At 41.3% G+C, this 576,716-nt stretch overlaps 3 protein-coding genes and 1 long non-coding RNA gene across 18 annotated transcripts; 2 read left to right on the top strand and 2 right to left on the bottom strand.

The window, feature by feature from the left end:
• Positions 1–6,819: 6,819 nt before the first annotated feature.
• On the bottom strand, positions 6,820–35,004 carry LPL (lipoprotein lipase). The gene is made up of 10 exons (XM_003823626.5): positions 34,591–35,004; positions 25,755–25,915; positions 22,195–22,374; positions 20,713–20,824; positions 19,780–20,013; positions 17,927–18,169; positions 14,671–14,791; positions 12,985–13,167; positions 11,852–11,956; positions 6,820–8,770 (listed from the first exon to the last, which is right to left on the bottom strand). Coding segments are annotated over exons 1-10 (1,428 nt in total). The 5' UTR covers positions 34,679–35,004; the 3' UTR covers positions 6,820–8,769.
• Positions 35,005–50,088: 15,084 nt separating this feature from the next.
• Positions 50,089–86,168, top strand: LOC117981361 (uncharacterized). The gene is made up of 3 exons (XR_004672824.3): positions 50,089–51,487; positions 82,491–82,579; positions 86,096–86,168. It is a non-coding gene; the product is annotated as an uncharacterized LOC117981361 (long non-coding RNA).
• Positions 86,169–122,334: 36,166 nt separating this feature from the next.
• Positions 122,335–157,272, bottom strand: INTS10 (integrator complex subunit 10). Of its 5 annotated transcripts, none has more exons than XM_063607128.1 (18): positions 156,757–157,272; positions 156,077–156,144; positions 154,746–154,849; positions 153,905–154,044; positions 151,902–151,983; positions 150,971–151,111; positions 150,362–150,533; positions 149,428–149,597; positions 147,836–147,969; positions 143,841–143,997; positions 142,280–142,362; positions 141,069–141,221; positions 137,236–137,344; positions 131,479–131,558; positions 130,168–130,330; positions 128,610–128,703; positions 125,161–125,238; positions 122,335–122,753 (listed from the first exon to the last, which is right to left on the bottom strand). In XM_063607128.1, exons 1-18 carry the CDS (start codon positions 156,883–156,885, stop codon positions 122,597–122,599), a joined length of 2,214 nt encoding a protein of 737 aa, XP_063463198.1. In that variant the 5' UTR covers positions 156,886–157,272; the 3' UTR covers positions 122,335–122,596. The 5 variants fall into 5 exon arrangements, with proteins under 5 accessions (XP_063463198.1, XP_008975534.1, XP_063463200.1 ...); XM_008977286.6 differs by having other exon boundaries at positions 143,841–143,994; positions 156,757–157,111; XM_063607130.1 differs by having other exon boundaries at positions 155,946–156,144; positions 156,757–156,837.
• A 62,255-nt stretch (positions 157,273–219,527) lies between these two features.
• CSGALNACT1 (chondroitin sulfate N-acetylgalactosaminyltransferase 1) lies at positions 219,528–573,019 on the top strand. Of its 11 annotated transcripts, XM_063607131.1 has the most exons (11): positions 219,774–220,312; positions 244,955–245,065; positions 315,070–316,610; positions 375,518–375,612; positions 471,380–472,309; positions 518,512–518,728; positions 537,222–537,323; positions 556,640–556,818; positions 558,407–558,501; positions 568,512–568,593; positions 571,111–573,019. In XM_063607131.1, exons 5-11 carry the CDS (start codon positions 471,676–471,678, stop codon positions 571,398–571,400), a joined length of 1,599 nt encoding a protein of 532 aa, XP_063463201.1. In that variant the 5' UTR covers positions 219,774–220,312; positions 244,955–245,065; positions 315,070–316,610; positions 375,518–375,612; positions 471,380–471,675; the 3' UTR covers positions 571,401–573,019. The 11 variants fall into 11 exon arrangements, with proteins under 11 accessions (XP_008975538.2, XP_054972318.2, XP_054972321.2 ...); XM_055116343.2 differs by lacking the exons at positions 219,774–220,312; positions 315,070–316,610 and adding an exon at positions 219,594–219,649; XM_034965728.3 differs by lacking the exon at positions 315,070–316,610 and having other exon boundaries at positions 219,772–220,312.
• The last annotated feature ends 3,697 nt before the right edge of the window (positions 573,020–576,716 follow it).

Raw genomic sequence — 576,716 nt, 5'->3', positions numbered from 1 at the left:
GTCACTTTTATGTGTTTTGCTTCTCTTTTCTCTTAGGAAAAATTTTTTCTGCCAATATATTTCTGGTGCACCATCTCCAAGTGCCCCAGATATGTTCAAACAGGCTTAAAACTCAAAGGGGGGAAAAATCAACAACTCCAACTTTGAAGTCACACATTGGTTTAAAAGCCAACTCACCCACTTACTAGCTTTGATTTCTAAATTCATTTCCCTGCACCTCGTTTTATTCATCAATAAAGAGAAGATAAAAATACCTATTTCAGGAGGCTATTGTGAGAATAAAACAAATGTTAACCAAGCACTTCACACAGTGCCTGGCACATAGTTGATGCAGAAAAACTGGTAGTACTTATTTTTAGTAACACAACATCGGAGCAAGTACATGCAACACTTGTGCTGACAGGTAGATTGTAGTGGTAACATAGCAATGGAAGAAAAAAAGGTTGCAAGAAGGGAGCTCAGAAGAGTGAAAGTAGTCATTAAAGGTACTTAGAAAATAGGGTGGTCATTATAGGCAGAGAGGGACATTTGAGCAGAAATATAGAGACTACAGAAAAAAACTTTGTTTAGGGAAAGAGTAAGAGGCCAGGTTGTCTGGCGAAGAGCTTTATGTTAAATGCATGAAGAATAACTGGGATTAGTTGGAGAAGTCTGGGGAGTACAATGATTTATTGTCTTTACCGACCTACTCTCCTTAACTTGCAACTTGGACCATTTGATCACCATTAAGGGACTTTAGGAATCCAAATTTTGGCCTAGCACAGCATGACTCAGGAAATGGTGTTGGGGTTGCATCCTCAGGCTATCCCCATTGTGGTGGTGTGAGCTTGGACTTTGCACATAACCTTTCCCCATTTGTAATGGGGCAATGATGCCAACCTCATAGAATTATTATGAGGATTAGAAAAGATGTATTTGAGGGCCTGGATCACATAGTCTTTGGATCTAAGGTGCAGATCTTGTGCCAATTCTTAACGTCTCATCCATGATGTGGCACGCCACACCAGTGCCATCTGGAAGCATAAAGATTAAGGGAAATATCATCATCCTCAGCTTATGCTGCCAAATTTTGTAAATCTTATTATTGATTCTTATCTCCTTTAGAGCTTTCTCCAGTTGTGTGCTAAGAAGGAATTGCATTTTGATTATGAAACCTTTGTGTTTCACATTTGGCTAAGGAGGCATTGTCTTTGACTTAGCAATCTCTTGATTAAAAGACCCTGGAGTTGTTGGAGCCCTGTCAGCGGAATGGGTGGAGTCAGAGAAGTGCCTTGATTCCAGATACCTTCTCTTAATCTCATGTCAGCAGATTTCCATTGTAGGTCCAGAGCCTGTTACAAGAGGATGAAGGATCTGAGCCCTGATAAAGGAATGAGGTCCCTATGCTGGAACTCTAGCACAGGCTTTCTGAGTGAAGTCTGTTCAAAGCCCACATTTCCTGAAAAATCAGTCATCATGAGGAACTGATCTGTGAGGACCAGAGAACAGAGTTGCCAATGTAATTCGATGGAGAGAGCATATTTTTTTCAACAAATTGCTGGAATAATATGACTATGTAAAAAAGAAATTATTGCCACAACTACCACAACAAAAACAAAAAACACCTCTAACCACAGATAGTACCATATACAAAAATTAGCTAGAAATGGGCTAAATGTAAAACAGGGTGAATAACAACAGTATGCGTACAAACACACACATGCATATGCAAACAATAATTTATAGTTTTTTTGTTGTTAGGCAGGATGAAAAATACAGAGAGATGAACTACTGGGTAGAGGAATGGGATGCTACGATCTACTCTAGAAAGTTCACCTGATTCATTATTAATAGACTAATGAGAAGCAAGAGCAGTAGCAGAGAAACCAGGAGAGACTATTGAAATAATCCAGTGAAACCTGATGGCATAACATTAAAAATGGTAAAATGTAGTCAGATTCTGGATATATTTTAAAATGAATCTGATAGAATTTTTTTTTTTTTTTTTTGAGACAGGGTCTTTCTCTGTCACCCAGGCTAGAGTGCTTTTTTGCTAATAAAATCTCGCTGCAGCCTCAACCTCCTGGGCTCAAGCTATGCTCAAACCTCAGTTTCTTGAAAATACAAGTATACATCACTATGCCCAGCTAAGTGTTTTGTTTTGTTTTGTTCTGTTTTGTTTTTAGTAGAGATGGCGTCTTGCCATGTTGCCTGGGCTGGTCTCAAATTCCTGGGCTCAAGTGACCCTCCTGCCCAGGCCTCCCAAAGTGCTGGGATTACAGGCATCAGCCATGACACCAAGCTAGTTTTTTTGACTGATTGATTATGTATTGCGGAAGAAAGAACTCAAGTATGGATTCCAAGATTTCCTCCTGAGCAACTGGAAGGAAGAAATTCTTTTAACTGGGAGGAGAAAACTGGTGGATAACAATGTTTTATAACATGATAGGTTCACAAAACCTATTAGAAAGCCAAGTGGAGATATTTGATAGACAAGTGGATATATTAAAAATTCTGAAATTTAGAAGCGAGGTACAAGATGGAGATGTAAATTTTGGATTCATCGGCAGCTATGTGGTGTTTAAAGCCATGGAATTGAGTATCACCTTGTGAATAGATATAAATGAAGTTGAGACACTGAAGATTCAGCACTGGAGCACTCAACACGTTAAGGGTTAGGAAGATGAGCAGGAATCAAGAAAGAGTGAGAAGGAATAGCTAATGTGAGAAAGAGGGTAGCAAACAGTGGAGTCCTAAGAGACCAGTGAAAAATGGTTTCAAGGGAAAAGCAACCTGGCTCAAATTACACAGGGAAGTCAAGTAAGAAGACAAAGGAGAATCGACCATTGGGTTTACTGCCATGGTATTCATCAGTAAGCTTAGAAAGAATAAGTCTGGTAGATTGAAAGTGGCTTGATCAGACTTTGTTCGAGGATTGCGAGGGGAAGTAGAAACCATTAGTAGAGATTAAGCAATTGCTATGAAGAGGAACATAAGGCCGGGTGTGGTGGCTCACACCTATAATCACAGCACTTTGGGAGGCCAAGATGGATGGATCACTTGAGGTCAGGAGTTCGAGCCCAGCCTGGCCAACATGGCAAAACCCCATCTCTACTAAAAATACGAAAAAAATTAGCCGGGTGTGGTGGCAACATGCCTGCAATCCCGCCTTCTCAGGAGGCTGAGGCAGGAGAATTGCCTGAATCAGGGAGGTAGAGGTTGCAGTGAGCTGAGATTGTGCTACTGCACTCCAGCCTGGGCAAAAGAGTAAGACTCTGTCTCAAAAAAAAAAAAAAAAAAAAAAAAAAAGGAAGGTGGAGATGGAAGTGGGTTCAAGCAAGTTTTAATTTGTTTTTAAGTGGGAAGTATACATTTTTGTTTGCCGTTAGAATGATCCAGTAGGAGGTGAAAACTGAGGAGCAGGAGAGAACAGGAACAACTCCAGAGCAATGTCTTTGAGTAGGAGAAAAGGACTTCCTTCTCCTGCAAGATCTTTTTATGCAAGAATTGGTCAGAGGTAGAAAGAGGGAAAACGTCTCTTATATAAGAAGGGAAAACAGAGTGTATGGACACAGGAGCAGGGAGATGGATAGATTTAAGAGTGAAGCACATAGAGCTTTATGATTGCCCCTGTATTCTCAGTAAATAAGGCAATCAGGTGAGTGTAGAGAGAGGTGAGAAGTTATTAGAGGTCTGAGATTAAATCATCATCTGGGAGAGTGAGGCCTGTTTGGACTAGGGAAATGTCGGAGGACTGCTGGGCAGCTGTAAGGGATCCATGGAGTGAGGCGGTAAAGTGAGGGGCAGCAGGGCTGTGTGTGCATGGGTGTGTTACCTATCACATTCTGCTGCTCACATGCAGTTATGGAGTTGAGTGTCAATTTGGATATATTCAGGGTTTATGTTTTGCCCTGAAGAGCTCAGTTGAGGGTGAGAGAAGCACAGCTCTTTAGAGTTTTGGCATTGGAGTAATAATAACCTTGGGCCTTGAAATCTAAGCTGAGTATGGATCAAAGTGAGGCTAAGAAAGGAAACGAGGGATGGATAGATCAATGTATTGGAGGTCCTGGGGCAGTTGAGGAGCTGTTGAACTGAGAGCACTAGACTGATTAAAGTAGAAAGATAGCATGTGGTAGTCAAAGAAGGGAGAAGTTGAAATTGAGTTTATGAGTTATTAGTAATGGCATGATATAGTATAGCACGTGACTGAATGTTTCTATGTAAAGGTAGATTTAGAAGACAAGGCCATGGGAGAGAGGAGGTAAAGGCAGTGAGAAGCCAGAATACTGGATGCATCATCCAGATGTTTCAACTATCTATCGTTGCCAAACAAACTCCTAAAAACTTAGGGAGGGGTAAGGGATAGCATTTGGAGATATACCTAATGTTAAATGACGAGTTACTGGGTGCAGCATACCAACATGGCCCAGGTATACATATGTAACTAACCTACACGTTGTGCACATGTACCCTCAAACTTAAAGTTTAATAATAAAAACAACAACAACAAGTTATTAGTATCTCTCATAGTACTGTGAGTTGGCTGGGCTTGGCTGGGCAGAGCGTCTCTCATGTGGTTGCATCCAGATGCCAGCTCGAGCTGCAGTCTTCTGAACACTCAACTGGCCGGAGGTCCAAGATGCCTCACTCACATGGCTGGCAGTCGAGACTGGTTGTTGGCTGGGAGCTGAGAGAACCACCATATGCTCTTTTCATGTGGCTTCAACTTCCCGCATCATGAATGCTGAGTTCCAAAGGGAAGTTTCCCAAGAGTGAGTGCCCCAAGGAACCAAAAGCAGAAGCTGCCAAGCCAGTTAAGGGCTGCACCCCACACTGGTCCAGGGTCATTTTAGTTCTATTCTACTAGTAGAAGCAATCTTAGGGCCCACACAAGTTCAAAGGAGTGGGGAGACTAGAAAAGTGGGGTGACTAGATTCCAACTCTTAATAGGGATGTCAAGGCAACATTGCAGGGGAACATATAGAATGGGAGGTAGTGTTGTAGCTGCTGTTGGAAAATAAAATCTGTCACCTCAGAGGTACTGAAATCAGTAATAATAATGACAGAACTAGTGTAGAAGAGAGAGAGAGTGAACCAGGTTCTAAAATAATGATTAGGCAAAAAACTCAGAGCTCCACAGATGTCTGTAACTAGGAAGAATAGATGGCAATAAGCTCGCTGACATGAGCAAGACAAGGGCTTAAGGGAGGAGAATGGGACAATGGTGGGCATGTCTTATGAAAAGGTGCTTTCACCCCCATCCCTGTTTTAGGTAGTCCTCAATTTGGTACAGTGTGTGAGGCCCACCTCCAGAGTTGAGTCCCACCTCCTGCTTCATCTTGAGAACACCTCTTTCCTTTAGCCCTCTCATATGTGGATATTTTCTTTCCTCCTGTGTTACTTGGCCTGGGAGCGAGGCAGGTAGTCTTTTTGTTCCTCTCTGCAACTTTTACACCATTGCGCTGTTCTCCTCCCCTAAGCCCATGGTTCCATTTTGCATCTGGTTTCTTTCATATAGCTAAAGGTTTTCAAGGCTCATCGTGTTGTATCATATAACTGCTGCTTGTTCTTTTTACTTCTGAATAATATTTTATTATATGAATTTGTCACATTTTGCTTATCTCTTTCACAAGTTCATGGACATTTGGGTTGTCCACTTTGGGACTAATCTGATTAATGCTGCTATGAACCTGTGTGTGCAAATCTTTGTGGATCTGTGTTTTCATTTCTCTTGGGTGTATATCTAGGAGTGGAATTGCTGGGTCATATGGGTTAAACTCTATGCTTAACTTTGGAAATACTACCAAATTGTTCTCCATAGTGGCTGTGCCATTTTACATTCCCATCAGCCACTTACACAGGTTCACACTTCTCCACATCCTCAGCAACATTTGCAATTGTCTATCTTGTTGATCATATCAACAGGAATTGATGGGCAGTGGCCAAGTGTGAACTGGGGAGCCCCCTCCTGTCAGGGGAGACCCAAACTCCAGAAGCCCCAATAGCTAACTGACAATAAAAGTTTGGGTCAAGGCTGGGCATGGTGGCTCATGCTTGTAATTCCAGCACTTTGGGAGGCCAAGGAGGGCAGACACTTGAGGCCAGGAATTCAAGACCAGTCTGGGCAACATGGCGAAACCCCATCTCTACAAAAAATACAAAAATTAGCTGGGTGCAGTGGCATGTGCTTGTAGTACCATCTACTTGGGAGGCTGAGGCAGGAGAATCACTTGAGCCTGGGAGGTGGAGGTGCAGTGAGCCATGATCACGCCATTGCTCTTCAGCCTGGAAGTTTGGGTCAGTGGCCATTAAAATAATTGTTTTCTGGGCTAAATTCTTCCTGACTGTACTAAGAAGCAATCCCTACTTAGCTGCATAAATGGACTATATGCTATTAATTATCAAGGCAACCCAAAGCAAAATTCTAAAAAATGTACCCTCCCATACCAAAGAGTTCATTTTATTGCACAAATGCTACTTGCGTTACAGCTAACAATGAGGCCTCAGAAATAGAGATGATGTATACTATAAAATGGCCAAAGGTATTTTATATTAGTCTAACATTTTGCTTGTGAAAAAGCATATTGTAGGCAAGAATAGTCCTGTGTACTTTATGCAGGCAAAATTCTGTATCATTTTCTTCTATAGTCAGTTTAAAGGATATGTAAGGCTTTCTTTAGCTTTATACAAATATAAATGTTAAAAATATCTATAAGGTGCACTATAATTCTCAGAAGCTCTTTGGTTTACTAAGTACAGTGGTTACTTAGTCAAAATATGCTGAGTGAATCTGACCTAAGAATAAATTTACTTTAAAAATGATACAAAATAATGACTTAGTGTGGTAATAAAATGTTGTCAATTTTATTAAAAGCTGATTCCATTTCTTCACACAGTTAAGTACGTTTCTTTCTTGTTTTGTTAAAGCCCATTTCATAAGAGTAAGTTGGCTCTGTGAGACCATCACTGATAAAGACACATACAAAGTTAGCACCACACGTTTATAAATGCAGATAGCCACAATGACCTTTCCAATATGTACAAGCTCCGTTTACACATCCACACATGTATTTACAGCTAATAAATAAAATGTAAAGCCAGAACATCCTTGATATATATAGCAAAGTTTTTCGGAGCCAGAGTTCCCAGTGCTATGTGCTGCTTTAGTGAATCTTTTAAGTTAATGCACCCTGGGTCACAACCCAAATCCAGAAATTTAATGAATTAATAAAGGGGATGCCAACAACAAATCATACATCATTTTATTTTTAGAGAGAATTCATTCCAAGCCTGATGATGTTAATCACAACATTGGTCCTACTATTTATAGGCACGATCATCTCTCTCAGAGAAAGGGTCGAAGTTCTGGCACATCAGGAACAATTTCTACTCCGACATGTTCCAATACATCCCTTGATCGACTGTTTTCCCTTCCGAATTATGCTGAAGGACAACACACATGCAGAGCTTTCTAGTATGTGTTCAGATATCACATACTTTCACAGTCGGGTTCCCAGCTATAGCCTCTGAGATATTTGACTTCTTTATCATTTCATATTTATACGTAGAAGAGCATTCTGAAAAATAGGAGATCTAGTTTATAAATAATTGTTCACTCACTCTTGATTAGTTGTTAAAAACAACAAATAGCAACCCTCATGGTACTCCATGTGGCTCATTGCACGTGATGGTTTACAAGCACTGCTTAGGAATCCACCCCAGGAACTTCTCCACCCTTTTACTTAGTAAAAACGGTCCTTGTCTAAAATCTGTAGAAGCTCACACAATGCAAAATTTGAACTCAAACCTATCTTTTCATGTCAAAGCCAGGAACAAAAGAGACGCACTGGAAGTACAACTGAAGCATGACCGAGGTAAGCCTAAAACTGAAGAGTAACTGTCAGATATTGAATGATTTTAAATTGATGAAAATCATTTGGAGAATCTAATAATAAAATTAAGGTATCTTTTTTTTTTCTGCACCATTCAAATTATGTGTCAGCTGAGGATTACAGGCTCATTTTCAACACCTACCCAGAGAACATTATTATAATATAATCTTGAGACAAAAAAGAAGGGGGAGAGAGGGATTAAGCAATAAACGATAAAGCCTATTAAGAATGAATTGATCTAGATTTTATATCTCCTTGAATTTGTAACTTTGTCATGATGCAGGCCAATGGTAGGGACTGTTTAAAACCTCTGTGTTTATCAGACCCTTTCTTCGTCCCTCTCCAAGTTACATGTTCCTGGTTGACGTCTGGACCACATTCCAATAGAGAGAGGGAATCATTCTAAAACATCATGCATACTGCTGTGTAGATGAGTCTGATTCATGCCGTGGAAAAGCATTTTCTGTATTCTTGGAGACTTAGAGTAAACTTTGAGAAGGCCTCAGTCTGAAAGATCCAGAATTCCAATTAAAATAGGAGGTTCTAACCAATTATAGGCTATGGCCCAATACGCCACATGAAGGAGCCTTATTTTACTCTGCGCCCAAACAATTATTTCTTTCTCAAAGGACAAAACAGCACTTTTCATGATCCACTGTCTTTTAACGTTGGAGGATGTGCTATTTGGCCACTATACCCCACAAATTGAATTAGCCACTTTTTAGTGCTTGAGACTGTCTCCTAAAATAACTAACAAGGATAGGGCTGGGATTAATATTCAGGAAAATCCACTTTTGAAACACCCCAAACACTGGGTATGTTTTGTAAAAGTTACTTCCTTCACTTCATTCTTCACAGAATTCACATGCCGTTCTTTGTTCTGTAGATCTGCCCAGTTTCTGAGAAAAAGCACAGGAAAAAGGGCAATTTATTATCTTCTGAGTGTTTTATAATCCCCGCCCATCCCCCACTGGTTTTAGGATGGAAAAAGCCTTCAAATGGAATTTCAGAACAAAGGTTGTGAGAATAAACCCAGGGGAGATGTGTATAATGGATCAGAGAATGGCAGGTTTGTAGGAATGGAAGACACTGGAGCAACTATTTAGCCCCGTCCCAATAAGGTGCATCATTTTTGGAGGACTGGGCCAAATTACTTCTAAATTTAGAGGATTTCTTATTCTCAAATGTATCAAACGAAAGGCCTGTTCCATTTCATTTCTTGTGATATGAGGTTTCTGAGGAGTTAGCAGAAGGTGTGAGAAAGAGAATCTTTGATTTGATTGATTTTAATCACAGAAGAAAGAAACTGTAGAAGATTATTAGTGTAATTTATAATTACCTCCTAGATAAAGTTCAGGTACGTTTTTAAAAATGCATCTGGCTGGGTGCTGTGGCTCATGCCTGTAATCCCAGCACATTGGGTGGCTAAGACAGGCACATCACCTGAGGTTAGGAGTTCAATGACCAGCCTGGCCAATATGGTGAAACTCCGTCTCTACTAAAAACAGAAAAATTAGCTGGGCATGGTAACGGGCACCTATAATCCCAGCTACTTGGCAGGCTGAGGCACAAGAATCACTTGAACCCGGGAGGCAGAGTTGCATTGAACCGAGATCACGCCACCACATTCTAGCCTGGGCAACAGAACGAGACTGTCTCAAAAATAAATAAAAGTAAAAAATAAAAATAAAATGCATCGGAACATTCTCTGTCTAAATAACTGTTCTGTCAGTAATCCTATAATCAGACAAGGAATGCTTCATTAGGCTTTCTCAGATAAAGTCTTGTAACATATAAATAATATGACTGGATGTGCTTTACAAGCAGCTAGAGTTATTTACTAATTTAATGAGGTTTTATTTTCACATTCACATGTAGATTTAAAGTTGTAGATGCTCTGGGAGAATATGCATGCTATTTATGTGTAATACAAATGCATGTATAAAACTTCATCTAGGGCTGGGTGTGGTGACTCACACCTATAATCCCAGCACTTTGGGAGGCCGAGGCAGGTGGATAACCTGAGGTAAGGAGTTCAAGACCAGCCTGACCAACATGGTGAAACCCTTTCTGTACTAAAAATACAAAATTAGCCAGGTGTGGTGGCGGACACCTGTAATCCCAGCTACTTGGGAGGCTGAGGCAGGAGAATTGCTTGAACCCAGGAGGTGGAGGTTGCAGTGAGCTGAGATCGAGCCACTACACTCCAGCCTGGGCAGCAAGAGCGAAACTCCATCTCAAGAAAAAAAAACCAAAACAAACAAAAAAAACTTCATCTAAAAGTCTCTTCTAAGAACTGAAGAAAGTATGATATTGCCTCAGATTTGTGATGAGGAAAAACAACGTAATAACCTCTTAGAAGAAAAGACTCCAGTTAGATAAGAATTGCGTTATTTTGCCTGGCTCAATACCACTAACTATTCTCCATTTTGAGTTTATCCTGAATGTTCTTACATTAATGCTTTTGATCCAGATGGTCTCATCTAGTCATTCAGAGTATATACACCATAATTCTATTTTTGTAAAAGATGAAAAACATATAAATATTATGTATATATAAAGTCCCAAAGAATATAAATAAAAACGTTAATTGGGGTTGTCTCTGAGTGATATGGTCACAGTGATTTTATTTTAATTTTGCTCATTTTTCCTAATCTATTTATAGTAAACGTGTATAAAATCTATTATAAAGTAGAATTTAAAAATATTAAAGATGTTACACATAGGGTCTTTAATATACTTTTCCTAATAGGCATTTTTTTTTTTTTTGAGATGGAGTCTTACTCTGTTGCCCAGGCTGGAATACAATGGCGTGATCTCATCTCACTGCAACCCCTGCCTCCCCGGTTCAAGCAATTCTCCCGCCTCAGCCTGCCGAGTAGCTGGGATTACAGGCATGTGCCGCCACACCCAGCTAATTTTTATATTTTTAGTAGAGAGGTGGTTTCGCCACGTTGGCCAGGCTGGTCTCAAACTCCTGACCTCAGGTGATCCACCTGCCTCAGCCTCCCAAAGTGCTGGGATTGCAGGCATGAAGGCAATTCTTATACTATACTTTTGTCTCAAACGCAAACTAGGAAAAGAACAAACCAAAAGCAGTTGCTTTTCCTGTTTCCAGATGACTCTGTGTCCAGTCTTTCCCATCATTTCTTGTGTCACTGGCTTGTATGACATGATCTAATATTTCTCCCCTTTGTTCCTGTAACCCATTAGCACTTGCTGTCTGGCAGGGGATGTGTGGAGGGTTGAAAAGGGCATATTCCTGGAATTCAGAACAGGAGTGGTGAAGGTCACATGCTTAGTGTCCTCTTAGTACTGACGCTCTGGAAAGATGCAGCTAACAGCTGCCACATGGATTAGCCCTAAAGGTCAGGTAGGAAAGAGGCACAGAGTTGTTTGGAGATAGAAGAGAGAACAGTTTCCTATAACTCTCATTCTGTTTGCTTGGCAGCTTTGAGGGTTTTGAGATGGGTGCTTGGGGCAGCCCTGTTGGCTGTGTGTCCCAGAGTATGCTGGCACTTGGAGAATCAAGAACTATGTGGCTGCAGGTGATGCAGTGAGACCTTTTTACTTCCCTGAATACATCCTGGGAAGAGCTGCACCCACAGCCAGAACGGCGACTACTAAACTTGTGTTACATGCTCTGCAGATGGCATCTGCAAAGTCAGCAGAGACGCAGTAGAGAAAAAAGAAGTGAAGATTCAGGGGTAGTTCAAGGAGTAAAATAAAACCTAAAATGTGTGCCTGGGTTGAAGGTCCGGGCTGGGAGAAACAACAGGAGAAAGAAAAAAGGGAAGTATTGCATAAAGCAACAGACCCATTTGATACATATGCAGAAGGACTAAGAAAGACTGACCGAATGCTTTGATCACATGAGTCAGGGCAAGCTGCTGGTGATGGGGTGAAGAGGAATGCATGAAGCTGCCTCCCTTAGGGTGCAAGCTCAGGATGCCCAGTCAGCTTTAGCCCAGAATGCTCACCAGCCTGACTTCTTATTCAGAGACTTGTCATGGCATTTCACAAATACCGCAGGTGCCTTTCCTTTCTGCAAATGAGACACTTTCTCCCTAGAACAGAAGATCACCCTGTGGAAGAAAATGGATGTGAATATGCCATGTAGAACAATCAAAAGCACTGTTCACAAAGGTACAGTTCTGTCAGGACTGTTTAAATACTACATGATCATGCTGGGTAATTGTTTTGATATTCTCAATAATTAACTGTCACACTCAGGCCACATCAGAATCAGAGGGTAATTTGAGAGCCTAACCCGGTGTTCAGCAAACAAGCTAGTTAATTTAGATAGACAGGCATGCAGACAGCCTAGAGCAGTCTTATGTTACTGGGCTTTCACCAAGAGATGATAAAAGATCAACTCTGCCATCTCTTAGCATCTGCATTAAGGAATTAGGGCATCTGCCTTCAGCTAGACCTTGCTAGTGTAAAAAAGATTCTTTATAACATTTCCATCCCCAAGATCTTTTTCTTTTTTTGTTTGTTTGTTTGTTTGCTTCTTTGGTGATACAAGCAAATGACTAAAGAGAAATAATTTGTCAATCCTAACTTAGAGTTTTTTTAAATTAACAATAACAGCACACTATAGTTTGCAAAATCCCAGCACATTTAGCATAAAAGCTTTAAATCCTATAGCGATCTCTGTGTAATTCATTTTATGGGTACACATGGGTGGGGCTGCGGAGACAGGTTGAGATTATCTTGGAATCTCACCCTTCTTGAAGAGGTTGGTTTGAATCTTTGATTATCCAGGTAGCATCTCGGAGGTTTGTTCCCTAACTATTTTGTACTTACAAGAAACAGTGCCAAATGAGAAGCTGAGATTCCTGACTTCTAATCCCAGCTCTCACTGAATAACTGTGAGCGATTCAGGGCTTATGTTTTCCTTACATGAAATACAAAAATACTGTCACTTCCCACCCCCCCCCAAAAAAATAAGAAAATAAAAGAAGACTCCTAAAGAAAATCTACATCATACAGTAATAAATACAAGGTTTCCTAAAGCTCTCCCTGAATGCGAAGGCCCCTGAAATACAGCCCCTAGGTCCTGACATCAGGTGGGGGTCTAAAGTGAAGGAAGAAAAATAAATTTAATTACTTTTTCTGAGTCTCTCCTGCTTTTACTCTGATCTTCTGAATGGCGAAGCCAGGACTGCTCCACCAGTCTGACCAGCTAAAGTATGAATCACTCTTCCATTTGAGCTTCAACATGAGTAGTTCTCCAATATCTACCTCTGTGTAAATTAGGAAGGAGTATGTCTTATTTGTGGAAACTTCAGGCCTAAACAAAAAAGCAATAAATTTGGTTAGTTATAGAGATCAGCTCTCCCTGCCCCCCACTTTTTTTTCTCCTCTCCAAATATAAATAGCTTTATTATTTAGGGGATATTTTAAAAATGCACAAAAATGCCCAATGAAGTACTCAAAATGAAGGTTGATGGCATTTAGTATATTTTAAATTATATCCACATTCCAGCATTTATCCTAATGACATGAACTATTTAATACAATTCTAAAAGAAAATCCTGAAGTCAATCATTCAGAAATATAATTTTCATTTTCATGTATTTCTTTTCAATTTGTGTTGATACTTGAACATTATTTAGCTACAATCATAGCACACATACGATTCTCTATTCTTTATTCTCTTTAGATTTTATATTCCATTTTTTACCATGTTTTCCTGGGTTTCCTAGAATTATAGTTTTTAAAGGCTAGATTGATTTTAATGACTTGATAAACCACGATTCATTTAACCACTGCCTCAATGTTGGATACTGGGTTTCTAATTTATGCTAGTATAGGTACGACTGTAATTGATGTTTTTAAAAATGTTTGTTGACTATTTCTTTAGGATAAATATTAGAAAAAAATCACTCCCTTCTATGTAATAATATTTTGTAGCTATGGAAAGTTATTAAAATACTACCTTCCGCACCTGGAGGGTTCTAGCCGTGAATGATGCATGGTAGGTTCGCATGTTCTGCTTCACCACCTTGTCTGCACTGGCTATTTTTAAAGATTTGTTCATCTAGTAATTGTAAAAGTATCAAGTTGCCTTACTTTTATTTCTTTGATTAGTAGTAAAGGGTAGGCTGGGCATGGTGGCTCACACCTGTAATCCCAGCACTTTGGGAGGCCGAGGCGGGTGGATCACCTGAGATCAGGAATTCAAGACCAGCTTGGCCAACATGGTGAGACCCTGTCGCTACTAAAAATACAAAAATTAGCTGGGCATGGTGGTGGGCACCTGCAGCCCCAGCTACTCGGGAGGCTGAGACAAAAGAATTGCTTGAACTCGGGAGGTAGAGGTTGCAGTGAGCTGAGATCGCATCACTGCACTCCAGCCTGGGCAATAGAGAGAGACTCCATCTCAAAAAAAAAAAAGAGCTAACACTTTGTCATGGACTTCTTATTACTTATATTTTCTGTACATATTATATGTACATCTATAGAGTGGTTTCCTGTTACCATTGCTCATTTTCTTTAATGTCAAACCTTTTGAGATAGTTTAATTATATTGTTTAACAGCAGCTTTATAAAAGAAATAAACAGATTTAAGATGATAAATAAAAAAATATAACTAGTAAGTGAAAATAAAATGGCCAATTTGAAGCATTTTTTTCTCAATATCAAATAGAGGAAAGACCTCAATTTTGAAATTCTGATTTTTTTAACTAAAGACTTGTTTTCTAGGCATCACTCTCTGCTTCTGCTGCTCAGACCAAGGGTTATGGCAGGGGAGGGACTGGTGCCATGATGACCGCCCCCCTGTGCTACTCACAGAGTGAATGGGATGTTCTCACTCTCGGCCACGGTGCCATACAGAGAAATCTCAAAGGCCTGGTTGGTATGGGTTTCACTCTCAGTCCCAGAAAAATGAATCTTTACTTGGTAATGGAAGACTGTTGGGGAGGAAATTGGAACATGTTGATCAATCTTTATGAAAATATCACAACCCCAAACAGTCAGGCAATTCAGAACCACAGAAGTATCTCACTAGCACTCAAACCAGAAGTGCACACACATGGAACCACTGGTGTGGCTTGGAAAGACTTCATCATGCACAGTGTTCATACCTAGAAAATGCAGACCTTGAATTCTACTCCCTTTCAGAAAAGTGTGGTTATATGCATAGGAAAAACCCAAATGTGTCTGAATTGCCAAGCAGCATTAGGAAGTAGCCATCTTTGAGGGGTGCTAGGGAGATCAAATCAGAGGGCCAAAACACTCATGACGCTTTCTCCATGAACTCCGCCATCCTTGGCCATCTTGTGCCTTAGCATCTGGAGCAAGCATATTTGGCATTTGCTTCTGTGTCACTGTATGTCACTGTGTTTGTTTCATGAGTAGGTCTGTCCTCCACCCTGACTGTAAGCGGGCTTCCGGTCACAGGATCATGCCCACGCTCTTAATTCCCCCACCATCTAGCGCAGAGTAGGTGTCTAGTAGGTGCATCATAGAACTTATTTCATTGATTTTTCCATTCCGTAATGGGCACACCAAAATCTCACAAATCACTACCAAAGAACTTACTCATGTAACCAAACCCACTTGTTCCCCAATAACCTATGGAAATAAATTTTTTTTAAAAAACTTATTTCATTGACCCATCAGTGAGGCCACAAGGACTGCCTTGTAAAGCCAGACCCTAAAGTATTCTATACTAGGGACAGCCTCTGGAAGCAGGTAGTTGAACTTCTATATCTCCTCCCTGCCCCTCCTCTGGTCTCTACCAAAAACCCTGAGCAAATAGGCCTGGGGAGAGGTTAAAAGGAAAGGCAGCAGGACTAAAATACAACCATGATGATGGGGGAAAAAAGAGTTCTTGGAGGCCAGGCATGGTGGCTCATGCCTGTAATCCCAGCACTTTAGGAGGCCTTGGTGGGTGAATCATCTGAGGTCAGGAGTTTGAGACTAGCTTGGCCAACATGGTGAAACCCTGTTTCTACTAAGAAAAATACAAAAATTAGTCGGGCGTGGTGGCGGGTGCCTGTAATCCCAGTTACTCGGGAGGCTGAGGCAGGAGAATCGCTTGAACCGGAAGGCAGAGGTTGCAGTGAGCTGAGATTGCGCCGCCGCCCTCCAGCCTGGGTAACAGAGCGAGACTCTGTCTCAAAAAAAAAAAAAAAAAAATAGTTCTTGGAATGTTTTTTCTTCTATATCCCACTATCCTTGGTCAGATTTTTTTCTTATTTGTGTTACTGTCTATTAAATGTACTTTCTCTTAAGCTGAGACACAGATCTCTTAAGACTGATGGTTTAGAATATAGCAGACCATATTTTTATGCTGCTTTAGACTCTTGTCCAGGTGAAAAAATTTTTAATAAATGTTGTGAACTTCTGATAACAATCTCTATTTTGTTTAGCTACATCTCTTTTTATAATTAAAAAGTAGTCAGATACTAAGCAAAAACAGAAGAACAACAACAAAACCCCACAGCTACTAAAAGATGAAGAGACATTGAATTGAGAATTAAGCAAAACCCTTGCAGGCAGCAGGACAGGCCAGAGCTGAAGAAGCTGGGAGTGGTGAGGTGCCCCCAGGGGACACTGACAGAGCCTTGAACCCACTGGTGCAGGAGGCAGGGATGAGTGAAGCCTGTCTGTGTCTTCAAGATTATGGTCCCACGGTCCCCTCTTTACCTCATACACATTGCCTGATTCTGAAGAGTTAAGGTTTCCTTGAAGCACAGGTGCCCCAACCTCTATACCACGAAAGACACCTCTACAGATTCTAAGAATCACCTTACACATGGGTGCCATATGTTTTACCTGGGGCCACTGTTCTTTAATATCATCCCTTCCCTCAGGTTTCCACCTGGATTCCACAAAAGCCACCCTTCCTGAAGTTGGTCCCTCTCACCGGATTTATCCGAAGACCTCCTCTCTCATTTTCCGACCATTCCTTTAGGTCTGGCTCTAAACAAGAGGCCAAGCTTGAAATTCAAGTGTGAAACAAACTCCTGGCAAAATGGCAATATCTTAGAAGGTGTGAGATATTCTTGCCTTCCAGGAATAGTTGCATTTAAAAAGACAGATGAGGCCAAGGAGGGCAGATCACCTGAGGTCAGCAGTTCGAGACCAGCCTGGTCAACACGGTGAAACCCCCTGTCTACTAAAAATACAAAAATTAGCTGGGCATGATGGTGCATGCCTGTAATCCCAGCTACTCCAGAGGCTGAGGCAGGGGAATCATTTGAACCCGGGAGGCAGAGGTTGTGGTGAGCCAAGATCATGCCCCTCTCCTCCAGCCCAGGAGAAAGCTAGACTTCATCTCAAATTAAATAAATAAATAAATAAGACAGATGGTCCTTGCCTTTATGTAAGTTGTGAACATTCTGTAAAGGGCCAGGGAGTAAATATTTTAGGCTCTGTGGGCTATCAACTCTGTTACGGTGGCATGAAACCAGCCTTTGACAATATGGTAACGAATGTGTGTGGCTGTGTCCTAATAAAACTTTGCATGAGCACATAGAGGGGAACAACAGACACTGGGGCCTCCCAGAGGGTGGGAGGAGGGAGAGCTTCAGGAAAAATAACTAGTGGGTACTAAGCTTAATACCTGGGTGATGGAATAATCTGGACAACAAACTCCCATGTCACAAGTTTACCTTTTTAGCAAACCTACATACGTACCCCTGAACTTAAATGTTTTAAAAAAACTATTTACAAAAGCAGGAAGTAGGCTGGATTTGGCACAAGGGTTATAGTTTGTTGACCCCAGGTGGATGGTTCCAAATGAGCTCTGAGCTCTGTGCTGATAGCCTAGCCCATGCTAATGGCCAGATTTACAGGGGAGGGCAGCGAGCAAGGCTGCAAATCCCACGCTGAGCACTGGGACCTTGCTGACAATGGGAATTAGGAGCCTCAGACAAATGGATCAATGCAACCCCCTATCAACAGAAACACCAGGGCTCAGGGTTTAGTAATATCGGTCATCATCTCCGTTCCAATGGACAGAATCAGTACATGTGATGCAGTGAGCATGATGAAATAGGACTCCTTGGTTTCCTTATTTACAACAGTCTCCAGCCTACCTTTGTAGGGCATCTGAGAACGAGTCTTCAGGTACATTTTGCTGCTTCTTTTGGCTCTGACTTTATTGATCTCATAGCCCAGATTGTTGCAGCGGTTCTTTCTACAACTCAAGCAGAGCCCTTTCTCAAAGGCTTCCTTGGAACTGCACCTGTAGGCCTTACTTGGATTTTCTTCATTCAACAGAGAGTCGATGAAGAGATGAATGGAGCGCTCGTGGGAGCACTTCACTAGCTGGTCCACATCTGTGTAAAAAAGAGACACCAAGATTGTATCTCGGCAGAAATTCACAAAGAATGTTTCATTTGGCGTGTCTAAAATAGGTGAGATGTGGTGTTAGAATAAAATCACCCAAGGATATAGTCCTGTGCATTTATGATTGTAGGCCCTATTTCAGGAGATATTCTTGGTGGTAGCGGCCCACCCACCTTCAAGAGAGTGAAAGTTGCAAGTTCACAGGGAATTTTTGACTTTTGTGCTTCTTATATTTATGAGTATGTTTATGAAGCTGTAATAAGCGTCCAAGGTGGAGGTTGATTTCCTTGCTTATCTCATCCTTCTCTTACATTGAAAGTGTCTAACACTTCTAGGTGCTTCTAGAAACATATACCTGCCCCTTGCCTTACAATAAATTCTTCATAAGTCAAAAATACTGTAAGTCGAAATACACTTAATACCCCCAAAACCCATCATAATGTCAAAAACTTTTAAGTCAAACCATCACGTGCTTCTCAACTTACAATGGTGTTACAGGCCAATCGTAAAGTTGGAAAACTGTAAGTTAAGGACAATTTGTATTTCTAGAAACCACATCTTAAGAGGGTAATTGTTAAATGAGTTGTATTTTATCATTGATATTATGTACAATTGAGGGTTCTGCCCCTACTAACACTCTTTTATATCAAATGAACATAGAAATAATCAGCAATGCCATAAGAATGAATTCCTTGTAAGTTTTTAGGACAATCGAAAATAGTAACATTATGCTCTAAGTTCTACAACGTGCTCAAAAATAACGAGAATATCCTAGGTAGGTCCCAATGTCTATAAAGTATGCGAGGGGCTCTTAAAAATAAATCATAAACTGGGCGTGGTGGCTCACAGCTGTAATCCCAGAACTTTGGGAGGCTGAGGCAGGAGGATCACTTGAGGCCAGGAGTTTGAGACCAGCCTGGGCAACATTGCAAGTCCTCTGTTTTTACAAAAACCAAAAACATTAGCCAGTTATGGGGGTGTGTGCCTGTAGTTCCAGATACTTGGGAGGCTATGGCAGGAGGATCGCTTGAGCCCAGAAGTTCAAGGTCACACTGAACTGTGATTGTGTCACTGCACCCCAGCTTGGGTAATAGAATAAGACTCTGTCTCAAAAAACAAACAAAAAAAATCATAAATTTAACACAAGCTAACATTATTAAAGTAAAACATTAAGCTAACATTATGTTCTGAACATTTTGGAAGATTTATACTAATTAACATCTCCTTCTGTTCCAGTAACATCTAAAATCTTTCCACTGGCTTTGCAGCTACATTCAAGGTATGACAACATGTGGCCAGATAGCATTTTGTGATGCCATTATTGAGGTCAGTGGAGTCTTCCTGTCTAAAATCCCACCTTTTTCTCTTGCTACTGTAAGTGCACTGCTCAGTGTAGCCTACAATATAGTAAATAAAAGATAAAATGGCTGTCTGCCTGGCTCTAAGGTGGTCATGCTGAACATTGCAGAATTCTTCAGAAACATAATTTGGCCAAATGTGTATATGAAAACTACATACTTTGAAGCTACTGAGTAGGACATTAGGTCAATAAGGGTTAAGGATAAGAGTCACATTTAATTCGCTTCTAAATAATAATTACCTCCAAGTCCTCTCTCTGCAATCACGCGGATAGCTTCTCCAATGTTACATCCTGGCTGAAAAGTACCTCCATTCGGGTAAATGTCAACATGCCCAACTGGTTTCTGGATTCCAATGCTTCGACCAGGGGACCCTCTGGTGAATGTGTGTAAGACATCTACAAAATCTGCATCATCAGGAGAAAGGCGACTCGGGGCTTCTGCATACTCAAAGTTAGGTCCAGCTGGATCGAGGCCTTCAAAGGGAAAAAAGCAGGACCACAGATTTGTAAATTTCCATTCGTATGACACTCGCATGTCACTGCTCATCATTTGAATGCACTGGCAGCTATTTAGATTCTTATTAGCTCCTATTCTACAGTCACGGCATCTTTACTTAGAGAGACATAAAAGGAGGCTTGGCTCCTTCTAAAATGAATTTGAGTCTCTTAAACTAGCCTTATGCAGCAATTTCCACTCAGGATGGCTGGATTTCCTTTTGTAGATTATTTCTGAATATGTCGAGAAGATGTATAAACAGCGGTGGGTTCTTTCTCTCTGTGTGTATGCCACACCTTTGCCTAGATGACGGTCTTCTTTCCAAGTGGCCTCTGGAATTGGTCCTTCTTCTTTTCTCCTAGTACTGATGTGCATTACACTACTAAAACACAGAGCTGAGAGTGGGAGGAAACAGGCTTCCCAGAGAAATCTGCAGGCATTGTGTGTAATTATGCTTTATTTCTGTGCTGTTGCCAGTGGATAGTAAGCCAGTGAGAGCATCTGTGTTTTTTCTTATCCCTAATAAAGAGCCCTACAATGAGATAATCAAGTGCTGGGCATGTCTCCGGGAAGAACACCACACACATGTGGGTATTTAACAAAATTTGTTCTGATTCTCTCTCAGAATGACAGTCTTTTCACCTCTTATGATAAGACCAATGAAATTGCTTTCTTACCAGTAATTCTGTTGACTTTCTTATTGGTCAGACTTCCTGCAATGCCAGCAGCATGGGCTCCAAGGCTGTATCCCAAGAGATGGACATTGTCCAGAGGGTAGTTAAACTCCTCCTTTGGAAGAGAAAAGAAAATGAAGGTTCTTACAGTTCTGCCAAAAATAAAACTAAAAGAAACAAAATGAATATAAATATTGTTTTCCAAATATAGGAAATACTGAAAACTAATTCTACTTATTTTAATTTTGTGTTACAGATAAGAGAGAGAAAATATTCTCTAGTGTTAAAATTGTCTTTTTCTTTTGTTTCACTTTTCCATAAACAGATCCAGAATTGATTTTCTCTTTCTTTAATAACAGATTTAAATTACAAAGTTTTTCCATGCATCTGAAATAGTATTATTTATGTATATAATATATGCATATGTTTGTATATGTATATGTATTTGCATATATAACCATATGCTATACGTACAAACATATACACATATACATATGCGTATACATATATATGCATGCATATATGTATATGTGTGTATGTTTGAATGTATAGTATATGGGTATATATTTTCCCATTATTCCTTACTCTAAATATCCGTATCACTTTATCATTGAAGGTTAGCCAAGCAATGACAGACTCAGGAAACATTCAGTGGAAGGGACCAGAGGTACATGGTCCAGCCCCTCATTTAACAGGTGAGAAGCCTGAGCCCCAGGGAGGTGATCCCATTTGCCCACATTCGTTTGCCCATATTCATTTGCCCAGTCAGCAAAAAAGACAAGAAAAGAACTTTTGTCTTTTATGATCAGTCTAATAAATACAGCTTATTTTTTACTTCCAATTACCTGGTTAAAATAATTTGCCTTGGTCAGAGTATCAGCTTCTTTCCAACCCCAAGATACTTTTCTGAGGTATTTCTCAGGGGATCGTGTGAAAAAGTGGGTCTCTTGCAGCTAAGTCAGAACTCCAGAGCTCAGTTCCCTTCTATCCTATGCACCTTCCCTTCCAACATCTTCCTAGCTCAATTCCATCACTCTCCCAATGCTCAACAAAAACATTCATCCTATTTCACACTAAAGAATAAGTACTATTAATATTTTCATGAAAGAGATTGGTATGTCAAGGTGAGGATAAGATGTCCACAGGCCAGCCAACTGGTAGGGAAGGGTCTGGCTGAACATGCCATCTTTCCTCTGTCCAAAAATCACAAGCTTTTTTCTGTTGGGCCCACTTAGTTATTGGTCTCAGCAGATCTATTCACTGTGAAAATATCAAACGATAGAGCAGGGCAGGACTATTTATTGGCCTTATAGTCTATTCTTATCAAAATGTTGCTTTTGGATATAAAATAATATCCACGCTGATTCTGAAGATTTGAATGCCCCCAGAAAATATTTAAGAGAAAAGGAAGAAAGAACAGCCGTTTTTCTGGCTCCAGTCAAAAACACTGTTTTGGACACATAAGTCTCCTTCTCCCAGTCTTACCTCCATCCAGTTGATAAACCGGGCCACATCCTGTCCCACCAGTTTGGTGTAGCCCGCGGACACTGGGTAATGCTGCTGAGCCCGTGACAGCCAGTCCACCACAATGACGTTGGAGTCTGGTTCTCTCTTGTACAGGGCGGCCACAAGTTTTGGCACCCAACTCTCATACATTCCTGTTACCTGAAGATGATGACACAAGCTTTCTTAAAATACCCACCTACCACTTGTCATAGATACATCAGCCCAATACACCTGCATGAAATGGAAAAAACAAACTTGATTGGAAGTCCATTGGCACAGATAGAAAAATCAAATAACAGAACAGTGTTCAGAGACAGGTCTGTCCCTTCCAAGGCAGATCTAAGTAAGCCAGGAAGGCATTGAGTTGAGTTGAGGAACGGCAGATTGGGGTTCACCATGCTTCCCATTTAAAAAGTATATTTTAGACATTCAATAAAATTTTGATCATTTATACTATTAAAAGGAAAGATTGGTCTGAATGCAAAGTGGATCTTTGAGGAAACTAGCAGGAGCACCTGGCTAGGAGCAGAACCCTGTTGAATTGGTCCAGTCCCACTCACCTTCGCCTCCCTTCAAGGTTGGCGTGTTGGGCACCCTTTGTAGTTGGCTTTCAAGATCAGGAGAGGTTGATGTCATTTCTTCAGAATGTAATGTTAATGTCTCCCTGTTTCAGCCAGGATCCCCTACTTCACAATGGGAACCCTGTACTTAAAGCCAGTGGCATCCAAGCAAGTGGCAAAGCTCCAAGATAGCTGTGTCTAAGCAACCTGCTGGGATGTATCACATGCATGCTACATGCTAAGCATTCCTTTGGGTGTCTCATGACACAGCTGGAGAGCCTCCTCATTTCCCTTCGTCTGTGCCTGTGAGTCCCCAGGCAGCTTATTTCAGATAAGGCAAGAAAATCTGGTTTACTCTAGGCCTCTATTAGAAGTTTTTCTGTACTACCAGTGTTTCTCTTTTCTTTGTTCTTCCTTCCTTTCTTCCTCCCTTCCTTCCTTCCTTTCATTCCTTCCTTCCTTCCTCCCTCCCTCCTTCCCTTCCTTCCTTTCATTCCTTCCTTTCTTTCCCTCCTTTCTTTCCTTTCTTTTGGCAGAGTCTTACTGTCTCGCCCAGGCTGGAGTGCAGTGGCATGATCTCAGCTCAGTGCAACCTCCGCCTCCTTGGTTCAAGCGATTCTCCTGCCTCAGCCTCCTGAGTAGCTGGGACTACAAGCACATACCACCACACCTGGCTAATTTTTTTGTATTTTTTTAGTAGAGATCGGGTTTCCCCATGTTGGCCAGGTTGGTCTCAAACTCCTGACCTCCAGTGATCTGCCTGCCTTGGCCTCCCAGAGCGCTGGGATCACAGGCATGAGCCACCGCTCCCAGCCCAGTGTTTCTAAGTTAAGCAATCTAAAAGGGCTGGACATCCAACTTACTCCTACAGTGGCTGACACTTTTATTAACTGCACAATAGCTAATTGAATCCTTTCTTTCTGATCAACATAAAATACTGATGTAAGTAATCCCAAACAAAGCGAATGAAAAATCGAAGTACTCACCTTTCTCAACTCAAAAAGGGTCTTATTCTAAGTTCTTTCAATCTGAGTTTTTCTTCTGAGGTTCAATAATTACTATGTTTTAAATCTTTGGTTTTCAGACACGCAGCTGAACTGAAGCCCTCCCTGCTGCTTGTACCAGGTGGGCCACCTGACCCTGCCAGTGAGTTCACTGAGATAATCTAGATCAGTGTGGCTGGCTTAGTTCTTGCACAGACCCAACTCAGTCCCACAGCCAGACAGCAGTCTCTGTGCTCAAGCACTCAAAATGTCAGGACACATGATGTGAAAGATACAGGTGGGCTTAGTGAGGCAGTAGGACCAATGATAGGAAGTGGCACCGTCTGTTGATATTGGGTTGGTCATGTCATCTTAGTATGAAAAAGAAACATTTTTTTCCCACAACTTCCCAAAGTATAAAATTCTCTCAGGGATAAGATTGAGATGACTGAGATACTCAATTTATTTCTGTTGTATAAATGCGTTTATTAAGCTCAGATTTTTTGAAAAATTTTAAAAGCCAAGTTCTGTATATAACCAAAGGGCCTCTAAAGATTCCTTTTTCTGGGCCAGATGCAGTGGCTCTCGCCTGTCATCCCAACACTTTGGGAGGCCAAGGTGGGTAGATCACTTGAGGTCAGGAGTTCGAGACCAGCCTGGCCAACAGGGTGAAACCCTGCCTGTGCTGAAAATATAAAAATTAGCCGGGTGTGGTGGTGGGCGCCTGTAGTCCCAGCTACTCGGGAGGCTGAGGCAGGAGAATCTCTTATGCCCAGGTGGCGGAGGTTGCAGTGAGCTGAGATCGCGCCACTGCACTCCAGCCTGGGCAATAGCGTGAGCATCCATCTCAAAAAAGAAAAAGATTCCTTTTTCCTACTTACACCTATTAAAATATTAAAGGATTTATGTTTAGGAATTTGAGATTTTATCACAAAATATTGAATTTACTATGTTAACATAGTAAATGGCTATATTTTGTTAAACATCTGTGTGAATTCTGTTAGTAGTAGTCTCATAGCGATTGTCCTCTTCAGTCAATAACAAAGCCACTTAAATTATGTAGGAAAAGAAATGTGGACTAGATGAATGTTATTTTTAGTTAGTTCTCACTAGAAATTAGTATTATAATATTCACGAGCTCTGACATAATGGATAGATAATATATCTTTAACAATCCATTTTACACAAATCCTTTTAAATAAATTACACAGTCTACTCACTTGGGATTGAAACATTTTAAAACAAACTAAGCAAGAACTACATAATCTAAAGTGACTGTGTGACATATTAGAGAGGGGACTTTTAACAACATTTTTTTAAAGTAAATTTAATCACAGTTTCACTTTTTCTAATCATCTGGCATGTCAGCATGTCAGTTCCCTGCCCAGCCCTTTTTTTTTTAATTTCCAGAAAGGCTCCCTAAAGTTTACAACTGGAAAATTTTGGAAGTAGAGTGTTTTTAGGGACATCTAGTGCAACCTCTGCTTTACAGATCAGTAAATGGAGGCCCAGAGATGACAAGTGACTTGATCCACAGCACAGAGCTGGAGAATGGCAAAGCCAGCATGGACGCCACACTTCCTCACTCCACTCCAGCCCTCTCCTCACTCTTCCATGCTGTCTTCTTTAGAAAGGTTCTCCTGGCAATGTGCTGGGTGATGCGGGATCATGCCAGGGTTCCACCGGTTCCCCACAGCAATCACCTATCTTCTGCTCAGTAGCTGGGCAGAGCATCCTTTACCAACCTCGCAGGAAGCTCTGGCTTAAGGGCACCAACAAGGTACAGTGTTAAAATGAAGGCTGGCACTGCCTAGGGGGAGTTCTGATGAACCTGTGGCTTCAGATCCCACCTCAGCCAGAACTGTCTTTATTCAAGTGTAAGGAGATCCATGTGAGATGTGGGGTGTGGACCCATCACTGGGTCCCCAACAATTGGGCAGGCCAGTCAGGATACCTCACCACCCCAATCCACTCTTCCCCAAAGAGCCTCCCTTACCGTCCAGCCATGGATCACCATGAAGGTTTTGCTGCTGTGATTGAAATGACAGGTAGCCACGGACTCTGCTACTCCGGGAATGAGGTGGCAAGTGTCCTCAGCTGTGTCTTCAGGGGTCCTTAGGGCAAATTTACTTTCAATGTCAATAAAATCTCTTCTTTCTGGAAAGGAAAAATTGGATATGAGGTTAACTGGAGGGTTGCTTGATTTTATTCATTGGAATGATATGTTTTAGGTTCACAGGCAACCACCGCTGATGCTATTTTTGTTTCTGAAGTGTTTTCGAAAACGAATGTAGATTGCAAGAGAACAACAGATGCTCCAACGTTGAGCAAAGTTGACAGAGAGACAACCTTAACTCTGAATTAAGATTGTCACCATTGACCTCTCCTAAGTCTTCCAGCCTTTCTTGAAGCTCTCCTTAGTCAGGGTGTGTGTGTCTATGTTCGTGATTTCAACTAAGGGAACTGCTATTTGGGGATTCCTTAGTTAATTCTGTTTTCTCTCAAGACATGAATTTAAGTGACTTGGCCGAGGCTACCCTGGTATTAGTGGGAGGGTGAGGATCAGAACCAGGTCTCTCAGTTCCACTTCGAAGCTTGCTTTCCTGGAGAACACTGACTCATGCATGGCTCTTGTGTGCTATAGTTCCACTATTTGTATGTGTGTGTGGGGGGGTTGTTTTGTTTTGTTTTTTGAGACAGGGTCTTGTTCTGTGTCCCAGGCCAAAGGAGTGCAGTGGTGCGATCTTGGTTCACCGCACCCACGAACTCAAGTGATCCTCCCACCTCAGCTTCCTGAGTAGCTGGGACCACAAGTGTGTGCCACCACGCCAGGCTAATTTGTATTTCTTGTAGAGATGAAGTTTGGCCATGTTGCCCAGGGTGGTCTCTATCTCCTGGGCTCAAGTGATCCACCAGCCTCAGCCTCTTAAAATGCTGGGTTTACAGGCATGAGCCACCGGGCCTGGTTAATTTTTGGATTTTTAGTAGAGATGAGGTTTCACCATGTTGGCCAGGCTGTTCTCAAACTCCTGGCCTCAAGTGATTTGCCCGCCTCAGCCTCCTAAAGTGCTGGGATTACCAGTGTGAGCCATCGGGCCAGGCCTCTATTTTTAATAAAATAATTTTTAAAAAATTTTTTAAAGAAAAGTTGGAAGCATGAGGAGGCTTTTGTATGAAACTGTTCCCACTCCTATGGCAAGATATACTTCAAAATGTTCTAAGAAGTAATTTAGTAGGTTGTTCAGAAATACCCGTGCTATGTATTAGCCATGGTTAATTCTCTCCCCAAATATTTCTTTTCCCACTATGTCATTACAATGTTCCACACAAAGGCAAAACTTGAAAACCACAGCAAACCTTGTTGTTGAAAGGGTTCGCTTTGGTTCTTCATAGTTAATCCCAAACTTGGTGAGAAGAGAAAGACAACCTAGTTTTTGAAACTATGGACAATAGTTATAAATGCTGCTGAATCTTCATGGGGTACAGTGAATAGTTGAAGTAAATTATATTGCAAATAAAATCAGACTTCATGAAGCAGAGCACAATCAAAGGGAAGTTATGTTAAAGGGAAATCATTTAATTCCTTTTCAAGTAAAGAAGTTAAAAAAGAAAACAACCCATAAAACCCACCTATTTACTGTAAGAAGGTAATAACTTGTAGATTTTAGATTTTGCCATTCAAAATTTCAGGAGATTCATGAGGCTGCGAGGACTACTTCTCATTTCTTAATCTAAATTTGCTCTTTTTTTTTCAACTCAAAATTTAAAAATCTGTAACTTCGAAATAACTGCAGAAGTCAGGCCAATAATAAAAATAATAGTGTCATATTAAGAACAGTGAAAGTGTAGGCATTTGAATCAGCCTTATCTAAATATCGGAGGATTGGCCAACATTTTCCTATTGAGTAATTATTTTCTAAAATTCCTTAAACAATATTGTGGTTTAAGAAATATGCAATGAGTTGATCACACACACATACACACACACGTGCACACACACCTCCGTCATGTAAAATGTAGGAGAAATTTCTTAATGATTCTAATTATGAGAAAAGGAGTTTTGTTACAATGGGTAAACACTCCAACATCACTTATTCAAATAAGAGTCTGTTCTAAACTATTGATCTTTAAAGCTCTTTTCATTTGCATATAGTAAAAGTGCACGTGAATCCATCCATCCACCAAGAATATGCTCTACTTCTCATCTTTATTTGAAGATGTTGGTCGCCTTCTTCCTTCCCAACCAGAAAGCACTCTAGTAGCTTTACTATTTCTCTGATAATGGAAGAGTATTGAATACTTTTAATCTAATTCTGCCTTCAGTGCCCAAGAACTTCTTTTCCTGTTAAAAAGTGCTTTAGAAAATTTAAAACTAATTTCACCCTCTCCCACACCTTTCCACCTTAAATAGCTCATACCTCCTCTCCACAAGTCTTATTTTAACATATTCTATTATCAATCTTTTTAAAGCAGAGATGATGTGAACAATCTGGCAGACAGATCTCGCTTACCACCTATTTGCCAAATTGACATTTTAAGAACAATGCTCAGTATAACTCCAGAGGCTGCCATTCACTTTTAGTCCACTTTCCCCTAGAATTATGCAACTTGGTGTCCCTGGAATTGCTGGTGGTTTTGAAATGACCACAAATTTTCTTTGAAATGACTAAGACTGGCTTTGTGTAGTTCCATGAAAAAAAGTCTATTCAATCCATAGATCCTGTACCAGATTGCATGTATGGCTCACTGACAGCTCCAATTTCCCTCTGTTGGGTCCAGAGTATGTAATGAAAAGTAGGAAATTTACACATACTCTAGTAAATTTGTATTTAGAGACTTTCATTTCACTTTTAAAGAAAATGATTTTCATTTGACAGGAAAATATACCACTCTATGTGCTATGTGATGGTTTCAATTCTATGTCAGACATGACATCATAAATCTTATTGGCACTTAGTCAACCTTTCCTTTTCTTGGATGTTCTGATAATTTTCACACTACCTGTGTTTGCAACCCCCCGAGGATGTCTCAGTGTCCTAAAGATGAATGTGCTTCCCAAACTTCAGTCAGCTCTCTAGTAACTGACTTAGACCATGTGGCTGTGGGGCAGTCAGTATATTTATTTGTCCCAATGCATCCTGTGATTGCTATTGGGCAGCAGGTGAACTGATTTGATGCAATTGTTACTAAGGAAACAGTTATTTTCCATACATGGAAATAATATTAGTGACTGCACTCATCCAACTAGACTGTCTTTTGCCATGTCCCTTAGAAATTAAGGCCACCTTAGAATTGAGAAAGAAGAGGAGTACAGGAGGGAGGGAGGAATGGAGGGAAGGAAGGAAGGAAGGAAGGAAGGAAGGAAGGAAGGAAGGAAGGAAGGAGAAGGGGAAGGGGAAGGAAGGAGGGAAGGAAAGGCAGGCCTTCATTCTGAATTTAACTTAGCATCACCGTACCACCTGCCCATCAGGCCTCATCAGAAATGTCCATATTAAGCCCTTAGGGGAGAGTTTTGGGTAACACGCAAGTTATAAATTATGCCTTTCCCGACTATGGAATCTTTATTCCTAAATTCCTAAATAAATAATTACAAATCTGAGTGTGTAAACAAAGACAAAGAATTTATTCTAACATAGATAATAACTCACAGAGACGAAATTAGGCTGAGAAGTTAAAGCACATAGAGAAAGATAAATGTATAGAGGGGAAGAGTGGTAGTTCTTGTTGCTAGAAAGAGGGAAGCGTTGAGCATCCCAGGAAAGCAGCAGATGGTGCTTTAAAGGCAGATCAAAGTCATCACGTGAGTAAGATGAACATTTATGCAATGACATGAGGTACAAGAACTCAATGAGAATGCAATTCTCTTTGGAATTTCTGTTCTCCTGTTATCCCCCCACCCCTTTCTCTCTCTCTCCCCCCTTTTTTCTCACTCCTACAGGGCTTCCTCAGTAATTCATTTGCTCTCTGAGACTGATAGTCATAGTTATCGACTCAGGCAGTGTCTGTAGGATATCGAAGAACAAACTGAATTACTGATGTGGTTGATTTGGTGAAGGAAAACATCAATATCATGATCAGACTGAACTGATTGGTCTGTTCAGATATTCTAACATAAATATTGCTCTTGACTTTTCTAACATGCAGCTTTACTTTATTTCATTTTATTTTATTATTATTTTTTGAAACGGAGTCTTGCTCTGTCACCCAGGCTGGAGTGCAGTGGCACGATCTTGACTCACTGCAACCTATGCCTCCTGGGTTCAAGCCATTCTCTGCCTCAGCCTCCCGAGTAGCCAGGATTACAGGCGCCTGCCACCACGCCTGGCTAATTTTTGTATTTTTAGTAGAGATGGGGTTTCACCATCCTGGCCACGCTGGTCTTGAACTCCCGACCTCATGATCCACCTGCCTCGGCCTCCCAAAATGCTGGGATTACAGGCGTGAGCCACTGTGCCAGCCTACTTTTTATTTTTATAAAAATTGTTTTATTAATGGAATATAAAAATAAATCCTGTATGAATCACCTGAATTTTACCCTGAATTTTCTCCAATATTAGGGCTAACCTTCCACACTACTGAAAAGAGGGGTTAAAAAATAGGTTCAGAGATGTGTGTTAAAATTGCCCCACTGAATTAGACCAAGTGTGAATAAGCCATCATTATTTAAGGAGATCTTGTGGACTGGTTAATGAAATAATTTGGTTGAGTGTCATCACATAGGCATATTTCAGTCAAGATTTTTTAAGTTAAATACAAAATATTTACATGGTTAATCTGAGACTACTTTCTTCTTGTTGCTGAGGATGGCAAATGGAAACATCCAGTTGTCTCAGACTAACACATGAAAGTCCACGATTACTTTGCCAACAATTGTTTTATTGGAGGGAGGGCTGAATAAACATGGGGACACTATTCTTTTTAGTTAAAATGTAAGTGCTAACTCCTATACTGTTTTTCACCATAATTAATTCTGCAGGCAATTTTTTTTCAAAGGTACATTATTGATGTCATGGTAGCTGTATCTTGAATGAAGGGCTGTTGAGGATCTCTAAGTGCAGATCCATTTACCTACATTCACCACCATCCCTCCGAAAGCATCTGACTTTTCATGCTACTTAAAAAGCTTCTCTAAACTTTGTACTACCCTCAAATTAATCCAAGCCAGAATGGTATTACCCTTACCTGACTGCATAGAAAGAGACTTCAACATTTACGAAAATACAGATGAGCGCACACACCAAAGTGGGTTGAGTGCTGTGAGCAAGGTGGCTGGATTAGACAAAGTGTGGCCACGCCAACTGGGTCATCTTTGTTCTATTCTACTGTCAAATAATGGTGGGAGACGTTTTCTTTTATTCATTCAAACAGTCAAAATCACCACACTACTTAGATAGCATTTGATCATTCTGAGAGCACAGACTGGGAAGAGCAAAAGGAATGAATTGGCACAAGTTTAATAGGCTCACTTTTGGCAGAACTTACATATATATATAGCACCTAAGATAATCCATTCCTTCCCTCCTAGTAGATATCTATTGTTGAGTACGCAAATGGTGTCAGTGCACACAGATAATCTTAAAATGGCCACAAGACAGCAAAGTGCAGTCACGCAGTCTAGTGAACAGACATTGTTCAGAGTAAATTTCAAACTCTTAGCCTCTGAGTAAGTTGGAACCCTATCCTATTAGTCCTTCAGAAACTATTGGAGCCTTCAACTTTTGCAAAGACAGAATGTGACAAAAGCACTGTGACAAAGATTTTACTCCCAGGTTAGAAAGTCTCTGTTGATAAAAGGTATTTAGTTCACTGTGGTGACAAAGTCATTTAATGGATAGATGATCCCAAAGCTTTACACTGATAAGTGTTTTTGTTGTTTTTATTGCCATAGAAGTTGGAATTTACCTTATGAGTAAATCCAAATGGTCTCTTCATCCAGACCTTAAAAAATCATGATACTCATGTCTTGAATACTTTCCTTACACTTTGTGATCCAAAATCATCACCAACCATCATTTTGATGGCTGGAACATCTTCATATTTAAGTCAATGCAGTCTTTGTGGTGGTCACGGAAGAAACTAGCTGCAAAATATTGTAAGTTGCAAGGCATTTTCTTGAACAATCTGGCATAAGGCAGTAAACTGTATGGCCCAATTTTTCCTCCATAATAAAGCAAGAACAGAAAGCTGAGTTAAAAATAAGCTGCTGAAAGAAAGCGAAAATTTTCCATCGCAGCTCTTCCCCCGTACCTGACTCCCACCTTTCAATATAGCTATTAATCAATCACTCCCTCGCTGAGCTCTCCTTCAGTGACATCTGCTATTTTGCTCTCCTTTGCCATCATGTTCAACTCAGAAGACAGCCTGGAAATTCACGATGGCCAGGCAAGTGGAACTTCAGCTGCTAAGCACTGACCATACTCTCCCTCTCCTAGCTCTTCACATTTCCTAAATGGGGCCATGCAGAGATGGTGGTGGCTCCCAGGATGAAGTGCCTGAGGACAGTGCCTCTTTTCCTCATATTCTTGTTAGAAAGAATCCAGAATGAATAAGTAAACTCAAGAGCCCAGAGGAGGTGATCCCTGTCTTTCTACCACGGTGACATCTTTCTCTCCCTGAAATTCTTACCTTCCTAGATGAATGCATCTGGAGGAGAAAGAGGGAGAAAGTTGCTGTGATGGGAGAGGCATGATATACTGGGTGAGTAGAGTGAAAGTGGAGGGGATGGGAGGGCATCGTTTCCAGTCTACTTGGAAATAATCCTTCCTTAATATATTTACAGCCAGGAAAAGCATGTGTTGGCTACAACTCAATTAAACTAATTAATCACATAAGTGTCCACTTAAAGAGGCAAGAGTTACACCAGGCTCAGAGAACATTGGCCTCATCCAAACTCATTGCAGAGTTGAGGAACCTAAACCCAGAGAGGTGACACTGACTCCCAAGAATTTAGGATCTTGAACCTGTAAGGGAGCCTAGCAAAAACTTGAATGTGATGACGTATTTCGGTGCTTGTTTTGCAATGAAAATGACGTTATTCTATGGTGTGCTTTCTGAAATAAGAATTTGGAGTTGGCTCCTACCATCTTCTTGTCAGCATTAAGCAGTACGAAGGGAAACATACGAAATATACCCCACCTAAGATGTTGAAGACTTTCTCATCAACTCTCCAGTGTTTTCAAACTGATCCAATAGAAAAGATACTTTTTTTCTTATCCAATTTTGCTTTGATGGAATCTATACTTAGGGTTTGTTTTGTTTTGTTTTTGTTTTATGAGACAGGGTCTCACTGTCACCCAGGATAAAGTGCAGTGGGGCAATCACATCTCACTGCAGTCTACTGAAACTCCCTGGCTCAAGTGATCTCTCAGCCTGCTGACTATCTGGGACCACAGGCACAGGCCACCACGCCCGGCTAATTTTTGTATTTTTTTTTAATAGACACGGTGTCTCCCTATGTTGCCCAGGCTGATTTCGAACTTCTGGGCTCAAGCTGTCTTCCGGCCTCGGCCTCCCGAAGTGCTGGGACTACATGGGTGAGCCACTGCTCCCTGCCAACTTTTTGTTTTTTAATCTAACAAAAATGTTTCACAAATTAATGCCAAAATAAAACAAACGTTTAGCGGCCATCAAAGCTATGGACAGACTCTATTATAACTTGAACCGCTGGGGACGTGCCGCCTGAGAGCACATCCAAGCGACACCGCCCTAATTGCAATTCCAGCAAGGAAGAAAAAAGGAAATGTTGTCCCGTGTTATGAATGGCTTCAGCTGCTCTCTATGCTGCTGTTGCATGTTTACTGAATCGAGGTTCGAATTAAGCAGGCTGCCTCCATTGCGGACAGGTCTGAGACATTCTCATTTGGCCCCGAACGCCTGGACCCCAGCGAGCGGGCGGTTCCCTGGCGGCGGTGACCACCGTTGTGCTCGCTGCCTCCACGCGGCGCCCGTCAACCCCACGTGCTCGCAGCCGCGCGGCGGGGCCGGGCGCCCGGAGCTGGCCTCAGCCCCCAGGACAGAAAGGGTGGCCAAATGCAGACCTGGCAACCCCCGAGTCGGCGACCACAGATTGCTGGTGGCTGCGCCACGGTTTCGGGAGGGTCAGCCCCTCGCTGGGTTCTCAGGGCACTAAGAAAAGAGGGGCATGCGAGCCTGGAAGCTGGAGAGAGTCCCGGGCTCCCCAGAGCGGGTGGGACGCCGCGTCCCCAGGACTCCGCGCCACGCGTCCTTTCTCCACCCCGACACCCACTGCCACTCCCACAGCGGAGCGAGGGGCCCCGCCGAGGGCGAGCGTGCCCCGTGCGGCTGAGATGCCCGGAACGCCTCCCCGCGCCCCGGCTTCCCCAGAAGGGGCCACAGTCGGCCCGCGAGTCCCCGGGCGGGGGCTGAGCCGCAGTGCCAACCAAGCCGAGGTCACCTTGGCCCGCGCGCCTTTCATTCCAGAGCCCCTCCGGCAGAGAGGTGACTGCAGGTCACCGCCAGCCGGGCCCTTACTCCCCGCCTCCGCCGTCCCGGCCCCCACACCCCGGAACCTCCCCGGCGGAGCCTGCGCGCCCGGGAACGCGGTCCCAGCCAGAGTGGAAGAGATAGCGCGGGAACCCGGCAGAGAGAAAAAGCGGGAACTGGGCGCCGCCGCTTCACGATCGGGAGGAGATTCCCTCCCGGCCCCTCCTGGATTCCACTCCGGGGACCGTTTCGGGGCTAGAGCCCAGGCTGGGAGAGTCCCTGGGCGCATCCACCGCCCCTTCCAACTTCCTTCTTCTCATCCTCAGTTCGGGTGGCAGTGGCCACCCGCCGGGTCTGCAGGTGGAGGGGAGTTTGCGCGCAAAACTTACGGTCGGCGGCGGCCACCCCTCCGCGGGAGGCGGTCAGACTCTGGAGCCACACGGCCAGAGTCAGCACGAGCAGGGCTTTGCTCTCCATCTCGGGGCGCGTCCCTCTGGAGGAGCTGCAAGGCGCGGACCGACTGATGAGCCGGCTGAGCCGCAGGCTGGAGAGGGCTGGAGCCGCGGTTTGGCGCTGAGCAAGTCGCCCTTTAAAGGGGAGGGCAGGGCAGCTAGAAGTGGGCAGCTTTCCCTTGAGGAGGAGGAAGAGGGGGAATCGAGTCTGACACTGTTTTCACGCCAAGGCTGCTTATGTGACTGGAAATATGCAAATAAACCTCATCACCTATTGGCTATAAAATCATAAGTTGGGGGGAGGGCCCTAAATTCACTTCTAAACGTTTGAGCAAACAGTAATGAGGCTCAACCCTGCCAACGAGAAGAGGGGGAAAGGGCAGACGGAAAAATTTGCTTTGTTAGGCTCCTGTTCGCTTAGCTTAAGGGGTTCCACTCTACCCGGGGCCCCCTGTCTAAGCACCAAACACAGGTTTACATCGATTCACGTTAAATACTCAACAATCAGCTGTTTTCCAAGGAGGGAAAGTTTAGCTGTTAAATTACATTTGATAGGCACTTTAATACACCTCTCTTTTGATGAATCCTGTTTGTCACTTGCAGTCCTCCCTCACTCACCCCGCACCCCATCCCCACCCCCGCAAAGTCAATGTAGGGATAGAGGGACACACATTGCGTCCCAGCTTGTGCTTGTACAATCTGGTGTTTTAACATTGGCAAGATGGATCAGCTTATGTGATGGAGAAAAGCCTACTTGCTCTAACTAGTTTCTAATTTTTGTCTCATGCAAATTATTCTCAATCCTCAAACTCATCAAGGAATGCAAGGATAATATTTTATGTTCAGAGGCAGAACATCGAGGTCAAATAATCTAAAGCCGTATTGAGTTATGATAAGTGAAAGAAGATAGTCACAAAAGACACATATTGTACGATTCCATTTAAAGTGTCCACAAATAGACAAATCTATAGAGACCAAAAGTAGATCAGTGCTTGCCTGGGGCTGGGTAATTAATAGGGGAAGGGAAGAATAGAGATTTGGGGGTAGTTGATGACAATGTTCTAGATTACATTATGCTGACGCTGCACAACTCTGTAAATATACTAAAAGCAACAGAATTATGCACTTTCAATGGGAGAATTATATAGTGTGTAAATTATAAGTCAGTAAAGCTATTTTTACATGGATAAGAGGCATGCACATAAAATAAGAAAAAAATAACATTAGATACTATGCTTTTCTGCCAAAATGCTTGGAATACTTTTAAATATCTTTTTAAATATAAGGGATTTACATTAGCCAGGAAGGACAATGAAGTGTATCCCCAACCCCCTCTCAGTTTATGGCTGAGAAACTGGCTCATCAAATCAGAACCTCCAATCTACTATATTTATGGTCTGAATATTTTTAATGTCCCCTTTTATTCATCCCACCCTCCGTCACACACACACACAAACATACAATGCACAATTGTAGGTTAGAACAACGAAATGCTTTTTAAAAAACTGGGCTCACTTTTTAAGTTTTTCTCAAAAAATGAAATAAAAGTTGATAATACCCAAATATTTCAAAGGTCTCTATTCTGCACAACAATTCTATCTTTAAGTTGATGCATTCCGTGCCACAACACACCGTCTTGTATTGCAATTATTACACAATATACTGTGCACGTTCACTCTAACCTACAAAGTATGTAGAGAATCTTGAAACCTGCCAAAAATTTCGCAGAACTTTAGAAGTGGCAGAACAGACCATGCAAGGGATGAATAACTATGATGTGGCCGTCCTCCAAAAATCATGTAGTAAACTCTAATTTTAAAAAATGACAGAAGATGAGTACAATTGCATTGGATGTGTTCATGGTGTGAATGGCATGTAAACAGACGTGCAGAAATGCCTGCTATCTTATATAGAATACTCCTGCAGCCTATTTTCATGCATAAATGTCCTTTGATAAGACAACCAAACCAAACTGCACTTCTGTGCCTTTCAGAAAACTGCAAGGAGATTTTATGTAATTGCTAAGGGAAAGTCTGATACTTATAGCGTATTTTTAAAATGATTTCCCAGGCTAACCAGATAACAAAATTAAAGCACTCAAGAGTTGGAGGATATGTAATATTTAAATATGAATCCAGTTTGGAGTGAACTGTGCCATTAGCATGTCCAATAGAGTTGCTGAGATTTCCAGGAAGACTTAATTTACAGCAGCTTAGCCTGGTTAAAAAAAAAAAAAAAAAAAAAAAAAAAGCAAGACAGGTTGGCTCCTCTCCCAGGGCCAGCGCGGAGCAGGTGGGTGTGGCGGCAACGCTCTCTCCTGATTGGCTGCACTGGGAGCCATCAGGTGCCCGCCTTCTAACGCAGAAACTCACATGATCTCTAGGTCAGGATTGCATGTGCATTAGTGAAGCGACTCATCCAAACTTTGGCGAGGTTACTCGGCCTTCAGTAGCTCAAGGCTTGACTTTTTCCATAATTGGCATTTCCTTTGTAACAAACTAAGTTTTAGGTGAGAAGAAGCTAACAGTACCCCTATAGCAGGACACTTGCCACTGGGACACATTTAAAATTACCTAAGTAAAAACTTGAATGTGCATATCTAATGAAACAACTGGAAATTCTGGATGTAGGGAAGCATTATTTAGCCAGCCAGCCAGCTAGCTAGCTAGCTAGCTTATTTTGATTGAAGGCCTGCTAATTGCACTGGGCACTTTTCATCTTCTACTGTGTTTAATCATTACAAAAGCACTCCAAACTCAATAATATTCCCCTTCTACAGATAAGGGAAGATGAAGCTCAGGGAAGATTAAATAACAGCAACCACAAATCATAAGATGTTTTTTCTTTGGCGATCCTAGGAGAGAAGCAAATATGTATTTGATGTGCTATATTTTAATGTTGCAGCAATCGCAAACAGGAATAGGCTGGGAATCAGATTTTTTTGTATGCACATATTTTAATGTAGATTTTTATTTTGTGGCTTTCTTACTAAAGTAAAATACAATGAAATGTGTAAGTAGGCTCTAAAGAACATCAGTACTGAGTCAGATCTTGTCCTTATAAAAAGTATAATTAATGTAAGAAAACATACTAATACTAGTAAAATGTATAAACACAAAGTCATAAATATTTAAAAATATTATAAAATCTATTGACTTTTTAAAACATTTTATTATTATTATAGTTTAAGTTTTAGGGTACATGTGCACAATGTGCAGGTTTGTTACATATGTATACCTGTTCCATGCTGGTGTGCTGCACCTATTAACTTGTCATTTAGCATTAGGTGTATCTCCTAATGCTATCCCTCCCCCTCCCCCCACCCCACAACAGTCCCCAGAGTGTGATGTTCCCCTTCCTGTGTCCATGTGTTCTCATTGTTCAATTCCCACCTATAAGTGAGAACATGTGGTGTTTGTTTTTTTGTCCTTGTGATAGTTTGCTGAGAATGATGGTTTCCAGTTTCATCCATGTCCCTACAAAGGACATGAACTCATCATTTTTATGGCTGCATAGTATTCCATGGTGTATATGTGCCACATTTTCTTAATTCAGTCTATCGTTGTTGGACATTTGGGTTGGTTCCAAGTCTTTGCTATTGTGAATAGTGCCACAATAAACATACGTGTGCATGTATCTTTATAGCAGCATGATTTATAATCCTTCGGGTATATACCCAGTAATGGGATGGCTGGGTCAAATGGTATTTCTAGTTCTAGATCCCTGAGGAATCACCACACTGACTTCCACAATGGTTGAACTAGTTTACAGTCCCACCAACAGTGTAAAAGTGTTCCTATTTCTCCACATCCTCTCCAGCACCTGTTGTTTCCTGAGTTTTTAATGATCGCCATTCTAACTGATGTGAGATGGTATCTCATTGTGGTTTTGATTTGCATTTCTCTGATGGCCAGGGATGATGAGCATTTTTTCATGTGTCTTTTGGCTGCATAAATGTCTTCTTTTGTTAAGTGTCTGTTCATATCCTTCACCCACTTTTTGATGGGGTTGTTTGTTTTTTTCTTGTAAATTTGTTTGAGTTCATTGTAGATTCTGGATATTAGCCCTTGGTCAGATGAGTAGGTTGCGAAAATTTTCTCCCATTCTGTAGGTTGCCTGTTCACTCTGATGGTAGTTTCTTTTGCTGTGCAGAAGCTCTTTAGTTTAATTAGATCCCATTTGTCAATTTTGTCTTTTGTTGCCATTGCTTTTGGTGTTTTAGACATGAAGTCCTTGCCCATGCCTATGTCCTGAATGGTATTGCCTAGGTTTTCTTCTAGGGATTTTGTGGTTTTAGGTCTTACGTTTAAGTCTTTAATCCATCTTGAATTAATTTTTGTATAAGGTGTAAGGAAGGGATCCAGTTTCAGCTTTTTACATATGGCTAGCCAGTTTTCCCAGCACCATTTATTAAATAGGGAATCCTTTCCCCATTTCTTGTTTTTGTCAGGTTTGTCAAAGATCAGATAGTTGCAGATATATGGCATCATTTCTGAGGGCTCTGTTCTGTTCCATTGGTCTATATCTCTGTTTTGGTACCAGTACCATGCTGTTTTGGTTACTGTAGCCTTGTAGTATAGTTTGAAGTCAGCTAGCGTGATGCCCCCAGCTTTGTTCTTTTGGCTTAGGATTGACTTGGCGATGCGGTCTCTTTTTTGGTTCCATATGAACTTTAGAGTAGTTTTTTCCAATTCTGTGAAGAAAGTCATTGGTAGCTTGATGGGGATGGCATTGAATCCATAAATTACCTTGGGCAGTATGGCCATTTTCACGATATTGATTCTTCCTACCCATGAGCATGGAATGTTCTTCCATTTGTTTGTATCCTCTTTTATTTCATTGAGCAGTGGTTTGTAGTTCTCCTTGAAGAGGTCCTTCACATCCTTGTAAGTTGGATTCCTAGGTATTTTATTCTCTTTGAAGCAATTGTGAATGGGAGTTCACTCATGATTTCGCTCTCTGTTTCTCTGCTATTGGTGTATAGGAATGCTTGTGATTTTTGTACATTGATTTTGTATCCTGAGACTTTGCTGAAGTTGCTTATCAGCTTGAGAAGATTTTGGGCTGAGATGATGGGGTTTTCTAGATATACAATCATGTCGTCTGCAAACAGGGACAATTTGGCTTCCTCTTTTCCTAATTGAATACCCTTTATTTCCTTCTCCTGCCTGATTGCCCTGGCCAGAACTTCCAACACTATGTTGAATAGGAGTGGTGAGAGAGGGCATCCCTGTCTTGTGCCAGTTTTCAAAGGGAATGCTTCCAGTATTTGCCCATTCAGTATGATATTGGCTGTGGGTTTGTCATAGATAGCTCTTATTATTTTGAGATACGTCCCATCAATACCTAATTTATTGAGAGTTTTTAGCATGAGGGGTTGTTGAATTTTGTCAAAGTCCTTTTCTGCATCTATTGACATAATCATGTGGTTTTTGTCATTGGTTCTGTTTGTATGCTGGGTTACATTTATTGATTTGCATATGTTGAACCAGCCTTGCATCCCAGGGATGAAGCCTACTTGATCATGGTGGATAAGCTTTTTGATGTGCTGCTGGATTCGGTTTGCCAGTATTTTATTGAGGATTTTTACATCAATGTTCATCAAGGATATTGGTCTAAAATTCTCTTTTTTGGTTCTGTCTCTGCCAGCCTTTGGTATCAGGATGATGCTGGCCTCATAAAATGAGTTAAGGAGGATTCTCTCTTTTTCTTTTGATTGGAACAGTTTCGGAAGGAATGGTACCAGCTCCTCCTTGTACCTCTGGTAGAATTCGGCTGTGAATCCATCTGGTCCTGGACTTTTTTTGTTTGGTAAGCTATTGATTATTGCCTCAATTTCAGAGCCTGTTATTGGTCTATTCAGAAATTCAACTTCTTCCTGGTTTAGTCTTGGGAGGATGTGTGTGTTGAGGAATTTATCCATTTCTTCTAGATTTTCTAGTTTATTTGCATAGAGGTGTTTATAGTATTCTCTGATGGTAGTTTGTATTTCTGTGGGATTGGTGGTGATATCCCCTTTATCATTTTTTATTGCATCTATTTGATTCTTCTCTCTTTTCTTCTTTATTAGTCTGGCTAGCAGTCTATCAATTTTGTTGATCTTTTCAAAAAACCAGCACCTGGATTCATTAATTTTTTGAAGCGTTTTTTGTGTCTCTATTTCCTTCAGTTCTGCTCTGATCTTGGTTATTTCTTGCCTTCTGCTAGCTTTTGAATGTGTTTGCTCTTGCTTTTCTAGTTCTTTTAATTTTGATGTTAGGGTGTCAATTTTAGATCTTTCCTGCTTTCTCTTGTGGGCATTTAGTGCTATAAATTTCCCTCTACACAGTGCTGTGAATGTGTCCCAGAGATTCTGGTATGTTGTGTCTTTGTTCTTGTTGGTTTCAAAGAACATCTTTATTTCTGCCTTCATTTCATTATGTACCCAGTAGTCATTCAGGAGTAGGTTGTTCAGTTTCCATGTAGTTGAGCGGTTTTGAGTGAGATTCTTAATTCTGAGTTCTAGTTTGATTGCACTGTGGTCTGAGAGATAGTTTGTTATAATTTCTGTTCTTTTACATTTGCTGAGGAGTGCTTTACTTCCAACTATGTGGTCAATTTTGGAATAGGTGTGGTGTGGTGCTGAAACGAATGTATATTCTGTTGATTTGGGGTGGAGAGTTCTGTAGATGTCTATTAGATCCGCTTGGTGCAGAGCTGAGTTCAGTTCCTGCGTATCCTTGTTAACTTTCTGTCTCGTTGATCTGTCTAATGTTGACAGTGAGGTGTTAAAGTCTCCCATTATTATTTTGTGGGAGTCTAAGTCTCTTTGTAGGTCACTAAGGACTTGCTTTATGAATCTGGGTGCTCCTGTATTGGGTGCACATATATTTAGGATAGTTAGTTCTTCTTGTTGAATTGATCCCTTTACCATTATGTAATGGCCTTCTTTGTCTCTTTTGATCTTTGTTGGTTTAAAGTCTGTTTTTTCAGAGGCTAGGATTGCAACCCCTGCCTTTTTCTGTTTTCCATTTTCTTGGTAGATCTTCCTCCATCCCTTTATTTTGAGCCTATGTGTGTCTCTGCACATGAGATGGGTCTCCTGAATACAGCACACTGATGGGTCTTGATTCTTTATCCAATTTGCCAGTCTGTGTCTTTTAATTGGAGCATTTAGCCCATTTACATTCAAAGTTAATATTGTTATGTGTGAATTTGATCCTGTCATTATGATGTCAGCTGGCTATTTTGCTCGTTAGTTGATGCAGTTTCATCCTAGCCTTGATGGTCTTTACAATTTGGCATGTTTTGCAGTGGCTGGTACCGGTTATTCCTTTCCATGTTTAGTGCTTCCTTCAGGAGCTCTTTTAGGGCAGGCCTGGTGGTGACAAAATCTCTCAGCATTTGCTTGTCTGTAAAGTATTTTATTTCTCCTTCACTTATGAAGCTTAGTTTGGCTGGATATGAAATTCTGGGTTGAAAATTCTTTTCTTTAAGAATGTTGAATACTGGCCCCCACTCTCTTCTGGCTTGTAGAGTTTCTGCTGAGAGATCCGCCATCAGTCTGATGCGCTTCCCTTTGTGGGTAACCCGACCTTTCTCTCTGGCTGCCCTTAACATTTTTTCCTTCATTTCAACTTTGGTGAATCTGACAATTATGTGTCTTGGAGTTGCTCTTCTCGAGGAGTATCTTTGTGGCATTCTCTGTATTTCCTGAATCTGAATGTTGGCCTGCCTCACTAGATTGGGGAAGTTCTCCTGGATAATATCCTGCAGAGTGTTTTCCAGCTTGGTTCCATTCTCCCCATCACTTTCAGGTACACCACTCAGATGTTGATTTGGTCTTTTCCCATACTCCCATATTTCTTGGAGGCTTTGTTCATATCTTTTTATTCTTTTTTCTCTAAACTTCTCTTCTTGCTTCATTTCATTCATTTCATCTTCCATCACTAATACCCTTTCTTCCAGTTGATTGCATTGGCTACTGAGGCTTCTGCATTCATCACGTAGTTCTCTTGCCTTGGTTTTCAGCTCCGTCAGGTCCTTTAAGGACTTCTCTGCATTGGTTATTCTAGTTATCCATTCGTCTAATTTTTTTTCAGTTTTTAACTTCTTTGCCATTGGTTCATACTTACTCCTGTAGCTCGGAGTAGTTTGATCGTCTGAAGCCTTCTTCTCTCAACTTGTCAAAGTCATTCTCCATCCAGCTTGTTCCCTTGCTGATGAGGAGCTGTATTCCTTTGGAGGAGGAGAGGCACTCTGATTTTCAGAGTTTGCAGTTTTTCTGCTCTGTTTTTTCCCCATCTTTGTGGTTTTATCTACATTTGGTCTTTGATGATGGTGACATACAGATGGGTTTTTGGTGTGGATGTCCTTCCTGTTTGTTAGTTTTCCTTCTAACAGACAGGACCCTCCACTGCTAGTCTGTTGGAGTTTGCTAGAGGTCCACTCCAGACCCTGTTTGCCTGGGTATCAGCAGCGGTGGCTGCAGAACAGAGGATATTGGTGAACCGCAAATGCTGCTGCCTGGTCGTTCCTCTAGAAGTTTTGTCTCAGAGGAGTACCTGGCCGTGTGAGGTGTCAGTCCACCCCTACTGAGGGGTGCCTTCCAGTTAGGCTACTTGGAGGTCAGGGACCCACTTGAGGAGGCAGTCTGCCTGTTCTCAGATCTTCAGCTGCGTGCTGGGAGAACCACTACTCTCTTCAAAGCTGTCAGACAGGGACATTTAAGTCTGCAGAGGTTACTGCTGTCTTTTTGTTTGTCTGTGCCCTGCCCCCAGAGGTGGAGCCTACAGAGGCAGGCAGGCCTCCTTGAGCTGTGGTGGGCTCCACCCAGTTTGAGCTTCCAGGCTGCTTTGTTTACCTAATCAAGTCTCAGCAATGGCGGGCGCCCCTCCCCCAGCCTCACTGCCACCTTGCAGTTTGATCTCAGACTGCTGTGCTAGCGATAAGCGAGACTCTGTGGGTGTAGGACCTTCTGAGCCCTGTGCGGGATATAATCTCCTGGTGTGCCGTTTTTTAAGCCCGTTGGGAAAGCACAATATTAGGGTGAGAGTGACCCGATTTTCCAGGTGACGTCTGTCACCCCTTGCTTTGATTAGGAAAGGGAATTCCCTGACCCCTTGCGCTTCCCAGGTGAGGCGGTGCCTTGCCCTGCTTCGGCTCGCGCATGGTGCGCTGCACCCACTGTCCTGCACCCACTGTCTGGCACACCCCAGAGAGATGAACCCAGTACCTCAGTTGGAAATGCAGAAATCACCCATCTTCTGCATTGCTCATGCTGAGAGCTGTAGACCAGAGATGTTCCTATTTGGCCATCTTGGCTCCTCCCCTATTGACTTTTTAAATAAGAAAGAACAAAGATGTTTACTAAAAGTTGTCATAAAAGGCTTTCCCACCACCACCCACTCACGTCTGTCCTTTAAATTGTAGCACAAACTGGCTCTGAACAGAGATGATAATGTGTTGCTGAAGGTAAGGATGAAGTTGAGATTGGCAGCCCTTGGACCTGGAAATATGGTGGGATGTGGGGAGCACTGCTTCAAACCATAAGGTTACAGTGTTGAATGACCTGGACACATTTTAAAGATTTTAGTTTTCCTGAGTTGGGGATGTTCATGCCCTGCCCCTTTCCAAAAACTATAGAAAAACAAAACTACTTTAAGAGAGAGGAAGAAATAATATAATCATCATTAAAAGATTTGTCTGAATAAAATTAAGAAGGTAAATTTCAAAATAATTTTTAAAAAGAGAGAATTCTTTAAAAAGCCAGTGCATGGCAACAATGCCTCCAGGAAGAGACTTCATGTTAAGGGGAAAAGGAAAGAGCATGGCCGGGCGCGATGGCTCATGCCTGTAATCCCAACACTTTAGGAGGCCAAATTAGGAGTTGAAACCACCTTGGCCAACATGGTGAAACCCCGTCTCTACTAAAAATAGAAAATTAGCCAGGCATGATGGCAGGTGCCTGTAATCCCAGCTACTCAGGAGCCTGAGGCCCCAGAATTGCTTGAACCCAGGAGGTGGAGGTTGCAGTGAGCTGAGAGCGCACCACTGGACTCCAGCCTAAATGACAGAGTGAGACCCTGTTTCAAAAAAAAAAAAAGGAAAGAAAGACAAGAAAAAGAATAGAGCACACTATCCAGGTGATGTCCCAGAGGAACTGGGGAACCAAGGGCGAGCACAACTCACACACACACACACACACACACACACACACACACACACACACACACACAAAGAATATCCCACAAATAACCCACTGGATTTCTAATTCATGTTCGTTTATAAGTAGTTTCCCCCCTTTTCAAAACAAAACAAAACAAAATTAAAAATGTAAGTCCATGTAGAAGATTAAAGAAAACTTTGAGACCCAGCTAATGATTGGAATATAGAACATCATGAATGTTTTTTGCTGATGGTTTCACATTCAAGGATAACTTCAGACCCATGTCAAAGGCCTGCTCTGAAAACGAGCTTAGCCCCATTTAGCAGAAGATGAGTTTGAGATGCCCCCTGCTGACTTCCTGGTGATACTGTAATATCCCAGAAAAGCCCTTGTAACAGGCTTGAAACAGAATTGACTTGATGAATGAATAAACTCTAAACTCTTATATTGTTACTTGAGCTTTCTTTTTTTCTTTTTTCTTTTTTTGAGACTGTCTCACTCTGTTGCCCAGGCTGCAGTGCAGTAGCACAACCAGGGTTCACTGCAGCCTGAAACTACCAGGCTCAAGCAATTCTCCCACCTGAGCCTCCTGAGTAGCTGGGACCACAGGTGTGCGCCATCATGCCCGGCTAATTTTTGTATTTTAGTAGAGGTGGGGGTCTTGCTGTGCCCAGGCTGGTCTCGAACTCCTGGGCTCGAGTGATCCACCTGCCTCAGCCTGCCAAAGTGCTGGTATTACTAGCATGAGGCACTGGGCCAGATCTGAGCTTTCTTGTTTCTTTTGTTCAACCATAAGTAACCTGAAGGAAAGTATTGTTCTTTCCCTGTCTGGGGTATTTCCCACAGCATCTAATGGTGCTGGGAAGTTAGGAAGTTCTTAGCCAATTGTTGTTGCGTGAATTAACAACACTGAGTAAAAGATGATCCAGTGTCAAATGGGGGAGAAAGCAGGGTTCCTTTTATTTTAAACTTTCACTAGATTTATTAATTATGAAACTACAACCACAAAACCACACACACACACACACACACACATACACAGACACATAATTAAGTTTACGTAGCTCAAATCTGGGTTGGAAAAATGGAGGACAACTTCATTTGATTGGAAATTTTGCTGGCATGGTATCTTTCTCTTTCTTTCTTTCTTTCTTTCTTTCTTTCTTTCTTTCTTTCTTTCTTTTTTCTTTCTTTCTTTCTTTTCCTTCCTTCCTTTCTTTCTTTTTTTTTTTTTTTTTTTGACAAAGTCTTGCTCTGTCACACATGCTGGAGTGCAGTGATGCAATCATGGCTCACTGCAGCCTCTACCTCCTGAGCTCAGCTCAGGCAATCCTACCAGGCTCAGGCAATCCTCCTACCCCAGTCTCCTGAGTAGCTGGGACTACCAGCATATTCCACCACACCTGGCTCATTAAATTTTTTTTTTCTTTTTGTACAGATAGAGGTGTCCCTGTGTTGCCCTGGCAGTCTTGAACTCCTGGGTTCAAGTGATCCTGCTGCCTCATCTTCCCAAAGTGCTGGGATTACAGGTGTGAGCCACCTTGTTCAGCCTCTTCTAATTAACTCTTTAGTTGAAAAAGTAATCTGTTGTTAACCAAAACAAAAACACTAAAATCGAAATTTCAAACAGTACAAAATTATGTACAAGCAAACAAAAATCTTTCTCTAACCTAAGACTTCCAATCCCCTAGTCATTCTCCACATGCTGCTAGTTTCCTTTCTTATAAAGTTTACCTTTCCAGAAAAGTCTGTGAACACACAAGCATAAATGTGTCTGTAAATGTGTGCATATGTATGTATTTATCCACACACATACAACTTACTTTTTACAGTAATGTCAGCGTACCATGAGCAGTCTTCTGCAATTTATATTTTTCACCTAACAATATGTCTTAGAGATTAGCTCCTTGAGGAAGAGTTATTTTGTTTCTTTCTTCTTTGGGCCACATAAGATTTTCTTATTTGGTTTTGTCTTCATTTATTTAATCAGACACCTGTTGATAGTTATTTAGATATTTTTGTAATATAAACCATGCTATAATAAATACAAATTCTTTAAAATTATTGAGTCAAAAAGCATAAGTGTTTATTATTCTAATAAGTAAAGTCACCTCTCTGCCAATGAAACTGCACAAATTTACATTCTACCTATAGTGTAGAATGATTGATTGTAGACATTCTGGCTATTACTGTGTGAGGCTGAACTATTTAACAATCTTGCAGGTATAACGTGGTCTCTTCTTTAGTTTATATTTTATATCATCGTCATCATCATAATAACTAACCTTCATATAGCACTTACTATGTGCCAGGCATTGTTCTAAAAGCTTCACATATATGAACTACTTTAATATAAAACAGGTCTGTTGAGATATAGTTTAAATATACAATTCATCTACTTAGTATATAATTAAATGGTTTTTAGTTTATTCACAGGAATATGCAACCATCACCAATTTTAGGCCATTTAGTCACCTCCAAAGAAGCTCTGCACCCATTAGCACTTAATCCCCCCTCCCCTGCCTCCAACTGTAGGCTAGTTTCTGTCTCTATAGATTTACCTATTCTAGACATTTCATATACACAGTCATATAATACATGGTTCTTATAACTGGCTTTCAGTTAGCATATTATTTTTAAGGTTCATCCATGTTGAAGCATGTGTCAGTACTTCATTCCTTTTTATTGCCAAATAATATTCCACCATATATCATGCATTCTATTTATCCATTTATCAGTTGACAGATGTTTGGGTTGTTTCTCCTTTGGGGCTATTTGATTAATGCTGCTATGAACAGTTGTGTACAAGTTTTTATGTGGACAATGTTTGCAGTTCTCTGGAGTATACAGGAGTAGATTTGCTAAGTCACATGGTAACAGTATGTTTAAGTCTTTGAGGAACTGCTAGACTTTTAAACACCTTTCTCCATGGAATTTTCCAGGTTTTCCTCTGAGAGTTAGTCACCATCTCCTTGTGTTACAAATTGGTGTTCATATCTTGATTGTTGTACTTGTAATATCATATTATTCACTGTCTGTGTATTACATGAAATTGTGACTTCCCCCAATTTGAGGATGAAATCTCATTTATAGTCCTGGTATCCTTACCACTGAGAGTAGAGCTGGGTAGCAGAGTATGTACTCAAACATTTACATGAACAAGTGATTGAATAAAGGAAGAAGTAAAAGTGTGAAAGGTAAAAATCAGTATATGCTGCCAGCTATTTAATTTATCTTAAAACTCAATCTTTAGTTTTCTTCACGAAATAATTAAAGAGCCAGAATTAAAAATGATAAATTGAAATCTTTGAGTTTTAAAGCAGTTTATATATAAATGAACATGGCAGTGTGACCCTATTTATAATTGAATGCAAGAAATCAAAACCAAAAAAGAAGATTCAGATCTGAGCTTACATTGTCATAAACATTGTTAATTATATGGTACCATTTTAATTTTTATTATGTGACTTAAATGCATTGTAGCAACTGATACAATTTCATAGGTAACATTTTACTCTTACTTCAGCTGATATTTTAATGTAAGGCTAATCGCCATTTTTATGAAATTTTTATGAATTGATTTTTCATCACTGTCAGAGTACTGTTTTATCCAAAAAATTATTTTATGTTGTCCAGTACCAATATCTTTGGCTTGAGATATTTAAATATTCTAATAATAACACAATGTGTTACATACAAGCAGGCTTCATGGTTGTGAAAACAAAAGCATCACACTCAGAATTGAACATTTGCCTGGGCTTGGCCTTGATTCTCAAACAGCTGTCCAGGAAACTCAGCACACAGATTGATCTTGAGAATTATGTCTAAAAGCTCTACTCTCAGACGTCACACATCAATCACCTCTCAGTACGCAGGCATTTGATTGACCCATGTCCAACATTCTCCACCACCATCCCAAGCCTTCTGCACACACTCTACCCTAGACATACTCCTGGGATCATTTCATGCTTCAGAAGGTCAACCCAGTTGACTTATTACTTAATAGCAATGTAAGAGTGGCAGGAATCTGCCAGGACCTAGATCCTACATTACGAAGGCCTTCTCTAGAGGCCTTGAACATAGTTTGTCTGCTTAACTGGCCAGGAGAAATTAGGCAGTCCCATCAGCTCAGTCTTCCGTGAATGAGGGAAATTTTTCCATCTCAAACTTCGGCTCTAGCAGCTTCAGTGAAGAAAAGTGCCAAAGAAAACCGATCTCATTAGGACTTGATGGAGAAGACTGAGAATAGGTGGCAAGGTCTACAGTGAAAGGGCAGGAGACCACAGAAGTTGGAGCTCTGGGCTGATTCTTGGGCCAAGTTGGAGTGGGCCCCAGGGTCACTTGGATATCAGCAATCTCAGATGTTTAAGATAGAATGCCCTGTTCACTCAAGCACTGTAAATCTTCCCATGTAACGTGCTGAAGCTGACTGACATCAGCTTGAGAAAATTGATGGAATACTGTACAGCCATAAAAAAGAATGATTTCATGTTCTTTGCAGGGACATGGATGAAGCTGGAAACTATCATTCTCAGAAAACTAACTAACATAGGAACAGAAAACCAAACACTGCATGTTCTCACTCATAAGTGGGAGTTGAACAATGAGCACATATGGGCACAGGGAGGGGAACATCACACACCAGGGCCTGTTGGAGGGTGGGGGGCAAGGGGAGGGATAGCATTAGGAGAAATACCTAATGTAGATGACAGCTTGATGGGTGCAGCAAACCACTATGGCACATGTATACCCATGTAACAAACCTGCATGTTCTCCACATGTATCCCAGAACTTAAGGTGTTAAAAAAAAAAAAGATTTTAATTTTGATTAAGTCCAATTTATCTATTTTGTTCTTTTATTGTGTATGCTTTTGGTGTTATATCTAAGAAACCATCACCTACGCCAAGGTCATGAAGGTTTACTCGTGTTTTATTCTAAGAGTTTTATAGTTTTAGCACTTACTTTTAGGTCTGTGATCCATTTTGAGTTAATTTTTTATGTATGCTGTGAGGTAGGGATCTGAGTTTATTCTTTTGTCTATGTGACTCAGCACCATATCCAGTGACTCCACACTGCTTTTGAAAAGATTCTTGTTTCTGCACCCTCCTCAAAAATCTATTGACTATAAATGTATATATACATTTGACTATAAAATTGACTATAAAAATTTGACTATAAAAATCTATTGACTATAAATATATATTTATTTCTGGACTGTCAATGCTATTCCATTGATTATATGTCTATCCTTTTTTCTCTACCACACAGTCTTGATTGCTGTGGTGTTACAGTAAGTTTCAAATCAGGAAATTGTCCTCCAGTTTTGCTCTTTTTAAACATTCTTTTGGCTATTTTAAGTCCTTCGAATTTCTATATGCTATAAGTTTATAATCTCACTGTGGTCAGAGAACATACTTTGTATAATTTCAATCCTTTTAAATTTACTCAGGCTTGTTTTATGACCTCACATATAGTGTCTCATAGTGTCTCCTGTAGAATGTCCCATGTGCCCAAGAAAAATGAATATTTTGCTGTTGTTGGATAGAATGTTCAATAGGTATCTATTAGATCTAGGTGGTTTACAGTGTTGTCCCAGTTTTTTTTTTTATTCTTCTACCTAGTTGTTTTATCTGTTATTGAAAATGGGGCATTGAAGTCTCCAACTGTTACTGGTTTTTGTTTTTGTTTTTTGAGACAGCGTCTCACTCCGTCATTCAGGCTGGAATGCAATGGTGTGATTATAGCAACCTTGACCTCCTCCAGACTCAAGCAATTCTTCTACCTCAGCCTCCCAGGTTGTTGGGACTACAGGCATGCACCACCACTCTGGGCTAATTTTAAAATTTTTTGTAGAGACAGGGTCTTATTATGTTGCCCAGGTTGGTCTCAAACTCTTGGCCTTAAGCAGTGCTCCTTCCTTGGCCTCCCAAAGTGCTGGGATTACAGATGTGAGCTACCATGCTCGGCATCCAATATTATTACTGAATTGCCTACTTCTCCCTCCAATTCTATCAATTTTTGTTTCATGTATTTTGGGGCCTCTTTTTAGATGCATATATGTCTATAACTGCCAAATCTTCCCAATGGATTGAACCTTCTATCAATATAAAATAACCCTCTTCATCTGTAGTAGCTTTTCTTTTTGTTTTAAAGTCTATTTTTTGAGTATTTGTATAGCCACTTCGGCTTTCTTATGGTTGCTATTTGCATGATACATCTTTTTCTATCCTTTTAGTTTCAACTTATTTGTATCTTGAAATCTAAAGTGTATCCCATACATAGCATTAGTTGGCCTTGTTTTTAAAGTTAATTTGACAATCTCTTCGTTTTGATTGTTTAATCGGTTCACATTTAATGCTGTAATTGGTACAGTTGGATTTACATATGTCACTTGTTTGCTTAGTGTCACATCTTTTGTTCTCCTCTATTCAACCTTTACTGCTTCTTTTTCATTACCTGAATATTTCTTTCTTTTTCTTTTTGAGGGGGAAGGGGCGGCACGGACAGAGTTTCATCCTTGTTGCCCCGGCTGGAGTGCAATGGTGCAATCTCAGCTCACTGCAACTCCCCTGATCTCAGGCGATCCGCCCACCTAAGCCTCCCAAAGTGCTGGGATTACAGGCATGAGCCACCACGCCCGGCCTCTGCTTTCTTTCTCTATGATTTGACTATTCCAGATCCTTCATGTAAGTAGAATCATATATTATTTGTCTTTTGTTTTGGGTTTATTTCATTTAACCAAAGACAAAAATTTGCTCTTCAAGGTTCATCCATGTTGCAGCGTGTATCAGATTTTCATTTCTTTTTAATACTGGATAATATTTCATTGTATATATAGACCATATTTTGTTCATCCATATTCTCATCACTGAATATTTTGGTGGTTTTCACCTTTTGGCTACTGTGAATAATGGTCCTAGGAACATTGATATACAAATATCTGTTCTAGTTCCTGCTTTCAATTCTTTTAGGTTTATATCCAAAAGTGGAATTGCTGGATCACATGTTAGCTATATGCTTAATTTTTGAGGAAACTTCTTACTGTTTTCTGTAGTAGCTGTATCACTTTACATTCCTGTTGGCAGTATACAAGGATTCCAATTCCTCTGCCTCCTTGCCAATACTAGTTATTTTCTGGGTTGGGGTTATGTGTTTTTAGCGAGAGTCGCTCTGAAGAGTATGAACTCTCCCACCAGCTTCTGCTTGGGGCCTTAGGTGCCATTGTATGTCTCCACCCAGAATCTCTTGCTCCAGATATATTAGAGAGGGTTCTCCAGAGAGCACAGGAGATATGTATGTATGCATGTATCTATCTTGCTACCTATATATGATTCATTTTTCACATATATGCTTTATTATTATAAGATATTGACTCACATAATTATGAAGGCTGAGAAATTCCATAATCTGCCATCTGCAAGCTGGAGACCCAGGCAAACCAGTGATGTAGTTTCAAAGTTCGAGAGCAGAAGAGCATGGAATCTATTTATTATTTGGGGTGAGCTGACATCTTAGTATCCACATCCTTAACAACATTTATTTATTTATTTATTTTTTATTTAGAGACGAGGTCTCACTCTGTCACCCAGGCTGGAATATGCAGTGGCGCAATCACTGCTTACCGCAGCCTCAACCTCCCCAGGCTCAGGTGATCCTCCCACCTCATTTTTTGTAGTTTTATTAGAGATGGGGTTTCACCATGTTGCCCAGGCTGGTCTCACATTCTTGAGCTCAAGTGATCTGCCCGCCTCAGCCTCCCAAAGTGCTAGAATTACAGGCGTCAGCCACCACACCCAGCCAATGCTTTTCATCTTTCATCTTTTTGTTAATCATTTTACCAGTTGTGAGGTAATATCTCATTGTGGTTTTCATTTGCATTTCTCTGATGATTTGTGATGTTGAGCACCTTTTTCATGCACCTGTTGGCCATTTGTGTATCTTATTTTGAGAAATGTCTATTCAGGTCCTTTGCCCATTTTTGGAATCATATTATTTTTAATTTATTATTATTATTATTATTTTATTTTTATTATTTATTATTTATTTTGCTGTTGAGTTATATGAGTTTATTGTATTTTTTGGATATCAACCCCTTATCAGATATATAGTTTGCAAGTATTTCCTCCCATCCTATAGATTGCCTTTTAACTCTGTCAATTTCTCCTTTGTTGTGCAAAGCTTTTTAGTTTGATGCAAGCCCACTTGTCTATTTTTGCTTTTGCTACTTGTGCTTTTGGTGTCATGACCAAACAATCTGTGCCAAGACTAATTTCAATAAGCTTTTTCTCTATGTTTTCCTATAGTAGTTTTAGAGTTGCAGATCTTACAGTTAAGTTTTTAATCCATTCTGAGTTGATTTTTGTTTATTCTGTGAGATAAGGATCTAATTTCATTCTCCTGCAAGTGGTTACCTAATTTTTTTTAACACCATTTATTGAAGAGACTATCCTTTCCCTATTGTGTGTTCTTTGCACTCTTGTTGAAGATCAGTTGATGGTAAATGTGTGGATTTATATGTCTCTATTCAGTTGCATTTATATATGTGTCTGTTTTTATTCCAGTGTCATACAGTTATGATTACTATGGCTTTGTAATATATTATAAAATCAGAAAGTGGAAAATATTTATCTTTGTTATTTCTCAAAATTGATTTGGCTTTTTGGGGTCTTTTGTGTTCCTATACATGTTTTTGTTTTTTTCCACTTCTGTAAAGAATGCCACTGAGATTTTAATAGGGATTGCGTTGACTACATAGATCACTTTTGGTAGCATGAGTATTTTTGCAATTTTAATTACTTCAATTCATGAACAAGGGAAGTCTTTTCATTGTGTCTCCTTTAATTTCTTACATCAATGTTTTATACTTTATAGTGTGCACATCTTTCTTAGTTCATTTTCTGCTGCTATAACAAAACACCACAGAGTGGGTAATTTCCAAAGAAAAGAGATTTATTTGGCTCATGGTTCCGGAGGCTGGGAAGTCCAAGGCAATGACTCTGTCATCTAATTGGTCATCTATTAACACTATGGGTCATAACATAGTAGAAAGCATCACATGGCAAGTAAGCACTAAAGACAGAGAGAAAATGGGACTAAACTTATCCTTTTATTAGGAGCCCACTCCCACAATAACTAACCCACTCCTGCAATAATGGCATTAATCCATTCATGAAGACAGAGCCCTCCTAACCTGATTACCTCTTAAAGGTCTCACCTGTGACTTGACCAAGTGGCTCACACCTATAAACTCAGCACCTTGGAAGGCTGAGGCAGGAGGATTGCTTCAGGCCAGGACTTCAAGACTACCTTGGCCAACATAGCAAGACCCCATCTGTATAAAAAATAGAAATTAAAAAATTAAAAAGGTCTCACCTACAGACACTATTACATTGGAGATGAAGTATCCAGTGCATGGACTTTGGGCGTCACATTTAAACCATAGCAAAGTTTTTCACTTCTTTAGTTTATTCCTAACTATTTTATTCTTTTTATTGCTATTGTAAATGGGATTGTTTTGTTAATTTCCTTTTTGGATAGTTCCTTGTTAATGTATAGAAATGCCACCATTTTGTGTATGTTTATATCATATACTGCAACTTTACTGAATTTGTTTGTTAGCTTTAACAGTTTGCAGTTGTCATTGAGTATTGAGAGTTTTCTATATATATGATCATGTTATCTGCTAACAGATAATTTTACTTCTTTCTTTCCATTATGAGTACCTTGTTTTTCTTTTTCTTGTCTAATTGCTCTGGTTACAAATTCCAGTACTATGTTCAATAGAAGTAGTGAGAATGAGCATTCTTGCCTTGTACCAGATCTTTGAGCAAAAGCTTTCAGTTTTTCCTCGTTATGATGTTACCTGTGTGTTTTTCATATGTAGACTTTGTGGCATTGAGGTAAGTTTCTTCTATAACTATTTTATTGAGAGTTTTTGTCATGGGTAGATGTTGACTTTTGTCAGATGATTTTTCTGCATCACTTGAGATAATCAAGTGGTTTCTGTTGTTCATTTTATGTTAATGTGGTATATCACATGTATTGTTTTGTGTATGCTGAACCACCTTTACATCCTAAGAACAAATCCCACTCGGTGTGTAATACTTTTAATATGCCATTGAGTTTGGTTTGCTGGCATCTCACTGAAGATTTTTCTGTCTGGATTCATTAGAGTTATTGGTGTATAGTTTTCTTTTCTTGTTATGTCTTTGTCTGGCTGTAGTATCTTGGTAATGTTGGCATCATAAAATGAATTTGGAAGTGTTCTCTCTTCTATTTTTTGGAAGAGTTTAAGAGGACTGGTATTAATTCTTCCTTGAATGTTTGTTAGAATTCACCTTTGAAGGCATCTGATCCTGAATTTTTCTTTGTCGGGAGGTTCATGTTTATTGATTCAATGTCCTTACTCATTACTGCTCTGTTTGTTACTGCTTTCTATTTATTGCTTCAGTTTTGGTAGGTTGTATATTTCTAGGAATATATCCAATTTCTTTTAGGTTATCCAATTTGTTGGCATATAATTGTTCATAGTAGCCCCTATGATCCTTCTTATTACTGAGGCAATCATTGTAATGTCTCTTCTATGATTTCTGATTTTATTGACTTAAGTCTCCTCTCTTTTTTTCTGTTAGATAAAAGTTTACTGATTTCATCTTTTCAAAAAGCCAAGTATTTGTTTTATTGATTTTTTCTTTTGTTTTTCTATTCTCTGTTTAATTTCTGCTCTAATATTCATTTCTCACCTTCTAATAACTTTGAACCTAGTTTTTTCTGTTTTTAGTTCTTTAAAGTAGAAAGTTAGGTTGTTTATATGGTGTCTTTTTAATGTGGGCATTTTGCTACACACTTACCTTTTAGAACTCCCTTCTTTTGCTGCATGCCATACACTTAAGTGTGTTGCACTTGCATTTTCGTTTGTCTTGAGATATTTTTAAAATTTCCTTTTGATTTCCTCTTTGATTCAATGATTGCCGAAGAGTGTGTTGTTTAGTTTTCACGTTTGTAGTTTTTTTTCTATTTCCCACTGTTATTCCTTTCTAGCTTCATTACATTGTAGCCGGAAAAGATATTTGGTATGATATCAGCCATTTAAATTTGTTAAGACCTGTTTTTGTGACACAACATGTGATCTGTCCTGGAGAATGTTCTGTGCTTAAGAAGAAAGTGTATTCTTTCACTCCTGAATGGAAAGTTCTGTATATGTATACTAGGTCCATCTGACCTATAATGTTTTTCAAGTCTGCTGTTAATTTTTAAATTGATTTGCTGCCTGGATATTCTATTCAGTATTGCAAGTGAAGTATTAGAGTCTTCTACTATTATTGTAACATTGTCAATTCTCATTTCAAATTTGTACATATGTCCTTTATTCTATACTGTTTCTTAAATCTATTTATGCATCTTATCCAAGTATTGCACTGTCTTTATTGTTACTTTTCTGTTCATCTTGAAATCATGTAATTTAATACCTCTAATTTTCTCTTCTATGAAATTATTTCAGCTACTTACTAGGTCCTTTGAATTTCCTTTTAACTTCTTCAATTATCTTGTTGATTTCTACAAAATTTCAACTAATATTTTTATTTCAATGACATTGAACCTATCTATCATTTTGGGATGAACTGACATCTTAGTACTGAATTTTCCAATCTATGAACACTCTAGCCTAAGTACATCCAACAAAATTTGATATATTGTATTTTCATTATCATCTAATCCAAAATATTTTCTAATTTGTCTTATTAATTTTCTTTACCACATGAGCTTTTAGAAATAATTTCCAAATATTCATAGTTTCCTAGATATTGCTTTAAAATGTCTTAAATTTTGTTCTTTTGTGGTCAGAGGACATACTCTGTATGATTGCAATCCCTTGAAATGTATTAATAATTGTTTTATGGGCCACCATATGTTCTCTCAGTTAATGTTCCAAGTGAATTTGAAAAAGAAAGTATATTCTGCAGTTGTTGTGTATAGTGTTCTACAACTATTAATTAGCTAAAGTTTGCTGAAAGTGATGTTTAGATCTACATCCTTACTGATATTTTTAATCTACTCATTTTATCAATTACCAAGTGAAGGATATTAAAATCACCAAACATGACTGTAGTACCTCATTTTAGTTCTGCCAATATTCACTTTATGCATTTTGAAGCTCTGTTATTAGTTGCATATGTATGTAGGATTATTATCTCTTTTTCATAAGTTAACCATTTTTTCATCAGCAACTGATCCTCCAGTGTGGCATCCAGGAGCAGGTAAAAAGAAAAAAATTACTTCATGACGCATACACAAGTATCAATAGCCGAACTGATCAAGCGGAAGAAAGGATACCAGAGATGGAAGATCAACTTAATGAAATAAAGAGAGAAGATGAGATTAGAGAAAAAAGAATGTAAAGGAACAAACAAATCCTCCAAGAAATATGTGAAAAGACCAAATCTACATTTGATTGGTGTACCTGAAAGTGACGGGGAGAATGGACCAAGTTGGAAAACACTCTTCAGGATGTTATCCAGGAGAACTTTCCCAACCTACCAAGACAGGCCAACATTCAAATTTGGGATATACATAGAATGCCACAAAGATGCTCCTCGAGAAGAGCAACCTCAAGACACATAATTGTCAGATTCACCACGGTTGAAATGAAATAAAAAATGGTAAGGGCAGCCAGAGAGAAAGGTCAGGTTACCCAGAAAGGGAAGCCCATCAGACTAACAGTGGATCTCTCGGCAGAAACCCTGCAAATCAGAAGAGAGTGGGGGCCAATATTCAACATTCTTAAAGAAAAGAATTTTCAACACAGAGATTCATATCCAGCCAAACTAAGCTTCATAAGTGAAGAGAAATAAAATGCTTTACAGATAAGCAAATGCTGAGAGATTTTGTCACCACCAGGCCTGCCTTACAACGGCTCCTGAAGGAAGCACTAAACATGGAAAGGAACAACTGGTACCAGCCACTGCAAAAATATACCATATTGTAAAGACCATCGACACTATGAAGAAACTGCATGAACTAATGGGCAAAATAACCAGCTAGCATCATAATGATAGCATCAAATTCACACATGACAATATTAACCTTAAATGTAAACAGGCTAAATGCCCCAATTAAAAGACACAGATGGCAAATTGGATAAAGAGTCAAGACCTATCAGTGTGCTGTATTCGGGAGACCCATCTCACATGCAAAGACACACATAGGCTCAAAATAAAGGGATGGAGGAATATTTACCAAGCAAATGGAAAGCAAAAAAAGCAGCAGTTGGAGGGAGGTTCCAAGATGGCTGAATAGGAACAGCTCCAGTCTACAGCTCCCAGTGTGAGTGACGCAGAAGACGGGTGATTTCTGCATTTCCAACTGAGGCACTGGGTTCATCTCACTGGGGCTTGTCAGACAGTGGGTGCAGCCCATGGAGTGTGAGCCGAAGCAGGGCGGGGCATTGCCTTATCCGGGAAGCGCAAGGGGTCGGGGAATTCTCTTTCCTAGCCAAGGGAAGCTGTGACAGACGGTACCTGGAAAATCGGGACACTCCCACCCTAATACTGCACTTTTCCGATTGTCTTAGCAAACAGTACACCAGTAGATTATATTCTGCACCTGGCTCGGAGGGTCCCACACCCATGGAGCCTCAGTCACTGCTAGCACAGCAGTCAGAAATTGAACTGCAAGGTGGCAGCAAGGCTGGGGTAGGGGCATCTGCCATTGCTGAGGCTTGAGTAGGTAAACAAAGTGGCTGGGAAACTCGAACTGGGTGGAGTCCACCACAGCTCAAGGAGGCCTGCCTGCCTCTGTAGACTCCACATCTGGGGCAGGGCATAGCTGAACAAAAGGCAGCAGAAACTTCTGCAGTCTTAAACGTCCCTGTCTGACAGCTTTGAAGAGAGTAGTGGTTCTCCCAGCATTGAGTTTGAGATCTGAGAATGGACAGAATGCCTCCTCAAGTGGGTCCCTGACCCCTGAGTAGCCTAACTGGAGCCTAACCTCCCAGTAGGGGCCAACTGACACCTCATATAGCCGGGTGCCCCTCTGAGAGGAAGCTTCCAGAGGATGGATCAGGCAGCAACATTTGCCGTTCTGCAATATTTGCTGTTCTGCAGCTTCTGCCAGTAATACCCAGGCAAACAGAGTCTGGAGTGGACCTCCACCAAACTCCAGCAGACCTGCAGCTGAGGGTCCTGACTGTTAGAAGGAAAACTAACAAACAGAAAGGACATCTACGCCAAAACCCCATCTGTACGTCACCATCATCAAAGACCAAAGGTAGACAAAACCACAAAGATGGGGAGAAACCAGAGCAGAAAAGCTGGAAATTCTAAAAATCAGAGCGCCTCTTCTCCTCCAAAGGATCGCAGCTCCTCCCCACCAGCAGAACAAAGCTGGATGGAGAATGACTTAGACAAGTTGAGAGAAGAAGCCTTCAGACAATCAGTAATAACAAACTTCTTTGAGCTAAAGGAGGATTTCGAACTCATCACAAAGAAGCTAAAAACCTTGAAAAAAGATTAGACGAATGGCTAATCAGAATAAACAGCTTAGAGAAGACATTAAGCGACCTGATGGAGCTGAAAACCATGGCATGAGAACTACATGATGCATGCACAAGCTTCAATACGCAATTCGATCAAGTGGAAGAAAGGGTATCAGTGATTGAAGATAAAATGAATGAAATGAAGTGAGAAGAGAAGTTTAGAGAAAAAAGAGTATAAAGAAACAAACAAAGCCTCCAAGAAATATGGGAGTATGTGAAAAGACCACATCTACATCTGATTGGCATACCTGAAAGTGATGGGGAGAATGGAAACAAGTTGGAAAATACTCTGCAGGATATTATCCATGAGAACTTCCCCAACCTAGCGAGGCAGGCCAACATTCAAATTCAGGAAACACAGAGAATGCCACAAAGATACTCCTCGAGAAGAGCAACTCCAAGACACATAATTGTCAGATTCACCAAAGTTGAAATGAAGGAAAAAATATTAAGGGCAGCCAGAGAGAAAGGTCGGGCTACCCACAAAGGGAAGCCCATCAGACTAACAGCAGATCTCCTGGCAGAAACACTGCAAGCCAGAAGGGAGTGGGGGCCATATTCAACATTTTTAAAGAAAAGAATTTTCAACCCAGAATTTCATATCCAGCCAAACTAAGCTTCATAAATGAAGGAGAAATAAAATCCTTTACAGACAAACAAATGCTGAGAGATTTTGTCATCACCAAGCCTGCCTTACAAGAGCTCCTGAAGGAAGCACTAAACATGGAAAGGAACAACTGGTACCAGCCACTGCAAAAACATGCCAAATTGTAAAGACCATCGATGCTAGGAAGAAACTGCATCAACTAATGAGAAAAATAACCAGCTAACATCATAATGACAGGATCAAATTCACACATAACAATATTAACCTTAAATGTAAATGGGCTAAATGCTCCAATTAAAAGACACAGACTGGCAAATTGGATAAAAAGTCAAGACCCATCAGTGTGCTGTATTCAGGAGACCCATCTCACATGCAGAGATGCACATAGGCTCAAAATAAAGGGATGGAGGAAGATCTACCAAGCAAATGGAACACACAAAAAAGCAGGGGTTGCAATCCTAGTCTCTGATAAAACAGACTTTAAAGCAACAAAGATCAAAAAAGACAAAGAAGGCCATTACATAATGGTAAAGGGATCAATGCAACAAGAAGAGCTAACTATCCTAAATATATATGCACCCAATACAGGAGCACCCAGATTCATAAAGCAAGTCCTTAGAGACCTACAAAGAGACTTAGACTGCCACACAATAATAATGGGAGACTTTAACACCCCACTGTCAACATTAGACAGATCAACGAGACAGAAAGTTAACAAGGATATCCAGGAACTGAACTCACCTCTGCAGCAAGTGGACCTAATAGACATCTACAGAACTCTCCACCCCAAATCAACAGAATATACATTCTTCTCAGCACCACATCGCACTTATTCCAAGATCGACCACATAGTTGGAAGTAAAGCACTCCTCAGCAAATATAAAAAACAGAAATGATAGCAAACTGTCTCTCAGGCCACAGTGCAATCAAACTAGAACTCAGGATTAAGAAACCCACTCAAAACCACTCAACTACATGGAAACTGAACAACCTGCTCCTGAATGACTACTGGGTATGTAACTCAATCAAGGCAGAAATAAAGATGTTCTTTGAAACCAGTGAGAACAAACACAACATACCAGAATCTCTGAGACACATTTAAAGCAGGGTGTAGAGGGAAATTTATAGCACTAAATGCCCACAAGAAAAAGCAGGAAAGATCTAAAATTGACACCCTAACACCACAATTAAAAGAACTAGAAAAGCAAGAGCAAACACATGCAAGAGCTAGCAGAAGGCAAGAAATAACAAAGATCAGAGCAGAACTGAAGGAGATAGAGACACAAAAACCCTTCAAAAAATCAGTGAATCCAGGAGCTGGTTTTTTGAAAAGATCAACAGAATTGATATACCACTAGCAAGACTAATACAGGAGAAAAGAGAGAAGAATCAAATAGACGCAATAAAAAATGATGAAGGAGATATCACCACTGAAATAGAAACTACCATCAGAGAATACTATAAACACCTCTACACAAATAAACTTGAAAATCTAGAAGAAATGGATAAATTCCTGGACACATACACCCTCCAAAGACTAAACCAGGAAGAAGTTGAATCCCTGAATAGATGAATAACAGGCTGTGAAATTGAGGCAATAATTAATAGCCTACCAACCAAAAAAAAATCCAGGACTAGAGGGATTCACAGCCAAATTCTACCATAGGTACAAAGAGGAGCTGGTACCATTCCTTCTGAAAATATTCCAATCAATAGAAAAAGAGGGAATCCTCCCTAACTCATTTTATGAGGTCAGCATCATCCTGGTACCAAAGCCTGGCAGAGACACAACAAAAAAAGAGAATCTTAGACCAATATCCCTGATGAACATTGATGCAAAAATCCTCAATAAAATACTGGCAAACCGAATCCAGCAGCACATCAAAAAGCTTATCCACCATGATCAAGTAGGCTTCATCCCTGGGATGCAAGGCTGGTTCAACATATGCAAATCAATAAACATAATCCATCATATAAACAGAACCAATGACAAAAACCACATGATTGTCTCAATAGATGCAGAAAAGGACTTTGACAAAATTCAAGAGCCCTTCATGCTAAAAACTCTCAATGAACTAGGTATTGATGGGATGTATCTCAAAATAATAAGAGCTATCTATGACAAACCCACAGCCAATATCATACTGAATGGGCAAAAACTGGAAGCATTCCCTTTGAAAACTGGCACAAGACAGGGATGCCCTCTCTCACCATTCCTATTCAACATAGTGTTGGAAGTTCTGGCCAGGGCAATCAGGCAGGAGAAGGAAATAAAGGGTATTCAAATAGGAAGAGAGGAAGTCAAATTGTCCCTGTTTGCAGATGACATGATTGGATATTTAGAAAACCCCATCGTCTCAGCACCAAATATCCTTAAACTGATAAGCAACTTCAGCAAAGTCTCAGGATACAAAATCAATATGCAAAAATCACAAGTATTCCTATACACCAATAACAGACACACAGAGAGCAAAATCATGAGTGAACTCCCATTCACAATTGCTACAAAGAGAATAAAATACCTAGGAATCCAACTTACAAGGATGTGAAGAACCTCTTCAAGGAGAACTACAAACCACTGCTCAATGAAATAAAAGAGGACACAAACAAATGGAAAAACATTCCATGCTCATGGATAGCTAGAATCAATATTGTGAAAATGGCCATACTGCCCAAGGTAATTTATAGATTCAATGCCATCCCCATCAAGCTACCAATGACTTTCTTCACAGAATTGGAAAAAACTACTTTAAAGTTCATATGGAATCAAAAAAGAGCCCACATTGCCAAGACAATCCTAAGCCAAAAGAACAAAGCTGGAGGCATCATGCTACCTGACTTCAAACTATACTACAAGGCTACAGTAACCAAAACAGCATGGTACTGGTACCAAAACAGACATATAAATGAATGGAACCGAACAGAGCCCTGAGAAGTAATAACACACATCTACAAGCATCTGGTCTTTGACAAACCTGACAAAAACAAGAAATGGGGAAAGGAATTCCTATTTAATAAATGGTGCTGGGAAAACTGGCTAGCCATAGGTAAAAAGCTGAAACTGGATCCCTTCCTTACACCTTATACAAAAATTAATTCAAGATGGATTAAAGACTTAAATGTTAGACCCAAAACCTCAAAACCCTAGAAGAAAACCCAGGCAATACCGTTCAGGACATAGGCATGGGCAAGGACTTCATGACTAAAACACCAAAAGCAATGGCAACAAAAGTCAAAATTGACAAATGGGATCTAATTAAACTAAAGAGCTTCTGTACAGCAAAAGAAACTACCATCAGAGTGAACAGGCAACCTACAGAATGGGAGAAAATTTTTGCACTCTACCCATCTGACAAAGGGCTAATATCCAGAATCTACAAAGAACTTAAACAAATTTACAAGAAAAAAATCAAACAACCCCATCAAAAAGTGGGCGAAGGATATGAACAGACACTTATCAAAAGAAGACATTTATGCAGCCAACAGACATGAAAAAATGCTCATCATCCCTGGCCATCAGAGAAATGCAAATCAAAACCACAATGAGATACCATCTCACACCAGTTAGAATGGCGATCATTAAAAAGTCAGGAAACAGCAGGTGCTGGAGAGGATGTGGAGAAACAGGAACACTTTTACACTGTTGTTGGGGCTGTAAACTAGTTCACCTATTGTGGAAGACTTTGTGGCAATTCCTCAAGGATCTAGAATTAGAAATACCATTTGACCCAGCCATCCCATTACTGGGTATATACCCAAAGGACTATAAATCATGCTGCTATAAAGACACATGCACACGTATGTTTATTGCTGCACTGTTCACAATAGCAAAGACTTGTAACCAACCCAAATGTCCATCAGTGATAGACTGGATTAAGAAAATGTGGCACATGTACACCATGGAATAGCATGCAGCCATAAAAAAGGATGAGTTCATGTCCTTTGTAGGGACATGGATGAAGCTGGAAACCATCATTCTGAGCAAATTATCATAAGGACAGAAAACCAAACACCTCATGTTCTCACTCATAGGTGGGAATTGAAAAATGAGGACACTTGGACACAGGAAGGGGAACATCACACACTGGGGCCTGTCATGGGAGGGCGGAGGGATAACATTAGGAGATATACCTAATGTAAATGACGAGTTAATGGGTGCAGCACACTAACATGGCACATGTATATATATGTAGCAAACCTGCATGTTGTGCACATGTACCCTAGAACTTAAAGTATAATAAAGAAAAATCAGGAGTTGCAGTCCTAGTCTCTGATAAAACAGACTTTAAACCAGCAAAGATCAAAAGAGACAAAAAAGGGCATTATATAATGGTAAAAGGATCAATGCAACAAGAAGAGCTAACTATCCTAAATATATATGCACCCAATACAGGAGCACCCAGATTCATAAAGCAAGTCCTTAATGACCTACAAAGAGACTTCGACTCCCACACAATAATAATGGGAGACTTTAACACCCCACTGTCAATATTAGACAGATCAACGAGACAGAAAATTAGCGAGGATATTCAAGACTTGAACTCACCTCTGGACCAAGTGGACCTAATAGACATCTTCAAAACTCTCCACCCCAAATCGACAGAATATACATTCTTCTCAGCACTTCATCGCACTTGTTCTAAAATTGACCACATAATTGGAAGTAAAACACTCCCTAGCAATTGCAAAAGAATGGAAATCATAACAGTCTCTCAGATCAGACCACAGTCCAATCAAATTAGAACACAGAATTAAGAAACTCACTCAAAACCGCACAACTACATGGAAACTGAACAATCTGCTCCTGAATGACTGCTGGGTAAATAACGAAATTAAGGCAGAAGTAAAGATGTTGTTTGAAATCAGTGAGAACAAAGACACAATATACCAGAATATCTGGGACACATTTAAAGCAGTGTTTAGAGGGAAATTTATAGCACTAAATGCCCACAAGAGAAAGCAAGAAAGATCTAAAATTGACACCTAACATCAAAATTAAAAGAACTAGAGAAGCAAGGGCAAACAAATTCAAAAGCTAGCAGAAGATAAGAAATAACTAATATCAGGACAGAACTGAAGGAGATAGACACACGAAAAACCCTTCAAAAAATCAGTGAATCCAGGAACTGGTTTTTTGAAAAGATCAACAAAATAGATAGACCACTAGCCCGACTTATAAAGAAAAAGAGAGAAGAATCAAATAGACATAATAAAAAATGATAAAGGAGATATCACCACTGATCCCACAGAAATACAAACTACCATCAGAGAACATTATAAACATTTGTATGCAAATAAACTAGGAAATCTAGAAGAAATGGATAAATTCCTGGACACATACACCCTCCAAAGACTAAACCAGGAAGAAGTCAAATCCTGAATACACGAATAAGAAGTTTTGAAATTAAGGCAGTAATTAATAGCCTACCAACCAAAAAAAAAATCCAGGACCAGATGGATTCACAGCCGAATTCTACCAGAGGTGTGAAGAGGTGCTGGTACTATTCCTTCTGAAACTATTGCAAACAATAGAAAAAGAGGGATTCCTCCCTGACTCATTTTATGAAGCCAGCATCATCCTGATACCAAAACCTGGCAGAGACACAGCAAAAAAAGAAAATTTTAGGCCAATATCCCTGACCAACATCGATGCAAAAATCCTCAATAAAATACTGGCAAACTGAATCCAGCAGCACATCAAAAAGCTTATCCACCAAGATCAAGTCGGCTTCATCCCTGGGATGCAAGGCTGGTTCAACATATGCAAATCAATAAACATAATCCATCACATAAACAGAACCAATGACAAAAACCACAATGATTATCTCAATAGATGCAGAAAAGGACTTTGACAAAATTCAACAGCACTTCATGCTAAAAACTCTCAATAAACTAGGTACTGATGGGACATGTCTCAAAATAATAAGAGCTATCTATGACAAACCCAAAGCCAATATCATACTGAATTGAAGCATTCTCTTTGAAAACCAGCACAACACAATGATGTCCTCTCTCACCACTGCTATTCAACATAGTGTTGTAAGTTCTGGCAAGGGCAATCAGGCAAGAGAAAGAAATAAAGGGAAGTCAAATTATCTCTGTTTGCAGATGACATAATTGTATATTTAGAAAACCCTATCGTCTCAGCCTGAAATCTCCTTAAGCTGATAAGCAACTTCAGCAAAGTCTCAGGATACAAAATCAATGTGCAAATATCACAAGCATTCTTATACACCAGTTACAGATGAACAGAGAGCAAAATCATGAGTGAACTCCCATTCACAATAGCTACAAATAGAATAAAATACCTAGGAATACAGCTTACAAGGGATGTGAAGGACCTCTTCAAGGAGAACTATAAACCACTGCTCAAGAGAAAAAGAGAGGACACAAAAAAATGGAAAAACATTCTATGCTCATGGATAGGAAGAATCACTATCATGAAAATGGCCATACTGCCCAAAGTAATTTATAGATTCAATGCTGTCCCCATCAAGCTACCAATGACTTTCTTCACAGAATTGGAAAAAACTACTTTAAATTTCATATGGAACCAAAAAGAGTCTACATAGCCAAGACAATCCTAAGCCAAAAGAACAAAGCTGGAGGCATTGCGCTACCTGACTTCAAGCTATACTGCAAGGCTACGGTAACCAAAAAAGCATGGTACTGTTACTGAAACAGAGATATAGACCAATGGAACAGAACTAGAGGCCTCAGAAATAATGCCACACATCTACAACTATCTGATCTTTGACAAATCTGACAAAAACAAGAAATGGGGAAAGGATTCTCTATTTAATAAATGGTGTTGGGAAAACTGGCTAGCCATATGCAGAAAACTGATACTGGATCCCTTCCATACACCTTATACAAAAATTAATTCAAGATGGATTAAAGACTTAAACGTAAGACCTAAAACCATAAAAACCCTAGAAGAAAACCTAGGCAATACCATTCAGGACATAGGCATGGGCAAGTACTTCTTGTCTAAAACACCAAAAGCGATGGCAACAAAAGCCAAAATAGACAAGTGGGATCTAATTAAACTAAAGAGCTTCTGTACAGCAAAAGAAACTATCATCAGAGTGAACAGGCAATCTACAGAACGGTAGAAAATTTTTGCAATTTATCCATCTGACAAAGGGCTAATATCCAAAATCTACAAAGAAATTAAACAAATTTACAAGAAAAAGTAAAAAACCATCAAAATGTGATCAAAGGATAGGAACTGACACTTCTCAAAAGAAGACATTTATGTGGCCAAAAAACATATTTTAAAAAGCCCATCATTACTGGTCATTAGAGAAATGCAAATCAAAACCACAATGAGATACCATCTCATGCCAGTTAGAATGGTGATCATAAAAAAATCAGGAAACAACAGATGCTGCAGAGGATGTGGAGAAATAGAACGCTTTTACACTGTTGGTGGAAGTGTAAATTAGTTCAACCATTATGGAAGGCAGTGTGGTGATTCTTCAAGGTTCTAGAACCAGAAATACCATTTGACCCAGCAATCCCATTACTGGGTATATACCCAAAGGATTATAAGTCATTCTACTATAAAGACACATGAGACCGGGCATGATGGCTCATGCCTGTAATCTCAGCACTTTGGAAGTCCGAAACGGGCAGATCATGAGGTCAGGAGTTTGAGACCAGCCTGGCCAATATGGTGAAACCCTGTCTCTTCCAAAAATACAAAAATTCGCCAGGCACGGTGGTGTGCGCCTGTAGTCCCAGCTATTCGAGAGGCTGAGACAGAAGAATTGCTTGAACCCGGGAGGTGGAGGTTGCAATGAGCCGAGTTCATGCCACTGTACTCCAGCCTGGGTGACAGAGCGAGACTCTGTCTCAAAAAAAAAACAAAAAGACACATGCACACATATGTTTATTACAGCACTATTCACAATAGCAAAGACTGGGAACCAACCCACATGCCCATCAGTGATAGACTGGATAAAGAAAATGTGGAACATATACACAATGGAATACTATGCAGCCACAAAAAATGATGAGTTCATGTCCTTTGCAGGGACATGGGTGCAGCTGGAAACCATTATTCTCAGCAAAGTAACACAAGAACAGAAAACCAAATACCACATGTTGCCACTCATAAGTAGGAGTTGAACAATGAGAACACATGGACACAGGGAGGGGAACATCATACACTGGGGCCTGTTGGGGGGCGGGGGGCTAAGGGAGGGATAGCATTAGAAGAAATACCTAAGGTAGATGACGGGTTGATGGGTGCAGCAAACCACCATGACATGCGTATACCTATGTAACAAAACTGCATGTTCTGCACATGTACCCCCAAACTTAAAGTATAATAAAAAAGAAAAAAATTAAAATTAATTTTACAAAGGGCTTGGACAGGACAGTAAGGCAGAAAAAAGGTGAATTTGCACTTTCTCCGGAGCTGGGACACCCATCTTCTCCTGCTCTTAGATATCAGAACTCCAGGCTATCTGGCGTTTGGACTCCAGAACTTGTGGCAGTGGCCTCCAGGTTCCTAGGCCTGCTGCCTTGGACTGGGAGCGATACCATCAACTACTTTACTTTTCAGGTCTTTGGACTTGGACTGAGCTATGCAAAAGGCATCTCTGGTTCTACAGCTTGTAAATGGCATATCATGGGACTTAGGCTGCATAATCGTGTAACCCAGTGCCCATAATAAATCTCCTCTCATCTGCCTATCTACCTACCTATCTATATCTATCTATGTACTTATCTGTCTCTTATCAGTTGTTTCTCTGAGAACCGCACTAATACTGTGTTTTTGAGAATTGGGTATCGTGGTTTGTTTATCCATTAAGCACTTGAATTATAATTTAGTTGTTTAAAACTTTTAATGATTATGAATAAAGCCAGCATCAACATTTGCATACAGGTTTTTGTGTGAATATACGTGTTCACTTCATTTGAGTAAACATGTAAGAAAGAGATTGTTGGGTCATATGATGAGCATATGTTTAACATTATAAGAAGCCACCAAACTATTTTCCAAGTGGTTGTGCCACTTTTCATTCCCTCCAAGCATTGCTCTATATCTTTCCTAGCAGATGGTATGGTAAAAATTTTTAAGGCATTCTACCAGGTGTATAGTGATACATCACTGTGGTACTTATTTGCATCTCCCTAGTGACTTCTGATGTTGCAGAGATTTTCATGTGGTACTTCATCACTCGTGTACCTTTTATTGGTGCAGATATTTTTAAATATTTTGCTTATTTTTAAATTGGTTCATTTGTTTCCATATTACTGAGTTTATAAAAATAAATAATTAAAACTTAATCATAATTTTTGGAACCCTAAAATTTATGTTGAGCCTTGAAGGAAATATGAGCATGTGGTCTAAGCTATGCAATAAGTAGCTGCAACTTCTGCTTCTCCTATTATAGATTAACTCTCTTCCTCATTGCTCTTGTTCTGTAAATTGACTAAGAAAGACTAAATGGTGCCAGAGATGCCACCTTCTCCCCTCCTGCTTGCTGACCTTTCTTCCTTTATTATCTTCCACCTAATTCAGACCAGGTGGTGCAAAAGACCCCATCATTGTTACACCCTCAATGTGGGTTGTTAAATATGCCTTTCCCAAAATGAACACTGTTCCAACTATCATATTAGTTGAACTATAGCTAATCATATTATAATATGATTAGTCAAACTTAACTCATCATATTCATTGAAGGCTAGTACTGCAACTGTGTGCTAGCCTTGTGAGGAAAATGTGGAAACCTAATTAAGCTTCCCAAGCCTTAGCTATAAACAACCCCAAACTTCCCCACTTTGGAGCACTGACTTCCATTCTTTCGAATCTGTGTTCCCTGGTGGCCGTTTTCAAACTTTGTACTAGAATGAACTCAATACTTAATAATATTTTCTCAATCTCTTTATTTTAGGTTATCAAGTTTTTATAGTTATTTATATATTCTGTAAACAAACTTTACAGATAAGTTTTTGGAAATATTTTCTTCCAGTGTGTGGTTTTCATTTTATTAACTGTGCCCTTCTAAATAGTACCAGTTTTATAATTTGGTAAAGTCATACTCAGCAACTTTTAAAACTTTGATCATCTATTTCAGTGTTCATTATTTGTCATAGATTTAAATTTCCATCTAGTATCATTACCCTTCAATCTAAATAACTTATTTTTGTAGTTTTTTATAGTGTGTGTTTGCTGGCAACAAATTATCCCTGATTTTGTTTATTAATCTTAAAGTATCTTAATGTTGTAGGATATTTTGTTAAGTATAAAATTCTAAGTTGCCAGTCTTTTGTTTTTTTTTTCAAAATGTCTTTTTTTCATCTCTAGTTTTTGTGATAAGAAATCACCTTCATTATTTTCATTGTCTACATGTGTCCATGTCTTCTTTCTCTTTTGGTTTTCAGCAGTTTAATTATGATGTTTGCAGGTATGAGTTTTGTTTTTTGTTGTTTGGGGGTTTTTTGTCTTTTTTTTTGCATTTAACCTTCTTGGGATTTGCTGGGATTGACCGATGTGCAAGTTGCTCTTTTTCATCAAATTTAGAACAATTTTTGTCGGCCAGGCACGGTAGCTCACACGTGTAATCCCAGCACTTTGGGAGGCCGAGGCGGGTGGATCATGAGGTCAGGAGTTCAAAACCAGCCTGGCAAAGATGGTGAAAACCCGTCTCTACTAAAAAATACAAAAATTAGCTGGGTGTGGTGGCGGGCACCTGTAATCCCAGCTACTTGGGAGGCTGAGGCAGGAGAATTGCTTGAACCTGGGAGGCAGAGTTTGCAGTGAGCCGAGATCACGCCACTGCACTCTAGCCTGGGTGACAGAGCAAGACTCTTCCTCAAAAAAAAAAAAAAAAAAAGAAAAAAAAATTTTTGTTAATATTTAAATACTTTTTCTGACTCATTCTTGGTCTATTTTGTTCTAGGGCTCTGTTTACACATGCCTTAATACCACCTTCAAAGTTATTTTGACTGTTTTAAGTCCTTTTTCTTCCAGTGCTTTACTTCGGATGATTTAAGTTGATCCAATTTCAAGCTCACTTATTCTTTCTCCTTTATATAAAATCTTCTATTAATACCATCCAATCAACTTTTTTATATAAAATTTTTTTTTGCTCTAAAATTTTCACTTAGTTTTTTTATTGTGGTTACCCTGATACTCCTTACTCTTGCCACATATATCCATCTTTGTACATTTTTAAACATATTTTCACAGTTATTTTTAAGTGTTTGTCTGCTAATTCCAACATCTGGGTCATCTGTGGGTCTATTTTGCGTTACACTGTTGTGCCTACCAAGCTGTCATCTCTTCTCTAGGTTCTTCATTGCCTTGGCCCAGATATGTGTAGTTCAGAAGTCAGCAAGGGACTTTTGGTATTTATATGTAAATATTATTAATCATTTTTCATATTATACTATAGCAAACTATATATTTTGAAATTAAGGTTATCTTAATTTATAATAAGAATAAGATTCCAAGGGTTAAAATTATATTTGGGTTGAGGCACTATTATAATTACATAATAAGTCACATATACCACAAATGTTAATAAGTGGTAAATGTAAAAAAATAAAATTTTATGGGAAAATCACTTTTAATGAGATGGATGGGCTTTCTTTTTGTTTGTTTGTTTGTTTTTTTCTGACAAAGTCTCGCTCCGTAGCCCAGGCTGGGGTGCAGTGGCACGATCTCAGCTCACTGCAACCCCTGCCTCCTGGGTTTAAGTGATTCTCCTGCCTCAGCCTCTCAAGTAGCTGAGAGCCACCATGCCCAGCTAATTTTTGTATTTTTAGTAGAGATGGGGTTTCACCGTGTTGGCCCAGCTGGTCTTGAACTCCTGACCTCAAGTTATCCGCCCCCTTCAGCCCTGCAAAGTGCTGGGATTACAGGTATGAGCCCCTGAGCCTGGCTGGATAGGCTTTTTAAAGTTTAATTTACTGACGTGTTTGTTAAACGTTAGTTATTGCTAGAATGATTCAGTGTTCAGCATCAATTTTATTCTTATTCTACTTTCATAGGTGTAAGCATATGGAATACTATTGCATGTAAATAAATAGATAACAATGGAGGAAAATTTGTTAATACTAATGCCATTCTGTTCTTAGAATTCCTTCCTAGTTACATGCTAAAAAGTCATAAACTGTTCTAACATTAAAAATGATTTTCAAGAATTGTTTGCTTACAGCTGGATTAGGGCCTCCTACATTTTTTTCTTTAGAAAACAAGGAACTAGAGACAATTTTTTACCCAGTGAATAGAGTCATTTATTTTCTCAAGACTAGAAACCAGTATTTTGAATTGTCTCATTGTTCGGTGTCCTGGAGGACTTTATGTCCCAGGGCTCAGTACTCAATAAATGGTAGCTACTCTCACTGTTTATGGGCCCCAGAGACCCTCAAGGCACTGACTATACCCCTACTGTGCCAGTTTCCTCTTATTCCCTTCAAAATATCCAATATGAATTCACAATTTCTTTTAGACTATTCAGATCTATGTAGATAATCTCTTACCTTCTTTATGAAATTGTCCTTAGCACTTCCAGCCCTCAGAGATCTTTTCAGAACTCTTCCAGCATACAAACTGTTCTACATCATTATCAGGGTTACTTACATAATTTTTTATACTGTTTTCTTTCTCTATTAATCATGTGGCCTGAATAAGATTACACCCTTTCTGAGAACAGCAGTTCTGATTTATAATTCTACAAACTACACACATACCTCATTGCTGAATATTTAATTGGGTTTTAAATGACATATGTGCCATTTCACATTTTAATTCTTATAGTATATCTTGGCTTCTGATCAGCATAAGCTGGACTCCTAACAAGAATTTGCCCATTGCACTTGATTGTGATTTGTGCTACATTTCCAAGAAACTCAGTCTCAGGAATCACACAGTGCCTCAGTTTCAACCTCAAAACTAAAGAGAGAGAAGGGAAAGAACATTTAACTCCTGCATGGAGGAAATAGTATTTACATAACTAAAATTGTAAGCAACTGCTTTATATTCTTGATCATTAGTATACTTGAGTATTGTGAATTTACTGATAAACAGAAGAATGCGATATGTAATAATAGGTAGATAAATTATCAAATTACTCTGATTGATTTTATATTATTTTGAATTGATAGCAGGGTTAATGCAAAACTATGGGATTCCTAGGGGAAATGATTAGCTGATACTTCATCCTAACTTTCCTGTAATAATTTTCGATGTTTGAAGCAGTGTCAATTCTGGCAAACCCTGCTGAAGAAATGAATTTGTGTTTCTTCATGAATCACTTCCTTTTTTATTTTTCATTCGTTATGCATTTATTGATAATGTGTGAGTCACACGAAGGTGAATATAATGTATGGTCCCTGCCTTGACTCTCTTCTTTGTTCCTGGCTAGTAATGGGTTAACTGGAAAGTGACTCTCCTCATGCCATCTCCATTTCCTCCACCCTTCCCCACAAACAGATAAATATGCTCAACCCCCAATTATTACATGGTATACTCAAAGTCACCTGAAAGTTTAGGAATGTGGCTGACAGCACAATTTCTCAATCTTTTTAATACTTACTATCCTTTTGAGGATCTTAATAGACCTTTTTTCTTCTCTTTTCTTTTCTTTTTTTTTTTTTGAGACAGAGTCTTGCTCTTTTGCCAGGCTGGAGTGCAGTGGCACAATGTCGGCTCACTACAACCTCTGCCTCCTGGGTTCAAGCGGTTCTCCTGCCTCAGCCTCCTGAGTAGCTGGGACTACAGGCAAGCGCCACCATGCCTAGCTAATTTTTGTATTTTTAGTAGAAACAGGGTTTCGCCATGTTGGCTAGGATGGTCTCGATCTCTTGACCTCATGATCCGCCTGCTTCGGCTTCCCAAAGTGCTGAGATTATAGGTGTGAGCCACCGTGCCTGGCCGATCTTTTTTTTCTAACAGTGCCCCACCCATGAAATTTTAATACCACAAACATACTGTATTTCTTTTTTTAAATTTTTTTTTTTTCAGACAGAGTCTCGCTTTGTTGCCCAGGCTGGAGTGCAGTGGCACAATCATGGCTCACTGCAGCCTTGACCTCCCAGGCTCAAGCTATCCTCCCACCTCAGCCTTTCAAGTAGCTGGGACCACAGGCATGGGCCAACACACCTGGCTAGTTTTTAAATTTTTTTTGTAGAGATGAGGTCTCCCTATTGTTGCCCAGGCTGGTCTCAAGCTCCTGGCCTCAAGTGATCCTCCTGCCTCAGTCTCCCAAAGTGCTGGGATTACAGTTGAGAGCCCCTGGCACCTGATGCATACTGTGTTTCTGTTTAGTGATGTTGGCCTTTGAGAGGGCCACAAACCATTATGAGAGATTCTTTTTACTCCCTAAAAAGCAATTATTGCCCCCTTGGCAATGCTGCTTCTCCCATTAATCATGCATGGTCTTGAGTGTCAGCCACACATATTCTGTTGGATGTCTCACTGGCCCTCAGTGTTGTCCCTTGACTTTAAATAAGAGGTCATTGGGAGGATCCAGAAACTGCTAAGTGCTAGGAATGTATCTTTGTGCAAGATAGTCATTGTCCTTGTCTTTGAAGAAAATAAAAATATTTTTCCCCAAAATATTTTTGACATATTTTGCAATGGCTGTTCGGAGAGTCAGCAAACACGTGTAACCCTACAAAGCTGTTTTTATTGGGGAGGGCTAGTTTTTCAGAGCTGGGCACATTACCCAAATCAAGCCAATGATTACCAAGTGCATCTGTAGAGAATCTGCATTGAGGCAGCCAGGCCTTCCCTTGGCCAGATCTAGGAAAGATGAACTGAGAATCTGATGCTTTTAAACATGTGAAAGAAACATTTGCCATCTTTTCTGTCTGAGAGCTGCTACCTGTGAGGTCTCATGTACATAACAAGACCACCTTTGCCAGCCAGGCCTCCTCTTCTCCATCACCATAAACTGTTTGGCCATAATCCAAGACCCCATTCTTTTTGTAACCCTAAGAGGGTATATAAACTTCTAAACCCCATTGTTGTGGGGGTGGTAATCACTGTGATTCTCTCCCATGTGCACATTAATGAATTTGTATGCCTTTTCTCCAATTAATCTCCCTTTCGTGATTTGATTTTTCAGCGGAACCTTTAGAGGGCAAAGGGAACATTTTCCCTTGGCCCCTACATCCTCATGCTTATGGTGTTGTACAGTTTATTAAATTGCAAAAATAATTATATTACAAATATAAGGCTGGGCATTGTGGTGCTCTTGCCTATAATTCCAGAACTTTGGGAGGCTGAGTTAGGTGGACCCCTTGAGCCCAGGAGTTCAAGATGACCAGCCTAAGCAACATGGTGAAACCCCAACTCTGTAAAATACAAAAAAAAAAAATTAGCTGGGTATGGTGGCACATGCCTGTGGTCCCAGCTACTTGGGAGGCTGAGGTGGAAGTATCTCTTAAGCCCAGGTAGGTCAAGGCAGCAGTAAGCTGTGATCTCGCCACTGCACATCAGCCTGGGTGACAGAGACAGAACGTGTTTCCAAAAAAAAAAAAAGTACAAATATGGCTTCTGCATCTAAGTAAGATGTAATAAGTAGCAGAAAGTTATTACTCCTACTGCAACATAAGGAATTGCTCACTTTCCCTCCCGCCGTGGACGGACTGTTCCTGGGTACGGTAGTTTTATATCATTCTCAGGAGATATCCTGCAAGATCAAGCAGCCGGCTTGTCCAGTTCTATGAGGCACTTCTTTGTATTTGTGTTTCCTCCTTCCTTTGCCTCACTTCCTCTTTTCCCCTTATTCTTATTTCTCTGGGATTGCATCTCTCCCCCAACCCCCATAAAAGTAACAGCACATACAATTTTGATTCAAGCATTGTTATTATTTTCTAGGGAACCCAGGATAAGTTATTAGGGAATTAATTTATAAATCTGTCCCCATAGTTACGAGGGTTAGGAGTTTTATTTAGTAAAATAGGAGCCAAGAAAGTTTCATTTTCTAGATTTTTCACTTCCGAACTCTCAACTATTAGCAGAAATAGTACAAACCATTTGAGACTTGAATCCCCTTTCCAGCCTGTTTCTTTTAATAAGGCAGACATTATTTAAAGGGCACTGTTTTTGATAAGTTCCTATGCATTGCCTTATGAGGGAGGCCCTCTATTTTTATGTGAGTTGAAAAAGCATTTAACCCTAACAAACTGTATTTAGAACAGTATTTTTTCACTGAATTTTTTGAATGCCTAAGAGGGCAGCTTACATGTTGGATGACAACCAAGACAAGCAAGTTTTCTCCAGGTCAGGTATAAATTCATCTGAAACAGACAATCTTTCTAAGAATGTTGACAATAGCATTCTACAGGAGCAAGAGGGAGAGGAGTGAGGAAGGTCGGAATTAGCTATTTAAGGAAGGCAGTGGTCTATTCTGTGTCAATGAAAAGAGGTCAAATTCTGTAAAATATTTGAAGAGATTTATTGTGAGCCAAATATGAGTGACCATGGCCCATGACACAGCCCTCAGGAGACCCTGAGAACATGTGCCTAAGGTGGTCAGGGCACGGCTTGGTTTTATACGTTTTAGGAAGACATGAGACATCAATCAAATACATTTAAGATATACATTGGTTCAGTCCAGAAAGGCGGGACAACTCGAAGATGAAGGGTGGTTCCGGGTTATAGGTAGATTTAAAAATGTTCTGATTGGCAATTGGTAGAAAAGTGAAATGTGTAGGTTATGATAAGAGGTTGTGGAGAGCAAAGTTTGATCACGTAGATGAAACCTCCAGGTAGCAGGATTCAGAGAGAATAGATTATACATATTTCTTATCAGACTCAGGGTCTGTGTTGATGTTAAATGCTGGTTGGCTTTTCCTGAATTCCAAAAGGGAGGAGAGCATAATGAGGCATGTCTGACACACTCACCCTTCCCATCATGGCCTGAACTAGTCTTTCAGGTTAACTCTGGGGTCCCCTGGCTGAGGAGGGAGTCCATTCAGATGGTTGGGTAGGGGGGTGCTTAGAATTTTATTTTTGGTTTCCACCTGAATCTTTAGTGTTGTCCAAAGGGACCATGGAGTAGAAGCAGTGAAAGAATAACATATAGGTGCAGCCATAAAAAAAAAAATGAGTTCACGTCCATTGCAGGGATATGGATGAAGCTGGAAACCATCATTCTCAGCAAACTAACACAGGAACAGAAAACCAAACACCACATGTTCTCACTCATAAGTGGGAGTCAAACAATGAGAACACATGGACACTGGGAGGGGAACATCACACAATGGGGCCTGTCAGGGGTTGGAGGGAAGAGGAGGGAGAGCATTAGGACAAACACCTAATGCATGCGGGGCTTAAAACCTAGATGATGGGTTGATAGGTGCAGCAAACCATCATGGCACATGCACACCTATGTAACAAACCTGCACATTCTGCACATGTATCCCAGAACTTAAAGTAAAATTTTAAAACAATGGAAATTTGTCTTTACTTATAAAATTGAAACCAAAGTTTCCTCTTTATAATATTGTAAAAAAAAAAAGGGAATAACTTACAGGCACAACATGGGCAAATTCATAGGATTCTTTTTGTTTGTTTCAGTCAAGTTTTTTACATATAAACTTAGTAGAAGTTCAATGTGAAGTATCTTTGTAAAAGGACCTGTTCTCTCTCTTAATGAGAATTCTTAAGGAATTCTCATTTCTTTTCTCAAAACAAGTTGAGATAAAAAATGAGAATTCCTGATACCTAGTTACAGTGCTAAGTAGCATCCACCCCTGGAAGCAGTATAAGTTAGGTCTGTGCTTCCCAGAATATACCATCAGACCAACTTATTATTGTTATTATTGTTGTTGTTTTACAGATCAACCCCTGCATTACATCTATCTATTGATTTATTTACTTTTGACCATCTAGACTCCCCACTTTTGGTCAAAGCACTCTAAATTTTTACTACCACTCCAATATAGATCCATGTTTAGGAGTAGAATTAATCCCTACTTCTGGATCTAGGGTTGAACATGGGATCCTTGTCTAGCCAATTAGTATCTCCCACCCCTTAGTCAGCGGGTTAGTTTTTCAGGGCTGGGCAGATTATTCAAATCAAGCCAATGATTATCAGGTTTGAAGGTCAGATAGCGAGAAGAGCCTGCCTGAACAAACCCAACAAAGAGGCAGGCTGGCACAAGTCTACGTCCTGGTCTCCTTCTGCGGCCTCTGCATCTGGTCCCACTAGAGCTTTTTGCATTAGTATCACATCCCTAGTGAAAGAATGGAGGATTCAGAGTAGCAGATATTTTTCATCTTTGGTCTTTGATTTTTCTATGTAAAGTGACAAAATATCGACACAAAAAGTGAAAAATTCAGTCACTGATTCATGTTGTCTACATATTCTGATGCATATAAATGTACCAAACAAAATTGTACATAGTTTAATATATGTGAATATTCAGTGCTATTTAAGTAAATGTATAATTTCAGCTTATTATCTTAAGCACTTGATATCCCCATCACTGAACACATCACAGGCCCTCAATAAATATTTACTGATTTTTTTCTGTGTAATATTCAAATGAGTATTAAAGAAAACAGTTACAATTTGCCCTTATGTTTATGTATTCTGAAATTAGTTGTGGTCACCAGGGGTCAAGAATCAAGGGTGTTATGTTATTATTATCAATATTATTATTATTTTGTTAAGGAAAATGAGATACATGAACAATTACTATTGAATGCTACTGAGAGGAGAAGGTTTAAGTCCTTATTTTTCTATTAATAATGTCAGCTGAGGGTTGGCGGTTGACCTCACCAGTCTGAGCCTCTCAGTTTCTTTATTTGTAAAAATGACATTATAATATTTTCCCTGCCTACCTTATGAGAGTGTTTTGAAATCAAATAGGGTCATTTTTAAGAGGAACTTGTGAACTGAAGAGTACTATATAAATGTTGGTGTTTTTTGTTTTTTGTTTTTTTTATGGAATTTTTATTGATACCAACAATAACAAAATAGAATTTTAGACACACAAAATTTAATCAACATTAATAATGTTACTGTATTTTAATGACATACTGGATCATTACATTAAGAATTAGACAATTAAATTATATAATGGAAGATATACCTAATGCTAAATGTTGGTGTTTAGGGATTATTTGTACCTTCTTAATGATGTTTCTTCCTTTTGAGGTATGACACAGTATCATTTTGAAATGTTATCTTGCTTTCCAAAAAGTAAACCTCCCAAGCTAATAAGTAAAAATAATGACAAGAAATAAGTTGCACATTGTATTTACTCAAATTGATGACGTATCTGAAACTGTGCTGACACCTGACTGGAAAGTGAATTCCCCTCAGAATTGCTCTTGCTCAGTTTCTACTACAGCGACATGCAAGAGCTTTTCCTAATTCTCAGAATTTTACCCTTGAAAAATTACAGTCCTAAGAAATACACCAGGAAATGGCTTTGGAACCCAGAGCCCAGAGGCCAATTCTCAGTATGGGAAATGTAGAGATAATGCTTTATATGTGTTCAAAGTCAACCACCCCCACGGTGCTGGTCCTTAAATGGATTGATTTCTGTGCTTGTGAATTTCCTAGAGCATGAAGTCTTATAGGAGAGCTGTCTCTTGCACTCTGCTGCTTATATGTCACCCTGGAAGAGTCCATCAGGAGATAAGCCTGTTTGATGCCTTAGCTTCTTATTTATATTGTCTTTAAGATGCTCTGGAGGCATCTGTTTAGATGGTATTTGTGAATATGGAGACTTCGGAAGGACTTAGCAGGCAGTTTGTGGCCACTGACCTTTGTCCCTTCATTTTGTTGGCAGCTTGACTTCTAATTCCCAGTGGTCTGGATCGAGGTGAGAGGTAGTGCTCCCTGGACTGAAACCTAGACCAGAACATCATAGGCATCGAATTTGTTGCTGGACAGGTCCCAGCTTTGCTTCTCCTCTCTTGTTTGCTTTGCCTTGCAAAAGCCCTAATGAATATAAATAATCCGAACCCTAAGTTCCTAGAATGATCTCAACCAGGAGAACAGAGTGAGGAGGTTTTTCCTTCAGAGCAAGACTACACTGTATTCCCAAGTATGATCTTTTATTTCTTAATCTCACAGATTCCTGTTGGGTGCTTGTCTATCTCCTAAAACTAACACCTCATTCATCTTACGAGAGAGAACTTCTTGTCTTTAGATCTAATTGATTGGAAAGGAAGAAATTAATTTTTGTCTATTTTACTGTTTTTCTCTATTACAAAATGGCATTATTCTTTTTATATATATAACACATATATAATATATAGGCATAATTCTTTGTATATATAATATATGTTATGTAAATTATATATATATATATATATATATATATATATATATATGGATTGAGGTGAGAGGTGGTGCTCCCTGGACTGAACCCTAGAGCAGAACATCATAGGCATCAAGTTTGTTGCTGGACATATATACACACATACTCTAAGTTCTGGGATATATGTGCAGAACATGCAGCTTTGTTACATAGGTATACACGTGCTATGGTGGTTTGCTGCACCCATTAACCCGTCATCTACTTTAGGTACTTCTCCTAATGCTATCCCTCCCCTAGTCCTCCACCCCCTGATAGGCCCTCATGTGTGATGTTCCCATGTGTTCTCATTGTTCAACTCCCACTTATGAGTGAGAACATGCGGTATTTGGTTTTCTGTTCCTCTGTTAGTCTGCTGAGAATGATGGTTTCCAGCTTCGTCCATGTCCCTGCAAAGGACATGAACTCATCCTTTTTTATGGCTACATAGTATTCCCTTGTGTATATGTGCCACATTTTCTTTATCCAGTCTATCATTGATGGGCATTTGGGTTGGTTCCAAGTCTCTGCTATTGTGAAGAGTGCTGAAATAAACGTACATGTGTATGTGTCTTTATAGTAATCCTTTGGGTATATACCCAGTAATGGGATTGCTGGGTCAAATGGTATTTCTAGTTCTAGATTCTTGAGGAATTGCCACACTGTCTTCCACAATGGTTGAACTAATTTACACTCCCACCAACACTGTAAAAGCGTTCCTATTTCTCCACATCTCTCCAGCATGTGTTGTTTCCTGGCTTTTTAATGATCACCATTCTAACAGGCATGAGATGGTTATCTCATTGTGTTTTTGATCTGCATTTCTCCAATGACCAGTGATGATGAGCTTTTTTTATATATTTATTGGCCACATAAATATCTTCTTTTGAGAAGTGTCTGTTCATATCCTTTGCCCACTTTTTGATTTTTTTTTCCTGATAAATTTGTTTAAGTTCTTTTTAGATTCTGGATATTAGCCCTTTTTCAGATGGATAGATTGCAAACATGCAAACATTTTTTCCCATTCTGTAGGTTGCCTGCTCACTCTAATGGTAGTTTCTTTTGCTGTGCAGAAGTTCTTTAGTTTAATTAGATCCCATTTGTCAGTTTTGGCTTTTGTTGCCATTGCTTTTGGTATTTCAGTCATGAAGTCTTTGTCCATGCCTATGTCCTGAATGGTATTGCCTAGGTTTTCTTCTAGGGTTTTTATGGTTTTAGGTGTTACGTTTAAGTCTTTAATCCATCTTGAGTTAATTTTTGTATAAGGCGTAAGGAAGGGGTCCAATTTCAGTTTTCTGCATATAGCTAGCCAGTTTTCCCAACACTATTTATTAAACAGGGAATCTTTTCCCCATTGCTTGTATTTGTCAGGTTTGTCAAAGATCAGATGGTTGTAGATGTGTGGTGCTATTTCTGAGGCCTCTGTTCTGTTCCATTGGTCTATATATCTGTTTTGATATCAGTACATTGCTGTTTCGGTTACTATAGCCTTGTAGTGTAGTTTGAAGTAAGGTAGTGTGATGCTTCCAGCTTTGTTCTTTTTGTTTAGGATTGTCTTGGCTATGCGGTCTCTTTTTTGGTTCCGTATGAAATTTAAAGTAGTTTTTTTCTAATTCTGTGAAGAAAGTCGATGGCAGCTTGATGGGGATAGCATTGAATCTATAAATTACTTTGGGCAGTATGGCCAAAATGGCATAAGAGGTCAAGAATAACTGCATTACATGGAAATAATGTATTCTCAAATTTGGAGATTTTATTTTTATAAAGCAGAGTTGTTACTGAATATAGATTTGGATATTTGTTTTGCAAGGCAGTAATATTTTTTGTGTGCATGTTTTGGTTTGAGTTGGGTTTTCTGTTTTTAGAATTCTTTGGGGAGCACTCATATTTGGTTGTTGTTTTTGCAGTGGCTGTGGAACCATTCTGAACTTTGAAATATTTCATTGTAAAAATGTTTGCCCTTGGAGATTTAATCAACTAGAATTCATTTTTCCAAACACTGCAAATTTTGATTGTTTTTAAATGGCTGAAATTTTTAGCCAAAAATCTGCTAACAATCTATCGGGTTCTCACTTAAGATATGGGATTGGACCAGTAATCTTGGGAGGTCTCTATAATTTGGTGCTTTTCAATGGGATCAGCCCATGTTTTGGGAAGACATGCTAGAGAGAGATGAAAAGACTGCCTGCTCTTGTACAATGTATTTGACTACCAAGGAGTTAGTAAGTGGAGCTATCATTTTTATGATATTGGTTTTGTTTTGCAGCTGGGAGTTAAAAAAAATTCTGCCATAGCCTACCACCTCATGACTTTGAGTTTGTCTGTATTACACCAAGACAACATAGAAGTTATGAGGTAAGTTACCTATATGACATCAAGTACCTGAATATTTGCAAACCTTTTGATAGCTTTGCATATTTTTCCAGTTTTCAGTCTATACATGTAGTACAGTGACTGAACCCAATGTATGAATTCTACTTCATGACGGTGATTCATTGCATAGTACAGACAGGTCATCAGACATTTAATTTCACACCACTGCAATCCTAGACCCCGTATTTTCCTTACACCTTACCAATAATTATGTCATCATTACATAATTGCCACAGGGTTGTAAATATATATGTGGAGAAAGTTTCAAAATGACCAGAAGGCAGTTAAGTAAATTAATCAATTACAACTGAATTGTAGGTGCATTTTGCCATGAAGTTCCCTTTATACCATACCAGGTGCCTATTTTTCTGCCTAAGATGACTAACAAAATGTCAGGGGAGACAGCCACCATTTTCTGAAGGCTCCAAAGGCCTTTGGACCATCTGTCTACATCTCCACTGCCTAATGAAGGTTTCCCTTCTTTGGGGCACCTAAAGGAAATTTAAAATTCAAGCTAATAATAGGAAATACATGTGATGGCATCCTTTGCACTTTCCCACAAGCTGCTCTTTCATTCAAATCCCTATTTAATTATGTTCGTGATCAGTCGTTTAGAAGAAGTGAGTAACTTGTTCCAAGGGTCTTGCATGGAGACTCTGTTGGCATGTCGCCCAGAAGCCATAGAGCAGAGACTAGTGAGGAAAATTTAAAATGGGTAGAATTAGGGCTTGGAGATCAGGGAGGCACAAACTTGGGACTCTTTACATGCATTTTCTTAGCACATACGTTTCATGTTGGAAGCACAGCCAATTTGTCTCTCAGAAAAGTCTAAGCAACATAGCAGACCCCATCTCTAAAAAAAAGGTTTTTTTTTAAATTAGCCAATTGTGGTGGTGCATGCACAGCCACTGTCCCCCAAGTGAGCAGGAAGCCATTTAGTGGTGCAGACACCCATCCCTCACTCTCCTCTTGCACTGGCATTTGAATTCCTCTTTAGAATTCAAAGAACATTCCATGTGCATCCTGTTTGCTCTCACAATAGCCTTAAGAGGTAGATAGGGCAAGAAATAGTATCTTCATGTTATTTTATTTATTTATTTAGAGACAGAGTCTCGCTCTGTCACCCAGGCTGGAGTGCAGTGTTGCAATCTCGATTTGCTGTAACCTCTTCTTCCTGGGTTCAAGCGATTCTTATGCCTCAGCCTCTCCTGAGTAGCTGGGACTACAGACCTGTGCCACCACGCCCAGCTAATTTTTGTATTTTCAGTAGAGGCAGGGTTTCGCCATGTTGGCCAGGCTGGTCTTGAACTGCTGGCCTCAAGTGATCTGTCTGCCTCAGCCTCCTGAAGTGCTGTGATTACAGGCGTGAGCCACCGCGCCCAGCCAGTACCTTCATTTTGCATGTAAGGTAAGTGAAGCTCACTGATGCTCAGGACTTGCTTAAAGGCATGCTGGGAACCAGGTGTAGTGGTTCACACCTATAGCCCAGTGCTTCAGGAGGCCAAGGCAGGAGGATCCCTTGATACCAGGGATTTGAGACCAGCCGGGCAGCAGAACAAAAGATAAGAATTAGTCAGGTGTGGAGGCACACACCTGTTGTCCCAGCGACTCTAGAGACTGAGGTGAAACGATTGCTTGAGCCCAGAAGTTCAAGGGTGTAGTGGACTACGATCATGCCACTACACTCCATCCATTCTGGGCAACAGAGCAAGATCTTGTTTCTAAAGCAAAAACTAAAATAAAATAAAAGGCATGCTGGGTGGCTAAACTCCATCTCCTCTTTCCCTGGGGCTCCCCTGTGGGATGCCCTCTTCCAAAGTCCTGCTAGAATTTGAATCAGGACTCTCAGAGGGCACCCACCAGACCCCAGTGAGGGGATGGAAACAAATTAACCTCCATCATCACCAGCCCTATGCCCTGGGCTTTGTGTGCATGCTCTCATTTAGTGCCTTCCACCTAAGAGGAACCATCATCCACATTTAACTCTGAGGAAAGTAGGGCTTAGAAAAGTTTAGTGACTTTTCCAAATTCACACAGCTAGTACGTAGTGAAGCTTATTCATTACACACGTCCCTGGTGTTTGAATTATGCCATCCTGACATCACCACAACTCAGAAGGCCAGAGGGGCTCTTGATCTTATCTGCTCCCGCTCTCCCATTTCACACATCTGGAAACTGAGGCCCTGGTGTTTGACGCATAATTGCCCAAGTAATGGCTGTGTTGTGCTGAAGCTCCAGCCTCCTGATCCTCATCCTATTACTCTTTTCACTGTCCCATAGTGGGCTGCAGAGGAACTGTTGAGGTCCTGGTGCTGTCTGTTACCAAGGAAAACGGTGGCTTCCCATTCAGGGCCTGGAGCCCTGAACTGTGGTGGTCCCCCTGCGATGGCGGGACACAGGCGTTCCAGCCCTTTTACCTGGCCTAGCTTCCAATTACTACTCCTACTTTTGCAGCTAACTCCACATAACCTGTCCCCAACACTTTCCTCCCCTTCTCCTTTCCCCTTACACATTTCTACTCCACATATTTGTAAAGGTCTGAGTGTGTGGTGAATGTTATGAGAACTTGACATGCTGGAGGAAAATAAAAATCAGTTGCATCTTCCTTTCAGCATGCCCTATTTTCAGCAAGTGGTTTTTGTTTTTTGTTTTGTTTTTAGAGACAGAGTCTCGCTCTGTCATACAGTGCAATGGCATGATCATAGCTCACTGCAGCCTCGAAATCCTGGGATCAAGCAATCCTCCCACCTCAGCTTCCTAAGTAGCTTGGACTACAGGCATGTAACACCATGCTGGGCTATTTTTTTTTTTTTTTTTTGGCAGAGGTGGGATCTTGCTATGTTCCACAAGCTGGTCTCAAGTCCCTGAGCTCAAGCGGTCCTCCTGCCTCAACCTCCCAAAGTGCTGGTAGGCCTCAGCAACTGTTTTGATTCTGGTATTTACATCTCAACTAAATCTTGTGTGGAAAGCTGTGGGTGGAGAGGAGCTGGAGGGTCTTGACCTGAACTTTGGTTCAGGTGACCTTTCAAGTTTCACATGAAATGTAAAAATACCCTGGCTGCACTTAAATCATTGCCTCCCTTACATAACATGTTTATAGTCATAAATCCAATTCTGTAGCCATTTTACACATAGAAGTCACAGTCAGGACTCCAGGGGCCACTACAAGCAGGAAGCAAAGCCACGGCTTCATATAGGAGGCTTTGGAAACCCAGTTCCCTTTTCTCACTTTTGACATTTGAGCTAGGCCCACCATTCCCATCTCCTTTAAATAAATGCGATTGCCCATTGATATGGTTGGGCTGTGTCCCCACACAGATCTCCTCTCGAATTGTAATCCCTATAATCCCCACACGTCGAGGGTGGGGCCTGGTGGGAAATTACTGGGTCATGGGGATGGTTTCCCCCATGCTGTTCTCATGAGAATGAGTTCTCACTAGATCTGTTGGTTTTATAAGGGGCCCTTCCCTCTTCACTCACTCCACTTCTTTCCTCCAGCCTTGTGAAGGAGGTGCCTGCTTCGCCTTCCTCCATGATTGTAAATTTCCTGAGGCCTCGTCAGCCATGTGGAACTGTGAGTCAATTAAACCTCTTTCCTTTATAAATGACCCAGTCTCGGGTATTTCTTTATAGTAGTGAGAGAATGGACTAATAAACCCATCTAGGATTTTCTAGTTCACAAGACACCTTTCTGTTTTTTCTCTGTCCTCTTCTAGACTACAGAATCCTGGCGAGGAACCTATTCCTATATTTACCTCCATCTCTCTGGTACCTGGCCTAAGTCTACACAGTAGGAGTGTAAACATTGTTGAACAAATATATGCTGTTCTTATCACAAGTGTTGGTAGTAGGATTACCAGTGTCTATGTTTTACGTGAGAGAAAGCAGCTTCCAAAAAAGGTTGGGATCTGTTCAGGCCTCAGCTTAGAAGTGCAGGCCTTCTAATAATAGAGACTGAATTTTTCCACTTACCTCTGGCTACATGCAACAGACGCAGCTTTGAATTTGGAGCTTCTGTGTTCCTTCTTGCTAGATCCAGGAATGGAAGTGGGTAAGGTGCCTGTTTGCTGGCCTTGTGATTAACACAGCATCACTTGACCTCTAGGACATTCTTGTTGATTTCTGTGGGCCATTCCCATTGGCAGCTGGGGTGGGAGGCAGGGGCAGGTGTCTAAATAGAATAAGGCTACTCTAACTACCTTAGAGTTTTACAGAGCCTCAAATAAGAGAATGGGTGTGAAAACTTTTTTTTTTTTAATTTGTAGAACACTATACCAAAAGGCATACTGTTAATAATGATTGCTGGGCACAGTGGTTCACCCTTGTAATTCCAGCATATTGGGTGGCCAAGGCAGGAGGATGGCTTGAGCCCAGGAGTTCAAGACCAGCCTGGGCAACACGGCAAAACTGTCTCTACAAAAAATAAAAAAAATTAGCCAGGCATGCTGTCATGCACCTGTAGTTCCAGCTACTCAGGAGACTGGTGGGAGGATCACCTGAGCCTGGTGAGATCGAGACTGCAATGAGCCATAATTGCACCCCTGTACTCCAGCCTAGGTGACAGAGTGAAACCTTGTCTCAAAAATAATAGTAAAAATGATGATAAATAAATCGTTAGGTTCATTTACCGTTAGGCTCTTGTATTCACTTTTCATAGTGTGAATAAGTTTGTGCTGTCAAATCTTGCTCACACTGGCCTAGGCAATTCTCTGACTTCCTGGATTCCTCTAGAATTTACTTTGTATTTTCACATGTTTTGTAGTGGTTTGCTCCAGTGGATGTCTACTTCTGGACTTTTTCATTTTAGGACTTCCTGGTTTTAGAGTACTGCCTTGTGTGCCTGCCACTTTCAGGTTTTGGAGGAGAGTACATATTAGGCAATTTTTCCCTTTTATTTAACCTTTTCTACCACAATTGAGCAACTTAAGAAACTGTTCTCTGATATTTCTCAGTCTTCACAGTGACACAAGTTCTATGGGGCAATATTTTTCTATTTTAAAATGTCTTTATCTTACTCAATTCACATGGCTTGCTGTTTGCCTGATTGGCTAGACATTGGAAACTGTGGAAGACATTTTCACAATGGTTTGACATTTCAAACTCCATGCAAATACTGAAAACTAGGAAACTTCCAGAAACCCTAATGTCAGACCAAAATTTAATTTAAAATGTTTAATACATGAGCTATTCAAGTGTTTCCAGATTTATCCTGAAATCTGCTCCAGCAGTTCTGTACATCTCATGTTGCAGTTAAGAAATGGAAGCCGGACACACAGCGGGTTGCTTAGGGTCATGAACTCTGGTGGGAGGAGAATCTCAGACCCCTGGCTGAGTTTCCCTAAGTCGCACCACCTGCCTTGCAGTGGTCTGGGCACCTGTTGCTGCAGAGAGTTGCCAACCCCATATCCTGTGAGTCTCCATCCTTGAGCACCAAGTATCTAATCACTCTTTCTCTCTCAGGGCTGCGGTGCTGTGAAGATTTCGGCATCCTGCACTCATGGCCATGTTTAGTCTATGGTCACATTGACATTGGAGAGTTTCAGGGACCAGTGCAGTATGCCCAGGTCTGACATGGGCTTCCAAAATGTATGTGAACAGAATAAGAATGATACTTTTTTGCTTTTCAGAATATTTCACAGCTTTGGTGGCACTTACCCTTATCCCTTCTTTTCTGTCTTTACTGATAAATACTCATCACCTTAGATTCTTTTAACGTCTAACAACTTTCAGTTGCAATTAGAAAATATCTTTAGACATGTTAATTATAAAAATATTCTTCATTTATGAAATTGATTACACCTAGTGACTTCATTCATCAATTGTCTCAAAATCTTGCGTTTAAACTACCCTCAGGAGGAATCTCCATGTTCACAAAAGAAAAAAGGGCAAAGGCCGGGCACAGTGGCTCACACCTATAATCCCAGCACTTTGAGAGGCTGAGGTGGGAGGATTGCTTGAACCTAGGAGTTCCAGACCAGCATGGGCAACATGATGAAACCCCGTCTCTACTAAAAATACAAAAAATTAGCTGGGCGTGGAGGTGCCCCTGTGGTCCCAGTTACTTGGGAGGATGTAGTGGAAGGATTATCTGAGCTTAGGGGGTTGAGGCTGCAGTGAGTCACTGCACTCCAGCCTGGACAACAGACCCAGACTCTGTCTCAAAGAAAAGAAAAGAAAAGAAGAGAAAAGAAGGAAAGGGAGGGGGGAGGAGGGAGAAGGGAGAAGGGAGAAAGGAGAAGGGAAGGGAAGGGAAAGGAAGGGAGGGGAAAGTGGGCACAGAAGGAAAGCCGAGTGGAAGGGAAAGTGGGCACAGAAGGAAAGCCGAGTGGGAATAGAAGCAAAGCCAGAGGTGTCCCTCTTATCTGTCAGAGTGTTCTATATTTATAAATCCATTGAGTCCATTTTCCCTATGCCTTTAGAGAAATCACTGAGTCTCTGGGGGCGGCGGGGGATTTGGGTAAATTCAGTTAAAGGTGATTTTAGAAATACTCTGTTCTCTGACGTAAGCCACCCTTGCTCTGGTGGGCACCTGGTTCACCTCTGAGCAGCAGTGACCATCTGAAATGCTCCTTTATGCTGAATCCAAATCTCAGTTTCCCTCATGTTATTTATTGAAGAAAATAATCCCTGTGCCTGAAACAAGTACTATGAAAGATATTACATTTATAGAGATTATAATTATAGAGATAAAGAAAATGTCTCTTTGCTTTCCAGTTAATCTGAGTGTAGCCACATTGGAAACCTTGCCTTAAAAAGCGAATTACAAAGATGAATACAGTGACAAATACAGTACAATTTGATAAAGTTATTTGGGCATGGAAATCCCCATGGAGTACTGGCCACATAAACTGTGAACTTAGGCAAAGCACCACTGTTGCAAATGTGACACTTTACCCAAATTATAGGCCTTGGGCAAAAAGCAAGTAACTTCAGAATCCAAACTTGCAAATATGCTAACACACACAAGGGCTTTAAGTAGCTGTAGGATCAAAGGCAAGATTTTAAAACTCAGGTTGATTGGGATGTAATTTGCATAGTAAAATTTACCCTTGTTAGTATGAGTTTTGATCACTGCATTCAGCCATCATGATATAGAACAGTTCCATCATCCAGAAAACTTCTCTGGTGTGCTTTTGTAATCAACCCCTCCCCTCACTGCCAAGCCTTGGCAACCACTTGTTCATAATCTGTATAATTTGAAGACAGGATTCTTAATCCTTGTAAGTCTTGGTTTTCTGATTCATCGTATGAGAATACTAACAGCATCATCTCTGTCATAGGGTTGTTGAAACGATTAAGTAAGATCATACATGTAAAATGCTTGGTACATGCATGGTGCAACAAGCACTAAATAAGTCTTAGTGATTTATTATTATTATTAAAATGCTGAGTATTGAGAAGTTGTAACCCAGAAGACACAATAGCATAAGTAAGAGTAAGTTCGAGTTTGTAAAACACAATCTTCCATGTAATATAGAAGCTTTTTTTTTTTTTTTTTTTGAAAAACGGAGTCTCATTCTGTCGCCCAGGCTGGAGTGTAGTGGCACAATCTCAGCTCAGTGCAACCTCCACCTCCCGGGTTCAAGCAATTCTTCTGCCTCAGCTTCCCAGGTAGCTAGAATTACAGGCATGCACCACTACACCCAGCTAATTTTTTTGTGTATTTTTAGTAGAGATGGGTTTCACTGTGTTGGCCAGGCTGGTCTCAAACTCCTGACCTCAAGTGATCCACCTCAGCCTTCCAAAGTGCTGGGATTACAGGCGTGAGCCACCATGCCCGGCCAAGAAACATTTTATATGGTACTCTGACAATTGGTGGCCAAGCCTAAATTAGAATGCCTCCAATAGTGGGAAACTCAGGGTTTCTCCAGGCAGTTTATTACATGGTTGGACAGTAATGGTTATTTAAATGTTTCTTTTTGCCTTTCCATAACTTTTACTCAGAAATCACAAGTACAATTTCTCTATCAAATAATGCCTTGAAATATTGGAAAAGAGTAACCTCACCTCTCCTTAGTCCTATTCCTGAGATTTTTCCCCACTAAAGAAGACCAAAAAAATAAAAAGGTAAAACTAGGTGTTATTTTTAGGTGCTGAAAGGATATTGATTGTACCTCAGTATATAAACGAGTGTTCTAAGAGAATTACTCAAAGATGAATGCAATCTAAATAAAGGTAATTATTCCTGTACCCCTAAGCTGTTTAAATCTTGGTTGAAAAATAATTTATCAGGGATGCAGTAAGATCTGGAATATTATATTGGTAGTTGAACGAAGTAATTGCTAAGTTCCTTCTAGCCTGGGGGATATGATTCTACATACATTTGTTCTTACTGTCATATTCCTATGTGACAGTTAATTTCATGCATATCTTGACTGGACCGTGGGGTTCCCAGATATTCGGTGTTTCCGTGAGCGTGCTTTTCATGAGATTGACGTTTAAGTGGGGAAACTGAGTAAAGCAGATTGCCCCCTCTAATGTGGGTGGACCTCATCTAGTTGGTTGAAGGCCTTCATAGAACAAAAAGGCTGACCCTCCCTGAGAAAGAGAGAATGCTCTCCTTCTGTGTGATCATCTTCACTCTGGTACATCAGCCTTTTTTCTGCCTTCAGACTTGAACTTGAACTGAAACATTGGTTCTTCCTGGGTCTCAAGCCTGCCATCCTTGAGACTAAAATTGCACCATCAGCTCTCCTGGTTCCCAGGCCTTTGGCCTCAGATTAAAAACAAAGCATCGGTTCTCCTGGGTCTCCAGTCAATTCACCCTGCAGATCTTGTGATTTATCAGCCTCCATAATTGCATGAACCAATTCCTCATAATATATCTCTTTCTCTACATATATACATCATATTGGCTCTGTTTCTCTGGAAAACCCTAATGCCCTCTAAAATATTTTATCCATAATTTCACAGAGTCATATGAATCATCCTGACTTCTTCGAGGTGATTCCTTGCCTTGCGCTTAGAAATCCATGTATCTTCCTTGAGCTGTTTAATCAAACTCATCTCAAGTTTTTGCTAACCCATTTGGATAACAGAAAATGCACATGAGAACCTCTTTAACATTTTTAAGGTGCTGTCAAACTTTATGTAGTCAGAATCCTTAAATTGCACCTCAAAACATAATTTTAACTATTTCCAATGGAAATTTGTCTAAATTGCATTTATGCTATGGTCATACTTTTTTACAGTTTAATTATAATTTATGCTTACCTGTCTTTTTTTATTACTGCTGAAGATTTCACATTTGGGGCAAGACTCAGCATTATTGTTAAGAATACTGCTGGGTGCAGTGGTTAATGCCTGTAATCCTAGTACTTTGGGAGGCTGAGGCAGGCGGCTCACTTGAGGTAAGGAGTTTGAGACCAGCCTGACCAACATGGCATCTGCTAAAAATACAAAAAAAAAAAAAATTAGCTGGGTGTGGTGGCTCACGCCTGTATTCCCAGCTACTCAGGTGGCCGAGGCACAAGAATCACCTGAATCCAGGAGGCAGAGGTTGCAATGAGCCTAGATTGCGCCACTGTACTCCAACCTGGACGACAGACTAAGACTCTGTCTCGAAAAAATATATATTAATTGGAGGCTGGGTGTGGTGTCTCACATCTGTAATCCCAGCACTTTAGGAGGCTGAGGTGGGAGGATCACTTGAAGCCAGGAATTTGAGACCAGCCTAGGCAACATAGCAAGACCTCATCTCTGTTTTTTAAAAAAGTAAAAGAATATAAATTGAGATACTGAGTTGTAACAATAATGTTCGCAGGGACAAGTATAGGAATGGATCTTTGTCCCCAGATAAAATGCTCCCAAACAACTGTTTGTGTGTGTGCACTTGCATATATAGGACTTCTGCTTTTTTTCCTGCATCCTCGATCTCAAATAGTAGTCACAGTGCACTTACCTGTAGTAAGTCTGTCTTTTTTAAAATTTATTATGGCTTCAAAATCACATATCTAAGCTTATTAGAACAAAGTATCAAACAAGAATACATAAGTTCTGAGTGAGGGACTAAGGTATAAAATTCATCAACCCTCCTGCATGGTGCTTATATAATGTTTATTTCTGCAGTTCAGAGTAGTTTAAAAATAACTTCTGGTTCTCTCTTGTATTGTGGGAAGAGGGTGTTGAGGCTGTGAGTGACTTGAGATCAGGTGAAATCTGGAATTATTTCTCCAATAATAACCAAAGTGAGTTTCTCACCTTCACATCCAGGATTAGCAGGGGCGCTGCATCCACAGCAGCATCTGCCATTGCTGCGGGGGGACCGGCAGGTGCACGGAAAGCAGCATTCTTTTGGTATCAAGAAAGAAGCCGGGCCAGAGTTTGATTTATATGCCAGATATCTTGGCCACCTTTACTCGTTTTTGATAATTATGTCATTCAGTGAATATTATTTCAAAGAAAACTGTTAAAAATGCTAGATTCAAAGAAGTCAGAAAGGAAACTGATGGGAGAATTCACCCCAGCAGTACTCCCCTTTGGAAAGATGAAGTGGAGAACTGGGAGTCCAGAGAAAGAACTGAAGGCTGTTTGTAGGAAGACAAAATCTGCAAGAAGCAGGAAGGATGGGCTTATTTTTTCTTATGCTCATTTGTCACTGGCTTCTCCTTTATCCTGGGAGGTACATTTGGCTCTTTGTTCCTGGTAAAAGATGTTCTTGGATCTTGCATGGTGGCATCATGCCAGGTGTAGCATCAGGAGGAAGCTGTGGGGTCACTGAGGTCAATGGTAAAAGCTGCAACCAGAAAAAAATGGGCTTCCTGGAATCTGCTGGACACCCTCCATCAGTGGCCCCGGCAGGACTTGTTCCCTTGGACTGCCAGGAACTGTGCTCCTGAGCTCTGCGCTTGGTGCCCAAACACCTCTCGAGAAGAGAATTTCTAGATTTCAGTGTGCATAGAGATCATTTGGGACCCCATTGAAGTACAGGTTCTGACTCAGTAGGTCTGGGCTGGGACTGGAATTTCTAACAAGCTTCCCGGTGATGCTCATATGAATTGCACAGGGGCCTCTCTTTGAGTAGCAATGTTTTTGATTATTTCAACTAACTGATTATTTGAATTAGCTAGGAATCTTGAGAGGAAAGGAAATGGTAGTTATAAAATAAACCAAGTGCTGAACTCCACAATGTTAGTGCTAAAGGGACAGAGAGAACATCCACAAAAGGGAGGCCCAGAGAACTGTGTTTCCCCAGCACTCATCCCTAGTGAGGGGTAACAGTGCTGAGAGCCAGAGGCCAGGCCTCTTGATTTCCCGAGCAAGACTTTCCAGGTCACTGTGTTGTTCCTTGTGATAGATGAGTCTGGAAAATACTGAAAGAGAGAGGACCCTAGAACTGAAGAGAGAGGTGGAATAAAAATATGAAGAGCCTCAAAAGAGGAGAAAAGCAACTGAGAGAAAAAGTGACAAGTGGCAGGAGTAAAAAAGTCTGGCTGCATGGGTGGGGTCAGTAGGAAGTCCTCTAATGATTGGAATCAAGGATATTGAAAGATCCTGACCCCAAACTTTCTTCCAGTTGATATTACAAGTCTGGAACCATTAAAGAATGGACTCTGTTGAATCTCCTGACACCTTCCCAAAGCCTCCATTTACTCCTAACTTCCCATTGGCAATGTCTCTTCCTCGTTATGAATGGCTCTCTTATGGTGAGGTTCTTTTCAACTGAACATTCCTGTCTTAGTACTCGCTGCTGTAACCCAACAGCATAACTGGATGGCTTACACAACAAGCATCTATTTATCACAGTTCTGGAGTCTAAGATCAAGATCAAGATGCCAGCAGATTCGGTGTCTGATGAGGGTCCGCTTCCTGGCTTGTAGGTGACCAGCTTCTCTCTGTATTCTCATGTGGCAGAAAGAGGATGAGCGAGCTCTCTGGGGGTTCCTTTTATAAGGGTGCTGATCCCATTCATGAGGGCTACACCCTCATGACCTAAGCACCTTTCAAAGGCCCCACCTCCTAATATCATCACCTTGAGGGGGTTAGCATTTCAGCGTGTAAATTCTAGGGGGACACAAACATTCAGGCCATCGCAACTACTGAGAAATTTAATACCTAAGTCTTTATCCTCTTGGCAAATACATGTAAAAGATGCTTATTTGGGAAAGACAGAAGCATCTTCGGCATGTTGGCAAAGGTAGGGGTGGAGGAGAGAAGCTGCAGAGCTGAGATGAGAAACAGGGAAGAACCTTGAAGGCAGCAGGACATTTTCACTAAAGAGCGAACTGCAATGCATTTGCCTCAGTGCCAGGAACCCCAGAGAAGAAAAGATGATACTCAAGAAGTGTCTGCTTAGCAGAAGAATTAGAGGCAAAGCCGTGTGCTCCCTGTGTTGGTTCCTGCTCTGCTCTTCATGTGAGCATTCCAGATCCTGAGCCTTGAGGCCCTAGAATATTCACCACGAAACTTACAGTTGAAGCTCAAATGGTGCCAACACTGTAAATATAGCGTTCACATTCTCCTTCACTGTGAAGACAAATGAGGGTAATGAATCTAGGCGTTCTCTTCTCTCAGAATATTTGGCATTTGAAAGCACTTCACATTTCTATCATTTACTTGTGTGTGTAGACACCTACTTCCAAAACAAAAACACAGTTGGCCCTTGAACAACATGCAAGTTAGGGGTACCAATCCCCCACCTAGTCAAAAATTCATGTATAACTTTTGACTCCCCCAAAACTTAAATACTAACAGCCTACTGTTGACCAGAAGCCTTACCAATAACATGTTCTGTATGTTACACGTATTATATACTGTATTCTTCCAGTAAGTGAGCTAGAGGAAAGAAAACATTATTAAGAAAATCTTAAGGAAGAGAAAAAGTATTCACTATTTGTTAAGTGAAAGTGGATCATCATAAAGGCCTTCACCATCACTGGAGTAGGCTGAGGAGGAGGAGGAAGAGGAGGGGTTGATCTTGCTGTCTCAGGTGTGGCAAAAGTGGAAGAAAATTCACCTATAGGTGGAACCACATGGTTCAAACCAGTGTGGCTCTAGGGTTAACTGTAATGATGACATATTAAAGCCATCACAAATTTTAAAGTAAGTCATCCATTATTGTGCTTTATTAATAAACAAGAATCTCCTCTTCATTTGTCCTTCCCTCCTTCCATCTCTCTTTACCTCTTTTTCTTTCTTCTTTCCTTCTTTTCTTCTTCCTACCTTTCTTTCTTCCTTTTCTTTTGAGATGGAGTCTCACTCTGTCACCCAGGCTGGAGTGCGGTGGCCCGATCTTGGCTCACTGTAAGCTCCGCCACCCAGGTTCACGCCATTCTCCTGCCTCAGCCTCCCAAGTAGCTTGGACTACAGGAGCCCGCCACCATGCCTGGCTAATTTTTTGTATTTTTAGTAGAGATGGGGTTTCACTGTGTTAGCCAGGATGGTCTCGATCTCCTGACCTCGTGATCCACCCGCCTCGGCCTCCCAAAGTGCTGGGATTACAGGCATAAGCCACAGCGCCCAGCCTACCTTCCTTTCTTTGTTTCATCCCTCCTTCTCCCCTCCCTTCCTTTCATTCTTTCTTCCTTTGATTTAGTTGGAGTTCAGAGAAAATCCTAGTCTTGTCAAAATTAACCTTGATTCTTGATAGGATAATAAGTCTCCTCTAGAAAATAAAAGTTTACTAAGCAGAAACAACTTTGAAAGCAACTACCCATTTTTCAATGCAATCTACTTTCTGTTTTAGAGAAGTTCTTTTTCAAAATTAAGTGTCCTGCTAACTAAGCTCTCAGGCTATTAGTTGAAGTGAATGAAATTCCAAAGATTTTACTTTGGCTTTTGTGTGGTTTATGCTTTCTAAATTTCCTTCACAAAGAATAGCCTGTAAAATTGTCTAGAAAGTGATCCCTTTGGGGAAATATTTACTCTTGTGAGTATTTTTATTCTAAAAACAAGAGCTTGATGTTTAATGAACAGTTTTGCTTAAGTGAAACCATAGAAACTCTTACAGGGCTGTGTTTATGTTCTCTGAGATTCATTGAATTTTCTAGAAGAAAGAGGTCTGTTAGAGAAAATCAGGATTATGGTATGTGATCAGTGCTATGCCCTATATTTCCTATAAAGCCAGTGTGCATTGAATGCCATTATTTTCTCTAACTGAACCACTTAATGTGTATTTCTATGTAGGGCCATGCAAACCTGCCTCTTCTCAGGTTACATACTTAATTTTCTCAATTTTAGAAGCCAGCAAAGTGGAAGGAATAGGCATCTGGCATCAGACAGAACTGGACTGTCATCCAGTGTCTGCCATGACTGGCTATGTGACCTTAAGTAATATTTTGAAACTGGCTGAGCCCCAGTTTCTGTCTATAAAATCAGGGTAATAAAATCCCTCAGGCTTCTTGGGAAGAGTAAGTGAGATAAATGCAGTAAATATTGAAAAAAGGAAGAATATAAAATATGAAGTGAGACGTACTATAAAATTAGAAGACCAAAAGAGAAGGAACTAACATTCTTAGATTCAAATAGCTCATATGTTCTTAAGGAAGCTTGAGAAATTGTTTAATTATTATGCTTATTTCTCTTACAAGTTTTCAGAAATGAAAATGACAACAAAATTAGAAAACATCTCTAAAATCTTGAATTATGTTGGAATAGTCAAAAGCTTCAACCAGAATTTTAAAGAGTAGTCATTTGTTATTTATGGAATATCTGATTTTGGGTTCCCCTGAATGCAGAGCTTGAGGCAAGGGTTTGAGTACAAGTATGTTAGTTTGGAGGTGCGGTGGCAGAATTCTAAAGATGATCCTTCAAAATTTCCCATTCTAATTTCTGGAACAGTGAATATGGTGAGATAGCATGATGGGGATTATGTTAACATTATATTGCCAAAGGGACTTTGCAGATGTGATTGAGTTGCTAATCAGCTGTCTTTGAGTTAATCAAAAAGGAGATTGTCTAGGTAGGCCTAATCTAAGAAATGAGCCCTTTAACAGCAGAAAGTTTTCTCCAGTTGATTGCAAAAGGGGAAGACAGATTAAAAACCCAGGAAGGAACTGACATGCCATGACAGGCTTTGGAAATGGAGGGAGACAGGGAGAAAGGAGCTGAGAATGACCCCCTGGCTGACAGTCAGGAAGCAGGCACCTCAGTCCCACCACTGCAAGAAACTGGATTCTGCTAACAAAGTGAACGATCTTGGATGCAGATTCTTCCCCAAAGCCTCCAGAGAAGTGCCCACCCTGGTGGAAACTTGATCTCAGCCTTGCACTATTCTAACCTGAGAACCCAGTCAATCCCAGTCAGACCTCTGACCTACATAACAGGTAATGCATCTGATACAGGTAATAAATAGGTGGTAATCTGTAATGCAGCAGTAAAACTCTGATACTGGAGGTGATCTCAGGAAGCAGGAGTAAGGGAGTGGAGAGTGAAGAGGGAAAGAGGAAAGCTGATATAAGTATGCCTAATGGGAGGTTGTGGTTGGGAGCAATGAGAGCTTGATGATCCTGTGATCTCCTAAGAAGCATGCAGAATGCCATCCAGAATTATCCATCGAAAGCCGTGAGACGACAGCATCTACCTGCTGGCTCCACCCAGCTCAGACCCCCACCCCACTTAGGTTAGGGGGACTTAATTACCGGCACTCAAAAGCTATCCTTGCAGCACAGTGTGGAAGTATCCAGAGTGGAGCAGGGGAAAAATGCAGAAAGATTTTTTTTTTTTTCCAGCTGAAGGCTGGACATACAAAATCAGTCTGAGTTTGCACAGAATGTTCTAGAAAGCTGCAGTTGAAAATAGAATTAGGTGAAAGTCTAATGAATAGAGTGGTTAAAATAAAATCGCAATAAAAATAAATAAGAAATAAAAATTCTAAAGAGTCAGATGTGAACCTCAGAGAGGAGAGGGGTCTCACTGAAAGGAGGCAAGTATGTGGACGTCAGGGTCAGAGTGGCCACTCCAGCCCCGAGATGACAGTGCAGCCTCTCTCCACTGCCCCTGGAGCTTCGGCCTCGTAGGAAACACTGTGTTAAACCAATGACCTCAAGGTGGGAATACAAATTAGTTCAGCCACTGTGGAAAGCAATTTGGCGATTTCTCAAAGAATGTGAAACAGAATTACCATTTGACCCAGCAAGCAATCCCATTACTGGCTGTATACCCAAAGGAATGTAAATCGTTCTACCATAAACACACATGCATGCATATGTTCATTGCAGCACTATACACAATGGCAAAGACATGGAATCAACCTAGATGCCCATCAATGGCGGACTGGATTAAGGCAATGTAGTACTTATACACCATGGAATAATACACAGCCATAAAAAAAGAATGAGGTCATGTTCTTTGCAGCAACATGGATGGAGCTGGGGGCAATTATCCTAAGCAAACTAACACCGGAACAAAAAAACAAATACCACATGTTCTCACTTATAAGTGGGAGCTAAACATTCAGTACATATGGACACAAATAAGGGAACAACAGACACCAGGGCCTACGTGAGGGTGAAAGGTGGGAGATGGTGAGGATTGAAAAGCTACCTATCAGGCACTATGCTTATTACCTGGGTGGCGAAATAAGCTGTACACCCAAAATGTTCCACCCACCTTTTGGGCCACATTATTCTATGTATTATACCAAACTAGAATACAAGGCTGTTTCTACCCTCTAAGTTCATTTCACACTTAAACATATAGTGCTTTCAACTAGAAATAGATTTCAGGGTTATGGTGTACTAGCAAACCAAAATCATACAAAGCTTAGCATTGTTCACAAAGAATTAAATACCAGGATAGCTGGGGAAAGGTGATATTGGGCTGATTACCTGTATTTTCAAGTTTGCGAACTCTCCACAATTCATTTTGAGTAATCTAGAAACTTCTTAGCTTCTCCTAACTTGTGGCATATCTCTCTGGCTTCTGAAGTTGGAAGGGAATAGGAAAAGAATGGACAAAACAATCTGATCCCCAAATTTCTTGCTGACAAGTCTAGCTTCTTGTTCCAGGTCAGTCATCCTAATCTACACCTATTTTTAAAGCAGTAAGTCTGTTACTTCTCTTAATACTAAGCATTTAGACATCTTATCTTGAGTAATTGAACTTACATAGCAACTAAGACTTAATAAAGTCTCTGATAAAGCTTTATCTTTGTACCCTAAAGTGAGGTTGGTAAGCTTTTCTGAGCATCTTATCTTAAATTTGATTTCAATTTCAGTTTCAACAATTTAGACTTGGTTTTTTAGGTGCTCCAATTACTCTTAAAATAATCTATTCACCATGCTGGGCTAGCATTCTCATTATATTTCAGCTTCATTCTAAGTACCTGGATTTATAACAAAGGAAAACAAGAAAGTGATAGTTCACTTCACAAAAGGTTGAACAAAGACAGCTTAAAATAGAGTTCCATTAAAATGACTTCAAACATTCTGCAACAAAGAACTTTCTGCAATACATCTAAAGGAGTATATTTTATTAATTCAAAGGCATACTTTTTTTAATGTTTTGGCAACTATGAAATTGGGATGTATCTTACATTGCTGTTGGCCAGAGAGCATTTGTAATGTACAGATCTTTGCCTGTGTATGCACAAACATAAAAAATGCCAGCATCAGAACTTGCGGAGTGACTAAGTCTGACACAGCCTGATTTCTCCCTCCTTCACCACTGCCCTCCCCTTTTGAGCGCTCGCTCCAGATATAGGGGCCTGACTGAGGGTCTAGGTTTGGTTGTGCATCTTTGTACCATCAATTCAGTATGCTTGGAATGCATCTTCCTCCAATATCATTATAATCATCATTCTTATTCCAGTTGTGAAACCTGAAAATTTGAGACCGGTCTCAGTTAATTTAGAAAGTTTCTCTTGCCAAGGCTGAGGACACACACACACCCATGACGCAGCCTCAGGAAGTCCTGACAACATGTACCCAAGGTGATCGGGGCACAGTTTGGTTTCACACATTTTAGCGAGACATGAAACATCAGTCAATATGTGTAAGAAGTACATTGGTTCCATCCAGAAAGGCGGGGACAACTTGAAGCAGGGAAGGGACTTCCAGATCACCGGTAGGTTGCATTCTTTGAGTTTCTGATAAGCCTTCCCAGATCAGCATATGCATCTGTCTCAGTGAGCAGAGTGACTTTGAATAGAAATGGGGGGCAGACTTGCCTTGAGCAGTTCCCAGCTTGAATTTTCCTGTTAGCTTAGTGATTTTGGGGGCCCAAGGTATTCTCCTTTCACACAATCTCAGCCTAAAATGTCTACTTAAACACATAAACTAAAGTAGCTGTCCAGTCTAGTCATTACATATCTGTACTCACTCACCACTATCTGAAATTTTTCTTGCTAGTTACTGATTGATTGACTGACTGACTGAATGATGGATTGATTGATTATCTCCCCTTCCCAGAATGCAAGCTCCTGCTGAGTTATTCTGCCTGCCTGTATCACTGCTGTATCCCTAACACTGAGAGCAATGCCTTGCACATGTAGTGCTTCACAAACACATGTGGAAAGTAAGAATATATGTCAACTTTATTTTAGTCCACATAATACATAATACGGGTGTTACCAAGACCAGTTTTTTTTTTTAATACTTAATTTTATTGAGTCAAAGGAAAAAAAAGGAGAAAACACAATTGAGCAGAACTGGCTGGTGTGGCAACTTGTGTTGTGTTAGATGTCAAGGAGAGAAGCCCCTTGATATGGTTTGGCTGTGTCCCCACCCAAATCTCATCTCGAATTGTAATCCAAATTGTAATCCCCAGGTGTGGAGGGAAGGACCTGGTGGGAGGTGATTGGATCATGGGGCAGTTTCTTTCATGCTGTTCTCATGATAGTGAGTGAGTTCTCATGAGATCTGGCTGTTTGATAAGTGTCTGGCACTTCCCCCTTCTCTCTGTCTCCTGCCGCCATGTAAGACTTGCCTTGCTTTCCCTTCACCTTGCGCCATGATTGTAAGTTTCCTGAGGCCTCTTCAGCCATGTAGAGTGTGAGTCAATTAAACCTGTTTTGTTTATAAATTAGCCAGTCTTGGGTAGTATATAGCAGTGTGAAAATGGACTAATATATCTTTCCCCATTTCCAGTTTTTAAGCCTCTTAATGCCAGTTTCTAAAGCTCCTCTCTGCTCTCTCTGCTTCATGGAAAGCAAGTCCATGTCTCTTTGTTCCATGTCTCAAGAAATAATCACAAGTGAGCAAAATTCCTGCACACACATTTATTCATGAGTACAAATGTTTTTGAGAGAATAAACATACACACATTAAGGGAGAGATTTCATAATCCCACCCAGTGACTGTGGAAGAAATGGAATGATTCCACACAGCTCTATGGACCAGACCCACTTTTGGAAACAGGTGAATTAATGTGGAGATCTGAGTCAATGCCTGGGTCATTGTCTCGGAAAGCACGAAGTTCTATTTCTTATCACCATATCATGGAGCCAAATTCCCCCAATTTCCTCTACTGGGACAAAGGACATCCTTATATTTATATATAATGATCCTTTAATTACTGAGTAAATAAGTTCCCTTTTTTTCCAGAAGCTCTTTATTGTGTGCCAATTTAAGGGAATTGTAAAAGCCACATGTTAAAATTACAAATCTTAAAAACAGACAGGAAATCAATATTTCCCCTGGTCCAAGGAATGTGGCTTCAGAAATGTATATTACCATGTCTCTTTTGAGTCCTGAGAAGCCGAGGTTAAAGGAGCCTTGGGGTCACCCATCTGTGAGGAGTGGAGCTGGCAGCGAGGTCACCTGTCTCATACTTCCCTGTTCTTTCTAATTCTAATCCCAGCTGGTCCATATTTAGCCCAGATTTCATCATTTACACATCTCATTTTTAAAACAGAGGCAAAAATACCTCTGCCATTAACCAATACCAAGTTACTCAGTATCAGTTATTTTTTTAAGTTATGTTTTTTTGTTTGTTTGTTTGTTTGTTTTGAGACAGGGTCTCACTCTGTCATGCAGAGTCGTGATCATGGCTCACTGCAGCCTCAACCTCCTAGGCTCAGCTGATCCTCCCGCCTCAGCCTCTTGAGTAGCTGGGACTTCATGCGCTCACCACCATGCCCAGCTAATTTTTTTTTTGTATTTTTTGTAGAGATGGGATCTTGTTATGTTGCCCAGGCTGGTCTCAAACTCCTGGGCTCAAGCAGTCCTCCTGCCTCAGCTTCCCAAAGTGCTGGGATTACAGGCGTGAGCCACCCTGCCTGGGCTTCTTTAGTTTCTATACTCACCAAATGCTTATTGTAAGCACCATGGTGATTTTCCTTTGTCTAGGTGGTTCACTGTTTTCACAGTATTGACAGCTGAAATGTCACTGACTCCATGAGAATGCCCCAGGCAATGAAAGAAAGAATGCAAAGTATGGCTGAGAGGGGTGGCCACCAGAAAGAAATATGGAAAACTCTGCCTCTGACCCTGACCCTAACCCACAGAAAGAGACCAAGACACACAATTACCAATGCAGAGAAAAAAAAAATGGACTGGAAGAAAAAGCATCAGATAGTTCACAGCAGAAATACACAATGTTGGAAAAAATGTTGTTTGCTAAATGGAGCAAAGAGTAGGTGAAGCAGAGAGAGTGATGTGAGTGGGTGCATTAGAGGAAAGGAGAGACAGCTGTCAGGGAGTGGATGACAGGTGAGCGGAACATGAAGTCCAGGTGGCAGAGCAAGTTGGCAGAGGGAGCCGGGTGAGGAAGTGAGCAAATTGCAGGGGTCAGACAGGACTGGCATTGATGAGGCAAGTATAGATGAGAGGCATTCAGAAACCACTGCTCAGTTGATCAATCTTTTTTATTGCTTCAAGATCTAGCTTCAGTATCATGTAGAGCTAGTGGGGATGAAATTAGGTAAAACCGATTCAGTCCTCATAATCGTACTCCTTATAATCAGCATCAACTTAGAGTCCAAATTGTGTTGTCATAACCAATAGCATTTCTGTCTTCCAACATTGGTACTTTGTAATGAAGTACCAAGTTAAGTCGGTAAGTAAACAGGGTGTGTCTGTACAAATGTGCTGGTTTTCCTTGAAGGCAAGTATTTATGAAAGCAGGAAGAGCTTACTGAATTCATCTCTGCTTTGCAAAAGCAAAATATCAGTGAAAATGTACTGTAGCGGATAATTTGATTATTTCAGTTCAGCGTAGTCAGTATAGAAATGTTTATGGTTGCCTAAAATCTAGAGAAACAAATAATTTTCTCAGTAAAGATTGATCAGTTAGAGCTTCTCTTTCTTGTGAGGAAAGGCTACACAATTCAATGTAATCAGTCAGGTGAGTTTGGAAACAGAAGAGGAAGCATTTTCCCTCTGAGAGGTAGAAAATGGTGCCACCTGCTGGTGTTCATATAAAACTTCATTTCTTTCCTTAGACCGCGTAAGGAATAATTTAAAATATATATAAATGTATTTAATTTAAACTTTAAAAAGTAAAGCATAGGGCATATTTTTAAATAAAGTATAACTAAGTAACACATGACCAAAAAACGTGGGCTATACCCACAGTCTTTTCCTCCCCTTCCCGTCTCCTGTTCTCCAGAGATAATCTCTTTTAACGTTTTTAACTGTGTTTTCTTACATTTAGCTTTATACATCATTTTGGTAATAAACTTAGACTGCTGCTTTTGAACTATAAATTGTAGACATTATCTCTTGATTTCATGTTATTATAAATGACCATATAGTTTTCCTTTTCCCCTACTCCCATCAAATTAAATATTCACTTTAACTTGTATTTAAAGCCAGCCAGGGTTTATATGACCACGTTGTGACATTACAGAATTTATTTATTACCTTTCTTTTACTCTTTGCTTTTCCTGAATTGCCTCTTTCTTCTCCCTTGTGTAATTTCCTGTTAACGTCATATTTATGTTTCCCATTGGCTGTATCATAGTCCTGTTAGTAGTTTTTCTCCAAATACATATATTTGGAGAAAAGATATTTTAGTGTTGATAGAAAAAGATATTCTATCAATGATAGAAGATATTATGTTATTTCCATTATTGCCTGGAGACCTCTCCTTCTGGAACCTTCCCTCTACCTGCTCAAATCGGGACCTGTTGCTCTTGGGCCAACTCAGTTATCTGTCATCTTGGGACCCCTCTTGACCACCTTCCTGCAGTTCCCTCCTGAACCACGTTTTTGTCTTCTTTGAAGTATATCCTCTCACAACTTCTAAAAAAGTGAAACATGAGATGTGAGTTTCTTTGAGTCCTTGTAAGAATGAATATGTAATTATTCCACCATTACAATTGATTGACATTTTGCTGGCCGTACAATCACTAGTTGAAAAAAATCTCCCCAGGATTTTGAAGAAACGCTACCATTTTTCTTCTATTCGTGATACTATAGTCAATGGCTTTCTGTTTCCTGTTGCTTCAAAAGGATTTTTTTCTTCTTCTTTGGATGTGCTTAGGACCGCTCTTCTCGTGTTCTGAAATGTCAGTTTGATTTTCTTTGTGTTCGGTCTATTAATTCTGCTGAGCGCTTGGTGGGTTCTTTTGATCCGAGGACTCACGCTATTCCATCCTGGGAAATGTTCTTGTATTCTTTTATTAATTTTCTCCCTACATTTCCTGTGTACTTTCTTTTCATAATTCCCATGGATATTATGTTAGACCTCTTATATTGATCTTCTAATGTTCTCTTTTTCTAATTCCTGTTTTCCATGTTTTATCCTTTTGTTTGTTTGTCTGGGAATGTGCTATGTCTTTATCTTTTAATTCTTCTACCTTTTTTAAAACTTTGGCTACCATATACATTTTTAATTTCCAGGAGCTCTATTTATTCTCCTCAAGTTTCTATTTAATTGCATGCTATTCATAATATATAGATGCAATATCTTCACACATTTATTTGAGGATGTCATAGTAGTTTTTTTTAATGTTTTCTTCTGAGTCTTGCATTCGTCAGGCTTATTAACTTTTGAATTTTACTTCAAGGTCACTGGGCAGTGAGAGTCAGTTTCTTCGGAGAATTCCTAAATGTTTAATGTTTAACCTTTTATCTTGGTCATTCAATTTCTCTAGAGACAAACTCATCAGTTTCTGACATGTGGTAGGCAGCTGTCATTTGTGGATAAGGACAGGAAAAGAGGTTTGGAAACTCTCACCAGTGCAATATGAAAATTTTCATTGGCTCCTATTATTTTGAGATTTTGCCCCACCTTTTTCCTGACCGTATCTGGTTTTTCCTTATTTAAGAGCCTCACTAGTGATCTTTACAAAGTCTTCCTGCCTCCTGCAAGGTAGAGGTGGGTTTGGACGGTATCTAGGATGTAACTATTCATAAACAAACTTTCAATCAGTCCTTCATTTTTGGTCAGAACCTCACCCTACCTTCTTGGTACCTGGGTCTCAAATCCTAAGATTTTCATGGGTCTATAAAACACATAAGCTAACTACTCTCTGCATACTTATTTATAGATCAAGTTGTAGCCCTTTTTATTCATCTAAGAGAATTCCCACCACGTTTCTATCCACACCTATCTTCAGTAGATCTATTTAAACCTCATGTCCATTGCTATGCGCTCTTACCCTTTTTCTTTGCTCTTGTGGGATTATATCTCTAAATCTATCTCTGTCTCTATCTCTATCTCTATCTGTACCTCAGCCTAGTTCTATGTCTGTATCTACCTATTCTTTGCCAATTTACAGGCAGGCCAGTAGTGAAGGATTTATGCATATATCCACCCATCAAGTTTAACTAGAACCATTTCCTAAAACTAAATCAGATTAGTCATCTCCCTGATTTGAACCTTTTAGTGGTTTTGCATTCAGTTGACCCACAGCCCTTTCCCTGCCTACCTCTCTGGCCTCATCTTTTGCCACTCCCTTTAAAAAATCTGCTACTAGCTTGAGCCCAGGAGTTTGAGACCAACGTAAGCAACATAGGGAGACCCCCATCTCTACAAAAAAAAAAAAAAAAAAAAATTAGCCAGGCATGGTGATGTACACCCATAGTCCCAGCTACTCAGAGAGCTGAGGCAGGAGGATTGATGGAGCCCAGGAATTCGAGGCTGCTGCAGTAAGCCATGATTACACCGCTACACTCCAGCATGGGCAACAGAGCAAGACCCTGTCTCAAAAAAAGAAAAAGAAAAAAAAAATCTGCTACTGGAATCTTAAAACTGGAAGTCGCCTTAAAGATTAGCCAGTTGAGTTGTTTTTAAACTCTGCCTTGCAGATACCCAGAGATTTCGTAGAGATGCCAGACTCACTGCTGAAGGTTGTGGGTTGTAGGGGGTTGTGGTGGGGTGGTTACAGAAGTAGACAAAGAGTCATACTCTGGTGTCTTCCCTCAGTTCAGTCTGAACAGCTCCACTTTTATCAGTTTTATGAGCCAAATCTCTGCATAAAAAAGCTGCAGGCTGCAGTAAAATTAAAAACACAAAATCCATCCATCCAAACCACTTATTTTAAACATGAGCAATCTGGAGCCCAGGGAGGTGGTCAGATGACTTCCACATTCATGGTCAGTGGGGACAGAGCTAGGGCACTCAGTATGTCATTTGCTCTGTGATGCTGCCCACGAAAGAATCTAGCAGATTATGTGGGCTGCCCAAGCCTGCACTGGAACAGAAGAGGCACATTTATATCTTGATATGTTCACATAAGAGAAGATTTATCCATCACCTGCCATGCCAGCCACTGTTCTAGAATGCAGGGGTGGAGCAGTGAACACAGCACACATGGTGATCCACCCACCTCAGGCTCCCGAAGTGCTGGGATTACAGGCATGAGCCACCGTGCCAGGCCAGAATTTTTTTTTTTTTTTTTTTTTTTTTTTAGAAAAGCAGACTGGGCATGGAGGCTCACACCTGCAATCCCAGCACTTTGGGAGGCCAAGGAGGGCAGATCACCTGACATCAGGAGTTCAAGACCAGCCTGGCCAACATGGCGAAACCCCATGTCTACTAAAACTACAAAAATTAGCCAGATGCGGTGGCACGTGCGTATAGAATTGATTATGGTATAGGGCTTATCAGTGGATCAAACCTGGACCACTACTGCTTTTTGTAAATAAAGTTCTAATGGAACACAGCCATGCTCATTTGTTAATGGATTGTCTATGGCTGCTTTTGCAACTATAAGTCATTGCATCAAAAATTGAAATTTAGGCTGGTTGTAGTGGCCCCTGCCGGTAATCCCAGCACTTTGGGAGGCTGAGGCAGGTAGTAGATTGCTTGAACTCAGGAGTTCGAGAAATCTGGCAAAATTGTGAAACCCCATCTTTACCTAAAATAAAAAAATAAAATAATAGAATATTAACCAGGTGTGGTGCCCTGCACCTGTGGTCCCAGCAACTCAGGAGGCTGAGGTGGGAGGATCGCCTGAGCCCAGGAGGCGGAGGTTGCAGTGAGCCAAGATTGTGCCCGTGTACTCCAGCCTGGGTGGCAGAGTGAGACCCCATCTCAAAAAACAAACAAACAAACAAAAAACCCAAAACACCATACATGCTGCAATGTAGACCCTCAAAGCCTAAAATATCTCATTATTTACAGGAGAAATTTGTTATATGCACAACATGAATGTATTCCACAAAACAAATGGTGGGTGGAAGAAGAGCACTCCCGTAAAATTCAGAAATAGTTAAAACTAATCTAGCAGTCAGAACAGTGAATACTTTCGGAGTAAGTTAGTGATTCTGCAGGGTGTGCCGAGGGCTTCTGAGGAGCTGAGAATGTTCTATTTTTTTATATGAATGCTGGTTACACAGTTGGGTTAAATTTGAAACTTTATTGGGTCATACACTGCATAAGATTTGTGCAGTTTCAATATTATGTTTTAAGTTTACTTTTAAAACTCATTTGTTAAGGTGAGGCATAAAATCTCTTCTGCAGTCTAAAAAACGGAAGGAGAGAAATTGCATTAAAGGCTAATTAAATATCAAGAATGTAGGTTTCCCAGAAGTATTTTATTTTCCTTATATGACTTCTTTCATGTCTTGTCCTGTCTTGTCCATTCCTTCCTTCCTTTCGTTTCTTTCTTTTCTTTCTTTTTCTTTCTTTCTTTTCTTTCTCTTGCTTGCTTTCTTCCTTTCTTTCCTTCCTACCTTTCTTTCCTCTTCCCTCCCTCCCTCTCTCTTTCCTCTTTTCTTTTCTTTCCTTCCTTCCTTTCTCTTTCCTTTCTTCCCTTTTTTCCTTCCTCCCTCCCTTCCTTATCTCTCTTTCCCTCTTTCTTTCTTGCCTGCTTGCTTTCTTTCCTTCCTTCTTTCCTTCCTTCCTTCCTCGCTCCCTCCCTCCCTTCCTTCCTCCCTTCCTTCCTTATCTCTCTCTCTCTCGTTCTTTCTTTCTCTTTCTTTCCTTCCTTCTGTCCTTCCTTTTCTCTCTTTCCTTTCTTCTCTTTCTTTCCTTTCCTTCCTTCCTTCCTCCTTCCCTCTCTCCCTCCTTTCCTTCCATCCTTCCTTCTTTGTTTCCCTCCCTCCCTTCCTTCCTTCCTGCCTTCCTTCCCTCCCTCCCTCCCTCCCTCCCTCCCTTCTTTCTTTCTTTCTTTCTTTCTCTTTCTTTCTTTTTCTTTCTTTCTCTTTTCCTTCCTTCCTCCCTCCCTCCCTTCCTTCCTTCCTTCCTTCTTTCCTTCCTTCCTTCCTTCATTCCTTCCTTCCTTCCTTCCTTCCTTCCTTCCTTCCTTGTATTTGGGGTACTAGGTGTATAAATCTATTATGAGAAAGAAAAAAATTAACATTTCATTTCAGAGAGCTGTATAATTCTTTGAGGCTATGAAAATAACATATAATAAATTAATGACCCAAGGCAGATGTATTGTAATATAAAAAGTATTTCAGCTTCTAAAGCTCCCTGAAATTACTTTTATGGAAAATCTCAGCACATCTATTAAAATGTAATCTTTCTTTCATGCAGAAGAACAGTGAGTTCATGAGCTGCCAAGCAAGCCTTTATGTTTATGCAAATGGATTTGATATACTCTGGGAGGTTACATTTATGTCAAATTAGGGATTAGATGTTTCCTGAGGTTATAGTATTAGGGAAGTGGTTTAACTCCTTAGGTAGGCTTGGTAAATGATTTCCCTAAATCATTAGCAAAAAGAAGAAAACATTCATGCTTTCAATTTTGTGTTGCTTTCTCCTCTTGCTTCCATTCAGTCTTTCCTAACTAATCTCTTTTCTTTAAAGTGCTTTTCTTCTTTTTATTAAATTTTCTTCTGAGACTACTACTTAACTGTTTCACAGTTTTTACAGTGTGGTTTCACTTGTGCATGTAAGGCTTTTTTCTTTTTTAAGGAAAAGGGTCTTGCTGTGTTGCCCAGGCTGGAGTACAGTGGTTCAATCGCAGCTCACTGCAGCCCCAACTTCCTGAGCTCAAGCAATCCTCCTGCTTCAGCCTCCTCAATAAGTGGGACTACAGGCATGCGCCACCATACCTGGCTAATTTTTTAATTTTTGTAGAGATGGGGTCTTGCTATGTTGCCCAGGCTGGTCTTGAACTCCTGGGCTCAAGTGATCCCCCTGCCTTGGCCTCCCAAAGTGCTGGGATTATAGGCATGAGCCACTGCACCTGGCCAGAAGACGAAAATATTTTTCATGTTACATTAGCATGTATTTCCTGAATTACAATTTAATCACTCATTCAAGGAGGAAGAGACCAAAGCTTGGGAAATGCCAGTCAGAAGCATGAGGCTGCTACTTGGCCTTGGGAAGAAGTTAGGTAACTCACCCTAATCACCCACCGAGACTTCAATTGCTACTGTTTGCCTGAGCCAAGGACATAGCTCCTGTCTTCAGAGGTGTCCTAGCATTAACTGGATGACCCCTAGAGGGAATGTCATAGACCAATGGACAGTCCAGTAGAACTATAATGTGAACCACAAATATGAGCCACCTATGTAACTTTACATTTTCTAGAAGCCACATTAAAAACACGGAAATAAATAGGTAAACTTAATTTTAATAATATATTTTAACTCAACATATCTAAAATGTTGTTTCAGTCTATAATGAATATAAAATAATTGAGATCATTTGTATCATTTTCTCCATAGTGAGACTATGAAACCTAATGCATATTTTATGCTTGGCTCCCATCTTAACTTTGACTAGACTCACTTCAAGTGCTCAGTAGTCACTTCTGGCTAGCAGATGCTGTGTTGGACAGCACAGTTGTAGATTTCAACACTGGGAGAAAAAGTGAGACCGGCCACAGGACTTCTAAAATCCTTTCCAGACAAGATTATTTAACCCTATCTACTTTGAGTATGGGGCTATTGTTTTTGTGGTTCTAATTGTATTTTGTTAAGAGAACAGAGTCTTTATTTCCTTGGTCATAATGGACTGTCATTGTTCATTTTGTGTTATTATCACAGAATACTACAGATAAAATAAATACTACAGATAAATAAAAAAAATTTATTTTCTTTCTCATACTGGAAGCTGGCAAGTCCAATATCAAGGTGCAGGCATCTGGCAAGGGACTTCTTGCTGTGTCTTCCCAGGCATCTGGCAAGGGACTTCTCGCTGTGTCTGGTAGAATGGCCAGAGAGCATAAGACAGTAAAAAAGCAAGAGAGGGTTGAACTCACTTTGATAATAAACCTAATTCTGTGATAATGACATTAATTCATTCGTAAGGGCTCTTCCCTCTGCCCTCATGGCCTAATCACCTCTTAAATTTCCCACCTCTCAACACTGTTGCATTGGCAATTACGTTTTCAACACATAAACTTTGGGGAATGCATTCAAAACATAGCATTCCACCCCTAGCCGCACAAATTTGTCCTTCTCACCATGCAAAATGCATTCATTCTATCCCAATAGCCCCCAAAATCTTAATTCATTCCAACATCAATTCAAAAGCCTGAAGTCCAAAGTCTCATCTAGCTCCAAAATGGGTGAGACTTAAGGCACCATTTATCCTGAGGCAAATTCCCTCTAGCAGTGAGCCTGTGACATCAAAATAAGTTATCTACAAAATGAGTTATCTCCACTGTAAAATACAGTGGTGAGATAGATGTAGGATAGACATTCCCATTTCATAAGGGAAGAATAGTCAAGAAGAAAGGGGTAACTGGCCCCAACTAAGTACGAAAACCCAAAAGAGAAAACAAGTCTTAAAACTCCAGAATGGTCTGCTTTGACTCCATGCCCCATGTTGTGGGCACACTGGAGTAGAGGTTGGACCCATAAGGCTCATACCACCCAGCAGCATTCACAGGTTGTAGTCTCTTGCTGTGCCTGCAGCTCTCCAAGGCAGTTCTGGGGTTGTGGGAGTGGTCTCACTCCCATGGCTCCACTAGGGATTGTCCTGGGGGGGCTGTCTGTGGGGGCTCTGACCCCACAGTTTCACTGGGCATTGCCCTCAAAGGGGCTTTCTGTGGTGACTCTGACCCTATGACAAGTCTTACCCTGGGTCCCCAGGCTGTCTGTGACATCCTTTGAAATGTAGGCAGAGGAAACCATGCCCCCAAGGTTCTTGCATTCTGCACGCCTGCAGAATTAGCACCATGTGGACACTGCCAAGATTTATGATTCGTACCTTCCAGAGTGGTAGGTTGAGCTACACTGGAATCTACTTGAGCCACAACCAGGGTGGCTGAGGAGCACTGCACTGGAATGTGGAAGCAAAGCTCCGAGGTGGCTGTGGGCAATGAACCCACGGAGGGTACCCTGGTCTGTCCCCCAAATTCATTCTACCCTCCTAGAGCTCTGGGCCTGTGATGGCAGGGGCAGCCCTGAAAGTCTTTGAAATGCCTTTGGAGTCATCCTCCCATTGTCTTGGTGATCCCTTTTATCCATATGAATTGCCTTAGCACACTCTTGGTTTGCTCTCCTGAGCACACCTTTTCATTCTTTACATGGCCAGGCTGAAAACTCCATTCTGCTGCCCTTTTAATTATGAAATCCATCTTTAAGTTATTTCTTTCCTCTTCTATCTTACTGTATGAGGTTAAAAATAGCAATGCATCCCATCCCCTTGGGAATATTACGTCATACCTGATCAGGCCACTGACCTAAACTACTGGGCTTGCAATTACATATACACTTATGAGTTAGACAGACACTTTGAGAGCCGAGGTTGTGGCAGGTTTCGCTCTGTCAGCTACTTCTCTGATTGCCGAGAGCTCAGGCTGTGATGGGCCTTGGAGCTTTGAAACATCCCTCCTTCCCCTTCCCACCGCCACACTGCTACTGCCCTCTAGCATCAAGGGACCTTACGTTCTTCACGGATTTCCCCCACTGTCTTGGTCAATCCAGCTTCTCTGGAGAACCGCTCCTATCAAAGTACATCTCAAAATTTTATAATTAGGCTTTACTTTTCTTAGAGCCCTGCTTCCATCCTAACTGAGCAATTGGGAACCCACTCACTATGTGGTTAACATACCTGGTCTATCAAGTGTATTCTCTGGGAGATCTATTTGCTATTTTCCCTATCTTTAACCATTGTGAATCAAAAGAGAAAAAAATCTCTGTATGTCACTAAACCATGTGATTCCTGAAATTGTGCTCTGATATCTCCTTATTTTAATCTCATAGAACACAATTCTACTGCCTTTATAATCAGAGATTATAAAATAACATATGTTATCAAAAATGACAGATGTTACCAAAAAATAAAGGTTGAAATGACACATTGCATGGGATACATATTTGAATACATTTTAAAAAACATTTGTGTTAAATAACCACACCCCATGAAATCTGCTATCTTAATCATTTCTAAGTGCACAGTTCAGTGGTGTTGAGTATATTCATATTGCTTTGCATCCCATCTCCAGAACTCCTCATCTTGAAAAACTGAAAGTTTATACCCATTGAACTAACAGTTTCCCATTCCCTTCCTTACCTGCTTCACCCAGCCAGCCCCTGGCAACCACCATTCTACTTTCTGTTTCTAGTCATTTGGTGATTCTAGGTGCCTCATATGAGTGGGATTATACAGTATTTGTCTTTCTGTGACTGGCTTATTTCACCCAAAATAATGTTTTAAAGGTTTATCCATGTCATAGCATATGTCAGCATTCTTCATTTTTAAGGGTATTTTACCACAAATTAAAATTAGGGGGTGGGGCAGAAGGCCTGGATAGCATGGGAAAACCAATGAATCAATCATTCCATCTTAATGGCTTACAATAGAAACTTATTAAGCCATATGAAGGGGGAGAAAAATAGTCTCCCATCTTCTCTACTTAGGTCTTAGCTGATGGATCCCTGTAGCAAAAGACAGATTAACAAGACAAAAACAAACAAGCTTATTAAAATGTACATATCATATACATATGAGAGATACTCAAAAAATGAGTAATTATCAAAGAGGTGGCTTAGAACTCCAGCTTACATAGCAACTTCAACAAAGAACAACAAATGTTTTAGAATTGTGACAAGACAAAGGAAAGGGATTTTGAGCCTCCAGAGGCAAATAAATGGTTGACAAAGGAGAATTAGTAAAGCTTGTTATGTAAATTTCACTGGGTAGTCTCCAGGCTGATAAAGGTTTAAAGGTGTCTCTGGTGCTTAACCTTTGTCATTGGTAGAACGGGAAGGAGGGATACCCTTGTAAATTTATGTCCTGCTTTTAGACAAATAGAAGGAGGGCAGAGAGTTTTTCCTGTGTCTGTTTCTTCTCAATGCCTTCAACTCAAAATAATCTTTATGCTAAAAAGATATATTTTGAAGCGGTATATTCTGGTCTTTTACACACAAAAAGGAACAGAACACTGATACATACAAAACCATGGGTGAGCTGCAAAAACATTCTGTTAAGTGAAAGAAGCCAAACATAAAAGGCCACATGCTGTATGATTCCATTTATATAAAATATTCAGAATAAGCAAGTCGTGAAGACAGCAGACTGGTGATTACCAAGGTATGGGGCAGGGGTCAAATGGGAAATGCCTGATTAATGGGTATGGGGATTGTTTAATGGGCGTGAGCATTTCTTTTTGAGGTGAAGAAAGTGCCCTGGGATTAGATGGTGGTGATAGTTGCACAACTTTGTGAATAGACAAAAAAAATCACTGAATTGTACACTTTTTAAAGGATGAATTTTTATGGTATGCAGATTATATGCTAATTTTTAAAATGGTGTGATGGAAAAAACAGGGACATAAGGGAGACAGAGAAAGAGTTAACGTAGGGCATGGATACAATTCTGATTGCTTTATTTGCTTTCCCCACTACTAACTGATACAGGCAGGAGGCAGACAAATTCCTAGGCAGTAAAACGTCCTCAGTGAATCCCAACCTTCAAGCTCAAAGACAACCTGAAGCCTGAAAACCAGGCTGCCAGTTCCAGGTAGAGTCCACAACCTAGAGTGAGAATGTCCTTGGTGCCTTTTAGCCAATCAAATGGTGCTTTTTTCTTTTTTTTTTCTTTTTTTAAATATATATATATATTTATTATACTTTAAGTTCTAGGGTACATGTGTACAACTTGCAGGTTTGTTACATACGTATAAATGTGCCATGTTGGTGTGCTGCACCCATTAACTCGTCATTTACATTAGGTATTTCTTCTAATGCTATCCCTCCCCCATTCCGCCACCCCATGACAGGCCCCGGTGTGTGATGTTCCCCACCCTGTGTCCAAGTGTTCTCATTGTTCAATTCCCACCTGTGAGTGAGAACATTCAGTGTTTGGTTTTCTGTCCTTGTGATAGTTTGCTGAGAATGATGGTTTCCAGCTTCATCCATGTCTCTACAAAGGACATGAACTCATCCTTTTTTATGGCTGCATAGTATTCCATGGTGTATATGTGCCACATTTTCTTAATCCAGTCTATCATTGATGGACATTTGGGTTGGCTCTAAGTCTTTGCTATTGTGAATAGTGCCGCAATAAACATACGTGTGCATGTGTCTTCATAGTAGCATGATTTATAATCCTTTGGGTATATACCCAGTAATGGGATCACTGGGTCAAATGATATTTCTAGTTCTAGATCCTTGAGGAATCACCACACTGTCTTCCACAATGGTTGAACTAGTTTACAGTCCCACCAACAGTGTAAAAGCGTCCCTATTTCTCCACATCCTCTGCAGCACCTATTGTTTCCTGACTTTTTAACGATCGCCATTCTAACTCGTGTGAGATGATATCTCATTGTGGTTTTGATTTGTATTTCTGTGATGGCCAGTGATGATGAGCATTTTTTCATGTGTCTGTTGGCTGCATGAATGTCTTCTTTTGAGATGTGTCTGTTCATATCCTTTGCCCACTTTTCGATGGGGTTGTTTGATTTTTTTCTTGTAAATTTGTTTAAGTTCTTTGTAGATTCTGGATATTAGCCCTTCGTCAGATGCGTGGATTGCAAAATTTTTCTCCCCAAATGGTGCTTTTTTCAGGCCTGCCCATGGACAAATTAGTATGCACTCCCCGATTCTGAGCCTATAAAACCCTCAGACTCAGCCACACACTGGGACTATCTGCCTTCAGGCTCCCTCTCACACAGAGGGCTACCCACCTTGGGTCCCCTCTTGTTTTGAGAGCTTTTCTGTCACTCAAGACAATTCTTCCCCATCTTGCCCACTCTCTGGTGTCTGTATAGCTCATTTCTCTTGGATACGGGACAAGAACCTGGAGCCCACTGAATGGCAGGTGTGAAAAGAGCTGTAGCACTGTAGTCCTCCCACCCTCCACTGGTGCCAGATGGCTGCCCCATGTGACAGGAAGTGGTGACAGCAGAACTTGATCAGCCAAGAAGCCACGGGCCTGGGCAGGGCGGCAGGACCAAACAAGCTGGGACATGACCTGATTCGCTGAAGCTTGCAGATGATGGGAATGAATGAGCTGTAACGCAAATGAGCTGTAATGCTTCCTGAGGGCTCAAAGGAGACTTTGAGCCTAAAGTCCTAGCACTTTAGGAATCCCTGAGGAAAAGGCTGTAACACCCCTTGGGGCTCTGTGGTTGCTGGCATCTTCAAGCTTTCAGGCACTGCTGCATCCCCCTTATCCAGACATTGGCGCCCAAGGCAGAAGCCGTTCAAGGCAGCCTGCAGACCAGTTGCAGGCTGAGTGAAGAGCTGGTGGGCATGGGATCCAGGCCAGGAGCACAAGCCAAATACAGCCTGCCAGGACAAGTGGGTGGAGCAAGCCAGGCGGTGAACCCAGAGCTGAGCAAGGACCCTGCATTGCCAGTCACAGAGGTTTCTGGCTGACACAGAGGCACCAAAAGGCTGCTGTGTCATAACCTTTGTGGAGATAAAGATCACCCACATGAGAACAAGGTTTATTAATCGAGAGCTCGCTCTCTATTGTAAGAGGCAGCCACCACAACAGCTTGTGCTTGGCAGAGACTCAAAGGCAGGCAGAGGAGTAGGAAAGCTTTATGGTAGGAAAAGAGGAGGGTGCATCCTGCTGGGAGCGGGCTGATCTGGGAATGGCTGGAGGCAGACTGACAAGAAGAGGTGCGTTCCGCATGATCCATGAGGGTCAGTGTATTTGGCTTCCCCTGTTGACCCTAACTTGGAAGTGGGTGTCAAAAATGAGGGAGGGTCTGGATTCAGTCCTGAGCATTTGGGGCAGATCACTGTGGAGATGTGGGTAGGCTCTCCAGGCTGGTGGCTGCTCACGGCCTTCCTGTGCTCACCAGTGAATTGAGACAATTCATTGGCCTGGAAACCCTCTTTATCATCTCTGGTCAACTGAATACCTTTCCTAGACAGGAAACTTTATTCAGTATTTCTATAACAACTCGTATTGGTAATCATAGTAATAATTACAATAACGATAAATAGCAATGACAATAATTACTTTTATATACTTATTAATATTTATAAAATTCTTATAATCTATACTTTAATTTACATTTCAGAATTTATATGACATACAGGGCTGGGCACAGTGGCTCACACCTGTGTTCCTAGCCCTTTAGGAGGCTGAGGCGGGCAGATCACTTGAGGTCAGGAGTTTGATACCAGCCTGGCCAACATGGCAAAATCCTGCCTCCACTAAAAATACCAAAATTAGCTGGGTGTGGTAGCATGTGCCTATGGTCCCAGCTACTTGAGAGGCTGAGACAGGGGAATCACTTGAACCCAGGAGGCAGAGGTTGTAGTGAGACGAGACTATGCCACTGAACTCCAGCCTGGGTGACAGAGCAAGACTCTCCCAAAAACAAAAACAAAAACAAAATTTATATAACATATTTATGTATTATATAATTTATAGATAAATATTTTGTATTTTATATAGTTTATGTATAATAAAGTTATACATTTATAATACTTATATAATTATATATGTATTAATTACAATTATGTTTATAAATAACAAAAATATTCTCATTACTATAAACCTCGTGAGTCACTCTCACACCTGACACTCCATCCTGCACCTTCCACCTGAGGACTCAGTCTCAGTTTTTAACCCTCTAGCTGCCCTTTCGCACCAACCCTGGCCCATTCCCACCCCCATTTCACCAGGCTCAGGTCTGGCCATCTGGGTGACCTTCATGGATTACATAAAAGCAGCCACCAGCTTGTTCCTGGCAAGGGATGCGAAAGTCTGTGTCCACGGAAGCCATCACAGGTGGTGAGGACACCCGGCCTTGGCTCTACTCACGTTGGGTCACATTTCTTGGCCCAAGGCTGGCGGAGAGTGCCCAGCGTGTGCCTGGCCTCCACCTTGGAGCTCCCTGGTTGGAATGGGTTGGAGGGGGCCGACCCCCACAGTCCAGGAGGCCTTGACTTTTTTTTTTTCCAGAGGGCCCTGGGCCAGGGCCAGCTATGGGTGGGAGACAGTGGTGCCCTGCAAGGTTGGACATTCTGAGCCCTGAACACCTCCTCCGTTGCCTCCCATTGGTGGAACCCTTTTGTGGACAGAGAGCTGTACTCAGCGTGTTTATTGCTCTAGCTACGACAACGAATAATCATAACAGCGATAGTTACAATCATGATGAGTGACAGTGACAAAAATAACTTCAGGCCTGGCATAGTGGCCCACACCTATAATCCTAGCACTTTACGAGGTGGAGGTGGCCAGTTCTCTTGAGTCCAGGAGTTGGAGACCAGCCTGGGCAACATGGTGAAACCCCGTCTCTATAAAACATTTTAAAATCAGTTGGGCATAATGGCATGTGCCAGTGGTCCCAGCTACTCAGAAGCTGAGGCAGGAGGATCGCTTAAGCCCAGGAGGCTGCCATGAGCCATGGTCGTGGCACTGCACTCCAGGGTGACTGTTACTCTGGGTGACAGAGCAAGACCCTGTCTCTAAAAAAATAAAAATAACTGTTCACGTTTATTTGTTTTTCACATGGATTTATCATTTATAACCTCTATAATTTATATTTAATGTTATAGAAGACTGTATTACAATTTCTGTGATTTCATATTTACAGATAAATATTTCTAATAACAATAACATTTTCCCATAAACCTTGGGCCCCACCCCACCTGAGGAATGATTCTCTGTTTTACCCCCACTGCCAGTCTGGGTCCCCGTGGGCCCCTCTCTAGGTTGGCCCTAGCCTCTCATCTAAGGTGGCAGCCGGACAACTGGTCGACCCAGCAGCTCGAGGCCTTGAGCTAGTCCACTGTCTCAATGGGCTGTCCCTTGGCTACAGTCTAATGGGGACCCCTGGCCTAAGGCAGGCAGGGGCCTATCGATGTGAGTCTTTGGAGGTTGATGGACTGCAGAAGAGAGACCGAGCCTGGCAGACTGGTGGTCAACCCTGAGGATGCAGGGGGCTACCCATCCATCTCTGCTATCCCCACCACTCCCCAACTTTGTCCCAGCCCAGGGTGCATCCTGGCAGGGTGGCGAGGAGGCGGGGCATTGAGTCGGGTTGCCAGGAGGGTACCTGATCACTGCCGCCCCACAGTGTGGCTCCGGGTCCGAAGTCCTAGGGATCGAGAGGGATAGATGCATAGATGCTTGGAGCCTCCATATGGGTGGACAAACCCTGGTGTCCAGGACTGACTTTCAATGGATTGCAGCGAGGGAGCTGTTCTGCTGCTTAGGAAACCCAGAGGCAGGTCTTACTAGCATCATTTTCCCCAGGAACCTGCATTTGGTGACGAGCGAGGGGCAGGTGTCTCTTTCTGGCAGTTCCCCTTTTCCCAGTAGGGACTCTACATCCAGATGGGCCTAAGCGTAGGAGGAGGATGCTGTGCACGCAGGGTGCACCCCGCTGCCAGGTGAGGGGAATGTCTGGGACGAGATATCCAAGGTCAGTCAAGCCTCCTATGCACCGCTCTATCTTCTGCCTGCCTTAAGGTCATCCCGATGGTAGCTTTGCCTCATTGGTTACTCAGACAAGAAGACACCAAAAGCCTGAGCCTGCAGTTCCTTTGTTAGGAAGCAGGATTGCCATGGCAACAGTACATCTCCTGTAGGAGTCTAAATGTTACAGTGGTCCAAACCCAGCTCAAATGTTCCCTGTCACAGGGACTGGGAGCAAGAGTTGACTCCCTGAATGGATTTCAAAAAGCTGGCTCTTGGGTTCTTGAGAAAACAGCTCTGGGGGGTCGCTTTGCATCTCAAAGGGCAAAGAATGTGTAATTGCAACCTTTTTAAAGTAACTATTCTAAGAGAGAGTCCAGGGGCCTATCTGCCTATCACCTGGTTTGGTCTGGAATAAATTTTGGTAGCATGGAGCTTTCTCAGGCAGGCATTTTAAGCGGGACTGGGGTCATGGCCTTAAGCTGCTGGTAGCCAAGCTAGAGTTTGGTCAGGTCTCTTAGTGCAGCAATTTGGATGGAGCCATTATGTGCTGAGAGGTCTGCAGTTTTCTCCCAGCTCCTTCTTTTTCTGCAAATTCAGTCTGAGTTTCCATTTTATTCTGTGGCCCTTTCCCTGCAGCCTCTTCACAGAGAAGTGGCACCACTGAATTTTAAAAAAGATGGTTAATCCTCTTTTAGCTAGTACCTACATTTTGGGGTATTAGAAAGTCTTGTTGTGATGTGCACTGCTCCTGAAACACTGAGCTGAGGAAGCTGTTCGTGATGGTTAATATTAGGTGTCAACTTGATTGCATTGAAGGATGCCTAGATAGCTGGTATTGTTTCTGGGTGTGTCTGTGAGGCTTTTGCCAGAGGAGATTAACATTTGAGTCAGTGGATCGGGAGAGAAAGACCCACCCTCAAGCTGGGTAGACACCAGCGAGGGTAGAACAAAGTAGGCGGAAGGTGGGATAAGCTGACTTGCTGAGTCTTCTGGCTTTCATCTTTCTCCCGTGCTGGATGCTTCCTGCCTTTGGACATCAGACTCCAGGTTCTTTGGCCTTTGGACTCTTGGACTTACACCAGTAGCTGGTCATGGGCTCTCGGGCCTTTGGCCACAGACTGAAGGATGCACTGTTGGCCTCCCTGCTTTTGAGGCTTTTGGACTTGGACTGAGCCACTGTGGGCTTCCTTCTTCCTTCGCTCACAGACGGCCTGCTGTGGAGCTTCACCTTCTGATCATGTCAGCTAATTGTCCTTAACAAACTCCCTTTCATATATACATCTATCCAATAGTTCGGTCCCTCTGAAGAACCCTAATAGTGTTAGAAAACCTAAAGGTGAGAGTGTTTAATTTGGGAGCTTTTAGGTGGCAGCACATCCCATGACTAAAAAAAGGATAGCTTATATATTTGTAATAAACTCATATTACACTGATAAACACTGCAAAACAAGCTAGTTGATATTTTTGAGATCAGATGTCTCTTATTGAAACCATCTTATTGATTTTAATATAGCTATAAAAAGGATCTTTATTTAGAAAAGATTTCTAAGACCTTTTATGCAGAGTAACTGCAAAACTTCTTAGCTCTTTCATTAAATACTCCCTTGAAACAAATTTTATTGATGTTTGTCTTCTGTATAATTTCATGAAGAGCAAAAGGAAAATAACATTAGCCTAATTAAAAAAAAATTAGCCTAATAGCTAATGTTGGCCAGCACTAACTACACTCAAGGCCCTCTCCCAAGCATTTCACGTGGAGCAACATTTCATCCTCCCAATAACCAGCGAGGGGAGGACCACTCAGCTCCGTTTTCAGACAAAGCGCTTGAGGCACACAGAAGTTACCTTGTCCACGGTCACATAGCAAGTAAAAGGCAGGGCAAAGCCAGGATGCAAAGCCACACAAGGCCACCTGGCTCCAAAGCCCCTGGGTAGAAACCAGTGGGCCACCCTGGCACAGCAGCAGGGTCTTCCTGGAGCCAGACAGCAATGGGGAGGCTGCTCTGCCACACCTCGCCTCTCACCTCCACTTCCTGTCCTGGGCTTTTCAGCAGCCCTGAGCACCTCTCCTTCAGGGGACCGTCAGTGGGGAGAGGTCAGGCTCAAATTCATTTTTACATAAATGTTTTTGGTGTTAAAACTTCCCGAATGAGGCCAGGTATGGTGGCTCATGCCTGTTATACCAACACTTTGGGAGGCTGAGGTGGGATTGCTGGAGGCCAGATGTTTGAGACCCACCTGAGTAACATAGTGAGACCCTGTCTCTACATAAAATTAAAAAAAAACAGCTGAGCATGGTTGTGTGTACTTGTAGTCCCAGCTACTTGGGAGGTTGGAGGCAGGAGGATTGCTTGAGGCCAGGAGTTTGAGGCTGCAGTGAGTTATGATCGTGCCACTGCACTCTAACCTGGGTGTAGAGTGAGACCTTGTTTCTAAAAAAGAGATCACCTGAATGAAAACGTCTAATATTATGTTGATATGTAATACCGACCAAAGCCTAACTATGGAAAATAAAATCTTAAGGTCATGGAAGACATATGTCTTTTAAGTAAGTATCTATATTAGTAAAATTCATTACTCAATTCAATTATGCTGGATTTTTCCCCTTGCTATATGCTTAGAAAAGAAGAAAAATGCACCCCTGTTCAAAAACTCATAAGAATTAAATTTTTAAAAACTTCAAATTTTAGGATGATTTTTATTTACAAAACAGATCGGGACTTTTGTTTTACAAAAATTACAAAAAATGACTCTTAAAAATAGAAATAGCTTCTCAGACTCTTGGCAACTACTTTTAAGCAACCAAGGAGTTAGAACTCAGATGGTTTTCTTCTTTGTAACAGCAACAATGACCACGGCTCTGTGCCATGGCAATCACTGCTGAGTGTCTTCTCCTACAATTACACAGCCCCGAGCTGTGTCTGGTGGAAAGGTCTCCACTCAGGTCAGAGTCTGAAGGAGCAAGATCTTCTCGTTAATGCAGAATCTGTGCAGAACCACCATCAGATTCTCTCCACAGCGGGAGACCTGGCGCTCCATGGCCAGGCGAAAGTCCTCCTTCACGCCTTTGGTGATGCCTCGAGTTACAGTGTGGTGCCTGAGGTCAGCAATAGGGAAACAGACAAAGACCAGGGGTTAGCACCAGCATCGCTGATCGCTGCTACTTGGGTAGGAATAAAGCCTGCCCCATATCTAAGTATAATTTCAGATATTTTAAAAAGAACACAAGAATAGCTGCAACCAACCAAACATTCCAGCCCATTCCTCTTCAGAAAGACTTAAAACTAGACAGACATCTTTCTCACTCTATAAAAGGTTACTTCAAACATTTAATTGTTCAGTAAAATGCCACCTGCTTTGCCTTTGAATCAGTGAAGCTCTGGTGTTATGCATCCCTACTGCTGACTGGTACACAATTCAGTTACTTAGGGCCAAATGGGTCCAGTCCACACTGGCTACAAAGAGCTCATGTCCAGCCAGGCCAGCAGACCCTCCAGAGGCAGCAGCAAGGAGGGAGGAGACCTGAATGAGCCAATCACCCAAGTGAGCTCCCACCATGGCCCCCGCAGCTGGTGCTCCCAGAAAGATTCAGGGCTCCTGCACAGCCGGGGTCACAAGCACGTCTCTCTCCCCAGGACACCAGAATAGGGCAGCTCCTTTAAATGCTGTGCCCATCTAGACTCTCATATGTTGAAGAAAACACAGCGGGAGGTGGGGTCCTGACACAAGAATGTGGCACAGGTCAGGAGAGAGAGGCAGAATCTCTGAGGGGCAGAGGGAGTGGACTGCGTGGTCCTACGCTGTCTGGGCACTCAGGGGAGACCTGCACATGTGTGGAAGGGGTGGTGGGGACACAGGGAAAAAGGTCTCTTAACTACACCCCAAAGGTTGTGCTTTAGAAAAAGAAATCACACATGAAATCCCAGGAAACGGAAGAAACAAAATGAAGAAAGGAAAAGAAAAATCTAGCAAAAATCAGTCAGCTCAGTTAAGAGGAAGGGAGTTTTACCTACTAGTTCAGCAATTTGGTAGACTTAGACAAATAAAAGTCACCTCTGTTTCCCACCCTGCTGCCTAATTTCCCTCACACAAAGTTATAAGGATTGAAAATGAAGATTTTTTATGTTCTGGGCAAGATAAAAGTGTTAAAATTATTCTAAAATGTTTCTGTTTTTAAAAACTTGTATTAATGATCATATCAAATAAGGACAACAGGAGTCACCAAGTTGTAAAACAACAGATGAAAAGAAAAAAAAAATCCAGCTTTGTTAGATAAGTAAAGCTATCACAGAACCTTCTAATGCCCATGGATGTTTTAAAGAACTACAGGGGAAAACAGCAGGGCCGTGGGGTAAATGCACACTTCTTTGTGACTATCTCTCGTCAAATCTGGATGGGTAGCTCAGTAGTTAGGACATAGCATCAGTGAGGTCCCACCAGGATAGATGCAAACCATTTATGCTGCCCTGAGATACTGCTCTTCTGGGTCCCAGGCTGCAGCCTCAAACTGGAGCTGACCCTCTGACCAAGCGGTGGTTACTGGCACTTGCAGACAGTTAGCTAAAGGGCAAACCCTCCTTTTTTTTTCTTTCTTTCTTTTTTTTTTTTTTTTTTTGTTTTTTGAGATGGCATCTTGCTGTGTCACCCAGGCTGAAGTGCAGTGGTAATGATCTCAGCTCACTGCCACCTCTGCCTCCTGGGTTCAAGCAATTCTTGTGCCTCAGCCTCCCGAGTAGCTGGGATTACAGGCACATGCCACCAGGCCTGGCTAATAAACCCTGCTTTTAATACCACTAAAAATATAACTAAATGCTACATCCTGCAGATCAGGGTCCAATTGTATTATCTCCATATATAAACAGTGGCACAATTCAATTATATTTCTATTAGAAGTGCTATCACTTTGGTAAGTTTGGATGAAAAAGAGAATTAGTAAGCTTTTGTGGTTTAAGAACAGGATAAGCCAGCTAATAAATGTGGCATTTTAGCCTATCAAATATTTTCGATTCAGAAAGGTAAGGTCTGAAAAAACATCAGTAGCAGGAAAAAAAACACATTAGTGCCTATTTAGATACCAGGCAACTAATTGCTAATATGACCATAATGATTGGTCACTCATATGAATATCCACAAATAAAAATGTACTTAAAATAAACGTCAGCATCCTTAAATATATATGACCGAAAGCCTTAAAGTTTTATCAAAAGAGAATCATAGTGCACCTAAGCTAATGTGCACTTAATTGAATACAGATTTATATAGCTTTCATTGTTTTTTCCAGATCCATAATGATTTTTAAATCGAACACAAACACACTGGCAACTTATGGAAAAAAATAAGAAATGTTACAATATTACAACCAGATGGTTTGCCAAAATGCAGAACAAATTAAAAAATAAAGAAAGCATGAAAAAGAGCACTGAGGAACAAAGAGCTGAGAACCATGGGCAGTGAACATGTTGACAAACAGCACACTATGAGCGGGCGTTTATTCCACTTGGTACCTGTCAGCAGTCTGTATGCTGGGCTGAAGCACAGGTAAGAATTCCTGCTGCAGCAACCCCATGGGAGGGCTAGAAGGCCTTTAAAAAACAGCAAACAGCAGCATTCAAACACCCACACCGACTCACCCTGCACTGCAAAAACAACACTCCAGAGAAAATACACAAGACTAGAAGCAGACTAAACAGAAACTCATTAACCTCAACAAGCCCCTGGCCGTGGCTGGGTGTTTAAGGAGACTGGGGAGAAGCTAGCCAGCCCTCACTGCACCCGCTGCTGCTGGTGCGTGTCCAGAGGCGTCTCAGTTCCTGGTCCCAGAGCTCAGCCCCCTTTTGATGTGGTATAAAAAGCGACCAGTGAGGAAGAGGATGATGGAATGCAGCTGAATGGCAATAGGGAGTAGGGGCAGCCTTTGAGAAGACACATTTTCAAAGCCAGCCTCTTTACTTTCCACTCTTCTCACGGTACACCAGTCCCAGCATTCAACCTGGTGATGTCTGGTAACCATCTTTAACAGGACTGAAGCCCCACCGGAGAGGCCCTTCCAAGAGGACTAAATGGTCTGGCAATGTTTTTGATTAAAAAAAAGGGTGAGTTTCAATTTCAAAAACGTATTGAGAACAGATGGGGGAAAATAAGAGTCCGGGACCCATGGCTGTGCAGAATTCTGTAACAACAAAAATTTAGTGTGTTAGCTGGTGATCACCTCATAGAACATTATTATCCACCCTATTCAGAGTATAAGTAGGACATTGTTTTCCATTTTAATCCACTCTAATACAACTAAGATACTGCATTTATCAGCACAGAAACATTTCTCTATTTTAAAATACTTAAGAGCAAAAGGTCTGTATAACAGATTAAAAGCTTCTCCCTCCTTTGAGTGAAGCACCGGGTGCCCTCAGTGTTGGTACTGTACCTGCTTGCATCCCAGATGCCACAGCTAGGGCAGACTCACAGCCTTACCCCCGGGGAGAAGTGTACACTGCTCACAACATCTCTGCCACTCATCTGGAGGGACCACCCAAAAGGTCTGTAATGGCTTCAGAGAACTTGTTTGGAACCCAAAGGGAAAAGGAATTTAGATTGTTTAATAAAGATTCCAACCATTCCTCAGTTAGGAAGAGCTCTCTGGCTTAAGCAGTGTGCTTTCTACCATGTTAATTTAGGCATAAGTAATTAAGCTTGAGATTCACACAGTGAAGACTGGGCAAATCCCTACGAGGTCAGATCATTAGGGAATAATCCCTATTCCTGCTTCCAAATTGATGAAACTGCAGCCTTCCTAAGAGGCTTGTCTTCTATAGAAAGTTAGAAGAAATTAAGGGTTATATTGATCAAGGTGGGAGACCCTGGAGTTATCCCTCACTAGTTAGAAGTGCATGATGGGTATCCTTTACACAAACAACTCCAAACACTCTTCCCTGTGATACTAGCTGGTACCCAACACTCCCCTTGCTCTCATTCCTCATCCTAGGGTTTGTCCACGTGGACTTATGTCACTCTTCAGCTCAGTAAAAACTGGTAGAAGAAGAAAGGTTCAGTACAATGAAGTCTGAGGTTCAACTGTTGATTTTTTGACAATCCATCTCTCACACCTGCACTAACAGTTAGGCATTATCTAGGTAAAGTGATAATCATCTGTAGGTTTAATCCTATGTACACAGACTTCGGTTCCACTATGGCTGTCTCTATATTAACTCGTATAGTGACTGCTGATGGGAATTAACTAAAAAGCTTGATTCAGGGTGTATTTGTATATCCAGTTTCAAAGTCTAGAAAACAAATCACAATACAAAAGGGGTTACCTGGGCTTCCGTATCCAAAGGTAATCTTTATCCCCAAACACTGTTAAGAATATTTTGAACAACATAGTTATTCTTCCCAAAGTTTCGATTCACGATCTTAGAAAAGTAAATGGGGATGGGAAGATGCCAGTCCTTGTCCATCCTGCTTAAGCAACCCAATGCAGAAAGGTCTCGTGTATTTTTAAAAAGAGCATTGTTCTTTTATTTTAAAAGTTTATAATTTAATAACACTTATAAGATGAAGGAGAAAAAACCACTTAATCTTTCCATTCTTGAGAATGGAGTCCACAAGACCCTATTCTTGCTAGACACAAAAAGAAATGTTTGCTACGCAGCAAAGTACTGAGGTTACAGAAATCTAAAATGAACATTTCTTACTTCTTTCCCTAGGCATTTCTAAGACTATCAAGATAGAACAAGATGTGGATTTTTGCTTTCAACCACTGAAAACTAGTTTATTCCACAATTGAGGGAAAAAGAAAAATGTTTTTAGTTTTAGCAGTACTTTCTTCTCATTCAGGATTCAGTCTCTTGCAGAAACTCTAACACTGACTTACAGACACACTGAATGTGCAGGAAGCAAAGGAGGAAGTATGAAAATAAAACTACACGTGGCATTTACAGCAGAGAGGATATATTACCCAAACTACAATGAGGATTGAAGGAGAGAAGCAAGATTTATGAGCTATTTAAAAATCATAAATGGTCACTAATTTGGCATTTTCATCTGGGCCAACCCGGAATTTTAGTAACATCTTGTGAGTTCAGGGGAGTATGGTGGAGACCAACCACTCCCACCATCATTTCTTGGGACAGGTGTGTTCTTAGAGGCACTACACCTGGCTATTAATACTTCGTGTTATGTAAGTAATGAGGACTGCATAGGAGGGCTTCATAGGTAGTTTATAAATAAAAAGTCTGTAGTTTTTCCTAAAGAATTTTTCTAACCCAGCACAATTTTAATTAAGCACAGCTGTTTCTTTTTTTTTTTTTTTTTTTTTTGAGATGGAGTTTCACTCTTGTTGCCCAGGCTGGACTGTAATGGCATGACCTCGGCTCACTGCAACCTCCACCTCCTGAGTTCAAGCAGTTCTCCTGCCTCAGCCTCCCAAGTAGCTGGGATTACAGGTGCCCGCCATCATGCCCACATAATTTTTTTTTTTTTTTTTGTATTTTTAGTAGAGACGGGGTTTCACCATGTTGGCCAGGCTGGTCCTGAACTCCTGGCCTTAGGTGATCTGTCCTCCTTGGCCTCCCAAAGTGTTGAGATTACAGGCGTGAGCCACCATGCCTGGCCACACAACTGTTCTTAATTAAAGGCACTCTGTGACTAATCAGAAACTTATAGAATCACCCTATAAATTTTTGAAAGGAAAAGATATCATGAATGAGACTTTTGTCTAGTGAAAAAGTTGCAAATGTGACAAAAATACCCCAATTTAAGCAAAGTGTTTTAAGAAATGTAGTTAAGGAAATGCAAGTTTTTCAAAGGGTACCCAGAATCAAACTGACTGTCATAACAGAGACCAGGTTTAAAGTCCTTTGTATTAAATTTTTGATAGGTATAGACATTTACAAATACTTCATACAAAGACACAAAAGGTGAGCACTCAGCATGGAAGAGCAAAAGAGAACATGCTTACTTGATCAGCATTCCTTGATTGGGTAGTAATTCCAGATGAATTTTCCCACCTTCCTGAGTTCTCAAGTAGGCAAATTCCTCCAGCATATCAATATCTGCAGGCCAGATTCAGGTTAACCACATGTAAAAAAAGGTGCTAGTTTTCTCTGATGAGGAAATGGGGTCTCGGCAGTTGAGTAACTTGCCCATTGCCATCCCACTAAAAAAGGTGCCAGTTCTCTCTGATAAGGAAATGGGGTCTTGGCAGTTGAGTAACTTGCCCGTTGCTACCCCACTAACTGCAGACTCCATATTTGAACCCAGATCTGTCTGATGCCAAAACCTGATTCTTATACCCACTAAACTCCCTCACACAGATAACTCTTGGCATGAGATGTGCCAGGCTAAAGAGTGTGAGGACAACATGTTTTCCATATCAATAATAATTAATACTACATGGTCACAAGAGCAAAATTTTTTTGTTTTCTTAATAAGAAATGAAAGAGGAGGTGAAAGTAGGGAGGATTGTTTGGTGTTACAGAACATAAAATTCATAAAAATCAAGTGATTACTTCTTCATAACTGGGGTGCAAGGGTTTTTAGATGCATTAGAGGAGGAAGCTTCTGTGAGTCACCCAAATTTTATGCAATATGTCGATGGCATTCATGTATGCATTTTTCTAGTGAAAAATTATGTAACTTTCGTTAGATTCTCAAAAGATATCTGTCCCAAACCATGGTTAAAAACTATTACTTTGGCCTGGTATGGTAGTGCACACCTGTAGTCCTAGCTACTCAGAAGGCTGAGGTAGGAGGGTCTCTTGAGCCCAGGCGTTTAAGACTGCAGTGAGCTATGATCACACCACTACACTCCAGCCTGGGTGACACAGCAAGACCCCAACTCTAAAAAAAACAAAATAAAAATAAAAACTATTGCTCTGAGCACCTGAACAAGAATATCATTTAGATTCCTTGCGATTCAGAAATAATGTAATAAGATAAACAATGAAGTAAAAACACCCAAATTGATAACTAACCTTTAATTCAAAGGTCTTTCCCTAAAAAACAGTGTGAAATACAGCATTACCTAATGTCAGGAGCAGCTACTGTGCTGTGCAGCATCTCTGGTGGGTACTCATTGGTAGGTAAGACAGCTATGGCAGGGTGCCCTAACAAGTGATCGCAGGGCACAGCCACTGTCCCCAGAGGCTATAGGAGGCATTCTTTTGATAGATGGAAGAAGAGGAACTATTAGTATTATATTCCTTGACTAAACCAGGCAAGCTGCACCTATCAGCAACCTGTAGGCTATTACTGGAGGCATTTTGGGTACCTTCTTAGAAGTCACCTAGCAGTGGAAAATGGAAGAGGGTTGTAAGATTCCCAATTCCTTGAATCACGTCTTTTATGACTTTGAGAAGATCAACTGCCACAGCCCCAGTTTTAATCCCCATTCCTTCTCTTCGCTGCAAAATAGTAAAAATCATTATTTCTGTCCAGAATGGTTCATTCTTTTTCTATCATGTATTCATTCTAAAGAAAATCAGAATGTGTTATGCTTAAACAAGAAAAAAGGATACTTGTAACGTAATTGAAAAAATTCTCATATTGGAAATTTCCTTGTTGGCAAATTTTATTGACAGCTTTCAGGAAAAGATTCTCGCCCCGTGGCCACTCTTGCTGAAGCAACACAATCACATGCCCCAATGCCATGTCGTCTCTGTTGTCTGTGAAAGCTCTAAGCTGCAAGACAAAGATTTATACAAGACAGAAGGAAAAGGAAGTCACAGGGTAATCTGAAATACAGCAAACATCACTTTCCAAAAATATGCTGTATATGCAAATGTGTGATAAAGGTCATTAGAGTAAGAAGGAAACAAAGGCAAAACGAAATGGCTGGTAAACATCACAGCTGCCTTCTAAGGAGGGCGGATTCTAACCAAAGAAGCCTCAGGCTCCCTCTGCACAGCTGCTGGCAGTGTGTAGATGGCAGTTGGACATGGGTGGGCCTGAAGCTTTTGTATATGAGAATCAGGGGCAGAGAACTTTGATTCATCCTGTGTAATGGAGAAATAAATCTGAAGATTTCTTTGAAAGGGAGCAGATGGGAGTGGAAGGTGGGCAAGAGGCCATCCAGGAGAGAACTGTTTGTAGAGAACATGGGATTGCAGAGAAGGAAAGGTGGTGAGCCACAAGGAAATAAGCAGAAGTGTGAACTAAAGAAATGGTCAAAAGTTTTTGTTTCAAATGAGCGGTTATGCATAAAATCACACTTTAAATTGTTTTTGTTGCCCTAAAAAAGTGATATGGATGATGAGTTAAGTGGGAGTTACTGCACCGAAGTGGAGAGCCAATGTTTTACTCTCTGGCCAACAAACCTTCCAGAAACAATGAAGCCTCCCTGCTCTAAGGCTCTGCTCTACCTGCAGCCAAGGGCCTTGGCGTTCTTTCAAGTCCTGGAACTTTCCCAACTGTTGGGCCGTTACTGGTGTTGATCTCAACACCTAACATGCTTCATCTAGCACATCTTTACAATGACAAACTCATCATCCCTCCATGAACCTAACCGTAATTTGTATTCCCTTTCTTTGTAGCTAATATATTTTTATTGATAAAATATTTACCAAACACTACAACAGTCAAGGTTATTTGCATATCTGTCCCACTATTACACTTTTTGAGGACGGGGAGAACTTGCTACTTCTCTTTGCCTAGCGCAGTCATTATTTAATATAGATTTGTTAATTAGTAGCCCATGTGCTTTTCTAACTGTTTGGGCCTGCCCTCAAAAGTACTAAAATAACAATCCTTAGCAAGGTTCTCAAGTTCTCGAGTCATGAGAATAATATTTGAAATTACATTTTTTTCAAGCTAATCAACTTTAAGCTTACCTTAAAACAGGCTAACATTAAATGCAGGCAGTATGGCATGATAGCCTTGCTGGTACAAGGCAGGAGCTTCAGATCCGAACCTAACAGAAGTCCACAATGTTAGGTTAATGTACGTTATTATCAAAGATAACAGCTTTGAAAGGCAACTGTTTAAGATGCTTTCATTAACAACAACAAAAAAGAGAATATGCAACAGTCACACAATTTCAATTATATTTGAAACATAATTATACTTTGTGACGGTGAAATTGGCTTTTGATGATCTCTAGATTTCATTTGTCAATATTCTTTCCTAAACTTGCTTAAATACTTTTTATGAGAAAACATTTCAAATATACAGAAAGTTATATAGAGAGAATATAAAACTGGTGTGCTCACCACTGAGCTTCATGAAATGTTAATATCTTAATTTTAAACATTTCTAATATCAATAATCACAAAATCAGTTAAAGCCTATTGTGTATCCTTCTCTGATCCCATTCTCTTCCATCCCAGAGGTCGCCATAATTCTGAAGGCAGTGGTTGTCATTCCTATGACTGTTACACACATAAACAACAATGGATTGTTCTGCATGCTTTCAGTCTACTATATAAATGGTGTCATTTTGTATGTATCCTTCTGCAAATTGCTTTTTTTACTCAACTTCATGTGGTTCAGATTTATCAACTGGTCAATATCAATACACATAGCTCTAGTTCATTCATTTTCAGTGTTATATAGTATTCTGTTGTCTGCATTCCTTTTACAGAGGATATTGACATTTCCAATTTTTTACTATTACAATGATAAATATACATTCTTCCATATTCTTGTACATTTGTGGAAAGAACTTTAAGCAACAGCTTTCAAAGCAAAATCCCAATCTTTCCTTTCTGGTCTGTGTTCTTTATGTCTGTTATCTTTCTCTACTCAGAGGCAAGATAGCAAGAAATAAATAATATTTTTCACATGGGATCCTGTACACACATACTTACATAATGTGATAGATCCAAAACAAAAGGTGCATGGAATAATAGTCTCTCTTCTTGTCTGAGATGTCGTCTTAAAATATTATTAAATTCTATCTCATTAAAAAAGAAAATTTCTGGTTGAAACTCATGACCCTGTAAATGAAGACTCATAGCTTGAAAAACACTCATCTAAGGTATACAACTAGGAGGCGAGGTACATTTAATAATTAGGTAACGACATGTTCAACTTGGTCATGGGAAGTTGGTTTCCAGAATGGTTGCATGACTTTATACACCTTCCAGAAGCACGTGGCACTGTGTTCCTTCACATCCTCTTCAATTTTTGCATTCTGATGTGTGTGAAATGGTAGTTTATTGTTTTATTCTGAATTGCCCATATGACAAAAGGTTGAGAATCTTTCCAAATAGTTTTTGGCCATTTGGATTTCTGCTCCTGTGAATCTGTTCTTCCTGTCCTTTGCCTATTTTTCTATGGGGATTGGATAATTGCTTCCTACTGGTCTGAAGGAACTCTTTCAAAACTCTAGATACTAAGTTTTTGTTGATTTTGTGTGATAGACAATTTTCTGGCAGTCTATGCCTTATCTTTTCACTTTGATTGTAACAGCCTGTGTTGGTATTTTAATTTTAATGTGATCAAATTTACTAATCTTTCTATTTTTAAATTTTCTTCTAAAAGTTTGGAAGTTTTGGAGTTTTTGCTGTCACATTTCAACCTTAAAATTTAAAGGATGTCTATGTAGTGTGAAGGAGGGGATCTCATTTTTTTATTGTCATTTTTACATTTGGATAATAAATTGTTCTAGTACCACTTATTGAATAAATTCATTCTTCCCCCACTGAATTTTAATGTCATCTATTTCTCAGTTTTCTATGCTGTTCCACTGGTCAACCCCTGTGCCAATACTACCCTGTCTTAAATTACTAAAGCTTTAAAATAAGTCTTGAAGTCAGCTAGGTCAGTCCTATCCACCTAATCAGTTTTTGGAAGGTATATAAAGTCATGCAGCCACTCTGGAAACTAACTTAGCATTACCAAGTTGAACATGTCATTACCTAATTATATGCCTTGCCTCCTAGTTGTACACCTTAGATTAGTGTTTCTCAAGCTGTGAGTCTTCATCTACAGGGTCATGAGTTTCAACCAGAAACTTTCTGTTCTGCAGAAATACTTAATTTTTGAAGAAGTCTGGGCTAGATTTTTTTTTTAACCATTTGTTATAGAAAACTTCAAACATATACAACGTAATCTGCTCCAGCACCATTGGTTGAAAAGTCTTTCCTTTCCTTATTGAATTACTTTGATGCCTTCATCAAAAATCATTTGATCAAATCTATGCAGGTCTATTTCTGGATTCTCCATTCTTATGTCGATATTTTGTCAACTCTGTCTTGATTATTATGCTTGTATATTAAGTCTTGTTATTATGTAGTATAAGTCACTTAATTGTGTCTTTTTAAAAACTGTTTTGACTATTCTAGATTATGTAATATTTCCACTTACATTTTAGAATCACTTTGTGAACTTCTAGCAAAAAACCACCAAAAACCATAAAGTCTGCTGTCATTTTGGTTGAAATTGCATTGAATCTACAGATACATTTGGGGAGAACTGGCACCATAATAATATTGAATCTTCTGATATAGAAACATGATCTGTCCATTTTCAAAAATCTTTAATTTTTCTCAGAAATGTTTTCTGATATTCAAAGTGGAGGTTTTGCATATCTTTCATTAAATTTACCTCTAAGTATTTTATGTTTTTTTGATGCTATTAGAAATAGTATCTTAAAAAATTCATTTTCTAATTGCTTATTAATAGCATACAAATTGAATTGATTTTTTATACACTAAAACGTCTTGGAATTTTTTTTTTTTTTTTTTTTGAGACAAGGTCTCACTCTGTCGCCTAGGCTGGAGTGCAGTAGTGCAATCTTGGCTCAATGAAACCTCCACCTCCCAGATTCAAGTGATTCTCCCACCTCAACCTCCTGAGTAGCTGGGATTAAAGGTGTGTGCCACTATACCTGGCTTATTTTTGTACTGTTAGTAGAGATGGGGTTTCACCATGTTGGCCAGGCTTGTCTCAAACTCCTGGCCTCAAGTGATCCACCTGCCTCGGCCTCCCAAAGTGTTGGGATTAGAGGCGTGAGCCACTGCGCCCAGCCTTGGGGATTTGTGGAGATTCCCTCAAGTTTTCTACATAGCCAAATATGTAACTGTGTTGGGTTTTTTGTTTTTGTTTTTTGAGACAGGGAAATCTTTCTCTGTCACCCAGGCTGGAGTGCAGTGACACAATCATAGCTCACCACAGCGTTGACCTCCTGGGCTCAAGCGATCCTCCTGCCTCAGCCTCTAGAGAGCTGGAACTACAGGTGCACACCACTAAGCCTGACTGATTTTTAAATTTTTTGTAGAGACGGGATCTCACTTTGTTGCCCATGCTGGTTTGGGCTCCTGGGCTCAAGCAATCCTCCTGCTTCAGCCTCTCAAAGTGCGGGGATTACAGGCATGAGCCACCATGCCTGGCCAAAATATGTAACTGTGAATAAAGGTACTCATATTTGTCAAATCTTTATGCCTTTATTCACTTTTCTTGCCTGCTGTACTGCCTAGAATCTCCAGATTATTGAACAGAAGTGGTGAGGGCAGACATCCTTGTATTGTTTCTAATCTTAGTGGGGGAAAGCATTCAATACTTCATAGTTAAGTTTGATGTTAAAAAATAGTTTCCTTCTATTCCTAGTTTGCTAAGATTTTTGTTATCATGAACTGATATTGAATTCTGTATGCATCTACTAAGACAGTCATGATTTTTCTCCTTCTGTCTGCTAATGGAGTGAATTACACTGATTTTTGTTTGTTTGGTTTTTTTTTTGAAACGGAGTCTCACTCTGTTGCCCAGGCTGGAGTGTAGTGGCGCAATCTCGGCTTACTGCAACCTCCGCCTCCCGGGTTCAAGCGATTCCCCTGCCTCAGCCTCCCGAGTAGCTGGGATTACAGGTGCCTGCCACCAGGCCTGGCTAATTTTTTGTATTTCTTAGTAGAGACGGAGTTTCACCATATTAGCAAGGATGGTCTCTATCTCCTGACCTCGTGATCCTCCTGCCTCGGCCTCCCAAAGTGCTGCAATTACAGGCATGAGCCACCATGCCTGGCCACTGATTTTTGTATGTTCAAATGCCTATGCATTCCTGGTATACCTGGTCATAATATATTGTCCTTCTATATTGCTGTATTCAATTTGCTAATATTTTGTTAAGGATTTGACACCTATTATAATTCATGATGGATACTGGCCTTTAAAGTTCTTTTCTTGTGATACTCTTGTTTGGTTTTACTATCAGGGTTATTGTGTCAGCCTTTAAAAATGAATTGGGACTCTTCCTCTATTTTCTGATAAGAGTTTGTGTAGAATTGGCACTATTTCTTCCTAAATTCTTGATAGAATTCACCAGTAAAGCCATTTGAACCTGAATTCTTTGTGGAAGGTTTTTGATAACAAATTTAATTTCCTTAATAGCTAAGGGAACATTCTGATTTATTTATTTATTTTCTTTCTTTCTTTCTTGAACATTCTGATTTCTTTTCTTTCTTTTTGAGTCTGGTTGTGTTGACCAGGCTAGAGTGCACTGGTGTGATCTCGGCTCACTGCACCCTCTGCCTCTCAGGTTCAAATGCTTCTCCCACCTCAGCCTCCTGAGTAGCTGAGACTACAGGTGTGTACCACCACACCCAGGTAATTTTTATATTTTTAGTAGAGATGGGGTTTCACCATGTTGCCCACACTGGTCTCGAACCTCTAGGCTCAAACGATCTGCCATCCTTGGCTTCCCAAAATGCTGGGATTACAGGCATGAGCCACCATTCCTGGCAGAACATTCTGATTTTCTATTTATTTTTTGTGTCAATTTTGGTAAATTGTGTTTAAGAAACTTTTTCATTTCATCTAAGTTGTTAAATTTATCGGCATAAAGTTTTTCATAATGTATTCCTTTACTGTCCTTTTGATTTCAGTAGGATTTGTAGTGACATTCCCTTTTTCATTTCTGATACTGGTAATTTATGTTTACCTTCCTCCTTATCGATCTCGTTAGGGGGTTATCAATTTTATAATATTTTTCAAAAAAAACTTCTAGTTTTATTAATGTTCTCTATTTTGTTTTCTATTTCATTGACTTCTGCTCTTAGCATTATTCTTTCCTGTCATCTATTTTCTTCAAGTTTAATTTATGTATCTTTTTCTAACAAACTCAGATCAGCTGTACATTTCATTTTTCAAGCAACATGAAGCTTGAGCTGAAGCTCAGAATGGTTTCAGAGGGATATGCTGACAGATACCTCCTAATTAATCATCTACACATTTTTCTAGAATTGTAAAGATAGGAAAAAGAGTTCACTGAAATTTGTCAAAGGGATAACAAACTCAGGAAGTGAAGAGAGCTTTGGAAGAAAGACATTTACAGCTGCTCATGAAATCAGAGCCAAGGAAAAACTTGGAAAGGGATTAACTTTTTATACAATTTGGCAAGCCCTGCAGCAGTATTATCTCATTAGGAACTGTAAAACATTGTTCAGCCTTGGGTCCTAAAACTATTTTTCTTTTCTTTTTAAAATTTTTTAAGAGATGGGGTCTCACTACATTGCCCAGGCTGGTCTCAAACTCCTGGGCTCAAGCTATCCTCCCGCCTCGACTTCCGAGTAGCTGAGATTACAAGTGTGAGCCACCGTGCCTGGCTTTCTAAAGCTATTTTTACAAAATAGTCATAAAACATGTCACTGTACCTTTTCTAAATTTGGGCTTTACTTTCGAGGGTTCCTCCTGGGATTTGCCTCCATCTTGAATGGGGAGTACCATGTAGCACATCAAATCAAGGACTTTTTCACATGTCATCTAAAGCAGAAAAGACCAAAAAGGAACTAACTTGAAGCTTTCTGAACTGAAATCAAATAAAGTACCAAAATATTTGCAGCATACAATCAGGCAATGTGTACATGGAGGTCTGTATTTCTACCTCTCCATGTGATCATTACCACTGCTCAATAGTGAATACAGAAAGAGTAAAGAATAAGACTCAAAGCTATGTACTAGACTTTAGAGGGAACACTAATCCATTCTTTGCTATTAAAAAAACAAAACTTAAAAATTAACCAAGCATTAAGTACTGAGGTGTTCAACAGCACAGCAGCAGCCAAAAGAAAGATGTCCCTGCCTGAAAGATACTGACTAACTCACTGCATAGAAAAACTAACAATAAAAAACGTAGCAGAGGTCTAAGGAGTATGATATAGAGCATAACTTAAAATGCAGGAGAAAATACACACAGGAGAAACTAGCAAGAAAAGCTTCAGGCAGGAAGGTTATCTTGACCTAAGCCTTAAAGAGAGGAAGGATTTGGAATGCAGAAAAGAGGCCTTTCAGGCAGGAGAGAAAGACATGGGGAAGGGCTATATGTGGGTTTAGGTGATTTACTTGAGGGCCAGAGGTTTGGTCTAGGACACAGATGAGACACTGGACGGATGCAGTGCTGGTGGAGAGGAGCCTCGAGTGCCTCTGTGCAGGCTGCCCTTGATCCAGACAGTCCGCATCACCACTCCCTCTCTATCTACTCAAATTCTCCTAACAACAATGAGATTCCATGCAATGAGCCTTTTATCTGTGTCAAGCAAACCCTTTTGTTCTCTATTTTCCAGAGGAGGAATTGGAGCTTTTTTTTTTTCTTCTTTTATGCAAAAGGCCAGAGACATCTCTGGGTCTCTGGGTAATTTTTTATTTATTTATTTTTGTACTTTAAGTTCTGGGATATATGTGCCGAACATGTAGATTTGTTACATATATGTGTGCCTTGGTGGTTTGCTGCACCTATCAACCCGTCATCTAGGTTTTAAGTGTTGCATGCCTTAGGTATTTGTCCTAATGCTCTCCCTCTCCTTGCCCCCGACCCCCTGACAGGCCCCAGTGTGTGATGTTCCCCTCCCTGTGTCCATGTGTTCTCACTGTTGAACTCCTGGAAGTGGGGATTTAAACCCATGCTTCCCGACCCTTTTCATGTTGTGGCACACCCTGAAAGTAATCTGTGTGTGGCTGCTCAGGGTTGGCAGCAATTGACCTTGGGTGGCCCCAGCAGCCCTAGGTCATGGCTGACTGCCCCAAAAGCTGCAGGATCCATATATTGGCACCTCTAGAACCCACCTATGCCCACAGGGTTGTGAAGCTCTAGTTTAGAGAGATGAGCAGCCTGGTAGTTGAAAACTTGAACTCTGGAGTTGGATAGGCCTGGGTGAGGTAACCTACCGATGTCACAGAGCTAGCCAGGACTTGTACTCCAGAGCTATGAGCTGCCATCCTTCGATGCCCATCTCCAGCCAGTCTTTTCTATCAATCTTTCCTTGAGTTGTCTTTGGACCCAACAAAGAAAACACCCTTCCCCGAATGCCTATTGTACCTATGACTGAGGACTATCAACTAATATTTGATTTTTTCATTGTCTTATACAAACACTTATACTTTTTTCCCTAACTCAAACCATGTGCCCCTGAATTCAGGGATCCCATATTCCCCACACCCTGCTTCTACTCCCCAGCCAACAGCGGGATTCAACACTGAGCACCAAGAAAACCAATACTTCAATTAAGTAGAATGATGAAAGCAGTATTTCAGAAAGCAACGACTATAATTTTATAGGGTTGGAAAAAGGGTTATAGGCCAAAAACTTAGTTAAAAGGCATGGATTAGGGTGGTGACAATAGAAATACAAGGTAATATAGCAAAGAGATTAGTATCACACTGGAAGAATCAAAAGGATTCGCTAGAGTAAGAGTCCATCAAGACTTGAAAGTTTTGTGTCTAAGGGCCAGTACTATGGTCTGAATGTCTACATTCCCACCAAAATTTGTATGTTGAAACCTAACCCCCAATGTGAGGGCATCAGGAGGGACAGCCTTTGGGAGGTGAGTAGATGATGAGAGCAAAACCCTCATGAATGGGATTCGTGCCCTTATCAGAGCGACTCTACAGTGCTCTCTTGTCCCTTCTATGATCCAGGAAGCAGGACCTCACCAGACACTGAATCTGCTGATGCCTTCACCTTGGACTTCCCAGCCTCCAGAACTGTGAGGAATGAATTCCTATTGTTTACAAGCCTCCCACTTTATGGTATTTGGTTATAGCAACCCAAGCAGACAAAGACAGCCAGAGAACTAAGGACACTTACATCTGCACATATTGAGTCTGGGCTAAAGATGGGAAGTCAGGAATCAGGTCAGTCTGACACTGCCCATAGGCCTAATAGTGATGTACTCAGAGGTTGGAACTAAGCCCTCAAAGGAAATGAGTCTGTCTTGTTTAAGTTAGACAAGTCTGTCTTGTTTAGTAGTTTATATTCCCTACTACAATGAAGTTAGTATGCAGTATAGCTAATTCTACGTGAGATATATATGTTGGTGTGAGTAAATACGTGCTGCCTTTTAAGTTCTTAAAAGGAATTAATTAAAACTTAGAGTTAAGTAACTGATGGATAATTATACAAATAATGGTGGAAAAGCATTTTCAATTTTGAATGCTTTACACATTCTCCAATTGTTCCTTTCTAAAGATCATAATGACAAATTAGTAATCATATTTCAAAGTTCAAGTTAAAAAACATTTAGGGATTTTAATCACAAAGTGATCAACAACATATAGAGGGTGAGAAGAAATCAGTTTGTGTTATGCTGTGGCCTTGAGTTTATACAGTCCTTGCACACACAACAACACGGTTATCATTTTAACTGAATTCAAACACTTATTGTACTGTGGTAGGTGTCATGAGAATTCAAAGATAAAAACATAGTCCCCACCCTGTAGTAGGAAGGGCTTAAAACCTCCTGGAGGAAACACACCCATTTATAAATCTGCCCCTATTGGGTATTATCACCATTTTTTTTTTTTTTTGAGACAGAGTCTGGCTCTGTCACCCAGGCTGGAGTGCAGTGGCGCAATCTTGGCTCACTGCAACCTCCACCTCCCAGGTTCAAGTGATTCTCCTTCCTCAGCCTCCCAAGTAGTTGGGATTACAGGTGCCCACCACCACACCCAGCTCATTTTTGTATTTTAATAGAGATGGGGTTTCACCATGTTGGCCAGGATGGTCTTAAACTCCTGACCTCAGGCGATGTGCTGGCCTCAGCCTCCCAAAGTCCTGGGATTGTAGGCATGAGCCACCACACCCGGGCGTGTTATTACCATTTAAAGAGAGAATCTGAAGTTTGAGTAAGCTAAATATAAATCTCCATTTCCCACTTAATAATGGCCTTGTGTTTCCAAGTACAACAGAAGAGACAAGAGTGTAATAATAATAAAAAGAAAAATAATAATAAAAATAAAAATCCTCCAACAGATGGAACAATGAACAAGAAATGTAAAAAGTACTGATGCCTTATTTCAGGGAAGCTGTAGTAAAGAGAAAATTACGTAAAACAAAATCATTGTGATGTTCACTAGCAGATTAAGTAATAAATCTAGGCAGAAAGATCAAATTGAAACAAACGTGCACTGAATGAAAAGCCACGCTAGGGAAAGGAGAAAGGCCAGGTGGCCCTGTGCACCTGCGGCAGGCATGTATGTGTGCAGTACTCACTCTGTACTCCCCTAGCGCAAAGTGGCACGTCGCCAGCTGGATGAGTGCCCTCTGATGCTCCAGGGTCCCCTGCCCTGTGATCTGTGGCTGAGAAATGGATCCCTGGAGAGCTGCTAAGTGATGCAGGCTGGCTATCGCCTTTTTATATTGACCCTAAGAAAGATAGAATAGCAAGGAGGGGAAAAACATCGCTGTTAAAAAAAGAAATTTAAAAAATACTGTTCCAGGGTTCATGAAGCAACGAGCAAGCAACTATACAAAGACGGTAGCTTGGTTTGATCATCTGAGGAAGAAACGGAGAATTGGCAATAGAATCAAATCAACTTAATTAAAGCCAGGTGGGAGTTCTTTCTGGCGGTACTTTATAAGGATGAAGATTTTTCTTTCTGGTCTTAGGTCTCGAGACTAAAGAAAATAACCAGGCCCTGTGATCCAGCACATTTGGATATAACATTTCTTTAGAAATATTTTACTACAAGCACCACTTCTCCTTTATGAAGGATGGAAGCAGCAACCTGCCCATTCCAACACCACCTCATTCGTGAATTATCGACTATCTCCATTCTAGGTCTAAGATGCTGGAGAACAGTACAGCCAGGCAGACTCCACCAGCAGAGAGAGGAGGGTGAGAAGTAATCCTCTTTTACCGAAAAGTAAACATCTTACTTTTACAGAGAGGTGTGATTGGATGTACCAAAAGTAACACAGAAGGTACAGGCTTGTCATTTTGGAGTTTTTGTTTTGTTTTGTTTTTGAGACAAGGTCTCACTGTCACCCAGGCTGGGGTGCAGTGGTGCTATCATGGTTCAGTGCAGTCTTGACTTCCTGGGCTCAAGTGATCCTCCCGCCTCAGCCTCCTGAGTAGCTGGAACTATAGGCCCATGCCACCACACTTGGCTAAGTTTTTTATTTTGTAGAGACGGGGTCTCACTATGCTGCCAGGGCTAGTCTCGAACTCCTGGGCTCAAGCAATCCTCCCATCTCGGCCTCCCAAAGTGCTGGGATTACAGGCGTAAGCCACAACACCCGGCTGATAGTTACTTTGAAAGGAAAATGGACCATACCCCCTCAGCCACTGAAAACAGAACAGGTGTCAGGAGGCAGTGGACTAGCCCAAGAGGGAACATGACACATTCTGCATAGGAAAGCTGGTTTGCCGCCATAGCCATGCTGTACAGACACAGGTACCTAAAATATATGTAATACTCTACCTGATAGATGATCATATCAGTGAGGAAGATTCTTAACCAAAGCCAAGTATCCGTCTTCCAGGCCAAGCAAATCCTTGTAAATTCTGAGTAAGAATTCAAGAACAAATTTACCAAATATATGCAGCAAAGAAGCAGAAAACAAACTAACAAATCCAGTAAGAGAGAAGAGAGACAACCTACCAAAAATGTATAGTAATTTTGACTTTGATTTCTAACACACTGCTCTAGAATTTCAAGTAGAGAAGAAACATACAACACTTATCAGTAATATACAAGCAATATTTTGTAGATGCTGTCAACTTACTGAGCACATACCAGGTGCCAAGAACTGTTTAAAGTGCTTTTCATGTATTTCCTCATTTATCTTTTAAGCCACTTTGCTTTCCCCAAAACAAGGTCCCATTTTATTTTTATTTTATCTTATTTTTAGAGACATTCTCCCTGTCACCCAGGCTGGCAGTACAGTGGCCCTAACATGGGCCACTGCAGCCTCAACCTTCCGGGCTCAAGCAGTCCTCCTACCTCAGCTTCCTGAATAGCTGGCACTACAGACACATGCCATCGCTCTCGGCTAAGTTTTGTTTTTGTTTTTGTTTTTTTATAGAGACGGGGTTTTGCCATATTGCCCAGGTTAGTCTCTAACTCCTGAGCTCAATGATCCACCTGCCTCAGCTTCCCAAAGCACTGGGATTACAGGCATGAGCCATCTTGCCTGGCCCATTTTATTTTGACCTAATTAAAATAACAAACATACAATGACACTAAAAGGTTTTATTCATTTTTTAAAAAATCAATTTCTAACTAAAGGAAAGATCCCCTCCAAAATTGTCACATATGTGTTCACAATCCCAAATGTAACAAAGAGAAACTGAACGGTGCTGAATTTACTTAGAAAAGATGACACAGCACATCTGGCCAAAGGCTCTGTATGACACATGACTGCAGCCAGGGGATGAATGTCCACGGGCTAAAAGTAAAATAAGGGGCCCCGATTCCAAAGTGTAGTAAGAATACCTTAGTTAGCAAACAGCTAGTGATTTCTAAGCAATGTCAAAATACCCAGTATACTCAAAGGAAAATAGGCTTCCTATAGTTTTTGGATTTTGAGTTTTTCACACAATGGAGTTAATGCAGATAAAAACAGAAATATGGCTGGGCACGGTGGCTCACGCCTGTAATCCCAGCACTTTGGGAGGCCGAGGTGGGTGGATCATGTGGTCAGGAGTTCAAGACCAGCCTGATCAACACGATGAAACCCCGTCTCTACTAAAAATACAAAAAGTTAGCCGGGCATGGTGGCACGTGCCTGTAGTCCCAGCTACGAGGAAGGCTGAGGCAGGAGAACTGTTTGAACCCAGGAGGTGACCGTTGCAGTGAGCCAAGATAACACCATTGTACTCCGGCCTGGGTGAAAAAGAGTGAGACTCCGTCTCAAAACAAGGAAAAAAAAATGCATGACTACTGTAATCAACTTAATTTGCCGTAAGTGACCTGACATTTCAAGTAGCGTAATGATTTTATATAAAACATCAAACAGCACCAATGACATGCGCTTTCTTACCTTTGTCAAGGAATTCTAGGGAATAGAGCAACTCCCAGCTCTCCCTGGCCAATTTAAAGCTTTCTAACACTTCAATGGAGTTAGCAAGTTCGGCTTTATTGACTACAATGTGACGATTTCTTCCTTTCGCCGAACAGTCTTCATCGTCTGAACTCTGCTTAAAGAATGTGGAGAACATGGTTAATTCAGTTATAAATATAGTCGTATATGGAAACATATTGCTGCCAGTTTTGCCCATATGAATTTTATATCAAAGGATACCACATACATACAATTTTTTTGAATTTAACAATTTAGCTTTGAAAATTAATTTTTTTTTTGTCTTTATACTCTCACACGTTCCATTTTTACTTCTAAAATTGAGTGAATTTTTTTTCTGATGTTAAATTCTTATGTTTGCTTATGGTGGTTTTAGAGCAAAGTTTAAAAATATCAATTTTATGAAAGTCAAAATTTAGATTTTTACATTGAGAGACACAGCTTAAACAGCACCTGTTTATAGTTTACTTTTTTTTCTAATATGTGACATGATTTAATTGGCTTCCAAATAATGGTTTGGCATGTACTGGGATAAAATTAAAGCCTGGGGCCGGGCGTGGCAGCTTATGCCTATATTCCCAGCACTTCAGGAGGCCGAGGAGGACAGATCACTTAAGGCCAGGAGTTTGAGACCAGCCTGGCCAACATGGCGAAACCCAGTCTCTATTAAAAATACAAAGTCAGCCGGGCATGGTGGCACGTGCCTGTAATCCTAGCTACTCAGGAGGTTGAGACATAAGAATTTCTTAAGCCCGGGAGGCAGAGGTTGCAGTGAGCAGAGACTGCACCACTGCACTCCAGCCTGGGCAACAGAGCAAGACTCTGTCTCAACAACAACAAAATTAAAGCCTGCGTCCTCTAAGAAATAATGTCAGAGAATAACTGTTAGTTATCTTTGGTTCACTGCGCATGACTCCCCTGCACTGGTCACCCCTCTCTCGCTCTCCTCCCCCAGTGCAAGGTCCTGGTCAGAAAGTACATTTGTCTGCACTTACCTAGTAAAGCCCTCTGTATTTTACAATACACATTTCTACTTTTCTTGCTCTTCATCTCAAGTAATATAAAGCCCACAGAAAAGAGAAGGCTACAGAGAAAGGCAATTATTGGAAATACCTCTGGGTAGAGTCAGATGTTTTGCCAAAAAAAAAATGTAAAGGTAAAAACAGCTCCACTGAATTTTATTTTGCTAAGAATTTTCTCAATCTTTTATTCCACCTAGGTCATTTTACTGATTTAATAACCCAAATGAAATTCTTCCTGCAGATCTTTACTCCACTAAGATCATTTAAAAATATGTGCAACTACATGTATACATATGTAACAAACCTGCACGTTGTGCACATGTACCCTAGAACTTAAAGTATAATAATGATAAAAGAAAACCTAAAAAATAAATAAATAAATAAAAATATGTGCAACTACTGTCACTAAAAGCTCCAATCCTCAAGCTCATCTCAGGTAAGGTGGGCAGGAAGCTGTCAGCACCTCCCTCCACTGCCCACCTTCCTTTCCACTTTCTGAGCTTGGTATCTTCCTGCTAGTCCCTGTTCTTGGTGACTTTTCCCTACCCCACTGTTCTGCTGCATGTTCTTATCCTCCCTAAGTAATGTTTTTGCATTGGGAAAAACACACCTTTTCCAATCAAAACCTATCTACCAGGCCAGGTGTAGTGGCTCACCCCTGTAATCCCAGCAATTTTGGAGGCCAAGGTGGGAGGATTGCATGAACCCAGGAATTCAAGAACAGAGTGGGCAACATAGAAAGACCTTGTCTCCACCAAAAAAAAAAAAAAACCACAACCGTATCTGCCAGGTACTGTTTCATCAGGGGCCTGTTCTTTGCCAAGTAATGGCAACCTAATAACATACACGAACACACATGGCGCGTCTGCTAGTGCTGCAGCTTACAGAAAACATTCCTGCCTCAACACAAGATCAGGAATTTATGAAAGGACCCCAGATGTGGTGGGACTAGTGTAAGTTCCAAATGTTTTTACATTTAAAGAAACTGATTTTGAAATGTGCAAGTACACTCTGAAGCAATGAGAGCGTGCTCTGAAGCAAGAATGCACCAGGTGGGGGACAGATGCCCACAGGAGAGGCCTGTCCCAGCACCAGCCATTTATGACGTCACATGAGTCTGTGATGTCAGCTGGCTGGAGAACTGATGTGGGCCACCCCCCAACTCCAGTTGTGGGTTACCACCAGGGGCCAGTGTGATCAGATATCCTAATTACAAAAAGGAAGTCAGAAATCTGGATTGTTATGAGAAATGCTAGGTTTCTATTTTATTTTTTTATTTTTTATAGACGGGGTCTCCCTCTGTTGCTCGGGCTGGAGGGTGGTGGTGTGGTCATCACTCACTGGAACCTTGAATTCCTGAGCTCAAGGGATCTTCTCATCTCAGCCTCTGAAGCAGTTGGGATGATAGGTGCACGCCACCAGCCAGCTAGTTTTTTTTTTCATTTTTTATAGAGACGGAGTCTCACTATATTGCCCAGGTGGGTCTTAAACTCCTGGGCTGGTGATCCTCCTCTTTTGGCCCCCAAAGTGCTGGGATTACAGGCATGAGCCACTGCACCCAGCCTGGTTTCTAATTTTTAAATACTAGGTTATTTAAACAAACAAAACACTGTGAGCAAAGCAAGATATATGTGAGCTGAGCTCATGGGCCTTTAAGGTCTGGACCTGCATCAGGTTGGGGCAGACTCAGGGATAGAATGATCATCAGGACAAAATCAGTTAAGACCATGAAAACAAAAATGGATGGAAATTCCGCATTGGGTAGAAGGCCAGGTTATGACAACAGAGCTTGCTAGATGAGTGCTTGACAGGCAAAAAAAACCAGAAGGAAGAACAGCTGGGCCAGGTTTAAACAGCCATCCCATAGCCTGGACACCAAACCCAGGAGGAATCAATGAGAATTCCCTCCTTCACCAGATGCTCACCACACACCTGCTCCAGCCCAGGCACTACTCAGATGCCCAGGGTATGGTAGAGGACGAGGCAGAGAAAATGCTAGGCCCCACGGAGCTTGTACTCTAGTGAAGGAGGGACAGAGACAGTAAACCAGTCAGTGAATAAACAAGAAAAAACAGACAGCAAGGAGGATGCCGCAGAGAATTAAAAAAGAGGAATAAAAAGAGAGAACCGGACAGCTGCTTCAGATGGGTGTTCAGGAGAAGCCTCAGAGGGAGACTCGTTTGGGCTGGGACCAAGTGACAAGGACCTAGCCGGGCAGAGATCCAAGGGAAAAGCACTGTAACCACAGAGCACAGCCTCAACGGGCAGAGGCTGGGAGGCAGGGACAGGCTCGGGGTACTGCCTGGTCAGGTTAGAGGACTGACGATTCTTCACATTCTCGGGCTTCTTGCATCTTTGTGCACACTTTTCCCTCTCAACAAAATCTACCTCCCAATTCCAGCTGACAAAACCCTTCGCCTTTCAGCACTGATTTCAAATGTTGACCTCCTTCATGAAATCTTTTCCGCATCTGCCCATAGGCTGTTCCTGCTGCCCTGCCCACCTCAGAGCTTTCCATTCCGAGGCCAGTACCCCACACTGCACCCTGCTCTAGAGGTCCAATGCCATTTTGCTTTTGTTGTTTAAACTGAGTCGATGCCATTCAGTCAAAACATGTATAAGGAACATATACCATGGGTTCTCCACCTCATCACTGACCTTTTGGGGGGTCCTGTACACTGTGAAGTGCTCAGCAGCAACCCTGGCCCCTCCCCACCAAGCTGTAACAACCAAAAATGTCTCCAGATGTTGCCAAATGTCCCCTGAGGGCAAATCACCTCCAGTGGAGAACCACTGACTTAGTAATTATTAATATATCATACAATTTAAAAACCCAGGCTTTATCGATTTAGCTCCAAAGCCATATTTTACAAAGATTCATCTCTAGCAAAGCGTCCCATCCAATCTGTTAGTAAGTATATTTGAAAGCCTTACCATGGTTTTTTCTCTTCCTTCAGCTAGTTTCCTCTTTTTATGGATGTGTTTATTACGATCAATTTCTACATCACCATACACATTCGATACATCTTCAAGAAGAACCAGTGGAACTTGGCTCGGGGCATTAGGACCTAAGGACGGGGAAAAACACCAACACTTACCAGTACAGCAAGGAGGCCAGGCGCGGTGGCTCATGCCTGCAATCCCAGCCCTTTGGGAGGCTGAGGCAGGAGGATTGCCTGAGCTCAGGAGTTCAAAACCAGCCTGGGCAACATGGCGAAACCCCATCTCTACTAAAAATACAAAACATTAGCCGGGCACGGTGGCATGCGCCTGTTAATCCCGGCTACTCGGGAGGCTGAGGCAGGAGAATTGCTTGAACCCGGGAGGCGGAGGTTGCAGTGAGCCGAGATCACGCCACTGCACTCCAGCCTGGGCGACAGAGCGAGACTTAAAAAATAAATTAAATTAAAAAAAATTTTAAAATGCAGCTAGGAAAAGAATTCTTAAAATAAGGGAGAAGCTTACTCAACTGTCATGAGAAACGTCATTAAAAATACGTTCAGTGTGATCTCAATTAGGTAAACAAACAAGTATATGCACATAGAAAGAAAAGACTGTACAGATATATACCAAATTGTTAAAGATTCCCTGTCAGTAATAGAATACAAGTGACGGTTCCTTCTTTGTATTTGTTATGTATCTGCAAATTTTTTATAATGATCATGAGTCATTAAAGTACCATAAAAAGACTACCAAATTATACTTACATTATGGTTACAAATTCCAAACAAAATCTAAATATATGTAATATTATAAGGCAATACGTAAAAATGACCGCTGTATTATACTGGAAGGATTGTGGGTTATTTCACTCTTATTTCTATTTTTCAGATTTTCTACAGTATATTTATGCATATACTCTCTATATATAAAATGGATATTTTACTAAATAAATCTTTGCCTATTGTGATGTCTTCATGAAATCTACTTAAATATGTTGTTACATCTGCTGTTTTTTTCTTTTTTTTTTCTTTGAGATGGAGTTTTGCTCTGTCACCCAGGCTGGAGTGCAAGGTGCGACCTCAGCTCACTACAGCCTCTGCCTCCCGGGTTCAGGCGATTCTCCTGCCTCAGCTTCCCAAGTAGCTGGGATTACAGGTGCCTACAATCATGCCCAGCTAATATTTGTATTTTTAGTAGAGATGGGGTTTTACCATATTGGCCAGGCTGGTCTCAAACTCCTGACCTCAAGTGATTCACCGGCCTCACCTGCCAAAGTGCTGGGATTACAGGCGTGAGCCACAGCGCCCAGCCTGCTGTTATTTTCAACATAGTGGCATTTGATATCTCTTTTTAGTTGTGCAGTACCATTACGCCCTTTGATATAGAAACTTTTAATGAAATATACTTACATAAAAACTACCAATTAAGCCAAACTAAACAAAACTAAATCGCCAACTATAAAAAGGACTGGTACCGCCCCACAGTTATTCGGATCCAGCAATACTGGATAAACACTTTCGTCTTCCTTACCATCCCCACAGTATGAACTGGCTTTTTGGACACTCTAAAATTTGTAAACCAACCTTGGAAGAGAGATGGCTGTATGCTGTTGACATACTGGAATGCATTCTTAAAGAAGACCAGCATGGTGGAATACACCACTTGGTTTTTATATTTTGCATGTGCTTCACTATCAAAGTTGTTCATGTATCTGCAGAGATCCTTCATTCTATGCAAAATATCTCCATAGCTTCTAAAAAGGAAGGAATGATGAAACTTATTCGATTACTCTGGGCTGGTCAGCAAGAAGTCTAAAGAAAAGCTCTGGTGGTACCATTACATGTACCAAATGTTGCCCTAGGCATGTAAAACTATTCTTTATTGTCCAATATAAATGGTAACTTTTCCCTTCTGAATTAGGGTGGTGATCAAGATTTCATGACACAAACATGCTAAGTAGCTTCTCTTTTCTCTGAATTAGCTAGGAGACGTTCAAACACAACATCGTCTTAAGAGTTCATATTTCAGTTAGAAATCGGTTTTTCTTTTTTTTTTCTTTTTTGGAGACAGGGTCTCACTCTGTCGCCCAGGCTGGAGTGCAGTGGTGTGATCTGGGCTCATCGTAGCCTCCACCTCCTGGGTTCAAGTGATTTTCTCACCTCAGCCTCCCGAGTAGCTGGGACTACAGGCACGCATCACCTCGCCTGGCTAATTTTTGTATTTTTAGTAGAGATGGGGTTTCACCATGTTGGCCAGGCTGGTCTCGAACTCCTGACCTCAAGTGATCTGCCCACCTCAGCCTCCCAAAGCACTGGGATTACAGGTGTGAGCCATTGTGCCCAGCCAGAAATGTTTTGATAAAATGAGAAACCATCCTCTTTTGCATTAAGTATTGAGTGTCACAAAATTTGCCCAAAAACTATACCTACGCATTACACAGATTTAAAAAGCATGATTTTGTTTTTATAAGGATCCAAAAGAATCAATAGGCAATTCTGGAAATAAGCTATTTATTACCGTCTTCCTTTATCCATCTGCCATTCACATCTCATTCCAACAACATTCAAAATCTTAAACAACCTCTCCCAAGGGTCCACGATCTGGGATGATTTTTCCGTCAGCCCTTCTATTATGTACTTCTGAGAGCTACGTTTGCTAGGTGACATTAAATCAGATGTATCCTGGGCGCCTGAGATGTAAGAAAAAAGTAGCCTACAATTAACATTATGACTTACTGTTGACATGGTACCTGATAAAGAAAGTCTGACTCCCCATGAAAATGCACAGAGCACAGAATTCCAACACATTTATGTTTTGCTCAAGGACCGACAACAGGCCACTGGTATAAGCAAGAAGTAATTTCCACTACTTCATCATGGTACATGTGTAATGTTCCATGCAATAACATTACAGCTCAGCCAGAAGACTGTTTTGATCAAGGGGTGGCATTGCTTCCAGAAAAGCCTCATCTTTTAACTCTAGTATTTTTTTTCTAGATACCATCTTTTGAAACACTCCCAAACTGGTAAGTATCCAGAGGAGAATAATCAGAACACTGAGGGGTTTCTGAATTTTGCAATATTACTAAAGCCTATTTAAATAAAAGTACAGGGTATTCCTACTTACCTTGATGCTGATTTTCTATTTGAGTAGACCTAGTGACATAATTGATATAAAATTCAGCTGCTTTGTTCAAGTACTTATATAATAAATTGGCAGGTAATCGAACATCATGGTTGTTAATTATTAGAGGAAGGACATCACAAACTGTTGGAGGAGAAAAAGAAGAAATAAATTAATTAGGTTGTCTACCCTAGAGTTCCGATAAATACAAAAGCTTTCAGAGTTCATTTGATGTAGTATCTAAAATATATAGGGGGAAAAATCCCTTATGACTCATGTATTCAACATGTGCTGTGCAGAGAGACACCAGTGGCTGGAGTCAGGGAGGAAACACAGACACTTTTATGCTGTGGGTGAGGGTCCAGTTCTTCCATTGAATTCAGATGTTTGTTTATTATTATGCTTCATACTTACATATACAGCTATGCATATTCTTTCAGAGGTATCAAATCTTACATAACAAAAGTTTAGAAGTTGTTTAAAATGCTTTTTTTTTTTTGAGACAGAGTCTCGCTCAGTCACCAGGTTGGAGTAGAGTGGCGCGATCTCGGCTTACTGCAACCTCCGCCTCCCAGGTTCAAGCGACTCTCCTGCCTCAACCTCCGCAGTAGCTGGGACTACAAGCATGCGCCACCATGCCCAGCTAATTTTTGTATTTTTAGTAGAGACAGGGTTTCACCATGTTGGCCAGGATGGTCTCGATCTCTTGACGTCGTGATCCACCCACCTTGGCCTCCCTAAGTGCTAGGATTACAGGCATGAGCCACCGCACCCAGCTAAAATGCTTCTAAATTAAAAAAAAAAAAAAAAAGAACTTAAATGCCATAACACATAAAGCTCCTTTGCATTTCATATATGAGCTTATCCCTGAACCAACACTTACCCCAGCATATTAATTTACCATAGAAGTAATAGAGAATACAATTTTCCTTACCAAATAATTTTCTAAAGCAGTTCACTGGAGATTCTTGTTCTTCAATAGTTTCAGCCTCTAATAGTGCCTCCCCAAGGCCAACCTATTTCAAAACAAAATTACTCATTTAAATGTGTTACAGCATAAGTTGTCAGAACTATATGAAGTAATGGGGTATTTTTTTTACTTATCACAGTTTGCATAATCAAACTTATCTGAGAAACAAATAATCACATTTTAAAGGCTGGAAAATAAAAGAATGCACCAGCCACACACCCTAGAAGGCCAAATTCACCGGAACATCTGACCACTCTGTCTTGGTTATTCTCTTCATAATTAGCAAAATTCTAATTAACGATGAACAAGAATTAACAAAATGTCTATAGAAATGTAAAGGAAGCAATGGAACTGGAGTTCAAATGATAATACAGAGGTAGAGAGATTTTCTAAGAAATAAAGAAACTAAGGTTATTCTCTACATGAAGATGTATCAATATAGACAAAACGTATCACGTTCAAGATAAGTTCTGAGGTGTAGCCAGTCATACAGTCTGGTGGAGAATGGACAGAAAGGTCAGAGTTTTAAGGCTACCTTTCCATTACCAATGCCTTAGCATAGTAGACGGTCCCTTACCCAAATCCACCAAGACGTTGGTATCAACTTCCTTGTGACCACACAGGGATGCACCACAGGAGTGGAAAAGTGCGAAAGATTACATCACACGGAAGGTGAAAGGTCAGAGTTATGACCAGAAAGTATGCTGGGCTGAACAGTGCCCCCCCAAATTCATATCCCCGCAGAACCTCAGAATGTGACCTCATAGACATCTTACCTTTTATTTTTAAAAAAGTATCTTTGTAGAGATAATTAATTAAGATGAGGTCATAGTGGATTAGAAAGGCCCTCAATCCAATGACTAGTGTCCTTATAACATGGCCATGTACACACACCTGTAATCCCAGCTACTCAGGAGGCTGTGGCATGAGAATTGGTAGAACCCAGGAGGCAGAGGATGCAGTGAGCCGAGATCATGCCACTGCACTGCTGCCTGGGCAACGGAGGAAGACTCTACCTCAAAAAACAACAACAAAAAAGGCCATGTAAAGACAAAGGCACAAAAGAAAGATCATGTGGTGATGGAGCAGAAATTGGAGGAGTGATGAAGCTGCCTGCCAGGGAATGCCAAAGATTGCTGACAACCATCAGAAGCCAGGGAGAGGTAAAGAAAGATTCTTCCCCAGAACCTTCAGAGGGAAAGTGGCTCTGCCAACACCTGACTTTTAGACTTCTAGCTTCCAGAATTGTGAGAGTCCTTCTGTTGTTTTAAGCTACCCAGTTTGTAGTACTTTGTTATGGCAACCCTAGGAGACTAACACAAGCAGGTATGGAAATGATTAACCAGGGCCAGACGCCAGAAAATGGCATGGGAAAGAATAAGCCGCAGAGTATGAACGAATGGAGTGAATGGTTTGAAACCTGACACCTCACTGGCTATGGGAAGTTACTAAAACACAAAATGCTCAGTTTCGTCATCTGTAAAGTGGGATACTATTTACTTCAGGGGATTTAGGAAGATAGGAGATACCTAGCACTTTCCCATGCCTGCCAATAGCACTCGATAATTATTACAGATGAAGGGAAGGGGCAGGAATAGAATGAAAATAGTCTCCATAGGGCAGAAGCACAGGAAAAACGCATCTGTTAAGACTATAAACTCTACGCTAAATTCAAAAGCACATTGTAGAATACAACGGAAAAAGATTACTTTTTACCATATGGATTGCAATAAACAGTACTGTCAGAGCTTGGTGATTTTCCTGATAAAACAGCTTCTCCTGGAAACTTATAAAATTTGGTGAAAAGAATGTCCTTTTAGCTTTACTAACAAAGAACCTTCTATTTCAGTTCAATCTTAACCAGTACTCTTCAGAAACTTCTGCTTTGTAGCTCCTCACCATACCGATGAATCTGTTGATGACCCATTGTATTTTATATTAAAAGAAGGGGAAGAATCAAATCTCACCCCATGCTGCACCACCGTTTCAGGGAAGCGCCTCAAAAGTAGAAGCAACATTTCTGATCGTTCTAACGTGTTGAAGCATTGTTCCGTGACCTTTAGTAACATTTCACACTGGACCCGACCAGGAAGAGTTTCAAATAAACCTGTACGAAACATATTTCACTTTTAAAAGTTTCTTGCGGACAGAAAAGATTGCAGCAACAGTGCTGAGTAAGGCATTTTCATGTACAGAACAGTAAACACTACATGTGAAATCAATGCAATTAAGTTTCACCTACAACCTGGCAGACTTTTGGAGCCAATAGTATCTGGCACAGGATGTTTGCTGAATAATGGTAAAATATTTGGAAGACTGATCAAAATCAAAAAACAATGAGTATGTGAATGGTCACAAGAATGCCTGTTGCAGATTGAGATAGAGAGCATGTGCTTGTTGAACTTCAAATGACCTATGCATCTACTTGCTATTTTATCTAGAGTTTGAAATCTTTGATTGACTACAGCAACATACAGAAGTTTAAAGAGAAAGCTTCTAAATTACTAAAAGCTTCTCTCCTGTTTTGTGGAGAGCTGGTTAATCTATAGCTGCTATCTGGTTATCGTAAAACCTGTTAAAAATATATACAATTAATTCCTCGTCTCACTGATAAATCCATATCCTTTAAAGAAGCTTAAAGGGTTCTAAGCAAGTCAAGGAACCGAGTGACATTATTATAGACTTTGGTTGCCAAGAATAAAACATACATATGGTTACCAATACCCCAGGTGTGACTTTTTTGTGTGTGAAATTACTATATATGATTTGGTATTCCCGAAATGGTAACTTATACACCATTATTCTTACTTCTTAAAAATTGGGTTTGTTTGTCCTGTGAATCGTTCCTTAATGCTGATGTAATAATGCTGATTTCTCTCCACACCACCGGCTGGTCTGGGAAATTCACAAACCTATTTTTAAAATAAATACATTAAATTAAAATGTCAAAGTCTATACAGTATCCAAAAGAAAAAACGTTAGCATTTGGTGAAAAAGTTTCCTTTATTCCAAGTGAATGCTTAGACGTGCCAAAACAAACCAAAATAAAAATGTAAAAATAAGAATTACTTGATTTATAAAAATGAGAGTACTCACATAAGTCTTTAGTGGGTTTTATAGGTGAAAAGACAAGTAACCATAACATAGAAAGAGCTTCTAAAAGTCAACAAGAATAAAACAAACTATTTGAAAGAAAAAATAGGCAAAGGCAAATCACAGAATACACACAGCCAAAGAGAACAGTTGAAACAATACTGAATCTTATTAACAGTATGAGTAGTACAAATTTTTTTTTAAAATAGCAAGATACCATTTTCTCCTATCACAGTGACAAGAACTAAAAAGAGACTAATAATATCCAGTGTTGGGAAGGGTATGGGAAAACACACTCTTTATACACCATTGGTGGTAATGTAGACTGGGATCGCACATTTTGGAGAGTAATTTCATAGCGTATCAAATTTTCAAATGTGCATAAACTTTGACTATGAAAATGTCTTAGAATCTATTCCACAGAAAAACACCAAAATATGACTACAAAATTGTTGACACACTGAATATAATTTCAAATAATTTAAATCTATTTAAATGTCTACCAAGAAGAGAGTGGCTACGAAATACTACACAGGCATGAAAAGGAATGAAGTGGATCTCTACATACTGATATGGGAAGGGGTCCATGAGAGTGAGTAAAGGAAACATGCTGCAGGGCAAAGGTAGTATGGTCTTCTCACTTTTGTAACCCCTTCCCCCCCAAAACCTTATTTATGTATTATGCATACATGTATAGATATACTGCCTACAAAACTTAACTCTGGTTCAGTTTAGGATGCACTTTCACTTTTTGTTCTCTATAACAAGTAGTGTTTGAATTTTTGTAATGAGCACATATTATTTCTAGAATAAATTATGAAACAGAAGTTTTAACAAGGATAAAACATAAGAATAATAATTAAACTCTTCTGCAAAAGCCATGTCAGCAATTTATGGCAGGCCTGGACTCCTTACTAGGTTTGCTTTAGGTATCGAAGATATAGATGAACTTGAAGATCTTCCCCCAACTCCCACTTCTGCAGAGAGAAACAAAACCTCATGGAGAGATTCAGTGCAGTAAAAGTGATGTCAAGCGTCCCACTCACATGTCGTACAGCAGCCTCCCGGCGGTGGCGGTCCGCTCTGCATTCCGCTCGATGGTGTACATCTCATACTGCAACACACATCAGGCACCCTGGTCACTCACCCCTGCCCAGAAGGCTCTCAGCTCATCCAGCATCGCTCGTTGGCCCTCCCGCAGGAAGGGAGGGCCTGAGAGTGAAGCTCCGCCTGGTGACACAGCGCCACATACATGGCAGACTTGCCATTGGGCTTAGAGTGTGACCCTGGGGTTCACCTGCAATCTCAGGCACCCAGGATTAAGTAGGATAATATTTCCAAAGTCGCAGGCCCTGAACAAACTGCTGCCATTATGATGAATGAAGGAGCGAATGGCCTTTTGCTAGTGGCGATCATGTGCTGTCTAGGCCAGATGGCACGCTGAGCCCCAGGGACCTAAGCACACCCGACCTCAAGCGGGATCGGCCGTCTGTCTCTCAAGTGCTGGGGAGAGGGCTCCTGGAAGGTGTAGGAGCAAGGCGGGTGAAAAGTGTAGGAGCAAGGTGTAGGATGGGAGGGGAGAGAGGAGGGGGTGGGAGGGGAGAAAGCAGGGGGCCGGGCAGGAGGCGGCAGCCCCCAGGCAGGCGCAGCTCTGGGCCAGGGCAGCCCGGGCGACGGGAGCGCGCACCTCCACGCAGAGCGGCCGCATGCACAGCCGGGACCTCACCTGGATGTTAAAGTCTGCCGGGTAGAGGCTGCGGGCCGTGATCAGCCACGCCTTGGCTGCCCACAGGTCTTGCGGCACCAACTCCCGGGCTCGCTGCACCAGGAACTCGCAGTCCCCCTGGGCAGACATGACCCGAGCGCTCTCCAGCCGCCAGCCCGAAGCGGCCGGAACGTCCGGCTCTGGACTCTCAGCCGCCACGGCAGCCACCGCCGCCGCCACCGCGGGGGAGGCTACTACGCATGTCTGGAGGCGCACGGAGGCTGGCAGAGTGGATCGGGAAAGCTTTTCCGGGTTTTGCGAGCAGTCTCCTCCCCTTGGCTCCTCGTTACCGCCCGGTCCCCTCCTCTTCTGAGAAGCCAGAGCAGTTGAACCGCTTCCAGGTCACCTCGAAAATGCGGAGAAGTGGATTTTCATTCCTGCGGGCTGCAGCGTGACCCTGGTGAAGTCAGGGAGCATGCGCGGGAGCGGGCAGGCGCCAGGCCTCTTCGCCATTTCCATCCTCTCTGGGTATTGCTCAGTTTGTCGGGGGCGGGGGCGGGGGCGGAGGCGGGGGCGGGGAGACGGGCGGTCCCGGGGAATGGGCGGTCCCTGGGCGTCCCCCCGGCGTGGAAGGTTGGGAAGAAGTTTGAGAGGAACAGCAGAGGGTCGGGGAGGCGGCGGGAAGCACTCTCCACCCGGGCCGGCCTGAAACACCTTCCCCGGGGGCCGCTGCCTGCGACTCACTCCCCGGGCTTCGATTTACGCGAAAACTCCTGGGGCTGGTGGGGGTGATCGTGCAAAGCGTGAGCTCCGGGGTTCCTTCTGTTTCCGAAATCCGTCCACGTTTTATTATTTCACCTTTATGCACCGGTTTCTCCAACAAACGTTTATTGGGCAACGAAGTACTTGGAAAGCGCTTTGGTGGATGCCGTCCGTGGGAGCTGCAAAGATGGCTAAAACCCTGACCCAGCAAGGGTTTTATATGTTTTAAATGTTCTGGACGTGAAACCCACAGAAAGATAACTACGCTATTATTATAATTATCTCCTCCAGCCACAATCAATGTCCTTTTCACCAAAACTCCAGATTTGTTTTCCATCTAAGAGATGAAAAACATCTAGGAGATTCTCCATCTAAGAGATTCTCTTGCCTCAGCCTCTCGAGTAGCTGGGATTACAGGCGTCCACCACGACGCGCTAGCCCGGCCAATTTTTGTATTTTTAGTAGAGACGGGGTTTCACCATGTTGGCCAGGCTGGTCTGGAACTCCCGACCCCAGGTGATCCGCCCTCCTTCGCCTCCCAAAGTGCTGAAATTACAGGCATGAGCCACCGTGCTGGGCTTCGAAGCACTGTTTAATATCTCCTACTTATGCACAGAACAGCATAACTGTATGATTACTTTATGGGCCAGGATTACTCAGTGATACAATTATTTTGGGTTTGTAGAATAGAAGATGGTAGAAAATTGGATTTAAACGGAGTAGGATAATTTTTATCTTATAAAGTGTAGAGCATAAAAGCAGATTGCTAGCTTGAATTGTTAAAATTATTTCATTGATGTTAATATATGAAGTGTAAGAATTTTCAAATGGTAAAAATGACTGATTTGGTCGTTGAACTTTCTGGTTTTGGTCTTTACCAAAAATAAAAAAACAACTCCACACTTGTTCCTGAGCCTAGTGTTCTGTGGAATAACAATTGTAAATTAAGATTTTAAATTTAGAGGCTACGTAAGGAAATTCTGTTTTTGTTTGTTTGTTTGTTTTTGAGACAGAGTCTTGCTCTGAAATCCAGACTGCCACTGAGTGCAGCAGCTCTATCATGGATCACTGCAGCCTTGACCTCCCAGGCTCAAGCCATCCTCCTGTCTCAGCCTCCAGAGTAGCTGGGACTACAGGTGTGTGCCACCACATCTGGCTAATTTTTACATTTTTTGTAGAGACAGAGTCTCCCTATGTTGCCCAGGCAGGTCTTGAACTCCTGGGCTCAAGTGATCCTCCTGCTTCAGCCTCCCAAAGTGCTCGGATTACAGGCGTGAGCCATTGCGCCCAGCCTCTGTATGTGTTTTAGGTGCCAACCTTGAGAGGGCCTCTAGACTTTTTGCCAGAATACAGTGTAAGGTTTGTGGTTATTTTCTAGTCAGCTTCTTGATTTTGAATGGTCCCCAGCTAAACATTTCTCCTACAGTGTTATGCTGGCATCTCAAAGTACAGAAGGGAGGTAACACACCAAGTGAGTTTATATCTTTTGGCCTCCTTGCCGTGATCTTGACTCACTGGAGACTTGAGGCGCCTAGCTCATGTTCTTCTCCATGACAACTTTTTTTTTTTTTTTTTTTAAGACGAGTTTTGCTCTTATTGTCCAGGCTAGAGTGCAGTGGCACAATCTCAGCTCACTGCAAACTCTGCCTTCCGGTTTCGAGTGATTCTACTGCCTCAGCATCCCAAGTCGCTGAGATTACAGGCGCCAGCCACCATGCCCAGCTAATTTTTTTTTGTATTTTCAGTAGAGACAGGGTTTCACCATGTTGATCACGCTGGTCTTGAACTGCTGACCTCGTGATCCACCCACCTCGGCCTTCCAAAGTGCTGGGATTACAGGTGTGAACCACCACGCCGGCCTTTGACAACTTCTAAGTCACATAAAATGCCCTGCATCCAGCACCCGACTTCAATTTCCATGAGCTCAGTTCAGTGATCTGAATTAAACTCTACATTGCTTTTCCCCTTCCACTTCAAAATCTTCAAACTCCAAGTTTCCTCACATAACCTCTTAACTTCCCTGCCCTCAACTCTCTCCTTGGTTCTTTTTAATAATTTCCTCCTTTCCCTTCTCCCTGATTTTACCTTCATGGGCCTCTATCCCCTTGACACCTACATTTTCCCCTAAGTGCATCTGCCACCCTTTGGGCTTATTCCTCTCCCACTCATGCTAAACCCTGTGCTCAGACATTCAATATGTTCATGTCTTTGCCTTCTTATCCTGCCACTGTATCCACTATATTTTTTTTTTTTTTTTGAGACAGAGTCTTGCTCTCTCGTCCAGGCTGGAGTGCTGTGGCGCAATCTCAGCTCACTGCAACCTCCTCATCCTCGGTTCAAGTCATTCTTGTGCCTCAGCCTACCGAGTAGCTGAGATTACAGGCGCATGCCACCACGCCCAGCTAATTATTGTGTTTTTAGTACAGACAAGTTTTCGCCATGTTGGCCAGGCTGGTCTCAAACTCCTGGCCTCAAGCCATCCACTCTCCTCAGCATCCCAAACTGCGGGCATTACGGGTATGACCCACTGCACCCGGCCCTTAAACTCCAAGTTTGAATACCACAGCCCTATTTATCTTTCAAGACTGTACATCTGATCATATATGTGTTTTTGTTTTGTTTTGCGTTGTGTTGTTTTTAAACAGTGTCTTTCTCTGTCACTCAGGCTGGAGTGCAGTGGCACGATCATGGCTCACTGCAGCTTCAACCTCCAGGCCCAAGCAATCCTCCCAGCTTAGCCTCCCAAGTAGCTGGGACTACAGGCGTGTGCCGCCACACTTGGCTAATTTTTTAATTTTTTGTAGCAAATAGGGTCTTACAATATTGCCTAGGTTGGTCTTGAACTCCTAAGCTCAAGCAGTCCTCCTGCATAGGCCTCCCAAAGTGATGGGATTACAGGTATGAGCCAGCACAATGGGCCCAGATAAGTATTCTTTTTTTTTTTTTTTTTTTTTGAGAGGGAGTCTCCCTCTGTCGCCCAGACTGGAGTGCAGTGGCATGACCTCAGCTCGCTGCAACCTCTGCCTCCCAGGCTCAAGTGATTCTTCTGGCTCAACCTCCCGAGTATCTGGGACTACAGGCTTGCGCCAACACACCGGGCTAATTTTTGAATTTTAGTAGAGACAGAGTTTCACCATGATGGACAGGCTGCTCTGGAACTGCTGACCTCAAGTGATACGCTCACCTCAGCCTCCCAAAGTGCTGGGATTACAGGCATGAGCTAACACGCCTGGCCTGTATATGTATTCTTAAAAACCCTTTGATGGTTTATAATTGTGCTTCCATGGGGTTTGCAGCTAGCTCTCTGCCCCATCATTTGCTAAGAGCCTCCACCCAGAAATGCTTTCAGTTCTTCAATGTAGTATGTTCTTTGTCGTTTCCACACATTCATGTGTACTATTCGCTAATATCACCTCTGTCCTGCCTAGAACACTGCCCCCTGCTGGCCTCATTGGGCTAATTGAATTTCAGATAACACTTAGGGAAACCTATTCTGCCCCTACCTCCCCTGTTCCCCCAGTCCTTATGCTGTTTCATAACTGATGGTTTACCAGACAGTAAGCTCCATCAGGACATGGACCTGACCTGTCTTTTATGCTGTGGCTTTCCCAGCCCCTAAAACATGCCTGACACTTATTGATAGTAGGCTAGCAATAAAATTTAGGTGAATTTTAAATGTCTTGGCCCTTCCCTACAAATGTATATAAAGCCTCTAATTTTATACAAATTTCATTCTGTCTAGTTTCAAGGGATAAAGAGTCCCTTTTGTTCAAGGCCAAAATCCTCACCTGTTCTTCTAATCCCATACCCTTGGCTTCCTTAGGGAATCTGTTATCAGTTATCCCCACTCTGTAGTTTCTGTCTATTTCTCCTGGTACCTTCCAGTAGAGTATGTGTTTGTGTTGGATTACTGCTGTTTCCCATTGATTATAGTAGACATTGTATGCCCTGCTCAGATCGCCTTTGCCAGGCAGTACAACTACTCCCTACTGCTGTCAGTATTGGCTGCTAACTGCTCAGAACTGCTCCCTTCCGTAGAGAACTGCCTTTAGCTTCCTGGACGAGTTAGCCACTCCCAAGGGGGTGATACATAGTAAAAAGGTTAGTGACCCTGCTTCAAAGGGGGCAAATGTGTGACATAATTTGTACTTCAAAGCCCTCCCTGGTGGATGGGGCCAAGGCTGGATCTGCCTGAGACCACACACATACTGAGCTCTTTCCTCTTCTGTACCCTTCTTCCCCACTTTGTAGGTTTTTCTTGACGAGCACTTTCTCAATAAATCATGTGCTCCCAGATCCCTGTCTCAGGCACTTCTAGGATGCCCAGAGACGATAGTTATTGCTGGACGGACATGAGGTGCTTCCATGAATCCTCTCCGTTCCAGATATAGCCCCTGCTGCATCGCTCATGTAACAGCAACTATTTCCCCTTAGTTATCAGGATCAATTGTCTGACCAATAAAGTAACCCCTTTCTTTTGCACCTGTTAGTTCCATAGTATAAGAAGCCCAGCGCCGGGCATGATGGCTCACGCCTGTAATCCCAGCACTTTGGGAGGCTAAGGCAGGCAGATCATGAGGTCAGGAGATCAAGACCATCCTGGCTAACACGGTGAAATCCCATCTCTACTAAAAATACAAAAAATTAGCCGGGCATGGTGGCACACACCTGTAGTCCCAGCTACTCGGGAGGCTGAGGCAAGAGATTCGCTTGAACCTGGGAGGCGGAGGTTGCAGTGAGCCAAGATGATACCACTGCACTCCAGGCTGGGCAACAGAGCGAGACTCCATCTCAAACAAAGAAACAAACAAACAAAAGGAAGCCCAGATGCTCAGGAGGCAGTTTCACTTCCAATTCAATAGAACCAGGACTATGTTTCCTGTGGAAACCCTCCGCCCTTAGGAATTAGAGCTTCTTCCAAGTCCTCAGAGCACAAGATTGGGGAACATTCTGTTAGTGGGTTATTAGTATATTCTGAGAGGCTACTAGCTCCTTCCACCTTTGGTTGATTTAAAGCATGTACTTCTCCATAGGATGGTACCCAACCTCAGGATATGGCTTAGCTGACACCATAATTAAGCCTCCAGAAGACCATATCCCACCATTCTCTCAGGCCAGTTACTTCTGGGTGATGGGAACAGGGTAAGACCAAGGAATTCCTTGAGTCTGTTCCCTTTGCTATATTTCTTTTGCCATAAAATGAGTTCTTAGGTCTGAAGTGATATTGTATGGGATACAATGGGCTATGGTTTGAATGTTTCCTCCAAATCTCATGGTGAAACTGAGCTCTCAATTAGGGAATGTTGAGAGATGAGACCTATCAGAGGTGACTGGAACATGAGGGCTCTGCCCTTATGAATGGACACATCCATTCATGGATTTATTGGTTAATGGATTAATGGGTTATCATGGGAATTGAACTGGTGGCTTTATAAAAAGAGGCAGAGAGATTCAAGGTAGCATGCTCAGCCTCCTCACCATGCGATGCCCTGCACTGCCTTGGGACCCTTTAGGGAGTCTCCAGCAGCAAGTAGGCTCTTTCCAGAGGTGCCCCCTCAACCACAGACTTCCCAGTCTCCAGAACTGTAAGCAATAAAGTTCATTATAAATCACCCAGTTTCTGGTATTCTGTTAGAAGCAACAGAAAACAAACTAAGTCACAAGGTTAGTTTAACAGAAACTTAACAGAAAACATATTAAGACACAGTGGTAATGAATAAGGTGTTCTGTACATGGATGAGTGGTGGTGGAATAGGCAGAAGTGTGATGGAGAATTATCTGAATCTATAATAGTATGAATTCCCATGAGGACAAATCACTGCCTCCTCCGTGATGGAAAAGGTCCAGTGTCATCAGCTTTCCACCAAGTGACTATCCATTCCTTCTGGGGAATGGTGCCATATTGAGGGTCTTGTTCTGGCTTCTTCCATTGACTGGGTGCTCAATGGTAGTTTTAGACATGTCATCCTTGGTGAAAGTAAGTCATGCTGAGCCCATACATAGCATCCCTGGTGCCATGGCTATTCTTTCCATGGACCCACTGAGCAAACCCCAAATGGCTAGTGAAAGAGACTGACATCACAGGATGAGTCATCCTGTTTCCACCTGATTAATGAGATGCTTCTTTGCTATAGATGTCCTCTGGGGGGCTTTTACAGAGAATGCAGCTGTTTTCACTCTTTGTGCCCATTCTAAGGGTCCACATACTCCTCTCCTAGACCTCTTTGACACCAGTATTCCAATTTTGTTCTTTTGACGTCCCTGAGCTGTCAGACAAGTCTGTCAGCCACTGCCCTTGCCAATGGAGAGCCATACTTCAGAATGTCTTTCCACAGTTTACCACCCAGATGAACTGCCCAAAGTCCTACCTACTGGAAATATTTCCCTTCATTGTGTTTTAGGGTTACCACTGAAGATGGCTGTCATTCAGAGGCTGCCTGCCTCCAGATGACCACATACCATGCACACCCTTCTGTATACCAGGTGCTCCCAAGAGGCTAAGATGTGAGTTCAGGGAAGGGTGGCGAGGCAGTAGATGTAGCCACGTGGCATTCTGAGCCATGCTGATGAAATCTTGTGCTTTTCAGACCTGCTGAGGCCCTTTCATAAATATTGTATTTCCACTAAGTAATAGAATGCTAGTACTATAGCATAGTCGGAAGTACAGTTCCAACTTCATGGTGGGGTCATAAATGATATTTAGATAATATCAAATTCATTATGGGCAGCTGAGATCACATGTCAGTTGATAGTCTATGATCAGGGGTTCAGTCTCTACCAGGCTCCAATAACAGTCTAGGTTCTGGTGTTCAAATGGGCATGGTTTGGGTTTGCACTGTGATTCTTCTGTTAGCCATATCAGAGGCTCCAAACAGCGTCCCTGTCTGTCACAAGCATTTTGAATTCTATCGCATCTGTTACAGTAGTTGTAGAGGCTTATCCTGCTTTGAGCCCCACTCAACTGGCATTTGCTAGGGGAAAAGTTACATACCAGGTATCAGGAGCTATATTAATTTGTTTTTATTTAAAAAAAATTTTTTTTAAATTTTCCTAGAGGCAGAGTCTCACTCTGTCATCCAGGCTGAAGTGCAGTGGCACTTTCATGGCTGACTGCAGCCTTGAACTCCTGGGCTTGAGTGATCCTCCCATCCCAGCCTCCTGAGTAGCCTGGACTTCAGGCATGTGTCACCATGCCTGGCTAAGTTTTAAAAATTTTTATTTTGTAGAGATGGGAGTCTTGCTATGTTGCCCAAGTTAGTCTCAAACTTCTGGCCTCAAGCAATCCTCCTGCCTTGGCCTCCCAAATTTCTGGGGTTGTAGGCACAGGCCACCATACCCAGTCTCAATTTGTTTTAGTATAAAGATACATATCTCACTTGAGCTCAGGAGTTTGAGACCATCCTAGGCAACATTGGGCGACCCCCGTCTCTATAAAAAATAATATAGGCTGGGGGTGGTGGCTCACGCCTGTAATCCCAGCACTTTGGGAGGCCAAGGCAGGCAGATCACGAGCTCAGGAGTTCGAGACCAGCTTGGTCAATATGGTAAAACCCTGTCTCTGCTAAAAATACAAAAATTAGCTGGACGTGATGGGGCACGCTTGTAGTCCCAGCTACTCGGGAGCCTGAGGCAGGAGAATCGCTTGAACCCGGGAGGTGGAGGTTGCAGTGAGCTGTGACTGCACCACTGCATTCCAGCCTGGGTGACAGAGCAAGACCCTGTCTTAAAAAAAATAACAAAAAATTTCAAAAGGAAGATACACATCTAAACCAGCATCTGCAGCTGGCACCACTGCCTGATTAAGGTTATGACATAGTTGTTCTCCAAGATCCATCTAGTTTTTTCAAGATGAATGCTCTGGTGTGTTAACTGAGATATCATGGAAGCCATTTACCATCCATCTTTCAAGGATCTGATGATGGCATTAATCTCTGCAATTCCCCTTGAGGATACAGTGTTGCTTCTGGTTTACTATTTTGGCAACAGTGTTTCTACTCTTCTTACATAATAGTTCTACCCTTCCTATATAATAGCTCTCACATGGTTTGGCTGTGTCCATACCCAAAATCTCATCTTTAATTGTAATCCCCATAATGCCCACGTGTCAAGTGAGAGACCAGATGGAGGTAATTGAATCATGGGAGCCATTTCCCCATGCTGTTCTCTTGATTGTGAGTGAGTTCTCCCAAGATCTGATGGTTTTATAAGTGTTTGGTAGTTCCTCCTGTGTTCATTCTCTCTCTTGCTGCCCTGTGAAGAGGCTGCCTTGCTTCCTCTTCACCTTCTACCATGATTACACGTTTCTTGAGGGCTCCCCAGCCATGCTGAACTGTGAGTCAATTAAACCTCTTTCTTTTTTAAGTTACCCACTCTCGGGCAGTTCTTTATAGCAGTGTAAAAACAGACTAATAGAAGCTCCTATTTTATTAGTCAGGGAATGGATGCGAGGATTCTTTTTGCTAGTTGTGAAATGTGTCTATGGGGAAATAATCACAGGGTCATTTCCTGTGAGCATCGTCGGACCCACTGTGAGATAGGCTTGGACCAAAACACACTTATCACCTGACCAGTAGACTAATGTGGTCAATATTAATTCAGAGTCAGTGTCTAATAACACCAGGAGGCCTGGGTTTTCCATTCCTTTAATGGCCAGTCACCCTGTTAAATGGCTGGAGGTCCCTCTGTGGAAGGTTTTAAGGATGATGTATAGTATGAAATTGTGATCAAGTTGCAGAGTCCTTCCTAAAAGGGATCTGGCCTCCACCTCAGCTAAGGAACTCTGGATGTGTGAACTGGCTGCAGTCTGGGAATTGGGTTCTTCCTATGATGGTCACTCAAGTCAGATTTCTGATCACTTGGCTTTGACTTTCTCTGATGTTATAAATCAAGTCATACATCTGTAGGCTGCCCCTCTGTTTCTTTTGTAGGACCTTTATGATCCATTAGCTACTGCTACCAACTCTGAGAGCCAAAATGCTCTAGTTGCCACTGTATCCCTGTGACCTATTAGGGTTATTGCCTCTGATGGTCAAGTGCTGCCATGTGACTTCTACTATGCAAGAATCCCATTATTCCCATTGAAATCAGGAAGCCCAATTCTATGGCGGTATCTCATGCCAGCATCTCTGGCCCACAGAGGATAGCCAACACAAAAATTTTTATGGATGTTGATGCTTCCTTCAGTAATACATTTCTGGGCCCTCCTGGTGTATACGGTAGGGGTTGGCTGAGCAGACTGCAGATAATGAATTCCCTCCAGCATTCCCATCTCATTAAGCCAGGGATATGGTTCGGCTCTGTTTCCCCACCCAAACCTCATCTCAAATTGTGATTCCCATAATCCCTGTGTGTCAAGGGAGGGACCTGGCAGGAGATGATTGGATCATGGGGGGCAGTTTCCCCCATGCTGTTCTCATGATGAGTATGTTCTCACCACATCTGATGGTTTTATAGGTATTTGACAGTTCCTCTTGCGCTCATGCTTGCTCTGTCTCTCCTGCCACCTTGTAAGACATGCCTGCTTCCCCTTCCGCCATGAATGTAAGTTTCCTGAGGCCTCCCCAGGCATGTTGAGCTGTGAGTCAATTAAACTTCTTTTATAAATTACCCAGTCTTGGGCATTTCTTTATAGCAGTGTGAGAACTGACTAGTACAGCCACCATACTCGTTTCTCTAAAGCATGCTAGGAAAATTCCAGCATCTGTGTCTAGGTCATGTTTCAGCCTGGCTTGGAGCCATTTGGTACTCAACACTCATTTCAGGATCGAAGCAAGAGAGAGATCTGCAATTATTCTAACACATTCAATAGAATTCATAGTGTTTGTGACAAGTAGAGGTGCTGTGTGGAACCTCTGAAAAGGTCTAATAGGAGAATCACAGTGTAAGCCCATAGAGTTTGAGAACAAAAGCATGACAATTTGAAAAGAAGTTTCATGCCTGGGTATGGCGTCTCATGCCTATAATGTCAGCACTTTGGGAGGCCAGAGTGGAAGGATTGCTTCAGACCAAGAGTTTGAAAGCAGCCTGGGCAACATAGCAAGACCCATCTCTACAAAAACAATTTTAAAATTAGCTAGATGCAGTAGCATGCACTTGTAAGCCCAGTTACTTGGGAGGCTGAGGGAGGAGGATTGCCCGGGAGTTCAATGTTGCAGTGAGCTATAATCATGCAACTGCACTCTAGCCTGGGTGATAGAGCAAGACCTTGTCTCAAACAAACAAAAAACAGTTCCTAGATTGCTACTGGACATACTGAATCTGGAATTCCTGGGAAATGCGCTCATATTGATAAATTTGGCCCTAATTTTATAATTTGTCCCATTTGATCAATATCCTTATTGTCAATTCCAAGGGTCCTGTTAATACAAATTAGCAGAATCCTGCAACTCATTTGGCATACCCTGTACCTCTTCCTGGAATAGGTTTTATACTTCGCTTTCTGGGCTATACAGGAATTTCTTTTCCTTTTTTAAAAAATTTTTTTTTACTTGGAAATAATTTTAAACTTACAGAAAATCTACATGAATAAAAATTGTATAAAAATTATTTATATACTTGCTATGAATTTAATCATGTCCCCCTCAAAGCAGACAGGTTGAAATCTAAACCCATAGTATCTCAGAATGTAACCTTATTTGGAAATAGGGTTTTTACAGAATTAAACAGATGTTTGACTTGAAGTCATTAGTGTGGGCCCTAATCTGATGTGTCCTTTTTCAAAGGGGAAATTTGGACACAGAGACAGGGAGAATGCACTGTGAACATAAAGGCAGAGATCAATGTGACATGTCTATAAGTCAAGGAACCCCAAAGACTGCTAGCAAATCACCCAGAATCTAGGAAAGAAGCATGGAACAGATTCTCTCCCACAGCCTTCAGAAGGAACCTTCCCTGCCAATGACTTGATCTCAGACTTCCACCCTGCAGAACAGAGACAAAAAATTTCTATTGTTTAAGCCGCCTAGTTCATAGAATTTTGTTATGGCATCCCTAGCAAACAAACAAATACATATCCTTTACCTGGATTCACTTATTATTGCCTTTTAATTTCATTTGCTTTATTATTTGTGCAGATGCTCACTCTCTCTCCATAAATATGTATGTATGTATAATATTTATACTGAAAAATTTGAGAATAAATTTTATACATCATAGCTCTTTACTCCTAGACATTTCACAGTATATTTTATAAGAAAATGGATATATATGTATGTGTGTGTGTGTATGTATGTGTGTGTGTATATATATATATATTATATATATATATAATTTTTTTTTTTTGAGACAGAATCTCGCTCTGTCACCCAGGCTGGAGTACAGTGCCATGATCTTGGCTCACTGCAACCTCCACCTCCCAGGTTAATGTGAATTTTCTGCCTCAGCCTCCCAAATAGCTGGGAGTACACACACCCACCACCACACCCAGCTAATTATTGTATTTTATCAAGATGGGGTTTCGCCATGTTGGCCAGGTTGGTGTCAAACTCCTGGCCTCAAGTGACCCACCCCCCTCAGCCTCCTAAAGTGGTGGAATTACAAGCATGAACTACTGCGCCCAGCTGGAAGTGGATATTCTTCTACATAGCCACAATGTAATTATCAATGTCAGTAAATTTAACCTTAATAAAATAGTTTCACCCATCTACCATCTCTATTCCAATATTTTAATTCACCAATAATGTCTTTTACAGCATTTCCTCCTCTAGTGGAGTCCAGTTGTGGATCAGGTATTACATTCACTTTTCCTTTAGTGTTTTTTCCACAGCCTCTTTTTTTTTGAAGAATGTAGTTTGACTTCATTTTCTTTTAAATAGAACGTTCTTCATTCTGGGCTTGTTCAATCCTTCCTCATTTTTAGATCCATTTGTGTATTCCTGGCTGGAATACCACATATTTGATATGTCCTTCTTAGGGTATCATATCTGAAGGCATAAAATGTCTATTTGCCCATCATTGACAACATTTATTTTGTTCCCTTGTTCAAGGTGCTGTCTAATTTCTCCATTCTATAATTACTATTTTTTCCCTGCCAACACTAAGCAAACTACGGGAACACATTCTAAGTTCATACAAATACTCTGTCCTAGAATTTATCTCTTTTTATATGCCTGGAGACAATGAAGTATAATGAGGTGAATCTTGCAGAATAGGCATCCCAACCCTCAGCCACTTATAGCCTAGCAGCAGAGATAAGAAGTTCCTAGGAGGCCATGATAGAAGCTTTCTGATTTCAACCCATGCCTTGGTTGAAAGTTCAAGACACCAAGCTTATCTTTTTCAAAGCTGCCAATCTACTTATTGTTTGTCATACTGATTAAATAAGATTTCCCATGTCTTTTCTGCCCACTGTACTCCATTTCATGCCATGGCAGGCCATAAATTGAAATTATGCCTTTTTAACTTCAATTACATGGAAACACTCTGCTCTTATATGGCTCCTGCTCCACCACCTTTCACTAATTATATCTTTGATTTCACTAAATGTATCTTTATACATCGTATACTCCAAAACATAGGCTAATGATTTTTTATGCATTTGTCTTTTAAATCACGTGGAAATAAAAATTGGTGTTGCAAACTAAAGTTATAATAATACTGGCTTTACAATTAAACCAGATATTTATCTTTACCAGAGATCTTTATTTCTTTATGTGGCTTCAAGTTACTGTCTTTTGTTCTTTCACTTTAATCTCAAGTATTACCTTTGGCATTTATTTCAGGGCATGTCTAATGGTAGTGAATGCCCTCAGTTTTTGTTTATCTGGGAATGTCTTAATTTCTCCCTCATTTTTGAAGGATAGTTTTGCCTGACATGGAATTCTTGTTGACACTTATTTTTCTTTCAACACTTTGAATGTACCAACCCACTACCTTCGGTTTCCAAGGTTTTCTGATGACAAATCTGTTGGTCATTTTATTGAGAATTACTTGTATTGGATGAATTATTTATTTTTTGATGCTTTTGAGATTTTTTTTATCTTTGGCTTTTGACAGATTATAATGCATTTTTGTATAGGTCTCTGAGTTTATCTTACTTGGAGTTAGTTGAACTTTTTAGATTTGTGGATTCACATACAACATCAAAGTTTTTGGCCATTATTTCGTGAAATAATCTCTCTCCCCCTTTCTCTGTTTCTCTCTTCTATTTCTGCAATTTCCACAATGCATATGCTTGTCCACCTGATGTATTTCCTCAAGTTCCTTGGGCTCTGTTAACTTTTCTTCCATTTTTTTTCTTACTTTTCCTGAGGCAATAATTCAATTCTCCTACATTCAAGTTTGTTGATTCTTTCTTCTGCCTGCTCTAGTCTGCCTTTAAATTCATCTGGTGAATTTTCTATTTGAGTTATAATTTTCAGTTGCAGAATTTCTTTTTTGTTCTGCTTTGATTTTTGTCTCTTCATTGATATTCCATACATATTTCTGACTTTGTCCGCATCTTCCTTTAGCTCTTTGAGCATCTTTAAGACAGCTGTTTTATTAAAGTGTTTTTTCTGGTAAGTCCACCATCTGAACTTCCTCAGGGATGGTTTCAGTCTATTTGTTTTACCTTTGAATAGGCAACACTTTCTAGTTTCTTTTTGTGTCTTTTAATGTTTTCATTGAAAACTGCATATTTGGATTTTATAATTTGGTAACTCTGGAAAACAGATTTTTCTCCTTTTTGGTTTTCTTCTGTTTGTTTTTGTTTGCTGTTTTTAAATTTTTTTTTTCAGTGGGGTATTACCCTCTGTGCGAGATCAGCCTGAGATGTAAACTGAAGGTCTTCTCACATCTTTTCTGAGCCTATGTCTCAGGCATGTTTAGTGAGTTTCTATATTCCCACAAATATGCAGTTGCTTTTGAATGTCCAATGTTAAATGCCTGGCCTCCAAAGGTAGAAAAAGGGGGAAATAAATGAGAAAAAAAAGGCATTGTCTTTGTCAAAGAAAATTTATGGAAGGCCATTATTTGGACTAAGCTTCTGCTCTAGTTCCCAGCAGACCCGACCAAACCTAAATGGACTCACTCATGCTAAGTGCCACATAATCAAACTGAACTTTGAAAAAGGCCATTTTCCCAAGAAACAGAAGATTCAGAGCAATTAGTTGTACTGAGCCAGCATAATAAGAAAGTTCCTTCTAAACCCTATAAGGAAAATCATCTGGAAATTGATGCAGGATTTTTTCTTGACCCCTTTGCAGGACTTGCAACAGGGGTGCCCCATTTACTCAGGCTGCCACGCTCAACTCCTTGTGGGAGGGAGCACATGAGCGAATGAGTGTAGGAACTGGCTGGCTGCTTTGGCGCTGGCAGGAGCAAACTCCATGCAGGCCTGCGGCAGCATCCAGATGGGGGTGCCTGTGACCCCAAAACCCCAGAGGGTATGTTACAGTGCTCTCTTAGCTCCACCATCTGAGGACAGCAGAGTGCTATCAGCTCAGTGGTCCCTTTGCCTCGTTGCATGGGGTGGCTGCCCTCCGCCAGTGAGAGAGCAAAGGGCCATTGTGAGCCTTTTTGGGTACTGCACTTGGTGGGTCCCGAACTCTTGTCCGGTACCCAAGAAAAGTGAGGTCACGTGGACAACTGAAGGCTGGTGAATGCGAAGATTTTTACTGAGCGATGAAAGTGGCTCCCGGTAGAGAAGGGAGCTGGAAAGCAGATGGGAAGGGCAGGTCACTCTCCCCTGAAGTCAAGTTGACTTTCTACTTCTCTCCTCAGAAGTCAAGTTGACTCTTCGATGTCCAGCTGTTTCTCTGAAGTCAAGTCACCTCTCCCTGACATCCAGCGATTTTTTCTCCTTACTGACTGAATCTGGGGTCTTTATAGCCACAGGATGGGGGGCAGGGTGGGCCATATGTAGTTTTGTAAAAGGCAACATTCAGTTGGTAAAAAGACACTATTTAGAAAGAACCAATCAGGAGACAGCAGGCAAATGGGTACAGAAGTTCTCACTTTCCGCCACAGGTTTCAGGCTTTTCCGCTTGAAGGTGGAGTTTCACTGGGGACCTGTCCTTGTCTTCCTAGAGTTTCTCTGCTTTCTGCCTCTATCAAAGTAACCAGTATGCTTTTTTGTTCATTTGTTTGTTTTTTGTTTTTGTTTTTGTTTGAGACAGAGTCTCACCCTGTCACCCAGGCTGTAGTGCAGTGATGTGGTTTTGGTTTACTGCAACCTCCACCTCCTGGGTTCAAGTGATTCTTGTGCCTTAGCCTCCCAAGTAGCTAGGATGACAGGTGTGTGCATTTTTGTATTTTTAGTAGAGATGGGGTTACGCTACATTGGTCAGGCTGGTCTCAAACTCCTGGCCTCAAATGGTCCACCTGTGTCGGACTTCCAGAGTGCTGGGAGGACAGGCATGAGTCACCATGCCCGGCCCAGTCTGCTTGTTATTCCTTGTTTTTGCTTTCAGCCCTTTTCTCCTATAAAGCCAAGTCTCTCTGCTCAGCTCACCAGAGCATTTATTCTATTTTGTAGAATGAAATGCTTCCTGATTCTAGAGTCACAAGTATAAGCCAATTGGATCTTTAACTCTGTAGTTTTTGTCTTTTAACATCTCTTTAAATCCACTGGTAGCCACTTTGGCTGGAGTGGTATTAAACAATGGCAGTGGGAGTTGCAACAGTGGCTGCCTGCCTCTGTGTCTGCTTCTCTGTAACCAGAAGCACCAGTCATGATTACAACACAGATCCCCAACATTTGGAGAACAAAGTCCTTATTGCCCACTCCGTATCCTAAAAGCCACTCTAGGTACCCTAACATAGCTGCCCGCCGCAGAGCTGGGGGTGGGACGATGCATAGTTGCTGCTGCACTACGCTGAAATTGATCAAAATTAACCACACCTTCGCCTGGAAACTGCAAGCCTTTGAGTGGACTATAGAAGTCCCAAATAGTTATATCAGACAGATTCTGCCAGTACAATCGTTGTCTCCCTCAAGAGACAGATCCCTGGTGCTTCCTGCTCTGCCACCTCCCCTGACATTCCAAGCTTATTTAAACTTACATTCTTGTACAGTTCCTTTTAAATTATGTGTTGAAATTCTAATTTAACATTTATGAAAACTGACTCTAAGTTGCTGTGTGGAATTTAGAAGTGTTGAAAGTCATAGTTGGAAATTAATTTTTAATAACATTTTAAGGCCTTCTTCAAGTGATACTCCAGGTTAGGCAAGGACAAAAGAAGGCATGTTTCTGTGTATAAATAAGACATACATATATCATAAAATCTAGTAGTGAAAGGATTGGGATCCTGGGGAACTAAAGCTTTTGAGACTATTGTAAAACCATCAACTTGCCATTATCTTAAAAATAAGAAGATAATTTAATTTAGATTAAATTTAATTTTTAATTTAATTTAGATTAAATTTAATTTTTAATTTAATTTAGATTAAATTTAATTTTTAATTTAATTTAGATTAAATTTAATTTTTAATTTAATTTAGATTAAATTTAAGTTTTAATTTAATTTAAATTTAATTTAGATTAAAAATCTTAATTGTTGTAGAGTAGCATCTCTTATGACAGAGTGATCAGGCAGAGTCCCAATAATGAAGAAAAATTACTTTCTGAAAGTTTAATGTTCCTCTTGTATTAGGCCTTATTTTATGGCTTCATCTTACTTTTAAATATGTTTTCTTTGACTCCCTGCATTATTTATACACTATCATATTTTTGTTATTTCCATTAGCTTGATTTATTTCTCCTATTAGATGGCATTTCTTTGAGAGCAATCATTGTTTTAATTTTTTATGCTATACACTATTGGGTACAGCTATTTGATTAATGTTTGATAATTAATAATTTTGGATACAGGAAATCTAACACCTTGAAACTTGTGATTTATCAGAACAAATACTTTTATTTAAGAAGCTGCTACATTAGTATGAGTTCTGATGAGAGTGAAGGAAGACATTCTTGATATAGAGAATGAGTTCCTAATTATGGCTCAAAGTTCTCTCTTTTGTTTCTTCTTGATCCTATTGGACATGTAAACAATTCACTGACATGTATATAAGTCAATAATTTGGTATTTTAAGTTTGGTACTAAGGCATTAAACAAAATAAATTAAACCATTGAAAATTGGAAAAGGACACTATTATTCAATTTTAGCTGTGGAACACCTTGTAATAGTTTGAGAATCACCACCGTAAATCATCCAAATACAGATTGAGCATCCCTAATCAAAAAATCTGAAATCCAAAATGTTCCAAAATGCAAAACTTCTTTGAGTACCAACATGACACCAGAGTGGAAAATTCTACACCTGACCTCATGTGATGGGTCACAGGCAAAACCTTGTTTAATGCCCAAAATTATTCAAAATAGTATATAAGATTACCTTTAGGCTATGTGTATAAGGTGTATATGAAACGTAAGTGAATTTTGTGTTTACACTTGGGTCCTATTCCTGAGATCTCTCAGTATGTATATGCAAATATCCCAAAATAAAAAAAAATCTTAAATTTGAAACAATTCTGATCCCAAGCATTTCAGATAAATGATACTCTACCTATATACCATACATTTAATAAGTCAGTATTCAAACTTATTTCCTGGACAGTGTCTTTTGCTAAAACCAATTGTTTTTATTCATTATAATTGTGTAACACTTAAACTTTCTGAAAATAATACATAATCATTATAGGAAATTAGAAAAGTACAGAAAAGCACAAGGAAGAAAATAAAATCACTCGTAATTCCATCATTCAGAAATAGTCATTATTGCCATTAGGGAGGATCCATGCAGTCTGTTTTAAAAATCTTTTTCTCCACTTATATTCTGTACTTTTAAAGGAAAAGACAAGTAATCTGATAGAAAAAAATGGGCAAGAGTTTTGAATAGGCACTTCATAAAGGAGTACATCTAAATGGCCAATAAAGCTATGAGAAATAAGGAAAATACACATTCAAATCTCAACAAGATATTGCTACACAACCATACTATGATTAAGGGTAAGAATAACCAGTATTATTAAGGATACGAACAATGGAAACTCTCACTGTGCTCATAAGAGTGACAAATGGTTATAGGCAATTTGGCGATCTGTTAGATATAATCTATAAAAGCTGAAGATCTACATATCACTTCATCTGGTTATTCTACTCCTAATTCACTCAACAGAGTTATACGCTCCCTGTGTGATGAAAGACATCTAGAAGAATGTTTGTAGTAGCATATTCCCCAACTGGAAACTAAATGTCCTTCAAGAGCAGAGTGAATGAAGACATTGTGGTGTATTCATGTAACCCATTAGAAAGGCTTTTTCCATTCCAATGTGTATACAGCAATGAAAAACGATTACTAGGTGCAACAAGAGGGATGAGCTTCACAACCAAAATGTTGCGTGAAAGAGCCCAAGAACAAAAGAACGTATATTATATGATTCTATTTACATAATGTTTGAACTCAAACCAAACTAAATTATAGCTTTTACTGATATATATGCAAGTGATGAAACTATGAAGAATGGAAATGATTACAATCCTATCAGGAATGTGTTTCATTTGCAGAGAAGGGAGGGTATAGAGATTGGGAAGTAGAAGGAGGGCATTTTGGGGATGCCTGAAAGATTTTAGTTCTAGACTTGGGTGGTGGTAACAGATATTCATTTTGTGATAAATCAGCTATCCCCATTTCTTCTGCACACAGTTATTTATGTGTGTTATATGGAATAGTAGAGATGTTTAAAAGGAAATGATAGTATTGCAGTAGACATTGCTTTTAAATTTGCTCTTTTCAAAACCATCTCACTAACGTTTTCGACATTATTAAGTGTTCTACATTTTTACGGCTGCATATTATTTCCTTGAGTTGATAATTTAACAAGCTCCTTATTATATATGACATTTAGTTATTTCTAGTTTTTTAAAACTATATAATAGTTTGCTGAACATCTTTGTTTATATACCTTTTCAAACTTTCGTGATAATTTCTTTGGACTAAATTCTTAAAAGTGAAGTCATTTAAGTAAAGATTTTTAGAAAGGTTTTTTGGAAAAAAACTTTCATATTAAATATTGACAAATTACTCTCCAAACAAGTTATGACAAACTAGATTCCCATCAGCATTGTAGGAGAATGCTACTTCTCTCCATGCTCAACGACATTAGGTATTGCCATTTTATTTTTATCTTTTCCAATATCATCAATCACACTCTTATTTTTTACTTGAACTTGCATTTCCTTGACAATAAGCAAGTTTGAACATTAAAAAATATGTTTATTGCTCAATGTAGGTCTTCTATGAAATATCTTTGCTCATTTTTAAAGTGAGCTAAGTTTTTTCTTATTAATTTTTTAAAGATTATTAAATAAGAATATTAATCATTTGCTAACATAGATGGACTTTTTATAGTGTGCCTTTTAATCTTACGATGTTTTAGAAATAATGTTTTTGTTGTAAAACATGGATATAGATGACCAAACAAAATGAAAACATAGCTTAGTGAATTATTCTAAAGCAAACATCTTTGTAATTACTTCCCAGGTGGAGAAAGAGAAGTTTGTCTCCCACAAAGCCCCTATATGCTCATCTTTATCTCCCTCCTTCCCCCAACAAGTAACCACTACCTGACTTGCATAAAATAACTTCTTTTATAGTTTTAACACCCAAGCGTGCATCCATAAACACTGTGGTTTAGTATTATCCATTAAAAATTAATATATCCCCTTTATTTGTTATTTTGAAATTGGAATATAATTTGCACACCATAAAATTCACCCTTTTAAAGCAAACAATTCAGTGTTTCTTAGCACATTCTCGCAGTTGTGCGCTCACAATCAATATCTAACTCCAGAACATTTTCATCACTCCCAAGAGAAACTCTGTACCCATTAGCAGCCACTTCCTATTCCCGTTTCACCCTGGCACTGACAACCATTAATCCTTCTGTCACTAAGGATGTGTTTATTCTGGATATTTCATATAATGGAATCATATGAAATGTGATTTTTGTATCTGGCTTCTTTCACTTAGCATAAAATTTTCAAGGCTTATCCATGTTATAATAAGTATTAATACTTCATTCCTTTTTATGGCCAAATAATATTCCATGGCATGTATATACCATACTCTGTTTATCCATTCATCAACTATTGGACATTGGTGTTGTTTCCAGTCTTTGGCTAGTATGAATAATGCTCCTATGAACATTTGTGTACAAGTTTTTGTGTGAACTTGTGTTTTCATTTCTCTTGGATATATACTTAGGAATAGAATTGCTGGATCATATGAGAACTCTACAGCTAACTTTTGGAAGAACTGCTAAACATTTTTTTCAACAGCAGCTGCACTATTTTATATTCCCACTAGCAATCTACAAGGATTCTAATTTCTCTGCCAACTCTTGTTATATTAGTATGTTGTTTAAGGTTCTTTTATTCTATACTGTCTCCCACCCCATTTCTTTGTTTTCTTAACAAGGTATTTATTGAAGAAACCAGACTATTTGATCTGTAGAGCTTCTCACGATTTGGGTTTTATTAAATGCATACTTATGGTGAAATTTTAAATGTCATCTAATTTCTGCAAATTGGCAGCTGTATTCAGAGACTGGGTCAGACTAGGTTTGATGTATTTGGCAAGACTGTAGACGGTTTTATCAAGAGGCACGTGATGTCTGACGGTCTCTCTGATGGTGATGTTAACAGCTGCGAATGCTTTGTGCCTAGATTTAATAATTCACTGGGGATTATGAAATGTTGCTCATCAAATTCTATCACTCCTCTTTCACTTGTTGGCTAGAATATGCTCATAAATATAATTTTTGTTACTCTCGTGCTATAATTCATATAGGATGCAGCTCATACAGGACTGGAAAATTACATGCTTGATTCGTGTCCTTTATTAATTAGATCTGCAAGACAACTGGTTTCCTATCAACCTCTGAAAGTGATTAATTTCGGTTTTAAAAATATTAGTTAGTATTCTTTTTTTTTAATTCTTTTTTTTTTTTTTCTGAGATGGAGTTTTGCTCATTGCCCACGCTGGACTACAATGGCGTGATCTTGGCTCACTGCAACCCCTGCCTCCCATGTTCAAGTGATTCTCCTGCCTCAGCCTCCCAAGTAGCGGGGGTTACAGGCGCCCGCCACCATGCCCAGATAATTTTTTGTGTTTTTAGTAGAGATGGTGTTTCAGTATGTTGACTAGGCTGGTCTCGAACTCCTGACCTCAGGTGATCCACCCACCTCAGCCTCCCGAAGTGTTGGGATTACAGGCGTGAGCCACTGCACCCAGCCCAATTAGTTAGTATTCTTATGAACTCTTGGGTTTAAATTTATTTGATGGGTTTCAGATCGTTGCAATGATTAACCTTCTTGAGAGCCTATTGTCTTATCTTTGGCCAGGAGAATCCTCTTTGAGTTGGCTGCACAGAGTTATTCTGTCAATACTCTAGTAGTTTTTGACAGCTTCCTTTTTACCTGATGTATTAGTCCATTTTCATGCTGCTAATAAAGACATACCTAAGACTGGGTAATTTATAAAGAAAAAGAGGCTTAATGGACTCGCAGTTCCATGAGGCTGGGAAGACATCACAATCATGGCAGAAGGTGAAAGGCAAGTCTTACATGGTGGCAGGCAAGAGAGAATGAGAACCAAGCAAAAGAGGTTTCCCCTTATAAAACCATCAGGTCTCGTGAGACTTATTCATCACCACGAGAACAGTATGGGGGACACAATCCCCATGATTCAATTACCTCCCACCAGTTCCTTCCCACAACATGTGGGGATTATAGGAGCTACAATTTGAGATGAGATTTGGGTGGGGACACTGCCAAACCATATCAACTGCTATAACAAGATATTCCAGAGTCATCTTCTACTGCTTCTCTTTTAGATCTGTTAGCGATTTTTTAAAGATGCCTTTTTTTGTTTGTTTCTTTTTGTATCATTTTGTATTTTCATGGGAACTGTCTTCCAGTGTCCACTGTCAAGATGTTCTGCTGTTCTTTACTGTGGATTTCTTTTGGCTGTTCTGTGGTGTTGCTGTTCTCACCCTGTCAGATGCCCGGTGGCTTCTCTCTGTTTCTTCCTGCAAAGATGTCAATACCATACAGGTATTGTGGCTGTTGGTGGTTTGTCCTTATCTGCTTGAATTTTGGGGTTTGTGGGCATACCCTCTCACCCAGGTTTATTGTTAATGTTAGCCGTGATTTTGCCATTGCTAAATAGTTTCTCTGTCTATTGTTACATGGCAATTCAGAAAGAACCCAAAGCTATGTCATGTCTGCCACTGCCACATTCCCAGAATCTTCTGTGGTGTTTTTGGACTTGCAGAAGTCTTAAATTTTAATGTAGTCAGATTTATCAATCTTTAATGTTATGGGTTTATGCTTCTGCTTGTATGCTTAGAGAGGCTTTCTCCACTCTAAACTCAGATAAGTAATCTCTCATACATTTTTAAGTACTTTATTGGGTTTTTTTTGTACATTAAAAATGTAATCCATCTGTAATTTATTTTGGTGTTTGGTGAGATTTAGGGATCTGATTTTATTTTTCCAAGTAGCCTTTTCCAAAACCATTTATTGGATTATCTCAGAACTGATTTAAAAGGCCTCATTTAATCTACACTGAACACTCTTTGTAGTTAGGTCTGCTTTAACCTCTTGAATCATTTCCATCAGTCTATCTTCCACACAGTTTTAACGACCAAACATTATAATTTTCCATGTCTGCTAAGTGTGAGAACCTTTCTTTTATTAATCCTTTCTAACATTTTAAAACCATTCCTTCCCATTTATTCTTTAAGATGAATAGCTGAAAAATTTCATCAATCCCATGGTTATTTTGACTGGAAAGGCAAATAATTTGGAGAGAAATAATATTTTCATAACATTAGAATATTTCCATTCAGGGAAATAATATATTTCTTCATTTATTCTAGTCTTCTCTTATGGTCCTTGGTAAAATTGTCAATTTATTCCTATAAGTCCTCCAAATCTCTTTGTGAATAGAAAAATATAATCCATTATCTCCTTCTTCTGAGAGGCAGAATTTGTTCCAGAGTCTGGGCTGCTGATTCCCCAAATGGGGTTAAATGTTGCATTGCTCCCCAGCTGGAAACCTGCAGAGACAGAGAATAAACGAGGTATGGCCACTGTGAGCATGTGACTTGCAGCTGTCTAACTTCAGGGAGAATAACTGTGCAAGGGCCGGAGCTGCAGTGCTCTGATGTGCACTGCAACATTTGCATCAGGCCGTGTTACTCAGAGGTTGTGCCAAGCCAATGACAGGGTGTGGCTGAGATGCTGAGGCAGACTCATTTCTAGGAGACAGACTTCTGCCAGCTGACTTTAGCTTGAGGACTTCTCAAAAGCTCTGCTGAGATTGCCTTAAATTGCATGGCCATGGCTGTTTGGGATGTTTCCACTCAATTTTTCTCCCCTATTTCCTTTGCTTGCGTCCTCTTTCCTTGTGTCAGTCTGTCGATCTGGTGGATCTCTAGGCCTTCTTGACTCCCCACCTATTTTCTCCCACAGGTGTTTTCTTTAATACAAGTCTTGTATGTTTAATACCATGTTTGTATCTACTTCTTAGAGTACCTGGACTAACACACGTGACTTTGCAATTTCATATTTTAAAATGATTTTACTCTTAAAATTTAATAAAAACATATCATATGGTTAAAATGTTGTACCAGTAAGTAGTTTCTCCACAGTAGAAGAGCTAATAAGTAGTTGAGCTGGGCATCAAATACTAGCTTTTGGTCTAACTCAAAAGCCCATTCTCAGCTCACACATGTGGTTTACACTTTGAAGGGCAGTATTATCGGGTTGGCATAGAGACTCCATATTAACCAGGAGAAGCATTTAAGGTGGGAATGAGAAGTTGGGACTGAAGTCTGGGCAATTTGAGTGCTTGGCTAGGGCATTTAAGGAGCTGTGAATTCTGGCTGAGCAGTGGCCTGTCATTCTACTTAAAGCAGGGTCTAAGTTTGTTGGTGGCAAGGGAATTTAGCATTTCAAAAGGTAGTTTGGAAATACATGTATACAGAGTGTCAAATGAATGCCTTTTGATGCCGCATTTGCAATTCTAGAAATTTATGTGAAGAAAATAATTAAGAATATACTTAGCTATGGTACTATAATAATGTTCAATAAACTGCTGTTTGAAATAATGCAAAGTTGGAAACAATGTAAATGTCTAACAATAGAGGATTTGGTTAAATAAGTGATGATCTATACAAGTGTGTAAAAACATTTGAAATGATGTTACATGAATGTAACTGCTGATGTGAAAAGTGTTTACAATATGCTTTTAAATGACGTATTTATTTACAGACAAGGGTCTCCCTACATTTCCCAGGCTGAAGTGCAGAGGTGCAATCACAGCTCACTGTAGTCTCGACTTCCCAGTCTCAGGTGAGCGTCCCCCTCAGCCTCCTGAGTAACTGGGACTACACGTGTGTGCCACCACGCTCTGCTAATTTATTGTATTATTTTGTAGAGATGGGGTTTCTTCATGTTGCCCAAGCTGGTCTGGAACTTTTGGGCTCAAGAGGTCCACCCACCTTGGCCTCCCAAATTGTTGGGATTACAGATGTGAACCACCATGCCTGGGCACCATATGCTTTTTTTCTTTCAAAATCATTGTTGAATTAAAAAAAAAAACCTTTATTTTGAAATAAACTTATAGAAACATTGCAGAAACAGTAAAGATTTCTTTTCCTTAACCATTTTAAACGAGGTTGCCAACATGATGTCCCGATGGCCCTGAATACTTGTGTACTGTGGTTAGGTGTAGGTCATTCTCCTACCTAATCAACATACAACTATAAATATCAAGAAATTAACATTGATATCTGCATTAGGGTTCTCCAGGCTGGAAAAAACAAGGAAGGATTCTCCCCTAGAGCCTCCAGAGGGAGCTCAGCCCTGCTGACACACTGATTTTGGACTTCTGGACTGTAGAACTGTAGAGAAAACATTTCTGTTATTTTAAACCATGAAGCTTGTGATAATTTGTTACGGTAGCCTCAATAAACAAATATAATGTCCTTTCCTTGCTCTAGCCCTAGTATTAGCTATTTCTCAAGGAGCCCTGGTTCCTTGGTGTAGAATGTGTAATATACGTGTACATCCATGAATTCACACTGATCTCTCTAGTTTCTACCTACAATCACAACTTTCACACCTGTCTTCTTTTTTCCCATGTTAATACCTTCCTTCTCTAACAGTGAGAAACCACCTGGTTCTCAATATATTATTAGTTGAATCCCCCATATGTATGTAGATTAGCTCCCATTGTTACTGGTGGAGGGTGTCCAGGTTCTTGGTGTCTTTAACAAAACACACGAACAAAGCAAGGAAAGAATGAAGCAACAAAAACAGATTTATTGAAAACAAAACTACACTCCGCAGGGTAAAAGTGGGCTGAGCAAGCGGCTTAAGAGCCTGGTTACAGAATTTTCTGGGGTTTAAATACCCTCTAGAGATTTTTTCATTGGTTACGTGGTGTACACCCAATGTAAATGAAGTAGTGGCCCTTGATCAGTCTGATTGGTTGTAGGGGGACCAATCAGAGGCTGAAGTGAAGTCACAAAGTTACACGCTATGCAAATGTCCGATTGGTTGCAGAAAGTGACCGATCAGAGGCTGAAGTAAAGTTACAAAGTTATACTTCTATGCAAATGAAGGTTTGGCCCGTGACCAGCCCGATTGGTTGCGGGAGGGGACCAATCAGAGATACTTTGAAATTTTCATCTGCCACAGAGAAAAGGGGTGGTTTGCAAACGGAGTAGCCTCCGGTCCTTTTGTTACTTGGGCATGGAAAGTTAGGGTTTTCCTTTTGGTTTAGTTATAGGAAGTCAGTGTGAATCAGCCGTAGGTTCCCTGCCCCCAGACCCTATTCTCCTGCCTCACCATCACCACCAGTGCCCACCCCCTCACAGATGCTCTTCTCATCCTGCTTAGTCTTTAAATTCCTGTTTGGGAGCCGCCACGCAGCAGGCTGCCCCTCATGCTGGTGTCCTCCTCACTCAGTTGGATTATTTTTTTAATTTTTCTAATTTTTTAGTTAGTTTCTTTCTTTTTTTTTTTTTTTTTTTTTTTGAGGCAGGGTCTCACCCTGTTGCCCAGGCTGTAGTGCAGTGGCACCATCTCAGATCTCAGCTCACTGCAACCTCTGCCTTCCAGGCTCAAGTGATCCTCCTACCTCACCCTCCGAAGTGGTTGGGGCTACAGGTGTGTGCCACCACGCCTGGATAATTTTTTTAATTTTTAATTTTTTGTAGAGGCAGAGGTCTCACTATATTGCCCAAGCTTATCTCGAACTCCTGGGCTAAAGCAATTCTCCCACTTCTGCCTCCCAGGGTGCTGGAATTATAGACATGAGCCACCGTGCCTGGCCCCACTTGAATTCTGACACTTTGCACGAGGCTGGCAATGTCACTCTCCACTACTCTTCTACTCCTTCCCCGGCTGTCTCTGATGTACCCCATGCTGGGCTGCCACAGCCTGCCCTCCCTACCCTACCCTCACACTCAGCCACAGGATGCCCCCCTCACTTGGTTCCACTTAATGATTTAATGATCTTGGACTCAGTTTTTCAGGAAGAAAAAGAAGAAGGAAAAGAGGAAAATAAAGGCAGAAAGGAAGACACCATCTACATTTTTAAGTGAAAAAAACAGTCATACTCACATATTTGGGGGAAAATCTGTACAAGCAAAGAGAAAAATCTGGACATGCCTATGCTAAGATTATCCACAGTGACTGTCGCTGGGAGACTAGGTCTTGGGTTTACTTTCTTTCCTCTTTTTGCTGGACTTAATTTTCTTTTCTTCTCTTTGTTGTCCTCCCCCACCTTCTCCTTAAGAAGGGTGTTCAATGAGCACAATTTTTTTTTTTTTTTTTTTAGAGTCTCTCTCTGTTGCCCAGGCTGGAGTGCAGTGGTGCGATCTTGGCTAACTGCAACCTCCACGTCCCTGGTTGAAGGGATCCTCCTGCCCCAGCCTCCCGAGTAGCTGGGATTACAGGCATGCGTCACCACGCCCGGCTAATTTTTGTGTCACAGTTTGTTTTTGTAATAACTAAAATAACTAAAAACTTTATTTTTGAATATGAAAAACAGGGTCTATAATTAAACTCATTTTTTTTTTTCTGTCCTGTGTAGAGAGTAACTCAAATAGTATGGTTTTTAGGATTACTTGATTTTTTCTTTTAACTTGAAAAATGGTTTTTGGAAGCTGGCCCACCCAGAAAATAATGCTGCTTACTTATTGTGTTAATTGCTTGAATCTGAGGGTGTATCTTTTTCTATCGCTAACTGATATCTCTGACATTTTCCCAGCTGGTTTATTGATTCACTGAAAGATAAATCATTCATCTGTGCTGGGCAATGTGTAGAGTAAGAGAGAAAAATATTGAAAACAGGATTCTTGTTCTTTTTTTATGCTCTCAAATTTAATACAATTTATTAACATTTTCACTTGTGTCAAGTAGAGCTGACTTGAATCTAGGCAAATACCAACCCAACTAAGAGCAAATACCAACCCAACTATAGCTCTTTACATTTCTACTCTGCAGATATTGGTGGGATGTATGTGGTTGATTGTAAGCAACCTGTTTTAGAAAGTTACATACATGCAAAAGCTTTGTGATATGTTATACTAATATAGCTCTGTAATATAGTTCCTGTTGCTCCAAATCTTTGTTTTCTTGAGTTACTTATGGTAGAATCAATTTCACTTTACATGTGGCTGTTGAAAACAGACTCCATTTAGAACGATTTATTCCATGAAGTCATGCTCTTTGCTCTTTGGAGCTTTCACCAGGGAAGTTTTATTTCTTTGTATTAGTGATTTTGGCCCGACGAAGCGTTTCTCCACTCTGACTGGTTTCTGAGTAAGCCACACTTGCCTGGGCCTTTTAGATTCCAGCTGTAGAAATTTTGAGCCTATTGAAAAATCGTTTCCTATTACTCTGTAAAGGGAACCAAATGTGTAACACCCTTTAGCATTAGGTTTATATTTTTCTAGTACTTTTGTTTGGGTTCTTTTTTATCCTTGTGTCCAGTAACATTATTTGTAATGGTCCGTTTTCAGGGAGATTAATTACATTCTCGGTATATCTGCTTTCCTATTTAAAAATTTTCTTTCTGGAACAGGATTGGAAAATAATAGAAAACAGCTCACGCAGCTGCCTTAGTTACCAAGACAACAAAATGGAGAAATAACTGGCTGGTTGGCTTTTTTCTCTTTTTCTGAACTACCTTCCAAATACAGTCATCTCCTTCGTAAAAGCAACGTACCTGTTTGAAATAACTAGTTTGAGATTACTAGTTGATAGTTACTGTATTACTTTTGTCACAACAGTATTAAGTGCCCTGATTATAGTCTGAGGACAAAACAGTTTGTTTTTCTCCAAGTTTTCCTTTAAATTATTTAAAAAATTATATAGATAATACATTTATACATGTTCAGTAAAAGAAAGTAAAACTTTACAGAGGTATAAAGAGTAAAAAGTGTAAGTCCTGCTTTCCAGGTCACTTATCTTGATAGATATTAACATATTGTAGTGAATATGATTTCAATAAATTGACTCTGAGTGAACTTCAGAGCAGTAATGTGTTCAGATCAGTAAGAACCATGTGTTAAATACAGATGTTAAAAGTTAAACATTTAAGAACCCCTGGCAGGGCATTGTGGCTCATGCCTGTTATCCCAGCACTTTGGGAGGCCAAGGCGGGTAGATCACATGAGGTCAGGAGTTTGAGACGAACCTGGACAACATGGTGAAACCCTGTCTCTACTAAAAATAAAAAAAATTAGCTAGGTGTGGTGGTGGGCTCCTGTAATCCCAGCTCCTTAGGAGGCTGAGGCAGGAGAATCTCTTGAACCTGGGAGGCAGAGGTTGCAGTGAGCCGAGATTGCACCATCGCACTCCAGCCTGGGCGACAAGAGCAAAACTCCATCTCATAATAATCATAATAAATACATAAGTAAATAAACCCCCCTTAACATTTATATAAGGAATATATGTTTCTTGTATAAAATTCAGAAAAAGACAAGCAAGAAAGTACAAATTACCCGTTAATTGCAATACCCAGAAGTCACCCCCATTCAAATTTAGTTTCTAATTCTTTCAAGAGGATTAGTTTTTATTTTAAAGTAATACCAGATCATTAAATAAAAAATAAATATGTATTGCCATTCATAATAACAAAGCAAAAATAATAGCTGCTCTTATTAATACTTCCTATGTGTCAGCCCTGTAGTAAAAGCTTACATGCCTGTAAACACAACCATTTTGGGGTAACATTTGGCATATTAATTTGTGATCCATTCTTTCCTTTTGAATATAGGCTTTTTTTTTTTTTTTTTGAGACAGAGTTTCACTCTTGTTGCCCAGGCTGGAGTGCAATGGCGCGATCTCGGCTCACAGCAACCTCCACTTCCTGGGTTCAAGCCATTCTCCTGCCTCAGCCTCCCAAGGAGCTGGGATTACAGGCATGTGCCACCACGCCTGGCTAATTTTGTATTTTTAGTAGAGATGGGGTTTCTCCATGTTGGTCAGGCTGGTCTCGAACTCCGGACCTCAGGCGATCCGCACGCCTCAGCCTCCGAAAATGCTGGGATTACAGGCATGAGCCACTGCGCCCAGTCTATATAGGTATTTTGTAAAAGTATATAGTTATTGTTGTACTGTATAGACAATTAGAAGTCTAATTTTTGTTTAAAATTTTTCTGTGATTTATATATTATTTGAAATAATATATTTTTATATTACATTATCAGATAGCTTTTTAAGCATGCTTTTATTGGTTGTCTAATATTTCACTGAATGCATGTATGATTCATATATAATCATTTCCATGTTGTTGGACATTTATTATTTCTACCTTTTCATATGGAGCTCTTTTTATATTATTATTCCTTAGAATAAATTACTTAGAATAAATTACTTCTAAAATCGATTTATCAGAAATGAATTTATATTATTATTATTATTATATTTTTTAATATATTATTCCTTAGAATAAATTACTTCTTAAAATGGATTTATCAGAAATGAAATGATTGGGTCAAGGCTATGAATTGTTTTGGAGCTCTTGAATGTATTGCTGAATTGCCTTACCAAAGGGATACTGATTCATCCTGTCGTCATCATTACATAACAGCATTAGCGACTGTGTTTCCTATTCTTCTAATTTGATAGAAGCAAAATGACAACATGTATTTCGTTAGTTTCTCTTTGATTATGACTGAGTTTAGTTATTTATCCATGTTTACTAGTACTATTTCCTTTTTTAATGAATTTTTTTCTCTGTTATGATGCTGCATTTTATCCTAAAAATGTATGTCTTTTTTAAATCCCAAAAGTAATACACACTTATTTTAAAATTAAAACAATACAAAATGCAGATAAAAAGCAGAACTTTCTCTCTTTTACTGCATCTCCTTAATCCGGGAGTGGAGGGGTATGTATATCTACATCTCCAGACCTTTCTCTAAGATAAGGAATTAAACCCTATCCGTTCTTTTTTTTTTTTTTTTTTTTTCTGCACAAACATCTTTTTTTATTTTAAAACTTTATTTTTAGATAGTAGATAGGGGAAGTAGAATGTATAGTTAGCAGGGGCTCAAGAAAAAGGTATTCAGTCTACTGGGAGGTTCCCTGTGGGAGAAGCACATCCAAGAGAAATACAGAGGCCTTTTAAAAAAAGCACAGGGTATTCAAGCTATCTATCTATCTATCTATCTATCTATCTATCTATCAAATATGCCTATTGGTTTTTTTTTTTAATTTTTTTTAAATATTATTTCATTTTTATTGATCATTCTTGGGTGTTTCTCACAGAGGGGGATTTGGCAGGGTCATAGGACACTAGTGGAGGGAAGGTCAGCAGACAAACAAGTGAACAAAGGTCTCTGGTTTTCCTAGGCAGAGTGTTTGTGTCCCTGGGTACTTGAGATTAGGGAGTGGTGATGACTCTTAACGAGCATGCTGCCTTCAAGCATCTGTTTAACAAAGCACATCTTGCACCGCCCTTAATCCATTTAACCCTGAGTGGACACAGCACATGTTTCAGAGAGCACAGGGTTGGGGGTAAGGTCATAGATCAACAGGATCCCAAGGCAGAAGAATTTTTCTTAGTACAGAACAAAATGAAAAGACTCCCATGTCTACTTCTTTCTACACAGACACGGCAACCATCCGATTTCTCAATCTTTTCCCCACCTTGCCCCCCTTTCTACTCCAGAAAACCGCCATCGTCATCATGGCCCATTCTCAATGAGCTGTTGGGTACACCTCCCAGACGGGGTGGTGGCCGGGCAGAGGGGCTCCTCACTTCCCAGTAGGGGTGGCCGGGCAGAGGTGCCCCTCAGCTCCTGGACCAGGTGGCTGGCCAGGCGGGGGGCTGACCCCCCCATCTCCCTCCCGGACGGGGCAGCTGGCCGGGCGTGGGGCTGAGCCCCCCACCTCCCTCCCAGACGGGGCGGCTGGCCGGGCGGGGGGCTGAGCCCCCCACCTCCCTCCCGGACGGGGCGGCTGGCCGGGCGGGGGGCTGAGCCCCCCACCTCCCGGACGGGGCGGCTGGCTGGGCAGAGGGGCTCCTCACTTCCCAGTAGGGGCGGCCGGGCAGAGGCGCCCCTCACCTCCTGGATGGGGCGGCTGGCCGGGCGGGGGGCTGAGCCCCCCACCTCCCTCCCGGACGGAGCGGCTGGCTGGGCGGGGGGGCTGACCCCCCCCACCTCCCTCCCGGACGGAGCGGCTGGCTGGGCGGGGGGGCTGACCCCCCCCACCTCCTTCCCGGACGGGACGGCTGGCTGGGTGGGGGGCTGACCCCCCCACCTCCCTCCGGGACGGGGCGGCTGGCTGGGCAGAGGGGCTCCTGGCTGGGCAGAGGGGCTCCTCACTTCCCAGTAGGGGTGGCCGGGCAGAGGCGCCCCTCACCTCCCAGAAGGGGCAGCTGGCCGGGCGGGGGGCCGACCCCCACCTCCCTCCCAGACGGGGTGGCTGCCGGGCGGAGACGCTCCTCACTTCCCAGACGGGGTGGCAGCCAGGCGGAGGGGCTCCTCACTTCTCAGACGGGGCGGTTGCCAGGCGGAGGGTCTCCTTACTTCTGAGACGGGGCGGCCGGGCAGAGACGCTCCTCACCTCCCAGACGGAGTCGCGGCCGGGCCGAGGCACTCCTCACATCCCAGACGGGGCGGCAGGGCAGAGGCGCTCCCCACATCTCAGACGGTGGGCTGCTGGGCAGAGACGCTCCTCACTTCCTAGATGGGATGGCGGCCGGGACGAGGCGCTCCTCACTTCCCAGGTGGGATGGCGGCTGGGCAGAGACGCTCCTCACTTTCCAGACTGGGCAGCCAGGCAGAGGGGCTCCTCACATCCCAGATGATGGGCAGCCAGGCAGAGACGCTCCTCACTTCCCAGACAGGGTGGCGGCCGGGCAGAGGCTGCAATCTTGGCACTTTGGGGGGCCAAGGCAGGCAGCTGGGAGGTGGAGGCCGTAGCGAGCCGAGATCACGCCACTGCACTCCAGCCTGGGCACCATTGAGCACTGAGTGAATGAGACTCCATCTGCAATCCCGGCACCTCGGGAGGCCGAGGCTGGCGGATCACTCGTGGCTAGGAGCTGGAGACCAGTCCGGCTAACACAGCGAAACCCTGTCCCCACCAAAAAAACACGAAAACCAGTCAGGCGTGGCGGCGCGCGCCTGCAATCGCAGGTACTCGGCAGGCTGAGGCAGGAGAATCAGGCAGGGAGGCTGCAGCGAGCCGAGATGGCAGCAGTACAGTCCACCTTCGGCCCGGCATGAGAGGGAGACCGTGGAAAGGAGAGGGAGAGGGAGACGGGAGAGGGAGAGGGAGAGGGAGAGGGAGACGGGAGAGGGAGAGGGAGACGGGAGAGGGAGAGGGAGAGGGAGACAGAGCGGGAGACGGAGAGGGAGAGGGAGAGGGAGAGGGAGACAGAGCGGGAGACGGAGAGGGAGAGGGAGAGGGAGAGGGAGAGGGAGACGGGAGACCCCTATCCGTTCTTTTTGATAGTGATGGAGGGGCTATGAGTTTGATATGGGTTCCTTTTCAAGCAAAGATAGTCACCTTTGTCTTATGTCCTTTACATGTATATTTTGCATTTGTTGTTAACCTTTAAAAGTTAAACTAAATATTAATTATAATTCATTTTAAATTTTTTAAATTAGGCTTTTGTTGCTGTTGCAGTCAACTTTGCTCATCTTTTCCCTTGTGTTTTCATTTTTAATTCTTTTCACCTTACAATGGGCTTTTTCACCAAAAGGCTCACAAAATATTAAGTTCTGTCTTCTGCTAATATAAAATTGTGGTATATATTGTAAGCTGATCTTCTGAAAGCTTTTTCCCCCCAAATGGTGAGTCATGTCCTCAAACGTTGGGCTGCATAATCCTGGTCTTTCTCAATGATTTGCAGTGCCTCCATCGTTCTATTTTAAGTTCAGAACTCTAAGAAGGTCTTTCTCCAGTGTATCTTGTTTTATTGAGTTGTGTCATTTAATGTTATTTTTCAAAAGTGTTACATAAAAATAGGTCTGATATTTTAATAAGAGTAGATTTCCCTTTGTATAAAACACAGAAAAGTTTATGTATGCCTCCCTGGGAAATGTTTTTCCTCCAGAACTTGCCTAAATTTTTAAAAAGTACTGTTAATATTTTATGATGTACATTAAATATGGATTAACATATAAAAATGAGATTACTCATTTTCTTATTTTCAGTTTAGAGCTTGAGCTCTGCTCAGATGTTTACTTCTCAGTGATGATGAGGCAGGGGACACAGCAGAGAGTTGGTACGTAATCAATACTGCTAATCCTGTTTTGCAGATGAAGAAACTAAGGACCTAACTAGGGTCTGTCTCATATGCATGACTGACTGCTGTTATTGAAGAAAATTTGGCTTGCTTTCTTCCTCTGACTTTTGTAAACATCTCTTTTTAAGTATGAGAGTTAGAGCTTCTTGTTTCCTAATTCAGAACACATCTTTTTCTCTTAAAGAATGGGTATCTAAATATTGCCGTGTAAAAGTTTTAAGAGAATGTGGCATGTAGAGTGTCTAAATCATGTAAGAGCAGAGCTTAACTACAGCTAATTGAATTCTGAGTGTTTAGATGTTCACATTTTCATTCATTGATTAAAAACTTGATTTCAACATTTCAACTTGATTTCAACTGTGCCTAGCTGTGCAGCTAACATCTCAAATTATCTCTTATTATTTTTAAATTGTGGTAAATATATGCAACATAAAATTTACCACATTGACCATTTTAAGTGTACATTTCAGTGGCATTAAGTATATTCACAATGTTGTACAGCCTTCACCATCATCCATCTCAAGAATCTTTTCATTATCCTACACGGAAAATGTACCATTAAATAAGTAGCTCCTCATTCTCTCCTCCTTAGTCCCTAGTAACCTCTGTTCTACTTTTGTCTCTGTGTATTTCCCTATTCCATGTACCTCCTGTAAGTTAAATTATACAGTATTTTCCCCTTAGTGTCTATTTCACTTAGCATAATGTTTTCAGGGTTCATTCATGTAGTAGCAGGTATCACAATTTCATTTCTTTTATGGCTGAATAATATTCCATTATGTCTATACACCATATGTTGTTTATCCATTCATCTATTGATAAGCACAAAAGATGTTTCCACCTTTTGGCTATTGCAAATAATGCTACAGTGAACACTGAGTATCTGTTTGAGTCACTGTTCTCAATTCTTTTTATAAAATTTAAGTTCCGGGATACGTGTGCAGAACGTGCAGGTTTGTTTCATAGGTAGGTGTGTGCCATGGTGGTTTGCTGCACCTATCAACCCATTATCTAGGTTTTAAGCCCTGCATGGATTAGCTATTTGTCCTAATGTTCTCCCTCCCCTTGCCCCCCACCCCCCAACAGGCCCTGCTGTGTGTTGTTCCCCTCCCTGTGTCCATATATTCTCATTGTTCAGCTCCCACTTATGAGTGGGAACATGTGGTATCTGGTTTTCTGTTCCTGTGTTAGTTTGCTGAGGATGATGGTTTCCAGCTTCATCCATGTCCCTGCAAAGAACATGATCTCATTCCCTTTTATGGCTGCACAGTATTCCATCATGTATATGTACGACATTTTCTTTATCCAGTCTATAATTGATGGGCATTTGGGTTGGTTCCATGTCTTTGCTATTGTAAATAGTGCTGCAATAAACATGTGTGCATGTGTCTTTATAGTAGAATGATTCATATTCCTTTGGGTATATACCCAGTAATGGAATTGCTGGGTCAAATGGTATTTCTGGTTCTAGATCCTTGAGGAATTGCCACACTGCCTTCCATAGTGGTTGAACTAATTTACATTCCCACCAACAGTGTAAAAGTGTTCCTATTTCTCCAAAGCCTCATCAGCATCTATTGTTTCTTGAATTTTTAATAATTGCCATTCTTAGTGGCGTGAGATGGTATCTCATTGTGGTTTTGATTTGCATTTCTCTAATGATCAATGATGTTGAGCTTTTTTTCATGTGTTTGTTTGGCCACATAAATGTCTTCTTCTTCTTCTTCTTTTTTTTTTGAGACAGAGTCTTGCTCTGTTGCCCATGCTGGAGTGCAGTGGCGTGATCTCGGCTCAATGCAACCTCTGCCTTCTGAGTTCAAGTGATTCTCCTGCCTCAGCCTCCTGAGTAGCTGGGATTACAGGCATGCACAGCCATGCCCAGCTAACTTTTTGTATTTTTAGTAGAGACAGAGTTTCACCACGCTGGCAAGGCTGATCTCGAACTCCTCACCTCATGATCTGCCCGACTCAGCCTCCCAAAGTGCAAAGATTACAGGCATGAGCCAGTGTGCCCAGCCAGTGTCTTTTTTTTGAGAAGTTGTCTGTTTGTATCCTTTGACCACTTTTTGATGGGGTGAAAGGGTTTGTTTTTTCTTGTAAATTTGTTTAGGTTCCTTGTAGATTCTGGATATTAGACCTTTGTCAGGTGGGTAGATTGCAAAAATTTTCTCCCATTCTGTAGGTTGCCTGTTCACTCTGATGCGCATTTCTTTTGCTGTGCAGAAGCTCTTTAGTTTAATTAAATCCATTTGTCAATTTTGGCTTTTTTTGTTTTTGCCAGGATACATTTAGATGGATACATTTAAGTCTTTAATCCATCTTGAATTAATTTTTGTGTAAGGTGTAAGGAAGGGGTGCAGTTTCATTTTTCTGAATATGGCTAGCCAGTTTTCCCAAAACCATTTATTGAATAGGACATCCTTTCCCCATTGTTTGCTTTTGTCAGGTTTGTCAAAGATCAGATGGTTGTAGATGTGTGGTGTTATTTCTGAGACCTCTGTTCTGTTCCACTGGTCTATATATCTGTTTTGGTACCAGTACCATGCTGTTTTGGTTCTGGTAGCCTTGCAGCATAGTTTGAAGTGACGTAGCATGATGCCTCCAGCTTTGTTCTTTTTATTTAGAATTGTCTTGGCTATATGGGCTCTTTTTTGGTTCCATATGCAATTTAAAATAGTTTTTTCTAATTCTGTAAAGACTGTCAATGGTAGTTTGATAGGAATAGCATTGAATCTATAAATTACTTTGGGCAGTATGGCCATTTTCATGATATTGATTCTTCCTATCCATGAAGATGGAATGTTTTTCCATTTGTTTATGTCCTCTCTTATTTCCTTGAGCAGTGGTTTGTAGTTCTCCTTGAAGAGGTCCTTCACATCCCTTGTTAGCCATATTCCTAGGTATTTTATTCTCTTTGTAGCAATTGTGAATGTGAGTTCACTTACGATTTGGCTCTCTGCTTGTCTGTTGTTGGTGCATAGGAATGCTTGTGATTTTTGCACATTGATTTTGTATCCTGACACTTTGCTGAAGTTGCTTATCAGCTTAAGAAGTTTTTGGACTGAGATGATGGGGTTTTCTAAATATACAATCATGTCATCTGCAAACAGACAATTTGACTTCTTCTCTTGCTATTTGACTACACTTTATTTCTTTCTCTTGTTTGATTGCCCTAGCCAGAATTTCCAATACTATGTTGAATAGGAGTGGTGAGAGAGGGCATCCTTGTCTTATGCCAGTTTTCAAAGGGAATGCTTCAAGCTTTTGCCTATTCAGTACGATATTGGCTGTGGGTTTGTCTGAAATAGTTCTTATTATTTGGAGATATGTTCCATCAATACCAGGTTTATTGACTGTTCTCAGTTCTTTGGGGTATATACCTGAGAGAAGAATCACTGGATCATATGGTAATTCTATGTTTAACTCTTTGAGGAACAAGTAACATTTTTTTTTTCATAGCAGCTGTACTATTTTACACTCCCACTAGCAATGCACAAGAATTCCATTTTCTTCATATCCTGGCCAATATTTTGATTTGCATTTACTTAATGACTAATGATGTTAAACATCTTTTCATTGCTTATTAGCCACTATGTATTTTTCTTGGGGAAATGTCTGTTTAAGTCCCTTACCACTTTGTGAATTGGGTTGTCTGGTTTGTTGTTGAGTTATACAAGTTCTTTATACATTGCAGATATTAATCCTTTATCAGGTACACGATTTGCAAATATTTTCTTCCACTCAGTGAGTTATTTTCTTATTCTTTTGTTGATGTCCTTTGAAGTACAAAAGTCTTAAAATTTGAAGTCCATTTTATTATTATTTTTGTTTGTTGCCTGTGATTTTGGTGTTATAGCCAAGAAGTCACCACCAAATCCAAGTCATGAAGATTTTCTTCCAAGAGTTTTATAATTTACACTCTTCAATTTAGATCTTTGACCCATATTGAGTTAATTTTTTGTATATGCTGTAAAGCAAGGGTCCAACTTCATTCTTTTGCATGTGGATATCCAGGTTTCGCAGCATTGTTTGTTGAAAAAACTGTCTTTTCCTTATTGAATAATAAGGCGTTCTTGTCAAAAAATCAACTGACTACATTTTTAAGAGCTTTTTCCTGGGCTCTAGGTTCTATTCCATTGGTTTATATATATATTTTTATGCCAGTACCACACTGGGTTAATTACTGAAATTTTGTAGTAATTTTTGAAAAAGAAAGTGTGAGAACTCCGACTTTGTTCTTTTTCAAGCTTGTTTTGGCTATTTGGTATCCCATGAGATTCCATAAGAATTTCAAGTTGGATTTTTCTATTTCTGAAAAAAAAAGTCCTTAGAATTTTGTAGTGTCTTTGTCTGGCTTTGGCAATAGGGTAACACTGGCCTCATAGTTAGGAAATGTCTCCTTCTCTTAAATTTTCTGAAAGCGTTTAAGAAAGATTGGTGTTAGTTCTTCTTAAATGTTTGGTAGAATTCACCAGTGAACCCATGTGGTCCTGGGTTTTTTTGTGTGTAATATTTATGATTACCAGTTCAATCTCCTTAGTATCTATATGTCTATTCAGATTTTCTGTTTCTTCATGGCTCAGTTTTGGTAGATTGTGTGTTTAGAAGAATTTGTCCACCTCATCTAGGTTATTCAGTTTGTTGGCATACAATGGTTTATGGTATTCTTTTATCATTTTTATTTCTATAGAAGCAGTAGTAATGCCTATTCATTTTCCCGTTACAATTGTATTATGATAAGAGCATGAAATACATTTTAAGGAAAAATTATTGAACTTAAATTTCTTATTATTAAATTCATGAAGTTTATAACTCAGGAGGGCAATCTTGGAACAAAAGTTTTGGAACCAAAATTCTCAAGTATCTTACGTCATAAAATAAAATGCTTTTGTTGGTGGCTTGAGTCAGGATGAAAGGCTGGCTTTTAGTTTGAATTTTGCAGTGTTTCAAATACAGGAAATTTCTAGGTGTTACAGTTAAGACCCAATCTGACTTGGGTGCAATTATATCCAAATGTGGCATTTCTGTTTTAGGAGTGATATCAGATGTGTCACATCTGTGGATGTCATCAGTCTCCAGGTGATGAAGTAAGAAGGGTAGCATTTGCATATTTCATTGTCTATTTAATTTATTACCCATTGTTTTATTTCTGCACTTACCTATAACTTGAATATGTATGGATACAAACCCAATTCAATTTTTTTTTGGTAGTTCTTTAAGGCCTACACAACACATAACTGTCAATCAATAGATGTAAGGTCAAAAACTGCAAAACAATACTTTTATCTTTGATCATCACAGTAATAGTTTCTAGAAATTGGAAAGCATTTGAAAGAATTGAGAAAGCCAATATCCTTATGGTGGATGGAGAAAATTTTATTTCTTAGTAGAGTTTAGAAGAGTCAGTGGTATGATTTGAAACCAGTTCACATGATGGTATAAAGTGGCATAATCCTTCAGTAAAGCAATATGGCAGTATCTTCAAGAGCTCTACAACTATTCAAAATCTTGAGCCAATAATTTTATTGTTGATAAATACATTCTAAGAAATAATGCTAATTAAATATATAAAGATCTTGATATAAAAATACAAAGACAGCTTTCTGTATAGTATTTTATAGTCCCCATAACATAATTGGTAAAGTTTAAGTAAAAGTATGGATTTGTTCACAGCTATAGAAGATTAAAATTAAATTTCATTATCAGGACAACACACAGATGTTCAGGTACCTTATCCTCAGTCTACATCCACAGTATTTTGTGAAGTGAAACATTAAGAAAAAAATAAAATTTATTTATCACTAGTGTTTCTATGTGATAATGTGGTCAGCAGTGTTTTGATGGCAAACTAAGATCTTTACATTAAGGAACAAAACATGAACTTATTTAGCAAGGTAGAAAAGTAGAATGAGATATGAAAAAATAATTTCAGTATATAGTCTCTAAGGGTCATTTGAATCAGAAATTCTCTAGAACAATGATTTTGTCCCAAGGGACATTTGTCAACCTCAGGAGACTTTTTTTTTTTTTTTTTTTTTTTGAGACGGAGTCTCGCTCTGTCGCCCAGGCTGGAGTGCAGTGGCGCGATCTCGGCTCACTGCAAGCTCCGCCTCCCGGGTTCACGCCATAGGAGACGTTTTTTGATTGTCTTGACTGGGGGTGGGGAGTGGGGGTGTGCTACTGACATCTAGTGGTGGAAAGATCAGGGATGCTGCTAAACATTCTATGCTGGTACGGGACGGTCATCCACAGCTGCCCTGAATGGTCAGTAATGCTGAGGTCGAGAAACCAGCTCTAAAGAAAGTCATGAATATGCTTATGCTATCACAATTATTAATTTACAAGGATGAGAAGTCTCAAACAGGTAGATTTTGACTATGCTATTACTATGATCATGAGATGAAATTACAAGTGTGCTATATTTGAACTGCAGAAGGAAGGAAGTCCAGTATATGGATAATCAGGTACCAGAGACACATTCTATTCTCTACAAAGACTTCCTCTAATTCCACACCCACCACTAAATTATTCAAAATATAAAATTAGGACAAGTGTACAGTAGTATAAACGAGTTAACATCCATTTGCAAAGAGGTCTACATAAAAATATGTTGTCATAAGAGGTGTTACCCTCTCAGCTTTTTTTTTAGTTTTTATTTTTTGAGATGGGGTCTCCCTCTGTCACCCAGGGTAGAGTGCAGTGGTGTGATCGTAGCTCACTGTAACCTTGAGCTCCTGTGTTCAGGGGATCCTCCTGCCTCAGCTTTCTGAGTACGGAGGACTGCAGGTGTGGACCACCACACCTGGCTAATAATTTTTTTTTTTTTTAGGAGACAGGGATCTCGCTATGTTGCCCAGGCTAGTCTCGAACTCCTGGCCTCAAGTGATCCTCTCACCTCATTGTCCGGAGTAGCTGAGATTATAGTGGTGAACCACCATGCCTGGCACCCCCTCAGCTTTATTAAGGTATGATTGACAATTAAAAATGGCATATAATGTGATGCTTTGATATATGTATGCATTGTGAAATGATTAAATCAAGCTAATTAATATATCCATCACCTCACATGCTTATCATTTTCTCGTGGTAAGAACATTTAAGATCTAATCTCTTAGCAATTTCAAGTATACAATGCATTATTATTATAGTTACCATGCTATACAATAGATCTTCAGAACTTATTCATCCGTCTAACTGAAACTTAGTACTTTTTGCTGTTTGCTCTGAGAATCCTTGCTGGCGGCGTTTGCCCAGCATAACTTTGATAGGAACTACCTCGCTTTTAATTTGTCAGGAACTGTCTCACTTCTGTCGTTATTTTCCCATTGCTCTAATATATTGACTTCGGAAACAAAAGACATCATTCTATTTATAGCATCCTGTTTTTAGTACTGGTATTTCCATTTACAAAATATAGTAATTCTCAATCGCTGAAGATGTCAAATCCTAGCAAACGTAGAATTCCTACATTTGATGTTAACGTGGCTCTGGAAAAGTTGTTGGCTGAAAGCAGATTCATTTAATGAATCTGATTTTTTCCGAAATAGACGATTCAGATGATTCTGATGTTCATTCTGTTGAGAAATAACTCTAAGAACTGTTTTTATATTTTATTTTCACATTGAAAATCAGATTTACTTCAGCCTCAAGGAGCGTGTTTATGTAAAATTAAATGAGAGCTGGCAGTGAGCTGCACTTTTTTTTCGAAACGGTAAAAGCAACACCTCCCCAGTTCTCCTCCATAAGAGGTGTTTTTAATACCTAATATCATTATATTTGATACATACAGTAATATGTAATGATATACACATCAGATATAAATATGTACATGATGACATAAGTAGATATTAGTAATGATGCATTAAATGAATACCCATAGCCTGCCACCCAACTTATGACTTAGGACATTACCAACACTGTAGGTTTCTATCTCCCCAAGAGGTAACCACTGTCTTGAACTTTAGATTTATTATTCCCATGCCTTATTAAAATAGTGAAATCATATATACATATCACTAAATTGTATGCTGTTTTTGCTTTTCTTTTCCTATATAAAAATGGTATTAGAATGGAGGTAGTCTTTTGCAACTTGCTTTTCTTACTCAATATTTTTCATTTTATCACATGTAATTCATTCATGTTACTTCTGCATAACATTCCTTTGAGTACTTATTCCAAAATTTGGTTATGTATTCCTGTTTATTATGTATATTATGTACACATTTAGGTCTGTTCGAGGCTAAATTGTTTTCCTCAAAATTGCATATGTTGAAGCTCTAACCCTCCCCGACCGTAGAATGTGACTGTATTGGAGATGGGACCTTCGAAAAGTTGATTAAGGCAGAATAAGGCGTTAGACTGGGCCCTAATCTAATCTGACTGGTATCCTTATAAGAAGAGGACATTGAGATTCATGGAGACACCAAGATTTGCACGTAGAGGAAAGACCCTGTGAGAACGCACCAAGAAGGCAGCCATCTGCAACCCAAGGAGGGAGGCCCCAAGAAAAGGCCCCTGCCGCCATCTTGATCCAGGACTTCCGCCATCTTGACCCAGGACTGCTACTCTCCCAAGCAGTGAGAAAAATCCATTTCTGTTGTTTAAGCCACTCAGCCTGTGGCATTTTGTTATGGCAGCTCCAGTAAGTGAATACAGGGTTGTATCTAGTTTTTAATGTTATGAACAATGCTGCTAAAAACATTTTAGTTTCTCTCCACATGTACCTCATACTTTCTTCTCCATATGCAAGAGTGGTACTGCTGGGTTGTCGAGTATACATATTTTTCTCTAGTAAGATAGTGCCTAAAAGTTTTCCACAGAAGTGTAAAATTTTAACATAACTCTACAATCTTGCGAATACTTAATATTGTCAGACTGAATTGTTGCTGTTCTTGATTTTTCTAAATTGAATTTTCTTTTTCTTCCTTACCTTGTTCATGGGTTCAGAAGTTATCTACCATATTTCTTTTATTTTAGTGGTTACCTTTAGTATTTTACCTTACATCTTTTACATTTTTTTTTTTTTTTGAGATGGAGTCTTGCTCTGTTGCCCAGGCTGGAGTGCAGTGGTGGGATCTCGGCTCACTGCAAGCTGTGCCTCCCGGGTTCACACCATTCTCCTGCCTCAGCCTCCCCAGTAGCTAGGACTGCAGGCGCCAGCCACCACGCCCAGCAATTTTTTCCTGTATTTTTAGTAGAGATGGGGTCTCACCGTGTTAGCCAGGATGGTCTCAATCTCCTGACTTTGTGATCCGTCCGCCTTGGCCTCCCAGCGTGCTGGGATTACAGGCGTGAGCCACCGCGCCCGGCCAAATTTTTTTTTTAATATTTGTGGGTACGTAGTAGGTGTATGTATTTATGGGACACATGAGATGTTCTGATACAGGCATGTAATGTGAAATAAGCACATCATGGAGAATGGAGTATCCATCCCCTCAAGCATTTATCCTTTGAGTTATAAACAATACAATTATACTCGTTAAGTTATTTTTAAATGTACAATTATTATTGACTATAGTTATCCTGTTGTGATATCAAATAGTGAGTCTTATTCATTCTAATTTTTTGTACCCATTAACTATGCCTTCCTCCCCACCAGCCCCCCATTACCCTTCCCAGCCTTTGGCAACCATCCTTCTACTCTCTACGTCCGTGAGTTCAATTGTTTTGACTTTTAGATGCCACAAATAAGTGAGAACAGTGATGTTTGTCTTTCTGTGCCTGGCTTATTTCACTTAACATAATGATCTCCAGGTTTACTGTACATCTTTTAATCTAAAGTTAATCAGTGTCTTTCCCAGGATCATACAAGAGGCTTAGAACATTGTTGCAATCACACTTTCCCAACTTACATGGTACTGTTGTCTTGTGTTTTGTTTTAATTATGTTGTTTTAACTATGTTGCCCAGGCTAGATTCCAACTCCTGGGCTTAAGGAATCCTCCTACCTCAGCCTCCCAAGTAGCTGGGCCTATAGGTATGTGTCACTGTACCTGGCTGTTTTTCTTTTTTTTAAATTTAAATACACACATCTTTCTCTGTTGCCCAGGCTGGAGTGCAGTGGTGTGATCACAGCTTACTACAGCCTTACTTGAACTCTTGGACTCAAGTGATCCTCCTGCCTCATCTTCCCAAGTAGCTGAGACTACAGGCGTGCACCACCATGATGGGCTAATTTTTCTATTTTTCACAGAAACTGGGTTTTGCCATGTTGCCCAGACTAGTCTCAAACTCCTGGGCTCAAGTAATCCAGTGCCTTGGCCTCCCAAAGTGCTGGGATTACAGACATGAGCCATCACGCCTGGGCTGTTTTCATTTTTTTTCTTAACTTATGAAGCTAGATGCTATTATTCTATATAGGTAATATGTGCTTTAGATAGACACATGTTTATCATTTTGTTTCTTTGTTCATTCATTCCTTCTTATATTTCACTCTTTGCTCCTTCAGCTGGTTTTTGTTTTTGATTTTCTTTCATTTCTGAACATCTTTTAGAAGTACCATTAGTGAAGGTTCACTAGAGATAAATTCTGTTTTTGCTTATCTGAAAATGCCTTTCAGTTTTATTCTTGAAATATAGTTTTTTGGAGGTCATAATTCGAGGGCCATGGTGGTTTGCTGTCTGTATTTTTTATGTATTATTTGACATTTCAGTTCTCTGACTTCCATTTGTTGCTGTTAAGAAGACTGCTAACAGTCCGGTGATCATTCTGTATATGAATAGGTGACATTTTTTCTCACTGGGTGCTTTTTTTTTTTTTTTTTTTTTTTTTTTTGAGATGGATCTTGCTCTCTCACCCAGGCTGGAGTGCAGTGGCATGATCTTGGCTCACTGCAACCTCCACCCTCCCTAGGTTCAAGCAATTGTCCTGTCTTAGCCTCCCAAGTAGCTGGGATTACAGGCACATATCACCACATCTGGCTAATTTTTTATATTTTTCGTAGAGACGGACGGGGTTTCACCATGTTGGCCAGGCTGATCTCAAACTCCTGACCTCAAGTGATCCACCAGCTCAGCCCCCAAAGTGCTGGAATTACAGGCATGAGCCACTCTGCCCAGCTTTACTGGGTGCTTTAATAGGATGACCTGGTATGTGAGTTTGCCTACGACAGCTGTTTTAAGTCTGTTTTCTTAGAACATCTATTAAGAATGCCCTCATTGACTCCAAAACAAGTTCTAGTTTGGAGAATAAATAATATGGTTACCTCAGCATTTAAGATCTTTTTTTATCTTTCCTGTTCAGTTTCACTGAACTGTATCTGGAGTTAGGTTTATTTTAATTCATGACCCTTGATACATGGCATATTCTTTATTTCCCTTTTTTTCCTTGCAGCAACTTCTAATCTATCCTCATATGTGCTAATTCTCTCTTTAGCTATATCTAAATTGTCATTTTGCCCATCCATTGAGCCTTTAAAGCCAATTGATTATATTTTCAAAATCAATTCATTTAAAATAAATTATTGGCTCATTTATGATATGTTTTATTGCTTGTGCAATGCTCAGTTTTGTCTGTCTTTTATACAATCTTTTTTCTTCTTCATACAAATTTATTTTGTATTCTATATCTGATAATTCCAATATTAAATTCAGTTCTTTGGGTTATAAGTTATTTTTTCCTGGACTTTTTTTCATGCTGGCCTATTTCCTCATATGTTTGATGACTTTGCACCATGAACTTATATTTGATTGACTTTAATCAGTTGGAATCCTGAGGTCCTAAATCATGGAAGCTTTCCTCAGAAAGAATTTGTTTTACTTTCTGATGTGTGCCAGTGGGAGCTGCTAGTCTGGAACCACTTTAGACTGCTTCAAAAGACCCAGCTTAATGTGAGAGTCTCGGGTTTAGCTCCCAGACTTTGTGTTGAGCTCTAGGAATGTGGATTTTTCTGTTTTACCTTTCAGTTGTATTAGTTTCTGCTTCATGTACTTTGAAGTTCTGTTGTTTGATGCATGCACGTTTAGGATTGTTACGTCTTCTTGGCAAATTGATCCTTTAGCATTATGTAATACCCCTCTGAATCCCTGGTAATATTCCTTGTTCTGAAGCCTACTTCGTCTGCTGTTAGTATGGCCACTCTCACTTTTTTTTTAGTTTGAGTTTGCATCTTATATCTTTTTCTACCCTTGTATTTTTAACCAATGTCTTTAAAGTTAGTTTCCTGTAGACAGCATAAAATTGGTTCTTGCTTTTTAAAAATTGTTCTAACAATCTGTCATGTAATTGAAGCTGATAGAGTTAATTTTTTCTATGGAATTTATATAGGAGAGGACTAAAATTTTTTGGTAGTATTGAAATAGTCACTTATTAATAATGAGATACATAAAAATTACTAAATTAGTCCACAGTATCAAAGTTCTAAATGTTGTCTAGCACATGATAGGTACTCAAAAAGCATGTATCACATGAAATGCTGAAAATGTTTAGGGTTACCTAGATTCAGCCAAATACATTTATTGAGCGCTTACTGTTTCCTAAACTGTATCAGGCGCCAGCCTAGTTGAAATAAAGAAAATATAGTACTGTGTTGACTTGCATTATTTCACCTTTCTTCCCCTGTTTCATTCTGAAACGATAGGTAGAAATGGGAGTGATAGAAGCAGTTTCTCAACAGCCCAGAATCTTACAGGATAATTTGTGGCTGGCTTTTTTTTTTTTTTTTTTTTTTTTTTGAGATGGAGTCTTGCTCTGTCGCCCAGGCTGGAGTGCAGTGGCGTGATCTTGGCTCACTGCAAGCTCCGCCTCCCGGGTTCATGCCATTCTTCTGCCCCAGCCTCCCGAGTAGCTGCAGTGACTGGCGTTTTAATTGCCCACAGCAATGTTTGCCCCTGGTTTTGATTGTAATTAGAAGCAGAATGTACTTTAAATAAATATTGATGCTTGATACGGAAGCTTTGCATCAAATTTCCCCATTTCCACCCTCTTTCTCATCTCCCTGCTCCCATTTGACACTGCACTGGGACAGCAGCACCCTCATGTTGCTTGGTGTAACCGAAATGGCGGTGGGATTTGGAACTCAGAAGGTAGTTGTTAGAATCCTGGCTCAGCCATTAATTTGTTCTGGGAATTTCAGAACAAGTAGATTCAGATTGCTCAGCAACAAACACATAGAAGGCGCTAAGTCCTGACCCCTGTCCGATTAAAAAAATTATAAATCCAAGGATGATGTGAAACACACTTTTAAAGATAAAAAGAATCTGGATTATTTATTAGTGACTTCTTAGGAAATTGTTATTATGGAGAAATTTTAAACATCAAAAGTAAAGGGAATGGTATAATAGAACCCATGTTCTCATTATCAAAACATTTCACCAATCTTTTTGCTTATCTCCAGCCCACCTTTTTTTTCCTTTTGTTTCCCAAAGCATTCTAAGGAAATAGATACCAAATAACAGGTACCAGGTCATTACACCTATAAATACTTCAGTACATAAGTAAATCTTTTAAAATTACATCTACTAAACTTTTCTTGGGTCCTACTCCCTCCTTATTAGATTAGGAAACTAAGAAGTTAGTGACTTGCCCAAGGCCATATAATTAAGTGGAAGAACTGGAGCGAGAACGTTAGTGTTCCTAATGCTTAATCCTGTATTCTTTCCCCATAACGTGTTGGCTCTGAAGAACACCTATGTACTAACTGTCTTAGACTGTTCAGGCTGCTATGAGAATGTGGCTTACAAACAACACAAACTTATTTCTCACAACTCTGGGCGCTGAGAATTACAAGACGCAGGTGTCAGCAGATTTGGTGTCTAGTGAGGGCCTGCTTTTTGGTTCATAGATGGTACCTTCTAGAAGTGTCCTCGCATGGAGAAAGGGGTAAACAAGCTCCCTTGACCTCTTTTGTAAAGGCACTAATTTTATTCATCCATGAGGGCCCTGCCCTCGTGACCTAATCACCCTCCCTTTGGGTGCCACATCTCTTAATGCCATCACACTTGGGATCATGTTTCAATACAGGATTTTTGGGGAAATACAAATGTTCAGATCATAACACGAGCTAAAAAGAAAATTGCAATTAGATTCTCCACCAGTATCGTGTATCAGAATCATCTTAGACAATATTAGAAATGCAGGTTCCTGAGCCCCATCCCCAAAGGACCTAATTTCTTAGGGCTGAGCTGAAGCCAGCAGTGTGTTAGAGCCAACTTATATCAGTTCCTGAGAGCCAACTATTAAATTTCAAGAATTTTATGAGCTCATTACTAAAAATCATTACAAATTAAATTGTAGAAGCTCACAATTACATAAATTATGTTAAAAACAAAGATAATAAGTATACAAAACTCATCACTTCCTATTGACTTTACTACACTTTGCTATTATCTGTGCTTTTGAGGTTATATCTATTACTTCTGTGTGGTGGAGATGCTGATACTGGTGTGCTACTGTACATCTCTTCCCAACTTCACATGCACTGGTAGCTTGAAATTGGCCATGTGGGAATATTTACACCATGGCATTTGTCAAATACAACCAGGCTTGATTTATTGTTTTGTTGATTATGTAGACAATGATGGAATAAATGTTAATAATGTAGATTAAACTTAAAGTGTGTCGTGCCTGTGGTTGTTACATGATAAATAGTATAAACTTAAGGAAATATTGTCCCAGTCTTCAAAAACTATCTTCCAGTTCAGCAAAGAAGTCTCTCACATCATTAATAAGTCATGTGAGATTAAGAAATGATGCTTCGGCCAGGCGCGGTGGCTCACGCCTGTAATCCCAGCACTTTGGGAGGCCGAGGCGGGCGGATCACGAGGTCAGGAGATCGAGACCATCCTAGCTAACACGGTGAAACCCCGTCTCTACTAAAAATAGAAAAAATTAGCCGGGCGTGGTGGCGGGCGCCTGTAGTCCCAGCTACTCGGGAGGCTGAGGCAGGAGAATGGTGTGAACCCAGGAGGCGGAGCTTGCAGTGAGCTGAGATCGGGCCACTGCACTCCAGCCTGGGCGAAAGAGCAAGACTCCGTCTCAAAAAAAAAAAGAAATGATGCTTCATTTTTACTCATTAATGTAAACAAAATTATTATTATGATATAAGAGACAAGGTCTTGCTCTGTCATCCAGGCTAGAGTGCAGCAGTGTGAACTTAGTATCCTCAAGCTCCTGGACTGTAGCTCTCCTGCTGCCTCAGCCTCCTGAGTAGCTGGGACTACAGGTATATTCCATGGTGCCTGGTGAAATTAAAAAAAAAATTTTTTTAGAGACAGGGCCTCGCTGTGTTGCTTAGGCTGATCTTGAACTCCTGGCCTCAAGTAATCCTTTCATCTGAGTAAACAAAATTATTACCCAGCATTCAATTGGAACTATACTTGTTCATCTCTTGCAACCATAGGCTGACTACAGATACAAGAGTTTAGCAAAAGCCAACAAAAGCATTTTGTAAGATTTATTAAATTTACAATAAAGAATATTGGATGTATTATTACTTGTAAATTAGGTCCTACACATTCTCTTATCAGTAATATTTTCTAGCATACCTCTATATAAAACCCTGGAAACTGCATTTCAAATTAGCATCTCAGATACTCTCATGCATACTAAATTTGGAGAACCACTGTTTTAGTCATTGAACAAAAAAATCAGGATCACTTAATTTAGTCTCCAAAGGTTCTTCCTGATTTTTACTGAAAGCAAGATAGAGAACATGTTCTTTCAAATGCAGAGGCCTGTTTTTTAAATTTAAAAATTAATTTTAAAGTAGTTGTAGAGAGGTATAATTAACATACAAAAAATTGGCACACTTTAGCATACGCAAGTTGCTAAGCTTTGACATATGTATACCCCTGTGAAACCATCACCACAATCAAGATTGTGAATATATCCATCCCCCCTAAAAGTTTTCCAATACCCCTTGGTAATTCTTTCCTTCCACCCCTTCTCACATACCCCATACCCAAGTAACCACTGATCTCCTTTCTGTCGCTATGTTAGTTTGCATTTTTTAGAATTTTGTATAAATGAAATCATACAATATGTGACTTTTTTGGTATGTTTATTTTTCTCAGCATAATGATTTTGAGACCCATCCTTGTTGGTGAGCGTCTGAGTAGTTAATTCCATTTTCTGATTGAGCAGTATCCCATTTTATTATATGCCACAATTTCTTTATTTACCTGCTAAGGACATTTGGGTTGTTTACAGTTTTTGCCTGTTACAAATAATACTGTTCATGATGCAGGGCAGGCAAATCCCAACACGGGCTTAGCGCAGGAGTGTTCTTGGCTTCACCCAGGAAAGTATTCAAGAGTGAGTAAGGCAGTGGTGTTAGACAGCAACTTTTATTGAAATGGCGGTGTACAGCAGTAGCAAATGTACAGCTCCTCGTGGAGCAGGGATACCCCATAGGCAGTGTGACCAGAGTAGCAGCCCAGAGGCAGGTCTGCACTGACATTTATACCCACTTTTAATGACATGCAAATTGAAGGATGCATTATGCAGCAATTTTTAGAAAATGAGTGGTAACTTCTGGGCCATTGGATTGTTGCCATGGAAGGGAGTGGTAACTTCCAGGTGTTGCCATGACAGTGGTAAACTGACATAACACACTAGTGGGTGTGTCTAATGGAAAGCTGCTTCTGCCTCATTCTGTGTTTTAGCTAGTCCTCAACTCAGTCCAGTGTCCAAGCCCTATCTCTGTAGTCAAGTCCTACCTCCTGAGTCAAGTCCTTCCTCTTACCTCACAATGAACATTTGTGTTTAGATTTTTATATTGAAATGTATTTCCCTTTCTCTTAGATAAATATCTGGGAGTAGAATGGCTGGATCATATGGCTGATATGTGTTTAACTTTTTTTTTTTTTTTTTTTTTTTTGGAGACAGAGTCTCACTCTGTCACCCAGGCTGGTGTCCACTGGCACAGTCTCGGCTCACTGCAACCTCCACCTCCCCCAGGTTCAAGGGATTCTTCCTGCCTCGGCCTCCTGAGTAGCTTTTATTATAGGCGCCTGCCACCAAGCCCGGATAATTTTTGTATTTTTAATAGAGATGGAGTTTTGCCATGTTGGCCAGGCTGGTCTCAAACTCTTGACCTCAGGTGATCTGCCTGTCTTGGCCTCCCAAAGTGCTGGGATTACAGGTGTGAGCCACTGCTCCTGGCTGATACGTGTTTAACTTTTTAAGAAACTGCCACTCTGTTTTCCAAAATGGCAGAAATCAATTATTTTCTTCCCTGTCTCCCTCCATCCTTTTCTTTCTTCCTCCTTTCTTAACCCCCACACCCCCGCAACTTATTGCTTTCTTTCTTTTGTGGTGGTGAGAAAGTATGAGTAATTAAGACTTTCATGTGAGCACTCCAAGCAAGCTAGTAATGTAACATAATTTATATCATTTAAGTAATTACTTAACATTTATTTAGTAGGAGTGGGAAAGTATTTTGTAGTAATGAACATTACATAGAGTTAGAGTCACTTAATTTACTTCATTGGCTGATGATGAATTTGTTTAAATTTGTTTTCCACTTTGTCAGCAGTTCTAGTTTGCCCTTCCATTTCCTTTTGTGAGTTTCTGAACCAGACAACACCTTGGGAGGTATATTAAAGGGTTTAACATTTTGGATAATAAAAGATTCACTCACTTCTGTAAGTATTATGCCATGTATTATTCGGTTTTAGAATTTCAGTTGAAGGCAACAAATTACTATTTAGCATGTATACATTGCCAAAATGTTCAACAGAGTGTGTGTGTGTGTATGTGTGTGACTGTGTGCGTGCGTGTGTGTGTGTGTGTGGTGGGGTGGTGTTTGTCTTCCAACTCCGAAATGCCTGTTTCAAGAGTAGTGAGACAATTACATTTTACTCGGGATAAGTGGGGCTGTATTTCCAATTTATTTTAGTGTTATGTGAGTTCCCCCTTATAGTTTCCTCTTATAGATTGTTGCTCTAAGAAGCTGCCTGGCAGACCTCTGCCTCTATCTGGCTCTGAATGTTCCCTTTGAAGAAAGAAAACCTAAAAGCTAAGACTAGGTATGCTATTATTATACGAGTAGACTTTTCAAAACCCCTAATCTAAACTAGCATAGCTTCAGTTCATTGCCAGTTAATTGTAACTAGAAATTCAGAGCCACATCAAGACATCTGCAAGGACATGCCCACAGGGAACCCTGACCAGAAAACATTTTTCTATGTAAGTGTGACAGCTTCTGACTTACTTCAAGATAAGGCATTATTTCCCACATTTTCTTGGAATGAGTTGGTTGGTGGCAGAACTGGAAGAGACGATGACCTAGCCAGTGCTAATGCTTACTGGAGCTTCAGGTAGCCCTCCCAGGAGGTGGTGGTTTCGGCAACCTCCTCCATCCTTGGGGAAAGAGGCAACAGGTGCAAATTCTCCCAGAAGTTACTGGACCCGTGCCCAATTCTTTGATGACTCGGCAATGTGGTGTTATTAAAATTTATTTTGTTATTTTATCTGTAATCACCATATTACTCTGAAAAATGTAACTTTTCATATAGCAGTAAAAGTTTATTATCCACCCCCAACACCCAGCCATTTCCTGGGTGTTATTTTCCAGTGCATTGCAGAAGTTATGTAAAAGTCTTCAAAAAGCCCTTTACCAGAAAGGGAACAGTCTGTCTTTCTCTGCCCAATCAAGATAAAAGCTGTGTCTGAAGGGAAGCACTGTTTATAGGTCCTGGGACTGGTTGTCTTCCAAGATGCTAGTAAAAAAGAAAAAAAAAGTAGGAAGGAGAAGTATCTGTTCTGTGAGAGGGAAAAGAAACAAACACACAAAGAGCTTCCTTATTTTAGTTCTGTGAACACTGTTGATATGACTCTAGTTATTGGCTTAATAAAATGAGAGTACACAGATGGCACTAATTATCACCCCAATGAGAGTACAAAACATGGTATGATATGAGTAAAGAATGAAGCAAATGACTGAAGGAGTATATGCATTCATCGCCATCTTGTTGGCCTTTCCATTGTGATACTTCCTCACCCTTCTGACCACACATAGCACAGCAAAGGATCACTGGACTGGGAGTTGGGTGGGCAAATCCCAATTCTGAATTTATCTTGTTCTTAGAGGAAATATGAGAGATCAGTGGTTTCCTCCTATTTTTCTCCTATTATTCTTTCCTACCAAGAACCTATTTTTATTATTTCTGCCCTGTAAATAGGATGTTTTGAAAAATATTATTAGTTACCTCTTTTATCTCAGACTGTAAGGTATGGGAACCCCAGAGTTGTGTCCATGGGAAAGGTTGGCCTGAGTTTGAATCCTGACGTCATGGCTTACTAGCTGTATGACCTTGGGAATGTTCTATAACCTCTTTAAGCCTCAGTTTCTCTATAGGGTTGTGGCAAGTATATATTTATGGCTTAGAGCAGCGGTTCCCAATCTTTTTGGCACCAGGGACTGGTTTCGTGGAAAACAGTTTTTCCACGGGCAGGGGGTGGGGGATGAAATCTTCTACCTCAGATTATTAGGCATTAGTTAGATTCTCATAAACAGCCTACAACCTAGATCCCATGCATGCGCAATTCATGATAGGGTTCGTGCTCCTATGAGAATCTAATGCCACCGCAGATCTGACAGGAGGCAGAGCTCACGTGGTCATGCTCTCTTGCCTGCTGCTCACCTCCTGCTGTGCGGTCCAGTTCCTAACAGGCCACAGACTGGTACTGGTTTGCAGCCTGGGGCTTGAGGACCCCTGGCTTAGAGCAGTGCCTGGAACATGGTGAAAGTCAAACTGCAATAGTAATATGATGATGATGATGATGATGATGATGATGATGATACGATTATTACTGCTATTATTGTTTGAACTAACCAGGGAGAAGGGTTGGCCCTTTTTAGAGTTGACTAGCAGTCCCACCTACACGTCCAAAAGAATATAGAAAACTGTGGTTTGAGTGGTGTTGCCATATTGTTCAAGGACGTGTGGGAGTGAGCAACAGGAGTTTGGGTGCAGAGGTACTATTTTTCAGGTTGCTGAGGTCTACACTAATTTTTTGGGGGCTCTCAAGGTCAGAGAAGGGTTAGGGAGTGAAGTTAGAGTATTGCAGGTGGGGGAAAGTGACATAGAAAAAAAAAAGCAAGAAGGGGTCAAGGTATAGGTCAGATAGTCTGGGCTTCAAACTTCAGAGTTTGTTACCAGAGGGGGACTCTTATCTGCAGAAAACCATGTCCAACCATTAAAACTCCCTGTAAAACAAAGGTATTACTGCAAGAGAGTGCAGCTGGTGGAAGGCAGACACTCAAGGCAGGTTCAGACATGGTGAACCCATCCTGCCCATGAACGGGCTGTGGTTCCTAACAGAGGGCACCATATTTGCTTAGGACAAACTCAGGTCTCTGTCGTGGCCGATTGTAGGTTAAAGGTCTTGAGAGTCTATAACTGCAGGAGTGGGAAAAGTAGGGCTCATGATGTTTTTCCCATTTTTATTAACATTATTTTTCTATTCCATCTCTGATCCAAATATTTAACCAAATATTTACCGTCATTGAAGTATAATAAGTTTACCTGATATCTGATGGTAGTGATGCTAAAAGACAATCAGGATATGCAAATATACAGGATATATAAATATACAGGATATGCAAATATACAGATACGTATGCACTGTTCACTGCTTCTGCCTGCTTAATTCTGGGTTGGTTTCTAGGCCAAAAAACTCATGGTATGCTGGACACTCTGTGCTCAGTGACTCGGTCCCCATTCACATTCCAGAGTGTCCTGTGATGTCAACCGCGAATCAGCATAGGCTCATTGTGAAATGTCAGTGTAACCACATAGGTTTTATATGATTCTAGTAAAACTTTAATATTTACTTAGCCTTTGCAGCAGCATTGTGAGAAAATATGCCTCTTTTGTTGTTTTGAGGGCTCATAGATAGCTAAAGATACTTCTTGACAAACTCAATGGATACTATAGAATTTTTTTATTTTTTATTTGAGACGGAGTCTTGCTCTGTTGCCAGGCTGGAGTACAGTGGCGTGATCTCGGCTCACTGCAGCATTTGCCTCCAGGGTTCAAGCGATTCCGCTGCCTCAGCCTCCTGAGTAGCTGGGACTACAGGCACGTGCCACCACGTTGGGCTAATTTTTTTTGTATTTTAGTAGAGATGGGGTTTCATCATATTGGCCAGGATGGTCTCAATCTCCTGACCTCGTGATCCGCACGCCTCGGCCTCCCACAATGCTAGGATTACAGACATAAGCCACCACACCCCGCCTCAGAATTGTATACATGGAACCATTACCCACCTCTGGAAACTCTCTGACCACTGAGGCATCTCCCTTACTGGTTCTGGCTTTCCCATCATTCCTTCCCAGCATCCTTTACAGAATCCTCTAATGTAGGGGTATCCAATCTCCAGGCCATGGATGAGTATTGGTCTGTGGCCTATTAGGAACTGGGCTGCAGTTAGGAACAGCAGGAGGTGAGTGGTGAGTGGCGGGCCAGTGAGCAATGCTTCATCTGTATTTACAGCCACTCCCCATCACTCACATTACCACCTGAGCTCTGCCTCCTGTCAGATCAACAGCAGCATTAGATTCTCATAGGATCTCGAACCCTATTGTGAACTGCTCACGTGAGCTATCTAGGTTGTGAGCTCCTTATGAGAATCTAATGCCTGATGATCTGTCGTTGTCTCTCGTCACCCCCAGATGGGACCATTTAGTTGCAGGAAAATGAGCTCAGGGCTCCCACCGATTCTACATTATGGTGAGTTGTATGATTATCTCATTATATATTACAATGTAATAATAATAGATATAAAGTACACAACAAATGTAATGTGCTTGCATCATCTCAAAACCACCCCTGCCCCTGTGGTCCATGGAAAAATTCTCTTCCATGAAACCTGTCCCTGGTGCCAAAAAAGTTGGGGACCGCTGCTCAGATGCTCCCTGGATTGTGCTCTCGGCCACCACCTTGCACTGGATCTTCTCTCTCTAGTTGGTCTTTTCATTCTAATTATTTAAATAATTACATTTTTGTACATGGAGGACTCCATTCTTTCTAGATCTCTAGCTCTAGCCTATCCTGAGTTCCAGATCTTTATTTCTAATTGATAACCAGACCTCTCCTCTGAGATATCCCATGGATTCCATCAAGGCTCAGCCACTTTTGCCATTGGTTTTTCCTGTTGGCTTAAACCAATCATAATTTATTTCCTTAGCCCTACTCAGAGCTGGGGCAGTGTTGATTCTCCCTTTTCGGGCCTCGTGGAGATGGGCTTTGAGCAAAATTAGGGCTCTTCCAGCCAGAAAAAAAGAATGTTGATTAAGCAACTAACAGTGTCTGCTCACATCCACAGATTTGCACCCTACTAAAATTCATATAATAAATTTTTTTCTGGCATAATAATTTTTTTTCTGGCATTCAAAGTCCCCCATTTCTAGACTCAGAACACTTTTAAAGTCTTGCCTTTCCTTTTAAATGTCCCACATGTTCTGGTCATTTTGGATCCTGTCCTTTGGATCAAGACTTGCCTAGGATTTCCCAATCTTTGCTTCAGTTACTTCTTGGGGACCACCTCCTATTTTCTCGGCCCATCGGAATTCTACTCACCTTTCAAGATCTCTTTCAAAAGCCACTTCTGGCTGGGTGCATTGGCTTATGCCTGTAATCCCAGCACTTTGGGAGGCCGAGGCGAGTGGATCACGTGAGGTCAGGAGTTCGAGACCAGCCTGGCCAACATCACGAAACTCCATCTCTACTAAAAATACGAAAATTAGCTGGACGTGGTAGTGGGTACCTGTAATCTTAGCTACTGGGCAGGCTGAGGCAGGGGAATATGGAGGTAGAGGTCACAGTGAGCCGAGACTGCACCACTGCACTCCATCCTGGGTGACAGAATGAGACTCTGTCTCAAAAAAAAAAAAAAAAAAAAGCGTCAGTTCTAACGTGAAGCCATCTATGGACAATTCAGGGATCTCTCTTTTTTCTACTTTTAATCCCTATATTTCCAGTCTTCTCTACTAGATTTTAGGTTTCTTGTTAAAAACTATGCTTAGTCATTTGTGTGGTTCCCACTGTACTGGGCATACAGTAACTGCCTAACTTACTGTTGGATGAATAATGATTTGACTCGAACATTTTCTGGTTGTGTTTACAGAAAAAGCCAAACACATCTCATATAGCAAGGGAGGCATTACTGGCATCATCTGGTTTGAAGGCCAAATTTCTCCTCAATGGGACACATTTGTGGCTATATACAGTGAATCCCCTCTGTGCAATAGGAAAGGAAATACCCTTGTTTCTGAAATTGGCAAAGCTTGTTTCCCACGTTATTGCCTTTGCCTGTCTTTTTCTTTTCTTGGCAGATAACCCACTTGTTGCTTTTCTTTAGACATTTCTTGTTTTTGGACCTATTGATACTGACTATACTCGCCCTTCCCCTCCTCAGGCTATTTTCCCTGTTCAGTGTTAATATTTTATACAGTAGCTCTTCTAGTATCCTTGAGTGTACCTTTATGCATCTTATTTCTACTATTGCTAATAAAGATTCTTATAATAATGTGTGTTGAAACATATTCTCTTATTAATGGAGACTTTATCATAGTGTTTCATAGTGAAAGGGCACAGAGTAAGGTATGAAAGTGGGACAGGATTTTGTAGATATTGACTTAAATGATAAATATCTACTTTTTAAAATGGTGCTAAAAATGCTTGGAAAGAAACAACAGTAATAATTTAAATAACCTATCCATCAGAATTTAAAAATTAAAGGTGGAGTAAAGGTTAGAAGACCTTTCTCTAAAATACTGAATTTTGAGTTATCAAAGGGAAACTATTTGAAAACTAGTTTTCCAATTGATAAATAAAGGTCTGGGTGAGCTAGATATGCACATTGGTGAATTAGTGTAATTACTGTAGAAATAAAAGACACCGTTTTCAGCAGATCTGTGTTTAGATATCTGGATTTTATGTCAGGCAGATGCAGACCAGATCCAGATTAATCTCTGCTGCCCCACTCATCTTGTTTTCTGTACTAGTTCCCTCTGTTACCCTTTTGTTCTCTTCTATAGATTGGAGAAGTGATGATGCTGAGTGGACAGAAGTAGAATGAAAAACTCAACCTGTGAAGCACCCTGATGGACCAAATGACTTTTTTTCTTCTTTTTGAGATGGAGTCTTGCTCTGTTGCCCAGGCTGGAGTGATCTTGGCTTACTGCAACCTCCGCCTCCCAGGTTCAAGTGATTCTCATGCCTCAGCCTCCCGAGTAGCTGGGATTACAGGCGCGCGCCACCACACCTGGCTGATGTTTGTATTTTTAGTAGAGACGGGGTTTCAACATGTTGGCCAGGCTGGTCTTGAGCTCCTGACTTCAGGTGATCCACCTGCCTCGGCCTCACAAAGTGCTGGGATTACACAGGCATGAGCCACTGCGCCTGGCCTGTGCTAGATGACTTTTATGTAAGATCTCAGTTATGCAGTTGAAAGCGTTACACCAGAGAGCTGTGCCTGTTGTGCCATTTGGAGAAGAAGGCTCGGCAATGGTGCAATGAGAGGGACACACGTTCCCCCTTTAGTCCTCCTCCTGAACTGAGCTGGAGAGAAACAGCACAAACAATGAAGAGTGTAAATTTGAAAATAGTAGGAAACAACTCGCTTATTTTAATGTGTATATTTAAAGGCGTTAATTCAAAACATCCAGAAGAAATTAAAAGCATCCCCTTTTCAGTCGGCAAATATTAACAAAGCCCCCACTATGTTTGAGTTGTGCTTATGGAATGAGGTCTTGAACATGTGTGACCTTTTTTTTCTAGAAGAGCAAAGTTGACCTCTCCAGGTCAAATGTTTATTTTACTCATTTAAAATAAAAAATTCATTTAGAAATATATTTCTTATTTTCCTTGTTCCTTAAGTAGACTCTATGGAATATAATTAGATCCTAGCTTAATGATTTACCACCCACAATAGTACTGTCTGGCCAGTATTTATGCTTGGGTACAACAATCCTCTTCCGTCTAATGAGCAGTCTCTAACTACACGGCACTTTTGCTGTCATCTAAGAAATCAGATAACCCTGATTACTAGAACTGTATTTAAAGTCAGAGTCAACATGACATGAGTACGTGTCTTCGAAAATAATGTAATTGAGTTTTAATGAATGAGTTTCACAACTGTTCTTTCAGCTACTGAATGGCTCTGGGTCAAAGTTCTCAAAGACCCTGGTGAGGCTGAGAAGTCTAACCTTGAACTGTGTGAAGTATTTCTGTACTTAAAAATACCTATTCAAATATATTTGAAACAAGTTATTAAAGATATTAAACATATTGTACGTATCTTGCATTTTATAAATGTAAAAGTTTGCCACTTTATATATTGTTTTAGAATATATATTTTTATATGGGCTGCCATATAAAAATGATGCCACGATGCCATATATTTTATTCCATTTTTTCCTTAAGGGGATAAAATCACTCTGACACCATGACTTGACTTATTTCCACAACTTTCTATATATTTCCTTACTATTACTGCATTATCAGCACCATATTAAGGTACACTTGTAATGTCCTTGTAAATTAAAATAACATATTTTGATTCTCAAATCATGTTTATGAAAAATGTTTAACCACATGACTAAAGCTAAACTCCATATAGAAACTTTTCTTTTTCTCACGACAGAGTCTTGCTTTATTGTCCAGGCTGGAGTGTGGGGGTGTGATCTCGGTTCACTGCGACCTCCCCTTCCAGGGTTCAAGCAATTCTCATGCCTCAGCCTCCTGAGTAGCTGGGATTACAGATGCCTGCCACCATGCCTGGCTAATTTTTGTATTTTTAAAGTAGAGATAGGGTTTCATCATGTTGGCCAGGCTGGTCTCAAACTCCTGACCTCAAGTGATCTGCCAGCCTTGGTCTCCCAAAGTGTTAGGATTACCGGTGTGAGCTACCATGCCCTGCTTTTTTTTTTGTAGTAATTATTATTATTATTTTAAAGAGTCTCTCTCTGTTGCCCAGACTAGAGTATAGTGGTGTGATCTTGGCTCACTTCAGCCTTGGCATCCTGGGCTCAAGCGATCTTCCCTTCTCAGCCTCCCACGTAGCTGGGACTATGGCATGTACCACTATACCTGGCTAAATTTTAAAAAATTTGTTTTGTAGAGAAAGGGTTTCACTATGTTGCTTAAGCTGCTCTCGAACTCCTGGCCTCAAGCAATTTTCCAGCCTTAGCCTCCCAAAGTGCTGGGATTACAGGCATGAGCCACCATGCCTGGCCATAAGTCTTAAAAATTGGTTTTTACACGTAGGTTTTGTGTTCAACCTGGTTGTTATTCTCCTTTGGTCTTTGAGGTGTAAAGGAACCCATCCTTCTATTAGGTTCACTGACTTCATTCTGCTAGACATTGTTAGGGCACTGGGGCTGCAGAGATGAGTTGGCCATTCTTTTCCCTCATACTCTGCTGCCTTTTCTAATGACGGACACTGAGTACCACCGATACTGCTTGATAATAGTGACTTCCAAAGGGATAATCCAAAGGCTGTTACATATCTACTTGCTTTTTTTCCAGAAAAAAATGTATCTTTTCTCACATTGTGTTACTTAGTTTCATAGTTTTATCACCTTTTCCGCTCTCTTACAATTTCATATATTAATTGTTGTCAAAATGTATGGGGGCACCAAACCCTTAGCTAGAACTGGCTTTATGAATTGCTATGTATTGATACATACTGATATCACACATATTGTTATGCACATTGCTATGCTTTTATATTACTATCCAAATGAAAAAATTTGGAAATGGTAACAAGGTACTGTTATAAGTTATAAGCCCCTAAAAAAGTAATTAATCCTGAAGCGAGCTCCCTCTTTTTTTTATTTGAGACAGAGTCTCATTCTGCCATCTCCGCTCACTGCAACCTCCGCCTCTCGGGTTCAAGTGATTCTACTGCCTCAGCCTCCTGAGTAGCTGGGATTACAGGCATGCGCCACCACACCTGGCTAATTTTTGTATTTTTAGTAGAGACAGGGTTTCATCATGTTGGCCAGGCTGGTCTCAAACTCCTGACCTCAGGTGATCCACTCACTTCGGCCTCCCAAAGTGCTGGGATTACAGGTGTGAGCCACCGCGCCCGGCCTCTATCTCTTTCTTTCAGATAACAGCTCTAGAGCCAATTGCAGCAACAAGGACGCCTCCTCCACCCTCCCCAAGCCTGTCCACATAGTCTAGAACCTGAGTCCAACCGTGTGTGTCTGTGCTGGGCCCTGGCAATTACTGCTCAAGTCCTCTGGGCTGTCTTCCAGACCAGATTCCATGCTGCAACTGTATTTTATAATTCTGGAGATATCACTGAGCAGAAGGACGGGAGATGCTTCAGGAGAGGAAAGAAAATCAATGCTTTGACAACACACCTGCCAATATAGGGAGGTGTGGGAATGCTTCAGTGGCAGTGGGAAGGCTCTGAAGAGGTTACTTGGTTACCCAAAGAGTGCTTGACTGTGAAGGTTCTAACCTTTACACAACTCATAACCAACTCCAGCCTCCATGTCCTGCCCTCCGTCTGCAAAATGGGGAGTGTCACGATTTGCCTTAAGAGGTGCTGTGTGATAATGTGGGAAGGAGCCTTGGGCAATGGCTTGTACCTATCTATGTGTGTACGTATGCTGTGTTAACTATTTATTACCTCCATTTTGCAGCATTTTGGGGCAGTAGCAGAATAGACATATTTTTCATTCATTTGGAAAACACCCACTTCTTCCCTGTTTCCCAAGTCTCAGTTGAATTGCAGTGGGTATATTAGGTCACGAGGGTGAAGAGTTCACTCAGGGTGTGGGGTGGGGATAGGTCTACCTGGGGAGTCCAGGTGGGAAGCAAAACTTGCTTCAGGGATGCTTCCTGCAGGTAAGTAGGAGCTTAATGGAAACCGAGCTGCTTCAAGACTGTGCCTATAGCCTCAGGACTGCCTACCCTGTGCCCACATAAAGTCTGGTGCGCCGGAATCTCCCAGATGGAGACTTTGAGCCAGGCAGTAGAAAGAGCCATGGCCGGGTAGTAGAAAGAGCACTGCCTCAGGAGTCATAGGACTGGTTTCCAGCTCTGGTTCTGCGGTGGCTCAGCCCTGGGGCCTCTGCAAGTTGCTTAACCGCATCTGCAGGTGATGACCTCTTCCAGTCTAACTGACTCCTCCTGAGTCCCCCTCAATTACACTGAAAATTGGCGATCCTATTTCCCAACTCCCTCTCCCACAGAGATGCGCTGGAGCACTTACAGATAAAAGGCGACCTGTGGCCCTGGAGGGTGCGTGCCTGTGTGTGTTGGAGGTGGCGGTGGTTCTTTTATTACCCAGCACTCCACTTGCCTTTTTAGCCCTTCCTCTCCCTCTTCTCTCCTGGCCTCCCAGTGGCCGTCAGGGGTCCCTGCAGACATCGCTTACCCACAGTGGTGCGGTGTGAGAGTTACAGGGGTTCCTGACCTTCGCTGTAAGTAAAAGCTCTCTAGGGGAGGCGTTATAGCTGACCAGGACAGCAGAGACCGCGACTAAAGCATGAATTCCCCGAAGTGCGATTTACAAAGTTTTTGCATGGAAGTCGGCGCTCGGCGGGGAGGGCAGCCAAGGGAACAGAGCGGGTGGAGCAGGGGGATGGGGAACTCTGTCCTGCAAGAGTAAGGACCCCATGGAGATTGGACACCTCTCTCCTGCAACTCGGACCACGCCACAGTGTCCTAGTCTCTAAACTTCTCCGGCTCTTGGTGTCCAGTCACGCGTAAACCGCCCCTGGTGTCCGAGCGCTGCCCCTTCCGAGAGTGACAGGCTTCGGCCAGGGCGCCGCTCCGACGGGCGCAGGGACGCACTGCAGAGGGGCCGTGGGTGACGCGGATGTCCGCGGCCAACCGCGACCCCAGCCCGGTCTTGCCACCCCCGCCGGACCCACCCTGCGGCGGGGCGCCAGGGTTGGCCGCTGTTGCGCCCGCCCGCCCGAGCCGCCGCCGCCGCCGCTGCTCCCCGCCCCCGGGGTCCCTGGAGGCTCCGCGGCTGCCGGAGCGGGAGGTGGAGCCGAGTCCGCGGCGGCCGCGCTGGAGGGAAAGTTCAGCGACGGCGGCAGCGGCCGGAGCCGGGCCGGACAGCCAGCAGGGCGCTTCGGGTGAGTCGGGTCCCCTCCCGGGCCAGCCGGGCGCGGTGTGCCGCGCGGGGGCGTCAGTGGCGCCGGCCGATCCCCACAGCCCGGCGCGCCTAGCTCGCGCCCGCCCACCCCGCGACCTCGGGGTGGCTCGTGCAGCTGCGGAGGACGGTGCCGCGCCTGGCCTCCCTCTGCCGCTGCCCGCCGGGGGCCCAGGGCACGGGCAGGGGCCGGGGAGCGGCTTGGCAGGCGGAGGGCGCCGCGCCTCCAGGTGGGCGCGCGGGTACGCGGAGGGAGCTTCCAGGGAGGGTCCGGGGCCGCTGCGCTCCCGGTGTCGGTTTGGCTTCACCAGCCTTTCTCGTGGCCTTCCGCTGTCTAATTACTTTCTGCAAAACCCACCGAAAAGTAGCCTTTCCACGTGCCGCGCGATGACTGCTGTTATTGTATTATTGTGGCTGGGATGGAGAGGGTGGAGGGGGCGTGACGAGGGTGGCCGGTGGGCAGCGCGCTCGCCTGCTCGGGACCGGGCTCGTGGGGGATGTGGCTGATGTTCACCGCTGTCCGAACATGCCCAGGGGACGTGCGATCGGTGGGCAGAAGCTGTGCGAGGGCATGATCTTGGGGTGGGATGGGGGCTGGAAGGGCGGGGAGGAGAGGAAAGCTGTAGGAAGCGGAGGCAAAGTTGTTTGTTTCCGTCGCACTTCCTGCACCTGCACTCCTGTCAGAGATTTTGAAGTTATCTTTTCATCGATGAGCAAAGAATGGTGAGAAAGGAAGAGATGTTAACAGCACTGTGCCTGCCAAAACAGTGAGCCTCGGGAAATACTCATAAATGAAATACTAATAAAAAGCATAGAGTGGTTAAATTTCACAAACTCCACTTTTATTCTGATTTCAAAGCCTTGGCGCAGTTTTTACTTAACGTCATTAGATACATCTAGATAATAAAGATAATGAAATGGTCTTTCACGGTTTTTTTTTAAACTGGAAATTTAAATTTAATTCTGTAGGATTTCTTGGATTTTGTCGACATTGTTCCTACAAGAAAGTCAAATTACCTTGGTGTTACTTGCAACAGTGAGCATTAATAAGCCCTGTGCAGTGCTGAAATGTTGCTAATTGGAGGGAGAAAGGTCCTTCAAACTTGGAAATAGACGCAGAAAGGCAAGATGAATTTTTATGTAAGCCTTGGGCATAAAAGGCGACTTGAACACGTTTTGTAATAGTGCATAATACACAGGGGACTAGGTGTTGGGCTGCCAGAAGATGGTCAATTCCTAGAAAGCAAGAGATGGGTCATACCCATTGTAAGATCACCGTACATATTTAATAATTCGTCTGCCTTGAGCTACCACACCGTATGTACTCCACATAATACAATATCAAAATACTTTAATCCTGTTCATCTTTGTGTGCTAAATCTTATATGTCTATTTGTAAAATGTATTAGTGGGTTTTAAAGCAGAATCTCCAACATTTGGATTCATCCATTTACATTACAGTGCAGTGAGCTTGTGTCTTTGCTGTTCCAGAGACCTGAGCTCCAGGCGGCTTCTTCCACTTATTAATTGTATGACCTTGGGCAAGTTACTTACCCTTTCCTAGCCTTGGTGTCCTAATTTGTAAAATGCCAATAGTACTCCTCACCTTATAGAGATGTTTAGCAGCAGGAAATTACATTTGGGAACTTATCCTAGTGCCCCGAGCACACAGTATGCACTTCATAAATGTTGTCTTTTTTTTTTTTTTTTTTTTTTGTCTTTCTTTACATTTAGGGATCCCCAACTCCAGCATGTTTCAACATTTAAAAAAATTGTAAAAATTCCTTCTTCTTTGTAACCCGACTTTCTATTCATTTATCTATTGATTATTTATTGGAGAATCTCAGATACTGCCCAGTATGGGTGTTGAAAAGAAGGAGTTGAAACTTTGGGGCAATACTTCAGCTTTTTCTTGTATCTTCCTAAGAATCCATCCTAAGTTCATATGATGATGAATGGTACTTACCAATCTTCATGTTGCTCTAGCTCTGTTCTTAATGCCATGTTATTACATTAAAAAGAAATAACAGTAAGGTCTGCAAGGGTCCTCATCTTTCCTATTTCCTCCATGTCTAACACAGTGCCTGGCAGGGCATAAGGACTAAATAAATATTTGTTGATTTAAAATACAGAATGTAATGAAGTTATTCTTTGGATCACATCCTTCTTTTAATAATTCCTGATGAAAGGACCTTGAGATTCTAAATGTTAGCCCTACTATATATTAGGGCTAATAGAGGTTATTACAGAGGCAAAGCTAAGGTAGACTTTATTACCTATTGATTTTGCCCTCATGATGAAGCAGTCTTATAAAACCTATAAAGCCAGGTTGGAGAGTAGCTTCGCCACTAGGGGCCCCTTCAGCATAGTGTATCACCCCAGGCTGTCATTTATTACCATTATCCTGTCCTTTAAGGTAGCAAAGAAATTTAACTTCCTGGGTTCACGACATGGAATACTTTATTAGAAAAGGGCAACCTTGTGTCAAAAGCATTAGCCAAAGGCCTAAAAATAAATTAAAGTGGTCTTAAATGATGGATTTGGTACTGTTTTTGAATAACTTTAGAGTTAAGGGCTTAAAAGAGATGTAAGAATTTGGATTTGTATTTTATATATCCTAATTTCCAAATATATGATTTTTTAAACTTTGAAAATATATATATATGGTTTTCATCTAGTATTTCAGTGGTTTTCTTTGTATGTCTTTGGTACAGCTTATTTTTATCTTTTAATGTGTTTAAAATGGTTTTATTTCCTAAATAGATATTTGTATCATTAACAGCAAAAAAGTTGTTTTTCAAGGAATTTTATCTGGCTAGCAGAAGCTTCTGGTTATCTGTCCTTTTTAAAAAATGTCTCACATCTATAATCCCAGCGCTTTGGGAGACTGAGGCGGGCAGATACCTTGAGGTAAGGAGTTTGAGACCAGCCTGGCCAACAGGGCGAAACCCCACCTCTACTAAAAATACAAAAATTAGCTGGGCATGGTGGCACATGCCTGTAATCCTAGCTACCCAGGAGGCTGAGGCAGGAGAATCGCCTGAACCAGGGAGGCGGAGGTTGCATTGAGCTGAGATCAGGCCACTGCCCTCCAGCCTGGGCAACAGAGCGAGACTAAAAAAAAAAAATGGAGCCACATTGAATCTCACATTTAAAAAGTGTTTTATCACATTCCAAGATGCATCACTGAAAGTCACCTTTCTTCTATGTGTTTTTGAGAAGACTTCTTATTTCTAAATTCTAATGTGAATGAAGTTAGTCGAGCTTGAGAATATTTATTGAACAACTCCAAGGTGTTTTTATTTGTTTGTGTTTTTATTTGCCAGAAATAATTTGCTATTTGGTAGAAAAATTACTGACAATGTATATAAACAAACATTATTACTGAAAATATTGCCATATTGTATGTAAATGAATGAGAACATTATATTTTCAGGTTTTCCATGAAATTTAATTCGAGGGACAAACTAAATACCTTTAATCTGTAAGTAAAATTAGAAACAGTTAGACCCAGGTGTGGTGGTCCCAGCTACTTGGGAGGCTGAGGGAGTAGGATTTCTGAAGCACTCAATATATCAAAACCACGCTAGGCAACATCTCAAGACCTTGTCTCAGAAGCAAATGAACAAAACCCAATGAAACCACAACAAAAACTAGCAACAGAGAAAAGTTTAGCTCATTGTAGGTCTTAAATCTTACCAGTGGTTTTCCTGTCTTATCTAGCAGAATGTCTCTGAGTTTGGAAAATTATCAGACATCCAATTCTGATTTTTACATGGCAGGATTTTACGGTAAGACAATCTGTTTTTTTTAAAAAAATCAAGGTCTAGGTCAGTAATCTTAGGAGAACAGGGTAAGAGGAATAACTTTTGGATGAAGGTTGTAGAACATTTTAAATATCATTTCCCTCTGATTAAGCTAAATGTTTTGGATTACTTTTAGGATTCTGCGCACATGAAAAGGTTATAGAGATCCCATTTGCACAGACTAATGCTTCCCCAGAACTGCAAGAGTTTGGCTTATCCTCAAACCCCCAGCTAGCAAAGGCCATGGTGTCTCCCTGCCTCTCCTTCATCTTCGCAGACTGAAGCTGAGTCCACGCCAAGATGATAGGTACAAAGCTTTATGCAGGATGGGACAATTTAGTTTGGGCAAGAGCTCCAAGCTGAACAAGGTTATGGATGGCTGAGTTGAGAGGAAATGAATGAGTCTTTAAACCTGGGAGTCATTTTTAGGAACAAGTACTTGGGAGGTGTGCCTGCACAAAAATAATTGTTTGCTAGAATTTCATGTTTTGAACCTATGACTTAGGGAAACATTACTTTGCTGCACAGATAATTTTTATTGCTGTTTTTAGGTAATGCATAAAACATAACATTCAGTTACCCTGGAGTCATATTTGATAATTTGTTTCATTTTCACACACAAAGGACATTTGAGTTGATGGAGGAAAAGAGAAGCAGGAAATGGGGAGGAGGTAGATGTGATATGTCCATTTATACTGAGGGCCAGCCTTGTTTTTGTATTCTTAAGGCACGTGGGCACACAGCACTGCAGCTTAATACTAGGAACTGGTCACTGGTGATTTGTGTGGTATGTTCATCTATTCTGTTAATAAAATTACTAAAATGGTGGTCTTTGACTTAGGCTGTGTGTTCTCACAAAAGTGACTTTCTACTTCTGTTTCTCAAATATTAGAAACGTGCTAAAGTTAACGCGTCAGTCAATAGGTCAACATACGTACACAGGGCTGTGCTAGGAACCCCTTCCTCTGTGGTAGACTGTTCCATGTCGGGTGCTCAGCCTGGTCAACAGAGAGTGGGCTGAAGTTCCTGCAGGGCACACTTTGCGGCACAACCTGCATAAGTTTGTGTGACGCTCTTGTCTGTAAAAGTGGTTAGAACAATGTCTGGAGCATAGTAAAGGTTATATATGTGTGTGTGTGTATATTTTATATATCATATAAGATATATTATATAGTATATATTATATAAGATATAAATGTATGCTATTATATATGATATATGTCATATAATACATATCATATAATATAACATTTTATATTATATATCATATAATAATGTATATCATTTATCATCATTATCATTATCATATCATATAAAAATATATTATTATATATATTATATAACATTGTATATTTTATCTACTATATACAATTTTTTAAAATGTTATATAATATAAATATATAAATATACACATGTATGAGTCTGTTCTCACAATGATGTAAAGAACTACCTGAGACTGGGTAATTTATGAAGAAAAGAGGTTCAGTTGACTCACAGTTCCAAAGGTTGCACAGGGGGCATGGCTGGGGAGGCCTCAGGAAACTTACAATCATGGCAGAAAGTGAAGGAGAAGCAAGCACATCTTCACATGGCAACAGGAGAGAGAGAGCCAAGGGGGAAGTGCTACACGCTTGCAAATGACCAGATCTCGTGAGAACTCTATCACGAGAACAGCAAGGGGGAAGTCTGCCGCTATGATTCAGTCACCTCCCACAAGGCCCCTCCTTCCATATGTGGGGATTATAATTTGATATGAGATTTGGGTGGCGGCATAGAACCAAACCATATCAATATATAACTGTTGGTTGTTGTTATTAATATTATCATTATTGACTACATTGCTTTCAGAGTAGATCATTCTAGTAGTCGCAATAATCTGGAACAGAGGATTCAGGTAAACTTAGCGCTTATAATAATGTTTGCAAAGGTAAGTAATTCATTTAAGGTTTCTTGTTTCGCTTCTATCACAATTCTCTTCCCATGATAAAAACGGTTAACACTGTTGGAGCCCTTAAATATGTAGCAGGTACTCTGCTTAGTGTGGTATGTGAGTTCTTCATTTAATCAGCACAGCCACCTTAGGAACTGTGCACTCTTATCATCTGCGTTTTACGGATGAGAACACTAAGATTTAGGAAGCAAGTCAAGGTCAGCTAGTAAGTGGTGTAGCTGGGCCTTAGTGCACGTCTGCCTGGCTCCAGGACCTGAGCTCATGACTTCTTTGCTGTCTTTTCCAGCATAAATACTCATTGAATTGGCAGCCTGGAAAAGGTCTTTGAGTTCTGACATGCAAACATTGATTTTCCTTACAGTATTGTATTTGTCTCCATTTCTGGGCATGATGGAGCAAGATAACAAAATAATTTTTATCAGAGGGTCTGCTTCAGCACTTTTAATGTATAGGTTTGTGTATGTAGCTTTTTCTAGCAGCTCAAAAATGCAATGTAGAGCAACATCTCTGTTTAACATCTAACTTCCAATCAAGGCTTTTGGCAGGCATGTTACAAGCAGAAAGTATGAATAAGATCGAGTGTGTGGGTTGCAGAATATTAAGGTATTAAGGCTGGAGTCAGCCATTCATGCATTCATCTATCAAACATTTTTCTGCACCTGTTCTATGAAGGTACTCTGCCAGACACTGCAGGGAATACCAAGATGTGAAGACAGTGCAGGAGAGAGGAAGGGTTTGAGACTTTGGTGGTGGACAACCTGGGGTTTGAATCCCAGCTCTACTCCTTACTGACTAGGGGGACCTTGTTCCATTACCAAACATCTCTGAGGCTTAGCTTCCTCATGTGCAAAATGGGGATAATAACATCTTATAGACTTGTTGCAAGAATTAAACGAAAGGTATAGGTAAGGTTCCGAGCCACCGGAAGTAGTAGGTACCAACCAATAGCAGTGTCCGTTTTCTTCTTTCTTCTCATCTGTCTCCTCTCAACCTCTCCCTTCCCTTCCCTCTTCCCCGCTGCCCCCTACTGACAGAGTGGTGGTAGAGATAAAAGTATCTAAAATCCAAGGCCGAGTGTGATCAGTTCCTTTAGAATGTCGTTTTCTGGTTCTTCCACCAGAGGCTGGGACAAACCTGGCAGCAGTGTAGGGTCCCTGTGACCCTTGGTTGTTACCTAAGCTGGCCAAAGAGGATGGCCAGGAGGCAAATGGCAGCTTGGAGCCCAAGAGAGGTACCTATGGTGTAGAATAAGGTTTGGGTACAAGGGGTAAGGGAGAAGCTATTTTAAGAAGAAGTCAAGAACTCACGTCTCGTGGAAGTTGGAACAAGTCAGAAATGAAGTTGGAGGTCAGCTGAACAGAAGGGGTTGGGGATCCAGGATGCAGGGGGATATAAGTGACCATTTCTTGAGGGGTCCAAGGCTGGGTCAGAGGCTCAGCTGTGCTGCACCAGCTGGATGGCTTCTGCTAAAAAGCTCAGAGGAGAGCTGCAGCCTGGTGCATCTCTAGATTGGTGCATTGCCTCTTATGGACTTCTGGCTCCCTGGCCTCCCACTGCAGGATTTTTCCAAAAGCAGTACATCCCCTGTCAGTGAGTAGCTAAGTCAAAATTATTAGTTGTCTGGCAATAACTACTGGAGCTCTGTAAGGGGTAGCTATTGTCACAGGAGAAATGAGCCTCCCCCCGACCCCCTCTGAGCTGGGGATTTGGTTAATTACATCCAGGTCTGTCTCACTATGATGCAGGGAGTCAGATCCATGGAGGCCTGTATAGGGCCCTGCTTGCAGTTCTGTAGACTAGTCTGTGTTGTTAGATCAGGGATGGTCTTTAGAGAGATGTTCCACGTGGTTTTATGATACTGAGCCGCCTTGTTTGGTGACCAGGGTAGATGTGTGTGGTAGGGAGGGAACGTGGATTTTACAAAATCATTACAGTTCAGAAACGTCTACCTCAGCCAGAAGCAGGAAGCCTTAACTCGTTATTTATTATGCCATGGCACAATAGGCATAAACCAGCCCTTCTGTGAATAAGCAAACAGAACCTGCCCAGGTGCAAGAGAAGCTTGATTCAGGCTTTTTTTTTAAAGCCAAAAATTTAAAAACAGTATCGAATTGGAGAACAGTTTGTTTCAAGCAAGTTACTGTAATTTTCAAAAGCCCATTTTGTGGAACTAATAGAGTGTATTAAAATGAATTGAACAAGCAAACTTAAAAAAAAAAAAACACAGAAGGACAGCTTAGTGGGAAGAGGAATAGTCCTTGAAATGAAACCCAAGTTAGTTCAAATGGTTCTTGGGAATATTAGTATCATGAGTACATGCAAAGCACACAAATAAGTGAAAAAATCTTGGAATGAATGAACTGGATAAGGAAACAGCACCCCTGGTGAATGGGCCTGGGAGATGGAGTCATGCACAACGACCTCACTTTTTAACTCTGTGAACTTGGGCAAGTTCCTTAATTTTTTTTTTTTTTTGAGATGGAGTCTCACTCTGTCGCCCAGGTTGGAGTGCGGTGGTGCGATCTCGGCTCACTGCAACCTCTGCCTCCCGGGTTCAAGCAATCCTCCTGCCTCAGCCTTCCAAGTAGCTGGGATTACAGGCACTCGCCACCACACCCGGCTAATTTTTGTATTTTTAGCAGAGTAGAGGATTCACCATGTTGGCCAGCTTGGTCTCGAACTCCTGACCTGAGGTGATCCACCCTCCTTGACCTCCCAAAGTGCTGGGTTTACAGTTGTGAGCCACCGCACTCAGCCTACTTAATTCTTTAGATTCCTGTTTCTCATCCATAAAATGGGGGGATAATCATGCTTATTTTACTGAGGGGTTTGCTGAGTCATTGAGCTAATGTACGTAAATGCTACAGCACATGGTAAATCCTTAATATATGTGTCAACTGTTGTTACGGCGGAGAGGGACGGGAAAGAAACATGGAAAAGAAAGCGAGGGTCAAGGAGCATTGAGAAGATGAGGAGGAGCATGCTATATTTGCTTTAGGCCTTATATCTCCTATTTCTATTCTTAGTTTTTTAAATGTGTAAGTTCTAGATTATTATAATCAAATATGTCTTGAATACCTACTGTGTGCCTGTTGCTGTGATAAGGTGCTTGGGTTTGGAAACTAATCCCAGAAATCGCTTGATATCTTTGAAGTTCTAGACTGAGAGGAATGACTAGAACTTGCTGTTAAATGATGAATTCCTAATGTCCCCTGGCTACTTTAATTAGTTACCCGAAAGGTAATAGTTTTTCTTTTATTATTTACCATCTGCTCTTTATACAAGAGGATAGGAAAGAAATACATCTTCTTGGACCTCCATACATATAAGTAACTTAAAATTTCCAGGTTACCTTTGAGCAACTTACATGCATAGAAGTAAGATTTTTTTTGAGTATATTTATGGCTACATAATGGGTGAACAAGGGAGGAGACTTGTATTTTGCAGGGATATTTCTTTGGCTATACCTATGACCTCCAAGTTGTCTAAAGCATACTTTTTGGCAGGGAGATTTCTTTCATATTTTAACTAAACTTATGGCCCATATATTTCTGGGCCTGAATAACAGGAGAGAGCTGAGTTTGAGTCTTTATCTTTCTTTTTACTTCTCCTCCAGTTGGAGGTGTAGACAAGTTTCTACAGTAGGAAACTAGCTTGGTGGAGACAGAACTCTGTAGCTGACTCACTCTGTAGCCCTAAGCGAGTTCTTAATCCATAAAGTAGGAATTTAATCAAATGCAAAGCAATGAAATTTGTGGACTGTGAATTGATTCATCAGTCCAGAGGGTGGCTGAAGCCAAAATCTGAGCAGAAAATAGTCACTCTGTTGGATCGAGTAAGCTGGTTCAACATTTTGGGTCTGGGGTGCTCTCAGAAATAGCTTTCCTTTGTAGAGAACATATTATTCACTTAAGCAACTAAAAATCCTGAGGGTTTTCCCCATTAACATATCCAGGTATAAAAAGGAATTTATCCAGCTTCACTGGACTCAGCTTTTTGCATTCTTCAAAGAATGAGTCTGCACCAGTGCTTGGGGCATTATTAGTGTGGATAACAGAGGCCTCAGGGAACACCTCCTTAGACCCTGTATGTAGAACCAGTGTCTTCACGTTTGGTGTTCTAATGGAAAATGAAGTTGGAGGAAATACAGGAACTATCGGCTTTTTTTTTTTTTTGCTTTCTCTCCTACTCAAGACATTGACCTCTTGAACCAACTGCGGGAATTATTTGCTGGCTAAGTACCAGGACTGCATTTTCCCCCTATCCTCTCAAGATGGTGAATTTTATTGGTGCACACAGTGTAACCAGTGACTTTTTGCACTTTTCACCATGGTGGGATGGGATGTGAATGTGGGACCCTTGTAAAATTGTCTGGTTGCTTGAAAGCATGAGGAGGGGCTTCTTTGGCTTGTGGAGCTGGCCACCCACTAAAGTGAAGGCATGTGGGAGGCGTTGGCTCTTTAAACCCCTTTCCCTGGTGTCCACAAGCGATGGTTGTGTTATTCTTGGGGCAGATGACATGCCAGTGTGTGAAATCGCCAAGTATTGCCATTGCTCTCCATCGTGTAGGAAAGAAGGGCAGAGAATGAATGGCAAAGCTTTGAATAAAGCTGATCATGTTTGTTTATTTAATGTACATGAGCTAGAAATCTTTGAAATGGCAAAATCATGCATTTGAAAGAGATACTTCATTCCTGGAGGACTTGTAGGCTTCATTTAATAATCTTGTCAATAACATGTTGGAGTTGGAATTAATGAGAGAACCAATGATTAGCAAAAATATATCAACAGAAATAATAGCATCTCTGAGATCATTTGATCTAACAACAGTATTTTGCAGAAATAATAGCAGGTTTGAGATGACCTGTACTATGTGTCTAATCTGAAGATGAGCAACAGAGGCTCAGAGAGGCTAAGTGGCTTATCTAAGATGACCCAGCTACTTAGTGGAATGAATGATGTTGTTGAGAATAGAACCCAGGTTCCTTATTTTCATCAGTCTGCACTTGATGGGCTCTGCAACATCATTAGGTACCACGGCCAATAGGCAGATAGTTTTAGGTGCCCCTTATAATAATGAACTACCAAGATGCCTACTCTCAAGTTGTTCAGAATCTAGTTTTGGACTTCTACTGTATGCCTGGCATTGTGCTTGATGCTGGAGTTACATAGATGAACAGACAGTGGATTCTGACCCCCGGAGCTCACAGGAGACTGAAATACAAGGAAAGGAATATATTACTACACTAGGGCTTACTGACCCATGGAGCATCTGAAACTGGTCCAATTTTCCCATAGAACTGATGTTTATTGCTTCTTTTGAATAAACATAGAAAACTTAAGAAACTTACGTTTGTGTTATCTGAGTTCCTTTCTCAGAAAACCAACCCTCAGGTCTCCCAGATATTAACAAGGAGCTGAAACTTAACCAGATCACCAAGTCTGAGCAAACCCCAGAACATTCATCCATCGTAATTGCCTAAGTGACCACCTGCTTCCTGTTGGCCAACTCCCCTTCCTTACCCCTCCCTAATTCCTGTTTTCCGACGTGTACTTATATTCCTTCCCTGCTATATAAACCCCTAATTTTAGTGGGTCAGGGAGATGCCGTCTGATTAAAACCTTCTTCCCTTGTAATACGTGTTTTCTCTGAGATCGGCTTTCTGTGCTATGAGCAGCAGGACCTGGACATGACCCCCTGGCATTTCAGTCACAGATATTCCCTGGGGATGGTGAGCCCTCACTGTGTTCTTCAAGGCACAGGGATGTATTTTTATTTCCTGTTTATTTTACAACATCAGAAATGGAAATGGTGGCAAAAAGCTTCATGAATCAAATGGACTCTAAATGACCTTAGCTTCATCTGTACACATCCAGCTAGTGAATTAAAGTTTGAAATCCTTTTTTCTCTGTACTTCAAATCTATGATCTTCCTGTAAACACTTGGTAAGATTAGTTCTGAGGAGTTTCTTTAGGGGCACAAGTGAAAAATTGGATTGTATGCCTTGATTTGATCATTTACACATTGTGAGCATGTATCAAAAACCAAATGTACCCCATAAGTATGTACAATTATTATGTATCAAAAGTGGGATTGTATGTACCCAAAGAGAGATAAGATGTGGATATGGGTATCATTGTATCTAAGTCAAGGGGTGAATAGTTGGTTTTTCAGTTAAATTAAGGCTCGTTTTTCTTCTGGTAATCTGGAAATGGCAGCAGATTAGGAAGTTTTACTATGTGCTAAACCCTATTTGAAGTATTTTATTTGTAGAATTTATTTTTTCAACACATACAAAAATACTTGAAGAACTGAGATTCACATCGATGGAATACTTCGGGTCAGACGACTATGACAGGCTGAACCAGCATTGGAACAAATGTCTGTCTGTCTCTAAAGCTTTTACTCCCAAGATTGCTATGGTACCTTTATGGGTACCAAGAGTAATACGTGACGTGGCAGTGGATGTTTTAGCTGTGTTTACATTGTATTTGGACCAAATTATAGACTCCTGGAGTATAGGGACCATAGTTTACACAATTTTATAATGTCTTCCCAAAAGTGTGGCAAGTATAGTACAGTGTGTAGGCACAGAAGGTTCTTGATAAAGGTATGTGGAAAGAGTAAATGTAGCAATTTAATAGTCAACATGGTTAGTAAAAACTGTGTTTGTGAATAGACAAATCACATTCAAGGATCCCCGTATTTGAGTGTAAATCTGACCTTGGAGAAACCAAACAGAAAACTCATCTTTAGAAATCTCTTTTATTATAATTTTCAGTTTATAAGCATGGCTGTTTTCAACTATATTCCCACATACTATTTGTTTTCTTAAAAGTTACCTATAAATAAATTATATATTCACACTCCTGTGGCAGGCTGGCTGGATTTAATAGGGGCAGGAAGGCTTCCAACACGTTACGTGTTCTTGAAGGTAATAAAAAGGAGGACTAATTACCTAGCTGAAACGATTATAAGGGACGTGTTGGACATCTGGACTCTCTGGGATTCTGACATCAGCAAAAGTGGTTAAGAAAATATGGTTTTTGAGAAACAGCAAAGACCATCTATTTGAACCAAGTTGTTTTATTCAATCTATGACGTGGGTGTATCTGTGGTCCGCTGAGCATGAGGACAGGACTAAATAATGCATTGAGCTTCTGTGGTTGAAGTGGCAATTTTAAAGAACGTGGCTGGTGTTCACAGTTGGAGTCTGTGAGGTCTTACTTTTAATGATTATACCTTTCCCGTAGCCATCTGTCTTTCTTTTTAATAAGCAATACTCCTTATCGAGCCTGATTTGTGCACATTGATTGCACCGTTATACTTGTTAAATATTAAAGCATTTTTTTTCTCGTGTGAAGTCTAATTAGGCAAAGTATTCAGGGCAAGCCTGGCATTACCATTCAGAATAATAGTCTGGTCATAACATACCTCAGCTTTCTGGATCTTTTGTCTTTTTTTTTTTCCTTTCTTATTAGAGTGCCAGTGTACCAAATATATTGCATAAAAATTTGATGAAGGATTCAGTACTATTGGGCCATTAAGAGAAATTATGCTACGAAGATTATGAAACCTCTAAAAAATGTGTGGAGAAATTTATCTTCTATAGTTTGCATTTTTTATGAATCAGACTTCTGAAAAGATATATAGAATAGTTACTTGATGGCATTAATTTTATTCAATGGAGCCATCTTAAAGTTGCTTTAAATCATAAAAATATAAATTACAATGATGTTGGGAAGAAGAAAAAAGCAATCAATAAGTAGTTACATTTTATACATGCTGATGATGAAAAGAGTATTTTTAGATATCAAACCACCATCACTGAAAGTCCATGTGGTGGACCCTTACTTACTTTCTCAACTTATCTGTTCTGTGCAGTCTAATTCAAAAGTATACTCGCATCGCTGATTTAGCTGCAAGTATTTTGTCTGTATAGGGCCAAAAATAAGATTATGAATCACTCTAGTATCTTTGATAAGTTATCTGATATCATTTTGAGATGATCATCATAATGAATATGGTCCTTTCTTGAGATGTTCATAGTACTTTCTCATTTGTGCACACACACTCAGGCATACACATACACATGTAATCTGGGCTGACTGTCATGAACCAAATTAGGAATAGGACCAGTTTATTGCTGCGTACTCTCAGGAATAAAAGCTTCCACTCCATACGTTTCATGTAATGTATGGTTATCGGACTAATAGATTTTTCCCTCTCAGTGGTTCCAGCAGCTCATGTTGGGGTTTTGAAAGTGGCTTTATCCCTTCACAATTGCAAATAGCAACAGCGTTCCTTTCCATTTATGCATTATGGAAATCAGCGTGTGTGTATCTCCCTAAAGTGAGAGTTTATTGTGAGTTGTTTTTGAATGTGGTCAAATCGAAATGAGATCTGGCTCTGAATGAAAACATGGAAATAAAGATCAAACAAGGGAAGGTAATGTATAGATCATCTAGTCCAGTGTTTCTGCACCACAGAAGGAGAAGCCAAAGCTCAGAGAGGCAAAGAGGCTTCTCAGAGTTCGCGTGGTTGCCAGTGGCAGAAGTGGAACAGGAGCTAGGCTCATTCCCTGTGCATTTTCTACAGTACAGTGGAGGCCCCTGACAGACGATGACATTTGGACCATTTCCCAGTTTCCAGACCCTTCACAGATATAATGTATTTTGGCCTGTAGGTTAGAAAGATGTTGAAGGAAGGATGGTTGCCTACGGCCTGCTGAAGACAGGGTTGGGATCATCTGAATCTGTCTAGGGTGATATTTTTTCATTGGCATATTGTTAGAAGCTGAAATCTCAATGATGAAAATTCCCAGGGCAGCCTTTGAGAATTTCAGAGTTCAGTAGCTAGTCAGAGAGGGCAGCAAACAGCTGTCGTGGGGGATGCATTGGCTGCAGCTGGGCCAGACCAGGTCTCAGTGGAGGAGTTGGGTGTTCTGTTTCAGAGGCCTGGCATCTTGCATATTCAGCCTGCAAGGGCAGTGATCAGGTCTTAAGTAAATCACCTAGCCAAGAGAGGCCCCACAGTTGAAAAGGACCCAAGAGATAAACAGGTTAATTTACCTTTGTAGGTAACTGTCACGGCAACTTGAATATTCAGTTTATACGGCACTGTGGTTTGGCACATTGGGTCTGAAGTCTAAGATGTCTGGGTTAGACCAGCTGCCATTTACTAGCTGTGGAATTTTGGCAAGTTACTTTACCACTTTGAGCCTCAGTTGTTTTGTCTATAAAATGGGAATGACAGCAAACATTTATATTGTGCTCACTGTGTGCCAAGCGCTGTCTCAGTTGTTTTGTCTGTAAAATGGGCATTATAACATTTATATTTTGCCTAGTGTATGCCAGTTGCTTTAGGAGAAAACCCTATGAGGCAGGCACTACCATTATCCTCTCTTTATAGTGAGGAAACTGAGGCCCAAAGGGGCTTAATGTCTTGCTCAAGGTTATGCAGCTGTTCAGGGTTGAGCAGGGATTTGAATCTTGGCAGTCTGTTGCTTTTTATCACTTTCCTATGCTGCCTGTTGATAGGATTAAGATTATTGTGAGGATCAAATGGGATAAGCACACCAGAAATATTAGCTCTCATCATTATTAATTATAATAAAGCTAGCATTACCTTAATAACAAGAATAAAATCCATATGATCAGCAGTTTCTTTTCCTGTAGACAAGTTCCTTAAGTAAGAAGCCAGATCATAATTAGAAAGTTGCTTTGGCAATTACTAAAGTAATGTGAAAAGAATTCAGAAGCCTTTATAAAATGTCCCTATAGTTCATGGAGCCTTGGTCTAGCCGAGTAGACTGCCAGCAGGATCAGCTCCCTGACTCTTTTGGCTAAGACTCCCTTTTTTTTTTTTTTTTTTTTTTTGATGGAGTCTCACTCTTTCGCCCAGGCTGGAATTCAGTGGTGCAATCTCGGCTCACTGCAACCTCCGCTTCCCGGCTTCAAGCGATTCTTCTGACTCAGCCTCCAGAGTAGCTGGGATTACAGGTGTGTGCCACCACGCCCGGCTAATTTTTGTATTTTTAGTAGAGACGGGGTTTCACCATCTTGGCCGGGCTGGTCTCAAACTCCTGACCTCGTGATCCACCCGCCTCAGCCTGCCAAAGTGCTGGAATTACAGGCGTAAGCCACTGTGCCCGGCTAAGACTCCCTTTTCACCTCTGAGGGCTTGCAGACTTTTCCTACTATAGGGAGCTCTGGAGTACCAGTGACCAACTCTGTGATGGTTTTCTCTGATCTATCCATGCAGATGATTAAAGTAGATTAGATAGGTTATGGGCATTGTCTGTGCCACTGGACTGCCACTGTAGAATTGTCTAAGAACAACACCCCAGTCTTGGAGGAAATCCTTCAACCTACGCACAAAAGTCAGTTTTTGACTTGCTTCCTCCATTTTGTTGAGTTCATGACCTCATTCTCAGAGTGTGATCTTATTTCCAAGTTGCTTTGCTATGGAGTTTAGATATTATCTTGTGTCTCTTCTTTTGCTTAGTTTTAAATTTATAAATTGTGAGTACATATGTGGGTATGTAACATGTGCATCCATTTTAACTTATGATAATAAAGCAAATAACTATCCATAAGCATCTAGAACATTCCTTTGAAACCCTTCACGTGTGCTTCCTGGTCATATTTCCTTCCTACCTCCCACTCCCTCACCCCAGGGGTAACTGCTTTTCCAAATATTGTTAACTGTTTCCTTCCTTTTCTTTCAAGCTTTACCAGAAATGTGCATCCACAAATAATTTGTTTTTGTTCCAGTTCAACAGGCTGTTGAATGGGAAAATTTGACTAACCCTTCAAGATATATTATATAGCAATTACTAAAATAAGTTGCAAGAAAGACCCCAGTGGAGTTTTTCAAATGAAATATCCAAACACCAGTCTCAAGCTCTTGAAAATCCTCCTCACTCTGAAGATACGGTAAAACACTGGTACTGGATGTGTGAGGGGATTTATTTGAAGAAGCCTCTGCTGTGCGCCCGACACTGTCCTTTCGTCCTGGAGGAAGGGTTGCGGGGGTGCTGCCCCCACCCCAAGCCTAGAGAGGGCAGCTGCTTTGAGGCTGCCTGGACAGCAGGCTCTGTGTCCCTTGGGACTTGGAGTGTGGCAGGCTGTCATGTGACTTGGGTGAGACACTTTGGTGGCAGAGTGAAGGGGAGCAGCTGGGATAGGGCCTCCCCGCTGCCAAGCGTGTTGGAGAGATTTGTGTGTGCTTCCCGTGGACCAGATGTGGCCCAGGTGGGATGGAGAGCCAGCCTGGAACAATTTGGCCTCTGCCCAGGAGGCACAGGCAGCGGAGAGCTTGTGGAGTGAATTTTAGGGGCTGCAGGGGTAGGGTTGGGGGCAGTACAAACAGAAGACTTAAATGCATCATCCACATCACAGGGATTTTGGTTAAAGGGGCCCAGCAGGGAACCCCTGGAAAACCTACAAAAGTACCCATAAGAAAGAGAGAACATTGGTTTGAGTATCTGCTGGTCTACAGGATGTGAAGCCATTTGCACTAGTGAGGATTAAGTTTCCCTGCATATAAATGAAAGAACAATGGTAACACAAAATAGGAGTTTACTTCTTTCTTACATAGAATAAGTCAAGAAGTAGGCAATTTGGGAATGGGGTGGTGGTTCCACACAGTTATTAGGAACAAGTCTTCTACTTCACTGCTCCCACATCCTTGGAATCGATTCCTCGTGCTCATGGCGCAAGAGAGCTGCTAAAGCTCCAGCCATCACATCAGGTTGCAGGCATAGAAGGAAAGGAAGGGCAGAGGAACGGTCTGCCCCCTCCTATTTAAGGAGACTTTTGGGATGCCCCACCTAACATTTTTGCTTATTAGCCAGGGTTCACTTGTGTGGTCATGCCTAGCTCTAAGAGAGGCCAGGAAATATAAACTTATTGCTGTGATTCTTTTTGTGAAGAGGAAGGGGATATAGTGAGGCAGCCAGCATTTTCATGGCAGTGGCAGTCATGTGGTCTTTCTTCTTCATATGTTTCAAACCCAGAGAGAAGAGTAACAGCAGCTAAAAGGTGGGTAGAAAAGAGAGAAGAAGCCTACAGGCTAGCTGTACAGATCCTAGCTGGGGATGCAGCAGGAAGTCTTACTGTTTGTTTGATCTTCTTTAGAGTCAATGTCATACATTGACTTGAACGTTCTATTTTCTGAATCACAATTATTTTTTGTGACTTAAAGTAACTTTAGGACTTTCTGTTACCTACAAGTGGCCAGAAAATGACAGGGCCTACTAGATTTTTCCTTGAGTAGCATGATAGAAGTATACCCCCTAAATATCACATATATTTCAACTTGATAAGGTCTTTATTGTACATAACCACCATGCTGTTTTCATACCTAAAAATTATCATTCTTTAAAAATTACTGAATACCCAGACCATGTTTAAATTATCCTTATCTCAAAAAGTATCTCTTTTTGTTTGATTAATATTGTATAGGAGGGCCTCACATTGCATTTGATTGTTTAGTCTCTGAAGTCTCTTTTAATTGAAAGTCCCCTTCCTGGTATTGTCATTTACTTGTTTTGTGTCTTCTATATTTTCTATCAACGTTACTTATATCTAGAGGTTTAATTAAATGGAGGTTCATTTTTTTCAGACAAAAATAATTCATAGTTTATATGAATAATTATTTTTGCTCCTATCGCTGCACAGTGTCTTATGGTTCTGCTTTTAGTGATGCGTGGCCAGCCCTTAACTTTAAAACTTCCTTATCTTTTTATTTTGTGTATTTGTGTCTTAAAATTTTTTTATCATGGTAAAATATACATAGTATAAAATTCATTATTTTTACCATTTTTAGGTGAACATTTCAGTGGCATTAAGTGCATTCACGTTGTTATGCAACCATCACGAACATTCATCTCCTGAACTTTTTTCATCTCTCCAAACTGAAACTCATACCTATTTAACTATAATTCCTCATTCCTTCATCCTCCAGCCCCTGACAACCACCATTCTACCTTCTGTCTCTATAAATTTGACCAATTTAAGAACTTCATATACATGGAATCATATGGTGATTTGTCCTTTTGTGACTGGTTTATTTCACTTACTGTAATGTCTTCAAGGTTCATCCATGTTGTAGCATGTGTCAGAATTTTCTTTCTTTTTAAAGCAGAATAATATTCCACTCTATGTCTTGCTTTCTTATTTCCCCATTAGGAAAAATACGTTTTTCTTTATGGAGATGAGATCCTGCTCTGTCACTCAGGAGTACAGTAGTGTGATCATAGCTCACTGCAGCCTCGAATTCTTGGGCTCAAGTGATCCTCTTGCCTCAGCCTCTTGAGTAGCTGAGAATTACAGGTGCAAACCATGGCGCCTGGCTACTTCACTTTTTATTGTTGCAAAATACACATAACAAAATTTACCATCTTAACCATTTTTAAGTGTACAGTTCATTGGTAATAAATACATTCATGTTATGCAACTATCACCACTGCCCATCTCCAGAACTCTTTTAATATTGTCAAACTGAAACTCTGTATCCATTAAACAATTAACTGTGTGTTTATTCATCTCCTAGTGCCTGGCATTCTACTTTCTATCTTTATGATTTTGACCACTCTAAGTACCTCATATAAGTAGAATCATAATATTTTGTGTATCCTTTTATTTTGAAGTGAAAATAGCATTTAGCTAGATTTAGAACTATCTATGTGATGATCTCAGTCTTTAAGTTAGAGCCTTAGTACATTTACATTTATTGTGATTACTGCTACTTTTGTGCCTTATTTATTCTACTTCTTTTATGTTTCATTTTCTCTCCTTCTTTTCCTTCCTTTGAATTGAGTGCTTTTTTTTTCTTTTTCCAATTTTTTTCTTCTACTGGTTTGGAAGTTACACATTCTACTGTTTTTCCAGTTGTTCTCTTAGAAATTTTTCCGTATGTGTGTAACTTAACAAAGTCCACAATTAACCACTAATCAATATATTTATGTTTCTTTTTCCTAAAAGAAAGTATTAGAAAACTGTGATCCCCACCTGTTTAGTATTTTTGCCTTATCTATCTTGTAAATTGACAAATTAGATATTATTGCTATTGTACTAAATGGTGAGCATTCATTTGGGTTTAACCCCATTTATGTATTTTTTTTCCCCAGTCACAGTTTCTTCTTGCCTCTTAGACTCTTTCTGGGAGATATATACTTCCTGAAATACATTATTTATAAGTTCTTTTAGTAAGGGCCTGTTGGAAGTAAACTCTCCTAGTTTTATTTATCTGACAGTAACTTCATTTTATTCTAAGCTTTCAAAGATAGTTTCATTAGGTGTAAAATTCTAGGTTGGAAGTTATTAACTTTCAGTACTTAAAATATAGTATTTAACTGGCTTTTGAGAAGTCAGTTTTAAATTGAATTGATATTTATAGAAACATGCCTTTTTTATCTGGCTGCTTTAAATATCTTTGTTTTTCCTATCTCTACTCTCTCCTTTCTGCTTTTATTTTTAATGTGGTGAGTGAGGATTTTTTTTTAATCTTGTTCAGAGTTTTGTGAGCTTCCTGAACTCAAGGATAATTGTCTTTCATCAATCTTGGAAAATTCTCAGCCATTATTTCTTTGAAAATAACCTCTTTCCCCAATGTTGCTGGTGTTTCCTTCTGGAACTCTAGTGAGATGTGCTGTAGAGTTCCTCTCTGTTCCTTAAATCTAGTTCATATTTCTTTCTTTTTTCTCCCTCTGTGCTGTTCACTGGGTAATTTTTTCTGCTCTATTTTCCGTTTTACAAATTCTCTTTTTAACCATGTCCAATACAATATGTACACCATCTATTCGGTTTCTAATATCAACGTACAGACATACTGTGCGTAAGAACTGTTCAGTTAATGGCTTTTTGAAAAGTAATGCCACTCTTTGGATGATTCCTGGTTTTTTTTTTTTTTTGGTTTTGGGACCTAATGACTTTCTCAGTCCCAAGCACATGAGATAAAACCCTATAGGAAGTGATATTTAGACATTAGAAATTCAGGAAAAGACATAGTCAGCAGTTTGTGAGAGACTATCCTATAGAAACTTTTTCTGTAAAGGGCTGGATAATAAATAAATATTTTAGGCTATTGTGGGCCATTCAGTGTAAGTTACAACTACTCAAGTCTGTCGTCATAGGAAAAAAGCAGCCATAGACTACAAGTAAATGAATGATATTCTAATAAAACTTTATTTATAAAAACAAGCGGGCTATAGTTTTCTGACCCCTGCTAAGGAAATTTGAATTCTGCTTTGTGTTGGGATGAATTAAAACATTTGCTGTGCACACATTGCAAACAAAAGAGAAGAAGAGATGGCTGTTGTACATCTCTTTAGTTTGTTGTGATCACACTATTTCCATAAGTTTTGAAGCATTTTTTTGCCTTAAATGTGTTTTCCTGTGTTGCAATATTATTTTTACATGCAGATTGAATGTGAAATACCCATAAACTTACCAAATGTTGAAAATTGATAAAACACATTGATAAAATTGATTGTATAAAAAGAAGAAAAAAGCCTTTATGTACTTTGTGTTTTTTCTATGCTATATATTTGTTCACTTTCGAATTGTTTTTAGGATTTGAATTTGTTTTTATTGTTCAATTGACATATTATTCTACCTGTCAAGATTGTCTGGATGTCTTCCATGGAGATAGAATGTATTATAATTTTTCTCCATTGAAGTTATTGGAACTATTTTTATATTTAACAATTTTTCATGTAAAGTTGTTAAATAAGGGTCAGATCTTCTGTCTTTCAATACATAAAATTTTATTTTTTTAAGTCTATCTGATAGTTCTTCATAGTCTCTTTGTCTTTTGCCATACACTTAAAGATAAAACATTTTTATAGTTTTTCTTTGATAGTTCCAGTATCTGCAATTTTTGTGTATGTAATTTTGCAGCATGGTTTTTTTTCTGTTACTTGCTCATGACAGCTTTCCCCCCTGAGAATTTTGTGGTATTTTGATTTGAGCTTCTGGTCATTGGAATGTTATCTGTGGGAATGTTAATGTGAGAATTTTTTGAGGCCTATATTTAAAGTGTATTTGTTCAGAGAGGACTTATATTTATTTCTTGGAGGCATCTGGGAGTACTATCATTCCAAGGTGTTTCAAAATGAAATCTTTGGTATGGAAATTTTGGGGCCCCAGAGTGCCAATTTCAGCCTATACCTGTGTGAAGGAGGCCTTATATATATTAGGCATTCTCGAGGCACCTCTTTTTCATTTTTCACCCAGAGCCAATGCTGAGATGGGCAAGCATCTCCACTTGCTTTCTTGAATCATATTTTTCTAATTTACCTCCTAAGGCTGCTGCATTTTGGGGGTTCTCAGTTCTGTGCATGGGATCTCTTCTGGCACTCTGGCCCCAGCATATGCCCTAGACATTGCCCCTTGTCCCTTCTAAGTGGCTCACTACCATTGATTTCCTGGCTAGCAAGATCAAACCTGATCTTTCTTATCTGTTTGGATCCATGCTTTCCTGTTATTTCAGGGCTCTGACAGTTTTCCTTATTTACCCATCATCTCAACCATGCATTCAGATATACATTTATAATGTATATGTATATTTATAATATACATACACACATATATACATATACACATATATGTATATATTATGTGCGTGTTTTGACATTCAGTAACTTTAGGTATTTTGTACAGGTTTTCTTCAGCTATCCGGTCTGCCATATTACTGGCAATGGAAGTCTGTGTTTTCTTCTTCCTCAGATTTTTCTGTGACCTCTCAGACATTCAGCCAAGAGTCAACACTAATAGAAGAAGAGAAGAGTACTTCAGAATTCTTCTCTTTCTTGTGTTAAAAGAAAAACTTCAGACAAGTTAAATTTAGCAGAGTTTATTTGTGCAAAGAATAATTCATGAACCAGGCAGCACCTTGAAGTAGTAGAGGTTCATAGAGCTCAGCCCAGCAATGTGCGCAGGCAATATTTATGGACAGAGAAAGGAAGTATAGGCACAGCTTGATTAGTCATGGCTGGGCATTTGTCTTATTTGGGTGCAATATCATGAGGCATTTACCTTATGATCTGATTCATTGGCAGCCTGTGATTGGCTGAAGCTTGGCTGCTGTGATTGGCTGAGACTCAGCTTTTTGTTACAAGAATATTCTCTTAAGTTATGTGGCAGTTTGCTGTGTAAGGATTCAAAGTATTGAAGCAGCTTTAGGCCAACTTCATCCAGTTTAACACTTGGTACAAGGTGTAGATTTCAGGTTGTGTACAGGAGGCTGATACTTTGAAATTTTTTATCTCTGATTCACATACCTTGATTCTGAGATGGAAGTGATATGGGGAGTGGCCATTCAGGTTCTGTTATAATTCCCAGAGCCTGGCACTAGCCTGGTCCCTCTCCATCCCTTGATTGAGGAGCCTCAGCGTTCATTGTTGGGGGGTGAACAGATAGCCCTGGCTCCCTGGTGTGCCATGAAGCAGCTGGGTACACTTCTTAGAGTGCATTCTGGCCTCCTCTATGGTTTGGGCTTGCACTCCTGGGCTTGGTCATGAATTCTAAGCTGGAGATAAGCTGTTCCTTCCTTTTCAGTATTCAGAGATGGCAGCAGAGGTTCCCTTCTGGCTACTTTCATGTACAATACGGGAAAAAAAAGGGCCTTAATGACAACAAATAAAACTCATATGAGCAGAAGCAAAATATAGAATTCTCACCTTAGCTAGTCTGCCTTGGGAAAGGTCAGTGCACATGTAGACGTCTTTCAGGCAAACAGAAAAGCATGCATAATTTAGCATGGGCATTCTTTTAGCAGCAGAAGGACATAGACCACTCGGCACACAGAGTGCATTGTGCATTGCCTTTGTTACCCTCTGATTAAAATTCTGTCTTAGCAGTTGAGGAGGAGGTGAGCGATAATCCATATTGGCATAAAACTTCATATGTCACACAGCTGCTGGCTCCTAACTCAGAAAGTTTGAGACAATGGTGTTGATTTGGTAGTTATCCTGCATAGGGAATTGTTTTATTCTTACTAATAGAAAATATAGGTTTTTGAAGTAGGCAATAATGGAATCTCTTTTATGCTTAAATAGAATTCCACATTAATAATTGGTGGAGTGTGGGCCTTGGCTGTGATCTTGCAATGTGAACGTACCACAGGAAGCAAGTTCCAAATTGACAAGAGTGCTTTATAAAATGTGAACTTGGAATATAGGGATGGGATTTTATTCTTATTTAACTCATATTTCTGAGATACCTTCCATATAAAGCACTGCTATGTAAAACAAAAGAAACAGAAAACAATGTTTTGTTACATTGATACTGATTGTTCTTCTCACTTCTGTCCAGAAGTTCTACTCTTTATCAAATTAGTTATTAATCCTCAGAAATCCTCTTTCAGCACTATACCATTTCTAATATAACAGGGTAAAGGCATGAGTTAGTAGTATAATCCTTTGAAATTATAAGTACTCCATTTTTCACCATTTATATTTTATTCCCTTTGTATTGCAAAATAAATTTGAGATATTGACATGTTCTACTTTTAAAAAGAACAAATCAAGAACAACATATCCATTATCATCAAAGTTACAAAATAGATAAATTAGAAAATTATTTGCATTCTAAAAAACCACAACAACAATTAAACTGCCCTTTGTAGGATGCAGCAATGCAAAGTAATACAGAGGGTGATTCATATGGCAAGGGAATGGATTTTGAAATGACGTAATTTATAAAGATCCATATATGTAACTTTTCTGCAACTTGATCTATTGCCTAAAGTGTCTGTGGATACTTCTCACTTCTCTGTATGTTGTTTTAACTCATAAACCTTGATGCTGTTTTCCTGTTTATTCTTTTAACACATACTCATTGAGCCACTACTATGTGCCAGGTGCTGTGCTGGTGATATGGGGTGAAAGTCCCACGAAGACACATATATGGCTGCTTTTTATTCTACTTTCAGGATCAGGGAAGACAATATCAAGTGAAAGGTCAACTATCGGTGAGTCAGAATTTCATGTTCTTGTTTTCAAGAGATGGTCCTTGAACACAGCGACTGATCCTGGTGCATATTTTATGGCAGCTGATAAATAAAGTTAACCACAGTAGACATTGATTGATTTTAATTGGATGTATTTTATTGTAGAAATACTGTTAAGAAGCTCTTTAACTTCTGCATGTCGGGAAATTAAAAATAGTGTTTTTGAGGACAGATTTTTCTTGTTAGTTAATGTTCATCAAAGACAGCAGGAGAAACACAACCGTTATGCTAGTTTATTTGATAACGTGCTGTTTTAAGCACACTAATTTCTAGAAAAAAGGGAGAACTGATTACAGCCAGATTGATTCAGATTGCAACTTTAGCTTACGTTACCTAATTCTCTTAACTTGGAGGATTTAGAATTGATTGTAAGAAAGCATTTGGCCAATGACACATTTTTAGAAATGGTCTTGTTTTCTGCGTGCTATCAACTCGTTATGCAGATCAAAGCTCTAATGCCATACATAATTGAAATGCCAAAGATAGAGTTGCAGCACGGCCTGACAGCTTGGTTATTATTTGACTCAATATTTTAATTTATTTTCTAAATTATTAACCATGGCAACAGTTTAAAAGAGTTCTCAATATACAATTATAGAGGATGCTGGCGAGTAAGTATCTGCTGTTTCTTGATCAAGAATTAGAGCCTGAGATGGAATTATTTTTTATTGTGGTAAAATATACATAGTGCAACTATTTTAAAGGGTACAGTTTGGTGGCATTAAGTACCTTCAAGTGGTTGTGCAACCATCTTCTATCCACAGATCTCTTTCAGGAGCTTATTTTTATTGCGGTTGTTTGGAGGTGTTGTGTTCAAGATGGAGTTGCATTAGGGGAAAGTGGCATCAGTTTCTCAGGTGTTAGTTTGTAAGACGATGTGTCAGGAAACAGCCATATTTCTTTATTTATTTGAGGTGGAGTCTCGCTCTCGTCCAGGCTAGAATGCAGTGGTGTAATCTCGGCTCACTGCAACCTCCACCTCCCGGGTTCCAGGGAGTCTCGTGCCTTAGCCTCCCAAGAAGCTGGGATTACAGGCATGGGCCACCAAGCCTGCCTAATTTTTGTATTTTTGGTAGAGACACAGTTTTATTATGTTGGCCAGGCTGGCCTCGAACTCCTGACCTTAGGCGATCCGCCTGCCTCAGTCTCCCAAAGTGCTGGGATTACAGGCATGAGCCACTGCAGCTGGCCAAGGAGGTTATTTTTATTGCTGGTTGTTTGGAGGTGCTGTGTTTGAGTGAGCCTAATGGAGTTGCATTATGAAAAAGTGGCGTCACAAGTTTCTCAGGTTTTAGGTTGTAAGATGATATGTCAGGAAACAGCCATCTTTAGCAGCTGTTTAGGCTCATGATTCCTTTTCTTTCACAGAGCCTCGCACCCCCTAATTCCAGTGGGGATCCCTGTCCAGGTTAATTCTCCATTCTCTGATGCTTCAAGGAGTTCCCCACCTCTCCTCCCAGGGCGTTTGCCAGCTGTCCTCGTGGCATGAAGAATGCAGGAGTACGCATTCCGTTCTGCCCAAGCTTGGGGCAGGGAGCGCTGGTTTCAGCTCTGGCCAGTGGCCATTGGAGTCTGGTTTGCAAGATGATTAGAGTGATGGAACAAAAGAGAGCTATTTCAGTGTTACTGACAAATGCCAGGGACTTATTAAAGGACATTCTACTCTAAGAACACAGTCAGAGGGATGCTCAGGGACCATTTCGCTCCTATCCAGGAGCCAGGCAACTCCATCACTGGATGGACCTGGGAGGGGTGGCTGTCACCTGGGAGGTGCGCATAACCCCTGTAGCTCTGCACGCAACGACAGACAGCAGGCAGCTGAGAGTGATGGCCTAGTTATTCCTTCCGGTGGGTTCACCTTATATACTTTTTTGCTTATCCTTAAGTACATTTTTCTTTATTGGAAAAAGTCCATTCAGAATAGCAGGCCACTTAAACATCATAATTCCAACCTCAGCATGGACATAATACCAGTTTAACAATACAGAACATTTTTAGTCCCCTAGCATAAGCAATTTCTTTATTAGCAGCTTGACTGGGAGTCCTGCAGTGTGCAAATTCCGTTAGTGGCCGCATTTTCAAATCCCACCTCAGCCAGCCAGGGAGCTATGTGTCCTATTCCCCAGGTGTTGTTCTATCTTGGTCTTCATGATCTCTTGGTTGGTTCTGAGCATTCTGATTTAGGAACAGGGACATTGAGTGTAAAGAAGGGAGTGTGATGGCTTTTAATGTGATTTTGACTTTGCATTTCTCAAGGAATGAGCTTTCTGCTTTTCTGTAACTCAGGCAGATGAGAGTCGTGATTATAGATTGGGGATCTTGAAACATTGCATGGGCACTATCAGTAAGATTGTAAAGATGTCTAGTCTGGTGGGCTCCACTGGCACCCTTTGTCTGAGATCGCTCCCTCTGAACATGGAATGGCAGGTGACATCAGCACCCTACTTCTGCTGGTGAGCTGATTTCTCTTGCTGAGAGCTGAAGATGCTGGGGAAATGAAAAATGATGCTTTCTCACAAAAAGGTGACAGTTCCCCAGTAAAGGAGGATGGGAACTTCTTCATGGGACCCCGTTCAGCTCTTCCTTCTAACTGCTGTGGAGCCCAGGAATCCACCAGGCACAAGGTCATATGGGACCACCCTTCTCTGTGTGGTCAAAGCAGAGGATAAATGAGGGGGAAGGGCATTCTTGTGGCATTTGTAGCATGTTCTCCATGTCTTCTGTGGCAGATTATTTCTGGGCCAGGAAGTGCAGGAGAAAAACAATGTTAGATCAAAATGAAATGCATTAAAGCCTTTCAATTGGCCTTGGTGAGGTCCTAGGCTCTCTAAGTTAAAAGGAACCTATATCTACTAAGTAGCCCTCTGATCCTTGAAGCCTCTCTACAGCATCCCAGGTTGTCCGGTCTGTGTTTGAATACTCCTGGGACAGCAAACTCACTACTTCACAAGGCAGACCATTCTGCATCTGTATGGCTCAATCTGGAAGTGTTTTACAGCTTCCACCCATTGGTCTTAAATTCTGCCCTTAGAGGAATGAGGAACCATGCATAGGAATGGTTGCTAGTTTGCATATGAGCACTGTCTGCAAATATACATGCAATCACTTAACAAGTAAGCAAGCAAACAAACACATGAATAAGCAAGTATTAGAGTGAGCTGAGAGTTCTTCTTAACTCCATTATTTAATTCCTTTGGTATAATGTGCCCAGAGACTTCTGAGTGTATGTATTAATTTTCAAAAGACATGACTTTCTTTCCTTACAACGATGGTACATTTCAGTCCTCACTTAGTTGTATCTAGTAGATCACATTTAACTGGTTTATATTGTTAAGGACTTATCCATGGAATATTTTGTGAGAAGAAATAATAGGAAATTTGTGATAATTTCCTTGGGGAAATATATCAGCTTAAAAAACAGTAGGAACCTTTGAAAATTTTCCCTTAGTAAACTTGTTTAGTAACATATTTGTAACCCATAGCTCCTTAGAAATCAGACTGCCTGCTTGAAGGACAATTTTATTTTAATTTCACCTTCTCAAAGGTCTTATGCCAAAGGTGGGTGAGTTACGCCTTTTGGGGGTTGAGGAAAGGGTTACCATTTTTTTCCACAGTGCAGTCATACACACCTAAAAATGTTCCAGAATTTTTGGTAGAAATTGTAAGAAAGTATTAAAACTCGAGAAATGAATTAACAAGCCACCTTTTTATGCAGAGGCAGCGTGCCTCTGCATTGAATGAATAGTACTTTATTCCTACAACTGCATAAATCGTGGGCTGAAATGTGGAATGAACATGTGGCCTCGAAATCAATGAGAGTGTGTGCGCGTGTGTACTCAGATTAGAACAAGTCTGTGCAAATAGGATTATAAGTCTGACCTAAACTCACAGAACCCTGAAATAGAAGAGTTTAAAATGAAATTCTTTCTTCAGCTCACACCAGTGAGTTGAAGCATTTCTTTGATCTTCTCAAACAGATCCTTCTTACTGTATGTAGCATTAATAATTTCTATTGCACAAAGAATGCTTGATATTTTAGCCTGCATTCTTATTCACTTTTTATTTTTAGAGCTGACCTGTAGATGTGTTAATGTTTTCCATAAAAATTGTTAAACCGTGACTGTGGAAAAATGAGCCTACTTCTTTTGAATCATGTAGAAATTATCATAGTGTTTCCTTTGTGTGAGTCACAGTTAGATTTTACATAGAAGAATTTTCTTAATCCTCATAACAACCCTACGAGATTTTACAGGTGAGGAAACGGAGGCACCGAATGTCTAAATGACTTGCCCAGGTCATGCTGCTAGTAAGTGCTGGAGCCCAGATTTAAGCCCTGGCAGCCTGGTCCCTGAGTGTGGGTTCTTAATCATTACATGACACAGCCTCTCAGAGCATCACGCGTAGAACTCCAGTCGCACTTGGAATGACATCTTGCTGCTCTATTAAGATAAGGCTAGTGTCTTAAAGAGACTCAACCATAATTTTAGTTGTTTAAGGAAATATATGTTTATTTCCCTCTCATGTGGTCTGAGGGGAGCATTCCAGGTGAGCAGGCCTAGGAGGCCTCAGGGCAGAGGCAGGACTTTTGCTAACTTTCCACTGGAGACAACTGAGGCCCACCTTGGTCCCAGGGTTATACCTACGTGTCAGGAAGGATGGGAAATGTCACCCAGCCATGGTGTTAGGGAAAAAGGGAGGGCACATTTTGATGGGCAACCATCAACCATGACCAAAAAGGAGAATATCACCATCTTGATAGAAACAATTTGTGGCCAATTGCAGTGGCTCACACCTATAATCCCTTTGGGAGGTTGAGGCGGCTGGATCGCTTCAGCCCAGGAGTTCCAGACCAGCCTGGGCAACATGTTGAAACCCCGTCTCTACACAAAATACAAAAATTAGCCAGGTGTGATGACACGCGCCTGTAGTCTCAGCTGCTTGGGAAGCTGAGTTGGAAGGATGACTTGAGCCTGGGAGGCGGAGGTTGCAGTGAAAGCCGTGATCATACCACTGCACTCCAGCCTGAGTGATAGAGCCAGACCCTGTCTAAAACCAAACCAAACCAAACCAAACCAAATCAAACAAAACAAAACACAATTTTGTAATTACTAGGTGCAGCCTGTCAACTAAAGAAAATAGTTAAAGAGAGAAGTCACTCCTAATTCCACTGGACATTTTTTTTTTCCTTCATGCTGCTCATCATCCACTCCTTTCCATAAGCCCTCTGATTTCCTTTTGGGGAATCACATCTCTCCCCGATAAGGAAAGTCTGGTGTGATTGAAAAGCAGGTCAAGTGCCTTCCCTCAGCCCCAGGAGTGGGTGTGTGACCCAGGCTGGACCAATAGCAAGCTTCTTCCCAGGGATTTGAATTTTGAGGGGAATAAAAGTGCTGGAGTTTATTCATTCCTGGAAGTGGTACCTTGACTAGTAACTCTGTATGAGGATGTTCCTAAGGTTGCTGTCTAGAAGCTTCTAGAACTGCCTTAGTTCTCACTGACTCACAGGTGTGGCTCCTCAGCTTTCAGTCCTCTGAGCTCTCAGTGTCCTAATAAAACCCCTTCTGTTGAAGTTAGTCAGAATCGGTTCCTGTTGTTTGCCACTAATGATTTTTAACGGATATACTTGCTATCCAGAGGAAATTTCTGCCAACGTTTGATGTTTTCCTTCCATTGTCTTCTAGTATATTTTTTTCATAGTCAGTATTATATTGTTCATATGACTTTATACTCATTCTAAAAATATTTGTACATGGTGACTATAGTTAATAATAGTGTATTGTATATTTTTTAATTGCTGAGAGAGTAGATCTTAAATGTTCTCACCACAAAAAATGATAAGCATGTGAGGTGATGATATGTTAATTAGCTTGACTTAACCATTTTACAATATATTCATGTATCAAAACATCATGTTGTACTCTGTAAATGTGTACAATTTTTGTCAGCTATACAAAGGAAAAGAAACAAAAAGTAAACATGAAAACAAAAACATAAAAATGAATATTTTTTCATTTCACAACAGTAGTTGTATAATATTAGATTGTATGAATGTTCTGTATTTATCAAGGTAGTTAACAATTTTTTGTGTCATAAACATGTTTTTTTAATTACGTATCATTTTAGAACCGTAGGGCTATTTCATTTATCAAAGGCTCTATATATTATTGTTTTAAAATTTAATGTTAACTTATCTTAAAGTCTGTAACTATTTACAATAACTTTTTTATCCAAATACATGGAGCTTATATTGTTTCCAATATACAGGCGATGCAGGCAGAATTATCAGTATTTTGTTAGGAAATTCAAGGCCGCATGACTTTCCCTAGGTAATATGGCCACAGAGACTTTGCAAAAAAATTTAAGCCTTCAGAACACAGAGGATTTTAAGTGAAACTACTCTGAATGATACTATAATTGTGGCTCCATGTCATTGTACATTTATCCAGACCCATAGAATGTACAATACCGAGAGTGAAGCCTGAATTATGGACTTTGGGTGATAATGATGTGTCCATGTAAGTTCAAGTGTAACAAATGCACCACTCTGCTAGGGTATGTGAGTAATGGGGGAGGCTGTGTATGTGTTGGGGGTAGAGGGTATATGGGAAATCTGTGTATCTTCCTTTCAATTTTGCTGTGAACCTAAAACTGCTCTAAAAAAGTGAGGTCTTTGGCCAGGCGTGGTGGCCCACTCCTGTAATCCCAGCACTTTGGGAGGCTGAGGCATGTGGATCACGAGGTCAAAAGTTCGAAACCAGTCTGGCCAACATGATGAAAGCCCGTCTTTACTAAAAATACAAAAACTAGCTGGGCATGGTGGTGGCTTTTTGTAATCCCAGCTATTAGGGAGGCTGAGGCAGGAGAATCGCTTGAAACCGGAAGGCAGAGGTTTCGGTGAGCCGAGATCACGCCACTGCACTCCAGCCTGGGCAAAAAGAGTGAAACTCCATCTCAAAAAAAAAAAAAAAAAGAAAAGAAAAAAGAAAAAAAGTGAAGTCTTTAAAGAAATTCAGGTATTTTTATGCATTGTGTTCCATCTTATTTACCAAGCTACTTTCCAGAGCCACACTGGGTACCCCCTTGCCTTGGGCAGCCAGGACGCAGATTCTTATAGCTATGCCTTCCAAAACTCAACCATCTCTTTAGAATGGAGGGTGGGCTGCACTAGCGAAGCAAACACCAAGGCTTAGTGCCTTGGACTTCTGCACCTGCCTGAAAATGGACAGTTATCCATAGTGTCAGAGGGAGACTCGGTGCTTACTTCTGATCTTCTGTAGTTTTTCGGGTAAGGATGAACCCTGCATCAGGTTAAACAGCAGCAGTTAGAGATGAGTAGATGGAGGCATGGGCAGGAGCAAGGTTGGAGCTCATGAGTCAGACAGCCACAATGAAGCCAGGGAGGAGATATCAGGGGCAGCAGGGCTCTCAGAGATGCTGAGGGCGCAGCTCTCTGCTTACGTGGGATGGTGGATAGTCATCCATCACCAGCCAAAGAAGAGAATGCGGGGCCACCAAGCACATGTGGCACTCTGTCTTTCCCACTCCACTCTCCCTGAAAGGTCATGACACATGGCAACAACACGCAGAGGATGCACTGTGTCTGTGCATGAAACGCACAAGGCTGTGGGACTCAAATATCTGAGCAGAACAGATTTCTATTTGCAACTTGTATTGACTTCATTGCACCTTCGTCGTATCTTGTGAATCCTTATGTATTAGCTGAGGGTGCAACAGCAGGCAGAATAATGGTCTCCCAAAGACGGCAATGTCCTAATCCTTGTCATTGTAATCTGTTATTATATGCAGCAAAAGGGAGTTTGATGTGATGAAGGGAGGGATCTTGAGATGGAGAAATTATCCTGGGTTATCTGGGTGGGTTCAGTATCACAGACTTCTTGAAAGAATCAGAGAAAGAGAGGTGGTGATGAAGGCAGAGAACCAAAGTGATGCCGTGTGAGAAAAACTCAGCCAGCCATTGCTGGCTTTGGAGATGGATTCAGGAGCCACCAACCACAGCCTCTGGAAAAGGTATGGAAATGGATTTTCTGGACACTGGAAAAAGCAAAGAAATGGATTCTCCTAGAGCCTCCAGAGGGAGTGCAGCTCTCCTGAGCCCTAGATTTTAGCCCAGTGAGATGCATTTTGGACTTCTGACCTCCAGCATTTTAAGATGATACACTTGGGTGGTTTTAGGCTGCCAGGTTTGAGGTAGTTTGTAGTCGCAGCCCTGGGAAACTGATACAAATGTGCTACTGGGCAGCGGTGGTCTTGCTTTCCTGGACAACTCGTGCTCAGCTTACTGGATATTGGAAAATCAGCATGGAGATTTTATACAAAATCTCCACTTTAGGGAGAATTTAGGCACAAATCTGAGAGCCAGAAAATCCTAGGGTTTTCGAAATGAGAGATTTGAGGCCTTCCCTCCTTGAAATAAATGGTAATATGTTACTACTTCCGTTGATTGAAAAAAGTTTCCTAATCTTTAAAAATAGACTCTTTGGTTAAGCAGGGAACTATAGGTCAGAGCTCTGTTTTCAAACAAACTGTTTATATTTTCATTTGAATTTGGGACCAGGACTGTCTACAGATTGTAATATAGCCACTTGCATTTTCCAGAGTGTTTTTAGCATTTTCTCATGTACGGTACCATCAAATGGTGCAATGTATCACTAGACTTCATTATAAGCTTTCCAAAGGAGGCACTTTTTCCAAAAAGTACATCCTAGTGTGGGAGGAACTAGCCATGACCTCTGTGTCCTTGTACCAGAAAGCAAACCTGTTGCTGTGCCTTCCTCTTCATGCCTTCATCTTATGTCTCTGTCCCAGCAACTTCCATTCCTTAGTGGATCATTTTATAAATTCCATTCCCTTTTTCTTCTTTTGATATCCTGACAACTAACAAAGTCAACTAGTCATGAGGTTTGTGGCAAACACTGATTTATTCTTTTTTCAGAATAGTACCTTGCATTTGAATAACGTGAAAGTGATGTGACATTTTACATGATGTAAGTGTAATTACACTTTCTAAGAATCCGCACCTCAAGATGTTTTGGGTTTTTATTGCGGCCCACTTGTCTTTCGTTAGCACGTTAACAATATTAAACACACACATATGATATTGTTTTCATTTATTTGGGTGTATACCCCAAATATAAGTTCCTTCAAATATAAGGGCTTGAAAATAAGGGAAATAAGACTGATCTTAAACTTTAGTATCAATCCGTTGGGTCTTTGGGCCAGAGCCCAAAATAAGGTGAAGATTTCCCAGGACAGAGACCTGAGGGTAATCTGAGAAAATAAATTAGCATATACAAATAGAGGAGGCTTGCTCTAAAGTGGAGATGATTGAAAAGGGAGAATCTTGAGACTTTGGAATCACTTATCTAATCTTTGTCCCTAGAATAAAGATCGGTGGCAGGTAGTAGTGACAGCCAAGGAAATCCAAATAGTCTAGTTGCCCTGAAAACATTTGGGAGATCGTTGTACTTGCTTCTGTTTTGGTTTTCCCAACAACGTTCTGATATTTACTGGGCTTTACCTGTTGCAGATCTTGCTACCTGGGGAGAATATACTGGTCCCCAAGATGTTAATTCCTATTGCAAAAGAGGAGTTGGTGCTGTAGTCATACCCAGCACTTTGGGCTTGGTTAGTGTGAGTCTCTCTGAGGGATGACCCTGCCCTCGGTGAGAGTGCAAGGCCAGTGCCCATCCATGACTCTGGTCAATGCGCCAGGGCTGTGAGGCCCCCTGCAGAGTGGCCAGCTGGATTGAATTTGGTGGACCACATGCTCCCATCTGCTCCCTTCTCCAGTAACCACCCATGACCCTAGGCTAGGGAGACCATGTGCAAATGGTGTTGACTTTTGTGGCCAGACCTGGATTTGCATCTTGGCTCTGAAACCTAATATCTATTTGAGTTGACTTCGCTGGGCCTCTGTTTTTGTATCTGGAAATTGAAGAGAACACCTACATTGTAGGGTACCTGGCAGAAAGTAAGCATCCAAGGAATTATAACTATTATTTTAATTTTAATTAGCTAAAGGCATCATAAAACATTGCAAAAAGCTAATTGATTAATTCATTTATTTAAATAAAAAATACTGATTGAGGCCCTTTATGTGCCAGACACTATACTGTGTACATTTTAGGGGAGAGAGCAGTCAATGGGACAGGCAGGGCGGTCTCAAGCGCCAATTTCTTTTGCTTCCTTCTTGGTTTTAATGTTCTTTTTCTCATCTAATTAGGAAAAAAAAAATAGATAACTAAATGCTTATTTTAAACAAATTTGAAATGTAAGCAAAAGGTTTCTATTGAATTTAAACCAGCATGAATTAATCAGTTTTAAATCACAGAAAAAAAAATTCAATACGAAATTTCTTTTTTTTGCTTGAGTCGAAGACTTACTAGGTATTGGGAGCTGACACAGTAAATGTTTTACTGTAGCAACATTTTAGATTTGAATCTTTACATTGGCTACACCTGGGAATTTGTTTTTATAGCAATTAATTTTTCTTTTGAAATTAATATGAAAGGAATACATTTAATGATCCCTAGAAGTATTGACTTTATGTAAAGGAACAGCTAAAGCCAATTAGCATGTTTTAATTTGCATATATCGTGCAGTTCATTAGGCATAAATGTGTTCTTAGCATAATGCGTGATATTTCTCAAGTATGTGATATGATGAGAAGACTTTGGCGGTCTTTTCAAATTTAACCTTTTCCATGACAGACAGAATTCTGAGTTTGTCATGGAATGTGGTATTTTAGTGTGAAGTGGCCCAATTTAAATGCTTTTAGCTAGAAGCCATTTCTCCCTCCTCTGAACTCTCTTGAGCACCCCAGCTATGGCTCATGTGCTTGTCATGGTCCATCAGGCTTTATGATTATTCCTCCGAGTTTCTTATCTCCCCCTGATACATGAGAACCATGTGCAGACTAGGATCGTGTCTCATGTGTTGTTGTCTGTGCCTATGTGTTTTGGGTAAAATATTTTTGTAGTTGCAGATTTCAGAGTGCAAACAGTGATTTCTGTACTTTGTTGATTAGAATCCTTCTATACATGGCGGGTGGAGTAGGCAGAGGGCTTGAGGTCTTGGCTGGGGACTTGGGCTTGTTGCATGGGCCTGGAGATCAGTTTCACAGTCTCCGGGATGTTGTTCATAGCAGGTTTTGGAAATGGTGGTGACAGGACTAGGACTCAAGAGAAAAATCTGGCAAATATCTCCAATGTGGTTCTGGGGTGTGAGCCTTGAACTGAGAACCCAATGGGGAACATTTCAAGGTGACTGAGTTCCAGCAGAAAAGGAGAGGGCTGGCTATACTGTTTGGTCACTGATTCTTGGATCTCATGTTTATTGTCAGCTAGTGTGGTCCGGGAAACAGTGCTTTAAAACCCAGTGTGTGTTTTCTTCTCTGTCCTGGCTGTGCAGCTCCTATAGGAGATGAGATCTGAGGTCTCAGGGCCTCTGCACAGGGCCGCCCTTACCACTTCAGCAGGCCCCCTTGGGGACAGGTATCTGGCTCAGATTCTTCATCAGGGGCTTCGTTGTGATGTTTTAAAACATGCAACCAAAACCCTCCTCTGGGATGCTGCTTGGCCAGGACATTCTTGGGCATGAGCCAGCAGCAACAGAATCGTCCAGAGAGTGATGGAGGAAAGCTTTTTCCCTTTTGGGCTCTGAGAACAAGCAAGTGGATGGGAGGTAGAGGGGAGGGAGGGTGGAGAGAGAGAATCAGCATGATGTCTTCCCATGCCACGCCTGGCACAGCCACACTCCTTAGCCCTGTCCAGGGAAGGGAGCCACTCCTCAAAACTACCTCCCAAGACATGTAATGCATACAGTTCTACCAGGAGAGGTTGATTCTCTTGGATTGAACAGTGTCTCTCCAGGTAGGATAAATGTGATATTTTAGTGTGAAGTGGCCCGATTTAAATGCTTTTAGCTAGAAGCCATTTCTCCCTCCTCTGAACTCTTTTGAGCACCCCCAGCTATGGCTTATGTGCTTGTCATGGTCCATCAGGCTTTATGATTATTCCTCCGAGTTTCTTATCTCTCCCTGATACATGAGAACCATGTGTGGACTGGGATCGCGTCTTATTTATCTCTCTTATTATTAAGCACGCTGCCTCCCTACATCACTAGGGATTGACTTTGGCTGCCTGTAATGGAAAACCTAAAATGCTGGCATGAATTGCAGGGTTTCACTTCTCTTGTGCTAGGAGAAGGACAGGGGTAGTGGCTCCGGACTGGCACAGTGGCTCTTCCATGTCACCAGTGCCCTTTAGCTTTCTCCTCTGCCTTTCTCATCATTCTCAGGTTTGCAAAATGGCTCTTATACCTCTGTCATTACATCCACCTTCCAGGAAGTCTAAAGGGCAAAAAGTGAGGTCAAAAGGGATGAGCCAGCCTAGTGTGCTCCTTCTATTATTAGAAAAATAATAGCTTTCTTGGAAGACCCTAACTAGTGAGCCTCAGCTTATGTCTCACTGGCCAGAAGTATGCCATGTGGCAATACTTAGCTGCAGGGGATCTAGGGGAGGGAGGTGTTTTTTCATTGTTGTTTTCTCATAAGGAAGAATATATGTCTGCCTGGAGCAAAACTGGGGTTCTACTCATAAAGAAGAAAGGTGAATGTAGGCAGCTGGCATTGTCTGGCATCCTCCCACGTAGAAATGAGTCAGACAGACACTTGCAGAATGAGTGGCTTTAATTGTGGACGTGAAGCTTTATACCAAAAGGGGAAGATCAAGGTCTAGAATCCCAGTAAGAAACAACATAGGGATTTTTTGCTGATTTTCTCCTACCATCATCACACAACTATTTTGGACATTTAGCTCCTGGCATCCATTGTCTTGTTGTTTTTTTCTGAAAATATCTGAAAACGATGGGAGATTCCTACATTAGGACCTTTGTGATGTTTAATGTACCCAGGCTCTGGGGCCTCCTGAGTTTTGGTTGGTCATAACAGAGACAGATTGAAGAATGTGTGCCTATTTCCAGACATACCCCTTAGATAATGACAAATATCAGCATATGAAGATCCACTTGTCAACCTCGCATCACAGGGAGTACAGGGAGTCCGTGCCAGGCATGGGAAAGAATTCTAGCTTTTTCTCACTCACTTTCATCCTACCTTCCAAAAAAATGCATGCAATGTGGCAAGATAAAATATAAATCAGAAAGACAAATGAGTCCAAGAGAAAACAAGGACGGGAAGTGATGATTTGAGCCAGGGTTGAAGTATAAGTTACTGTTTTGTATAGTGTGTGTGTATATTGTGTATGTGTGGCATCAGGTCCTGTGTACTTCCTAGAAATAGGGTACAAATTTAGCTCTCAGGTTTTAGCAGTCAGCAGGTGGAGGGAAAGACTCTGTTACACAGTTCGCAGTGTCTACAAGACAAAGATAGATGGTTACTTAAGGGAAGCTTAACCCTTTACAACGGTGAGAGATCTTGCAGGGCGTATGTTAATAGCCATAATACGTCAGGACATCTTAGCATGATGGGGAATTTGGTTACAGGAATCCAGATGAGAGAGGAAGTTCATTCCTGTGGTCTGAGAGGGCTTCACGGTCGTGGTGATCCTTGCAGAAGAGGCAAGGGTAGAGTGGATGGAAATAAGTCCTGTTTGGCCAGAGCAGAGCTTTGTGTGTGGGAGGCATGGGAGGCAATTTGGGTGGATTTAGAGATGGCTAAATGGCAAACAACTGCAAACTGGGTAATGTTTTGGGCCGGGGAAGTGACATGATCAAAGCAATGTTTTTAAAAAATGACTAAGTGTTCATGATGGGAAAGCATTGCATATAATAATTATCAGTTCATATGAAATAGAAACAGTACATTGATGGCAAGAAAAAAGAAAAGAGAATGTGTTTTAAAAACACAGATTCACTTGCTGCAACTGTGCGTTTTGTTGCTATAGCATAAGAACTGTGCAAATTCAATCTTTGGCTTCCAGTTTTTAAATAGGAAAATGGAGGAGAAATAGAAAGCCTGTGGCCAGGCTCGGTGGCTCACGCCTGTAAACTCAGCACTTTGGGAGGCTGAGGTGGGCGGATCACTTGAGGTCAGGAGTTCAAGACTAGCCTGGCCAACATGGTACAACCCCATCTCTACTAAAAATACAAAAATACAAAAATTAGAGGGGTGTGGCAGCAGGCACCTGTAATCCCATCTACTTGGGAGGTGGAGGCAAGGAGAATCACTTGAACCTGGGAGGTAGAGGTTGCAGTGAGCTGAGATTGTGCCACTGCCTTCCAGCCTGGGTGACAGCGTGAGACTCTGTCTCAAAAAGAAGGCCTGTTATGCTTTGGACCTTTTAGGTATCATAAAAAGGGACTCTGGGCCCCAAGGAGAAAGTCTGCAGAGGCCCCAGCCCATGATGCCCAGCCCTGCGATGGCTTGATGGCGGATGGTGGATGGGGCAGGGGTAGTTATAGGGCATCTTGGCCTGTGGATCCTTGGTGCCTGCTTCTGAGCAGTGCCTGAGGCTAGCCTAGACTAGGTTAGCAATGCCGCAGACTAGTCTAGACTAGGGTTGCAGTGCCTGAGGCTAGCCTGGACCAGGGTTACAGTGCCTGAGCCTAGCCAAGACTAGGGTTACAGTGCAAGAAACTAAAAATAGTCTCTAGTCTTGCAGAACATAACCTACAGAAAAAAGCTATTGGTTCACAGTCACTGGACAACCAAGCTGGGGTTGTTAAACTGAGTCCCATTCAGGAGCTCAGGGGAGTGGGTCCTGGGAACCAGAGACCCGAATAGGGCATATTAGCTGTTTGATTCTATCTTAATGTCTAAACCACATAAAGGGGCAGCATGAGGGAATTTCTGGAGTGGTGGGACCGTTCGTTATGGTTCTGTGGTGGTAGATACATGACTCATTGCATTTGTCAAAACCTGTATAGCTGAACATATGGAGTCTCAAGGCTTGGTGGTGAATTCACTGCTTTGGAAGGTTACTTGTCTACCACCTTCCTAAGTAACCTTTTGGTGTGGCTATGTTATGTGTCTGTACTCCACAGAAGATATTTTCTGCAGTCATGAGAAGAAAGTAATAGTTCACAGCTACATAGGCTATGTCAGTGGTGACAAAGGAACTTGTTTGCACCTTGCCTCTGTCACACGAGGTTAATGATAATACATATGCCTTTTAACTGGTGTGGCTTCACTAAGATGGAGACTGCAGAGAGACTGAGCATTGTGCGTAGGACTCAGTAAAAGTTAATTCCATTCCTCCTCTCTGCCAAAAGCAACTATTTCTTAAAATGATAATTTTACAAGAAACTAACACCTGCATAGTGCTTATCACATGCATTATCTTATTTAGTTTTCACAGCAATCCTGTGAATTAAATATGAATTTTTGCCTCGTTTATCCCCACTAAGGCTTAGAAGTTTAAGTCCTTTGCCTAATGCCATGCAACAACTGAGTGGGGAGCTGTGGCTGTAGTATAGGATTGCAGACCCTTAGTCATATATAATTATAACTCTATTTGGAGAACTTGCAGAAAAGGATGAGGTCAACTTTAATCCTCTATGCTATTTGTGTATTTGGAGGTTGAAGGAAGTATAAGAAATCGCAAAAGGGAAATATTAATTTTTTTTTTTTTTGAGACAAAGTCTCACTCCGTCACCCAGGTTGGAGTGCGGTGGTACGATCTTGGCCCACTACAACTTCTGCCTCCCATGTTCCCATGATTCTCATGCCTCAGTCTCCTGAGTAGCTGGGATTATAGGTGTGCACCACCTCATCTGGCTAATTTTTTTTTTTTTTTGTAGAGACAGGGTTTTACCATGTTGGCCAGGCTGGCCTTGAACTCCTGGCATCAAGTGATCTGTCTGCCTCAGCCTTCCAAAGTACTGGGATTACAGGCATGAGTCACTGTGCCCAGCTGGAAATATATATATATATTTTTTAAAAAAGGGAAAAGTTTGTACTGTATTATCAAAGAAGAAATGGTTTTGGTTGAGATAAAAGATAAACCATGTATAGAACAAATATGTAATAAAAAGCCAAGATTGACAACACAGGAAGATCATATCTTCTATTAGGCAAGATAAAGTATATTTAGAAGTATACTCCCTACCACACAGGATATGCTGAGTGCACAGAGAGAGGTACAAAGGCGGTGCTCAGAGCATGGAGGGAGGGGAGTTGGCGTATGACTTTCCCCCTGTGTCTCCCCTAGAAGACAAAAGCTTTATTTTGGGACGGGAGCAAGATTACAAGCTAGATTCAGGACTGTGTTAGAGGAAAGGGCGGGATTATTGAAGCATTGGCAGGATCACTGAAAATGCCATTTCCTTGGTTTCTGGGGATAAACTGCCTGCCCAAGACTGAGGCTTAATCAGAATAAGAGAACAACCTCCGATCCCCATTCCCTACTACAAGGCTGACAAGCATGGATTGACAAATAATATGCAGGAAACAGACTTTCTCTGAGACATGGTGCACAGGAAAGACTGAAGTCTGAGAGTGCAGCAGTCACTGGAAAATAGACTTGGCAATCAGCCCTTGCCCTGAACACAGGGTATCACTAGAGGAATGTGAGGCTGGCAGGTCACTGAGAGTAACCACAGAGACAACAAACCTCCAAGTCAGCCCAACTCCTAGTTAGATCAACTCAAACCCTTACACTAGAGACCTAGCAGAACTAGCAGAAGGAAAGATGTGCCCATTTCCAGGCATTAAAATGTATTTACCCCCATCTTTATTCTCCCACATTTTCAATATAAAAATTACTAGGCATGCAAAAAGGCAAGAAAAAGATAAAATCGTTCTATTATAGAGACACATGCACCTAAATGTTCATCATAGCCCTGTTTACAACAGCAAAGACATGGAATCAACCCAGATGTCCATCAACAGTAGACTGGATAAAAAAAATGTGGTACATACACACCATGAAATACTATGCAGCCATAAAAAGGAATGAGATCATGTCCTTTGCAGCAACATTGGTGGAGGTGGAGGACATTATCCTAAGTAAACCAACACAGGAACAGAATAGCAAATCCCATATGTTCTCACTTATAAGTGGGAGCTAAATATTGAGTACTGATACGGTTTGGCTCTGTGTCCCTACCCAAATCTCATTTTGAATTGTGCTCCCATAATTCCCATGTGTTGTGGGAGGGACCTAGTGGGAAATAATTTGAATCATGGGGGCAGTTTCCCCCATACTGTTCTCGTGGTAGTGAATAAGTCTCACGAGATCTGATGGTTTTATCAGGGGTTTCCACTTTTGCATCTTCCTCATTTTCTCTTGCTGCCACCGTGTAAGAAGTACCTTTCACCTCCCGCCATGATTCTGAGGCTTCCCTGGCCATGTGGAACTATAAGTCCAATTAAACCTCTTTTTCTTCCCAGTCTTAGGTATGTCTTTATCAGCAGCATAAAAACGGACTAATACAAGTACACAAGAATGCAAAGAAAAGCAGACAGTGGGGCCCGCTTGAGGGTAGAGGATGGAAGGAGGATGTGGATCAAAAGCCTACTTATCAGGTATTATGCTTATTACCTGGGTATTGAAATAATCTGTATACTGAAGCCCTGCAACACGCAATTTACCCATATAACAAACCTGCAGACGTACTCCTGAAACTAAAAGTTAGAAAACAGAAAAAAAAAAAATATCCCAGGAGAAAAAGCAGTCATCGGGACCAGACTCAGACATGTCACAGATGTTGGAACAATCTGATAGGGGGCTTAAAATAACTATGATTAATAAGCTAAAGGCTCTAATAGAAAAGGTAGGCAATGCACAAGAATGAATGAGTTAATAGAAATTACCCAAACTAAAACACAAAGAGAAAAAATTTTTAAAAAGGAAAAACAAGAATAAAACCAAACGCCTCAGAGCTCTGGGGTAATATCAGTCTAACATATAGTTTATTGGAATTCCAGAAGGAGACTGGAGAGAGACAATAGAGATGGGAAAATATTTAAAGAAATGATGGCTGAGAAATTTCCCAAAGTAATGACAGACACCAAATTACAGATCTGAGAGGCTCAGGGGGTTACCAGGCAGGATAATTACAACAAAACAAAACATACCCAGGTATGTTATACTCCAACAGTTGTAAACAAAAGAGAAAGACAAAATTATAATTCAGCCAGAGAAAAGGAAGCTAAGTATAGGCTGCTTTTCAAAGAGAAAAATTAGAGGGCTGGAGTTAGGTTACACAGCAGACAACAAAAGTTTGAAATTATTGGAGCAAGAGATCAACAGGAGTGGGGAATAATTGGATAAAGTTTATAGATGAGAAAATTAGCCTTTGAAAGGAGAAACAGCTCCTTCTTTTAAAAGACAAGATCAAAAGAAGAAGGGTGAAGCTGGAGAGTGCTTTGGGTGCAGAGAGGAGGATGTGGAGGTGAACTCATTCCAGTGCCATGCATCCATTGAGTAAAGTAGGACACAGGTCTTCAGCAGGATCAGAGAAAGGCATTTCCTAAACGTGTTCTGTGGTTTCCTTTCACCACAGCTTGGCTTCTCTCTTTCTTCCAGTCCCCTTCTCCATCTGGGGCTGCCCTGGCAAAATACCACAAACTTCACAGTAGCAAAAATGTATTGAAATTAATTTCAACTGAAATGTGTGGTCTTGCAGATCTCGAGGCTGGATGTCTGGAATTAAGGTGTCCTCAGGGCGAGATCCCCTCTGAAACCCATAGGGGGTCCTTCCTTGCCACTTTCTAGCTTCTTGTCGCTTGCCAGCAATCTTTGGTGTTTCTTGGCTTGCAGCTGCAGCAGCCCAGTGTCTGCCTTTTTCATCACATGACATTCTGTGTGTGTCTCTGTCTTCTCATAAGGATACCATTCACATGGGATCCAGGGGCCCACTTGCTCCGGTATGGCCTCATCTTAACTAACCACATCTGAAGCAACCTTATTTCCAAATAAGGATGCATCGTGAGCTACTGTGGGTGAGGACTTCCACCTATCTTTTTTAGTGGGGACACAATTCAACGCATAACACTAAGTCTTCATCCCTCTTTATACAATTTTCCTCTAGGGAAATCCAACTCACTCTCTGAAGTGCACTTGAGTCCTGCCTCCTACCTGAAGCCTTTCATAATGGAATTCCCTCCTCTCAGCACTCTGTCATGCTCTTCAAACAAGTTATATCTTTTATGTGGTTCGCTATTCCTGTCTGCCCAGCGCGGCTCACCATCCTGAGAGTGGAAATGATTCAGCTGCTCTGTGCACCCTTCACAGGGTCCAGAGGCACTTCCTAGTGAGATGATTTAGGATCTTGCAGTACAGAGAAAACCATTACAATCAGAGGAAATGGGGATGGAGAGTAATCAGGCAAGGTTTTCTGAAAGAGGTGAGATAAAGCATTGGAAAGATGGGAGGAAGAGAGAATATTCCAGGCTGTTTTGTGAAAATAGTATTTTTTCGTTTTGAGGGTAAGATTGTAAACATGCTTCCTTACAATGATGTTTTAGAATGTTCTGCATAGGGTCCACCAGGAGCCTTAACATCAGTCAGGATTGGGTTCATTGTTTCCAACTGCACTTGGATGTTTCTTGCCAAGCTTGGCCCTCTGCACATTTTTAGATATTCCATCTCTGTTAACTGTCTATGCCTTTAGCTGCCTCAGTGAGATGCTCATCTGTCTTTAGCAAGGTAACAGGTGCTGTCCATCCATGCATTTTGGTTCTGTTGTGTTTTGGAGCTGTTTTGGCCAGGAAGGCACTGCATTTTAAGAAACGCAGTGGTTGGCATTTATTTTGTGTAATGGCGGTAGTCAGAGTGCAGAGACTTGGTGGCAATAAGGAAGAGATTTGCAGGGATGATTTTAGGATATGCTGAGTTTGGTAGAAGCACAGCAAGGCCTACTTGGGCCCTCGGAGAACAAGCAGAGTGAATGTTCAGGAAGAGAGTACTCAGTGGCTAGAGGTAGGCACCATGAGTTTAAAATGCTGCCATTATATTCTTTTCCTGGTTCCCTACTACAGACAGCTAAAATCTCTAGGTACTTCCATCCTCCAACTGTTCCTGTGAAGCTTGGTACAACAATGAGCATGAGTTTTAGTGTTGAAGAGCTCTGAGTTCTGGCCAGGCGCGGTGGCTCACGCCTGTAATCCCAGCACTTTGGGAGGCTGAGGTGGGTGGATCACGAGGTCAGGAGATCGAGACCATCCTGGCTAATATGATGAAACCCCATCTCTACTAAAAATACAAAAAATTAGCCGGGCGTGGCGGCGGGAACCTGTAGTCCCAGCTACTCAGGAGGCTGAGGCAGGAGAATGCCGTGAACCTGGGAGGCGGAGCTTGCAGTGAGCCAAGATCGCGCCACTGCACTCCAGCCTGGATGACAGAGCGAGACTCTGTCTCAAAAGAAAAAAATAAAAGAGCTCTGAGTTCTAACCCCGGCTTCACCACTTATTATTTCTGTGATGTTGGGCATGCTGCTTCCACATCTGTCCAATGGGTTTAGCACCACCTTTAGAGTTAGTGGGAAGGTTCAATGAGATAAGATATTAAGATAATTGAAAAGTGACCATCCCAGTAGTGCCTGGCATGTTGGAGGTGCCACACACTGTTCGTTTATCCTTTCCTAGTTTTGAAGAGTATGGGACACCACGACAAAGAGGAGTGAAGTGGCTACAGGTGGGCATGTCAATGAAGGCTGGAATGGAAGTGAATTATTGGGATGATGCTCTGGTCACCTGTGAGATGTCATGTTGAGATTCCCTTCTTCAGCTGCGGGCATCTGCCAGGTGTTAGGCTTTTTGCTTCTCAATGTTCATTCTTTTATAGCCTAAGATCCATTTGGCAAGTACATTTCTGAAATATATTAATTTTTACGTGTGATAATAATGCTGATTTAGGGGGTTATACTGTAAAAGCTTCCATATAAGTTTGCTTTATTTGCCATGTTCCCTTAAATAGATGCCACGCTGTTGAAATACATTAATTCCTGCTACTTGGCACACAGGGTTTGGTCTCCTATATTTCATCACCAAAGTGAATTGTCTTAAAATTTATTGTTGAACTTGTTACACTCTCTTCCTTTGTCTCTTTTTCTACTTCTTCCTTGCCCCACCCTCCTGCAGGAGGGAAATGTGTTCCACTGCTTTAAAATTGATTAATAAATATTTCAGGATAAAAATATCCGTTTTAAAACTTTCAGCTTCTATCTTTTTTTCCTCCCAGCACAACTTGACTATCACTGTTGATGACTGCTTACTTTTTATTGGGCCTGACTTAGCACAAGGACTATGAATTATCCTTTAAAGACATATAAAAATCTAAAGCTATATTGCCTTTGGAAATATATTTATATTGAAAGCATAAATTAAGAAAAAAATGAATATGTAAAGGTTGACCAAACAGTTCTAGAATAGCAGCAGGGGGTGGGTGGGGCAATGAACCACAGGGCCAATCTTCCTTGAAGCATGTGGAGACTGTCTTACTAATCCTTCTTTCAGGCAGTACTTTTGAGGAAAAAAAAAATCAGACAGGAGCATACGGTAGTGATGCAATCGAATAAAGAAGGAGAATGTGAAAGAGACAATCTAGGCTGTGTTTAACAGCACCTCCTTGGCCTTCATGTATAAATACAACAGGAGTGCAAATGCTGATGATGATTTCAGGAGCATTGCCTCTGAAACTGGCAAACAGTAATGGTAAGAAGTAATTATAGGGTTTCTACTCAATTTCACACATTATGCAAGAAGTGTTAAAGGAAGGATTTTTACCCTTCAAACATGTTCTCATTTCTTTTTTTTTTTTTCCATCCAGAAAAGTACAGAGAGTAATAAAACAAGAACTCGTGAACCACTCCCTACCCTAGAACTAATACATATTAACATTGTGCCCTGTTTGCTTCAGATTTGTTTTTAAATGAAAGAAATAAAATATTTCTGACCAATGTACTCTTTGTTCCTCTCCCTTCCCTCCTCAGAAGAAGCCACGATTGTGAACTTGGTGTGTTTCGTGTCACCAAGCATAGCGTTGTTAAGGCGATCTATTTCTTTTACAGGAACCATCCTTTTTTCAGATGATTTCACTGCTTTATCATAGATGCTATAAAACAAACTAGATGACTGCAGCAATCTTGCTGAACTGACTCTCAGCTGGTAATTAGTTCTTGACAAATGGATTATAGACCCTATTCACTCCCCATATATAGTCATGCTGTGTTAATTTTTAATTATGCGTTTTATGGAATGACAGAGAAAATTATAATTAATTTATGGCTTTTTGGGTTTCTTTTTCTCTAACATTTTGAATCAGAAGTCACAGATAATTTCCAGGGATACGGATGAAACTGGTTTTGTTGCAGTGTTTTCCTAGAAGTATTTCTTAAGGAGGAAAAATTAAGCCTGTGGGGAGTAAATATTTCACACACGTCTTGCCTCCTTCCAAGCTGTGAAATGAAAATAAGAAGTAATTAGTCATTTACATCTGCTGTGGACCCAACCCAGCTTTGACTTTGCATCTGGTCTGGTTGCAGACTGGAGCAAATGTTCTGTAGGGGCCTTTAGGAGTGGAAGGCACTCAGTCCCAGAGTGCCCTAGAGCTCTGTCCTGCATCCACTTACAATCTTACCTGACCTGCCTGTCATCCTGCGCTGTGCATTAGACATACCTGGGGGACTTGGAAAACTCCCCATGCCACACCCAGACAATGACATTAGACTCTGGGCAGGGGGGCAGACTCAAACCTCCATAGTGCCTAATGCCTTCATGGTGATACCACTGAGTGCCAAGTTGAAAAGCACCACTTGGAAAGCAACAAGCTATTTTGGCCCTCCTCTAGGTTCCAGAAGTCACCAAGGGCTTTCCAGCCTCAGGAGCACTTGCTGTTCCCTCTGTAGGAACCACTTCATTCTCTCAGTTCATTTCTCCTGAGAAAGGCCTTCCTTGATCATCCTATCTAAAACAGATCCCCACCCTTCACCAGCTAACCCAAAGCATGACATCCTACTTATTTCCTTCCTAGCCCTAGACTTATGTGAAATCATCTGTTAATTTGTTTGCTTTCTATTGTCTCTTCCTCCCTTCACTAGAATATAAGCCCCTTGAAGGCAGGCCTGATGCCTACGACAGTGCCTGGTATAATATATACATATAACGTATTTGTTAAATGAGAATGAATTCTGATATCAAGATGCATTGAAGGGATACTGAGCATAGGCTTGAGTCCTCTTTCTAAGACCTGGAGAAGAGTTAGCTTCTTTCCAGCATAGCTGTACCCACCTCTTGGCAAGTATGTAATCAGAACACAGGCTGGCAGCTCGTTCTTGAATCCAGCCCTGTTCCTGTTTCCTGATCTTGCCCTCAGCATCTCCAAATGAATAATAATAATAACCATAAAAATACAGACATAAATATGATAATAGTCAGCTTTAAGGTACATTCACGTACTTTATCTAATTTGATCTTTCCTGTGGGATGGGGATGATCATACAGATGGTGAAACAGGCTCTGAGCAGTTAAATGACATGTGCAAGTCCACATATGTGGTACATGATGGAATTAGAATTTGTACCTCCTTGGGACACCATGAGAGGGACAAGAGAGGGCACCAGACCTTCTAGGACTAGGGAGCACTCACCTGCCCCTCCACTCAGTGCTAACAACGGCACTTTTTCCTCCTGGAGCTCTGTGTTCTTATTGGTTTAAACAGTCCCGGGGAGTGGACAGAACGGCCAGTGGAATGGGGAGAGGATGGAGCAGTAATGAGGAGGAAGTCTTCCCCATCTCCTGCCTTGCACATTTGGAACCTGGTGCTGAGTCCTCAGCTCATATTTGCTGAGTTCTTTTAATGGAAGTGTTCACACATACCTTGAGGATGTGATCATCCTAACTCGCTGTGACCCAGCAGGCAGCAGGTTTCGTAGCTGAGTAGTTGGAGCTATGCTGCTTTATTTCACTTGGTTGGCTTGTGAGGACAGCCTCCCCTCCACAGTGTGCCGCTGTGAATATATTACTCATAATGGACCCCATGTGAGTTTCGGGAAAATATCCTAAAATCTGGGGTAGCTGTTAATCAGTGGATCAGTTTTGACATGGCTACTGATGATAGAGGTGAAAATACCTCACGTTGATGGGCATCCCAGGTGATGCAGTGGGCTCCTAGGTGCTGAGTCTGCTGGAATGTCCCATAACTCAGACCTACGTGCTGTGCACATTTCTTTGCATGTAAGAAACATTTGCATAATTTCACCATTAGAATGTCAAAATAAAACAGGGCAATGTGACCTTGACCTCAGAACCAAATTAAACTGCTTTCCTCCTGTTCTATCTCAGTTCCCCCTCCTTAGCACCTGTCTGTGTTCCTTCCTCTGCTCAGCTCATCCTTTCTCAGGGTGGAGCGGCAGTGTATTTTTGTTGTTTATATCTAATATAGTTTTTCTTTTTTGAGATGGAGTCTCGCTCCGTCACCCAGGCTGGAGTGCAATGGCACCATCTCAGCTCACTGCAACCTCTGCCTCCGCCTCCTTGGGTTCAAGCGATTCTCCAGCCTCAGCCTCCCAAGTAGCTGGGACTACAGGCATGCGCCATCACGCCCGGCTACTTTTTGTATTTTTAGTAGAGACAGGGTTTCACCATCTTGGCCAGACTGATCTCAAACTCCTGACCTCAAGTGATCCACACACATCAGCCTCCCAAAATGTTGGGATTACAGGTGTGAGCCACCACACCCGGCCTTATATCTAATATAGTTTTAGGGGTTTCTTTGTGGATTAAAAAAAGCATATTAGTTAAACATATACTGTTTATCTAGTCTTCCATTGTTGATTATGTTTGCGTGTGGCTTTTGTAGAGGGTGATTTAATACCCTGATCGGCCTGGGACAATCTCAGTTTGTGTCAGTGGTCCCAACACAGTTATTAATAGTGACTTCTTTTACTCTAGGCATGTACTGGTTCAAATGATAAATTGTAGAGGACTTCTACTCCAGAATGATTTTCTCCCTAATTCCTTCCTTTTGATCAATGACTTTAAATAAAAATGGCTGCATGTCTGATACTGTATTATTTACATGCAGTTCTATTCGGGGTATCAGAAATAACTAGTAAAGAGGTTGGCTACTGTGGTTTTATCGGGTCCCTTAGTTCACAGAGCTATTAATTGAGATTTAAAAGTTGTAATTTGTTATGCCTAATTATAGAACACTTATGGATGTAGAACTGCTTGATCTGTCAACCAACCAAGAATTTCCTGGCTTTAGCACCAGTATTTCCATGGACACTGTTGGTGTTTTCAAATCCTGTTTACACCCCATGCTACTTTTCTCTTGAGCTACCTTCTGGAGTTACCTGACTTGGATTGTCTTGGTGAATAGATCAGAAAGGCAGTAACCTCCTACTAGATGAATCCCTGGGTGCTGGTAAGAGCTCCCGGGCCTCTCTCCTTCCCCCATCTCACATATCCTTAGTGTTACCAGCTTCCCTTATGTGAAATATTTTTAGCTCTAAGACTGTCCTGGTGTCGATTTTGATCAGATACGATGCCAAAGAGGTGCAGTTGCTCACACCTGTAATCTCAGCACTTTGGGAGGCCAGGCAGGGAGAATCACTTGAGGACATGAGTTCAAAACCAGCCTGGGCAGCATAGCAAGATCCTGTCTCTACAAAAGATTTTAAAAAATGTAGCCAGGCATGGTGGTGCATGCCTGTAGTGCCAGCTACTAGGGAGGCTTGGTGAGGAGGATTGCTTGAGCTGGGAGTGCCCACACCTGATGTCTGGGGTTTGGGCTTCACACACAAGGAGGACCCTGACCTGCAGATGCTCTGGTAGGTACCCCACTGCCAACATTTATTATTGCTATTTACTTGTTCCCCATTAAAATGATTCCTCTTCTTCCCCTGTGGTTGGAGGCTAAAGAGATGTCCTTCTGGGTGTTTTGTGGACTTGGGGCTAGGAAAAGGCACTCCTTTAAACCTGATTCACTGTATTCCAGTGTCTGATTTTAGTGCCTGTGTTATTCAATTCCTTGACCTCATGGGCTGCCGTGGCTCCACTGCTCTCTTAGGTTTCCCCAGCCTCCGCCGCAGTTTTCTTTTTAGGAAGTAACACTTCCTTTGAGGATGTGGAGGAAATTCTCTTTATGACAATACAGATACAGACTGAGCCTGGCTTCAGTTCACAAACCACAGGGACAATGACTGCCTTTTTGTAAAATCCCTTTAGAGCATGAAGCAGAATTCTCCCTAATCTAAATGAATTAACTATGACATTGGGGAAGGCTTGGTGAGTTCACAAAGACATAAGGCCACACACAGCTGTCCCCCGTTGTCATCCTTGCATGCTATTTGCTTTGTAAGGGCCCTGTATGATTGGGAGGTGGAGAAATCTATTTTAGTTTTTATTTGATCTGATTAGTATTTTTCCATGTCTGGGTTTATTTGTAGCTACTGCACCTCCAGATTTTTTTGCCTTTGTCTTCATGTTGGAGGGGAGGTTCAAGGATTCAGATAATCAAGTAATACAAGGTAATTGAAGATAATCGAGGAAATGAAAGAAAATGAAAATTAGTCGTGCCCTGTCATTCGATTATTCAGCTTTAACTAGCATCAACATTCTGGAATGTTGCTTTACTTTTATGTTTATGGTTGTATTTATATATTAAACATCTATTCATAATATGTCATGTACAATTTTTGAAACTTTAACCTTACATTTTTTTCTCTGGATTTTTTTTTGAGACTGGGTCTCGCTCTGTTGCCTAGGCTGGAGTGAAGTAGTGCGATCTCAGCTCACTGCAGCCTCCCCCTCCCCGGCTCAGGCAATCCTCCCACCTCAGGCTTCCGAGTAGTTGGGACTACGGGCATGCACCACCATGCCCGGCTAATTTTTTGTATTTTTTGTAGAGATGGTGTTTCATCATATTGCCTAAGCTGGTCTTGAGCTCCTGGGCTTAAGCCTCCTGCCTCCTGCCTCAGCCTCCCAAAGTGTTAGGATTACAAGTATGAGCCACTGTGCCCAGCCTTCCCTGGATTTTAAAATTCAAATGATGAGCTTTTTCCTTCTAAATATTATTCAAAAACATGTCATTGAATGGATGCATAAAAATGCATTAGAAAGTAATTATTGAACATTTAAATTGTTTCCAATTTTTCCCTGAGTTAATGGAATTCTTGATGTAAGTCTTTGCATAAATAGCTACCCTTGAGTTACTATCCTTAAGGTAGAATTACTGATTTACTTTCTATTTGTTTTTCCCCCAACTTTATTGAAGTATAATTGGCAAAAATTACCTACAGTTAAGGTGTACAATGTGATGCTTTGGTATATGTTGTGAAATGATTACCGTAATCAAGCTAATTATCACCTCACATAGTACCTTTTTGTGGTGCAAATACTTAAGATCTACCCTCTTAGCACATTTTAAGTGGGCAATACGTTTATTAACTATAGTCACTATGATGTAGGTTACCAGAACTTATTCATCTTGTAATGGAAAGTTTGCATCATTTAAGCAAAATCTCCCCATTTCCCAACTCTGTTTTCACACAGTAACTACCCTTTTAGTCTGAATTCAACTTTTAAAACTTCCATATTGAAATGAGATTGAGCAATGTTTTTCTTTCCATGTCTAGCTTGTTTCACTTAGCATAATGTCCTCCAGGTTCATCCTTGTTATCACAAATGGCAGGATTTTCTACTTTTTTAAGGTAAATAATATTCTGTTTTATGTATATATCACATTTTCTCCATCCATCCATCCATTTATCCACCCATCCATCCATCCATCCGTCTATGGGTACTTAAATTGTTTCCATATCTTATTGTGAATAATGCTGCAGTGAAAATAGTGCAGGTGTCTCTTTGAAAAAGTGATTTTATTTCCTTGGGTATATACCCAGAAGTGAGAGTGCTGGATCATAGAGTAGTTCCATTTTTAATTTTTGAAGAACCTCAATACTGTTTTCCATAATGGCTATACCAATTTACACTCCTATCAACAATGTATACGGATTCCCTTTTCTCCAAGTCCTCGACAACACTTGATATTTTTGACTTTTTCATCACAGCCATCTTAAGGTGTGAAGTGATAGATGATTGTGGTTTTGATATGCAAGAAATTTATTTTTAAAAAGTATTAATGGTACTTTGGAAAAATTCAAAATTTCTTCTCCATCTAACAATATAATATGGGCCTGGAAGGGTCTGTGATTCAAATGCCCTGTTACCTTTCTTCTTTCTCCTTTGGCAGCACATTCGTTTAGTGCCTTGTTTTTTCAAGGACTGGGGGAAATGGAAGAGAGGAAAGGAGGGAGAGAAGAGAATAAGAATGATCCATGTAATTATGTAATTAACCATCAAGCTTGGTTAATTCAGAGCATTCTCATTCTTTCATTCACTCAAGACTTTAAAAAGTAAGATCTCCCATGTGCAGTGTAGTGTGTTAGGCTTACTGAGTGGGGCTGGAAGAGCAAATCAGACATAGATGATACCCTCAAGGGTCTGACAGCTCTCAGGAAAGATGTCACTGCCAGATATGCACCCGTACTATGTAAGAGGCTCCTGAGAGCTGCGTGTAGGATGAGGGAGGAAAGCCAGTGCATGGGCAGTTTCCTAAAAAACACTGTTAATTGTAACGTACTTTGTAGAGAACTAAACTTAATCACATAAATTACTTGGTGTAGAATATGTTGTTTTGAGTGAATGAATCTGATAACTTTGTATCAATCAGGGAGACATGCAGACCATGAGAGGATTTCTTGTATTGATTAAACTTTGTTTTACTGTGGAAGGTGCTGTGCAGTCAGTAGTAACCAACTCTCCAGTTACCTGAAGGTCTGAGGAGCACTAAAAACCAAGAGAGGGCTGGGCGCGGTGGCTCACACCCGCCGGTAATCCCAGCACTTTGGGAGGCCCAGGTGGGTGGATTATGAGGTCAGGAGATCAAGACCATCCTGGCTAACATGGTGAAAACCTGTCTGTACTAAAAATACAGAAAATTAGCCGGACGTGGTGGCAGGTGCCTGTAGTCCCAGCTACTCAGGAGGCTGAGGCAGGAGAATGGCGTGAACCTGGGAGGCAGAGCTTGCAGTGAGCTGAGATCCCGCCGCTGCACTCTAGCCTGGGTGACAGAGTGAGATGGCGTCTCAAAACCAACCAACCAACCAACCAAGAGAGGTCAGCCAGTTCTTATTATGTAACAACTTTGAGTGGCTCAGATCCCAAGTCACATGCCACGTCAATGACTCCTTCTGAACAAGGGCTGAGCTGCCATGGGTCTAGTTCAGAAGGAAAAGCTCTCGATTTCAGGGTCTTGGGTTATTTTGGTAATAGATCAGAAGACAGTAGCGTCCTATTGGAGGGACACTAGTGAGCACTTCCCAATGACCTCCCTTCTTCCCCTGCCTCAGACATCCATAGGGTTACAGGTTTCCCTTTTCAGCTTGAATTCTGTCCATGGTGATCATGTTGATCAGATGAGATATAGAGGGAAGTGAACACACACCAGGAAGGGGACTAAGAGGGGTGTAGGGGAAGAAGGGGATCTAGTCATTGGCCCTGGTCTAAGTGGGGGCTACTGGGTGGGGGGCTGGGCTACACTGATTCCCTTTAGGGGAGACCCTGAAACCCAGAGCTTTTCCTTCTGCACTAGATCCATGGAAGCTCAGCCCTTGTCCAGAAGGAGTCATTGACATGGTATGTGACTTGAGTCTTGAGGACGAGGTCTGGTATAGACACATGGAACTGGGTGATGGATGGGAGAGGATGGGTGTCTGGCCAACAGAGCAGTCTGTGACAAGGGCTGAGATGGAGCATTCCAGGTGCATGCAGGGGACAACCAGTGCTTAGTTTGGCTGGAGGGTTTTGCATGGGAAGGGGAGTGCTGGAAAGGTGGGAAAGGGCTGGGAGCAGATGCAGGTTGCAGAATTTGAATTTTAAAAAATTAATTAATTTTTTTTTAGAGACATAGACCCTGACACCTAAACTGGAGTGCAGTGGTGTGATTATAGCTCACTGCAGCCTTCAACTCCTGGGCTCAATTGATCCTCCAGCCTCAGCCTCCCAAGTAGCTGGGACTACAGGGGTATATTCAACTAATATTTAAATTTTTATTTTATTGTAGAGATGGGGTCTCACTATGTTGCCCAGGCTGGTCTCAGAAGGGTTCCTTCTGCCTCAGCCTCCCAAAGCATTGGGATTACAGGTGTGAGCCATTGCACCTGGCCCAGAGTTTGGCTCTAGGGATCCACTGAATACCTTTGGGAAGGGCTGTGAGGGGCTCAGAGCTCCACTGTAGAGAGATTCATCTTGCAATGGTGGTGTGATGGATGGTGAAGAGGAGGGATCAGAAACAAGGGCAACTGTTAGGAGGCTATAATGATGATTCAAGCAGTATTTAATGTAACAGGTAGGCACTTATGAAGCCAATCAAATGTTTGCCAGACCTGTAAGAATCTCAGTTCCTAAAGGAAATAATTCTCAAATAAAGGAGCAATTTGGGGATGGCATATAATAAGAATTTTCATTAATGAATCAACAAAGCTGCTTTAAGATGAGTATATCTGTGTTTATTCATTTGTGCAGTGTATATTAGTTTGTTGTACTTGATATTATCATCTTGTAGTGGTTAAAAGCATGGATTCTGGAACCAGATTGAGTGGATTGAAAGTCGAGTCTTACCACTTATTAGCCACAAGATCTTGGGTAAATTACTTAACCTTTCTGGGCTTCAGTACATGACATGTAGGATGCGCTGCATAGATATTAACATTGTTATCATCATTATCCTTGTGATCATCATCATCATTATCCAGTAACATTTATTCATAACTTAATTGTCTATGTAGGGTCTTTTCAGGATCTTAGGTGTACCCCTGAGGAATTGCATTTGGCTAAGAGTGACAGACCTTCCACTGTGTGGTCTTAAACTCCAAGGGTTAATTTTCAGAACATAACAAGAAGACTGGAGGTACACAGTTGCTGGCACTGCTTTGGTGTCTTAAGATATCAGAGTAGGCTTGGTGCAGTGGCTCACACCTGTAATCCTAGCACTTGGGGAGGCCAAGGTGGGCAGATCACCCAAGGTCAGGAGTTTGAGGCCAGCCTGGCCAACATGGTGAAACCCCTTGTCTACTAAAAATACAAAATTTAGCTCGGCGTGGTGGCGCATCTGTAATCCTAGCTAGTCAGGAGGCTGAGGCACGAGAATTACTTGAACCTGGGAGGCTGAGGTTGCAGTGTGTGGAGATCACGCCACTGCACTCCAGCCTGGGCAACAGAGTGAGACTCTGTCTCAAAAAAAAAAAAAAGGATAATAGATGAACTGAAATTTTCTTGGTCTCCTTCCTTCATGAACTCAAGATGATTGCTGCAGCTCCAGCCATCATTTCTGTCTTGATGGCATAAGAGGGAAGGGTGGAAGGTCAGAAAGGCACCTGCAAGCTGAATAAGCTCTCTTTACATTCCTTCCTGCAAACCCCACCTAAGGACTTCCACTGACATTTCATTGGCTATCCCTGTTTTCAGTGGATATTGGGAAAGGTAATTTCTCCAGAAATTTTGCCCCCTTCAAAAATACAAATGTTCTGTTACTAAGAGAAAGGGAAGGATGGATATGATATGGGAAACTAGGGGCTACTGCCACACTGCAGGAAAGTGACCTCAAGGGTTTCAAAGAATTTTATAGAGGTTGATTGCCTTCTCTTGGACAGACAGACTTTGGTGGTCTATTTGTTTCATTTTTAGCATATGTTAAGATTTGCCTTTAAGAAGTTTGTTCAAGAGAGGAAGGACAATTACAGAAAGAGATAGGAACATCGGATGTTTTCAGTTCAATCAATTGTAGGTGCAGGGATAGAGGGAGAGACTTGGTTCACATTCATAGATACCACCATGGGTCATGCACTAAGTCCTCCCTGATTAATAGTGAGGAAGGCTGTGTCATACGGTCCGTATCCTTTCTATCATATTTTCACCCATAACTACTTTGTCAATAATATAAAAACACCTTAGTACCATTATGAGAGGCATAAAAGGAAGGCTATTAGCCTGATTTTGTAGATAAGAAAGATCACTGGGCCAGGTTTATTAATAAGGAAGGACACCACGGCAACACATTATAATGACTTCCTAACCTCAAGTCACAGTCGAAGTTGAAAGCAAACCTGTGAGTGCTGTCTAGGAAGATCACACACCCGGAAGTAGGAGGTTTGGTTTCTAGGCCCAGGTCTGCAGTAAACAATTTATATTACTAAAAAAAAAACCTGACTTAACATCATTGTGCCTTATTTCTTATTTTAAAATGGGAAATAACACTTACCTAAGTTTTTTCTTTTTCTTTTTTTTTTTTCTTTTTTTTTTTTTTGAGACGGAGTCTCACTCTGTTACCCAGGCTGGAGTGCAGTGGTGTGATCTCAGCTCACTGCAACCTCTGTCTCCTGGGTTCAAGTGATTCTCCTGCTTCAGCCTCCTGAGTAGCTGGGACTACAGGCACGCGCCACCATGCCCAGCTAAGTTTTGTATTTTTTAGTAGAGACAGGGTTTCATCATGTTGGCCAGGCTGGTCTCAAACTCCTGACCTCGTGATCTGTCCCCTCTTCGGCCTCCCAGAGGGCTGGGATTACAGGCTGAGCCACCGCGCCCAGCCCCTAAGTTCTTTTAAAAATTTTGATGAAATACACTGAACATAAAATTTACAGTGTTAACAGTGTTTAAGTGTACAATTCAGTGGCAATAGGTAGATTCACATTCTTTTGTAACCATCACTGCCATCCATTTCTAGAACTCTTCATCTTGCAAAATTGAAACTGTACCCATTAAACAAGAACTCCTGTTCCTCATTAACCATCTCCTGGCAACTGTAATTTTACTTTCTAGCTCAATGGACCTGACTACTTCAGGGACCTCATGTGAGTGACATCATATAATTTTTGCCCTTTAGTGATGGGCTTATTTTACTCAGCATCATATCCTCATGGTTCACTTGTGTTATAGCTTGTTTCCAAATTTCCTTCCTTTTTAAGGCTGAGTAATATTCCACTTCATGATCAGAGCATTTTATGTATCTCTTCATTTGTTGATGGACAGTTGGGTTGTTTCCACCTTTTGGCTGTTGCAAATAATGCTACTATGAACATGGGTGTACAGAAATCTCTTTGAGATCCTGCTTTCAGTTCTTTTGGGTATACACTTGGCCTTGTGGGTTCTGCATCTGTGGATTCAACCAACTGTGAACTGAAAATATTTGAAAAAATAAAACAAGAAAAATAGCAATGAGTCATTAAAAAACTAAAAATAAAAAACGAGGCTGGGCGCGGTGGCTCATGCCTGTAGTCCCAGCATGGGAGGCAAAGGCAGGCAGATTGCTTGAGTTTGAGACCAGACTGGGTAACATAGTGAGACCTCATCTCAAAAAAACAAAGCAAAAAAAAAAAAAAGAAAAAAAAAAGAAAACAAAAGAAAGAAAAAAAGATAAAAACAATACACTGCAACAACTATTTACATAGCCTTTACATTGCGTCAGGTATTATGAGTAATCTAGAGATGTTTAAAAAATAAGGGAGGATGTTCCTAGGTCACGCGCAAATCCTATGGCATTTTATGGAAGAGACTTGTGCATTCAAGGATTTTGGTATCTGTGGGGAGTCCTGGAACCAGTCCCCCATAGATAATGCGGGATGATTGTATACTTAGAAGCGAAATTGCTGGGTCATATGGTAAATCAATGATTTTTTTGTGTGGGATATCCATTCTCTTTTCCATAGCAGCTGCACCATTTTGCATTCCTACCAGTGATTCACAAGAATTCCAATTTCTCCACATCTTTGCTAACACTTGTTATTTTCTGCTCTTAAAAAAATAGTAGCCATCCTACTAAGTGTGAGGTACATAGGTAAGTTTTAAAGCAGTATCAGTAGTGCCTCCAGATTAACTTCTCTGAGAATCACTGCTCCTCTGCTTAATTCTTCGGCCTTATTGGGCAAGTTACCTTAGCCTGTGAGCCTCCGTGTCCTCTTCTGTACAATGTAAATGTCTGTAAAAAAGGATTGTTATGGGTATTAATGAGATAGTAGCTTGTGCTATGTGCTTATTCAAATATTAATTTTATTTTCCCATGACAGCAAAAGCATGAACAAGTGTGCGTCGTATTCATAGTTAATATTCTCAATGTTCACAGCTGTTGGTTTCCTCCCATATCCTAACCCCAAACACAATGTTTCCAAAGTGTATGATGGAAAGAGCATTGGTTCTGGGGCCGGAAGGCAAGGAACTGAAATCCAGCTTTCTGACTTTCTGGTTGAGGGACCTTGGACAAATTTCTTATTTTTTAAAAATCTGTAAGAAGAGCATATCAAGGGGATCTCATGGGACTGCTTTGTCCAGTGACTTCTCCCTGCTTCCCCAGCAGCCTTCTCACTTCCCATTCACTCTTCAGCCCCCGCAGTGGAGCTCCCATGAATACCACTGTGACCCTTCTCACCATGACTTTCTAATTGACAAATCCGAGGATGCACTTACTTAACTTTTTGGCAGCATTTCAGTGTTTACTTCTCTATTCTTGATCTTCCTCCTTGCTTCCTGGGACACCATCTCTTTCCCCTTTCAATAGCTCTCTTTTGCAATCATATTTCTCACCCTCTTCTAATTCACGTTACCCTCTCTGGGTGGCACGTTACCCACCACCTCTCTCTAATGACCTTCCAATTTCTGTTTCTAGGCCTCTTTTTCTGAACTCCAGAGTCCTGTTTACCACTGCCTCTTGAGCTCCTTCAAGTCCACATGTCCCACAGTGAACTCATTGCCTCTGACTCTGCTCGGTCCCAGCAAGGGCCCTGAAGCTGCTGGACCCATAGCATGGAGCTTGCTGGGTACCTTGTACAGGGGAGCTCTGGGCTACTCACTCCCTCACTCCCCAGGTAGCATTTGGTCCAGTCTCTAGATTTTTCCAGCCATTTATCTTGCTTTTCTTCTGTTTTAGCTCTGCCCGGCCCTGGGATTTGGTGCCCAGTCATCTTACAAGGGAAATGGCCAGACTTTCCCCAGGTGCTAATGTGACTTGTGGTTCTGTCTGGACATTCTCCCTGAACAGCCCCGTACTGTTCTTCTGCCTGCATTTCCATCATGGTGATCAACCCCACTGTTCGTCGTCTGCCAAAGCCATAGACCTAGGTGTCATTCTGGACTCCTTCTTGACCCTCTTGCTTGCAACCCTCAGTTCAGGGTCAGTAAGACCATGAAACTGCCTCTATGGCTCCCAAGTGCTCACCTCTGATGTGTCTTCACTACCATTTTTCCTCTTCATGGTGGTCATCTCTCTCCATTGCTATTGCCTCTTATTTGGTCTCTTTGTCTCCATCCTTGCCTCTTTCTGGCCATCCTCCACTCTCCTGCTAGATCTGACAATGCTCTTACCTACTTGAAACTCACACTTCCCGTTCTTGTGGGAATAAAGGAGAAATTCCTATGGATGGCACACACAGGCCCTCTGCCATCTGTCCTTACCATCTTTACCTCCTGCCTTGCAACCCCTCACATATCACTTTTGAGCTACACCAAATCACGTGGGGTTGCTTTTCATGCTAGTATTCATTGGCATGCACTGTTTTCTGTCTGGGAGGCTCTGCCTATACTTGTCTTTCTGGGAAATGCCCACTCAGCATTTAAGATTCAGCACCATCTAAGCTTTCTCTGTAACAGTGAGAACAGTCGACACTGTGTGTGGTTCCTGTGTACCGGCCCCCATTCTAGATGCCCCACATGAACTTGTGTGCTGAAGCCTTGCAACAACCCTGTGTGGTACCTGTAGGTAGGCACCATTACTATCCCTCTCATTTAACAGTTGGGAAACTGAGGCATAGAGAGGCTGAATGTCTTGCTCGGAGTCACACAGCTAGCAAGTAGCAAGCTGCGGTCTGAAACTGGGGAGCCCCATTCTAGAGTTTGGGTTCATAACCACTGTAGCTACTGTGGTTTTTCAGCCACAGGTGGTTGCTTCCTCCTTGCACTTCCCTGCCCCCACTTCCCTTTATGTACATCTGCATCGTGGTGTTTCATATGCCCTGTTCCAATTATGTATTAAATGTTGTTCTCTCCTGCTGAACAGTGAGCCCCTTGAGGGCAGGCCTGCCTTTAATTCATGCTTATATCCCTGGAATGAAGAGTTGGTTGTTTTCAGTTGTTTGCATGACTTAAAAAAATATGACACACATTATCTTGCTTTACTGTAAGATGCTACAGTGGTGTTTGGGGCAAATTGCATAAAATGTAAGTTGGATTGGGGACAGAATCTTTTTCACATTGTCAAGTTCCCCAAAGTCCTGATGGCAGTAACCTAGACTGCTGGATGTCTAATTATTCATGATGTCCTGGAGAAAGGCAGAATTCAGCCATAGCCGTAAGCATTCCTGCCTATCCAATTTGTTTTTAAAAGACGATTTGTAGGACTATGTCTTCATATATGTTTTTGCTACTGGTCTTGGGTCTTTAAAGTCTTTAAAAATTTATATTCAGAGTGTTTTCCTGTTCATTTTTTATTTGATTAAGAAAGAACTATAAATAAACCTTAACAATACCATCGTTTTTCATGAGCGCTAATGGCTTTGTGACAGGATGATGGCTTGTGTAGTGTAGTGTTTGATTTTTTTCTTCCTCCAATGTTGTTTGGCTGGATCATTTAGAAATATTACAAAATCTCCTGCGCTGAAGGAGAAAGCTTTTGACTCCTTTTTGACTCCACAAACTCTTAAACAACATGTGCATGATATCACATGAAAGCTTAGTAACTTTTGGAGGCCTTTCTAAATTACCCATGTTCCTTTGTCTTGACATTGTTGCTTTTCTCTTAAATTCACAATCTCTACCCCAATCTGCAGTGCAGCCTCTAAAATGATGTTAGAAATCTAAACGCCATGTTTTTATTTCATCATGCTTTAATTTTACTTTGAATTAAAATATGCATTTCTTAGGTTATTTTCCTGGAGTCAATTGGAGCATTTTAGGCTTAGAAGGGATATTTGACAGTATTTAGTCCAACTTCCTTGTTATAGAAGGAAGAAGTTGAGGCCAGGAGAGAGATTGTGAAGTGCACTCTGGCTGCACAGCTAATTAGTGGCAGAGTAGAGATAAGACACAGGATGAGACCCACAGGCTAAAATTTGCTATTTGAGTTATTTCCCCCTCATAGGCTTTCAGGAATGAAACCATCCAGAAACGAGTGGGAAGACCTAAGAAACGTCCACGTTTTATTTTTTTAATGAAGATCTTACAATTCAAATTATTTCCAGTTCTGTAGAAGCTTCAAATGAAGTCAGTGGTTTTAGGAAAATAATAACAATGCACTGTGAAAATATATTGAATTTCACATTGATGTGAAATTATGTAGGGAGATTTTGTTGGAGCTTAACATTATTGTGAACAATGTTGGGTGCTGTTCAAATACTAGAATCTATCAGCATCCAAATACAAAGTGAGCAGAGGATCAGTGAGCTATAGATGGGGGGCCTGTGCTGGCTCATGACCCCTCAGCATCTGTCTCCGGGGCTTGTTGAATGGAAAGGGTCTGGGCTGTTTTGCAGACATGGGGCCTCTATGTGCCATCTTTGCTGCAGAGGCAGCATGGAACAAACTTTTGGGGACCTTATGCATTAGTGCATTGGATCATTTTAGAAAATAACCTGCAGTATTGGACCTGTTTCTTTTCTTTCTTCTTTTTATTAATGTGCTTTACCTTCAGGTAGCTGCCTGCATTTCCTTAAGGGCAGACTGGGAATAGCTGAGCAACTAAAGAAGGGCTCAGAAGCCCTTATTAAGGTAGTTGATCAATTCTAGAAGTTTATTTAGCATTAAGGGAACCCATGCCCTTTCCTATTCTAGAAGACCTCGTGAGCACTAACTGAGTATTTCCAAAAGCTGTAGTGCAGTATGCAACACCTATAAATATAGTGTGTGTAGGTTTAGGAAAGCCATGGCGTTTGCCAGTCCTGGCTCCAATCCTAAGTCAGCAACACTGCGATCTTCATTATGTGCAATTTTCTCTATTTTGTTTAACTTTTTAACTTTTTGAAAAATTAATTAAAGGAATTGAGCTTTCTAAGGTTGGTTGTTAAGGATAATTCAACAATGTATTTTGGAATGCAAGACTTGAAATGAGGGCAAATCTCTCTACATAACAAGAAGCTTCCAGGGAGGACTGTCATTATACTGTGCTTACTACACTTATGTGGGTAGCTGCCAAAAGCATAATCATTTTCTGGAACACTGTGTTCTCTCTTTAGTTTGTACATCTGTTGTATCTTTGTAGCCAAAAGGAAGTGGAAAGTTGTGAAAATATCAGGTGAGTTTGGGCCAGTTAGTTATTTCAAGTCACAAACTTCCTTTTGCCTGATTAAATTAAATATTCACTTAATCTTATAATTCTTATAATGTAAACTCTGTAATATAAATATTATGTATATAGTATTCAATCTTAAAAAAGATTAAAATTGCTGTATTTGATGATATGGATGAACCTGGATGGCATTATGGTAAGTAAAATAAACCAGACATGGAAAGAAAAAAAAATATTCACGTAATGTTATATGGTTGCTCCAGGAAACATTTTTAAATAGAAAATATGTATTGAGATCCTCAGAGTGTGTGTTAACTTATTAATGGCAAAAACCGTAATTACTTTTGCACCAACCTAATAGTTACCGAGTTCAAGAAGGGGAAGGTAGCAGATACCAGTGGAGAGTGGCTTGTCCCGAGAGAGCTGGAGTTAGGTGAATATTGAGTGTGGGTGGTCAGGGCTTGGGTTGGTGTCAGGGCACAGTTGGATGAACTGGTATCAAAACTGGTTGATCACAAACAGGTAAGAACTAAAGCTCTGTATGTGAACAGGGGCTCCCCATAGACAGGTCCAGAGAAAATCTTGGATAGGGAGCTGAGTCAGTTGGGTGGGCAGCAGGTAAGGCGTGATCAAGATTGAAGACATGAGAGGAGGCTGCATTAGTCATGGCCCATGCAATAAAATAGGGGCACTTTAATGAAAGTACTTAGTTACAAAGATCTTTAGAAGATGCGAAAAGCCAAATAGGGGTGATAAACTCACCCAGATATTAACAGTAGCAGGAAACCATTACTATGACAAAGGCTGGTAGAACAGAGAGAGGATGGTGGTACCACAGGTGAAGAACTGCATATGCATGGGGGTGTTCAGAAGCACCTGGGACTGTAGAGGGAAGGTCTGTCTGCTGGGAGTTAGAATCATGGAGAAGAAAAAGCCACTGCTGGAGATATCACCACAAGCAGAGAAAGGCAGGGGAGGAAATTCTCTGGCTTCCTCTCATCCTCCAGTCTTCCACTTAAACCCAGCTGGAGCCAGTTGGCAAATAAGCCTGGAAAAGGTAGTTTGCAGGTGAAGGGTAGGGAATGAGTCAAAGAGCAAATAGGCAAATGACTGGCACATAGGCACAAGGCTGGGTCAGGGATGGAGCGAGACTCCTGGCAGGTGTGCTGATGGGGGCTGATGGCGTCATGGATTTCACCTGGGTAGCAGAGCAAGCCTGCGAGAATGTTGAAGGCCTCAGAGCATCAGATGCATTGCATTTTCCCAGGCTTCTGCCAGTGCCCTCATCTGCCCGAGAGCCCTTCCTGTGCCAGGTGACAGTGCTTATTCTCCAGCCTGTTGGAAGCTCAGCCAGATTCTGGGGAGGTTAAGGATCTAGGCACTCTTTTTTTAGATTTCTATTGCCACGTGAAGTATCAGCAGCTAGACTTTTGACCAGAGCTCCACCAAACCCTCTTGAAATTGTTGAAACGTTCTGGAAGGAAGATGGAAATTTCCATTACCATGATTATAAAATAAAGTTCTGTATTAAAAAAGCTCATTTTCTGCCTTTATGTCCTGGATGGCCGCAGAAGCAACAGCCTTGTGAGTTAGTCACATACATTTTTAGCCATGAATAAGGACGTCTTCTGTTCCTTGTCCCACTTCCTGTCACTCGATAAAGAAAAATGATCATTTTCATCCTCCCCATCATCATCAACATCTATCTCCCTTGCCATGAGCGTAGACATTGAACACACCAGGTAGAACATTGTGTTATCTGCATTGCAGAGAAGGGAGGAGCTATTTGTTACAATGGTAACTATGCTTTAAGACAGTAGCTCAGTGGTTCTCCAACTTTAGTGGGAATCAGAAGCAGCTGAAGGGCATGTAACATTGCAGGAGGCTCCCCCAGCCCCTTAAGTTCTCCCACTCCATTTTTGTTTTAGTAGGTAATATGGTTTGGCTGTGTCCCCACCTAAATCTCATCTCTAATTGTAATCCCTATAATTCCCATGTGTCGAGGGAGGGACCAGGTGGGAAGTGATTGGATCATGGGGGTGGTTCCTCCATGCTGTTCTCGTGATAGTGAGTGAGTTCTCAGGATATCTGATGGTTTTCCAAGGCAGTTTTCCCTCCTCTTGCTTGCTCTTTCTCTTCTGCTACTTTGCGAAGAACTATGTGTTTGTATCCCCTTCTGCCATGATTCTAAGCTTCCTCAGGCCTCCCTAGTCATGAAGAACTGTAAGTCAATTAAATCTCTTTTCTTTAGAAATTACCCAGCCTTGGGCAGTTCTTTGTAGCAGTGTGAAAACGGTGCAATACAGTAGGTCTGGGTGGGGGCTGGAGATGTGCATGTCTCACAAATTTCCAGATGATGCTGTTGCTGCTAGCCCAGCGACACACTTGGAGAATCACTACTTCAGTGTGTGGCTCTTACAGTGTTCCAGACCCGTATAGTTAGCTCCATCTTACAGCAGAGGAGCTGAGGCTTAAAGAGGCTGAGTCACTAGTTCACAGTCACAAGGCTAGGAAGCAGGCATGGAATGTCATAGCTTGGGTCAGCTGTCGATGTCCCCTAGGCCGTCTGTGAATGAAAGTCAAGCCTGCGTTATCGTCAGGGCTGTGGAGCTGCAGGACTGGGTGCTGCCCCACTCAGTGGGCCAGGCTGTTAACCACCTGTGGAGTTAGTTGTTTGGTCTAACAGGCCTAGTGATTTTCTTAAGTTCTTTTCTAATGAGAAAGCAATTGGTGTTTGTTTGTTTGTTTTTGTTTTGTTTTGTTTGTTTTAAGAAATTGGGCCCTGTTTGATTAGTGGTATTTTCCCTTTTGGTCCAAATGACTCTGGTAGCTGAGGTTGGCTGTGTTGTCAAAAACAGTGAGATCTAGAAGCCCTGCTCAGCGGTGTTTGGGAGGAGGCCTGTGCATCGTTGGCTGAACTTTATGGGGAACTTCCCAGGAACCCAGGTTGACCCCTTTGCTCACCGCCTGCTGCCTGGAGCATTACCCCACACTCAGACCTATCTGTTTTCTCCTTCGGGCGTGGCCTCTTTCCTTGGCTGACATTTCATTTTATGATAAGCCACGGAGAGTTTTATTTGTGTTTTTCTTCTTTTCTTTGAGACTAGGTCTCATTCTGTTGTCCAGGCTTGAGTGCAGTGGTGCAATTGCCACTCACTGCAGCCTTGAACTCCTGGATTCAAGCAATCTTCCTCTCTTGGCCTTCCTAAGTGCTGGCATTACAGACATGAGCCACAGTGCCCAGTGCCATGGAGATTTTTAATAAGGCAATCTTTATTAGTGGTTGCTGTGGTCATTACCAGTGACCTTCACAGAGTCGTGAAATCTTTTGCTTATCCCTGATCTCAGACATCTGAACAACAAACTCTAATTTCCCAAATTACCCATTGAGCAAAATGGTCCTTAGGAAGACCTAGGCTTGGAGGATAGAAAGGGTGGGATAACACACCCGCTCCTTCCATGCGGAGTTTCAATCACATATTATTAATTCAGAGTATCGTTATTGCTCCATCTGCAAACTGCAAATGTGAATTCCAGCCATGTATTTTTAAACAGCTCTATTATGATCAAGCAAATTTGAACCTCTCATGTAGTTTATTACAAGTGGGCTTTGGTTATAGAGGAAAAAAATCTGTTTTATATATGTTTTCTATTTTGTCATTTTTGGTAAGCTGTAGTCAAACTCTGAGTTAGGAGAAAGATGAGCTCTTTTACTATTTAATAGTTCTATATATCATACTTGTGGTAGCTTTTGTCATTTTTTTTTTCTTAGCAGAAACAGAGCGTTAAGGCCCAAAGTAGAGATATCTAAGTCCTGGGAGCAGGATGATATTAGAAATACTGATGAATTTATAATAGTATGGAGAATTAATGTGGATAATGAAGATTTTAAAATAGCATTAATTGGCTATAAATGCAGTTAATGTTGCCTTCTGGAAGGAAAAGAGGTAAAATTATATCTTCTGTTACTTTAGCAATTGATTTCAAAAGTATTCATGCATTAATTGTCCACTCAATATTAGGAAATGTATTAGAATATAACTGCTTCTAACCTTTTCCAAAAAAGTTTTATCCAGATTCTAGTAAATTTATACCTGCAGTTGTCTCTACAATATAGTGTTTTATTTGTTGAGTCCTGTTAAAATTCAACACATTTAGTTTAAAACTCTAATTGGCTTTAATGATTAGTGATTCATGAACTGGGCATCATTTCATCTAAAGATGCAGAAAAGGGACTCTGGATCAGGCATTGGCGGTTGGTTTTTAAAAGGTGGCTTGAGCAGGAACAAGAAAACAGCATAGTGCAAAAAAGCAGATTGTTAATATCAGGTTACTCTACGTCACTTTCCTTGTAAGGGTTCAAGCACAGGGGACTTCTTTATGCGAAAACTTGCTGTTTGGGGATTTAACTAGCATCTCTCTCTCTTGATTTCTCAGGTCAGATAAATAGCTTAGTTTTGGTTTGGTGACGTGGAACTTTAGCATGAGTGACTCTATTTTGGTCGGATCTGTTGAAGCCTAGAGCAGGAGCTCAGTCTAAATCAATGGCCTCCTATAAATCTTAATAGTTTAATACATAGAAAATTCTCAGCATCTTTCTCATAGAATTTTTAAGCAGAAGCCAGAATCTTTTATAGTCGTGTGTATCAGTTATTTATTGCTGTGTAGCAAACCTCTTCAAAACAGTGGCTCAAAACAACAGTCAGGTATTGAGTTCGGAAATAGGCAACTTGAGCATGGCTAGGCGTGGAAGGTTTGGGTTCCATGCAGTGTCAGCTGGGACCCTTCAGGGGGCTGGAGAATCCTCTTCCAAGATGGCTGCTCAAAAGGCTGTTGACCAGAGCTCAGTTGGGGTCCAGGGCCGGGGTCCTGGTTCCTCTCCAAATGGCTCTCTTCATGTAGGACACTCCATGGGCTGCCTGGACTTTGTCATACCATGGTAGCTGCGTTATAAGAGTGATTGTTCCAGGAGAACCAGGTGGAGAACTATAATACAGTCTTTTATGACATAGTCTTGGAAGGCACATGGCATCGCTACTGCTGTGCTGTACTCGTTGGCCCAGATTGCAGAGGAGGGGGCAATAGGAGATGGATTAAGAGGAGAATCAAAGATTTTGGTATGTTTTAAAACTGCCATAGTCCATTAGAAGCCTCTCATTAACATTTACCCTAGCCAAACTGTGGCTTCTAAATGAAAGACTGATCACTTGTTGCTAAGGTGACACTGCACTGTTATCCATAATTACGTGGACATGCATGGCTGCACGTCCAGATAGGAATGAATTTTGTCCCAGTTAGGCGAGTCCTGAGCAGTGTTCATTATCTTCGGACCATGGTGGATGTGGAGGAGGTTGGCGAGGGCAGTTCTGTTGGGATGGTAGGGATGGAAGTCAGACTGCTGGGCTGCTGGGAACAACTGGGAGATGATGATCTGGAAGCAGCAGGTGTAGACGATGCTCTCAGAATGCTTAGCTGAGACAGGAAAGAGGGAGAAGGATACAGTGGTCTGAGAGAGCTTTCATATTCCTATCTATTTTATCAGCTTTTTCTTTTTTTTAAATAAAGATGAGAGAATAGGGTGAAGGGAAGGAGTCAATGCAAAGTATAAAGTGGCATTGTTTCTATCATGTATGTGACATAATTTCTTTTCTGGATTTTAAGTGCAGGGGTCCTGGCACAGCACATATACAATGGACACTGGTTAAACATTTGCTTTAGAACAAAGGAATTCCACCAGTAGAAAAATGTCACTTAGCAATTGCCCACCACCTGCGTGACCCCTTTCCTTCCCCTTCAGGGTGTGGCCACTTGTCTACCATTTTGTTTTATATTAGACCAAAGAGATTTTTTTACAGAATGAATCTCCCATGTGGATGGATGCTGCAGCAACCCTGGTGACGTCCCTATAGGTATGAATTGTTCTCCTCACCCTGATCTCAAAGATCTTACCAATCAACTCCATCTATTTCCCTAAGTTACCCATTGAGGAAAGCAGCCCATGGGAAGACACAAGGCTTCAAGAAGGCCCCACCAATGTCTCCAGGGACCAAATACTGATCTAGTCAGAGAGTTGTTCACTCTGGGGGTGTCAACTGGCCATGGGTAAAATGGGAAATGAACACCTACTTCAGAGGGATGTTTTGAGAGCAGGGCTGTGAGATTGATGACTCCTATAAAGTAGATTCTAAACGGTAAATTGTACCTTGCAAACCACAACACGGATGTAAGAAACTGATTATTTGTCATCCTGTAAGTCAGTGGCTGTTTATGTGTTCTCAGAAACTTGATTCTTTTTCCTCTGAGGGTTATACAGTATCTGCTTCAGTCACTTTTCCATTTACTGACTTCTACAAGAAATTGGCCTGGAAGTGTCAGCCATTGAAAAATAGCAATAATTTTTGCGTCATGATCTACAGTTGTAATGGACATAGTAATAATAGTATTGTCTTTATGTAGTCTTTATAAGGAGTAAAGACCAAAGACTAGAGTTGATAAGAGGTGAATGGAGTTTCATTTCTGGAACTGCATGTCTTTAAAAGCCACATTTTCTCTGACATGTGAGAAATGGTTGATATTTCAGGAATTATATTAGTGTGGTAATGGACCAAGGCATACAACATGGACAGAGTAACACAATCCAGTTTATAGTTTGTGCTAATTAACTTCTATGTGAAAAGAATTTCCATTTTAGTTAATTTCATTTTTTTTAGTAATTTGCATCACATCTGTACGGCATTATACATTGAGATTATTGTGATATGCACATATATAATATATTTTAGTGGGGCATCTCTTTTGGAGCAGCTATACTCTTTTTCTAAAGCAAAACTTCTGATGGGTCAGAGGATGAGACATTGATTACCTAAGTTTTTCTACCTAGTAGAGGAAGTGTGTGTGTTTAAGTGATCATAGATACAGATTGATGGTTAAATGTCTTGCTGAGGAATTTGTCAAGAGGTTGGTAGGATGCCCAGCTAGAGAAAAAGCTCATTGGTGGTTTTGAGGTCTCAATGATGTATTGACTGCATTGTGGTAAAACAAACGTCACAAATACACTCTCATACTGTGCACATTTTTTGCAGTTCTTAATGCAAACAAGCCCCAAGACCATGAATAGATCCAAACCGCAATCATAACATTTAAGTTATACAGGGCATTTGAAAAACAGATCTTTGTTGCTTGCGTTTCCTAGCATATGGGCGTCTATATTGTGTATGATTTGGTCCTGATGGAAAGCTCTGTGCCAAGGCTGAGAGGGAGCCGTTACGTTAAACTGTTGGCCATGGAGTCAGAGAAGGAGAGAGAGATGTGGCCCACCAGAAGTCCTATCTCTAGTCCAGCAACCATGATGACTCTGTGACGTCACCTGTTACTTTCCCAGGGCAGTCAGAGGGTGGATGGTATCCCTGTCTGGGGTGGTTCTGAATGTTCCCTTCTGAGGTTGTTAAATTTCTGAATGTTCCCTCCCTGTCCAGCTTCTGTTATTTTATCCTATCTAGGCACAAGGGAGAGGTGGTGAAAAGCTCCAGTTTGCAGAGGAATTGAAGTTCTATGTGGCCAATGTTTATGCACAGTGGAGTTTGTTTTTTGGTGGCTATTATTTCAGTTCCTGGGACTTGCCTTCTATGTGTAGTCTTGGTGGGAGGCAGGCATTGGCTCTGCCTAGGCACAGACAAACCTCCAAGGACAGCCAGCTGGGTGCATTTCACTGGAACTTTGAAACTGGAGCGAGCAGTGCAAAGAGGAAGGTCAGTTAGAATGCGTTGGTGGCTGTGGCAGCAAGACTCCTGTAGCTCCTGAGACCTGGTGGGCTTCTTTGAGCCCCCTGAATGCTGTCTCCTGTGGATACAGTGAGAGTGAGCTTTTGCTGTTCTTCAAGTTTTTTTCCTCTAAGCTGGTAAGTGTTCAGTCCATCCGTTGTTATCAAGAGTCCTGGCTGACATGGAGACCACCCTGTGTGTCCCCTGCATGGCCATTTGTTTTTAACTCTCTTTGGCTCTGCTTTTGGGGGGTCCTTGTCAGTCCCCTGGCTGGAGAGCAAAGCAGAACCCTGAAGTTCCCATTTCTATTGGCCAAAGTTGATTCATTGGAGAAAAAGAATTAACTGTGCTCTTGACTGTGCTGTGTAGTCATTTGTGTAAAGGCAGCTATCACTGTAATCTTCCTACTTGAGGAACACGTCACAGTCCACCAAGAGTGTGTACTTATGCGATTGTTTCGATACATGAGTATGGGTAGATGGCACTACCCAAGTTTTACAAGTGATCAGGTGGCCTTAATGAAGTTAAGTCATTTGCCTGAGGTTGTATGGCTATTAACTAGCAGAAGTGGAACTTAAACTCAAGCCTCCTTACTCCAAAACCACCTCTTCCCACTCCTTTTCATTGGTATGTCAAAGTTAGCCTGGTGGCAAAATGCCCTTCCTTGAAATACCTGCCTGTCAGATTCAGAATATGATTGATGGCCTAGAAGCAGGATCTGTACTGAGGGAGGGACCATCCTTCCATCTCATCTGAATCCATCAGGGGCACCTTCAGCATGAGAACCCACCTCTCAAAATCATATTAAAGTTGATAGTTCAGGGCACTGTACTTTGAAACTGTTCCTTTTAAAGAACCATGTAACACTAAGAACTAGTTAATGCTAATTAGGAGCATCCTCAAATAATTTTTTTCTTGTTTTATTTCTTTGTTTCTTGTTTTGTTTTTGGGGCAGGGTCTTGCTCTGTCTCCCAGGCTGGAGTGCAGTGGTGCAATCGTGACTCACTGCAGCCTCTGGCAATCCTCCCATTTCAGCCTTCTGATGAGCTGGGACCACAGGCACATGACACCAAGCCCAGCTCGTTTTTGTAGAGACAGGGTTTTGCCATGTTGCCCAGACTGGTCTCAAACTCCTGGGCTGATGGGACATAACTGCCTTATGTGCTCATTGCTGATAAGTTAGAAAATAGAAATAAAAAGAAGAAAAAACTCCCATTATCTTGCCAACTGGGAATAAGCACTTTAACATATTTGTTCAGGCTTTGCTTCTGTCAGGTTTTTATTGCCATGTATTGGGTACTGTTCTTAGCATTTTTACATACCTGATCTCATCATGCTTTCCCAAGTTCAAATTTCAAAGTTTGTGCTCTTTACCATAGTCATAAATGCACCTGTTACAAATGTATAGTTATTTAATGTGAACTTAATAAGATAGATTGAGGGCAAAATCTGTGAGTGCTGTTACAGTAGAAAGTGTGGGAACAGGGATGGATCCAGGTTTTGTGGAGCCTGAAATTTACACATTTTTTTAAAGAAAGCATACAACATGGATATGAAATTAGATACCAAAGTGAATATTTACTTAGAATGAGAAAAGAAAAGTGAACAAATGACTGACACTTTGGAGATTCACGTTCTTTTTTTCTTCTGAGCTCTTTTTAGGTGGTTGGCCAGAAAGGCTTACATGGAGAGGCGTTTTGATTGGAACCTGGCTTTTCTTCCTTTTCCAGAACTCCATGCACTCCCAGGGGCAGCACAGGGAGGGGCCCTGCTGTTTAAGCTTCTTTGGCCTCCCAGGAGGAGTGGGAGGGAGGGTGGCTCGATACCTTCAGGGAGCAATCCCTGGGTCCCAGGGGAGTGAGGAGGGGAGGAGGCATCTGTTCCCTTTTTCTCTTTGGAACTGAGAGCCCTGGGGTTATGGGGAGTCACCCCAGCAGGAGTGAGACAATTCCTATCCCACTGTAAGATAGTATAAAATATTTATTGGTATTTTATTCTCATAATCTTATGTTTATTTTTATTAGGTCTACAGTCTCATATGGTGAATGTTTGGGAGCAGAGATAGTTATTTTCCAAATCTTAACCCGTTGCTTCAATACCTTTGTCAATGAACGTACCTTTTCCCATTGATTTGAAATGCCACCTTTACCATATAATAAATTATTTATTCTTAGATCTGTTTCAGGATTTTCTGTTCTCTTGCATTGATCTGCCTGTCTGTTGCTAGATTATTACTGAATCATTGAGCTTTATTATGTATTTTTTTTTTTTTGAGATGGAGTCAAGTTCTGTTGCCTGGGCTAGAGTGCAATGGCACTATCTCTGCTCCCTGCAATCTCCGCCTCCCAGGCTCATACGATTCTCCTGCCTCAGCCTCCCAAGTAGCTGGGATTACAGGTGTGTGCCACCATATCCGGCTAACTTTTATATTTTTAGTATAGACGGGGTTTCACCATGTTGGGGATGTTGGTTTTGAACTCCTGACCTCAGGTGATCCACCTGCCTTGGCCTTCCAAAGTGCTGGGATTACAGGCGTGAGCCACCACTCCTGGCCTTACTACATATTTTTATATTTGGTAGAATGTGGTCTTGCCCTCTGTCCCTCAATAGCTTTTCCTTAAAAAAAAAAAAAATACTTTCTTGACTTTTCTTACATTTATTACACGATGAAAGCTTAAGAATCATTTTTGCCAAGCTGTAGAAAAAATCCTTTTGGGATTTAATTAGATTAATATTCATTTTACATAAATTTTGAAAGACTTGAGATCTATGTAATAAATTACTTTCCAGGTATATGGTCTGTCTATTCCATTTTCCTTTCATGTGCTTGGTATTTTTTGTGTGTTTTTGGCAAATTTTTAATGTTCAGTTCTAGGTAGTTATTTTTAATATCAGTTACGAAAGGGACTGTATAGCCCTCTTCCACAATCTTTTCTAACTGGCTGCCGTTGGTGTGTGGAAAGGCTATTTTTAAAAGAACTTGACACCTTACCAAACTCTTAGTAATTCTAATGGTTTTTAAATTGTCAGAGCTTTTTTTGCCTTGCTTCTACTTTCTGAAACCCATTTTTAGAGTGGTTTCTGATGACCAAGATCCTGATAAAATGCTATGACAGCTGGCCCCCAGGCTGTGGGAGGTGGCGAGGGTCATGTGGCTACAGGCAGGCTTCCTAATCACAGTGATCGTGGTTGAGCAAAGTAGAGTAAAGGTGACGCCGCACAGACCTTGTAGAATTTTACGCGTCGTGGAAAAGCCTGACCAAGTGTGAACTCTGTAGCACAGATTGAACCGTAGCACAGATCAAATCCTAACACCTGATCTGACATTTCATTCCATTATGTCCTGTGATCGCACACAGTTGCCTATCTGTTCCCCTGTCCATCCTGTCTGGCAGTGGCAAATCACGGTCTCCAGGGTCATTTAAAGGGATGCTGTGTTCAGGGTGAACTCGTTCTACCTGCTCTTCAGTTTACGAAGGACTGCAGTGAAGTGAACTAGCGATGGATAAGTACAGGTAATTGGGATTTCATATATGGTCATGGGGTTGCTTGACAGCGGTCTGCAGTTGGACCGGTGAGGGCTGCTGACTGCAGTGTCCTGGCCCTGATTGCAGAACAGGATAGTGTTATCTGTGCTGGCTGGAAGGCTGCTTAAAACCAGACCTCAAACTTGGGCAGACGGGCTTGTCCCGGGATCCGCAGCCTTGCTCAGGCTGTGCGTTGGTGTGGCCCCGAATTGCACGGAGGTGAGTAACCCAAGACTTGTGTCAATGGCTTCCTTGTGGTTTTGGCTGTTGTTGCCTGAATATTTTACACAATCTGTGGGTTCTAAAGTCCCAGTGTACATCAGTGAGTGCTCTCCTTAGGTGGAAACCCTGGGAGTAGAGTACTGACAGCAAAGACCGGGAAAGATCATACGTCCCAGGGCAGGGGTGACAACAGGTGTCATCTTTTCGATCTCGTGTGTGGGTGAGTGGCAGAGGGAAGTTTCCTTTATTGGGTGTGAAATTTGCGGCAACTTTCTGTTTGGGGAGTGCTGGGAGCTGTTTTGTTTCTAATTAAGAAGAGCCCTAGGAAGGGAGGTAAGTGAGCTTGCCAACTCATTAGCAGACACTCTGATTAGACCTTCTGGGCACATTGCCTAGCGGCCCAAAGCAGGGAGAGGAGAGACAGGCTCGCTCCTAACACTTGCTGGACCCGAGGCAGGAGTACAAACAGAGGCTCACATTCCATGTGTCTAAGTAGCTGTTTCCAAGTTCTAAGTCAAGCTCTCTAAAAATCAGGTCCTATACTGCCATCTTGGTAAATAAACACAACCTTCACAACAACCTGGAAGCCAGGCTCCAATGTAGAATTCTCAGACTCCTCAAGTTTCTTGTCCAAAATCTTTCTGTGGTACAGGGAGACATCCCTGGCCACAGGTCCCAAGTCTGTCTACACCTCTGCAGACAACCTCTCTTATGCAAACTGGTGAAGTGCTTCACCCTTGAGAAAATGGACACTGGCAGGTAAAGTAGCAGGCCCAGGGAGACCTGGAGTGTGACCCAGAAGGTGGGGTGGTGTCCAGGTGAACATGTCTTGGGGGCCCTGTGAACGCTGCCCTATGACATGGTGTGGCTAGAGAAGGTGTGAGCAGTGCCTTCTGAGCATGGTGCTCAGGGCACGGGCCCAGACTCTGGCCCAGCCTGGCATTCCCAGGGCAGGGGACAGAGATGGGAGGAGTTGAGGGAGCAAGTGGGAACTTGGAAGCACATCCAGGCCAGATGAGGTGCTGGAAGTGCCGAGGTCAGGCACCTCAAGCGTAGGAACCCTTGGACGTACCAAATTATGGTTTTAGAAATGTCTGTTTGTTATTTTTAGATTTGGGCAGTATGCCGCCTGCAGATTTACCACTTACCTGATGCAGACCCAGGAGACTTGTCTTGTACCTGCTCTGACCTCTCTCCTCCCAGGTCCCTAGGTCCCCAGTTCTTCCTTTTAATGTTGTGCTGGTGGCGACAGAAGTCTGCTGTGACGGAGGAGCCAGCGACGGGGATGGGGGCGCGAAGGACAGATGCACCATTTCCCCCTTTGCCTCTCTCTCCCGCTGCATTTATGGATCTGCTGGTCTAGTTCTCATTCTTTGCCTCAACCTTTTACACACATCCAATTCCTGCCTTTCTACTGTTTCCATTCTTACTCTGTTCCTTTCCTTGCTGTGAATTTCTTCCTATTGCTTGGTGTTGGTGGCTTGGCAGGGGCAGTGGGGGCTCTGCAGGGAGGTGGGAGATGCTTTCCTAGTATCCCAATGAGCTTCTATGACCTTGTGATAGTAGTAAGGTCGTCCCTTCATATCTTCAGGGGATTGGTTCCAGGAGTTTTGGGGATACTGAAATCTGGATGCCCAAGTCCCTTGTATAACATGGAGTAGTATTGGTGTGTAACCTACACACATCGTCTTGTATACAGTCTGTACAGTCACACGCGGTTTTCATCAACAATGGACCACGTATACAACTGTGTCCCATAAGATAATGGGGCATATGTAGAAACCTGACATATGGCACTAAATAGTGACATTGCAGATCAAGTAGGAAAAATGGTTGATATTCAGTAATGGTTCTGGGACATTTGTTTTTCCATATGAAAACATATACATAAATAAAAACCTAATACCGTGTAGGTTTGTGTGAGTACATTTTGATGTTCACATGCTGATGAAATTGCCTAATGATAGATCTCTCAGACCTATCACAGTCATTCAGTGACACATGACTACTTTAAATCATCTCTTAGATTACTTGTAATACCTAACACAGTGTAAGAGCTATGTAAATAGTTGTTACACTGTATTTAAAATTTGCACTATTCTCTTTTTTTGTGGGGGTGGGGGGGTGCTGGGGCGAGGGTGCAGATTCTTCCTTTGTTGCCCAGGCTGGAGTGCAGTGGTGTGATCTCTGCTGACTGCAACCTCCACCTCCTGGGTTCAAGTGATTGTCCTGCCTCAGCCTCCCAGGTAGCTGGGATTACAGGCACCCGCCACCACACCCGGCTGATTTTTATATTTTTAGTACAGGCAGGGTTTTGCCACGTTGGCCAGGCTGGTCTTGAACTTCTGACCTCAGGTGATCCACCTGCCTCGGCCTCCCAAAGCGCTGGGATTACAGACATGAGCCACCATTCCAGGCCTATATTTGCACTATTTTTAATTTTTGTATTTTTAATTTTTATTTTTCCAAATATTTTTTATCTGTGGTTGGTTGAGTCCATGGATGCAGAGGAGCCCATGGATGCAGGGGGCCAACTATACTATATTCAGGTAGTTTACAAGTGAAATAGGCTTTTGGAGGTTGACATAGAAATCTATAATAACATTATTCCTGTGGGGAAGTATATTTCCAATTTCAAACAAGTAATTTGTTAAGTAAACTTTCAGAACTAAAGTTTGTCTTGGCTATTTTTAGAATTTTGCTACTGGAAGGGTGCTTTGTCCATTATAACCTGTAAATGAATTGAATCTACTCTAAGCCGGTATGTAGGCCCCCTTCCAGCTCAGAAGGTCTATGAATTCAGTGCACATTCCTCACTTTTATAGGGTAGGAAATTGAGATGAGAGTGTGTGAAGTTATTTCTATAAAGCCGCAGGTAAAGTGTTGCCGGGACTCGGGCTTCCTCTTCCACCCTCTTGTATGTCAGAACCTAAGAGTGGCGTTTTCATAACCCAAGGAATTTGGGCACCAGCACCTGTTTGTGGGTAGCTGGTGAATATTGATGGCACATGACTGTCTTGAGTCACAGCAGGTGGTGCCGGACCTTCCTTTGTGCACAGGTTGAAAGGCGATTTGAAGAAGAATAGCGAGTATCCTAGCTTTTTAAAGGTGGCTACAGGGGTATTTGATCAGCATTGTCAGCATCCTGCGTCAGTACCTTAAAATGAGATTGATCTGTATATGGGTTAAGTTGTTGGAATTTTCCCTTTGTGTTTTATTTTATTTTATTTTTTATTTTTTGAGGCAGGATCTCCCTCTGTTGCCCAGGCAGGAGTACAGTGGCATGATCATGGCTCATTGCAGCCTCGACCTCCCTGAGCTCAAGCCAGTTCTCTCACCTCAGCCTCCCAAGTAGCTGGGACTAGAGATGCACATCACCAAACCCCACTAATTTTTGTATTTTGTTTGTAGAAATGGGGGTTTATCATGTTGCCCAGGCTGGCCTCGAACTCCTGAGCTCAAGCGATCCACGTTACTCGGCCTCCCAAAGTGCTGGGATAACAGGTGTGAGCCACTGCACCCAAGAGGAAGTTTCTTATGGCTTTGCTGCTGTCTTGAATTTCCTTACCTTTAAGAAGAGTTCCTGTACATAGAATAATTATGAAAGTTTTTCAAGTCTTTATGAAATTTTTCTACACTATTGATTGCATAACGTGTGTAAGACTGTTTCCTTATTCATAGAATAGGGATAATGATATCTCCTACTTAATCTTTATGTCAGGATTAAGTGATACCAGAGGAGACAGTCAAGCTCCCAGCATGGGATGGCCGTTAGTGAGTAACCACTAATTGCATTGGTTTCCATTATTGTTGTAGTTACTGTCATTATAATGAGGGCTTCCTGGTCTTACCTGCTTGGTGTCACTTACCAGGTCTTGTCCTTTTGGATGCCTCCTCCCTCATTTGGACATACTTCCTGTTACTCCAGACGAATCTGTTTCATGTGCTGAAGCTCTCCCCTTCGTGGGTCAAAACGTATGGAATTTCTGCCTTGTAAAAAAAAATTCCTAAGACTTTGATTAGTTACATTGCAGGATCTAGTTGTGATTCCACTCTGCTGCCTTGAGGTCCCACCAGTGATGACTTTATTGTTGACATTTTCCTTTACACTGTTTGTCTTGGACTTTCTTCTCTGCTTAATGAGCTGGGGACACAGGGACATTCCTGGAGCCTATTTACATTTTCTATCACGTGCCTGACTTGCATTTACGTCAGACATAATCAGTAACTGCTTAGCTATGAGGACAAAGTGAGTTCTACCTTTCTGTAATAGTTACCCTTCCTGGTGACTTATCCTGGAATCGTTTTTGTACTCTGTCGTTGGTTATTTGAAGAATTCTCAGTGTGGAGTCCCAATCCGAAAACTTTGCCTGTTTGTTAGGTTTCAGTATTACATGCTAATTCTAAAGAGCCCTCTATGCAGAGATGTCTGGATACCTCTTGTTAGGCCTTTTTGCCCTGGAATGCTGAGTGTTAAGGTTAATAGTGATGCCCTAAAACTTAGGATTAGTCCCTGAGGAAACAATTTAGGAAACATATTTGCAGTATGGCTAAGTAGCATTTAGTGGGGTAATTTTTTTTTTTTTTTTTTGAGCTAAGAGTCTCAGGGTGGCCTAGGCTAGAATGCAGTGGCACGATTCTGCTCACTGCAGCTTCCACCTCCTGGGCTCAAGCATGTCAGCCTCCCAAGTAGCTGGGATTACAGGTGCCCACCACCACATCCAGCTAATTTTTTGTTTTTCAGTAGAGTTGGGGATTCACCATGTTGGCCAGTAATTGTTTTATTGAAAAACAGTCTTCTAATTGTTTTTCGGACAATTTGAAAATTGCAGTCATCTGTGACCTTTAACATTCCCTAAGAATTCCTACCTATGCCCCTGCTGAATTTCTGCTTTACCTATTTCCCTAGTCCAGAAACTCTCTGGCTTTTCCTTTCTCCTCAACCTTCAACATCTCACCTTTCCTTAATATCAGCTGGTGACCCTGCTTCTTACTTCGCTAAAGTAAAAACATTATGAAGACAGTATTTACATTCAATACTAAATTTACAAACCTATCCACATCTGAGCTTATAGACTGATTTCCTTCTAGCTAAAATGTGCATACTCTAGCCCTACACATGCCAAAGCCCTGCCCTTTTTGGGTGCTAGCTCCTGTCCTTCTCACTGAAGGTCATTGTTCTAATGTTGGTTCATCTGTCCTGGTACCATTAGTTTTTCTTCTGTACTGTGTCATCTCATCAGCATACAGAAATATCTTTCATCTTACAAAATGCACTGGCGGCTGGGCATGGTGGCTCACACCTGTAATCCCAGCACTTTGGGAGGCCGAGATGGGAGGATCACTTGAGGTCAGGACTTAAAGACCAGCCTAGCCAACATGGCAAAATGCTGTCTCTATAAAAAATATAAAAAAATTAGCTAGGCGTGGTGGTGCATGCCTGTGGTCCCAGCTACTCAGGAGACTGAGGTGGAAGGATCACTTGAGCCCAAAAACTCAAGGCTGCAGTGAGTAGAGATTGTAACACTGTATTCCATCCTGGGTGACAGAGTGAGACTCTGTTTTAGGAGAAAAAAAAAAAAAGCATTCTCAAACCCACCTCTGTTTAGCTTCTGGTGCATTCTTTCTTCCCTTTTACTGAAAGAATTTTCTACACTCCCTCTCCTTTCTTTTCTTGATCCTCTTTAGTTTGACTTTTGTCTCTAGTCCTCTACGAGACTGGTCTTGTCAATGCTACTAATAACTCTTTCATTGTCAAATCCAGTGGTTGGTTGCTCTCAGTTCTAATCGGGCTTCATTTATCAGTAGTGTTTGACGTGATGGTTCACTCCTTTCTTCTTGATTTTCTTCCTTTGGTTCCAGTACCGAGCCTCCCAGTTGTCTTCCTGAAAGATCCTTCCAATCCTGTCTGGGTTGATGGTTTCTCTTCCTCTTGCCAATGTCTAAACAGTGGACAATGCTTGCGCGGCTCCCGAGGCTTTTTCCTCCTGCTGCTTAATTTATAGGTGTTCTTACCAAGTTCCATGACTGTTTCTGCAAATGTTGATTTTTGGTCTTAATTTCTTCCTCTGTTCCTTCTTATACTACACAGCATGTATTACATCTTTTGATATCATTCCACAAGTTACTGAGGCTGAATTTATTATAATCGTTCAGTCTTTATTCTTTGTTCTTCAGATAGAATAGTTTCTGTTGATGTTCAAGTACTGACTTTTCTTGACTGTTACCTCCATTCTGCTTCAAGATGATTCCGTGAATTTTGGATTTCAGATATTCTGGTTTTCAGTTCTATAATTTCCACTGGGTTCTTTTTTATAGTTCCTGTTTCCCTGCTGGGAATGCCCAGCTTTCCATTTATTTCAAGAGCATTTGCCTTATGGAACATAGCTAAAATAGCTGCTCTAAAGCCTTCACTTGATAATTCTAACATCTGGGTCATGTTGGAGTTGGCATCCGTTGATTGTCTTTTCCGTTGGAAACTGGTGACATTTCTCCATTTCTTTGTGCCTTGAGTAATTTTGCATTGTCCTGAACATTGTGAATGTTATCTTGTGTAAACTCTGGTTCCTTTTGTAGTCTGGGAGTTTTTTTTTTTTTAAATCAGACAACCACCATCTATCGTGGTTAGGTTCAGGCTGCAAGTAGTTCTGTCTCGATCTCTATTGGTGGTGTTTCCAGTGTGAGTTGAGATTTTTAAAGCCCTGGCTTTCCACTTTGGGTCTGTCCTGAAATTGTGTCACCAGGGATTACTTTGAGATTTGGGCCCTGGTGTGAATCTTGGTTCAGTCCTCAGGTCTCTGTTATATCGCTTTGAGTGTGTCCTGCCCGCATGTGACTTGGATGAACCTGAGACCTTGGGCAGAGTGGGGTGGAGGTTCATATATAGAATTAGGGTGCAGGGCACAGTGGCTTACACTTGTAATCCTAGCATTTTGGGAGGCTGAGGTGGATCACGAGGTTAGGAGTTTGAGACCAGCCTGGCCAACACAGTGAAACCCTGTCTCTACTAAAAATTAAAAAAATTAGCTGGATGTGGTGGCACGTGCCTGTAATCCCAGCTACTCAGGAGGCTGAGGCAGGAGAATCACTTGAACTCAGGAGGCGGAGGTGATAGGGAGCCAAGATCGCGCCACTGTACTCACTCCAGCCTTGGTGTCAGAGGAGACTCTGTCTGGGGGGAGGGATGGGAGGGAGAAGAATTAGAGGATCTGTCTCTCCAGCTCTCTCCTCTCTGTGGTTCCACTCATTTTCTGATTCATAAGAATCCCTTTTCCTCTTTGATTTCTGTAAGATTTATCTGATTGTGGACCTCTGTGACTGGTGCCCACCCTTGGGGCAAGGCCGTTAGAGAAGTAGGAGCAGGGAAAGTGGGGGAAGGAAATTAACCCTATTGTAGGTTACTTTGCCAACATTTGACTCCTCTCTACAACCTGCCTGATTTTGTTTTGTTTTCCTAGTTCTCAGGTAGTTGCTGTTTATATTTTGTTGAGAATTTCTAGTTGTGAGCAGAGGAAGAATGGCTGGGCACTTACCATGATAGCTCCATGACTTTAAATACCCTATTGGCAACTCTCAGATTTACCTGTGTTGCCTGGACCTCTCACCAGACTTTTATTTCTTGCTTGGATTTCTTCCCAGAACTCAGTATCTTCATCTAGATGATGTCAATTGAGCATCTCAACTTTGAGTCTCAAGCTGGATTCTTGACCTCCTGCCTTGGTCTTCCCCTACTTCAAGATGGGCAATGCCCTGCTTTCATTGTTCAGGCCAGAAACTCTGGATTCATCCATGACCCCTCTCATTCTCTCATACCCAAATCTAAGCCATTAGCTACTTATGATTTTTTTTTTTCAAAATATATCTACAACCAGACAACTTCTTCGCGTTTCCAGGGGATCATTTCTCACATACAGAGCCATCACTGCCTCCTAACTGCCCTCCCTGCTCCCAATTATTTCCCTTCAGTCTGTTCTTCACCTCACGGTAAGTTAGATGGTAAGTTAGATTCTGTCAGGCTTTATTTCACACCACTGCCCTCCACCAATCACTGCTTACCTATCACTGCGGATAAAGGCCAGGGTCCTGGAGTTACTTCTGCGGTGGTAGGGTCATCTCTCCCCATTGCCCATTCGTGCCTTTTCCCACTGTTCTTCTCCCTCCTCTGGCTCTAAACACCCAGCTTCTGCAGTCGCCTTCACCTTTGAATCTGACATTGTCCTGCCTCAGGGTCTTTTTCCTTCTTCCGTCTTCCCCCCTGCCCCCATATCTGCAGGATTATCTCTCACTCAACTTCTGATCTCTGCTGAGATACCACCTCCATTCCTCTTGATCCCCTCTTATTGTGCATTATTCACTGCATTCATCAGACCTCACTTAAAATTTTTTTTTTTGAGACACAGTCACACTTTGTGACCCAGGCTGGAGCGCAGTGGCACTGTCTTAGCTCACTGCAACCTCCACCTCCCAGGTTCGAACAATTCTCCTGCCTCAGCCTCCTGAGTAGCTGTCACTACAGTTGTCCTCCACCACACCTGGCTAATTCTTTTTTCGTATTTTTAGTAAAGACGGGATTTTGCCATGTTGGCCAGGCTGGTCTTGAAGTCCTGACCTTAAGTGATCCGCCTGCCTTGGCCTCCCAAAGTGTTGGGATGACAGGTGTGAGCCACTTCCCAACCAGATCTGACTTCTTAGATGTCTCTGTGCCTTCTGCCCTTCACCTAAGCTCTTAGATGACAAGTTCTCTGCATTTATCTTTTCAGTAATATATTTTGGGTGCCTAGAATAGTGCCTGGCACAGGATAGGCACTCACTAAATATTTGTTGATTGAGTGCACCAAACTCTGTTTCAAAAGAACGCTGCAGAAATTGTATGGTAACAAGTGTGCTAAGATGTTGACATCCACACACCCACCTTTGGGGTATGGAACATTAGCACGTGGTAGAAGCAGACAAATTCATTTCTAACTCTTACCTACTGGAACTGGGTTGCTTGTTTCCCATCAGATCATTTCTCAGGATAGCGATGGGAATTAAAGATGAAAATACACGTGGCTTTCACTCTTTTCTCCTGTGGTGCATCTTGAAGACAGACAAGAGTGGTGTGTAACAGTGTGGAAGCAGCTGAGACCGCATAGTGCATAGCAACTTTGGTCTCATTATCCCTGCCGTCTTGGTTTGCTGTGACCAGATCTCATGATGATGAATGATAAAGAGCTGTCGCATGCATCTACAGTCCTGAGCATGAGCAAGTTGAAACAATCATTGTTCCTAGAGTCTTCACCTTCTCCACTTTCAGTGCCTTTGAAACACAGCCAGGTTAGTTGTGAAGCTGCAGTAGTTATGTAGCACCAATACTCAAACCTGGAATCCCAGTGAAGGCTCTGAGTCCCATATCCCCTTTGTTCCTTGCATCGGAGTCCATTTTTAGTGCAGTGGATGAATGGCTGTGTGGGTCCTTCTCAGAAAGGACAATGGTCACCGCGGGTGTGTGTTCTCACTGCTGGTGTGTGTAAGACGACATTTGCCCCTTGTTCTAAGGCTACATTATAAATTAGGAAATGTTTTGAGATGGCTCTTTGATTTCACTTCGAACTCTGAAAAGAGGGCCTTGGAAAGAGGATGTTGAGACTTCTAGAAGCAGTGAGATACAGTGGTTAAAACTCAGAGGCTTCCATTGGCTAAGCAATGAAGCTCTAATCACTCAGTAGCATGAACCCATACTGAAGCAGCTTCAAGTGATGAATAACTGATGTAGCCTGTTTTTTTATTTTTTATTTTTGAGTGCAGTATTTTCTTGTTTGCTAACTTTTCTACAAATCATTTTCAGGCTTTTTCATCTTGGTGTGACAGTATAAAAAATAAGTTTCTTTTTGATAAGAGCAGCAGCTAAATAATGCTATGGTTGGAATTCGGAATGTTGGTTTATGAACTATTAAAAAGATGCTTTTCATTTATGTTACCAGTGTAAGGCATTATATAAATGTCATCTATAAGTGACTGGAAAGAAGGAAAATAATGGAAGGGTTTTCTGCTATTAAGCATTTATATTAGATAGTCAGTAGTATTCTTTAGCTGTCCAGGTTGAATGGTGGTTTCCAGCATCCTAAAGGCATTCAGGGAAATACTTTGCAGTCTTGTTAAAGCGATGCTGAATATGTCTGAGATATGACTCACTCCTTACGGTGAAAGGTGGGAGAAGAGAAACATTGCCAGGCATCTCCCTGGCTGTATGGAAGCCAGAGTGTTTATGAACACTCAATTTTTTTTTTGTTCATTTATTAATCTAATGGGTATTGCATGTTCTTCTCTGTTCCTGCTACTGTGTTAGGCGTCTAAGGAAGAGTTCTCCTCTGATACGTAGAGTATTTGATATACAGAGAAGCTGATGGAGAGATGAGAAAGCCGAAGAAATTCCATGAGCTTGATGGAAAAAATTGCCATGTGTGGGAGGCAGGAACCTTGACAGAAAGAGAGGGAGACAAAGAATCTGAGCACATTGCTTTAAGATACTGATGCCCTATGCAGCTCAAGTATATCATGAGCCTTAACACTATTTGTACCAAATTCTATGTAAATGTACCTCTTTATGTTGCTTTCAAGGAAATGGAAGCATTATTTATAATAGCTTTTTTAAAAAGCATCTAACTGCCCCAATGAGTAGAACAGTTAATTATGGTGCATATGTGGTACATTCATGAGATGGAATTCTCTGCAGTCATTAAAAGTTATATTGCAAAAGAATATTTAATGGCTTGGGGATATCCTCATTATATGATAAGTGGGAAAAAAGCCAATAAAAGAGTAGGATCTCAATTTGGTAAATCTATATTCTCAATTTAGAGCAAGTTGACTCCCCTAAGTTTGTAGCTCCCCCCACCACCCCTGCACTCCCAATCCTTTTACCCTGCTCTACTCTTTACTTCGTCCCTACTACCTTTTAACATACTTGACAATTATTTGTGTTTATCAGTGACTTTTGTGTTTCTTTCCTAATAGAATATAAGTTGCGGGAGGGCATGGATTTTTGTCTGTTTTTCTCACTATATGTCCCAGAAGCCTAGAACAACATTTGGGGTGTAGCAGATTCTGATAAATACTGTACTTGGTGAATAAACGAGTGAAGGGAATGTGGTTGGATTATGATACTGGTGGGCGTTAACTTTATAAATTTTACTTGTGGGTTTTCCATATTTTCCATAATAAAAATGGGTTACCTGTGTAACTGGAGCTTGAAAACAACATTGTTGCCTGTGAATTTGTCGTGTACGCCTAACTAGTTCATCCGCAGGTAATGGCTGAATAGAGGATTGAAGAGAGCAGAATCAAAGCCTTCCAGCTGCAGGCAGAGAATATTGTCGAGGGCCATCTTAGAACCTTCAGGGTCTGGCATGGGTTCTGTGCTTAGCTGACTGCTGGGTTTTGAGCCTGTCCTTGACTTTTCTATTCCCCATTCCACCCTGGCTCTTTCCAACACCCTTCAGGCCAGTCAGTTGACTTAACTCTTCCTGCCCTCCCCTCTGGGCTAATTCTGGTAATAACCATCTCCAAGTCTGGCTTCTGTCTCCTTTCTAGGCTGCACTTTTTCTGGTCACCATTTCAAATTTTGTTTTCATCTAATGCCAGTTTGAGTTTTGACTTCCTTTTAGGGTCTTCTGTGACTACTCTGGCCTTGTCCTCCCTTGAGTCCTCATGGCCCTTGTGGAGTAGGCCAAGCACACAGTGCAGTTCTTGGAGCTGGGCTTCAGGGGAGCCATATTTACAATGGACATTAACCAAAGGGGCCAAAAGCTACTTCTGCTGGAAGGCAAGTAGAATCTGGCTCAATCTATTTTAGGACAGAAACCATAGAAATGCTTTAAGCACATATGCTGTACTTGTCTCATGTGTTATCTTTTTTCTATAAGCAAATGACAAGCTGCTTGAGAGAAGGTTTCTATTTTCTCTTTTTTTTTTTTGTCTTCAGTAGTGCATAATCAGTTCTGGTCTGAAGGTTGATATCACCTACTTATTAGTCGGTTGATCCTTGGTTTCCTGTGTATAAAATAAATGTCATTTCTGACCCTTCAGAGATGGCATAAGAATAATATAGGGGCAGTGATTCCAGCACCTTAGAAGGCATTATGTATGTATGTACATATATATTTAATGACATTTTCTTATTAACATTTAAAAAGCTAATAAACTAAAGTGAAATGTTCAGGATATAACTTGGCTGCAGTAATCTTCTGTTGTTAAAATGGTACAATTTTTATTCGGGGAATACAGATTGATTTTTGGGAAGGAGGATTTTATGTAACAGGTTATTCAATTCCATAAAAGCTCACTGAGATTCTACTAGTTATAAGGTACTGCAGTGGGCACTGAAGGAGACTGTGGAGGTCATTTAAAAATAGTCCCTGAACTCTCCGAAGTGGGATTATAAGTGCAGAAACAGCGCCCAGGATGAGTAGGAAAGCCACATTACAGATTGAAAGAAGGAAGAAGTTGCATGCGATCTGGGGACAGGCAAATGTGCAGGGAGTAGGGGACATGGCAATGAACTACAAAATTAGGAATTTTGGTAGGTAGGAGTAGGTAGACATGGGATAATTAAAGAATTCCAGGTGGAAATAATAAAATATAAAAGAAATGGGAAAGGAGGCATTTTGAGGGGACAGTGAGTTGTTTGTCCACAGGACTGCAGGAGACATGCAGGTGAGGGGCTGGGAGATGAAACTGAAAGGTAAGTTTGAATAGCATCTGGAGGGCTTTCATGCTGCAATAAGCTGTTTTCAGCATGCAAATTAATGTTGCCACAACATTAGAAATGGCTTCTGAAAGACATGGTTTACAGCTGGGCACAGTGACCCATGCCTGTAATCCCAGCACTTTGGCAGGCCAAGGCCAATGGATTATTGGAGGTCAGGAGTTTGAGACCAGCCTGGCCAATGTGGTGAAACCCCCATCTCTACTAAAAAAGCAAAACAAAAACAAACAAACAAAAAACTGGCCAGGCATGGTGGCAGGCACCTGTTAATCCCAGCTACTGAGGAGGCTGAAGGAGGAGAATCCCTTGAACCTGGGAGGGAGACATTGCAGTGAAGGAAGGTCGTGCCACTGCAGTCCAGCCTGGGTGGCAGAGGGAGACTCCATCTCCAAAATAAAAACCAAACAAACAACAACAAAAAAATTAGAAACGGTTTACAGTTTTTATTTGATTTGGTAGAGTAACCACGTGCTTTGAATGTTTGTAGTTTTTATGATAGTGTCCTCCATCTCAGGATGAAATTTATTAAGCAAGGGTACATATTAATAAAATTGAAGAGGAAGTTGTTTGCTTCCAGAAACATAGATGGTAGTCATTTTTCTTTTCTGTGGTTGCATGTCTGCTGGGTTAGACTAGTGCTTGCATTTGCAAATCTACTCAAATTCCTATTGGGGAAATGGAGGTAAATTTTCAATGATTAAATTATTTTCTCAAAGCCAAATAGCAAATTATCAACATATTTTTGAATGAAATCCACATGTCTAGACTCCAAGAAGCCTGCTGTATCTGAGACCTTTTGTTTTACGCAGAATTTGTTTGAGAGCCTGTAAATATTCATCTGTAATAAGTTGTTTTTCTGCAGAAGCATTTTGGTGAGAAATTAATACTTTGATCACTGGAAATTCATAGATTATTACAGTATTTCAAAAGGTTTCCTAGTATTTCAAGAAGGGTGTTCCTTATCCAAAGTGATTGATCCCATTTTCCCATTTTAAATAAATTGGCAGGCTGGGCACGGTGGCTCACTCTTGTAATCCCAGCATTTTGTGAGGCCTAGTCTGGTGGATCACCTGAGGTCAGGAGTTCAAGACCAGCCTGGGCAACATGGTGAAACCCCATCTCCTAATAATCCAAAAATCAGCCAGGCATGGTGGCTCTCGCCTTTAATGCCAGCTACTTGGGAGGCTGAGGCAGGAGAATTGCTTGAACTGAGGAGGTGTAGGTTGCAGTGAGCCAAGATCATGCCACTACATTCCAACCTGTGCGACAGAGCAAGACTTGGTCTCAAAAATGAAAATAAAATAGATTGGCAGTTTAGATGTATACAGCTAGGAATCTTTGGGTTTGAGTTTACTCATGAAGTAATTGATCAGTTATTTAAGAATACTTTTTTCTTATGTTACTTAAGGATTCAACTTCTTACTAATTTTTTAGTTTTTAAATTCTAAAATTACAAAAACAAAGGCTCATGTGGAATGATTGCCTTTTTTGATAAAGTTGTGTGTGTGTGTGTGTGTAACCGTGCATGTATGTGCAAGACAGAGATTGAGCTATGAGTGGCTAAGGAAGCTGAGGGGTGTCTGTCCCCAAACTTTGTCCCTGAGGTGACTGCAGAGATGAGGGTGCAATTAAAGGAACAGAGGAAAGCAGTGATGAGATGCTGTGTGATTTTACCATTCCTTTTTTGCATTTTTGAACAAAATATAGGAAAAATCTATGAAAACTATTTTTCATTGTGTAGATGACCATGTTTCATATTTGGGAGCCAGTTGTATTTCTCTCTCTGGAAAAGTTAAAGGATGTAATATATGCTGGTCAGGTTTTTATATTCTTTCTTTCTAGCTTCTTCTAATATTTGAATGGTTAGGGTTCCTTCAGTTCAACTTCACTATGCTCATTTTCACAGTTGTGATCTGTGCTTTAATTCTATTTCTTCTTAAAATATTTAGTTGGAGGAAATTCCATGATCGTTCATTGAGTTTAATACTTTTTTATATGCTTTATCAGATTTTTGAATTCTTACCTGTATGTAATACCCTTATAATGAAAATATGTGGATGGTATAATCTTACATTCCATTCTCTGTGGCTTAAGTTAGTGATTTATGGCCTATGATTTTTACATTCTTGCTCACGAAGCAGCAAATGACCTTTACAGCTCTTTGAAAGCTCTCCTCATCTGAGGAAGAGACGTTAGTCTTAGGGTTTCAAGTACCTTCTCCTTACTGCCATTTTGTGGTCATGTTGCATTAAGGGCCTTGACTTGTTCATAATTCATCAGCCTTGGTTCAAAGGGGGTGGAACACGACTGACTTTCATTGCAGTTCATTGTTCTCTTACCGTTGTGAGAAGTCATAATTAAGTCACTTCACTCTTTAAGCACTAAGGTAGAATAGAAATAATGTCTTGATTTTTGTTTTTTGAGACAGGGTCTTGCTCTGTTGCTCAGGCTGGAGTACAGTGGTGTGATCTCAGCTCACTTCAGCCTCAACCTCCTGGGCTCAAGCAGTCCCCCTAAACTCAGCCTCCTGAGTAGCTGGAATGAGGGGCATGTGCCACAACACCCAGCTAATTTTTGTATTTTTTTTTTTTTTTTTTGTAGAGATGGGGTTTCGCCATGTTTGGCAGGCTGGTCTCAAACTCCAGAGCTCAAGCGATCCACCCACTTCTGCCTCCCAACTTGCTGGGATTACAGGCATGAGCCTCTGCACCTGGCTGAAATTATGTCTTTTAATATTGTGATGAGATTTCTTTCTTTCTCTTTCTCTTTCTTTCTTTCTTTTTCTCTCTCTCTCCCTCCCTTCCTCCCTTCCTCCCTTCCTCCCTTCCTCCCTTCCTCCCTTCCTCCCTTTCTTTCTTTCTTTTCTTTTCTCTTTCTTTCTTTCTTTCTTTCCTTTCTTTCTTCCTTTCTCTCTCTCTCTCTCCCTTCCTCCCTTCCTCCCTTCCTCCCTTTCTTTCTTTTCTTTTCTTTTCTTTTCTTTCTCTTTCTTTCTTTCTTTCTTTCTTTCTTTCTTTCTTTCTTTCTTTCTCTCTCTCTCTCTCCTTCTCTTTCTTTCTCTCTCTCTCTCTCTCCTTCTCTTTCTTTCTTTCTTTCTTTCTTTCTTTCTTTCCTCTCTTTCCTCTCTTTCCTCTCTTTCCTCTCTTTCCTCTCTTTCCTCTCTTTCCTCTCTTTCTCTCCCAGGACAGTCTTGGTTTGTCAATTAGGCTGGAGTGCACTAGCACAACATCGGCTCACTGTAACCTCTGCCTCCTGGGTTGAAGCTATCCGCCCACCTCCTCTCCCTCCTGAGTAGCTGGGATTACAGGCACTCACCACCACACCTGGCTAATCTTTATATTTTTTAGTAGAGACAGGGTTTCATCATGATGGCCAGGCTAGTCTGAACTCCTGAGCTGAAGTGATTTATCTGCCTCAGCCTCCAAAAGTGCTGGGATTACAGGTATGAGCAACCACACCTGGCTGAGAAGATGTTAATAGATGAATTGGGTGAGGTAGCTAAATAGAATAGGAAGCAGTAGAAGAGACAGGGTTTTCTTCATAGGAGCTGGAGCAAGTTGTTTGATTTTGTCTGGGCTTCTATTCCTCTAGTTATAATGTGAGGACAATAGATGGTTTTAATTTCCCTACAGCACTCAGATTTTAAGGTCTGACGGTGAAAGTTGTGGCAAGAACACTGTTAGAATACCTTGTTCCTTTTCTAGCATTCAAATCCAGCTTCCGTGGAGCACCCTCCTTTCACCAGTGTTGCACAGGAACAAAGGGAAAAATCTTGAAGTCTGCCTGGATTAAAACTAGACAAACAACTTGAAATAACTCCAAAAAGAATAAAAATAACCCAAATCTGGACTGCCATGTGAGAGCTGTGATGAAGAAAGTCTAAAACGATGAGGAATCTTCAACTAGAAAAAAGATGGAGAAAATAAGAAGCCTGGAAAATCGAGAATGTGGTTAGATGAATGTGGGTCCATTGACCTTGTCCTGGGAGGTGAGACTAAGAGGAAGTTGAAATGTTAACTGTAAATGAATAGAGAATGTGTTCTGTTTATGTAGCGGAGAACACATTTTTAGTTATTCATTATCCCAGGTGTAATTAAACAAACCCTTCTATTATGAATTGAGAGAGAGGAATGGGCAAAATTGATGTCCTTTGTCAGGCTTAGAAGACACATCTTCCTAGGGTACAAGTTCATCTTTGGTTCTGGTCGCAGAACCAAGTTCTGTGCTGGGTGGACTGTGGTTTTGTCCCAGGCTTGCAAGTCAGTGATGACATGGGAAAGTCCGTGGCTTCCTGGGCCTGATGTTGGGAAAAGGCATGGTGAGTCATCCTTAGGGAGATTTCAACACAGGCTGTGAATAAAGAGCATTTATTCCGTCAAATGTTTACCCGCAGCCTGAGTACCTTTGAGGCAGTTGCCTCTTCTCACTCCTTCTGAGTTTTGGCCCTGGACGTTATCTTAGGAAGCGAGCTGTTCATAAACAGACATTTGTAACCACTTAAAATACTGTGTTGGAAGCCCAAAAGAGCTGTGGCATTTAATGTAACTTGGCTGTGAATACTTCTACAAAGAAGTTTGTCTTTTTAATCCCTGGATTTACCTATCAGTATACTTTGAAGTTGAGTAAAAATGGTATTTTTTTCTTTGATTTTGTATAAATTTAAGGGGTACAACACCGTCTGCACTAAAAATACAAAAATTAGCCGAGCGTGGTGGCACATGCCTGTAATCCCACCTACTCAGGAGGTTGATGCAGAAGAATCGCTTGAACTTGGGAGGTAGAGGTTGCAGTGAGCCAAGGTCATCCCAGTGCACTCCAGCCTGGGCAACAAGAGTGAAACTCCCTGTCAAAAAATAAATCGAGTACAAGTGCATTTTTGTTACATGAATGTATTACATAGTGGTAAGTCTGGACTTTTACTGTAGCCATCACCCAAATAGTATACATTGTACCCATTAAGTAATTTGTTGTCTCTCACCCCCCATCCTCCCATTTGTAATCTCCAATGTCTATTGTTGTACACTCTGTATCCATGCATATACATTATTTAGCTCACACTTATACTGCATTTTCTCGCTTATTTGACCTGTGTCTGATTTATTTCACTTGAGATAATTACCTCCAGTTCCAACTATGTTGCTACAAAAGACATTATTTCATTCTTTTTTTGTGGCTGAGTAGTATTCCATTGTGTATATGTGTGTGTGTGTTTGTGTACATATATCCACACTGCATTTTCTTTAAGCATACGTTGGTGAATACTTAGATTCCATATCTTTGCTGTTGTGAACGGTGCTGGGATAAACATAGGAGGGCAGGTGTCTTTTTAATGTAATGATTTTTCCTTTGGGTAGATACCCAGTAGTGGGATTGCTGGTTCAAATGGTAGTTGTATTTTTAGTTCTTTGAGAAGTCTCCACACTGTCTTCCTTGAAGGCTGTATTAATTTACATTCCCACCAGCAGTGTAGAAGTGTTGCCTTTTCTCCACCTCCTCGCCAACGTCTGTTATTTTTTGATTCTTTAATAGTAGCCATTCTGACTGCTGTAAGATGATCTCATTGTGGTTTTAGTTTGCAAAATGCCATTTCTTCATCCTGCAATCCTGTTAAACTAGTAATGTCTCAATTCCATTCCTAGATTTACAGCTTTGAAAAACACGTTCAACATAAAATGTGAGTCTAAGGAACATTTAGGAGAGGATATCAATATCAAGAAGTAATGGCAAATAAACTCTTTCCAGGAGCCTGGGCCGAGCCATTGTGTGGGCACCTGGCAGGGTGTGGAGGGTGTCCTGGCCTACCCCTGGCCCGCACTTTCACCAGTTGGGAGTCAGCCTGTCTACTGGTAATTGGAAAAGATTTCTCTGTGAAGATGGTGTCACTTCTACTCTTTGTACAAGAGTGACATTTGTCTGTTTTAAAACTGCCAGGGTCTGGCATCTGAACCCACATCTGAAGGTCATGTTGGGACCATAGCAAACATGAAGAGGAGAGAATTGTGGGATGGAGGAGAAGGGCTGCATTATCTATCTGGCTCTTATCTGTTCTCATGCCTAAGATTCCTTCTTGATCAATTGAAACTGTTTGCACAATAGAAATGTAGTATTGCGTTTTCCTCAAGTTATTCCAGGTAATACATTTGTCTCTTTAAGTATGTTGTATGTACTTTTCCCTAGTGTCTGTCTTCCTCCCCAGTTGGTAATCATTCCTCAAATCTTTGTACAGGATGTGAATTTGAAGCTTAAGGAGGTACCACTGTACCCAGGCTGTCAGCTCTAGAATTGCCTGTTTCTTCCCTGTGGAAGCATGAATGCTACGCTCTTTGAAACAGAGCTGCTTGTAGGAACCTCTCATGCTAGGGGGAAAGGAAAATTGGGATGTTAGTCATTGACCGCTTTAAACTTAAAATTTGCTCTGAATATATTTACTTGTAGTGAATGATTTTTCAGTAAGTTTTATTTTTAGATTTTGGCGAGAAGAGGACTTAAAAGCACCCAAAGAAAACAGGGTTTTCGTAGTATTGTATCCTTCAACCATCATAGGAAGGGGAGAAAAAAACCTCAGGTACCATTAAGTACAAGCCTGACCCTAGGGTCATGGAAGATGGAAAAATCCATCTTCACAAGTGTAGTTATCTTTTTTAATAGACTGCTGTTCCATGGAAATGTTTCTCCAACTGGGCATGGTAGAGGCAGAGTGGCATGACTCCTGAATGCCACAGAGGGATCTGGGGCATTGTGGAGGCAGTGATCATGACTAATGAGGAACGCAATAGATTGATAGAGAGCATCCTGCATCGTTCTTTGCAACCCCTTCCAGGCATTTGTAGCACTAGCACTTTTTTCCCCCTTTCCTTTTCCTTGCATCATTACAGATGTGCCTGACACTGCAAACAGATGTTTGGGTGTCTGCCTTTGACATAGCCTCATTGTTTCGTGGGAGTGGTTGAAGGCTCAGAGTAGCTGGATGTGTGGCATGACCTCCTGAATGGGGGGAGAATAGGGCAGCTGTGCTAGTGCCCCAGCTGATGGGTGCGCTGTCTCCCCGCCGCTCAGAGTGGATGGTGAAGACAGAGCCAAAGGTGAGTATTACCAGTGTGGACCACTGTTGCCCAAAGATGGAAACAGGACAAATAGGTCTTTCAGATATGTTTACCACACACACCCTAGCATCCACTTAGCAGGCACAGATGTTTCACTTCAGGATTTAAAGGTTTCCTATCAGCAAAGAGGAAATAATAGAATAGGAGGTCTTCCTAAGAAAGGAGTACACTGCTTCCTAGTAAAGAATAGTTAACTATTTAGGTTGCATCCAATTATTGGATGATGTGAACCTTTTTCACCCAAACATCAGCCTAACAGTTTAACTTTGATTCTTACATCAGTAGGAGTGTTGAGAACATAAAACCTTGTTGTAATTGTTTTGGTTGCTGGATTTCAGATATTTTTCTTTCTTTTTTAGAGGCAAGAATCTTTCTCTGTCGCCCAGACTGGAGTGCGGTGGTATGATCTCGGCTCACTGCAACCTCTGCCTCCCGGGTTCAAGTGATTTCCTGCCTCAGCCTCCTGAGTAGCTGAGATTACAGGTGCACACTACCATGCCTGGCTAGTTTTGTATTTGTAGTGGAGATGGGGTTTCACCATGTTGACCACCTGCCTTGGCCTCCCAAGGTGCTGGGATTACCAGTGTGAGCCCCACCGCACCTAGCCTCAGTTGCTGGATTTCAATAAAGAGCTGAAGCTGCTGAAGATGTGGGGGGGTGGTGGTGGGGGCAACTTTAATAGTGGGAAAGGGGTTGCTGCTGGTAGGGATGGTTAAAAATACCTCAGCTCTTATCCCAGGATAGTGAACACCAGGAAGGGGAATGACTGCTATGGAAATAGGCTTCACCAAATCTTGAACTATTAGGATGAAGGAGAAGTCTTGGTCAAAATAAGTTGAGGTTATATATGAGGAGAAACTGTTCACATAGAGGCCCAGACACTGGTGAAACTGGTGGGAGAAATAGAAAGGCAAGGCATATCCGTGATTTGAAATGAGTGGCACATCTGTAAGCAGCTTCTACTGGAAACGAAGACCTTACCTGACCTTCTGGATTCATGGAAAGGAATGGCAATATCCTCCCATGTGAACAGAATATTCCATGTGCTTGTCCCATTGTCATAAAGAGCATGGCATAGATGATCATGAATGAAGATCTGGGATGGCTATCCTATGTCCCATGCAATCCAGGCCACAAGTCACTTGTATTACTTAAACTCCACATAGCGGGAATAGTACTGTATTACAGAACATTTGAAAGGTCCTGGAGCAGCTATGGGCCAGGATACCAACCCTCATACGAGCACTGTGGGTTTGGTGCATTCCTTAGATTGAAGACAGTTTTTCATTGAGAGTTTTTACCTTCATTTAATAAATCCCTTTCATCAGTGCCACGCAGGAGAACTTAGGACTTTGCAGCATTCCACTCAGGAACTGGGCCAGGTGACAGCAGTAGGTGACTCCTCTTCACATGCTCTGGGCAGAGTCCCTACCCAGTTTCCAGGCCATTGCAAGGCTGGAGAGATGAGGCTCTGGGAGAGGCCTTGTGGCTCCAGGGTGATAGAACTGAATGGTCCTCCTGGGAGTGGTGGCTTACGCCTCTAATCCCAGCGCTTTGGGAGGCTGAGGCGGGCAGATCACAAGGTCAGGAGATCAAGACCATCCTGGCCAACATGGTGAAACGCTGTCTCTACTAAAAAAAAAAAAAAAAAAAAAAAAAAAAATTAGCCGGGTGTGGTGGCATGCACCTGTAGTCCCAGCTACTTGGGAGGGTGAAGCAGGAAATTCGCTTGAACCCAGGAGGCGGAGGTTGCAGTGAGCTGAGATTGCGCCACTACACTCCAGCCTGGGCAACAGAGCAAGACTCTGCCTCAAAAAACAACAAAACAAACAAACAAACCTGAACGGTCCTTGTGCCATAGAATGAGGTCATTCTGGAGGTTTTGGGAATGTACACCCATGTAAGAACCTTGTGTTTTCCTGTGTGTAGAAGGGAGTGTGTCCTTTTGGACAAAGGAGCCACTGATGTTCTAGGGACTGGTGATTTTCATCTACCATGTCATTGCCTTTAATATCAGGGATCATGGGGAGGTAGGCTCTGAGAATGTGCCTGTAACAACTGGAGCTTTTGTGAGTAAGAGGGGAGCGTTTCCTTGCTACCTAGTGGGTCCTGCATGATGGCACACAAATTAACTCAGAACCCCAGACTCTTTAGATGTACCAGGACCAGAAGTTTCTGGTTGGGGCTACAGTTACCCCCAAATCACCTGGCTACAGCAAAGCATTGGTATTCCTCCCAATTTTTGAAGATGATAATCTTTTAGAGGCTGTGGCACCATAGTGTTACAGAAAGATTACAGGGTTGAGTCTTATTTCTGCCACTCATCAGCAGTGACAGAAGGTATAATTATCCCCAATTTACAGATGAAGAAATTAAGGCTTAGGGGGATTAAGTAATTTGCTTGAGGCTGTGCAGTTAAGATCTTGGACTGTAACTCAAGTTTGTCTGGTCCCCAGACTGCACTCTTTCATCTGCTCCATCCTCTCATCTTTTTTGGTGAGGCAGACATTTATTGAGTTTTCTCTGATCCCATGGCAGGATATATGGAATAATATAGAATGCCCTGTATTTATGTGGGTATGGAATTGTGGACAAGAATGTGAACTCTGAAGCCCCACGGATTGACCATTAAGTCATGGCTTCGCCACATCCTAGCTGTAAGACTGGGCAATTGACTTAACTTCCCCATGTGTCAGTTTCCCCATCTATAAGGCTGGGACAATAATAGTACTACCTTGTACTTGTTAGAGTAGTAAATGAACTACCACAAAGAAAGCGGCTACAGTCTAGCATATAATAAGTATTCGGTAAATGTGAGGCAGTATTTTTGCCATGATTTGCTGCCATCTCTTCAGGCAAGAGGATAAGTAGGCAATCTGGGATTAGCAGGAAGCAGCGATCTCCCCTGAGAGATGCACTGCTGGAGGGTTATGTGCTTTGGTCACAGTCTGGGCAGACAGTGCTCTGAGCTGCATGCCAGGCTGGTGCTCTTAAGCAACAACAGGAAAAGCTGGATGACCTGCCAGCCTTTAGCCAATAATGTAGGCAGAGATTCATGGGATGTGTATTCTATACTCGTATGTAAAAGAGAAGATGAGAATTTAAGCTGATACCTGATTTTGTTGAAAAGCACTTTTGTGGTAACTTATGTGATTCAGGCAGATTCAATTCAAATATTTTTAGACTCACTTCCAGTACAGAGATAGAAACTCTGGGGGATTCATATGACTAATTGTCTATGCCTGGGAAATACTCAGTTCTGTCGGAAACACACACAGTTTGTCACAAAAGCCTTTGTAGAAGAGTTTGAATTGGCAATGAGAATTCATGTCTTGGGTTGATGCAAAAAGAGTGTGGATAGCACCTAGGATAAGGGAAGGAGCCCAAGTAAGAATCTGACATAGTTGGGATGAAGAAAGTGTTGCTTGAAATCAAGAGTGACCAATGGGAAATAATGCAAGACACAGGCAAAATGGAGCTGAGTTAGTCTTGCTTTCTAGTATGGATCTAATGTGGTGAACAAAGAAATGCTACGTATACTCAGCTTATGTGAGATACCCTGATTAAATTTGGCCAAAATACATGTATCCCTCTAATGGTACATCAAACTTTAAAATGTCAATATCATCCTATAGAAAATGTACATGGCAAAGACATGTAAGGTGGTGGGTGGGTTGGGGGGAGCCCTGCCTTTTCAGTGAGAATTTAACAAGAGATTTCATTACTCAGATGACTGGGAAAAAAAACATTTATGAAGCTGGTTATTCACAGCTCCAACAGGTGTAACTAGCTACCAGGTACTGGCTTTTGAATATCATGCCCCAAAGACCTATTTAACTTAGAAAGATTTACCAGATAAGTGTTGGAAGATGAACACTACGTATCACTTTTCAGCCTCAATTCCCTTAAAGTAGTTGAAGCTTGCTGAATGTCATAGCTAATGAATATGGAGAAGCATAGCTGTTGCTTGTGGTGGTGGTAGTGTTTTTTTGTTGTTGTTGTTGTTGTTTTGAGACAGGGCCTTGCTTTGTCACCCAGGCTGGAGTGCAGTGTCGTGATCTCAGCTCACTGTAACCTCTGCCCCCCAGGTTCAAGTGATTCTCGTGCCTCAGCCTCCCAAGTAGCTGGGACTACAGGTGTGCACCACCATGCACAGCTAACTTTTGTGATTTCATTAGAGATGGGGTTTCTCCATGTTGGCCAGGCTGGTCTCAAACTCCTGACCTCAGGTGATCCACCTGCCTTGGCCTGCCAGAGTGCTGGGATTACAGGCATGAACCACCATGCCCGGCCTCTTGTTTGGTTTTTGAGATTCCTCTCTTTGACTTTTCTTGGTAACTGTTATCTTGAAACATAGTTAAAGTATGGTTGGTGAAATAATAAATTACATTAATCACCTTGGGCTTACATAATACCATAACAGATGTATTTTCTCAATTTGGGGGTTGGGAAGTCCAAGTTCAAGGTGCTAGCTTATTTGGTTCCTGTTGGGGGCTTCCAGACAGCTACCTCCTGGCTGTGTGTGCACATGGCCTTTGCTTTATAAGGGCACTAATTCTATTATAAGGGCACACCCTCATGACCTCATCTAGCCCTAATCACTTTCCAAAGGCCCCATCTCCAAATCTATCACATTGGGGGTTGGGTCTTTAACAGGACTTTTTTTTTTTGTTTTGGATGGAGGGTGAGAGGGCACACATATTCAGTCTAGAGTAATTAATTATTCCATCACTGTTCTGCCTGAATAATGATTTCAAGGTTGAAAGAGACCTTAAAATATCAGCTAGTTAGACCACCAAGCTGATGCCTGAGTCTTCTGTGCCCCCAGGCCATCTAACAATGGCCTGGAAACCCCATCGGGGGTGCCCAAGGTGCTCTGTTGGACCCTCCACTTATTTTCCCAGTGGAAAAGTGGAGGTCCTTAAGATTGCCTATAAAAACCCATATAATTTGCCCCCGCATGCTATGTCTGTCCTCATCTCCTAGCACTTCTTGTTTTGCCCCAGGGTCTTACAACACTGTCTAGAACATTCTTTCCTCAGATTTGTTTTGCCCTTATTCTTAAGATGTTTTCTGACATAGTACCAATGCTAGATTGAGATTTACTTTCTCTCTTCACATGGAAGGTATTTTATACTGGATTTTGACTTCCACTGTGGCTGTTGAGAAATGGGGCTGTTGTTCCTTTAAAGATAATCCATCTTTTCATTCTGACTATTTGTGCATTTGTCTTTGGTGTTCTGTGGTGTCTATGATATATTAGGTATGGTGAGTTTGTTATTGGATCTTCTGCAACTTTAGATTGATGTTTTTTGTCAATTCTAGAAAATATCCAACCATTATTTCTTCACATCTTGCCTCTGATCCATTCTTTCCTTTTCTCATAGAAATTCGATTGGATCTGTTAGACATGTTTGACATCCTCATGTCTTCTAATCTCTCTTTCAGTTTATCTGTGTCTTTCTCTGGTTTATTCTGGATTTCTACAGCTCTATCTCCAAGTGCACAAATTGTCTCTTCACCTGTGTCTAGTTTAGTAATAAAAAAATTCTTTGTTTTAAGTTTTACTTATTTTACATGGTTTTATTTGTTTTCCTTTTTTTTTTTTTTTTTTTTTTTTTTTTAATGAGATGGAGTCTTACTCTGTTGCCTGGGCTGGAGTGCAGTGGCATGATTTCGGCTCACTGCAACCTCTGCCTCCTGGGAGGTGATTCTCCTGCCTCAGCCTCCTGAATAGCTGGGACTACAGGCATGTGCCACCAAGCCGAGCTAATTTTTGTATTTTTAGTAGAAACAGGGTTTCACCATGTTGGCCAGGCTGGTCTGGAACTCCTGACCTTGTGATCCACCCGCCTTGGCCTCCCAAAGTGCTGGGATAACAGGCGTGAGCCACTGCATCTGGCCTACATGGTTTGATTTCTAAAAGTTCTATTTAGCTATTTTAAAAAGCTGCTTATTTTTAATAGTTTCTTATTTCATACTCACTTTATAAATTGCTACTTTTTATTTCTTTTAGACATGATTGTTTGATATTTCATGTTTGATAATTCTAATGTTTGAAGTCTTTGCTGATCTGTTGTGTGTGTGGGGGGGGGGCGGGTAGTTTCTCCTGGTTCTTGGTCACTGTGTGTGTGTGCATGCGCGTACACATGTGTGTTTTAAGTGTGAATTCAGTTTCCTGAATATTTACCTGTGGGGCCTCTTTGAGGTCAAGATCGAAGATGGGTTCCTCTACAGAAAATTTGTTTGCTACTGCTAAGTTTCTTTTGGCACTAGCAACCTGGAACCACCTTAAAATTATTTTTTTTGGCTTGAGGTTTTTCAGGCCATATAAAAATGGTGAATTGGACTAGAGGTCCTATATGAGGGCTAGGTTTTGATTCCAGACTTTTAGGATAGATCTTTTTCCCTCTGTTTGCTCACAGGATTTGAGAGAATCAAATTTTCTTGCAGTTTTTGAGAGGCAGCCATGCTGCTTGTTGATATAACATTGTGCAGATTAGCAAAAGGCAATCCTATCTTCAGACACTTTGTTGCTATTGGTCAGAAACTTTTCATAACATGAGAGTCCATGATGACTGAAGTGAATGGAGTTCCCAGAGTTGTGTGAAGCACAAGTTGCCCTCACCTAGGCTTGTAATGTAACCCCTTCCATTCTGCCCTATCAAATCCTGCTCAACCTCCAAAGTTTAACTGAAATACTCTATCCTCTGAGAAGACACCCCTGAATCCCCCAATTCTAACCCCAAATGGTCCCCTCCTTTGAATTAGCATAGTAGTGGCACATTGATCACAAATTTCTACCTTTTGTTATTATTTTTAAGTCTCCTATTACCAGACTGAGAGCTGCATGTTTTATTCATATTTCTGTGTTCCATAGCCTTGAAGAGATAGTTGGAATATTTTTGTACAATAAGTGAAAAAAATTTTTCGCTTTTCACAAATTTTTCACAAAGAATTAAAGAAGACTAGCAGCTGGGTTGGTGGCTCATGCCTGTAATCCCAGAGCTTTGAGAGGCTGAGGGCAGGTCACTTGAGGACAGGAGTTTGAGACTATAGCATAGGCAACATGGCAAAACTCTGTCTCTGCAAATATATATATATGTGTGTGTGTGTGTATATGTGCATATATATGTGTGCATATAGATGTATATGTAAAAATTAGTGGGGAATGGTGGCACATGCCTTAGTTCCAGCTACTTGGGAGGCTGAGATGGGAGGATTGATTGAGCCAAGGAGGTCAAGGCTGCAGTGAGCCATGATGGTGCCACTGCACTCCAGCCTGCGCAACAGAGTGAGACCCTACCTCAAAAGAAAAATAACACCCAACTAGCAAATAGGAAGGTGCATTGTGACTGTATAGTTGAGAAAGACTGTCAGAGTGGGTAAGAGCCTTCTCTTGAGTGATGGCATACCGTGTCATAAAGGGCTTGGATTTGTTGGTGTCTCAGTGCCTGAAGTGTAGAGTAGCTTGGCAGAACTTTCATCCTATCATCATGGAGTCAGAGATGTCTTCTACAGAGGAAAATCTTTGCACCATTCCAGGAAAATGACTTCTGCTAATCACTATTTTCCAAAGAGCAATTAGGCCATGGTGTTCTACAAAAATGACTTCCCTAACATCTATTGGCTTATTACTCAATGTATTTTGATACCCATTTGTTAAATAAAGGAATGTATGTCAGTCTTTCTTCCTTTTCAATTCTGGTCTACCATCAGGTGATTTTAGAATTTTTTTTTTTAGTAGAACTAGAGGAATACTTTCTTTGAAATCTTGATTACTAATATTTTGCTTTATTCGATACTTATGAAAAATTTTACTTTAAAAAATTACCTGATTTAGGCTGGGCACAGTGGCTCATGCCTGTAATCCTAGCACTTTGAGAGACCAAGGCCGGGAGGACTGCTTGAGCTCAGGAGTTCAAGACTAGCCGGGGCAACATAGCAAAACCCTGTCTCTACCAAAAATACAAAAAATTAGCTGGGCGTATGGTGCATGCCTGTAGTCCCAGCTACTTGGGAGCCTGAGGTGGGAGGATAGCTTGAGCTCTGGAGGCAGAGGTTCAAGTGAGCTGAGATCACAACACTGCACTCCAGCCTGAGTTATAGAGCAAAACCCCCTCTCAAAAATAATTACCTAATTTAAATATTTAAATACCCTACAACATCCTCATTTTAAACATGGGGGAACCAAGGAAAACATAATTTATCCTGGTCACTCAACCATTAAGGAGTTGGGGCTGCTGTGATCTGGATTTAGGTTCACCTGATTCGAAAGCTTTTCTCTTTCCAGTGCGTCACACACATTCAGACTTAATGGTAGGATTTGGGCAGATATTAAAGGTTAAACATTGAGTCTGTTGGAACTCCTTCCCTTCCTATTTGAAATTCAAAGCTTGTTACCATGCTAACTGGACATGACCTTGTAAGAAAGTGATTGAGCATTTCCAGTTTCTGTTGTTTATTTTGAATTTGGAGAAACAGCTGGAAAATGTTATGTTCAGTGACTGTTACTGACTTACTGACTCACATCGATGTCATAATGTGGAGGTCCTCAAGCACTCTGAAAGCAGTCGGTTCGTGTGTTTTCAGTGATGATTGAACAAGGCAGCTTTTCATGCAGTGGGCACACCTTAGGCGTTGCAGGATCAGCTTTGGACTTTCAGGGTCCCTGTGGGAGGAGGCTGGGATTTGCTTTCTGTGAACCTAGCATGGTTTCCTTACAAGGAAGGGGAGAGGGGAATGGAGGCATGTCAGACAGTGAACACCTATAGTCATCCTCCTATACTTTATGATAACTAAGGGGAGATGTGGGTAGGTATTGGATAGAAGGATTTGATGCTCAAGAGAAATGTACAGAAATCTACAGCTGAAGATTTTTTTTTTTTTGAGACAAGGTATCATTCATTCACCCATGCTGGAGTGTAGTGGCAAAATCATGGTTCACCGATTGTAGCCTTGATCCCCTGGGCTTAAGCAATCCCTCCGCCTCAGCCTCACAAGTAGCTGGGACTACAGATGTGTGTCACCACACCCACAAATTTTTTTAACTTTTTGTAGAAATGGGATCTCACCATGTTGCCCAGGCTGGTCTCTAACTCCTGGGGTCAAGTGATCCATACCTCTTGGCCTCCCAAAGTGCTGGGATTACAGGCATGAGCCACTGCACCTGGCCGCAGCTGAAGATTGTGATTTGGTTCTCAACACATATAGATGAGACTTACAGCTATGGGATTGGATGAGGGTGCAGGGTAGGCCCCTGAGGCACACAACAGGCCATGAGAAAGGAGTCTGAGGGGGACAATGGGACCAGTGTCCAAGGAGACAGGAGGGTGGGGCCTCTGAAATCCAGAGAGGGGAGGATTGCTGCCTGTAGGGATACTCAGCGATGTCAACAGCACTGTGTGCTCAGCCTCCCTTAGAAGGATAGGAGAACTGAGAAAGCTACAAGGACAGGAGGTGACCATCCATTGGGAATGTGGGTTGAAGGGAAGCAAAATCGAGGGGACAGAAGTCTCCTGGTTGGGTTAACTGAGTGGATACTGGTTCCATCAAGAGGGACAGTGATTCTAGGAGGGGGGAGTTGGTTCGAACTGTGGCAGTGGGTTCAGTTTTCATCAGTTCATAATTCACTTTGATGGTTTTCATTACAAGTGTATGCTTATGCCTCCCAAACTTATAAGTAGTTATATATAAAGAGAGGAGGGCAAAGCAGATACTTTGTTAGTGGAAAATTTGAGGGTAGAGGGAAAGAGCGTGTAAGGAAAGCTGGAAGGCCACAGAGGTCCTAGTCAATAGAAGCTGGGGTCATCTGGTAAACCGAGGATGAGAGGGAGTTTGGAGGAAAGTCAGTAGTTTCCGTTGCTGTGGAGAAGTCAAGTATGTTAATAGCAGAGAAATATCTATTGATTTTGGCAAAGACGATTACTGAAGAGTGGTGGGGTCAAAATTCAATTAACACAGGGATTTTAAGTGGAACAGCAGGAGGTGGGGAAAGCACAGATTGCTGTTTCCCGAAGTCTACTGTAAATAGAGGAGCAGTGGATAGACAAGGAGATGGTCAAAGAGATGGGGCTCATTATGTTTTGTGGTGTCTGTATGCTGATGGAAAGAGGCAATAGAGAGAAGGAAGGCTGACAATACCAGAGAGGATGAATTGAAGGAGTGACCTTATGGAAGAGGTAGGAGGTAGATGGGAAGAGAGACAGTTCATCTAGTGAATTAGAAGGGATGGAGGTAAAGACAGGTGGGGATGCATCTATTTCTAGATATGCATCCATGGTCATGGTCCATGAATATTTGAATTTGTATATACTGTCAGATAAAGTTATATCAACTCCCCCTCCTTGATCTTGGTCACCAAATACTTACCTTAAGGAAAGTTATTATTAATCAACCTCATACCAGTGAGAATGGCTATTAAAAAGTAAAAAGCAGGCCTGATATGGTGGCTCATGCCTGTAATCTTAGTACTTTGGGAGGCCTAGGCAGGTGGATTGCTTGAGCCCTAAAGTTTAAGAGCAGCCTGGGCAACATGGTGAAACCCCATCTCTACAAAAGAAAAAAATAAATAAAAATAAATATTTAAAATTAGCTGGGTGTGGTGGTGTACACATGTAGTTCCAGCTATTCAGGAGGCTGGAGCAGGGGATTGCTTGAGCCCAGGCGGTGAAGGTTGCAGTGAGCAGAGATCACGCCACTGTACTCTAGTCTGGGTGGCAGAGTGAGAGCCTGTCTAAAAAAAGTCAAAACAAAAAAAAAAAAACAAAAAAAAAAACAGCGAGGTTGCAGAGAAAAGGAAACACATTCATTGCTGGTGAAAATGTAAATTAGTTAACCACAGTGGAAAGCAGTTTGGAGATTTCTGAAAGAACTTCAAAACAATATTTAACCCAGTAATCTCATTACTGAGTATATACCCAAAGAAATAAAAATCATTCTACCATAAACGCACATGCATATGAATGTTCATTGCAGCACTATTCACAATAGCGAAGACATGAAATTAACATAGATGCCCATCAACAGTGGACTAGATAAAGAAAATGTGGTACATACATACCATGGAATACAGTGCATCCATAAAAAAAACAAAATCCTATCCTTTGCAGCAACAAGTATGGAGCTGGAGGCCCTTATCCTAAGTGAATTAATGCAGGAACAGAAAACCAAGTACTGCATGTTCTCGCTTACAAGTGGGAGCTAAACGTTGAGTACACATGAACACAAAGATAGAAACAATAGACACTGGGGCCTAACTGAAGGTGGATGATGGGTGGAAGATGAAGATAAAAAAACTATTGGGTGCGAGCCTTGTTACCTTGGTGACGAAATAATCTGTGTACAGAATGTCTGCAACAGGCTATTTACCCATGTAAGAGACATGTACATGTACCCCTGAACCTAAAATAAAAGTTGGAGAAAATTAAATAGAAAATAAAAAAAAAACAGGAAAGGTATTATTACCCTCATTTTGCAATGCAGTGGCATTGACAAAATCCAGAATTTTGTAAAGTTTTATTGGAACATGATCTATGGCTAGTTCTGTACTACAATGGCAAAACCTGAACTGTCCACCATGTGACCCTTTTCAGAAAAGCTTTCTGACCCCTATACAGTTGATCACATGAAGGCCCAGAGGAAATGTTCACTTCTGAAGACCGCACCTCCATGCTAATCTCTGAGCCCACCTTTTCTTTGTCCCTTGGTGTTCTCCTGATGCTATAAACTCTTAGAATTATCTGGTGATGCCTCTTTCCAGCACTTTGAACAGTTAAAATTGCTAAGGACACGGGAGCAACTCGTGACTCCACCTGAGTCCTGGAAGTGCAGGTTAAAGCCACTTTAGTTTTTAGTCACTTTTCTAAGAAGCCAAGACTCACTTCCTGGCCGAAATCATTACCAAAACCCTCATGTATTCCTCATTCCAAACAAAAGAAATGAACCGATTTTGTTTCCTTGCTTTGCATTTCCTCAGCGCTTGAGCGTGTTGTTTCAGTCTCACACACACTGTCTGCTATGGCTGGTCTCCTGGGAGGGTCCTCACTGTGCTGGGCTCTGGCATGCTGTCTCCACACCTGATGGTCTTGGGAACCAGGACCACGTTGACCCTGTCATCAGCATCTTCTGTTCGACCATTGCTGAGCATGTTGTTGGTGCCCATTGGATTGCATTTGATTTAGCTGAAAAAAATTAAGAGCTTCACTATTGCTCACTTATGCATAAAATAATGTACTAATTACTAGCTGTTCTCTCATTCTTGAAACTAGAACCCCTCCTGGATCTTTTGAAATCGACTTTGAATTGTTGACTAAATTTGAGAGCATAGTATTTACATCTCTTTATTTCACACTGCTCACAGTTTTCAAGAGAAAAAATCTAAATCTATTTCTTTGTCTAGCTTTCAAATACTTCTGAAGGGGCTAAAATTTTAATAGTTTCAATTTGATTCTACAACCTCATTGATCAGATTATACTTTTATTTAGTTTTATGTATTGCCTGGTGCCTTGCTACTCAAAATGTCATCTACCCAACAGGAGTATCCTTATTAGAAATGCATAATCTGAGTCTCACCCCAGAGCAACTGAATCATTTTAGCAAGATTGTTGGTGATGCTCATCATACACATGAAAGTTTGGGAAGTACTGTTTTGGGCTGCTGACCCTGCATTTCAGAAAAACATACTAAAATAGGGCCCTACCTCACAGACCTTTTATGTTTTATGTATTATGAAGATGTGGTTTCATATGTTATGGTGAATGTATTCCCTACCAGAAAAATTTTACTGGTTTTCTGTTATTAGAGCTTACAATTAAGAGATACATAATGCCGCCCCCCGTGTTTTTTTTTTTTTTTTTTTTTTTTTTTTTTTTTTTTTTTTTTTTTTGCTACTTGGAATGCATTTAATTTTTTCCTTTAATTAGAAATAAAGCCTAAAATTTCTACTATTTTTAACAAGAGTCTTGGCTAATTTGCAGTAAACGAACAACCTCAACCCTCACCCACGGCAATAGGCTTGATACTGGGTTTTGGGGTGTATGGATATTTTATCATTCCCCTTTGATTATTTTGGAAATTGCATGTATTCGTAACTGTGAATTCTGTATAGAATTAAGTTGTCTTTTCCATCTTTTTAAGTACTTGGAAGAACTGAGGGATTAATTACACAAGTAAACACATAGGACTAAAACAGCATTTCTTTAAAAATACATGATATACAGCAGCATTCATGTTGTCCTTCTTCCTAATTAATTCCAGAAGGCAGAGTAAAAAAACACTGGATTTATTATTTTTTGCATAGATCACGCTCATGTATAGAATACCAAAGATTCAGGGAGAATAAATCTTCTGGTTTCCATCTTCTAGCCAAGCAGTCCCTTCCTTAGAGTGACTACTCTTAGAAGCTTTCTGTGGGTACTTTCATAGCTAATATCTACACTAGGAGGTTCTTTGTAGTCATACCTAAGAAGATGGCCACCAACTTTGTGATCCTGGGCAAGTGACTAAACCTCATTGTGCCTCCATTTTTCTCATCTGCAAAATGGGAATATTAGAATCACTGAGAGGAACAAACGAGATAATTGAGATAATTCATGTACATTGCTAACAATTATTGGCACACAGAATACAGTAGACAAATATCAACTATTAATGTTATATGTGAGTGTCTGTCTTCACTTTACTGTATAGACATACACAGTAGAGTACTATTATATATTTAAATACTTTGCTTTTTTAAACCTACCCATATGAGATTTTCAGCACTGTAGAGTCTGATTTATTAGGTATAGAGCTACTGCATTTGTTCTAAAGTCTCTACTGTATTCCGTTTTATGGATATAATTTATCCAGTTTTCTGTTAATGGACATTAAGCTTTTCACATTCTTCTTGTTTGTTTCTTTGAGACAGGGTCCCACTCTGTCACGCAGGCTGGAGTGCAGTGGCGCCACCATGGCTCACCATACCCTCAGTTGCTCCAGGCTCAGGTGATCCTCCCACCTCAGCCTCCTGAGTACCTGGGACTACAGGTACCACCATGCCCAGCTAATTTTTGTACTTTTTGTAGAGACGGGGTTTCACCATGTGGCCCAGGCTAGTCTGGAACTCCTGAGCTCAAGCGATCCTCCCACCTTGGCCTCCCAGAATGCTGGGATGACAGGTGTCAGCCACTGTGTTGAGCCAGGTTGTTTCCATTCTTAGGATTTTATAAAAAGGCTTGGTGAAATCGATGTGTACATGTGGAGATATATCTGTAAATTCTAGAAATTGAATGTAGAAATGGTCAAAGTGTAGGCTCTAATTTTATATATTGATGAATTGCTCTTCACAGAATGATACACTCCTTCCAGCAGAGAATGAGAGTGCCTGTTTTTGACAGTTTGCCTCTAACATTAATTTTTAAAATGCAGTTTTGTTCAGCAATAACAAAAATACCCATCCATACTTGGAAATTTGATTAATGTTGCTAGATTCTTTGGAACAGATTGAGTGGTAGGGAGATAACACTTAATGCTTTATTCTTAAGTGTTGGAAGGAGCAAGTAAGTGGTCTAGTGAGCTGTTTTTAGAGGAACTATATAATATGTAACACATTGTCATTATATTCACTAACTCCCAAAGTATTCTTGAGATATTGAAACAAAACAAAGAGCTTGAATAGAAACCCTGAGCAACAATGTATTTACTTTCCACGTGCAGCAGAACTTGGCCTTTCAGATGCTCCTTGAAGTGCCTTGGCTTAGCAGTACTGTCTCTTGTGCCCAGGGTCTGAGATTGGCACAACACAGAGTGCCTTTCTTTTATTCAAATGTCTCGTTATGCAAATTATTGCTGCCAGCCAAACTGCCCATATAGCTTTTGTTTGGGATGTAGGTGAAAGTTTATTCTAAATACTTTCAAATAATATTATAATCTCCTAAGTAAACCAGTCCCAAAGCTTGTATCAGCATCTAATATCCTGTACCGTATGACCTGCACTTGGTAATGTTGGGGTAATTGAAGATATTTGCAATTTCTTTATCTGTGTTACATTTTGTAAATTATGCAGCCATTGAATTTTACAAAGTTCCTAATACACCGCTCTGTTGAAACAAAACTCCGATCTGTGGTAAGAATTAGGATTAGCACTGAGATGCACATTTGTAATCCATTTGGCAGGTGATCACTGGGCTCTCTTAGAGTATTCAGATGAGCTGAGGAATTGAAAGAGGAGGAGCAAAAATAACATGCCAAGATACAGATAAACACATGGCCACTTTTATTTTTTATTTGCTTAAATATTTTTTGAGAGAGGATCTTGCTCTGTCGCCCAGGGTGGAGTGCAGTGGCATGATTCCAACTCAATACATCCTTGAACTCCTGACCTCAAGTGATCTTCTTGCTTTGACCTCTCACAGTGTTGGGAATACAGGGATGAGCCATTGTGTGTAGCCTCTTGTAGCCATTTTTAGTCACTGGGGTATAAAATCAGGAAATACTTGTTGGATAGCAGGTGTGATGGACATGGCACCTGGTCAGGGTGAGAAGCTGTGAGTTGTCAGCTAACCTCTCCCAGCCTGATAGGAAGGCCCTAGCTGCTTCAGTCCTTCAGAAGCTGACCTTCAGGGTGGCCTGTGATGCTGCACTTAAGCGGGCTTCTTATTTAGGGGACCACTAGGCTTACAGGTGCTCGGTGGTAAGCTGAGCCACTCAGCCGTGTAGCTTTCACCATGTTTTACAGGCCAGAGGAGGTCATGCATGTATTCTTGGTGTAGAGCTGAGCACCAAAACTATTTATTCAGGATTGTTGTTATTTCTCCTTAGCAACTTGGCAAGATCTGGACACTGAGGAGGTGTGTCTCTTATCCCCCTCTTTAGAATGGAGGTCAACGCAATAGATGGTGGTAAGCTTCACAGTAGGTACCATTTATGGAGCTCTTACTATCGGCTAGGTCTTTTTGTCAATTGTTAACTGTAATAGGAGATGGATATTTATAGACCCCTTTTATAGATAAATTGAGTCTGAGAGTTTTAAGTATTAATAACATGTGCCAACAAGTAAGGGGGCAACACTGAGATTCACAGACAGGGCTTTCTTGTACTAAAGGTGGCGTTTCCTTATCCACTATGGTATTCTGTCAGCTAAAAATAAAAGTGCCTATACCAATATAAGGGGCTGTCACATCCATTGGACACAATTGTTTCTTCTAAAAAGGACTCATTATTACTCCTAGTTCCACTACCCTTAATGTAATTATGATCCGTTTTCGTGTTGCAAATGATTTTCAGTATCTCTTCAAATTATCTTTATTACTTCTCTGAAAATCCAGGCTTAATTTATTGACAAGTTGTCAGAATTGTCCTTTAACTTTTCAGTGATCAGCAAAATCACACAGGATCTTTCTTCAGCCTCTGGGGATGGCTGGAGCTTTGTCTCTTTCTCTCTCGGCAAGGTCATTGTCTAATTCTCTTACGATCCAGATGCATGCCAGGCAGTGTTCTTATTTTACACACACTTATCTTGTATTTCTAGTATTTTTCTCTTGTCAGTCTACTGAGTAATAGCGATTTTTGTCTTCATTAATTCTTCCCATCACTGCCAATCTTCTTCACTCTTTGTGTTCAACATCTCTTTTAAAGTGTTGTTCAATAGGCTTATTCTAGATGTGTTGATTTCTCACTCATTTCTTGTTATTTTTCTTTTAATTAAAAGGCTTATTGTATTTTCTATAACATGCTCTTCCCTCTCTTTGGAGGGCGTATTGTTAGCTCTCTGGTGGGATTCTTTTTACCGTTTACCCATTCCTTTTATCCTCATTTTTTTTCTAGGCTGTGTGGAGTTTGGAGTTGGTGTGGGGTGGACAGAGAGAGCCCAGGCCAGCACTGCCCTGGGGGAACCAGTGGGTAATGTCAGGGCCAGGGCTACATTTGATCATCCAGGCTGCTGCCATATCATTCACTTGCTACCTGTTCCAGCCACTTCTGCCAACATCAATCACAGCTTTCCCCCTGTGCTTGCAAGTCAGGCAGTGCCCACAGCATCAGTGACCCAGGAGTCCAGTCTTTCATAATGGACTTACAGCTTCCATTCGTTGGTAGGCAAGCTGCGCTTTGAACAAGGCATTTAGTACCCACGATCTCAACCTTATGCCCACCCTTTGAGGTTCCTTGTTATCTGTGTTTGACAGCTGCGGAAATGGATGCTCTGGGAGGTTAAGAACCTTGCCAAGGAGCACGCAGCTTGTAAGTGGCTGCACTGGGATTCTACCTCCTGTCTGTGTGACTTCAAAATCTAGACAATTTCCACCACAGCAGCTTGTTCTCTGACAAAGGGAATTTGGTGCTTGAGTGTTGTTTTATAGCTTTTGTTATCTTCAGTTGGACAGTATTCTCCATGTCTTCATTAGAGGATGTCTTGGCTATGTCCCACTGTTGTATGTTAGTACCGTTGCATCATGCTGCCTAAAGTTACTCATTTTTCCCTGTTTGACTTATTAATAATCCAGCACATTGTTCCCTTTGTTCATTGTATTAGAATCAAATAACTGGTGAATCCTGTTGCCCGGCCTCCTGCCTTGGTGAGAGCAGGCCTAAATTAATTATAATATTTTGCTCTGACAGTCTAATCATATCAAAATCAAGGTTATTGATGATTTTATTTTTAATGAATTAAACTTTGATGATTAAAAGACTTTTACATAGATCCTTTCATTGTTATCAAAACTGGATTTTTACTCTTAAATTTGTTTCTTGGCCAGACAGAGGCTCCTGCTATTTACACAGGAATATTATTAATACCTGGCTGACGGCATGTTGGGATAAGACTTTTATGGATATAGGATATGCCTCAGTTTCATAAAATATTTAGAATGATTTTTTTGTATCTGCAGTACAAGATCTTAGGTTAGGTACCTGAGGTCATTTTCAGTTCTGTAATTCTGGTTTAGAAGAAGCTTTGGCTTGATGATGAGATGACTAGCTATGTTTCCTCTTTTTTTTTTTTTTTGAGACGGAGTCTCGCTCTGTTACCCAGGCTGGAGTGCAGTAGCACCATCTCGGCTCACTGCAACCTCTGCCTCCCGGGTTCAAGCAATTCTCCTGTCTCAGGCTCCCAAGTAGCTGGGATTACAGGCGCATGCCACTATGCCCAGCTAATTTTTGTATTTTTAGTAGAGATGGGGTTTTACCATGTTGGCCAGGCTGGTCTGGAACTCCTGACCTCAGGTGATTCACCCACCTCAGCCTCCCAAAGTACTGGGATTACAGGCGTGAGCCACTGCACCCCGCCCCTCATTACCTTTTTTTTTTCTTTGAGAGGTTAAGAACTGTTTTTCAGGTGTATTTTTTTCTGTTTAAGAAATTAATATTTGTGAAAACAAAAAAGAAATATACTAATTATGGAAAATGTAGAAAATCCAGAAATATATGAAGAATAAAATAAGTTACCTATAATTTTACCTACTAGTAACATTACAATGATGATCACTATTAATTATTTTGGTATATTTGCCTTTAATCCGTGTGTGTGCGCTGTGTGCACACATATTGGCAAACTTGAGATTCCAACACATTAACATATATCACAAATTTTCTATTAAAAACTCATAAACATAATTTTAATGTTAGACAATATTTTATAAAATCTATATGCCATAACTTAGCATTCTCCAATGTTAGGCCTGTAAATTACAATTTTATGAACAATGCTCCTATGTACACATGAGTGCATAGACATCTTTGTCCACATTTATGACTGTTTCATTTAGATTGATTCCTCAAAGTAAAATTACTAGGTCAAAAAGTAAGACCACCTTAAATATACTTCATACTTGCCAAATTACTGCTAAATTGTTTACCCGAGTGACTGAGCCGATTTCCACTGCAGCCAGCAGCAGGTGGAAGCCTGGACTCAATATTCTCCAACAGGCATTTTGTGCTATCCTGGTTAATTTGATCAGCAAAAACTAATGTTTTCTCAATTCTCAGTTCTTTATCAGTGAATTTATTAAACTTCAGAAAATCTGTGTATTAACATTTTCACTACTTTAAAGAAACTTTCTACACTTTTTTTTTTTTTTAAGATGGAGTCTCACTCTCTTGTCCAGGCTGGAGTGCAGTGGTGCAGTCTTGGCTTACTGCAACCTCTGTGTCCCAGGCTCAAGCAATTCTTTTGTCTTAGCCTCCCAAGTAGCTGGGATTACAGGTGCACACTACCACACCCAGCTAATTTTTTGTATTTTTAGTAGACACAGGGTTTCACCATGTTGGCCAGGCTAGTCTTGGACTCCCGACCTCAAGTCATCCTACTGCCTTGGCCTCCCAAAGTGATGAGATTACAGGCATGAGCCACTGTGCCTGGTGAAAGCTCCCTACTTTTTAATCTATTGAAGTCTAGTATGTTTCTTACAGCTTGTAAAACATCTTTATAGATTAGGGATATTGACACTTTATTATATTAGCTGAAAGCATTGTCCTAGTTGGTTATTATTGGCTTTTTAAAATTATTTTTTAATGTTTAATTTGCTGATTTTTATTCAGTATTTTAATTTACTGTATTAATAGTTCATAATATACTATATAACATATAACTTACTATATAAAGGTAAATTTACTAATTCAATTTATTAATTTTAATTTTTAAGTAGTCGTGTATATTTTATGTGTGTGATTCCTGCCATCATTTTAGAAAATCTCCCATCCAGAAGGATGGTCACAATTTAACTGTATTTTCTTCCAGCTCCTGTAATGGGATTTAAAAACTTTAACTGTATTATTTACATGGAATTTATTTTGAATTATATTTTGAAATGGAGAAAAATCTGACTTGATTTTTCTTCTATAGATAATCTTTTGACTGACCCAGGAATTTTTTTGTTGTTGTTGAATAAGCCTTTGTGTCCCCACCACAGCCGTTTTTTTTTTTTGTGTGTGTGACAGGGTCTCACTTTGTCACCCAGGCCAGAGTGCAGTGGTGAAAGCACAGCAGCTCATTGCACCCTCAATCTCCTGGGCCCAAACGATCCTCTCACCTCAGCCTCCCGAGTAGCTGGGACTACAGGTGTGTTTGTGCCACCATGCCCAGGTAGTTTTGTTTTGTTTTGTTTTGTTTTTGTAGAGAAGGCATTTCACCTTTTTGCCCAGGCTGGTGTCAAACTCCTGAGCTCAAGTGATCCACCCTCCTTGGCCTCCCAAAGTCCTGGGATTACAGGCGTGAGCCACTACTCTCAGCTTCCCCATAGCCTTTTGTCATCACTTCATCATGTATTAATGTCTTTTATAGCTTAGGGTCTGTTTCTATGCTATTTAGTTTTGTTGATCTGTTTCATATTTACCCTAGAATGATACTCTGTTATTGTAGCTTTATGTTTTATTTCTTGAAGTTGTATTCTTCCTCCTTACAATTATTTTCCAGAACTTAGTCATTGTAACCTTTTTACTTTATATGAGTCAGAGTCATTTTGCAAGATTCATTCTCTTCTGTCTTCCCTGATCTCTACCCTTCCTACAGCAAAAACAAACAAAATAAAAACTAAAGGGAAACACAGATGTCTCTAAGATTTCTCTTGGAATTGTGTAAAGCTAACAAAATGATTCAGGCAGAATGGAACTCTGTTTTAGTGCCTATCTAACAAGCTATTTTCCTTTCAAACAGAAGCCTCTTAGTTTTCAGTACTCTTCCTAACTGATAATTTTGTCCAGTTAGACACAGACATCAGGCGTTGCCCAAATATCTCCCAAGGAAGAGGTGATTGGACTACATGGTTTTTACACCTATAAAGGGTTGTAAAATAAACCAAAGAGGAAGATGAGGCAGAAACCTCATGGAGCCCACAAAGCTGAAAATATTTAAGTATCTGTCCCTTGGTAGAAAAAAATTGCTAAGGACACTGTGTAACAAAGCCCCGGCCAACAACCAGAAGGCATTTGGGGGTCACCTGGTAATTATGAGCCATCACTTTGCTTTCAGTCACTTTCTGCCTCTTCTGTACATTATCTAGGAAGGTGTGTGTTTTGTAAATGCATTTAAGGCAGTCTTACGGGAGGATATGAGTGAATGCCTACAGGTTTTGTTTCTTTCTTTGTTTTCACCCTCGTATTTCAATATGTTTCATACATTTAAAAAGGTATGTTGAGTGTGTGTTGTGAAACATTTTTTACAATGTACTTCTTTTTGAAAGATCGTGTCCACTCCTGTGGACATCTTGTTTTAATGGAGTTTCCCATGCAGTAGGACTGGTATGGTCGCAGCTATCCAGATAAAAACATTTGAAGAGCTCCAAAATGAGAGTTCTCCCAGGTTCGCCCTGCTGCTCCAAGTCTCAGCAGCAGCCTCTTTTAGGAGACATCTTCTGAACTAGATTAAGGCAGCTTGTAAATCTGATGTGATTTGGTTTATTATCCAACTAACTTCCATCTGTTATCACTGGAGAAAGCCCAGACTCCCCAGGACGGGTAGGGATTGTGGGCATAGAGGGATTGGGTGAGGCTGGCGTTGTGGTACCTGGAAAAGCTTGAATGCTTGAAGGTCTTGTTGGGAGGAGAAGTGAAGGGGAGAGAGAGGGTTGGTTTAAAAAAAAAAAAAAAAAAGATCAGTCACCATTACTGGTAATACAGGTAGATTCCACATCCCTGGGAGACTTGAGAACTCCATGGAAGGAGAGACCTAATAGAAATGGATTACAAAATAATGCTGCTTTGTGTTTAAGCAGCCTGAGTCTCACAGGATCAGTCTGAACTCTAATGGGTTTCTCTATGGTTTTATTCCTCTGTCTTGGAAAATGATTGTTCAGGCACTGAATGCAGCCTTTTGGATAATCTGAAAGGAAAAAAAAAAAAACAACCAAAACTTAAGTCTTAAGCTCATAATTCTACTTTCTGAAATACAGAGTGTGTTTGCTAAAGATTTCATAATCTTTTTTCAAGTGTAGAATTGTTTAAGAATAGTGTAAGGGCCTGCAGAGTTTGGTTAATAGAATTTATAGCATGCGAGTCAGGCAAAGACCAAATTTCATGGAAAAACTTCTGAAGCAAAGTTGTTAGAAATTCAGATTAGATTCAAGTGTGCCAGATCAGCTACTGAGAAATGCTATATAGTGCTTCCCTGTTAGAAGAATCTGCTTAGAATTAATGTTGTTATTTTCTAATGTAGTGGAGAACTAATTTTGAGTTTGAGTCCAAGTACATTTTCCAGATGTAATCATTTTACCTAAGTAAATGAAAATATGGCTGTGTTTGGGACTCAAAGTTACATTGAGAATGTCTTTAGCAGCAGTTTGATGTTCAGTCAAGAATACTCTAGCAGGTGAATTCCAAGGAGTCTGGAGAATTTCAGGAATCAAGGAGAAAACAGTGAGATTTGAGAGTTGGGAGATTTACATGTGTGGGATCATGTGCTTTAAATTTGTTGCATAGTCATTTTCCATACATGTGTAATATATGTAAATGTACATATGTATAAATACATTTCATAAAGTGAGCAAAATATACAAATATTACACTGATGTGTGGCTGGCAAGTGCTAGAGGTTGAGATGGGAGATGTTAAGCTATTTGCTCACTAAAGTATCATTGAGGGAAATAAAATACCTTACATATCTTTGTTATTTCCCCCCAGGTGCATTGAACATTGAAAGGTCTCATCAGCAGGTGGGATCATTTACTGAGCTTGGTTGAATGGGCATGGTGGTGCGCCTGTAGTCCCAGCTACTTGGGAGGCCGAGGTGGGAGAATCACCTGAGCCCAGGGAGGTCTGGGCTGCAATGGACAGTGATTGTACCACTGCATTCCAGCCTGAGAGACAGAATGAAACTGTCTCATTAAAAAAACAAACAAAAACAAAACAAAACAAAACTGTTCTTAAAAGTGAGTGTTCCAAAGAGCATTTTAGATAATGCAAATGGATATATCGTTATAAATTCAGGAAACTCCTTAATATTTTGCCATTTGTTTATGATGACATGGAGCGGGTGAGAGCAGTTGCACCTTGTGGATGGCCTGATTAAGAAAAGCAGCCCTCTTCCCCTTGAGGTGGAAGAAGAGAGGGAAGCTTTGTCAAATGTTAAATTACCTGCCCCATCTTCCTGACTCCCAAGACTTGGTATGATACATAGTTTTCAATATTCGTTACCCATTTTGAGTATCTCCTCCCTGGTCCTGCTATGGAACTATGTGCCCTGACCAAGAGTGATGGGGGTACCCTAGTTTTGTGACAGACCTGTTTCCACATTGTTTCACATGTGATACAGTAGATTTTAGCAACTCTTTGGCTTCTTCCTGGCAGTGGTTAATGGTGCAATGAAAATATTAGAAAATAAAAACCATTCTGTGGAAAATTGGGAGCAAAATTCTCATTAATCCAAAAACAACAATAGCTAGCATATTTCCCCCAGACCCCATGATGTAGACATGTTTGTCTCTCATTGTTTAAATACAACCCTTCTTAACCAAGGGCAAGCATGCTGTGCCTTTCTCCTCTCCCATTTGGACATAAAGCCTGTTATTGTTGATTGTTCTGTGGTTGGGTCACTTGAAAATGAGATTTCATTTAAGTAGAACATTTTCATTACAGGATAACAGGCCTCTTTAATTTTGTACTTTTAGAGGGGTAGGAAAACATTCATATTTACTCTCAATTTTCCCCTTCAGAGTCCTGAAGAGGCAGGGGAGGAGTCGTTAGAGAAGAGGTGATCATGATATACTTCTTTATTGGTGAGCCATAAAAAAACAGAAAAAGAACACAGAAAGTAGGCATTTACAGTAGTAAAAGCCTTTTGCAAATTATGTATGTGGTAGTTTTAACTGACCTTGGAAGTTGTAACTTTGATGTGCAAAGTAAGTCTCGGTGTATGCTTTTACATCAGAATGTGGCCTTTAAGAATAATGATCATCTATTGAATTTACAAAATACCTTCCCACAGGCCTGGTTCAGCTCTTTCTTGGTGGAGAGCAAATGAATTGACACTCTGTCTCTAGCCTTAGGGAAGTTACCACCCAGTGACTATAGAACAGGATTCTATTCCCGTTCTGTTCTCACTTATATGATCACTTCTTTCAAAGATCTCATAGAACTATTTAAATTCCAGTTGGGTTAGTCTTTTGTGCATTTCGATTTTATTTAATTATAATACATTTTAAATATTTATTTGCCCCTTATTGTTAGCCTTTTCACTTGTTCCCTTTCTGATTCATCCAGTTCCATTTACCTTATCTTAGCAAAATATTTGAATGCTGCTGGGAACCAGAAATAACTAGAACAATTAACTGAGAGTAATCTTACAGGGCAGGAAAAAGAAGGCGAGGTCCAAGGTTAGGTTGAACCCAAAGACAAGTGGGCACCGATGGGTGTGATCGCCACTTGGGGCAGTGCTTTTCTTTCCTTTCTGGGTGGGCTTGTCTGTTGCCCATTTTCTGCTCTGCTTTTTGGAGCAGCAGACACAGTTGAGGCAGGGAGGGCAGCCTCTCAAGCCCAACCTCTCTCAGGAGCGGACATTTGAGCTGAGACCTGAAGGGTGAGGTGGATGTGGCTGTCCTAAGGAGGCAGGGAAGGGAGTTTCAATACAAAGGAGGGCCTGGGAAGCTAGAAATGAGTCTCCTAGCTTATTTTAGACAGTCGTTGGTCTCAAGAGACTAACAGTTCAGGTTGGTTGTCAAGGTTTTTCTATACCTTCATCGAAACTTCCTCATATCAGTTGACAAAAGCCAGTGAGCTGCTCAGCGGACCCATTGCTGCTTCCTTCGGTTTAACCAGCACTTTCGACCTGAGATCTGCTCCAGCTGACCTTGAAGGGACCTGTTTAACCCATCCTGTGGCTAACCTCAACTAATATCAGCGCTGCGCACTCACTTCTTCTATGTTTGTTTAAAAAAAAAAAAAACTGGTCAGGCTGATTTCGAGAACATTCTCATACAACGAGTATAATTCTCAGGTTGTAATTTCCCTTGTCAGTTACAAATGATCCTCAGAAGTCAGTCCTGCAACAGCAGTGACAAACTGATTCCTGGTTATTTGCCAATTACCTTTTTAAAACTTAGGCTCAGTTTCATAATTAGATCAGCCCTGAAGGGAAACTCCTTACTAGATGTGCTGCATTAGACTTAATTTGCATGGAATATTAACAGTATCTGGAAGCTTATTTTCCCTTGTATGCATGTGACCACATAACTGTTCGGCTAACATTAAGTTTTAAGTGCTTTTATTTTAAATATCAGCCTTCGGGGGGAATAATCAAGACCTAACAGAAGGGAAAATTAGGCTTATGACATTATCATACAAAAAAGAGAACATTATAAACCGGAAAGAGAAACAGTAAAATAAAAATCTTCCCAAGTGCATATGGTAAATAAAAAAGAATGATTGCTGTGATTACTAAAATGACCAACTCCAAATTGAGAAAATAAAGGCTTTTGGTGGAAAAGAAGGGGGTGGTTTGATTCCCTACCAACTAGAAAAGGGAAAGTCTCTTGAAGCAGAGCAATTTCCTTGAGACTTTATTTTTATTTATTTATTTATTTTGAGATGGAGTCTCTATCGCCCAGGCTGGAGTGCAATGGTGCGATCTCCACTCACTACAACCTCTGCCTCCTGGGTTCAAGCGATTCTCCTGCCTCAGCCTCCTGAGTAGTAAAGTGAGGGATTACAGGTGGAGACCACCATGTCTGTCTAATTGTTCTATTTTTTTTTTAGTAGAGAACAGGGTTTCTCCATGTTGGCCAGGCTGATCTCGAATTCCTGACCTCAGGTGATCTGCCTTCCTTGGCCTCCCAAAGTGCGATTACAAGCTTGAGCCACCATGCCTGGCCTCCTTAAGACTCTTTAATGAAAATAGATGATGTAGCATATCATTGCTTTCTTCAGTGTGAAACAATTGTCTCAAGGATTTTGATTGACCTGTGAAAGCATCCACATTGAAATGGTATTACATAAGGTAAAAAACGTTACAAAACTCGGGAGAAGGAAGACTCTAAAGTTATTCCTATTGATTGAATAGGGAATTCTAGAAGGATGTTACCAAGTTCTCACTCCGTTTGGGGACAGCACTACTGACTGTATGTGACACCAGCGTAGTTTTACTGGTGTGAACATCGATTTTGGAAAGACAGGTCTTGGTCAGGTGTATGAAAAATAATTATGCCTTTGTGGGACTTGTCAACACTTTTCAGAGACAGAGCAGCATAGAATGTAAAAAACTGTCCACCATTTTCTATGAAGTGACTCCAATTATATAAAGTGGTGCTGATTATAGGGGTACTATTTTCTCTCGGATTTTGGTATCGCTTACACAGTCGTTTCTTCTTAAACACAAGGGATATGCTCCCAGATTCTCATTGGATGCCTGAAGCCACAGATAGTCCCAAACCCTAATATATATTGTAGTGTTTTTTTGAATATATACTTATCTACGATAAAGTTTATCAGGCACAGTTAGAGATTACCAACAATAACCAATAATAAAATGGAATAGTTATAACAATATACTGTAATAAAAGTTACGTGAAACTGATCTCTCTCTCTCTAACTCTCTCAAAATACCTTATTGTATTGTACTCGCCTGTTTACTGACCATGGTTAACCTGAGGTAATGGAAACTGCAGAAAGTGAACCGCTGATAAGCGGGACTACGGCATATAGTTAATGGGAATACTACCGTAAAATCTGAGGAATGGTGTGTGAAGCCTTTGAAAAATGAATGAAAAGGCTCATGCCTGTAATCTCAGCACATTGGAAGGTCAAGGCAGGTGGATCATCTGAGGTCAGGAGTTCGAGACCAGCCTGGCCAACATGGTGAAACCCTGTCTCTACTAAAACTACAAAAAAATGAGCCGGGCATGGTCTTGCATGCCTGTAATCCCAGCTACTCAGGAGGCTGAGGCAGGAGAATTGCTTGAACCCGGGAGGCAGAGGTTGGAATGAACGGAGATCACGCCACTACACACCAGCCTGGGCAACAGAGCAAGACTCCGTCTCAAAAAACTAAAACGAAAAGCTGAAAAGGGAAGTGGAAAGACTTCCTAAATGCCCACTTTGGATGCCTCACAGCTGTGTCCCTCTGCCCATCCCTCCTTTATGAAACGACCTCAATATGCCGAAAAAGTGGAGCTGATCTTGAAATGCCTGTGAATGGTGAGGGGAGGAGCAGTTAAGTATCTGTTGAGACTACAGACAAGGGGGAGGCAACAAGGAAGTTGGACACAGAAGCAGCCGAGGTTCACCCCTAAGCCCCTGACACTAACAGATGGTACATGTATGCGGCGGTTCAGATCTGCCATTTAGGGCAACAGGCCTAGATCAAAGCGTTGAGGAAAAATACCAGTAGGCAGGTAGGACTTGGTGTCTAAAGTGAGGGCAACACACATCAGGAGATGCTGTAGGCAAGAGTAGACATTGAGGAAGTTGAACAGAAAAGCAGCTCAAACACATCCCTGCCCTTGGCCTTGCACAGGCCTACTCGCCAAGGGGTTCAGACAGGTGCCCAGAGGCTTTTCCACCAGTGTGGGCTCAGGAGAGGATGGGCAGCTGTCTTCTCCCTCCCTCTCCTCCTGGTCCGCTCTGCCCTGATGGCCAGGCCCAGGGCACTGCAGTGAAGGAGGAGGTAAACAGATCTTATTTATTATTGAAAGCAAAGGACCATAACCACTTAATTACACAATCATTTAGAAATTTTCTGTACTTAAAACATACACCATTTACTTAAAACACTTAACATGACCTGTCTTTCCAAAATCGATATGACAGAGTCCTGACTCAGATGGTGTCTGATTAGCACTACTGCTTTTAAAGTGTTATCATCATTATATTACATTGTGTTCTCACTTAAATATGACAGCTGTCTTAGCTTGGGCTTCCATCACAAAATACCATAGGCCGAGTGGTTATACAAGAGAATTTTCTCATAGTTCTAGAGGCTGGAAGTCCAAGATGAAGGCGTGGGCCACTTTGCTTCCTGGTAAGGGCTCTCTTATTGGCTTGTAGTTGACTGCCTTCTCTCTGTGTCTCCATATGGCTGAAAGAGAAAGCAAGCACTGTTGTCTCATCTTTTTTAAAAAAAAAATTGAGACAGGTCTCACTCTATTGCCCAGGCTGGAATACAGTGGTGCAATCATGGCTCACTGCAGCCTAGACCTCCTGGGCTCAAGTGATCCACCCATGTCAGCCTCCTGAGTAGCTGGGACTACCGGTGTGCATCACCATATCAAGTTCATTTTTTAATGTTTTGGAGAGACAGGGTCTCATTGTGTTTCCCAGGCTGGTCTGGAACTCTTGGGCTCAAATGATCCTCCTGCCTCGGCCTCTCTCTGCTGGGATTACAGGCGTGAGCCACCACACCTGGCCTCTTGTATTTCTTCTTGTAAGGGCGCTAATCCCATCACGAACATCCCACCACATGATCTCATGTAAACCTAGTCACCTGCCAAAGGCCCAATTTTCAAATACCATCACACTAAGGAGTTAAGGCTTCAACATAGGAATTTTGGGAGGAAATAACCCAGTCCATAGCAACAGCTTTTGAGCCACAGACATTTTATGTATATGAAAGTAGTATGTTTTCAAAATGAACAAATATAATGTAAAGTGTCCTAGGTTTACTTAATTTTTAGGTAAAATTATAAATTTACTAGCTTATTTTGTGTTTATGAAAAATTAAGCCAAACAAACTCCCAAGTCCCAGGAGGGGCTTTATGGGTTTTCCGTAGACCTTTAGGCATCATCCCTGGAGGCTGTGTTACTGTTAAGGGAAAGTAGGAAGGCACCAACCCTCGGTTGAGAAAGAAGTCTGGTCCCTGGGGAGGAGGTTAGTGCAGCAAGGTTGGGCCCCAGTCTCAGAAGAGCTTTGCATGCCACCAGTTTTGCATGCCACCAGTTGTCCAGAAAGAAGGGTTTGAACCCCTGTTTGACTCAAGAACCAAGGCATGTGTATCAGTTTCTCAGGGTTGCTATAACAAATCACTACAAGCTAGATGGTTTAAAATAACTGAAATTTACCGTCTCACAGTCCTGGAGGTTAGAAGTCTGAAATCTGAAATCTGAAAGCTAAAAGTCTGGAGGGCAGTTCTCCCTGTTAAAACCCATATGGGAAAACTCTCCCTTGCCTCCTCCCAGCTTCCAACGGTGGGATTCCTTGCTTTGCAGCTGCATCTCTGCAGTCTCTCTTTGCTGTCACATTTTCACATTGTGTTAAGAGGACAATAGCCATATGGAATTAAGGACCTGCCCTATCTCAGTATAACCTTGTCTTAAGTCATTATATCTGCGATGAGTCTATTTTCAAATAAGATGTGAAGTTTTGGGGCTGAGACTTTAACATATCTTCTTTGGGGTACCACCATTCAGCTCTTAATTATATGGTAGCAAGCTTTATGTCTGTAGTGTGGGTGAGAGTAGTATGTTTATCAAGCAGTAGGGTAAGAAAGGGAAGGAAAGGATCACAAAAATCAAATGACTCATACTGTATTAGATACTTGGAACTCTCCAGCCTCGAGACTCAATGATAAAGATTCACCGACAACCTAGAGAAGCCCCCTCAATTCGGCAGGGATAATCAAGTACCTCCTGTGCCAGAGGTCCCTCACTGGAAATGTTTAAAAAGTTACATCATTTATTTTTACCAGCCCCCAAACTCCCTTTTAAAAAGCCCTCAGCTGGGCACGGTGGCTCAGCATTTTGACACTTGTGATCTCAGCATTTTGGCAGGCTGAGGTGGGCAGATCCCTTGAGCCCAAGAGTTTGAGACCAGCCTGAGCAACATCGGGAAACCTCGTCTCTACCAAAAAAAAAAAAAAAAGAAAAAAAAAATTAGCTGGGTGTGGTGGTGCAAGCCTGTAGTCCCAGCTACTTGAGAGGCTAAGGCAGGAGGATCAATGAGCCTGGGAGGTTGAGGCTGCAGTGAGCTGTGACCGTTCCACTGCACTCCAGCCTGGATGACAGAGTGTGATTGTCTCAAATAAAAGTAAAAGACTCAGCGGAATGTACTCACTCTGCTTAGGTTGAAAGGAAGTTACAACTTTCCTTTCCTGGGGAGAATTTTCGTAGCACTGCTGAGGTGTGAGTATTTCAGTGTTTTACTTGAAGTTTCTTATGCTCGATGTTGCCATATGAAATACAGGGATGCCTGCAGTGATCGCTGTAGATAGCTGCGGGTTAAGAACAGAAGTAATTAAACTTACCGTCCAAAATGCAGCAATTAAAAACCGAGGAAAGGTATTCCAAGTGTTATGCTTATTTCTGACAAATGCTTTTTTGATGCTTCCCTTAAATGCTTTGCCATTTGGTTTGGAAGACTTTTTAGGCATCTTTGCCACCTAATTATGGACTATTTCCAAAGCTTTTGAAGAGGTGCCATAAATGGCAGATAGGTAGTTGAGAAAGCGCTTGTTTTTATATGGTTTGATCTTGCTCATTAAGGACCGGAATGTAAAATGGGCCATTTAACAATCTAAGATCCTTGCCAATAATTTTCCAAGGTAGATGTGTTATGTGATTTTGATTATGTAAAGTTACCACATCATAAAGTCATAACTGTGGAAAGTTCACATTTGCAAAAAATGTGAAATTGGGTGATTTCTCTTTCTTCAAGAATTTGTTTTTTGCACTTTGTTTTCCAAACCTTTGTAGAGTTAGAGCATCAAAAGTATTACGTAAACAAGAAGGTGTAAAATGTAGCTTTGAAATATAGTAAGAAAATATCTTCCACTGTTTGAAAATTCAGGCCATAGCAGGTGTAATAACCTACAGCAAAAAGCTTCTTCCTATTTTTCTCTTGTCCCAGTTTGCATAAAAAATGTGAGAGAACATCTGGATAAGCTATAGAAGAAGGAAATGCCAGGCCCCTCCCTGCTGCCCTGGCCCACACCTTTTAGTGTCTTAGAAATAGCACAAAGTAATTTAGGACTGCACACTTGTTTAAATCTGAGAAGCTTTGCAAAACACAGTCAAATCCAGAAATGCTAAAGGAAGTGCCTTTATGAGGCTCCTAGTCAACAGAATACTATTTTTATTTTATACTTAAGGTGTCCTCATGCTGTACTAAAAAAGTTCATTTTGGCATATTAGTGAAGGGACACATTTTGACTTGGCTTTTTCAATTGCAAAGTATTTTGGGTAGTAAGTAATATCAGCCTTTCCTTCAGCAATAGGAATTAGTAGTTTTAAAGAATTTTGTTCTCACTGGAGCCCTCCAGTTTGATTGGATGAAGTTTCTGAAAATGACAATTGCAGGCTGAATTCTGGAGGTTTATGAAGACTTGTTTTCTATTTTAGTCTAGAAAAGATACATTTGGGTTAAAATGTAAGCTACAGCTATTAGACACATCCAAGAGACCTGCCTGTTAGAATGGCTGGAATCTAAAACACAGCACCAGCAAGGATGTGGAGCAACAGAAACTCCATTCATTGCTGGTGGGAGTGCAAAATGGTATAGCCACTTGGGAAGACAGTTTGGCAGTTTTTTTTTTCCAAAGCTAAACATAGTCTTAGCATATAAGCGAGCAATCAAGATCATCGGTATTTCAACATAAGTTGAAAACTTAGGTGCACACAAAAATCTCATGAAATGCTTATAGCAACTTTATTCATAATTGCCAAAATTTGGAAGTAACCAAAATGTCCTTCGGGAGATGCATGGATAGACCAACAGTGGTGTGGTCATACAAATGGTCTGTTACAAGTGTGCTAACATTAGATACATATCATTATACAATTGTCAAAACCCAGCGAGCTCCAATGAAAACAATGGACTTTAGTTAATAACATATCAATATTGGCTCGTCAGTTGTAACAAATGTACCAAACGGATGCAAGATGGAAATAAAAGGGGGAAACTGTAGGGAGGTGGGTGTCTAGGAAATCTCCATAGTTTATGATCACTTTTTTGGTAACCCTAAAACTGTTCTTAGTCTGTTTTTCAAAAAGAGCCATTAAGTTGTGAGAAGACCTGGAGGAAGCTTGAATGCATATTGTAGTGAAAGAAGCCAGTCTGAAAAAGCTACTATGTAGTTCCAACTATATGACATTCTGGAAAAGATAAAACTATAGAGACAGCAAAATGATCAGTGGTTTTGGTGGTTTTGTGGGGGAGGGATAAAATAGTTGAAGAACAGGGGATGTTTAGAGCAATAACATTATGCTGCCTGATACTGTAATGGTGGGTACACCTCATTATACATTTGGCAGGACCCACAGAATTGTATACCACAAAGAGTGAATCCTAATGTAAAGTTAATAATAGTGTGTCCATATTGGTTCATCAGTTGTAACAAATATACCACACCAATGCATGATGTTAATAATGGGGGAAACTGATAGGGGTGGTTGGGAATATATGGGAACTCTGTACTTTTTCTCTCACTTCTCCTGTAAGTCTAAAATTGCTCTAAAAATTAAACTCTATTAATTTTTTTAAATTAGCAAGAAATTATATGAAACTCAAGTTTCAGTCTTTACAAATAAAATTTTACTAGAACACACACACACACACACACACACACACACACACAGAGAGACGTGGGAACTTGGATGGCTAATCTTCTCTGGCATCCTAACTGTGGCTACCCACAACTGTGCACAGTCAAAGCTGGAAAGTCTTCATTCGGCCCGTGTCGGCCTGGATGGGTAGAGGCCTGCCCAGTTTTTCCACGTTGCTCTGCCATGGCATCCACGGGGCTACACTCATTCTATGTTGAGATCTTTAGGATGTCGGACTCCCCTGATCCCTGAGTCTCTTGTTGACTTACACACAACTTTGGTTCTATGCCTGGCCTACTGGGCGTCTCAGAATTTCTCATCTTTAAAATGAGACTCACGTGCTTACTCCTTCTCTGTCATTTTTTCTAATTCAATTTGCATACCCCACGGGGATGCTTTTGAGAGAATGATACATTAGAAGCATAGGTTTCCTTACTGGACAAAATGGAGCTCCCGAAAGAAGGGCTTGACTGAGATGAGTGGATTTGGAGCTGATGTCAAATCAGGTTAGTAGCATTTTGAGGCATAGGTACTTTTACAGCTGGAAAACAACCATAATTAATTATTTGATGCAGTTTTATGCCATTAGGGCTGGAGTAGGGGGCTGGTGTCAAAGTCCACAAATCTCCAAGTTTAACAATGTATATAACATAATGGAAATAATCTGAGTTGTAAAGGCAGATATGCCTCGGTTTGCATTTCACATCTCCAATACCAGGCAGCTGAGTGCCTTTAGGCAGGAGTTGAGCCTCTCTGAAGCTTAGTTTCCATATCTATGAAATGGGAACAGCTATACCTGCTTCATAGTTACCTATGAGGATTCAAACAGACAACACATATCAAATGTCTTATATGGGTCCTGGCATAGCACCAGTTACAGCTTCTGAACAGGTTTCATTTTGAGTACAATGAACTGCCAGTTTTGTTTTTTCCTTCTTGAATGTCTCAGAAGAAAGTCTAATCTGTCCTACTTTTGTCCTAACTCAGATGACCAGGAAAACGTTTTTTAATGTCAAACTAAACGGTTTTTTTTCGATTTAAGTCTCTTTCATTTGTCCTGTATCCTCTGGGCATGCTCTCAAAAGTCTTTACAGAAGGTGGCAATTAAACTACTCTCTTGATTTCCCGTAGATTGAATAACTCCAATTACTTGGACCTATTAGAATAAGAGCTGTTTAATATTCCTTTGAGAATGTGCCTTCCCTCTCTCCAGTTTCTCCTTGGTCTCTTAGAAATAAGTGGACCAAAATGGAATACAGTCTTTCCTATGGGACTGACTGACACAGAGGGTGCCAGAAAGATCACTTCCCAGGCCTTTGCATGCTGTGTTTGGTTTACTTTGTCTTTTTGTGTTCTTTTTCTTTTCCTCCCCCCATACTGTTGACTCCTATCCTGACCTTCTGTTTGTCCTGCTTTTCTTTTTTTGTCCTTAAAAAATATTGCTTATTGGAATTCGGTACAGTGGTCATGCATGTAATCCCAGCACTTTGGGAGACTGAAGCGAAGAGATTGCTTGAGCCAGGAGTTCAGGACTAGCCTGGGCAGCATGGCGAGACCCAAAAAACAAACAAACAAAAAGCCTATTGATTAAGACTGAAAGCTCTGGAATTGGACTCCTTGGGTTTGAATCCTACCTCTATTACTTAGCAACTGCGTCCTTGCTCAATTCACTTAAATTTTCTGAAGCTTAGTTTCCCGATCTGTAAAATGCAGTGAACACTGTTGATACGGTTTGGCTCTGTGTCCCCACCAAAATCTCATCTCGAATTGTAATCCCCATGTATCAAGGGAGGGACCTGGTGGGAGGTCACTGGATCATGTGGGCAGTTTCCCTCATGCTATTCTCATAATAGTGAGGGAGTCCTCATGAGAGCTGATGGCCTTAAAAGTGGCAGTTTCCCTTGAGCCTTCTCTCTCCTGCCACCATGTAAGATGTATCTTACTTCTCCTTGGCCTTCCGCCATGATTACAAGTTTCCTGAGGCCTCCCCAGCCATGTGGAACTGTGAGTCTATTAACCTCTTTCCTTTGTAAATCACCCAGTCTTGGGTAGTATCTTTATAGCAGTGTGAGAACTGACTAATGCAACAGTATCTACTGCAAAGATGTAAGGACTTAATTTATTGATGTATGTAAAGTTGTCAGAGCAATGTCAGCACACAGTGCTCAACAAATACTAGCTGCTTTTTATCTTATTTTGAAATCATTTTAGACTCACAAGAAGTTGAAAAAAATAGTACAGAGAGTTCCCAGGTTCCTTCTCGCAGCTTTCTCCAATGATAACATCTTTTATAGTTATAATACTTTATCAAAACCAAGACATGGATATTGGTTGAACACTATTAACTGAACTACTGACTGTATTCAGATTTCATTAGTTTTTTCATCCTGCTTTATTTTTTTAAAGGTAGGAGATCTTGCTCTGTCACCCAGGTGCTGCAGTGCAGTGGTGTAACCATAGCTCACTGCAGCCTCGAACTCCTAGGCTCAAGTGATCCTCCCACCTTAGCCTCCAACGTAGCTGGGACTATAGGTGCATGCCACCATACCTGGCTAATTTTTTTATTATGTTTTTCCAGACAGGTCTCACTTTGTTGCCCAGGCTGTCCTTGAACTCCTGGCCTCAAGTGATCCTTCTGCTTCAGCCTCTCTTAAGTTCTGGGATTACAGGTGTGAATCACCATGCCTGGCCTTATGCTTGCTTTTTTGTGTTTGTGTGTGTGTATAGTTTTATGAAATTTTATTACCTGCCTAGATGTGTGTAACTACTGCCAGAGTAGGGATACGAAATTGTTCCATTTCCACGAACTAACTTCCTTGTGCAATCTTTTTATAGTTACACCCTCTTTTCATCCCTAACCCCGCTCCCCTTCCAGCAGCCGTGGATCCATCCATGCTCCATCACTTTTTGAGAATGTCACATAAGTGGAATCTTAACTTTGGAGACTGATCTTTTTCACTCTCTATAATCTTGAGATCCATCCAACTGGTTTGTGTATTAGTGGTTGATTTCTTTTTGTTGCCAATTAGTATATATGCCATTGCATGGATGGATGGTAGTTTGTTTACTCTTTGAAAGACATTTGAGTTGGTGTCAATTTCTTGGCTATTACAAATAAAGCTGCTATGAAAACTGATGTACACTTTATGTGAGAATGTTTTAATTTCTTGAGGATAAATACCCAAGAGTATGACTGCTGAGTCATATGCTAGCTGTATGTTTAACTTTTTAAAAAACTGTCAAATTGTTTCCGTTAGTGGTTGTACATTTCACATTCCCACCAGCAATGTGTGAGGGACCCAGTTCCTCTACATGCTTGCCAAAATTTAGTATTATCACTATTTTTTATTCTTGCCATTCTAATAGGTGTGTAGTGGTATCTCATTGAGGTTTTAATTTGTATTTTCCTCTGGCTAAGGATGTACTTATTCACCACCCATATTCTCTTTGGTGAAGGTCTGTCTGTCCAAGTCTTTTGCACACTAAAAAACTTAGATTGTTTACTATTTAGTTTAGCAAGTTCTTTAAATATTCTGAAAGCAAGTCCTTAGTCAGACATGTATTTTGCAGACATGTTCTCACTTTCTGTTGATTATCTTTTCATCCTATTCCCAAGATACTTTGTGGAAAACAAATTTATAATGAATTGAAATTTTTATGTTACTGATCATGCTTTCAGTGTCATGCCTAAGATTTCTTTGCCTAACCCTAAGTTACAAGGATTTTCTATGTTTTTTCTAAATGTTTTATATTTTTACATTTACCATTTTACATTGAGGTCTAGGATCCATTTTGATCTAATTTTTGTTAAAGGTGTGGTTTAGATTGTAAATTTTTTTTTTCTTCCCCTTTGGGCCTCAGGATAGCCAGTTGTTCCGACACCATTTCTTGAAAACAGTCTCCTTCCTCCATTCAGTTGCTTTTTAAATCTTTGTTAAAAAATAAATGTGCTGGCCATTCTTATGTAAAGCTATTTCTGGGTTCTGTAATCTGTTCCATTGATCTATGGACCTGTTTCTCTGCAAATACCACGCTGTGTTGATTACTATAGTTACACAGTAAGTCTTAAAACTGGGTATTGTGATTCCTCTGACTTTATTCTTCTTTTTGAAAATTGTTTTAACTTTTTAGTTCTGTTTCCTTTCCATATAAATTTTAGAAGAAGCCTGTGTATATCTACAAAAAATCTTGCTAGGATTTATCTGTTAATTTAAATGTTAATACTTTCTTCATCCTATATGTGTTTTATTGTCTCAGTTTAAAGCTCTTTAAATCTTTGCAAATAACTTTTGAAAAGGCTTTAGAGATTATTTAGCCTGATTGCAACATTTTACTATGGAGAAAATGTAGACTTTTTTTTGGGGACAGATTGAGTGAAGTTAGGTGACTTGCCCAAGATTACCCAGGAAACTAACTGGCTTAGGATGAATTCCCCAGCCTCAAACTCCTTGTTCTGTAGGATTTTCCACTTGCCCTAAGGCCCCCCCTCTTAAGCCTCCTGAATCTTACTTCTTTTTCGTACGTTTTCTAGTTTGTTTAAAGAGATTGTTTAGAATTTCACTGTTGTGTTGCAGAGACAGCATGATCCGCTATAGTATAGAGCCATCTTGGAAACTTGTTAAAACTGCAGATTCCTATACTCTAGCCCTGGATATTCTAATTCAGTAAGCATGGTGTGAGGCTCAGGCACCTCAAATTACTGTGATAGAAGTGAGCTGTGGGCCGCCTTTTGAGAAACCTGGGATGATAAAAGAGAAACACAGGCCTTGGAGTCAGATAGACCTGGAGTCAACTCCTGACTTTTTAATTTACTTATATAATAGCTCTATGCTTCGGTTTCTTCATGTATAAAATGAGGAGAATGACATTTGTTTTACGTTTTCTTACTGTTTAAACACAGCATGTATGAAGTTTGTAGCATTAAACTTGGTACCCCAAATCAGTGAATGCTACTTCCTTTCTTTTCTTCCTCCTTAATAAACTGCAGTTTAATGCCTATTGGAGGAAGAAACAGCGTGATGTGTGTCACAGATCACCCCACGTCCCTCCTGGTCACTGGGAAGACTATACTTTACAGTCCCTCTCCATCTAGGTAGGGTTGTGATACTCTTTCTGGCCAATGGAATGTGAATGGAACTGACTCGTGTCCCTTCCTGGCTGAGATGGTTCAGTCGTTGATTAGGCTTATCTTTTGTTCCTCTGCATCTACTAGCTGGGTGATAGCAGGATGACAGTGAAGCAAGAAGATGGTGAAACCGGCTGGGTGCAGTGGCTCACGCCTGTAATCCCAGCATTTTGGGAAGCTGAGGTGGGCGGGTCACGAGGTCAGGAGATTGAGACCATCCTGGCCAATATGGTGAAACCCCATTTCTACTAAAAATACAAAAATTAGCTTGGCGTGGTGGTGTATGCCTATAATGCCAGCTACTTGGGAGGCTGAGGCAGGAGAATCGCTTGAACCTGGGAGGCGGAAGTTGCAGTGAGCTGAGATCTCGCCACTGCACTCCAGCCTGGGCAACAGAGCGAGACTCTGTCTCAAGAAAAGAAAAAAAAAAAAAAAAAACAAGAAGATGGTAAAAGTACAAGATGGAAGGAAGTAGCCTGATCCTCTGAGTCACCATTTGGGGGAGACTCCAAACTCCATTAACACATTAGAGTGATTCAAAAGAGAACTAAAGCTTTGTTGTTTTAAACCACTGAGATTTGGGGGCATGTGTGCAGTACTTAGTGTTAATTACTCCAATTAATATACTGTGTTGGCTATTTTTAAACACTTAAAATTATCTTTTGAATGTTATCTTTGTTCTATGTTCTAAACGCTTTATGGTTTATACTAGCTATAGGAAGTACATAAAGACATGTAAGCAGTTCAGTAGGAGAAAAAAGCATGATGAGATCTTCACTGGTGGAGAATACAAAAATTTTTAAATCCAGAATATTTTTGTGGGTTTTATGTATATAATCTCAAACATCAGAGGCAGGTCTCTTGGCCAGGTGAAAGTCAAGATAATAATCCCTTGACAATAAGGGCTATCAGGAACCAGAGGTAGTAGATGGTAGATAATCTCAGAGGGGCTACACTGTTGAAGAGGTGGTCCAAATAGTCTAGGGACCGATGGTGGGCATTCTACCACTAGGAGAATGGTGCTGGGCACTAGAAGAAAAGACAAAGGGTTTAGCACGTAATTTACTATGCCACTGCTCATTATAAAATAGAAGATTCTTGTGTTCCATGGAGTAGCTGCCCGGGGACCGGATCTAAAATATTTAGCCATTTGCCTCCAGTGATCGCCTAGACCTTGAAAGATGAGCCTCCTTCATAGGCACAGGCTTAAGTACATGATTCATTAATACAAGAGAGAAATCATCTTAGGTCGTTAGATCATTAAGAGGGACCATTATTTCCCCACTTTCAGTGAATAGATGAAAAGCCCATTCTGGCTTAGAGATTTCCCCTCCGAAAGGATTTATTATCAATAGGTCCTAAGTAGTTTCTGATTCATGAATTCTTTAAAAGTTTATTGGTTAATATCCAAACACCTGGGGATTTTCCAGTCATCTTTCTGTTATTGATTTCTGGCTCAATTTTACTGAGGTCTGTGAACCTACTCTGTGTAATTTCAATTCTTAGAGATTTGTTAAGTACTGCTTTCTGGCCCAGCATGTAGTTAATTGTTGTAAACATTCTATTTACTCTTGAAAATAATTCACATTCTACAGTTGGTGGATATAGTATTGAAGAGTGTTAATAGTATTGTTCAATTCTTAAAAAATGTGACAGGATATTTTATGCTGTTTATAAGATTGACTTCTCAAATTCAGGTTATAGAGAGGTTAAAAGCAAAAGTATAGAAACATTTTTGTTCAAAATATCTTCACAGATTGTTTTTCCTGTTTCCTCTGTGAACCCCAGAGAAAGGTATATTAAAATATCTATGATTAAGGATTATTATTACTTCTCCCTTTAATTCATTCACTTTTTTCTTTGTCTCAAGGACATGTTATTATATGTATACCAATTTAGAATTGCTATATCAATCTGATGACAGTGGTTCTTACCTTAAAGTCTAGTTTGATTAAGCTTTCCCAGTTTCTGTTTGGTTAGTATTTGCATATGTTTTTTATCCCTTTACTGTCAAATATTCTATATCCTTATGTTGAAGGTATGCCTCTTTTTTATTTACTTTACTTTAAGTTCTGGGATACATGTGTGGAATGTGCAGGTTTGTTACCTATGTATACATGTGCCAGGGTGGTTTGCAGTACCTATCAACCCATCATCTAAGCAGCATACTTTAATTTTATTTTATCTACTGTGTCAATCTTTGTCTTGTAATTGGGGTATCTATTGGCCTTTAATAGAATTACAGATTTCGCTTTCAATCTACCATCTTACTATTTAATTTCTATTTTTCTCACCCATTTCTTGTTTATTTTTTTCTCCTTTCTTGCCTTATTTTCAGTTAAGTATTACTTTTTTATTTCCCCCCCTCTTTATTAGCTTGTTAATTACACATTATTTTACATTCTTGTAGTGGTTACATTAGAGAGTGTGTATTTATCTTTGACTTACTAAAGGCTAATTTAAACTAGTACTTTTACCACTTGCTGGACAATGCAAGGGCTTTAAAATACTTTTAACTCCATTTATACCCCTTTCAAATTTATATGCTACTATCCTGAATAACTTCTAGGTAACAGTAAAATGTAGTAATAGGAATGGGAAGTGATGAATCTTGAATATTTAACCCTTGTTTTGAAATATAATTTAATTATAAGTTCATATGATTTCTTTTAAACAATGGTTACATTTAACAACTGGCTTGTAAAATTCCTGAAAATTTAATAGTTGTCTCTCATGAACCAATAAGATCTGGGTCAAGTACACTATTGAGTGAAGTCATTCCATAGAATTGTAGCCAAGTTTAATAAAGATAGTGCTTGGAATTACATCTCAACATTCAAACATGGATATATTTAGGATCCCTAAACAATAAAACAACCACCGTTTTTAGTCAAGTTCAACAAATAGGGACAAATTTTAATGATGACCTGGAGGAAGACATTGAGAAGTTTTGTAAATGTGAAACAATGGAGTGCATTATACCTGTATTATAAAAATATTACATAACCGTGTTCCACTGTGCTTTTCTTCCAAATTCTGTTAACCAGTGGTCATGTTGTAGCTTGAAATTGGCCACAATGGACTATTTACTTTATGGAAGTATTGACTACATACTAGGACTTGAGTTATGGTTTGTTGTGTAGGCTTAAGAAAAATGATGAAGAAAATTGAAGATTAAACTTAATAGTATCTGTTGTCTGTAGCATTACATTGTGAATAGCACAAAAAATTGTGGAAAATATTCTTATATTCAGAAACAATTATCTGACTTAGCAAAGGAATCACTCTTGCCATTGATGAGTGAATTGATGTGTTGTTTTACACTTTTATTTTTATTTTTTAGAGACAGCATCTTGTTCTGTTGCCCAGGCTGGGGTGCTGTGGTGTGATCATGGCTCACTGCAGCCTCAACCTCATGGTCTTAGGAGATCCTCCTGTCTCACCCTCCTGAGTAGCTAGGACTGCAGGTGCTTGCCACCACACTTAGCTAATGTAAAAAAATATTTTTTGTAGAGACTGGGTCTTGCCATGTTGCCCAGGCTGGTCTTGAACTCCTGGCCTCAATCCTCCTGCCTTGGCCTCCCAAAGTGCTTGGATTACATATAACAGCCAATGTGCCTGGCCATTATTTCTAATAATATATTATTAGAAGAAAATATCAACAAGTATTCATGTTGGAAGTACACTTGTTCATCATATGCAAACATAGGTTTTCTATAGATACAATAATTTTATAAAAATTAACAAATCAATTGGTTATATGAAATTTAGGATGTGTGACACATGCCTAGCTCAGTAAAATTTATAATAAACTTGTGTACAAAATTCAAGATATGCAGGGTTTTTTCCCCTCATCGAGCTGGTTGTTAAACATTTGCCAGCACACCCCTGACCTCACTCCTTCAAAACTGCAGGTAAAAGTTTTATCATTGTGTCAACTGACTTTCTTAAGAATCCTAGAATGAAAATTAAACAGATGTCACTAACTTAAATACAGTAGTTACTTCTTTATTACTTCTAGCATTCATTTCTTTATTATGGTTTTCCTGATAAAGAACTCAGACTAGTTGTTCATTTTTCCTTTTTGTAAAAATGACCAAGACCTCTAACTTCTCACAACATTTTTACAATGTTAAGTTTCTATTTATTCAGAATGCAAAATAGATGATTCCCACTGTTCTAGCAGATTTGGGGTGTGAGAGTGTCTCACAGCCCCCACTTAAGGGATCCATGTTCCCTCTGATGCTCCTGGTTGGACTTGAGAAGGAGCATCTGGTAACTTTTAGTCCATGGCTACATACCAGAGTGTTAATATTCTTTCTCACCCACTACCCTTAACTGAGGATATCTTAAAAATAAAAGCTAATTTTTTAAAATTTAAAAAAGGGGTTGGGCATAGTGGCTCATGCCTGTAATCCCAGTGCTTTGGGAGGCCAAGGTGGGAGGATTGTTTAAGCCAGGAGTTGAAGACCTGCCTGGGCAACATAGTGAGACCCCCATCTCAACAATACAAAAACATAAATTAGCCAGGCCTGGTGGTGGATGCTGTAGTCCCAGCTCCTCAGGTGGCTGAGGTGGGAGGATCGCTTGAGCGTGGGAGGTCGAGACAGCAGTGACCTATGATCATGCCACTGTACTCCAGCCAGCCTGGGCAACAGAGCAAGACCCTTTCTCAAGAAAAAAAAAAAAAAGATTCTTTTCCAGCCCTTGGAAATCCTCTGTACTGAATGATGATAGTGTTTTAATGAGTACTCGTTGTAGGTCAGACACAGTATTTCACACTTTTTTTTTTTTTTTTTTTTTTGAGACAGAGTCTCACTCTGTTGCCCAGGCTGGAGTGCAGTGGTGCAATCTTGGCTAACTGCAACCTCTGCCTCTCGGGTTCAAGCAATTCTCCTGCCTCAGCCTCCCGAGTAACTGGGATTACAGGCATGTACCTCAACTCCTGGCTAATTTTTTTGTATTTTTAGTAGAGACAGGGTTTCCCCACGTTGGCCAGGTTGGTCTTGAACTCCTGGCCTCAAGTGATCAGCCTGCCTTGGCCTCCCAAAGTGTTGGGATTACAGGTGTGACCCACTATGCCCAGCCTGCTTTCTTCTTATAGAAGTTTCCTGGTTAATCTCTTCAGGTAGGTCCCATTATTCTCCTCCTTTTAGAAATTAGAGAACTAGAATTTAGAAGGATAATTTGCCCAGCGTCTCAAGTGACCAGGCTGGGATTTGAGCCCGAGTTAATCTGGCACCATGACCACTGCATTATACTGCCTCTTGTCAACAAGTCTGATGTTACTCTCTAATCTCTCAAGTAACTTCATTGGCCTCTGCCTCCCTTTTTGTTATCAATGTTTATTCAGTATTTAGAACTCAAAGTCTGAGGACAGGACCGTTTTGTTATTGTGACACGAATGTGTTCAACAGTTCAAAACTGTTTTTTGAACAAGAAGAAAGTTAAATTTTGGAAACACTCCTTCGTCTTCCTTACCCTATGTGACAACAATCACTGAGCCCTGACTCTATGCCTAGAATGTCTCTTGAACCTGCCCCTAGTCTGGCATCAGTGCTTCTCAGTTGGGTAACTGCTGGAGCCTTCTGCTTGTTTCCACACCTCCAGTCTTCACCTCTCCAGCACAGCCACATCATGGACTCAGAATGAGCATTTAAAACTATGTCACAAATAAGGTCTTTGCGACTCCATTGCACTTAGGATATGGCTCCATCCCTTCGCAGAGGTTCCCGGCCTTCTCTATAGACTCGCTCCCTTCCACATTCCTGTAGGCATCTGAAATTCCAGCCATATTGTGTTCCTCACAGGTTCCAAACTCTGCCATGTTTTCTCATGTCTGTGCTTTTTTTCAAGGGTCCCCCCCGACCCTGTCTAGAATGCTCTTTTCCTGTCTCCCATTTCTTACCTCACCTGCACTCCTACCTGCCCTTCCTGACTCAGATTTGAGTCTCAGTAGTCTAATGTGATTAGATGCTCCTTCCCTTTGCTCCTCTGTAGTGCCCTGCACATGCTTTCTCATAGCCCACTGTCTTCTGATTTATGGCAGGGGAAATAATCTGTGACTTCTCTAAGAGGGCAGGGTTTGTAGCCCCATCATAGAGCCTGACAGTTCTGAGGCACATGTGCATTTATGCTGGAGGAAGTGGGCATGAGAGATTTGCCTGTTTTATCACCTGCCCTCCATCCCATTAAAATTTCTCTTCTCTTACAGCGGTAGAGAATTCAGTGTGGAAGAAAATGGATGATGGTGATAATTACATTATGTAAATCCAGCAGGAAGGAGAAATTTAGAAGGCACTTAGAGATGCAGCTGTGCCTGGAGAAAGTGCTAGCCCCGGCCTTGGGAGAGTCATGTCCCCCGTCTGAACTGTGGTTTCTAGGACAGGGAGAAGCTGGGTGCCATGATTGCTAAGGTTTTCTTTTCTTTTTTTTCTCTTTCTTTCTTTTTTTTTTTTTTTTGATGAAGTATTGCTCTGTCACCCAGGCTAGAGTGTAGTGGCATGATCTTGGCTCACTCCCCTTCCAGGTTAAAACGATTCTCCTGCCTCAGTCTTCTGAGTAGCTGGGATTATAGATGGCCACCACTGAGCCTGGCTAATTTTTATATTTTAGTAGAGTTGTGACTTCACCATGTTGGCTAGGCTGGTCTCGAACTCCTGACCTCAAGTGATTCACCCACCGCAGCCTCCCAAAATTGTGGGATTACAGGTATGAGCCACCGGGCCCCGCCAATTACTAAGGTTTTCTTAGGTCTATGCATGCCAGCCCTACAGTCATAGTACATAGTCCTCTGTGTCATAATTTTCAGGGTATATATTTGGCGAGACATAGATCTTCCTGAGCAACCTGGAATCTGATTATTTCTCAGCAATAATGAGTACAAATCTCATTTGAAGCGTATAGGCATAGCCAGTTGCAGTAATATTGTCTGTAATCACAGTGCTTTGTCGGGGGGTGAGGCAGAAGGACCACTTGAGGCCAGGACTTTGAGACCAGCCTGGGTGATGTAGTGAAACCCCATCTCTACAAGAAAAAAAAAAAAAATCAGCCGGAAGTGGTGGCAAGGGCCTGTAATCCTAGCTGCTTGGGGGCTGATGTGGGAGGATTGCTTGAGCCCAGGAGTTTGAGGGTGCAGTGAACTATGATCACACCACTGCTCTCTAGCCTGGGTGATGGAGAGAGAATCTGTCTCTAAAAAATAAAAAAGCATATAGGAATATAATGACTTTTATTAAGTTCCTCTTTTAAAAGCCTATCTGTTCTTCCTTCAAGGTATTAATTAAATGACATGTTAACATAAATCAGCACAATTTTATTTCAAGATATCCTAACATGTCAAAATATATAAATTAAAATGAATGCAAAGTAATTCAATGAAGATACTTTGGGAACCTACTCCCATGAGTCTGCCTTCGCTTAAAATATTTTTGGAACTTCTTGTTCAGAATTATCCTGGGGCACTTGACACATTCTTTTTTCTAGCAATGGTAAATGTATATCTCTGTAGGACAGATTTATGAACAAAATGGGTAATTGAACTGTGTTTTTGTGTTTATTAATTTACTCTGCTTGTGAAAGTAATATATGTTTGGAGAGCATAGAATAAAGAAAAGATGAACACAGTCTATATTCGGGTTAAACATTGTGTTAGGGTGTTCTTGCATTGCTGTAAAGGAATACCTGAGACTAGGTATTTCTTTTTAAAGAAAAGAGGTTTAATTCAGGAGTCCTCAACCACTGGGCCACAGACTCGTACTCATCCATGGCCTGCTAGGAACCAGGCCCCATAGAAGGTGAATGGCAGGCGAGTGAGCGAAACTTCATTTGTATTTACAACCGCTCCCCATCACTTGCATCACTGCTTAAGCTCTGCCTCCTGTCAGATCATTGGCGACATTAGATTCTCATAGAAGTGTTAACCCTATTGTGAACTGCACATGTCAAGGATCTAGGTTGTGAGCTCCTTATGAGAATGTAATGCCTGATGATCTGTCATTGTCTCTCATCAACCCCAGATGGGACTGTCTAGTTACAGGAAAACAAGCTCAGGGCTCCCAATAATTCAACATTATGGTGAGTTGTGTAATTATTTTCTTATATATTCCAATGTGATAATAATAGAAATAAAGTGCACAGTACGTGAAATGAGTTTGAATCATCCCCAAATCATCTCCCCCAACCCTGCCCCACCCCCGTGGAAAAAGTGTCTTCCACGAAACCAGTCCTTGGTGCCAAAAAGGTTGGGGACCGCTGGCTTAATTGGCTCACAGTTCTGCTGATTGTACGTGGATGGCACTGGCCTCTGCTCAGCATATGGGGAGGCCTCAGGGAGCTTTTACTTATGGTGGAAGGTGAGGCAGGAGCAGATACATCACATGGTGAGAGCAGAAGCGAGAGAGAGAGAGAATGAAGGGGGAGGTACCACACACTTTTAAACAACCAGATCTTGCAAGGACAGTACCATGGGATTGGTCCTAAATCATTCATAGCAAATCTGCCCCCATGATCCAGTCACCTTCCAGGAGGCCCCACCTCCAACATTGCAGATTACATTTCAACATGAGATTTGGGGGCGCAAATGTCTAAACTATATCAAATATTAGCCAGTCCTTGGATGAAAATAAAAATCATGGGGTTTTGGAGCCTGAAGGTGACAGGAGGGTCAGGATTCTACAATTTTTTTTTTCTATGACCCCTCATCAGTACCTTGGGATGGTATTTGTCTGGGTCTGAGTGTCTGGATGCCTGAATTTGAGGAAGCTGTGTCTTCTAATGCCATGTTTTCGTTTATCTTGGACTTGAGGCTTTCTCTTTTTTAAAAATAGGAACAAGTAGCATAAAGAAATAACTAAAGATCTTCCCTAATTTAACCAGAGTATTTCTTTTTCTAGTTTTAAAAATATCTCATATGAATATTTAAGATAAATTGAGGTACTACTATATACATCTTGTGCCTTTCCTCTTTTGCCTAGTATTGTATGATAACATTGCCACGTCATTAAATGTATTTTGAAACTTTTTTAAAAATGGGTGCATTTTATTCAATCTTGTATATCCACAGTGTCTTGGTAATTTTCCTATTGTCTTCGTAAGAGTTGATGATATGGATATGCCTATTTGGCTGTAACATCTATGATAAAAGTATTATAATTAAAATACCTGTTTGATAAATTAAGACTTCTTCATACAAATGAAATTTTTATTATTGAGGTTGACGTTTTTCACATGTTCTTTGTCCTGTTAAATGGTCTTTTGATTCATTTTCTGGATTGTTTGATATAAATGTTGTCATTCATCTTTTCTTCTCATTTGCATTTTCTGGATACATCTTGCTCCTCTTCTTGTTTTTGATTTCTGAGTCACTTGACTTTAGATCTGTCTTGTAAACAGCATATAATTGGATGTTGAAAATCTTTGTCTTTGTTAGGGATGTTTAACCTATTCATGTTCATCACATTTCATAGTTCTAATATGTTTTCCAGTTGGAAAAATTTTTCTACTTTAAATGTTTCTTATAATTCTCTATTGCTTTAGTTATATGGCTTATATTTTTGTTTTCTTATGATTTGGAAGACACACATCTGGTACCTATTCTGTTGGTGCTGATTTTGTAGTTTTTAAAAATAAAATTGGTTTGTTTGACTCAAAGTAGCTCTGAAGTTAATCTCAAAGAGAGGGTTCAAAAGAAGTCACGAGCAACAGGGCATTCTTGGAATAAGTGTCTGTCCTCCCAAGGACGCCACTTGGAAGGGCAAATTCGTTTGGATGGAAAGCGTTATTTATCAGTTGATTGATGGAGATGGAGTCTCACTCTGTCCCCCAGGCTGGAGTACAGTGGCACAATCCGGGCTCACTGCAACCTCTGCCTCCCGGGTTCAACTGATTCTCCTGTCTCAACCTCCGAGTAGCTGGGATTACAGGTGCACGCCAGCATGCCTGGTTAATTTTTGTATTTTTAGGAGGGATGGGGTTTCACCATGTTGACCAGGCTGGTCTTAAACTCCTGACCTCAAGTACCCATTCGACCTCCCAAAGTGTGTTGATATTTTTACAATGAAAAATAGTGTTTTACATTAAAGTCAGTTTGTTGAGCATTTCTTCACCAGTTTTACCTTTTGGATACTTCAACACTTGTTTAAAATTAAAATATCACTGCAAAACTCTTTAGCTGGCCTTCTTTCTCTGTTACGCATCCTGTCTTCTGGTTACCCCTCACTGTGTCTGCAGTACAATGTGTAGAAGTAACCAGCCAGTGGCCAGCAAGGGCAGCACCGTGTAGCAGAAATGCTCTGAATTGTTGTGTCTTTAGTCACTTTCCTTCTTGCCTTCAGTTTGCTCATCTGTAAATTGAAGAGTTTGGAACACATAAACTATGATGTCACTTCTAGTTTCAACCTTCTCTGATCAGAGTTTATTAAACACCTATTTGAATAACTTCAGTACCAGGCCCTATATAGAATGAGAAGCATAAAACCAATCTCTGTTGAAAAAGAAAATATCCTAAGCTAAGGAAAAAAAATTTTGTATCTTGATCCATGTGATGGTTATAGAAGGGTATAATATGTAAAAACTCGTTGAGCTGTATCTTTAAGATGATTGTACTTTACTCATCTGTGTATTGATAACTCAGTAAACAGGAAAACTAGAAAACTGAACATCCCCAACCCACCAAAAAGAAGAACAGAAACTGGCTAACTGACAATATGTTTAAACATTGTGTTATGAGGCAGGATGGTATAATGGCGAATCCACAAAAAGTAGACAATGAGTTTAAAAGCTGACATTACATATTAGCCTTGGAATTTTGCATACATTATTTAGCCTTTCGAGTCTCAGTTTTAGATTTTTTAGTAAAAGTAAGATTTGTAATAATGACTTTATCAGGCAGTCAGGAGTATTGAATGAGTTATCAGGCATATAAAGTACTTGGCATATAATAGGTGATCAATACACATTTTTAAAAGGGGGCATTAAGAGTATTACACAAATGTGACAGATTTCAAAGAACTAAAAGATTCTACATCATTCTTCTGGTAGACTAAAGTCTTTGGGATCTTCCACAACAATGAAACTTGTTAACTTTGACATGGCATTTTCCAGAGTCACTTGATCATAGAAACTGTTTTTCTAAATATCACCTCTCAGGAATAATTAATGCATTAGTTGACATCTGGGACTTCCCTAACTCAGGAGTCCTCAACCACTGGATGGACACTGGGTATACAAGTGTTCTCCCCAAATAAAATCACCCTAAAATAAATACAGCCCAGAAATCTCAGTGCAAAAGAGAATATGAAGAAAAAGCTACGGTCATAATTTTGCTGGTGACATTGCAAGTTGCTAATACCTCTTTTGGAGAGCCATTTATAATAATAAAAGTGATTTATAATAAAAGTCACAGGGGCTGATTATGGTCTTAAATGTGTTAACCCCACTTTTCAGATTATAGCCTAAGGAAAGAGCTCCAATAGGAACAAACAAAATTTATTTCTTTAAAAATGGTTGACTGGGTTATAATCATGTGTGGAAACAACGAGCTGAAAGATGGCTAATTGAACTGCTTTAGCAAAACAAGGGAATATTGTACCATTAAAAATGACAGATATCTGGACTCACTAGATAAATGGAGACATCAAGCAAAAAGTTAGAAAATAGTGTGCGCATGGTGAACGCAACCAAAGAAAACCGGTCTGTGCGATGATAAAGGTTACTAGTGAATTTGGTAAATATGGTTTGATGTAGGAAAGGGATGATCTATATTTTAACTTTTGGTTTATCATAGAATAATTGCTAAATAACTCAATAAAAACAAAGTACTAAATAGAAACATAAATTATATGTTCAGAGCTAGAACAGGATGTTTTTGAAAATAGGTGAGAGTATGTAAAATACAGAATAGAAATAAAGAGCTGACATATAGGTAGAATTATAGAAAAATAGACACGGTACACCTTGAAATTTTTAAGAGTTTTGTCTCACCAATGTATTGTGAAAGTAGTTATCACACGAGAAGTGTTTTTCTGGAAAGAATTTTCAATTCAGTGAAAACCCCAAAATACGGATATGAAAATTCATGAGAGAAGTTGTTCTTAAAGATATCAAGTTCCCTGTCAGCTGTGCTTTTTTTTTTTTTTTCCAGCTGCTTTTCCTCTCTTCTTTTGTGATAAAGGAGAAAGTTTTACGGATGCTGAAATGGTTTACAACTGCCTTATTTAGTTGCTGTCTCGCTTTTTATGTCTCCCCAAAGGGTCACAAAATCTATCCGTTTAAAAAGAGAAAATGATGCGGTTTAGTGCAAAGAGAGAATAGCCACTTTAAAGAACAAATAAGAGTTAGAAATAAACGGAATCTCGCAACTTTAGCCACCATGTAGTAGGACTTTGGATCATCTCAGATGTCAGAAGCTACACAAGGAAAATGGAATGAGCTTCTGGGTGGGGGCTGCCTCCTTTTCACCCCTTGAAAGCCCAAATTAACTCTTGCATGCTTATCACGTGAAAAAGATGGTTAGAGTGCCTAGCAGAACAGGGAAGTCACTGGTTGCGGGACCCTCCTCCTTCTTCTTGGGCCTTTATGGGTGATCCTTGTGAACAGATGATCTTGAGGAAATAGTGAAGAATCTTGCAAGATATGGCGGGGATGGGGAGGTGTCTGGGTGTTTGAGGGGATGAAGAACACTGTATATCTGAAATGTATTACGTTCATGGAGAATTTTTTTTTTCAACTAGTTTTTTTTTGAGACAGGGATTCACTCTGTCATCCAGGCTGGAGTGCAGTGGTGCGATCTTGGCTCACTGCAACCTCTGCCTCCCAGGCTCAAGCAATTCTCTCGCCTCAGGCACCTGAGTAGCTAGAATTACAGGCATGTGCCATCACGCTCTGCTAAATTTTGTATGTTTAGTAGAGACAGGATTTTGCCATGTTGCCTAGGCAGGTCTCGAGCTCCTGGCCTCAAGTGATCCATCTGCCTTAGCCTCCTAAAATGATGGGATTATAGGCATGAACCACCGTGCTGGTCCCATGGAGAATTTTTAATCCAAGTTGTAAAATGCAGGAAGTATTCCTCAAAAGAGGACCAGCAGAATCACAAAGCTGGATGGAGTCTTAGAATTAATCAATTAGTTCAAATCCTTAATTTTCACCATAAAGGCAACAGATCCAAGCAGGAGACATGGCTTGCCCACGTTTACAGTCATCAGTGAGGACTTGACCAAAACCGATTCTGCTGATTTCCGGTCATATTTTTTTTCCTCCCATAATTCCCCTTGCCTTCCACCATCACTTTACTACTTACCGTTTCTGCTGCTACCATGCAAAAGATTAGCATTCAGACTTAGAACTGTAGCTATGCAATGAAGAAAGAGTCTTTTTAAGCCATCAGAGGTATGAGTCAGCATACAGGATCCTGTTTATGAAGAAGAGGGCCAGAAGTTTAATTTCAAGAGTTCGACTCTGCATTCAGACCACCTGGGTTTGTATCCCAGCTCCACCACTGGGATGGTGGGTGACACTAAGCAAGTTATTTAATGTTCCTGAATAGTAGGTGTCCTTATCTGTAACATAGAGAGTGAAGATTATATACGTCTCTTAGGTTCTTAGGTGAGAATTAAATAGGATAATCCATTAGATTGGGGCGTGGTTTACAGCAAGTGCCCAATAAATGCTAGCTAGCTATTTTTACTACTGTGAAGGAAGTTATAACTATTTCTGTCAAACCTTAAACCGGGTGTGGTGGTGCACACCTCTAATCCCAGCTACCTTAAAAAAATCTTAAGGAAATAAGAATTATATATTTTGGAGGAGATGAATGTTAACTAGGCACAGTCTTTAAGTGCTCAGAATGACTTTTTCAGTTTTGTGAAACCTGCTGAATTCCCCTGATCCTGAAATCTGCCTCTGGTAGTCTCCTGTGTCTAGTATAGCTTATATTTTCTGTAGCTTTTCATACAACAGGTGTTTTAATTACTCACAATTTTAACTATGCCTTGTTTTTCTGAAACGGGAAAAGTTCTCTTGTCCCCTTCGCAGGGCGTGCGACAGGGGGAGCGGCTCGCTGCTTCAGTGCCCCGCTGCTCAAAGCTCTAGAGGGGCATACAGACGGGCAGGCTGCGGGGCTCCCGCCCCACGTCTCGGGGTGGACGTTGACAGCTCCGGAAGCCGCAGTGGGCATGTGCTACCATGTGCTCTTTGAGTTTTGCCGTCTGTAGGCGGCTTGTGTTAACCTGCTCGGTTAGATCCTCCACCTTGTCTCAAGGACAGAGGGCTTTCCGTATCCCGGTTTCTTGCCTTGGTGTACCGGAAGAATCAGATCACATGTGGGCTTTGCAGAATGCGTGCAAGGTTTTATTGAGTGGAAGTAGCTCAGGGAAAGTCAGAAGTGGGTAGAGTGGGAGGGCTTTCCTCCGGAGCTGGGCCACTCAGTGGCCTGGGCTTTCCTCGGACTGCCCCAGCCAAACTCTGCGTTGTTCTCCTTCTGCTGGTCGGTGGCCTGCTGGCGCCTGCCGGTGCGTTCCTCTGGTTGTCCAGCGCCTGTGTGTTCCTCCACCGATGTGCTCCTCTCGATGTCCACCTGCCCCTGTCTCTGCCTTGCTGGGGTCTCGGGAGTTTTTATAGGCACAGGATGGGTTGTGGCAGGCCAGGGTGGTCTTGGGAAATGCAGCATTTGGGCAGGAAATGCCTGTCCTTACCGAGGTCCGTGGGGGTTGGAATCCTAGCCAGGGACCACGCCTTCACCTCTACCCAGCACTTCCCTTCCCCTCTTCTGTATCTTTTTTTTTTTTTTTTTTTTTTTTGAGACGGAGTCGTACTCTGTCGCCCAGGATGGAGTTCAGTGGCACAATTTTGGCTCACTGGAACCTCCGCCTCCTTGGTTCAAGCAATTCTCCTGCCTTAGCCTCCTGAGTAGCTGGGGTTACAGGTACCCGCAACCACGCCTGGCTAATTTTTGTATTTATAGTAGAGACGGGGTTTTAGCTGGGGTTACAGGCACCCTCAACCATGCCCGGCTAACTTTTGTATTTTTAGTAGAGACGGGGTTTCACCGTCTTAGCCAGGCTGATCGTCTTGAACTCCTGACCTCGTGATCCACCCACCTCGGCCTCCCAAACTGCAGGGATTACAGGCGTGAGCCACCGTGCCCGGCCTCTTCCATGTTATTTAAAAGGACCATGCTCCTCCCGTCGCAGCACGTCCTTTCCGTACCATTTAGATATTTTCCGCATTGTATAGCTTTATTAAGGTATAATTAATACACAATAAACTCACGTATTTAAATCAGGCAATTTGATTTGTTTTGACATATGTATACACATATGAAACTATTACCAAAATCGAAAATATATACATCCCCAGAAAAGGTTTCATGTGCCCGTCAGTTATCTGATCCTCCTGCTTCTCTGGGTCCTTCCTTGCCCCTCTCACCCCTCTCACCCCCCAACCCCCATCCCCAGGTGAACACCGATGTGCTGGAATTGTATATGAATGGAATCATACAGTATGTATTCTATTTGTTGGGTTTCTTTTCCTTGGCATAATTACGATCCATGCTGATATATGTATCAATAGATCATTCCTTTTTATTGCTGAGTATGCCAATGATGTTTTCTTTGTTAACTGTTTATCCTTGTCTTGCTTACCTGGCTATGGTGTGGAATGAAAACACAATGAAATGATTTAAAAATATTTATTGAGGAAACATCTGTGTTTCCCATCTATGTTTTTAAACTTCATTATCTAGTATGCATAGCAAATAATATACAGCAATTGTAGGATCCCTGAGGGCAATATCCATTTACATTCTGTATGCATAAATCTTTTTAAATGACATCTACAAGCAATATTACTATATATTTATTTGAATCTTGAGATTAGAATTGTTTTCTTGCCTCCCTCAATCTCAATATAAAAAAAAAAGGATCCTTCCATCAGCCTAACCCAATGGATTGATTGAATAAATTTAATTATATAAATATTTACACAAAGTTTTCATTTTCATGGTGAAAGATTTATTCTGTTAACGTTAGTCTTTTCTGGAAAATGTGGACAGTATGTTCTCAATTCCCTTGCAGTTGGAGCGTAACACAAAATAAACTCAGAAATTGATACAGAAAAAGTAATACATTTGCAAGATAATAAGAGACCATTTGGGAGGCAAGTCCATTTTTGCAGTGACTTTCTACCTTCATCATAGTATCTCTCAACTGTTGACATTCCTGCATCTGGGAAGGAAGAAGATAAAAATTACCATTCAAAATGCCTGTTCAAGTTTGGTGAAAGATTTAATTTCTTCATCTATCACAGTGTCACCAGCCCTATGACTACTATAGATCAAGCCTCAGTGCCAGAAATACGGAGACTTGGCAGAGTACAGGGTAGAATTTAGCCAGAGGGAATTGTAAAGAAGCCAGAGAAAACAAACTTTACTCATTCTGCATCTCAAACTTGTGTTCTGGGCAGTTGTCCTAAGTGTTGTCTTTGCCCGAAAAGGCTGGGAATGTGGTAATTTTAAAAACTGAGCCAGTAATGGAGATGCATGTAGTGACCTTAAAGATGCTGTGGAGATTGTAGTCGCACATAGATGTTTATTAGAATAGTAAAAAGTAAGTGCATTTTCTCTACTGGAAGGTAACTTGGAGATGATCTGTTCCATACTTTGATTTTGCAGGTGACTTGCTCAAGGGTCACACAATTATTTCATGGCAGAACCGGGACTGCACTTCGTATTTCTGAACCACACACCTCTGCCCTCCCCATACCGCTACTTCCATTGTTGTGTTGGAGTAGGTGTGTTGGTGTATAAGGTGTGGGAATGTATAATTTGTTATGTTGGGCTGCCCCGTATAGGTGTCCCTGTTGCCTGGGATCATGCATCCTAGATGAGCTATTCTTCATCATTGTATCATCTTTGGGAGTGAGTTTACTTTTCTGAATGAAGGGTTGTGCCTGCCTAACTCAGCCAGCTATGCGATGGAAAGGCTACAATGAGAGGTGACATTTGGCTAATGAAGTAAGCATGGTTGTTCTTTGATTGTTTAACTACTCTTTATCAGTTAGCCTGCTGAAATCTTTATACTCTGGAAGTCTACAACTTTAAGCATTATAGCAGTTCTCTTTTTAAGCTTCTCTTCCCTAGTCTTAACATCTAAGTCTCAATGCTGTCTGCATTTTCATCATTAATCGGTGTAGCTTATTACCATCTGTAACATATCTTCCTACACACAGGGATTCTTGGCTAGGGGTGAGAAGACAACAGATAAAGATCATCCTCCCTCACTGAGAATCACAGACTTAGTCCAACCTCTTCATTTTACAGATCGGGAAGTGGAGACTCACAGGAGTTAAGAACTTGCCTAAGATCTCACAGTAACTCATTTAAGAGGTAAAGCCAAATTTTGTGTTCTGGACAGGATTAAGTGCAGCTGATATCCCTGAAACACTGTTCAGTCCTCATTAGGCTCTGTGATGGCATCTAGCACCAGCTGAGCAGCTGTAGTGTCTAATAAGGGCAGGGCTAGCCCAGAAGGATTTACTGGAAAAGGGTGTCTAATAAAATGAACAATTGCATGTGGAGTGTAACTATGGCACTGCAGACCGTTTGCTGGAAAATAGCTCTTTTACGGAGGTCCATCAGCTGTCTGTATCTTCACTGATTGAGGAGAAAAATTGTGTTATTGGTCTCACAGCCAATGACAAACAGAAGCAATTTACTTTATTTTCAAGAGACTAGTTACAATGCGGATCCTCTCCAGCCTAAATTGGTCAGTGCTTTTTTATGCTATAATAGCTTATCATTTATATCTCCAGTTAGCTTGTGATGGGAGTCACTTCATTGTCGATTATGTTAGTGGTTCCCATGTTGACAGTGTGAAAACAGTTCAACTCCAGACCACGCAGGGTCCCTACTGGAGGCACTTGGTAAATCTTTTTTTTTTTTTTTTATTTGAGACGGAGTCTTGCTCTGTCGCCCAGGCTGGAGTGCCGTGGCACGATCTCGGCTCGCTGCACACTCCGCCTCCTGATTTCATGCCATTCTCCTGCCTCAGCCTCCAGAGTAGCTGGGACTACAGGCGCCCGCCACCACGCCCGGCTAATTTTTTGTATTTTTAGTAGAGACAGGGTTTCACCGTGTTAGCCAGGATGGTCTCGATCTCCTGACCTTGTGATCCGCCCGTCTCGGCCTCCCAAAGTGCTGGGATTACAGGTGTGAGCCACCGTGCCCGGCTACACTTGGTAAATCTTTAAAGTATAAGGAAAATAATATTTGGTATCCTTTAAGGCAATAATGGACTGGTACCTTTTTAAAGAGACTTCAAGTAATTTAGTAGCATAATTTTGTTATCTGAGATTATCTCTATTTATTGAGGTAAGAAATTGAAGTGAAGAAAAGCAGGGTGACCTACTTGAGTGAAAGGATTAAAATGAAAAAGGAATTAAAAATAGATATGTTTCCGTTGAGTCTGCATCCTGTAGTCTTAAGACCAGGACACCAAGATCCTGTTTTTCATTTGACAAAATAACAGAAAAGTAATCTTTTAGGGGAAGAACTCATGACCTTTAAAATCAGGTGTGTTCTAAAACATACTATTTGCAGTAAAATTATTTAATGTAGAAGGAATGTGGTTAAGGATATTGTATAGTAACACACAATTTATCATGTGTGGCATCCAAGAGGCCTTTCTTTTCTGAGACATAACTTGAGAAAGATGATAATTTTAGAAGTTGGCTGTATAGTTCCTGACCCTATCCCTGCTCTATCCTCCAGTGCCATAACGTAAGGGACTTCATTGATTTAAAGAAATAAAAACGTTACCGTTAAGATTTAAATATAAATTTTGTGTATATATAAAATTAGCCACATATGCACAAAGAAGATCTCACTGGGAACTTCTAGTTGGCAGACACTTATCTCATCTCGTGGTGTTTTTCATTCGTTATTTTAGGCATGCTGATGGTGAAGAGGGTTTTTAGCCTTTTTGTTTTTCACATTTTGAGAATCAGTGTGTCTGACACAGACATGGTTTAGATGGTCTAAAGATTTAAAGTTTTAAATAGATGCAGGTGAGTAAGCCTTGGAACTTAAGGCAGCTGGATGGATATTTTCACACCATTGGATCCATTGTGTTTTTGAAGCCCTTTGGACATTAAAATGTGGAGAACTTTCACTTATTAGTTGTACATTAAATAGGATGAATTCCTAGATGGTTAAAATATTATTGATCTCAATGTACTCATTTTCACCATTTTTAATTGCTCTTTTCAGTAGATGATTTTTGGTAGGCTTCTTTTAACATGATTAAAAGCAGGTTTATTTATAGAGGACTGCTAATTGATGTCTGCCAAACTCCGTTTCTTTGGGGGTGGGGCAGGGTGGACTTCCCAATCTTTAGAGTCCCAACTGAAAAACTTCCAAAACCAAGTATAGGATTTTTCCATGGATGGTTTCTCAGCCGCTCTCACGCACATCCTGCCTCCTCTTACTCGCTTCTTACTGTAACTGACACTGGTGATGACACATGAGCTCTTCCATAATGCTCACTCGGAATCCTCACTCTCTGTGCCAAGCTATGGAGAACATACTAGGCATCAGAGGACAGGGGAGGGGACTGAGACCTGGATACAAGAATGAGTGAATGAGTGAATGAATGAATGAATGAAGTTATTATTTATTTATTTATTGGAGACAGAGTCTCACTCTCTCCCCCAGGCTGGAGTGCAGTGGCACCATCTCAGCTCACTGCAACCTCCACCTCCTGGATTCCAGTCATTCTCATGCCTCAGTCTCCTGAGTAGCTGGGATTATAGGTGCCTGCCACCATGCCCGGCTAATTTTTGTATTTTCAGTTGAGACGGGGTTTCACCATGTTGGCCAGGCTGACATAAGAATTTAGACAGAGGGATGTCATTGTCACTGTCTGAATTGGGCAAAGCAAGGTTTTGTAAGTATTCTAACTGCAGTTGCTTTCCTGGATTTAGTTTTTGCTTTTGGCAAATACTTATTGTCTATTTCTTTGATATTCAGAAAGTGTGAGTTTTTGTCATTATGGTTTCTTATGAGGGAATTATAGGGGATCAGGGTGGGCTGTGTTCCTGAGGCCAACATGGCAGCCTTAGGTTGCTGGCAGCACGTATACCTAGCCACCACTTCCATGCAGCTGTGTTATGTAAGCCCCATACTTACTTTTTTTTTTTTTTTTTTTTTTGAGTCAGAGTCTTGCTCTGTCACCCAGGCTGGAGGGCAGTGGCGCGATCTTGGCTCACTGCAAGCTCCGCCTCCCGGGTTCACGCCATTCTCCCGCCTCAACCTCCTGAGTAGCTGGGACTACAGGCACCTGCCATCGTGCCCGGCTAATTTTTTTTTTTTTTTTTTTTTGAAGTAGAGACAAGGTTTCACTGTGTTAGCCAGGACGGTCTTGATCTCCTGACCTTGTGATCTGCCCGCCTCGGCCTCCCAAAGTGCTGGGATTACACGCATGAGCCACTGTGCCTGGCCGCCCCATACTTACTTTCAAAGAATCATACATGAAGGCTAAGTCCTGTAGGTAAAGGCGTGTTGCAAAGTCAACAGAGCAAAGGCTCGCTTTCCTTTGTAGAGTTTGGTTTTGAAAGTTAGAAAAATCCTGACTTCACCATGTACGAGCCTAGTAGGTTACTTAACACCTTTGAGCCTCATTTCTGTGTTTGTAAAGTGGAAATATTAATGCACATATCCATAGCATTGTTGTGGTTGGAATGAGTTCATGTGTAACATAGCTTGTGTGGTGTATGGACACATTGTGGATGTGCTGTTGATGTTCCTTCTCTTTTCTTCCTATAGAGCGTCTGTCCAGTTGAACATACCCACTTCTCATTAGCTGTTAGTATACCTGCAGGTCACCTCCTGGAATTTTCCATGATGCTATTCCCCTTCCACCCTGATTACCAAGAGGGTCTTGGCAGTGGGTTTGCCTTCTAGTCTCTTTATTTTTCAGTTACTAGCTTGAGATGACTCTTCTCTGGAGGAACATGATGCTTTGAACAGCTAAGGAGACATGTACTTTCCAGAGCTGAAGAGCAGACTTTTAATAAGTTCCTTCACTGGAAAAAGAGGGAGGAGCTGAGCCATGCCGTGGCTCCGAACCTGCAGTTTGGTATTGCTAGTACCACACACTCCAGGGCTCGATGTATGTTACTGTGTGTAGATGAGAAAACTGTGAACAGTTCTTCAAGTTGCTGGAGTAAGAAAGTACAAATTAGATTATTAATGATTATGTGGAGGTACCAGCTGACAGTCTATTTGTTTTCATTATTAAAACAAGTGTGGTTTTGGATTATGTAGATTTCCCCCCTTTTTACTTAGATGGCCAAGGGTATTCATGAAGATATCCATAAAGACCATGCCAGTGATGGAGCCTCCAGATCTGCTGCCTGCAAGCTAAAACACAGAAAAGAAAATCTAAGTGGTTGGGAATCAGAATGTGAGATGGATTGGAAGCCAAATTATAAGCTTATTTCAACTCTTGGCCTGCAGGCGCTGAAGTAACATTATTTGTTGTCGGGGACAGAAAACAACTCAGATTCTGGTCCAAGTGATTATTCCACTTAGGCATTGCTGCGTTGCTGCCAACTGCAATTTGGTGTAGACATAGATTGATTGGCCAGGCAGAGGCGGAAGTGGGTGGTGAGAGCCGCGCAGGCACCGCAGTAGAGGCACCGAGTTGGGGCCAAGAGCTGGCCCCAGGCAGTCGGCAACCCTCTCCAACACTAAACCCACAGTGAACTGGGGTGAGAGTGGGTGGGTACAAAATAGACTCTAAACCTCTATAGTGATACACCTCACACTTCAGCTGACTTTGTTCATGTCAATGAGTCAGAGAAAACCTTTGGAGAGGTGTTTGGAGGCCATCCCCATGGAGGAACTGGGGACCAGCTGTCTGTAGACCTGAGACTTAGCAATTTTCCTTTGGAGCTTTCTGGGCCTGTTTTTCTTTTCTTTCTTTCTTTCTATTTTTTTTTTTTTTAATTCCTGCATGTGAAATGGGAGCGATTCTGTGTGTGTGTGTGTGTGTGTGTGTGTGTGTGTGTGTGTGTGTATACACAGTAATAGCAAATTGTATGTTTGTATATATGAATATATTTGTGTATGTATGTGTATATATATATAATAGCAAATACATGTATAGATGGATATTTGCTGTTATTCGAATAATAAAGACAGATGGGATAAAAATCCTGACAACTCGGGAAGGAGGACTGTGCCTTGGTTAATTGAAGACAACATTATTGACGTGAAATTAACTAGAAGGGCTTAGTCCCTTTCCAGAGTATTTTCCCCTTGCCCTTCATTCCAGAGTATTTTGCTTGCACCTCTTTCCCATTCTGCTTTTATCTAGTTGACACATCGGTTTCCTCCATTGATATTCCTAAAAGGAAGGGACGGCTGGGGCCCGTTGTCACGCCCTGCAAGGCGCAATTTCCAGGCAGGGGCAGGGCAGGTCTGGGGGTTTCACGCCCCCCAGGGAGCGGGTCACCCGGTGGGACTCGCGCCCGCCCTCTCCTTGGGTGTCGTGTTCCCTGGGACGCGCCCACCGTTCTCCCTGGGGAGCGGGAGGCTCCAGGCGCGGCTGGGGCGCTGTGGGCAGATGCGCTCGGTCCTCACCAGCGGCGCTGTGCGGCGAACCCTGCGGTGCCTGGGGAAGGCGGTCGTTCCTCCCTGCTCCCCCCGTTTTCCAGCGTGTGCGCTCTTTCCTTCTCTGGGGAAAAAAGGAAATTTTTTATTTTTTAACATTTCATTTCATGAAACCGTTTTTTTTTAAGTGGTGGCGCTGAACACAGTCCTTGCAGAGGGGGGCAGCACTTTCCCTCCTGACCCCAACCTGGAAACCCCAGTGTGACTTCAGCGCTGTCAGAGCATTGGAAGCAGAGCTGCGAGTTAGGAAGCGGCTCGCTGGCAGCTGGGCACGTTTCTTTCCTGCGAGATCGGCTTTTTTGATTTGCTCTTTTTCACGTGAAAATGTTCAGCTTCATTTTTAGACACCTTTAGACATGGTTATCACTGTTTAAAGCCTTGATTTTTTTTTAAACCAATAGTTTGCATTTTATTCATTGAAACAGGGAGAGAACAAATACCATCCTGCTTTTTGGGGTAATACTTTCAGATGCATTGTATTTTGTATACTAAGTGATTTAAAATGTTCCCATTTTGTAATACCACATACATTTAAGACATGGAAATTTACAAGGGTTGCCTTTTGTTTTTATTTTATTTTAGCTGCCTTCCTATTTCAAGGAGAGACGCCAAGGTAATTTTGACCCAGAGGAGGAATGATGTAGCCACCTCCTAACCTTCCCTTCTTGAACCCCCAGGTAAGTGAGCGTTTTCACTCAAGAAACAAACCTTTGCATGGTCTGCTTTGTGTTCAATATTCTGGATGTGTTTGAAATGTATGAAATTTCATTCTACTTTCAATAGCTTGATTAGTAACAAGTTATTACTTCAAGAGAATGATACTTCTTCCAAAATAATACAATTACTTGGCTCCATTGAATCGTTTTCATTCACTTTTTAAAGACTGTAACTTCTACATCTACATCTAACTTTCCCAACTTTTTAAGGATTTATCTCTTCTCAGAGTGGCAAGTGACTTAAACCAATCATAGAGCTGGAAGAGCTACATCTTTTTGAAACAGTTCGCTTACATAGGGACATTTGTTCTCCCATTGGAAATTGGGACAGAATACTGAGCTTTTTAAAATAGTCACCCTGTCATCAAATAGGTACTCTAATTTTGACTTTGCTGGAAAATAATTATTTAAATACCATGGTTTTGGAAATTGAAGAATGAGCTTTCTTTCTGACATACAGTGTCTTAGAGGGACACTGTCTAGAGCTCTTTGAGAATAGTACCCTTATGGATTGGAAGCTTGGTTTTAGTCTGGGGACAAATGAAAATCTCTGGAATGTTGTTTTAGTTCTGCTCTTGTAACCAGTAATTTTGAGTTTCTATGCAATAAGATGTTTTATTACATCTGATAAGACTAAACTTAAAAAATACAAAATAAAACAAGTACTGTAAAATATCATTAATGTTGACGTGCAATGGTATGAAACAGGAAGCTGTATATATGGTTCCAGGCTTCAGCAGAGAGTCTTTTTTTTTTTCTAGAAGTAATTCAATAGGCATAAAAATGAAAATAGGTAAGCTGCACTCAGCATATACATATCTTCAGAAAGCCCCCTTCACCTTCCTCCTTCATTTAGCAAATGTCTATAGAGGTTTGCTTGATGGTTTTGCTTTTTTTTTTTCCAAAAACCTTTGTCACACTATTAAGATAAAATAATGGAAGCCAGAGTAGTTAATGATTTGATTTTGCATTAATGAACTGTCCTGTACTTAAATGAGGGTGTGTGGAGTTTCATAAAGAACTGTATTTCAGTTACTAACAATAGAAAAAATAAAAAAAAACCTTGGCTGAAAGTTAATAATACAAACAAAAATAACTGAAGGAGAATTCCTCCCAAATCCTTTCCTAAGTAGAAAGTCAAGTGGTTAAGAGGCTTAAGTAATTCAGGGTCAACTTGAAGGGCATATGGAACTGTCCTAATCTTGGGCCTTGTAATGTTTAATGTTTTTGAGAATTACTTGGATGATACAAAAGAGAGCAATGTCATTACAACCCCATGTAGACCATAATTAGTAAGACCTTGAGATAATGCCAGAAAACAGTCAAAATAAACTTTACAAAATAGAGAAGTAGGCTGGGTGCGGTGGCTCACTCCTATAATCCCAGCACTTTGGGAGACCGAAGCAGGTGGATCACAAGGTCAAGAGTTCGAGACCAGCCTGGCCAATATGGTGAAACCCCATCTCTACTGTAAATATAAAAATTAGCCAGGCATGGTGGTGCATACCTGTAACCCAGCTACTAGGGAGGATGAGGCAGAAGAATCGCTTGAACAGGGGAGGTGGAGGTTGCAGTGAGCCAAGATCACGCCATTGCACTCCAGCCTGGGCAACAGCAAACTCTGTCTCTAAATGAATGAATGAATGAATGAATGAATGGTGAGCAGCAATTGACCAAGAATGAACCATGGTGGAACAAGCTCTATGAAGGATATGTTTAACACACAAGGCTATCCCTACTGCACAACTTATGGCCTAATGCTACTAAATGTTTGAATGGAACAGTTAACTCCCCTTGCTGGGATCCTGTGATTGCCAAGCATGCACTGGGTGTGGGGTAGGTTTGTCTGCCCAAAAAGAAAGGAAACAACTCATTTGCTGTCTTCTCAATGTGCACGTTGGTTTCTTTCAAGTCTGGTGAAGTTCTGCTGCTGAAGGATGTTCAAGCCCTGAGTCTATAAAAGTAAGGAGCAGTTCTGGGAAAACAAGGGCTTCCCAGGTTCCCCAAGTGTTCCCTGTCCTGCTACTCTGGTAGCTTTAACTTTAGAGCAGAAACATCCTATAACTTTGCATTTGCCCAAGTAGACCTTAATCAGCTTTGGACTACTTATTTATTTATTCTTTCTTTCCTTCCTTCCTCCTTTCCTTTCTCTCTCTCTTTCTTTCTTTCCCTTTCTTTTTCTTTCCTTCTTTTTCTTTCTTTTCTTTCTTTCTTTCTTTCTTTCTTTCTTTCTTTCTTTCTTTCTTTCTTTCTTTCTTTCTTTCTTTCTTTTCTCTTTCTTTTCTTTTTCTTTTTCTTTCTTCCTTTCCTTCCTTCCTTCCTTCCTTTCTTTCCTTCATTCCTTTCTTTCCTTTTTCCTTGGCCTCCCAAAGTGCTGGGATTACAGGTGTGAGCCACCACGCTTGGCCTCTGCTCACAATTTTTACGGCCACCTTGTATCTTGTCACTGCTCACTGGTATATTTCCTGCCTCTCCCTACCACGAAATGGAACCACATTTCCAAATCCTTAATTGCTTTCCTCCTATCAAAGAAAAGATGTGCTGTTGGCTCTCCATGCTCCTGTCCCCTGATGCTAGCTCTCCGTGCTCCCCCTCCCGTGACACTAGCTCTCTGTGCTCCCTCTCCCCGACCTGTGCTTTTGTCTCCACCTGTTCCTGTCTCCCACCTCTGGCCCTTCTGCTCACTCCTCCCCAGCTGTCACTCCTTGAAGCTGTGTTGGTGTCCACACTCTTTCTACCTAGCATACTTTCTTCTCATCGCTGACCAGGGAGCTTCAAACCTCACCTCAATGGTAATGTCTTCCTGTACTCTAGCTTGAGGACCAGTGCCTGGCTCTTATGAGGCACCAAACAAAAGAATGAATGAGCAAGTGAATGAAAGGAAAAGTGAATAAAGCGATGTCTCCTACCTGAAGATGGCTCCACTTAGTCCTCTGGCACCACCCACATTCGTCTTGTGGGCACGTGTCATTGCATTGTCATTATTGTTTGCGCAGTGGTCTCCTGAACTCACCCCTGAGCAGGGTGCAGAACTTTCCTTTCCCATTTTGGTGATCCAGCTCCTTCTAGAGCATCTGGGGGTAAAAACTGTTTGTAGACACATAACCTTATAGGCCCTTTGCAGTTCCGCTAGTCTGTGAAGCATGACTAGCAAATAACATAAAATAGTAGCTGACACAATCATTTTTGGAAGGAAGCAGATGTTATAAGTAAATAATAATATAAAACTCTAATGTACTAACTGGGCAAGTTGCTCCTATTTGAAAAGGCAGAGAAAAGTAACAGTTTGGATTTTATAAAGTGGCCTTCCTTTGGATGTGTTTTAGACTTTTAAAATATTTTCGTTGAATGGAATGAGGGGTGCCATAAAGTCTGTAAGCTTTTAATCAGTGTCACCTTTCACTGCTTCAATTTTAATTTATACTCCTGGGCCACCATTGGTTTTCTGCAGATGAGGCTACTCCAGGAGGTTCATACTGGCACATGAATAGGTATCCGGTGATGCATGCCTTCCAGTAGGTTTTTATTTCCTGTTGATTGACCCTTAATCAGGTGTTGTTGCTGTCTTTCCCATTCTGTTTTGAGCTCTGCTATTGGGATTCCCTTTTCATTGAGTTGGGTTCTACCTCCAAGCCTGTGCTTCACCTTCTCTCCTCCATGTCTTATTCTGCTGTCCCATATCTGCAGTGCCTTCCCCTTCCTCTTGACCCTCCAGATTCTCACTCCATGCCTGAGACTCATCTTGGGAGGCAGGTAAGGGGGGAGCCTTTGCTGAGCCCCAGGCTGGGATGGGGCTGGGCCATTGTGTGCCTCTCTCTATTGCCTTATTTTCCCTATTGTTCATAATTATTTACTGGTTAGATGTTTGCCCTTTGGCCATCTGGCCCTCAAACTAGGCATGGTCTCTGCATTTTTAGCATCTAGCATATGTATGTTCCTACTTCACAAACAAAGGTTTGAAGGAGTTGCTGGTGTCTGAAGACCCTCATCAGAAGCTAGCAATGTTATCATCATTTGCTGCACATTTGACAGTGTACCAACCTTTCTCCTACTTCCTTTTAACATCTGTATTTTCTCTGCTACCTTGGAGGCAAGGGATCGGACTCCAGCACTTTGCCTGCTTAGTTAAATTAATTGTTTAAAAATAAGTGAAGGCTGAGTGCTGTGGCTCACACCTGTAATCTGAACACTCTGGGAGGCGAGGTGGGAGGATCACTTGAGCTCAGGAGTTCAAGGCCAGCCTGGGAAACATAGTGAGAAGACCCCATCTCTACAAAAATAAATAAATAAATAAAATTAGCCAGGCTTGGTGGCTCATGCCCGTAGTCCCAGCTACTTGGGAGCAAAGGCGGGAGGATTGCTTGAGCCCAGGAGACTGAGTCTGCAGTGAGCTATGATCACATCACTGCACTCTAGCTTGGGTGACACAGCAAGACCTCCTCTCCAAAAAAAAAAAAAAAAAAAAGAAGGTAGAGGCAGCCCCAACCCAATATCCATTAACAGATGAATGGATACACGAAATGCAGTATGTATATCCATACAATGGAATATTTTTCAGCCTTAAAAAGGAGAGAAATTCTGACACCTACTAAAATATGGATGCAGTTTGAGACTTGATGCTTTGTGAAATTAGCCAGTCACAGTATGACAAATACTGTGTGATTCCACTAATATGTGGTCCCTAGAGTGGTCACATTTATAGAGACAGAAAATAGAATGAGAGGTGTCAGGGGCTGTGGGAGGCAAGAATGGGCACTTGTTTAATGGGTACAGAGTTACAGTTATGCAAGATGAAAAAGATGTGGAGTTTGTTTGCATAACAGTGAATGAATTTAGCAGTAGAAAACTGTGACTGTATTTAATGCTACTGGACTGTATACTTAAAAATGGTTAAGATGGTAAATTTCATTACATGAATTTTACAATTAAAAATAAAAAGTCAAAGTGCCTATTTTTATAATGATTATCCTTTAAAAGTAAAAATAATTGAAAGGAATTAGATTTTTTAGAGTTCATGGTTTGAGCTTTATTTTTCCTTTGCTTAGATTTTTAAATCACTTTTTATTCCAAAATGTGTTATGTATGAAAAAATGTATTTACAGTGGTAAGATCTTTGGGACTTAATTTTAGACTTTGTTGTCTTTTTTTTTTTCTTACAATTTGTGGCCTATATTTGCAGTTAAAACATGATTCAGAATTACTCTCTTTCTCACTTGTTTTTCTTCAGCAAAGATAATAGGCTCTTTTTGCTTATCAGAAATACTTTTATGTTACTTAAAAATTACTTTTGTGATTAAGATCAGAAATGTTTGTTCTGTCACAAGCAGAGGGCGTGACACACTCCAGGGTTTGATTTGATTGTTCATAAGAAGCCAACTGCTTTAGGCTTTTTCATTTTCCCCCTCTTCACATTAACAGTCCTTTCTTGTGGAAAATCATGACTCTAAAACTGTCAATATCACACTGGTGTTTGAAAGAATGCAATTTCAGAATGTTCAGCTGACACATAGGAAGTAGCTCTCTTTTCAGTCAGTTTCTGACCCACAATGTGATACCTTTCCTGAGGAACTGAAAATGAGGCTGGGCACGGTGGCTCACACCTATAATCTCAACACTCTGGAAGGCCAAGACAGACAAATTGCTTGAGCTCAGGAGTTCAAGACCAACCAAGGCAACATGACAAGACCCCTGTCTCTATAAAAATATTTTTAAAAATTAGCTCGGTCTGGTGGCATGTGCCTGTAGTCACAGCCACTTGGGAGGCTAGAGTCGGAGGATCCCTTGAGCCAGAAAGGTTGAGACTGTAGTGAGCTGAGATCACATCATAGGACTATAGCCTGGGTGACAGAGTGAGACCCTGTCTCAAAAAAAAAAAAAAAAATACATTAACTGAAAATGAGAAAGGGAGGCAAGAATCTGATGGAGTTGTGCAGAGAAGTCTGGAATAAGAGAGGGAGTGAAAATTAGAGTGGAGGGTAGACAAAGGAAAGAATTATAACCTCTGGAAACAGTTCAATTGTTACTTAAATTTTTGTTTTTGAAACAGGGTGCTGCCTTGGCCTCCCAAAGTGCTGGGATTACAGGTGTGAGCCACCGTGTCTGGCCAGATTTTTTTTTTTTTAACATTACAAACATGATCATATAGTCAAGTCCCCCAGAGAAAAGAAAATTCATCTCTTCCACTGGGCACATATCTAATCCAAGCTGATACTTTAATTTTTTCATGAAAATCATATTTAAGTTCTTAAAATAAATGGTAATTTGAAATATTAGTGTTTACCCTTAAATGTTTTAATAAAGAGTTGTATGTTCTGAACTCACAAACATATATTGAGACTTGTTACTGCGTGTTGGACTTTAAATGTGCTTTGTGGTTACCAAGTACCAATTCTTGGATTGGAATCCAGTCTCTGGTGAAAGTCTCAGTCATCCACAGAAAAATGAGAAAAATAGCATGTTGTTCTCAAAGAGCTAATACTCGCTCTAAAGGAATAACCTTTACTTTGAGGTTCTAGCCTTTTTTTCTTAATAAAATTTAAAACGGGATGGTTAATAAAATTAATGATAGTTAAGTTTTAAAATTTTATTAGTAAAATAAAATGCCGATTTTTATTTAGGATTCTTAGGTACAAGAAACAGAAATCAATGAGGCTTACTTAAGCAGGAAAGGAATCTATTGGAAGAATGTCCAACAGAATTGATGGGGAGCCCGCAGACACAAAATCTCATATACGACAAAAACTTGCAGACAGGGCTACTTGTATCATCAAATGTGTTTTCTAACTTTATAACACATGTGAATAGCCAATCTTATGCCAAGCCTGGAGGGTAGATATATAAAAGGAGTAAAGGTCCTGACAGTAGGAAAATGGATTAAATTAAAATTAAAGTCCGGGTGTGGTGGCTCATGCCTATAATCCCTGCACTTTGGAAGGCCAAGGTGGGTGGATCACCTGAGGTCAGGAGTTCGAGACCAGCCTGGCTGACATGGTGAAACCCTGTCTCTAGTTAAAAAAAAAAAAAAAAAAAAAAATTAGCCAGGCCTGGTGGCGTGTACCTGTAATCCCAACTACTTGGGAAGCTGAGGCAGGAGAATCGCTTGAACCTGGGAGGTGGAGGTTGCAGTGAGCAGAGATCACACCATTGCACTCCTTGTGACTAATTTGACTCACGACCTAAAGTTGGAATGAAGACGGTACCTGGGTGTGGACTAGCTAATTGCATGTGGGCAGCTTGAGTTCTTTCTTTGGTAAATGGTCACCTAACTTTTCTTCCTTTGAGGTCGTTGTGTGTTTGAGTCTCAATGTTATTGTTCGTCTCACTGTAATTTGATACCACGTACTTTAACTCATATTTTTAGCATTGAGTGCCGGATTATACATATTAAGTGTTCCTTGATTTCTCTCCATCATTTGGCACTTTGACCACTGTCCTTGAGACTCTCACTTCCCTTGCCTTATTTCTATATTGTGACAATAAACTCTGGTAGTTTTTTCATACACCTCTAGCTGTTTCTTCATAATCTCCTTTTCCGTGCCTTAAATACTGATGTTCTCTAGCAGTCCATGTTTTTCTGTTCTTCTCATTCTCTTTCACCTGTGTAGTTGCTTCTGCTGTAAGTGGTGAACTTTTATCCAAACTGCTAACGTCAAATTTGTACCCTCAGCTCAAACCACTCCTCTGAGATGCACACTCCTGACCATCTTCATGGCATATTCCACCAGCACCCTCAATTCATGATGTCCCCAGCTGAGTTCTGATATTCTGTCTCCAAGTCACCATTCCAGTCCTTCTCCTTCCATCCTGAAGCAGCCTAGAGGGAGAGACAGGGAAGGAAAATTAAGTTTCAGCACAAGGTTGAGAAGGGTCTTGAGACAGATGGGCTTGTGGAGCAATAAGTGGGCTCTCATCCAGCCCTCAAGGGAAGGAATGTAGGAATCAGTCCCAAAAAGTGATGCTTGAGCAGAATTCTTGGAGCATGTGTAGGAATTTTCTGGGCAGAATGAGAGGAGCTGCACAGTGTCCTTTAACCTCAAGGATCTTTTTCTGTGTACTGAGTCTTCAGCTCATTTGATTTAAGATGAAAACCACCCTTCCTGATGTTATTCATACCCTGTAAAGAAATCTACAGACTTCCTCAAAAGAACAAATCATTGTACATTAATGGGAGCTGGGGCTTCCCAGCATGGAAAGGGTCATCTAGAACCTGCAGATGGCCCTAGTGTAGTCCGTGGGCCATCTGCAGCTATCTTCTGGGGCACTTGAGAGCCATTGGGCCCCAGGCCCCACTCCAGACCTACAGAACAGAATCATTTGAGGAGCCTAGCTGTTGTGGTGCCCCAGGAGGACCACAAAATGATGCATACTTCACTTGCATATGGTGAACCTTACCAGTAAGGTCCCTATATATCTTTTTCATTTAAGTTTGGTATCTTCAGTTCTTTTCACTGTTCCTGCACATCACTTAGTGCACAGTCTTCAGCAGGCTGATGACTGAGAACTTGCGTTTATGTGCTTTGGTACCATCACACTATTGATTGACAGTGAACATCCTGTCATTAAGCCCACGTATTTCTGATACATATCATACATTCTTTAGCTGTGGTGCAGGCATCCTATTTAGTTACTGAAGCAGTTAGCTTCTTGTACTCCAGAGTGCTACATAGACATTTTACTTACTGAAAATATTTGGAAATAATTTCAAATTACAGATGTTCTTTGACTTAATGATGCTGTTATATCTGGATAAGCCTATTGTAAGTCAAACATATTGTAAGTCAAAAAGCATTTAATACCCTGTTAAACCCAATGTAAAGTAGAAAAATTGTAATTTGAACCACTGTAGTGGGGTATGGTCTATATAGGAAAGTTCCAAAAATAAGAATGGTACAAAGAACTTATGTGTTCTTTACTTAGATTGACCTGTTGTTAACATTTTACATCATTTCCTTTTTTTTTTTTTTTTATTATTAGAGACAGGGTCTGTCTTTGTCCCCCAGGCCGGAGTGCAGTGGTGCAGTGGCACAGTGGTGCGATCTTGGCTCACTGCAGCCTCTGCCTTCCAGGCTCATGAGATCCTCCCACCCTAGCCTCCTAAGTAGCTGGGACTGCAGGTGTGTACCACTACCTCTGCCTAAATTTTTTGTATCTTTTGTAGAGACTGAGTTTTGCCATGGTGCCCACGCTGGTCTCAAACTCCTGGGCTCAAGTGATCCACCTGCCTTGGAGTCCTGGAATGCTGGGATTACAGGCATGGGCCACTATACCCTGCTCATTTGCTTTTTATCCATGCTATTTGTCTCTTTGTTCCCCCTCATGTATATACATACATAAATAAATATATATACTATTTTATCTGAACCATTTGAGAATAAGTGTATACATCATAGCCCTTTCCTGCTAAGTGGTATATTTCCTAAGAATAAGGATATTTTCTTATATAACAAAAGTGCAAGTATCAGCATCAGTAAACTTAACATTTATTTGAATTTGCCTAATGTACTGGGTTCTGGTTTTGTAAATTGACTTAATGTCCTTTAAAGTATTTTCCCCTCTAGTACTAACATCAGGGATTGCATTTAGTTATTACGTCTCTATGTTCCTTTAACCTGAAGCATTTTCATAGCGTTTCTTTGTCTTTTGTGAAAATGTTTTTGAAGTACACAATCTTTTTTTTTCTTTTAAAGGCTGTTTTTCATTTTGGGTTAGATGAGTGATTCTTGTAATTGGATTCAGGTTATACATTCTGAACAGGAATTCTACATAAATGATGTGTTCTTATCAAGGTATCACATCTATTCCTCATTGACAGTGTTAATTTTGATGATGCAATTAAGGTGATGGCAGATTTTTAAAAATACTGTAATATAGCAAATACTGTAATATATTAAATACGAAATATAGCTACATTTTCTCCCTAAAACTAATAAGAATTGCTTTTATCCCTTTATATTATTTTATTTTTATATTTACATTTTTTTTGTGGAGAGGAATCTCACTATGTTGCCCAAGCTTGTCTGAAACTCCTGGGCTTAAGCGATCTTCCTGCCTCAGCCTCCCAAAGTGCTGGATTACAGGTTTGAGCCACTCCACCCAGCCTAAATGCTTATTTTTTATCCCTATCAGTCAATTACTAGTCCACAATGAAATTAGCATTCTTTAACTCCCCTTTCTACAATTAAGATGGTCTGGCTTATAGCCAAAGTTCCTACCTAATCTTTGTTACACAGTTGGACTTCAGTTGAATAAATTGAAGATGGATGAATGTAAACACCCAAAAAGGACTATAAGTAACTATCACTGATTTTTTACAGTATACTTATATTTTTGTCTCATGGTGAATTATTTTGAAGAGCTCACACTTCTAAGTTTAAAATGAAAATTGAATTCTATTGGTCTTTAGCTTATAGACTGTACTTAGGGAGTATTTAAGTAATTCTTCCCTTCTGTCCTTGAACCTCCAGACATAAAGGGAGCAGTAGGCATAAAATGTGGGGAGCTGACCATCTGCCGGTCCGGTCCTGACCTTCCACTAGTAGTGAGACCAATCCAGCTCTTGGTGCTGCTGTGGCTTTGTGAGGAGGTGGGTCCAGGTCCTGATCTCTTCTTCTAAATATCAGCTCTGTGAAAAAGAACCCTTCCTATTCTCTGCCCTATTTTGGAGATTGACCAAGAGGTATAGTTGAGAGGTTCTTCACCGTTCTTGGTTCATGGTGCCATTAGTGTCTCATTAATTTTTCCAGTATCCCTTGAACAAAGGAAATACCTAATGGCTAAAAATTGAGTAGTTAGGGCTGGGCATAGTGGCTCACACCTGTAATCCTAGCACTTTGGGAGGCCAAGGTGGGCAGATCACTTGAGGTCACGAGTTCAAAACCAGCCTGGCCAACATGGTGAAACCCCGTCTCTACTAAAAATACAAAAAATTAGCCAGGTGTGGTGGTGGGCACCTGTAATCCCAGCTACATGAGAGGCTGAAGCAGGAGAATTGCTTGAACCCAGGAGGTGGAAGTTGCTGTTAGCCGAGATCGCGCCACTGCACTCCAGCCTGGGCGACAGAGTGAGACTCCATCTCCCAAAAAAAAAAAAAAAAAAAAAAAAAGTAGGTCCATCAGCTATGAGTATTTATGTCCTATTGACTTAGAAGCTGTTTGAGAAAATAATACAATAAATTGGAAAAAATAATAGTTTGATCTCATTCTCGACCACAGTGAGCAGTGGGATGTGTGCATCTCTTGAGCACTGCGTGACGTCTCAACCTTGGAATTAGATTAGACACCACCTCATTTTGTGCAGCAATTGCATTCATTACAGAAACCACTAAAAGGGCAGTTGTGCAAAGATAAGATATCGCCAAAAGGAATGTAGTTCAATCTCATGTTGACTGTATGATGTCCAATAGATGTCTACTATTACTACGTTCTGCCACAAAGTTAAAATATCTCAAAGTGCCTCTGTGAATTCCCTTTGATGCCTCAGCGTACCTCAGTGCACAGTTTAGTAATCATCCATTTAGTTAAAAGAAATTTTCTGGGATGATTTGCAGTCATGTCGCCCACAGCCACTCAAATATGTGTCTTAATGGCAGCTTAGGGGTTAAATAACTCTAAAGAGAGAGATGACAACGTCACCAAACTTGGGCAGGAGGCAGAGATAATAAGATGACATTTCAACCTAATTGGTAGGATGTGAAAATTCTTTCTTTCATTTATGATATGTCTAACCTAGAGAGGTCTGATTTTAACTTCTCGGGCAGTATTGCATTGTGTCTGCTCATCAGTGAAGAAGAGAATGGCTGTTTAACTACACTATGTATGTGATAAGATTTTCTTACTTAACCTTTTTGGTTTTTTTCACATATTCTTTCCACAAACTGCCTATTTTCTATGGATTAATGATTTGGCTGCAAAATATTTTGTAATTATCCACTTCAGGCATTAGAAGGATGCTGTAAATCTTCTCAAAACCAGGACTGTACTAACATACCTTTTTGTAACAAGCTACAATCAAATTAGCTCAAATTAGCTAAATCCTAGTAGAAATTAGATCTAGTTGATATGATTATTTTAATTTTAGTTATTTGAGCTTTGGGTATGAAAAAACTTTGCTAGACTGGGCACGGTGGCTAACACCTATAATCCCAGCACTTTTGGAGGCCAAGGTGGGAAGGTCACTTGAGGTCGGGAGTTCAAGACCAGCTTGGCCAACCCAACGTGATTAAACTCCATCTCTACTAAAAATACAAGAATTAGCCAGATGTGGTGGTGCATGCCCATAGTACCAGCTACTCAGGAGGCTGAGGCAGTATAATTGTTTGAACCCGAGAGACGGAGGTTGCATTGAGCTAAGATCGTGCCAGTACACTCCAGCCTGGGTGACAAAGCAAGACTCCATCTCAAAAACAAACAAACAAAAACCTTCCTAAAAGGAACTGGGGGATATTTTGAAATTTTAGGTAGCTTTAGAATGATAACTAGAAGCTGCCTGCTTTACCTAGTCTGAGGTTTTCAGAGGAGAGGATGTTGGCAGATGGTTTTCTCCTCAAAGAAACGCCCACTGCTTTACCCAGCCTACTGCAAATGAATAGAAATCCGGGATCATAACACCCTAGACAATCCTAGAAAGAATGGAATAGCATGGCATCTGGGAAAGGACCACAAACATAGTCAGCCAATCTTGGCTCTCAAGAGCTCCGTGACCCTGGGATAGGCTTGTCCTGTGACATAAAGGACGTTCACCATTCCTGGGCCCACTCAGTGATTGTGTCAACCAGAATGCTTCCCCACCCCCAGACATTTTCAAACACCCCTCAACTACTATGCATTGGGTAATGTGTCAGGCTCCAATCCAGTACTTAATGAACAGATGAGCAAACTGACACTCAGAGACGTAAAGAGATGAGCTAAGGTAGTATATGGAAGTACAGCTAGGATCTGGGTCCTCTGCCCTCTCGCATCCCCCATCTCCTGTCTTGAACTCATGTCATGCACAGAGCAGCTGGAATAATTTCTTTCAGTGCCAACCTTGCAAAAAAACTGAAATGACAAAAATCCAATTAACTTGATATTTATTTGGATTCCTAGATCTAGAATGAAAGCTTCATGAAGGCAGGGGTTCTTATCTCTTGTTCACTGCTGTATTTCCAACTCCTGAAATACTGCCTGGTGTATAAGAGGACCTCAATAAATTTGTCGATTGAGTGCATGGGCACACTGCAATTTATGGGCAATGCTCATGAGTGATATTTACATTTGGGTAATCAGTATTTGTATAGGATATAAATCACTGAATTCTTTCTGAGTTTGCTTGGATGAACTTACTTCACAAGTTACTTGGAATCAAATAATACTCTACGGAAAAAATCATATTTGCAATGAGTTCTCACTGGCTAGAATATGATATTAGGAGTATTAATATGATACTGATAACTTTGTCATTGCCAATTGAATACCCTGCCTATGGCATTTTTCATTGGTGTGTATGTATATATATGTGTTTGTGTGAGTATATGTATATATCTTTTTTTTTCTTTTTTTGGGGGGGGGGATGAGGGGACAGGGTTTCATTCTTGTCACCTAGGCTGGAGTGTAATGGTGTGATTTCTGCTTACTGAAACCTACCTCCCCACCCCATACTGAAGCAATTGTCCTGCCTCAGTCTCCCAAGTAGCTGGGACTATAGGCATGCATCACCTTGCCCAGCTAACTTTTGTATTTTTTATAGAGACGGGGTTTTGCCACGTTGACCAGGCTGGTCTCAAACTCCTGAGCTCAAGTGATCTGCCCGCCTCAGCCTCCCAAAGCACTGGGATTACAGGCATGAGCCACCATTGCTGGACTGTTATTGTATATTTGTAATGCTGATCACAAAGGTATCACAAATATGAAACCCATCATAGCTGGAAGTTTATTACTTGTGTCAAGAATTTAAAATTATGACTCTCCAGAAGAGAAACAAGAAGAAGAAAGCCTTCCCCTTTGATAACTGTGGCATTCCAGGCCCCCTAGGTTGGAGAGTACCAGTTTCTCTTGTAATGCAGGAGTATTTATGCCCTTGCCACTAGCTGTTAATGTAGAATAATATCATAAAGGGCATCTGTATGTAATAAGGTACTTATAGGTTTGTGGTATTGCTAAGAACATGAAAATGTCTGGTAACCTTATTCCAGGAAATTTAGTGATGTGTGCATATTCTCATCTTCATTCATAACTTGATAGTTATTAGTCATGACTTAGGTTTGTTAATATTGGGACCAAGTTAGAAAAGGATTGAGTTGTTGGGAGCCCCATCCTAGGTGGGGGAGGGTGGGACACAGCATCCTTACCACCCATGACATTTCTCAACTTAGGAACAATGGCCTCACCCAGTAGCCTTTGAGAAGCACTGCATTTAGGGAAAATCTGATTCCAAGTTTTGTTTACAGCTCACTACCAGTCGTAGACTAAGCCAGTGTTTATGAACCTTTGATTTGGAGCTTTAATAAAACTACAGATGCCCAAGCCTATCCCCAGAGTTTCTGATTCTGTGTGTCTTGAGCGGTGCCACTTACCTGCAGTTTTGAAAAGCATCCCAGTGGATCGTAATGAGTCTGTGAATGGAGTCAGTTTGCAGCAATTGCTGTTTTTGGTCCTGCAGCCCTGACTGTGCAGCAGTGTGCAGTCAGCAAAGCCCTAAGGCCAATAACTCAAACACATTTTTAAGTGAATGTTTGCACCATACTCACCTTCCAGGAAACCTCTTGAAATCATTATTGAAGGACAAGCACATGAGACCAGCGTTTCCCAGAGTGTTTCCTGGAGATTACTAGAGTTGTGAGATATTTTTCAAAGAAGAATTTTGTGATCAAATAAGTTTGGGAAAATACTGTGTAATGGATTCCTCTCTGGTAGGGTACGATGTACCTGAGCCTAGGACGATTCTGGGAGTTCTAAAGTAAAGACTTGTTTTGTTTAACCTCTGGGTTCCCAGTTTTCTTCTCCACAAAATCCATTTCCAGCTGGACATTTCTCAACCTTCTTAGGTACAATATCCCACCCAGCAGCCTATGAGAAGTACTGCATTTTGAGAAAAATCAGGAAAACCTGATTCCAAGTCTGACTTACACTTCACTGCCAGTCATAGACTAAGGCAGTGTTTCTCACCCTTTGATTTGGAGCTTTAAAAAAATCTACAGATGCTCAAGCCCATCCCCAGAGTTTCTGATTCTGTGTGTCTGGGGTGGTGCCAGTTACCTGCAATTTTGAAAAGTGTCCCAGGGGATCTTATATGTTGTAGAGGTTGAGAATCACTACATTAGGAAGAGTTGTCTAAGTTCTTCTTCTTTTTTTTTTTTTTTTCTATAAGACTACAGTGCGTGTCTCCACTGTGTTTTTGTTTGTGTTTTCTGAGATGGAGTCTTGCTCTGTTGCCCAGGCTGGAGTGCAGTGACATGATCTTGGCTTACTGCAGCCTCCCCATCACAGGTTCAATCGACTCTTCTGCTTCAGCCTCCCAAGTAGCTGGGATTACACTCACCACCATGCCTGGATAATTTTTGTGTTTTTAGTAGAGACAGGGTTTTGCTATGTTGGCCAGGCTAGTCTCGAACTCCTGGCCTCATGTGATCTGCCCGCCTTGCCCTCCCAAAGTGCTGGGATTACAGGCATGAACCACCACACCCAGCCCCATTTTACAACTCTTTTTGATGTCAAGCATGTTTCCTAGAGGGAATTGGTTTCATGTTGAAAGAAAACTGAGGTGATATGGGGACTCTGAGGTCCTTAGCCTCCTGGGGGCTCTGCCTGCTGTTCCCAGCCTGAGCATCGGCACAGTTCTATTGCAAATCTGGACTTGCAGGTTAATTTGAGACGTAAAGAAGCGGTAAAGAGGGGCAGCACTGTTGAAGGGGTTTCCTGAGCTCCTCAGGGCAGATGCTACTGGGACCTGGAACTCTGGTTGGAAAATACAAATGATAATTTGGTAACATGGAGGTTGAATTGAAGCTTTCTTGGAGAAACGTTCTTTGTATGGGTTCTTCTCATTTTACACCTCATGGCCTAACACCTTCTAGAATCTCCATTCCTCAGCACCATGCTGTGAGAAGCCAGGCAGGAAGTGGCACAGTAAGATTAATGGGTTTTTACAATTACCAATCAGGGAATTAATATGGAGATAGTAAAGGGGTATATCACAGCCACAGGCTTCTCTGATGGTTGTTTTCCAAGAAAGAGCTCAAATGACAACATCCAAGGCTGAGATGAAGTCGGAGGAATCTACCTATGCTGTGAAGATTGTTTCATCACTTGTGGAAAATGCTCAGGTAGCTGTAGGTTTAATCATAGGCAAGAGAATTAAGGTTGTGCTTTTGTGGCCCATGAGTGCTTTGATGAGGACGTTTGTGTCTTTCCTTCTTTCGGTCCCATGTGGTCACTCACCTTGCCACAGAAGTTATGCCAGGATTTACTAGAGAGTGTCAACTCAATTAGCAAGCGGCTCCTTTGGCTTAACTTGTGGTTGGAGGAGAGAACCTTTGTGGGGCTGCGTTCTCTTAGCAGTGCTCGGAAGTGATTTGCCTGAGGGTGGACCAGAAGAAAGGAAAGGTGAGCCAAGCACTCCGAGTGTTCAAGCACTATGTAATCTATTTTACATAAGTAATTCTCTCATGTATTCTCTTTAATAACCCTGGGAAGTACTTCTTAGCAGTTCTTTGTGGAATAGATGAGACCCAGCGGTTCAGGGAGATAAGATAACTTGTCCAGGGGTACACAGCTAGACAGTGATAGGACTAGAATTCAGATTTAAGTCTATTTGGGTTCTAAAGTCCACTTTGAGGTCCCCCTGCCCCATCCTGCTGTCTACGGTTGGTACCCAGGACAGTGTCACCATCCCTCGCTTCAGAATATCTACTTTGCTGTTGGTCTGGATGACAAGCCCTTAATTCTGTTAGGAGAAAAATCATAAAGAGATGCTTTATAACTGCCTTATAACTGATGGTTTAATGCTTACTTTGTACTGCTATCAGCCTTGCACTGCAGCTGTCAGCAGTCATTCTAGGACATACTGTGAAAGAAAACAATATCATAGCCAGTTAGAGGATCCCTGCATTCATCTTCGCTAAGTATATTTAGATTATACTTTTGATTTCTGAATAGTCAATTAATGGTATTTATTAGCAATACTTTATGCCTAGAATTTAGTGGCGTTAGCTAGAATTTTATAATGGCATAAACAATATCCTGGAGGAAATAGGATATCACCATGTAATACAAAGCTAACATTAATAAAATAAATATTAATCCAAGGTTAACCATTAGCCTAAGCTTTCTCTTAATTCAAATTCCAAGCTAAGTCTTACTGTGTCAAAAAAAAATATTTCAGCCCAGTTTGACATTCTAATGTGAAAATCACCATAGACTTGCAAAGGCCCAGTATGAGTAATATTAACTGGCTGCATAACTTAATTACACAATACCGATAACATTGCCTGGGACCACATGATTCTAAGCTTTCAGGCTTAGGGATCACAAGATTTCTCAAATGTTAACTCTGGGAGGTGATTGTTTAGTTAGACTATTATGTTCTGCAGATGAAAAAACAGCAGAGGTAGGTGATCTTTCAAATGTCACAAGGCTGGGTGGATCACAGAAATGGCCTCTTTACTACTTACTTTGTTACTTTAGTGTTGCCTTTAATTGGAGTATTTTTAAGAAACACTTGGGCTGAGTCTGTGAATGTAGCAGACTATTAGATGTGGCCCAGTTTGTGCTTATGTGTTATTCAATCTCAACTGAGCAACATAAACATGCCGCAAAGGCTGCAGGGTGCATAGAGTGATGGCTGTCAGTATTCAGCCTCATTGGTCTGACTTCTCTCAAACCCAAAGTATGAGTAGGTGGGCAACAGATTTGGGAAGCATTCGAAATATTATTCTAATTGCTCAGTTACTGCAGAGCAATCATTATTTTTTTGTTGGCAGTTCCAACCCCAAAGTGCAGGCTTTGTGGCTGATGCAAGGTAGCAGTAAGAAGAAGAAAGAAGAGTATAAGCTGAAACTTAGTGTCTGAAAATGAGCATAATCCTGAGGAATGCTTGTCATCAGAGTAATGGTTGATGATGTTTATGAAAATTGAATGTACTTCTCTGCTGCTATGTTGTTGTGAATTATACTTGCTTATTAGTAGAAAATACTGAGATTTGGTAGCCTAACACATTTTGGGAGAGTGTCAGTTAGAATGGAATCAAATGACTATGCTTTTAATGCCAGAAGCTGATCTGGTACTATATATAGGCCATAATTTTGCATTAGATCCAATGCAGCTTAGGATTTTTTCTTCTCAAGACATTCCCAGATAAACAAAAGCTGAGGGAGTTTGTTACCCTTAGACCTGTCCTACAAGAAATCCAAAGGGACTTCTGAGGGCTGAAACGAAAAGATACTAGAGAATAACTCAAAGATGAACAAAGAAAAAAGTACTATCACTGTAGATAAATACACGGACAATTATAAAATCTAGCATTGTTGTAGCAATGGCTTGGAACTCTACTTTTTGTCTTCTACATGATTTAGGAGAATAATGGATTTTTTTTAAAAAAAGGTATTGGTTTATGTTTTTGGATACATAATATACAAGGATAAAATATTTCTCCTTAGCTTTACTGAGGTATGATTGACAAATAAAAATTGCATGTGTTTAAAGTGTAAAAGGAAAAAGAATTTTTTTCTCCAGTGTATATATGTGTCCCTGACAGTGGTTGTCAGTGGTCTAATTTGGCTATTAGCCCATTCCATTTACTGGGACTTCAAGCTAAGAAATTATTTGGGGTACTTCAAAATGGGACTTGTTGAAATGGCTGTCTTTCTCCAAGTGAGCCTGTCATTTGGTGCTCTTTTTACTACAAGTAATAGCAAACCCAGTTCATACTGGCTCTAGCAAATAAGAGAATCTGTTGGCTTGCATACATACACAGGGGCTACTGATTTCTAGGATGCCTTAGTCCAGGGACTCAGATAGCTTGGCTTTGCTTTTTATGGTGGCTTCCTTTTTAGATAATGATAAAAAAAAGTCTGTAGCATCTCTAAATTTAAGTCAAGCTGAAGAGTGAGCATGCCTCTCTATGTCTTTCCAGCTGACCCCAAGATTGACTCTCGTTGGCTTTGACTGGGTCATGTGTCTATCTTTAAACCAGTCTCTTTGACGGGGTAGATTGAATTACTCAACTGACCAGCTCTTAGTCATGTGTATCACTCCTGAAGCCAGATGATTTTCTTCACAACTGAACTACAGAAAATGTTGGTTTTACTAGGTGCTCTCAGGCTCTTTAAATAAAAATACCAGGACTTTGAGGGGAAATAAGCAATAAAGGTTCTTTTCCTCAACTTGGACCATACAGTTTTGCTAATGTACATTGTAAGTTTTATATTATCTAAGTAGTCTTTCATTGGAAGTGTTGATTTATTTTTTCCTTATCAGGTTTGTCTGTTGGTGTCTTTGAATTATCTGTGAATACTTTAATCATGTTCTTCTAATATGCTGCATTCACCAGGACAGTATTTAAAATCCCAGTGAATGGAGGAATATAGTCACTTGCAGTGCCTAGTTATAGCCACGGCCCTCCTGAGAAAGGGCCAAGTTACAGGACATTACTATCTGCAAGGTGATACATATAATCTATCTATCTGTAAATTATATATTTTTTGTCCCAGCAGTTCTAGGACTCATTTGGGTAACAGAGATAGCTCAGATACAGCCTGGGCTGGTAGGTGATCATCTTTAAGAAAAATTACAACCTTTACATCTGAATTATTTTCCTGTTAACTAAGATGAATAATTTTCTAAATTGAGAAAGTCAGAATAAATTTGTTAATCCTTTGACATTATAGTGAGCTCACCATTTAAAAATACCTACAACAGCAGCTTTCCGTCTACATGTTAAGAGACTAATGTAACCATATCAAGATAATCCATTTTTATTCTCTGCTTTATGGGCCTTGGGTCCCCAGAAAGTGAAATTATGAGTATGTATTAATATGTTGCTGATACCCTGTAGCTGATGTATTTTACATGTTCATTCTAGGAGTTAGAGAAGCCCAGACTTCAATTAAAGTATTTTTATACAGTAAGTGCCAGGTTTTTTTGTTTTGTTTTGTTTTGTTTTTAGACAGAGTCTCACTCTGTCACCAGGCTGGAGTGCAGTGGCACGATCTCGGCTCACTGCAACCTCCGACTCCCTGGTTCAAGCGATTCTCCTGCCTAAGCCTCCTGAGTGACAGGTTTTAAAAACAAAACAAAATTTGTGTTTCACAATTATGTTGCACAATTCTGCCACAAATATAACATTTAATTTGGGGAGTTTAAGAGGACATTATTTGAACTTTATCCTTAGTTTTACTAATTGCAAAGTAGGTGAGAGGGGATATCAAAATGGCATAATTGAGTATGAAACTATGAGTCAGGCCTGAATATGCTATTTATATCTGGCAGTATTACCTGCTCTCCTATTGCTCCCCAATCCTAGCTGCTTTTAAGATTTTATATTTGATTTTCACAGTTTTACTGTGATGGCTTTTAGGTATATTTTATTTATATTTCTCCTAATTGTGGTTCATGGAGCTTGTTGGATCTCAGGCTTGATACCTTTCATCAGTTTTGGAAAACTCCTTGTGGCTATCTGTGTAGCTGTTGCTTCTTTCTCATTGTTCTCTTTTCCTCTTGGAATAATAGTTACATGTACGTTACTTTTTCCTGTCTTAAATGTGACTTAAGCTGTTTCTCATATTTTCAATTCTTTGTTTTTCTCTCTGTGCTTCTGATTAGATTTTCTTCTGCTGACACCTGTTTCACTCCAGTAAAACTTTTATTTGTCTATCCTTTTAAACCTATCTATTGAGTTTTTAATTTAATTATTGTATTTCAGTTTTCCTGTTTTTTATGGAGCCTAGGTATCTGGTAAGATTCTCTATCTTTAATATATTTTCTTGAACACAGTAATTGTAGTTATAGTAAAATGCTATTTTGATGAATAAAATATCTAGATTACCAATGAGTCTATGTATTATCGGTTTTTTATCTTGGTTTTGGTCATTCGATCTTGTTTTCTATCAGGCTTTGTAATTTTTTATTAAGTGCCTGATACTGTATGTGAACATTTTTAGGCTCTCTGGATGCTGTTCTATTCCTCCAGGGAAGATCTATTTCTTTTCTGTTGGCGGTAGGATAAAGCTATTCATCTAGATTCAATCAACCATTATGATAATTGGAGTGAAGTTTCAAGTTAGTCTGTTTTTGTTTGGTTTAGTTCTAAGGTATAAGCCATTGAGAGTCTCAGCAGAAAGCCTGAAGTATTTACCAGGACTCTGTCCCTACTAGGCCCTCAATGTCAACTCTGAAGTTGAGTGCCATGGTCATAAAGTCAGCTCAGCGTTTTAGCCTCTTAGCAGAAGCTTTCTGTTTATCTTCTCCTCATTTTACAACTCACAGCTTTGGAGTGCAAAGGCTGGAAAGAATGTTGGGTTCATTTTTCTGAAGCTGTCTTTTCTCTCGGATCTTTGTGCCTCACATTCTGGCTGCATTGGAAGTCCTAGATTTCATTTTTCAGCTCCTCATCCCAGTAAGACTGCTCCAGGCTTTGGGCTGCAGCTGTCTGCTCGTCCAATGCAGCCTGGCCAGGAATTAGTGAATGCTCTGAAAAGAGCAAGCAGTACAAAGGAGGGTCTCACCTCAGGGTGTTTTCTTTAACCCCTCAAGTTTTGCGTGCCTTTATTGAAGAGCAAAGTCTGCAAACAGCAAACAGCAGCTATTTCTCCTCCTCTTCCTCCTCCTCCTTTCTGTCCTTTCCCTTCCTTCTTCTTCATTCAGCTTTTGTAATTGTTCTCAGCGGGAGACTTAGTGTGATATTACCATTACTTTTTGTAATTCTTGTGCAATCCAAGTTTTTCCATGACTGCAATACATATGGTAGTATTACCTATTTGTATCAAGGTTTTCATATGGGAAAATAGGGTAGGCAAATACCATAACTGTTTTTAGGTTAAAATCATGGTATATGCTATTAGCATTCATCCTTTAACTTTCTGTTTATTCAGTGTTGAACATGCTAGAACCTGAGGACAATGCTGTGAACTAAATAGGCATAATCCCTGCCCTTGGCTGAGGATCTTATAGTATGGTAGAGACAAATACCTATGTGTCCGTCTCTATCTCTACTTAAATCTACATTTTTATATAATTACATGTTATTGTAAGAGCTACAAAGGAAAAGTAAAATGAATTATGAAAGAGACTTAGAAGAGTGACTTAATTTACACCAGGGGAAAGGTTTTAGAGAATGCGCCCGTTTGGAAGTGTTGGCTGAGACCTGTAGTGAAAAGCAATTACCCAGAGCCTTCTAGAAGAAACAGCACATGTGCTGCAGACCCTGTTAGCCAAGAAGTTGGTTCATTTAAAGAACTGAAAAGATGCCAGTGAGGCTTTCAGCAGTGTAGAGGACATGGAGGGAGTGGGAACAGAGGAAAGTGACGTGAGCTGAATTTGGAGCTGGGGCCAGATCAAAGTGGGCCTTTTAGTCCATGCTGAGGATTTTGGAATTTCTCCTAAGTGACGTGGGAAGCCGTCGCAGGATTTTGAGTATGGTACTTTCATGGTTGAAAGTTATCACTCTGGACTGGGTGTGGTGGATAGGCTCAAGTTCATTTTTACATAAATGTTTTGGTGTTAAAACTTCCTGAATGAGTCAGGGTGCTGTGACTCATTACTGGATTCCTAGCACTTAAGGATGTGAGGCAGGAGGATCACTTGAGGCTAGGAGTTTGAGACCAGCCTGGTCAACGTAGCAAGAACTCCAAGAGAAAGTATGATGTAAGGAAGGAGAGGGTGGTTTGCAGCGTCGACGTGGTCTTGATATCAGATAGGATGAAGACTCAAAAATGTTGGGATTTGGCAATATGGAAATCAGGGGTGACCTTGGGAAGGACAGTTTGAGTGGAGTGGTAGAGGCAGACGTCAGAAGTCAGACTGAGTCAGACTGAGGAATCGGGAGAGAGAAAATAGAGACAGCTTGGGTCAGTGCCTTTTTAAGAAACTTGGTATAGGCCTAGAGGGAGGTGGGTAGTGCAGTTTAGAGTAGTATCTAACACACCCACAAATGTAAGTTCATAGCGAATACAGAGATGGTAGGATCTGCAGTAAAGCAGTTCAGAATCTAATCATTTTGCTTGTGTATTAAAGCACAGGCTAAGCTACCCCCAAATACAGTCACTTAAATAAAAGTTAATACTTTTCACTTAAAGTCAACAGAGGATGATTCACTCCACACGCAAGAGAGGCTATAGGAAAATAAATGTCTTCTTCCTCCAGGCAGCAGGATCACAGGTGGCTGATTCCTAAGTACAGGAAGGATGTACACAAAGTCCCAGAGCATGACAAATGGTCACTCCAGTGAGCCATCCTAAAGTCCTCTCACTTGACTTTGTGCTGGCCTAGCTCACATAATAGGGCTGGACTTTTGAGAGTGATAATGCTAGAAATGGTGATAAATATTTATTTTAAATGCAAATGGCATAGTGACTAGCTAGGGGGATAGAATTTGATGATGGCATCATTGGTAGCCCACATGTTACTTTATGCCTCAGGGACGACCTGCGGTGCCACCTGCGCCTGGACCACGAAGGTTGCAGCTGATCTGGAACATGTTCCAGCCCATCTGCTGAGTGAAAGCAAGCTGTGGTGCTGGAGTAATTTTTTCCATTGCTCCAGTTAGTGTGGCTACACCTATGGGATCCAGTTATTCCGCATGCCAACTAGCTCTTTATTTTGCTTTTGAATTAACTGTGGCAGAGGGCTGGACTGATGTCTCATGTGATGTGATGCCAATAGTTTGGCTCAGCCATTGGCTGTGAGTGCTATAGGGGACCTGGGAGGCATCTCAGCCACCTCTCTAACTTTGCAGTTAAAGACACAGTATTAACTTCAAAGTTGCTGCAGCTTCTTACTCAAGTCAGACGGCTGGAAAGCAGCAAGTCCTGGACCCAAACCCATGCCTTGTTATTTTAAACCCAACGGGAGTGTGTCTTATTTGCCCTTATATTTTCATTGTCTGGCATGCTAACCTGATACCTACTAGGTGCAACAGGATGGTTGGAGTTGCTAATTAAACTTTTCCTTTCTTGTCTAGTTTTAATTTTTTTTTTTTTTGAGATAGGGTCTTGCTGTCACTGAAGCTGGAATGCAGCAATGCAATTGCAGATCACTATAACCTTGAACTCCTAGGCTCAAGAAATCCTCTCACTTCAGCCTCCTGGGTAGCTAGGACTACAGATGTGCGCCACCATACTAGGCTTTTTTTTTTTTTTTTTGTAGAGGTGGGGTCGGGCTTTGTTGTCTAGGTACTGCTCTCAAACCTCTGGCCTCAAGCCGTCGTCCCCCTGCCTTGGCCTCCCAAAGCGCTGGGATTACAGGCCTCAGCCACTGTGCCTGGCTACTAATTGAGATTTTCTTATGCCACACGCCTCATCCCCAACAGTAGAGCTAGTATCATGTCGAGAACAAAATTATGAATTCTCCAAGGCCAAGTACAACTCTCAGTCTATTTCTAGGTGCAAGAAGGGGCACTGGTTTGTCAGGCTTTGATGAACGACACATAAGAGGAGACCTTCTTTCTTTGTGAATAAATACATGTTATCCCTCTCTCTCTTTCCCAAAGGGGAGCAGAGTCTAATGGGGTTTGGATGTTTCCATGCTTTTGAGGTGGGTGTGGAGGGCGAGAGGGTTGCTCATGTAATTTGTGGGGTGTCTAAGAGAGGGGTAGGCGAGCTGTGTGTTTTCTTATTGGATGGCTAATGATTGCACTTGCTGACCTGCCCCAGTGCTAATGGAGAGCAGTAAGGTGTGGCAGTGTAACCAGTTGCAGAGGAAACAAGTCAGCCGCCTCAAATTCATGATCTCTGAGAGATACACTAGTAGGACCCCACTCACAAGCGGGCCCAAGTATTGGCTCTGGCCTGCAGAGGTAAGACTGATGGGGCAATCAGCAGGTGGGGTAGAAAGGCTGTCATATCACAGCAGTGTAGCATGGGGCTGCCTGTCAGGGGTCTGCTGGATAATATGGTGAGATCTAATGAGAGATCATTAGTGCCCAGAGGAGGGGACTGAGGTCCCTGCCAGCAAGACTCGTTGGGGGTCTCCATCCACATCATCTGTGATGACCACCGAGAAGGTGACAGCAATCTTATCACCACTGCAGCAGGTTCATGTGAAAGATTAGGAATAGGCCGGGTGCAATGGCTCAAGCTTGTAATCCTAGCACTCTGAGAGGCTGAGGTGACTGGATCACCTGAGGTCAGGACTTTGAGACCAGCCTGGCCAACATAATGAAACCCCGTCTCTACTAAAAATACAAAAATTAGCCAGGTGTGAAGGTGTGCCTGTAATCCCAGCTATTAGGGAGGCTGAGGCAGGAGAATCTCATGAACCCGGGAGGTGGAGGTTGCACTGAGCTGAGATTACCCCACTGCACTCCAGCCTGGGCGATAGAGCAAGACTCTGTCTCAAGAAAACAAAACAAAACAAAAAAAAGTGTAGGGATAGCAACAAAGAAATGACCACTCACTACTGAGGGAAAAATCCTCTCCAGCCTCTCTGGGCTCTATCATCAGAGGAGCCTGCACAGAGAACAGGGATGGGGTGTGGCTAGCAGACAGCACCCACTCCCGTCTCTCGGCCCACCTACCTCTTCCTGTCTGAGCCATTAGACCACCTGCTCGGCCTGCTCTGCAGAAAGGAAGGGGAACTTAGAATTGGGCATAAGATTGAAATGTGTACCTTTTTTAAAGAAGTCTTTTTATTATTAAAATATCTCAAAAGATAGAAAAGTATGGTACAATGAACTCTCATGAACCTATCACTCAACTTCATTGATTATTAACATTTTTCCAGTCTTACTTCATCTAACCCTCCCCAGCTTTTATTTTGTTTATTGAAAAAAATCAGGGGAATATTTTAAAGTAAATCCAAGCCGTTCTGCTCTTTCACACGTAAATACTTTTGTTTATACTTCTAACAAATAAAAACATTTTTTGATAAGCCATTATACTATTACTACTTCTAACAAAATTTCTCAGTATCCTAGAATACCCAGTCAATATTCAAATTATTACAGTTGTTTCAAAGGTTTTGTTTTGTTTTGTTTTAACAGTTGCTTTTCTGATGTTTATTTGATGGAGAAGCAGGATTATTTGTCCTATGGAAAGTTTTACCTGCTTAACGATTACTTCCAAAAGATGTCTATTTAATGTGTTTCTGATGTCTATTTAATGTGTTTCTCTATCTCTGGTATTACCTGCAAGCTAGTAGGTAGATTTAGAAACTTGATTAGATTCAGCTTCAGTTATTTTTAGGCAAGAATACTTAATAGGTGGTGCTGTATATACTGGACTATTTTCATAACCCAAAAAATTAAGTGTTCTGAGATGGACTGAGAATTAAGGTTGCTAACTTCCCAGGGGGAAAAGGAGACAACCAGAGTGCAGCTAGTGGTAGCAATTATTGGAAAAAATAAAACCACAATGTTCAGCCTCTTCAGATACCCTGGTTATAGAGGAGAGGTGTAATGGAATTTTAAAATTGCATTTTGCACTAGAGATCCAAATTCAATAAATGTGTGAGTTGGCAGACAAGGCAGTTTTGAAAATCAGTCCCACAGCTCTAAAACGGTCATATTATGGAGAGGAGAGAGGAATTTTTTTTTTTTTTTTTTTTTTTGAGACGGAGTCTCGCTCTGTTGCCAGGCTGGAGTGCAGTGGCGCTATCTCACCTCACTGCAACCTCCACTTCCAGGGTTCAAGAGATTCTCCTGCCTCAGCCTCCCGAGTAGCTGAGACTACAGGTACCCGCTACCAAGTCCAGCTAATTTTTGTGTTTTTAGTAGAGACGGGATTTCACCACATTGGCCAGGGTGGTCTTGATCTCCTCAGGAGACCTCGTGATCTGCGCATTTCAGCCTCCCAAAGTGTTGGGATTACAGGCGTGAGCCACCACACCTGGCCGGAGAGAGGATTTTAAGAGATTTTAGACAGTCTGCCATCTTATCCCAAACCTTGTGGAATGGCAGTAGGGCTCCTTGAAGCACAGTTCCATGGTGTACAGGGCTGGAGGGCACTGCCAGGGTCGGACTCCTTAACCTCAGGCAGCACGAGGTGGGCTGGCTGTGGCTTTAGTGCCAGTTCCACACCATATGTGTGGCTGCCCTGTTACTGTCCACCTGCCCTGCCAGCATTTGTTGTGCAAAATGAGGCTATGTATTTATTGTTCCTGCATGATAGGTGAGCCTCTTGTGAAAGAGCAGCATAGCTTTTTGGTTCTGTCTGATAAATTGGGCTGCATGGAGGAACCCTATGAGCAAGAGGCTGGAAATGGATGGCAGATTCCAAGAGGCTGTGGAAGTTGTTGCAAGAGACCATTGGCACTAGGTTGCATTTGCTGGGTCTGGAGGAGCTGCAGGAGAGATGGTTTCCAGGACTGAGAATCTCCAAGTCCCCAGTAGACCAGCTCATACAAGAAAGAATGAACTTTAAACATCTGCCAGCTGGGTGCAGTGGCTTGTGCCTGTAATTCCAATAGTTTGGGAGGCCAGGGCTGGAGAGTATCTTAAGGCTAGGAGTTTAAAACCAACCAACCTGGATAGCATTGCAAGATGCCATCTCTACAAAACCAGCCAGGCATCATGGTGCACTTGTATTCCCAGCTTATCTGGAGGCTGTGGCGGGAGGATTGCTTGAGCTCAGGAATTTAAGGCTGCAGTGAGCCATCATAGCATCACTGCAATCTAAGCCTGAGTAACAAAGACTTTTTCTCTAAAAATTAAAATAAGTATCTGCCAGGCCCAAAGAACGGATTGACAGCTTATGATGGAACCAGTCCTCTTAAGGACTCTTACTCCTTTTCTTCTACCTGCTTTATCCCCAGCACCTTGAGGGAGCTAGCAGTTGTAAAGAGAGAAGCCTTATACATCCCCTTCCTGAAACTAGCCTGTCACTGGAAGGAGAGATGGAACTCTTAGGTTTGCAGTATTGATCATTAAAAGAGATTGGTTTGGGAGGCCGAGGTGGGCAGAGCACTTGAGGTCAGAAGTTCGAGACCAGCCTGGCCAACATGGTGAAACCCTGTATCTACTAAAAATACAAAAATTAGCTGGATGTGGTGATTCACACCTATAATACCAGCTACATGGGAGGCTGAGGTAGGAGAATGGCTTGAACCTGGGAGGCAGAGGTTACAGTGAGCAGAGATCGCACCACTACATTCCAGCCTGGGCAACGGAGTGAGACTTCGTGTCCAAAAAAAAAAAAAAAAAATTGGAATATTTCATGACTTAAGTGACTCTTAGTCACCTAAGAGTGAACAGAAAGGTCCTGGCACCTGCCAAGGTTTTCATCCAGTGCCGAGGAAGGCCACCCGCCCACTGCTGGATTTTTAAAGGGCCAGAGGGAGAATAAGATGATTCGTTTGATCACTTTCCAGCAGTTGTGCTTGTTCAACATTCTGGTTGCTAAGACGGTCAGTTGATGTTTGAATGAAGAAGTGGGTAAGGGCTAATTTGCAGGGTACAGCTGGATGAGGAGAGGATGAACCAAGCTGACTTAATCTTTTTTCATGTCTTGAGATCAAAGTAAAACCTCCGAATGCTACCGCCATGGGAGTGTATCCTTTTAAATGATCTGCTGGCAGGAGGTGAAAAACCCACTTCCAGTTCATTTCATCCTTTGTGCCCTGTGTATTTGTCATTTGGTATCATTTCCACCAGTTGTAACAAGTATAATTTTGATTCTGAATCCCTCATACTGTCTTCTTGCTTTTCAAATACGATATTTAGGATTTTTGGGACTGCAGCAATTTTCTGGAGAAAGTACTCAATTATATCTCATTACGGGTTATTTATCTTCACTGGAACAGAGTGAAAAATAGTCTCTTTTGTGTTTTGTGGATGTTCATGAAAAATCTTACTGTCAATTATCAGTGACTCCAGATAATACACATTAAATGTGTAAACATTTAATAGTGCTGTGAAATGCCGTTAGCGTTTGCTATCCAATTTCCACCTTTATCATGGGAATCGTGCCTTGCAACATTATCCAACCAAAGGAAAAAATAATAATTTTATTTGCAGGTGGGTAAATAGAATTAGTTTGAACTACTAGAATAATTTATTGTAGTTGCTGAGTTAAAACTTCTTTGTGAGTAGTATGTACCCAGAAAGTGGTTTATTTGCTGGCCAAGGAAGCCTTTCCCTTCATTGGTACGTAAGCCTTGACCATAGGTAAGGCTAGTTTATCTGAAGAGACTCTTGAGTCCTGTTGCTTTTTGCTTTCTTGATTTCTCATGTTAACCTGTTCTGAAAACTACTGTAAGTTTTCTCTTAGAATCAGTGTTAAGCCTCCAATACTGCTGTTGTTTCACTGAATATCCATGAAGAATGACAAGGAAAGGTGAACATTAATGGCACAAATTTCAACATTTTCATTCTTTTCATCTAGGGAGATGGAGTTTGATAGGTAGATAAACATGTAAATCTTCTGGAGAAGTGGCTCTGGTGTTACGGGTTGGGGAGATGGAACTCTAAAAGTTTAAAAAGCATATGAAAACATGATTATTTTAGGGGAAGTATGTAAATATTTTTGTTGTTGTTGCCGATGTTTTTCTGGTTGACTGGCAGACTTTGCTGTTCTCAACATGAGAAAAACACTTGAAGGTGGCTGATGTTTTCTAGCCATTGAAAATAGAAAATGATTGGCAAGTTCCATTGATGTGGGAACCCCTCAGAAAGAATGTAATGACTTATTTGATGAAAATGAGGCAGGCAGTTTTAATCCAAATAATTGGAAATAAATCCGTCTTATCTTTGTAGGCTCTACAGAAAACTTACAGTAACTTCTTTTAGGAAATTCAGGCATGTCATACATTAGCTTTCCAGGCAGCCCTTGTCTGATAGCAAAGAGGGCAGAGGTTTCTGTTCCCATTTTGCTGAGGGACTGTAGGTTTGCTTTAAAGCTCTGAAAAGTCAGTGGCTGAAATAGCTGAGGCCATTTTTCAGTGGGCTTTGGCTGGGAAAGCTGAAACTAATGCCTTTCTCTGTGACTTTCCAATATAGTTTTTTTCAGATATTGGTAATTTTCATCCAGAGTTACTTTCAAAAACCCCTTTCTGCTTTAGCCATTAACTTAAAATATGTGTAGATCCTTTTTAGTATAAATGCCGTATTAGCCATATTAGTTGGGGAGAAAGAGTGGCAGCTGACAGCGACTCTTTCCCTGGTTCTGTTTTTTGTTTTTGTTTTTGTTTTTGTTTTGGTGGGGGGCTACTCTTAATTGCTTTCTGGACTTCGGCCAGATAGGCACCAGGCTTAAGTCAGTAACAATTCTCAGGTGCCCCCCACTCTAGAATTCTAGGACTCCCTGAATCATAGCTGTTTAGGTAGGGACTAGCTCCTGTAGGATAGCAGGTTTGTCAGATGAGTGTCTTAGTTATATCGGATACGGAGTTTCAAAAATCAGAGACCTGTAATCCCAGTGCTTTGGGAGGTCGTGGCAGGCAGATTGCTTGAGCCCAGGAGTTTGAGACCAGCCTGGGCAACATAGCAAAACCTCATCTTTACAAAAAATACAAAAATAGCCAGGTGTGGTGACACACTTCTTTGGTTCCAGTTACTTGGGAGGCTGAGGTGGGAGATCACCTGAGCCTGGGAGGTTGAGGCTGCAGTGATTGTGCCACTGCACTTCTGCCTGGGTGACAAAGCAAGACCCTGTCTCAAAAATAAATAAATACATAAATCAGAGGCATCTCTGTACGTTTTGTTGTTGTTGTTTGTTGTTTTTGTTTGTTTGTTTGTTTTTTGAGACGGAGTCTTGCTCCATTGCCCAGGCTGGCTGCTATGCAATGGCGTGATCTCGGCTCACTGCAACCTGTGCCTCCTGGGTTCAAGCCTTAGCTTGATTCTTGTTCTTCAGCCTCCCAAGTAGCTGGGATTACAGGCACCTGCCACCACACTTGGCTAATTTTTGTGTTTTTAGTAGACATGGGGTTTCACCATGTTGGCCGGGCTGGTCTCGAACTCCTGCCCTCGTGATCTGCCCACCTCGGCCTCCCAAAGTGCTGGGATTACAGGCTTGAGCCGCCAAGCCCGGCCTGTACATGTCTTAAGTTAGAACAACCCTCCTAGTGTGTGCCATTGTCCTGAATGCCTTGGAAACCCTGCAGCCATGGAGTCAGAGGTACCACTCCTTTCTGTCCCTGTCCTCATTACCTCTTGCTCTCTGTTTGTGTCCAGGTTAGGTTGTGGCTCCTTTTAGGTGTTAATGAGGAGTGTACTATTGAGACAGCTGGAATGGCTTCTGTACCTTTGTAGGGGGAGAATACAATTCTTTGTTGGATTGGTTAAATAATCCTTTCAAGTGTTCAAGCATTCAAATTATAGCCATCAGCAAAAATATGCTTAAAGAAAATTGGCTTCCCATAATTAAAATGATTAAAACGAATATTAAGCCTTGGGAAACAGCCAACACTTTTTCTTTCTTACCTTTCTAATGAGGTATAACTTACATAAAGTACACAAATCTGAAGTATACAGTTCAGCAGAGTTTTACATATGAATATATCTGTTTAATCACCACACAAATCAAGATGTAGACCACTTCTAGAACCAAAAAAAAATAGGCCCCCAATCTACCCTCCCTTCCATTTAACATCCCCTGCCCCAAAGCGCGCCACTATTTGGACCTCTAATCTAATCAGACATCTTGGATTACTTTGGCCTGCTCTTGAACTTCATACAAATAGCATCACAGAGTATGTCTTCCTTTATGTGTGACTTGTTTAATTGTGTCTCTGAGATTGATCTGTATGGCTGCATATAGCAATGGTTTGTTCTATTTTGTTGCTGTGAAGTATTGTATGAATATAGTATAATTTATCCATTCTACTGTTCATGGATAATGTAGTTTATCCAGTTTTGGACTCTTAGGGATAAAGTTTCTAAATATCCTTGTTCATGCTTTCTGTTGGACATGTCTGTTCTTGACTTACTGGGTCATAGCATAGGCCTAGGTTTATCTTTAGAACACACTGATAAACAGAGTTATAGATTGGTTATATCAATTTCAACTCTACCAGCAATGTATGTGAGCTCCAGTTGCTCCACATCCTTGAAAGCATTTGGTATTGTCAACAACCAACTCGTAACGCTAAAAAAAAGTGCTAGCTCTAATTTAAAAGTAGATTTTTTTTTTCATCTCCAGAACTCAGATACTTCTTCTCAAGTGAAGTTTTAATTCACCAGGTGGCAATATTCAGTACTGGGTTCAAAAAGCTTTATTGTATCACAAGGTCTATAAGAGGACAAAGCATCACTCCTGCTTTGATGAGTTTACTGTATTTCACTAGGGTGTCAGAGAGAATAGTCCATCAGCAGTGTGAGTCAAGTTATGATCAAGTGCCATGATCAATAGCCTCTCAAACCTATCTTAACAGCAGGATCCAGTCCCCACCCTAAATAGTCAAGCACATTATGCTTGTCTGTAGCATCTTTCCAGTTTTCCTCTAGCACTGTGCTGTCATTAACTGTGTACTTTTCAGGATATTCCCACTACGCCCATCTGGCTAATGGTAGCACTGTGTACTCCATATCTGTCTCCTTAAAAGCTCTCTCATTTCTTTTCTACATTATCAGAATTGATTGCCCCATATCTTGCTTTTGACTCAGGTAAATGAAGTTGCAGTGTTAAAATTGCATCATGGTTCATTTATGTAACCTCCTCCTGGAAGTATTTTTATTTTAATAATGGATTCTAGGACACATAGTGTCTTAGCTACAAGGAATTAGCCTTGATGGTTGGATGTTTGATCTGTTGAGGCTAAGGGAGAATTTTGAAAGGAAGTCTTGATAAATATCCCCATATAAAAAGCTGTCTATTCTACCTACATTTAAAGGTAGCTCTAACAGGGAGCTATGGAAATGGCTAAAAATTGAGACAGAAATTTCAAATTACTGCAATGCGAGGTTGTATTGGCACCATATATCTGTTGGTTTGGACCATTTCATTCTGGATGTATTGACTGAATAGAATCTCAGATTTTTTGAAGTTTTATATATATTGCCACTTTAGACCTTAGATTGCAGCAGATTTTTCTTTATACACACTATAAAATTAAAGAATTTAAAGTCCTTTTGTTTTTCACAGTTAATATAGTACTGAGTATGGAAATCCAAATGATTATTTGATGTTTATTTAAATTTGGGATAATCCTGATCCACCATCAGAGCCTATATTGCACCCATCTGATCAGAATTCTTATACAGCCATGCACCGCATAATGATGTCTGGGTCAATGATGGATCACATATATGATGGTGGTCCCATAAGATTATAATACCATATTTTCCCTGTGCCTTTTCTATTTTTTGATATGTTTAGATACACTAATACTTACCCTTGTGTTACAATTGTATTCAATACAGTAACATGCTTTACAGGTTTACAGCCTAGGAGCAATAGGCTATACCATATAGCCTAGGTGTATAGTAGGCTCTACCATCTAGATTTGTGTCAGTACAATATATGATGTTTGCATGATTAAATAACCTAAGAGTGTGTTTCTCAGAATGTATTCCCACTGTTAATTGACTGTATAACAAATCAAGATATCTCTACATTGCAAAAACCAATGTTTGAATGAAAACATATGGTGGATGATTACATCCAATTTGATTTTTTTTCATTTGTTGAGACTAAAATCTGTATACATACCTGAGCTACTTTTAGAGAACTCAGTGAAGTTACATCATTTTCATAGTTATGTTTTATACATCTTTCATTAAATTCATTTCTAGGTACTTTATATTTTTGATAACATAGTAAATGGTATCTTTTTAACATTTCATTTTCTAACTCTTTGTGCTTATATTAAAATAGAATTGATTTTTCCACATTGCATTTTACATCTAACAACGTTGTTAAACTGTTATTAATTCTGATATTTTATATGTGTTTTCGTTTGGATTTTGGATTTTTCCTATTTTCTGAATATAGAAAATAGACACATCAGTAAATAATGACATTCTAATTTTGTCTTTTCTAATTCTTATATTTTTACATTTATTTTCCTTGCCTTATTGCATAGGCTTAGATCTTGAGTACAGAGTTTAAGAAAAGTGATGGTAGTGGGTATCCTTATAATCCAGATCGCAAAAGAAGAAGTTTTAACGTTTCCCCAATAAGTGTAATGTCTATGGTAGAGTTGTTGTAAATACCCTTCATCAGATTAAGGAAGTAGCCTTCTATTTCTGGTGGATGATGAGTTTTATCATACACTTTGTCTGTCACACTGCCTCTTAAATGTGGAAAATGGCAGTCCTGACTCACTCTCATTAACATAATATTTCGGATTGACTTTTATTACTTAGGTTGGGTTCCAGGCTGATCCTTCTACTCTTTTTTCCTGGCTAACGACTGCTGGAAGAATTGACGTTTACAGTCACCTAAGTCTCCCTCTTTGTACTGGTGTACATGTGGTTCTGAGCAAGTACTGGCTCATGATCAGCTCAGGACGTCTGGGGTTTTTGTTTTGCCATTTTTTACTCCATCAGGTCTAGGCTTGAGTCTTTTCAGTTGAACCACTCTGTGCCCTAAGCCTGTGTTTTGCCATTAGCCCTAAAGGTGACTGAGTGTTTGCATTGACCATTGAAAACTCACACATTAGGAGAGGAGGAAACCCGAGTATGAGTGAATTGGGGATATTATCTTATCCTTCTGCAGGCAGCACAGAGCTGTGCAGAGGGCTCTGAGCCAGGATCCACATACCTGGAGTCTCCTGGCTTTCTCATGGCAAGGGCCTTACCCTTGAGAACCTTTGCCTTCTCATCCTTAGAAAAAGGGGGGTTGGCTGTAAGTACTCATCAAGGGCTGCTTTTGCTCTAAGACTCCGTGAATCGTTGAGGGGTAGCCTGTTGTTATCCTCTTTTATGTTATCCCTTTAACCCTGAAGGAGTTGCGAATTTTAATCTTGTATTTTCAGATGGGGAACTCCCTTACAGAGACATCAAGCAAGGGGCTTCAAATCCTAACAAGAATGGAGCACCTTGTTTTAGATCTGACCTGCAAAATGGAGATTGAATATATTTAATTATACTTATTTAAAATGCAAAAACCTATTTTCTTAGAAACGGAAACATCTTTTTGGTAACTAATATTTATTGTACCATGTTTTTTATAATGTGTAGCACATATTAAGCAATCCATTAAGTGTGCGTATTGGTTTCCTGTGGCTGCTGTGACAAATGACCATAAACATAAGGCTTTTAAGCTTATTTAACCTTATTGTTTTAACAAAAAATTTATTTTCTCATGGTTCTAAAGACTAGATATTCAAATGAAGTTGTCAGCAGGGCCACGCTTCCTCTGAAGACTCCAGGAGAGAACAAATTCTTTGCTTCTTTTAGCTTTTGGTGGCTCTAGATCACATCATTCCAGTCTCTGATCATGGTCACATTGCTCCTTCCTCTTCTGTGTCAAAACTCCCTCTGCCTCTCTCTTACAAGAATACATGTGATGACATTTAGGACCCATCCAGATAAGCCAGGATAAATTCCTCCTCTCAAGGTAATGAACTCTATTATATCTTTTGCCATGCAAGGTAATATTCACTCTTTTTGCCATAGAAGACAAAAGGTTTTATGGATTAGGAGACAGATACATCTTTTTCGAGGCCACCAGCCATCCTGTTTACAACGTGGAAGCTGTTACTATATTTTGATGATGATGTAACTCAAGGTAACTAGAAATGGGCATTTAAAGACTAGATCAGCCTTGAAGTTTTTTGTTTTTGTTTTTGTTTGAGATGGAGCCTTGCTCTGTTGCCCAGGCTGGAGTGCAGTGGCACGATCTCGGCTCACTGCAAACTCTGCCTCCTGGGTTCAAGCGATTCTCCTGCCTCATCCTCCCAAGTAGCTGGTATTACAGATGTGCACCACTGCGCCAGGCTAATTTTTGTATTTTTAGTAGAGACAGGGTTTCACCATGTTGGCCAGGCTGGTCTTGAACACCTTACCTCAGATGATCCACTCACCTTGGCCTCCCAAAGTGCTGGGATTACAGGTGTGAGCCACTGTGCCCGGCCTGAAGTTCTTTAATGTAAAAATAGAGGTGCTCTGTTTTCAGTAGTACAAGCAATGAAGCTGGAGAAAATACTTGGCTATCTCTCAAATTTGTCCTTTGAACTTCTTGTTTATTTTTATTAGAATTGATCATCAGAGGATCTTGAGTTGGAAAGATATCTCTAACTACCTGAGATGAATGAATGTCATAAATATAGGTCAAGAGATTTAATTTTTAAAAATTACATGATAGTTGAGGACTGTGTTAGTTTTGTAGTCTGCCAAGTAGGCAGTCCTGCTACACTGCCTGGAGAGGTGACAGTTTATGCCAGAGGAGACTGAGGGGAGTCCTTTATTTTACCTTTACTTACTCAATCTGGGAGTCAGATTAAAATTTTTTTCTATGCTGTTTTTTGACTTTTAGAACTTTTCCGAAAGTTGGATTTTGGAAAAATTTGGAAAGTGTTTTATGAAAGTTGGATTTCAGAAACACTTGGAAAGTCTGTAAAGTGATACATAATCTGTTCTCTCTATATACAGTAGGAAAAGGATATTTTTCAGCAAGGATGCTTGTCACCTTCAAACTTCGGCCAAATTTGTAATATAGTGGATACTTTCAGTCCCTGAAATGCAGTGGATTCATTGAGGTCCTTTTATATACAAAGCACAGCACAGCATGATGGAGCATGATGGAAGTGACCTAGATATGTTCACTCACTTGTCACTCATTTATTCTACCAATATTTACTGAATCCCTGCTGTGTGCCTCACACTGTTCTAGGAGCTTGAGAAACTGTGCTGAACAACCCAGATAAAGGTTTTGCTTTCATGGAGCTTACATTCTCATGGGGCAAGGTAGCCAATTAAAAAACCAGAGAAATACTACAGAAAAAGTGCTATGCAGAGAATTAGAATGAAATGTGCTACAGAGTGAGCAAGGGCGTCTTTTGATTGGATGATCCAAGAAGGCCTCTTGAAGGTGATTTTAAGATGAATTCTGATTGGACCCAAAGGAGTGAGTGCTATGGCTACCCTGCACAGGTTGCATAAGCATATAGGGCCGCTCTTCCAAGGTCCCCAAGGCAAGAATGAGTGTGGGCAGCTTCGAGGAGCCAAAATGTGGAACATTGTGGCTGAGGAACCTGTGGTGGGAAATTAGGTTACAAAGGACAGTTAGGACCTGTCACCTAGTTCTGTGGTTCCCAGCCTGGGCTTCCCATTAGAAACATCTTGCAGGAACTTAAAAAAAAAAAAAAAAAAAAACCTGAACCTCGCTTGAGAAAAACGAAATTGAAATTTCTGAGGATGGGACTAGGCATCCATTTTTGTGGCTGTTTTTATTTTGTTTTGTTTTGTGCCCAGAGGGATTCTAATCTAACAGGAAACCAGCATGGGTAATTCAGGATATTGAAAAGGTAGAAAACGTAGATTTTGTTTGAAAATCAACGGGTTGTCTTTAAAGTCCTTTAATGTAGGGAGTGATATGACCTGGTTTCCTCTTTTAAAAGTTTGCGAAATGTTCTGTGCGTTAAGTTCAGTGAAAGAAGCGTTTTAACTGAAGTTTTAAAGCAGTATCCTGTGGGAGCACCGACAGTGGAAGGATCAAGTCAGGACAGGGCATTTCTCAGTGGCAGAAATCTGAAGGATTATCTGAAGGAGTAGGTGTGGTGTGGAGAGCCGTGGAGACAGAACGTCCAGCTTCAGAAACAGCCACAGTGTGGTGTGTGAGTGTGCGTGGCTGAGGGAGGAGGCCAGTGTGGTGGGAGTCTAGGGTTGGGGAGGACATGCCTGGGGGAGAGGCTGAAGGGGAGGTTGGAGGCCTTTGAGTGTTACACAAGGAAGGCTAGACTGTATGAGTCGCTGGGAGTTAGTGAAGACATTTGAGGCTTAGAGGGATCTGAGCAGACTTGTGTTAGGAGGCTGGATCCGCTGACTTTGAAGGGTGGATTAAAGATCTGAGTGGAGGTGGAGACTGCTTAGAAAGCTACCATGGTAGTCACAATGTAGTTTGTGAATGAGTAACTGAAGTAAGGCAGGGGCTGTGGGAATAGGAGGAAGCAGGCATATTCAAGAGCGGTGATGGTGACCATCAGAATGGGTTCTTTTGACACAGATGTGGAGGCAATGGGTGGGCACTGATAGAGTGGGAGTGGGTAAAGGTGACTCCAGGTCAGCCATGACTTGCCAGTTGTCTCTGCTGAAAATAATATTTTTCTATTAAAAAAATTTTTAAGTTCCAGGTTACAGGTGCAGGATATACAGGTTTGTTACATAGGTCAATGTGTGTCATAGTGGTTTGCTGCACCTGTCAACCCATCACCTAAGTATTAATCCCAACATGCTTTAGCTATTGTTCCTGATGCTCTCCCTCCACCTGACCCTCCTGACAGACCCGATTGTGTGTCGTTCCCCTCCCTGTGTCCATATGTTGTCATTGTTCAACTCCCACTTAGTAGTGAGAATATGCAGTGTTTGCCTTTCTGTTCCTGCATTAGTTTGCTAAGGTTAATGGCTTCTAGCTCTGTCCATGTCCCTGTAAAGGACATGATCTCCTTTCTTTTTATGGCTGCATATCCATGGTGTGTATGTACCACATTTTCTTTATCCAGTCTATCATTGATGGGCATTTGGGTTGATTCTATGTCTTTGCTATTGTGAATAGTACTGTAATGAACATACATGTGCATGTATCTTTATAATAGAATGATTTATATTCCTTGGGTATATACCCAGTAATGGGATTGCTGGGTCAAATGATATTTCTGGTTTTAGATCTTTGAGGAATCACCACACTGTCATCCACAATGGTTGAAATAATTTACATTCCTACCACCAGTGTAAGAGTGTTACTGTTTCTCCAAAGCCTTGCCAGCATTTTTTGTTTCTTGACTGTAATAATCACCATTCTGACTGGCATGAGGTAGTATCTCATTGTGGTTTTGGTTTGCATTTCTCTAATGATAAGTGATGTTGAGCTTTTCTTCATATGTTTCTTGACTTCTTTGAAAAGTGTCTGTGTCCTTTGCCTACTTTTTAGTAGGGTTGTTTATTTTATTTTTTTAATTTGTATAAGACTCTGGATATTAGACCTTTGTCAGATGGATAAGTTGCAGAATTTTTCCCCATTCTATAGATTGTCTGTTTGCTCTGATGGTATTTTTTTTTCTGTGCAGAAGCTGTTTAATTGAACCCCATTTGTCAGTTTTTGCTTTTGATGCAATTGCTTTTGACATTTTTGTTATGTAATAGTTGCCCATGCCTATATCCTGAATGGTATTGCCTAGCAAAAATAATATTTTTTTGTTTCTAAGTCATTACTATTCTATGTAAAAGGGCACTTCAAAATGACTTCTTTGCCTTAGCCTGAAGAATTTTTATGAAATAAGCAAGTCAGCTTTCAATGACCATGAAGAGCCTTTTCAAGGTTGAAGATTCCAGATAATATCTTTAAGCCTGGGTTCTATTTGATACAGCCCATCAGGGCCCAAGCCTCTGGTTTGGCTGTGGGGGGTCTGCGGGGGTGGCAAGATGGTGGTGCTCAGAGTGGGACCACAGCAGCTTTCCTCCCCCAGGACCCATACTTGTCAGGTGATGCCTCAGTGCAGGCTTGGTAGGAGCTCCATCCAGAGGGAGTAGGAGAAGGTGGAAGCCACGGTGGAGGATAGGGGAAGGTCAAGGGCATTCTAGAGGTTCAAGGGTGAGAAATGCAGGGATGATCAGGCCGCATGCTGAAATAGCAATCCCTCCCCACCCATCTGGGCCTGGCTTGGGCTCAGGTGTTCCTCTTACCTCTTACCCTCCTGGCCCCACTGACTTCTCCTCTTCTCCCTGTAATCACTGCTGCTTCCACTGGCCTTCCTCACTATTGGTTCACTGCCAGTAGAATTAGCTTCACAGCATATTCCCTTTGTGCTTGTTCTTGTGCTAGTTTCTAGTAACAAGGTCAGAGGGGTAAAAGAATCATTCTCTGTATGCCCCCTGCCCCTTCTGCCGTGTACTTGTTTTCCCCTTGTAAAGGGAGAGAAGGCCTGCACGTGGATCTTAATCATCACACCTGCTGCAGGACTGGCCAAGGCCGCCTTTAGCAGCAGGTATAAGCCACAGTTAGATTTGAATTTTTTCACAGGATCTGGGATAGAGCAGAGGGCTTGCAAGTGAAGAGCCTGGTGGGGCCTCGGAGAGGGACTCATACATAGGAAACAACCTCCACCATTATTTTTCATCTGTTTCTTATTGTCCTAGCTTCCTGTGCTTGTTGGTCATGAAGCACTTATCCAACCTATGTCCAAATCAAGCTCTGAAATTTACACGTTTGTTTTCTGTCATTTTCATTATAAGACCAAAAATATGTACAAAAATGTTCATAAACCATAAATGTAGAGGTTAATGAATAATTTGAAAGTAGATACCTATATATCACAGAAGTTTGACAGATTGTCCATAACCTTCCATGAGTCCCTTCCTGATCACACTCCTTTCCTCTCCCACAGACACCTAGTCTTCTCATTTTTATGATAATTGTCTTGCTTTAAAAAATCTCACCACTCTTTTGATAATTATTTATGGTTATCACTGAATTATATATAAATGAAGTCAGCCTTTGTATGTTCTTTTGTGTCTTGCTGCGTTGTTCTATATTAGGTTTGTAAGATGCATTTATTCTGCTGTGTGTAGCTGTGGCTTCTTAGATTTTGCTGCTGTATAGTGAAGTATTTGATTGAATGAAAATATGAGTGTGTTTATCCACCTTAGGGTTGTTAACAGTTTTGAGAATATAGATTTTGCAGCTGTGAATATTCCTATGCCTGCATTCCGTGCATACCAGCATGCCTTTCTCTATCAACCCAGAAGTGGAATTGCTGGCTCCTGGAATACGCATCTCTGCATCTGTCCTGTGTTCCAAATGGTCTTACATCTTTGCCAGCACTTAGTAGTGTCATACTTTGTTTTGTTGCAGAATGAAGGTGTGTATTCATATCTCTTTGTGGTTTTATTTTGCTTTTCTCTGTTTGCTCGTAAGGTTGATTCCTTTTTCCTGTTTGTGGTCACACGGATTTCCCCTTGGGTGTGTGAAGTGGGTCATTTTTCCATCGTGTTGTGTATCTATTGAATTGTTTGCAGAATTCTTATACTTTCAGGATCGAAGTCTTCTGTTGGTTATACATGTGACTGATCTCTTTCCTACTCTGTGGCATGTCTTTTAACTCTCTTTATGGTGGTTCTTAATAAACAGAAAGTTTTTAATTTTGATGTAGTCATATTCATCAGCCACTTCATAAGGTTGTTGCCTTTTTTGCCTTTTTAAAGAAGTCCTTTCCTAGCTCAAGGTCATATTTAAAAGCTTTAGAGTTTAATCTTGCAGTCTTTAAGCTTAAAGTCCATCTGAAATTATTATATGTGGTGTGAGGTAAAGATTGAAATGAATTTTTTTATTTGGATACTCTAGTTCCATTTAGTGAAACCACTTCACCCTCTTTGTTCAGTCCCCCAAGGTCCGTGCAGGTTACATTCTACTTACTACCTATGCAACGTATCAAAAATGTTTATAAGTGCGGGTCTATTTCCAAGTGTTCTAGTCAGTGCCGTTTGTCTATTCTATACCAGTAGCACACTGGTTTAATTACTGCGTCTTCTTAAGTGAGTCTTAATATCTGAGAGAACAGCCTGGTACTTCAAGAGAGTCTTAATTATAGTTGGCCCTTTGCATTTCCATATGCAATTTTAGAATCAACTTAGTCAAGTTCCACACCACCTCACATAAAGTCTTGGGGTTTTTATTGGCATTGTATTGATTCTATAAGTTCATTTGGAGAGAACCAACATCTTTACAATGTTGTCTTTCTCTACTGAAGTCTTAAATGTCTTAGTGAAGTTTTATTGTTTTCTTCCTCAGAGGTTTCTGCATGTCTTTTGTTAGATTTATTGCTAGGCACTTTTTGATACAGTTTCAGATGGTATCTTTTTTTTGGATTTCATTTTCGGTTTGCTTTTATATACATAGAAATTTAGTATTTCTACATTGCTAATTGATTTCCCTACATTGCTGAACTCTACTATTCTAACAGCTTATCTGTGAATGTATTTGGATACCATATCATTTCTGTATAACGACAGTTGTTTCTTCCTTTCCAATCCTTGTACCATTTATTTACTTATGCCTTAATACACTGGCTAGGTTTTAATTTGATGTTGAATGTTGAATAGAAGTGCGGATGGTAGGCATCTTTGTCTTGCTTCTGATTTCAAATGGAAATTGTCAGCATTTAAGTATGATGTTTGTGGTAGTATTTTTTTATGGTAGATAATCTAATGGGAAAGAAGTGACCTTCTCTTCTTCTCTAAGAGTTTTAAATCATGGATGTTCAATTTTATCAGCTATATTTTCTGCATTTATTGAAAAAATTATAATCAACTTGGTCATGATATATATTACTGGATTTGGTTTGCTAAAATTGTGGGGCTTTGTATCCATGTTCATGAGAGACATTAGTTTGTAATTTCCATTTCAGATACCATCTTTGTTGTTAAAATAGAGCATTGAAATGTTTAATTTCATTCTGAAGTTCCCTGAGGAATAAAAATTAAGCTTTTTTGTTGTGAAAGCCACAGTTGCTTTGAAATAGAACTATTTACCTATGCATGTAGTTCAAGGAACATCAAATATTTGGAAATGATCTTCCTTTGGAAAAGTTCAAATTATGTTCAGAATATTTCCAGTTTAGCTAATAATGAGAAAAATTCCTTTATATAAATTGTTTCATGGAAAAAAATACCTCTTTTCAAAATATCTTCCCAAGAATGTTGATGACGTGTAGGTAATGGCCTCATCCCTGAAACCATTTTTTTAATAACTGGATTTAAAACTTGTTCAGTATTCTATTTAAATCTCTAAATTAAATGTCAGTGTGAAAAGAATTTTTCTGTCTTGGATAACCCATGACACTAATAGTTTAAGCGTTGAGTCAGTAGTTGAGTAGTGCATTTTCTAAGAATAGTTTTTACTTTTGGAAGCAAAAAATAAGTCTTTTAAGTTTAAAAAGTAAACATCTAGATTAAACCCACATGATATAAAATACAGGATATAATTTCGATTTATGTTAATTAGCTTTCCAAATCCATAGATACTTTTTCTGTATTAACATACCCTTTTCAAGAATGTTCAGAAATCTCCTGGAAACCCTAATAGTATAACTTTCTCAACTATAGGGACCCTTAAATCCCTAATTGTAAAGAACAAGTTTCTAAAATAGTGTTAAGAAGGGCAAAGAGCCAAGTTCCAGCCATGAAGAGGGTTCCTACTTTGGAGGAATGGCTGAAATGTAAAACATGATACTGGCAATCAAATCACATTGGATATGTTAAAGAGCCATGAATCCACAAAAAAACCCAAAGTGAATGTAAAAGTGTGCCAAAAGGTAGCTTAAATGTATACTTGAGCTGTTAATAACACTTGTAGTAAACATGATAAACATTCATCAAATGGTAGCTTCACAACATTCTGTGGAGGTGATCAGCTGATTCAGGAAATAGTAGAATTTTAGAATGAGATGAGACAAAAGCAGCCATGCAGTACAGTTTCCTTGTCCAAGAGATGAGATGAGTGACGTTACTAACATCAGAAAGACATTTATTATTAGAGTTGGGACTGTATTTGTTTACTTGTTTATGTTTTCATTTTTACATGTCTTTTGTTAGATTTATTGCTAGGCACCTTTTGATATGGTTTCAAACAGTATCACAAGTTTCTTGAAAAGCTACCACGTGTGAGATACTGTTGTATGTACTAAGAAGAATGGCGTGGTGAACAAACGAAGTTCCTTCCTCATGGGGTTTATGTTCCAGGATAGGAGATTGACAACAAACAAAGAGCTTTATAATAACATGATAGGTATGAAGAAGTGGCAAGAAGAAAAATAAAGCAAGGAAAGGAAATAGAGTTGACAGGGGGTGCTGTTTGGGTAGAATGGTCAAGAGGAAGTTAGTGAGATGACCTTTGAGCAAAGCCTGAATGAAATACAGGAATAGGCCTTGTGGATACTTAGGGGAAGAATGTCCCAGAAAAAGAGAAAGTACAAATGCTGGTGTGTCCCCAAAACAACGAATAGGCCTGTGTGGCTAAAAAGGCAGCAGGGGAAGTGTGGGGGCTTTGAGGTGGGAAATGAGGCTGGGCGCAGGGTCTTTTAGGGGCCTGGAGGCCCTGGTCCAGGATTTGGGATGTATTGAATGGGAGACGTTGGAGAGTCTGGAGCTGGAACATAACAAAATCTGACTTTAGTTTTGCAAGGATCCCTCTGCTGCCATATAATAGTCTGAAGAGAGACAAATATAGAAAAGAGGAATAGTAGTGAGGAGGCAACTACAGTTTTAAGGCAAGAGATCAAGGACAAGGGAATTATGGGTAGACAGGGATTCCGGGTAGACCAGGAGATTCTGGGTAGGATGAGGTTGTGACAGCTCAGTGGTTTCCTGATGTGTGTAGAAGAGGCAACTAAATTTACAGAATTGGATCTGGGGTGCAAGGGAAATTCCAGGCACCTCAACAGTGATGCCAATCCCTTTTCACCTGAAGAAAGCATTTTAGAATATGTTTCCAAGATTGAATTTTGCTTTTCTTCTCTGAAGGATGTTCCAGTTGAGGTTGAAGACTTTTTTTTTTTTTTTTTGGCTGGGCAGAGAGTATGATCCTTCTCATCTGCAGTGGTGTGGTTTGTTTATAGCACACCTGCCCACAGGTGTCTCTAACTTTATATCTGATTTACTTTAAATGTCTACACCTGGTTCAATTTTAGTTTACATCTGGAAACTTCATCCTGTTGTACTTTAATGTCTGTTGACCTGAAAATTGCTAGGTCTTTCTGAGATTAAATTTGCTTCAAGATACATGGTGCATTAATATGACTCTGGAAGCTCTGGGTGTTGGCACTGGAGAAATAATCCTAGGAGAAAAAAAAAAAGGAGAATCTATTATAGCTTGTGCCTGCTTGCAGCAGATAGAAGCTTGCATACAGAACAGTCCCAATAATGCTGTGTTCTGATTGTGCCAACTCATTAAATTGACTAGAGCACAACACTATTGGTCAGCAGTCTTGGTTGCCGTGGTGCAGTGACACTGAATATTGACTCTGAATTGATGCCAAAGCCAAATCCATTGGATTTCATTATCACTGATTGTCATCCATTATTTCCCCCTTTAAAATAAAAGGAACAGATGTTAAAGTAGGATTTTGTTCCATAATAAAATCATCTTTTTTTTTCTTTTGAGAGATGGAGTTTCACTCTTGTTGCCTAGGCTGGAGTGCAAATGGTGCAATTTCGGCTCACTGCAACCTCTGCCTCCTGGGTTCAAGCGATTCTCCTGCCTCAGCCTCCCGAGTAGCTGGGATTACAGGCATACACCACCATGCCCAGCTAATTTTTTGTATTTTTAGTAGAGACAGTGTTTCACCACGTTGGTCATGTTGGTCTTTTCCTGACCTCAGGTAATCCGCCCACCTCAGCCTCCCACAGTGCTGGGATTACAGGCATGAACCACCCCGCCCGGCCAAAATCATCCTTTTTATGTTGTTTGTTAATGCAAGATGTTGCTTGCGCTTGTCATCACAACTTTCAGTGTTATTGTTCTTATCTTCGAGGGTAAAAAACCACACCACAGAATGCCCATTCCTGATGGCTGTTTTAAAAATGGGACTCGAGAAGCCAAATAAAGAGGATCATTTTACTTCTTCAGTTTCTGTGACTCTGCTGAGTTACCAAGGGGATGAATGTGTGGAGTTGGGGTGTTTCCACGGAGTTGCATTTCAGTCACTCACATACCAGGCTGAATATTTCCCACAAGACAAGCATGCTATATTTTTAGGCACAGGCAATTAAGGTGACGATAGATTTCATTTTATAAGCAATTATGAGTAGAGATAGATCTCAATAATCCTGGAACCTAACCACCCGTAACATGCTAAGTGAAGTTTGAAGATGTATAGTTGGGAGCAATAAACAGCACTGTAACCACAGAGATGTGATTTGATGCTCACAGGTGTTTCCAGTTGAGCCAGTGTCAAGTTCTTGTTTTTTTGTTTGTTTATTTTTTTCTAAATATATCGGAATTATGCTTCAGTGTATTGGATATGCTTCAAATAGGTCAGAAAGTACTATGGGAAGCATGTGAAATCTCGAAAAGTTTGGGAGTTATAGCCCTTTAAAGTGGACCTCTCTTACTGCGTCTGATAGTTTGTCATTTTCTTTCTTCAAACTCTACCTCCTTCGCCTGCATCACAACAAACATTCCTGGTTCTCTTTTGTAGGCTGTTGCCTCCATTTGATATTGATGGTCCCCCTTAGAGAGCTGCTTTTAACTCCTATAACTGACCCTTCTTTTTCTTTTCTTTTCTTTTTTTTAATTTTTTTGAAACAGAGTCTTGCTCTGTCACCCAGGCTGGAGTGCAATGGCGCGATCTCGGCTCATTTCAAACTCTGCCTCCTGGGTTCAAGCTATTTTCCTGCCTCAGCCTCCTGACTAGTGGGAGCTACAGGCGCTCAGCACCACGCCCGGCTAATTTTTGTATTTTTAGTAGAGACAAGGTTTCACCATGTTGGCTAGGATGGTCTCGATCTCCCGACCACGTGATTCACCCCCCTCCCTCGGTGTCCCTAAATGCTGGGATTACAGGCATGAGCCACCACGCCCGGCTCATTTCTTTCTTTCTTCTTTTCTTTCCTTTCTTTATCTTTTTTTGAGACAGAGTCTCCCTCTGTCAGCCAGGCTGCAATGCAGTGGCGGGATCTTGGCTCACTGCAACTGCCGCCTCCCAGGTTCAAGTGATTATCCTGTCTCAGCCTCCTGAGTAGCTGGGACTACAGGTGTGTGCCACCACACCCAGCTAATTTTTGTATTTTTAGTAGAGACGGGGTTTCACCATGTAGGCCAGGCTGGTCTTGAACTCCTGACCTCAGGTGATTCACTGGCCTCAGCCTCCCAAAGTGCTGGAATTATAGGCATGAGCCACCGCCTCCAGCCTATATAACTGCCTTTTCTAATGTTATCATTGTATCTCAAAATTTTATGCTTACAGTTATTTCCTGGTATATCAGTTTTGGAAACTGTCTGCTGGTTTCCTGCTACACTCTTCCATCTCTCTTCCCTCCTTTGCTCAATATAGTTGCATCGCATTTTTAGTTCCTCTATTTAAGTAACTTAATAGTATATTTCTATTTTATATATTCCTTCATTACCCAGAGGTGGCATCACTTGGTCCCTGACTTAGAAGGTGAGGATCTTGGCCCTGCATTATTTCTTGTAGCTCCTCTCACCGTCTGCCTCTGTTATGTGTATCTGACTCTCCAGGTACCAAAAATGATAACACCGATTTGATAAGTTAACCAACTTGTTTTCCTTCAGAGCTTTGAAGACATTGCTCCACTGACTTTTGATGTGCAGTGTTGCTCATGATAAATCTGTTATCAGTCCACTCTCCTTCCCTTGCAGATAACTTGTACTTTTTCTTTGGAACCCTTTAGGATATTGTTTTTTGCTTTTGAGTTCTGAAATTTCCCCGTGTTATGTTCAGGTGTGGGCTTTGTTTTTTCATTCGTTCTCTATTATTCTCTTACTAATTTTCTCTCATTTTTCTTCTTCACTTTTTCTGGGGCTCCAACTGGATGTTGAACAATGGACAAACTGGAAATTAGATGGTTATCTTTTCTTATTTTTCTCTATTCTGAAAGATATCTTCAGGTTTATCTTCCAAGCTTTTATTGATTCTGGGTGTGTGTGTGTGTGTGTGTTCTACGAGTTCTTTCTTGTTCGGTGATTATTTTCCTCATGACATTCTCTACTTATTTTGTCAATGCAATGTTTTCTCAGCTCTCTGAGAACAATAATTACATTTCAGAAACCTCTTATTTCCTTTGACCTTTCTATTATCTTTGGGGTCCCATTTGTTTCTCTTTTACATTGAAATTTAAAATCCCTCGCTGGTTTTGTGCCTTAATCATCCTTGGGTGTCTGCTCATTCGTAAGAAGTAATAGAAAGGCTGACATATTTATATATATATATATATATAAATGTATTTATATATATATATATATAAATGTATTTATATATATATAAATGTATTTATATATATATAAATGTATTTATATATATATAAATGTATTTATATATATATAAATGTATTTATATATATAAATGTATTTATATATATATAAATGTATTTATATATATATAAATGTATTTATATATATATGGTTTGAGCTTTTTGTATATAAATGGTTTAAGCTTTTTGTATATAAATTGTTTGAGCTTTTTGACTGGCAGGCTTTGTTTTGAGTGATAGGAGTTTGGGATGGGCAGGTGAAGCTCTTGCATTTTGGGCCCCCCAAATGCCAGAAGATAGAGTGCTTTCTTATCAGGTACTGATTCCCCACTCATAGGCATTTAGTGAAATTTTGGTTCACTCATATGGGAAGAAGCCACATTTTTGCCCCTCTGCCTTGCCTTTTAGTTCCTTTAGGGTACCATTCAATAAACAGAAGGTTTTTTTCAATTTTATTTCAGTGTGGTTCAGTGGACCAATCTTTGGGTTTAGTGCTTTTTCTGTCTTGTTTAGGGAATCTCTTTTTAACCTGAGGTCACGAAGGTATTATCTTACACTTGTTTTTAGAAATGTTGTTTTGTTTCTCACATAGAGGTCTTCTGTCTGTCTGGAATTGATTCTTGTGTGAGGCCAGGCTCAAATTTCTGTACTAAAAACAAATGGGCACAAAACTATATTTCTTTAACAAAAACAATAACATAAAAATCAAATGCACAGTGGAGGCAGACGTCATGTGCTTGAGCCTTCCTTATGTTCTCCAGGGTGTGTCTTCCATGTATCCTGAGCACAGTCTTCTCTGCCTCTGTTTTTCCCCAGGGCCTCTCATCAGCCACTCTCCTGTTCTTAGTACGTTTTTGAAGGAGTACCTGTTTGCAGTTCACTTGGGAGGGTGAATGGGAAAGGAAAAGTTCTTTACATTCTGTTCTTATAAGCATTCTGTTTAGCTACAGTTAGACTTTCTTTTCATTACACTTTTTACACAAGGAAACTAATACTTTTTAACAGTGCAATCTGTTGCAAAGAAAAATTGAAAACATCAGCAATACAAATTTTCATCTCAGTATTGAAGTGCCATCCACATTTTGAATGTCGTCATGTTTTTAATGTATAAAAAGTCCATCCTTAATTTCCCTGAAAAGTGATGGCAGCTTGCAAGTATGTATCTTGAAACTGAGCTGAGCTTGCTTTAAAAGTCATCTTTCTTATCCATAGAAGGATGTTTCTATTAGACAAAAAAAAGAAACTTGGTCTCGGAGTGATAATTTTCTGCATGCAGGTCTGTTGGAAGGGAAAAATGCAGCTGGAAGGAATCGAGTTGTCAAATTAGCATTTTACCTTTAAGGAGTGGCCCATTTTCACTTTTAATATTATTCCAGAAAAGAAAACTCTACACCCTCTTCTGGTAATATTTAATATACTTCACTGTCAGTAAATTTTCCTTATGTGATATCTTAAGTCCACTTTCTTACTGTGTTTGAAATGGAAACAGAGAAATTAGGCCAACCATCTTGTGTCTATAATAATCCTTCATCTACTCAATGGCCATTATTAAATCCCTCATTAGTCTTCTTTTCATGGTATAATCTAATCTGTTTGTTTAGCTCTTTTAAGCCAGTTTCCAAATCCTCTAATTACTATTTTTTATCCCATCTGAAATCTCTCCATGTCATTTATAAATTATGATTTGTAGACTAAAAAATTGATGTAATTCTTTTGCCAGGGTATGCTCCAGTGCTAGTTAACCTAAAGGAATGATACCCTATTTTAGAGAGTTATTCCAACCAAGACTTCTAACCTGAATTTTTTTCACGATGAAAAGATTTTTGAACTTCTGGTTATATAGGACAATTGGAACACATTTGTTTATCTCTGTGTCCTCCTAAGACTACTGAACATGATAGGTAAAAAATAAGATATAAATTCCTATGGACAAAGAAAATGTGACATGAGGCTTAGTGGGTGAGAATGTCAACAAATTTTTGGGAGATGGCAAGCAAATTGTTGAGTGGGAATTGGATTAGCAGAAGGGAGAGTACCGAAAGCCAAGTGCCCACTGGGAGGAAAGCCAACCCGAAGCAGATTGATTGGTGGTCAGAACTAGGAAAGCTTCAGACTTGGAACTGTAAGCAAACCAGACTGGATCTATTTGCTTGCACGCAATAGGAAGCCGAACGCTGAAGCATGGTTCTTCCAGGGAGAGAAGTTTATTGCCAGTGAACCGACAGGGAGACAGGAGGAAATGCTCTAATCTGTCTCACCCTACTGACTTTGCCACCCAATTGAGGGAGAGATTTTGCAGGTGGAGTTTCGGGTCTGCACAGTGATTGGCTTGAAGGGAAGGGGTTGGTAAGGGCCTTTGGGCATGTGCTGTTGTCCTGACATGCTTCATGGGCTGCTTGCTCAGAAAATGGTGGAATGAGCATGATCTGAAGGTGGAGTTTCCGGCTCTCTGAGGTCAAAAGTCACTCATCAGTGAGCAAGTCTTTCCTACTCAGACTGCGGTCTGCCATGTTGGTTCCAGCTGGTGTCAGCCTGTTATCCGACTTTGTTGTAAATAAGGGAATTGTAACATACTCTTTTCTTCTTCAGTTGTTTTTTTCTTCATTGTTCTGCAAAACAAACTCTTGAAATTTTGCTGGTTAATAGCTTTTCTAACCCTGGGGTGTGGTTTCAGAACCACAAGCTCTGCCAGAAGACAGATGTGAAGGGTGAGGCCAAAACTGGTGATTGCTGGGAAGTCAGAATAAGGAGTAGTGGGAGCCCATTCTAACCACGTGTCTGGACAAATACCCTGGCAGGTATGTTTTCCAGAAGCCTTGGACTTGGAAACAGTAGATACAAATGAGAGTAGGGGTAAAACATACTAGAGAAAATAGGAGTTTTCTGTGAAAATTTGTGTGGAATGGTGCTATCTTCCTTCTGAGCACCCAGAACTCTGACAATGGGGCTTATCTTCCACCATGCCAGGATTAGAGGATTCACATCTGAGAAAGACCAGTTGAAGACATTTGAAGGCCCCTGCCCCCCAAAATAAAATGGCTATGTCCTCACCCAGTGACATCACTTAAATGCACAGTTTTAGATCTCAGGGTAGACAGTGAAGGATCACTATACATTTGAGGATCGTCACCAAGATGAAGGAATGAGACCAAATAAATAAGCAGGAAAGAAGTCTCAGAGGAAATAAGGGGAAAAGCAGGGAAGAAAAAAACTTCATAAACCTATAATTGGTATTCTGTGAGACATTAGAGAAGATATTGCATCCATGAAATAGGGCTTGGAAATGAGAAGCATGATGACAGAAATTAAAAATTCAGTGAGGAGTTGGACTGTGAATGAAATTGCCCAGAAAGTAGAATAAAAGCACAGAGATGGAAAACATGGCAGAGGAGGATACAAGAGGCTCACTTTAAGAAGTCCAAAATCTGTTTTTCTAATGAGTTTTACAGACAGGTGCAGTGCTGTACATCTGTTGTCCTGGCTGTTTGAGAAGCTAAGGTGAGAGAATTGCTTGAGCTCAGGAGTTTGAGGCCAGCCTGGGCAACATAACAAGACTCCTTCGCTTAAAAACAAAAACCTAAAAAAGCAAAGTTTCAGAAAGAGAATGAAGAAAATGCAGAAGAGACAACTATACAAAAATGCTATACAATTAAAAAATATGAATTTCCGTAGGGAAATAGTACATTAAGTGCCCAGCACAATGAACGGAAGAAAAAAGACCAACTCCAGGACACATCTATTGAAGTCTGAATTAAAAACAAAAAGAGATTTCCCAAAAATGTTTAACAGAGAAAAGGTAGGTCACATACAAAGGCTCAGCAAACATGCCAGCATCTGACTTCTCAGCAACAGTGGAACCTGGAAGAAATACAGCTGTACCTTCCAAATCTCAGGGAACGTGATCACCAATCTGAAGCCTTTACCTGGTCAAACTGTCAGCCAAATGCAAGGGTAGAATAGGGATATTTTCAGACAAAAATGCAAGGTCTCAAAAATTAGCCTCCTCTGCACCCTTTCTTGGGAAGTTTCTGGAGAAGGTGAGTGAATATGCCAAAAAAAAAAAAAAAAAAAAAGTAGGAAATTGGGGAAAGTGAAGAAAGTTTCCTGATGGGGAGAAAAGGGGAAGTTTCAGGGTGACCTCTGAACATCACCTGTGTCATGCCTGGAGAACAGGCTTTCTTGATTGGACCAGGGGATTAAGAGACCAGGAAGGATGGCCTGAGGAAAAAATCAAAAGAAATTGGAAAAAGTACCTAATTGTTTATCTATCAGTTTTCTAGTTCTGTGTTAGAGTGTGGGGAAAATTAATGTTAGATACATACAGAAATCAACCAAATGAAAAATTGAAGCAGTTATTAATAGCAAGAAAAAACAAAAAGTTGTCTAAGAAAACTATAATGACAGTGCATCATTGGGCTTAGTTAGGAACAGTATTTAAGACAAAATACTGTTATATAAATAGTATTATTGTTACTAAAAATTGTAATGGTTAAATTGATTGGATTTTCGAGGGGAGGGGATGGAGAGGAAAAGTGTGTTGAAAAGGTAAGAGAACTAAATCCTGATCTTCCACACTGGGATACCAATCGCTATTAAAAAAAAAGGATAAGCAGCTAATCTTGCTGGCTTATGCCTGTAATCCCAGCAGTTTGAGAGGCTGAGGCAGGAGGACTACTTGATGTCAGGAGTTTGAGACCAACATGGGCAACATAGTGAGACACTATCTCTGTAAAATTTCAAAAAGTATCAGGCATGGTGGCATGCACCTGTCGTCTCAGCTACTTGGGAGGCTGAGGCAGGAGGATCGTTTGAGCCTGGGAGGCAGGAGCTGCAGTGAGCTGTGACTGCACCACTCTACTGCAGAAGGGCAAAAGGGCAAGGACCTCTCTCAAATAAAGGGATAAGCATGGCAGTTGAAGAACGTTACCTAAAATATGAAGATAAATACTAAAGAAAACAGCTAAAAGAGTTGAAAGTGTCTTTGATCATTTGGACTCAGGGAAGTTGGAGAGGGCAAAAGGCTGCTATTTTTAATTGTCAGTCTTATAGTACCATTTGATTTTAAAATCATGTGCTTGATAAAAGTTAAAATAAATCCATGTATATAAAAGTATATTTACACATGTAAAATTTTAACATATTTCACAAAATGTTTTAAAAATAATATTTGAGAAAAACTAACAGCAGTGAGTTTTTGGAATATATTGAAAAGTAATCTATTGTTTAGTTTCATGTGAATAATGCATTTCATAAAATATTTTTTAAAAATAATACTTGAGAAAAACAGCAGTGAGTTTTTGGAATATATTGAAAAATAATCTATTTTTTAGTCTCATATGAATCATGAGTTTAGAGTCATGGTTGGTTTGATATTTGATATTGGAATTTGTCAGAGCTTTATTATTCACACTTAGTGTCTAACTTAATTTTTAATATTAAGCAATTTTAGTGTCTAACTTTATTTTCAGTATTAAGCATTAGAAAAAAGTGCCAGAATCATTGGAATTCAGATTTGCTATCCTTGAGGAAAATTCCAGTTGGACTGAAATGGGCAAGTTGCCTCTTCTCTCTTTAATGATTAGTGTTTGGCTGAAATATAATCCAAATTCAATATTTAGTTGAAACATTTAATACTTAATCCAATAATAGTCTACTTCCAGCTTTGGACATTTCCAGACTTTCAACCTCACAGAGTTAATGTGAGCGATGTTACATCACTCGTATGAATTACTTAATACAATGCCGGGAATATGGTGGGAACTTAGGAAAACGGCAGCTGCTCTCTCCTCTTTCCCATCAATAACTACCAACCCCCTGGCAACACACCCAAATCCCTCAGGGTCTGGCAGTGGCCATCTGGTCCTCATCACCTTTTATGTAAATGTTACTCTTTCTTTCACTTCTCAGTATTACTTACTAGTAAGGAATTTATTTTACAAATCAGTGATCCATCTCCCTTTTTCCAAGATTTTAACTGTTATACTTGATATAAGTGAAAGTTTCTAGAGTATACTTTATTGTATTCTACAGTATTAGTCTGTTCTCACACTACTAATAAAGATATACCCGAGACTGGGTAATTTGTAAAGAAAGAGATTTAGTGGACTCACAGTTCCACATGGCTGGGAGCCCTCACAATCATGGTGAAAAGCTAAAGGCACGTCTTACATGGTGACAGGCAAGTGCAAAGAAACGAGAGCCAAGCGAAGGGGGAAACCCCTTACAAAACCACTAGATCTCGTGAGACTTATTCATTACCATGAGAACAGTATGGGGGAAACCACCCCCATGATTCAGTTATCTCCCACCGGGTCTCTCCCACAGAACATGGGAATTAAGGGACCTACAATTCAAGATGAGAATTGAGTGAGGACACAGCCAAGCCATGTCATTCACAAAACACTGAAATGCATTCTGATTCCAGTTAGTTATCAGACTTGGACCATAGATGACCAGTTAGAGCTTTTACTTGTCACTTACTTGGCTGTGTGTTATATTACACCTCAAAAATACCAGCAAGGGAGGAGCAGACTTTTAACAAAACACTGCTGGCATTTTTGCTTTGTCCTGTGGCATCATGGAGCCCTTCGTGTCCTGGCCTTTTTTTCTTGCTGGAAAGACTGAGGATATCACTTTATATTTGTTATATTCTTGGGTATAGAAATCCCAGGAGAGTCTACTCTGAGACACTGGTAAGTTCTCAGATGGTGTTTCTGGAAAATCACTGTCAGGTATTTCTAGAGAAGACGCATCTGATGGATGATTCAGCTACTCTCAGCTCCCTCTGGGAAGAGCATCTTGACAGTGAAGAGATATTGTGAAGCCATAGGATCATTCTGCACCCTGAACCTTATGTGACACTGATCCAGGGACCTCAGTTGTGGTGGCAGGATCTGAGCTTGGTCTAGATTCAAACTCTGTAAAGAGGAGCCTTCCTAGTCACCTGTGTTTGCTTTTTAGGTTTCATCTGAGTTTGGAGGGGTTTCATATAGGTTTTTGTTTATTACATTTCTGTGCTAGTAGCAACAAGAATATTTATTGTACATTTCAGATATTCCCAAGAATGGGTAGGGGGTAGAAACAATATTCATGAGAATACTGACTTGGGAGAGTGGATGTGGCTGTGCAGCATCAGATGGTATTCCAAGTATTTATTTTCTAAATAATTTGATGCCACATTTGTTTAAGAAACTTCTAGTTAGCTTTGTGTTCCACCCTTAATTCTTAGTGATACTTCCCTATTTCATTGAAGAGTAGCGAGGCATAGTTATTTCAATGTTCTATTGAGGTCCATGACCACAAAGTCCTTAATATTCCAGAGAGGTTAATTACCACTTGATGATTATAGTAGGAATAAGATTGACAGATGGGTATTGTGTTGCCATTTTTGAGAAGGGAAAATAAAAGCCGTAATATTGAAGCACAGCTCTCTAGGCATATATGAAAGCCATGTTCAACTTACTTACAAAAACACGATTAATCATGTTTTATGTATTTATATACTTGACAGATAAATATCAGTGAATATGGAAATTGGGCAAAGCATACTAAAAATATATTCTGCTGAATTTATCTGCATATATCTATTTGTGCTATTGAATTGAATATGTAAAACATATTGAGTCTTGTTTCCTTATAAAACTTCCTTCTTGTTTTAAGTGAAAAGGACTATTAAAATTTGATCTAATGGTATGACAACTGTATGTCCTAAATTTTCTTGGGCTATCTGTGGAGGAATCACACACTATAACTATACATGCAGTTTGCAAATTGTGAGCTTTATTTTATTTTTTGTGCATTGTTTTGCTGTTTTAGAAAAATATACTTATATATGTATACACATATAGCATATAACTTATATATAATATATAGTATATAACTATATTATATATACATAATATATGTATACATATATTAATATATATAGATATATAATGTGTGTGTTTACAAATATATATATATATATATATATCCTTAGCAGGTCTCATTAACGTCATCTAACTTTAGTTGCCTGGAGACTTGGGAGGAAAAGTTATAGTTTCGCATTAACCATTTCCTTACGTTTTTTCTCCCTTATTGTTTTACTACTTTATCTTTTTAGCATACTCATTCATTGACCCAGAGACATTTATTGAATGCATATTATGTTTGAAACACCATACTAGGCATTGAGGAGGAATAAAAATGTAAGACAGAGTCTTTGCTATCAGGACACTTGCCATCTGCTTATTCATCTGACAGAAATCAGTGATCATGTTTTATGCTTTTTCTGCATCGGTTATTATCAAAGACAAAAGTCATAGGCATGAGGTGGATTTGCCAAGATAAGTCTGCAGGAAAACTTTCCCCATCTCATTTTTCGTGAAAGGGTTATCTATGAATTTAAATGTTCAATTGAACGTCAGTTGTTTTATAGAAAAATAATGATTTTTCTGGGATTTCATTCATCTTATTTCTGCTCAACCACAAGGACATTCTCATTTCACTACAGTAGGAGATACCAAGTATGGCAGCCACCTAACTGCTATGAACAGGCCTCCCTGGTGACAGGCAAGACTGGGTCAAGTCCAGAGATAGGATTTTAACAGTTTTATTGGAGGAAAATATATCTTCTAGCTTCCAGGGTGACATGGAGTGACTTCACTGTGCTTCAGAACAACTCCCAGGAGTCGCTGTGTCGTCGTGATTTATCCTGGTCTTTGGAGCTAAGTTATTGAAAAAAAAAAATGTCTGAAAGGATGGACTGACTGGCTTCTCCCCTGGTTCCCATTTTTTCTTTGAAAACTTCTCCTTTTTGAAAGGAAAGGAACTTCTGGTGTCCCATGTGTAAACGATAGCCTCTTCCTTTGCTGTCTTCTTGGGGAACTTTTTTTGTATCTCAGATACACAGCTTTTACTTGGAGAATGATGATGTCTGTATTTTTCCAGCAAGATAAATGAAAATTGGACCAATTATGCAGTTAAAACTGTACAAAAGAATCATTCAAACTTACAGCTACTAGAGGTTTATTAATTCACCCCTGGAATTTAGCATAGCTAAGCTCAGCATAGGTATGGGGCCCTGTTCCACATTACTTTAAGAATTATAACAAAATATTTGGATAAGGCAGTTTCAAATCTTCTCCAGAATTCTGAACACCAGAGAGATTAAAAAGCAAAAGGGTCATTCAATCAGGTGGATATCTATTCGGAGTTATCTTTGGTTTCATTTAATGGACTTTTCAAGTAGTTAAAGAAAACACATGAAATTGTTAGCTTTTTCCTTCAGCATTGGAGAAAAAAATCAAAATTTCATACTCTTAAACATCTAAGTTTCATGTTTAGTATGTTCAGTATTTCAATAATAAAAGTTATTCAGTGATTTGTTCCCAATGTCTTTTAAACTACATAGATATTTTTAAATAGTAGAGATTAGTTCTATTAAATTATATTTCCTTAAGATTGGATTAGAGAAAGAAAACTGTGGTTTCAGTGGTGGTGGCACATATTCCAGCTGTCTGCTCAGTTTTATTTTGTTGCCTCTGGCAAGGAACAGATTTGTTATTCAGGCTCTGTCTAAATCTATAGTTTGACAGCCATGTCCTTGTGGTCACCAAACTATTCTTTTCCCATAAACTAAAAAGCAGCAAAACAACTTGTTTAAAAAAAAAAAAAGTTATGTCCCCACAATAGAAAACCCATTACATTAGCAGCATCAGGCTATGATGTATTTCGTGAGGGAAGAACAAGCGTCTTTATGTCTCTCTCCTAAAACTCTAAGCTGATCAGGAAGAATTTAATACTGGCACCGTCTTTTCCTCTTTAGAAAAATTAACAAATGCTAATGATTGACTGGTAAAAGGTCGTATTTTGTTTTTGGACTTGTTTCAGGGGTCCCCAAGGCCATCTACATTTTGAGTCCTACTAGGAGGACTCAGGATCAGCATTTAGTTGCACTTACAGTTATTATTAATTGCAGTGAAATAGCAACAATGCATACAGTGTCACCAAGGGAAAAAGAGATGAGTGTAGTCTGGAGGAATCCATGTGTAGCTTCCTGTGCACTGTACGTGAAAGGCTACGTAAAGAGTACACCTTCCCCAGCTGGGAAAGATGCAGCCACATGTATGCAGTTTCTGCCCATGGAACCCCACTGGAGACTGTGAGTTTAGGGTTCATATTAGGAAGATAGTCATGTAGGCATTCTCTGTGTAGCAACCCCTACCAAATACCAGGCTCTCAGAAAGAAAGTAGGGGCTCACTGTAAATCACAGTTTCTACAAACAGTCTAGGCACAGCAAAACAACCTTATCAGTTAGAGAACTCTTCACATACGTATAGAGAACTTTTTACAAGCCCCGTTCCCAGACATTGTCAAGGGCGGATCTTGCAGGACTTTCTAAGGATAGCCTCAGGCGTGCTATGTTAACACTTTCCTGCACAGAACTGCAATTCATCTTGGTAAACAGTTTGCAAAAATACACTGAACCTGAAGTATAGGATGGGGGAGGGCAATGTGATCATTTCTCTGAGCTATCAAGATTAGACTTCACATTTGATAAGGGCATCTGGAGCTGAAAATGATAGTATCTGGGGATTCTGTGTATAATATACATCTAGTTTTGAAAACTCCGTGAGCCTAGTATTTGTTAGTTACAATTCAGTCATAATCTGGGTTATATTTTGCATATGTAACTGACTGCTTCCAAAGTTATGACTTAGGTTTCATACAATTTAAATTGAGTCTTACTGTTGGTAGCTTAGTCTAGACCATGCTCTCTGCTTGTTGATAGCTCATACCTCTCTGATATTTCGTTATTGAAGCAGGAAAACCCAAATGAATTTATCAGGAAACAATTGGAATCTACAGAAGGGCTTCTTAAAATGCTTACAATGTTACTTTCATAAAATTAACCCCACTGCTTTAGAGCCATTTATGCCGTTAAAACAACTTATGAATTATGTTTTCTTCTTGTTTTGTTTTGCGTGACAGCTATCCAAAAAAAAAATGACGGGGTTTTGGATAGATGAATTAATAAAAATGATTAGATAATGAAGAGATGGCTGGCAGAAGTGGCCACCTATTTACCTTCCTACTAGGAGTCAAATGTGTTTCGCTCCTCTACACAGATTCTTAAAACTCCCCCATAGAAATGAATCATCATCTCTTGTTTTGGTAACTCCATTAGGATTTCTCAGGGTGTCACTCAGAACCTGGGAGGTTGAAAAGAGTCGGGGCAGCAGGCGCTTGTGCAGGAAAGGAGAAAAATAGACCGAGGGTTCTGGGACTGGGAGACTGTCACAAGGAACCCCACTATGGAGCCTCTTGTTTAAAATATTTAATGATTCCTTTGCCGCTAATACTGTTCCAGTCTTCTGTGAAATGAACATTCTTCCCTTCTTATTATGGCTTAAGTGACACAGTCCTGGTTTGACGGACAGTGTTTTCTTTATAGGGAATTTCAATGGCTTTCCTTTGAGCTTAACTAACAGGCTTCAGTGAATAATAACCGTGTGTGTGTGTGTGTGTGTGTGTGTGTGTGTGTGTTTCTTGTGCTGCCTCTCTTCTTTCTTTAGTACGTGGAATGAAATTTTGTCTAAATCAAGGAGCTCACAGAAGAAAGCATTTGGAAAACAATTCCTTGTCATTTATTCTTTTTGCTTCCATCAAGAACTAGACAATCTCCTTGGTTAGAGAATATTTTTTATCATAAGATCTACCCATGCCAAAGTTTTCTCTTCTTTTGTATAAACACATCTTGCCTCCATTCCAGTATTTGGTGATAACTAAAGACCTTTTCTGTGAAATGTTATGAGATTCAAATAAGAACTGCCAGGAGCAATATTTGACATGAGCCTACAGGGATTTTTATTTAACAGTGGCCCTTCATTCTTCTATTGCACACAGTTATTTTAAGAATAGGAAAATAGAAACATTGAAGAATTACATGTTTTATTACAAAATACATTTATTAAGATAAACACTGAAAGCTTACAAAAGCCAAACTAACAATAATAAAAATTACTTAATAAAGAATGTATCAGCCAGGCCAGGTGCAGTGGCTCAGGACTGTAATCCCAGGACTTTTGGAGGCCAACACAGGGTGCATCACCTGAGGTCAGGAGCTGGAGACCTGCCTGGCCAATGTGGTGAATTCTTGCCTCTACTAAAAAAAAAAAAAAAAAAAAAAAAAAAAAAAATTGACTGAGCACGGTGGCTCACACCTGTAATCCCAGCACTTTGGGAGGCTGAGGCAGGCGGATCACGAGGTCAGGAGATCGAGACCATCCTGGCTAACATGGTGAAACCCCATCTCTACTAAAAATACAAAAAAAATTAGCCGGGTGTGGTGGTGTGCACCTGTAGTCCCACCTGCTCGGGAGGCTGAGGCAGGAGAATGGCATGAACCCAGGAGGCAGAGCTTGCAGTGAGCCGAGATCACGCCAGTGCACTCCAGCCTAGGCGACTAAGCAAGACTCCGTCTCAAAAAAAAAAAAAAAAAAATTAGCCAAGTTTGGTGGCATGTGCCTGTGGTTCCAGCTACTTGGGAGGCTGAGGCTAGAGTTTCTCCCTAACCTGGGAGGCAAAGGTTGCAGTGAGCTGCGATCATGCCACTGCATTCTAGCCTGGGGGACACAGCAAGACTCCATTAAAAAAAAAATTATCACCCAGAGAAAATACATTAGTATAATTTTGCCACATGCATCATGAGCATAATTTATAGTGAAGGTGATAAAGAGTTAAGATGTCATTTTTTCTTTAAATGACCTACAGTCTGGGGACAGGGTAGGGGCTTGGAGAGTGTTGAGAGAACTGGCAGCTATAGCTCAGTGGAGGAGTGCTACCTCAGGGCATTTAACCTAGACTCACGTGAGTCATCCTGGCAGGTGACATCCATGCTGATACTGAAGGATGTATGGGGATTATTCCAGCAAAGGGAGAAAGATGATCCGGTGGAGGGAGAGGAAAGGCTTCCTGGGCAAAGGGAGCAGGGTGAACAAAGCTCTCCAGGCAAGAAGACAGCGTGACCCACTGAGAAATCCGCAGCAGACAGCACTGTGGCTGAAGCGTAGAATCTAGGACGTAAGGGCTGAGAGTTGAGGCAGGAGAAGGAAGTAGAGATCAGATCACAAAGAACCTGGCCCACCACATTAAGACATTTGAAATTTTTCCTTATGTTGCTTTTCCTTCCAGTCTCTTACTGATACATAAGGGTCTCTGCTAAGTTATAATCCCAGTGCAAGCATTTATTCAAAACAAGTGTTTATAAGCAGATACTGTGTGTCAGAAACTGTGAACTCAAATTTTAGTCACTTTTGTATCCACACAGTGAGCTGATGGGGTACGAATCCAGGGAGCAAGAGGAGGGGTGTAGAAGACCTACTTTATAATCCCGACCCAGGTAACACTAAAGAATAAATACTGTTTTCCATGTTACCATGCAGTCCCTTTAATAGCCTTTTTAACATCTGCATGATAATTCAGCAGACAGAAGGGGCATAATTAACTGGATAGGACATGATGTTCTGGTCACGTATTTAGGTCATTAGACTATTTTGGAAGCAAGGAATCAATTCCAAAATAATATGAAGCACTGGGGTATTGTAAAACACACATGCCATGGGAATAGCCATTTTTTTCAGGATTAGGGACAACTGGAATGATGTTGTTTAGTGTTAGGAATTCATGATCTTTAGTCTTTTGTGGCTCTGCTACTCTCTCTGTGTCTTTGGGTAACCTCCACTAACTAGTTGACTAGTTCTCTCAGTATTTCTTCTTTCAAGAGGGAGGAGTCTGATGGAGCCAGCTACTCACCCCAACTCCTCTCAGGCAGAACTTTCTTTCCAGGCTACCTCATAGGTATCTCCCCTCCTGTCCCCCTCCCTCCAAGGCCATGTCACTGCCCATCTGTGTTTAATAGCCTAGAACTCCCCTCAACAGGGGTGTAGGAGGGGCATCACCTCTGGAAGGGGGTGGAGAATCACAGTCAATGTGGCCAACATTTTTAGTGTCACTTGTTTCCATTTTTTTCTCAAGGATAAATATTGCTGTGTCACATATCACTGTGCATACTCCTGTTGTGGCCTGACAGTGCAGTATTTAGTAGGACTCCCACCTCCTTTAATCTGGAAAGTATACATTTATCAGGACAGTCTTGGTTGCATTATATTGCTTGGCTCTTTTTCTACTTAACAATTCTCCTGATATTCATGACTTTCAGAGAAGCCTTGCTTTAAATTCCCTTCCAGTCAAAAACGTACTTATTCAGTGCTTTCTATATGCCAGGCCCTGTGCTGAGGACAGAGGTTATGGTAGAATATAGGACTTGGAAGATCCCTGTTCTAATGGACTTAGCTTTCTTGAAGGGAAGGCAGATAATAAATAAGAACGTTAATAAGATTAATTTCAGATAGTTTCTTTCTATGAAGGTCAAAAGGTACACACTTGTAGTTATGTAGAATGAGCAAATTTGGACATCTAATACATATGAGGACTACAGTTGATGATATTGTGTACTGCAAGTTTGCTAAGGGTGTAGATGTTAGGGATTCCTAACCACACACACACACAACCCACTGACTCTGTGAGGTGTGTAAATTTGCTTGACTATAGTAATCATTTCACTTGGTATATGTATATCAAAACATCAAGCTGTACATGTTAAATATATACACTAAAAATATAAAAAGAAAATGTAACAAAATGTGATACAGAGTGTCTGGTGGTGAAGTTGTAGTTTCTCCTGTATGCCCAGCACAAGGTCTTTTGGGAGAAACCATCTCAGCTGACACCTAACAGAAGAGAAGGAGCCAGGAGGGACAACATCTCAGGATGAGCGGTCCAGGCAGAGCAAATGGACACACACTAGCTCAGCGGCAAGGTTGACTTTGGTAGGCTCAGTGAGGAGACACAGAGTCTGGGGGCAGGGGTATCTAGGAAGCAAGGGAACAAGGATAGGAGGCCTACTTTATAACCTTGACCCAGATGTGCAGAGTGAAGTCCACAAATCCTGCTGTTTCAATTGATCTTCCAGCCATCTCCAGCTTGTCTTGCCCTAAGTATAAGTCATGGCTGTTTCTTCCCAGCCTGTACTTCCCCCGGTCTCCTTCAGTTCAAGAAACTAAACCTTTATGCACCGAATGTTGGCTGATGTTATCCTGAAGGCCTCCTCCTTCTCACTTCCCCATGCAAATTACCCAGTCCTTTAATCCTGCGTTCAACATGAGGTCAGGTTCATACATTGCTCTCTACTTTTGTTGCCCCCATTCTCATTCCAATTACAAGTATCTTTTGCCTGCATCATTGCTTTGGCCTCCTAGCTGATTTTCTACCACAGTGAAATGTCTGTTCATGTCTTCTGCCCATTTTCTAATTATATGACTTTTTTTTAATGTTGTTGAATCTTGAGGGTTTTTATTTTTCCCTTTTCAGACAGGATCTTGCTCTGTCACACAGGATGGAGTACAATCATAGCTCACTACAGCCTCCAACTCCTAGGCTCAAGCAATCTTCCTGCCTCAGCCTTTCAAGTAGCTAGGGACTACAGGCACATGCCACCATGCCTGGCTCACTTTTTTATTTTCTATTTTTCATTTTTTTAGCAGTAGCATCTTGCTTTGTTGCCCAGGCTGATCTTGAACTCCTGGCCTCAAGCATCCTCCTGCCTCAGCCTCCCAAAACACTGGGATTAGAGGTATGAGCCACTGCACTCCACCAAGGGTTCTTTATATCTGACTAAAGGTTGGTGCTAGTCCTTTGTTAGATACATAGTTGGCAAATATTTTCCCCAGTCCATAGCTTATCTTTTCATTATCTTAACAAAGAATTTTGCAGAGCAAAAGTTTTTAATGAAGTCCAATGTATGTTTCTTTGATAGTTCTTATGCTTTTGGTGTCAAGTCAAATAGTACTTTGTCTACTCTTAGATCTCAAAGATTTTGTCCTGTGTTTTTTCCTAAAAGTTTTAAAAGTTTAATCTCTTACATTTAACTCTGGGATGCATTTTAATTTTTGTATGAGGTGTGAGACTTAGGTTGATGTTCCTTTTTCTTTTGTTTGCTTATGGATTTGTCAACTGAAGGATCACTGGGTTTATAAATTTGGAAAGGGGAGCTTTATTTCGCATAAAGGGTTGCAGCCTGCAGGCTTCCCATCCTGTAGGCTTGGAAGGGTAGTATCTGGCAGAAGCCAAAAGCAGACACTTTGAGTGAGGGGTAAAGGGAACAGGAATTTATGCTGAGTGGGGTGGTCAAATGTACATATTGAATAATAAGTCATGAATATTTATGAAAGGAGAAACAAGCAATTGAGATTTATGCCTCTTCAAGGTTCACATGCTTTAAAAAATGGCAGCCTTACCATAATTGAAGGGTGGAGTTTTCAGCCCTCTGAAGCCATGAAGACTGTTTACTGCACACCCTCTGTGAGTCAGACAAACTGGCTTAGAGATTGAGATTTTAGGAGGGGGATGAATTGTGGAACTGGTGAGCTGTCCCATCAAAACTGCAAAGAAGGAGGGGGAGTGTAGTTACAGCCTCAAATGATTGGCTCAAGGTAATAAGGAAACAAATTAACCATTTCTTGTTTTCCAGAGCTAGTTTCTGCTTACTCATGAGGAAAGAATTCTGCTTAAAGGTTAATAAGGAAGGGACATACTGAGGTGTGTCTGACCTCCCTTGCTGTCATGGCTAGGAACTCAGATTTTTAAGGTTTCTCTGGGATCCCATTGGCCAAGAGGAGATCCGTTTGTCGGTTGGAGGGGGATTTAGGATTTTATTTTTGATTCTCAGATTGGGTGTTCACTTGCTCCAGAACCAGCACCATTTGTTGAAAAGGCTGTTTACCCCCGTTGAATTACTTCTGTACCTTTGTGAAAAAGCAGTTGGACGTAGCAGTTGTACCTATTTCTGGGTTCACTATTCTACTTTGTTGTTCTGTATATCTATCTCTCTGCCACTACTTCTGCCAGTCTCAACTGCTGTAGCTGTATAATAATTCTTGAAATTAGTAGACTGATTTCTCCCACTTCATTTTTCTTTTTGAAATTATTTGCTGTTCTAGCTCTTTTGCTTTCTTACGTAAATTCTATAATCTTCATATGTACAAAGCAATCTTGCTGAGATTTTTTATAGGAGTTATATTAAATTTATATATCAATTTGAAGAGAATTTATTTCCTGTTGAGTCATCTAACTCCTGATTACATTTTCCAATCCATGCATCTATTCATTTAGATTTTTAAATTTTCATCTGTGTCTTGTAGTTTTCAGCACATAAGGCATGTACGTGTCTTGTTAGATTTATACCTAAGTATTTAAATTTTTTTTAGTGATTATAAATGCTCTTGTATTTTTAATTTCAGTGTCCATATGTTGATTGCTATGTGTGGAGATGCATTTGATTTTTTTTTAACATTTTTTACAAAATTTTGAAGTTCAGAGCAAAATGAAGAAGGTACGAAGATTTTCCATATACCCCTTGCCTTTACGCATGTGTAGCCTCCCCTGTTAACAACATTCCCAACCAGAGTGATATATTTGTTAAATTGATGAATCTACATTTTACATCATCATCACCCAAAGTTTATAGTTTACATTATGCAATTAAGTGTCGTATATTGATCTTATATCCTTTGTTCCTGCTGGACTCACTCACTTACTCAAGGAGTTTTTTGTAGATTACTTGGCATTGCCTATATAGATCATGTCTTCTGCAAAAATGGACAGTTTTACTTCTTCCTTTCTAATCTGTATGCCTTTTCTTTTTCTTCACTTGCATTGGCTAGAACTTCCAGTACTAGATCTATCAAAAGTTGTGAAAATTAACATCCTTGCTTTGTTCCCAGTCTGAAAGGAATGTATGTAGTATTTCACCATTAAGTATAATGTTAGTTGTAGGTTTATTGTAGATATTCCTTATCCAGTGGAGGAAATTCCCTCTATTCTTGCTTTTCTGAGAGTTTTAAATTGTGAATGGATGTTGAAGTTTTTCAAATGTTTTTTGACATCAGTTGATAAGATCATGTGATTTTTTTCCTTCTATAGCTTGCTAATATGGTGTATTACCTCAGATTAAATGGATGGGTTCAATTCATCATCTTACAATCAGAATCATATTTAGTTTTTAAATTTCTGAAAATTGACTTGGAGCACTACCTGAATTGGTTGATCATTGTTTAAATGATTTTAAATATTCAAAGTTTTATTGTTATTAATGGACATTTAATTGAACTAGTGATTTTGAGAACTAGTTTATATAAGTGTATTTTGTCTAAACCCTCCAGTCAGGAGAGTTCAACTGGTAAATCACCCCTTATAGAGAGATCCTTTTAAAATAGTCATCAACTTTTAACTAATTTTTCACTGCTCTTTTGGAGTAGAAGTTGTTAATGGCTAAGTTATCTTGAGCCGTTAGTTTTAGAAATAGCTTAAGGGACATCTTGGATGATGAATCCTTCTTTGAAGTGCTAGAAGAACACGCTGAAATTTTCAGGCTTCTAGAGAGCCAGATTTCATAAAATTAAACATAGGAAATAATATTTCTTTTCTATTTTTTTTTCAAATGTTGTCATTTATATGTCAGTAGCAGGCACAGGGATGATAATTTGGAAATAGGTTTAAAATGTTTAAATGTGTTAGGAACCTATTTCTTCACATTCTTTCTCTCAGCACAGATGGTTTTAAGCCTTTGCTTTTCTTTCCAAATACTCCCTGATCCTCACTGCTAACTCTGTCTTTTTATTTACTTCAACCTGGCAACATCTTTTGGTGGTGTCAGCCACTACATATATTTCGGCAGTGGTCAGGGATTTGAAGCTTCTTCTGGGAGGAAATATGGCGAAGTGCAATGGATAGACACAAAATATATGGTTATAATCACCAAGGCTGTTTGGATTACAAACTCCCCACTTGACTTGAGGAAAAAAGATTGCCAAATGCAAGATTAGTCCTAACAAACTGCTTATGACGATTATTTTATTTCTTCTAGGCATTTTTACGCCTCTTTAAACTGTCATTCACTGAGCATTTTAGACGTGTGTGAGAGAGTTTAGGTCACTTGGGGCTTTCTCATTTCTGATTCGGTTTTCGATTCCCGTCTGCTTTTAGTCATGCCAAGAAATAGTTCTTAGTGGATTTCATTTAATTTTCCCTGGCCCCTGGCTGAATGGTACCTGCAGGGTCATGATTGGTGTGTTTTCCCCACTTGTGCACCACCATCTACAGCAATGCAGCCGATGGGTGTCCGATTCCCCAGGAATCTGCTTCTTGATTAAATAACTACTCTTACACAGATTTTTTTTTTTCTTGAGATGGAGTCTCACTCTGTCACTCAGGCTAGAGTGCAGTAGTGGGATCTCAGCTCACTGCAACCTCTGCCTCCTGGGTTCAAGCTATTCTGCTGCCTCAGCCTCCTGAGTAGCTGGTACTAAAGGCACCTGCCACACCTGGCTAATTTCTGTATTTTTTTGGTAGAGATGAGGTATCACAGTGTTGGCCAGGCTAGTCTCGAACTCCTGACCTGAAGTGATCCACATGCCTTGGCCTCCCAAAGTGCTGGAATTACAGATGTGAACCACCACACCTGGCCTCATATGCAACTTAATATTACATTGAACTATGAACTTGCTAACATCAAGTATTCTTTCAAACTTTATACTATTTGTCACACATCACTGAATATATTTTTAATATTATACTTATTTTAAATTTAGATTTTGAAAGGAAATAAGACCAAATTCTGCATCTGAGTACCTCAGAACAATTGATTTGGCATGGGGGGAAGGTAGGGAGAGACATGCCAAAAAATCTGGGGAGATTATTTTGGTGTAATAGTGAAGATTCTCTTTTTCTTCCCCTCATGGTTTTAAACATCTTATTATTTTGACCCTTTTAAAAAATCTAAGCTTTGTTTTCCATGTATTCCCAATTAGACTGCATATGTTTTGAAGAAAAAGAACTGTAAAAAGCTCTTCTATATGCCTACAGCAATGAGCATTATGATCAGTATATTATGGGAGCTCAACATACTGAAACTAAGCGTTATTCTGCATTGTCGATGCTGTTAATACACAGAAAGAGGAAGAGCCATTCCTTGCTCTCAAAGAGCTTACAGCCTATTAGGAGGATGTGAAGTACATGAAAAGATATGATCAAAAATATTCTATATGAGCCATGGAAAGGTTAAACTCTAGTGCTTGAAGACCAAGCAGGATAGAAGGTACACTAGCGAAGAAAATCTTCATGAACCATTTGATATTGATAAGTCTTGGAAGAGTAGGATTTGGAAAAGGATAAATTAAAAATAGGGAAATTAAATTAAATTAGGATAAATTAAAAATTGGGACTCATGGCTTATGACTGTAATCCTAATGCTTTGGGAGGCCAGGGCAGGAGGATCACTTGAGGCCAGGAGTTTGAGACCAGCCTGGGCAACATAGCAAGACCCCATCTCTATAAAAATAAAAATAAAAAAATTAGCTAGGTGTGGTGGTATGTGCCTGTAGGTCTAGCTACTCAAGAGGCTGAAGTGAGAGGATCACTTGATCCCAAAAGTTTGAGGCTGTGGTGAGCTATGACATCGTCACCACACTCCAGCCTGGGTGACAGAGGGAGACCTTGTCTCTCAAAAACAAAAACAAAAACGTCAAACTGCTTTAAGACTAAACAGGATAGAATATACAGTAGAAAAGAAAAGCTTCATGAAAAGTTTGACATTTAATATTTAAGATAAGTCTTAAGGAGTAGAATTAGGAAAGGAAAATAAAAGTTGGGGTGGAAGAAGAGAGGACTGTTTTAGACAAAGATGACAGTGTTGATCGGATGGGATGTATGGCAGTCGGAAAATACTGAGTCCGGTGGATAAGCAGCTTGTTTTGTAGTTCAACTGTAGTACAGAGAAGTGGGGTATGTGTAAACGTTTCCCTTGGTGTAGATGGATCTGAATCTAGCATTTTAGGTGACTCCTCGCTCTCTGTACCTTCTCGCCAAGGGTTAACCAGCCTGAACATGTGTATCTGTGATGAGGAAGAGCTCACTACCTCTTCAGGCACCTTCTGCCATCTGAGTACTCGTATGACTGGAATATGGTAGGAGCCAAGGCTGGAAGGCAGGGAGAGGGCCACATTAGAAAGACTTTGAGGGTCAGTGTGAGGACTTTCCAGGTCATTATTTTTGAAAATCATGATTGAAGCCATGGTTTAGTAAAACTATAATGGCAGCTGTGGTGAGGATTTGGAGTGGGAAGACTGGTTAGGGAGCTCTTTTGTCATGATAGGAACCTAAAGCAGAGAGATGTTTAAGGGAATAGAAAAGAGAAGACAGACATAAAAGGCTTTTGTAACACGGCTCATGTTTTTGAAAATACCGGGCTCATATGTCCTCATCCCCAGTCACCCCTAATTGTTCCTCACTGCCCTGCAGCTTTGCATCCATTGAAACTGGGATAATTGTTGTTTTGGGAGGAGGGCGGGTATAGCTTGGATAAAGAAGCCATGGCTGCTGGGCTTCCAGGATCAAAATGAGTTTGTTTTAAGGTCCAGAGCGAGACAATAATGTGCAAACAAACATTTTTTTTTTTTTTTAATTTCCAAAAGCTAAACTTGTTGAGAGACAGAAAGAAACAGCGACAAAGGCTCTGTGCTCTCCTACCAGCCAAGACCAACAGAGCCTAGAATTTACAGTACACCATAGCATTCATGCAGGATATGATGTCAGGACTATTTTCCTTAGAATAGGAAAGAAAAACTCAACCAGCAGGCAGGAAGTAGAGAGATTCAGAAGGGCCAGGCTCCTCTTTTCCCTTCCAGAAGCCCAAGCATCCAGGGAAAAGGGAAGGGGCAGGCAGGAGAAACCCAGAGGCCCCATCTGCTGGAAAGACATTGAGCTTTGGACTGGGCAGTACCTGCATCTGGCCAAAAGGAACCACTGGATCACAGTGAGTAGAGCAGAACAGGCTATGATGGGTGGTGTGCTCCGTGCAGACTGGGGATGTGAAAGCCAAGTTGAATTTGCTTGTAAACAACAAAGTTCTTTTGTTCCACGGAAGTCACAGTTGATAAAAAAATTTCACCTTGGCTATACTCTGAAGAGGTGAGGTGTTGAGGGCTCCTGCCTTGAAGTCATGAGATTCTATGTCAATTTTCCTTGCACCTGAGAAGCTGAGACCCAGAGAACTTTAGTGATTTGCCAAGGTTACGTAGTTGGTAAGCGGTGGTGTTAGAAACAGGACTTGGAGATGCCATTGCATTGTAAATTTTTATAGTATTTTACAAATAAGGGAACTTAAATAAATGAAGTGATCCACTCAAAGCTGTGGCTCCAGCTAGGGCTGAGCTGGGTGTTCTGCCTCCTGGCCTGCAATTTCTTTAGCAGTCCAGAATATGTCTCATGGGAATGGCAATATTAACGTCCATCCCATTTGACTTACATTGACTTTTTAAATTATGTGGAGCTATGAGTGAAAATTCTGGCAGACTGATTATGTTACATTCTTTTTAAGAAGCTTGTGCTTTTGGGGTTTCAATGTTTCCAACTCTAAAATAAAGATGATAGATATCTGCCTCCCTTGGTGGAATGTCATGAGGATTTAGAAAATAGCTTTATCTCTGAAGAGTTTCAAGCTCCCTGGAATTAGTCTAAGGTTTTACTTTTTTTTTTAATCATCAAGATGTTTTCATGTAATAGGAAATGGAAGCCTTAGCAAGAAACCACGGGTTCAGATTCTTAGGTATTCATACTTGAAGTGTCAGGCTTGAAGATCAGCTGATACTGGTTGACTGATGACAGTTTCTGTGGGGAGTGGCGGAGAACCCCCTGTAGGTTCAAGGCAATGGGGCTAGAGGCAGTAACTCCACACACTCCAGATTGCAGGGAAATACTTGTGTTGAACAAAACTTCTGTTGCTCATTTCGTGTGACTCTTTTTTCCTCACCAGGCCCTTTCTCATGAGAAAGTCTGTGACTTCAGGTAAACAGTCTTACTAACTTCATGGACAATCAACTTTTTCCTTTTCCATTCCTTTATGAGATAAGGTCTTGCTCTGTTGTCCAGGCTGAAGGGCAGTGGCACAATCATAGCTCACTATAGCCCCGATCTCTTGGGTTCAAGCGATCCTCCAGCCTCAGCCACTTGAATAACTGGGACTCGAGCTGCGAGCCACTGTGCCCGGTGAACAATTTACTTTTTTCTGCTGTGCTATCGGTTTTACATTTTTTTAGAAGTAAGAGTTTAGCGACTGAATTCTAGTAAACTTTACATGTCATGATTATAATCCATAAATGTAGAGACTAAGTCATAAATGAAAAATCTGTTACTCATCTATGTTAATGAAGCAAAGAGTTATAGATATTATAAAATTATATATACACTTACATATATACACATACACACTCATATGTACAGTCAGTACTTGTGTGCGTGTGTGTGTATGTGTGTGTACACATTCATGGATGTTGAATGGATTCAACCAACCATGGATTGAATTTGTTTTGTTTTGTTTTGTTTTGTTTTGTTTTGTTTTTTCAGCCAGAGTCTCGCTCCGTTGCCCAGGCTGGATTGCAGTGGCGTGATCTTGGCTCACTGCAACCTCTGCCTCCTGGGTTCATGCAATTTTCATGCCTCAGCCCCCGAGTAGCTGGGATTACAGGCACGCACCACTATGCCTGGCTAATTATTTTGTATTTTTAGTAGAGACAGAGTTTCACCATGTTGACCAGGCTGGACTTCAACTCCTGAGCTCATGCAAGAGCTCACCTCAGCCTTCCTAAGTGCTAGGATTACAGGCGTGAGCCACTGTGTTGGGCTGAGACTATTTTAAAAAATAAAATATGAGAAATAATTGTAAAAATTATACAAATAATAGTACAATAGCTATTTACATAGCATCACATTGTGTTAGGTTATTATAAATAATGTAGAGATGATTTAAAGTTTACAGGAGGATGTGTTTAGGTTATACACAAGTACTGCACCATTTTGCATAAGGGAACTGTGTATACATGGATTTTAGTATCCATGGAGGAGTCCTGGAATCTGTCCCTCATGGATACCAAGCGACAACTCTGTGTGTGTGGGTGTATGTGTGTGTGTATTTGAAGTTTTAATGAATAGACACATTTTCCCTTACCACTTTTTCATTCACTGCTATTTTGATATTCATACGTATTTGATAACTATTCCTGATATTTATTAGTAATGGGGAAGGGGTTGCAGTAATGATGAATGAAATGTTATTAAGAGCCCAAACCTCAAAGTCAAGTGAAACAGGAGATAAGACCTTCTTCTTGATTTAGCTCCTACTTGTTTCCTACCAGCCTTGAGTAGGATTCCAGGAGCCAGGAGGAAGAGCTGATGCCCAGTAGTGGTCAAGGCCCACAGGTCTGGTCAGTTGCACAAATGCCCTGGTCTTCTCCCTGATACACACCCTTCCAACTACTGCTCACTCACTCTCACTCTTCTGCTGTGCAGTTAAACTTCTGGAAAAATTTCTGCATATTCATTGTCTCCATTTCCTTCCCACTATGTCTTTAATCACTCTTCTTTTGCACTCAACAACTCACCAAAAAAGCTTTTAAGTTACCGTTGACCCCCATGTTGCTCAACTCACCGAGCTTTGTTGCAGTTCTCAGCTTACTTGATTTCTCAGCAGCATCTGACGTTGCTGTCCACTGAATCCTTCTTTTTAAAGGTATATTCAAATTTTGAGACTTCAAAATTTTGTGAATGACAGCCCCATCTACTTGCAATTTGGTTTAAGAAATAAAATCTTAACATTAACAACCATTCCTCATAGACCTTCTGAAGGCTGTGTGCCCTTCCCCAGTCACATCCCACTTCTTCCATCTCAAGAGAGAACTACCATCCTAGCCTTAGCGTTTGGGGTATCTAGGGGTTCGATATCTTTATTTTCTACATCTGAGTTCTGTCAGTTCCCTCCAGCCAAAGACTGTTAGGCACACTCTGTAGTTGGACACACTGGGTTTATTATTTGTTGCTGCAAAGGAGAATGCATACCATGGGAAGTCGTGAGGTATCCTAGTAAGAGGATGTTGAGGGAGAACCCATCATACAGATTTGGGTCTTGGTTGGATGATTTGGGGGTGGGTTTAAGGAAGGAGAGATTTGCTCTAGATTGGATCTCCTCAGGAAGAGTAATTCTCACATAAGGTATCTCAGTAAATCTTACTATGGGGGTCTAGAATGAGGATAAAGTTGTAATTAGTAAAGAGGCAGTCACTTTGGCCAAGAAAAGGGGGTGTTTGGTATTTTGTGGGTGACATGTTGACCTTGTTTTTGTCTGTGTTTAGACAAAATTATGGAGTGGCCTTGTTTTGTCTCTCTTTATCACTTGTGTGAGGCTGGTTTTCTTTGAGATGGTTTATGTCTAATAGCGGAATAACATGACCTTGCCGTGACTGTCAGGCAAGCTTCTGAATATCAAGGGCTGCTTGCTTTTTTTTTTTCTTTTTCTTTCTCAGTCCTGAACAAGTCGGAAAATGGTGTTCAGGCAGATGGAGACACAAATATTGGCTAATTTGGAGAACATGACCGGGATACGTGGCAAAAATGGGCTACAGAATTAGCCAGGCTGCCTCAGTCAGTTCTGGATAGCCCTGAGTCAAACCCACTCAGGCAGAGCCTCAGCCCCCACGTTCATAACAATGTGGGTCATCTCCAGAAGTTCCTTCTCCAGCTGCTTTGCAGGCTTATTTCCTCTTCCTGGCTGTTTGATGTTGGAGTTCCTATAGACTCAGCACCACCTTTTCTTCCCACTCGATTTTCTCCCTGAGTTTATCTCCTTCAGTCTTACGGTTTGATTCCTATCAATATGCCAATGGCCCTCAATCTACGTCTCTGGCGTACAGCTCTTCTTTTCTCTGACTTGCTTAGTCACCATCTCAGCCTGGATGCTTCAGAGGCACTTGAGCTTAACTTGTCTAAGCCCACACTCATAATCTCCTCCCCAAATTTGATATTTTTGGTTTTCTACAGCCTGACCCTGCTACTTCAGCTCAGCACCCCACACTCCAGCTACCCTGACCTGCCTGCGTGGTTCTCATGCGTAATGTCGCTTCCAAGCCTATGCCACTCAGTTACTTCTACCAGAAAGCCTCTTTTATCCTTTATTTTTTTGACATGGAGTCTCACTTTGTCACCCAGGCTAGAGTGCAGTGGCACGATCTCAGCTCACTGCAACCTCTGCCTCACAGGTTCAAGCGATTTTCTGTCCTCAGCCTCTGGAGTAGCTGGGACTGTAGGCACCCACCACCATGCTTGGCTAATTTTTCTATTTTTAGGAGTTGGAGGGGCGGGGGTGGTTCACCATGTTGGCCTGGCTGGTCTTGAACTCCTGGGCTCAAGTGATCCACCCTCCTCAGCCTCCCAAAGTGCTGAGATTACAGGTGTGAGCCACTGTTCCTGGCCCTCTTTTATCCTCTCTTCCTGGCTAACCTTCTCCTCCAAGACCTAGCTGAGGTGTCGTCTCCTGCAGAAAGCTGTTTCTGAATGCGTGAGGTTAGGTTGAATATTCCTCAGCTATGTCCCCTTTGTTCCTTTTGTTCCTCTGTCCTAGCAGTTAGTTGATTGATTTATCCTTTCATGGATCTGTTACTGCCACTGTACTTCAAACTCCTTAAGGTCAAGAATGCTGTCTTACTTATCTTGATATCGTGAGCTTTACCTGTCTTTAGCTACATAGTATATAGGTATAGATAGATATAGATAGGTGGGTAGATATGTAGTGAGTCATATAGATACGGATATCTAAGATCCTGAATGAGACTTTAACATAGCATTTAACATAGGTACTGAGTAAATGTTTGTTAAACTGATGGTTGTCTAAAGATTTTGTTAGCATTTTTTGTACTCCTGGAATGGCCAGAGCTTTGATAATTTTAGTTGCAAAAGAGTGAGCCAAGTACTTTTTCTGTTGTATTTTGCTATACTCATGAAATACCTCTTGGAGAAGTAGTTGTTTGAAGTTTGGTAAAGGATGGAGCTTTTTCTATTAAATTACATGATGTTTTTAGAAATGGTTTATTTTTGTTTCTGATTGATCGCCATTGGATTGTGGCTCCTTTAAGTAATACCTTTATCAGTCAAATAAGCATTTCTCTTTTACCTACAATTTTTATATATAAATTATTATTATTACTTTGAAACAGAGTCTCGCTCTGTCACCAAGCTGGAGTGCAGTGGCACAATCTTGGCTCACTGCAACCTCCGCCTCCCAGGTTCAAGTGATTATCCTGCCTCAGTCTCCCGAGTAGCTGGCACTACAGGCGCGTACCACCATGCCCAGCTAATTTTTGTATTTTTAGTAGAGATGAAGTTTCACCATGTTGGCTAGGATGGTCTCATTCTCTTCACCTTGTGATCTCCCTGCCTCAACTTCCCAAAGTGCTGGGATTATAGGCGTAAGCCACTGTGCCTGGCCTTTATCTATAAATCTTAAAAGTTAAGGGCCCTTGAGTAATAGCTGTTCTGCCCCTCTAGTTAAGGAAATGCAAGCCCCTGAATGGAAACCAGGGCTCCTGCCTCCCAATCCCATGTTCCTTTCCCTAGACTCAGTTGGATTTCATGGGAGAGGTGGGCTTGAACAAAGCGTAGCGGGAGGTAGGATATGACAGCACTGGGCCTTGTGGAGCTGGGCAGCCTTTTCCTTTTTTAACTTTTTATTTGAAAATAATTACGGATTTATAGGAAGTTGTAAAGGTCTGAAGTATTCCTCAGCTAGTTTCCCCATTCTTGCACATATGATAAAATGGAATGGTAAATGCGCACTAGACCTAGTTTCTGGTTTGGATATTGCACTACAGTTATATAGGACAGAGCAGTGGAGCAGCGCTGACGCTGGCAGTAATCCCTCAGGGAGCAGCAAAATAGACCCACCCCTGGCCTCACGTAGCTGGCACTGCCAAGGTGCTGGTTCTAGGGCCTCAGTTCAGAGGTTGTGCCTCTGTAGACTAGGACATTCATGTAACTCAGCTGTGCTCCAAGGGCAGGCTGCTGTCTCTCTGTTGTCACTTGGCGACTTTTCTCTAGGTCATTTATTCCAGCTTTGTGCACAAGGCTTATGGTGGGCTCTACTTTTTTTTTTTTTTTTTTTTGGGTGGGGGACAAGTTTCCCTCTGTCAGCCAGACTGGCATGCAGTGGCATGATCTCAGCTCACTGCAGCCTCTGCCTGCTGGGTTCAAGTGATTCTCCTACCTCAGCCTCCTGAGTAGCAGGGACTATAGACATGCACCACCAGGCCCAGCTAATTTTTTTTTTCTTTTTTGTATTTTTTAGTAGAGGTGGGGCTTCACCATGTTAGCCAGGCTGGTCTTGAACTCCTGATCTCAAATGATCCGCCGGCCTCAGCCTCCCAAAGTGCTGAGATTACAGGAATGGGCCACCATGCCCAGCCATTCTGCAGGTTTTTAGTGCCAGTAGAAACAAAAATAAAAGCAGTAATGATGCCTCCCACAATGAGTGTTTTAGTTTTAACTCTGCAAGCCATTTTCACTTTTGTTTAAAGAAAATTGACATTAGTTTTTCATCAATTTGGCAACAGGGATTGCCCTGGAAGGAGAGCCAGGCCTGGCAGATATATACTGGACAAAGAACACAAAGTTTCCATACTGAAGGGGCATGCTTGCTTTTCTGAATTGCTGGAAATGAAGATGTAACAGAGTAGTAAATCATAAGCAATGCTGTGGTCAGTTTGTGCTAGGCACTATTTCTCAATTTCCTTGGCTGGTCCTCAGAGATACTGTTCTGGTTTTACAAGTGTCTGTAGTGGGGATGGTCTCTGTCTCTCTCTCTCTGCGTCTCTCTTTCTCTCTTTATTTCCAGCATCTTTTGTCTGATTCTGAGGCTGAGGCTGTGGGATGTTCCATAAAGGTACACCTTGTTTTGTTATGTTCTTGCTTATGTCTGTTCTGTCATTGAGCGGGGAAGCTGGAAATAAACATCTTGGGGTCTTAGGCAATCAATGGTCCCAGTCCTCTGTAGCTAAGGGCTTACAAACCTTATCACATTAGAGGCTTTTAATAGGGATAAGCAATGTTTATTAAAAGCTGAAGCCTCCTTAGACTCACCACTCCACAGGATAATTGCATTTATATCAATCTTGAGACTCATTAACTTAGAGTCAAGAAAAAAAAATCCCAACTCTTCCTACTATATGGAAGGAACTAATATTTAAAAAATTAGGACTATGACAAGGCTCATTGTATTTTCACCTTGCCCTGGGAAATATGTAAAGGGTTTGAAAGCTAAAAGAAACAGACTAGAAAAACAAAATCTAGAAAAAAAAATTAGGCATGGGTGATTAAATGGTGAGTTTCGAGTTCTCTATTTTTTTGTCTTTTTATTAAAATAACATGCATCCTTAATAGCGGAATTGGAGTGGGAATGGTGGGAATGGAAAATCTTAATTAGATCTGTGGCAGTGTTTTTTTCAGAGACAGGATCTCACTCTGTTGCCCAGGCTGGGGTGAGATGGTGTGATCATTGCTGTAGCATTGAACTCCTGGGCTCAAGCGATCCTCCTGCCTCATCCTTCCAAGGAGCTAGGACTACAGGAATGTACCACAATACCCAGCTAATTTTTATGTTTTAGAGATGGGGTCTTGCTGTGTTGCCCAGGCTTGTCTCAAACTCCTGGCCTTAAGTGATCCCCCCATCTCAGCTTCCCACAGCACTGGGATTACAGGTGTGAGCTACTGTGCCTGGCCCTGCTGCATATTTTATATCCATGATGATTTGGGTATTCTCCCAAGTTTTTCCATCTCTACCTAACAAATAATACTCAACTTGAAAGGCTCTGCAGAAGCTTCTGTGATTCTTCCAACCAGATGATCTTTCTCTCCTCTGAACTACGGCACTGTTTTGTTTATATCGCGAATGACTGATCACATTCCCTTGACATAAACATTGTTTTTAGAACTGTCCTTGCCACTCCCCATTACCCTGGTGAGGACAGGGATCTCAGCTGACCCTTCTCTTTGTCTCCTGTGATAATTGGTATGGTCCCTTCCATGCAGTAAGCATTTAATAGATATTTGATGATTACGTGAATACAATTCACATTATTTATAACATTATTTACTGAATGCTAGAAAAGTTGTTTTCTGTTTTAATAGTACAATGTAGCCTGGGTGTGAATAGTACAATGTAGCCTGGGCGTGGTGGCTCCTGCCTGTAATCTCACCACTTTGGGAGGCCAAGGTGGGTGGATCGCTGGAGCCCAGGATTCCAAGACCAACCTGGACAACATTGCAAGACTACGTCTCCACAAAAAGTAAAAAAAAAAAAATTAGCTGGGCATCATGTCATGCATCTGTAGTCCCTGCTCCTCCAGAGTCCGAGGTGGGAGGATGGCTTGAGTCCTGGAGTTCAAGACTGCAGTGACCCATGATCGCGCCCTTGCACTCCAGCCTAGGTGACAGAGTGAGACCCTGTCTCCAAATAAGTAAGTAAAAATAGTACTGTGTGATAATGCTGTTGAGGAACATCTTACATGCCACCTTTCCTATAGAGCGAGGTGGGTGTGGCATGAGAAGGTGGTGCCCCGCCCCTCTTTCACAGGTGCTTGCTTCAGTGTAGGTCACTGTTACGTGAGATGGAACTCTGATGGTCTTGTTCCTTGTAGATTTTTGCAATGCAGTGGTGGTAATGTCCGCAATTGTTGCAGCTTCACACGAGTGTATTCAAAAGGATCATATTCCAACTTATCTTTCACATGGAGGCATTTTATGCCTCTCCTAGGCAGCCTTGAACTGAGCCTTGTTATATGTCAGGATAGTAGCATGCAGTCTGAAGAGGGAATCAGGAAACTCCGCTCACCACAGACATCTTGCAGCCTTATTTTGGGAAGAATCTTTTATTGTTTAAATTTTTTTTTTGAGCCTTGGGAATGTGTCTAGTACCAGTAGCTGAAATTAGAACATTAGTGTATTGAATCATATTTTGAGCTACTGGAAAATTGCAATTTAAAAATAACTTAGGAGGTTTTGAGATTTCTCCCAAATGTGCTTGCTGCCACTTGAAGAGTGACTTTGCAGGTCAGAACTTCACCAAGGTGTACCCAGAGTCCTTCTGGTAAGTTGCTGGTGCAGAAAAATGCTTCTGCTGCTTGCAGCCCCATGTGTATAACTATGGAATCTATTGTCCCCAGACCTAATGTCCTCCTCCACTGTGCCAGGACACTGGGCTAAGCATTTTACATACGTCGCCTTTTAAAATCTCCCAGGATCCCTAATGGAATCTGTACCACTTTGTTTAAATGGCATTTTAGAGAGAGTTTTTCAAATTTACTATGGTTTTCTCTTAAAATAAATGGATCTGGAGAGGTAAGAACGTGAGTTATTTTGATTTAAAATTTGGAAAGTGCAAATTTAGAGGCAAGAGATGAAGAGTCTCGAGTTCTGAATTCTGGTTCTTACTGTGCTTTCTACCAGCTCTGTACCTGTGTATACACACCAACTATTTATTTCTTGGTGGTAGTTTTCTCATCAGCAAAGTGATGCCCATGCCACATTTCTCTCACTAATATGGTTTTGACCTTAATTTAGCTCACATTGATTTCATATTAACTCTGTTACAGGCACTATGCTGAGTACGTCATGAGGACTCTATAAGACAAGCCTTTCTGTGCTCCTCAGGTCTGGGAGACAAAGGCTTCAAGAAACCAAACAACTGCAGGGCTCAAATGGTCTCAACCTCAGAGCCTGTAATGTCAACCACTGCATTGACTGCTAGGAGAAAGGGAAATACAAGATGTGGAAGCAACTTACAACGTCAGAACAAATGGACACATGAAGTCTTACCACGACTCAGGGATTGGTAGAGCAGATGCTTGCCTGTGCAGTAATTCGAAGAATGCCAGCAGAGCTCTGTTTTCAAAGTCCCCCTCTCTTATCTTCCATTCCTGCAGGCAGAGCAAAGTTTGCAGGTCCATGAAACCAAACTTGTCTTTCTCCTAGAACTTCTCTTGTGTGTGTTCTTTTTCAGTGACAGCTCCATCCTCAGAAATGTACATGTTAAACCCTGGCGCTATTCTTCTTCTTCTTGTTTTTATTTTTTTTGGAGACGGAGTCTCGTAGTGTGATCTCGGCTCACTGCAGCCTCCGCCTCCCATGTACAAGCAATTCTCCTGCCTCAGCCTCCTGAATAGCTGGGATTACAAGCGCACACCACCATGCTTGGATAATTTTTGTGTTTTTAGTAGAGATGGGTTTCTACCATGTTGGCCAGGCTGTTCTCAAACTCCTGACCTCAAGTGATGTAGCCACTTCAGGCTCCCAAAGTGCCAGGATTACAGACGTAAGTCACCGTGCCGGCCCCCTGGGCCCTACTCTTGATGGATAGCTTTTTTTTCTCCTCATATAATTGGTGTACTTCCTCTGTCTTTAGTGCTGTAGCCTGGGTTTAAGTCTTGGCCTTTATTTAGAACATTGTAATAGCCTCATATCTAGTGTTCCCAGTGCCAGTCTTTCCTCTCCAATTCATCTCAACACTGCTTATTTGCTAAAATTCAATTCTGATCGTGTGAGTCTGTTGTTTAAAATCTTAGACAGCTGGCTAGCCGTTACCTATAGGATGAAATTTCATCCTATCAGTTTCAATTTTCTGCCTTGAAATGAGGGCCCTTTGCTATGATGTCTTCCCCCACACCTCCCTTTTGCCCTTACGCTCCAGGACGCTGTGTTGAAAGGGCATTCTGCATTTCCAGATTAACCTATCAGTGCTTTTCCTCATGGTGAACACACATCTGCGAAAGCACCTCTGCAGATTATAGAGAAGCCATGTGTCATGGTGCTTAAGAGCACAGACAACACCGGACTAGAGACCCCGATTTGCTGTGGCATTTGGACATGTTAATAACCTCTGTCTCATCGTCCTTGTCTGTCTGCAAAATGGTTATAATATTAACAGAACCTACCTCATAGGAGGTATGAGAAAGTTAAAAGGAAGATGGAGATAGCATGGGGTTATAATTATGAGAGGAAAGTCTACTGAAAGAGAATGGAATGTTTTAAGACTGATGCAGAGGGAACAGATTAGTGGAATGTTCAACAGTGTTAAACTGTAAAACTTGGATTAAGTAATTGTCGTGTGGCGTCTATCTGTGCGTAGAAACAGGACAATTTCAACTGTGCGTACATTTCTTTACAGGCATGAAATCTTGAAATGTTTTTTAGCTAATGCCATAATAATCAGTTAACTCCCTAGTAGAGATTGCTGACTACAAGATAGGATTGGCGGCAGGCGCCAGGAGTGAGGGACTCCAGGAGAGGGACTCATAGGCCTGGGGAGGCTGGAGCTACAGCCTTAAAAATATTGTCTGCAATATTATCTGTAGGTGTTACTTTTACCAAAAATAACAATGCAGCTTGCATTTATGTGTTATTGGGCTTCCTCTTGTTATTTTTCCCTACATTTTTTATTCCATTTTTCTGTTCTGATAGATGGCACAAAGAGAGAAGCCTTGGTTGATGTAGCTTCATGGAGTTTCTAAAATAATTCTGCACAATACGTGCATTCTGCAGTCCCGTTCTATAATAACCACTTTCTAAAAGAAAGTCCCTCATTTGTGTGCTCATATCTTTTTGTAGGTGGGGAAGGAAGAGGAGAGCTGAGAGGAGTTAGGCTGTTTATTTTGTCTTAACTAAAAGTAACAGTTTCATTCTTAACCCCTCTCACCTAGAACATGCCAGCAAAACACCTCCATGAACTCATCAGAGTGGGTGCTGGCATTGCCACAGTGAGTGCCGGCACCTTTCAGTTTAGGAATGTTCCCAGGTATCCTTCCTTAGGGACTGTGCTGGTGGGGAATGAGGAGGCCACTGTGCAGACTCCATTCTTCCATGATGCCTGTGGCAGACCAGGCTTCTCCATCATGCTGGCTGGTGCCTAGGACTGTGGGTGGAGAGACCAGAATGCCACCCCTGGGAGAAGGGAGCATACAGCAGCCATTAGGTGACTGCAAGTGCCCAAGAAGACAAGCTTTAATTACTAGGTTGTCACTTTTGGCACCAAAGCAGAGTGTCTCACCCAGGGGAGCCTGAGATGGAGAGGAGGGAGAGTGTCACACATATCCTCCAACTCTTGCCTTCAGATCAAAGCATGATTTGGCACTTCACGAGACAGCTATCGGCACCAGTGATTCCGTTTAGAGGTGATGTTTTGTCCTATTTCCAGGGTTCCCTGCTGCGTGTTTTCTCAACTTGGCTGCTCTTTCTCTTTTGCCCTGCTGTGGACATCGCCTTCCCCTGTGCTGGTGTTGTTTAATTCTCTATATATTGAAAAGCTCTGTCTACTTTTTGCAACGTAAGGCTGATTGAAGCAGATCATTGTGGTGGTGCTTCAGGATATGGGGGCCTACTAGCTGTGTGGGCAAGTCACCCAGCCCTGCTGAATCCTGGTTTCCTAGTCTAGGAGAATGGGGATCAACAACTCGTAACTAAAGTTATTATGAGGTTTAAGTGAGACAACAGGTGATGGAGAAGGTCCAAGGATTCTCCAGCAGTACTTGGTAGACCCCCACCCCCAGGGCTGCCCGAGAGGACTAGGTCACTACCTTAGACTCAAAGTGAACACTTTTACCCGTATCGTTTAATGAATTGGGCTTTCCATAATGTTTGTTCTTGGAGAGCTGTGTCTAAAGAATGTTTTAAAACCATCAGCTGGTACCTGGTCAAGGCATTGGGTAAATATTGTTTCTCATCGTCAGTTCCCCCCTTCTACCTGCTCATAATGTACAAGGATCATTTTATCAGGAAGGAGAGAGCTTCGTTTTTCTTCTTTCTGTGCTTCTTTTCACTGTAAATAAATAAAATTGAGCCTGTTTCGCTAATGGAGCCACCTTAGCCTTCCCAACACAGAGTGTGGTGATTCACCCCTCTGATCGTGCCTTGTGGCTGATGTCTACACTCAGCACCTCTGCCTGCAATCTGCTTAGGGCCTGTGCTGATGGCCTAGCTGGAAGTGAAGCAGCTACATTGTCTGGGGTATATACCCTGGGGCTCCTTGTGGTGTACCAGGAAAACTGAGGACACGGACACACATGAGGAGTTTAGGAGCAGAGGTTTAATAGGCAGAAGAGAAAAAGAGAAACAGCTCTCTCTACAGAGAAAGGGGTCTCAGAGCAGAAAAAGGACCGAGTGGCAGAGACTGCACAGGATTTTATAGTCTGGTTTGAGGAGGCAGTCTCTGATTTACATAGGGCTCACAGATTGGTTTGATCAGGTGTGATGTTTACATAGTGTGTGGGGAAGGTTGGTCACCCCACCCTAATATTATTATGCAAATAGCTTTCCAGTTGATTGGTGCCATTTTGTCTGGTCCTTACAGTACAGGTTGCTGATAAAGAGAAGGGAAGATGGAGCTGCCATCTTGAACACTTCTAGTCCTTATTTCCTGCTGATAATCATGCATGCAAACTCCCAGCTTGTTTATGTATGTCTGGGGCTCGACTTTTCAGGCTGCTCTTAGTTAGAAAATGATTTGGGGCTGCTTTTCATTTAAAAGAAAGCCTTACTGAGGACTCCCATACCCTTACTATTTGCCTAAGTGATTGCTTCTTAACTCCTGTATCAGAAAGTATTTGGCTGGGGAGTGTTGCTCATTTTTAAATTAGTCCCCTCTTTGTTAATTAACAGCATGCATTTCTCTGGAAGCTGTGTGATGCTACCTCAGACCCTGATCTCTCCAGGTGCTTACTTTCCTGAGTCTTGGAGTCTCCCCAGTGCCAGGGTTGGTTTCTGCCTGCACAGGAGAATGTTAGTTTGACACATGGCCATTACATGGGCATCTACTTTTGCAGTGCTCTGGAGGAAAGAAGAGAGAACTGAGTGTGATATGGTTTGGCTGTGTCTCCACCCAAATCTCATCTTGAATTGTAGCTCCTATAATTCCCACGTGTTGTGGCAGGGACCTGGTGGGAGATAATTGAATCATGGGTGTGGTTTCCCCTATAATGTTCTCCTGATAGTGAATAAGTCTCAGGAGAGCTGATGTTTTTGTCAGGGGAAACCCCTTTGGCTTGGCTCTCATTCTCTCTTGAGTGCTGCCTTGTAAGACGAGCTGTTCCCCTTCTGCCATGATTGTGAGGCCTCCCCAGCCATGTGGAACTGTGAGTCCATTAAGCCTCTTTTTGTTTATAAATGACCCACTCTCGGGCACGTCTTTATCAGCAGTATGAAAACAGACTAATACACAGTGTTTGGCAGGAGAGCCTTCCATAGTGATCAGTTTAACCCTTCTAGAGATATTCTCTTTTTCTTCTTTTTTTTTTTTTGAGATGGAGTTTCACTCTTGTTGACTATGCTGGAGTACTGTGGTGCAATCTCGGCTCACGGCAACCTCTGCCTCCCAGATTCAAGTGATTCTCCTGCCTCAGCCTCCCGAGCAAATGGGATTACAGGCATGTGCCACCACACCCAGCTAATTTTGTATTTTTAGTAGAGATGGTTTTTCTCCATGTTGGTCAGGCTGCTGATCTCGAACTCCCAAACTCAGGTGATCTTCCCACCTCGGCCTCCCAAAGTGCTGGGATTACAGATGTGAGTCACCATGCCTGGCCTTCTTTTTCTTCTTTCAAAGAACATTTCTTAGTTGCTTAAAAATTCTACTTGCCGTGATGCTTTTTAGTTGAGATGCTTCGAACTTGATATGTGAGTATAAACTCCTGGCGTCTTACACCCACATATCAGGTTTGAGGCATCTCAACTAAAAACCAACCACCTCTCCAGGTGGGCAGTGGGTCATGGCCAAAGTAGGGAATGGAGAACAGGAAATAAATGTGGCTGCAGATTCCAGCTGGAAATGGAAACTCCAGGAGCAAAGGCAGCACTTGAACCACTGAGACTGCCGGGGCCGCTGTGTTCACCTCGATCCCCAGAAAGCAGCCACTTCCAGCATCTCACCCCCTCCTGGGGGCTCCCATCATGGAAGCCTAAGGGCCAGGCCCAAGGAGTAATGGGTGACATTTCCCCAGCCCGCCCAGAGCCTGGTCTGTGGAGGCCACACGGCTGGAGGGTCTGGTGGAATCACTTAGAAACACTTGAATGTTGCGAAGATATTCTGCCTGGCCCTAGTTGCAGGGACAGAGCAAGGCTCACACCGGGATGGGGATTATTTGTCAGGATAGTGTGAGTTTGCCTAGCTGTTGAGAGATGTGTAAATGCAAATCACAGCTACATGGGGGTACAAAACATTTTAACTAGGGAAGCAGTGATTCATGCCACGTTTGAGGGGCCAGGCAAGCTCATAAATAATATTTATGAGTTCAGAAACAAGAAAAATTGGACACGCTGGGTGTAGAATGAGGAGCAGGTCTCAGCAAGCAGTTCGAGATTATGAAGCGGGTTGAACAGTATAGCGTAGTGGGTAAGAATCAGACGGAGCTGGGTTTGAAGCTGGGCTCTGCTACTTGCCAGCTGAGCATCTGGGTCAAGTTACTTCATTGCTTTAAGCTTCAGTTTCTGTTTCTTTAATGGGGATAATAAGATGTAGCTCATAGGATTGTTTTGAGGATTAAATGAGATAATATTTGTGAAGTGCTTTGTATGATGTCTGGCCCCAAAGTAAATGCTCACTAAGTGCTTGTAATTATGAACAGGGGGAGGGTGTTGGAAGGCTGGTTTCATGCAGTTCTCAGTTTGGGGTGAGAACCGGCACCAAGAGCCCCAAAGGACTCCGGGAGTCAGGTCTCCCTGCGGGGTTTGGCAGGTGACTCAGCCCCACATGTGTGCTTGAGATGTCTTACAGCTGGAAGAAGCGTCTTTATTCTGTACACCTGGCTTGAGTAGCATCTTCTTATGCCAGTGTCCTGCCCTCATTGCACCTTCTGGGGTCCATGACCACCACCCATGCCAACTACCTGCCTTAGGTCTTCCTGAAGCAAGGGTGGCGGTTGTAAGGAATGGGACTAGACGGTCTGGCATAGACAGGAAGCCCCTCTCCATCAAGCCTCCTCTCTAAAGGTTTGCCAGCAAATTGAAAATCAAAATAAAAAAAAAATAGGACTTGGGTCTGTTTCTTGACCTTTTGGTGCTTGTGGTTGTGATCAGTGTGCTTTCATTTTCTGATTAGCAGGTGCCAGTTTCTTTTTGCCACATTTCCCTTTTTCTGCTTCAAGGCAGGGAAATTGAATCAGAATTCTTTTACTTATTTATTTATTTTTTTTTATTTACACTTATGTGTTTATTCTCAGTTGCTTTTCTATTGAGAATTCTTTTAAAAAACCAACGAGGAGTTGAGGGGATGGAGGATACCTCCCAACTAGGGAATTCCTGACTGTGAAGTCATTTGCAAGCCCATTCCCCTGGGCTGGGTCAGTGCTGGTCCCTGGAGAACACACCCTCTGAGTCTGCAGATAGGGGGACCTCACAGGGAAGACTCAAGGAGCATCTTGAAGGCTGAGCCTAAGTCTTTTGGGTGAGGAAGGAAGGGAAGTGGGTTGTGGGTGGAGTCCTGGCAGTTTGGTCACATGGCCTGACAGCAGGTGCTGGGGACCTGAGATAGAGATAGTGGGGTTCAGAGGCAGGAAAGGACATGGCCTGACAGCAGGTGCTAGGGACCTGAGATAGAGACAGTGGGGTCCAGAGGCAAGAAAGGCACTCTGAGACTGGGTTCCCGAAGGAATGGGGGATCAAGGCATGATCCTGGCACTGGGGACCTGGAATCAGTTGTGGCAAGAGCCCTGCCCCAAGGACACTTGTAATGCAGTCAGAAGATCAACTACTGGAAACCTGGAGCTAGGTATCTGTGGGCTCCAGGATGGTCCATCAGGGTGAGACAATATTATTTAAAAATATTTTATGCTTTATTATTTTAGATATATTGTAAATACATAATACTATATTATAAAGCTTGTATTTAATATTTTATTTTTATTTTCTTTTGGAGACAGAGTTTCACTCTGTCACCCAGGCTGGAGTGCAGTGGAGTGACCTCAGCCCACTGCAACCTTCACCTCCCAGGTTCAAGTGATTTTCCTTCCTCAGCCTCCCAAGCAGCTGGGACTACAGGCACGAGCCACCATGCCAGGCTAATTCTCTTCTGTATTTTTTTTTTTTTTTTTTTTTGGTAGAGACGGGGTTTCACCATGTTGGCCAGTCTGGTCTCAAACTCCTAACCTCAAGGGATCTGCCCACCTCAGCCTCCCTAAGTACTAGGATTATAGGCGAGAGCCACTGTGCCTGGCCTGTATATAATTTTTAAATAGATACATGTATATATATATAGTCTCTGTTCAAAAGTCATATGATACCTGAAATGTGCTATTTATGTTTAATTAATGTTTGGAGATGGCTGATCTTGAGTATTGAGGAAAGAGGAGGAAAAGCAGCAAAACTGCTAGGGCCACCAAGGCAGCTGCCCACACAGATTGCTGTCTGTGTGAAACCGGAGCTAGTACCTTTGCTAAGTAGCTCGGTGTCAGGGCTGGAGGGGGTCGGGGAAGAAGGCTTCAGATCCTTCCACAGCCACCTCCAAACTCTTGGCATTTAATTGTTGACTCCCTAGTGGGACCCCTGTCCTCTCACTGGAATTTGGCTCAAGCACCTCTTAGGGCATACACAGTAATACTGATCTGCTTTAGTTGCTGTCAGGAACGTAGCTGAAGATAAAGCACTTGGCCCATAGATAGATGCTAATGAAAGTCTCAATGGAAAAAAGAAACCTGCATTCCAGAAAGATCTCTGGCACCTGAAAACCTTGCTCTGAAACTTCTGGGTGGATGTGGTTTGGGGAGATGTGAGCTATTATGCTCATTTTCAGGTCATTTTGGCTTCTTTGAAAGTATAGTTATGTGATGTGTAACATTTTGTCAATGGACCGAATACATGTGGGTGGTTCTATAATTATATTACTATATTTTTACTGGACCTTTTCTTTGTCTAGATGTGTTTAGATACACAAATACCATAGTGTTACAGTTGACTGCAGTATTTATTATAGCCACATGTGGTACAGGTTTGTTAGCCTAGAAGCAATAGGCTATACCATATGGCCCAGGTGTGCGGTAGGTCTACCGTCTAGGTTTGTGAAAATACACTCCATGATCTTCACACAACAACAAAATTGCCTGATGATGCATCTCTCAGAGCATTTTTCTTTCATTAAGCAATGGCATAACTGTGCCTCAGCCCTAAACTAATTAAGTGTGTATAAGAGATAGATTATTGTGGATTCTAGCAGTTGTAGGTGTTGGTTGTATATACTCATTTTCTTTAACAGCAGGCAGATGGCACAAAATACATACATATATATATATATATAGAGAGAGAGAGAGAGAGAGAGAAAATTCTATGAACAGAATGTACTGGGTGTAGGAATTGGGAGCGTTAGGGTCTTTCAATCATTATCGTGGCTTTCGTGTGTCTTCCGTTACATTTTGCGGTATTTTCCTTTGACGTTAAGACCTTTGCTGTCCTCTTTTCTCCCACGTTGTCGCTATCCTCCTATGTCCTGGGTGCTACCACCCACCTCTAATATTCAGTGTCTAGTGCATGGTCTGGGTAGGAGATGATGGAGCCTTGAGTAGGGTGGTGGTGGAGGTAGAGATGCAAGAACTGATTTGAGATACTTTTGGAAGAGGAAGCATGTTGACATGGTGATAAGTCAGTGGCAGAAGATGATGGAGAAGGAAGGGCTAGGGATGGTTTTCCCGCCTCTGGCTTAAGCAGCTTGGTGGGTTGTGCTGCCGTTGGCTGCAAAGACAATGACTGGAAGGGAAGCAGAGCTGCTGTGCTTCATCACTTCTCAGTTAACTTGGCCCGTGTGCTGTAATAGTCAGCTACTTCTACACAACACACCATTGTTGACTCTGGTTTCCGGAAACAGTGTTCCTCTGTTTTAACTTTACAGATTTCCTAAAGTCCCTGACACTTAAAAAAAACATTTTTGGATTAATGACCACTGTTTAAGAATAAAATCTCGGAGGGCTTTGGTAGAAAGCATATTGGGCTTCAAGTCAAAGATGGGTTTGAGTCCCATTTCTGTATCTTGCAGGTTGTGTGGTTTTAGACAAGTCGCATAACTTCTCTGAGCCTTATTTTCTCAAACGGAGAACTGATTATAGTAATATATTTCTGATGTCACAAGATTATTGCATCATAGGAGATAAGACATATTAAAACATTTTATAAAATGAAAAATAGTGTATGGTTGAGAGATAGCATTTTTATGTAAATCTGAAGTCTGTGACCCTGTGAATTAGTTATCTATCTGTTGGAATGTAATAAATTATTCCAAAACTTAGCTTAAAGTAACAAACATTTATTATCTCACAAGGTCTTAGGGTCAGGAGTCTGGGAGCAGCTTAGCTGGATAGTTTTCGTTCAGGGTTGCAATCAAGCTCTCTGGTTGCAGTCATCTCAGGCCTTAACTGTGGCTGCAGAACGCATTTTCAAGCTCTTTCAGGGGGTTGCCGGCAGGCCTGCCTCTGTTCCTTGCTAGCTGTCGGTCAGCTGGAGGCTTCAGTTCCTCATCCATGGGCCCCTCCACAGGGCTGCTCACAACACAACAGCTTGCTTGGGAGAGAGGGCACCCAAGACAGAAGCTGCCCCCTTTTACAACTTAATCTCACAAGTGCCATACCACTTCTTCTGCCATATTTGTTGGTCACTGATATGGTTTGGTTCTGTGTCCCCACCCAAATCTCATTTTGAATTGTAATCCCCAGTATTGGGGGAGGGACCTGGTGAGAGATGATTGGATCATGGAGGGCAGATTTCCCACTTGCTGTTCTCATCATAGTGAGTGAGTTTTCGCAAGATCTGGTTGTTTAAAAGTGTGTAACACTTCCCCCTTCTGTCTGTCTCTTCTGCTGCCATGTGAAGATATGCTTGGTTTCCCTTCCACCATGATTGTAAGTTTCCTGAGGCCTCCCCAGCCATGCCTCCTGTACAGCTGTGGAACTGTGAGTCAATTAAACCTCTTTTCTTTATAAATTACCCAGTCTCAGGTAGTTCTTCATAGCAGTGTGAGAACAGACTAATACAGTCACTCACATCAAGCCCCCAGTACAGTGTGGGAGCAGACACACAGTGGTATGAATACCAGGAGGCAGGGACCATTGAGGGCCATCTTGGAACCTGGCTATCACACCCTGCCTACAGGAATTCAACTGGGGTAGAGGGAATTCTAAATGAAGCCATATGTTCAAATAAAGTTTACAGTGCTGACTTTATATCCATTTTTGAGAGCATTTGAAAACTCTGAATAAGAATCCTTTCCACACACCTCCAGGATGGTATGTTTATCCGAGAGATATGACTTGAGTTTATGTTCTGTTGGTACAGCTAATCCTTTGACTGAAGGTTAGTTTGTGCCCTTGCTGTCAAAGAGCTGATTGTATGTGCCCAAGTGGAATAGACTCGCACTGCGGCATTAGGGCTTTGGTCTACCACTTCCTGACCCCATAGACACTGCTTGTTTTTTTCTCCATCAAGCCTTTTGGCTGTGTCTGCATACGGGGTGGAGATGTCTTGCAGAATTTATTGCCACTCCTTGAATAGTTTCCTTTATCACTTACAAGGCCTGTCATTGTAGCATGTAGTGCTGCCTGCCCTGGCCTTGCCATGAAGCCACTGTCCTTTCTGCCTGCTGCTGACCCTGACAGCGTGTCATCAGCAGGGCTTGTCCTTGAGTCTTTCTTGGTTTATGAGCTTCTTGTGGACATTAGTAGGCATATCTTGGCAGAGTACACAGCTCTCGTGACCAAAACGTTCACTGAAATCTGCAGAGTGAAATGCTTACACTCAAACTGAGAGCAACTTCTCTCCTAGTCATAGAAATCCCGGTATGCACTGGCCACATTTCGTTTAAGTCTTAGGCTGTGAAACAAACCTGACCTGCCTTCGTTTTACCTTCTGAGATGAAATGGTAAACAGTACCTGTAACTACTTGGATATCTTATCTTGACAAACGTTGATGACACATAACATTTATCTTAAACTTCTGTCGTTTTAAAATGTATTATATTTGTACTTTTCAGATCCTCCCATTTCCCACTCCTCACCCATACATTTGGTCGGTGGGAACATGACATTAACACTTTATATCTATTTTAATGGTGTTTGTCTGTTTGGGGCTCAGATTATAGTTATTTGAAAGGACGTTAGTTCCTCTACAAGCTAGTAAGTTTGCTGAGGCTGGGATTTGTTCTTGGTTCACCTTTTCATCTCCTGGAACTTTTTATACAGTGCATTGAACATACTGAGTGCTTAGTGCCTATTTGTTGTATGGATGAGTAAAGACAGAATCCTAGATAGAGTGGACTGAGACTGTCGTCTATTGTTTGTTCATTGCTGTGTTATTTGGAGGTTGTTTCTGGGTCTCAGATCAGAGTGAGTCCTGCAAGCATTGCTCTGCAGGGGTGTTTTGCCTTCACAGAAGACCATGAAGAAGTCTTCTCCTGTTGTTTTGTCTCCCAGAGATTGTAAGAATGGCAGGAAAGGCATTGCGCTTGGATATCTCCTTCATTCTAATCAAGAAATCCACAGTTTCAGACGTGATGCATCACAGTTCCATCCCTGGGGGTTTGGCCAGGAATAGGAAAGTATTAGGCAAAACAATTAGTAAGGATGAACATTTAAAAATGGCAGTGTCAAGAAACCTGATGAGCATAAGGATTTTCTACAATTAAAAAAACAAAAAATGGGAATTATGTATCTCCCTTCTTCCAGGGGTCCTAAAATTTGTTGTTGACAGGGACTCCTTGCTCCCTACTCTCTCTGTCCCACAGCCACCCCCAAGAGATTGAGCTGGTCTAAAAATGTGGGTGCCTTTCTAAGTTCTTAAAATAGTAGCTCAATGCTGCTGTGATCACATAAAGCTGTATTTTCACTGTCATCTCTAACTTCTAGTAGTGCTTGGTAATTACACGGTGCTTTCCATCTGCAAGTCTGTGAACATATAAATTTTAACTCTTTAATTCTCCCACTGTTGCTCAGAGAAGGAGATTGCACAGAGCTTTTGTGGCTTAGGTATGTATTGGTCCAGTTATGTCTCATCAAGGTGTTTTTTTCCTGAAGGTGGCAGAGGTGGTGACACCCATTTTTTTTTTTTTTTTTTTGAGACAGAGTCTTGCACTGTTGCCCAGGCTGGAGTGCAGTGGTGCAATCTCAGCTCACTGCAACCTCTGCCTCCGGGTTCAAGTGATTCTCATGCCTCAGCCTCCACATTAGCTAGGATTACAGGCTGCATGCACCACGATGCCTGACTAATTTTTGTATTTTTAGTAGAGGTGGGGTTTTACCATGTTGGCCAGGCTGGTCTTGAACTCCTGACCTTAAATGATCTGCCCGTCTTGGCCTCCCAAAGTGCTGGGATTACAGGTGTGAGCCACCGTGCCCGGCCAACACCCACTTTTAAGAATGATGTTTTGTGCTACCGAAGGAAAAACATGAAGTCTTCACAGAAGCAAGAATCCGAAGGGTAAAAGCCTCTCCTGACTTCAGGAAGCAGATACTCCCAGCCTCTTCAGTATAACCAGTTTTTAAGCTTTTGATTACAGATGAGATTGCTGGAACGGTTCAGAGATATTTTGTCTGTTAAAGAATGGAATTTTGTTTCCAACACATGTTATCTGCTTCTGACATTTCAAAGGAAAAATTCATCGCTGCCTCCTTGGCAGCAGTTCTTATGACTTTTTGTTATTTCTATTAAAAATGCCCATCCTTCCTAAAAATCTGTCTTTTCCACTTTTTCTTCTTTTCTCCAAAGAGTGGAATACCAAATAACTTTGAAATTTATACTAGTGAATTTCAAAAGCCAAACTAGAGATCTTGAAGAAAATTATAGAACAGAACAAAAAGATATTCTAGTTTTAAATTTTCAAATCACAGATTTAGTTTTTAAATAGTGTTCAGTTAACCAACATGATTTTCATCTTTTATGCAAATACAACCATTTTATTAGAAAACCCTGAGAGAAAAACAGCATAATTTAAGTTTCCACAACACAACAAAATTTGTTGACTATTCCATTTTTGTTTCTTGATTTGCTTGTTGTGTCTTTAACGACAATCTTTTTAAAGTAGGAGTCTTGAAAGTGGCAGAATAGCACGATAACATGTCTTCACTGGTAATTTAATACTTGGATATAATGAGTTTATCTAAGAGACTTCATTAGAAACAGCAAGGTGCCTGAACACCAAAGCTGAGCTGTTTTCAATCACAGAATTACAGTAATTATACAAATCCCAAGATTTTCATCAGATGGTAAAGTCTTCCAGGGCTAAACATGCACTTTAAACTTAGCACTAATAACTGTGTGTTGTTCTGAATTACAGTAGAGAGAATCCTTGGGCTGAAGGAAATATTAGAATGTTAAGTGTTGAATTTCTCAGAAAAGTTGAGAAATAAACCATTTTGATAGCATAGTGATATGACTAAGAGGCACATCTCCAGGGTAATAGAAGAGGAACTGTTGTGTAGACATAGTGCATAGCAAGTGAATATTCAAGTAAAGGAGGTTGTTAACATTCTGTCTTTGAGAGGAACATCTCTCTCTTTTCTCCCAAGGGTCCTGAACGTGCGAATTGACTGGGCTGAGCTCTTCTTCTCATCGGTAAATAGGATAGACTACCAGTAAATGAGATGATTATTGGCCCAGAATCTGGCTTTCTGAGTCGGGTGAAGACTATATAAAGAATAATTTAGTTATCATGAGGATTACTTAAAATGACAAGTTTTTATAAAATGGCAAAGGCATGATACCCTCAGGGAGCTTGTTTGTGAGTGAAGTGATATAGAAAGATGCATCTAGGAGGGCCGGGCACGGCGGCTCACGCCTGTAACCAGCACTTTGGGAGGCCGAGGCGGGCGGATCACAAGGTCAGGAGATCGAGACCATCCTGGCCAACATGGTGAAACCCCGTCTCTACTAAAATACAAAAACATTAGCCAGGGGTGGTGATACGTGCCTGTAGTCCCAGCTACTCAGGAGGCTGAGGCAGGGGAATCGCTTGAACCCAGGAGGCAGAGATTGCAGTGAGCAGAGATCACGCCACTGCATCCCAGCCTGGCGATGAGCGAGACTCTGTCTCGACAAAGAGAAAAAAAGAAAGATGCATTTAGGAAGGTTTCATTAAAATGTCCCTAGACAAGAAATTCTATTTGGTCTATTTTCCATTAATCTTTCTTTTTTTTTTTTCTGGCTAAGATGGGTAGGGGAAGACAAGGAAAAGGGATTAAGGAAGGAGAACATCTGAAAAGGAGTGTGCTGTGGAAATGTCCATGATGAGTGGAGGACCAGGAAGGGTGACCCCAGGGGGAAATGGAGAAGGCAGGCAGACTGGCTTCTCATTTGTTGAGATTGAGAGTTGAGGTGCAGAGCATGTGAAAAGCCCTGGGACCCGTCTGAGTATTTCTTATGAACTATCAGGACACAGAATTCCTCATAGACATTGGAGCAGAGATATAACTGGGATTTGGGTCCCAACAGGACAGTATTTCTGAATCTGATCTCTCTTCTTCTCCCAACCTCATCCCTTCTATGATAAATTCATCTCCTGTCTGTAAGCAGCATCAAAGAGTTAGCTGGAACCATTGTCCCCTGATCCCTTCTGGATGTGTTACCGTCCACATTTATTATTTGTATATTTGAACCTCTGGGTGCTTCCCCAGTTCCTGATCAGAAAGCTCAGAACCATGTCGATCCTCTTTCAGGCCTGCTCTGAGTGAGTGCACACAGGTGAACACATGTGGGCTCACCTGGCTGCATCCACGCCTGCTGGCAGGCTTAGTTCATTCTTGCTGCTCTAAAGGAATACCTGAAGCTGCGTAACTTAAAAAGAAAAGAGGTGTATCTGGCTCACAGTTCTGCAGGCTGTACAGGAAGCATGGCACCAGCATCTGCTTCTGATGAAAGCCTCAGGCTGCTTCCACTCATGGTGGAAGGTGAAGGTCAGCAGGCATTACATGGTGGGAGCAGGAGGGAGTGGGGATAGAGAGAGACAAAGAACCAGGCTCTTTTCAACAAGGAGTTCTCATGGGAGCTAAGAGTGCCAACTCACTCCAGCAAGAATGGCATGAAGCCATGCCTGAGGGATCCACTCCTATGATCCAAACACCTCCCACCAGGCCCCACCTCCCAACACTGGGGATCACATTTCAGCATAAGACTTGGAGGGGACAAACAAACACAGCACAGTCTCCGGCCAAGTAGTCCGCTGCCAGCAACTCCAATGTCATTAACATTTTTGCTTTTCTCCCTTTAACCATCAGGACGTGCGCCACTATGCAGAAATTACAAGATTCAGAAAAATAGAAGTAGAAAGATGACTCTTAATCTTTCCATCTGGAGAGAATTATTGTTCACATTTTGCCATTTTCCTTCCAATCTTTTTTCTTTGTCCTTTGTTGCTTATTTGCGTTACACTGCAGATGTGCGTTGTGTTCTGATTTATACACATTTAACAATATTTAATCATCTATCATAGGCATTTGCCATAACTCTCACAGGAGATCTATTGGATATTGATTGCTGTAGGGAACATGAGGGAGTCGTTGTCTTGATTAAGTGTTGATGTCATTTGTGTTTCTTCCCAGGTCCCCTCTTGCTGTTGGCTGCACATCAGAAAGGCTATGATGGGAATGAAGGTGAAAACTTGGAGATTTCACTTCAGTCGTTGCTTCTGCCTGCAAGATCATCCTTTAAAAGTAGAGAAGCTGCTCTGTGTGGTGGTTAACTCCAAGAGGCAGAACTCGTTCTAGAAGGAAATGGATGCAAGCAGCTCCGGAGGCCCCAAACTCATGCTTCCTGTGGTCTAGCCCAGGGAAGCCCTTCCGTGGGGGCCCCGGCTTTGAGGGATGCCACCGGTTCTGGACGCATGGCTGATTCCTGAATGATGATGGTTCGCCGGGGGCTGCTTGCGTGGATTTCCCGGGTGGTGGTTTTGCTGGTGCTCCTCTGCTGTGCCATCTCCGTCCTGTACATGTTGGCCTGCACCCCAAAAGGTGATGAGGAGCAGCTGGCACTGCCCAGGGCCAACAGCCCCACGGGGAAGGAGGGGTACCAGGCCGTCCTTCAGGAGTGGGAGGAGCAGCACCGCAACTACGTGAGCAGCCTGAAGCGGCAGATCGCACAGCTCAAGGAGGAGCTGCAGGAGAGGAGTGAGCAGCTCAGGAATGGGCAGTACCAAGCCAGCGATGCTGCTGGCCTGGGGCTGGACAGGAGCCCCCCAGAGAAAACCCAGGCCGACCTCCTGGCCTTCCTGAACTCGCAGGTGGACAAGGCAGAGGTGCATGCTGGCGTCAAGCTGGCCACAGAGTATGCAGCAGTGCCTTTCGATAGCTTTACTCTACAGAAGGTGTACCAGCTAGAGACTGGTCTTACCCGCCACCCCGAGGAGAAGCCTGTGAGGAAGGACAAGCGGGATGAGTTGGTGGAAGCCATTGAATCGGCCTTGGAGACCCTGAACAGTCCTGCAGAGAACAGCCCCAATCACCGTCCTTACACGGCCTCTGATTTCATAGAAGGTTAGCATTTTGTGAATTGGGGGGAAAGGAGAAAAGGAATTGGGGGTTCCTGGCACCCAGGCAGGTTCCAGCTCCAGGAGGCTGGCAGCTGGCTCTGGGATGGCTGGTGGAAAGTTTTACGTGTGTGACACCAAAAGGTACGGCATGGCTTTCTATTTTTCAGAAACATCTGTTTCCACTTACTTTCTCAGGGCAACCACAGTCATTGAGTGGACAGTTTCATTGTTCCTTGGCAGAAGAAGGTAGAACTTCTTCCTTTCATTTTAAAAATAGATAAACATAAAACTTTGAAACCCAAATAAAATATGACAGGGCACTTCTAGTAACTGAGCTTGGTTAGCAAGCCCATGAACAGAATAATAACACGCACATATTATTGCACTTACATGTGCCAGCCACACTTATTCTTCTCCCATGAAATGACCCCATTAGGGAATAAGGAAATGGAGGTGTAATTTAATTAATTAAATAGCTAAAGTTGCTCAGCTAACAAGTGACAGAACCAGGATTTGAACCCTGGGAGTCTTAACTCCAGAGTCCGTGTCCTTAACCTCTACATTATATCATACAGATTGTCAGAGCACATGGAAACTGGTGAGATGACGGCTCATCTTTTTTTCACGGGCATAGGACAGCCTAGTATTAATTTGTGTTTGTGTCTAATTTTAGAAGACAGCAGCCTTGTCCAGTTTCTTGGAAGTTAATGTCTTTTTAACTTATCTATTGTTACTGGTTCAAAAATCAACTAATAATTTGGGAAAAGAAGTACCTTCAAAGACATCTAGTTCTTTCCCCATTTCTGAAAAGAATATAATTCATCTGGCCGGGTGCAGTGGCTCGCGCCTGTAATCCCAGCACTTTGGGAGGCCCAGGCAGGCGGATCATGAGGTCGGGAGATCGAGACCATCCTGGCTAACACGGTGAAACCCCATCTCTACTAAAAATACAAAAAATTAGCCGGGCCTGGTGGCGGGCGCCTGTAGACCCAGCTACTTGGGAGGCTGAGGCAGGAGAATGGCATGAACCCAGGAGGCAGAGCTTGCAGTGAGCCGAGATCGCACCACTGCACTCCAGCCTGGGTGACAGAGTGAGACTCCGTCTCAAAAAATAATAATAATTCATCTTGCCCAGAAATATAGCTGTGTCCACCTAACACCACTCCCTGCTTTGGTTATACAACCACTGTCTCATGGGCCTACAGGCAAAACTGACTCTCTTCCATCAAATCAAAAAGCCTCCTGCTGCTGTTCATGCCTGTGTTCTTTGGACACTTTCTTCTTTTATGCTTTTTTAGACTTGATATGTGAACCATAAATTGATGCAATTTTAGTGTATCATCAGTTTTATATGCCTAGAGCCAGGTAAAGAAATCTTCTACAAGATCATCTTTGGTGTGAGATTAAAAAAAAAAAACTCATTCATATGAAACAGTAAAAATGTCTAGAATGTTCAGGAGCTAACCTGTATAAGCACATGGTAAGCACACAGTAAGAGTTCAAAATTAGAATCATGATAATGCAACATCACATTTTATAGTACTTTACAGTTTATAAAGCATTTCCACATGTATTAGTTTACTAGCCGACCCTCAGGGAAAATCATTAAACATCATTAAAAAAAAAAATCCTGGTTGTCACTCTCCCTGGGGTGTGCTACATAGAGCTGCCCACATACAGAGCAATTTCAAAAGAACTTGATTGCAAATCAGTGTCTGCAATTTGGAATGTGTGACCTTGTGATGTTCAATCTGCATTCATATTTGAAATCTATCTGCCATTCTATGCACAGTAGTTTAACACGTAAGGCCTATCTTTCTCAATCAGCAGTGACACCAGCCTCTTGCCCCTCAGTATATTTGCTCTGAGGCTTGGCTGACCTTCTTTTAGAGACACTCACATTATAGCTACTCCGTATTGATTTCATGGGCAGCACACAGCTTTTTAAAGGCAGACCAATCCACATGTGTCTTCCATGTTTGGTGAAAGTCTAGTCAACTGTTTTCGTTGATGAGTAAATAAAGGCAAATACTTTAAATATATTTATAGAGATTGAACTATGATAAGCAGTTTATTTCATTTTGAAAAATGTTATCAATAACACAAGATTGTGGAGGCAATCTTTTATAGTCACAGGAAGCAGGGCCTTATGAAAGATTCTACTGGTCAGAGGAAGCTGCAGGGGTGATAGAATTAAGTGCAGTATAAGGGGCAGCTTTGAGAATAGTGATGTTTCAGAACAAAGTGGGATTCCTGGCACTACAAGAATTCTATCATCAACTGGGTGACCATTTGACCAGGTGGTTATAAATGATGATCCTAGCTTCAGAGAGGTGATTGGACTGAATTACATTTGGGGACCTTTTCAATCCTGGTTCACAATTCTTTGATCCACACCTAGTTAAGGAGAAAGAAGGGAATGGAAAGGTCTGGTTTGAGATTTGTCTTCTGTAATGAGCTGAACCAAGTGACAGGATTTTATAAGGGTGAAATTTATCTTAAAAATAACTTCTTTGGGTTCCTAACCTTAGAGTGATTTGAGGTTTTGGGTTTCAGTAATCCAAGGTTGAGGCAATTTCTCAAAATCCATGGGAAAAGTTGGTTAGAAACAGGAGTTCTCCACACTTTGAGAGTTCCAAACGGAGAAGAAATTTGGTGAACCCTGTAGTAGTATAACAAAGACGGGGATTCTTTGTATTTAAAAAATAACAAGAAAAGTTCAAGGCATGCTTGCAGATGATCCTAGTTATGTAAAACTTCAGGCTAATTGTGAGAGAAGTGGCATGATCAAGCAAGCTTGAGAAGCTATGATTTTGACCAAGACCCTTAGGCTCCTTGAGACTCAGTTTCCTAATCTGTCAACAAGAGACTTAACATATATGTTCTCTGTCGCCCTTCCCAGCCCAGCCTTCTGGTCTCTCTTGTCTGCAAAATACAAAGCTTTTCTCCATAGCTTTGCCAAGCAACCATCTCTCAGAGACGCTCTGCCATCCAGCCTGCCGGGTGACCCAGGCAGGACAAGCCACCTCCCCTTTGGGATCCTCTTCTATAAAAGGAAGCAATCAGATATGTTACTTATAAGGTCTGGTCTGTCTGTGGCCACTTTCTACAGTTCTGTGAAGCTTGCAGAGGGAAAATATCAGACAGATGTCTAATTTATCTATATTGATTTCATTATTATCTATCCTCAAAACACAGAGGAAGTGATTTTTTGTCTCTATTTTCCCTTTCCCCAGATGTTCCATTGGCACTGATTTTTGTGTTGGATTCTTACGTAATCGCAGTAATTTTTTACAACCATCTGGGAAGAGAAGTGAGAGTAGAGATGGAATCAAATCCTGTGCTTCACTGTTTGTCTCAAGTACACAGAAAATCCCTCTTTATGTTGTTTAGTTATTCCTTCAGGATGGGATATACAAACTCATCCTGAGATCTAAGTGGCACATATTTTGGCTCTGATTTCCTGTTTTTAAATAGATCCCTTGGACATAAGTTTGACATCATCCCATCAAACAAATTAGCTTTCCGAACTCTCTTTCACAATCCAAACATCTGATAATGTAACCCTATGTGAGGCATTTGTGTCTACCATTTCCATGGGTTTGCTCTTCTGTCACCAGCCTGTGTGGCTCATCCTCCTCCAGCCTCTGCAGGGTTAGTAGTGTGGTGAGAGCGGGTCAGATGCAAAAGGCTTGATTTTGAGATGAGATGGAACCTAAGCTGTGTTCCACACAAAAGTGAAGGCTTTGGGGGTGCCATGGTTTGAATGTGTCCCCTCCAAAGTTCAGATGTTGCCAACGTGATAGCATTAAGTGTTGGGGCCTTTAAAAGATGATTATTAGGCCATGAGGGCTCCTCTGTCATATATATAAGGGATTAAGGCCCATGTAAAAGAGGTTCTCTGTAGCATGTGGTAGCTTGCCCTTACTCTTTTTTTTTTTTTTTTTTTTTTTTTTTTTTTTTTTGCGACGGAGTCTCGCTTTGTCACACAGGCTGCAGGCTGATTCTATCTCAGCTCACTTCAACCTCTGTCTCCCAGTTTCGGGGGATTCTCCTGCCTCAGCCTCCTTAGCAGGTGGGACTACAGGCACTATGCCTGGTTAATTTTTGTATTTTTAGTAGAGATGGGCTTTCACCATGTTGGCCAGGCTGGTCTCGAACTCCTGACCTCAAGTGATCGGCCCATCTCAGCCTCCCAAAGTGCTGGGATTACAGGCATGAGCCACTGTGCCTGGCCTCTGCCCTTATGCCTTTTATCCTGGGAGGACACTGCATTCCTCTCCTCTGGAGGATACAGCCCTTACCAGACAACTGAACCTGCCTGTGCCTTGATCTTGGACTTCCCGGCCTCCGTAATTGTGAGAAAATAAATTTCTGTTCTTTGTAAATAACCCAGCCCCAGGTAGTTTATAGCAGCACACAATGGACTAAGAGGGCCCCTTGAGATACGTTTTAAAGCAAAGACACAGGGAGATAGCTATAAACACACATTAGCAGGTTGTACAGTCAATGCCAACCTCCTGTACTCTTCAACAAACACCTCACGGGGATAGTGAGTTTTTTACTTCACTTGTCGGTGTATCACTAAGTAGCCTGTAAGGAAAGCTCTGTGACCACTTTGCTAAAGCTTCTCTGGATGAGTCAAATAGAATTTCAGGTCCTGCATGCTTGGTGAGCAACTGTGCTGGGGATGTTAGCGGACAGGAAATGGGTCCTTATGTCAGTGTGCCATTTCAGTGATAGCAACTTTGTGACTTGTGGTAGAAATCATAAGACAGCCTTTCAGGTGCATTCTGGGCATTTGAGAGGTATCTGGACATCTTGGTGCAGAAATAAGGAAGAGTGGGGATTCTCCTTAGTGGTGGGTCACACTTGTTTTTGGGGTGTAGTGGGAGGAGACTCACAGGCAGGACAGCAGAAGGCCATCAGGGTCTGAGTTGGACTTGGGAACTCTGAGCCAGAATCCCTAGGGAAGCAAGGGTGGCAGAACCGGGGTCCTTCTCACTACTGTCACTCCACTGTGTTCTGGAACAACCCAGTGGTTTATTCTTCATTGTGGAGTAGGCCTGTGTGATAGGAGGTTCCTCTCTCACCAGGCCCCTCTATCCTTTTACTGCTTTCAAGTATCTCCGTGCATTTGCTGATGCTTTAAGTCCCTATAAGGAAGGATAAATGCTTTTCATTCCAAAATTTGAGATAAGAGACTTAAATGCAAATACATGGCTTGAGGCTGTACTTTGTAGAATGAATCCCTCCTTGTGGTGATGGTGAGAAAAGAGTAGCCCAGTCTTGGATTTCTAGCGACTGCTGGGAATCCAGTACCCAGGCACTCCATCAGGATCCTGCAACCTGAAGAGCCCCATGCTAGAATTAATGTTCATGTGTCTCAGAATTGACATTCTTAATCATGTTTAAGGGGCCCCACATTTTCATTTTACACTGGGCCCTGCAAACTGTGTAGCTGGCCCTATCTCCGAGGTGGAGGGGACAGAAGGGAGAGGTCAAGGAAAAGGAACATGGAATTATGAGTCTCACAGTACATTCCTGATAACTTTGCTGAGGACCAGCTCTTTTGACCATGGACTGGGGCAGATGGAGCCTCTGCACAGAGCATTTTGTTGCAATTGCAGAAGCTGGCCAATCAGGCCTTGTGTTGTGGTGATTTTGCTGTCAATTGTATTATCCTTATTCAAAACAGTTTAGTTCCCAGGGAAAAAAATGTTATTTGTTTGTTTTTATTATTTATTTGTTTTTGGGTGGAAGGTTGCACTCATTCACTCATTCACCATACATTATGTGAGTGCTCACTATGTTCCAAGAACTGTGTTAGGCCCCAGACACACAAAGCTGAATGAGGCCCAGTCCTTATTTCAAGAATTTTGCAGTCTGGTGGTAGATGCAGACACTTTAAAAGACAGTTATGACAGCATATGGTAAATGCCATGATAGAGATATGCCTTAGAGATTTTGTGACTGTAATAAAGGGGCATCTACGCAAGCCCAGAATATAGGACAGGCTTCCTAGAAGAGATGAGTTGGTCAGAGGATTTGGGGATTTTTAATTTTAATTTTGTTTCGTTTGTTTGTTTGTTTGTTTGTTTTTGAGACAGGGTCTCACTCTGTTGCTCAGGCTGGAGTGCAGTGGCACGATCATGGCTCATTGTAGCCTCAACTTCCTGGGCTCAAGTGATTCCCCCACCTCGGCCTTTGGAGCAGCTGGGCTACAGGTGTGTACCACCATGCCCAGCTAATTTTTAAACCTTTTGATAGAGATGGGGTCTCACTGTATTTCCCAGGCTGGTCTTGAGCTCCTGGCCTCAAGTGATCCTCCCACCTTGGCATCCCAAAGCATTGAGATTACAGGCATGAGCCACTGCATCCGGCCCTTTTTGTTTGCTTAATAGAGATATCATTGTTCTTCCTGGCTTATGTTTCCTATTAAGAATATGTTATGAGAGAAAATTTGTGATGTTTTGGGAGGTCAAAGATGAAGGAACTTGAGTTTATCTGGAGTGGGCAGGAAAGGCTCAGGGGAAAGAAGGGTTCTGGCTGGGTTGTACACAAATTGGAAGGACATGTGTTCTGTGTGAGTTGAAGCTGCTGCAGGCTTAGGAGGGGAGATGGAAAGGCTCAGGGGAAAGAGGGGTTCTGGCTGGGTTGTACACAAATTGGAAGGACATGTGTTCTGTGTGAGTTGAAGCTGCTGCAGGCTTAGGAGGGGAGATGGAAAGACTCAGGGGAAAGAGGGGTTCTGGCTGGGTTGTACACAAATTGGAAGGACATGTGTTCTCTGTGAGTTGAAGCTGCTGCAGGCTTAGGAGGGGAGATGGGCAGGCAAAGAGCGCCCTGCACATGAATGGTGCCTCCCCATTAGTATGGCAGGCAGTGCTGCTCAGCCTCTCCCATCTCACCCGTGTTGGGTAGGAGGCATTGTTGGGAAAGGATGGAAGTTTTTTAATCAGCCTCCCAGTTTTTCATCAGTTACGGTTGTGGATGTGGTCCTGCACCGAGGCTTAATCAACATGTGTGTATAGGATACTGGTCATGTGTGCAGAATGTCCCCAGCTGTTTTGGGGCTAGAAAAGGAGGAGAAAGCCAGGTCTCAGGCTTGAAAGACCTGGTAACCTGCCTCAGGGAGGAGACAGAACTCTGAATTGTGAACCCACAATTCTGAGACAGGTCTCAGTTAATTTAGAAAGTTAATTTTGTCACGGTCGTGGATACGTGCCCGTTGACACAGCCTGAGGAAGTTCTGATGACATATGCCCAAGGTGGTCAGGGCACAGTTTGGCTTTATACATTTTAGGGAGACATGAGACATCAATCAACATATGTAGGATGAACATTGGTTCGGTCTGGAAAGACAGGACAACTCAAAGCAAAGGTGGTAAGACTCAAAGCGGGGAGGGGGCTTCCCGGTCTTAGGTATGTAAGGGACAAATGGCTGTATTCTTTTGAGTTTCTGATTAGCCTCTCCAAAGTAGGCAATCAGATATGCATTTATCTCAGGGAGCAGAGGGGTGACTTTGAATACATTAGGGAGGCAGGTTGGTCCTGAGCAGTTCACAGTTTAACTTTTCTCTTTAGCTTAGTAATTTGCGGGCCCGAGGATTTATTTTCCTTTCACAGAATGATCCAGGATTTTTAGGTTGCTCTTACTGTATTTTTTATTTCTAGCATTTCCATGTGATTCTTACTTCCATCTCTATGCAGAAGTGACCCATATACTTGTTGTCCACTTTTCCATTAGAGCCTGTAACATATTATTCATGGTTGTTTTAAATTCTCCGTCAGATAGCTCCAGCATCTGTATCATACCTGAGTCTGGTTCTGATGATTGCTTTGTGTCTTGATGTGGTCGGGGGAGGTAGGAGATGAGTAGTCAGGAGGGGGCTGGGTTTGAGGTTTGTTGTTGCTGTAGTTACCACAGACTTCAAATCCCTTTTGAGATACCTTGTGTTCAGGGTAGAGGTTGTTTTCCCTGAGTATTGTCTGTTCAGCCCTGCAGTTGAGGTCTACTCATTGCTCTGTATTTCAGAGAAGGTCTCTGTACTTCTCTCCTCTCTCACTCCCAGCAATATTCTGCTGTTTCTTGTTATTCACAGCTTACCAGCTTAACTGTCTGTGCAGGGCAGGAGGGAAGTGGGGTTGTCTCTGATTTTTCTGATAAAATCTCAGTCCTAGGCAGGTACCACGTCACTGGGTCTTAGGGTATTTTCCTGTCCCCCCTCTGCCTTCCTCAGCTGCACTTAGTTTTCACCAGTTCCCTAAGGTGAGAATATTTGTTGATCTTTCCCCACCAGTAAGGTTTTTGCTCCATAGAGGGGAGGCAGGAGGGGGAGGGTCCGGGAAGAGTGTTTTGCCCCTCCCAGGGAGCTCCTGTCCCTTCCCGCCGGCTGCACAGCATGGTCGGTGTTCTAAGGTTCTTTCTGATCATTTTTATTAACACCCATTGGGGTTCCTGGAGAAAGAGCTTGCGAAAGGAAGCTCCACTTCTTGGAACCACAAAGGGCTTCACTGCCCTACTCATCTGCACTGAGCCTTGCTTATGTCATTGATTTCTTTTTACCATTAGCTGAGTGTATCTGCCCCACCAAGCAAGGGCTCATATCTCTTTTCTCCCTGCCAGCACCTGTGACTCCTCAGATTTTGAGCCAGCTGTTTGCTCCGTGACTTCACCTCTCTACTAAGTTCCAAAAAAGTCTTGGATTCGAAGGTTATGTGGTTCTTTTTCGTGGTAAGGGATGCTTCTTTCAGCTCATTATATCTTGGAGCAGAAACAGAAGTCTGAAACTCCTTTATAAAATCATACTTTAAAACCTATTGATTAGTTTGTCTACTTACACTGCTCTACAAATCAATAACGTCTTCCCACAACCTCACAACCTAGTTCCAACCATCAAGCAGAGTCCCATAGCTTAAAAGAACTGAGGTGTGTGTGTTGTTTTTACTCATGAGTGGGAATGTTGTGGTAACACCCCAAATCTGGAAGTCCCTTATTAGAAGATTTACATTTGAATATGAAAGCCTCGGATCCCATGATCTGATCTGTGTTCTATGATGGTGATTTAAAGAAACGGCGTTCTTTTTAAAAACCCTATCTTTTACCAGATACATATTCTTTGAGTTTTAATGTTATGAGTAGTGTTGGGCCCTTGGATTTCTTCTCCCAAATGCCATATTATCTTAAAAAGTAAGGCTGTTCTTATTGTGGAAATTTGTAGTTAACAAGCATACTACTCCAAATTGGTGGTGTTGAATCAGCCCCCTCTTCCTCATTGCCAGAATACGGGGTCATTATTTTCCGTACTTTCTTCCTTTCACCTTAGTCAGCCTAGAACCCCTTTTATCCCATTCCAATTTTGATGCAAGTCCTATGTTAGCTGGAGGAAGGGAGTTAAAATGGGTATTGGTTGGAGAGGCAAAGGTAATATCTTGTTCCTTCCAGAACTGTCTACCTTTTCCCTATGTTTCCCTTCCTCCTGCAGGCCTGGAGGCACAGCACTGGCTGAAGTGTACCCTGCTGCTCTCTTTATCATCACCTCACACAAACCCTTGGTTCAGAAATAAAGCCAAGACTTTAAACCCTGAGGAGGCTACACATTCTCTTCCGAATCTTGTGCTTCTTTTTCTGGCAGACTTCCTTTGCCAGTCAGTAGCTTCTGCTTCCTTTGTTTCTCTGCACCTATCCTTGCCATCTGGAGCTTGTGCCCTAAGGACCCATCACTAGTGACTTAGAGCTCCCTCCTCTCCAGCCTCCTCCCTGTCTTGTGGGGAGGGATAGTGCCTCTCTCACTGATCCCTGCGAGGTGTCATTCTGACTTTCAAAGTTAGAACTGTGGATGGATTTCACAGTTACATCCCTGGATCAATGCATACAGCCCTATAAATGCCGTACTGCAGGCATACGATGGGTTAAAGAGGTTTTTATGGGCTGGTCTGAGGACTTCACCACAACAGACAATATTGTTTCTGTGCTTTCTGAGTAACTTACAAATGAATATTGGAACAGGACCCATTTGTAAATAGAGGACTGCCTCCCTGTATTTCCTGGCATTGTAAATTTCACTGTCAGAAGCTTCCAATGTTTCTCTACACCGTAAGTCAGAATCAATCTGATTTACCTAAAGAAAGGGAACATATGGATGGCCCTGATGAGGTTATTTTGATTGCAAGCAAGAGATAGGGTCTAGGAAGCATTCTTCCTCCCTCTCCACCTGTTTCCATTGAGATTGCTTATCAGAAGTCAACATCCGTGGAGACATTTGGGCTTGTTGTTCTTCAGAGTGAGTATCTGCTGAGCCTTTGCCCAGATGACTTTATTCCCATTACATCTCATACAGGAGCTGAGGTGGGAGAGGGTTAAACACAAGAAGAGGGGCTCCATCATGCAAATAGTTGCCTAAATCCTACCCGACCCTCCTGCACCCCCCCCCCCCCGCCCATTTTCTGTTTTTACTATGAACATAGGGTGGAGGGAAGAAATGGACTTTCTAACCTTGGAGTGTTCCATCTGGTTTCTCATTGCTATGGAAAATGCAGCTGTCAGAGGTGACTTCATCTGAAGGTTTCCATAGGCAGGGTGCTGATTGTAAAGAACAGAACCAGAGGAAATTAAATTGCAGGAGGAGGTACTCAGGTTAAGTGCAACTCAAAACTTTGTTAAGTGTAGGAATAGATGTGTAATGGGACAGAATGAGATTTGTGCTTCGAGATTGTTAAAGACTTGGATATTCAGTGTTCTTTGTTCATTGGATGTGACTTAGGCATTCTCAGTGCTGGAGATGGACAGAGTTAGACAATATAGTCCCTGCCTCTCACAAGCCCCAGAGCCCAAATGAAGGGGCACCCATGTACACAGGTAAGGACAGCACAGGGTCATGTATTAAACAAGTGTACAGAACAGAGAGAATTGGCCATGGGGTGGAATGATCAGGAAGGGCATCACAGGGAAGGCTACTCTTGAGCATGTTTTGAAAGATGTGTAGAATTGGTGTAGGCCAAGGATGTGTGTGTGTTGTGGAGGAGGGGAGTGTTTTAGGAGCAGGAGTAACTAACATGGGCAAAACATGGAGGTATGCACAAGCTGGTTGATCTGGAGATCCATAGGTAACCAGATAGTGCTGGAGCATCAAGGAGGAATATAATAGGTTTAGGTAGAAGGAGAGGGCATGGCAAGGTGATAAACCTGAAGAATTAAGCAGGGCCAAGATTACTATGCATTTTGTGTGCTACCTAAGTGTAGGTTATTCAATGGTTTGTTGACCATTTTAAATGTCATGGCTAGATTTGTTTTCTAGCTGGGTCACTCGGATAGCAGGATAGAGGATTAGATTGGAGGCAGGTTTGGAAAATAGTTTGGCAGTTTCTCAAAATGTTAAACACAGAGTAGCCATGTGACCTGCAGTTCCACTCCTAGATGTGTGTGTGTGTGTGTGTGTGTATACACACACATACGTATATATACTGATGAGAAATGAAAACACACATTAACTTAAAAACTCATATGTGAATATTCGTGGTAGCTTTGTTCATAATAGCCAAAAAGTGGAAACAACCCAAATGTCCATCAGTGGATGGATCAATAAACAGAATGTGGCATTGCATGCAATAGAAGATTATTTGGCCATAGAAAGAAATGAATTACTGATAACATGCTGCAGCATAAATGGTCCTTGAGAAAATTACATCAAGTTAAAAACCAGATGTCAAAGACTACATGTCCTATAATTCCATGTCTGTGAAATGTCCAGCATAGGCAAATCAGCAGAGACAGAGAATAGACTAGTGTTTGCCTAGGGTTCTGGGGGTTGGAGGGGTTGGTGGAGATGGGGAGTGACTGTGAATACTTACAGTTTCTTTTGGAGAAGATGCAATAATCTCTAAAAATAGATTGTGGTGATGGTTGCACAAACCTGGTAACACATACAAAAATTAGCTTGTCTGCTTTAAAGGGGTGAATTGTGTGACGTGAATTTTAACTCAATAAATAAATAACACAATCTCTGTCCCCCTCCCCCAAAAAAGAGTGGAAACTGGGAGACTAATGAAAAGGCTTTAAAAATAGTTGAGGTGACCGAAGAGCTCCTGAGTGGAGGCTGTTGCTGTGAAATAGAAGGTTGGGGGAGGCTGAATGTGTTCAGGAGAGAGTAATTCTTTAGCTTTAATTTAGTATTTTGGGCTCTTCCATAGACATTTCACAAAAGTGTTTAATAAAGAATCTATTGCAAACATATTTACAGATAAGTTTTTTTTTTCAAAAAAAGAATTTTAGGCAGCTATCGAATTTATTGATGTCGATTCTCTTTCTCACTTATGTCAGTGCTTGATCATAACCTTGTCATGGAAGACACAAATATGCCATACACTGGACAGGCGAGGCAGGGCACAAACTAAAAGAAAGAAGACTTAAATCTTATTTTTACCATAAGATTAGTTTAACAGACAAAACTATGAAAAATCTGTTCATATTATTCCTGATCATAGTCAACAGATTACTATAAAGATGAATTTCCAGTTTGGGAATAATTTTTTAAATATGATATCAGTAGTTTGAGGCTAAACATTCAAGCCTAATAACTGGCAGCATTATGCCATTGCTAGGCTGGTGGCTACGGGCCAGTGGCATGGACCAACAAGACCAGAGCATGGCTGGGCTTCCAGCTGGTGTTGAATGGAACATGCCCTTATCCTGAAAGCCTTTAGGGCAAAATCTAAGTCAGACTGGGGCATCGGACATGACACAGGTGAGGCTTGGCCCGGGTTGGCAGGCTAGCTGCAGCAGGGTAGATGGCACAGAGTTTAAGAGGACGTGAATTGATGTTTGAAGTTCATACTAGACATTAGTAAAAATGCAGAAAAATGCCTTCTGAATCAGGAGACCAGGAGTAGCGTGCAGGAAACTGAAGAGGTAGATGAAATTTACCATCCTGGGATAATTACTCAACAAACATTCACCAAATGTCTACTACATCCCAGGCTTAGCCCAGCAGTATGCTGGTTGATTTCATCGTGAGGGCTTCAACCAAATGTCTACTATGTCCCAGGCATAGCCCAGCAGTATGCTGGTTGATCTCATTGTGAGGGCTGTGTGCTGTTGACCTTAGATACGTGCTTCTCTGAAAAGAAGAGCCTTCTCGCATATAGTTAGCATTTTGTTACTTAAATCCTGTAAATTTTTAGACATTTTCCAAAGGATTCTCACTAGTTACCAGTGTTCCCATGAGCGGCATTGTAAACACATTTTTCATTTTCAAGTTCATGGCTGAGCCTACTTAAGTTATGAATATGTTTATGGTCAATAAATAGAGCTTATTAATAGCACAGAGTGTACTTTGGCCTTCCATCCATGTCTAAAGACATCATTAATCTCTGTAACCTCTACCCACATACTAATTTGCACTGCAATGCTTGAAAAATTGCTAATTCTATGGACTCATGTAAAGTGTGTGGAATGTAAATGTATGTCTTAGTACCCTTGAATTATGTACCAAATTTATTAGAAATCAGTTGTGTCCTTTGCAAATTACTGCACAACATCGAAACACACATGAAATGCTAAGAGTGAAATGTGAAAAGACCTTGCTTTGTTTGGTTCAAGATGCATGTGAGCATGACATAAATTCTTGCTGAAACTTAAACCCAAGCAAACATCATGAAAGATACATGAGCAAAAGATGAACGGATTACAAAAGAGATACAGATATCTGATATACAAATAAAAAACTGTTTACTTTTTCTTACCTAATAAAGTTTAAAACAAATGTAAAATATGAATTTTCACAATTTTATAAATGATGACACATATTGTTAGGAGCAGGTGAAATGAAAATTTATATTTAGTATTAAGAGCATAAACTGTTTATATCATTCTGTAAAGTAATTTGTATCAAGAACCTTCAAAATATTCATAGCTTTTTCCAGTATTTTCCTTTCTGAAAGCTGATTCTCAGAAATGTCCATGAATATTTATATCATAGAAGTATTTATAATAATGAAAAATGAGAAGCAATTAGATGTCTAACAATAGGAGACTGGTAAAATTTTGTGATATCGTTATAGTAGAATATTGTACGGTAAACAAAAATCATTTATTCAGTAAATATTAACATAGGACAAAGGCTATCATTTTAATTGTGAAAATAATTATAAAGTTTTTATCTAGCTATGTAAAGAAAAAAGATCGAGGGTATGAAAACACTGTAGCAAAGCATTGGTTTTTTTTTTTCCTGAGTGGTAGAATTATGAGTGATGCTGTGTTTTCCAGATACTTTCTTTGGAAATTCTGTTGCTGTTATACTTTGCAATAAGATATGGCAGTGCTTGAATCATGTTGACATGACTAAAAAATAAATTAGCATTTGATTCTAAACGTGACAGAATAGGGTAATTGAAACAGTCCCAGGTTTCGAGGTGGTAGTTTCAGGGGACTTCCTTCCTGCTGCCTGGGAACCACCTGGAGAATCCAGAAAGAGAAAAATAAAATTACAGGTAACTTCTAGGTCTCAATCAGTCTTTACCCTAAATACCAAGGCTGGAGCAGGCAGCCTGTAAAGGTGAGGGTTTTTTGGGGAAGGAGATGATGGGCCCTGTGGAAGAAGTTACAGCAAAGCCTCATTATGTCCTGGGCTCCACTTCTCCTGCATTGTGATGGAGACTACAGGTGTCCAAGCTGGAGAGAACCAATCAGCATATAGCACTAAGCTGGTGTGGATTTATCAGTTGGCTCTGCAAAAAAGGTGGTTTCGCATGCTCCTGGCCCCTAAGCAAGAGTTTGGTGGAACCAGAGGTTCTGGTGTTCTCCATCAGAGTCCCTTTCCTGGTGGCATCTTATGATGCTTTCTTTTTTCCCCTTCCCAGTACTCCCAGGAGATGAATAGGAGTTTTCAAGGACAAGAGGAAAAAGAACAAAACACCTCTTCTTCCTTTCCTTGATGAAAGACCCTACTGTCAAAAGTGCCTTTTTTTTTTTTTTTAAACCTGTCTCTCTCTTTTCCTCTCTTTCCCAAAATACTGTTTTGCAGTCAGTCTGTGAAAACCAGGGTGAGTCGCAGAAGCAGCTTCTCGTGTGCAGCCTTCCATCTGTAGCTTGGTCTGTATTATGTGCTGTATTTTTAGAATGCCTAAATTAGTGATGTTCCATGCGCTATTTAAAGAGGAGCTGGGAAGTCGGGGGAAGAGCAGGGCTATTGATCAGGATTGGCTTCTGAATGTTGCTGGCTGTTATACTCGAATCCCAGAGTTAGAAATATTTGGGGGCCATCAAAAGAACACATGGTCCAGGAAGGCAGCTGGCCCATGTGGTAATTAGTCTACGGAGGCAATTGGTCATTTTCTGAGCTTGGAGCAGAATTTTGCTTTTCTTGGTACCATTCAAGGTGTAGAAGGAGACTTTGGTTAGAACACACAGGGCTAGAAAATGCGTGTAAACATACCATTCCAGCTGATAGATGTCAGCTCAGCTTGGCTTCCTAACAAAAGGTTCCTAACAAGAAAGTTGAAAGAGAGATTTTTGGTTTTAATTTAAAATTGGAGACACACAGCTATGTTTAACAGGCCTAAGGAAAGATGTCATCGTGAAGACAGCCAGTGAAAAGACAATATGGGACCCTCGATGGTGCAAAGATTCCTTATGCTCCATTTTCATACCATTTGTGTCCTGTGATTGTCGATTAATTCATCAGGGTCTCCCCCTAGACTCAAATGAGGGACCCTTTCTCATACCACTTTGTAGCCCTAATATTAAGCAGGTTGCCTGATACGTAAACATTGATTAAATGTTTGTTGAATGAATAAATGAAATCACAGAGGGGATAGGAGGAAGACCACAGGTTGAGGGATTGGCCTCAGAAGGAAGAAGGAAAATGCTTCCTTTGAGACCAGAGGAAACGATGACTCTGCAGAGTGATGAGTAAATTTTTGTTTGATTTTTTTCCTTTGAGAGAGAGACTAAGCATTTAAAGTCTAACAATATGACAATAATCACCATAATTGGTAGTTGATAAACATTGGATAGTGATGATTTCCTATGACTATTTCATTCTTCCCTATCTGTATTTAGATTTTACTCTGTAAAATAGAAGGGCAATTTATTTGTAGGTTTGGTATTTCTGTTGTAATAATCATACTGATTTTCTCACTGGATTCACTTTTCATCTTCTCTCTCTTCTAGGGACACCCTGTGTCTCACTAGGGACTCACACTATGCTCTTTGCAATTAACCCTTCTTAGGTGCCCTGGTCTCCCCATCTCTCATCTCCATTTTCTACCTGTAGGAGATACATCTTTTGCCCTTCAAATGGGGGCCATTGTTTCTTCTTGGACTTATTTGCGCATAATAATAACTGCATATTATTCATTTTCAAGGATCCTGAGTTTATATAAAATGAAAACCCTGTATTCTACTGTGACTCATGAGCAGGGAAAATTGATGAGACAATCCCATCCCGATGCTGTTGTCTTCTCTTCACTGTTTAACTGATTGTGTCAGGTATACAGGGTTCTTAGCTTCTCTTCTCCTGAGTTTATTTCTCTGTGAAACTAGCATTATTAATATCTACCCTGTCCGGTTGTTATAAACTATATATGGGTCTTTACACATGTCATTATAGCAGTGCCTGGCACAATAAAATGTTAGTAATTATTACTGCTTTTGTTATTTGTTGGTGGAAATTTGCGGAGAGCATTTTTATACCCCCAGAAATTGTTTACACTCCTTCCCTGGCTCTTCATACCCTTCTGAATAGCAGTTGATTTTCTCTGAGATACCATTAAGTAGTCATGGGTTCATTTCCCTTTATGGAATCGTTTCCAAAACACTGCTTAATATAAACAAAATTATAAAAGTAAACATTGTTGAGTGAAGAAGGGCTCTTTACAAAGTTAGAATTCTGATCTAACTATATATATGTATGTGTGTGTATATATATATATATATATATATAGAGAGAGAGAGAGAGAGAGAGAGAGAGATGGAGTCTCACTCTGTTGCTCAGACTGGAGTGCAGTGGCATGAGCTCAGCTCACTGCAACTTCTGCCCCCCAGATTCAAGCGATTCTCCTGCCTCAGCCTCCCGAGTAACTGGGATTATAGATGCACACCACCACACCTGCCTAATTTTTGTATTTTCAGTAGAGATGGAGTTTCACTATTTTGGCCAGGCTGGTCTCGAGCTCCTGACCTTAGGTGATCCACCCACCTCGTCCTCCCAAAGTGCTGGGATTACAGGCATGAGCCACTGCGCCCAGCCCCCTTGCTAATACTATGATTATCAGCAGTCATATTGCAAACCCCCATAGTGTATTATTGTGTGCTTACTGTATGTGAGGTGAGAGGGTGTCTCTTGGGAGGTGTATTATATGAAGAATTTTGGATCTAGGGTTAATATCAATATCACTTCACAGTTTTTTATCATATCTTGAAATGAGAATTTTCATTCTCAGTTCATTCTTTGGGCTGCTGTGTTTCCATTCTAAACCCCCAAGCTGCCTTTGACTAGAGAGCTCAATGATTTCATGATACCTACAGCCCTTTTCTAATTAGAAATCCTATTAGAAGATGGATGGCATGGGAAGGATATCTCAGTCTGTATGTGGAAACACCCTTTTTTGTGGAAAACTACCATGAATAGCTAGCTTGTACCAAGCACCTTAGCTGAAGGTGCAGGTGAGTTTGTAAGAGAGGTGGCTTTTCGGCTATTGGAGTTTATCAACAGTTGAGTCTTTCAAAGTCTGACATTTTTCTTCTCCAGAATCTTACCCATTCTTCTTATTGACTTTCTGTCCATTACGTTAATAGCCATTAGATTCTAGTTTGTCAGGCTCAGAGCTCATGTGTCTCGCCCTTTGCAGTAGGTGTGGGCTCCACCATGGTGTTGACATGAGGGCCGTGTCCAGGAACCTCCCTGTCATGGACACTGGGCATCCTGTGCTCTTTGAATCTGGGGCTGGTTTGACTAAGCATGAGCCAGCAGTAAGAGAAAGGCGCCATTTTATTTCCAGACACCATCGCTGCTGTTGGGAGGTGAAATGTTCTCATTTGGGTGTTGGTGGGAGTGAAATTGTTTGTCTTTTTAAAGCAATGCTGTGTTCTAGGATATTAACATGACATATGAGTCTCTGGAGCAGAATGTGAGTAAATGTTAAAGCAAAAGCTTTTGGGGATAAAATTTAAGCTCTTTAGAGTTGTCAGCTTGAGAAAAAATTGAGGCAATTCTTCAGAAGGGAAGCATTATATAAAAGCATGAGTTGGCATCTGAATGTAGGTTAACTTTCTTCCCCAAAAATAACAGCTAAAGGATTTCTGTTTGCCTTGGCTTCCTAAGAGGACAGGTAGTAAATCGTGCTATCCATTGACACAAGCATGAAAGAGTAGGCAGCCTTTCTTCGTTACCTTTTCTTCAAGTGTTACTGGGCAGCTACTGTGCGCCAGGTACTGTCCCAGGCAATGGGGAGCCAGGAGTGAAAACTGAGACAAAACCTACGTTGCAGGGCTTGTGTTCTAGTTGAGGAGATGATAAACATAAACCTAAGTAAGCAAATTCCATAGCTGAGTAAAGGGGATTCCCTTTAGAGGAACAATCAATGCCTTTAAGGGGGCTGGGGGCTTCAGTGGAGGATAATACAATCTGAAATAAGACAGTCAATGTAGGTCTCATTGAGAAGGTGATATTGGAGCAGAAACTTGAAGAGAAAGAGGTGGCCACCCATGCCTATACCTGAAGGAAGAGAGTTTCCAGATGGAAGGAACAGCTAGTGTGCAAGTTCTGGGCAAGAATGCATCGAGGGGCAGTGTGCAGGGGCAGAGCCAGTGAGGGAGAGAAAAGGAGGAGATGAGGTCTGAGAAGTAGGGGAGGGACACGTCATGTGAGCCTGATAGACCCGGGTGAGGATTTGGCTTTTACCCTCAGTGAGATGGGAAGACCCAGTTTTAGAAGGGTTGTTTTGGAGGTTGTGTTGAGAATAGACTTGGGGAGGTAGGGCAGAAGCTCAGAGACCACCATTAGGCAGCCATGACAGTTACCAGGCAGCAGGTGAGAGTGGCTGGACCAAGGTGGTAACAAGTGACAACCAAAATGAGTGATTGAGACTTGTCACCAATCATCAAGGCTCATTAAGCCAGCCTAAAGGCACACCTGGGAAAAACACAAGTCACAGAAGCATCTGTGGCTGTTTTTTTTTTGTTGTTTTTTTGTTTTTTTTTCTCCCAAAGAGACTCTCAGGAGGTTTAGTATTTATATATTTTTCTTAAAACCCTTAGGTGGCAGCTGAGTATGGTGGCTCACGCCTGTAATCCCAGCACTTCGGGAGTCCAAGGTGGGTGGATCACCCAAGGTCAGGAGTTTGAGACCAGCATGATCAACATGGAGAAACCCTGTCTCTACTAAAAATACAAAATTAGCCAGATGTGGTGGCGCATGCCTGTGATCCCAGTTACTTGGGAAGTTGAGGCATAAGATTTGCTTGAACCTGGTAGGCGGAGGTTGTGCTGAGCCGAGATCATGCCATTGTACCTCAGCCTGGGCAGCAAGAGTGAAACTCTGTCAAAAAAAAAAAAAAAAAAAAAAGCAAGCTGAGGTGGCAGTGAGACTTTAGTTAGTGCCCAGTAAATCTATGTTTTACATAAGATAAGGTGAATATTTGAAGTAAAAGGGAATGGAGGAAGCAGATGTCTCTGGGAGGGGTGAGGGAATGATTAATCTCATCTTGTCTTTGTTCTGTGCCTAGTAAATAAGCTAGTAGGCTTTCGAAAAGGGCTGGCTGCTGTTTAGCCCTTAGGGAAGAAAGCCTAATAGCTGTTAGGAGCTGTTAATATCAACAGGGGCGTCCTATCTCCTATCCCATTATGCCCCTGAATTCAGCTTCCAGGGTTTCTCTGGGGGTCCCTTGGCCAAGACGGGGTCTGTTGAGTGACTTGGGGGCTTAGGATTTTATTTTTATCTCTCACAGTGGAGGTGGTTAGAAGTGCCTAGTCGGAATCTGGACATATTTTGAAGGTAGGAGCAGCATGGTTTACTAATGGATTAACAAGAGAAAGAGAAGAGTCGGGGATGCCTTAGTAGATTTCAGCCTGTGCTGAACACACAAGAGTGTGTTATGATTGACCGAGATGGGAAGACGCTGGATGGGGTATATGTGTGTGTAATGTAAAAATAAATAGACTTACAGAAGACATATTGTGGGAAAGTAGACGCTGTGTAACTGATGGTGGCCATCATTGGTTGTATTATATGACTTGGGCTGCCATAACAGGGCATCACAATCTGAAAGCCTGAGACAACAGAAGTTTATTTTCTCACCCATTGGCAGGCTGGAAGTTCAAAGTGAAAGTGCCAGCAGGTCTGGTTTCTTCGGAGGGCTCTCTCCTTGGCTTGCATAGGACCACCCCCCTCACTGTGTCCTCAGTGAGGACAGGTCAAAAATGACCCTTCCTTTGTGAGTGCACATCCCTGGTGTCTCTCCTGTGTGTCCAAATGTCCTCCTTTTATTAGGACACTGGTCAGATTGGATTAGGGCCCACCAGAGCAGCCCCATTTTAACTTAATAACTTAATTAAAAGCCCACAAAAGTACTTCTTGGTATTCTCCAAACACAGTAACATTCTGAGGTACTAGGTATTAGAGTTTCAACATGTGAATTTTGGGGAGACACACTTCAGCCCACAAATTGGCCAACTTTGGTATCTGGGAATCTGGAGGAATTGCGTGATTAGACTGTCCTGCAGCCAGGCAACTTGACTCCTGAAATGAGAATGCCGGTAACATTTCCTTTCTCTTGCCTGCTGTCATGTAAGACATGCCTTTGTTTCTCCTTTGCCTTCTGCCGTGATTGTGAGGCCTCCCCAGCCATGTGGAACTGTGAGTGCATTAAACCTCTTTCCTTTATAAATTAAAATAAGTAAATATCATTTCTTACTGTAATCTACCCTTATCCTCAAGTTGTATGTTCCAAGACCCCCAGTGGACACCTGAAACTGAATAGTACCAACCCCTATTTATACTAAGCTTTCCTCATTCTTCTCATAGATCTTAGCAACTGCAGCATGTGATTTTTTCTTATTCAGTGGAGAATGTTCATTTTTACTTAGAGGAAGCTCTTTATGGCTTCTCTTTGGTGTATCTGAATTGCTATATCACTCCCCTTGTGCTTAGGGGCCATTATTAAGTAAAATAAAAGTGACATGAACATAAGTGCAGTAATACCACAATATTTGATGTGATCACTGTGACAGCTCCTAAGAGACTAATGGGGTGGAGGGAGGGCTGTTTGGGGGATAGTGTCCACTGCCTAGGTATGCAGGACAAAGTGATGATTCACATCCTGGTCAGGATGGACTGTTTATTTCTGGAATTTTCCATTTAATATTTTTGGACCTCAATTGACTGCTGGTAACTGAAACCATGAAAAGCAAAATAGTCGGTAAGTGGGGACAGCTATCTGTCAGATTGAGGTATATGTCTATTAAAGGACAATACATTGGAAGAAAGGCTGTTGCTACATATTCACTTAATTTAGTCAATAGTAATTTATTATTTGCCGTCAGACACGGTTGAAACAAAGATGAAGAAATGAGAGTTTCCCAGCTGGCCCTGGGATGCACAGATGAGCAAACAGATGATCAGTGATGGTGATAAGGTATGGTTTTAGATTACAGAGATTACATAATTGTTGTATGGGGCACGTAGGAAGGAAGGCCATCAGATCCACTCTTATAGGGTGTGGAAAGGATTGATCCCTGGAGGAAGATATTCTGAGCTAAGTCTAGAGGGATAGAAGGGAGCAGGACAGAGAGGAGCAAAAGTAGACTGGGGATGGCCAGTATAGGCTGTGGGGACCAATAGTGGTGGTATGCAGAGCCCTAGGGCAGGGCAGAGCTTGGTGAATTCATAAGGCTAAAATCCATTTTGGCTGTAGCATTGAGTTTGGGGTCAGGGCATGTTGAGATGAAACTTGGGGATATCACTGAGAACCAGACATAATGAAGTGCTTTAACTTCACATGCCTTTGGGCTTTGTCTTAATGAAACCAGGGAGCCATTGAAGGGCTTAAACAGAAGGGTGACATTATTAGAATTATATTTAGAAATATTGCTTTGTCTGCTCTGTTGAGAATGTATTGGAGGGACTCGGCCTAGAGGGACAAAGAGCTATTGTTGTAATTCCAGGCTGAGACGTTACCAGCTTCATTTGTGGTAGCAGAATTAGGGATAAGAGAAGTGGGTGATTCCAGAGACCCTGAGGGATCACAACCCATGGGGCTTGGTAATTGATCAGATAATAATAGTAAACATCTATGTGAATGTCACTGTGTACTGGATGTGGGATGGAGAGGGAGGTGCGAAGGATGAAGCTCAGCTTTGGGCAGCTCATTTAATGCTAATGCCACTCACTGCTCCTCAGAAGAGGAAGAACTAGACCAGGAGAGATGATCAGCTTAGTTATAGGGGTGACTTTGAGCTGTCTCTGGGACACATAAAGGGAGAGGGCCAAGACAGTTGGAATATGGGTTTAGAGCTCAAAATAAAAATCAAATTTGGAGCTAAGGGGTTAGGACTTATTGATGCAAATTTAAACTGTGGAGATGGATGAGATTTTCCGTAGAAACATTGAGAGTGAAAAGCGATCTGTGATCGGAACTTTGAGGACGACCCACAATGATGTTACAGGCAGAGGAAGGGCACCCGTGATGGAAATTATAAAGGAACAGCCAAAGAGGGAGGCAGAAAGTCAGAAGGATTTGGTAACTCAAAACACAAGGAGAGAAAGCGGCTTTAGATGGAGAGTGTGGGCATTAGCATCGAATATTGAGAAAGGCAGTACAAGATAAGAATTTACAGGATCTGTTGGATGTAGCAGAAGAAGTCATTGCCGGCCTGGATTGGGGAGAGAACATCATCAGTGGAGTGGTAGGGGCAGAAATAAGGTTGCCGTGGGACAAGAAAAGGAAGAAGTCCTCTGATGTTGGTTACAGAGCCTAAAACTGCACTGTCCAACACGGTGCTGCTCACTGCATGTGCTTATTTTAAACAAAAATTAATTAAAATCATATACAGTTAAAAATGTATGTCCTCAATTTCACTAGCCACATTTCAAGTGTACAATAGCCGTTTGACAAAATGGATTAAGAACATGTCCATCGTCACCGAACATTCTGTTTCCCAGCGCTGATCTAGGTGCTCAGCGCTGAAAGAGAGGAAGGAAATGGTAGGAGCGGTAGCTGTGCTGAGCTCTAGTGTGTATACTCAGGAGTAGGGCTGTGTGTGTATTTAATCGGAGTCATGAGCGATTTGATGGAAAGAGCTGATAACGTGAAAGCATCGGTGTGTTTGCCTATGTCCTATTGAGTAGCTGCAGCATATGGAAAAAAAGCCCCCTGCACTCCTGCCAGCATTTTGAAACCCTTAAATTATTTTGAGTACTTCTAAGTATTCAAAAGTTGCTTCAGTTGAGAAAATACTGTTTTATCTCTGTATCTCCATACGTTTTAGCTTTGCACATAAGATGGGTTTGATACATGTTTGTTGGCTTAAGTCTGGGTTACTCTGGGATGTGTTCTAGTCCTGTCACCTGTGGTATAATCACAGCAACATGAGCTCAGCACTTTTTTCTATGGCCCAAGTAGAAAAGCCAGAGAGGGAGGCATTGAGGATACAGAAACGACTATGATGTCATTTTGATTATAAAATTTTGACCATAAGGATGTGTGCTTATCTCCAGTTTGGGACTTTGTTTTCACAGGGTGGTTCTAGGGTGTCCTTAAGTGTGTCCCCACTGTGATCTTGAGCTCAAGAGGAGGTTTGGGTAGACTTTGATGAAGATCTTGGGCAGGGTACTTAGCTAAAGACCCGTGATCTTTATATAAAGTCACTCCTGTCCACAGGTGTTTATCGTGCACCTGCTAAGCACCTTCCCATTTGTTAGGCCCTAGGATGTAGTCAAGATTTTTGAATAAGATGTAATTTCTACTCTGAGTTGGGAAAATGAGACGTCGTAGACACATGAAGATTAAAACAGGACCGTGACTAGCAAGTTGCCAACCAGGAGTATGGGGCAGACTATAAGGACAGACACCCAGGGCACAGAGGTCGATGGGCACAAGGCATTCAGGAAATGAGAAGACTGGCACGGTGGCAAATAAAGTTAGAAAGGAGTAAGATGTGACTGGAAAGATGAAGGATGGTTTTATTAGCCACACATGAGAACTGGCCATTATAAAGCTAATGCCTGATTAATTACAGCCTTTAAAACTTGGAAAAAGACTTTCACTGTGATATTTCCAGCAATACACAACATTTTAGGCACTTGGACGGGTAGATGACCTCATGCAATTGGAACTTGAGAAGTACACAGACCTAGGATCCCTCACTCTCGTAGGAGACCCAAAACAGCAGGGCACAAGAGGGGAATGAGTCGATACTGCCTGGTGTTGATGCCGGGTGGAAACTTTAGAGTAACTGTTTAGAAAGAAGAAACATTCCTCCTTTTTCCTCCCAGTGTTGTTGGTGTGGCTCCTAATCTTAAAGGCAACTCACTGCTGGAGTGAGCCTGGTAGGGATAGGAAATGAGAAGAGAAATGAGCCCTTGTCTGTAAATACACGTTTTACTTCTTCATTGCTGGACACTCCAGATCACTGAACCTCAGGGAACTAGAAATTCCCAATGATGGATCAGCAACTATGCTCTTTGCTAGGTTTGTTTAAATACTCAAAGGAATAGAAATTGTTCTATTGTAAAGACGCAGGCACCCATATGTTCATTGCAGCACTACTCACAACAGCAAAGACATGGAATCAACCTAAATGCCCATCAACAGTAGACTGGATAAAGAAAATGTGGTATGTACATACCATGGCGTACTATGCAGCCATAAAAAAGCACAAGATCATGTCCTTTGCAGGAACCTGGATGGAGCTGGAGACCACTCCAGCTCTAAGCAAACTAATGCAAAAACAGAAGACCAAATACTGCGTGTTCTCACCAATAAGTGGTAGCTAAATGATGAGAACACATGGACACATAAAGGGCAACAACACGCACTGATGCCTACCTCTGAGGGTGGAGGATGGGAGGAAGGAGAGGACCAGGAAAAATAATAGATACTAGGCTTAATACTGGGGTGATGAAATAATCTGTACAATAAATTCCTGGGGCAGAAGTTTACCTATATAACAAACCTGCACATGTATCCCTGAACTTCAAATAAAAGCAAAAAAAAATAAAATAAAATACATGACTTGTTTCCTATTCAGAATTTAAGAAGGAAGGCATCTGAAATATGCATTGTTGTAGTTATTTGTAATTCAAACAAAAGAAAATAAGCTTACCATGTTGAGAACAGTTATTTTAGGGTTCTGTACTCTACAAAGAGGTATCTGTCATCCCAATATTTATATCACACTTGGGTTTTTAATGGAATCCCAGTATACAGGGAAAAGTTCTTTCCTGAAGACAGGCATTAGTGTGATCTATGGAGAGGAATCTTTTTTTTTTTTTTCTCTAAGTCAAGAAATACGGCTTTTCCTTCAGGCTCTTGTTAAATCACACAGCTTCTGAAGGAACTTAATGAGGAATCCTAACAGTCTGGGCTTTCTGTGTATCTGCATGAACATCCTTAATTCTGGGTATTTGCCTGGTTAGAACAGCACTTCTTATACCTTTCATGTGGCATCACAATTCCCCCAAGCCTTCAATACTGTAGTTAAAACATAATAAGCATATGAAGGAGAATAAGACAGAACTAATGAGGACAATTAAATGGTATCCAGGTTTGATGATAATAATAAAGAAAAAGAATAACCACAGCTGTGTCAAATTATTAACACTGATAAAACCAAAGGCCAGCCTGGACTACTGGCCGCCAATGGCACTTTGAGAATCCTGGTTCTCACCATGGATAGAGTCCTTAATGGACTTTTTCCCATGGTCTATCCAGAGCACAGACTCGCATCCAAAGACAATGGAGTGTGTTTCTTTATAGCTGTGGCCGTTGAGATGTTTTAGTCTGCCTTGGTGACAGCTGTAATGATTCCAGCTTCATATAAGGGAACAGACGGTGTCCTGGGCCCAGAAGACAACTTTTCCACAAGTTACGCAGATGGCTTCCTGCTCTTAATTGTATTTTCTCCTATTTCTTTCAAGTCGGCTTCATCACATCATAACAACGCATGTATCATATAGCAGTCATTAATAAGACCATGTAACCTTTGATGTTTTAACTTTGCATTCTGTGTCTATAGGATCATCAAATAAGTCACTCTCCAGTCATTCAAGATTTCATCCTGCTTCTCAGTATTTCTTCTGCATGTTGGATGGTGTTTTTCCTACCATCCAAACATTAGCAACCTAAAATGACATGACAAGGTCCCTTTAAGGAGGGTAGTGAATGCAGAGGTCTGGAAAGTTCTTGATATCAGTGTTGTTTACTTTGTTTCATTTGAATATTGCCCTTCAAGGGATAAGTAGCTTCGTCACATTAGGCTTTGGCAACATTAATGCTTTTTTACTGAAGCAATTTATAGCAATGGAGCAATTCAGCAGTGGAGAAAGGGGGGGTCATTATTTTTATCATCACTTAACTCCTAGAATTGCTTTGAAGAGGAGCAATATGTTATTAGCCAAGTACCAGTGTCCCATGACTGCCTGTGAATGATGTTACCTCCTTGCAGGAATCACTGGATTATGGAATCATTGAAATCATACCCCCTCAAGTGATACTTTGCAACCTGGGCTGTACGTTAGTTAGTCTCTTTGGGAGTCCAGGCCACACCACAGAATAATTAAATCGGAATCTCTGGGAGTGGGACCCAGACATCAGTACCTTTTTTTTTTTTTTTTTTTTTTTTGAGATGGAGTCTTGCTCTGTCACCCAGGCTGGAGTGCAGTGGCGCGATCTCGGCTCACTGCAAGCTCTGCCTCCTGGGTTGAGGCCATTCTCCTGCCTCAGCCTCCCGAGTAGCTGGGACTACAGGTGCCTGCCACCACACCCGGCCAATTTTTTGTATTTTTAGTAGAGACGTGGTTTCACCATGTTAGCCAGGATGGTCTCGATCTCCTGACCTCGTGATCCACCCGCCTTGGCCTCCCAAAGTGCTGACATTACAGGCGTGAGTCACCGCACCTGGCCCAGACCTCAGTATTTTTAAAGCTCCCCAAATGATTCCACTGTGTAACCACAGTTGCACACTGCTGTTTAACGGGAACCACCAGACCTAGAGCTAGAATCACCTGACATCTAATAGTTCTCAAGCTTGTGCCTCTTCAGGAGGTGGGGTCCCTGGAAACTGTGTTACTCTTCATCAAACATCATGAAATATATTTGACTGTCTAACTGGCGCATGGCTTCTTAGTAGTTTGGACGTGATGGGAGGAACCGAAGTCTTTTTTCCCACACTCCAAAATAGTATTCTAGCTGACATCCATCAAGTGCTTGAAATGTTTTGTGTATTGTTCTAAGTGCTACATATGTATTTCAGTCCTCACAACCACCCTGTGAGGTAGCTATTGTATTACGATCATTCTTATTTTAGAAGTGAAGACATAGATGCAAAGAAAAGTTAAGCACCTTGCCCAAAATGACACAGCTGGGGCTCACACCCGGCTCTAGAGCCTGCCCTTTCTTTTAATTGGGATATGAAGACCATTTAGTTTTAAGATAATTACTAATATGTTAGAGTTTATGTCTCCCAAGTTAACCAGTTACATAACCAAGGTGCATTTTTATATTAGAGAGTATGCCAAGAAGTTAAATTAAAGATAACTATCAGTGGGTACTTAATCAGAGGTCTTTGTTTATTTGCTTGATTTTATGGCCAAAGTAAGAGTGTGCTATCATCCGCTGGAAAAGTTTTCTAGGCTGAATTCATTATAGCCGTGCTCAGTTGTGTGGGATTTTGGGGTCTTAGCCACCCATTTGTCCACGTGTTTAGTGGACCCAGAACTTTTTTCTGAGGAAAATCTTTGTCCTACACAGGGAACCCCAACTGCCCAGCTCTATGGGGAGCCTGAGTGGCCTTATGTTCCAGCGCATGCCTGGAGTGGCATAACAGGATGTTGCTAACACTGACAGTGCAGTAACTGATAATGGTGGCATCTGCTCTTGATGGGCAGCATAGCATATTTACATGTTGTGAACTTGTCAGAGAACATACAGCAAAACTTCTGCCTGCCAGTAATGATCAATTACATGTGTTCCAGTTATTGCTGCATTACAAATCATCTTGGAATTTTAGTGAGTTATTATTACCATTTTCATATGCTGACAGATTCTGCAACTGGGTCAGGAATTCAGAAAGGACACATGGGGATGGCTTGTCCCTGCCCCAGCAGGCCCGGGACCTCATGGGAAGGCCTCATGGGAAAGTCTTGAGGGGAGTGAGTCAACAGCTGAGGTCTAGAATCATCTGAAGGCTTGCTCACTCACACGTCCGGCATCTGGACTGCTGTGACATGAGCACTGGGACTGCTGGCTGGAGTTCCCATGTGTATCCTGTCCATGTTGTGTGGCTTTTTCACCATGTGGCACCCTTGGGGTAGTTGCACTTCTTACATAGAAGTCTGGGTTCCAAAACAAAATATTCCAGCAAACAAGGTGGAATTTGTGTTGCTTCACTCTCTTCTCTTAGGTCATGCAGTTATAAGCCCCTGTGATTCAAGAGGAGGGGACATTGCCAAATAATTTGGGGGTCATGACTCATTTGAAAAAAAATATTTGGGGAGGCTGGATGTGGTGACTCACACCTGTAACCCCAGCACTTTGGGAGGCTGAGGTGGGTGGATAACCTGAGGTCAGGAGTTCCAGACCAGCTTGGCCAACATGGCGAAACCCCATCTCTACTAAAAATACAATATATTAGCCAGGCGTGGTGGTGGGCACCTGTAATCCCAGCTACTTGGGAGGCTGAGGCAGGAGAATGGCTTGAACTCGGAAGGCAGAGATTGCAGTGAGCCGAGATCTTGCCATTGAACTCTACCTAGGCAACAAGAGTGAATCTCCATCTCAAAAAACCAAAAACAAACAAACAAAAAACTGGGGGAGTACACTCAAATTGGCTATGTATTATCTATTCCTATAGGCCAAGTTTTAAAAAATTTCTTAAACTCTCATCTGAAAAATGGCCATATTCAGTTGACATCTTATGCAATTGTTTTTATTCTTTAGAGAGGTACAACCTCAGTCATAGGATACATTAATAAAGTTACTGTAGGAATTTTGTAGGGGCAGTGGCTATCAAAATCCTAAGATTACAATTGTCTTTCTTCTGTTTCATTGCTTCTCGTGGACATGGCAAGTCATGTTTCATTTAGTATCTGTGTTGTTGTGGAAATGGAGGCTTTGAGAATTGACTTTGCCCAAAGTCTTAGAGTAAGTTAATGGTCAAATGGAATGGAAATTCAGTTCTCTCTTTCTCACGTGCCAGGCTGTCTCTGTAAGGCCATTGCTTGGCTTCGTCATCTGAGCTGTCACTGTATGACTTGCCACAACACAGGAGTTTAGCGTGACCAAAACATAGTTTGGCGTTCTGAGCAGATTATTCTATTAAAAAGGATGTTCCTGTTGGGTTGACAAACCTCATCTTCAGTATTTAAGTTGTTTGCTCATGTGCTCTTCACCTCAAAGGAAACCACTTTTTACTTACTCGTTGTGTGTCATTATCTTCCCTTGGTGATCAGTGGAGGGTGTGTCTGTGTTTGTGTCTGTGTTTCCAAGGTTGTGGAGGGAAGCATGGCACAAGATTGATGCTTCTGACTGAAAGCTGGTCTCCGGGGGCTTTCCTTCAAAACTTTATGGTGATTGGAACATACTTTTGTACAGCTTAATATTCAGATTGTTATAGATTTTGTTTTAGCTGTAGGGATTGTCTGAACATAAAAGCAAACCACCAAACCAAGATCCAAACAAACCCCAAAACCCTCGTGGTGGCAAATGGTGAGACCTCCTTATGTGACTCACAGGCTGTCTTCTCGGCCCTTCAGCTTCAGGTCTTACTGCATTCTCTACCTGGTCTATTTCCCAGACTTTCTGGGCTTCTGCATTTTTCTGGTTGTGCCATATTCTTCCTCCATACTCTTGTACACTCTGGCCAAGTGGCCTGGAGAATCTTCTTCATCCAACCCCTGTTAAGTGTCCCTGCTCTACAGCTCCTCCTCCTTAACTTTGAGACTCCCCTGTGTGGGTGCCCTTCTCAAAATCTCCCCAGCAGAGTTAGGGATTTCTCGCAGTGCACCCCTGGCCCTGACCACGGTGTTATAGCTGCTCTCTTCTGTTTCTGTGCTGCAAATTTGAGCCCTTTCCACAGCAAGGTCTATGTTTTTATTCATCTTTGTATATTCTAGTCTGTTATCAAAAATGGAAGGTGCTTTTTTTTTTTCCTTTTTTTTTTTTTTTTTCTGAGACAGAGTTTCACTCTTATTGCCCAGGCTGGAATGCAATGGTGCGATCTCAGTTCACTGCAACCTCCGCCTCCCAGGTTCAAGTGATTCTCCTACCTAGCCTCCCGAGTAGCTGGGATTACAGGCGTGTGCCACCACACCTGGCTAATTTTGTATTTTTAGTAGAGACGGGGTTTTGCCATGTTGATTAGGCTGGTCTGGAACTCCCGACCTCAATTGATCCACCCACCTCAGGCCTCCCAAAGTGTTGGGATTATAGGCGTGAGCCACCACACCTGACCGGAAGGTGCTTATTGATGGGTCCTTGAGTGAATAAGTTATTGGATTGATGGGTCAGCAGAAGCATATCTCTCCATTCACTATCATCTGGGCTTTAGTCACTGCCCTTAAGACCCTACAATGATTGCAAGAAATGATATGTTATTTAGATTCCACATAAAACACTACCTGCTCTATACATTTCCAAATATAAATAATAAATAAATAAATAAATTTTAAAAATACTGCCAAAGTTTTGATAATAGTTTCAAACTTTCTTTATATTGGAAAGTAGATATTCAAAGGGTAGAGGAAGAATTGGGTCTACAAATGTGCTTTTCACATAGATTGTTTTCCTTGGTTGGTGGGAGTGTTGGTTTCTTTCCCTTTTGAAGACTTCCATGGAACACACAGAGACAAGAAATCCAGGCTTTGTTATAGCACCTGTTTAGTTGGCATTGGTCGTAGCTTATCTCTCATCAGAAGCTCCATTGATCGGGACCATTGTTATTATTTATTGTAATGGCTAGTTCTTTTTTACTAAGATTTACTAAAGGCTTACAATGTACCAGTTTGAGATAAATGAATGGTTTCCAAAAGCTAGTCCTCAGACCTCAATTTAATAGGCCCAAGAACCTGTATTTTCTCAAGCTTACCAGTTTCTACTGGCATAGATGAATACAGGTCAATTCATTTTATTATAGTAGAAAATTGTGACCTGTTTTCTAGGCTTATAATTCTTTTCTTGATCTTCAGCTTGCTGTGGTTTCTCTGTCATTTAGAAGTTCCACAGAAATACGTATATATTTTCCCCAAATTTCCAGTGGATTAAACTTTATAGCCTATTTGTAAAGCTAAAATGAATTTCCACCACTAATTAATTAGATGAGTCATTCCAACAAAACCAATGCTTTTAAGAGACACTACTTTTGACTTTTCTTGAAGTACAAAGCAGTTGATGTTGAGGCTTTGAACAGATACTGTGGTCTAATTTTTAAGACCAGGAAGTGGGAAACCTGAGTCATTAAATATCTTATTTAAGGTGGTAGAAAGTCAGTGGTGAAGCCAGGGTTAGGCTGCAAGTCTGTACCATGGGTGTTGGTCAACCACAGAAGCCTGTCTGGAAGAGCCAGGAGACCCTGTGTGTCTGGGAAGGACCCTGTGATAATCATGTTAGTGACTGCGGATGGTGATGTAGGTGTTTTATAAGGCAGGGTTTTACAACTAGAACAGATGATTGGGAGGGGAGATGAAAGGTCATGGTAAGTGACAAAGGGCTTTCGGGTTAATCATTTGAAATTTTCAGTTGATATTATGCATTAGAAATGGGTTTTTCAAGCAATATCAAAAAAATCCTCTAGCAATCTTGCTAAAACATTGCCTTGACCCGAATATTACATATGCTAATTTGTATATCCTGAGGCTTTTTACCAGAATATCAAAAATCTTTACATCTCTGGGTCCACAGTGGCGACTTGAAAAAACTAGCAATTGCATTCTGCTTTCAAGCATATTTAATGCCGGTAGAGCAAGTGAAGTACTTGCTATGGAGTCCTGACCTGTTTGTCTGAGAGCAGTAATACATTAAATGATTGATGGAACAAAGTAGAATGACATGATAATAATAGTAAGAACAATTATTATAGTTATTTCTAACATCATTGAGTACTTCCTATGTATCAGGCATGAATGTTTTACATATATTTATTTAATCTTCAAAGTAACCCTATGAAGAAGTATTATTCCATATTTTAAATATAAAGAAATTGATATCAATGAATGAGTATTATATTATCTTACTCTTCAAAGATGAGTTTTAAGACTTTTCTGATATGCTTTGGAAAGTTGATAAGCTTTTTGAAGCATCTTTATGTTTTTCTATTCTCAAGTCAGTCTCAAAAAGAAAGGAAGAACGGAAAAGAAAGAAGAGTTAAAACATCCTTTTGATTGCCGAGTTGATTCACCTTGAAAGAGCTGTACTTTGACATTGGTCTCAGATTCTTACTCGTGTGCCCTTTGGTTTGGGAGCATAGCATTTGCAACCTTGAATAGATTAACTTTTTCAAAATGAGTAAATGGCTTACCTCTTTGAAAGATACTTCAAAATCAAGATAATATTTGTGAACAGGGTTTGAAAAATGGACGTGAGTCAGAGTGATGGAAATTTCAGTTAGACTGCACATCCTCTACTTTGGTGGTAAGTTGCATGTGGACGAGGTCAATAGTTGGCCAAAGACAATAGCTTGGTCACACATTCCTTGGTCTTTGACCTTTTAGTTCCTGCTCATTGCTTCTGCCTGTATCTTAAGTTTTGTGCTTTCCCACGACATCCTGGATATACATTCGAATGTGTTTGCAGAGGAAGTCCTACAGCTGTTTGGAAACTGGCCCTAATAATGGCAGCTGTGACTTCCCCTCCTTGCATGTTGTTTGTTCTGGAATCTTTGTAGAACTCCCTAATATCTTTGCCTCTACCCTTGCCGACTGGCCTCTTCAACTACACTGAGTCCAAGTAGGCATACTGCAAGTGTAATTTCTAACCCTTGGTGTCTTAAGGTAAGATGATGGGAATAGATGGATCTGCCATTTTTTCATTAGAAACCCACAGTTCTTCAACAATAGGAAGTGAAGGTGAAAAAGAGATCTGTGGAGTTGTTTTGAGCAGCCTGATATCTGGGTCCAGCCAGCTCTAGAGACAGCATTGAGGGAGAAAAGTGCAGAGGCCCAGTTTCCAGGACAGCTTCATTCTGGGGCTGTTGATCACCTGGAGCAAGTTAGACTTAAACATCCTCAGAATCTGTTTCTTCCCCATCTCTTCCTTTGAGTTTTCTCACTTCAGCCTTGTTGTTTACTCTCACTGCATCTAAGCTTTCACCCTTTCCTGTCCTTGTACTCTACCTTTCCTTAGGCTTCTCTGCTCCTCTCTCAACCTGGACCCCATAATGTAACCCCTCTGTTACCGGTGGAAGAGATAGGAGTTACCCTGAGTTACCGGCGGCGAACTCCTACAGGTCCACAGCAACTTCAGTCCTTGCTGCCTCAGAAGAAAGAATTCGACTGAGGGGCATGAAGCAGAAAAAGAGACTAAGGCAAGTTTCAGAACAGGAATGGAAGTTCATTTTAAAAGGCTTTAGAACAGGAACGAAAGGAAAATTCACTTGAAAGAGACCCAAGTGGGTACCTGAGGGTCCAAGAGAGAAAAGAGAGCAAAAGAAGACAGGAATGAAAAAAAAGAAAAGGAGGCAGGGAGACCTTTAAACTTGATCCTGGGATTTTATAGGCTCGCCTTTTCCCCATGATTCTCCCCTTAGGGTAGGCTTCCGCATGCGCAGTGTTCTCCTTACCCTTTGGCATTGAGCAAGTGCAGTGTGTTTAGTGAGTGACACTCATGCCCATTGGAGACTTTCTTCCCTTTTCCGGTGGAGTGTGCCCCAAGATCATACTTCACCTTTTTTTCTCTCTCTCTCTCCCCTCTCTCTCCTTTTGTTTTGTTGTTTTGTTTTGTTTTGAGACAGAGTCTCGCTCTGTTGCTCAGGCTGGAGTGCAGTGGCGTGATCTTGGCTCACTGAAACCTCCACCTCCCAGGTTCAAGTGACTCTCGTGCCTCAGCCTCCCAAGTAGCTGGGATTATGGGTGCCCACCACCACGCCCAGCTAATTTTTGTATTTTTAGTAGAAACGGGGTTTCACCACATTGGCCAGGCTAGTCTGGAACTCCTGACCTCAGGTGATCCACGCACCTCAGCCTCCGAAAGTGTTGGGATTATAGGCGTGAACCACCACGTCCAGCGCATTTTTGTCTCTTAACACACGTTCCCAGGACATTGCTTCTCCTTAGGGCCTGCATTCAGTTAGCATTTTGATGTTAACGGGTGTAGAACATCAGGAAGTGGCCTCTCTGTGGCCCTGCCAAATTTTCATTTTTAGAGAGGCAATGAGATAATTGCCGAATCATCCCCTTACATTTCTAGGGTAGAGCCCTCTCCTGCCCCACTCATGCCCAGCTACCTGTTAACACTTCCGCCACTCGCTTCCCAGTGCTTGCCTTCCTTGCCCTCACACCCGTCTGCAGAGTCCAGTCCAAGCTCAGTGAGTCGCCGTCTTGTTTCCTCTGTTTCCTGTGTTCCTCACGCTGCTGGAGAGAAGTCACTGAATGCGCGTGCTGATGTCAGTGCAAATTCATGCTCTCTCGCCTCGCTGCCTGCACCTCTGCGTTGTTTCCCACATCCTTACTCAACTCGGTGCTCCACTGTCGCATACCAGCCTCCAGCACTCCTCATAAACCCATTATTCTACTTTTAATTCCCTCATTGTGTTTCACCAAGAAATTAACGACTTAGCACCATGAGCTCCTGTGGTTCCTTGCCCCAAGCTTTCTCTATTTGTATCCCTAGCCTTCTGCTCCATCCCCATTGTGGGAACTAGGTAACCCTTCTTTGTCTGATACCAAGTACTTTGCGGGGTTGTGGATCCCATCCACCTCTCACCTTCTCACTCCGTCCCTGCATCTGTATTATCCATTTCTATTTGTTCCTTCTTATCGGCATATGAAGGAAGTATGTTGCTTTTTCCAATATTTTTTAAAAACATTCTGTCAACTCGGTAATTCCTCTGATTTCTACCCTATTGCATTTATTCCCTTTTTAGCCAAGCACATTCCCTTTCTTCTTCCCTCCCTCCCTTTCTCCTTCTGTGCAGCAAATATTCATTAGGGTTGCAGACACCAAGTTCTGGTTTCACAGAGTGTACCTTCCCATGGCAGGAACAGTAACACATAGATAAGCCGTAAACACATTCAGATAATGTGCGATGAAAAACCCAGAATGGGGTCGTGTGAAAAGGTAACAGAGAGTGTCTGTGGGATGGTGGGGGGCTTCAGAGACTGAGAGTAGGTAAAGCCTCATTGAGGAGGTGGCTTCAGGGCAGAGACCTACATGGTAGGAAGGATGTAGCCATGCCAGACCTGGGGAAGTGTCCCAGACAGAGGAGAAAGAAAGGGCAGAGGTTCTGAGGTGGGAATAAACTTGACGTTTTCAAGGAATTGAAGGAAAAACCCTCAACTCACTGCTGCCCCTTCATCCCTTATCATTTTTCAAATCTATCCCAGGCTGTCTTACACCCCTGAAACTTATCGATAAGACTACCTGTGGATGGTCTCCTCCTTGCCCTATCTAGAGGGCTATTTCTTTTTTCTTTTCTTTTTCTTTCTTTTTTTGAGACAGGGTATTGCTCTGTCACCCAGGCTGCAGTGCTGTGGTGCACACACAGCTTACTGTAGCCTCGATCTCCTGGGCTCAAGGGATCCTCATGCCTGCACCGCCTAAGTAGCTGGGACTACAGGTGCACAGCACCGTGCCCTGCTAATTTTTACATTTTTTTCTAGCGACAAGGTCTTGCTGTGTTTCCCAGACTGCTCTCGAACTCTTTGGCCTCAAGTGATCCTTGTACCTCAGCCTCCCAAAGTGCTAGGATTACAAGTATGAGCCACCGCACTCAGGGCAGTGGGCCAATTTCATCCTTATCTTAGTTAACCTTGGTGCAGTGGTTGGCACTGTTAAGCAGGCCCTCACTCATCTGTTGGGTTCCCTGATGCTGCTGTCTTCTGCCCCTCTGAGTGCTTCTGTCACTGGGACTTCTCAGTGACCCTTGCACATCCATGCACTGTGCACCTGAAGATTTGGCATATCCTGGGCCTGCATCCTGAGCTCGTTCTTCTTAATCTACAGACTCTTCCTGGCTGACCTGACCCACATCCACAGCTTCAGCTTACACAGTGGGGATGTCCAAATCTGTATGTCTACAAAAGGCTTGCCCGCCAAGCTTCAAATCTACTCATACACCTCTTCAAATCAGCACGTCCAAAGCTTAGCTCATAATCCCTGTCTCACCTGTAACTGGAGTCAGCCTCCTTTTCTCCCTCTCCCTCACCTGCAATGACATTTTCTAACAACATTCTCTCAAGCTTTTTTCCACCTCCATTGCCACCATCTTAGTTCAGGCTCTTGTCATTTCCTGCTAAACCATCGTGGTTCTTTCCTTGTTGCTCTCTGATCTCGTTCCCTGCCATCATCCACCTACGCCCCACACTGCTCTAAGGTGAATATCCTGAAAGATCTCATCTCTCCCATGCTAAAACGCTGACCCGGCTCCCCTTTCCTCTAGGACAGGTTTGCACCTGTGAAGGTGACTTAGGGGATCCACATGATGTGACCCCTCGTCCCGCTCCACGTCGGCCTTTCCAGCATTCTCCCATCCCCCCATTCGTGTCTGCCTGTTGCACTCCAGCCTTGCCGAACTGCCTCAAGGTGGCCAAACATAACAAGCTGGTTTTTCTTATCTTTGCTTCCACGATTATCTTTCCTTAGAATGCCCTCTCTGATGTTGTTGTCTTGGCCAACACATGCTCAGTCTTCAGTTCTGGTAAAAAAACATCTGCTATCAAACTGTCCAGACCCTCCAGTAGGTGGAGATGCCCTCCTTTTTGTTCCCTTATACCATGGGCAGACTCTGTTAAGCATTTATCATCTGAGTCCTGTTCTGTTTACCTGTCTTTCTCTCTAGAATGTGAATCCTGAAAGCATGGTGATTTTATCATGTTCATCTTTTTTATTTTTATTTTATGAGACAGGCTTTCACTCTGTTGCTGAGGCTGGAGTGCAGCAGCGCAATCGCAGCTCACTGCAGCCTCCAACTTCTGGGTTTAAGTGATCCTCCTACCTCAGCCTCCTGAGTATCTGGGACTACAGGGGCATACCACCATGCCTGGCTAATTTTTAGTATTTTTTGTGGAGATGGGATTTCACCATGTTGCCCAGGCTGATCTGGAACTCCTAGGCTCAAGTGATCCGCCTGCCTTGGCCTCCCAAAATTCTGGGATTGCAGGCATGAGCCACCCTGCCTGGACCATGTTTATATCTCTAATATAGAATACAATCCATCATTAATATTAGCCATGAGAAAAAAATTAATAAAAATAAAACTAACCAGGTCATTTGCATTTGAACTCCGTGAGGCTGGCAGGCCACTTGATGAGGAACCCAGGCTTCTACTTCAGTGCTGGAATCCTAACCTGCCTTCATTTTCTACTCACTGTTGATTGCCTGATGGCCTTCATGAGGTGAGAAATACATTGCAGTTCTCTGCAAGGGAAGAAGGGCTCTGAAATGGAAGTCAACTGCTAGTACCGGCCAGGCGAGGTGGCTCACGCCTGTAATCCCAGCACTTTGGGAGGCCGAGGTAGGTGGATCATGAGGTCAAGAGATCGAGACCATCCTGGCAGACATGGTGAAACGCTGTCTCTACTTAAAAAATACAAAAAATTAGCCAGTCATGCTGGCGGGCTCCTGTAGTCCCAGCTACTCAAGAGGCTGAGGCAGGAGAATAGCGTGAAACCGAGAGTCAGAGCTTGCAGTGAGCCGAGATTGCGCCACTGCACTCCAGCCTGGGTGACAGAGTGAGACTCCGTCTCAAAAAAAAAAAGAAAAAAAGTCAGCTGCTAGTACCAATGGTGAAATCAGAAGGCACTCTAAGTGAGTTCTTAGACATTTCTGATGGATTAGGAACCAGATATTGGATTTGTCAGCCTGCATCTATGACATAAACAAATACACAACAAATGCAGTGTAGAGAAATAAGAAAAGGTGATGTATGAATTTCTTCAGCAAGTCTACCAGTCGCTGCAACCATTTCCTATCAAGTGAAAGAAACTTTCAGTGGCAGCTGAAACAGAAATAAAACAAGTGAGGACAAGTCCAGAGCCACTGAACATAGGCGAACTGTGATGCAGGGGAAAGTAGGGACATTTCTGTGGCCCCACAGGTGAAGACAGCCTTCAAGTAGACAATTTTTGTTGCATTTCATGGGGTGAGTGATTTGCCTTCTAGCGTCTGAGCATGTGAGGATTTATAGCAGTCTTAGGACATCTCTTCCACAAATGTCACAAGTTTACTACTTTACCTATAAAAACAGAGCTGGCAGGTGATGGCACTGTAATAGTGTCTCATTTATCTCATGTGGTCTGGGAATGCGATATGCCATCTGAGCAGAATTTTCTAGATAAGTGAGACAACAAAATAGTACAAAAAATAAAAAATACTATTTTAGAGTAGAATACTAAGCATTTACCTGTTCCTTTTTTGAACAGAGTAAGCAGAATGTGTGTTTATGGTGCAAAGCGTAAACAGATTTGTGCTATTGTGGGGATGTCTTCAAAGGCAATTTACATGGCTGAAGTGTTTTTTCTTTATCTTAAATGATCATCGCTTCTCAGCCTTTTGGCTAAGATGAAGTATATTGAATGATTTCAGACACTGATAATTAAAAGAAAGTAGTATTTTGCCCTCTCCCTTCTGTCGGTCGGTTGCCTGACACTATTTACCACTCTCAGCATTTCTGCCTGTTACAGATTTTCTTTTCCCAAATATTCTTTGTTTTCTTGTTGAACATGTATATTTTTTTTCCATTAAAAATCCCCCCTTTCAAAATTTACCCTTTTCAGTGTGTTGGAGATTGGAACTTCAGATAGCTTTTACTTAACAACTGTCAAAATTCTATGGTAAGGTTAAAGGAATTCTGTAAGGGTAGGTGTGAGGGTTATCTCTGGGTACAGTGAGTTTTGCTACAGACTTTACCTTGTTTATTCTGACTTCTTGGATGCTCTTTTCATGATCTGGATTCTTTTCTATGTGCTGAGTTATCTTCTTCTGCGTATGAAAAGTGACTCCAGGGGGTAAATCCTTCAGTGGGGGTTTATCCCAGGCCTTCATTGACCAGTTAGGCTAACACAAGCGTATCACATCTTCTCTGGGTCTCATTTTGCTCATCTGTGAAATGGTAAGCCTGGACAGGGGGATGCCCAAGATCTTTTCATGTTGTCAGGTGCCCAAACAGTAGTTTAGGAAGAGAGTTTAAAGCTCTAAGACAGAAGTGCCTGAAGAAGAGAGATGGCTTTGCATTGAGAATGTCCTGGGAATCTTTCCAGAGCAGAAGGATCAGATTTAAAAGGGGAAGGTGGAAGCATAGACATGTGCATGGGCTGTGTCTGTGAGAAACTGCTAGACTTTTTCAGAGGACGGCAGTTATGGTGGTCAATACGTATAACATTCACCATTTAAAGCATTTTTTAGTGGACAGTTCAGTGGCATTAAGTACATTGACATTCTTGCGCATCCATCACCACCATCCATCTTCAGAGTACTTTCATCTTCTCAAACAGAAACTCTGTACCCATTAGACACTCTATTCTATGCTCTGTCTCTCTGAACTTGACTACTCTAAGTACCTCCTATCAGCGGGATCTTACAGTATTTGTCCTTTTGTGACTGGCGCATTTCACTTAGTATAATGTCTGCACGATTCATCCATGTTGTAGCATGTATCCGAATTTCCATGCTTGTTAAGGCAGAATGGTACTCTGTTGTATGGGTGGACCACATTTTGTTTATCCATTTATCTGTTGATGGGGGTGTGAGTTGTTTTTATCTTTTGGCTTTTGTGAATAATGCTGCTGTGATCACGAGTTCATAAGTATCTGTTAGGACCCCTGTTTTTAATTCTTTGGGATATAGACCTAGAAATATATAGAATTGCTGAATCATATAGTATTTCTATGTTTAACTTTGTGAGGAAGTGCCAAACTGCATTCCACAGTGGCCGCATCATGTTGCTTCCCGCCAGTAGTGCACAGGATTCCAGTTTCTCCAACTGGAGAAAGTTGTCGGCAGTCCCTAACCTTTTTGGCACCAGGGACCAGTTTCGTGGAAGACAATTCCACAACAAGGGGAAGGTGGTGGTTTTGGGATGAAACTGTTCCATCTCAGATCATCAGGCATTATTTCAGTTCTCATAAGGATCATACGCCCTACATCCTTTACATGTGCAGTTCACATTAGGGTGTTGAGAATGTAATTCTGACAGCAGGCAGAGCTCAGGCAGTCATACTCACTCACCCACTGCTCCCCTCCTCTGCAGCACAGTTCTGAACAGGCCACGGACTGGTACCATTCCGGGGCTTGGGGACCCCTGGAATCAGTAGTTATATGTGCTTAATATAAACCAGCTTGATTGGTGCCCAGATTTTGTAAAAGGCAAGAACAAGACTTGAAACTAGTACAGTAGGCGGGGGCCTGATTACGGAGCATCTTGAAGGCTGGACTGTGGTGTCAATACTTTATTCTGTGGTATGGGATGCTGGCGAGAACTTTGAGCTAGGGAGATGTGGGGTTTGAGTGGTGCTGTGAACACATAAGGGCCAAAATATATATGTGTGGGACCGTCTGGGCCCCAGAGGCCAGGATATGGGTTGGCAGATGCTTCTTGTTATCCAGCTGGGAGACCGTGGCTCCATGTAGGAAGGTAGGGAAGGCAGGGATGAATGTGGAGACTGAGAATGAATGTGGGTGAAGGGGACTGTTGAGAATGAGTGTAATGTGTAATGTTTTGCAGGCAGAAAGTTTAAAGAGAAATTCTGCATAGGCTCAGAAGTGTGACATCTGTCACAACCCATCTGCACGCATGTCAGTGGGGGCGGGGAATCTGAGTCAGGAGTGGTGCCTTTCTTATCCCTTGTCAAGGTCCTCAGTTGAAGACAGGGCACAGAGAGGGGTCTGCACCTGGTTAGCTCCTGGCCTACTGAAGGAATAGACATTTGCATGAATAGATTACAGATCTCTGTCTTGGATACATGGAGATGTCCCCACCTAGTTGGGGGTCTTAGATCCTAGCCCATTGAGTAGGAAAAGACTGGCATTGGGATACTTGCACAAGGAGTAATTACACCAAACTCAAAGAAAGCTTAGCATTTATGGAAGGGAGGAAAGACACGTAGGTGCCAGGTAGGGTGTTTAAACAAATATCTAAGCTAGCTCCAAAGTCCTGATTTTGATCTTTAATTTGCATAGGGCACGAAATGATGCTGTTCTGCACAAGATGACAAGGAAGATGTTTTTGGGGCTGCTTTGCTTTGTACTTGCCATTTGCATGTGTCAGCTTACTGGCTGAAAAACCATTCCTGCCTTGGAATACTTGCCCTTCCCTCACCACCCCTCCCCCCATGCCCAAGTTTGCTGTGTTCCTTTGTGTTTCCACCAATAAAGGGCTCCAGGAGGCAAAAGGATTTTTTTAGGTGTTGTCCTTTGTGTTTAAAGAAGACCAACTGAAAGTTGCTCCCTCTGTGCAGGGATGGGAATGTGTGCCTGTGGGCATGGTGGGTGGATGGCTGGGTATGGCTTTTGGTGGACTTAGGTTGCAAGAGAGTTTTAAATAACGTTTTTAAAATAGTTGAAATTGTGCTGTTCACAATAGCGAAGCCATAGAATCAACCTAGATGCCCATCAGCAGTGGACTGGATAAAGAAAATGTGATACTTGTATACCATGGAATACTACACAGCCATGAAAAAAAGAATGAAATCATGTTCTTTGGAGTAACAGGAATGCAGCTGGAGGCCATTATTCTAAGTGAATTCAGAAACGGGAAACCAAATAACACATGTTCTCACTTGTAAGTGGGAGGTAAACATTGAGTACACATGGGCACAATGAAGGGAACCTTAGACCCTGGGGCCTAATTCAGGGTGGAGAGTAGGAGGAGGGTGAGGATTGGAAAACCACCTATTGGGTACTATGCTCTATGCTGTTTAGCTGGGTGACAAAATTATCTGTACACTAAACCCCTGCAGCATGCAGTTTACTTGTGTAACAAACCTACACATGTTCCTTCTGAACCTAAAAGAAAAGTTGAAAAAAAAAAAAAAAGAAAACTGATGAAATTAAGGGATCCCAAGTCAGATTGATAGGATATAATGAAAATAATTAGCAGAGTATAGAGAAACCCGCTAAAAAATGGATGTAATGACTGTTGCAAGGCATGGTATGTGGAAGACAGAAAGCAGCATAAATTGTGGTGTGTGGGGTGAGCCTGGGTGCTGTGACCTTCCTGATGGGCAGTGTGCCATACCTGGAACCACTGACCATGGCTGGGTATCTCTGTCACCCTGGGCTGATGATGCAGGCACCTCCAAGGCAGCTGGCATTCTCTATTCGTAGGAGTTGTTATGAATAAGAATTACTGCATTCTCTAGGTTCTTCATAAATAGATGTCCATCTCTTGAGACAGGTTTAGGTATATTGCTATCTGTATTTTCATCTCTGTGGATTTTGATTTTTAAAAGTTAATGATTCTTAACCTGCCTCTGAGAAAATGACTTCATTGGGAAAAAAAATCATTCTTCAGCCTGCATACATTTTTATCTGTACGTTAAACTGTCAGCTGCATTTTCTGTGTTTATGACTGTGTGGAGAAGTTATGCTACTGACATGAATAGCAGAAACTCAACGAGATGCAGTCACCCACACCGGGAGACCTGTTTCAGTTGTGCAGATATGGCCTCTGTGGCGAATATGGCTCCTCTGCAGATAGGCCCTCTCTGGTGAATGTGGATGCTTTGCAGATACACCACCTGTGACAAACGTGGCTGCTGTGCAGATACCATCTGTGGTGAATGTGGCTGCTGTGCAGATATGCCTTTCATGTCAAATGTGGCTGCTGTGTAGATATGCCCTCCGTGGTAAATGAGGCTGCTGTGTGGATACCATCTGTGGCGAATGTGGCTGCTGTGCAGATACACCCTCCATGGTGAATGTGGCTGCTGTGTGGATACACGCTCTCCATGGTGAATGTGGTTGCTGTGTGGATACGCCCCCCATGGTGAATGTGGGTGCTGTGCAGTTATGCCCTGCATAGTGAATATGGGTGCTGTGTGGATATGCCCTCCATGGTGAATGTGGCTGCTTTCAGACTCAGCCCCACCTCATTTGGGCCCTGGGAGTTGATGGTTCACCTTGTGATCCTAGACAGCATCAGAGATGGGAAAAGAGCCTGTTGCCTCAGTGAGTACTACATTCCTGAAGGAATGAACCATATTTGAAGGGAAACACTTAACGTTTTCAAAGAAGTCCTTTGAGCTTTCTAAGAAATGAACCTTCTTTTCTTCCATGGCTTTTCCCTCTGGGACTTTGAAATCTTTTCCAACATGAGCTCAGCAAAACTGTCAGCTTGCCTGACTTTGAGGGCAGTCAAGCAGGATACCCTTTTACTCAACACATTGGTGAAGGCTTCCAAAGGGAACTTAGTCCTTGTAATTCCTCCGTGTCTCGGCCTTTAAATAGCTGTGTTCACTGCTGGGGAACTGTGGGTTTGGGTTTTCAGGTGGGGCTGTGAGGACAGCAGGGAGACACGAGACTACCTTGAAAACTCACAGGACCACACTCCTCTCTGTGGCACCTCAAAGAAATCCAATCTTTGAACAGGAGGATCAAAGAGGCTGTAAAACCAGTGCTATAGGATGAAAAGCTCCCAGAAGGCAAAAAACAGAGAAGAGAACTTGCGAGGAAGACATGTAGTTCTCACAAAAGAGAAGAAGAGGGAGAGTGAGCAAGAAAAAAGGAGGGGTTTGTGAGAGACCTTGAGAAACTGTAGCTGACTCTAGGCAGGAGAGAAATCTATTTATGTACCTTTCAAACTGTATTCCATTGCCGTGTCACTGTAACTGAAACTCCACACAGTGTCACTTGTCAGGTTTCTCCCTGGAGATTGATTTCTGTAGCCAGTCAGTGACTGGGAGGTGCATTCTTGGTTCACTGTGGGGATTAAGGAGACATGGATAGAATCCATGGTACTGTCATTCACCCTCATCCTGGGGGATACATTCCAAGACAACAGTGGATGCCCAGAAGCATAGAGAGTCCTGAACCCTAGCTATTGTATGTTTTTCCCCATACATACATACCTAGGATAATGTTTAATTTATAAATTAAGCCCCCAGAAAGAGATTAACAACAATAACCAATAACAAAAGAGAGTAATCATAACAATATATGGTAATAAAAGGTATGTAAACATGGTCTCTTTATCTCTCTCTCTCTCTCTCTCTCTGTGTCTCCCTGATTCTCTCTCACTCTCAAAATGTATTGTACTTCAGGTAACTGAAATGGCAGAAAGTGAAACTAGAAAATGGGGACTGCTGTATAACCCAAAAGCTTTTCTGATTTGTTGGGTTTTACCTTTGTAATGTGTGTGTGTGTATGTGTGTGTGTTTCCTGACTGTAGAGAAAACATTCATAATACCAGAGACAGTGGAAGGAAATGGATCTTTAGGCATCAGGGAAATCATTTGATCCTTAGATTGGGAAATTCTGTCACCTAGACCCTAGGGAGGCTTGTTCTGAGAGGGGAGCTGTGATGCTGAGTTCATATCTTCAGCCTGACAAGTGACACTCTGTGGAGTTTCAGCAACAGTGACATGGGATGGGACACAGTTTGCACGGTCCCTAGACTTCTCTCCTGCTTCTCTACCTTCTCAGAGAAAGGGGAGTTGTGAGGATGGCTAACATTTATCGAGGGTTTATTGCATGCCTTGTACTGTTCTAACCTCTTTCACATACAAAAACATTCACTCCTCACAGTAACCTTTGGGGAAAATGAGGTGCAGGAGCATGAAGTAATTTTTCAAAGCAAACCTGTGGGGCCAGGATTTGAACCCAGGCAGTTTGGCTTGATAGTTTGTGCTCCGATTCCCTGAGTCATGCTGTTTAGAGATAGGAAAGAAGATATGAAACTAAATATGATATATTGATACCACTGTACTGAATATTTTATGTGTTATTTTAATGCTTCTAGAAGCTTCCAGAGGGTCCCCCAACCCATGTGACCAGACCTGAGCTACTCCCAGGTGTCCCAAATAGATTACTATGGTCAGTTCATCTGAAATGGACATAATTTCTTTCCTTTTTTTTTTTTTTTTTTTTTTTTTTTTTTTTTTTTTTTGAGATAGAGTTTCGCTCTGTTGCCCATACTGGAGTGAGGTGGTACAAACTTGGCTCACTCCAACCTCTGCCTCCCGAGTTCAAGCGATTGTCCTGCCTCAGCCTCCCAAGTAGCCAGGATTACAGGCACACAACATGACGCTCTACTAACTTTTGTATTAGTATAGATGTGGTTTCACCATAGTGACCAGGCTGTTCTCAGACTCCTAACCTCAGGTGATATGCCCACCTCAGTCTCTCAAAGTACTGGGATTATAGGCGTGAGCCACCACGCCCAGGCTGAAATGGCTTAATTTCTAAGAAATAATTTTAATGCTCATTTTTAAAATTAAGTATAATTATTTTAATATTCTTCAAATCATATTGCAGGAAATTTGGATACTAGAAGAAAAGGAAAAAACACATAATCCCACTCTGTATCATAGTCAGTCTTATTTTGGCCTGTTTCCTAAAAATCCTTTTGCAAATGCCTCTGTATCCTATGAATACAGTTTGTATCCAGCATTTCAAGCCTTTTCCCATGTTTTTATGCAGTCTTCATAACTGTGATTTTAAAATTCATGCTATTTTGACTTCTTTTGGAATTTTTTAATTGGGAGCATTTTGAATTTTCGAATAATTGTTGGAGAGATTTCATCTTAAACACTTTTTAAAGGCATTCTGTGCTACATCTCGGTTAAAAAACACTCAGCAACCAAGGTTAATTTTTAGAACTATCTTTCCTTGTTTTTCTCTTAACAGGGATCTACCGAACAGAAAGGGACAAAGGGACATTGTATGAGCTCACCTTCAAAGGGGACCACAAACACGAATTCAAACGGCTCGTCTTATTTCGACCATTCGGCCCCATCATGAAAGTGAAAAATGAAAAGCTCAACATGGCCAACACGCTTATCAATGTTATCGTGCCTCTAGCAAAAAGGGTGGACAAGTTCCGGCAGTTCATGCAGAATTTCAGGTTGGTTTGTTCGCACGTGTTTATCTTCCTCCGCATGATGTGTGTTAGAACACTGATATCATTTCCCGTCATCTCCTTCATTTCCCCTGCCGAGTACAAAGGCTCCTTTCTCTTATTCAGCTCTGTTTTCTCCACGTAAAGTTTATCATTTGTATTTGCCTTTCCCTAGGGCAATTAGAAAACTGCCTTACAAGCATATTGACCTTCAGAAGTGAAAAGCAGGAAGGACTGGGTTTTCACCAGGATCTACGAAGATGACTGAATGCCTGTTATGTTCATTCTGACTTGTGGAGGGGCTCAGGTTTGGGGATAGCAGGAACCAAGACTCCCAGGCAAGTGAGCAGCCTTGAGTCTTGAGGAGGAGAGAGGAGCTGGCGGTGGCAGAGCCCACGTTGACAGTTGGCGAGCTATGCAAGGTGTTCTTGATCGGCTCTAGGCTGCCTTCACCTGCTGTCCTGTTCTAGTGGTGGCTGCAATGCATTGAATCCAAATCTATCTTTTATTCTAACCTGCATCATCTTAGACTTAAGTGTAGAATTATACCAAGAAGGTTTCAAGCCCACATTTTTGTAGCTACTCAATGAGACTAAGCTGGGTTTCATTTCATTTTTCAGGCGTGCTGATGAAGTTTTTAGATGTGTGCCTTTAAGCCCTTGATTGTGCGGTGTTGGATCTTAGAAGCTGTGATGGCTCAGATGCACATATTGGCTGAGGATAACCAGCTAAGTGATTTCACCAGCTTGTTTTAAACATAGAAAATCCTACTGTCTAATTATAAGTCTTGAAAGATCAAGCTGATTTTTTATTTCTTTTTTTTTGAGATGGAGTCTTAGTCTGTCACCCAGGCTGGAGTGCAGTGGCATGAACTCTGCTCACTGCAACCTCTACCTCCCAGGTTCAGGCAATTCTCCTGCCTCAGCTTCCCAAGTAGCTGGGATTACAGATGCCCATTACCATGCCCGGCTAATTTTTGCATTTTTAGTAGAGATCGGGTTTCGCCATTTTGGCCAGGCTAGTCTTGAACTCCTGATCTCAGGTGATCTGCTCACCTCGGCCTCTCAAAATGCTGGGATTACAGGCGTGAGCCACCATGCCCAGCCTTGATTTTTAATCTTAGTAAATTTACATTATTGAAAGGCATAATGTTCAGTATAAGGGTGTGGTTGATACCTTTCAAAATTCTGGTTCATGAGCGTACTCTGTTTGAAGTTAAAGGGTAACCCACTTATAACTAAGTTTTTTGAAGATCAGAATCAAATAGTCTTAGACCTTTGAGGTCATCTGGTCTAATCTTCCCTTAATTGAGACTGTCTTTCTGACATAGGGTTCTCTAGGCAATGTGTGTGTGCACCAGGAAGCTGCCTACATTACTAGTCAAGCTGCTGCTTTGTTGATCATCTCTGGATAGGAGGTTCTTTATTGTTTATGCCTGAAGTCGGCTTCCACGTCTTTTCTGCCTGGTGGGTCTAATTCTAGCCTCTGGAGGACTGAACAAGTCTATTTCTTCTTAAACATCATAAGTTTTCAAGTATTTGAAGGTGGTCATCACAACTCCCCTAGTCTTTTCTTTCCAAGGTATAGCAGTTCTCAATTCCCTTAGCTTTTTCATATTCCCTAGTTCGTAAATTTCTTTTTATTAGCTGGAGCTTGCCTTTAGCCATGATGTAATCCAAAGTAAAGTGGGCTAATAGATTGATGTTTTCCCAGTTTGTAGAATACTCCTTTGTGCATGATCGCATAATTGTTTGCAGTGTTCCTCTGGCTCCAGTCCTGAAGTGAGTGTTTTTATAGTTTTGGCTTCTTTCAACCTTCTTTTAGTGTTTTTGCTCTCTTTCTCTGTAGGCTTTCCCTTTGGAATGGCACAGTGCCACTGGTTGATTAAACGTTACATCTCCAGAATGACTGAACCTGCGGTGTTCTGAATGCAGTTGTTGAACCTGAATGTGGTTTGCATTAGGCATTAAGTGAAATCATTACTCTCAGCAGCTAGAATGCCCATTTCTAGGACAAGGTTATCGCAAGTTCCTTTGGCGAAGAAGCTGCCTATGCCCTACTGGGTTCAGGGTCCTGAGCTTCGATTCTGTGAGTCCTTGGACATGTTAGGCTTGCTAAGGTGGTGCTTACACTAAAGAAGTATCTGCTCGGTGAAAGGACAAGTCCTCACTGTAGGACTCCTGGGGCCTGAAATAGCAGGATTCTCTTGGGTATATATGAACAGCTATTTCCTTAGTGTCAGGAGAATTTTAAGCAGTTAACAATAGGAATAAAACAGGAAAACAGGAAGGGAAGTTTCATTGAGAATAGTCAAATGAGTAGCTTACAAGCCTCAAAACGGAGTGGGTGAAATGAAACGTGATTCCAGTTAATGTTTTAAAAGAACACAAAAATCCCAGGGCAGATTGCCTTGAACTGATTCATCTCAGCTCACCGTATGGACTTTTACTATTTGGATGTCCCTTGCTCGTGGAGGTAGGAAGGGATGGGTGGCGGAAGACTTGTGACCTGGAGAGGATGTTTTGAGAGCCTTTTGCATGTGCTAGACACGCTACCAAGGTGCAAGGGGATCAGAAGATGAATTGAAGATGCGGTGCCTACTTTCACTAATAGCAGAAGCTGCAAATGCAGAGCCAGGCTCTGTGGCAGAGATATAGACAGGGGACAATGGGACACAAAGAGAATCTGGCCAGGACAGCTGACACTGGAGCAGGAGGCTGAGTAGGGAGTTTATGTCACAGTCAAGGCATTTCTGAGACTGTTGAGGTCTCTGAAAAACTGGGATGCAAGAGGGTAAATACCTGTGGGTATTTAATGCTTCATAAGACCTTATTAAAGATGGCATTTCAAACCCAAAGAAGGGGTTATTCAGGGCATGGTGTCAGGACAACTAGCCAAACATAGCAGAAAAAAATAAGATTCTTATTTCACACCAAAAAAGCAAAGTAAACTCCAATTAAATATTTAAATGCAATTAACATGACCATAAAGTTACTGGGAGAAAATATAAAAGGCTGCTTAATAAATATTTGATGTTGTCTTTATAAATTCCTTTCCATCCCCAGACTGGAGACTGTGAACTGTGGTTGACACTGAGGATGACACTGGAAGCGATTTGTATTTCCTTTTTTTCCTCTGTTTTCTAAATATTTATATAGCTACCATATGTTTTATATTTTGTTTAAACATTCAGTGAAAGATTATTTTTGGCTTTTATAATTTAAACATGACTTTTTAGTTTGTAAAAGGTAATACTTGGCTATTATAAGATGTTTAAGCAGTGTAGAACAGCACAAGGAATAAATTATTTAAAAAGTCACTCCAGGTCTCACCTCCTAGAATTAACCCTTATTAACATGAGTTGAACATCATTCTGGGCAATTTTCTTTGCATATCTGCAGATAGAAGAATTGCTTGCCAGCTGGGAATAAGTCAGTGCAACATGAGATATACTATACATTCTATTTCTACTTATAGAATTAAAATGTATCTTGCTTAAATTTATAGAAAAAAACTGGAAGTATAATAAAGGATTTGCTGAACTTTAAGAAAATGTGTCTTCACTGTGAGAGACATTAGTTCCCAAGAGATCCCGCTGAAGTTAAAAAGTGATTTTTGCAAAACAAAAAGTGGTTGGAAATATTTTTTTTTTACTACATTTTGTAAGTTTGATTGAAACATTGCAGTACAAAATGAAATCAGCACAGCTACACTTTCTGCCTTCTGTGTCTCATCTTCTGATTTTTGTTAGCAATCATGTATTTATTTATTTTGAGACAGAGTCTCACTGTCACCCAGGCTGGAGTGCAGTGGCAGAACCTTAGCTCACCACAGCCTCCATCTCCCAGGTTCAAGCGATTCTCCTGCCTCAGCCTCCCGAGTAGCTGGGATTACAGGCGTGTACCACCACACCTGGCTAATTTTTGTATTTTTAGTAGAGACTGGGTTTCACCACGTTGGTCAGGCTGGTCTCAAACTCCTGACCTCAAGTGATCTGACCACCTTGGCCTCCCAAAGTGCTGGGATTACAGGCGTGAGCCACGTGCCTGGCTGCAATCTATTACTTTGACCTTGACAGGGCTACAACCTTTACATTCTGCTTTATAACTACAGTTTCTGCAGTTCTGGATTTAAGTGGATTTAATGTATTCATCAGCAGTCCTATTCCAATAGCTTTCCCTTCCTGAGTTCTTAGTTGGCTATATTGTCTGGTCAAGAAATTTTTTCCAGAAAGGTCACAAGTGTTTGAGAATGGACTATATACTTGTTGTCATCATGGACAGATAGCTAAGCTGGGCTTAAAATTCATGGGACACACTGGCATTCCTCAGGACTTTGTAGATATTCTGGCATTAAATGATCTGGTGAAGTGTAAGACCACTTTATTTTGTCTCTCTCGTAAACGGCTTTTGCCAGAATGCCTGAAGAATTCCTTCATTAGTCTTTAATCACATTCACTTAATCAGGATATGTCTCATCTCAGCTTCTATTGTTCCCTCCCTCCCTCTCTCCCTACCTTCCTTCTTTCTCATGGAGGAGTATCACTCTGTCACCCAGGCTGGAGTGCAGTGGCACAATCTTGGCTCATTGCAACCTCTGCCTCCCAGGTTCAAGTGCTTCTCATACCTCAGCCTCCCGAGTAGCTGGGACTACAGGTGCAGGACACGACGCCCAGCTGCTTTTGGTACTTTTTGCAGAGATTGGGTTTCACCATGTTCGCCAGGCTGGTCTTGAACTCGTGACCTCAGGGGATTTGCCTGCCTCAGCCTCCCAAAATGCTGGGATTGTAAGTGTGAGCCACCACACCTGGCCAACGTCTGTTGTTCTTTAATTGATTTTCCTGTAGTACAGTTTCCTGTTTTGCTTTGTGGGTTCTTTCAGGGAAATTTTTGGATGCTTTATTTTTGAGTTCTGTTTGCTTCATTTATTGGATTCTCTGTTTCATGGACACAATTATATATTTTACAGGTCTTCTCCATTTATTAGCATCTCTGTTTTTTTAACACCCTTAGTCTTTTATCTGCTTTTACTTAAACCTTTATTGTGTCAGTAATTTGATTTTCTGACATATCTGTTCTGTACCTTCCTATTTCTAATGTATTACTTCTGTGCATTTTGGCTGTTGATTTATTTTCTGAGCACATAGTATGCCTGCTAGTGTTACTCTGTTGTTTTATTGTTTTCTCTTTGGACTTTTTAAAAATTAAATTCATATTTTTTTAATAAAGTGTGAAACATGTCTAAGAAATTTTCTTCTGTTTGAGTTACATTTTCTTTCAGACCCATTTTTTCTTTTGCTTTAGATGCTATTTCTTAACTTTTTCTTTTAATTTTATTCTGATTCTTGGGATGTGGTTGCTATGATTTTTTTTTTATCTTTTCTCATTACGTGCAGGGAACTACCCAGCCTTCTGTTTGCTTGAACGTAGTATGGGTGGATTCTCCTTGGCTCTCTCCTCATCTTGACTGAGAATTGTTGTGCATATTTTGAGGACAGGGTATTTCTCTGTTTAGTTTATTTGTAGTGTAAAAGCTGGGTGGAGGAGAGGAAGAACCCCCAGGGGCTTTGTGCAGCCTTTGTTGAAGTTCCCTTTTCTTGTGGCTCTTCTCAGCCCTGGGATGGATATGTGAGTTTTGCCAGGCTCACTTGGTGTAGGGGGAATTAATTGTTTTCCCAAGGGGTAGAGGTATCATATTTGGCTTTCATAATGGCCTTCAAGTAAGGGCTGAGGCCTGGGACTTCACAAAGAGTCAGTCCCACTTACTCACGTCTCCAGCTCACTTGCTCGTCTTCAGCAGCTCTTTCCACGCCTACCAGTCAAACAGAGGAAAAAGGAAAGTTTTGGCTCTGTTTCTATCGCTTCTGTGGGATGTGGGAGAGATGCATATATGTCATCAGCTCTCAGCATTTCTCATCCCTTCTCCTCTAACTCTTCAGATAAAAGATCTTGACTAAATGTGATTAGCTTTTTTCCTTTGCTTATGTCAAATCTCCCCTTCCCCGCTTTTTTTCCCCCCCACCCAGGGGTTAGTTCACAAGTAATTAGGATGGAATTACCTTCCCTCTCCACTTTCATTAAAATTTGTAGAAATACCAAAATAGCCTGCTGTGGCTCTACCTGCTGCTGGTGCCAAGGTCCTAGGTGGAAGCCAAGGTCTCTTGTGTCTTCCCTAGGTCCCCCAGGCTGCCTTCTCACACCTGAATCTGGAGGTGGTCAGTGGGGCCAGGAGCCACAGGAAGCTAATGTAGAACCTTCCATTTCTTTCCTTGGTCTCCACTCTGTTGAAATTGACAGAAGATTATGTCTCCCTCATTGGTCATTTACTGGTGGCAAAATTGTTGCCATTTTCAAGTATTTTTGGCACACAGTTTGCAATGATTGCTATTTGAGATTAATGTATTTAAAGCATTATCCTTCCCATGCATCACCTTTAAAATATCAACACCCTTTGCTCTCATACAGTTGGTTGAGGAATCTTTTATGCGTTGCTTCATATATCTCAGCTTTAGTATCTTCTGTAAAAGGAAAGTCTTGGTCCAGATGGGCCCTATCCCCTTGCAGTTCTATGCGGATTATTATCAGTAGCAGGTTTTTCCACATCAGCATCAATTTGTTAATTATTTACCTAGAAAAGACTTGCATGGCTTCAACTTATAATAAATATGTCTTCTTGGACAGAAGGAAGAGATGTGGAGCCTGGAATTCCCAAGAAAGAGCAGCCCTGGTCACAAGACACAAAGCGGTCTTGGGGAAGGCTAGGTCTGCAGAAAACAGCTCACCCGGCGTACTGGCCAGGCACGGGTATATTCTGGAAGGAGGCAAAGACCATATCTTTGTGCTCTAGAACGGTGCTTGGGGTGATCCCTGGGGACAAAATTTATTCCTGGGTGCACACAGTGCGTGCACTAGGTTATTTATTGTCATTATTATTTCTTCTCATTATAGTCATCTCAACTACTCTCAAAAATTATTTGTGTTTTAAAAAATACAAGTTTAATAAAACCATTTTTATAAAGTTCAATGAACAAGGACTCAGTAACAATATGGGAAGAGGGACAGGTCCACCTAGAAATTGGGACTAATAGAAAATTGGAACTTGTCAAAAACACTAGATTTCAGGACATCCCAACAAGCAAGGAGAAAGGGGTAAAACAAAGGCCAGAGTCCTCCAGCTGTTCATATTTAATGAAGAGAAGTCTGTCATCCGTTGGGTGAGATGAGGTTTCTCCTAGCACCCAGACCCTAAGGGCCTTCATTTAAGAAGCATTGAACCACCAAATAAATGATATTCCTCAGATTTACAAGAAATCATGATGCTAAAGCTTGATGCTAAAGCTTGAGTATTGTTATCTCTGAGTAAGAATAAAAGCCCCACTGCACCCCTTGATAGCAATAAAGACTGCTGTGTTCTTGGTGCTGTAGGGCTATGTATGTGCTGTGTGAGTCCTTTTGTTTTTATTTTTTATTTTTTTTGAAGACAGGTCTCTAAAAAAGCTCAGTAGCCCAATCTGGTGTGCAGTGGTGCCATCATGGCTCACTGCAGCCTCAAACTCCTGGGCTCCAGTGATCCTCCCACCTCAGACTCCTGAGTAGCTGGGGCTACGGATGCATGCCACCACATCCAGCCAGATTTTTTGTAGAGACAAAGTCTTGCTCTGTTGCCCAGGCTGGTTTCAAACTCCTGACATCAAGTGATCATCTGTAAAGATCACTTTACAGCCTGCCTCAGCCTCCCAAAGTGTTGGGATTACAGGCGTGAGCTACTGTACCTGCAAATGACTTCATTTTTGTTTGTGGAAATCAAATGCCTGGAACTGTGGCAGGCTCCTTCTCTCCTGCTGTCATTGTCCTGGCTGATGTGGGACCCTCACAGCTTCACGTGAAGTTTCTTCTCCCCTGGATGCCTCACCCGCCTCTCTTGGGTCTCTGCAGACTCTACCTGTGGCTGGTAACAGAGGGAGCTCACCAGGGAAAGTTTGCTTTAAATGTAGCTCCTGCTGTTTTTCTGTTTCCTTTTTGTCCAGTCACATATTGGCTTAAACCTACTTACTCTTCCTCTTCTTCTCCTCCTCCTCCTCCTCCTATTCCTCCTCCTCCTCCTCCCTCTCCTCCTCCTCCTCCCTCTCCTCCCCCCTCTCCTCCCCTGTTCCTCCCCCTCTTCCTCCCTGCCCCCTCCCCCTCTCCCTCTTCCTCCCGCTCTTTCTCCCCTCCCCTCTCCCTCTTCCTCACTCTCCCCCTTCTCCCTCTCCTCCTCCCCCTCCTCCTCCTCTTCCCCCTCCTCCTTTTCCCCCTCCTCCTCCTCTTTCCCCTCCTCTTCTCCCTCCTCTTCCCTTTCCTCCTCCCCCTCCTCCCCCTCTTTCTTCTTTCTTCTTCCACCCCATTTTGCCCTTGAAACTATTCTCAAATTTGGTTTTTGGCTGCTTTGTTTCTTACCTTCCATATTCTAGATTTTAAGCCAGCTGGTTACTTCATTGTCTGTTTTGTTTCTGATAGCAGGAAGAACTTCATAATAACAAAGCTATAGATTTTCTTTGGTCTTTATCTCTGAGCCTCTCTGAGGGGAAAAAGGCAGAATTTTTATGGAAAATATTCTTCACTTTGCTTTAAAAAAAAATCTTTCTCAATTCCAAGTTTACTTGATTTTTTATTTTGACTGCTTCCAGCTGGACTGAGAACCCTTTTTCATGTTGCTATATTCCTCCTCAGACTTGACTGGTAATTTTTGTCTTAATGTTCTCTTTCTAACATTTATGATATTTTAATACCGTATCAAGGAAATCTTGTACTTGAATTTTCTATAGCAGTTCTCTTTTATTCATTTTTTTGGCCTAGAACCATTAAGGTGGTTCTGAAAATTTCAGGAAAATTATTTTAAAGCAGTAAGTGTAGAGTCTCGGAAATTGAAATGAGCCTGGAATGTTATAGCGAGGGTGGTATATGTGACAGAAAGGCCTCAGGTCAGCAAATGTTGGATCATGATAGAGATTCCCAGTTTCTTTCTGTTCCCCAACAGGAAAATGATGTATTTTGCATAGTCTAGTCCTGCCGTCCCTAAGCCCCTCTACCTCTCCCATAGGCCATTTCACTTTGTACAGCAGAGCTGCAAGTTGGATGGCTAATGTGTTTGAGAGATGCTAATCTATATCATTCATGTATTTAGATAACGGTTTCTCTTTGAAGACTTAATAGAAGTTGGTTTTGATTTCACTTGAGCCAGGGGTTATGTAGGAACATCCATCCAAGAGTAAAAAATGACCAAATGGAAAATGATCTCATTTTCTGTTTTGAAATGGACAGTCAGGAAAATAGGTCCCAATTGCTTGATTGAGAGTCAAAATTTACTCATTTCTTAACACTGATCAGACTACTCAAATGATGGAATAGAATAATTACATATTAATAAATGTATCTTGACACAGGGGAGGGGAGATTACCCTCCAAACCAAAGGAAGAATACTGATTTTAAAGCCAGGTTTTACTTAGCCCCACTAACTCTGTTCCTTATTTCCAGTTTCTTTGTGCCAAGGAATTTCTTCTTGTAACCACAGAAGACTACAGATAGAGTTTGGGAACATCAGGTCTTTTACATGTCATTTCATTTGCATGGGACACTACTTAAAGCCTAAATAGATATTCATCACATACCTGAACATTTGAGTAGCAGATTGACTTAGGAAAGAATAGTGATGTGATTTCCTTGCATCTGTGTCTTTCTCAGCTGTGAAAGCCCTGCCTCTGCCCTTGTTCATGTGCCCGGTGGCTACTCACCTATCAAGGCTCAGCCTGGATCCCCCTCCTCCTCAGTCCCCCTTTCCCTGGCACCCAGTGGAAATAACCGTGCTCTCCTCTCAGCCTTTTAGTTCATTTTACCTCTGTTACCGTGGTTATTCCATCCTGCATTATATTATGGCTCTTTAGTTGTCTGTTGCTTCCAAAAAACTATAAAGTTCCTGCAGTAGGGAGGGTGACCAGTTGTCCCAATTTGCTTGGGACTGAGAAATGTTCTAGGATATAGGATTTTCATTGCTAAAATCTGGAAAATTGCAGGAAAACCTGGTTGATTGGTTCTACTACAAAGACCATACATGGTCATCCTTTGTAACTCTTCCTACAATGAGGATAATTAATTGCACACAAAGGTGCCCAGTAAGTGTTTATTATTGAATCCACGATTCCCTAGACCACATAATATGAGTTATAAAGATAGGTATCCTTAACTGCAAGAAACACAATTTTTCCCCCTCTCTCTCTCCCCTACTCTGGCAAGATCTCCAACCTTCTCTGGCCCTCTCAGTCTTTCTAGGTATCCTCGGTGATAACTCACACATGTGCAGATGTTAAGTTCAACCTCCCCTGGCTGCACAAGCATCAGTTGTTTGAAGCAAACCCATGCTTCTGACAACAGCCAGAGGGGCTATCACTCCGTAATGGCATGAGGCTGCTGCTGCTACCGTACCCACCACCAGCATGTCTATCACACTAACACCATTACATTCCCCAAAAGTCCTGGCTTGAGCTCCCAGTATCCTCATAGTTTTTTTTTTTTTTTTGCTGTAAAGAAAGCCTCATGTTTTTTGTAGCTTTGTCTCTCTAGGACTCACAGGTGAGTCCACAAAAGCTGGTTGGAGAACAGGACCCACCCTAGGGGTGTGCATCACTTTGACAACCACACTCCCCCTCTGACAAGTCAGTTTTTATTACTGAGCTTGTTTCTCCCTCAAGACGGTGGTCAAGAACCAAGGCTATTTTGTGCACCCACCTCCCCCTGCTCTGGGACATCTGGCAAGGTCTGGAGATCTGTTTGGTTGTCACATCTGGGATAGGTGGGTGCTCCAGGGATGCTGCCACACATCCTATGGTGCACATCACAGCGCCTCCCACAATAGTTAGTGGGTCTAAACTGTTAGCAGTGCAGAGGTTGAAAAAGACTTCTTTAGGATGAGTTATCACCCTAAGGGTACAACCCCTCCTCAAATCAGGCCTCAGATCAGCCTGTCACCAGTCCATCATATCTGCCCATTCTATCTGTCTGGTTCCCATCAGAAACTCAGGTTGAACAATCCTTCCCCACAGCCTATTTACGTTTGGAGTTTTCTTGTGGCTTTTCCCTTCCACCTGGCCATACCAGCCCCCCAGCTTTGTAGTGGGGTCCTAGACAGTGAGTTCAAAACTGTCAGACTTAACAGATGCATTCCTCATGCAGCTCAGGTGACCTGGGGAGCTGACTACCAGGCAGGTGCTTAGGAAACCTGGCTTTTGTGCCTCGCTGCCTCCATAGCTCTGTCAGGTCATTGGAACTCCTTCCCTCACTTGTATGCTAAGGCTACGAACAACGGCCCTCCACAGGGCAGGCGTGCAGATTAATAACAGAACTCAAAGACCATGAAGGGCTTTTGGCTCTTGGGAAATAGAAATATAGGTGTCTAAGTGACTGTGATACATGTTTTGTGATAGGAAATACATCTTAATTAGCCTCTGTACTCTCCATACTCTCTTGTTACAATATGTGGGGGAAGAACTGGTTTATGGGTTTATGGGTTTATGGGTTTATTTTTGTTGTTGTTTTAAGAAAAAACATCCTAAAAAGAGTCTTTGTGGAATACAAACAGAATATTCAGGCCGGACATGGCGGCTCACACCTTTAATCCCAGCACTTTGGGAGGCCAAGGCGAGTGGATCACCCGAGGTCAGGAGTGCGAGACCAGCCTGGCCAACATGGTGAAACCCTGTCTCCACTGAAAATACAAAAATTAGCTGGGCATGATGGCACACACCTGTGGTCCCAGCTGCTCGGGAGGTTAGGGTGGGAGGATCACTTGAACCTGGGAGGTTGATGCTGTGGTGAGCCAAGATGGCACCATTGCCTGGGTGAGAGAGCGAGACTCTGTCTCAATAACTGAATGAATGAATGAATGAATGAATTTTCAGGCTTCCAGGTTCAGGCAGAAGAATGACCCAGTGGGAATGGGGAGCTCATGCACAGAGACTATGGGAAAATGATGAGCTCCCTGGAGGGATCTTAGGAAGTTGGAGTTTCCTGAGATTCATGGCAAAGGCTTCATATACAATTGTACCAAGGTGTTTATAGAGAAGTGCTATCAGAGGCAAGTAAGTCAGCCCAAGGGACCCAGGTACCACGTGTCCAGGTATGAATAACCGTGCAAAGCCCGGAGTTTGAATACGCAACAAATACAATTTTCCTCCTTTCTCATGCATTTTACTTACTTACTTATTTATTTATTTTGAGATGGAGTCTCGCTCTGTCGCCCAGACTAGAGTGCACCAGCACCATCTCAGCTCACTGTAACCTCTAGCTCCCAGGTTCAAGTGATTCTCCTCCCTCGGCCTCCCAAATAGCTGGTATTACAGGCCTGTATCACCAGGCCTGACTAATTTTTGTATTTTTAATAGACACGGGGTTTCACCATGTTGGCCAAGGTGGTCTTGAACTCCTGACCTCAAGTGATCCTCCTGCCTCGGCCTCTCAAAGTGCTGAGATTATAGGCATGAGCCACCACTCCCAGCCTACTTTACTTTTTGAACTTTCGCCTCCAAACCAAAAACATATGGACACATTCACTCACATACACACTCTTTCTCACACACACACCTTTCCAGTGGATGGCGTTTACTCAGAATTATTTAGAGGAAAACAAAGATCATTCAGCCAGCCAGCCATGGTTTTTCATGGTATGAGACTCATATTCTTGTAAAGTACTTGTTAGTTATATTACAGATAGTTTCAGTTTTGCACAGTACATGGAGAACTCAAGGACAGACATGTCTTACTCATTTCTTAAGATCTACTGGTAGAGTATCTGGTCCATGATATGTTGTCACCAAGTGTTTGTTGAATGAATGAAAGAAAAGAGTACACGAATGAATGCAACGGAACCTTGGAGGTAGACCTCACAACAAATTCTACTTTGCCTTTTTTAAGACGCCTCACCTAGTCACAGTATGTGTCTTATTGCTTAAAAACAGGAAGTTCTTTGAATGGATTTAAAAATACCAGAGAGGGAGACAGCAAAGATGTTATTAGAAAAATGAGAATGCTTTTTCTTCACACTTAGCAGGTGACCCTCTCCTGATTCTAGGATGGATTTTTCCCACTGCATGCACAAATTTCAAGCAATTTTTCTGGCACTTGGCCCTGTGTGTGTGCTTGTATTCTACCCTGGCAGAGGAAGTTAAGGCATTGTCTGGGAAGTTTGCGAAAGGGATCTTGTGTGTACAGAGGATTTCATTGTTGATTGGTGATGATTCAGTCTGCAGGGACTGTGGCTAAGTGGGAACTCTTGGTTTCGAAACATATCGTTACATCCTAGGCCTCTGTTCCCTGTCCTTTGTCTGCTTTTAAACCTCTGCCATTGCTCTGGGTTCCTGAGGTAGCTCTTTATTCCACCAGAAAGAGACAGAATTCTCAGAATCAAACCTGTGACCAGAGTGAGCCCTGCATGCGTTTTGCCGGGGTCAGTATCATCTTCCCTATTTCTTCCATCTGGAATTCTCTTCTTTCTTACCTCTGCCTTTCTAAACCCTATCCCTCCTTCACTGACCCCAGCCATTCCACCCCACAGCATTTGCTGTACCTTCTCAATTCCATGTTCTTTGTGTCAGTGCCATGAGATGTCTGATGGTTTTAACTGAGCCCATTTGATTTCCTAAGTAAGTGTTATGAGGGCAAGAACTGTGTCTTCTATTGCTGTGGATTTCTCCCAGCAACCCCAGGAAGCCGGTCATTTCTTTTAGGTGTCATCATTAAAAGCATTGAACAAACTGGCCTCTGCATTTAGAGCTCAAGGATCTTTAGAAATTATGATGTGGATTATTGCTTGGGGGTTAGGGTAAGTAGCCAACACTGAGATAAAAGAAACCAAATGGAAGCACATGTAAAATATCAATATCACAAAATATCCTACCAGTAGAACCTTTCCATTAACTTGTTTCCAGAAACTCAGGTTAAAATTACACACATACACGTATGCATTTGGCCCACTGTATCCAAGGGTTCCACACCCTCCGATTCAAGCAATCAAGGACTGGAAATATTCCAAAAAAACAAAACAGGAATGGCTGCGTCAGTACTGAATATGCACAAACTTTTTTTTCCTTGTCATTATTCCCTAGACGATACAGAACAAAAACACTTTACATAGCATTTACATTGCGTTGGGTGTTAAAAGTAATCTGGAAATGATTTAAAGTCTACAAGAGGATGTATGTAGGTTATATCCCAAAATCACACCATGTTATAAGACAGGGGGCCCCAACTCCTGGTCCACACACCGTTACTGGTCTGTGGCCTGTTAGGAACTAGGCCACACAGCAGGAGGTGAGTAGCTGGTAAGTGAGCATTACCACCTGAGTGCCACCTCTTGTCAGATCAGCTGTAGCATTAGATTCTCATAGGAGGGTGAACCTTATTGTGAACCGCAGATGTAAGGGATCTAGGTTGTGTGCTCCTTATGAGACTCTAATGCTTGATGATCTGAGATGGAACAGGTTCATACTGAAACCATAAGCCCACCTCCACCCCCACCCCCAGTGTGGAAAAATTGTCTTCCATGAAACTGGTCCCTGATGCCACAAAATTTGGGGGCTGCTGATATAAGGGCCATGAACATCTGGATTTTGGTATCCCCAGGGGGTTTCTGGAATCAGTCCCTCATGGATAGTAATATGGTTTAGCTATATCCCCACCCACATCTCATCTTGAATTGTAATCTCCATGTGTCAAGGGCAGGGCCAGGTGGAGATCATTGAATCACGAGTGCAGTTTCTCTCATACTGTTCTTGTGGTAGTGAATAAGTCTCACAAGATCTGGTGGTTTTATAAATGGGAATCCCCCTGCACAAGCTCTCTTGCCTGCCACCATGTAAGATGTGCCTTTGATCCTCCTTTGCCTTCTGCCATGATTGTGAGACCTCCCCATCCATGTGGAACTGTGAGTCCATTAAACCTCTTTCCTTTATAAATGACCCAGTCTTGGGTATGTCTTTATTAGCAGCATGAGAATAGACTAATACAGATACTGAGGGGAAACTGTACACATGTGTACATAATATATGCATATATGTGTACATAAACAGTGATTTACACACATGCATATATTTACATATCTACACATACATACATTTACATGCACATATATTCACATTTACGCATACACACCTGCGTTTACATACATACACATATACATAAATGAACTAGACCGTCAGCAGAGGACCTTCCCAGATTAGCCACTGCTTTCTCTTGAGAGGACAGGACATGGGCAAAACACAAATAGCTGATGTGGGAAAGCAGGTCAGGACCAGGCCAGAGCTAGAGGTCTGGCCCCAGGAGGGTGCAGCCGAATGGTGGTTTTGTCAGAAAGCTGGAGCATGAGGTGCTCGGTTCCTGGGATCGTTAGAGTCACGGAGAGGAGAAATGGGGACATGGTGAAGGTGATGATATCTGCTTGGGAAGGGTGAACTTCAGTGACTGTTCTGCCTTGCCATTTCCTCAGATAGTCATAACATTGGGTGCTTCCAAGGCACTCTAGAGTCCTAAACAGAATGACTGTTGACCTTTGCTCATTCAGTCTTTAAGACTCTGTGTTTGGCCCACATAAGAAAAGAGAGTCATGGGCAAGAATTCTAGTCTCATCCTCTCTGGACTTTAGCTTTCTCATCTTTTGTACTTCATAGTCTTTTTTTTTTTTTTTTTATACTTTAAGTTTTAGGGTACATGTGCACAATGTGCAGGTTTGTTACATATGTATACATGTGCCATGTTGGTGTGCTGCACCCACTAACTCGTCATTTACATTAGGTATATCTCCTAATGCTATCCCTCCCCCCTCCCCCAACGCCACAACAGTCCCCAGAGTGTGATGTTCCCCTTCCTGTGTCCGTGTGTTCTCATTATTCAATTCCCACCTATGAGTGAGAACGTGCAGTGTTTGGTTTTCTGTCCTTGCGATAGTTTGCTGAGAATGATGGTTTCCAGTTTCATCCATGTCCCTACAAAGGACATGAGCTCTTCATTTTTTTATGGCTGCATAGTATTCCATGGTGTATATGTGCCACATTTTCTTAATCCACTCTGCCATTGTTGGACATTTGGGTTGGTTCCAAGTCTTTGCTATTGTGAATAGTGCCGCAATAAACATACATGTGCATGTGTCTTTATAGCAGCATGATTTATAGTCCTTTGGGTATATATCCAGTAATGGGATGGCTGGGTCAAACGGTATTTCTAGTTCTAGATCCCTGAGGAATCGCCACACTGACTTCCACAATGGTTGAACTAGTTTACATTCCCACCAACAGTGTAAAAGTGTTCCTATTTCTCCACATCCTCTCCAGCACCTGTTGTTTCCTGACTTTTTAATGATCACCATTCTAACTGGTGTGAGATGGTATCTCATTGTGGTTTTGATTTGCATTTCTCTGATGGCCAGGGATGATGAGCATTTTTTCATGTGTTTTTTGGCTGCATAAATGTCTTCTTTTGAGAAGTGTCTGTTCATATCCTTCGCCCACTTTTTGATGGGGTTGTTTGATTTTTCTTGTAAATTTGTTGGAGTTCATTGTAGATTCTGGATATTAGCCCTTTGTCAGATGAGTAGGTTGCAAAAATTTTCTCCCATTCAGAAACAGGTTGCCTGTTCACTCTGATGGTAGTTTCTTTTGCTGTGCAGAAGCTCTTTAGTTTAATTAGATCCCATTTGTCAATTTTGGCTTTTGTTGCCATTGCTTTTGGTGTTTTAGACATGAAGTCCTTGCCCATGCCTATGTCCTGAATGGTAATGCCTAGGTTTTCTTCTAGGGTTTTTATGGTTTTAGGTCTAACATGTAAGTCTTTAATCCATCTTGAATTCATTTTTGTATAAGGTGTAAGGAAGGGATCCAGTTTCAGCTTTCTACATATGGCTAGCCAGTTTTCCCAGCACCATTTATTAAGTAGGGAATCCTTTCCCCATTTCTTGTTTTTGTCAGGTTTGTCAAAGATCAGATGGTTGTAGATATGCTGCATTATTTCTGAGGGCTCTGTTCTGTTCCATTGATCTATATCTCTGTTTTGGTACCAGTACCATGCTGTTTTGGTTACTGTAGCCTTGTAGTATAGTTTGAAGTCAGGTAGCGTGATGCCTCCAGCTTTGATCTTTTGGCTTAGGATTGACTTGGCGATGCAGGCTCTTTTTTGGTTCCATATGAACTTTAGAGTAGTTTTTTCCAATTCTGTGAAGAAAGTCATTGGTAGCTTGATGGGGATGGCATTGAATCTATAAATTACCTTGGGCAGTATGACCATTTTCACGATATTGATTCTTCCTACCCATGAGCATGGAATGTTCTTCCATTTGGTTGTATCCTCTTTTATTTCATTGAGCAGTGGTTTGTAGTTCTCCTTGAAGAGGTCCTTCATATTCCTTGTAAGTTGGATTCCTAGGTATTTTATTCTCTTTGAAGCAATTGTGAATGGGAGTTCACTCATGATTTGGCTCTCTGTTTGTCTGTTATTGGTGTATAATAATGCTTGTGATTTTTGTACATTGATTTTATATCCTCAGACTTTGCTGAAGTTGCTTATCAGCTTAGGGAGATTTTGGGCTGAGACAATGGGGTTTTCTAGATATACAATCATGTCATCTGCAAACAGGGACAATTTGACTTCCTCTTTTCCTAATTGAATGCCCTTTATTTCCTTCTCCTGCCTAATTGCCCTGGCCAGAACTTCCAACACTATGTTGAATAGGAGTGGTGAGAGAGGGCATCCCTGTCTTGTGCCAGTTTTCAAAGGGAATGCTTCCAGTTTTTGCCCATTCAGTATGATATTGGCTGTGGGTTTGTCATAGATAGCTCTTATTATTTTGAAATACGTCCCATCAATACCTAATTTATTGAGAGTTTTTAGCATGAAGGGTTGTTGAATTTTGTCAAAGGCCTTTTCTGCATCTATTGAGATAATCATGTGGTTTTTGTCTTTGGTTCTGTTTATATGCTGGATTACATTTATTGATTTGCGTATATTGAACCAGCCTTGCATCCCAGGGATGAAGCCCACTGGATCATGGTGGATAAGCTTTTTGATGTGCTGCTGAATTCGGTTTGCCAGTATTTTATTGAGGATTTTTGCATCAATGTTCATCAAGGATATTGGTCTAAAATAGTCTTTTTATGGGGTAAGAACCAGGGACCCCAAAGACCCAATTCCATGACACTGTCTAGGCCCGGTGGGCTAGGAGTGTGGCAGATTGGACCTGAGGTGCCTTGCATCAGAGTTTTGATTTACTGCATATTTAAATTTCCTTGTTGTCCCGATAAGATGAATACAAATACAGATAGTTGGAATGGCCAACCAGAAAGGTCCTGGATTCCCATCTCGGCTCTCCTGGAAGTTTACCTAGTTTCCTTCAAGACCCTTTTGCACTTTACAAAAAGGTATTGGTTTGTGCTGTGCCTGTCAGTGTGAAAACAGGTGCCAGACATGCATGTGTTTTGTTTTCCAGGGAGATGTGCATTGAGCGGGATGGGAGAGTCCATCTCACTGTTGTTTACTTTGGGAAAGAAGAAATAAATGAAGTCAAAGGAATACTTGAAAACACTTCCAAGTGAGTACAATACGGAGCTGTCATAAGGAATCCTGGTAACTGAGCTCAGAAGCACACATCCAAGGCTGAAACTTCTGCTTAATTTTATTTTCCTTTACACTGTGGGTGAACTGGGATGGATTGATTGCTGGCTGTGTTCAGGGAAAAGTCTGCACTCCTCTTCCGCAGGAGACTACCCTGTCTGACACTGGTTTTCAGTGTGCATGGGTGATGACTTTGACATTGGAGATAAACTGCGCACAGCAGGGGTGAGGGGAGTGTGAGCTCCTTTGAGCTTCCATATAACTGGATGTCATCATTTTTAGCACTATAGGTGTGGGGACTTCTTTATGTTGCAGAGTAGGAATTAGGGAGAGCACAGCTGGGCAGTGAGCTCCGTCTCAGCCACAGCTTCAGAGCCTAAGAGTGAAGTCTATGCTCAGATCTCATCCACTTAGCAAACAGTCTCACCCTTTGGGCTTTCATTCGTTAAGTATTTTAAGACATTCAGAGGAAACCAGATGTGGTGGCCAAGGCAGGATCCTTGATCAAACTTACTCAGTTGAGTACAAATTATTTAACCAAAAACTTGAGACCTCCAGTTGTACATTTATACCTAGTTGATCAATTGCATGGGGAATAAATGTATTCAAAAGCAGCATGGATGGATTTTTTTCCCTTTAAAAATAAATGAATAAGTAATCCCCATGGCATCTTCTACCAGTATGTTAGCCAGAATGGCGCTGCACACTGGCCTGTAGTTTGCCCTGGAGGTTTGCAGGGGGGCAATTTGAGTAATCAGGTGGATGGTTTCTGTGCAAGTGAAGGTTTGAGTATGGCCAGTGGTACTCAGGGGCAGACATAGTCTGAGTAGATCCATATGATTTAGATATAAACAGTGCCCTCTGTTTTGAGTTTCTGGTAAATGGTAATAGGATGATAGTCGAAGGGTAAGATTCTAAGACTGAGTGTACTTTTTATTTTTATGCTTTGTTACTAGTTTTGTATTAATGGGCCCAAGATCTGAATGCTAGTTATAATTATTCAAGCATTCTTAAGCAGGAGATCAGCAAACTACAGCTCACTGGCCAAATTTTGTCTGGCACCTGTCTTTGTAAATAAAGTTTTATTGGAATGCAGGCATGCCCACTTGTTTACATATTATTTGTGGCTGCCTGTGTCTACAGCTGTGCAGCTGAGTAGTCACCACAAAGACTGTGTGACTCACAAAGCCTAAACTGTTTACTGTCTGGCTCTTTACAGACAAATTGTGCCCATCCCTGCTCTAAAGCAATAATGAGTTGTTAAGAGTTTAAAACCAGCAACAACTTAAAGCTATGGCCTGTGTCTAAGATCAAATAGAATAAAATAATCGAATATCCTAAATGCAAGTGACATAGAAATTCCTCGACTCCAGTACATTACAAATGTTCTCACCTCTGCTTAGAAACGAAGAACATGAATGATATAAATTCATGTTCTCTGCCCAGTGGGTAGGTTTTAACGTCTCTGTCAATGTCAATTCCTAGATATGGGTTCTTTAAAGTTTCCTGGATGATTCTAACGTGAAGCCACAATTGAGAACAATTGTACCAGAAGGTGGTAGTCCACCTGGGGGCTGCTCCCTTAAGTGCAGCCAGCTGGCTTGCCCCTCCCCCCGCAACCAAGAGATTTTAAGCAGCTCCCCAGGTGACTCTGAAGTACAGCTGGGCTTGACAGCCTCCTTCCTTCCTATGGGTATGGCAGATTTCCAGCACATCAAAGAATGACCAGGCATTTGCTGAGGGTTACACGTAACCATATTTACATGAGTCCCATGGATAAGTAGAAGGACAGTTTAGACCCCTTGTAGTGACTGGAATGCTTAAGGCTATACCTTTATCAATACATTCTTCTCCATATCAAATTACCTGGCAAGGTGAATTCTCAACCGGAAGGTAGCTTGGTGAGCAAAGAATGCATAGAATCTGAGTAAGAAAAGTAAAATCATTTGAGTGGTAGAGATGGTTTGCCTCAAACTTTGGCAAACATCTAGTCATCAATCTACCCAATTCGCTTCATGCTAGAGACCAGGTTGGTTGGTGTTTAAAGTAACGCTACATAAACTTTGTCAAAATTAACCTGAACTTCTTAAATTGTGTATGTATTTACCTATACTTGGTATATGTATTAGTTGTATATGTATATACCTATACCTATACCTGGTTGACTAGTTGCATAGGGAATAAAATAAATAATTTTTTGGTGTTGATCTCCTCATTCTGTTAACCAGTGATATCTGTAGTGTTGATGTCACTGATGCTTTGGTCCATGTCCTGCCCTCTCTTATGGTGTTGCTGGTCAGGCCACCTCTCCTAGGGATGCCCAGACCTCTGCAGCCAGCCTGAGTTGACTTCACAGTACCATACCACACTCTACCTTCCAGATCAATCTTCCTACCTCCCTCACTGCCTTAGCCTGGTCCCCAGACGGGCTGTTGCTTCTAATCCTGTCTTTACGACTTACTGCTCCCTAGCCAAACTGGGAGCAGAATTTGATCTTTGCACTCCCATTATTCTCTTCTTTTGGGAGTTCCTTCCACCCTCCTTTTTGTTAATTCAAACCTCAACCCCCATCACTCCCCACCTAAGTTCCCATCTCTGGAGCTCTTTCTGATTCCCAGTCCTTTCCTCTCTGAATTCCAACTATACTCACTTTCTGCACCTCTAAATCTGGCACTTGGTGCGTGATTTGATGATTTACATTTCTTCCTGTTGTCCTAAGTCTGCAACTAGATTATAACCTGCTCAGTAAGTGGTACTGTGTCTCATGACTCCTTAATTCCAGCACTTAGCACAACACCATACGGAGAAAATGTTCAAGGTTTCTTCATCAAGAGAAAAATAATGCCAGGTATATAGTAAATTTGTGCACATAGTAATGTGTTTTGTATATTTTTGAGACAAGGTCTTGCTCTGTCGCCCAGAGTAGAGTGCAGTGGTGTGATTATACCTCACTGCAGCCTCCAACTCCTGGGCTCACGTGGTCTTCCCAACTTAGCCTCCTTAGTAGCTGGGACTACAAGCATGTGCCACCGTGCCTGGCTAATTTTTATATATATTTTTTGTAGAGCCAGTGTCTCCCTATGTTGCCCAGGCTGGTTTCAAATCCCTGGCCTTGAGCAATCCTCTTGCCTCATCCTCCCAAAGTTCTGGGATTATGGGTGTGATCCTCTACACCCAGCCTCCCATAGTAATCTGTATATGAGCTTATACATGAAACTTTATTTAAACATTTTAAAATTATTTTTTAGGTGATAAAGCTTTTGTTCAGAGGTATCTTATTTCTGAATAATGTAACTTGCATAAATTATAGTATTTAATATTCATTACCTGATGAGATAGGCACTGTTTGGGGCCCTACTTCACATATAAAGAAACTGAGGCTTAATGAGGTCGTTACTCAGGCTGTGATCCCTGCCAGATGCGAGAGCCAGAATCAGAGCCTCCTGTTAAGGTCTAGACTCACAGTGTTAGCATACCACCAGCTGTTCACTCTAATATGCTCGCTCCTAAAACCCATAGTTGTTAGTTGAAAGTAGTAAGATTTATAGTCACACTAAATGAAATTTATGTTATTTGGAAATCAGTATTGTGATTAAGCTGTTTTAAATCCAGCTAAATGCATGTACTTTAATATCTTTTTAAAAATCTTGTTTAGTGACCAGTATGCAATATTTCACACTCTCTCTCCCTAGTTTATTCTTAGTCAGTTGAGCTTTACATTTCAGTTGATTGCTATAGATCAGTGTTCTGCAAACACCAGTTTGTGATTTATTAGAGGGTTGTGAAATTGATTTTGTGGCTTATGTCCAATTTTTAAAAAGTGAAGTAGGGTAGGATAGAAAATATCAGAGTGAAGCACAGGTAGTAAGGATAAATATTCTGTCATGAAAGTTTAATTTCAGTGTGTGTGCGTGTGTGTGTGCTGCATAAGGATGCGTAATATATTCCTTTATAAGGATCATGGTCAAAATGTTTAAAAGCTACTAACATAGACAGAAATACAAATCGATTCTCAATATCTGATTCTTATTCTGTAGATTTTTCCAAGCTTCAGTTAATCTCAGATGAGCTCACTGGTTCTTCATTATAAACATGCTTTGGAATAACCTGTGGTGCTTTTAAAAATGCAGACTCCTGGGACCCAGGCCCAGAAATCCTGAATCAGTGGGCCTGAGATGAAGCCTGGGAACCATCCCTGAACTAGTTCCACATGTGTTGCTGATGTGGGTGGTTCATGGACCATACTGTGAGAAATGCTGCTTTAGATACTCGCTTGGAGCTATGTAATAGGAATTTTTTTATTTTTTTATTCAGAGTCTCACTTTTTTACCAGGCTGGAGTGCAGTGGCACAATCTTGGCTCCCTGCAACCTCCACCTCTTGGGTTCAAGCAATTCTCCTGCCTCAGCCTCCCAGGTAGCTAGGACTATAGGCGCACGCCACCACACCCAGCGAATTTTTGTATTTTTAGAAGAGATGGGGTTTCACCAAGTTGGCCAGGATGGTCTCAATCTCTTGACCTTGTGATCCGCCCACCTCGGCCTCCCAAAGTCCTGGGATTACAGGCGTGAGCAACCGCGCCTGGCCAAAAAATTATTTTAATGTAACTGATAGATGAATTGGCATTGACCACATTGTAAGTTGACATTTACTACATTACAAGTTCATCTTTGCCCAGGAACAAGGACATGAAAGCATCCTTCAGAGGAATCATCTCTGAGATTGAGATGCTAGAAATGAGACACCGCCCTGCCAGAGTGTATGTGATGCTAGGAGAGGGTTGTTGTCGTTATCAGGGACCCACCTTGCAATGTTTGTGTCAGCATTTCACACCTCTTTGAAATGATTTGACAGATACCCCCAGGAAGATTATTTTCTGGGGGAAATGGTTTGTTCCAGGCTTTTTGTTTGTCCATTTTCAGAAATTTGAGCAGCATTGTTGATTTGCTTTTTTTTTTTTCTTAAACAAGGATTTTTAGATAACCATCTCATTTGCGAAAATGAAATAAGCTGCACAGTTATTTATCTCCCAAGCAGATAGTTAGTCTCAGACCCTGGGAAACAGGGGCAGGGAGTAGCACCTTGCAGATGAAGGCAGTATCTCAGGCCTCTGACCATCTCACCTGGCATTTGCCAGAGGCTTTGCTAAGCGTGTTTCTGCTTTGTGTGCCAACTCTTTGTGGAGATGTGCCTGCATTCTGAATTGTTTACTGGGGATTTGAATATGCCATATAAATTATGATATGGTAAAAATGTTAATTTCCTGAGTATGATTATTATATTTTTCTAATGAACCAGGAGAGTATCTTGCTTCTTGGGAGATGCATGTCTTCAAGGGTGAAGTTGTCATGATGTCTGAAACTAACTCTCAAATCCTTCAGAGAGAGAAAAAAAGCAAATGTGGTAAAATGTTAACACTTAGTGAATCTAGCCAAGGGTATGTGGGCACTTATTATGCTATTCTTATAGCTTTTCTGAAGGTTTAGAATTTCTCCAAATAAAAATGTGGGGAAAATATATTATGAAAAACAATTAAATGATATTAGTACATGCAGTGGAATAGAATGCACTGTTTAAAAGAAGAAGAGTCAGAGCAGTGAAAATGGAGTAAAGGCCTCTGCAAACACTCCTCTCTACAAAAGCAGTAAGAAAATTGGAAAAAAAATAGAATCACTTTTCTCAGAACTCTCAAAATTAACCAAAGTTTGCAACAATCTGGAGAGCATTTATCCAAGAAACATGGATGAATTTTGGTGTGAAAGGGAGATTTATGGAGGTTTAACTTGCTCTATTCCCATCCCTGACTCCAGCTCTCTGGTAAGCTGGAAATTCAACAGCCCACAAGCACAGTGATCACCACAGCCTGGCAGCCAGTGGTGAAACAAAATGAGGTTGGAGATATTTAAAGCAGGTGTGTCCAATCTTTTGGCTTCTCTGGGCCACATTGAAATAAGAAGAATTGTGTTGGGCCACACATAAAATATACTAATACTAATGATACCTGAAGAGCTAAAAATAAAATCTCGTAATGTTTAAAGAAAGTTTATGAAGTTGTGTTGGGTTGCATTCAAAGCTGTCCTGGGCCACATGCATTGGACAAGCTTGCTTTAAAACATCACAACCAGAGAGTTGTCACTATTTGAACTGTCCGGAGGTTTCTCGGAAGACACCGCTCACAAGGTTGTCTTTATTTGACCTGACTCAGAGCTCTTCCAATGCAGAAAGTATTTTCTTCAGGGAGAGCATTTGTCTAAAACAATTATAGGAAGTGTTTAACTTTGTGGCTGCCCGAGGCAATGGTTAAGAGTTGGGGCAAACAGTAGACTAATCAAAAAGCTTAAAAGGAAATACTGGGAGATTAGGTATTCATCGGGCCTTTGAAAAGCTCCAGCACATTCCTGAAAACCTAAGGACCATGTACCTCTCTAGGGCTATGCTCCTACTTAAAACCCATGTATGTCCTAAGCTCCCACTTGTGGCTGACCTTCAGGCTCTGTGGAAGCAAGAAGTAAAGGATAAATAAGTCATTGATTGCCTGGCTGAGTGCTGAAGGTGTATCCCAATATGCAAACAGAATCCCTCAGCGAAATCAGAGAGACTTACTGGTTCCAGTCATTTAAGGAAAATGTTGTCCACTCATTAGCTGACCATTAAGTGGTCACACAATAAAGAATTGAGACTTTACAGAATTAGTTCAGAAAAGTCACTAAACAAACAACAAAAAACCTGGGAAAAGGAGGAGATTGTACTTTCTAGGCTTGCCATAATACATATTTTTAAATGTTCAATTTTTAGCAAAAATTATGAGGCATGTGAAGAAACTAAGGCTCATGCACGAGAAAAAAAAATCAGTCATTAGAACTTGTCCTTAAAGAAGCTTAGATGTTTGACTTAATAGACAAAAATTTTTAATCAGTTGTATTAAGTATATTCACAAAAGTAAAAACACATTTAAAGAACTGAAGTATATGAAAAACATGCTATACTAAATACAGAATATCAACAAGGAAGTAGAAACTATTTAAAAGAACCAAATAGAAATTGTAGTGTTGAAAACTACAACAACAAAAATGAAAAATTAATAAGGCAGAGGAGGCTTAACAGCAGGTTTGAAGAAGCAGAAGAAATAATTGGCAAACTTCAAGATAAGCCAACTGCAATGACTCAGTCTCAGAAGAAACAGAAAAAAGAATGAAGAAAATGAACAAACCTGAGATTCATGGGATACCATCAAGCATACAAACATATGAATAATGGGAGTCAAGAAGGGAATAGAGAAGGGCACCTAAAAATATTTGAAGAAATAATGGCTAAAAATTTCTCAAATGTGATGGAAAACATTAATCTACATATCTAATAATCTTAACTCCAAATAGAATAAATTCATAGAAATCCACATTAAACTTATAATCACATTTTTGAAATCCAAAGACAGAGAAAGAGAAGCAACACATCCAGTACAATGGATCCTTGATAAGATTAATAGCTGAATTCTCATCAGAAGCAATGGAGGCCAGAAAGTGGGATAACATTTTCAAAGTGAGAAAAAGACTTCAACTAATAATTCTATTATCAGCAAAACCATTCCTTACAAATGAAGGCAAAATTAGGACATTCCCAGATAAACAAATAAAGAGACTTCATCACTAATAAACATGCCCTGTATGAAATACTAAGAGGAGTCCTTGGGGCGGACATGAAAGGACACTAGACAAATCCACATGAAGATGTAAAGATTGCCAGTGAAGTAACTACATAGGCAAATATAAACGATAGTATAAATGTATTTTTGTTTGTGACTCTTTTTTTTGTGCTGATTTAAAAGACAGCTTCATACAAAAAAATTATAAATCTGTGTTGATGGGCACACAGTGCACAAAGATGTAATATTAATACAATAACAGCACAGGAATGGAGAGGGAACAGAGGAATAGAAAATCTAACTAGACTTATAACAAGCAAATGGATTGATTTAATTAAAAACAAAAAGAAAAAAAGAACTTTCCACAGAGGAAAGCCCAGGCTTCACTGCTGATTTCTACCAAGTGTTTAAAGAATTAACACTAGTGTGTCAAAAACTCTTTCAAAAAAATTGGAAGAGGAGAGAACACTTTCCAACTTATTCTTTGAAGCCAGCATTACCCTGATAACCTAACCAGACAAAGACAGAACAAGGAAAGAAAACTATAGATCAGTATCCCTATGAATATAAATGCAAAACCCTCAACAAAACAGTAGCAAACTGAATCCAACAACATAAAAAAAAAGAATTATATGCTATTACCAAGTGTGATTTTTTTTCAGGAATGCAAGCTTGGCTCAATATACAAAAATCAATGAAATATGCCATATTAATAGACTCAAGGACAAAAATCACATGACCATCTCAATGTGCATAGGAAAAGCATTTGTTAAAAATCTAACATCCTTTTATGATAAAAATCCTCAAACTAGGACTAGAAGAGAACTTCTTTAACCTAATAAAGGACACATACAAAAAACCGTCTATGAAAAACATCATACTTAATGGTGAAATACTGAATGTTCTCCCCATAAGATCAAGAACAAGATAAAGGTGTCTGCTTTCACTATTCAATATTGTACTGGGTGTTCTAGCCAGGACAATTGGATAAGAAAAAGAAATAACAGTCATCCAGATTGGAAAGGAAAAAGTAAATGCTGTTCACAGATGACATAGTCTTCTATATAGAAAATTACAAGGAATCCACAAAACTATTAGAGCTAAGAACAAATTCAGTAAAGTTGTGAGGTACAAGATCAATATACAAAGGTTAATTGTATTTCTATACACGAGCAATAAACAATCTGAAAATGAAATTAAGAAAACAATTTTCATAGTAATATAAAAAAGGTTTAGAAACACAGAAATGAATGTAATAAAAAAGTGCAAGAATTTTATGCTGAAAACTACAACACAACTTTGAAAGGAATTAAAGAAGGCCTAAATAAATGGAAAGACATCCCATGTTCATTAATATTCTTCAAATGACAGTACTCAGTCAGTTGATCTATAGTGTCAGTACAATCCCTATTAAAATCCAAGATGACTTTCTTGTAGATATGGACAAGCTGATTCTAAAATTCACATGGAAATGCAAGGGCCCAAAATAGCCAGAGCAATCTTAATAGAACAAAATTGGAGGACTCATACTCTCAATCTCAAAACTTATTATAAAATTACAGTAGTTAAGACTTTGCTACTGGTATAAAAATATACATATAGATCAATGGATGGAAAGCAGAGTTCGGAAATAAACCTATACATTTATGGTCATTTGATTTTTAACAAGGGTACCAGATCATCATATAGGGGAAAGAATCATCTTTTTAAGAATGGTTCTGGGATGACTGGATATTCATGTGCAGAGAATGAAAGTTGTTTTCTGTAGTTGATAGTTATACATCCACTATATACACAAAACTTGAAGTCAAAATGGATCAAAGACTTAAATGTAAGAGCTATAATTATCAAAGTTTTAAGAGAAAACATAGGTGTAAGTCTTCATGATCTTGGATTAGGCAGTGATTTCTTAGATGTGACTTTTAAACCCTAGCAACTAGAGAATAAGCAGATAAATTGAACTTTATCAAAATTAAAAACTTTTGTGCTACCATAAAAGTGAAAAGACAGCTTATATAATGGGATAAAATATTTGCAAATCATAATCTGATAAGGGTCTATATTCAATAACTAGAGAGAGAATTTAACAGTAAAAAGACAACCCCATTTAAAAATGAACAAAAGACTTGGATGTACATTTCTCCAAAGATGATATACAAGTGACCAATAAGCACAGCAGGACAAGATGGTCAACATCATTAGTCACTAGAAAAATGCAAATGAAACCTACAATGCAAACCACACTCACCAGGATGGCTGTAATCCACGAGTCAATTACAAGTGTCTCTGAGGAGGCAGAGAAATTGGAACTCTTGTCTATTGCTCTTGGGAATGAAAAATGGTGCAGCCACTGTGGAAAACAGTGTGGCAGTTCCTTACATGGTTAAACATAGTATTATTATCTGACTCAGCAGTTCTGATCCCAGGTATATACCCAAAAGAACAGAAAGTAAGTATTGAAACAAATAACTGTACGTGAATGTTCATAGCTGCATTATTCACAATATCCAAAAGGTAGAAACAACTCAAATATCTATCAGCTGATGAATGAAAAGCAAAATATAACATAACCACACAATGGAATATTATTCAGACATAAAGAGAATGAAGTACTAATATATGCTACAATGGGATGAACCTCAAAAACATTGTGATAAATGAAGGTAGCCAGATGTAAAAGGTCAATAATGGCCAGGTGCAATGGCTCACGCCTGTTATCCCAGCCTTTTGGGAGGCTGAGGCAGGCAGATAGGCTGAGGCAGGCAGATCGCCTGAGGTCAGGCGTTTGAGACCAGCCTGGCCAACATGGTGAAACCCCATATCTACTAAAAATATAAAAATTAGCTGGGTGTGGTGGCTCACACCTGTAATCCCAGGTACTGGGGAGGCTGAGGCAGGAGAATCACTTGAAACCAGGAGGTAGAGGTTGTGGTGAACCAAGATTGCTCCACTGTACTCCAGCCTGGGTGACAGAGTAGGACTCTGTCTCAAAAGAAAAACAACAACAACAAAAAAGGTTGATAATGTATAATCCCATTTATATGAAATATTCTTTATACATAAATTCATGAGGACAGAAGTAGATTAACAGTTGCCAGGAGCTGGAGATATGAGGGGGTTCGAAGTGACTGTCTCATGGGTATAGGATTTCCTTTTGGGGTGATGAAAACATTTTGTAACTAGAAAGAGGTGACGGTTTACAACATCGTGAATGTACTAAATGACACTGATTTATACACTTTAAAATTTTATGTTGTGTGAATTTTAACTCAATAAAAAGTATACATATAAATACACAGCACACACACACACACACACACACCATGTCTTATGTGAGAAGGGTGTTTTGTCCTAATCAACGTCTTAAACACCTTGTGTCCTCTGCAGAGCCAGGCATACTTTTCCTCTGTGGAACCAAATTGAACGTGCTGCTGTATAGTAGTTTCTTTAAGACATAAAAGAAGCATCATACTTAATGATGTAAAAGCACAGTATCCACTATTCGCCAGTCCTTATGTAGGGCAGCTTACCCAGGCTTTTTGAGGAAAGTCTCTGATAAGGTTTGGCTGTGTTCCCACCGAAGTCTGATCTTAAACTGTAGCTCCCATAATTCCCACATGTTGTGGGAGGGACCTGGTGAGAGAGCATTTAATCATGGGGGCATTTTCCCCCACACTGTTCTCATGGCAGTGAATAAGTCTCACGAGATCTGATGGTTTTACAAGGGGAGACCTCTTTTGCTTGGTTCTCATTCTCCCTTACCTGCCGCCATGTAAGATGTGACTTTGCTCCTCTTCTGCCTTCCGCCATGAGTGTGAGGCCTCCCCAGCCACATGGAACTGTGAGGCAATTAAACTTCTTTCCTTTAGAAATTACCCAGTCTTGGATATGTCTTTATTAGCAGTGTGAAAACAGACTGATACAGACTCCAATGCTGGTGTACATTCGGGTATTGTGTGGGAAACGGAGGGATGCATGCCTCAGGGTGCAGGGCAAGACAGGAGCTGGGAATTATCCATCCAGACTTTCCAGAGCAGGGAGAAATGGCACATGCAATGAGCTAAGTCTGAGGATGGAGGCCACCTGCAGGGGATCCAGAGGAGAAGGAGGAAAGATTGTGTCCTCCTAAGGCAGCAACCTTGAGCCTCTGCCCAGGTTCTTTATGTGTCTTATCCTACACCTATGATGAGACTGCTTTCCTCACCTGGGGCACAGGGAGATACACTGATTAGGAAGGAGGCTTCCCTTCCTCACTTGCCTTGTGCACAGTCACTCACAGTTCCCTGTGGCAAAGGTGCATGAGGGCTTGGCATGGTGTTCAGATTGCCACCCCCTAATTTTCTTTCTTTTTTTTTTGAAATGGAGTCTTGCTGTGTTGCCCAAGCTGGAGTGCAGTGGCGCGATCTCGGCTAACGGCAAGCTTCGCCCACTGGGTTCACACCATTCTTTTGCCTCAGCCTCCCAAGTAGCTGGGACTACAGGTGCCCGCCACCATGCCTGGCTAATTTTTTGGATTTTTAGTAGAGATAGGGTTTCACCATGTTAGCCAGGATGGTCTCGATCTCCTGACCTCGTGATCCGCCCGCCTTGGCCTCCCAAAGTGCTGGGATTACAGGCATAAGCCACCACACCCGGCTGCCACCCCCTAATTTTCTAAGGAAACTCCATGCTGGAGGCCTCATGCCAGATGTTTGAATCTCACCATTTTCCTGTGCATCGGCAAATTTGTTTGGTGCCCGCTGAAGCTGGCTTTGATTTCTCGATTTAAAACACAAGCAAACAAAACAAAATTGTATGCATTCAGTGAGCAAGAAAAGACAGTCTGAGGATGTAGCCTGGAAGATGGTGAATTCTAATCAGCCAATGCCTGCACTGTGACCATTCTGAGATTCAGAGACGTTCATTTGCTCTTCTTAATGAACTGTGCCTCATGCTCACATGAACTTTTAGAACCGATGGAAAGGCAAAAATGAAGTTCCTAAAGAAACTTGCTAAAACAGGCTTAAAGAAGCTCAGAATCTAGGCAATTCTAAATTAATTATTTAAACTGCCTACTATGGAAAATTGGATGATAACATGTTCAGCTTTAAATTCTTCACTGTATTCCAATATCTTCAAGAAGTAGAACTCATAAGTGATTTCAGTATTTAGAGCTGTGAGATGTAAAATCATACATTGGATATAATACTAGTTTTCTATGTAAATTTTTAAAGATTTTTTAAAATGAAAGGCTATTGTGAGAAGAGTTACATGAAGAGACTATCCTTGCAGTTGTGGGGAAAAGTCTATATTAGAGTAAATCATATCAGACAGGAAGATCTATCGTTTTTAATCCAGTAATTCTGGGAAATGCAAGTCAATTAGGGAAATGAAATCTCCGGTAGAAGCAGTAGCTTTGTCAGGTCATTATAACCTCTATAAAAATGACTCTGTGTAACTTAGAGGAGTCTCCGTGCACCAGATTTATTATATAAAAACAGGAATTGAGTGGGAAATGGAAGAGTTTTGTCAGTTGATAATACAATTCAAGAAAAGAAAAAGAAATAATTATAAGCAAATCATGTGATGTTAGTGGAACTGCACGTTCAGTTTCATAACAGGAAGTTATGTAATATAAAATGTAGTGCCCCCATCCTACCGTAATAAATGCACATTTCTTTGCCATTGCTTTAGGGTAACACTAAACATTGTATTTCTTTGTATGAGTAACTTCAACTTTGAACCATATTGCAGTGTATTTTTCTCATCTCTTTTCTGTTATTTACATATTTTTCATCTTCTTAAAAGCTTGGGTTTGTGCCTGTCCTTCAGAATCCATCGGTCACAGCCTCTTTCTGATGTTGGAGGTGGGTGTATATACACAAGGGAGGGGTTTCTCTGGTGCCCATCTGAGTGGGCTGAGCTTTCTTTGGCAGGGAGGCATCTCCATGCAGCACCCCCCTCAGGACAGATCTGAAATATGCCTGTGTTTTCCGTTTGTTCAGCTCTTGATTCGTCCAGTGGATATTGGTCACCCCGTGTGTGCCGTTTACTGCACAGTGCTGGATAATCTCTGAAGGTAGAAAAAAAGTAAGGCAATTGCTGTCCTTGAAGCGTGTGTAGTCTGCTAGAGCAACTCATACAGATCTGTGCAAGCAAAGGCACTTGAAGGCACCAGGACACAGAGGGACAGAGGCAGGGCTGGGTCAAATGTTGGGAGCTCAGAGTGCACGCTATGAGTTTGTGGCGAGGCACAGGAGGGGCGGTGATTCTTGACATGGGCCTTAAACACCGAGTGATGTTCGCAGGAGTAGATGCAGAGCGCGTATTTGGGGGAAGAGAACAGTGAGAAGATAGGACGCCCCAGCCATGCCCACACCTTGGTGAGTCGTCTGTTATGTAAACCAAAAAGAGACTGAGGGAAGGCTCAGTCTATCCGAGTTTTATTTAGCCGAGGTTGAGGATGCACCTAGGAAAATCACAAACCACAGGAGCATCTGCAACCTCTGCTTTTTCCAAAGGGGGTTTTGTCCCCTTGGGTATTTAAAGGGGAAAGAGCTAGGAGGAGGAGGAACAAAGGGATGGAGAGCAGGCAGTGAGGTAGATGTTTCCACTCTTGTGAGGCTCTGATTAGCCTCAGTAATTCTCTGTTTTACATGCAAAAAGAGGGAACAGAGGAAAAAATCAATTCTGCATTGCCTCATGCTCAGTAAATCTACATTTTACATCTGAAAAAACGAACACACGTAAAAGGAGGGAGTCACGAAAATGAGAATGTGACACGGGGTTGTGAAGTTACAGCTACTGTCAGTGAACAGCAGGAAAATGGTTTTTTGGTTTGTTCGTGTTTTTGAGATGGAATGTAGCTCTGTTGCCCAAGTTAGAGTGCAATGGCACGATCTCGGCTCACAGCAACCTCCATTTCCCAGATTCAAGCGATTCTCCTGCCTCAGCCTCCCAAGTAGTGAGGATTACAGGCACCACCACCACGCCTGGCTAATTCTGTATTTTTAATAGAAATGGGGTTTCACCATGTTGGTCAGTTCAGTCTCGAACTCCTGACCTCAAGTGATCTGCCTGTCTCGGCCTCCCAAAGTGCTAGAATTACAAGCATGAGCCACTGCACCAGGTCAGGAGAACAGTCTTGGTGACTCAGTTCTCAAGCTTAATTCTCCTTTTGGCATGGTGAGTTTGAGGTCCTGAGATTCTATTTTTCTTTCACAGTCGGAATCATCTGCTCCTGGCTGGTTACTTGGAAGGGGGGAGGCAGGACAGAGGATAAAGCAGCATGCCTGCCTGGCAACCACTATAGTCTGCATTTTGGGGCTGTAGCCTCATGGCCATGGCGCAGACCTTCCCAAACCACACCATCACACTACGTTGGGCACATCAGTGATTTGAGTTGAAGTGTGTCATTGTGTTTGAATGGTTCTGCTGCCTTTCAATCCACTGTTGAGCAGGGGGCACTCTAGTCTAGTGATGGAGTCCCTGCCCAATGAGCACTGCTTCAAAATGAGGATATGGGGCATTGATAAGGGGCCTGACTACTTGAAGAAGCCAATTCCTCCTCATCTTGTCATATCCTGTTCTGGAGCCCACATGGCCGGTACTGGTAAGTTTCAGATGAGGAGGCTGCCCCACTTCAAGGCCCAGGAGGTTTGGCAAAGACAGGAAGTTGTCTTGATTTTTTTCATGGTTTTTCCAGTTCAGTCCTCTTTTTTGGCAGAGGGTTGTTGGTAATTATCAGAGGCTCTTCCTGATGGCAAGAGAGGAGTTGGAGGGGTTCTTTCAGATCACTGGTTTATTGGAAAAAAGCCTTGGGTTGAGGAATCAGGAAGGAAAATTGTACCATTATTCATCCTCAGACGGACCCCTTGCTGAGCATAATGACCTGGCAGCCACCCTGGGAAACACAGATGGATGACAGAGTTAGCACTCTGGGCCTTCTCCAGTGTCTGTGACTGCCTGATGGTGCTTCCCAAGCCAGCAGTGACTCTGTCCCCACCCTGCCTTCTGTGCACACTCATGTTCAGCTCTCTCATCAGGACCTGGTGAGTGGTCAGGGCTTCAGAGCAGCTCTAACATGGACCCATACTGCCAAGCCAGCAATGTTGCCTTCTGGCCAGTGTTGATCAGGGTGGATGAAAGTCCCAGGCAAAGCTAGATCGGGGCAGAGTCCTGCGTGGGGCAGGGAGAACAGGCAAGCAGAGGTGTGTGGTGCTGTGTGTGTGTGCGCCGGCCCCCGTATGGTCCACATGGAAACAGTGCGTGGACAGAGCTGGGTACCACTCCCCAGGGCTTTCTGTGCAGCCTGTGGACACATGAAGTGAATTTGAAATGCATACTCAGATTGGGTAGTGCCATGGATATAACATGCATTGTCTTTTCCTTGTAGAAAGGTTGCATGAAGAGAAAGGAAGCAAATTGCCTTTTGCGTTAGGCCATATAAAGTGTCAGCATCCATTTGCCTGAATTTTCTTTCTCTAGAAGCAACACATCATGGAAGCATAGGGATTTACATTTTAAGGCTTAAAAAAAAGTTCTTCCAAATTAAGGTCATGTCAGACACTAGGTACCTTGAGTTCTTCCCACCCCTTTTCCCATGACTGTGACAGGAAGCCCATCCTGTACCCAATCCTCTGTTGCAGCAGAGGAGAGAACAGCATTTATTAGCAACAGCTCAAGCCAGGGTTAGGGGATTCATGCACAGAATAAACTAGATTAACTTGTGCATTAGGTAAGCATGCACACCACCAAATTACCACTCTTCCCTCTAAATTTGTAGCACTGTCTCTACTGTTCACTCAGCAATTAATCAATCACTTGTAGACTCGTCATTTCTTTCATGCTGTTTCCTCAGTTTCTAACACTGTCTTGTATTCTTATTTAATTGCTCAACATGATTTAACTTCTGTAAATATTTGGCCTATCTATACAAATGGACTGTAGGCTGTTCAAGGGGGAGATTCTTGATGTCACAGCTCATTTAATGCAGCCTATTAAGAGCCTATGTTCTTCTTCCCTTGGCAAAAGTCACTTGCTGTTGTTCAGGTATTTTTGTAGTTGAATTCTCCTGTAGTAGATCCTGGAAACCCTCCTGGAGAAGGTACCTGAATTATGAGTCAAGTACAACCTGAGTGAGGAAGGACTTGCTCATACATTGTGTTTGTGCTCTGAAAGTTAGAAGATATCACTGTATAATGGGGAGGAAGAGGTCCCAAAAGATAGGAACCTGGAAACAACGAAGAAAGAGAATGGCTACTGGCTGTATATATTAAATACATAGAAAGTTAAAGCAAGATGGACTCCAGGATCAGATGCCTTTAGATGAACAGGTAAAAATCTAGGCATCTCCCATGGGTAAAACTTTCCTGGAAACTGACCAAACCGGGAAGGGAAAAATGGGTTGACCTGATTTACAGGAGCTGGGGCTGCAGACACCTCTAAGAGACATGAAGGTGCTCGCAGTGACCTCACACCATCTGAGTGTCTTTGGAGACGGGAGGATAGCGCTTTCCTTGACTAGTGCCATACCTAATACTGAAAAGGTTTTGAGCATAACTTCAATGCAACACACAGAAAATGTGCAATGGGGGCACCTCCCCCAGAGAAAAGACTCAAGATAAACTTATGAAAGAGGAAGAGAATCCCTGCAAATGTAGAGTGGTGCTGAAGTGAATGCAGGATCATAGGAAAATAGAGTCTTGTCCAGGTGTGGTATCTCATGCCTGTAATCCTAGCACTTTGGGAGGCCGAGACAGTAGTACCGCATGAAGCCAAGAGTTGGGCAACAAAGTGAGACTCTGTCTCTATAAAAAATTTTTAAGAATTAGCTGGGCATGGTAGCATGCACTTGTAGTCCCAGCTACTTGGGACTTGGCTGAGAGAGGAGGATCGCTTGAGCCCAGGATTTTGAGGCTGTAGTGAGCTATAATGATGCCACTGCCCTCCAGCCTGGGTGACAGAGCAAGATCCTGTCTCTAAAAGAAAAAGTGTATTATATACAAGTATATATAATGTACATATGTAAAGTAAGTTTTTTTAACCAAAGAAAAATAGCGTCTTAGTGTGTAAAGGGGAATTTGAGCTCTGTAACCACTGGATTTTGTACCTGGAAACAGAGACAAAAGGGGTAGAGTGACTTGCCTCAAATCCATCAGAGGCACAGCTAGGTATAGAATGATTCATACATTCATACACTCATTCAGAAACATCTGTTGAACACTTATGGGGCCCCAGGCACAGTTCTAGCCCTGGATCCAGGTTTCCAGACTCCTAGACTAGTGCTCTACCCATCATGAGGCCTCCTAACCTGATCCAAATCTGAAAGGCATGTTTGGCATCAAACTCTGACATGGGCTCACTCATCCCTAAGATAAGAATCCAAGCTCACTCCCAGATCCAAAAGAAGAAGATGAGTCAAGGAGGGAGTCGCAGAACTAGTTTTACTGATTCAATTCCAGATACAAATACAACTTAGCATTTTAAAACTTTATGACTCTATATTTGTGTTGGCTTTTACTCGAGACAGGTACTTGGAATGCAAACTTTACAAACTGGAAATGAGTTTCTGTACCTTTTGGAAAGAAAGAGTAGAGAGAAGTTGGGGCATGGGGATAGGCCAGGTAGCTGGCAGGATGGGGAGTGTGAGAGGAAAGGAAGCCATTAGGGAAAGAAGGGTGTCGTTGACAGGAAAAGGGATTTGCTAGGCTGAAAGAAGACTGAAGGTGGTTCTCTATTATTATCTGGTAGAAGACGATACCTGTCCCACTGGGCATGGAATGAATTCGTGGAACGTTAGCTTAAGACAGGCCCCATTTCAGAAGGTTCTGCTGTCCCTGGGAAAGAACAACAAATGCAAGAAACATCCTGGCTTCACTGCCTGGGGCCTGGGAATCCTTGCCCATGCTAATCACAGCAATAGCTGATGCTTACAGAGTGCTGTATACTCTTGGCACTGTTTATCTCACTAATAACCCTGTGGGATAGTGAAGGAAGGTGTTACTACACCTATTTAGCAGATGAGGCAACTGAGGTTCAGGAAGATTTATGGGCTGGCCTAGATCACAGAGCTATCTATAGGAGAGCCAGGCCTGAGACAGTCCTCTTCTTCTAACTGCAAGTTGGTCATTTTTCCTGCCATGCTGTGCTGCTTTACCCGAGGATGCGGAAGGAATCCGGGTTTAAATCTGTTTGGAGGAAAGATTCACATCAAGAACATTTTGCCTGGCTCCTGGATATGAATGCAGATGAAAAGATGCTAAGTGGGGCCATTGCAGTGTGATCTTATTTCCTTGGCTCAGTGGCCTCATTCGGTTGGCTCAGGATGCACGAAGATTTTCCAGGGTTGTGTTTCTAGTCTTCCCTGGTTCAAGTTTTCTCCATCACAAAGAATAGTCATTAATGATGACAATAGTGTTTTCAATATGGGGAAACTGCCAGAGAAACAAGGAAGAAAATAGTGTTAAAACTCCACTAGGTGTTCTTGGTACCTTCGATCCCAGTGAGTATCCAGTGAGTCTGGGCCGTTCTGTAACTTCTTGGGGAGTCCCAGTGCCCTCAGGTTACAAAAGAAATGGGTCGAGATGTGGATGGGCCCTGATTACATATTTTCTCAGGGGATGCTGCCAACATGTGGGCATGTGAGTGACAGTACCTGGTCTTGCCTTTCAGAGCTGCCAACTTCAGGAACTTTACCTTCATCCAGCTGAATGGAGAATTTTCTCGGGGAAAGGGACTTGATATTGGAGCCCGCTTCTGGAAGGGAAGCAACGTCCTTCTCTTTTTCTGTGATGTGGACATCTACTTCACATCTGAATTCCTCAATACGTGTAGGCTGAATACACAGCCAGGTATGGATCATCTCTCTGTCACGCTCAGGTAGCCCTCAGCCGTCTCGGGCCCATGTGTCGTCCTCTTGATGGGTCAGTCACTCTGATGTCCTGCTTCTGAATCAGCCTGTTTTACCTCAATAGCAAAGAAAAGGAAAACCATCTGTATTAGTCTGTTCTCACGTGGCTAATAAAGACACATCTGAGACTGGGTAATTTATAAAGGAAAGAGGTTTAAGGGACTCAAAGTTCTGCATGGCTGGGGAGACCTCACAATCATGGAAGAAGGTGAAGGAGGAGCAAAGGGAAGTCTATCATGGCAGCAGGCGAGACAGTGTGTGCAAGGGAACTCCCATGTACAAAACCATCACATCTCTTGAGACTTATTTACTATCATGAGTACACCATGGGAAAACCTGTCCCCATCGTTCAGTTACCTCCCACCAGGTCCCTTCCAGGATATCTGGGGATTATGGGAGCTACCATTCAAGATGAGATTTGGGTGGGGACACAGCCAAACCATGTCACCATCTGGTTTGACTTCTCCTTTGAGGCCACATCATGGGCCTTTCAGCCACCATAATTCTGGGACTCTTTTCCCAAGTTCATGTCCATAACCCCTCTTCCATCTGCAACTGGGAGGTCAGCTTTCATGAACATTCCCAGGAGAAGGCGAGGTGGGGAGGAGGTGGAGCTGGAAAACTGCCAACCCTAAAGAGAAAGGAGTACCTGTGGGCAGTTACCTAGGGTAGAAGAGCTTTTCGCACAAAGAACCCACAGTACTAAAATGACTTTCACAGACTCCACTCATAGGCAAGGCTGCTATTGAGCTGATGAACACTGGCACAGCCATGCCAGTTGCTAAAATACAGAAATTCTTCTGTGTAAATTGATAAAGAGCAACCACCCTGGACACTCTAAGTCTAGTCCAACTGCCCAAAGTCATCGTGACCCAAAGTCAACCATTTAAGACAACCCCATGAGCCAGCAAGTAAAGGGTTAATGTTTGGCGGGGCTCGGGCACCAGGACTCTCTTTCACACCCCCTCCCAAGGCGTGATGCCCAGTGCTTGGTCATGGACTGTCACTATTCCAAATATCATTCCTGTGCTGGGAGATCAGAAATATTTGCAGATATGACTGTCTGGTCTGCTTGGTGCTGCACTTCTAAGACCCATTTTAGAGTTGAGTGAAGGGAAAAGGGAAAGTGGGTGCAGGCCGGGCGCAGTGGCTCATGCCTGTAATCCCAGCACGTTGGGAGGCCGAGGCGGGTGGATCATTTGAGATCAGGAGTTTGAGACCAGCCTGACCAACGTGGTGAAACCCCATCTCTACTAAAATAAAAAAATTAGCCGGGTGTGGTGGTGGGTGCCTGTAATCTCAGCTACTCAAGAGGCTGAGGCAGTAGAGTCACTTGAACCCAGGAGGCAGAGATTGCAATGAGCCAAGATTGTGCCACTCTATTGCAGCCTGGGTGGCAGTGAGACTGCCTCTCAAAAAAAAAAAAGTGGGTGCAAATATCTGGGGTGTTTCAGAGAGCCAAATATCAAGGAACAAACCTACTACTTGGATCTGTCACTTTAAGTGAATGTTTGTTTTCTGGTTTGTAGGGAAGAAGGTATTTTATCCAGTTCTTTTCAGTCAGTACAATCCTGGCATAATATACGGCCACCATGATGCAGTCCCTCCCTTGGAACAGCAGCTGGTGAGTAATTACCCTGCAGATGCCTCTGTGTGGCTCTGTTTAGTGTCTGTCATTACCAGGGGCACCTGACCATGAGCAAAGGTGAGTGGAAATCTGTGCAATGATTCCCTTGGTAGTTTTACGTTCGGCAGATGTGCTGGCCTCTGCTCCCGGCGCCTCGTTGATTAAAAGTGCTTGCAATATTTAAAGTGGAAAATAAATGGAAGCAGTACTTTACAGAAAGGTAATTTCACACCTTCGTAGTTTCCATCAGTCGTTTTTGGAAACTAGTATTGTTGCATTATGGATGCAGTATAGTTTCTCTTGATTTTTGCAAAATCCTGCAAGGTAACAAAGGTGAGATTTATGTTCCCATTTGACAGAAATCAGAATGGGGTGGCTCACCCCAGAGAGGGCCAGAGCAATTCCCTGGACCTTGCAGGCAAATAAGGTCTTTGTGAATTTGAAGTGGAAACTCCCAGTGTGCTCCCAGTGCCCTTCCCATCATGCCACCCTTCCCTTCCCATCATGCCACTGTTCCCACACATCACAGTGTTTGGGTAGACGTTAGCATTAAAGGTGTCCCTGGTAAGGTGGCTCTCAAAGGAATATTGGAAGGACTTCTCTGCTAAGATCCTGGCTGCACAGGTGATGGATAGTGGATGCACACAGCCCCCAAGGGTCCTTGCAGGCTGAGATGTCTCTGTTGTCACAGGCAGTTAGTCCACTTTGCAGAGAAGCAATGCAAGCAGCAGGAGGAAAGGCAAGCCAGAAGAGGATCTCTGTGTCATCTGGGCATGGCCCCCATGGATGGAATTTCCCGGTATTGTTGGCAGCATTGGCAGAGAGGGAAAAGGCCCTTCTCCCACCTCAAGTTGGGCTGTGATTTTTTCCTGCGGGGAGATGAGCCAGGTTTGTCTGAAGCTGTGTTCTGGCCCAGGCTGTATCTCATGGTAGCCTTCCCATCTGAGGGACATCTGTTCTTCTTTGCTGTGGGTAGCTCTGCCTCTTGCTGAGGCAAATCCATGCTTCTTCCCATTGAGGACCCCTTAGGGTGGAGGAAGGACATCTGCTGTGGGAACCTGAAGACACGATAGCACCAGGCCTCTGATGCTTCCGTACAATGGGAAAGTAAACTGATTTCCATCCAAAACCCATGTTCTGGATGCGTTTGAGGATTGACTTTGTGTGTAAGCTTCTAGAAATAGCAAAACCTGTTGTTTCCAGCCCCATCCTGTGCCTTTCATCCTCTCTCCCCAAGTTAACCTCTGGCAGCTGATATTATGATATTTTCCAGAAAGTTTCAACTTTGGGGCCCTCAGGTTGGACAATGTCATGTCTTATATCCTAGCATGGCTTCATTTTAGGGTGCACCAGGTTTACTAATAATACAGTTCTCTTTTCCCCTAGTGGAATTGCAATACCACAGATATACTGTGTATCTGTTTTTGTAGTGCATCTATATCTGTGCTTTACACATAAAAACAGTAAGAGTTTTTCACGTCTTAAGAATCAGTTTTCAGCTGGGTTTGGTGGCTCATGTCTTTAATTCCAGCACTTTGGGAGGCCAAGATGGGCAGATCACTTGAGGCCAGGAGTTTGAGACCAGCCTGGCCAATGTGTCAAAACCCATCTCTACTAAAAAATAAAAAATTAGGCGTGCATAGTGGCACACACCTACAGTCCCAGCTACTAGGCAGGTTGAAAATCGCTTGAGCCTGGGAGGCAGAGGCTGTAGTGAGCTGAGATCGCACCACTGCACTCCATCCTGGGTGATGGAGTGAGACCCTGTCTCAAAAAAAAAAAAGTGAGTTTTCATCTATAGTCATGTGTTACTTAACAATAGAGAGATGTCATGTATCGTCAGGCAATTTCATCGTTGTGCAAACATCATACAGCGCACTTATGCAATCCTACATAACATAGCCAACTACACACGTAGGCTGTATGGTACAGGCTGTTGCTCCTAGGTTACAAACCTATACAGCATGTGACTGTCCTGAATACTACAGGCAATTGAAGCACGATGGTATTCAGTATCTAAACATAGAAATGGCACAGGAAAAATATGGTATAAAAGATTTTAAAAATGATTCCCATGAGTGGAGCTTGTAATACAGGACTAGAATTTGCTCTGGGTGAGTCAATGAGTGGATGGTGAGTGAATGTGAAGGCCTGTGACATTACTGTCCATTACTGTGGACTTTATAACCACTGTAGACTTAGGTGACACTAAACTAATTTTTTAAAAGTTTTCCTTGGCCAGGTGTGGTGGCTCACACCTGTAATCCCAGCACTTTGGGAGGCCAAAGCAGGTGAATCATGAGGTCAGGAGTTCGAGACCAGCCTGGCTAACATGATGAAACCCCATCTCTACTAAAAATACAAAAATTAGCTGGGCATGGTGGTATGCGCCTGTAATGCCAACTACTCCACAGGCTGAGGCAGGAGAATCACTTAAACCCGGGAGGCAGAGGTTGCAGTGAGCCAAGATCGTGCCACTGCACTCCAGCCTGGGCAACAGAGCAAGACTCTGTCTCAGAAAAAAAAAAAAAAAAAAAAAAAAAGGTTTTCATTTCTTTAATAATAAGTTAACCTTGCCTTCCTGGGTGATCAGCATCTTATATGCAGCCTGTTGTTGATGGAAATGTTGTTAGGCAGCACATGAGTTACACTTACAAGAAAATGTTTTTAAATCTTTTACATCAGATTTTTCCTGTACCTTTTCTATGTTCAGATACACAAATACCATTGTGTTACAATTGCTTATGCTTACAGTTGCGTCGTTAAGCAGCACATATCACCCTCATTGACAGAGAAACTTCTTGTTTCCTTTCCCAGAGTTCTAAGCTTCTAATTGGATTGAAAGGGAAACAGGATATAGGATTTATTTTCTTTCTGCCAATCAAAGTTAAAGTTCCTTTGGGTTTAAGTAATGTGTTGTTTTGCATTTGACATAGAATGTGATTAATATTTCCATTTCAAATTCATAAAGACCTTATTTGCTTGCAAGGAATTGTTTTCGTTTTACAATCCAAAGGATTTTTCTTTGTATTATTATTCCTGCAGGGTAGGAGTTGTGAAGGGAATCAGAGGCACAGTGCAGTTAGGCAAGTTTCTCACATCCTCAGAATTAGTGGTGAAAGCAAAAACCATTCAGATTCCCTGTGTCCATTGCCAGAGGCTGTGAATTATCCTGCAGCCTCTGACATTTACTTCCAAATGCAATTTTGACCTTTCCTAGACCACAGAAGTCTGATATTTTAGAGTTCAGTATTTATGACTATTTAGTTTGGTGAAACAGCAATTCTTCTCTTTGAGAAGAAGGACTCCCCCTTCCCAAAAGAAGAGTATGATTATGTTTTTTACTGGACAAACCAGTTCTTGAGAGCTCGCTGCCTACGGGGGACTGGCCTAGGTGCCAGAGGAGAAGTCAGAAGAAATGAAACACTTTCATTACTTGGTAGTAATTTGTGAGAGGGTTTCCTCACTTTCTTCTTTTTATAGAGGTGAACTGGCTTGTTTAGGATGGCACAGCTAGCTAGTGGCAGAGCTCAGGGCAAAATCAAGATTTCCTTCTATCAGTACAGAGGAAAGAGATTTGCTTAGGATCTAGATGAGAACTGACGTATGAAGGAAAAGTCTTGACAAAAATTCCAAAGGAGAACTTGAAACTATAGAAAGTAATAGAATGGAGATGGATTATTTAGGTGGGGAGAAGGTGTAAAATTAAAAGTAATGGTTGGAGATGGATCAATTAGTAATGACTTCCTACTGAGGGTACGTTTTGACTCAGTCTTGAAAGAGATGCTACCTATATATTAATTACTACATCCTTGATAGCCTTCTTGGAATACATCAGTATCAAAGGTGAAGGGAGAACAGAGATCCAGAATGCTGCTCTAATGAAAGTTAGTTTTGCAAACAAAAGACAATCTTTACTAGCAGCCTTTGAAATAGGATCACATTAGTCAATGTATGTTATTCCTTCTTGTGACTGTTGCCACTGTCATTTGATAGTGTTTTGCCTGCAGACAAAAGCAAGAAACCACATTTATGATTGTGTGTATGTGTGTGTGTGTGTGTGTGTGTTTTGACTACTGTTTTTTCCCTGTATGTATAGACCAGTAGTAATTCATATTAAGTGAAACTATGGGATTTTATACTAACATTTAAATTTTTTTAGTTTAAACCATGAGATAAAACTTGCTGGTTCTTTAATGTAGAAACAGTTCGCTGAGAAAGGAATGACTATAATTTAAACAAACATTAACTTTAGACGTTTCACATTCCTGGTTCAAGCTTTGCCAGTTCCTGTTTAGGTCACCGCAGGAGCCTCCTACCACTTCTATCTTAAGCCTCCTTCCCTCCCCTAGACTCCGGTTTTTTGTTCACCCTCTGCCAGAGATAGGTTTCTAAATCACAGATTCATTCAGTTTTTTAAGAAATCTTTGGGCACAGAGCCAGAGATGTGCTGGTAAATATTTAACAACCTGCTCTCTGAAGAGGGGGTGCGGGAGAAAGACCTGATTTATAGCATTTGCCAATTTCCGTGGTGTAAATACTCCCACCATGGCCTATTTCAGGCTACCAGCATGACGTCACTGAACACAAGGTTGGGAAGAGATTTGCCCAATCCTTGTGAGCTGGTGCAAGCTGGCTCTAGCACAGCACTGCAAGCCCTGAGCCCTTGTTGGGATTCATTGTCTTCCACAGACCAACTCTCAAATGGATGCAGAGAAAATGTCTGTAAACCCCAGAACCTGGCACTTGGTACCAGCTCCATAGTCACCCAAGCCAGCCTTGTTGCCAGATGAGCACACCTGCTCAGTCTCCCTGGCTGTCTCTGCTCCTCAAGGCCACCTCCTTATCATTTCTAATGCCCACAGCATCCGACATGCACATCTTAGTCTGCCATGTGGTCTTACCCGTCAGTTAAATCTGACGACTTTGTGATACTGTTCAGTGTGTGCGTAGCATGCTGGCTTCTGTCCTTGCCCTCTCTCTGGTCACACCCTTGACCTCTCTACCTCCCTTCAGAAAGTATTTTACTATTGCAGTTCAGTTGAAACCTTTTTGTAAATTGCCAAATGAGCATGGCACATCCTATGCATCCTTGCATTCTGTTTTTATTTATTCAGGAAACATACACCCGCTGAATACCAAAATTAATGTGAACAGAGGCCCTTTATAGAGCCTTTCCAGAAGCCAGTCCGGTGCCCACGTTATCTCACGTAATACTCAATAAGGGGAAGAGGTGCTATTATTCTCATTTCACAGATGAGGAATTGAGGGCCAGATGCCTGCAGCGGCTAAGTGGCAGGGGTGGGAACTCGAGTGCCACACCATGTGACCGCACCTGGGCTGAGGATGCTGGGCAACAGGGGATACATCCTTTGCCCTCAAAGCGCATCATGGGGGCAACGAGGGCATTTAGTTTTAGATGATAGGTTCCTGGAAATGGCAGAACCTGGATGACTTCTTGTCCAGCATGATTCCCTTGAAGACACAATGTCTTTTCTATGAAAACACCTAGAAAAGACTTACAGGAAATTGTGAATAAGTGCAAATACATCTGGGAGGAGATGGCCTTTGAGTGTGTTCTTAAATGAGTCTTCTAAAGCTGTGGATCTAGGATACCTTATTTCTCAAGACGTGGAACTGTCCCCGGAGTCTTAGAATTGTTCTGGGCTTGGCAACATTGGCTGGGTGATCTTAGGCAAGTCATTCTGTCTTCATACTAAGAAGCCACAAGAAGAGGGCATGCAGCCCTCCTGGCACCCTGTGCAGCATGATCACTGAGCCCTCAGGGCCCAGATAGTAAGGAATGGACAGCCCGGGCTGGGGGCCCCCAGCCTGGACACAGACGTCCTCATAGCTCAGGGAGTCTGCTCCTCCCAGGCCAGAAACCGCTATGTAATTGACATGACCCAATGCCAGATGAAAATGTGAGCCCCTGATCAAAAGGTATTACAAATTTCACGACAGTGACAGCAGGCCTTAGGGCCTTCCATGTATGGGGGCCCTGTGCAGCTACATGGGTCACTTTGTAAGCTGGCCCTGTTAACGGGCGTTGCTGTGAATGCAAGGTAGACCAGACACAGCCTCAGTGCTGAGGAGACTCTCTGATTGAAAGGAGGTGCTCTGCCTGAGTAGTTGCTATTTATTTTATTTTAGGGTCCAGATTGCTTCATGGGCAAGTGGCCAAGTCGGCACCATTAAACCAGACAGGCACTGACCGCGGCCCCAGCTCACATGCAGCTGCAGGGCGGCTGCCTTCCCACATCTTTGGGGAGACATGCTGATTTGTGCTTTGTGTTTTGGTCCTAATAGAAAATAATCATCCCTGTCACGTGAATCGTCCATAGAGCTGTGGCTCTGGAAACTTCCTGTGAGACAGCAGGGCTGACAACTGTCCTTCTGTGGTACATTCATGCCCTGCAGTGCTCTGCTGGGATCTCAGGTGGGGAGGAAGTGGGTGCTGCAGAGAGAGTTGAGAGGAGGCCAGCTATCAGAGGACATTTTAGAAAATGAGGATAGCAGGCTGGGTGCGGTGGCTCATGCCTGTAATCCCAGAACTTTAGGAGGCTGAGGCAGGTGGATCACCTGAGGTCAGGAGTTTGAGACCAGCCTGGCCAACATGGCAAAACCCCTTCTTTACTAAAAATATAAAAAATGTAGCCGGGCATGGTGGTGCGTGCCTGTAATCCCAGCTACTCGGGAGGCTGAGGCACGAGAATTGCTTGAACCCAGGAGGCGGAGGTTGCAGTGAGCCGAGGTCACGCCACTGCACTCCAGCCTGGGCAACACAGCAAGACTCTGTCAAAAAAAAAAAAAAAGGAGGATAGCGCTTGGAAACAGATCAGTGAAATCCAGAACAGGAGGAATAGATGTTTTTCTTTTAAAGTCTCCTCTTTACCTTAGGGTTCCTTCCTCCTCTGTTGTAGCAGACATCATTGGTGCATCACTTGTCAGTGCTTGAACAGAATGGTGGAGCTTCTCACACTTGCAGCAAAGTTTCTAAGAAGTCACACACTCCACCTTAGACCCCAGGGAGGTGAAAACATTTCAGGGCAAGACGGAGCCACAGGATTCTGAGAGGTTCTCACCACTGCATTTCCCAGGCCTTTGCTGGGCCACTTGCTGGTGAACATCTTGCAACGTGTCTGTTTCCACTGGCTTGGAACCATCTCTGCCCCAGGGACTGCACTTGGTTCATTCATTGAGGAAGTATTTACTGAGTACCTGCTGTGTGCTGGACAATGTTCTCGGTGCTGGAGATGTAGTCGTGAACAAGAACAAGCCCTGAGCTTACATTTACCAGGGCTGGTGACTGAAGACAGTCAGCAAACAGAGAAGCAGATGCATCAACGGGATCATTTCAGAAGCCAGAATTGTTACAGAGAAAATAAACCAGGGGTCCAGTGCAGCAAGTGGCATTAGGGTGGCAGGTGCATAACATGGGCCAGGAGGGTCAGGACGACCACTCTGAATAGTGGCATTGGAGCACAGCTTAGTGGTGTGTGGGGAAAGGGTGACCCAGGCAGGAAGGACTGCAAGTATCTGGTCTTGGAGACCTGTGAGCATGGAGAATCCAAGAGGGAGAAAATGGGCCTTATATAGGGCAGAAGGATAAGAAGAAATGAGATGGCTGACGATTAGGGAACCCTTGCAGGGCTTCACGTGGGAACGTGATATAATCGGATGTGTGCTTGAGGGCACACACTCCCGCCAGACTGCTATTGAGCGTGTCCTTCCAGTTAGCAACCCAGCACAGCTGTGGGTGGTGGAACCTCGACTGAGGGAACTCCGTCTTGCCCTGAAATTACATGCTGTGGGCATGACCAGATGAGTTTCCACAAAGGGCTAAATTTCAACAAGCTCTTCAGATAGTGGCTTTTTGTGGCTTGCCAACTTCCAAACTGACTTTAATAAATGTTTACACAACTCACTCCCCAGCTCATAAGCCAGACTGCCTCCATCACGCTGTTCCCATGTGAGGGTCCCTCTTCACCTTGTTCAACCTCGAAAGGCCCTACATCAATGCAGCCCAGAGTCTCTGGATACCTCCCTCTTGTCTTCCTTCCCAAGGCTTGGCCAATTGTTTTTCCTGTTTGGAGTATTCCTTTTTAAATTCCATGTGAACCTCAGCGAAATACTTGAAGATTGGATACTGGCACTTCTCTTTGACTCCATTTTTACCCATAAGCTTAGGGAACTTGTCTAGGTTGCCAGCAGAAGGAATATTAGTCTATTCGCTGCAATGGAAACCGTGTACCTGGTAAGGCGGGGATGGAACAAAGTCCATATTTTAAAAAATGACTCCGTGGAGACTTTTCCAGACTTTGCCGCCTTGCAAAATCTTTCCAGTTGATACTAATGAAATTGACTTGTCATTTGGGAGATACTGTATAACGGTCCCGTACTCTGAAGTAGAACTTGAGAATACTTGCTGGGGACAACTTTAACCAACAGAAACTCTCTTGGTCCTACTTTCCTTGGGCAGTCCTGATGCTTGCAGGAGAGGGTGGCAGCAGGTCCCCATTCCCTGTGGAATGTAAGTGACATGGTGGAAGTGACATCTACCTGTAGATTGTAGTGAAAGTAAGACAGTTTCATACGTTACAGAGTTAAAGAACGTTTAAGATTCATCAGCCCTTCTGCAAGCCATTTATCAAATATAATTAGCCTGTGGTGAAACTTCAGGAAGGGGGAAGATGTGATAAACACTTGGATGTGAAAGCTGAAAGACACCTAAGGGATGAGTGAATTTAACCCCCTTGTTTTATGAGGAAAAAAAAAAATAGATGCATGAAGAAGTGAAGGAGCCTGCCTGAAGTGAAAACGCCAGCCAGTGGTCTCATTGGGCCAAGACTCTGATGCTTCTCCCCTCTCATGTACCGTTTCTAATTAGCGATGAACAGAACCAGATGTCCCCAACAAAATCTATACAAATCCAAGTGGGGAAAGAGGAACCTGCTGCTGCCCTCTCTACCTTTCCCCAGAGGACAGGATGTGGGGGTGTCCTTTCACCTAAGCACCTATGTTAACTGCAAGAATGAATTATGAAAAATAACTAAGATCTCAAAACTTTTCCCAGAGTTCTCTCAGCTGAATACGTGTGTTTGTGTATATGTGTTTGTGTGTGTTTCTCTCTCTCTCTCTCTCTCTCTCTCTCTCTATATATATATATATATATATATATATGTACATATGCAGTTTTGAAAAGCCTTGCTGTTTCAGCAAATATATTGGAAATTTACTTGCAGAGTAAGAGACTGGGCAGTGCCTGGATGGCCTCTCCGCAGCCCTGCAGGCTGGCACCACGATAGATGCTTTTGGGAGCAGTTTGGTTTTAAAATAGGGTGAAGATGAATGGACAGAGTCTTTCTTCAGAAGCTGGACTTCTAGTGCCCTTTTCCTCAGCAAGCGAGAGTTAACAGAGTTGGAGAGCTGGTAACATACTGAAGTCTCTCAGATATTTCTTTTTATTCCCCAAGGGAGTTCTGTGAGTGGACCGTGCCAGGGCAGCTGAATTCTGAGTTGTTCTCTATCCCTCTTCTCAACTTCCTGAGCCCTTTGCTGGCTCACTGCCCAGGCTTGTGTGAGGGGCCCAAGCGTCCGATTCTCGCTGGCACTGGTGTGGGGCCAGGCACGTAGGTGGCTTTTCCACGGTACTGCTCAAAGACTGGCTCTCCCGGTTTTTGTTTTTGATTGTGTGTGTGTGTGTGTGTGTGTGTGTGTGTGTGTGTGTGTGTGTGTGTGTGTGTGTGTGTTTTCATACCTATGCCCTAGAAACATTCCAGCCAGAGGTGCCAAAAATCACAAGACCTTGTTTTGGGACTGGTGTGTGTACTGTATTCCTGACTGTCTGCAAGGACTCAAATCCATCTGCGTTTCCTGCACCAGTGGAGGCTGTTTATCAGTGATGGGATGGGCTCCACACTCCACGGTGGCTCACAGGAGTTTGTGAACACTCTATTTTTGTCCACCCTAAACTTTCCCCTCAAATGACAGTGCTTTTCTTGCAGGTCATAAAGAAGGAAACTGGATTTTGGAGAGACTTTGGATTTGGGATGACGTGTCAGTATCGGTCAGACTTCATCAATATAGGTAGGACAAATCTGCATCTCTACTGCCACCCAGAGGCCACGGGCCCATGCAGGCCTTGAAGGAATCAAGTCGGGTTTCCAAGGAGTCTGGGAGGGAAGGTGGTACCATTGCCTTCAAAAAAAAAAAGCTATTCCAGACTAGGTGCGGTGGCTCACACCTGTAATCCCAGTGCTTTGGGAGGTTAGAGGAGGGGGGGATCACTTGAGGCCAGGAGTTCAAGACCAACTTGGACAACATAGCGATTCTCCTAAAGAGAATCACTCCAAAAAAAATCAAATGCTGTTCCTGATGTCATAGACTCAGGGCTGGACCAAGAGGGGGCCTAGTAGTAGGTGGCATTTTAGCCCCTATGATCTCCACTAGCATCTCTCAGTCACTCCAAATAAGACACACAATCCGAGATTAAAGGCTGCTTATTGCATCCAGGCAGCTTTGCAGCAAGTCTTCCAGTGCCTCCTCCCAGCAGGGTCCTGGCTGCTTTGCCCTCTCCTGTAGAACATCCTAAGCCTCCCAGTAAGGGTATGAGGGAAATAGGGGCACTGGGAGGAAGCACATACTCAAAAAGACCCACATGTCTCTCTGCTAACCTTCAAAATTCCAAATGTCACTTTAAGCTCTGACTAAATGTGCAGTTGCTGCCAATACACACACACACACACACACACAATTCATATACACAAATGTCCACATGCACACACAGTTCATATACACAAATGCCCACATGCACACACAATTCATATAGACAAATGTCCACATGCACACACAATTCATATACACAAATGTTCACATGTGCACACAATTCATATACACAAATGTCCACATGCACACACAATTCATATACACAAATGTCCACATGCACACACATTTCATACACAAATATGCACATGCGCACACCTGTGGTTTTCTAGAGCACAGAGAGAAAAGGCCCTTGGGATTCAGGTGAGGAGACCAAGCATGTCAAAGGGAAAGAGACCCTCCCAGGCCTCACAGCAGGTAAGAGGCAGAGTCAGGATGAGAATAGAGGCCTCCTGTCCCTCTTGGAAATGCCACCCCACCTTCCCATAGCAATACTGACTCTTGGATCTTGAAAGAGATAGAGTTGCAGATTATGCACGACCTGGGTATGAATGAACAGTCCCGAAACGTTGATCTCAGGTGCAGGGGCTCAGCTGGGATGGAGTCAGGGGGACCCTGCCCTCAGGGTGTCATGGAGCGTCCCATCCCCAGGCTCCCCATGAGCTGCTGGTCTCACTGGCTTCTAGGCACCTCCCCCTCAGGTCCAAGACCTAAAGCTACTCACTTTAAAATCAGGAACGAGGGATAGCCCCACGATTGTTTTGTTCAGAGAGGACATGAAGTACAAGGACTACAGAACCCCCAAGGAAATCACCAGGTTAAAGATTAAAAAAAAAAAATGTTGAAGTCAAGTCCTGTTGGAAGGAGCAGAGCACCCAGGATGCGGGTCTCTGAGTGGTGGGTGCCCTGCAGACACTCAACAACTAACAGCAGGTGTTCTTGGACATCTCTGAGAGAAATATTCCTACATGGTTATGTGCAAATCAGCTTCCCAAAAAGGACATTTAAAAATTTTCTAGGCCAAGCGTGGTGGCTCATGCCTGTATTCCCAGCACTCTGGGAGGCCAAGGTGGGCAGATCACTTGAGGCCAGGAGTTCAAGACCAGCCTGGTCAAAACGGTGAAACCCCGTCTCTACTAAAAACACAAAAGTTATCCAGGCATGGTGACATGTGCCTGTTGTCCTAGCTACTTGGGAGGCTGAGGCATGAGAATCACTTGAACTCAGTAGGTGGAGATTGCAGTGAGCCGAGAGGCACTGCAAGCCCCTCGTTTCTTCTCTGTTTGCAGTGGCAGGAGAAGGCCGCCTCCTCACAGAAGCACAAGAATTTGCATTCAGAGATTTCAAGCTGAAAAGTGGGGATGGTGTAGAAGCTCTTTTTTTTTTAATGAAACCTCTATTTTTAATTATTATGCGCATGTTTATGGGGTTCATGTGATGTTTTGATATAGGCATACAATGTGTAATCATCACATCAGGGTCATGGGAGGTATCCATCATTTCAAATATTTATCATATTTATCAGTCTTCTAGCTATTTTTAAATATACAATAAGTTGTTAACAATAGCTAATTCATAATCACAATAAGTCTGTCAGTAATAATGCTACCGAATACTAGATCTTATTTTTGTACCCATTAACCACGAGGCTGGGGCTGTTCATTAGCATTGCTGATAACTCTTGAATGCAGGCACATGCTTGGAAGTTTCTTGGAGGTCCTGTCATCTGAAGAAGTCGGTGCTGTCTGCCATAAAAGTCGTCTTTGTTGGGGAATTCTCGGGGCTTCTGACCCAGGTGGACACTCTCATACCTTGGAGGGGTGGTGGTGAAGCACGCATCCCCCCCAGTCATGTCTTAATGAAAAGTTTGTGCTTGTTGCAACTCAGGGAAGCAAAACAGATCAGTGCAGTGTGATTCAACGGTGTGTTCTGTCCCGACAGGTGGGTTTGATCTGGACATCAAAGGCTGGGGCGGAGAGGATGTGCACCTTTATCGCAAGTATCTCCACAGCAACCTCATAGTGGTGCGGACGCCCGTGCGAGGACTCTTCCACCTCTGGCATGAGAAGCGCTGCATGGACGAGCTGACCCCCGAGCAGTACAAGATGTGCATGCAGTCCAAGGCCATGAACGAGGCATCCCACGGCCAGCTGGGCATGCTGGTGTTCAGGCACGAGATAGAGGCTCACCTTCGCAAACAGAAACAGAAGACAAGTAGCAAAAAAACATGAACTCCCAGAGACGGATTGTGGGAGACACTTTTTCTTTCCTTTTGCAATTACTGAAAGTGGCTGCAACAGAGAAAAGACTTCCATAAAGGACGACAAAAGAATTGGACTGATGGGTCAGAGACGAGAGAGCCTCCGATTTCTCTCTGTTGGGCTTTTTACAACAGAAATCAAAATCTCCGCTTTGCCTGCAAAAGTAACCCAGTTGCACCCTGTGAAGTGTCTGACAAAGGCAGAATGCTTGTGAGATTATAAGCCTAATGGTGTGGAGGTTTTGATGGTGTTTACAACAAACTGAGACCTGTTGTTTTGTGTGCTCATTGAAATATTCATGATTTAAGAGCAGTTTTGTAAAAAATTCATTAGCATGAAAGGCAAGCATATTTCTCCTCATATGAATGAGCCTATCAGCAGGGCTCTAGTTTCTAGGAATGCTAAAATATCAGAAGGTAGGAGAGGAGATAGGCTTTATTATGATACTAGTGAGTACATTAAGTAAAATCAAATGGACCAGAAAAGAAAAGAAACCGTAAATATCGTGTCATTTTTTTCCCCAAGATTAACCAAAAATAATCTGCTTATCTTTTTGGTTGTCCTTTTAACTGTCTCCGTTTTTTTCTTTTATTTAAAAATGCACTTTTTTTCCCTTGTGAGTTATAGTCTGCTTATTTAATTACCACTTTGCAAGCCTTACAAGAGAACACAAGTTGGCCTACATTTTTATATTTTTTAAGAAGATACTTTGAGATGCATTATGAGAACTTTCAGTTCAAAGCATCAAACTGATGCCATATCCAAGGACATGCCAAGTGCTGATTCTGTCAGGCACTGAATGTCAGGCATTGAGACATAGGGAAGGAATGGTTTGTACTAATACAGATGTACAGACACTTTATCTGAAGAGTATTTTCGAAGAGGAGCAACTGAACACCGGAGGAAAAGAAAATGACACTTTCTCCTTTACAGAAAAGGAAACTCATTCAGACTGGTGATATCGCAATGTAGCTAAAAGGCAGAAACCACATTTTCTCCTCAGAAGTAGGGACCACTTTCTTACCTGTTTAAATAAACCAAAGTATACCGTGTGAACCAAACAATCTCTTTGCAAAGCAGGGTGCTCCTCCTGGCTTCTGGCTTCCATAAGAAAAAATGGAGAAAAAAATATATATATATTTTGTGAAAGATCAATCCATCTGCCAGAATCTAGTGGGATGGAAGTTTTTGCTACATGTTATCCACCCCAGGCCAGGTGGAAGTAACTGAATTATTTTTTAAATTAAGCAGTTCTACTCGATCACCAAGATGCTTCTGAAAATTGCATTTTATTACCACTTCAAACTATTTTTTAAAAATAAATACAGTTAACACAGAGTGGTTTCTTCATTCGTGTGAAAATTATTAGCCAGCACCAGATGCATGAGCTAATTATCTCTTTGAGTCCTTGCTTCTGTTTGCCCACAGTAAACTCATTGTTTAAAAGCTTCAAGAACATTCAAGCTGTTGGTGTGTTAAGAAATGCATTGTATTGATTTGTACTGGTAGTTTATGAAATTTAATTAAAACACAGGCCATGAATGGAAGGTGGTATTGCACAGCTAATAAAATATGATTTGTGGATATGACTGCTTTGTGGAGTAAGAATGTCATTTTGTTTAGTTTTTGGAAATAGTATATTGTGCATGGACCATGGTTTCTCAGCCTTGGCACTACTGACACGTTAGACTAGATAACTCTTTGCTGTGGAGGGCTGTCTTCTATACTGTGGGATGTTTAACCACATCCCGAGCCTATACCCACTAGAGGCCAGGAGCATCTCCCACCCAGTTTTGACAACCAGATTGTCTCCAGTCATGCTCAAATGTCCTCTGAGGGGAAATCACCCCTGGTTAAGAACCACTGGGCTAGAGGGAGAAGAGAACCATAATGAAAAACCTGAATTATTAATACATTAACTTGTCTGTTTTCATTAGAGGAAATTGAGAAATGATTTCCAAGGCCCCTTTCAACTCTGTGCTTAATATTGTCATGTGTGGCTGGGCACTGTGGTTAATGCCTGTAATCCCAGCACCTTGGGAGGCCAAAGTGGGAGGATCACTTGAGCCAGGGAGTTTGAGACCAGCCTGGGCAACATAGTGAGACCCTGTCTCTACAACAAAATAAAAAATTAGGTGTGGTGGTACACACCTGTAGTCCCATATACTCAGGAGGCTGAGGTGGGAGGATCACTTGAGTCCAGGAGGTCAAGGCTGCGGTGAGCCCTGATTGCACCACTGCACTCCAGCCTGGGTAACAGAGTGAGACCTGGTCTCAAATATATATATTTTTTTCTGTGCTCTGATGATACTAGTAACTTCAGGGCATGTGTTTGGCCTGTCTCTGCCATGGTTCTGATGGATTTGTGGTGAGCGCCCTGCATGCTCTTGTCCATATCCTCCCAGCGTAAGAAGGATGCGTGTCTAACAAGGCTGGCAGTGGCAATCCAATATTCTGACTGTGGAACTGGACAGGTCTAAGAGTCTCACAGGTGGTCCCATCCGGGCTGCACTCTGTGGGCTCATCAGCCATTTTTGTACTTGTTTAAATTTCATATCACAGATGCCCAAGACAGTGGTGAAGAATTTTTTTCCTTTCCAACTTTTTAGGAGGTTCCTGTGCAGATTTGTCACATGGGTAAAATGCGTGTTGCGGGGGTCTGGTGTGCGGATTCTTCGGTCACCCAGGTAATAAGTGCAGCACGTATTTTTCAGTCCTCACCCTCCTCCCACAGTCCACCCTCAAGTAGGCCCCGGTGTCTTCTGTTCCCTTCTTTGTGTTCATGGGTTCTTAGCATTTAGCTCCCACTTGTAAGTGAGAACATGCAGTGTTTGGTTTTCTGTTCTTGTGTTGATTCGTTTAGGAGAATAGTCTCCTGTTCCATCCATGTTGCTGCAAAAGACATTTTTTTTTCTTTTTTATGGCTCTGTAGTTAAGAATTGGGTTTTTTAAAGTTGTGGAGAGTAGCTGATGAGGAGATGGGACAGCATAATATTCAACTACGGTATTTCTTTTTCAAAGCTTATTCAGGTAAAACAGTTTTATCAAAGGGTAGAGGCCCTCTTTAGCAACATGCTAGTGGAGAATACCCCCCTTTGCCTGCCCAAGACATACAGAAAAGAAGGATTGTAGAAGGTCCCACGAAAACATTAGAATTAGGAGGCTGGAATTTAAACTTAGCAAAGGAAAGCAGTATCGGAACAGTGGTTTCAAGAACCCAGTCACGTCGCACATTCTCAAGGATGCTGCTGAGAAAACAGTGAGTCTTGGGCTTGCCTAAGGCCCCTTCCAACTCTGCATGCTCTCTCTGTTCGTATCCCTAAATTGTCCAGTGACCAGCACAGGTTATCTTACTGAGCTGGGCTTTCTAATACACTGGAGGTCTCCTCCAGGCAGTGGTGTACTGGTACAGCCTTGTGGGAGCCAGTTTTGAGCATTTCTTCCCAGTCCTCACTCCGTGTTGACAGGCTGGTAGCCTGAAATCCATCACGGTGGAAGTATTTACACCATGGAAACTGGCAATTGGCAAATGCTGCCAATCAGCCATCCTTACCACCTCTGGGCCCCTAGGCCTGGCCCATTGTTAAATTATATCCACACATCATTGCCTCTAAGTGACATACCTGGGCTACCTGGGCTGTTTTCTCTGCAGTGATCTACTTCCTAGCCCCTCTTTGTATTTGTAAATGTGGTTGCCTGCCCCTGTCCACATCATTGATGAAGATCAGGCCTAGGAAAATAGCTAACCGGAATCTAATTTTAGTAATGTTTTTGTTTCAGGAAAAATCGTCTTATCTAATTTTACATAATAGGGGTTCAGCGCAGTAGAGTAGTTGATATCATGGTTTTTCCAGCCAGACAACCTGGGTTCAGATTCCAGTTATTTTATTTGCAATTTACAGGATCTTAAAGGAGTTGCTAGATGTCTTCATACCTTGATGTCCTCATTCAGGGTGATGGATTCTGTCCTTGTACATCATGCAGTTGTTTTAAAGATTAAATGAGTTCATATGTATGAAGCACTTAGGAAACATCAGGCACACGGTAGATGTTGTTAGTATTCAGCACGCAATTCCTCATGTACAACTGTGTATCTGGCAGTGTCTGTTAAGCTTCTCGGTATGCCCAGTGCTGCTTGGATATAATCAGATGGCTATTATAGACAATACAGTAAAGATGATGAAGCCGTCATGTACACTGTTGTTCATTTTGTCATTCTCAAAACTTAATCTATCTGAAGGAGAAGGGTTACTAGGAGTGTGAAATTTAATGGGTAATTTCTACCTTACATTCCACGTTCAGTAATATGGAGTTGATACCCTCCTAGGGAGCTGGGAGACTTTACAGGTTTTTTAAGTCAGGAGCATAGCTAGGAACCTTATGTTCATTACTTCAAACTTCTAAGCTAGATAATATCATTACTTGGATTTTCCAGGTGCAGAGAATGAGGATCAGAAATGTTGAAGAGTTTGCCCAGAGATCCAGCCAGCAAATAGCCAGCTTCAGGGCTGATAGGACCGTCATTGTCCCTGACCATGACCCGTCACATGGCCAGCTCCAGATGGATTGGAAGGTCTGCGGGAACTAGCTTTGGCCTAGGGTAAGTCGCCAGCCTGTTGTTTTTGATTCTCATTTCTCACCATTTCTCTGCTCTCTAGTCCCACCTGAGAAATCACGTAACAAGGAAAGAAAGCTTGCTAACACAGGGATGGAGGAACAGCTAAGGCATCTGACCACGCCCCTCCAGCCACTGTGCAATGACCAGCAGTGTTAGGACTCCATATGGGATCAAAGCCCTGGAATCTGGCTCTCATGCAGGATTCCAACATGTTACATTGAAAGAGTGATGGCCGGGCGCGGTGGCTCATGCCTGTAATCCCAACACTTTGGGAGGCCGAGGCGGGTGGATCATGAGGTCAGGAGTTCAAGACCAGCCTGGCCAAGATGGTGAAACCCCGTCTCTACTGAAAATACAAAAGAGTTAGCCGGGCTTGGTGGTGGGTGCCTGTAATCCCAGCTACTTGGGAGGCTGAGGCAGAGAATTGCTTGAACCCGGGAGGCAAAGGTTGCTGTGAGCTGAGATCGTGCCACTGCACTCCAGCCTGGGTGACAGAGTGAGACTCCATCTCAAAAAAAAAAAAAAAAGAAAAAGAAAAAATGATTTGAGTAGGAGGGGACAGCAGGTGGGAATACTTGCTTTTTTAAAAAAAGACTTGATAACTGTGAGAATTGCTGATAAGAGACAATGACCTTGGGCAGTTTCTTAGCAGGGCAGGGGTGTTTTAC

Source organism: Pan paniscus, chromosome 7 (genome assembly GCF_029289425.2).
Source record: "Pan paniscus chromosome 7, NHGRI_mPanPan1-v2.0_pri, whole genome shotgun sequence".
NCBI classification, from domain to species: Eukaryota; Metazoa; Chordata; class Mammalia; order Primates; family Hominidae; genus Pan; species Pan paniscus.
This window is presented reverse-complemented; position numbering and strand designations above follow the sequence as displayed.

Excerpts from the sequence above, each read along its gene's own strand:
- LPL (XM_003823626.5), bottom strand. The coding sequence starts at position 34,678 with ATGGAGAGCAAAGCCCTGCTCGTGCTGACTCTGGCCGTGTGGCTCCAG. Across the intron at positions 25,916-34,590 it reads AGGGGTGGCCGCCGCCGACC|AAAGAAGAGATTTTATTGAC; the intron begins GTAAGTTTTGCG and ends TTTCCTTTCCAG. Across the intron at positions 18,170-19,779 it reads TGCAGAGAGAGGACTTGGAG|ATGTGGACCAGCTAGTGAAG; the intron begins GTAATTATTATT and ends TTTTTTACACAG.
- INTS10 (XM_063607128.1), bottom strand. The coding sequence starts at position 156,885 with ATGTCTGCCCAGGGGGACTGCGAGTTCCTGGTGCAGCGAGCCCGGGAG. Across the intron at positions 143,998-147,835 it reads AAGGAAGAGAAAAAACCATG|CAGAGTTCAGACGATGAAGA; the intron begins GTAAGGCTTTCA and ends ACATTCTTTAAG. Across the intron at positions 137,345-141,068 it reads TTGCGCTAGGGGAGTACAGA|ATGACATGTGAAAAAGTCCT; the intron begins GTGAGTACTGCA and ends TTTCTGCTTTAG.
- CSGALNACT1 (XM_008977290.6), top strand. The coding sequence starts at position 471,676 with ATGATGATGGTTCGCCGGGGGCTGCTTGCGTGGATTTCCCGGGTGGTG. Across the intron at positions 537,324-556,639 it reads ATACTTGAAAACACTTCCAA|AGCTGCCAACTTCAGGAACT; the intron begins GTGAGTACAATA and ends CTTGCCTTTCAG. Across the intron at positions 558,502-568,511 it reads CTCCCTTGGAACAGCAGCTG|GTCATAAAGAAGGAAACTGG; the intron begins GTGAGTAATTAC and ends CTTTTCTTGCAG.